Here is a 474,420-nt window from a genome sequence, read left to right as displayed (position 1 = left end):
TCCATGAGCATCTTGCATGACTGTGCACACTTGCGCAGTGCTGGGAGACACTGCCAGAGACAGAGACAGCCTGGGGTGGGAACAGCCCCAGGGAAGGAGCCGGTAGAGCTGTGAGTGCAAACACCTGGGGCTCAGCCCCAAATACTGCTGCCTACCCACAGGGCTTGAATCCCTGCTCAGGCTGGAGAGGTGGGATGTGGAGAGATGTTAACCACCCATGTCCTTCACCTGCATGCACTGGCTCTTCCTCTGCAGGATGCATCAGCTGAAACACAGAGCATCTGTGCCCCTGTAAAGGCATTAAGGGATGCAGATGCCCCACACCCCTCCTTATCGCCTCCAGCCTATTGCACCCAGCGGGGCAGCTGGCTGCAAAGCTCAGTGGCTTCCTCCTGAGAGGGTGAGTGTTTGGAGATTTGAAACAGACTGTTTACCTTTGGCTGTTCCTCTAAAAAATAAAGGAGAGATGCTTATCTTTATGACCTGCTGGGATTTCCCTTGTTGTAGCATGTGCTGGGGGCCTCTGGTCTGCTGTCTCCTCTGTAACCCCTCCTTCTGCTCCAGGATGGAGCAGCTCAGACTCTCCTTCTGTCCCCTGTGCTCTAGCCCCCTGGCCTGCTTGGTGGCCTGGTATCTTTTAAAAGGTGGCTGCTCCTATCCTATTGCCCGGGGGTTGTGCTGGAGACCTCCATGGTGGGGTGCCTGTCTACAGAACTGATGGCTGTCCCCCAATCAAAGAGCACTGCTACTCCTCCTCAGTGGTGCCCCTGAGGAACAGCTGTCTTCCCTGCTTCTCCTCTAGCTCAGCGTTGTCACTGCTGTTTCAGCCATGGCTACACACGGAGCAGGGGAAATAGGCTTGAGGACAGCAAAATGGCTGCATGGTTTACGTTAGCTCTTCATTGTCTGCAGAAGATCCAAGGAGAATGCTTGGCACTGCTCAGAGTGGGCTGGGAAGTCATCCTTGCCAGGAAGGGTAGCTGACTTGTTTTATACTTCTAAGAAAAGGCTGCAGACTGGATCTGGCTCTGGTGTAAACAGAGCTCAGCTGCAAGCCTTGCTGTGTCCTAGGACTGCTCTCAAAGGGCACAGCCATCCCAGAAGCTGTGAGGGCTGCTGAACTGACAAAAATAACGAGCATTAAACAGTGCATGCTGAAAGCACTGGGAGCAGAAACAGTCTGGGCATGGGCTAAGAGGGACCTTGGGGAGTTTACCAGACACATGCAAGCTCCTGGGTAGGGGTGGATCATCCTCCTGGAAAAGCATGGAAAGGGGTCAGGCTGGCTCTGCACTGCACTGTGCTGTGAAGCCAGCCAAGGTATGTTATCTGGAGGGTATCCAATAAGCAAGATAGACCTCTCTGCTTCCTAGGGCTTTGGAGCTTGCTGCCAACACTGAGGGAAAATAAAAGGATGTTTATGGGAGTGGAGGGCACTTGAGAGCAGGCAGAAATGAAATGAAAATTAGGGGTGGTCTTCTGGCTCCGTGGGAGAAGAGATGAGCTGTACTACAGCACCACTGCAGCTTGAAAGACAAGACAAGCTGGTGGAAAACAGGCGAGGGATGAAAGGAGAAGCATGGCACCGTGTGGGCATCAGGGGTTTTGCTGTGTGGCTTCAGGAGAGGACGGGGAGTACTGCCAGCCTCATGCCACCCTTTCCACCCAGGGCTTGCTGGGACCAGTCCTGGGTGCTGTTGTGCACCAACAATCTGCCGAGCATCCGCATGGATGCGGAGAGAAGGGTTTAGAAGTGGTGCTGTAACCCATTGCAGGGGAAAACCAGGTTTTCTACCTGGGTACCTCGTCTCTTTGCAGTTTGGTGATACAGGCTGGCCTGGCTTCTGCAAACCACAGGGCAGGGGAGTCCCGTGCCATCCCCCCATTGAGTGGAAGCCAGCGCTTCCAGTCCCCCCAGCTGGAGCCAGGGCTGTGTCTGGCGGCTGCTTGGCTGTTGCTGGAGCGCCTGGTGCCTCCCTTTCCTAGGAAGATGTGCCCTGCCCAGCCCTGTGAGCACACTCTGCTCCCTGGGAATCACCCAAGCGACACATTTTATTGCTGAGAAATGGAAAGTATTCTCTGCCCAACTGCCGGAGGGGTTAGCGCGTGTTTTTCCACCCAGTTTTCATGTTGTGCTGGCTGGGCGTGCTGATGCGCTGAGGCTGCATGGAAGAGGCGGGTGCTCTGTCCCCTGTCCTGGCAGCGGTGGTCCATGTGGGCTTCCTGGGGCAAGCATGCTTGCCTGCCAAGGGCTCAGCCAGGAGCTAACAAGCAATCATTCTTGGGCATCAACACCTCCCATCATTTCTTCTCTAGCTTTGTCAGAAAACCAGGTTCCCCCCTCTCGGTTTTGTTTTCTCCAAGAACAGCAGAATAGTGCAGGTGTTGCCAATCTTTCTGTTTTGGGCCAGTTTTATCCCCAAACCATGATGCTCCCAACCCTAAAAAGTGTATGCTGTGGGCTGTTTCTATTTTCTGAGTGTAAAGTGTACGTTTTCCCTGGAGAACAGGAAGAAAAGAGCTCTGAAAGTGAGTTTTGTTTTGCTTGCCTTCAAGTCTCCACGGTGGGGCAGGGGAAGACGGTGCGACTCTGTCGCCAGGAGAGTGCAGGGAGGCCCTTCCCAGTATATCCCATATGTGTGACGTCCTGGCATCCCACGGCACCCCTGTGAGGAGAGGATCCCTGCGAGCCTGGGGGAGGGGGGGACGGGGGACAGAAAAAGGAGCCCAAAAGCATTATCTCCTCTCCTCCAGCTCCCACGCCACATCCGCAACCTCCCATCTCGCTCAACCCTCTCATCTTTCCTAAGGAGTCGAGCCAAGCTTTCCCACAGACCCAGACAGCTATTGGAGAAATATTATTACCAGATGGTTTGTTTTTTCCATAGGACCAGAGGCCAGTGTGAGGTAACAAGGAAAATATTAACCCACCCCTCGCCAGCCTGGGGGTGGGTTTGTGGCTTTGCTGGTGGAGCTCTGCCATGTCCTGGCTGTGCTGGCACACAAGGGGTTTGCAGAGTGGAGTGGCAGGGGGGCACTCGCACCCCATGGGCACGGGTGGCTGGAAACTCCACCTTGGACCAGCAGTAGCTCTATGGGGTTGCTTGGGAAGGCTTCGATGGGGAAAGGAAGAGCATGTCCCCAAACGGTGCTGGAAGGGAGGGAAGAGTCCCCCCAGGCCAGCTCAAACTGGTAGGAGCAAAGCCCAGCTGGCAAACGGCATGGCGGGAAAGTTCGCACTAGGTCAGATGAGCCAGCAATTCAAGCAGGGGAGAAGCGCCACATCCTGGTTGTCCTGCCTCTTGCAGGGGAGTGAAGAAAAAAACAAAGAAAAAGTGCCAAGGTGCCACTTTGAGTAGGGATGTCAAGGGATTTGGAAGATGCTGCATGGCATGGGTTGGGTCTTCCCCTGGGTCTTTCTGCAGGTAGGTGAGTGTGAGACCCTCCTGTGGTACTGCTGAGCCTGCTCTATGGCCATGGTAGGATGCTCACAAGGCATCACCTGCCTGTGCTGGGAGAGCAGCTAGCTCTCCCAGCAGCTGTGTGGGGGGAGGTGATGCTTTCCTGCTTGGAGGGGTTTCTCTGCTGCCTCCTCCTGCAGAGATCTGCTGTGGGAAGCTAAATGATCATGTGCAGAAACACCACAAGCCACACTCTTTCCAGCGGGGTTTGTGGTTGGCACAGCGCTTGGCTCGGACCATGGCTGCTCCCATCTGAGCATGGACATGAGGTGGCCAGTGGGGATGTGGCTTAGCCATGGACAAGCTAAGTCGTGCACCTTGGAGGGCTGGGGTCCTACAGCCAGCCTGGGGAGGTGCAGCCCATGGTAACCAGAGCACACAGAAACCTCTCCTAGCAAACACCTTCACCATCCCAAACACTTAGCAAGTCTTGGGCGCTCGCATTCCCAGGAGCGGGGGGAAGGTGACGCAGCCAGCTGGCAGGACGCTGGTGTGCTTCATGTGGTTGCAACCAGGGAAATTTTAGTGCTCATTAGTTGTGACATCTCCTGGGACCGTGTGAGAGGACCAAGTAGCCCCAGCTGCAGAAGATGGAGCTGGAAACCTGGCACTCAGTCCTTCCCTGCTTTCCAAAGCACCCTTTAGTTATGAGTGTGCTGGCAGGTTCAACCCTGACTTTTCCCAGGGGAATTCATTTCAGCTCATTTCTGTATTTCCTATGGAAGGAGCGTTTTCCATTTCTAAGTGGACTTGATTAAAGGGAAGGAAAGTTGCATGAAAGAGTTAATAGCAGAAAAATGGAGCAAACTCATTCTTTTCTCAATCTCTGGGAGGAGAAAAAGCAAAAATTCTGTCCCAAGTGCGCTTTTTTTTTCCTGCACCCCAGTTTGGTCTGGAATTGGACTAAAAGTTTATTGCTTGCTGTGCAATGTAGTGCTGTGGGCTGGGACTTGGGATGGGGAGCACTCATCCCCTGGGACATGCAGACACCATGGAGTGGCTCCCCTTGCCCATCTGCATGGTACTCTGGAGGGATGCTGGCCTCACACAGGTAGATGAAAGGGGTCCCCTGCTCCTGGAGGACCCCATGTGGCAGACCCATAGGGCTCAGCTTCCCTGGCCTCGTCTGAAGTAGGGAAAAGGGGCATCCTTCACAGGCATGTGTCTTTAGATTTTGGGACACGATGGCATGCTGCTAGGCACAATGATTGCAACACCCCTGGGCTCAGCCTGCAAACTGCTGCCCAGCTATCAGCTGGATTTCTGCAGAACTAGTCCACACTTTTCCAAGGAAATGGCTGCTCAATACCCTGAGGACGCTGCTGGCTGCTGGCCCTGCTTTAGCACCGCAGACCTGGAAAAGGCAATGCTTTTGAAGCCAGACATGGACCCAAGCCCATGGTTTGGCTGGACAGCAAAGAGAATGTGCCTGGGACATTGCACCTGATAACAGCCCCTGGGGCTGGCGGCTGGGTGCCGGGCGGCGAGTGGGGTCCCCCACAGGGTGGAGGGAGCCCTGCCTTGCCGGCTCCCCCTGCCAGGGCTCACAGGGTCTGACAGGCTGCAGCTGCACCGTGCCATATACGGTCAGCAGGCGCCTTGCACAAGCCATACCATTATCATTAAGTCTTTGCTGGCGCAGCCAACTGGCCTCCAGCTTGCAAGGCTCTGCGGAGCAGCTGGGCTGTTCCCGAGATGGATGTGCTTTTCCCTTCTTGTAAGGAGGGGGGTGAATTGGGTCTTCTGCTCCTTGGGATAATTCCCTGAGAGAGGAGGGGAGAGAGGAAGACATAAAGCAAAGAGGAAGTGTCTCTGCTGTGCAGATTCACAGGATGCCTCTGCTGAGCTGAGGCATGAAGACAGGTCCCTTCCCAGCACCCCCTTTCCTGGGAGCCTCTGGCTGGTTTTCAAAATCCCAGGTGAGATCCCTCGTGGGAGCCCCAAGGAGGCATGCTGGAGAGTCAAATCAGGTCCTACACCCCATGAACTGTCATGCAGCAGGGTTTGTCCCGGGACACACTTGCTCTCTTGTAGAGCATCTTTAGTAGGTTTGAGATGCCTTGAAAATTTGCCTTTTGGTGTACCCATCTCCTGGTGCCACCAGCACAGCTCTGTAAAGCCCACCCACCTCTATGCCTGGGTGGTTATTTACACCAGACAGGTTTACACTGGTACTAAAGCTTTTTGGCTGGGGGAAAAACACTTTCTTCAGCACAACAAACACCTGGCTTTTTTGTGGCTGCAGTGTCTCTTCCTGCCCCCAACACACACAGAGTTTTGTTTCACGTTTTGGTGTAACCCACTGATGCTGCCCAGCCTCTCTCCAAGGAGGAGGCCTGCTGGTCTGGCTGCCCCTCAGCCAAAGCACACGGCACCCTGAGGCTCTCCAGAGGCCTGGAGGAGCTGCAGGGACAGGGTTCAGGGGTGCCCAGCAGCAGTCCTGCCCCTCCTTGAGAGCACCAGTTTCTCCTCTTTCCTTTGTTTTAACATCAGCTTCTGCAGATGCACCTAAATTTGTGTTGGCGTGAAAAACGCCTGTTGTGCTGTTGGGTTTACGGGGTTTCAGTTCAGTACGGTCTGCATTTCCTTTTCCACCGACTTTGGATGTTGTTTATCCAAAGAGTCATTATTTGATGTATCTGCTGTGATAGTGTGGACAGGCTCTTCCACTGATGTAATTTGTAATCAGTGGTGCTACAGCTTTTTTTTTAGTTGTCTTAACTTCCTACAGCTGAGCCTATGATGTTTTCTCCTGATCATTCGCACAAAGAAGCTGTCAGAGTAGTTGTGCGTGAAAGGCAGGGTGATGGAGGTGGCAGCCAGCCCTGTGTGGTCCCATGAAGCAGTGCGCCAGGCCTCCTGCTGCCTTAGTGCAACCAACTTGTGTGAGAACCCTTTGTACTGGCTGGGTTCGTGCTGTTGACTTTTTGCCCCTTGGAGCCGTCCTGGTCCTATGTGCTTTCACAGGATGCTCTGCTTGGCCCAAAATCAAGCCCCTCTCTGGGTTTAATTTCAATTTTCAAAGGCAAGGTGCCTCCTTGGCCTGAACAACCCATCAATTTTCTATTTAATGACAGCCCCCCTCCTGTACTTGTGGGAGCAGGTTACATCTGTGGCTGTGGCAGGATCAGCCTCCAGGCATTTCACCTCTCTCCCCGATAGCAATTAATACTCCCACTGTGATGAGGGGTTTGGCAGTACCCACTTCTTGGTCTGAGTTCAGCAGCATGGGACTTGTCTCCATGAAGAGCAGATGGTCTATAAGATTTTGGGGGGCCTTGCTGTGGGGGTCCAGCTCCCCACTGCTTCAGGTCCTCAGGCTCTCCTGCCATCCTACAGGATGGGAAGATGATCATCTCCAGGCACCCCTAAGGGCACAGGCTTCTGCTTCTACCTCCTGGGCTTGGCAGCTTTGACCCCATCCCCACTCCCTGCCCTGAGCATGACCTGGGGGAGTCATTCCCAGTCTGTGGGTGTCCCTGTGGGGTTTTTCTCAGCTTGCCACTCAGATTCCTGACTGGGTTGAGTAGAAAGTCAGGGAGGAAGCTTCTTCTCCAAAAATGTGGTGCCTCCATGGTGCCCCCATCCCTGGGTGGCCATGGGACAGCTCCAGCTCTGCCCTGTGGTGGGGACTCCCCTGGTTAGCAGGACAACACAGGCCAGCAGTCATGCAGGTGGGGATGCAATAGGAATGCCTGTCCCCCCACCCCAGTTTTCTTGGCCCAGGAGACAGGAGGGAGCAGTCTGGCAGGTGCCCTGAGACCCCTTGCCCCACAGAGCAGGCTGACCACCAAGTGGGATGCTGATGCTGGGCACTGACAGTGCCAGGGCTCCCTGTGTGAGGCGTGCAGAGATCCCAGGCACTGGTGGCCAGGGTGCCGTTGCAGGTACAGCAACATCCAGTAAAAAGGGTAAGGAGAAATGCCTCATTTGTTTCTGACTCACAGCTGACAGCCCCTGATCCCTCCCTCCGTCCTCAGGCTGGGGAAGTCTCCTCCTCACCCTTACCCTCCTGCCTGCTCTTCCTCCCACGGAAACCAAGAGGAAAGCGGTAAAAAATATCTTCAGCAAGTCCTGCCTCCGGACCGTGGCCTCTCCCGGCCACCGGGTTCTCCTTCCCTGTTTTTATTCTTCGATCCAGCTCGATGGTAATCTGAACCAAGCAAAATGAGGCTGCAAGAGTTTCTATTCACTTTGCTGCTCCCGGCCGGCTTCCTGGGGGGGGGCTCGTGGGCTCAGCGCCCAGAAATCACCACCCAGGTCGCAAGCGCAGAAGGTAAGCCCAGGCTGCTTCCCAGGGTGTTTTTCCTCCCCGAGATCAGCAGAGAAGTCTGGCTGCTGTTTCCCTCCTGGGCAGACGCCTCTGCTGTTGCACACAGCCGCAGCTTTGTCGGGACGTTTGGGGGAAGAGTTGTGTTTGCTGAGGAGAGCGATGCAGGATTAGAGATGATCTGCAAGACATACCCACTTTTAATGCTTTTTTTGTCTCTTTCTCCTTGGCTCTGTCTTGTCAGGTGTTACCAGTAGCACTGGGATGCAGTGGTGGGGGATAACAGCTGATATCAGTTTAGCTTTCTGAAAGATTTTGGTTTTGGCACTGGCTGTTAAGGTGCCTTTGCTCTCCTCTGCAATGATATTTGTGCCAGGGTGTGTCAAAAAAATCATTAATTTTTCATTGGGTTAATTGCTATCAGGTCTTGGTTTTACTTTTTTAAGTGCTTGCTGCAGCTGCTTGTTATTTTATATAATAACTATTATTGGTCTCGCGAAGATAGTCTTTTCATGTAAATGGAAAAAAGTGTATAGGAAGCTATTAAATGCCACAAATTGATGTTTTCTGAATACGTGCTTGATCAGGCTTACTCTTGATGCCAGAACAGAAATGAGCAACCTCACCTGTGTGTGCGTGCTTGCATGTCTCGCGTGGGGTTAGGATGTGAAAGTGGTCCCCTTAGCGCAGATCCTGGGAGCCTGCTAGAGGGGAGCTGGGCTGCAGTCATGCATACTGGAGGCTCAGGGAGCCTGGACTGGGGAGGCGATGCAGCGGGGCTGTCTGCCAACTCCTGCCTCTCCACTTCTTCCCAGACTGCCCCGTGGACCTGTTCTTCGTCCTGGACACCTCAGAGAGTGTTGCCCTGAGAGTGAAGCCTTTTGGGGACCTGGTTGCCCAAGTGAAAGATTTTACCAACCGGTTCATTGATAAGCTGACAAACAGGTACATCTCCCGGGGTTTTGTCCAGGCTGCTTTAGGGATGGGACCTGGTGCCGGGTGGGATGCTGAGACCGCCCTGTGTGCCTGTCTGAGGAAGGAAAGGAAGAAAGCAGAGATGCCGGGGAGGGTGGTGGGAATGCCTCCTCCCTCTCCAGGTCTACAGCTGCTCCGTTTCTGCTCTGTCTGTGCCGAGGGCGGCAGCGTGCCTTTAGCTGGGCTGCCTGCACCCACCCTCGGGAAAGCAAGGGCTTCCTGGAGAGGCAGACGCGGTGCCCCAGCCCCACCACCTCCGGCTGGCCTGGCTGGCCGGGTGGTTATTCTGTAGGGCCAAAGTAATGCTGATCCCCATGCCACCGGCTGCTCAGGCCCAGGACAACCCAAGATGCTGATGTTAAACCCAGCACTCATGGGTACCCCACAGAGCAAACCCTCCCTTGCAACTGGCATCCCCCAGGATACCCTGGAGCATTGAACCCAGTTTTGGGTGCCCCTGTGGAATTCCCTTTATCCACCTCACTGCCCAGCCCTTTATCTGCCTCCTCCTCACCCACCCTTGCTGCCACCAACCCAGGTCTGACCCTGGCTTTCGCAGGGTGAGGGCACTGAGGGACACCAAAGCTCCCAGGTGCCAGAGGGGCATGATGCTGGGAAGAGCTGGAGGCAAAGGCCATGGGTCACCTGCTGGCGGGAGATCCAGGGATGCACAGAAGCACCACGAGTCCTGGAGGCACATGGGTCCTGGTCCTTGGGGCAGTGGGAGATGTGTGCTGGTGCCCAGAGGGGCACTGTGGGGATGTCCCGGTGCCGGATGAGCTGGAGGGGCAAAGTTCCCATCTCAAGACAGATGTGAGGGGATTAGCAGCTCACCTACCCATTGCCCAGGCAGGAGAGCTACTTTACAAGGCATTGAGTGACCAGGAGCCAGACTCTTCTAAGCAAGGTGCTGGGCTTTGTCCAGAGCCCCTGCTGTGTGCAGACAGACAGATGAACCTCCTGAGCCCATCCCAACCACCCCTGTGCCCACCCTGATGCTCTCTACCTGCTCTGGAGACATCTCCCTGCAAGCCACTGCTGTGCACGCCATGCTGCCAGGCACCCACAGCATGTGCAGTGTGGTTGGCATGGATGATAGAATCATAGAATCATTTAGGTTGGAAAAGACCTTTAGGATCATCAAGCCCAACTGTTAACCTAGCACTGCCAAGTCCACCACTAAACCATGTCCCAAAGCACTACATCTACACATCTTGTAAATATCTCCAGGGATGGGGACTCAACCAATTCCCTGGGCAGCCTGTTCCAGTGACTGACTACCCTTTCCGTGAAGAAGTTTTTCCTAACATCCAACCTAAACCTGCCCTGGCACAGGCAGGGCCAGGCATGATGGCGAGGCAGCCAGCAGTGGTGGGGTGGAGGGGAGAGCAGTAGGCAATGCTCAGGTGGCTTTGGGAAAGGTCCTGCTGGGCAGAGAGAAGATGAGTTTGGGGAAGCGACGGAGCTGTGCAACGCCATCCCTTTGGGATTGTCCCCAGCATCCTGGAAAGACCCTTTATGGGGCACCGGCCAAAGCACAGGGGAGTCGTGATGCCTCTGTCCCAGGGAGTCACAGGTGCAAGCTGTGTCAGCACACGGGACGGGGCTTCAACACGCGCTCATCCCTCTCTGAGTCAGAGCATCCTTCAGAGGGAGGCATCCCTCTGATTTTAACACATCCTGCAGTGGAAAACCCACTGCAGTCCTGGGTGGGGTGTTTCAGCAGTTATCTGTCTTGCACACATGCACCTGGCTGTCTGGCTCAGCATCTCCTGCTCAGCTCCAGCCACTGCAGCCTGGTACCTCTTCAGGAAGCCTCTCTGCCAGACTGTCTGACCCCTGTGGACACCCACCAGCTGCACCTCTTTGCCCTTCCACTTGCTGAACAAACCACCCTGCTTCCATGGCTGGGTTTTGCATATGAAGCACATCCCAACCTTGCAGAAGAGCAGGGAGCCCTAGCAAAGCCCTGCAATATTTGGCAGATGATTTGCATTTTGCATGGCGGGCTGGTGCAAGTGAAGTGGAGGTGGTGGCAGGGTGTGGATGAAGGTGCTGAAAGTGTGTGTCCATGCAGGTACTACCGCTGCGACCGCAACCTGGTGTGGAATGCCGGGGCGCTGCACTACAGCGATGAGGTCGTGCTCATCAAGAGCCTCACCTCGATGCCCAGTGGACGGAATGAGCTGAAGAACCGTGTCTCAGCCGTGAACTACATCGGGAAGGGCACCTACACCGACTGTGCCATAAAGCGAGGCATCGAGGAGCTGCTCATCAGGTAAGGCAGTGGGGAGGGTGTGATGCTGCTGGTATGGCCATGGTGGATGGAGATTGGGAGCTTCTGGGTTAGGACGTCTCTGTGCATTGTGCAGAGCTGTCCCCAGGGTGGGCGAGGAGGTCACTTAGGCACGAAATAGGCACGGGGGTGGCAGGTTGCTAGTGTTCTGGCTTTGCTGGGATGAGGCATGCCCTGACCATAGGCTGGGGCACTGCCTGCTGTGCATGTCCAGAGGTGCCTAAGCCACTCCTCTCCAGCTAAAACTGTTGAATCCTTGCAACGTTAAATCCTGTGTTTAAACCTTTGCAGTGGCTCCCATCACAAGGAGAATAAATACCTGATTGTGGTGACTGATGGACACCCCTTGGAAGGTTACAAGGAGCCCTGTGGGGGCCTGGACGATGCTGCCAATGAAGCCAAACATTTGGGGATCAAAGTGTTCTCTGTCGCCATCTCCCCCAACCACCTGGTAGGGACCATGCAGCAGGGATGCTCCCTGCAGGGTCCCACTCGCCAACACGTCAAAGGAGGCTCTAAGTGCCCCTCAGAGCCCTCCCTGGAAGGAGGATGCAGGTCCCCAGGGTGGTCTCTGGGGATGGGTCCTGCACAGGTGCCTGCAAGTCTCACTCTTCCCTCCCCACCCCCCAACCCTAGGACCAGCGGCTCAACATAATTGCCACGGACCATGCCTACCGCCGCAACTTCACTGCCACCAGCCTGAAGCCAACCCGGGAGCTCGATGTGGAGGAAACCATCAACACCATCATCGACATGATTGTGAGCGCTGCCCGCCCCCTCCCCAGCCCGCCCCCTCCCCCAGGCTCACCCGTCCCTCTCAAACACCCTCTCTTTGCTTTCTTGTCTTGCAGAAAGTCAACACAGAGCAATCGGTGAGTGCTCCTGGAGCCCTGCTCCCCCCTGAGCTCCCTGTGCCTGAGCCCATCCCCTGTGGGTCACCCACAGCCAAGCGGGGGCTCAGTGGCACAGCCCTGCCCTGCAGGCAGGCCCTGCCTGACCCCTGCCAGCCTGGGGACCTCCTCTCGAGCAGGGTTCAGCCTGGCCCTGGTGCTGCCTGCTGCCTCTAATGCTGTTTTCTCCTTTTCTTTGGGCAGTGCTGCTCCTTCGAGTGCCAGGTGAGTCAGGCTTTTGAGATCCCCCGTCCCCTTCTTTCGCATCCCCATGGCCCCAGGCTGTGCCTAAGTGGCTGGTCTAATCCATTCCTCTCTTCTGCAGCCTCCCCGAGGGCCCCCCGGACCTCCTGGCGACCCAGGCAATGAGGTAAGGGTGGCCATGCTGCGGGACCGGGGTGGTGGGACGGGCTCACCGGGGAGAGACTGGTGGGTCATGAGTCCTCGGCACCCCACCACTGCCCTATGGAGAGGTGGATGAGGACCCACGCCATGTTCCCATGCGGCCGGCATCTTCTGCTCCCCACATCCATGGAGCATTGCTGCTACCATCCTCGCTGCTCTCCTTTCAACAGATAGTCATTCTATTCCTGGGGATGATGAGCTAACTTTATTTCTGTCCTGTATTGCAGGGAGAAAGAGGCAAGCCAGGTCTTCCCGGTGAGAAAGGAGAGGCTGGAGACCCAGTAAGTAAAGGACTGGTCCTTGTGACTCTGTGCAGGGGCTATTTTTCGGACACTTCTGGCCAGACCTCTCGGGTGCATCCTCACCAGCCCTTGCCCCTGCATCACCCTGTTTCCATGGGGTAGTCAGTGGGGTCATGGCCAGCTGTCCCCCTCCGCAGCCACCCTGCTGAGCAGTGGCTCCTGGTGGGCAGCGGGGTGGCCCCCCTCCTCTGTTGCTACAAGGCTTCCTTGTTCCTCACCCAAAATAGCCATTCCTCCTGGAGGACACATCTCTGACTCATGTATGCCAGCCCAGGGGTGGACTCTGGGCTCCCTCCCGCATCCTCTGACATGACAAGCACAGCAGTGTTACAGGGAAACCTTTGGTAAATAATAAGCTAATAGCATGAGGAAACTATTTCCCTCCTCCTCCCTTTTTTTTTTTTTTTTTTAGTAGGTACACTTATTTTGGGGAGGTGTGTTTCTCCCACACACGTGAGTGTGCAGTTACTCATCTTGTGCATTCCCAATTTGGAAACTCCATGCCATGCATTTTTCCTTCCCAAGGGTTTTCTGCCCTTCCCTTTCATCCCAGATGATGTGTCCCCAAGCACCCAGTTTCCCTCACCCCCAGGAAGGGCTGGAGCTGGTGGAGGTGAAGGCAGGTCCCCTCTGCCTTCCACAATGATCCCACGCTCCCAGACCAGGCAAACGAGGGGCAGAGTTATGGGAGAGCCTCCTGCAGGAGGGTATGGCGGCTGGGGCCTGAGCCCCACATCGAGAGCCTGGGGGAAAACTGCCCCATGGCGATGGTGATGACAGTATCTGCCTCTGTAACACCACGTTTCTGTCCTCTAGGGCAGGCCAGGGGACATGGGACCTGTTGGCTACCAAGGAATGAAGGTACGTGGGGCTGCAGGGTCACAAGCATGGTTCCTAAATGGGCCACAGGCTTTGTGCTGCAAGTGTTTTTATTCTCCCGTTTTCCTCTCTCTTTTCATCTCTAGGGTGACAAAGGAAGTCGAGGAGAAAAGGTGAGGACAGCAAGGATGTTGGGGCAAGATCTCTGTGTTCCCCTGCTTGGTTACTCCAGGCTGCCCCTGCAGCTGCATGATGTTGGGGTCTGGTATGTGCCCGCACATCCATCCCTCCTGCCGGCCCTGCCTGTGCCAGGATCAGGGATCCGATGGGATCAGCCAGTTTGCAGCTGACACAGCCTTGGGCATCAGATAAGCACCATGCAGTGGGCACAGCCAGGCAGAATGGGAGAGACCGGTTATGTGCAGGGGCATGGTGAATGCCTGCACCCTCAGAACGAGCTGGTGTCGGGACCACAGCGCAGTGGGGGGATGGATCTGCTCTGCATGGGGGCCTAACATCTCTCTCCTTCCCTTTGCAGGGCTCGAGAGGAGCCAAAGGAGCCAAGGTCAGCCTCTGCTTTTGCACCATTTATTCTTTCTGGTTGATGCCTGGGGGGAGAAGGGTCTTTGGAAATCACTTCTTCATGGTCCCTATTCTCTGTTGCAGGGTGAGAAGGGCAGGCGTGGAATCGATGGCATCGATGGCATGAAGGTAAATCTCCGCTCCAGGGCACTTTGCTTAGCCTGAGGACCCTGGCTTTTGCCCCTCCAAAACTGTTGTGTGGTCTGGGAACGAAGCCAGTGTCCCACATGGGGCCATGGGCCTCCCTCCCTGCAGGGCCATCCACCTGCCAGCCAGGGAAAGGGCTGAGATGTCCTTGTCAGGGCTCTGGGATGATGGATGGGATCTTCCCATGGGCGCCACTCATGGAGACCCCTTCTTTGTCTGTCTGACAGGGTGAAGCTGGATACCCCGGGTTACCTGGCTGCAAAGGCTCACCCGGATTCGACGTATGTACCCTGTGGGCGCCCCTTGCATGCAAATAAACCTACTGGTCTGCCATGATGGCACGTGGAAACAGGGAGCCCCCCAAGAAGGGGACCTGAAGGAGGGAGTTGCCACGCTTGGAAATATGCCTCTAGACATGCAATGCTTATCCCAGGCATGGCACCTCGGGGGTGTCCCCAGAGCAGTCTGCCTTGTCCTTGCCTGGAAGCTGTCCCCAGTTGCACGGGGCTGCCTGGGAAGCTGCATGCTGGGGGAGCATTTGGCTGGAGGCTGTTGAGCACAGGGAACTCAGCAAAGAAGAGCTCAGTGCCAGACAGGCAAGCCCAGGATTAACCAATTTCAGCCTGCTGTGACCAGCCACCCAGAAAATGTTGGAGATTTTGGAGGGCTCTGGAAAACATTATTCTGACATTGCATTTCTCCAGTTCCCCTGCTTGTTTCCATGCTCCCAGGATGACACATCTCTGGTGACACCAGTATAACTGCAGTCCAGCCACAGCAGCCCAACAACCACCTTTTATGCCATTTTTCTCTGAGCTGCAGAAGCACACTCAGTTTTGCAGTGTTTCAGCAACGTGGCTGCAGCGTTGCTTGCGCAGCTCCATGGTGCAAGAGTACCATGCCACCCCTGTGTCCCTCCTGAGTATATGTCCCTCCTGTCCGTCCCACCGGGGAGCTGAGGGCCAGACTGCCAGGGTGCTTGGTCCATGCCCAGTTTCCCACAGATAGTGGTACTGGCTTAGTTTTCAGTGATGCTGCCTTTATTTTCAACAGGGAGCTCAAGGCCCGCCGGGACCAAAGGGAGATCCTGGTGCTTACGGACCCAAGGGAGGAAAGGTGAGCCACTCTGCCCAGCCCCACACAGAGGAATGGGTGCTGGGACCCCTCTCCTGCAAGAGGGTGAGGTGGCAATTGACCCATCGCTGGCCTCCTTGCACTGCTTGGGGGCAAGCCTATGCTAGAGGATGCTGCCTGTCACCCACAGAAAGATCTGGCCGGTGTGACTCCCAGTGTGCCCAAGGTTAGCAGGTACCCACAAGCCTGGCACGAGCATCCCTGAGATACTGGGGGGCTGCTGTGAAAAGGTGGCTCTCACTGGACAGGTGGAGTTGAGGGGGCTCTGCTGGGGATGGGGAGCTCCCTGGGAAGAGACCACAGCCCAGAAAGGGGCTTGGGGTGCACCAGAGCTCCTGACAGCCTCTGCGCTATGAGAGCTGAAATCCACCACTGGGCACTGGATGCAGTCTTGATGGTGCCTTGTGTCCTTGTGAAGGGGGAGCCTGGGGACGACGGAAAACCTGGCCGACAGGGAATTCCCGGCAGCCCTGGAGAGAAGGTGGGTGAAACACCTGTGCGTAAGCATCCTCTGCCCTCTGCAAGAGGGAGAGGTCACCTGCTCCAGCCTTGGCTTTGAAACAGAGCTTGCCCAAGGCTCTGCAAGTGCACAGGGCTTTGCTCTGAAACCTGCTGACTTGTCTCATTTACACCCCTGTGGCTTGCTCACCCAGGGCGCACCTGGAAACCAGGGTGAGCCTGGACCAGCAGGAGAGACAGGCGATGAGGTGAGTCCTCTGCCTGTGCCCGTGATGCCCCCCGTGCATGCTTCCTGGCCATCCCCACCGCCTGACCACCCCTGTTGTTTCTCCATAGGGTGCTCCAGGTGCAGATGGTCCTCCTGGAGAACGGGTAAGTGAGGGCACGGCTGCTGGGCACCGTGCTGGCAGGGCATGGGCAGGGGCTGGTACTCTGCGGGGGAGGAGGAGGGCTGGGGGTGAGTCTGCTCAGAGGTGGGCAATGAGGGAGGGCTTTGCTCCTGCTGGGAGCAGGTCCTGATTTTGTGTTCCCACCATCTCCTTGCAGGGCAGCAATGGGGAAAGAGGGCCCCCAGGCTCACCGGGCGACCGCGGACCAAGAGGAGAGCCGGTAACTGCGTCCACAGGGTGGCTTTCAGCATCTGTTCACAAATGGGGTCATGCTTGGCAGCCAAGGGCTGTAAATAGGTGACCAGTGGCTAAGTCCACCAGCCTGTGGGCCAGCAGGCAAGCTCAGTGCCTTTGCCTGCCAGTCCAGGGGTGACCTGCTGTTGTCCCCCAGCAATTGCCCCTTTACACTGGCAGCTAATCACCAAACAGTCAAAACCCAGAGGAGAGCATGCCCAGCAAGCCAAGAGCAGACGGAGAGTGGTCAACCCCTGCCTTGTGGCTGCAGAACCAGTTGATGGGGAGCAAAGGGGCAAGGTGTCCTCCTCCGGGTGCTTGGGGGCTGCATGGGGTACCAGTGGCTCTGGAAGGAGGGCACAAGTGTCATTAGCAGCAGGGCAGCATGTGGGTGTGGACAAGAGGGGGAGCACCCTTCCCTCCCCTTTCACGTGGGAGTCACTAGGAAAGTATTTTTCTTGCCTGCCGGGGGTGAGTCACTGAGTGCGAGCATGGGAGGGACAGGCAGGAGCCCTCAGCAGGCCAGGACAAACATGTGGCAAGTGGCAGAGGTGCCACGCACACTGGGGAGGGATGAGGGGTGCTGCTGCACAGGGTGGGGGTGGTGGGAGCCAGGGCGTCCAGCAGCAGCATCCCGGCGGGTGGCCAGCTGTGTGCGGCACTGCTGGGCGGCCACCACCACACCACTCTTCCCCCGTCCCTGCAGGGAGGACAGGCAGTACCCACCACCAGCTCAGAGGGTGGGTCAGAAGTCCACCCTGAGGAGGGGGCAGCTCTGGCAGGGGGCTGCTGGCAGCCTCTCCCTTCCTGTTTACCACTCGGAGCAGCAGCACCACCGCACGTGGTGTGCAGGGCAGATGTGCACAGGAGATGAAGGCACGCCAGTGTCCTGGAGTTAAATTGTTCAGCAGATGATGGGCTGCTTCCTTCCAAGCTTTAGTCCAAGCACGAGGCTGTGTAACCTCGCCAGAAACATCTCCACCAGTGCTCAGAGCCCTTTGGAAGTTGTGTTTTATATTTACTGTTTGGCTTAGGCATCTGGAAGCTTCTAGCTTGCAAACAACAGCTTTAGGTCACCAAGCTTTCAACTGCTTTCCTCAAAGTTTTAAGTCAGGTGTGACTGTCACAGGAAGTTTCTGAACACCTCCCTTCCCCGTGGGCTGGGGGCTGCCTGACCCCATGTCCCAGGGCTGCAGGCAGAGCAGCACCTCATGCAAAGATACTTGTCTTGCAGCACTTGGTGCTGGCTGATCTTGGGGGTGGCTTGGCTGTAAGGTGCCAAAGCTCAGTGCTTAGCTGTCATGCAGCCCTGTAAGGGGTAACGCTCCACTTCGCAGGGGGGAAAGTTTTCTTCTGAATTGCCAGGAACTTGCAGCAAGCCCTTGGGCTGCAGGGATGGGGGGATGTGCCTCCTTGGCTCTCATTTTGCCTCCCTGGCTTGCTCACTCCTGGCCGTGGGTCTAGATGGGGAAGGTGCCCCAGAGCCACCCCAGGTCTGGCAGATATGCTGTCCTGTTGGGATGCAGCTCTGCTGGACTGGTGGAAGGCTGTCCCTTTCCACATTGGTTAAGTGAAAATGCAACTGAGCTGTGTCCAGCCCTTGGGCATTCCCTTCTATTGGAGCTGTTGGGGTGCAAAACCACCCAGACTCAGGTTTTCCAGGCTCTCCTGGGCCATCAGTTCTCTGCAAACAGCCCTAACCTGGCTCAGGGTGCTGAGGGAAAGGAGAGGGGAGAGCATCAGCAGTGAGAGGTGAGGACGTCCCTCCCCATCTGCTGGCTCATTCCCTTGGAAATCCCCTTAGCTCCACAGGGGCAGCAGGATGGAGGAAAAGGGGGCGGAGGAAGGAGGCTGCTATCCTGGAGTCTTTGCCCATGCATGGGGACAGCAGCTTCTCTCCATGCAGACTGCCCAGGGCAGGAGCTGCTCTAGAAAAGCAGCCATGGTTGCAGAGTGTGGCTGGGAAAAGCCACTACATGGTTTTGGGGCCAGGGCCAGGTCTGTGTATCTGCAGAAGCCTTGTGAGATGGATCTCTCCAGGCATTTGCTTTTCTGGCACAAAATGGGCTGAAACATGTCACCAAGAGGCAAGCACTGCCATCCTTCAGAAGGTCTTGTTCTTAGGGCTGTCGTCTTGGCTTCAAGGTGGCCACGCTAGCCTGTTTTTCTCTCCTGAGACCTCTGATAGTTTCCTACGCAACTCCTGAATTTGCCTTGAAAACCTCCCTGTTTGGATGACTGCATTTCTATCCAGCATGTGCTATCAGTACTGCATCCCTGCTCCCCATTGCACGCAGGGCCCTTTGCACCCTGTGCCTGTCCCTCTCTGAGTTTCTCATGCTCTCGGTGTGCATTTTCAGGGAGAGCCTGGACCACCTGGTGACCAAGGGCGGGAAGGACCCCTCGGACCACCTGGCGATCAGGTAAGAGCCTGGATTAACCTTCTGGATCCCAGGTGGAAGTTGTTGGGGCAGCAGGGAGAGTGGGGTAGGGGGCTTAACTGATGCCACAGCATCTTGGGGCAAGATCTCAGCATCTTCCAGACCAGGTAGCAAAACTGGTGAAAAGGGGCAGGGATTTCTAGGAGAACGCAGAATATGAACAGGGCTAAGAAAAATGGAGACTTGGCTGCCGGGCTGGGGACAGAGCAACCTCCACGCCATTGCCCAATCCCATGGAAAGAGATGTCAACACGTCTGATGGATTTGGAAACTAGCAAGTGCAAGCTGCAGCAACGCACAAAATGTTCAGGCCTGGGGCCAGACACTCCTCACCTCGGTCAAGGGAGTCAGTGAGACATCTTGTGTCAGTGAGGATAGCCTGATGGGGCTCCAGCGGTGTCCCTGACACCCTTGGCATCTGCAGAGACAGTCTGTCCCAAAGCCAGCATTCCTCAAGTCTGCTTGCTGCAAGGTGTGGGCCTCCTGCTCTGGGGTCTGCTTGTCCTTGTGTGCCTCAAGGAGCAGATCTCAGACCCCGCAGGCTTTTTGGAAAGCAGAGCTGGCTACCTCCAGCCTGAGGAAGGCTTCTGTCCCCTGCACAATTAAAAGCTCTTTCTTCCCAAAGATGTACCCAGTTGATAACTCTGGGTCTGGAGGTGTTGCGGGGTTAATCCTTCATGGTGACAGCACTGACCAACAGGATCTTTGCATGTGAGCAAGCGTGCTTTGACATAACCCTCGGAGGGGGCTCTGTGAGACAACTCCCCTCCTACCCATACCATCAGAGTTTTGATGGAGCCCAAGATACAGGGAAGTATTGAGATAAACATTCCCACACTGGTGGAGCAGGACTTCCACAAGGGGTGAAGCATGGAGACCAGCACACGGACAAAGATGAGACAGCTTTTGAACTCCTTTATGGTTGACCAAGTATTGAAGAGCCCTGAAGGAGATCTGGAGTGCAGGACAGCCATGAAGGGGCCACTGTTGCATTCACGTTATCCCCAGCATGGGTGACCCCCATGGCAGACATGCACCATGCTGCAGCCTGGGGAGAGGATGTGCTTGTGCCATGGTTGTGCTTGCCTGGAGTCGGGCTTCCCTTGAACCTGTCTAATGCTACTGAAGAGAACTAAGTTCACACAGGAGGATTGTCCAGATCCTACTATCTGTAGCTGAGCTGAGCTCCTGCCGCAACCAAAGAGCATCTGGCAGCATCCAGCTTGTTGGGCACTACTGTGGTGAGAGGTGTCGTTTTGGGAGGTGGCCCTGGTAGGAAGGCAGCTCTTTGGATGTGTGCGTGTAATGGACTGGTGCTGCAGGCTGTCACCAGTGAAGGAGGAAGGACTGAAGCTGCTCTCTGTGTGACAGAGGCTCATTCCAGGTTCAAGGCAGGAGAGGGACTGTGCAGAAGAAGACAGAGTTAAGGTGGAGATTTGATGCAAGCCTGGGAGCCGAAGCTGTGCAAGCATGGTGGGTAGCCATGCTGCCTCCAGCCAGCCTTTGCTGGTGGGGAGGAGGAGAAGGAGAAAGAATGATCTCCCTGCTGCCACTGAGTCTGTGGAACACCAGTTTTCCCTCCCCAGCACTGAACTTGAGTCAAACCCCTGTCAGAGAGGGAAGCATTACAGAGGCAGCTCTGATGCCTCCCCAGAGCAGAGACTGCCCCAGCACCTCCACCACTCCAGGGACATTTCAAAAGCAGTTGCAAAGTGAGGACGTTTTTTCCATAAGCTGAGGAAAAATTCTCTTGCTTGGCCAAATTAAAAATAAATGCGTAATTGGCCTTGGGCAAGAGTAGGACTTTGGCAAACACAAGTGTTTTTCAAGCCGTGTTATCTGCAAGCTCTGGCTCTTGGAGCATATTTCTCTTGGCAAGGGGAAAGGGCTCCCGCTAACCTGTGACTCCCTTTCATCCTTTTTCTATCTGAGAGAAGCTAAAGGTCAGCACACTCTTTCCCTGATCCTCATAGGCAGGTTTGGTGGTCCCTCTCTCTTCCTGGCCACGGTGACCATCCCTCCTGAGGTTCTTGTCACACCCAGAAAGGTAGTGGACAGGGAGCTGCTAAAGATTTCCCAACCCCAAATTCTGCATTGCCATCAACTTCTCCAGGGCTGTGAGGGATTTGTGCTGTGTTACAGTGAGGACATATATGGCCAACGTGAGCCAAGGGTGCTGTGTATCCAGGTCTGGCTGATATGAATGATCATGAGTTCCTGTCTTTCCTTCCCAGCTTTCTCTCTTCTGGGCTTTTGTACAGAAATAAGGTCACATGCCTTTGAGCAGTTTAGTGCTCTGCACTGCACTGTGTGATTTTAAGTCCTCTACACCCACGTGTACACCTTTCCTTGGAAGAAGAGTGTGTGCGGCATGCACGGATGTTTGGCACTAATTTCTCCCAGCCACTGTTGTGCAAAGAGGAGCAGAGACAACAGCTGGAGGGGATTTCAGTTTCCTCAGCTTTCGAGTGGTTAGAAAGCAGCTGCAAAGCTGGGCTAGGCTGAGCCACTGCACCGAGGCAGCTCCCAAAAAGCTCAGAGATGCTGCTGATGCACTGAAAATACGGAGGAAGCTCATGGGCACGCACTGTTGTGATGCTGAAGCCCAGGTACCATTGAGCGAGTGCTGCCTTCTGCCTGCCAGGAGTCTGCAATTGTGTGACTTGTCACAGGAAATATTTCGGAGGTCGGGAGTCTTGAACTGGCATGCCCGCTGCCTGCAGCAGTGATGCTGGAGGGGCTAATTGCCAAGCCATCGCTCTCTCCCACCATGGCTTGCTCTCTGCCGTCCGTCTGCCTACCTCTCATGTCCATCGCCTGGCGGCTGGTTGCACACCCAGCTCCATGTGAGAGGCTGCCTTGCTTGAGCATTTGGACCCATGGGCAAGAGTATCATTACCCAATTGTTACCCACTATCATTTCCAATCTTCTGGCAAGTAAACCCTGCGAAAGGCTGTTGGCACTGAGCAGAAGGTGGAGGGGTGCCCTTGGACTTCTGTTGGAGCTCTCAGAGAAAAAAAAAAAATCTCCTCCCGCCTCCTCTCTTGTCTCTGGCTGTTTCTGGTCAGCCCTGCAGCTGATGGAGCAAGCGGCCGCTGCCCAGGTGGGATGTGGCAGAGTGGCAGCTTTGGACCGTTCCAGCACACGCTGCCAGGGCTCTGTAGCCTCCTGAGGACAGAAACTCCCCAGAGCCACGAAAGGGCCTCTGCCAGCCCAGCTGCGACCCAGACACGTCCGAGCGCCGAGGCATGGGAATGGCCTCTGTAGAGGGAGGTCTGTGTCACCTTCAGGGTGATGTGCTCTACCACGGACTGTTCTCTGCCCTGGGAGCACCTCTGTCACAGCCCGTGAGATGCTACTGTGCAAGCCAGCTGTGCTTTGCTGCTAGAAAGCATCATCCCTGCCTCCCTGGTCCTCATCCCCACAAAGTCCTCTGTTACTAGACTGAGGTGTGGAGGGTAGGGATGGCTTTTAGGGCCTTGGAGTCTCTGCTCGAAGGCTGCTCCCTCCTGCAGCCCAGCTGCCACTGAATGCACGTGGTGTTCAACCCACGCCTGCAGTGTCACACCTTGGCCTAGAAAGCTTCTTGTTTTGGCTAGCACTCAGCAGGGATGTAGCCAAGGCTGCCTCCGGCAGGGCTTTGCAGAGAAAGCAGGGCATAGGGAAGCGTGGGGAGATGCAGCCTGCGCAGGCAGGGGAAGGCAGGGGGATACGGGGGGGAGCCAGGCACAGCTCCTGAAGCATCTCCCCACCTGTATTAACCCCCATCAATAGGTCCTTTCGTGTGAGCCTGGCCAAGGCAGAGGTGACTCACTGATGGGTGCGAGGCACAAGACGGGTGCCCCCACCCACCACATCATGAAATGAAGGGACCAGCCCTTCAGAGCAGGAGTAGCATCAAGGGAAAATCCCTGTTGTGAGAGCTCTCTGTGTTTCCCTAGGGCGAGGCTGGACCCCCAGGACCCAAGGGCTACAGGGGAGATGATGGCCCCCGTGGCAATGAGGTCAGTGCTGCTTCATCACTACATCTTCTGGGGGGAGGGAATGAAGGGAAGACCAGGAGATGCTGCCCGTTAGGGCTGTCCCCAAATCCGTCAAATTTTGGAAACCTGTTGTAGGTAAAAATTCAGGTGCTAGCTTCCTGGCAGACACATTGAGGCATTTTTCATGGGTCCTTGAGGCCATGGCTGCCTTTTTCCCGACCTGCCAGAGGCCATGTCACGGAGAGGGTACAGCCACACCACAAGCCACGTAGCTTGCCATCACAGAAGCCGGGGGAGCTGCTCTCCAAGGACAGCCACCTGAATCTGCCAGTGGATATTATGCCCAGGGCAGGGAGCAAGCTGAATCTCAAGCCCAGCCATGGGCTTTACATTGCTCTTGTATAAGCTAAACACCTCCTGTGATGGGCTCATGATGGTAGCTGGTTGCCTCAGAAGGCATCATCTTCCCAGCTCAGAGGGTGGTGTGCAATACTTGACTGCTTCTTCCAGGGCCCAAAGGGATTTCCTGGAGCACCTGGGCTGCCTGGAGACCCTGGCCTGATGGGAGAAAGGGTGAGTGGTATTTGTTTTGGGGGGATTGCATGCCATGTGGAAAGGATGTACAACAGGCTGTTCCACACAGCATGATCCAACTCAGGGAGAAAAGAAATGACATTCATACACAGCTGAGATGCTGGGAAAATTTGCAAGCAGTCTGCTTTTGAATATGCATCACATCTACAGGCTCAAAAAGCCATGTTTTGGGATGTACTTTCCAGCAACAGAGACCTGATACTTCCCGGTCTGTTTCCAGCCTGTGGCCATATCCCCAGTCTCTGAGAGATACAGTGTCACTTTCCTCTCAGCGGCTGTGCAGGTCGCACACATGGCCTTTTTACCTGCCTGCACCAGTGTCCAACCCACCAGTTGCATATTTTTTGCACAGACATCTTGCTGTGGTGATAAACTGTCCAAGGAGGGCAGGATTCCTGATGCCATGCTATCTAAGGGGTCTGTTTTTCATTATCTCACATGTTTCTCCCTTCCTTTTCAGGGGGAGGATGGCCCTCCTGGGAATGGCACAATTGGATTCACAGGTGCCCCGGTAAGATTTTTGTGCCACTTTGAAACTAAGACCGTTATTTCTGCTTGTTTGACCTAACATGCTTCCTTTCCTTCATCCCCAGGGGCAGCCAGGAGACAGAGGTGACCCTGGCATTAATGTAAGTGTGCTGCTTCCTCAAACACCCAACAGAAATTGCCCTGGCCGGTGGTTTGGCTCCTAGAGCCTCTCCATCAGCTGCATGGAGAAATGGGCTCCCTGAAGCAGCGTGCTCCTCCAAAGCCCTCTTTTCCTTCTGCCTACCTCTCCCTGCAGTGGATGCTTCTGGTGGAATTATCCTGGCTTGGTGCACTGGTAGTAACACCCAAGGGCAGCAGCCTGGGCTGAGTGCTCTCTGATGCAGCCCCTGAGCCAGAGTTTGGGAGTGCCACCCAGGGAAAGCTGGATAGTGCTATAACAATGAAAGCCACCTAAGAAGCTCTCTCCCTCAATAGCGCTCCAGTTTGGTGCTAGGGAGCCTATACGTTGCTCTTCATCCTCCTCCCAGGCGAGCTCTCACAAAGTCACTACATGCCAGCACCAACTTCACCATGCTAACAACAGCTGTCCATGCAGGAGTCTCTTCTCTACTATTTTTCAGGGAACGAAAGGCTATGTTGGTCCTAAAGGTGATGAAGGAGAAGCTGGAGACCCTGGCAATGATGTGAGTAATCCGAATAAAGCTGAATCATCTTTCTCTGTGAACACAGTGCAGGAGCTTTGGGCTGGGTCTCTAACACTGCCTTGCCTGTGGGTCAGAGCCCATCAGACTTTGTAAGTCTGAAAGTGCTCTTTGCCACTGAGCAGTGTCTGATGGCAAGGGGAGCTCTCTCCAGATGTTTATTTTGTGTCCTTCAGCTTATGGCTGGCAAACCTTCAGATCTGCTAGGTTGAGGTGGGTATCATCTCTGCAAGGTTTTGTATGCTTCCAGATAGCACCAATGGTTGCACCTGTGCTGCACCACTGTCCTGTGGAGGGAGATTTTCCCAGTGTCCATCCCAACCCTCCCAAGTCCTAACTCATTTGGTTTGGTTACAGCAATCTCAGATAACATTTTTGTGGTTAAGCAGGGGTCAGCAGACATCTGGAGGGGAATGTGCTGCACCTTGACACACACAGATTTGTGGATTTTGTTTTTGTTTTCATTCCAGAACCCAACCCCTGGCCCCAGAGGCATCAAAGGAGCGAAGGGCCACAGGGGACCTGAAGGCCGTCCGGTAAGTAAGGACCCTGGCAGGGTTTGCACTGATGAGCGCAGTGTGCTGGACTGACGGAGCTCCCAACAGCAAGGCTCACTGCAGGCTTGCTGTGCTTGGCCCTGCTCACAGCAGGAGCAAGGCAGTTTGAAAACACACTGCTGCAGACTGGTATACGGGTCTCTGAAATCATGTCCATCCCAAATCAGGGCAGAAAATACAGGCACTTGTTCTTTTTCATGAGCAAAGCATTCTCATATGATCAGGTTCAGTATGGGCAAGCAGCCTTTTGGAGTGACCATCTTGAACCTGAAAGCGTTTCAGTTTGTCTTGAGTCACCACTTGCTTGCATTGCCTCACGTTGGCCTGGAGGCTACAGGAGAGGCATCTTCCAAGCAAATGGCATCCATCCATCCATCTCCTGGGTGCTGTGGGGGCAATGCCATGTCACACATGGTGCGTGAGCTCGCTGCCTGCAGCAAGAGCTTGCCTTCCCACCTCAGTAGGCATGACACGCATGGAAGAGGGTCTCCTTCCCCTCGTCCCCATGCAGCCCCAGGGCATCGTGCAAGCAAGCAGATATACCTGCTCAAAGCCCATTGCAGGGAAGCCAAGAGACTTTTCCAGACTCTGCATTGCTATAGCAAGGTATCAGCAGAGTATGCTGCAGATGAGACTGGCTGCTCTTGTAACTGTTCTCTCCATGCTTCTGTTCGACAGGGACCACCAGGACCTGTGGGGCCACCAGGACCAGACGTGAGTAGGACAAGATCAGGGTGCTGCTTGCTCTCTTGGTCTGTGCTTCCCCTGCCCCGCATGATGGCTCCTGGGAGGGGGTCACTGCTGGGGGAGCCTCATGCTCCCGGGCTGCCCCCCGTTACTGTCCCCTCACTGGCCAGATTTCCTTCATGTCAGTCCATCACCAGCTAGTCCCCTCTGTAGTGCACCCCACTTGCACCTCACTCATTTCCAGATCAGGACCTGCTTTGAAGGTACAAAGCAGCAGCGGGGGCGGTGGGCAGCACCTGGGAGCCAGGAAGCTGCCTTCACTGTTATTCAAACATTTCTTTACCTCTGTTTTCAGGAATGTGAAATCTTGGACATCATAATGAAGATGTGCTGTGAGTATCTCTGTACCGCTCCTCCTGCCCTGCTTGGCTCCTTGCTGAGCGGGAGGTAGCTGCTTTTTCTCTGGCCCTCAGTGAGCAGGGCCATCCCCAGGCAGCATGCAGAGGGATGCCATGGGCATTGCTCTCGTTCCACAAGTCACAATTAAGTCAACAAACTGGGGGAGGTGGGAGGTCCTCCCTGCAGCTGGGACAGCAACCCAAACGAGGCAAATCTTTTGCATGTTGCTGTCCCTTCTCTTGACCCAGGGACTTTCAGCTCGATCTCTAGAGTAGGCTGTGCAACTGTGTTTCATTTGTGCATGCTGCAAACTGGTTTGCTGTGTCTGTGGCTCCCTACATACACAATTACCCTTTGGGGCAAATACAAGCGAAGCTGTATAAAATCTTTGTGTGGACCATTTTACAATGTTTTTTTCTTAAATAGCAGGGCCTGACTTTCCCCCTTGGGAAAGAGAGGTCTGTTCTGGGGTGTCCTGCCATGGGGAGCAGCAGTACACACATGCTACAAAGGGTTTTTGGCTCATGGCCAGCGATGAAGTGCTGGAAGGATGCAGGGTACTTAGGGAACTGAGTTTGAGCTCCATATGCTGGTGATTTGCTTAATCCCTCCAGGATTAGCTTTTATTTTTATTTAAATAAGAACGCATCAGCGTGTGCAGAAACAGAGCTCTGCGGCGTGCAGTGCTTCAGGTTGGAGCATCACAATCTGAAGTAGAGAGATCTGGATATTTCAAATGGGAGGGAAACCTCCATGAGCTTGAATTGTCCAGACCAGGTGTCTTTGGGTTTGCAGTAACACAAACCTGCAGTCTGCATTAGTGTGCAAAAAACCTGTGTGTCAAGCGTTTTAACATTCTCTTTCCCTTCTCCTCTCCTCTAGCTTGCTGTGGTGAGTATTACTTGGCAAAGTTGCTCTGCAAACATTTGCTAGCCCTTCTCCTTGCTTGCACCCCTCCCTTTCCCTGCGCCTTGCCTTCTGCTATGGAGACGTGGTGAGAGCCCGGGAGGGAGGCCAGAGTGTAAGCAAGGCAGGGGAAGGCAGCAAGCTCTCCACAGAGGCTGCTGTGGCTGGGTCCTACAACTAGAAAACTGTTGTCGAGGTGCCCTGTGCCAGCAAACTGCAGTCGGATTTTCTCCACCCTTTTTGCAGTTGAAAGGGATGTCAGTTCAGAGCACGGTGTGGATCCAGCTCTGTCCTCCTCCTTCCAAATCCTGTGCTGGTCTGCAAAGAAACATGCTGGATTTTTTTCTCTAACGCTGTCCCAATGGGTTGGGTTTGCAGTCTAAAATCTTGAAGGAAGAGCCAAGGGCACATGATGTCTTTCAGCCATGGGAAAGAGGGGAGCAAGCTGAGTCAGCCTTCTCCAGCCCACCAGTGTCACCTCTGTCCTCCTGGGCTGGGTGAATGGAAGAAGTGAGAAGGCTTATGAGGAAACGGGTTTCGGAATAATTACTGGGTGTTTTAAGGGTACTTACAGCTTGGAAATGCTACATATCTTATAAGGGGCGCTGAGCAAAATACAAATGGAAAACTTAGTAAACTGACTCTCAAGTCTCCTATGCAGCTATTTTGCTGCTTTTTTTACATTTACACTGTGCTTTGTGGGTAGATAGGGCACAGGTACCCACCTCATCTGGACTAACAGCAAATATCAGCTGCTTGCTTTTGTATGCCTACCTGCAAAACATGCTGCTGTGAGCAGGCTGCTCAGATAGAAAATGCAAGTCCCTCCGCTCCTGTGCCTTGCTGCAGAGTGCACCTGCGGTCCCGTTGACCTCCTCTTCGTGCTGGACAGCTCAGAGAGCATTGGCCTGCAGAACTTCCAGATTGCCAAGGACTTCATCATCAAAGTCATCGACCGCCTGAGCAAGGATGAGCGTGTGAAGGTGAGATTTCCACTGAGTGCCGGGATACACTTGTGTGCATTCACTTATTGTTCACTGCAAGCAGAAAAACAGGGAGATGCCTCCACTCCAAAGACCCTCCAAAAAGCTTAGCTTCAAGCATGTAACTGGGGTGGGTCTTGATTCCTCCCAGATTCTTAAAGTGATGGAGATGAGACAGCAGTTTGTTTTCCCAAAATATAGACATTTCACTCTTTCTGGGCAAAGGGACTCTGCCTGCTGTAGCTGTCAACTCTTCGTTCACATCCCACAGCAGATGGCTCATAAAGAGTTCACCTGATCAATCAATCTCTCAGTCTCTTCCTTGTCCTGATGAGCATTTCAGGTGGCTGGAGTAGATAACACATGAGATGTGTTGCAGCTTCCCCTAGCTCCCTGATGGCCGGCCCCCAGGGACCCTTGTCTGCCCCCAAGCTTGGGTTCAGGTTACCAGTTAAACATACTACTAAAAAGGACCTTTGCAGCCCAAAATAGCAATATTGTCCCAGTAGCGAGTCTTTCAGTCTGAAGAGGGACACAAATGCTTACTCTCCTAATTCTTCCCTGGTAACCCACTGTGTGTAGGAAATTTCGTTTACCTCTGTGATTTGGAAGGGATGTTTGGGATCCAGTCTTTCCTTAAGCTATAACCAGGCACATCTGTAGCTCACGGGCTGTGAAGTCACTACAACCTGCCATTGGACACTTGTGTGGGCATGCATGGGTCTCTTTGGCTGGCAAAGAGCCAGTAGCAAGCAGAAAGGCTAGAGCTGGGCAGCAAAAACACTGTGTTGGAAGAAAAACAGAAGTTTCGAAAAAAGATTTATTCCTAGCCACCCACCATGGCCAATGGCTTGTGTTGAGACCACTGAGCCAGGAAACCTGGCTTTAGGTCTTGTTTCACGGACTGGCTCACTGAATTGGTCTCCATGTGCATCCACTCCTGTTGGGGCTCCTTCTGCCTGGAATAAGGCATAGGAGAGGTGGCAGAGCCTGCTGTGGAGGCGTTCAGTACAAACCACCAGCAGGATTTCTGAGGTCTCTAGGGCCCCCTGATGTATCTGACTCTAACTGGCTTCTGTTTTTTCCAACAGTTTGAAGCTGGGGAGTCCCGTGTGGGCGTTGTGCAGTACAGCCACGACAACACACAGGAGCTGGTGGCCATGGGGGATGCCAACATAGACAACATCGGGGCACTCAAACAGTGAGTCTGTGGGGTCTCGGCACATCATGCAGAAACCTGACCTAGGGACACCTACTCACCTCCCATCCTCCATCTCCAGGCCAGCAGCTCCTGCAACTGCAAGGATGCTAAATGTTCTTTAGTGGAAAGTAGCAGTTAGTGGTGTTTTAGGTCGTGCTGAGGCCAAGGAGCTTTCCAGTTTTCCAAAGCCCAGTGCAGGGATGTTGCTCTGCCTTGCAAGTATGTCAGAGATACGTGTTCCCAGGGGCTCCTTCAGTATCCATGGGGCAGGGCTTGCAGGCTCACTGGTGTCTGTGCTTGCAGGGCAGTCAAGAACCTGAAATGGATAGCTGGGGGCACCTACACTGGAGAAGCCCTGCAGTTCACCAAGGACAACCTGCTGCGGAGATTCACCTCTGACAAACGTGTTGCCATTGTCATCACAGACGGACGCTCCGACACGCTGAGGGACCCTACCCCGCTGAACTCACTGTGCGATGTCACCCCAGTAAGGGCACAGGGGAAGCACCCTGCCTGCAGGGAACTGCCACACAGCAGCTGTGTATCAGAGTAGTGCAGGCTTTTCTGGGGGTCTCCATGTCTTTGCTACCCAAGGCTAGGGCAGGGGGGACACGTGTCACTAGAAGCACACTCACAAAGCGACAGGTGTTCAAGTTTATGAATGTGTTAGATGATGAATGTATCCAGTGACGGACTCTCACTTCCCTGCAGGTGGTTTCCCTTGGGATAGGCGACATTTTCCGGAAACCTCCAAATCCAGATCACCTGAATGACATTGCTTGTTTAAGCAGACCAACCAGGCCAGGACTGTCCATTCAAAGGGACAACTACGCCGAGCTCCTGGATGACACCTTCTTGCAGAACATCACCTCGTACATCTGCCAAGGTGGGTGAAAGGTTGTGGCTGGAGGCAATAAGGAAGGCAGTGAGGATTGCCTCACCAAAGGGTGAGGAATGTAGGCTTCCCTCCCTTGCCTTACCCCAGTCATGCTCTTATGCAGGCATTGAGGGAAGAGAATGACATTCAAGGTTTAGTTAAATAAGGGACAAGGACATCTCATGTTTCAGAACACTTTGCAGCTGGGTCCAGGTCCTCTCCTGCTGCAGGACATCTCTGTCCACAGCATTTTTCAAGCACGCACCTCTGCACTTTCTGGTGCACATTTATAGCCTTTGCGTAGCACCTTGCACAATGTGGCTGTGACCGAGGTGAGCGTTTGTCCCTTCTGTGGCTCTGTGGGAAGCTATAGGAAAAGTGGTTTTCCTGGGTGACCTGGTGACGTTATTCTTTCTAATTTTCTTAACAGAGAAGAAATGTCCAGACTACACCTGCCCAAGTGAGTATTGACTTCTCATGCCACAAGAAGGGTTTGTGGGTGCTGTGGTGGGGGAAGTGGGAGTTTGTTTTTGTGGGAATGCATATCTTGGACACCTCTCGCAACAGGGAGGCTCCTGGGCTGGAGAAGTGAGAAAGCCTTGTCACACACTCACAGGGTCTCTCACACACATGCCAGCCCAAAGCACCTGGGGGAAAAGCCTAGACAGTTGCTCTTCTGGCACCTTAAACCTAGAGAGAAAGCTCTGCCAGATTTTAGCCCTCTCAGGCTTTAGCTGAGGCAGGTAATGAGATCAATTTCTATGTGGTGGCGGGAGCACAAGGAAAAATCAGCACCATGGCAAGGATATTTGAGAAAGGTGCTTGAAAAGTGAGTACAGGGAGGAATTTAGTGGGGTACACCTCCAAGTCAGAAGCGTATACAATCCTCAGACTCATCACAGAAAGAAGCCAGCCTCAGGAGACGAAATGGTTCCCCAGACATGCAAGGACAGCACTGTATTTAAGCAACAAGAGTCACTAGATTATCTAAGCCAGATAAGTACCTGGGAACACAGTGTCTCATAAACCAAATAAAAGAAGGAACGAAAGGGTAAAAGGACAAGTGAAGGACAGCACTGGGGTAGGGGAAACCAAGCTAGCAAATACCCAGAGAGTGGGGATTTCCCAAGTCTGACAAGGCAGGAAGCCTGCAAGACAGTCAGTGACTTCACCAGCTTTCCATGGAAAAGGCAGGAGGAGAAACGCAGTATAATGAGCTCTGGGCCTTTCCCCTTGCAGTCACCTTCACCACGCTGGCAGACATCACACTGCTGGTGGACAGCTCCACCAGCGTGGGGAGCAAGAACTTTGAGACCACCAAGAAGTTTGTGAAGCGGCTGGCAGAGCGGTTCCTGGAGGCCGGCAAGCCTGCCGACGACTCCGTGCGTGTCTCAGTGGTGCAGTACAGTGGCAGGAACCAGCAGAAAGTGGAAGCCCAGTTCCAGTACAACTACACGGTCATTGCCAAAGCCATTGACAACATGCAGTTCATTAACGATGCCACAGACATCAACGCCGCTCTGCGGTACGTCACAGAGCTGTACCAGCGGTCCTCCCGTGCTGGGGCAAAGAAGAGGGTGCTGGTGTTTTCTGATGGCAACTCTCAAGGGATCACCGCAAGGGCCATTGAGAGGGCTGTGCAGGAAGCTCAGCAGGCTGGAATCGAGATCTATGTGCTGGCAGTGGGCAGCCAAGCCAACGAGCCCAACATCCGTGTCCTGGTCACGGGGAAGAGCGCAGATTACGATGTGGCCTATGGGGAGCGCCACCTCTTCCGTGTGCCTGACTATACCTCTCTGCTGCGTGGCGTCTTCTACCAAACTGTCTCCAGGAAGATAGCTGTTGACTGAGCATCTGGGTGGGTTTCTGCCAAGGCCATGCCTGTTTCTGTCTTGCCTAAAAATGAAAACTAACAAAACGAAAAAAAATTAACAGTATTCTTGACCAACGTGAGGAATTTGTGTCTATGCACATAGCCATAGTGCCAGAGCATGGCTGTGCATAGTCCCCTTCCTTCTCCCCTGCTTTATCATCTGCATCTCTACTCTGTTAGCCTCAAACTTCCCTCCCTGCCCCTGACTGCCTCTCCCTCCCCACAACAGGCAAACACAAGCACACCTAGCAATAAGCCACCAGAACACCAACAGCAACCTCATCCCACTTTTTTTTGCCACGAAAGAATCAGGATGAGAAATTTTGTACCACTAAGGACTAGCCTGGACTCATAAGGCTGATTATGCTCTTTTCAGATACAGGTTTTTTTGTTCATTTGCTTCTTTCTTTCATACATCAGCTGAGCACTTGCCCAGCTCGCAATGGTCCTAACCCAATGCTGTGCTTCAAGTGAAACTTTCAACGCTTCAGCAAGCTTTGAGAGGGGATCGTTGTCATGGCTGGCAGGTTTGGTTCATATGTCCCATGCTTGGTAGGGGAGGGCTGGACTGCATTACCCAAGCCCAGTGGAAGCATCTCTGGCTTCCAGTGCCATGGGATGGGGCACTGACTTCCCAGGGTTGGGGTGGAGATGGGTGGTGCAGCATCCCTCAGCACTGACACTCCCATTCAGGGCAGGGAGGCTGGACACTGACCAAATGAAAGATGGACAGCAGCCATTGGGGAGGGGGGAAAGCCTAGAAGAAGCTACGTAACTGCACTCCTTCAATAACTGATCTCATAGTCCTACAGTGAAACCAGGAACCTCATGAATAACCTGATGACTTGTGTTATGGTCCAAGCTCCATTCTGGAAAATCTCTCTGAGCCCAGTTAGTGGGATTTTTTTTATATTTTTTTTTTTTTTCAAAAGTGCCAAGCTGTCTAATTCCCAGTGAGCTCTTGGGGAGTAGTTTCTATAGGACCATCTAGGAGTTAGGCACCTGGGTCTAAGGGAAACCCACTAACTGTACTATATATTGAATTATGGCCTCATTCACAGCCCAGCAAAGTCAAGGGAAAGGCTGCCATTATCTGCCAGGGTCTTTGACTCACACCCTATGGATATACTGACAAAGGTGCTATCACTACATGGGTGATGCGGGCCCTTGCTGTTTACACAGTTGTTTCCAGGACCACGCTGAAGATGTGGTTTGGCTGGGTGAAATTTTGTTTCAGCGCTTCCATTGGTGCTCTTGCTATGAATTCATGCGCTTCTGAGAAAGCAACAGTGATTGCCAGGTATCGGCATCCCAAACTCTTTACTTTGTATCCAAAAACCCATTGTATGAGTTAGTTTTATTTTATGCCTGTATTTTACTAAAATTGTCCACTTCGGAAATTTATCAAATAAATTGTTTTCCACAATCTCGTTGGAAGTTTGTCTGACTTGAATTTCAAGTGCTCTGAATGTTCAAAAAGTCACTTGGTAAAATAGAGGCTGCTGGAATCTAGGACTCCAGCAGAACTTCTCACATAAAACTGTAAGGGGTAGAAGAAAAAAGATCTACTGCTTTTGCATTGCAAATCTGGCTATTATTGAATGTCATGGATTTGAGAAATACTGTGAATTCTCTTCATCTATTAAATAGTGCATAAAAATTTTATGAGAAGAGCACCGAGCTCTCAAAGGAGGGGAAATGCTTACAGAGCTACCGTTTGCCTTCTAGTTGCAAAAAACACCTACGCAGGTAGGTAGTGTGTTTCCAGAAGACCAGGTGCACAGGGATGGTGATCATCAGGTGAAGAGGTAAGCTGCATTTGCTTTCTGCCTATGTTCAGCATGTCTCCTTAGTACCTCATTTCCCAGGCAAGTGGGGATGTTGCTCTGCAGACAGGGCTGGTGGTGGAGGTATCAAACATCTCATCCAGCTTTGCCGGGCTCAGTGCTCCCCAAACATTTGTTTTACATCCTAAGACAGCTCTAAAAGGTGCCTGTCTCTGGGGAAGCTCCCAGGCCATACCTGTACATCCCAGGGGCTTTTTGCAGCCTTTCACTGTGGGTGCATGCGCAGTCACTTGCTCCCCAGACAGTGGACCACATTCATGTCCTGTTTCTGCAATGGAGAGACACTGCCTTGCTTCCCCCTTGTCTCATGTCCTCCTCTTAGTCATGATCTCTCCTGGCCAAGCATCTCAACTGAGCTGTCCTGCAGCGCTGGGGACACCTCACTCACAGCTGGAAAGTCTGAGGAGGACCTCTGGGGAGGCTCTGTGGATGGCTGCAGTTTGTATCAGATGTCCCACTCTCCTCTCCATGGAAAGTTAGGAAAAAATGCCTTCACGTCTGTCCTAATAAAGGCAGTTATTGTTACAGCTACAGAAATAGTTCTTAATGGTCCGCTGCAGTCCTCGTCATGAATCATCCATAAAGGAAGGGAACATGATACGGACAAGCTCCTGGGTTACACACCTACTGCTAGGGCTGCCTGGCTGGTGGGATGCACCGCTGCCAGCAAGGGAGGGTGGGAAAAGGGGGCTGCCCCCATTGCAAAGCCCCTGCACCCTTGTGGGGGTATGGCCCCCTCACACCCCAGCTGGGCCATGTCAAATGCAGGGATGCAAACGACACCTGGAGAAAACTCTCTCTGACTTTGGGCTGGTTTACAGCTTTTTGCTAAAAAAGCAGGTGGCAGGAGGGATTTTTGCTGCTTCTGTGTGCTTTCTTCCCCCCAACCATGCCCGTGCATTTTTCCCTTTACTGAAAGGGGAAGCAAATCCCAAACTAGCAGAAATTGTTGGTTTCCAAGCCTCAGTCCTGGAGTGTTTGTAAGTTCTACCCATGACAAAAATCTAAATGTTCCCTTTAAATTCCAGTTTGCCCAGAAGAAACACAGTTTTAAACAAAGCCTCGTGAAGAGCTGTCTTCCCCAGAAGACAGGGACCAGCAGGGATTTTTCAGCAGTGCCCAGCGCCTTCTGTTTAGGCGTGTTGCCTTGTCTGTCCCCATGCTTGTGCACTGTCCAGGCAGGATCACAAGAGCCCTTGTTGGGTGTTCAGGCCAAGGTTGGCCCCAATATGCTGGACCCATTTTGTCTTCCATTTCTGGTTATATTTACCTCTCTCTTTTCAGTCTTTATTTTTATGCTTTCATTACAGGGAAGGTCAAAAATGCCTCTGCCCGCAGGCCTGCTTTGTTAAACTTCAGATGTTCTCCAGATGTTCAGTGAGGGGGTTTATGTAACAACGACAGAAATTGGGCCACATTTCTCTGTTTTCCTCTGACTAAATTCTCCTCATTTGAGGCAATGCTGATTCACAGCTCTTCATGGAAAGGTGATGGCTGGGGAAGGAGGGGATCACTGAGGCCATTTTACCAATGTGGTAGGACTCCTAGAACAAGTACCCTACAAGCAATGCAAAAAAACAAAAAGGCAGCAGGCTGGGACAGTACTGTGGGCCTGCAATCCTTAAAGGACTGAGCAAAAAGTGATGTAAGAGAGGTAAACTAGTAAGTGAGAGAGAAATGTCCTGCCCAGTTAGCTCTTGTAAATGAGAACAACTGCTTGCACTTAGGAAGCTCCGAGAGGCTCAGTGACATCTGCCCACAGGCACTGCTCATCTGTCCAGACCTACCCAGCTTTGTGGCTGCAGCTCTGGAGCAGATCTGCAGATTAGTTGATTGCCCTGGTCATTATTTCTCCATGGACATCAAGTATGGCACAAGGGCCCACCTGGCACCATGCAGTGTACCTGTACAGCCTTGATGTCCGAGTCATTTCCCTGCACTGTGGTCAGTGCTTGCTCCCACCACCGATTGATAGGCATAGTAGCACTGTGAGTGCTACCTCCACACCCCTGGGCAGCCCTGTTCCCCAGAGGCACTGCCCTGGACAGCACGGGACTGCTGGAGACCACAGGGCTGTCAGGGCAACTCTTCCCCCAGCTCACAGCCCAGTAGCCCAACAAAATTGCTGTTGACAATGCTAGTGCTAGACCTCAAGCTGTATAACAATAAATAGCTGCTCTAGGATGATTTTGAATTACGTCTTCAAGATTATTTAAGAGCCTTTCCTGTGCCTATGATTTTCCCAAGGAGCAGAGGTCAATTGTCTAGCCTTTCCTAGATGTAATGACGGAATAACTGTATGTTCAAATGCCTCTTGCTGTCCTGGGGTTTGGGGGTTTGTTTTAACTCTATTATTCCCAAACGTGTTTTAGTTTAAGCTTTGCATTATTTTGTCCAATTGCATGGATCTCCCCCTTAAAAGAAATCATATTGTATAAGGAGAAAGAATCATGGTGTACGTAAGCTTGTGGGCAGACAGAAGAGGAAAGACTGTAACCCATTAAGAAATACAGGGTTGACACATAGCAGTAATTCTGAGCAAACTCAAGACCATGGAGGAAGACCCTGCCCCCCAACACACGCTGTCATCATCATCATACTTCTCCAGGTAAAGGATTTGAGAAGCTGATGGCTTCCCATAATGTTGCATAGGACAGGGGAGCATCACCGAAGCATGGTGCAGCTCTGGGAGACATGCATATAACAATTTTAGTTCTTGCTAATTCCTATCAATAATTAAGTCACTTAGATTATACATACCTATATAATTATATAATAATTATTATATAATGATATGTTAATATTAATTATTAATTTAAATAATATATAATAATTAATATTAATATTAGCATAGTAACAATAATATAAAAATTATTATATAATTATATATTAGGAAAGCAAACTTCCAGCTTTTCAAGGAGTTAAAACTCCTTGAAAAGGAGTTTCAGGACCCCCTGGGAAATGGCCCTCAGGGACAAGGGAGCAGAACAGAGCTGACAGGTCTTCAAGGACACTTCCCATAGGGCACAAGAGCTCTCAATCCCCAGGTGCAGGAAATCAGGCAAGAAAGGGAAGAGGCTGGTATGGCTGAGCCATGACCTGTGGGTCAAACTAAAGGGCAAGAAGAGAAACCACAGGCAGTGGAAGAAGGGACTGGTATCTTGGGAAGAGTACAGGGACACTGCCAGGCTGTGTAAGGATGGGATCAGGAAGGCCAAGGCTTGGCTGGAGCTGAACCTGGTGAGGGATGCAAAGAATAATAATAAGAAGGGCTTGTACAGGTGCGTCAACCAGAAAAGGAAGGTTAAAGAACGCGTACCCCCTCTGATGAACAGAAGCAGCAAGCTGGTAACAACAGATGAGGAGAAGGCTGAGGTACTCAACAACTTCTTCGGCTGTCTTCGCTGGAAATGTCTCTCCTCACACCTCCTAAGTCAATGGGCTATTTGACAGGGATCGGGGGGGCAGAGGTCCTCCCACTGTAAGAGAAGATCAGGTTCACGACCACCTGAGGAACCTGAATGTACATAAGTCTTTTGGTCCCGATGACATGCATCCGAGAGTCCTGAGGGAACTGTCTGATGTAGTTGCCAAGCCACTCACTATGATATTTGAAAAGACATGGCAGTCAGGTGAAGTCCCTGGTGACTGGAAAAAAGGAAATATTACACCCATTTTCAAAAAGCGTAAAAAAGAGGACCCTGGGAACTACCGAGCTGTCAGCCTCACCTCTGTGCCTGGGAAGATCATGGAACAGATCCTGCTAGAAGCTATGCTAAGGCATATATAGGACAGGGAGGTGATTCTAGACAGCCAGCACGGCTTCATCAAGGGCAAGTCCTGACTGACCAACCTAATGGCCTTCCATGACGGAGTGACTACATCAGTGGACAATGGAAGAGCCACAGATGTCATCTATCTGGACTTCTGTAAGGCCTTTGACACGGTCCCCCACAATATCCTTCTCTCCAAATTGGAAGGATATGGATTTGATGAGTGGACTGTTCAGTGGATAAGGAATTAGCTGGATGGTCACATCCAGAGGGTAGTGGTCAATGGCTCAATGTGCAGATGGAAAACAGTGACAAGTGGTATCCCTCAGGGGTCTATACTGGGGCCAGTGCTGTTCAATATTTTCATCAATGACATAGCGGGACTGAGTGCACCCTCAGCAAGTTTGCAGATGACACCAAGCTGAGTGGTGCAGCTGACACACCTGAGGGACAGGATGCCATCCAGAGGGACCTGGACAAGCTGGAGAAATGGGCCTGTGTGAACCTCATGAGGTTCCACAAGGACAAGTGCAGGGTCCTGCGCCTGGGTCGGGGCAATCCCCAATATCAGTACAGGCTGGGGGATGAAGGGATTGAGAGCAGCCCTGAGGAGAAGGACTTGGGGGTACTGATAGACAAAAAGCTGGACATGAGCCGGCAACGTGCTATCACAGCCCAGAAGGCCAACCATATCCTGGGCTGCATCAAAAGAAGCATGGCCAACAGGTCGAGGGAGGTGATTCTACCCCTCTACTCTGCTCTGGTGAGACCCCACCTGGAGTACTGTGTTCACCTCTGGGGCCCTCAGCACAAGAAGGACATGGACCTGTTGGAGCAGGTCCAGAGGAGGGCCACAAAAATGATCAGAGGGATGGAACACCTCTCCTGTGAGGAAAGGCTGAAAGAGCTGGGGTTGTTCAGCCTGGAGAAGAGAAGGCTGCAGGGAGATCTTACTGCAGCCTTTCAATACTTAAAGGGGGCATATAGGAAAGATGGAGACAGACTTTTTAGCAGGGCCAATAGAGATAGGACAAGGGGTAATGGTTTTAAACTAAAAGAGGCTAGATTCAGACTAGGTATAAGGAAGAACTTTTTTACAATGAGGGTGGTGAAACACTGGAGCGGGTTGCCCAGAGAGATGGTAGATACCCCATCCTTGGAAACATTAGAGGCCAGGCTGGATGGGGCTCTGAGCAACCCGATCTAGTTGTAGATGTCCCTGCCCATTGCAGGGGGGATGGACTAGATGACCTTTAAAGGTCCCTTCCATTCCAAAGCATTCTATGATTCTGTGATTCTATGATAATAACCAGACTAAATAAGTTGTTGTATTCTGGTTAGGCTAAGACATTAATTAGAAAAACAATGGATTTTTAGATCTACACTTAACAGTGTCTTTAGTTGCCCGTAGCTAAGCCCACATGCAACAAGCATGATCTGCCAGGGTCTTTCCCCTCAAAATTTCTCTTCACCGTCTGTCAGGAGATCGGGCTGGGTCCACAGTGACTGCTTTCCATGCTTTTCTGCAGAAAGTATATGTTGCATCAGCCCAATTCCTGGGTTGCCCCTGGCAGGCTGTGGCAGAGCTCCTGGGACCTGTAGCAGCAGAGGAGCTCTGGAGGATGTATGGCAGGAGGGAAGATGCAGCCAGGTGGCCCGGCAGTTAACTCACCAAGAAGCTGAGAGGACTATTGACATGCTGCTGAACTGAGCAGTCAAAGCTGTTTAATTTCTGTTTTTTTGTTTTTCTTGTTTCATTTAAATAGTTTTTGACACACATGGTCATCTCTGTCGACATGGAAACTACAGAGGTGTTCACAGGAGCACCCTGAGACAATGACACAGCCTTTCCAGTGAGGACTGGGAATGTGTGGAGTGACTTATCCCCATGAAAGATTGCTGCAGCCCTTCCACCTGCCCACTGCCTCAGCATACCAGCACTCCTGGTCCCATCCATTGCTGCAGATACCCGCAGGAAACACTTTTCTGCTTTGTCACCTCTGTGAAAATGTTGGAGTTGAACATCCAAGCTGCTGAACCAAATGAAAACACAGCTGGGGCCATCTATTTTTACAACATCATCTGATTTGACTGCACAAAGTGTACGCTGTAGCAGTCCTGGTGTAGCCACGTGCTTAAGCCTCTGTCTAAAAACTTTTTTTTTTTTTCACAATCTGTTGTCCAAATAAAAGATGCTGCCTCATCAAACTTAAGTTTCTTTAGTCACTGAAGCACTGAGAAATAAGGCATGAAGAGAGAGGTCATTAAGCCCATTTTCTACCTTAAAGGTATGTTTTACGCCACAGGCTGCATATTTGTTCCCCCGTCAGATGGGTGTTTGTCCAGTCTTAAAGAGCTCTGAATACAGAGGTTTTACCATGTCTGGAGACAGTCTGTTTTAGTGCAAATCACTGCTGCTATTTAGAGTGCTGCAAATAATGAAGCTGGTGCTACTTCTGGAGAGCACGTCCTACTGTCCAGCTTAAGTATCTCTTGCTGCCATTAAGCCTGTTACTTTTTGTCGTCTCCACTGTGGACACAGAGATCATGTTCCTCCTTCCCTTACAGAGTCATGTATCAGCTGAGGTCCCTTATTTGTGTTTTCTTTTTTCTCTCATGACCTGAACACACAGTTCTTGTTCATGGTGCCAGAAGCCTGTGGAAGCACTCAAAGGTAGAGCTATGGCAAAAAGGCCAGAGGCCTGTTCCTAGCTATGGTACCTATGGAGAAGGTCCTCATAGCAGACGTTCATGACAGCAGCAATCTAGAAAAACTTCTCCAAACTAGTAAGGGGTCTGATGGCAGTGGGGATCCCCTTACTCCTTGGTCCTGGGTCTGTTTGGGGTTGTTTTCATATGTTATCGAACAGTCTGAATGGCCAACCTTTCTTTTCCTCTTGGCCCACGGGTTAGTTACACAACAATTATTTAATTTTTGAGACCTCTAACTATCACAAAAGTATTGTAGGGACAGGGCAAAGCCTTTCTGAGCCCCCGTGGAGCAGATTAATAACCCAAACTGGACTTCTGGCAAGAGAACCTTGAGACATTTGTTTTGCATAGTTGTCCTAGAGACTAGGAAGGGATTAAGGCACAAATTGCCTGTATACGGGCAGCTTTGAAACAACTTTTCTGGAAGGCAACCTCTGGTTTACGTGTGGATCAGTAGAACATGCTCAGAGTTAGCCATCTTCAGTTACAACTTATGTCAGCCAGCAGCAAATCATTTTTGAAGCTGAAATTTGAAATCTGACCTGTTATTCTAGAAGATATGGGCCTCGGAGAGCTCCCAGTCACAGAGATGAGGCCAGGAGATGATTGACAAAAGGCAATAAATAGCATCCTTCTGCAGAATCAAACTGAGGAGAAGAGACAGCCTACCAGACCTTGCAGTACCCACATCCCTCAGATGTGCACCACGATGTGCAAGCAAGTCTGGCTGCTGCAGCAGCACACAGGGATGGTGGAGCCTAGAAGCAGATGATCAAAAGCCATTGGTGGACTTTGTGCATCCTGAATCACTTTAGTTTCAAAATGGTCAACCTGATGTTTCAGCTTTGCAATGACCCATGTCTCCCAATGCTCCTTCTCCCGCCCATCAAGGGAAGGACCACAGGCTGCTACAGCATGGAGCATCACTTCCAATGGCCCGAAAAGCCTCTGCAAAGAGGACAAACTCTGCGTGAAATGGAACAAAATATACACATCTACAACAGTTTTTACATCAGCATGTGAGAACCCCCAAAGCCTCACAGTAATTTCAGGGGCTTACCAGGACTTGTCCTTCCTAAACAAGCCAGTTTGTACTCTGACCCCTCAGGGACATGTGAAATGAAATACCAAAGCAGACTTAAGTGTTTCATAGATTGGCTGGGATAGGCATTGGCAGCTACCTACCTGGGCCTCATCCAGCATCTCTGGTGTGAGGGTAAAGCCCTCCATCTTACCAAATCTTGTCTTTCAAGCTTCCTCCCTGGAAGAGCCTGTCCTTTCTTGGGATGATCTCAGCATCATCCCTGCTACCGCTTAATTTTTTCCTTTTGCTGAGGATGGTGCCTGTTGGCTGCCAGGCTGAAAATCACTAGAAGTAGGTAGTTTTGTTGTTAATAACTCCTTGCCCTTTGCATGGGTGGGTAATGGCTCTTTGATGTTCTTCCAGCTTTCCAGAAACAAGCTTTTCTTGTGTTAGGACTCACTCCTAATTAACCCCTACTGGCATATGAAATCTCAGATGCTGCTGTAAGCCAGAAAGGGGTTGCTGCAATGTCACAAATGCATCTCTTGCAGTCAGCCTGAACCAAATCAGACATCAGATGCCTAGACCCACATTGCGTGACCTCCTACCACTTTCAAGACATATCCAGCACAGACACTGGCTAGCCCTGGCAGCAGGAGGTCCTTGCCCATGGAGATCAGCCGGCAGTTTCAAGATGTGTCTTGCAACAGACATTGCAGGCAAGCAAGGAGCCTGCAGCTCCCTTTGCCTGTGCTGCTACTGCCCCAGTCCTGGCCTGAGACAGCTGATGGGGAGAGGCAGTGGAAGGACAAACTACAGACAGTGTGGGTCTGGAGCACCCCATTTTGAAAGCAGGCTTTTCTATGTGGCACAAACCTGGTGTAATGTGATCCTAAAGATCCTAAACACTATCCTAAGGTTGCCCCTAAAATTTTTCTCTGTCTTTCTTCTGCCCCAACAACCAAATCCCGTACCCCTCAATTAGCACTTTTCATGGCTTAAGAGAAAGCAAACAGTGCAGGAGTATGCATGCAAGGTCGGCACCTAGATCCCACGGTATTTCACTGCCCTGAAAGCACGGAGAAAAGGTGTATCTGTCAGACCCTGGCTGGTGTTTCTTTCCTGGCTTAGTTCTAGAAAGCAGTTCAAACCTTCATAAACATGGATATTAGCTCAAAGTGCTTGCCTATAGCTTCTGAAATCCTTGCAAATCCCTCTTTTGCCCTAAAAGAATCCAAACCCTCAGGAACTGCAAAGCATTTGCTCCTTCGTCTGAGTCATGTTCATTTCTACATAAATAGGAAATCCAGCCCAGAGTGTTTCTGAGGGCTCTGGATTTCTGATAGTACCTCTGGTGATAAAATTATCCCTGCATATAAAATTATGTCTTGGTTAATGTGAGAGCTAAACACAGTTACATATGGTATTTTCCACAGGACCTGAAGTACTTGAGATTTTTCAAAGGCAGTTTGTAAAACCAGCGTGTTGCTTTTCTAGGGCAACTCTGTCCTGGACAAATCTCGGGACATGAGCAGCAGGCTGCAATTTTTTCTGGCTCCGAGAGCCTAGCGTGGAAGTGCTGGGCACGTACATAACAAGATGCAGCCAAGGGCGGCTGGATGAGTCCCATCTGGAGCTCCACAGGTCCTTTGAAAACTGTGTCAAAAGGGGTCTGGCATGCAGGGGAAATGAGAACATGTGGCAGATTACTGCACTCGAAACCAGCCATCCCAACAGCACCCCGGGATGCGACCCAAATGCCGCCCCCAGGGTGCAGCAGGGTTGGGCTGAAAGTGTCATTTACTACCTTGCAAAGCAAGGCAGGAGCAGACTAACCTTGCATAAAATTCCCTCTGCAACATCCCTGGGTCTCACAGGTCCCACCCCATGGGAAGACCCATGTTGGGTATTGGAAGACCACGTGCTCGCCGTGGTGCAGGAGGAGGGCTGCATGCAAAGATGGTAATATTGCTCTGAGGCCACACATGCTTTGAGCTTGTGCGATCTGGCCAAGGATCTCAGGGTCTCTGCGGTTTCCAGTTTCAGTTGACGTCTCATCATCTAGCCCACAGTGTCCCCTTTGCTATGCAAGCTCTCTGTCTTGCTGGCTCATTTGCAAGCGGGTGAGTGCTGGGAATTCAGTGCTATCAAACCCAAATTGAGTGGCTCCACTCTTCATAGTCACAAGGGGATCTGGGATTTCCTGCAAATTCAGCATCCCTTGGGTTCACATTGTTGTATGTTTTATGCAGGGCCTGGAAAGACCCTCATGCATGTGGCAAGACATGGCCAAGAAATACTCTGCCAGTAGATGCTGCATGACTGAATGGTGAGTCAACCGTGGCGTTCTTTACACAGAACACAGGCATTGCCACATCCCAGGAGCTGTCTCATCCAGTTGACGACAGGCTGTTGTGTGGGCGTTCTGATAGACTCAGTCTGGCTGCTAGACAGGTACCACTCAAGCACCACAGGCAGAAAGCATGCTGTCTGTGAAGCTTTTCTGTATCCTCTTTGGTGTAGGGAATGGAATTCACACGAGAAGGTAACTTGGTGTGAGAAACTATAACACAGCAGTGTCTGGCCTGCATAACAAAGACAGATATGACCATCTCATATCTGTATGGGGTCAGGGAGGCATCGCACAGTACAAACGCTTCTGCTTTGAAATCAGATCAGTTTCTGACCATCTTGTGTCTGATCTACAGGTAATGTCAGAAGATACTTAAAACAAGGTGGTTAATAAAGATGCTTCTAAATATATTTATTAAATATATTAAATATTTAAAGATTAAATCTTAATTATATTAAGATTAGCAAATATTAATTTGTTGCTTGTGATGTCTGGTGAATTATTAGGTAAAGACAAGAGCTAGAAAAATATTTTGGGAGCTATTTTGTTGGTGGGGTGTTGCAAAACAAAGAAACTAAGAGTTTGCCCAAGATCAAAACTGTAGGAGATATGGGAACTGAACCTGTCTCCTTTGGTTTCCGTGTGCAAGACTTTCTGTGAAAACCATCCTGAGTGCACAGGGGACACAAGACAAAGGCAGTGATGTGCAAAAAAGTCAAGCTCCTGTTCAAATACACTTCTTGGCATAATGTTTTCTGCTCTCTTTCCAATGTGCATGGAGCATGGGAGCACCCTACTGAGATGCCTATATTGGCTGAATCCTGTACATCGCTGTCGGGCCAGATGCCTTCTTTTAAAAGCCTTTTGGGGTGCTATTCATTGCTTGAGTTATCTTCAGTGAAGACACTTTCGTCTAAGCTAATCATTTAGGACCTCTTCATAGCAGGGAAAAGAAATACGCATGTCTGGAGTAAAATTAACCTGAACCCTACCAGACAGGTCAGAGGGTGACAAACTGGTCCATACAAGTCCAATTTCTCTCCACCTATAAAGGGGGTCATGGTGGCTGTTTCAGAAGTGCATGGCTACTTATGATCCCAAAAGTAGATACTACCCTTCAGCTCTTGTACAGTGTTACCGTGTATTTTTGCACAATTTTTCATAAGCTCAGATAGTTGAATCAAGCCTGCGACCACTGTGTTTCTAGGTTTTTTACATTCCATTGATTTTGGTAGCCAAAGTAGAAGCATGTGTTCACTGCGCAGTTGCAAAATTGGAACTAAGTACTCAATTGACCCACAAACACTGTTTTCTTATTGCACTTAAATGAGTGATTGCTTGTTAGCCACTGGAAAGGGCATATGTGCTGCATTACTAAAAAATAGATTTATTACTTTGGACATTTTTTCCAGGAAATTTGCATCAAAACAGTCCAAAAAGTCCCTTTCAGTCTATTAAAACATTTGAAATATAGTCTTATATGTAAAAAAAAAAAAAAATCATTCCATGAATAGCAGCCTGATAGTTTCTACTGATTATTTAGGAGAAATTTAGTAAGCAACTGATTTTAATAGGATATTATAAGGAACTCACTGCTGAATCAAAAGTAATTTTTCTGTTTGAATATTTTTGTTCATCTTCTTTCCCAGCCTCGGTGGTTTTTACCAGAATTAGGTCTATGTCGTGAAGTAGATACCAGTTCTGGCTTTAAAGTTGCCTAACATGATGTGATGAGTTCTATAATTGAACATGAGCCAGCAATGCACCATTGCAGCCAAGGAGGCCAACAACATCTTGGGCTGCATTAGAAGGAATGCTGCTGGGCAGGTCAAGGGAGGTTATCCTTCCCCTCTGCTCAGCACTGGAGTGCTGTGACCAGTGTTGGGCTCCCCAAGACGAGAGAGAGATGGACATACTGGAGAAGGTCCAACAAAGGGCCATCAAGATGATGAAGGGATTGGAGCATCTCTCATACAGGGAGAGGCTGTGAGAGCTAGGACTGTTCAGGCTGGAGAAGTCTCAGGAGATCTTATCCATGTGTATAAATACCTGATGGGAAGTAATGAAGAAGTGTCAGTAACAGGACAAGAGGTAACGGGCAAACTGAAACACCTGCAATTCCACCTGCACACAAGGAAACATGTTTTTTACTGTAGAGGGTGGTCAGACACTGGAACCCATTGCCCAGAGATGTTGTGTGGTCCCCATCTGTGGAGATACTCAAAACCCAACTGGACACTGTCCTGGGCAGCCTGCTCTGGCTGACCCTGCTTGAGCCAGGAGGCTGGACTGGATTATCTGCAGAGGTGACTGCCAGCCTCAACCATTCACCCGTGATTCTGCTGGTCCCCATTTCACCAGAGGCAAGAGAAAGTCATCTGCTCTGCCTCCCTGCAGGTTCCTGGGCTGATCAGGGTTTCAGAGGAAAGCATTCTGCAACCTCAAGGCATTACATGAGGCAGAAGAAAATTAAAGAGGGATCTTCTCCCCTCTTTACTGCATCACCTAGGCTCAGAAGGGACTTGGAAAGTGGAGAGTAAGGTTTATAAACTCTGAAATGGTTCCTGAATTCTTATTTCAAGGTAATCCTGCTGGATTTGGGACTACCTCTGCTGCAGAGCACCCAGAGCCAGGCTTACTAGCTCCTGGTGTCTTTGTGTTTCTGGTCACTGCTGGCTACTGCTGTAGCTGGGGACAGTGGAGGAGTGGTGGGAGGAGCTGCATGGTTTTTGTCTGTGTGAAAGAGCAGCAGCTTACAGAAAATACAGTATCTTACACTGATTTTGCTGCCTAGTCATACTGCAGTAACTGTAACTTGGCAGCTGGTCTTACCCCATTCCTTTGCAAATGTTTCCATTTATGGCTGGAATTTTTATTTCCCCTTGCCTCCAATCACCACACAGATGGAAAGTCTCCAAAAGGGGAGGCCATAGGTTTACATCAGAAGAAACCAACTGTGTGTATTCATACCTTGCATTTCAAGTATCTCTTATAGGAGCACACCAACCCAGGATGCTCAAGGGATTCATTAGGGATCATTTTGGCCAGAAGTGGGTGCTGTGCCTGTCTCGTGGCAGGAGCATAGATGTCATTGTGGTTGTCAATATTTTCCTTGCCCAAGGCTCAGATATGCTGTGAAGGAGAAAGTTGCAGTCATTTGACCTGGTTTTCCCTGTTAGCAGCTGGGTGCCATGCCTGGTCCTGCCAGGGGCACCGGAGAAGGGGCAGCCATGTGAGCAGGTGGTGCTGGAGACCCTCGAGGCTATGCCCATGCCACAGGCTGGAAAGCTACGGCTCTGGGAAGAGGAGCCATGGCTCCTGAATGCTCCTTGCTGGCCTCCAGGAAGAGAGGATCCGGTTACAGAATAAAACATGTGGGATCCAGGTTTCCTCCATGCGTTACAGATGTACAGGTTTACAATGCAGTGTGCTCCAGCAAGCCTATGGAAAAAAGCATTGCTGGCTTATAAAGAGCCTTAGGGCAGATAAAAAAGAGTCATGACCCGAGCTGGAAAAGGGATGTGCCTGCTGTGAGCTTATTGCAATGGCTGGGGCTGGATCCTCTGGGGTAACGGCACTAGGATGTGGCATAGACCCTGTCTTGCTCTCGCACCTTGTCTGGCTTGCCGGCTCCCCGTTTCCTGCTCACATGGATAACATGGAGCAGTGGTCTGAGAACAATTGGGAAAAAAGAATTTCCTCACCCAGGGCACTGGATTGGAAAAATAACTGATCTTTCGTTTAAGGCCAGATTTCAGCAAGGCACTGAAAACCCCATGTTATTTGCTCTTACTCCACGTACTTTTGTGGAAATTAAGTGTGCGCCTCAGTGAAACCTGAACTGACCGGCCAGAGGTGGCTGCAGGTGGAGCAGGCCTCCCCTCCTGGCCCCCAGCAAGGCAGAAAGGGTGCAAAGACTGGAGCACTGACCTGGCAGCTGCCTCTTCATTGGGTTACGGATAATGTCTCTGTGTCTGAATTGTTTCTTTCAAATGTTTGGCTCAGTTCTGGGTATTCTGTAGAAACATGTGATTTCTGGAGAAACCTTTTGAAAACAGAGCATCGATTTTTCCAGCCAAAAAATCCTAATCTTTGCCAGAGCTGATTCCTGTACAATCAAAGCATTCAACTCCTATGAACAGGGAGCCACCGTGGGAAGAACAAATGTGTTGTTATTGCCTGGCCCTGCTGATGAAGTCCTGTCTACAGCTCTTGGCTTTTTGGCCTGTGTTATGATAAGGCTTCAAGAAAAGAAGATGGGAACCATTTAAAATCATCACATCATGGCATAGCATCCCTCACCCCATGTCTCAGGACACAGATAGTATGTGCATTATCTCATTCTCAAGAACTCGAGTCCTACCCAGTCCTTTCTTCACCTGGGCAGGGTGAAGAATGGGAGAGAAGTGTGAGGTTAGGGGAGACCCCATAGTGCTTTTCCCAGGTGAGCAGACCTAGAACGGGTCCTGCCCCAGTGGTCTGGAGCTGGGACAATCACCATGTGCAGGATCCAGAGGCACGAGCCCAGGAGCTGCAGCAGGACTGTGCTGAGTGCCAGACCCCAGGAAAACATGTGCACTGTGGGGGTGCCTGGGGCTCACCCCAGCCAGCTGGAGCTGCTTGGCAGGGTTGGAGAGTCCAAGCAATGACCTTAGGGGGTGCAATGAGCTGCTAACAGGGGCACTAGTAGGGGGGTCCTGGTTGGGAGTTAGCACTGAAGCTGCCTCCAGAGCTGCTGCAGGAGCAGGCAGAGAGGAGGGAGTGACCACCCCAGAGGGGAACCCCAACATTTAGGACAAGGAAAGCAGGAGATGCTTCTACAGCGGCTGTGGTGGTGCTGGGACACCAGAGCTGGTGGGATGCAGCTGATGGCTCATGAGACCAGGATGCTGGGGCCCACGGTGTCCTGTGCAGGGGAGAAAGTCTTTGGGAGGGACTAGTGAAGGCATATGAGGAGCAGTGGATCAATCCTCCTGTTCCCACAAAGGGGACCCCTTGGAGGCAGAGCGCATGGGGTCTGCAACAGGTGGATATTCAAGTGGCCATTGTGTTCTGGGATGTCTGTTCTGCACCGGCAAGGGATGGAGGTTATTACAGTGTAAACCTTGTATCCTGCTCCACAGGGGGAAGGGGTGGAGATTGTCACGTATATGTGTTTGAACTTGTAACCTTCTTAATTTTGATGTTTTATAGGGTGAGGGGGCTTGTTTACTGAGTGCACAGACACAGCATTATCACATCCATCCAAACTGTCTGTGAGGAAAGACAGAGTTTGTAGCATGTATATGTTAAGGCTGTGAAGATGTTAAAAGACATGTATGTATATTCAAATGACAGCTCTTGAATATGCGTTCCCCTGAAATGTGGACTTTGGGCTGCATGAAAGCAGCTCCCAGTTCTGGAAACATGTTTTCCCCTGAAAGCAGGACTCTTAAGTCATCATGATGCTATTGAAACTGGGGCTGGTGCTGCTCATTGATATCAGCAGCTCAGAGGTAGCAAACCCAGGCTGTAATCTTTACTGGCATTTCTGGTTCAGGTCCTCTCCGGTGTGCTCCCTAACAGCCAGCACCAGCCCCTGCTCTCACCGCTGGTGAGCAGGGAGCCCACACGGGTTTCTGTGGTGGCTGCAGCATCTCCAACCAAGGCTGCAGAGGGGCAAACGTAGACCTGGCACCTCCCGTGCTCCCCTACCTCTTCCCAAAGGTTTCAAGAGCAAAACCCCAGCCTGGAGGCAAGCTTGGTGTTTGCTCGCATTTGAAACACAACAGAGGCTTTGCCAAAACCAACTGCTGCCTGCTGTCTCTTCTTGCCAGATGTTGCCAGCCCCCAGTCCTGCCCCAAGGAGATGTCTGTTCACCACTGGCCAAGCTGTGGTCTCTCAATGGGATCCATGTGTTCTTGATGAGAGGCCTGGAGAACTTAATTGTCCCTGGTCTGGGGTTTTCTATCAAGCACTCCTACAGCCTTCAATTATCTGGATTCCCCAGAAGGGATGTGGGAGGCTGATTTCCCCGCAGGGTTTCCAGCAGCTCCTGCAAGTCCTTCCTTCCCCATTTCCCTTTTCCAGCACCCAGCACCCTTCACCCTTTCTCACTGTGCTTGTCCTTGTGCCTCCCTGACGGTGGGCTATGCTAGAGCGTATCTTGATCACAGATGCACCTTTTATTTTTTCGTGTCTGACAGAGATGTGCTAAGCAGACAGGGCACCGATTATGCCTTCACGAGGCAGTGAGGTGTGCAAACATGATCTTTTAACGATGCTCACATTTGCCTGCTCTCATACATGGTTCAGCTGTTGAGGTTTGAAGCTTCTCCTGTGAGCAGACTGGTGAGTCTGCCACAGTTGCTACCATGATTTTAGGATAGGCACAAACAATTTACTTTGTGACTTCATGGCAGGGCACATTTTTAATGTGGTTATACTAGTTATGTGTGAAGAGGCACTCGGGTAGGTATTGTCAACCATTTCAGGGCCCTTTAGACTGCCAGAGTGATGCAGGGGAAATCTCAATGTCAAACGAAAAGCTGGTTTCTGTGCCCAAGAAGATAATTATAAAAGAAACAAATAATGCATGATTTCTTGCTCATTTCTGCCTCTCCCTTTATTTTTTTTTTTTTTTTAATGGAGGCTGTCAGAGTCTGGATGGATGAGAGACAGAAGGGAAGGTGAAGAACTGTATGTAAAAGACAGTGAGTGCATGCCTGAACTTTTACCTCCCCACTGTTAATTTTGTTTATCGCACACTGATGCTGGAAAATCTCAAGCCTCTTTGGACTGGAGATAAGCATTCAAGTTCCACTGGCAGTCTTAAAGAAAAGTAATATAAACATAAGATGTTATTTATTGTGTGCACGTGATCAAAATAATTTCATTTTATGTTGGAGGTTGGGGTCACATTAATGCTTAAATGAAGAGCACAGATGTTCAGTTATCCTGGTAAAATGGTATGTCACATCCTTGGCAAAAATATTTTAACTTCCTTGTGACCCTGATCTATTGGGCTGATTTAAGGTGCCATCAAAGAAGAATCCAAGGAAGGACAGAATATTGCTCTCCTTCTGTAACTCTGTATTGCTAACTTGCTCTGCAGACTATTTGCTTGTTTTGTCCCAGAGGAATACAAGTTGATAATGCAGCGTATTTTTTGGTTTTGGGGTGGGGTTTTTTTGGTTTTACTTTGTAGGAGGACCTTTGAAATGAACTCAGATAAGAATCTTTTTCTTAACACTGATTATGCATCTAATTATATTACATTTCTTACATGCATAAAACTCCTGTTCAAATTTTTGTGACACTCGGTGAAATACCATTTTCCATGTCAGTAGTAGCAGGTTTGCCTGACGGTAGAGGGGAATTTTGTTGCAATGTTTTATTTGGCCAGGAGGACACTTCATTACAGAAGTATACATTTCTTGAGCATCAATGTATAGCTACAAATGAAACGAGGGCCTGTAATGTTTTGTATTAGAGCAAAAATTCAAGCCTGTGCATAAGAAAAGGGGAGGTGTTAAGTGTTGTGCCAAAAGCAGACAAGCAATGCTCTGCTGTACGTGACCCAGGGAGCTGGGCCGAAGTGCTGCACAGGGTTCCCTGGATTCACATCAAATACGTGAAAAGCAGCAGCTATCGAGCAGTGGAAAAGCTCTGCAACCCAAGGAACAGCTGCTGGGTGGCTGCCCACCGTGCTCCCTGGGACAGGGATGTCTGGAGAGCAGGGCAGCTCCCTGCAGCCTCTACTCCAGCAGAGGAAAGCAAGTCCTGGGAGAGCTCAGCACATAAAGTCAGTCCAAGGAGGGCTCAAGACATGCTGGGCTTTTGCTTTGTAACTTGGTGGCTGAGGTGGGCACAGATTTCAGAGGTCTCTATCGTTCTGGCTCAGAGGCACATCTATATGCCTGTGGCATACACTGCTAGCAAGACTTGAATTAGCTGCAAAACTTTGTTTTTGCAAGTTATTATGACTGCAAATTTTTGTAAAGCTTTTGCAAATTATTGTTAGTTTAACCTGTAACAAATTTGGCCCCATATTCAAGTTGCAAAAGGGGTCACAATGGAAACCCTTGCTCCAGGACTGCACTCATCTTCCAGAGAGTTTGCGGGCAATGTTGTTAGTGAGTAGCTAGATATAGTTCCTTACCACTGCAGAAACTCCAGAAGATATTACTGTTCAGTCTTACTCATTGTTGTCGTTTACCTGTGCAGTGTCTTTTGCCCGTCAATTCACTGATTCATGCAAGCATCGATCAGATCCTCTTCTAGACCCTTGTTGGGCTCCTTGCTGCCTGCATCCAAAAGGTCCTGTCATTTGGGGAGGGAGGGATTATATTTTCCTTTAACCTCTAAAAGGTAAAAACTAAAAGCTTACTGTGTAGTTGGGGAGAGACTCAAGAGAAGGCTTTTCAGCTGCTTTGTGCTCCTGGAAGGTAAGGCAAGCCTCTTTCAGGCGGTGTTGGAGGTACTGCTGGTGTACCAGCATGGTGCTATGCTGGCAGACCTTACCTGTTGCCTTCAGTATTGACCTGGACTCATATTTGACTGCTGCACTATTGCACCCTGTGCTAAAGCATCCCAAGTGAGGAGAGCCAAGCTCATTTCTCAGAGCCCCCTCACCTCCTGGGAGGCTGTGAGGATCATTTTTTCAAGAAGCTAAACTTAATGCTTTCTCTTGGTGAGCATCTTTAGTTACAAGTTGCAACCTTGAAGTCACAGGTTTTCATTTAGGACCTGAATCACAGGTCCCTAAAGCCAGTAAAAAGCCTCTCATCGGGTTCAAGGCTTTTTTTCATATTTCCTTTATAATTCCTTTTTACTGGTCCTGTGGAAATGGGAATTACACATAATCTGTCCTAAGGATTCAGAATTCAGCTCCATACAAGGGTTGATGTTGGAAACATTTGTTTGAGACCCGAGGGCAGGAGAACAGTGTGGTTACAGAGAGACAAAGCTGGGATTAAAGACAAGATTAACATTTCAAATAAATCAGCTGAATTGCTGAGCCCTAATGTGTCCTTGCCAGGCCACCAGACTCCTGAGGGAAGTCACTTGAACCGGGGCCAGCCACCTCCCAGCCCAGCAGCCCACTCTGCTGTACCCCCATGTTCAGAGGAAAGGCTTTTTTTTCCCTATCTAATCCCTTTCAGCCCCCTCTTTTCCCAGGATAAAGGCACTAATTAATTCCTTTCCTTTCTATTTATACCCATTAGTCATTGCAAAAGTGTCCCCCAGTAGATTTATGGTTCAATATAATGAGTATGTCTTGAGGGAATATTATTCATACAGTTCGCTGAAATCTAACAGAGAAAGTCTATATTTTATTTGTAACCTTAGCCAGAGTAGTCATTTCATGGGGAGGCAGTACCTCCAGGCTCCAGCAGTGAAAAAAGAAAATGTTTAGATAGAAGTTCATCGGCAGAAGAAGGAAACTGAAATCTCTTTCTTAGGTCTGTACATGGCGTTAAGGACCGTGGGTGGGGCGGGATGTGACTAAGTTAAAAAATGTACATTTTTTTGAACCATCACTGGTAAAAGGCTGGGGAGGGGAATGAGGTTTCCTCTATAAACTATGTGGGTTTTTTCTCTTAATTTCATGGAAACTCCACTGCAAGTTTTTCCTTCTCGTTTCTCTGGTGACAAGAAAATAAAACAAATGCAGCTGGGTCATTCTGCTCTCGCTGTATTTCACCACGAAGCCCCAAAGACACAAACTGTGTGTTTAACTCTTTCACTACCCTAGGCTATGAAACTAAAGATCATTTGACATCTCCACAAAGATAGCTCAGGATTATCCAGCACGTACTGTGGACCACGGAGGCGTCAGCCGCCTCTCTGAGGTCCTGCCTTGCCAGGGAGCTGGAATGCAATTGCTTCACTATGCAAAGGCTCTTCCCAATGAGTCAACGAGTTTTGGGACTCAACCATCTTGACCGGCTGCGTGGAAAAAATGTGCTGCAAGACATGAAAGCATCAAAAAGCAAGAATTGTGAAACCGGTAAAAGGGGAAGTATTCTGGGATAAAGGGTTTCAGATCGTCCTTTCCCTACTCTCTCTGCCCTCTGTCCACCTATTTTTTGCTTGCTGGGTTCATATATGATCTTATGTTGCTGCTCCCTGGCACCTCTGGGAGCACCCCGGGCACCCTCACTTCCCCTGGTATTGAAATGCCTGAGCTGGCTCTTCCACCCACTGCATGGTGGCGAGGAGACCCAGAAATGTTCAGCTGGAAGCCCTGGGCTTTCTCCCTGTCAGGAGGGAGCAGCTCCAGAAGTGGTGAACCGTCAGATACTGTAGAAAAGCTGGCTCTAGACACAAAGCCTGGACTGAGCAACTGAAGGTGAAATATTAACAAGTTCATAAGTATGGCCTCAATTTCAAAAGGGCAGACTTCAAAAACCCAAAGAAATTGTGCAGCAAGAGCAGCTTGGCGCAGGAGCCCCAGAGCATCCTTGCCATTCCTTCAAGCCAGCGTACTCAAACTGATTTGGGGAAGGGAGATCTTGAGCAGAGGGGAATAAAATTTGGAGCAAAGGTCTCTGCACTAATGAAATCTAAATGAATGCTTCAGGAGGATTATTAGAAATGGTGGGGAAGCAGGCTCATGGCTGGCTGTGGGAGCAAAGTCTCAGCAAGAAGTAACCTGCCGCTGGGCAGAGAGCCTGGAGCACACCATTCCCTTGGGCGGTCTCTCACGATGAAACCTCTGCTGTGCAGAACAGAACTGAAACCTGCCCCACCAACAAAAGCAAGCTGCATCACGCTAATGCCCCGCTGGTGGCCTTAAGGGTGACTCCTGTAAGCTTCTCTGGAGTCTGTGCAGCATGGGACCAGCCGGAAGATGGGGGACTGCCACCTCCATTTCTGGCTGCTCATTTTCCCACCGCTGTATCTAAACAACATAGAGTCTCTGGGATGTCATCATCCTCTAAGGCTCTTGAGCTCTAGTGAAAAAACACAAGGTCACAGATATGGGCCTGCATCTGGCAAGGCTTCAATAATGCTGTAGGTTGGGAAATCCTTGGGGCTGTTTAAAATAAAATTCTAGAAACTCCGAACAGTAATTCCTTATGTGTTAGCAAACAGCAATTTATAAGCACGCAAATGCTGTATATAAAAGCAGGATGCTAAGTAAATAAGAACTGCAATAGCATAGGGGACTTAACACCAGAATATTAAAAGAGGAAAAAGTACGCAAAGTCTCAGATTGCACTTGTGTGTCCATGGTGACTCTCTAAACATCCTGGAAAAGTTGGCTTTAATGGCATAAATCCCAGGAAATGCTGCTAAAATATGGTATCAAATGAACGTTTGCTTTTTTCTTCAGAAAGATTCCCCTTTGTTTCTCATTTTACCAGAATTCAAGAATTTCAAACACAGTTGGGGCTGTTGCTCACGTATATGACCTGTGTTAATCTAGACAAATAAATGGGTTTTCTTCTTTTGTTTCTTTAATAGATGTCTTTTCCTGGGCGCCAGTGAGGATGAGCAAGACCTGCCAGGGATGCCTCAGAGCCAGCCAAGCCTGTACCCAGTGTCCACACAAAGGGCAGTGAGGATCAGAGGGTGGACCAGCACAGGTGATGTTGTAGGAGGGATCTGCTGCAGACCACCTGATGAAGAAGAGGAGGTGGATGAAGTTTTCCTTAGCCACTTGGAGGAATCCTTACAGTCACAGACCTGGGTACTCATGAGTGTATTTAACCACCTCGCTATCTGCTAGGAGAGCAGTGTGGCTGGGCAAGATCACCACAAGAGGTTTCTGGAATGGTTTGAAGGCAATTTTGTGATGGAGGTGACGAATGAACTGATTAGGGGAGGCGTTCTTTTGGACCTGCTACTCAAGCACAGGGAAGAACTGGTTGAAAATGAGAAGGCTAGAGGCAGCTTTGTCTGCAGGGACTACAAGACTGTGGCATTTAAGGTGCTGAGAGAAGTCAGCAAGGCAAACAGCAGAATTACAACCCTGAACCTCAGAGGAGCAGGGGTTTGCCTGTTGGGGGGAGGAATACAAATGCATTGTATGAATTGAGTTAGGAAGCAAGAATTTCAGAAAATGGCAGCTACAAAAGGGCGTAAAATCCATCCTTCCGTTTGTCGTCAGTGAAAATGCTGAGATTATTAACCGCATACTTACAAATATTTGAAAACCAGCACTCATTGTTTTCACTAAGCACTTAACAATCTTGGCCTCATTTTTGGTTCTCTTCACATGTTTAGAAAACAAGACCCTTGGAGACCACTGTATAATCTCAGAATTGCATGAAGTGTGGATGCAAGTGCAGACAGACACAAAGAAACTACAGTAGCTGTTTTCCAGAGAACCACAGCAGTCCCATAAAGCTGTTTCAGATGTATGTATGTGATTTAAAACTAGAAGATTGCATTTTATTGGGGGCTACAAGTCAGATGTAAAAAAGAAGGAGCAGCTACATGGTTTACAAAGTAACAACTAAACATACCATAAATCACATTTAAGTCTACAAGGGGATGTAAATGAAATAGTAGCCATCCGTGCCTCACTGATTCCCTTACTTCAAACTCTATACAGAGTCATAGAGGAGAGCAGAAAATCAAGCAGTTTTTTCCTTCCTTCTTTCTACTCTTCATCTTCCTCTATTTCTGCTCTATTTTAAATGTAATTGAATGCTAAATATTTGTTCAGTATACAGTGTGTTCTGTGAGCAGCAATAATAGTATGCAGGTCAGATACATAGGGGATGAGTAACTAATCCATGTCTATTCATTCTCTGCAAAAAAACTTTCCATGAGATTTGCAGTTCCACTGAAAGGAGAAAAAAAGAAAGGAAATCGATTTGAGGATTAGGAAAAGGAGCCAAAGAGAGGACAGAGATAGTGAATGAGGCTCCCATGAGTGAAGGAGAGAGATTCCTCACCTGGACAGACCTCCATATATATCTATAGCAAGCACCATGTATAAAAGAGGATTACTGCACACAGAAAGAAATGTCTTTGCCTATCTTAATTCCCCTTACAAAGAAGAAAGAAGATGATAGATAAAATTTTGGTACTGTCTCAAAAAGTTCCTGCCCCATGTCCATTTTCCTCTAGAGCTTCCTACATTCTCATCCCATTCACAAGAACAAAAACTCAATTACAGAGAACTAGCTCAGGCCTTTAATGCTGCCAGTTATAAAAGAAGATTGCAAAAAAGCCCAACAAATCCAGAAAAAAACAGCATCTTGTTTTGAGGTTATTTTGTCCAAATTTCTATGTAAACAGGACATAATACCATTTCAGTGTGTTTATATGTCAGACCACCCCAACATAAGAAATGAACTCATCAGATGTGGCCATCTATGACAGAGGTGTGAAGATAATACTCCTACAAATGTCATTAAAAATGGATGCCTAGGTAGGTGAGAAAGACCAAGTTAGCCTTTTTTATTGAAGGAAAGGATGCAATAGGGGGCTGTTTTGTAAAATATATGAGAATCCTCATGGGGACAAGGCATTATGTCATGTCAAACTGCAGGAAAAGGTTTTGATTTGTCATGAGAAAGTTCAAGAAGCACACAGAAAGTTAAAAGTCGGTAGGTCCTTTGGTCAAGAAACTTCAGACAAAAGACAACGTTCACAAGTCTGTGAGGAGGAAGAGGAAGATATGGAGGTGTGAGCCTGTGCTGTCCTCCTTTCTACGCTTTGAGGACTCACCAACAATGTAGGAGACAGACGTGCTGTCCAGTTGTTTGTGATAAGGCATCTTGCTGGAGAAACAGCTCCTGCAGGGGCAGATTCACCTAGAAATCGACATAGTGAACATGGATTAGAAGCAGTGTTGATGGGTACTCATGGACGCAACAGAGCTTGGACACAGCAGCAAAGCAGGCAAAAGAAATGGCCTGGTATGTGGTGTGCTCACTGGATTACTGGAAGGTGAATGCTTTGCTTAGACATCTCATGTACTGTCTGGTAAATCACTGTCATCAGAAGCTGGACCCCTCCTTTTCACTAAAGATGCTCCAGAGGAAAAGTGACCATCCCATATAGAGCTGCAGGAGTACCCCTGGAAAGGGATGGCCCCACAAAATCCTTCTTTGCTCTTCCAAGGAATTGTTGAAAAATTCCTTGTTTCTCAGGTATGCTTATTATTCAGTGTCCCCTTGCTCCAGAATCAGTCCTGCTTCTGTCAAGGTGCTTTGAGACGAATGGGGAAACAGGGACATAAAATTCTAGCTTATGGCTGTGGTTCCTACAGGTGCTGCTTGAGTATCATAGAATCATAGAATCATTTAGGTTGGAAAAGACCTTTAAGATCATCGAGTCCAACCATAAACCTAACACTGCCAAGTCTACCAGAGTACTCCTGGTGAAGATGCTGACACAGAAGATACTCCAGAAATGTACCCTTTTAATCACAGGCAGCTACACAGAATTGAGTTTTCACCTGGTAGTTCAGATGTTTTTCGCAATCACAAACAGCCTGAGCAACATGTTCCTGTAGATCAGGACTGCTGGGTTAGCAGCTTACTCTGAGATCTCTTGAGACAAATCCTTTGCTTTTGTCACTACTTGGGAGTCAGTAGAGTGAAATGAGAATTAAATTGTGTTTCCCCATTGTGATTACCTCGTCTGGCAGCTGTGGCCTGATTCTGGTCCCTTCACACTGTCCATTTACACAAAAGTTTGGAGACAGAAAGTCATAGCTCAAGGAATAACAGGCCATGTTCCTGAAAGTCATTGCTGCTCTCCATATTTTTCTGGGACATTTGCCCCTATTTTTCATTTAGCAGAGCTAAAAATTGCCTGTGAAATTAAAACAAAAAAAACCAAAAAAACCCCAAAAAACAATCCACAAAAAAACCCAACCCAACAACCACCAAAAAAAACCAATAAAACCCAGAAATGAATCAATAGAAAGAGGTAATACCCAGACTTGGATGACTCTGAGCAAGACTTGGATATTTGCAAAGGCTAAGATGCACGTTGCTCTTTTTTTGAAATGTTCTTGCTTTATTTGTTCCATTCAGCACACGTTACTAGGATGGGAAGAGGAGGAGGACGGGAGGGGATGGAGAGAGGAACACTGTTTGATGGTATAAATATGTGGGGCAGCAATGCCAACCACGAAAAGAGGCCTCTCATAATGGAAAAATGAGACTTCTTCCAGCTTGTTTAAAATAAAAATGTCTTTAGCTCCAAAGATGACAACCTCGCTGCAGCCCAGCATCTGCCCTGGGAGGAGAGCGGGTGGGAGGAGACCGCCCCGAGGTGTCGGTAGACCCACAGTGACTCTCCGTGGATGTCTGGAGCTACTACAAATGAGGCTCTGCCTGATTTTGAAGGAGGAGGAATATAGAGAGCAGTTCCAGTCTGCGAGGGAACAGAGGGACTGGGCTGGAGACGCCTCTGCTGCTCCTGGCCGCTCCTCCCCACGCACCCCCGAGCGCCCAGAGCCTGGGAGCTCACCCTTCCAGCCGGGGATGCAGGAGCCTTCCTGATACGAGCAACTCCACAAAGTCTTTTTCCTCACATTTCGGAGGCTTTTTGGAGGAAATTTTGATGACCTCGTTTTCAGGTAGGCAGAGTTTTCCTCTCCTTGTATAGTGGTCGTGCAGCTATTTACTGACTGTTCTCCAGCTAGGAATAAAAGAGCCAGCCTCTGAAATCCCAGCCTGTGCCCCTGTGGGCTGCACAGCTATTGCCACTGCTCACGGGCTCTCCAGCAAGCTGCTCACTCATTTCAGGCACATCATGTTTAGACAGTACCTGCTATAAGAGAATATATATTTTTCTGTTGCTTTCAGCTTTTGGCTAGTTCGACCCTTTTTCCAAGAGTTTTTTCCGGGTGTGGGTAATCTGAGCCACAGACTCTCATCTGCCAGAGCCAGAGGTCTAGAAACGTCCAGACCTGTTGAACAAAATTCTTCCCTGGGGCAGCTCAGTTGAGTTCACTGGCTACACTGAAGTAGCGGCAGCAGTAGCAGCATGGTACTCCACTGCTGCTGTGCAGCAGAGCAACTGTATATGCTGCACTATTCCTCTTTGATTTTCTGAATTTCAGAAGATATGGATTAGACTAACCTGTGATTCATGTCTCCTAGTTATGCCGAGTTTCATCAGCACAAGCTCCTCTATTTTGGGGGGTCACAGCACGTTCAGAAATGTCTGCGAGCTCATTGTGCTTGCCTCCTCGGGTCAGCTGTTTTTTTGGTGGCAGGGGTCTGCATGAGTGCTGTAAATGGAGGTTTCTGGCTGCCAGAGCCAGGGGGCTGCAGCATCGCCTGGGCGACAGGTGTGGTCCTGCAGCTGGAGCACCTGGCGAGGGCTGCTCCCCCACAGCCTTCCTGCGGCCTGGGCTTTCCCTGGCTGAAGTCCCGGGATAGTTGCAGTAGGAGAGCTGAAGAGCTGGGCTCCCTGCAGCTGTTGGGAAACCTTCCCCCTGGGTGGTGTGCCCAGGGACTCAAGATACAGGGCACATTTGGGTAGTGACTGTGACAAACACTGAAATTCCCTCCGCATGCAATGTGCGAACCGTGAGCATGCAAACGAGGAAGAGGAGGTGCATTTATAAGAGCTGTTGTTCCAAATGGGACACTTTTTTTTTTTTCTGGTTTTATTTAGCAAACATTTGAGTGGAGTAAAATGCTGCCTTGCACAAGTGGGTGGCACCACAGGCACTGCCTGCTCAACATGGCTGCGAAAAAAGTTGGGACTGGGACTATGACAGAGCAGCAGTGCAGTTTCAAACTTTATTCTGCATATGACATAGCTAGCATAATTCTCCTTTCTTGAGAGTAATGCAATTTCTGTGGCCTTAAATAAGGTCCTTGCAGGCAGAGTTAGCTTACAGAGAGAAGCACCTGAATTTTTGTAAATTTGGGAACAATTTGCTCAGCTATAATAGTTGTTGGGGTATTGAAGGAGAAATACACAATGCACCAGGAGCAACTTCAGAAATATCAACGTGTGGGATAAGACAGACTATGGCTCTGCCTGGCCAGGCACATGAGGTGACCTTTCTACTGCATTAAAATCTGATCTATCTGATAATCAGATGTGAGAGTGCAAATAAGCTGACTATAATTTGCACATTTGAAAGAGTCATTGCAAGTCATTTGTTTGCCATAATATTACATTTGGTTCAGTTGCTCAGGGTGGGAAGAGGTACCCACAAGCAGAGAACTCAGGTCCTCCTGCAAGACCACCATTTTTGCGGGGCTCTGTGTAGATAACTGCATATACTTTTGCAATTATGTGGGTAACAGCCAGGTCACCTGAGATCTTAGTACAGGAGCAGCAGAGAAGACCATGCATTTTTCTGCTGACCACCTGAGGCATTAGGTAGGAGCATAGACCCTAATGCAGGGAGGATGGTGCAAAGCAGTGCCCTCAAAATCTGTTCAGGGGACCCAAAACCACTGCTCAAGGTTCCCTGCTGTTTTTTTCTTTGTGTGCATCTCATGGGGAAAGAGATACATCACTCAACAATACAAATACTGAGAGAAGGAAATTTCAAGGGAAATACTTGTAAGGCCTTGCTCCTACAATATCATGGTCCTGCTCTTGCAAAGAGAGAAAGGTCAAGGAAGAACAGGATGGGCAGACACAAGTATTCAAATGTAATGAGTCAGCTCCCAATTTGCTCTTTCCATTAGTTTTCTTTACTGTGTTTAAAAATTGTCTTCAGCTTCCAGAAAATGCATTACTTTGAAATATACCCTTTTGCTGGTGCAATCTGAGATTTCCATTTGAGCGTTTTACAGCAGGAGGTGCAGCTTTAAGGAAAATATCAAATGTTATAAGATTTGTGAGAGAATCACAACAACTGATAGTGCACTGAGGATGACAAAATAGGCACTGTTGCCCACCTCAGCCTTGGAGACTCCTTAGGTGGGGAGAGGGGCCTCCCTGCTATGTGTCCATTCACTGTTAATGACCAGGTGGGATACTATTATAGCAGAAGGCTAACATAGCTTGAGGCACAGAGATCCCCTCTGAGGGAAACAGAGCGCCTGTGAGAGTGAAATATAAGGAGAATGTGTGCAACAGGACTACAAAGAAGTGAAGCATGTCTAGTGTTTTCAGCTGTCACTTTTCTGCCTCGCCTTTCTGCCAGTGTAGAGCCAAAGGCCATGGTGTCTCATTGATCCAGACCAAAGCCCTGAGGTCTCCGGGCAGGGGCAGTCCTGTGCTAGAGCTGACCCTGGTTGCCTGTGCAGTTTAGCTGCTCGCCACGGCTCTGCCTGGAGAGCAGCTCTTCCGCACAGCGCCTTTCCCACCCACGCACACATGGCAGGAGGGAGGTGGTTAAACTCAGGACGCAGTGATCTGTGAGTCAGACACTTGGCCAAAGCCTCCAGTGCTCCCGGCCTCTCCAAAAGCTGATGTCTCCAGCTTCCTCAGCCATCACAAAAGATGGCTCTAAAATGGTGCTGTCTGAAGGCACAAAGCTGTTGTGTCCTACAAGAGATCAGGATGTCCTGCAGCTCTGCTTTGCGGAGGGCAAACAAGACAAGGGAAGCCTGTAATAAGGCTAGAGGGATAAGTCTTGATCTTAACTAAAATACCCCTTTAGCATTAAAGTAAGTATTTTATCCTTACAATAATTCTTCTGTTCTCTGCAGCAAAATTAAAATTGAGCCACACTTACCTATGCAGGGACTTCATGAGGCCTCAGTCAGGTCTCTTTGCAAATAGCTTTGCAGCCTCTCTGAGCTGGAGGGGGGAAAAAAAACCCATGAACTACTTGGCAGGGACATTTGGGTGCTGAGCTGGAGGCATGTGAGAGGCCCTCAGTGTCAGAGGGCTTTGCTGAGTCATATCTGTGAAGCACCTCAAGTTGGTGTTCCCGAAGCTTTCAGATCTCTGTACATCTTGTCCCCTTCCCCCAGGAGATCTCCAAAGAGCATGAGGGTTTCTCCTTCCCCTATCTAAAATCCAGCCTGAGCACTGTCTCTCACAGGCTTGTTAGCATATGCACAAGTCTTAGTAAGGAGGAACGCTGTCACTGTTGTAGGGATATTGGCAGCACTGATAGGAACCAGCCTTTCCAGCATAAACCAGTTTGCAGAACCCTGTGATGCGCTGCAGCTTGCAGTGTAAACTCGAACAGGACGTGTCCCACCAGGGAACAGCTGGTCACCACATGGAGAGAGGTCTCCAGAGAGATGCAGGGGGAGCTGAGCTGTCTGTAGTCCTCAGGTAATGCTGTTTCTCCTGCAACTAAGGCAGCAGCTCAATTGCATTACTAACTTGCCCTCCCCCTGCACTGCCAATGCAACTGAATGCACTGTCAGTGTCTGTTCAAGCCTTGGACTCTTCCAAGAGCTACCCAAAAAAGCCATTTAAAGAAGCTCTCTTTCTGGACTGGACTCAGGCCACCTTTTCCTAACAGAGATCACACATGCCCCTTTTTGATTTGTGTTGTGTTGACCACCAAGCAGAAAAGTGTCTATGCCACTACTTGGTCTGTGTGTCATCAAGGGGCCATGCTGGTTAGTGCGATTGTCCTCTAGACATAAAGGCGAGTATTGCCTCTTCCTCCACATTCTTTGCTGTTGATAAGTGTCGCTTGGGTTTTGTCTGTGAATATCCTTTCAAAGCCTGGCTTCTTCTGAACACTTACATATACATTCCCAAGAACTTTTCAGACTAGATCTCTAACTCTTCTGCTGCTTAGGTTATCATAACCCAGCACAAAGTATACTCCCATGTGCAGCTGGACCTGGGAGACCCAGTGACGGGTTGAATGCTAAAGATGTGCATTTCTTCAAGTGCTTGTTTATTCATCCCTTCACTCCATGGGTTGTATGGGCTACAAAGCAGCGCTGTTAAGCAAGGGATTTTGAACCCTTTCAGTATACGCAGGCATCACCACACCCACATGGTGAGTTGAAGGTGGAAAGGACCTGCTGCACACCTTCACTGGTGGTCTGGCCAAGCAGGCAAAGAAAGGAGCATGGATGTCTACATCTGCATGGATCAGGGGTGATGGAGCCAATGTGGTCACGGAGCGGACAGACACACACCTGGAGAGAAACCATGAAATGAGAAGATCCTGATGGACTGTCAATAGCTCCACCACCTGATCCCTCCCTTCAGACTGACAGAGAAGCTAAAGAACTGTTAAATCATTTGTCAATATGCCAACAAAGGAAATATTTTAATTGCTTAGCTTTCAAGTCAGTATCAAAATCTACATTAGCAGCCCAGTGATGCATCACAGTGATGGAGAGGTCATGCTTTCCACACACAGGGTTTACAAGGAGCATTGGCTGGCCCTGTATCTTCCCAGCAGAGCTAGGAGGTTGTGTATCATGCTTAACATGTAACTTGTGTTTTCCCACAGGCATCTAAATATCCAGAGGAACTGCTGAGATGTTCCGAGAAGCCTTGTTTTCCACTCTTCTTTGTGTGGCTCTAGTTCCTCTCCATGCTCAGTTTGATGGGGATCCTGGAGATGTCAGTCCTACCTCCTGTGCAGGTATTAACCAGATAATTTGGGTGTGTCTCTCCTTTGTAGGCAGCAACTTTACCAAAAGCAATGACCATGCTCAGTTGTAGAGCCTGCTCACAAGGAGCTGACAGTGGCATGTTACACCTCTCCTACATCTTTGCACTCCTGGGCCGTGCCCTAGGGTAGTGATTCGTCTGTAGGGAACACCGTCCTCCACTGAAACTTCCATTTCTGGGTTTTCATTGGAGTGCAGAGGGGTAGAGATTGAAGATCTGGGGTCTGCCAGTGGTGGCTTCTCCCAGCTGATGCAGTAATAAATACCAGGGAGTCTCCAGAGCTCAGCTCTGTATCTGATGTCAGAAAAGGGTCCACTTTGAATTTGACGATTTCAGCACTTTTCAGTTGAAATGCAGAGGAGGTGATTTACGTGTCCAGCCTGACTTTTACAAAAAATGGCAAGATTTTCAAGATTGATTCAATACTGAGCAGATCTTAGGATTTTGAAGTCCTAGGCACTGGAGAGTCATCCGACCCAAACAGAAATGTTACTGCTAGAGCTAAGTGGGACTTGTGCTTTTTCCAGTATCCCAATTGGGTATGATCTTTTTGAAAATGTTTGTAAGTCAGAGAGCAACCAGCAGCCTGGCAGGCAGGGTGTTCATTTAGTGCAGGAGAGCAAAAGTCATACCCTTGCTCTTCTTCATTCAAACTTGGCACTTAGCCCTCAGTTTCCTCATTTCTTCCAACCCAGGTGGAAATAACTCCTCATTAGTAAGAGCTGCAACACCCTCGCAGGAAACTGAGTCTCGAGCCTTGTGCTGTGGTTTGCTCTTTTCACAACTCTATGTGGTGTCCTCTATGTGCTGTCTATATATGCTTCTCGGTCCAGGTTTCTGGGGGACAGTGAAGTGGGTGCAGTGGTGCATGAAGTGCTCTGACATGGTCTGAATAATTGTCTCCATGCAGAAAAGAGGAACTGCCCCATCAATGTGTACTTCATCATTGACACCTCGGAGAGTGTTGCTCTGCAGACTGTGCCTATCCAGAGCCTCGTGGATCAAATAAAGCAGTTCATCCCTATATTCATTGATAAACTGGAGAATGAGCTCTACCAGAACCAAGTCTACATCACTTGGCAGTTTGGTGGACTTCATTACTCTGATGTGGTGGAAATTTACAGCCCTTTAACAAGCAGCAAAGACATATACCTCCCCAGGCTGTCCGCTATTAACTACCTTGGCCGGGGCACCTTCACAGACTGCGCTATCTCCAACATGACAGAGCAGATCCAGACCCAGATGGCCACGGGTGTGAACTTTGCAGTAGTCATCACTGATGGCCATGTCACTGGCAGCCCCTGCGGGGGGATGAAGATGCAGGCTGAGAGGGCACGAGACATGGGGATCAAGCTCTTCGCAGTGGCCCCCAGTGAGAACGTCTATGAGCAGGGACTGCGGGAGATTGCCAATCTGCCGCATGAGCTGTACCGCAACAACTACGCCATCACACAGAAAGACACCCTGGACATTGACGTGAACACCACCGAGAGGATAATCCAAGCTATGGTACAGAGTGTCACCTGAGGTGCAGGGAGTATAACGGGGGGGGGCAAGAGAAGCAGCGCATGGATGGGGGGGATGCTTTCTGAGCGGCCCCATGGTGGGTTTTGGCAGGGCTCTAGAGAGCACCTCTAGGAGGAAAAATCCTCTGGTTTGTTTCTCTTCCTTTTCTATGTCCTTTCAGCACTTATAGGCCAAAAGTCTCAAGCATATTTCTCTGGTTAGGTGCTTAACCAGGACTCCTTGGTTAGTGCCTTTGTGCCCTAGCATGTCTGGGCAAGCTGCCACCCTAGTCCTGGCTCTTGCTCAAGGCCAGACCCATTCTCCAGCCTGCTCCCCATCCAGAGGCACATGGAAGAGTGTGCAGCACCAAGACGTGCTCACCATCAGCATGGTCTTTGAGGCCACACCTGTGAGGCACTGTTAATCAGGGACTCTGCTGAGAATGTCTTTAAAACCTTGGGACCTTTGCCATCTCCTGTCCCTTACCATCACACACACCTCCAAGGGTGCGATGCTGCTTTTCTTTTGGGGCTGACCACCTTAACTGATTCTGTTCATCCTGTTTTCTCCTTTGCAGAAACATGAAGCCTACGGAGAGGTGAGTGAGCAGCATCTTTATGCCATTGCCACACGACACAGGTTTAAGTTGCCTCACTTAGAGAAGACAAGCTCGTTCCCTGGAGTAGCAGGCCAGATTTTGCAGTGAGCTGTGCATGATGGGATTCTGCCCACCTGTGGATCAGTGCAAAGCCTGGGGATCCATCCCCTTACCCAGTGGTTAAAATGACACACTGGACTCTTCACTTTCTGCCTCCCCCTCACCTGCAATGAATTCAGGTCTATTGAAAAGACCCATTTTATCACTTTGGAGGCATGTTTTGTGGGTGCTCTGCAAGTTGAAGCCCCTCCCCTGCTGGTATCACATGGACAGGGTTTGGCATACATAGGGAGGAGTGTGCAGGGCAATGCTCCAAAGGGCAGCCCCTGATGGCCCCAGAAGAGCAAGCCCACACCACCTCACCTGACACTTAGCAGTCCTGTTCTTTCAGTTTTGGCCCAGAGCCAAGCCACAATGAAAGTGCTTGTGGCAACTTTCTTCTTTTAATTTACAGGCAGCATTTTTCTGCATGGTTGTTGCTGCCTCAACTCTGATTCAGCTGGAGCCATAGTAGTTTTTAGCACTGTGGTCAAGGGGCGAGGTGTGTGGAGAGCCATGATGCAGAGCTGAGCTTCAGGTGCACACTGGCTCAGCATGTGAAACACCCGGCACGCTGCAGAGCAGCAGTTACACCTCCTGTTTAATTTGTATTTCAGTGCTACAAGATGAGCTGTCTGGAGATTGCAGGTCCACCTGGTCCCAAGGGATACCGAGGGCAGAAGGTAAGTCGCCCTAACCTGTGGGAAGATAATAATGCCCATGCCTGCCACAGACACTGCAGGATGCCCTAGATCTCACCTCAGCTGCAGCAGCCTTCACAGGCATAGCACCCAGGTGGGAAAAAACTCCCCAGCACCTGTCTTGGCCCTGGGAGACTGCCGTGCTGCAGTGAACGGAGCACACAGCAAGCATCAGTATCTCCTCATGTCTGTGCTGAGGCTGATGCATTGACACCAGTGCAGAGAGTCATCCAAGCATCGGCTGTGCCAGCCACAGCAGGCACCTTCAGCACCTCAGGACAACAGGAGTGAGGCAGCTGTTGTCTCTGATTCTCCCATGCTCAAGAGCAGAGCTCGCACGTGTGCAGGTGTCCCACTCTTCTGCCCCCAGCTCTGAGTGCTCCCGTCCCCATACAGTCTTTCCCCAGCTTCCCCAGACTACAACAGGTCCTGTTCCACCAGCATGCTGCCCCAAGCTCTGTAGGAGCAGCCACAGTGAGCCTGATGCTCCCAGAAATTGCCATTTTCTCATGGTCATCACCAAGCCCTGACTTATGTTGGGTTTTTTCCTTCCTTAGGGTGCCAAGGGGAACATGGGTGAACCAGGCTCCCCTGGGCTGAAGGGACGACAGGTGAGTTGTGGAAAGTCCCACCCCCGCCACCACAGCCAGCAGTGCTGCCTCTGCGTTAGCTGGGGCTGCATCTCTGCTGTGCTCATGCTAACTCTCCATGTCTTCTTCCCTTAAGGGTGACCCAGGTATTGAAGGTCCGATCGGGTACCCTGGTCCCAAGGTAAGAATCCCATAGCCGGTGACTGAGCTCTTTGCATTCATTGATTTTTGGTAAAGGGGAGAGCTGTTTCTCCCTCTCCACCTGCCTGTTTCCCACCCGAGACACCCAGCATGCTGCTGCCTCCACTCCTGCTGATGCTCAGGTGCTAACACAGCATTTTTCTTTTCTTTTTGTCTAGGGTGTCCCAGGGCTGAAAGGAGAGAAGGTGAGAAAGAAGAGACCGAATGTCTGTCTGGGCACTTGGCAGGGGACACACACCTTTCTGTTGCAAAGAGGGAGAGTTTAGCTGTAATGGGGAGAATAACAACCTTATTAATATGTAATTGCAGACATGGGAAGGGATTTCCAGGGGCATCCCAAAGCCTGTCTCCTTCAGTCATTGCTCATGATCTTGTGAAGTGTTGATGTTTTTACTGAGCTAAATGGGTGGGAGGGATGTAAGCAGATTGGCTGACTCCTGTCCTCTTCTTCCCCCAGGGTGAGATCGGATCCGATGGACGGAGGGTAAGAAAGGACATTTTCTAACTTGAATGTTGTTCCAGCTACCAGCCCTTGAGTGTGTGTTAACAGGTCACTGATCCCTCTTCTCCCTTGATCCCAGGGCGCCGCTGGTTTGGCAGGCAGGAACGGCACCGATGGACAGAAGGTAACAGCACTGGACCACCCTGTAATGCTGCTCCTGATGTTTCATTTCTTTACCCTGTCTTGTCCCTACAGGTTGTTTTATTTATCCCATCCCACACACTAGTTTTTTGTTCTGACTGAGGTTTCTATGAGCTTATTTGCACATTATTCTGCATGTCCTGTAGAAATATTTGAGATAGCTGGAGATTAATTAATTCAGGTCACAGAAGTGCTATCCCTTTGTCAACAAGCTCTCTGCAGGAACTAGATGTGTAACACAGCCAGTCCTGCTACAGGAGGTGATATGGCCACATTGTCTGGATGTAGATACCTCATCTTGAGTGTTAGTGACTCCTACAGGACATGTACACAAAAAGCTTTGCAGAAATTTGGTTTTCAAGGCAGTTTGTCACAGAATCTGAAATTTCATCTCTAAGCTACTGTTTTTTCTTAACATTAAAGCCCTAAAGCCAGGTTCAAGTACTTTGTAACAAAGTCCCTGAAATCCTCTCTCCCGTCTATGGTGAGTGTAGAGGGCCATGACCTCCCTTAGAGCTGGATGCCATGCAGACACACTGCAGCGGGATAGCCTAATTTGAGATGATTTCAGCTAGCTTTGTCTGCTGGCCAGCACACATTGGTTTTGCTCTGTACTTTCTCGTATACCCAGCCAAGTACATCTCTGAGATAATACCAGTTCTTCTTCCCACTCCTCAAATGCCTGCTGAAGCTCTAAAACAAAAGTCCTTCAGTCTCCACCACTTTCTAGCCGGGGCAAGCTGTCTAAGCGCTGCCGGCAAAGCCATTTTGGGACGTAGAGCAAGGTGGTCACTGCTCTCACAGCATCCATCAGGCAGTGTGGTTACTGCAGACCTGAGCTGCTTTGACGCGAGATGTACAATACAGGACCAGCGCAACCATGGACGTGAGTGACCACCAAATCCAGCCTCAAGGGAAATGTCCCTCACCCAGGGCACATGTGCAGGATGAGCGTGCTTGAATTCGCACCAACACCCGTGCTACCACTCGGGGCTTTTAGACTACTTCTCCTCCATTTCTCTCTGCACATCACGCTCCTGTTTAAGGAGTACACTTGCTATTTATTCTCTAGCTGACAGGTATGGTCAGCAGATGATATTAAAAATTAGCAACTGTTAACAGGAAAAACCATATTTTCCCTTCAGACACCTAGAGCTTCTCTGTCTTTTTCTTTTGAATGCTATCTCTCCAGGGCAAGCTGGGGAGAATTGGACCACCAGGTTGCAAGGGAGACCGTGGTGACAAGGTAGGAATACTTTACTCTTTCATTCAGCACATCAGTTGTATAGCTGCTGAATGAGCTGTGCATATAGAAAGACGGCCAACGAGAGATTACTGGCCCATTTTCCTACTTATTGCATGAACTGATCCCAGGCGTGGGATCCCTGGAATGGGAGCATAGCCTGATTTTTTTGTACCTCCTTTCCATGGGCAAGTAAGCTGGGATCCCCCAGTGTCCCCCCCTCCACATCGAGAGGAGGAGCTGCTCATTTCATCAACACTAGTAACAAGCAAAAACTATTTTAGTCTCTAGAGCAACTTTCTAAGCCAGTTGATTTATTCTGCAGGAAAAGTGCATATTGTTGCCATTGCAAAATGTGTCGTTCTTTGTCCTTTCCCTCCCTAGGGCCCTGATGGCTACCCAGGAGATGCAGGAGACCAAGGTGAAAGAGGAGATGAAGGCATAAAGGTACAAGTGCTCTGAACAGAGAGCAGAGAGTGTGGGCAGAGGTTATCAGTGGGGACAGCTAAACACCATTGCTTGTATTTACTCTTAAATCCTTCACTACTCATGGAGCCCATAGGCTCTGGGGTCTGGATCCCATCACCAGACACAGGAGCAGAGGGAAGAGTCTTGCTGGCCCTGCTCCTTGGGCTCCTCATGGTGCACACCAGTGGTGCGTAACAGGCTGATGATGATGCAAGCAATGACCATTCATCTCTGGTTGTTTCAGGGAGATCCTGGCCGGCCTGGTCGCAGCGGACCCCTGGGACCTCCAGGAGAAAAAGGAAGCCCGGTAGGCTCATGCAGCGTTCAGCTGTCTGCAGTGTCTTACTAGGATCTGCTCCATGTGGTATGGAGCTGGGCAGTATCAGCTGCTGGTCACAGAGCAGGTCCAGTATAAAAATGACTGCTTGCCAATGCATCCTGATGATTCTGCAAATTAGCCCACCAGCACGGAGACAGCACAAGCCCCTGGGTGCTCGAGTGAGCTCTCCTGCCATGCATGTTCCCACCTGTACAGTGGGAAATATCATGTGGGCAATAGGAGAGAGGACTGTGCAACATCCCTGCAACTGCCCAGAGCAAAATGAGAATGGATCTTGAGCGTTTGTCCAGAGCAGAGAAAAGCAGGCAAAATAGACCTAGGAGGATTTACCTTTCTAGCGGATCTATTGCACTGCATCTTTCCTCCTCTTCCCATCTTCTCCTGGGTAGAAAGGCCCTGTTTGGCCGTGGTTTCCCCTGCCACAGTCTCATGACTTCATGTAAACTTTAACAATTAATTGCTCAGAGATCTAACACAGGCTTTACTCACTGTACTTGACCTTATAGCCAAAGAGGTTGCTATGCTGATGGCCAGTTACTTCAGAGATAGTGGAGAAGGCTGAAATAGCCCTCCAGCTTTAGGCAGGGTTGGACAGATGCTGTAAGGAAGAGCTGACAAGCCTCTGCACTGGTTGATGGAGGAAAGGTGACACAGCATCACACTGCTCCAAGGCTGGAGCCTGTGCACATAGCTTTGACATGTAGGCATGGTGGGTGTATGGAAACATAAGTTGTGTGCTCATACACACATCTGCTCAAGGGTGGACTACTTGACACAGGGCAAGAGGGGGTGTGTGTGTGCACCTTGGCCTCTCTTCTGACAAATTGTATTTCTTTTTCTTCCCCAAGGGACTTCCAGGCAACCCTGGAGCTCAAGGCCCCGCTGGAACTAAGGGAAGAAAAGGTGAAACGGGACCTCCTGGACCCAAAGGAGAGCCTGTGAGTGTCTGAATAGCTCTCTGGACAGTGGGCACACCATGGCAGCCTGATGCAGTTTCATGGATGAGCTCTGAGAAACTGCCCCATTTAGCTTGCCTGCCATGCCTTCTGCATCCCAAAAAAGATGTGCAAATGCTGATCTCCTTGTCTCCCCCATCTTCATAGAGCAGTACTTCCATAATGCTAAGCCTGATGTTAACCATTTCACCTTAGAGAAGCATCCTGTATTCCCACATAACCACAAATGCCTCTGTGGATGCCCAGAGACCCTTTGGCTGTTCTGTAGCAAGTTCCCCAAACCTCTGGCTTCTCACAGGAGCTCAGAGTCAAGATCTGGTGGCTGCCACAGTAGAGCTCTCTGAAAAGGGCAGTGTCACGACATCGATGGTGCCACGCAGATGCAAGCTACCATGGTGGGGCACTGCAAAATTTGGGGTGTGGGCTGGAGGCGTCGTTCCCTGGCAGAATACAGCAACATGGCTCCACCAGCATCAAGAGGCCAGAGCCCAGCCGGCTTGTGTCCTTGTGCAAGATCCAGTGGGGAAAGCAACGTTAGATGAGCTGGAAGTAAAGCAGAGTAAAGCAGTTCAGGGAATGAACCACGAGTGTTTGTTGTCACTGCTGTGCCCACCCTCCTGAAAGAATAGTCTGGCTGTGGCTTCCCAAAAGCCAAAGGCAAGATCCCCCAAGCAATGCCAGCATGAGCATCCCTGCTCCCCTGCTGCCAGGTGCATGCTCGCTAAGTGGGCAAGGAGACATCTCTTGGGCCAGGAGGGAGAAGGCAGGGCAGCCAGGCGTCACTGCTTAGGGAGCATCCATCTTCGCATCCTGTTTATGTGACTTTCTCCATCTGCCAAGGGTCGGCGTGGAGATCCAGGGACGAAAGGCAGCAAAGGCACTCCTGGGACTAAAGGAGAAAGGGTGAGTAAAGCAACTGCCCAGATCATTGCAAATGAGCCTGAGATGCACAGGACTGGTGTGCGTAATGCACTACTGCCCAGCCATGAAGTGTCTATCCCAGTGGGCTCTGCATATGTGCAGTGCTCCCACTGTGTCCACTGCCTGCCCTGGTGGCAGCCTCCTCTTCCAGGGCTTGATCCAGAGAGGGGATGAAGGGCAGCAAAGCTTGAGGCTAAGAAACATGTTCAGAGGGCACACTGCCCTGCCACTGCATTACAAGCCAAGAAACACCAGATTTGAGAATGGCATTGTGCATCCTTGCTCCAAAGAGCACTGCCATGCACACAGACAGCACTGAAGACATCCCTGAAAAGGAATATCTTTACCCTCCTCACAGGGAGATCCTGGTCCAGAGGGTCCTCGTGGCCTGCCTGGTGAGGTTGGAAGCAAAGGAGCAAGGGTAAGCACGAAGCAGGGGTTGGTGACAGCCAGGAGGGAGGGAGAGCACTGCTGCTGTCCGGGGCAGCTCACCCAGCTTTCTGCCTCATGCACACCTGCCTGTACCTGCCTCTGTATGTTCTTGCGTCTTGGTTTGCTTTGCAGGGAGACCAAGGACTGCCAGGACCCCGAGGCCCTCCAGGTGCTGTGGGAGAGCCAGGCAATATCGTAAGTCATCCTGGGGCATCTGTGTGACCCTCTGCAGTGAGAGCTTGCCCTACTGACATAAGCTGGCTGCACTGTCCCTCCTGAGAGGAGCCTGCCTGACCTTTTCTCAAGGAGGCTAAAAACTAGCCCGGAAGCCCCAGCTAGCCCCTGGGGCAAGGAGAAACCTCAAGACTCAGGAGTCTCTGATTGTCAATCACTCCTGGTCCCAAGTGTTCCCATGACAGTATGGAAGGGACTGTCAGAGCAGGTCACAGGGCAAGGGAAGATGGGGCTCCCTGGGCGCCCATTTGTCCTGGGTCTGTGGTTAGCCCAGCACCCCACTGTGGCAGTAGTGCCATGACATCCATGTGGCTCTGCGGGACACAGAAACTCAAGTGCTGAATCAGTCACTATTACAGTAACCTCATCAGGAGGGGACATGGTCCCGCAACACCATCTCAAGAGCTGGTTTCTCCAGCATGGTCCCCTGTGCGGTTGGGGAACTTCAGGGAACATCCTCACCCACTCCCTCTGCTCTCCCCAACACTATCTTGCAGGGATCACGTGGAGACCCTGGTGACTTGGGCCCAAGAGGTGACATCGGACCACCAGGACTGAAGGTAAAGTCCTTGAATGCAAGTCTGCATTTGAAAGGGTATTTTTGTGTGCTTTTTTTTTCCCCCCCAAAAAAAGGCAGTTTCCACTGCAGAAACTTGTGTGCCTTGGAAGCTGAATGGCTCAAGACTGAGCCTCCCTAAGGGGCAGAGATGTAGGCCTTGCTCTGGACAAGACAGCTCTGATTACATCCCTCACCCTGCACAGATTCAGGGGTGTCCCTGGCATGCAACGTCCCCAAGACCCTGTGAAGCCTTGCCCCACACAGCCATTCCCAATGTTTCAGGGCCAGCTGCAGAAGTCATCGCTCCTGGTGGTGTCTCACCCTCAGAGGGGATGAAAACAGCTCTGGCTGTTGCTGGCATCACCAGGTCAGAAAGGCTGGGTTTGGTTTCTGACAGGTCATTTTTTTTCTACCAAAGGGCGACAGAGGCAGACCTGGCTTTAGCTACCCTGGACCCAGAGGACCACAGGTAAGTATGCCTCATCTGGAGCAGACATATGCACCACGAGGAAGCCTGTTTCAGTGGAGCAATGTTGGAGCTGAGCAGCCTGGGAGAAGAGGGAAGGAGGAAGAAAAATTATCAGGGTCACAAAAAAGTGAAGCCCACAAAGGGAGTGAGGGGGTTGAACACCGGGACTGAACCTGGCTGTGGCTCCATCAGCCTCGTGGCAGAGGTGCTGGGGACCCCAGCCTCAACTGCGGTGATGGGGAGGTGGCTGCACCCACCACCCCAACCATCAGCCTGAAGCTACACCTGCTGTTCAGCTTTGTGCCCCTCACTGCAGACTTCGGATATATGTGTGCACAGTGGAGGGCGGGTACTGGTCGGGTGCTGACCTCTCCTTCATCTCCCTTTGCAGGGTGACAAGGGTGAGAAGGGGCAGCCAGGACCCAAGGTGAGTGTGTTTGTCTCTGTCGCCTCTTTTTTGTACTGACTGAAATGCCAAGTAGCTGTCACCTGACCCTCCGGGTGCGTGGCCAAGGATCCTGTCCTGCCAGTAGCTGCCCTGGCTATTCCCTGCAGCTGCAGAGCCTGGGTGTATCTCTCAAGCCCATCTCCTTTTGAAACCATCTGAAATATGCTTTGCAAAACTTCATTATTCTTAGTTAATGCCTATGTAAACACTGTTTATTTGCTCTGCGCTGAGCTGCTGGTTTAGAGGGTGCTCTTCTGGCCCAGGCAGGCATGTGTTTTTGACAGGCTCATAGCAGTAGTGCCTGTGCCTGAGCACATCCAGATGTGCTCCATGACAGATCTGTTTCTCCTTCCTTTGAGCAGGGAGGAAGAGGAGAGCTTGGACCAAAAGGAGTGCAAGGGACCAAAGGAGAGAAGGGGGAACCGGTAAGCAGACTTCCCATATGGCCTGTGGGGTTAACGTCCCCCTCCCACACCTCTGCCAGGTGTGCTGAGGATGGTGCTGCCCACTATCCTGCCTGCCCCGTGTGCCCCCAAGCTCAGCTGCGGCAGGCTGGTGACCACACTTAGCAGGGCTGTGCCTGAAGAGGGGGTCAGGAGGAGCCCCGAACACCAGCAGCTGCATCGCCAGCCTTGCCAGGGAAATATTCAATGCTTCTTTGCTTCTTTCCCAGGGTGATCCTGGCCCAGGAGGTGAGCCCGGACCCCGCGGTCCAACTGGTGAAGCAGGCCCGGAGGTATAGTACCATGCCATTGTGGCTGAGCAGATGCTGCAGCTCCTTCCTCTCCTCCCCACTTCTCCTTGATGCTCTAAAGCTCAGAGGACCCCAGTGGGTCTCCTTGCAGCAAGGCTTGGTGGAGGGGACACCAGCTGTCAGATGTGTCTACTGGCTCCCAGCGAGGCTTTCCTACCCTTCCCATGGCAGACCTCTGCAAAAAGCCACGTTTTTGATGGCTCTGATGTCAGTTCCCAAAAAGGGAACTCATGGGAAAACTGTGCCTGAAGTCCCTGTGCTCTTCTTACAGGGAACCCCGGGCCCACCAGGAGATCCTGGCCTGACTGTAAGTAGCACTGCTCTGCAGCACCCAGTGCTCTTCCTCCTTGGGGCAACCATGGCTTTGCTGTGCACAGCCTGAGAACAAAACAGGACATCAGGTCCTGCTGCTGCCCGGTAGAGGTGGCCTGTCACTTCCCACAGGAGCCAAGGAAAGAGGGGAGGGGGACGGCTGGGTGGCTTCGAGGGGACAGGTGCTGCATAAGCAGGGGGAGGCATTCACCCTGCACCCCTTTGCTGGCAGGACTGCGATGTGATGACCTACGTGCGAGAGACGTGCGGATGCTGTGGTGAGTGGACCATCACCTCTCTCCAGGGCAGGGGAACGACCACTCGAGGGATGGGGAAAGGGGGTCACCAGAGACTGCCTCCTTCTTCAGGAGGCTGAAGCTGCCCTTTGCACTGAGCTGCTGGCACAGTGGGCTCTTTGCTGCTCTGCACAGCGCTGCACCCTGCAGAGGAGACACCATGGGAAGTCCTTCCCTGCCTATCCTGGTCCCAGCCCACCACTGAGTGCGGTGGCACTGCAGGGGCAGCCTGGCTTACCTCCCAAAATTTAGCTCTGCCAGTCGCAGGAGCAGTGAACTCTAATATAGAGTTGAATGGTCCAGATGATAGGATAGAGTGCATTAAACAGCAAAATTAAAAAGGTTTCTTTTGATATACATCGACAGAAAGATGCATGTAAAATCCTTCCTATGCTGCCGGCTGCAGGGAGCACCACAAACCCTGTGGATGTTTGGTGTGATGCTAATTGTCTCTGTCTTCCCATAGATGGTCTCTTCTGCCCTGGTGGCTCTTGTTCCCACCATCATTGACTGTTGTGTTTTCCTCCTTCCGTCCCTCTCCCCAGACTGCGAGAAGCGCTGTGGTGCCCTGGACATCATGTTTGTCATAGACAGCTCGGAGAGTATTGGCTACACCAACTTCACCCTGGAGAAGAACTTTGTTGTCAACGTGGTCAGCAGGCTGGGCTCTATTGCCAAGGACCCTAAGTCACAGACAGGTCTGGACTGTGTGGGGACAGAGTGGGGCACAAGGAAAAGAACAGGCACTTGGCTCCCTCCAGCTTCCATGTTTGTCTGTAGCTGCCCTGGGCTACGAAACATCTGTCCAGCATTTTCACAGCAGTTTCTGCTCTTCCCTCTTCCCTTCCAGCTTTGTGGGCCAATCGCACAGCTCTTTGCTGATATGAAAGTTTGCTGACTTTCTCCACTTTTCACTGAGGATGCAAAGCCAAGTAACATGATGCTTCATTGGCAGGTGCCCGTGTTGGGGTGGTGCAGTACAGTCACGACGGGACCTTCGAAGCCATCAGTCTTGATGATGAGCGCATTGATTCACTGTCAAGCTTCAAGGAAGCAGTGAAGCGCCTGGAATGGATCGCTGGAGGCACCTGGACACCATCTGCCCTTCAGTTTGCCTATAACAAGCTCATCAAGGAAAGCAGGCGAGAGAAAGCCCAAGTGTTTGCTGTGGTGATCACAGATGGGCGCTATGACCCCCGGGATGATGACAAGAACCTAGGGGCTCTTTGCGGTAGAGATGTGGTCGTCAACACTATTGGCATTGGAGACATGTTTGATCAGCCAGAACAGAGCGAGACCCTGGTCTCCATCGCCTGCAATGAACCCCAGCGAGTCCAGAAGATGAGACTCTTCTCAGACCTGGTGGCAGAGGAATTCATTGACAAGATGGAGGACGTACTCTGCCCAGGTCTGTACCTGTCCTTGCACGGTTCTTACTGAAACTGGAGTTTTCACCCCCAGGATTTGGGGTGGGGGGGCATATATGGTGCATTGCAATGATTGCAGAGCCACTGTGTCCCAGCAGGTTGGCCAGCAGCTTATAAGCTGGGTCATTCATGGTGGGGGCTGACCTTTATGTAGCCCTGGATAAACAGTCCTTCCTCAGATACGGGCCAGCCTTTTGGGGCAGTCCTTTGGAGTCCTTTCCCCTTGTAAGAGACCTCACCTTGCCAACCTGTCTGTGCAAGCCATGAAGGGGGATGGCAGCACATCACTCAGTTTTCCTTGTTTCTTTTCCTTCCAGATCCACAGATCATCTGCCCTGAGCTGCCCTGTCAGACAGGTAAACAAAAAAAGTAGCTTCATGCCATCTGCACAAAGTGGTAGGTCTGGGAGAGAGTGCACAAGGCTCAGGAGTGGGAGGGGGGTGTGCAACCCTGTTCATTCCCTTTGGATGGCAGGAGTTCTCAAAATAAGTGTTATTTCACATGAGGAGAGGCTCCAGGTTTTCATCTCCTGCTCTTTTCCTGTCTCTCTGAGTTCTCTGCACAGGTAGGTACGAGTGCACCATGTTAGTGCATCAGCATGGCTCAGCCCTGATATTTCTCCCTGTCCCAATTCTTGGGAGTCACCAGATTTTGACCTCCAAACTCGGCAATTAATTTCTCACTTGTTCCATATCTCTATTATACATCAAATCAAAAGCCCCTTGCTAAACTCTCCCACCCATGTGACATTTGAAATGCAGAGCCCAACCTGCAGCACTGGGCAGGCTGCTCCTTGGGAGTGACAAGGGCAGAGCAGGGCTTAGGGACCATTTGGAAAATGACACCGTAGTGGACCCAAAGCTTTGGCTTCTCTAATGCTGGCTGTATTTAATTAACAATTAACTCAGGGTGTTGGATTAAAGGAAAAAGGCTGTAAGGATCCTCTGGTATAAAGGAGATGGCTGCTGCTCACTGCAGGTAGCTTTACTTGATCACATTTTGCTTGTTAAGGGGCAGATCTGCAACCTGAATTCCTAGAGATCCTGTCTGTCTGGGTCTGTCCCTATTTAAATACAATAGATGTGCTCTTTGCTGATATACACAAAACTTACAGGGGACAAAGTTTTGCCAGTTCTCGCAATTTTTATCTCTACTCTTGCTGTGAATGTTTTTGTGAAAGTCCCCAGCTTCAACTCAGTATTATACAGAATCTCAAATTTCATTTTCAAAGAAGTCCCTTCGTTTCCATACAAAACAAAGGAAAACTGGTCCCAGGATGCTCAGAAATCTGAAGACAGAAATGCTATAATTATTTCTGCCTAAAATCTCTCACTAGCGTTTTGGATATTTGCACCTGGCCATGCAGAGAGCACAATGTTCAACCATGATGCTGAGCTATCCACACAGGCTCCTCTGCAGTGTCCTCTGAGAAGCTTTGTCTTGCGGATCCATGCACAAGGAGGCGACTTCCACATGCCACACTGCTCAGGTGTCTTCAAAGGTTTCAGTCTTTGCAGACTCCCCATTTCTGAGGAACACTGCAGGAGAGAGACTGACCCAAGCAGTGGCGCACTCATGTTCTCCTAGGCTTGGGCCATCAAAGCCCTCCAAAGAAAGGCGAAGTTGGCGGTCCTTTCCCTGTAGTGCACTTGGGTGTTTCTGTTCCTGATGCAAGGTGAGAACAGTTCGCTGGTACCTGACAGTCCTGGGGACCAGAACAGAAATGGCTTGAGGAGGCATCTGAGGGGGTTCCCTCTTGGGCGAATCCCTCAAACCATGTTGTAGGCAGGCCAGGTCAAGTGCAGGTCCTACACCTGCGCCCAGAGGATGTGGGAGATGGAGTGACATGGCTGGGTAGGTGTAGGCCTCCTGTGAAAGAGCCAGTACACCCATCTCAGCATGGGCAAAAGTTGTCCTGGTGTGCAAGGTTCTGTACTAGGCCCGGTAGATCAAGTTTTAAGTGATACCCAGGGATTCAGGGGCCTTTGGGCAAAGCGCCTTCCACCTGCCGCACTGGATGGTCCATGATGCATTGCTGTCATCATTTGGAAGGATTTGCAATGATCACACTTGCCTAGTGGCAAGGGAAGATGTTGGATGGGATGTGACATAAGATGTGACAGAGCCTGGGGCTTCTCTGCTCAGTGCTCAGCTTCTGCTGGTTCTCCAAGAACATCTCAAGAGTTGGTGCCAATTCACATGCAAACCCTTTGGATAGAAACAGTGCCCTTTGCAGGATATGTGAGTGAGCTTCGTGCACATCCAATGTGTGTGTTCAGTTGTAAACAGGCCAGACAGGTTCAGGTCAGGAAAGCAACTACACCCAGCCCTGTTCTTGGCCCTATGGCTGTCAGAGTTGCAGTCCTGGCACTTTAAGGAGCAAATCAATTGCTCATGCCAGATACCCCAGCTACAGCCTGGGTATTGTCAGCAGAGCACAGAGAGGGACAGGTATTACATACACCCCGACTTCCTCCCTGCTGCCTTGCAGAGCCAGGCACCTCACCACTTCGGATTCACATCTGCAGCTGAAGGTGTGCTGCCTCAGTTCTTTGCGTAAGGAAATCCATGTTTTCCTGTTTTCAGGGCAGACCCTTGTCTCCCTGTTACCACCCATTGATTACTGCTTACTGCGGTGCTAACAGGATGCTGGAGTGTTAAATGGGTTAAATGCTGAGCAAATCTGAACTGACCACTTGCTTCAATAGAAACCGCATGACGCTCTGTGATGCTCCTTCTAACCCATGCAAAAGGCTTTGCTTTCAGCTTTGGGATGTTATTCGAATTTAAGTTCAGCACAGCCAGGTGGAGACGGAGGCTGTCAGGGTCCTGACTAGCCTGGACACCACACAGGAGCATTGCACACCACAGAGCAGTGACTCTAGCCAAAGTGCAGTGGGCTGAGTACCAGGCAAGGGGTTCACATAATGCTGTCCCTTAGATGTCTTCTGGCTGTACAGCATCATGTGGACAGTTTGCACGTAGCAAATTCAAAGCTATGTAATGGCTGAATCCTATACGCAGAAAGAAGCTGGACCCTGTGGCCTTCTTCTCACACTGCTCTTTCTCTGTCATGCCTGTGCTGGATGAGTAGGAAAGAACTGGGCAGTTAAGGTTTCATGTCGTTTTCTGAGGTCTCTCGGTGGATGTGTGGTTGATTTTGGTGCAAATCCCACAGTTCCTCAGACATAAAAGTGGCAGAAAGATTTAAAATCTGGCTTTGGTCTTTACTTCTCTGTCCCTCATTAGCTCTGTTCTTCTCTGGTGCAGTGCACGTAGGAAAGCCAGGTAGCATTCAGAGACACAGTCATTGCTAGCAAGCCCTGAAAATATTCTTTTGACGCTCACTTGCAGATGACAGGAACCCTGGGAACGTAAACCCACTTATTTTCCGCCCCATGGAAGAGGGAGTCAACATAGATTTCCCCAGCACCATACATTCGATCGCCCAGTTCCTAAACTCCACGCGGGAAACCCAGGACCCCAGCATGTACACCCAGCTGGTGGCCACTTTGGCCTTTACCGCCGAAAAAGCCAAGTTTGCCACTGGAAATGAGCGGCAAGAGTGGATGGACTTGTTCATTGACACCTTCAAAATGGTGCACAGCGAGATTGTGGGGGACCCAGAAACCGTGCTAGGGCTTTGCTGACATCTCTGTTAGAGGTCACATGAAGCAGGTGGAGGCAGAGGCTGAGTGGAGGTAGTAATTGTCTTTCCTTGAGTGCCTGTTTGGCAGAGGGGACAGGTACATTGGTAGGTGCTTTTAGTTTAGGAGAAACACAGGCATTGAAACAGCTTGGTTGTGCTCAGCTGGGGATGCGACACAAGGGGCAGTCCTCTCCTGCTTGGCTGGCTGAGGAGCATGGCGGCTTTCTCCAGTGATGTCAAGAGGTGCTCTTATTTCACCTATTGCTTTTCTGCAGAGGAGCTGTGTTGCCTCGGTCTCTGAGCCAGCCATGCTGCTCCCCTGCAGCACTCCTGCACTCCCACCCTGCTCTGGCAGGCTAGCGTGTCCTAGCCCTCAGCCATGCGCAAGCACCAGGCTCCACCAAGGAGACTTCTGGCACGCACATGGCTGAGGGCCAGAGCGAGCCCCTCATTTGCAGTGAGCCTAACTGCGGTTTTCCCAGGCCTTCCTACATATGTATTTGCTGACTGCTTCTGAAGCATCTTCTGCATCCTCTTGCTGGGTTACCATGAGGCCTCTCTTCGGGTCCCACAAACCATTTGTGTGGCAAGACTGCCAAAGCAAGGTGCATCTCCTCTCACCACAGTGAGTGTCTCTGTACAATGTATTGAGGAAAGAGCAAACAGTACGGGAGAGGGGACAACCCTGGCTTTTCATTGAGAGCACCAAAATCTGGGGAGTGCTTCTCTCAGAAGCTGTATGAGCACCCTCTGCCTTTTTCTCTGCTTGTACATTTGTGTTTCTTCTGTCTTAATTAGCAACATGTACCTATTCATATCCAAGAAGCAGAGGTTATGTAGGACCAGGCAGTCCAAAGCAAAAATCCATGACTGCACAGTCAAACCTCTGTGATAGGTTTTGTGAGCTATTTAAAAGCAAGTATTTAAACTTGTAGTATAACCCATTCAATCCATACCCAGTGCTAGTTTGGTTCAGAGAGACTACAGAGCCACCAATTGCACTGCAGGTATGTGCATTTAGACGAGGGGTGATATTTCCATGGGCTGCCCTGGTTTTCACAAAAAGTCAGGCAGGTGACTGCCATTCCTGCCTCCAGAATAACTACTGCCCTCTCAAGCTGTAAGAAGAGAAAATGGCATTTCATGTGCAGACAGAAGAGCAGAAGTGTTTACTGCCGGCAAGTGAATTTTGCAGCCTCTCTAACTGACATGGTATTATTGCAATAAAGTATACCGAACAAATGTCACATTTAATGGGCAGAAGGGAGATGTATGGTCTTCAAAAATGCAGTTGGGCTGTAATATTTCCAGGTGTGCAAAGTGGAGCCAGTTGCCAAGCTCAGGCATGGGAATTGGGACGATGAACTTGCCCACTTGGGACTTCTTGCAGTGTTTTCAACATTGGTGGCTTGCCAGGCTAGGCTAGAAACCATATGGTGACAGGCATGCAGAGGAGGTGTTTGTGTCACTCAGCACATGAGCAGGTCAGACGCACTGCACAAAAATAGTCTTTCTCCCAAGGCACTTTTTGCTCCCAGTCTATAGGGACATGGAGCTCAGAGAACTCCGCTGTTGGCATATAATAGACGGAAAATTGTTCAGAGAGCTTTAAATGGTGTGCTCAGAGTTTTAGGTGAAGGCAAAAGGATGAGGATCTGACTGTGTCTGAGTCCATATGCTAGCGTCTGGTCATAATCCACATATTCCAGATAGCCTGTGCAAAGCCAAGCTCCCTACTCTGTTTTGATTTTACTGAAAAAGTAGCATGTGACTTAGCCTGCTGGGATGCAAGTAAGAAGACTGAACTCAGTGTAGTTAAGCTGTTCCAGCCATGATGCTAGATGAAAAGCCCCAAAGAAACACTGATCGGAAGAGAACATCTCAGGGCTGGGACATCTTGCTGAACAAGAGGAGGATTTGGCAAGACTTCAGCAAAGGGGGTTTAGACCTCATCACACAGTGGTTTTTTATTTCATTTCCTTTGGAAATATTTCCTAGCAGAGCAGTGCAACATTGGAAACAAAGTTTTTTACCTCTCAAAAACCTTCAGCTCATTATGGAAACAAAAAAAAAAAAAAAAAGAGAGAAAATGTCTCTTTGCCTGAACAGGATTTGCGTTGGCCCTTATTAGTCAGAGGCAAGTGAGTGTAGTGGTGTTTTGCTAACATAATCCTGGCTAATCCCTCTGATAAAACCAGCTAGATTTCATAACAGCAGCAATTCCTTCAGTGAAGCACTTGGGCAAAGGAAGGACACAGATCAGGGGTTGGGGAAAGGACAGTCCACACCTCCCCAAAGACACAGGAGGGCTTGTAAAAGCAGGAAGCCCCGGAAAGAGCTGGGAGATCAGTCCCCATCTTGCTGTCATTTTCATCTCCACTGTCAACACTGTGAAATAATAGAGGAAATACAAGTTACCTAGGTTTTAGAAGAAGCAGGAACATGATGTGAATGGGTGGGGTTACTCTGCACATGCACATAACTAGATGGGTTGCTAATGGCAGGAAAATCAATGGTATTTCTGCTTTGCGTGCTATCTCTGTTAGATGTCCTCAGCTGTGTCCTAGCACATGGTATGCAGTACGGTGAGCTGCAGGCATTCGTGCCTTGCTGTTAAGCTGCATGAGAAGGACTGGTGCTCCAATTAAAAGCATGATGTGAAGATTTTAGTTGGCCTAATTCATGGCTTATCTCCCAGTTAAGGATGAGAATCTTGTTCCTTGCTGCAGGAAAGGGTGCTTGGGTCCTCAGCCTCCCAGAAACGGGAACAAGCTGCAACTGAAGCGTGACACTGAACAGGACAAACCCAAAGTTTTGCTGCACTGCCTCGCATCTGTTGTGTTCCCATGGGATAACTCATACGTAAAAGCATCTTATCACACAGCTCAAAGGCAGCCTGCTCCAGCTCTGAGGGCTCAGCAGCAAGTGGAGTGTCTCTGTGGAGTGCTCCTGCAGTAGAGGCTGCCTGGAGAGCCAGGCATGTGTTACACTCTCGCTGAAGCTCCATGGAGTGATGCTGCTCTCAGCTGCGGTCTGCTTAACTAGTAGCTCTTAAGGCTTGCTTCGGGTCCTGTGGGAGGTACGTGGATCTTGCTTGGCATCTCAAGAAACACAACTAGGTGTAGACAAGCGTGTGGGCAGACGGACTGGTAACACTTCAACACAATAGGCAGCCCTCACTCCTACCCGCTCGCTTCCACCTGCTTTTGCAGACACCTACATAGATTTCGGACTATGTGGTTGCAAGGGGCATGCATTCCTTCCTTTCCCCCTCCACAACCGCACAGAGCAGGTGAGGACCAGGAGTGCAGGCACTGCCAAGGCAAAGTATCCTTGTGGCAGCAGTGACTGTGTACCAGGAACTGCAGCACCAATGTACCTTTAGACAACATTTCTCAAGGAAGTTTGGGCAGAGGTGAGTACGTACCTTTATTGCTTTAAAGGAGTGGAGTATCGCAGTTGAATTTCAAAATGCGATATTCAAAAAGCTCACGAGGGAAAAGCATCACTTGGAGATTGGTTTCTACTGCAGTCAGAACTGGCATTGCAGAAGCCTGTTGTCTGCAGTAAGACAATGTATGGTAAGCACTATTCAGGGCATGCCATCATTGTAGATATGTTTTACAGTGTGGGATAAGGAGAAATGCCAGCCTGCAAGGTCAGGGAACATGATACAGAAACAACCACAGACTTATGACCAATGAGTCAGGTTAAACCATGAGTACCAGCAGAAGTTTCTGCATCAAGTTTGACTGTTTTATCATGGATGGAAGTGGTGCCAAACAGTCTGTGATCTCAATGATATGCACCATCAGAGCTTCTGCTACACTATCTTGGCTATTGGATTCATGTTGGACAGTGTCTCTGTAGTCTCAAGAGAACATGTATCTATTTTGCTTAAAATATAACTTTGTTGTTTGCCGAATGTTGACTACACACATAGTACTAATGTACTAAACAGTGATCCATTTGTTGCTCAGCTTATACAAGGAATTATGCCGGTTCAGCACCCCACGATGCTGAGTCCAGGTGTAACAGCATTCAGCGCTGAGGAAGCACTTTGTCAAGTTGGATTTGCTCATAGTACGGAAATTCAACCTAATGTGATACTCATATCCCAAATGTTGCTCCTTGTTGCCAGAAATGGATGCTCAAGCTGGGGCTGCTCCAGAATCTCCTGTTCCTTGCCAGTCATGCAACACAACATGACATTGCCTCCAGGACTTCACTCTTCCAAGATTCAGTCTTGGAGCAACAGAATTGCTTGACAGTTATACGACCATTGCCCTGCTTCCAACTCAGGGGGTGGCCAGCTGCAGCGTGTACATCACAAATCAATACTGCTGTTGCAATCATATTCCTGACTAATGCTTTCAGCAGAGAAGGAAACTCAAAAGAAGAACAAGAAGAAAATTCAACAGTGCAGTAATGGCAGTGTTTCTTGGAGAAGCAGTGCACACAGGGGAACACCAAATGCAATACACAAAACTACTGCAAAGGAACAAAATAATGGTCCATAACTAACAACTGTCTCCAAAGATGACTGTTTTCTTCTCCTTTTTTTTCTGAGTTCATTCGCTGTGTATATGCCCACTTTGTGGACAGGTGCTGTTCTGAGTGACTAATGAGCAATGTCCCACTGTTGTTTCACTCAAATATTAGTCTGTTATATATTACAAAAGCCGCTTTACTATGTACAGGTGCATCGACAAGGATAGTCTTGTTTTCCAATCATATGACCCAATCTTTATAAGCTCTTCAGGAATTAGTGATTGCTGATTAAACTAATCTGGGTGAAAGGTATGAAAACAGCTTTCATACTACAAATCTGTGTGTGAAGAGTAACTCTGAAAGTAAACCACTCTCTGGAAGTAACTGAGAGGTTTGCAGACACTGCCTGCCATTGATCTCTGGATATTCCTGTTACAGGTAAGAGCTGGGCACTGCTGTAAGAAGGTGGATGTAATTCTGGGACTGAAATGCACAGACCTGTCTAATCTCATGGATGCTTGTGGAGGTCTGTCATAGGCCTCAGAATTAACATTCATTAAGACCTAGTGCCCAGGAGGTGAGGGAATCAGAAGCAAAGCTCATACATTACCAGCTGCAAAGACAGGCTTTAGCAACAGCGTGGGGCTGGTCCTTCTTTGGACAAACATGCACAGAGGCAACTCTAGCCCAAACTGCCCAAGGCAAGCCCCAACCTTATCCTGTAGGCTTTCTTACGCTCCCAACTCTTGTCTTCTTTCTCCTGCAGAGCTTGCAGTGGCCCAATGCACACAGCGCCCTGTTGACGTCGTCTTCTTGCTCGATGGCTCTGAAAGGATTGGGGAGCAGAATTTCCACAGGGCCCACCACTTTGTGGAGGAGGTGGCCCGACAGCTCACACTGGCCAGGAGCAACAGCGACAACATGAATGCCCGGATTGCACTGCTGCAGTACGGCAGTGAGAGGGACCAGGATGTGGTCTTCCCACTGACCTACAACCTGACAGAAATCTCCAATGCCCTGGCACAGATCAAGTACCTGGACTCATCCTCCAACATTGGGTCAGCCATCATACACGCCATCAACAACATCGTGCTCAGCCCGGGAGATGGGCAGCGACTCGCCCGGCGCAATGCTGAGCTCTCCTTTGTCTTCATTACTGACGGCATCACAGGAAGCAAGAACCTCGAGGAGGCCATCAACTCCATGAAGAAGCAAGATGTCATGCCCACAGTAGTGGCTCTTGGGAGTGACATAGACATGGACGTCCTGCTGAAGCTTGGCCTCGGGGACCGAGCAGCCATCTTCCGGGAGAAGGACTATGACAGCCTCTCCCAGCCCAGCTTCTTCGACAGGTTCATTAGGTGGATATGTTAAATGAAGGGAGTGCACATGTCCTCCTCTCACCTGTATACTCACCCTTGATATTACCTGTTTCATTTTCTTCCCTCTGTATGGTTGCTAGCGACTCTGAGATGGCCCAGAACAGCTGCCCTCTGGGTCCTCCTTTCTAGCCAAAATCCAGAGCTCTTTTTTGATTTTCATGATGAAAAGTCATGTATCTTACATTTATGGTGCTAATTAAAACCAAGATCAAAGCAGGCTACAGAGCCCTACAACATACTTCTGTAAAGCTTTACACACACTAAGCCATGCCTTGCGTACGTACTGTGATCCTAGGAGGGCTTGTCAAAGAAGCAAGAATCCTTTCCAGTGTAGTAGGACAAATGATCATCTCTAGTTTTCAAAAACTCTCAATATCCCTCAGTGTCCTGCAAGGAGCTTTACAATTGTGACATCCCCCATTCTTTAGCAACCCCCTTTTCCAGATTATCTCATCTTTTTTGTTCTCTCAGTACTTCTGCCCTGAGAGAACCAAGTGAGTTTATGACACATCACATGCTGCTTGAAATGGGCAGTAACTTGCTTTCCTTTTGCATGGCCCTTGGTGGCTTGCTCCTCTTTCCCCGTAGCAACGGGGTGGTGAGAGATTTTGCTGCCTTCTACAGCTGTCTGCAGATGCTCCTATTGGGGGTCTATCTAGCCTGAATTTCACAGATGATCTTTAAGATCTTCATTTTCCTGTAGGCCATATCTCCTTTGCTTCCTTCTGCCATTCTGACCTTCATCAGAACATGTTCATTTATTACTGCACCCAAAATCTTGGCTGAGAGGGGCAGCATGCCTCCCAGCATCTCACAAAATACTGGGCAGCCGCTGGAGCTGCCTCCCTGTCATCCCGATGTGCTCAAAGCAACTGTGGTGCCTTCTTCCCACCGGTATCTGCTGAGCAATGCCCAGATTTGAACTTGAATTGTGCTGTCTGCAGAAATAAACAAATAAACTCTTTTCACCATATCCTGAAAAAGCCTCTTTATTCTGTAGTTTGTCTCTTTTTTTTAATTATTTTTAATGAGCAGCTGATTCTCCTGGTGCTAAGCTGAGAAGTCCAGATAAGTTCGTATTCTGCCTCTCCTCACAAATGCAGGGGTCCGTGCAGCGCAGGGGTCCGTGCAGCACAGGGGTCATGGGGCACTGCTGAGGACCTGAAGGACCACAGGATGCTCATGGGGCCTCTCCAGCTTTCCGCAGTCTCCAGCAGTCCCCTTGCAGAGCTGTTCCTCTGCCCCCTGGCCCTGCACCCCCCCACACTGCCCATCAAACTGTGGTCTCTCAGCACAACAAAGACCGTGTCTTCATTCTTCACTTGCTTCATGTTCCTCACCTGTTCATGGGTGAGGAGAGCGGGGGTCTTCAGTTGCCCCTCTTTGAGGGGGACTGTGCCTTTCCCCACCAAGAAGGTGGCATTGCACTTGAGTCAGGCTTTCCCCACTCTTTCTTCAGCCCCTCTTGCATCCAACACTTGGGTGTCTCAAGCCAGGACAGTGGGGCAGGGGAACCCTCCAAGGACAGGGGCATTTCCGTAAGGTCGCATCCATGGTGGTGGATGTGGGATGGGGATGAGAGCCTGGGCAGGGCTTGGGTTGTCTGTAGGGGACCCCAGGCGCAGGGTGCAGAGGAGCCAGCAGTGCAGGTGCAGGGAAGGGCACGGTGGTGTGGAGCTGTGGCCATGCATGCTGCAGTGTCACTGCCATGTTTTCCCTCTTTTGGAAAGGAGACCTATAGGGGAGCTTAGAGGGCCGCAGGACAAAACACAACTGCATCCAGAGAGGAGCCACAGGAGTGAAATCCCACTGCCCCAGCAGTGCAACAAGAATGAACAAGGCTGCACTGGCAGTAAATGTGGGTGAGAGGGGCTGCGCCACCTCTTGGAGATTCCCTCTGCCACAGCGAGCTGCTCGTGTTTGTGCCATGGGGTCCAGCAACCAGTCACATTGGCTAGCAGCAAAGCCTTCTTAACAACAGGGCTGGGAGGGCTCCTCTTGAGCCATGACGATGTGCAAAACAAAGATAAAACAGCAGCAAAAGCAGCCGTGTGTTAAAATTGTTGTGGTGAAAGCACTGCCAGGCTTTTCACCTTTTCTAGTGAGCACGTCGCAGTCCCATGGCCATGGTTCAGGGGCTTCAGAATAAGAGCTTGCTACTTTTTCATATTAATTACTACCCTGGCATGGAGGATGGCAACCCATACAGCTCAGCAAGGAGAAAGTTATGGCATTCCCCGGCCAGCCCCTCTGCTACAGCCAGGAAAGCTACATGCAAAATGTAAGGACTTCTACAGGTGGTGAGATCCACGATAGCAACCAGCATCATTGCACAGGAAAAACCACGCAGACACCAGCAGACTGCAAACCGTCACATGATACTCCCCACGCCACTACCTGAAGCCTCAGGGATGACTTTCAGTGGGCTTTCCCAAAAGACAGAGGACAGAGCTGTTGCCCATCGTCTCACAGTGATTCCAGGTCAAAGAATTTACAAGCTAAAAACAAGAAAACCGCTCAGCAAGCAAAATGTCGCTCTAAGAGAAAGGGGAAAGGAGTGGAGCAACATGCAGGTGGTTGCCATGGGGCATTTGGCTTCACATTTCATTGCTTCACCTCTGTGAGGGTGGGAGGTGTCCTCTTCAGTCAGAGTCAGAACTGCTGCTTGAGCTGCTGGAGTGCTGGAGGAGATAAAACAACTTTAGGGTAGCACAGAAACAACCCTCTTTCACACCATTTCTAATAGGTCTTAGCGATCCTGTGGTGGGTACCCGTTCCCAGTGCCCAGCTGGGTCCTGGTTGAGCCTGCAGCATTGGTGGCTGCAGACCCACCTCTCCCCAGGTGTCTTTGCACACCCGCAAAAGGGGTGCCCTCAGGTTTGTACGCTGGCAGGATTGCAAGCTGGGGGCCATGCAGAGGGTGAGCCTGCATGGGAGTCAGCACAGCACCACAGCCTCAGACAGCAAACCCTGGCCAGAATACCTTGACTTGAAGATAAAATGGCTACTAATAACATCACCATGATGTTTATTGCAATGCTGTTACAAAATACGTTTTAGAGTTTGGAGCTATTATTTTTCTGCTTGGAGACTATAATTACAGGCATATCATGGGAGGGCTGTTTTTTTAATTATTATTATTACAAGGCTGTTCAGGCCAATTAAGCAAACTCCAGAAGGGTCCTGCTCTCTGTCAGTGAGGGCAAACATTAAGGCAGATCACTTTCAGAGCCCTTACGCAGTAAGAGGAGCTGATGGTTTGCTTTGTTTGGGAAATGCTCCTACCTCCAACGGTGGAGCTGGGGTTTTGTTTAGCAGTCCCTCACTCAGACCTAATCTGGATGGTGCCTACCCCTGGAATGGTATTTTCTGCAGCATCTACTCCTGGCACAAAGAATTGCTTTTCTTTTTTTGTTTGGGGTTTTTGTTTTGTTTTCTTTTAAGAGGGAACTGAACTGCTCCTCTGCTGCAGGACACTGAGTGAATGTCCCTTACAGAGGCACAACTCGCTCTCGGGTGAGCAGGACAAAGTCCTGGGATTTAATACGCTGCACAGTGCACCCTGAGCTGTGTCACTGTTTCAAATGGCTTCAAGGAATTTAATGGCTCATGTTTCAAAAGACTCGCTTGAAATGACTCATGCTTGCCTATTTATTAACCAAATGGGAGTCTCCACATCTAAAAAAAAGCCACTGAGGTGTTGGCAGCCCATCCAGCTGCCGCAGGGTGGAAGACAGGAGCCCCAGCTGCCCAGGCTGGATGCTGTGGCATGTGTGAGGGGATCCAAAGGACCACAGCAATGATTTGGAAGGGTCCGCTGCCGCCTCACTCTTACCTTGCCTCCGTGGTGCTTGGAGTGCTTCTTCTTGTGCTTCTTATGGTGCTTGTGATGGCTGTCAGGGGGGCATGGTGGGCATCCCGGCATTCCCGGTGGTCCCGGATAGGGGTGCCCATGGGGATGATGTCCCGGCGGAGGGTACCCATGGGGGTGCTGCCCCGGCGGGTAGGGGCCAGACGGAGGGGGACCACAGGGATAGCCGCCTGGGGGTGCGGGGGGATAGGCTCCAGGGGCGCCGGGCATCACTGGAGGGTAGCCAGGGTAGGGACCTGCTGGAGTGCCGGGACCAGGGTATCCTGGAGGGGCAGGTGGGCAAATTTGCACTTGCGGTGGTGGCACCCCCCCGGGCGCACCTAGAAAGAAGAGGAGGACTGTTAGTGAGCAGAGCCAGGCTCTCCCCAAACAGGCAATGCAGGGAGTTGGTGCACCCATGCACCCAAAGGACCCTCCCAGTCTACCCCTTCTTCACAAATGATGCCCCACTCCCCTTTGGTATGCAGGTAAACCCCCTGGGTGCCCGTGGCGATTGCACTGAGCCCCTCTCCGAGCCCCAATGTCTGTGTAGTACCCAGAGCCTTGCCCAGTCCCGTGGCTGCTCACCTGGGTTGGGATTCCACATCCTCCACAGCCCTTGAGCTGCAAGGGAAGGACAGGCACCGTCAGTGCTCCCTCATGGCACCTCCTGTCACGGGGACATCATCGCCCTGCCAGCAGCCAGGACCCGGCTCCTCTGCCCCACATGTCTGCCCCAGGCAGAGACCACGCTCGCTTCCCAAGGAGTGCCGCCCCTCTGCAGACCCTGACAGCCACCCCCTCCCTTCAAGTGACAACACCGACCCTAAGAGTGGCTGTCCCCACCTCTGTGCACCCCCAAAGCCTGGGCATGTCGTTTCCATTGTTAATGGAAATTATAAACCAGCTCCAGCTGAGCCGGGTGCCCAGCCTACATCCTTGTGGACCACGAGGGGCTGGGAACACCATGTCTCAGTGCAGCGCCAGCCATGGGGTTGGTGCACCCTGGCCGACAGGCACCTGTGCTCCCACTGCCCCCGTGCTCCCCAGCTGCCCTGCGACCCCACCAGGCACTGCTGCCTCGGGGAGCCGCTTTTGCTCACCGAACCTGCAGAAAAGCTCCCAGCAGAGGCAATGCTGGCAGCACCCTCTGAAAGCACCACCGCCAGCAGCACCCCCAATCGCTGTCCTCAGCACGGCTCTCCCGGGGTGGCAAGCACCTGATAAATACCAGGGCCTGGCTCAGGTGAGGAGGGGTGCGGTGGGCAGGGGCGACACTGCTGAGTGGTGGAACCAGCTGCACCGCTCCCTGCACCACAGCCGTCACCATGGGCACATGGGAAATGTCAACACGCCGCTCCCAGCCGGCACAAAGGTCCCACACAGCTGATAAAAACAGGGGACAGAGGGTGGTGGTTTCACCTCCCAGTATCAGGTGATAGGGTGAGTCAGGTGTTCCCACCACGAACCCTGCCTCAGTGCTCCCAGCATGGGCACAGTGTCCGGGGGAAGGGGGCTGGCACACGGGGGTCACCCTCCCGCAGGCACTGCTGTCTCAGGGTCCAGCTAACGACTCCCTGTGACACTGCTCAGGGTGCTGCCATGGTATGAGGGTGGAGGAGGTGATATCTGCCGTTAGACACAGTCTCAGGTCTTCCTCTCAGGGGGTCTGTGAGGAGGGGGTAGAGCTCCTCTCATCCCATCCCCATCACCATGCTAACACCCCCAATGCTGCCCTGCCTTTGGAAGAACTCCCTCCCTGGGCCACTGAGCAATGCAATGGGCTGATCTCGTCATACATCGTCAAAAAGACACCTTGCAGAAAGGGACTGCATCAGGTCTTGCCCCAGCCCTGCAGGCAGGGGGGGTGTCTCAGGGGTGGTTTCTGGGCACAGAAGCACACAGGGTGTGTGGCGTCAGGAGGTGCCCACGCACCGGGATGTCCTCCTGGGCAGCACCACAGGGTCCCTGCCGTCCCCTCGGTTGGCCCCTCCCTGTGGCCCTAGACACTGCCAGCCCAGCCAGCTCCTTCTGCCCCAGGGACAAGGGGTTGGAGACTGGGGTCTGAGCCCCAGACAGCAAAAATTACCCTTGGCCAGGGAAAGGCCAGCAGGGGACATGATGCTGGGATCTGCCTGAGCAGAGCAGCTCTCCTGAGGTGGATCCCAAAGGAGCCCAGGCAGGGACAAGTGTGTTTCCCAGCTGTATTTGCCACCGCAGAGCCCCCAGCCCGTTCCTGAGCCCCTCTCAGGCCGCCCGCTTCTCCAGCAGCGCCAGCACGAACGATGAGCCTTGCTTTGCCTCCTCCAGCAGCCCGGAGACCTTCTGTGACATCTACATGGGGAGGGAGAAGGTGCATCATTTGCCACTTGACAGGACAGAAGAGCCATCCACCATCCACCCCGTGCATCCCACTGGTGGCAAAGGGAGGGAGTGCCTGGGCATGAGGGGTCCCAGGGACTTCATCTCTGTCCAACCTCATGCCCACCACCAGGGCCAGGGCACACACACACAGCCCGTACTTACCGCAAGCTTGAACTTCTCATCCGTTATGTCTTTGAGGTTGATCATGACGTTGAAGTAAGCTCCGAACACAGATGCTTCCAGCATTTTGGCTCCCACCTAGGAAAAGATGCTTGCAAGAAGCTCTCCTGCTGAACCAGAGCACCACCATACAGTTTTGAAGCAGGGCAGACCCTTACGCTGCAGGACTCCCACCCTCCATGACCCGGTGGCACGCAATGCTTTCCAACTCAGTATTTTCAGGATGTGGCTCTGGCAGGGGGAACTGTTCATGGCCTTGCCACACAGGTGGGAAAACTCAGGCAAGGGCTGGTGGAGGTCAGCTCTCCTACAAGGGTTGCAAGCTGCCAGAAAGTTAGCTGGTGGAAGAGACAGTCTTGGTGGAGGTCGCAGAGGGGCTGGAGAGAGTCATCCCAGAGGTCAGGACATGATGGGACACCTTGCAGGGAAAAGCTGTGAGCCCGGCAGCCTCCAAAGCCGCAGTCAGGGCAGCACACGAGCCTGGGGCTGTACCTGGATGTCAGACTTGCAGGCTAGGTTGCAGTGGCGTGCCAACTCCTTCAGAGCAGGCCAGAGCCCGCTCACCTTCTCTGCCAGGGCACAGGGCACCCTCACAGCTGTCTTCAGTCCCTGTTGCATGGCAGCCATGCGTCTGGGAGGGGGGATAGCCCCGGGGTGAGCACTGGGTGGCCATGCTCCCCCAGTCTGCAAGTCCCCACCAGCCCAGCTCACCTCTCCCGCTCTTCAGGGGTGTTTTTTGGCAGCTTCATAGCTTCCTGCAGGCAAAGAAAAGCAGATTTGCTGCCATTTGCTCTGAGACCCCACATGCCTTCCATCAAGGGCCAGGGTAGACCCGATAACTCCCATGCTCTTGCAAACCTCCTTTAGGTGATGATGTCCCCTCCCCGGCCATGGCTTGGACCAAGGTCACAGCCCTGCTCCTAAGGACACCAGGGCACAGCAATGCCAGCCCCCCTCCCAGCTAGAAAGCCCCTCGCTTCCCCATGGGCTGTCTGCCACCAGTGGGACCTCACCATGTAGCTGCTGAAGGCGCGGGAGTCGGCATCCACCATCGCCACCAGCTCGTCCATGGCTTGGTGGAAGGGGGGGATCAGCTTCCTCATGATGGGGTCCAGCTCCTCAAACTGCCGCTTCCCATAGCTCATCAGCCCCACCATGCAGCCCAGCGCCGCTCCCTGCAAGGGCACAGGGGTAAATCCTCCAGCAGGACACAGCACCTGCCGCTACCTCCGTGCTGGCTCCCCTCAGGGTCTCAGCACAACCAGAGGACCCCCCAGGCAGGCAGGGACCCCATCCCGGTGTCAGGCACGTACCAAGGCAGCCGCAGCTGCGGACACGGAGCCTCCTCCCGGTGCTGCCGACCTCCCACCGACTGCTCGCACGAAGGCGCCCAGCGGCTTGGCCACCAGCCCCCTGTCCACCTCTCCTGCCTGCACCAGGTACCTGTGGCATAGCGGCCCCATGGGTGAGAGCCACCTCAGGTGGAGGGACACCCACCACCCAGACCCTTCTCACCTGGCACCACCCTCTCCAACAGGTTTTCATCCACCCCTTGGCTCTGCGGGTGGCTGAGAAGGGGGCTAGCCCAAAAAACCCAGTGGGAGGGTCAGGAAGAGGACAAGGAGCCCCACGGGGACAGACAGACAGCTGGGGAGCACATGTCCTGGTGGTATGGGGCATTGCTCTTCACTAGACAGGGTGGGCTCATGCAAATGGAGTTTGGTGGGACAGAGACATGCCTGCAGCCACGTCCCTGGGCGGGGGTGGAGGGATGACAAGGACTTAAAGTGCATGTCCTGATTTCACCTTGACACAAGTGTATTTCCCTTCCTCTCCCCCCCACAGACATGAGTTTTTCACTGGGAGCTGCAGCATGGCATTTCTCCTTGGAAGGCAGCATGTGAGCCGCAGGCAGTGAAATTTGGGCTGGGGATGGGGTGGAGGGTTTAACATGTACATGTTCAAGTTTGGCCATGGAACCTGCTCCCGCTGCCTGCCTGAGTGACCTGGAGTCCCCCCACCCCACGTTCACAACCATCAGCATTTGGGAGCAGGGACCACCCCACGCCTGCCCAACACCCAGCAGAGATGTCCCCTGGGTGTGAAGAGGAGCTGGGTGCAGGCGCCACTCCCAAAACAAGATGACTGCAAGACGCAGGCAGCGGGATCCCCGCGTCCAGGCAGGGATGGGCACCATGATGAGAAGTATGGGGGTCCCTACTCGATGATGCGTTCCCGGGGGTGAAATGGAGACAGGGAGTCCAGGCCCAGCCGGCTGACCACCTGCAAGGAGCAGCACTGCCATGTCAGCCCCGTCGCAATAAGGCCCGTTGCATCCTCATTCCCTGCTGTTAATTAACCGTGGGTGATCCAGCCCTAGGACAGAGTTGCTCAGGCCACCACCCGGGGAGAGGACAGCTGGCGTCACCAGCCCGTCCCATCCCAGACTTGGGGGCGGCGTGCGGCCTCCTACAAATGACTGGAAACTGCACTGATAAATAATTAGCTTGGTCTTATCTAGCACGTTCCCCATAGGGTAGAAAAGTCCCTCCCTCCTGCAGCTGAAAAGCAGAGCCTGTCTCCTCGTTTCCAGCTTACGCGGTCCTGGGACAGTTTCCCATAATGCCACACACTGTCCTTGAGCTCTGGGGAAGTCTCCTTCCCTCCTGGCCTCCACGCAGGCAAGCTGGGCAGCTGCTGCCCATGCTCTGTCCTCACGGGATGGGCTCTCTGCTCCCTGAGCATCTCAGCATCCTCAGAACAATAAAACAACTTGTCCTACTCGCTGTGCCCTCACAGCTTGCCAGGCACCAGACAAGTGTCACGCTTGGGGGCTGCTGTGGTCCCAAATCCCTGCTCAGTGCACTCTGGGAGACTGGGAGTGGGTGGGTGTGTCTCTCTCATGATCCCACCCTTATGTTAGTACTAGGAGGAGCCACATTACCAGCCTGATCTTCTGTTCCTCCTCCAGGATGAAGAGTTTTTCCTTCTTGATGTAAAACTCGGCTGTGTCCAGCATGGCCTTCTTGGGGACAAGCCCCACCAGCTGAGACCCCACCACGGGGAGGTTCAGTGCCTGCAAAGGACATCAGAAACATGACTGTCCCCAGAGCCATCTGCCCTGCCTCCGCTACCACCCCAGCCTGGTGGTCCTCATCTCTTCCCAGGACCTGGGGAGCTCATGGAAAAGCCTTCAATGGAGGAGCTGGGGGCTAGCAGCATGTTGCTGAGCTTTTGGGGGGTTTTGTGCCATTCAGTGCTCTGGACAGCTTGGCTGAGCTGAGCGTGAGGTAAAGCAGGTCCTGACCTGAGGTTGGGGAGAAAAACTTGGAGGGAGACATCCTCTGCAAAGTCCCCATTGGAACAAGCGTGATGTGCCACCCCACGCCACCCACCTCTGCATCTCGGCAGACCTCCTCGTAGACAGCATGGAGCGGTGTGCTCTCAAAGTCCAGCAGGTTCGTCGAAACCTGGGCTATATTCTCTTCCTCCAAATACCAGCCAATGCCCTGCACCCTCTTCAAGCGCCCAGGCTGCCAAGAACCACAGTCAAGGCATGGCCCAGGAGGCGCGGGGGCAAGCAGGTTTGCTCCCAGCGTGCCACCGGCATGGGGGTACCTGGTCGATGCCACGACCCTGCTCACGGAGGTTGAGGGCGATGCGGTGAGCCAGCTCCTTGGTGCACAGCAGGTTGACATTGTACGCAATAAGGAACGTCCGGGCACCAGTCACTGTAGCCCCCCACCGAGGGACAAAGGTTGGGGGCCCAAAATCTGGAGCCCACTCTGGTTTTGCAAGCTGGGGAGGAGAGTGCGTGGACTAGCGCCACCGAGCAGCACAAACCACCCATCCAGGGACAGAGTCTCCCTTCCCAGCCGGCATCTGCCACAACCACCTCCATGTTCAGCAGCACCCAAAGCATTTCATCAGCTCCTCTTGGTGTGAAGGGACTATGCTAGCCCCTGGCACCCTCCCCAAAGCCAGGGAGGTGCAACACAGCTCTGCCCAGCCTGTGCCGCCCAGCCAAGTGCTGCCAGGCTCACCTTCTCGGGGAGCGCCTCGTACTCCCCGGCACGAATGGTGGGCAGGGCTTTCCTGCTCTCCTTCCGTGCCGCCTCTCCGTACAGGTAAACTGCAAGACAGAACTGGGGATGAGCACCGCTGGGCAGGGGCTGGCGTCACATCATTTGCCCATTTGGGAGCAAACCTTATTTGGTTAAGATTTTGCAAAAGGTGTGCAGTTTCTCCACAGCTGGAAGCATGTGGGGTGGGATGGGATGGGCAGAGGTTCCTGGCCCCCACTCACCAGGCACCCCCAGCTCCGCTGCCAAGCGCTGCCCGAAGACATGGGCACAGGTGACGCACTCCTCCATGCTGATGTTCATCACCGGCACAAAGGGGCAGACATCCAGGGCCCCCATGCGAGGGTGTTCGCCTGGTGACAGGGCAGATAAAAGGATGAGAGCTGGGAAGAGCAAGCAGAAAAGGAGGGAAGACAGCCTTTTCCCAGCCTCTTTTGCAGACTGGGCACTGCTGCCATGAGGAAAGTTGAGTTTGCAGCAGTAATGTCTACTCCAGCCCAGGGACAGGAGGGATTCAGCCTCTCTGGATCAGGAGGATGAGCAAGAGCTTTGCACGGTCCCACCACCATCCACCCCGGCAGCACTGCTTGCTGCAGGTGCAGTAATATACTGTGCTTGGCCACCGGCAGCTGATTTTAGCTCCAGCCATGCAAGGCGCACCCAGAGCTGACCACGCACTGCAGCTGAGGGATGCTCCATGCCAGATCAGCTCCTGCACCGCCCCCAAGCTCACCCGTGTGCTGTCTCATGTCAATGAGCTGTCCAGCCACACGGGCCGCGCTCAGTGCCCCTTCAATGACAGCCTCGGGGGACCCCACGAAGGTGTAGACAGTGCGGTTGGTGGAGGCGCCGGCATCCACGTCCAGCAGCACGCAGCCAGGCGTCTGGGAGATGGCCTGCCCCAGCGCATCGATTACCTGCCGGACAGCAGAGTGGGACAAGGCGGCTGAGCCAGCCAGACCCCCACCACAGCCCCAGCTTCACAAGGTGGGGGATGCCTTTTCTCAGCTCCCCCCCTTCCCACGGGTACTGGGGTTGGGAATGACCCAAGGATGATCAGTGCGGGGATGCAGCCCTGCGCTGCAGAGGACGCAGAATCCAAAGGCATGAGCATTCCACTCCTACCCAGGGGGTTTGGGACACCCCTGACTCCCAGCGAGCCCCAAACCTGCCCGGCGGCTGCTGCACATGGGAGAGCACCATCGCACATTGCTGTTTCTGAGGATACTGTCCCCTGCCAGCTTCAAAACAGATTTGGCTCTGCAAAGCCTGTTCCCTGGGGGAAGCAGTGGTTTTATTGCAATTTTGGGTTTGCTGAACTTCCCTGCCCCAAGCAAGGCTGAAGATCAGCCTAGGGCTGATGCGCAGCACAGACCCCATTAACCTGGATGGCGTGTTTTGGCACAACTGCAAGCGATATTTCTCTGAGGGGGTATGCAAGACCACCTCGAGCTCTGGTGCTACAGCAACCTGCAGGAGGGGGGGGCCTGAGCCCCCACTTCTCACCAAGGTGCCAAAAGGGAGCAGGGACTGCTTTGGGGCATTTTTGGCATTAGCCAGGCAGGGAAAGGTGCACAGCATTTCAAAGGAGGCAGGGCAGAGTCTGGCAGCAGGTGCTGCCTGCACGGCCCCTCTGCTGGGGCAGTCCAGCTGTCTGCACCCAGCATCGCCCAGCCCTCAGCCCTCCACACGCTCTCTCACCTCCTTGTTATTCCCCTCCGAGAAGTTGGGGACACACTCCACCAGCTTGGCCATGGTCCCAGGGGCTGCTTGCACCCCACGGCCTCCAGTTCAGCTCCTCGCACCCAGTGGGTTTGCCTGCCCTTTCCTGTCCCACTGCAGAGCAAAAGCTTCCCAGCACCCAATCCTGTTGCCTCTTCCCTGAGCCAGGGTTTCTCATTAACTGCATCGATCAGCAGCCAGGAGTCAGAAAGGGTCTTGGATAAACAACGGTCATACTGTCCATTCTGCACCCAGAGCAGCTCAGGGCACAAGGGCCCTGACTGCTTGCCAGGGCCAGCCTTCAACACTAATTACCCACCAGCGCCAATTAATTGCTAGGAGAAGCTGATGCTACAGGAAGTAAAGCATCTGCTGCACCCAGCACCATGCTGTGACTACCGAATAGGACAGCCTGCTCCTGCTCAGGGTACAGCATCAGGAGCACCAGGGGGACAGCTACTTCCCAGGCCCCCCACTGTGGGCACGGGGTAAAAGCTGTCGCTGTGAGCAGGATTCGAACCTGCGCAGGGAAACCCTATTGGATTTCGAGTCCAACGCCTTCACCCCTCGGCCATCACAGCCCCGGCCCGGGGCCCCCGGGGGAGACACCTGCCCCCCGCCATGGCCCCCCCCCCGCCATGGCCCCCCCCCGGGCGCCCCGTTGTCCTGGGAAGCGGGGAAGCGTGCGGGGGGCCGGTGCATCCCCGCACAGGCGCTCGGCGCCGCTCTGCTGCCCAGGGCCGGGCGGCGGGGCCCGTCCCCGAAAAGCAGCGGCCGGCGCTGGGGGCGCCGGGGGCAGCGCTGCCCGCCCAGCCGCCCTGGGCCGGGGCAGCTGCGCACCCCGGCTCGTTGGTCTAGGGGTATGATTCTCGCTTAGGGTGCGAGAGGTCCCGGGTTCAACTCCCGGACGAGCCCTCCTTTTGGGCACGCACCGCCCGGCACAGCCCCGGCGGGGACCGGGCGGCGACACCGCTGCCCGGGGCCGCGGGGAACGGCTGCGGCCACGGCCGTGGCACCGCAAACGGGGCTCCCGCAGCAGCTCGCCTGACCGCCCGGCCACAGCTACCGGCGGCCCCTGACCCAGGCTCTGCGTCCACAAAACCGTGGCCCCGCTCTGCCCCACAGCCCCACCACCCTGGCCCGGCCCCGCGGGCAGACCAGGCACCCGAGGGACACCCAGTGCCTGCAAACCGCCGAGCCCCACGGGCAGCAGCGACGGGGGCATGGGGAAGGAAGCAGAGACGGGGAATTGCTGGGAGCGACAAGAAAGCCAGGTCAGAGGGGGACGTCGGCTGTGCGGGATGCCCCAGCGAGGAAGAAGGGCGGGGGGTGATGCTGCAAAGCACGGGCCCTTTCAACCACTGCAAGAGCCAGGGAGATGCTTTGGAGGAGGAAAATCCCCGGCGATGGTGGGAACTGGAGATGCTGGGCACTAACGCCCCACGCTCACCTCAGGATGGGGGCTCCCTGGACCGGCCACAGCAAGAGGGACCTTCCTGCTCCCAGCGCGTGCCAAGGGACACACACAGCCTCGGCTGGCCCCTCAGCACCCAAGCGTGCGCAGGGCGGGGAGGCTGGGGGTGCAAAGGGGTGCAGCACCCCGGCTCGTTGGTCTAGGGGTATGATTCTCGCTTTGGGTGCGAGAGGTCCCGGGTTCAACTCCCGGACGAGCCCTCCTTTTGGGCACCCGCCTTCCCCAGCGGCACGAGGAACCACGGTGTAACCAGGCCGCGGCGAGGGCAGCGGTGCCAGCGCAGTGGGGTCGGTGCCCCACCCTGGCTGGCACGTCCCCGTGAGCAGGCTGGGCCCCCAAGAGCTGGCAGAGAGGCGGGGCAGGGTGGCGGGGCAGGGATGCAGAGGGAGGAATGAGTGGCAAAGGGCAGCTGGAGGCAGGGCTGGGAACCGCAGAGCGGGTGCTGCCGGCGGTGTGTGCCCCCAGGGTCTTTTTCTGGGGGCAGGGCCCTGGGGGCAGAGCAGGGTGAGCTGTGGGCAGTGGGGCAGCGGTGGAGGGTGAAGGGACTTGCCCAGGCCTCCAGGCCTGGCTGTGCAGAGGGGATGTAGCTCAGCGGGAGAGCGCTTGCTTTGCATGTAAGAGGCCCTGGGTTCAACCCCCATCACCTGCAGGTCTTTTTGCCTCTTCAACAAAACAGAGTGCGGCAGTGGGTGCCCAGAAAAAGAGCTCATCCAGGAGTTGAACTTGAGACCTCTTAGCATTCTAAGCAAGACTCATACTGCTAGACCAACAAGCCAAGATGTGCAGCTCAGACCCAGGGCAGATGCTGACCCACAGGACCCTGCCCCAGCCCTGCCTGCGCTGCCAAGCATCAGTGCGATGGAGAGCATAGAGTTCCTGCACCCGGGAGCTACCAGTGCCAGAGGTCCAGTAGAGGGTCCCCTTTGGCAAGTGTCACGGCTGGAGGCTGCTGTGGGGCTGTGTTTCATCCTCCGCGTTTCAGCCTCTCTGCCGGGTGACAATGGCTGAGCAGGGGTTGGTCACCTTCCCCGGTGCCCTTCCCAGTGCCAGGTCAGGCCACGCCGGGAGGAGGTAAATGTAGCCGGGTGAGCACCGGTTTTCACTAGCACTGGCTGCACTGGGGAGCTGCTCCCAGCCACTCTCCCCCTCGGTGTGTCTCATGCACTTCTCAAAAAACTGGAGACTTTAGGGGTGCCTGAGCCCTCAGAGGCTGCACTGAGATTGTTTGGGTCAGCCTTGGGCACTCATGGTGAGCCATGCAGGCAGGTGATGCCCTGGAGACCCCCAGGATGCCGGGGTGAGCAGCCAGAGAGAAAGCTGAGACAGAGGCAGTCACCTCGGCACAGTGCCAAGGCTTGGGGCAGCTGGCAGGGCTCTGCCAGAGAAAGGGAAGGGGAGCAGCAAGTCCCCGCAGGGTCTGGGACCCCAAAACCCAGCTGGTGCTGGTAGAGGAGGTGTTGGGCTCCCTGTGCTAGGGGCCCGGGTCAGCACTGGGGGTGCGGGGGTGCTCCCAGTGGCTGATAGAAAAGGGTTTGGGGGTTGGGGTACTCCAGACCTGGGGCAGCGGGGGGGGGGGGGGGGGTCAGGGGGTCAGGTGTGTTCAGGGGGCACCCCAGAGCTGTGGGGCAGGTGGGCGCCATGGCTCAGTTGGTTAAAGCACCTGTCTAGTAAACAGGAGATCCTGGGTTCGAGTCCCAGTGGTGCCTGGGCCTGGGGGCTGTTTTTCCTCCTTGCCCCAAGCTGGTGGCACTGCTGGGAGTCCCTGCCCTGCCCTGAGCAGTGGAACCCCGTGCCCTTCTGTCCCAGGTGACCCCACCCTGGGGAGAAGGAGTTTCTTTCTGCCCCCCTCTCCCTGGGGAGCTCACAGTGGAGAGATGACCCAAACTAGCTCCAAACCCCAGGGAATTTGGGAAATAAAGAGGCACATCCAATGCTGGCTGGACACTCACCACCTTCCCCATTAATTTTCACAGCTGTTGATGAATCCTGCAGGAAAACCCTCTGGACACAGGTTGTGGGTGGGTGAGTGGTGGTGTGGGGGTGATGGAGACCTGCAACAAGTAACAAAGCCTGGGGCACACAATCTTGTGGCAAAAATAAATGCCACCCTGCCCTTTGCCATCCTCTGAACACAGGGACAGAAGGGAGCATGGAGAGGGAGCAAATGAATTGAAAACACCTGCTTGCTGCCCTGCCCAGCTGCCCTGCCACAGGCAGGTGGGGAGCGGGCTGCCATGGCCAGGCAGACGGGCTGCCAGGGCTCTGCCTGCCCCACCTGGCTCCCCAGAGGACACCCTAAAGAACCAACCACAGGTTCACAGCCTTTGGTCGAAGACGGGAAAAAAATCCTCAAGAAAAGGTTCAGCAGTAGGGACGAGGTGGCCGAGTGGTGAAGGCGATGGACTGCTAATCCATTGTGCTCTGCACGCGTGGGTTCGAATCCCACCCTCGTCGGGCTGCCAGGGACTCCTACCTGTGGAGAGGCTTTTGGTGCAGCTCCTGCCATGGCCGGATTCCTCTTGCTTCTCTCTCTTTTGCTTGTTCATGTTAAATACACGTCTGCCTCTGGATTGTTGCTCCCACTTGCGGAACCTGCTCCCGTTTGCTCAGGCACCTGTGTTGCCCTTCTGTGCAACGTGCCAGGCCCCACGCTCCCATGAAGGAGCAGGGTACTGTCACCCTCTGTTCCCTGAGCCCACCTGCCACCCGCCCTCCTGCCAGCTAGCTACGTCTTCTCCAGGAGGCAAAGCACCAAACCATGGGCAGGGAGGGTCAGCAACAGGCTGGCCAGGCAGCGAAGTGGGCACAGCCTGAGCCTGGGCACTGCTTTTTCCCTTCTGCTCTGTCAGCCAATTATATTCCTTTCTGCATCTCATACACAAGCCCTGAGCATCCCTATGAGCTTGGGAGGCAAAAGAAGACCCTGGACAAAGCTGTGCCTTGCTGAGCCATCGCCGCGTCATAAAGGTGCTTTTTTGAGGATGGCATAGCTGCTGCGTGTTGCCAGCTCCCTCCTGGGTTTGCAGCAGTGCTCACAGTGGGGTTCCTGGGGAGAGAAGAGGGTGAGCTACTGCAAGATGAAGAGGAAAGAGGTAAAAAGACCCCCCTGCTGGGAGGTTTTTAACTGATGAAATCCCAGCGGTCTTGCATAGAGGGAAGCCTTGCATTTCTCAGAGCATGTCTGTGCTTCAGCGCAGCTGGGGAAACATGTTGTGCCAGCCTTGCAGGTGCCTTCCCTGCTCCCACCCCTTCTTTCCATGGATGAGAATGTGGCCAAGCAATGCTGTGGCTTGGAGGCAAGGCTAGGATGCTTCAGCTTAGCTGCCCACGCTGCAGGCCCTGCACTGGCTTTTTGACCTTCCCTGGGGCCATGTTTCCTTCCCATGCCTTGGGGAGATGCCCCTGGGGACCAGCTGGGAGCTGCTTCCCTCTCCCCAGCCAGAAACAGTGATCAGGCTGCAGGGAAACACCAGCACCATCCCATCCTGCTGCCGTGGGATGCTGTGGTGCTTGGCCAGCTCTGCTGCCCTGGGAAAGGGGGATGTCCACACCCGGACATCCAGGCACCCTGCAAGAGGGATGCACGAGATTTCCAGGGGAAAAGGCATGGGGTTTGGTGCACAAGGGTTACAGCCCCAGAGGTACACTAACTTGCAGCTGGAAACAGTGAAATGGGAAGGGCTGCAGGCTCCTCCTCAAGTGGTGGTGCATGGCATGGGGCCTGCTGCGGCAGAACGGGATCTGGGGGATTGCAGGGCAGAGGCAGCCAGGAGAGGAGACAGGCTGACTCCCTTGGGACACCCTTCAACCCTACTGGTCGGTGTAGGGGCACAGCACACCCCTGCCCTGGCGCACAGTGACGACGCCTCCTGGGGGGGATGTGCCAGCCTTGGTGACGCCATGGAGCATCAGCCCACCTGGGGACCCGGCAATTATAGGGGACTGTGGCGGCATGAAACTGGATCATCTGCAGCCCCAGGGCAGCACACGGCAGCTGGAGCCTAGCTCTCCCCAGCGGCATCGGCTGGGCTCCACTCCCCAGGCTGCACACGGTGGCCCTGAAGCACCCCAAGTCTGTCCCAGCAAGGACACAGGCAGCCAAGGACGCTCTGCAGCTGCAGTGGAGGGGCAGCTGCCCTGGTGGGTCTGTCTGCATCAGGATGCTGCCTCCTGGCACCAGGGTGTCCTGCTCGCCCATCAGTCACCTGGGAGCAGTTCCCACATGTTGTGCTGCCCGCAGGTTGGCTGCAGCCCTGGGGCAAGCCCTGGATGAGAGCGTTGGATGCAGGTGTTCCTTGGAGATCAGATGCAGTGGAGCTGTTGCTGCTCCAAAATGTGCCTTTGCCTTTGGCTTTCAGAAGAAAGTTTGGGGCAGGGGCAAGCTTCCACCCTCCAGCTGGTCTGAGGGACATCTAGCCCTTGGGTTTGATGCCCTTACATCAAAATGCAGAGCAGTGAAACTGGAGTTGCAAAGTGCTGCTGGGGCTGGCGATGCAAAGGGAAACACAGCGAGTATTGGTCCAGGGCCATTTTTCTCCTCATGCTCTTATCTGCAGGAAGAACCAGGGCTGAGATGGCCACACATCCTGGATTCAGGATGTACAGAAGTTAAGAAAATGGGTCTGATGTGCTTGGTTTGTTGAAATTTTCTCAGTTTTGTGGTTCCTCCAGAGAAAACCATGTCTTAAGTAGAAAGTGCTCATTCTCTGAAACGAATATGGGTCAGAAAAAACAGTCCTTGTCTTTCTTCCAAATACCTGCATTTCCAGGAAGAGCTCTTTCCCCTATGGTTTTCCTTTGTTTTAATCTCATTCATTACACAAATCTGATTATTTTAACTTCCTGACATGTGCCTTTTGTTTCCCCCGTCCCCTTCTCCAGGCAAAGGACTTGTTTTCGTACACAGATCCACTCACATTCAGCAACATGCACTCTCTAATTGCCCCCGTGCATTTATTTCAAGCATTGCTGCATCTGTGGATATTCTTCTGGGACACGATGGTCCAATACGAGCAGAAACTCAAGTACTTAAGCTGGGTTGCAAAACTGAAACACACAGTGAGTCTGCAAATCAGAAGATCCCAGCCTCTGTCTGGGAGCCTGGAAGGGAGTCCCCCAGGAAAGGCTGTTTTCCGTGGGATCACAGGAGTGCACAGAGGCACAAAAAAAAAAAAGAGATGGAAGATGATTAGTGAAGGGGAAGAAACCATGACTGGCAGAAGAAGAGTTTAATTCTTAGGCTGTGGGTCCAAGGTGCACCTGTGGCATCATTTTGTTATTCAAGAGTGGTGGAAAAAGCAGAAATGTAAAGCTTAAAATAAGCCTCATCTTTTCCTGCTCACCAAATTGCCATTTAGGAGGTTGTGATGACCCCACAGCCTCCTGCCTTACTCCAGCAGGCTGGAAGGTTGCTTCTGGCTGAAGCACATGCCCTCCACTGCACCTTGGAAAAGCTGATTTCCCCTTCCAGGATGATGTTAAAAAGAGCTGGGCTTGACCCCAGCACCTCTGAAAGGCTTTTTTGCCCTGGCAGGCAGGGCAGGAAGGAGTCACTAGGGACAAATCAGTGCTATGAACCATGGCTCTATAAGGCCAAGTCACCCTAGGAACTAAAATGACCCCAAAAACCCTACAAAGCATGTCTTTAACAGTGATGCTGACAACCCCTAGCTCCACACATGCATAGTACATGTGCCCTGGTACTACTATGGTTTATTCTGGGGCAGAAGATGTTTGTGCCTTCATCTGGGCTCTGCTGGCATGAAATGAAAAGCCTTCTTCAAACTTTCCTTGCCCCTAGAGCCTGATGGCTCATTTGCCTGCCCGGGACCACGTCAGCGACTCCCTCTCCCCAATGTGCAGATGATTCACGTTTAAGTGCAGGTCGGGACTTTTGCAACTGCCTGGCTGTTTAGCAGCTAACAGGCTTTCAGCAGAGCAATCTGGTGTCACACTGCAGCCTGTAATTAAAAATGTCTTGACGATGTCACTCCATCACAAGGAAGCATAGCTGTGAACTTCTGGCTCACCGCTGTTAGCACATCCAAAGAGCAGGATGGAAAGGCTCTCGGCCTCGGAAATCAGCTCACGGCGCAAAACCAGTCAGTTTTGGTGTGCGTCACCTTCAGGGGTGGACTCCAGAGCCCGTGATTACTTTGCTTTTAAAATCTGATGTGCCTTCCACGCAGAATTCATACTCCAGGCCTGAGGAATAATAACAAAATAAGGCAAAATCCTCTAAGTGGATCCAGAAGTGTAACAATTTGCTCATGCTGGGCTAGCTCAAGTCCCTGTGTCTGTGTCTGTAGTACCTGGGCAGATGGGGCAGGAGAAATGCCCTCCGGCATTTTTGTCCCAGCTGTGTGTGGTCCCCCAGCACCCTCACCCCTGCAGTCCCCCTGTTTTTCCTGCTGTCGATGAAACTGCTGTCACAGGGTTTACCTACAAATGCATGTTTCTTGTGTTCAGCCTACATCTCTGAGCTCACCTCGGGTGCACTGGGGAGCTGAATTGGTTGTGCTTGGAGGAGGGTGGGGAGTGATGTGCCAGGGATGTGCCTGCCCTAAATTCTGCTGAAACACTCTCCTGCCTGGTGGCATAAGACCTAAAATGTACTTTGGCCTTAGGAAGCAAGGTAATTAATGCCTGTAGCCTGAATCATTTCAATCTTACTCAGTATTAAATGGAAGCAAAACATGACAGATGAAAGAGGGAACTGTTTAATCAGCCAGGGGAGCTTTCCAGGAGAAAACTGCTGGTTGTTGCGGAGTTTCAGGTGGAAGGTATGCACTTGCTCCCCCAGGGGCCAGGGCACCCTATAAAACCCTGCATGGCACTGGTCCCACCACCTGCTCCCAGCTGCCGCTGCTGCCTCTGTCTGGGTAAGTCGAGAGGGGCTCTGTCTCCTCCCCACTGAGCTGTTGCTTTCACCGATGCCTTGTGACCGGTCCTCCGCAAGAGTTCAAGGTTTGTTACTTGCTTCCCTCCTGCCTGCTGAGGATGTCGGGGAAGGGTTTATTTCTGCTCCAAAATGAGGAGTGCAAGGGGTTGCGGGATGCAGGGCTTGCAGGATCCATAACCACATAGCTGGGTGCATACTGTGTGGTTTTCCTTGCTGAAGAAAAAAATAGCACATGGCCAGGTTGCAGGGATTGATGTGTCCCTGTTTATGGAAGGGCATCAGAGGTCCCTTTTATTTTGGGATGGGATAGCTCAGCTCACGTTAAGTCCAGCTTGCTCACATTGTATTGATTTAAGTGGGTTTTGCTACAACTAAATGTGTCTCAGTGAGCATTTTGGTTGCTGAAAGCTTGCTGTCAGCTTGAAGGCAGGCAGTGTGCAGGAGTGGATCTGCTCTCAGTGCTTTCAGTGTCTGGTGCCTCCAGCTTCCCCAGACGTGCAGCTCAAACCAGACTCCTCGCTTTCTCCTGAGCAGGTTACAGGGTGAGGGAAGGGGAAGCGAGCTCCTGCCCATTTGGAAAGCCATCCTTCAGGGTTTATGAACCAACCAAACTCACCCTCTAGCTAGCTCTCCCACACCTCTTATTATGGGAGCCACTGAATGAGGGTTCAGCAGGGATGCACCAGCCTCTGCTTTGCATTTATGCCCTGGCTCTGGCTTTTCAGGTGTACATCCTCGCCGAGCGATGTCCTGCTACGACCTGTGCCTGCCCTCCTCCTGCGGTCCCCGGCCACTGGCCACCAGCTGCAACCAGCCCTGCTTCCGCCGCTGTGGGGACTCCACCACCGTCATCCAACCCCCCACTGTCCTGGTCACCCTGCCCGGGCCCATCCTCAGTTCTTACCCGCAAAACACGACGGTGGGGTCCACGGCATCGGCAGCAGTCGGGAGCTACCTCCGGTGCTGTGGGGTCCCCGTGGCTTCCGGTGGTCCCCGGGGGCTGGGGAAGGCAGGACTGCTGTGCCTAGGCAGCGGGCTGTAGGGGCGTCCCCGGCAGTCACCTTCTCCCGACGATGCCAGCAGAGCAGGCACGTCGGGAAGGACAAATGGAGCACAGGACCAAGACTGAGGAAGAGGACTAAGGAAATGCCTGTGGGTTTCCCAGCTGTGGGGGGCACCCGCAGCCCCCCCAGGAGGAAGGGAGCCATGCGAGCTTGTCACTCAAGACCGTGCCTCTGTATACCTTTCTCTTGCTAAGCCTTACTTTATATTTCCATGTAGGTGTCACACCCTGTGGTGCTACACAGCATTTGGTGCTGGCTGGGCAAAAATGCTTATAGTGGGCTGTAGACGGAAGATGATAGTCATGGGGCAGTGGAGCAGAGGAACACCTTGTAGGGATCGTCTTGTCCTGGAGCGGGGTTTATCCATTTCTTTACTGAGCACTGGAAATGCACTTCTTATACTCTGAACTGGTTTATTCTCCTCCTTCTCATTAAAGTCATGCTACATCATAGCCTGAGTCTTCTGGTGTTCCTTGTGCCTCTGGTCCAGAGGGGTAACCTTCTCTGGAGGCAACTTGTTGCTGGGGGGGAGGTTTCTTTTTTGTCTGAAATGAGAGTTTCTACTGCTCAGCTCTGCACTGGGCTGAAGTAAGTGTGTGGTTTGCTGTGACCAACCTGAAGGCAACTTTCTCAGCCTGGAAACCTCTCCTGCTGCCTCATAGCAAATGCCTGCTTAGAGAGGACTTCCTGCAGGAGTAGACTTGTTACCTGTTCCCTTGAGGAGGTGGGAACACGAGGGTTTGACATTTCAAAATGGCATTTACCCTGTGTTTTGCAGCAATTTTTGGGGGGAGCTAAGGAGGCTGCATGTGGGGTCAGGGAAAAAAGGCAGAAGCGGGCTTCTTGGGAGATGGTCCTTTGGATGGTCATCCTACACCGAACTCAACCAGTGTTTTATGGGTGATGATGAAAAGTAAAAAACTCCCAAGATATACCAGGGCAAAACCAGGCCTCAGTTATTAGGGTCTTTATTCTTACTCTTTACAACAGCATGTGGCAAAAGGGGCCTTATACAAATAAGTGTGTACTGACTCAAATCTAGATAGCCCAGGTGCCAGTGAGGCATGTGATGTGTCTGCATCTGGCTGTATCTCTTAACGAAGCAGCAGAAACATTTTGTTCTGTACTGCTGCATGCACACATAGACATGCATAGGTACAGGTGTGACATTTGCCTTGAGTGAGCCCTATGAATAACGTGAGCTGAATATACCCGTGTCCCTGTGCTAGCCTGGTGTGATGGCTCAGGGAATGGCATCCCACCCTGGATACAGGTGCACCTTCTCCAGCAGCCCATGCCCACTGTAGTATCCCCAGCCCCATCAGAGAAAGAGGGGTGCTTGTGATGTGAAACGTGGTGCAGGATTACCCAGGTTTCCTCTGGACACACAGACATTTGGGAGCCCAAATGTGCTGAGACCTGTGACTGAGCACTGATTGATCAGAGGTGTCATGGGGAGAGGCATCCTAACATTTCTCATAGACACCAAGCGTGATGGACACTCAGACCTGTGGTAATGCCATCAGGAAAGATACATATAATAATAAGGACATGAAGGAAAAATGATAATTTCCCTGTGTGCTCCAGATACAGAGGCAAAAGCAAAAACTGGACCAGCACTCAGCAGGGAGCTTTGCTCTGCTGCTGAGTGGAGACACCTGCAAGTCCCATGCCTTGTGAGCTGGTCAGTTAGAGGACAAAGATAACTCTATCCCTGGCCCCAGCCACAGCACAGTGAGTTCCATACTCAGCTCTTCCCAAAGACTAGGACCCAAGAATTTAGTTGGACATATTAGAGAATTGGACGATAATTGTTTTACAAGGAGAGGATGCAGGTGTCTCTGGAAAAAGATGCCAGGCATTGAGTAAAGCCTCTTTTTAAGATGCCATGTATCATCAAGCAGAACATTTTCAGCTGATGGAAAGAGGAATAAGAGTGCAGCTAAGTCCTCCATGGGTATTGTTTAAATCTTCTTTCATACCTTAAGCATTTTGGTAGTGTGACAATTTGCATAAAGGTTATGAGTGTTTATAATGAGGGATTATGCTGAGCTTGTAAGCATGTTGGTCTTCAAAAGCCTTTGACCAAGCCCAACTGGTTTTATTGCTCAGCAGATCTTCACAGGGGTGCTCCTAATTTGGAGAAAATTTATGTGGCAATTGCTCAGCAGTCAGAGCACCAGGAGAAGAGAGGCTTGGTTTCACATCCCTCTTCTAAGAACTGCTCAGATATTTTTATCCCAGCTCCAGAAATTGTCCACAGAGATGGGATGCAAAATTCTCCTGAACACTGCAATGAGGAAAAGCATTGGATTTCCAGCAAAAGCTTCGTTAGAAAGCTGTAGGCATCTGGGGCTGGTGCAATTGTATTCCACCAGTCTGCTGCATAGGACAGTCCAGGATGGAGCAGGGGGACAGAGTAATGACATTTTAATGTGGCTTTTCACTGAATGACTCCACTGTTGAGGTTATACAGATTTTTCTTCTGAAGAGCCAGTGTCTCAAAGGAGACAAAAATCCACACAGGTCCTTGATTTGACTTGAAAATTGAGATGCCTTAGTGCAGACAGAGTCGGGGAAGTGAGGACCTCAGTGCCCTGCAGGGATCTGCGTCCCAAGGGACCTGGCACCCTGTCTCCCACAGGTGCTGTGACTCGTGGCTGGGAGCCATTCTGTCTTGGCTCCCAGCTCAAAAGACATCTTGAATTCACTCTGCCATGTTTTCCCCCCAGCCAGTGCTTGCCTGGGGCAGGACTCCACAGACCTGCTGATCAGGCCCTAAAATACAGGTTCCTGCAAAGACAGTGCAGCCAAAGGCCCTGGTGAGAAACAGGGAACTACATACCAAGACTGAGATGAAAAATAATGCTTAGCGGGTGGAAGGACGCACATGGAGCAAAACAGCTGGGTCCTGGGGTTTGGTCCCAGCATTGCTTTCAACAGCAGCAGCAGAAGCATTTCTTAGAAAAGCCTGGAGCTTAGCCCAAAAGCAACCCTTTGGCCATGCCTATATCTGTTGAGTTTCATGTCTTCTTCTCACCTTCCATCTTCCCTCCCCTGCTCGTGTCCTTGGAGGAAACCTTCTCCCTGCTGCCACTCAGCATCCTCCTCCCGCAGCAGTCATTGCTTCCTGGAGGTCCTTTTTTCCCTTCATTTTCTTTCTTCTATCCTTTGCTTTGGTGAAGTCAACTGCACCAGCAGAAATCACAGTGCACAAATCATGGTGGGGTACTCCAGCTCAACAGGGCCTGAGAAGGTGATGGTGGTAGCTCCCCACTGCAGGGTCACATCCATGGGGGTGTTGATCTCTTCTTTGGGGTGCGTGTACCATGGGGACACCCCAGCCTACACCACCACATATGGCAAATGGGCTTGCTCGGGTTCTGCATTTACCTGCTTGGAGAAGCCAACAGAAGCAGCCAGTAAACATTTCATACAGTGGTGGGTACTTTGCCTCTCATGGGGATGGAGGAGGAGGGGAGGAGGGATGAAGTCATGGTTTGAGTTGGAACAAGTGGAGACACATAGAGAGTTGTCATGGAAAAGGGAAGACTGGTGTGAGTAGCAAGCAAGTGGGACCATCAGGAGTGGAAGACCCAGGGCGGCATGGGGCTGGTGATAGGGATGGAGGGATTAGGGGTGGCTGGATGATTGCTGGGTCTATGCAATCCCAGCACATCTATCTGTGATTTCTCTGCACATGCAGATGAGAAGACAAAAATCTTGGTGACTCAGAACAGTGGGATAGGATGAAGAGACATATCCACCACCAGCGCCTTTGCTGGGCTGCAAAAAGTATATCCCACCCCAGCACCTGCGTGCCAAGCTGAGGGCAACACCAGGAGTCCTTGCTGGCCTCAACAGGCAGCGTCCCTCATCCTCCTCACTGGGGCAAGGACTCCTGGCCAGAGCCCCTGGGGACTTGCATCCTGGAGCCAGCCAGCTGGAGACAGGGCCCCTGGAGCTGGGAGCCTGCAGGCATGGCAGACTGAAATGGGACTTGTTTGCTAATAGAAATCTTCCTCGCCCACCAAAGCATTGCAACACGATTTCCCATTAGTTGCATGTGGTGGGATAAGAGGGAAGACAGGACACCGCAGAGAGGACATCCCACCCCAGGTGCCCATGGACAGACTGCAGGGCAGGGGCTCACTGTGGTTTCTCTGGGCGTCCTCCCTGCCACAAAAAGGCCCTGTGCCAGCCTGGGGAGCCAGACAGGTGATGGTTCCAGCAAGGGCTCCAGTTCTTCCCAAGGGCTGGAAATCCCATAAAGCAAGAAAATAACAGGCCACCCACGTGTGAGTCACGGGGGAAGAAGCACGCAAATCAAAAGGCACTGGCATCCCGGTCTGGCCCTCCTGGTGCTACCCGTGGGAGCTGGGCTCACAAGGCTTGCACCCCAGTGAGCCTGCAGTCCTGTTGGCTCCGCCAGCACTGTGCCTCACCCTGAGCCCAAATGATCACCAGACACTGCTCCCGGCTGTCCTACACCCCCCCTTCTCCTCTGAGCTTCTCCCCCTGGGGAGAGCAGCCCTTGGGAAGAGACAGGGATGAGTGCAATGAAAGCGGAGCCCAAATCCCAATGGTTTACAAGGTCCTGGGAGTGAAATACTTGTAGATTTGTGTTTCAGACTCAAGAATTGTTCAATTAAATATTCCAAGGCTGTTAATTCACATTTGCTGAGAATTAGGTGTCTGCATGTTTCCCAAAGAGGAGAAGGGTGATCTGGTTATTGCTGTGTAAGGTGGCTGGTGGTAGCACTGGGTGCCTGGGGCTGAAGGAGCCAGGCAGCTGTTGCGGGTTATGTGACCTGGGAATCACTGGGGTGCAGCGCTCCCCCTGCCCACTCCTCCCCACTCCTCTGAGATTTGCAGGGCAGGGGAGAGGAGTGAGACTTGCGTGTGCTGCCTGTGGCCGATCCTTCCTCCCAGTTCCCTCAGGTCAGCTCACAGGATTTGGATGTGCCCTTGCTCTGGCACAGCCTGCAGTGCAATATAATTAGCATTGGAGGCTTGCTGCAGGTGGGCTGTCTGAAAATCAGCTCTTCGTCCTGTTCCCCCTGCAGCTGTCCTGAGTGGAGAGAGGTTCCCACCAGCTGGGGCTCCTGCAGCAGCTCAGCTTCCCACCCCAGCACAGCTACAGGCAGCCCTACCCTCGGGGACTGCATCCAGAAAAAAATCCCCCTGGTCTGCCCCAGAGCTGTCCTCCCAGTCCTAATCCCCACAGCACCCATGGGAAGCCTAGCACCGGCACCCTGCTGACCACCACGGATGGCAGCTCCTGGGGCCTGGGAAAAGGGAATGGCTGGGGGTATTTCCCACTTGCAGCTCCTGTCCCTTGTACCAAAGCCACACCGGCACCTGTGGGGCAGGGGAGAGGGAGATTGTTAGACCTGGAACCATGTGAAATGGGTTTCTGAGGGGCAGTGATGAGGGATGGGGGCACCCAGGAGCCATGACCCTGTGCACATGGCCGGGGTGTATGCAGCACAGGGGTTGAGGGCAGGAGCAGTGGTCTTGCCCCAGCTCGTTGGTCTAGGGGTATGATTCTCGCTTCAGGTGCGACAGGTCCGGGGTTCAACTCCCACACGAGCCCTCCTTTTGGGCACCCGCCTTCCTGGCAGCACATGGGGCTGTGACATAACCAGGGGATGATGAGGGCAATGGTGCCTGGTACAGTGGGGTCAGTGCTGTGGGCATGCCCCCGTGGGCAGGATGGACCTCGAAGAGCCAGGAGCGAGGTGATGCTGGTGCAGAAGAGGTGTAACTCAGCAGGAGAGCGCTTGTTTCGCGTGTAAGTGGCCCTGGGTTCAACCCCAAGAATCTTCAGCTTTTGCCTCTCCAGACCCACCTCCCTGCCAGCTTTGGGGCTGGCAGAGCCCCCCAGGCCCCACAAAAAAGCCCTGGGGCTGCCTGTGGGCATGGCTGGGCTGGGATGCTTCCCAGCACCTGCAGGCTGTGGGTGTGCTGGAGGAAAACCACAGCCTCAGCTCCACCACTAACCTCAAAATGTGGGGGTTATGATGGGGGAGCAAAAGGGATGCAGCACACTGGCTTGTTGGTCTAGGGGTATGATTCTTGCTTAGGGTGCAAGAGGTCCTGGGTTCACCTCCTGGGTAATCCCTCCTTTTCGGACAGCCCCTCCTTTAGGGACTGCATCCCTGCTGCTTTCTGCAGACCTGGTGGAGAAGGATCAGCCCTGCTATCCCCCAGCTGCCTGCAAAGAGAGCCCCATGGTGTGTCCATAGGGTTTCTCTTGCAATCAACACTGGTTTTAGCAAGCTTGGATGGTGCCACCCATGGTGCCTGCCAAGGGAGCTGCCGCTGTGGTGCCAGGGCCAGTGTGCCCTGCCGAAGCACCATCCAGGCACGGGGATGTAGCTCAGCGGGAGAGCGTTTGCTTCGCATGTAAGAGGCCCTGGGTTCAACCCCCAGCATCTCCATGCTTTTCCTCCCTGAAAACGCAGCAGGGCTACGGAGGAGGGAAATGGCTGGTGCTTAGAAGGAAACATCCCCTTTCTTGCTACATGGGACATTCACAAAGCTGATCTCACCCTCGCACTAGGGTTTCTCCTCCTTGCTCCCTGGAACTGCCGGTGGCTGTTTCCTTTCCCAGCTGTTTGCTTCTGCCCCGGGGAGAGCTACCCAGCGGGGACGGGGTGGCAGCAGGGCCCCGCTCTGCCCTCCCCCGCTGCCTCTTCCCCTCCCAGGACGGGACCAGCCCTGGCCACGGACGAGCCGTGTCCCTTTGCCACGGGGCAGCGGGCAGCACCTGGTTCCCGGCAGCGGCGGCACCGTCTCGGCAGCTGCGGCGCGGCCGAGCTGGGGAGGCCGCCCGTCCCCCTGTGCCGGGCAGCGTCGCCCCGTCCGCGCCCCGGCCCGGTCCCCGCCGGGGCTGTGCCGGGCGGTGCGTGCCCAAAAGGAGGGCTCGTCCGGGAGTTGAACCCGGGACCTCTCGCACCCTAAGCGAGAATCATACCCCTAGACCAACGAGCCGGGGTGCGCAGCTGCCCCGGCCCCCCCGCCCTGGGCCGGCCCCCCCCGGCGGCTGGGCGGGCAGCGCTGCCCCCGGCGCCCCCAGCGCCGGCCGCTGCTTTTCGGGGACGGGCCCCGCCGCCCGGCCCTGGGCAGCAGAGCGGCGCCGAGCGCCTGTGCGGGGATGCACCGGCCCCCGCACGCTTCCCCGCTTCCCAGGACAACGCCGGCAGCAAGGAGAGGCGGGGACAGATGTTGAGGGGCCAGGACAGGGGGAGCCAGGGCTGCACAGGGAGCCCCGCAATGCCCCTTCCAGGGGCTGTGATGGCCCTGGGCAGGACGGGCACAGGCCCCCCACAAAGTCTTCTAGGTTTTGCAGCTCCGGGGAGGTGGGAAAGGGGCATTTTCCCAGGATGCTGACTGGGCTGCCCCGCACCTCGCTTTGCCTCGTCCCCGGTGGAGCTGGGGGAGCTGATGGGCGCAGAGCAGAGAGGAGGGAGAGGGCAGCGCCCTGCCTCAGCCACCACCTCCACTGGGCACTGGTTGGCCTGTGTGGTGCCCGGGGCCACGGGGGACAGGGTCTGCGCTGAGTATTTTTCCTGCAGCCTGGCTCGTTGGTCTAGGGGTATGATTCTCCCTTAGGGTGCGAGAGGTCCCGGGTTCAACTCCCGGACGAGCCCCCCTTTTGGGCACGCACAGCCCCGGCGGGGACCGGGCCAGGGCGCGGACGGGGGCGACGCTGCCTGGCACAGGGGGACGGGCGGCCTCCCCAGCTCGGCAGCTCCTGACAACTCCAACATTCAGGCAGAAAAGGGAAAGAACTGCTCACGTTTCTCCACAGGCTGCAGGTGCTGGGAATCAGCTACAGGCCAGCTGTGCCTGCAGGCAGCCTCATGGCTTTTCTGGAGGGGCCTGGGGGGCTCTGCCATTCCAGCAGCTGGCAGGGAGGGGGGTCTGGGGAGGCAAAAGGACCTGGAGATGCTGGGGGTTGAACCCAGGGCCTCTTACATGCAAAGCAAGCGCTCTCCCGCTGAGCTACATCCCCTCTGCACAGCCAGGCCTGGAGGCCTGGGCAAGTCCCTTCACCCTCCACCGCTGCCCCACTGCCCACAGCTCACCCTGCTCTGCCCCCAGGGCCCTGCCCCCAGAAAAAGACCCTGGGGGCACACACCGCCGGCAGCACCCGCTCTGCGGTTCCCAGCCCTGCCTCCAGCTGCCCTTTGCCACTCATTCCTCCCTCTGCATCCCTGCCCCGCCACCCTGCCCCGCCTCTCTGCCAGCTCTTGGGGGCCCAGCCTGCTCACGGGGACGTGCCAGCCAGGGTGGGGCACCGACCCCACTGCGCTGGCACCGCTGCCCTCGCCGCGGCCTGGTTACACCGTGGTTCCTCGTGCCGCTGGGGAAGGCGGGTGCCCAAAAGGAGGGCTCGTCCGGGAGTTGAACCCGGGACCTCTCGCACCCAAAGCGAGAATCATACCCCTAGACCAACGAGCCGGGGTGCTGCACCCCTTTGCACCCCCAGCCTCCCCGCCCTGCGCACGCTTGGGTGCTGGGGGCAGCCGAGGCTGTGTGTGTCCCTTGGCACGCGCTGGGAGCAGGAAGGTCCCTCTTGCTGTGGCCGGTCCAGGGAGCCCCCATCCTGAGGTGAGCGTGGGGCGTTAGTGCCCAGCATCTCCAGTTCCCACCATCGCCGGGGATTTTCCTCCTCCAAAGCATCTCCCTGGCTCTTGCAGTGGTTGAAAGGGCCCGTGCTTTGCAGCATCACCCCCCGCCCTTCTTCCTCGCTGGGGCATCCCGCACAGCCGACGTCCCCCTCTGACCTGGCTTTCTTGTCGCTCCCAGCAATTCCCCGTCTCTGCTTCCTTCCCCATGCCCCCGTCGCTGCTGCCCGTGGGGCTCGGCGGTTTGCAGGCACTGGGTGTCCCTCGGGTGCCTGGTCTGCCCGCGGGGCCGGGCCAGGGTGGTGGGGCTGTGGGGCAGAGCGGGGCCACGGTTTTGTGGACGCAGAGCCTGGGTCAGGGGCCGCCGGTAGCTGTGGCCGGGCGGTCAGGCGAGCTGCTGCGGGAGCCCCGTTTGCGGTGCCACGGCCGTGGCCGCAGCCGTTCCCCGCGGCCCCGGGCAGCGGTGTCGCCGCCCGGTCCCCGCCGGGGCTGTGCCGGGCGGTGCGTGCCCAAAAGGAGGGCTCGTCCGGGAGTTGAACCCGGGACCTCTCGCACCCTAAGCGAGAATCATACCCCTAGACCAACGAGCCGGGGTGCGCAGCTGCCCCGGCCCCCCCGCCCTGGGCCGGCCCCCCCCGGCGGCTGGGCGGGCAGCGCTGCCCCCGGCGCCCCCAGCGCCGGCCGCTGCTTTTCGGGGACGGGCCCCGCCGCCCGGCCCTGGGCAGCAGAGCGGCGCCGAGCGCCTGTGCGGGGATGCACCGGCCCCCCGCACGCTTCCCCGCTTCCCAGGACAACGGGGCGCCCGGGGGGGGGCCATGGCGGGGGGGGGGCCATGGCGGGGGGCAGGTGTCTCCCCCGGGGGCCCCGGGCCGGGGCTGTGATGGCCGAGGGGTGAAGGCGTTGGACTCGAAATCCAATAGGGTTTCCCTGCGCAGGTTCGAATCCTGCTCACAGCGACAGCTTTTATGCACTGCTATGGGAGCCGGCCTGGGGTTGGAGGAGTGGGGACAGGAGGGGCTGGGGTCCACGGCAGTACCTCACCTCCTCACTGGGAAGCACATCCCATACCAGGGAACCTGCTCCCTGGCTGCTCTGGGAGAGTGAGGCAATGTAGGGCAGGGATCCATGGACCACTTGGCCTAGGACCAGCTGAAATCCTCCCCTTTGAGGAGGGACCACCCAGAGAGGCTGGGGATCCACAGCCATAAGGTGTCAGTTGTGGGTTTATCAGGTGCTTTTACCAGTGAGCCATGGGCCAGCTGGGACCCACACCAAGCCCAGGACCGTGGGGCCAAGGGGGACGCCTGGGGAGTCCAATGCAGGCTTAGGATACGGTTCCACTTTCAGCTGTGAGAGGACCTGGGTCCAACTCCCAGAGGAGTCCTCCCTTTGGGCAAAGCCTGCCCTGCTTTTGTCTGGGGAGTACAGAGCTCATTTGGGGTCAGCTGTTGGCTTTCGTCCCCTTGCTCCCCTGACAGTCACTGCAGCTTTGGGCTTACTAGGGTGACTGGGGCAGCTCCCTCTCTCAGGAGTCCTGGCATGGGGTGTGGGCACCCACTGCACACCACTGCTGTCCCCCCAGTCCTGGGCTAGCTGTGCCCGCAGGCAGCCCCAGGGCCTTTCTGTGGGGCCTGAGGGGCTCTGCCAGCCTCACAGCCAGCAGGGAGGGTGGTCTGGGGAGGCAAAAGGGACCTGGAGATGCTGGGGGTTGAACCCAGGGCCTCTTACATGCAAAGCAAGCGCTCTCCCGCTGAGCTACATCCCCTCTGCACAGCCAGGCCTGGAGGCCTGGGCAAGTCCCTGCCGACCCCTGTGGTCCAGCTGTCCCTATGACCACTCGGCCCAGGGCAGTTGTGTGCTGTGGCCACCTCCAAATGCCGGCCGTACATCCTGGGCACAGTAAGATGGACTTCCCTGCTCCAGGCTGTGCCAGGGACAAAAAGCAGCATCAGCCACCCTCACCAACCCCCAAAATTGTGGGGTGCAAATACTGGGGGTGCCATAGGGTGCAGCACCCCGGCTCGTTGGTCTAGGGGTATGATTCTCGCTTCGGGTGCGAGAGGTCCCGGGTTCAACTCCCGGACGAGCCCTCCTTTTGGGCACCCGCCTTCCTTGGCTGGCGTGTGGGACTGTGGCATAACCAGGGCACAATGAGGGCAGCAGTGCCTGGCACAGAGGGGTGGGTGCCATGTTCTGGCATTGGTTGGCCTGTGTGGTGCCTGGGGCCTTGGGGCTGTGAGGAACAGGATCTGGACCGGGTCCCACCTGCGCACCCCGGCTCGTTGGTCTAGGGGTATGATTCTCACTTAGGTTGCGTGAGGTCCTGGGTTCATCTGCCAGACAAGCCCTCCTTTTGGGCACGCACCGCTGGGCACAGCCCCTGCCCAGGCAGAGGAAGGAAAGGGCTTCAAGCATTTCCTCACAGCAGTGGGTGCCAGGAAGCATCCCCAGCCCAGCTGTGCCCGCAGGCAGCCCCAGGGCCTTTCTGTGGGGCCTGAGGGGCTCTGCCAGCCTCACAGCCAGCAGGGAGGGGGGTCTGGGGAGGCAAAAGGACCTGGAGATGCTGGGGGTTGAACCCAGGGCCTCTTACATGCAAAGCAAGCGCTCTCCCGCTGAGCTACATCCCCTCTGCACAGCCAGGCCTAGAGGCCTGGGCAAGTCAATTTGCTGCCCACACTGCTGACAGCTTACCCTGCTCTGCTTCAATGGCCCTGAAACCAGCCCATCTGGGACTGCACTCCACCATCCCCATTGCTGCTTCTACAGGACTCCATCCTGCTTGTGGGGACATGCCCACCCCAAACACTCTGCCCATCCCTGCTGCATCAGGCTCCACTGCCCTCCCACCACCCTGGCCCTGGTCCCATTGCAGGCTGGGGCCACAGATGGCAGCCAAGGAAGGCAAGTGCCCAAAAGGGGGGCTCGTCCGGGAGTTGAACCCGGGACCTCTCGCACCCGAAGTGAGAATCATACCCCTAGACCAACGAGCCAGGGTGCTGCATGGGAGCAGGATCCCCCTGCTTGAGCTCCAGTACTCAGGGAACTGGTTGGGGTGGGATGGGACCTGGGGAAGCTCTTTGTGGCCCCAATGGATGTTCACAGCTGGCAGGTCCCCCTTGCTCTGCCCTGGCTGTGGGGTTGGCTCCTGGACATGGCCATGGGCTATAACTGCCCTGGTTCCAAAAGCCTTGGCGCCAAGAGGACCAGGGTAGGCATCAGGATCCCTGCGTGAAAAAAGCCCTCAGGCAAGGGGATGTAGCTCAGTGGGAGAGCGCTTGCTTCGCATGTAAGAGGCCCTGGGTTCAATCCCCAGCATCTCCAGCCTTTTGCTTCCTTAAGCCCATCTCCTCCACAGGGCAGTGATGATAAACTTCACTTCTATATCTGGACGGCACCCCCAAAGGAAATTCCCTGTGCCCACACCCTGCACCACAGTCCCGAGGCAGAGCTGCCCAGTGGCGATGGGGTGGCAGCAGGGCCCTGTTCTGCCCTCCCCCACTGCCCCCGCAGCCCCTTCCCCTCCCAGGACGGGACCAGCCCTGGCCACGGACGAGCCGTGTCCCTTTGCCACGGGGCAGCGGGCAGCACCTGGCTCCCGGCAACGGTGGCACCGTCCCGGCAGCTGCGGCGCGGCCGAGCTGGGGAGGCCGCCCATCCCCCTGTGCCGGGCAGCGTCGCCCCGTCCGCGTCCCGGTCCCTGCCGGGGCTGTGCCGGGTGGTGCGAGCCCAAAACGAGGACTCATCCAGCGGTTAGAACTCAGGGTCCAACAGGCCCACCAATGCCCAGCACAGGAGAAGCACCGCTCTCTGGAGCGCTGTATCTCTCCCTAACCCCTGCTCTCCAGACACCGGCTCCTGTGAGATGGGGCTGGCCCTAGCCCCCAAACCCATCCAGCCATGGGTAAAAGCTGTCGCTGTGAGCAGGATTCGAACCTGCGCAGGGAAACCCTATTGGATTTCAAGTCCAACGCCTTCACCCCTCGGCCATCACAGCTCCTGGCACTGATGTCTGCCTTCAGGGAGAAAATGCCCCCCAGCCTGGTGTGGGGCCATCTGCACAGCCCCAGTACCCCTTGGCAGCCCCAGTACCCACACATGCTGGGGTTGGGAAAACGGAGCATACGGGGTCTTTACCAATGGAAAAAATCCAGGTGCAGCAGAGAGCCTTGCCGTGGGGCAAGCATCAAAGGGAAGAATCCTCCAGTGACACCCAGGGAGACAACAGGTTTCGGGGGGAAAAGGACCTGGAGATGCTGGGGGTTGAACCCAGGGCCTCTTACATGCAAAGCAAGCGCTCTCCCGCTGAGCTACATCCCCTCTGCACAGCCAGGCCTGGAGGCCTGGGCAAGTCCCTTCACCCCCCACTGCTGCCCCACTGCCCACAGCTCACCCTGCTCTGCCCCCAGGGCCCTGCCCCCAGAAAAAGACCCTGGGGGCACATGCACTGCCAGCTCTCAGGGTCCAGCCTGCCCACAGGGACACACCCAGCCAGAACATGGCACCCACCCCTCTGTGCCAGGCACTGCTGCCCTCATTGTGCCCTGGTTATGCCACAGTCCCACACGCCAGCCAAGGAAGGCGGGTGCCCAAAAGGAGGGCTCGTCCGGGAGTTGAACCCGGGACCTCTCGCACCCGAAGCGAGAATCATACCCCTAGACCAACGAGCCGGGGTGCTGCACCCTATGGCACCCCCAGTATTTGCACCCCACAATTTTGGGGGTTGGTGAGGGTGGCTGATGCTGCTTTTTGTCCCTGGCACAGCCTGGAGCAGGGAAGTCCATCTTACTGTGCCCAGGATGTACGGCCGGCATTTGGAGGTGGCCACAGCACACAACTGCCCTGGGCCGAGTGGTCATAGGGACAGCTGGACCACAGGGGTCGGCAGGGACTTGCCCAGGCCTCCAGGCCTGGCTGTGCAGAGGGGATGTAGCTCAGCGGGAGAGCGCTTGCTTTGCATGTAAGAGGCCCTGGGTTCAACCCCCAGCATCTCCAGGTCCCTTTTGCCTCCCCAGACCACCCTCCCTGCTGGCTGTGAGGCTGGCAGAGCCCCTCAGGCCCCACAGAAAGGCCCTGGGGCTGCCTGCGGGCACAGCTAGCCCAGGACTGGGACAGCAGTGGTGTGCAGTGGGTGCCCACACCCCATGCCAGGACTCCTGAGAGAGGGAGCTGCCCCAGTCACCCTAGTAAGCCCAAAGCTGCAGTGACTGTCAGGGGAGCAAGGGGACGAAAGCCAACAGCTGACCCCAAATGAGCTCTGTACTCCCCAGACAAAAGCAGGGCAGGCTTTGCCCAAAGGGAGGACTCCTCTGGGAGTTGGACCCAGGTCCTCTCACAGCTGAAAGTGGAACCGTATCCTAAGCCTGCATTGGACTCCCCAGGCGTCCCCCTTGGCCCCACGGTCCTGGGCTTGGTGTGGGTCCCAGCTGGCCCATGGCTCACTGGTAAAAGCACCTGATAAACCCACAACTGACACCTTATGGCTGTGGATCCCCAGCCTCTCTGGGTGGTCCCTCCTCAAAGGGGAGGATTTCAGCTGGTCCTAGGCCAAGTGGTCCATGGATCCCTGCCCTACATTGCCTCACTCTCCCAGAGCAGCCAGGGAGCAGGTTCCCTGGTATGGGATGTGCTTCCCAGTGAGGAGGTGAGGTACTGCCGTGGACCCCAGCCCCTCCTGTCCCCACTCCTCCAACCCCAGGCCGGCTCCCATAGCAGTGCATAAAAGCTGTCGCTGTGAGCAGGATTCGAACCTGCGCAGGGAAACCCTATTGGATTTCGAGTCCAACGCCTTCACCCCTCGGCCATCACAGCCCCGGCCCGGGGCCCCCGGGGGAGACACCTGCCCCCCGCCATGGCCCCCCCCCCGCCATGGCCCCCCCCGGGCGCCCCGTTGTCCTGGGAAGCGGGGAAGCGTGCGGGGGGCCGGTGCATCCCCGCACAGGCGCTCGGCGCCGCTCTGCTGCCCAGGGCCGGGCGGCGGGGCCCGTCCCCGAAAAGCAGCGGCCGGCGCTGGGGGCGCCGGGGGCAGCGCTGCCCGCCCAGCCGCCGGGGGGGGCCGGCCCAGGGCGGGGGGGCCGGGGCAGCTGCGCACCCCGGCTCGTTGGTCTAGGGGTATGATTCTCGCTTAGGGTGCGAGAGGTCCCGGGTTCAACTCCCGGACGAGCCCTCCTTTTGGGCACGCACCGCCCGGCACAGCCCCGGCGGGGACCGGGCGGCGACACCGCTGCCCGGGGCCGCGGGGAACGGCTGCGGCCACGGCCGTGGCACCGCAAACGGGGCTCCCGCAGCAGCTCGCCTGACCGCCCGGCCACAGCTACCGGCGGCCCCTGACCCAGGCTCTGCGTCCACAAAACCGTGGCCCCGCTCTGCCCCACAGCCCCACCACCCTGGCCCGGCCCCGCGGGCAGACCAGGCACCCGAGGGACACCCAGTGCCTGCAAACCGCCGAGCCCCACGGGCAGCAGCGACGGGGGCATGGGGAAGGAAGCAGAGACGGGGAATTGCTGGGAGCGACAAGAAAGCCAGGTCAGAGGGGGACGTCGGCTGTGCGGGATGCCCCAGCGAGGAAGAAGGGCGGGGGGTGATGCTGCAAAGCACGGGCCCTTTCAACCACTGCAAGAGCCAGGGAGATGCTTTGGAGGAGGAAAATCCCCGGCGATGGTGGGAACTGGAGATGCTGGGCACTAACGCCCCACGCTCACCTCAGGATGGGGGCTCCCTGGACCGGCCACAGCAAGAGGGACCTTCCTGCTCCCAGCGCGTGCCAAGGGACACACACAGCCTCGGCTGCCCCCCCAGCACCCAAGCGTGCGCAGGGCGGGGAGGCTGGGGGTGCAAAGGGGTGCAGCACCCCGGCTCGTTGGTCTAGGGGTATGATTCTCGCTTTGGGTGCGAGAGGTCCCGGGTTCAACTCCCGGACGAGCCCTCCTTTTGGGCACCCGCCTTCCCCAGCGGCACGAGGAACCACGGTGTAACCAGGCCGCGGCGAGGGCAGCAGTGCCAGCGCAGTGGGGTCGGTGCCCCACCCTGGCTGGCACGTCCCCGTGAGCAGGCTGGGCCCCCAAGAGCTGGCAGAGAGGCGGGGCAGGGTGGCGGGGCAGGGATGCAGAGGGAGGAATGAGTGGCAAAGGGCAGCTGGAGGCAGGGCTGGGAACCGCAGAGCGGGTGCTGCCGGCGGTGTGTGCCCCCAGGGTCTTTTTCTGGGGGCAGGGCCCTGGGGGCAGAGCAGGGTGAGCTGTGGGCAGTGGGGCAGCGGTGGAGGGTGAAGGGACTTGCCCAGGCCTCCAGGCCTGGCTGTGCAGAGGGGATGTAGCTCAGCGGGAGAGCGCTTGCTTTGCATGTAAGAGGCCCTGGGTTCAACCCCCAGCATCTCCAGGTCCTTTTGCCTCCCCAGACCCCCCTCCCTGCCAGCTGCTGGAATGGCAGAGCCCCCCAGGCCCCTCCAGAAAAGCCATGAGGCTGCCTGCAGGCACAGCTGGCCTGTAGCTGATTCCCAGCACCTGCAGCCTGTGGAGAAACGTGAGCAGTTCTTTCCCTTTTCTGCCTGAATGTTGGAGTTGTCAGGAGCTGCCGAGCTGGGGAGGCCGCCCGTCCCCCTGTGCCAGGCAGCGTCGCCCCCGTCCGCGCCCTGGCCCGGTCCCCGCCGGGGCTGTGCGTGCCCAAAAGGGGGGCTCGTCCGGGAGTTGAACCCGGGACCTCTCGCACCCTAAGGGAGAATCATACCCCTAGACCAACGAGCCAGGCTGCAGGAAAAATACTCAGCGCAGACCCTGTCCCCCGTGGCCCCGGGCACCACACAGGCCAACCAGTGCCCAGTGGAGGTGGTGGCTGAGGCAGGGCGCTGCCCTCTCCCTCCTCTCTGCTCTGCGCCCATCAGCTCCCCCAGCTCCACCGGGGACGAGGCAAAGCGAGGTGCGGGGCAGCCCAGTCAGCATCCTGGGAAAATGCCCCTTTCCCACCTCCCCGGAGCTGCAAAACCTAGAAGACTTTGTGGGGGGCCTGTGCCCGTCCTGCCCAGGGCCATCACAGCCCCTGGAAGGGGCATTGCGGGGCTCCCTGTGCAGCCCTGGCTCCCCCTGTCCTGGCCCCTCAACATCTGTCCCCGCCTCTCCTTGCTGCCGGCGTTGTCCTGGGAAGCGGGGAAGCGTGCGGGGGGCCGGTGCATCCCCGCACAGGCGCTCGGCGCCGCTCTGCTGCCCAGGGCCGGGCGGCGGGGCCCGTCCCCGAAAAGCAGCGGCCGGCGCTGGGGGCGCCGGGGGCAGCGCTGCCCGCCCAGCCGCCGGGGGGGGCCGGCCCAGGGCGGGGGGGCCGGGGCAGCTGCGCACCCCGGCTCGTTGGTCTAGGGGTATGATTCTCGCTTAGGGTGCGAGAGGTCCCGGGTTCAACTCCCGGACGAGCCCTCCTTTTGGGCACGCACCGCCCGGCACAGCCCCGGCGGGGACCGGGCCGGGGCGCGGACGGGGCGACGCTGCCCGGCACAGGGGGACGGGCGGCCTCCCCAGCTCGGCCGCGCCGCAGCTGCCGAGACGGTGCCGCCGCTGCCGGGAACCAGGTGCTGCCCGCTGCCCCGTGGCAAAGGGACACGGCTCGTCCGTGGCCAGGGCTGGTCCCGTCCTGGGAGGGGAAGAGGCAGCGGGGGAGGGCAGAGCGGGGCCCTGCTGCCACCCCGTCCCCGCTGGGTAGCTCTCCCCGGGGCAGAAGCAAACAGCTGGGAAAGGAAACAGCCACCGGCAGTTCCAGGGAGCAAGGAGGAGAAACCCTAGTGCGAGGGTGAGATCAGCTTTGTGAATGTCCCATGTAGCAAGAAAGGGGATGTTTCCTTCTAAGCACCAGCCATTTCCCTCCTCCGTAGCCCTGCTGCGTTTTCAGGGAGGAAAAGCATGGAGATGCTGGGGGTTGAACCCAGGGCCTCTTACATGCGAAGCAAACGCTCTCCCGCTGAGCTACATCCCCGTGCCTGGATGGTGCTTCGGCAGGGCACACTGGCCCTGGCACCACAGCGGCAGCTCCCTTGGCAGGCACCATGGGTGGCACCATCCAAGCTTGCTAAAACCAGTGTTGATTGCAAGAGAAACCCTATGGACACACCATGGGGCTCTCTTTGCAGGCAGCTGGGGGATAGCAGGGCTGATCCTTCTCCACCAGGTCTGCAGAAAGCAGCAGGGATGCAGTCCCTAAAGGAGGGGCTGTCCGAAAAGGAGGGATTACCCAGGAGGTGAACCCAGGACCTCTTGCACCCTAAGCAAGAATCATACCCCTAGACCAACAAGCCAGTGTGCTGCATCCCTTTTGCTCCCCCATCATAACCCCCACATTTTGAGGTTAGTGGTGGAGCTGAGGCTGTGGTTTTCCTCCAGCACACCCACAGCCTGCAGGTGCTGGGAAGCATCCCAGCCCAGCCATGCCCACAGGCAGCCCCAGGGCTTTTTTGTGGGGCCTGGGGGGCTCTGCCAGCCCCAAAGCTGGCAGGGAGGTGGGTCTGGAGAGGCAAAAGCTGAAGATTCTTGGGGTTGAACCCAGGGCCACTTACACGCGAAACAAGCGCTCTCCTGCTGAGTTACACCTCTTCTGCACCAGCATCACCTCGCTCCTGGCTCTTCGAGGTCCATCCTGCCCACGGGGGCATGCCCACAGCACTGACCCCACTGTACCAGGCACCATTGCCCTCATCATCCCCTGGTTATGTCACAGCCCCATGTGCTGCCAGGAAGGCGGGTGCCCAAAAGGAGGGCTCGTGTGGGAGTTGAACCCCGGACCTGTCGCACCTGAAGCGAGAATCATACCCCTAGACCAACGAGCTGGGGCAAGACCACTGCTCCTGCCCTCAACCCCTGTGCTGCATACACCCCGGCCATGTGCACAGGGTCATGGCTCCTGGGTGCCCCCATCCCTCATCACTGCCCCTCAGAAACCCATTTCACATGGTTCCAGGTCTAACAATCTCCCTCTCCCCTGCCCCACAGGTGCCGGTGTGGCTTTGGTACAAGGGACAGGAGCTGCAAGTGGGAAATACCCCCAGCCATTCCCTTTTCCCAGGCCCCAGGAGCTGCCATCCGTGGTGGTCAGCAGGGTGCCGGTGCTAGGCTTCCCATGGGTGCTGTGGGGATTAGGACTGGGAGGACAGCTCTGGGGCAGACCAGGGGGATTTTTTTTCTGGATGCAGTCCCCGAGGGTAGGGCTGCCTGTAGCTGTGCTGGGGTGGGAAGCTGAGCTGCTGCAGGAGCCCCAGCTGGTGGGAACCTCTCTCCACTCAGGACAGCTGCAGGGGGAACAGGACGAAGAGCTGATTTTCAGACAGCCCACCTGCAGCAAGCCTCCAATGCTAATTATATTGCACTGCAGGCTGTGCCAGAGCAAGGGCACATCCAAATCCTGTGAGCTGACCTGAGGGAACTGGGAGGAAGGATCGGCCACAGGCAGCACACGCAAGTCTCACTCCTCTCCCCTGCCCTGCAAATCTCAGAGGAGTGGGGAGGAGTGGGCAGGGGGAGCGCTGCACCCCAGTGATTCCCAGGTCACATAACCCGCAACAGCTGCCTGGCTCCTTCAGCCCCAGGCACCCAGTGCTACCACCAGCCACCTTACACAGCAATAACCAGATCACCCTTCTCCTCTTTGGGAAACATGCAGACACCTAATTCTCAGCAAATGTGAATTAACAGCCTTGGAATATTTAATTGAACAATTCTTGAGTCTGAAACACAAATCTACAAGTATTTCACTCCCAGGACCTTGTAAACCATTGGGATTTGGGCTCCGCTTTCATTGCACTCATCCCTGTCTCTTCCCAAGGGCTGCTCTCCCCAGGGGGAGAAGCTCAGAGGAGAAGGGGGGGTGTAGGACAGCCGGGAGCAGTGTCTGGTGATCATTTGGGCTCAGGGTGAGGCACAGTGCTGGCGGAGCCAACAGGACTGCAGGCTCACTGGGGTGCAAGCCTTGTGAGCCCAGCTCCCACGGGTAGCACCAGGAGGGCCAGACCGGGATGCCAGTGCCTTTTGATTTGCGTGCTTCTTCCCCCGTGACTCACACGTGGGTGGCCTGTTATTTTCTTGCTTTATGGGATTTCCAGCCCTTGGGAAGAACTGGAGCCCTTGCTGGAACCATCACCTGTCTGGCTCCCCAGGCTGGCACAGGGCCTTTTTGTGGCAGGGAGGACGCCCAGAGAAACCACAGTGAGCCCCTGCCCTGCAGTCTGTCCATGGGCACCTGGGGTGGGATGTCCTCTCTGCGGTGTCCTGTCTTCCCTCTTATCCCACCACATGCAACTAATGGGAAATCGTGTTGCAATGCTTTGGTGGGCGAGGAAGATTTCTATTAGCAAACAAGTCCCATTTCAGTCTGCCATGCCTGCAGGCTCCCAGCTCCAGGGGCCCTGTCTCCAGCTGGCTGGCTCCAGGATGCAAGTCCCCAGGGGCTCTGGCCAGGAGTCCTTGCCCCAGTGAGGAGGATGAGGGACGCTGCCTGTTGAGGCCAGCAAGGACTCCTGGTGTTGCCCTCAGCTTGGCACGCAGGTGCTGGGGTGGGATATACTTTTTGCAGCCCAGCAAAGGCGCTGGTGGTGGATATGTCTCTTCATCCTATCCCACTGTTCTGAGTCACCAAGATTTTTGTCTTCTCATCTGCATGTGCAGAGAAATCACAGATAGATGTGCTGGGATTGCATAGACCCAGCAATCATCCAGCCACCCCTAATCCCTCCATCCCTATCACCAGCCCCATGCCGCCCTGGGTCTTCCACTCCTGATGGTCCCACTTGCTTGCTACTCACACCAGTCTTCCCTTTTCCATGACAACTCTCTATGCATCCCTGTGTCCTGGCAGGGCTGGCCACAGCTCCCCACTTCTCTGCCCCATTTTGCCCCCTCCCAATGACAAAGTTGCCCTGGCACAGTCTGCGTACATGCTTTTACTGAAAGCTCTTTTCTGGGTAGGACAGGGACAGTCCTGGAGATGCTGGAGAATACCTGGAAGTGTGAGTGGGGGCAGAAAGGACTTGGGAGCATCTCTGGGAAGCGGGGTAGGTGTTGGGGGGCCGGCAGTAGCACTTGTGCAATGATGGAGCCCATGGGAATGAGGGGAAGGTGCTCCCTAAGGGTACCAGGGCTAAGGCATCTCACGGTGGATGTGGGGTCCTGGGAGAGGGGACCCCAGGACCAGGCTCTGCTGTGGAGTTGGGTCATGGGATCAGGTGCCCTGCAGTGGGTTCCCAGCACTCGTTACAGGCAGCAGAAGAGACACAGATCATTCAGGGCCGTGTCATCCCTCTTCAGCCCCCGTGCAGGATCCTGCCGTGTCTGGATGCTGCACACCGCCCTGGGGCACTGGGGGCTCCAGTTGCCCCACTGGCCCCAGGCGGACCCTGGCCCCTCCAGGACATGTCCATCAGAGCAGGCGAGGCGGGCACTGGTGGCAGCCACTTCATCACTCAGGAGCCCGCGCTGGGGTGCCTGGACCCGCAGTGCGAAGCCCACCAGGCGCCCTCGGTGGGGGCACCAGTGGGCCTCCGACCAGCGGCCCCACCTAGACGAGGGAGAGTGAAGATGATCATGCCAAGGCTGGAGGGTGCGGGAGGAGGAGAGAGAGTGCAAGCCCTTCGGAGCTGGGGGCAGCTGCGGAGGAGGCTCTCCAGCCATGGGGCTGGGGGCTCACCTAGGACTTGGCTGTGTAGTCGCCACTGGAATCCCCGCCATGGGAGCAGTGCAGCCGAATTCCGTTGAGCGCCGTGTCATCCTCCATCACCCCCTGGGGCGCCTCTACCTGTAAGGGAGCGGAGGTGGGGAGTTAACTTCCCACAGGAGCAAGGTCCCCAGACCGGCCGTGGGCACCAGCGTGGAGGCTGCACCTTGAAGCTGACGCCGCTGGCGTAGGAGCCCTTGGGGCACGTCTCCGGCCAGGCCCAGTCTCCCCAGGGTCCCCCGTTGGACACAGTGATGACCGAGGCATCCCTCGCACCCAGGTCCCACTCCTGCCCCTGCCCTGCAGTGCCTGCAAGCCCTGCGAGCAGCAGCAGGACCTGTCTCCCCAGCATGGCTGCCCTGCCTGCAGCCAGCTGGCCGGGCTCTTACACCCAGCAGGGCTGGCAGGAGTGACCTGGCAGCATCTCAGTTACCTTCCCAGGGTGCCCGGGCCTGTCAGACGGGCAGGATTAGCTGCAGGAGAGGGCTACTCCTCCTGCCGGGTGGGGTGCAGGGAGCTGATCCTTCAGCTCTTTGTTTGGGTCCCTCTCCAGGCAGCTTGCCCGGAGCCACCAGGCATCCCAGTGCCAACCAGGGCTTGGGGCGGTGTGGGGCTGGGGCACCTTCCTCTCCCGCTCCGGGCTCCCACCATGTGCAAGATGGCATTTCCACTCTGCCTTTTGCTCGCTCTTTCTTTTTTGCAGTTAAAACAAACAGGCACATTAACTGACACCTCTGATGGAAATCCATTCCCATCTCCTCTGCCCTCACTCCCCAAGGTATCCATTTCATCATGGCTTCAGGTTTCATTTGTCCCAGTTTGCTTTCCGGTTGCACCCTCCTCTTTTGGAAGGTTATCTTCTTACTGCTGAACAGCCACTTTCTCCAGTAATAGCTCTTCCAGGGATTTCTGAGTGGGTTTTTATCCATGAGTCGTGGATAAGAGGCTCCCAGCCCCCTCCACGCCAGGACCTGGCTACCCTTTTAGATGCTTCTTCAATCCCTTCTGTCCCGGCTCCTCGGTTTCCTCCTGCTGTCCCCTTTCCAAAGCCAAACGCTACTGCGGGGGGACCGGTGGCCTCCTCCCCTCGGGAGGACGCGGTTGCCGCGCCGGGCCAAGCCCTTGCTACCGGACCCCCCGGGGCCCAGACACGAGCGTGCGCCAGCCCCGGCCGCGGGAGGCGCCAGACCGCCCCCGCCCCCGCGCGGCAGCAAAAGCCCCGACGAGGGTGGGATTCGAACCCACGCGCGCAGAGCACAATGGATTAGCAGTCCATCGCCTTCACCACTCGGCCACCTCGTCCTGCCCCGCACCGCGCCCGGCCCCGCCCCTCGCTGACCGGCGCGGAGCCCCGCCGCCCGCCGATGCCCCGGCGGGGCCCGGCCCGCCCGCACCGCCGCGGGGCTGCCCGCCGCGCCGAGGGCCGGCCCCACCGCCCGCCCGCCGGAGGGCCGGCCCGGGTCCTGCCTGCCGTCGCCCTCTTAGCGCAGCCGGCAGCGCGTCAGTCTCATAATCTGAAGGTCCTGAGTTCGAGCCTCAGAGAGGGCAGCGCTTTTGCCGCCCCGCCTGGCTGGGAGCGGGCGGCGGGCTGCCATTTTGCTGCCCAGCGGGCGCGTAAGGGGCTCTGCAGCGGGCCCAGCCCCGTCCGCCCCCAGGGCCCTCTCCTCCCTACCCCGCGCCCCAGGCTCCGCTCCTCCCCGCGGCGGCGAGGAGGCCCTGCAAAAAGGCCGGACCGGCGCCGCCGCCCTCGCGGTGGCCGGCTCCTCCCGCCGGGCAGGGCGGCAAAAGCGCTGCCCTCTCTGAGGCTCGAACTCAGGACCTTCAGATTATGAGACTGACGCGCTGCCGGCTGCGCTAAGAGGGCGGTGGCAAATCCTTCCCCCCCCGCCCCGGGACGGGCCCTCGGGCGGCGGCCGGCGGCGCGGGCAGTCGGCGGCGCGGAGGGGAGGGGCCGGGCGCGGCGAGGGGCAGGACGAGGTGGCCGAGTGGTGAAGGCGATGGACTGCTAATCCATTGCGCTCTGCGCGCGTGGGTTCGAATCCCACCCTCGTCGCACCTTTTGCTCCCCACCGCGCCGCGGGGCTGGAGCGCAGGGGCCAGGACCGGGGGCAAGGGGAGACAGGGGCTGCCAGGGAGCGATGTACAGGACCCCGGGACTGCCCCCGCGCCGCGGGACGGCAGAGGGGGGTATTTTACACTAGCCCACCCAGGGATTAAAAAAAAGCAGCACACAGTGATAGCACCCTGTACCAGGAGCTTAACGTAGCAATGACGCAACAGCACATTTCACGCCACTAAAAATTTATTAGGTACAAAACACATTTACATCAGATGGTGCAACCACGTCCCAAAACACTTTTGGGTTTTTACAGCTGAATTCCAGGTGAACGGAGAATGCCAGTGGCAGCACGGCGGAGAGCGGCGCACAGGCTCTGCTTCGCACGCAACCAGTCAAAGTTGACACAACTCAGCCCAACAAAAGTAGATGTAGTATGAACAGACTCAAAGCGTAATTTCTTCAGTTTAAACTTCTTATTCAACTTAATATTAACATACTATTGCTATTCTAGGCTTAAGAGGAAATAATACAAATGCTATTTAAAAAAAAACCCAAACAACTATAAAATTACTTTTTTGGAAGGTAGCTGACAGTTTTGGACTACTGAGAATTTCAAATTAAATTAGAAGCAAGTCAGACAACTGGTCTCTGGTAGGCAAGATAATCAGTGTTTACCCCCAAAGCTGCAGTAATTTGTATTTCATCAGGCAAAAGTTTCTGACAGAAAAATCTGCTGATATTGTAATAAAAAAAAAAGTAGTACTGCAGACATTAAATACATCTTCCTACTATTTACTGGGAATGAATATTAAACTAAACCCAAAAGTCTTCAACTTCCAAAGCCACTGCTTTTTAAATACTGGAGAATGCAGGTAATCTGCTCTTCCAAAAAAGGAAAATCATTTCTCCATAGCTGTTTACTGAAGACTGAAGAAAATGTCCTGCTTTCCAGCATGACAATTAATCTGTAGATTAAGCAACTCATCCGGTTTTAATGCCGTAAATATTCAGTACAATAAAACTTGGGCTGAGCAGCACGAAAATCCTTCTGGATTTGCACTGAGCATCATTAAGTACAAAATACGGCCAAGAATTGCACCGACTCGAGAATGACAGCATTGACATTCCTGGGCAGCAAAACAGCAACTTCAAACCACAGCGCTGCTGCAAGGTAGCTTCTGCATGAAGCAAGCAAGCACAGAGCTGGGACAACATCTTGGGGACTATGACTATGGAGAGCAATTGCTCTGATGTTCCTGGGGCTCCTGCTACCTTACAGTTTTCTCCTGATTAAGCTATGTTAACCCACAATGAGAGCTGGTAGAAAGAAAAATTACCAAAGCATCAATTTAAGGCTTTCCAAGAAAAGGATTTGACTTGTCTCCGTGCCTGTGAAGCAGAAAAGGAGGGAGGCCCAGATGAGCCAAAGCGCAGCAGCGAGCTGAAGGGACACAGTGAGCCGCAACACACCTCTCTGTGCAAGGCAGTCATACGAGAAGGGCCCAGGCTCTACATCTGCTCTGTGTTCTTCTCCTGGGAGGACACCTGCTTTTTCTGAAACATGCCCCAGGAGCTTATCTGTTCAATCACCTGGCCCTGGATTTCTTTACCAGGTCTCTTGGTCTGCACATGTAGCTCAGCTCTGCTCAAATATCCACCATGTCCACCAGAGCAGATAGGTGGAGCTCAGAGGCAACTTCACCCTCCTTGTTCGCTCTGAGGAGCTGTTTCAAGTGTTTCAGTCTGTCCGACAGTGTGGGGCTTGGCTCCTCCACCAAACGCTTGCATCCCTCTTGACTCCCAGCCTGGGCAGAAGGAAAAGAGACGAGACTGAGAAAGAAGCATTACCCAGTACCAATAAGGAACCTGCCAGCTCACTGGCTGTTCCCTCACTTTTGAGAACAACCATGGAGATTCAGCAGCCCCCACCCAAGGAGGTAAGGCAAAAATAGCATGTTCTGCTATTTCTGTCCTCAGCCTTTAACTAGGGGAAGCTGACCCACAACACTGATTCCCTAAGTTAAAGTGCAGCACCACAAGAGATACTGTTATGACTGCCAGCAGCAGAAAGCATTAACACCTGTGAAGAACTCTTATTCCAGATCTGCAGAAAGCAATCCCCTCCCTGGAAAGAAGTTATTTCCAAGCTGCAGTTTTTCAATTCTTTATTTCCCAAGTCTATCCAACACTGCATACCAATGTAATTCCCACTAAAGGTTTTGTAACTACAGGAGGTTTGGCACCTGCACTCCTCAGAGCGACAGTTAATTCTCCATACAACCCTTTTTTACCTCTTGAGCAGATGACGCAGGACTCTTCATCAACGGACAGGTGACAGTTGGGGTGGAGACCAGAGACTGGGGAAGGTAGAGAGGAAGACCTACAAAATCACCAAGGGGCTCAGTGTCCTCAGCTAGACATTGGTGCAACTGTTCTTCAAACCTGGACAGAAGGATCAAGAGCACCAGTCACATTTGCAGCCTAGCTTTGTTCTTGTAACCAGTGGGTTAATCAAGAGTTCTGGCTTCAGAAGTGTCTGCAAGAAGGATCTGATGTTCACAGTCATTTCCAACACAGTCTGACATACCCCACTGCTGTAATGAAAATCCATCATAGAAGACTGTGGTACAGAAAGGAGCTACACAGACTGAAGACACCCAACTGATGGGAAAGGCAGCAAAGACAAGAAACCCTTGGGCCAACCTCAAAAGCTTTAGTTCTTCAGCTTTGTGATCTGCATTGCTACAGGCACTAAACTGACATCTCAAAGTGGACTTTATAGACATTTGTGATACTGCAGGACACACAGACTACTGTACACACTGTACTGCTTTCATTTTGGTGGCTTGATTGACCACAGACAGTTTCCAACTGTCCCTCAAAGCTCCAAGTATTTCTACCATCCTGGACTGTTCCTGTGATGCAAGTAGGAGCTAGCAGGGAACTGCACTGCCCTGATGTCCTTGATGAAATTAGATGAAACTGGAGATAGTCTAGGCTGTTTCCTAGCACTGTTGGACTTAAGCTTCCCATTACATACAAGTTAGAAATTGGTTATAACCCTGGGGCAGAGCTGCAAGGAAAGGATGCTGCTCTGGGAACTTACCTCCTGCTTTCTATTTTCTCCAGTTGCAACTGTGCCAACAGACGCTCTGGGAGAAGCTCCTGGGCTGAGGATGTGTTTGTGAATTCATCTGCACTGGGAATGCTCTTTTCTTGACCTGACAGCATGCTCATGCCAGAATCATATTGACCAGGCATCACGGAGACACTATACGTTTTCTTAAAAGAGTTCGGAGATTTTACCCTTGACCTGAGAGGGGAGGAAAACAAAAACAAACAGAAGCACACAAATTGGTATGAGCGTGTTGATTTTTTTTTCCCTACTGGCTTGAAGTTTGGAAATGGCAAGGAGTAAGAATTGATCATTTGGAGACATAATTCCCTTGTACCAGGGTCCAACATAGCACCACTTGTGTGTGGGATTTGAGAGCAACTAACCTGACAGGGGGCTGGGATTCACCCCAAAGAAAGGGATCTACCCAACATCTCCTGCTACATAGCAGAGAAGCAGCTAAGCTTCCAAGAGGGAAGAGAGACTGGCTTCACTCTGAACAAGGCTAGGGAAGTGAGCTAGACTCTTGAGATCTCAAATACTTTAATGCCACACAGCTCTAAGGCACCCTCCCCCCTCAACCTCTAGCATTTTCTCTTAGCAGTGGGACTTTCCGGATGTCTTCCTACAAGTTGGGAACAAAGTCTCCTTTTGAACTCAAAATGCTGCAAAATTAACATGTAGTTACCAAAGAATAAATCTGCAAATCACCTAACATGTAATTCATCTGTGAGGTCCAGGCTGCAACAGAAGGTGAATGTAAGGGAGGGGGCACTATTAAATAAAGGGCACACCCATGATTTATCCCTATGCTCCTCCCCAGTCTCACACTGGTTTTCTTCCATGCTTTGTGTACCTAGAGTACAAGCCTAATTCCAAAGCCTCAGCAGTGTTTTCTTTGGCAGAAGTTAATTTCTCCATTTATAATGCTTTAAGTGCCCCTGAAGCAATCCATTTCTTTGAGAGCTGAGTAACCCTGCAGAAATAAAATCTGCTTACTACCTGGTTGCAGCACAGCCTTGTACATCATTTCAAGGAGAGGTACAGAAGCACGTTCTGGGAGGATGCCATATGCTGGTTTTCAGCATCGTGATGGCACTGTATGTTCATCACAGAGGCCCCAAGCAACCTCCTTAGAGTTCACCGAGCAACTCTGATGGCACAACGGACAGCTGGATGCTACTCCCACAGGCAGCGCCAGCAGCTGCCTCACCTCTCGTGGCCTTGCCGGACCTCCTCCTGCGTGCGCAGTCTAGCTCGTTCCCAGGAAAAAGGGAGAGTGAAGTTCTTTAAATGCTCCTTGAAGAAGTACACACGAATCTGACCATCTTCACTTACTGCTTCTGTGAACAAACCCGAACCCAACGTTTAATATTAGAACAGATTTTCCCCTTCAGAAGAAAAGCTCATATTGAGAAGCCAATTTGAAAAAAAAATTGCGTGTTCACTTTCAAGTAGCTTTAAGTTGTAATCTCCATGTAAAAAGGAGCCTTCTTGAACCAATTTACTGTTCAACAGATACCAGATTACTGGGAAAGACTGTGAAATGCTGCTTTATCTTAATTTTAAAAATTCTAGTGCATCCAAGTCTGGTGTTCAGTGGGTTAAGTAGTCATTTCATTAAAAGAGGCTCCCTACAGTTAAGCCAAACAGGGCACCAAAAAACCCCCACACACTTGAAAGCAAACAGATTCCAAGACAAACTTCATTAATCCATGGAAGTGCACATTAATAGTGGCAGCCTGCCATCTCAGCTGACCTGAGCTTACACGACTTCTGAGGGACCAATTCTTGGCCTTTGGTTGAATGTAAACCCTCTTCTACCAGAAAAGGAGGGCTGAAAGACTTTGACCATATTCCTCCACACAGGGACAAAAAATTTTTATTCATAAGCTCAAGTCAAGTCATAATTAACACTAAATACACACTCCAAAGAGCAGAAAGATGTACAGAAAGCACAGTGTCAATCTACAGGAGCAAGACCATAGCTCCCTCCCTGCTACATATCAGTTGCTGCCACACATAAAGGCACCACTGTCAAGTTATTAACCACAGTTATGCAAGAAGTATCATCCATGTTGTAGAAGGACAGGCAATACCTGGAGCAACAGGCAGTCTGGGTGGCTTCCAGTCTCTCAGTTTATGATCAATGCAGACTGCCAAGATATCATCCCAAGGGATCTCATCAACAGAAGGTCCACCTTCATCAGCGTTCCCAGATGTTTTGTTTTTCCACTTCTGGTAAGTTTTGCTCAGCAGATTCTCCACTTGAGACTGGATCAGTGGTTGAGTATGGGAAGAACTAGCAATCTGAGACACATACTGAAAAATCATGCGGCAAACAGGACGCCAAGGAGCTATGGAAAAAAACAGAGTAAATTGCAAGAATTTGTGACAGAGTCAAACTATCCACCTTACAGGCTGGTAGTTCAACACAGTGCAGGCACATCAGAGAGAATGACGTGCCACTAAGAGGATACCACAGCATGAAGTACATACCACCTAATGGAGGCAGATCTAGGTACGGGATCTGGAAGGACAGCACAGCCTTCTTCAGCCAGGCCAGGTGATCAGGCATGTTCCACTGCAGGTGGGGCAACAGCTTGTTACCCCCAGGCTCTGAAAATTCAGTAACAGGCCAAGACAAGTCACAAAGGTGCTCCGAGGATGCCACATCCGAAAGAAACTGCAGCACGCTGTTGTACAGCTCTATGATGACGCCAGGCTCCTGAGATGGCAGGCCAGCTAGACGTCTCTCCTTCCAGTCATGGTAGAAGCGCTTGCCAAATTCACCATCAATCCCATCCTCAACATACTCCCGAAGGGTCTGACTGCAGAGCTTAAGGGAGTCAGGGCATTGGGAAACCAGCCAGCCCACAGCCGCAGAGATCTATGACACAAAACACGGGTGGTTGGAAACTGCTCTGCAGTGATCAGGATATAAAGGATTCAATCCTGCAACCCTAAGTTTGACATGACAGTATTCAAGATACTATGCAGCAACATACAAACAAAGCACTATTGTCATCCCGGTATTTACAACAGTAATTCACCAACTAGGTGGTCACAAACTAAATTCACATGCAGCAGGCTCAGGAACAGACAGAAAGAGGCTGTTCGCACCAGATGCACTTGTGCTGTGGAATTCCCTACTGCAGGATGCTGGGAGCCAAAGACTTATCTGGGAGAAATTAGACAGATTCACAGAAATTAGCCCAGGGTGACTATATCCAGAGAAGCCATGTCTGATCCTGGCAGTCCCTGAACTGCAGAGAGATGCAAGCTGTGAGGGTTTGTAGGGGAGCATCACTCTGGGCTTGTCTTGTTCTCACCTTCTTTCTTAGGCACCTTCTTCATACACCATGAGAAGGGAAGAACACAGGGCTGGAGTTGCTTTTAATCTGAGACACCTTGTCCATGACCCCCTCCCACCCACCCTGCTATGACTCACACACAAAAAATTATTTTAGACTTATAAGTATCATTTTCCATCATAGGTTTTTGATTAGTCTCCAGGCCATTATTGCCAAGAACACAACAAAGCGAAGGACAAGGGGAGAAGCTGGTGTCTGGAGGCTGTTAGGGAGAGATCTGTACAATCCTTCTTCACATATGTGAGAGGAGAGAAGCATCTTTAAGTCCCATCCATCAAGATGGAATAACACTGGGTGATCTCACAGCAGCCAGAAGAGCTACAAAGGGTCATTTGCATTTTAGGACTGGGAGCTTAAGGGTACAAAGGCTTACCCACCACTAGCACTTGTCTGTTAGGCAGCAACAGTACTTCTGCTAGTCAACGCAGGCAGGACAGACAAGAACGGATTTACATAATCCGCATATTTTGATCTCAGTGCAGTTTTCAGTACTACACAGAAGAAACTATCTTTTATGTAGCAAAAGCCACTGATCTCTAGTCAGTTAAAATAGAACAGTCATGAATAATGGAAAAGTAGCAGAAATATTTCATTTCAGAATAGTTCTGGCTGATGTTGGAATCACTATTAACAAGTGAGTACCCAACTCCAGCAAATTCAGGTGTGTGAAAAAAAATATTAAGAGTGCTTACTGAACAAAAATTATGTTACAGAAACTTCAACAGAAAAAATAGCTCATTATACAAGACTCAGCTGCAATTTAAGCTACTGAGAACATAATAATTCCTTATAAGGCATTAGTAATTGAGAGGTTAATGATAAACCAGTCAAGTATCTCTTCATGTGAGTTGCTGTTCTTACCCTTCTGGTGCCTTGTAAGTCATTGATAGAACCTGGGAGCTCAACAATGGCATAGTCTGAAATAAGCTGGGCTGAAATCAAGTCCTGCAGCATCAAACCTTAAAAATAAGAAAACCCGCCACATACACAGAGAAAGAACAAATGGGTATCTTCTATTCTGACCTAGTCTCACACTCTGCATACATTCACAGCATCACTTCTCTCCTCCACTCTTCCCCGCAGACTCTCAGGATCAAATACTGTGTGCAAAGGAAAACTGGAAGCCAAAAGAAAGTTCATTTCTTTCTATGTTGATCAGTTCTTAAGGCCTCTGGATTTCTAGCAAAGCTTTGAAAAGTACTGTACTTCACAGTGTCTCCTTTTACTAGATGTTGCATTGAGAGATTGCACTAGCCACAACAGTTCTACTTGGGGCAGCCCTAAACATTCACATTGTTTTTTCAAGACACAGAAATAATTATGTACCTTCTTCTACTTCTTTCTCTGTGGCCTCCTCTTCCTGACCAGAAGGAACTAGAACCACCAAGGGAACTATCGGGTGGAAAGGTTTGGCCTGAAGCAACTGTTTCAATTGCAGCAAAGCTGAAAGCCAATAAACATCATCTTCTGCAACATCTTCACTCCTAACTCGAGGGGGCAGGAGAAGAATGAGACCACTGGTTCCAAGCAAGTCTTTTTGCATCTCAGCTGTATCAAGCTCCAAGTCAGACAGCGTGCCATGTGCCACCTATACAAGTTACAAAGATGACAACAGTAATGTAGCTAAAGCTAAATGAAGCTATTTTCATACTGAAATCTGCAGTTTACTATCATCAGCATTCAGCTTTGACATTCGTTACCAGGAGCTCTGGAAATTCTAAGACAGGAGTTATCCTATATCTTATAACAGACAAACATGGATGTGTCCAATGCAAGTGAGCACGAAAGTGCACTTCAGCACCTCATTTGGCATCAGGAATTGAGATGATTGAGGTTCTAACTATTGCACTATATTTAGGCAGGTATTTACTCAGTTGACTGGAAACAAGGACAAAATCCATCTTTATTCAGGCCTTTTCAACACCACCACCCCTTCCAGGATCACCTCCTTCCACCTGACAGGACACTGTGAAAAGCCTCCACACAACATCCACTGGAAAAGAGCACACCCTGCTTTTATGGCCTGTTAAGTATCACGAAATTGTTCTCACCTACCTTTATACACACACTGACTGTAACGCTTCTGCTCCCTTGCATGCCAGGAGAATTAAATAACGTCAGTGTTTGAATTCTACCTTCTGTATGTGAAGCATTTTTCTTCCAGCTTTTGTCTCCCATAAATTTGGCTTTCAACCAATCCACCAGTACCCTAGCAAACAAGAAAGAGTGGGCTTTTGGGGTTTTTGTTTTAAAAAATGGCATTTTTGGGTTTCGGCACCAGTACCTCTAAGACACCACAATCTATCATAACCCCAACCTTCATATTGCTTGGATTTTGCTAAATATCTATTAAATGTCCTGAAATTCTCCACACCGCTACATATCTCAAGGTTTTCTGTTTTCAGTATGAGCAAAAGGAATTCAATGAACAATGTCAGGAGAAGATACAGACCACTGCAATTAATTACAGCTATATTCCTTAGAGTGCTCTGGAGAAAAAAAAAAAAAAAAAAAACAAAAAACTGGAAATTTGACATGGTACAGGAAAAACATACATCAAGGACCATATACTACTACTCCTCTTCTGTTTGACTGCCCTGAGTTAGAACGGGATCCAGCAATCAACTCTTTTACTTACCTGTTGGGATCATCCTCCACATATTCATCATCATTTGGCAAAACCAACAGCACCTTCCAAAAAACCTGTTCTTGTTGAACTGGAATACGCTCAGTGATTAATGACACAAGATCCAGGGGAGTCCAAGCTAAATCACTTAAAGAGAGACAGAAGTTGGTGAAAAGACTCCCTAGTGATCATTCCCACCTGGGGAATGTTTTTCTTGCTTTGAACAAGTTAAAATACTGTAAGTAGCTACTGTCTAGTTCAAACAGTCCAAAATTAGAGCTAATTCTTTAGATCTGTTACCCATCTATTTCATCATACACTAGATGCCTTCAAGAACTGCAGCTGCTAAATCTGTTACCTGAGCCTTACTTTGGGGACTGTGGGACCATATGTGTATTGCTTCACTTCCACACTGCTTCAATACTCTGCTCCAATAAACACACAGGCCAGAGTGCATGACAAGCCACGAGAAGGCAGACCTCCTGCTGCATTTTAAACACCTAGATCAATCCCTTTGTGCCACAAGCGAGGCCGGTAACAGGTCATTTACTCCTCTCCCCCTATACCCTATCCCAGGCCCCATCCCACCCAGGTACAAAAAAACCCCATAACATCCATCAGATCCTTAAAGTTACACACACAGCAAAAGGATCAAATGGCTTAACACTTCCATGAATTTATCTTCCAGTTTCCTGTATCTAAAAAATACTCCCAGGAGCAAGGTTGTAAGTGGACACTGGAGTATGATTTGCCATTCCTTGCTGACATTTTTGAGATCTTTGGCATTTCTGTTACAGGTTGCTTAGAAAGAAAACAAGGATCAAACACCAACATACCTTAACAATTGCTGGTAGAAGTGCTGAACTTTAATTTCATGCGCTGTCTTGTTTCTCAGCCAATTCAATCTGGAAACAAAAGATTCTTCGTTGTAATTTTTGGTATAAAGCAATTCAAGTACTTTAACCAAATTTAAGAAACATTCACTAAGACCTGTGAAGTACTGCAGACCCTTCAGAAAGTTGCCATTAATAGAAGAAGCGTTTCTTTAGGTTTGTAGTCTTTGTCATGGCATTTGTGCAGAAAGGATCTTTCTGAGGGTATTTGAGAACAAACAGTTTTGCAAAACTATTAACATTCACAACGAAGGTTCAAAGAGCGCTACTTTGTAACTTACCTTCCAAAAATCAAACAGATTGCCAACTGCTGTCACTGTAAGTATCCTTACCTTGTGCAAGAGATCCCCAGCTTTCCTCCATTCCCCAGGTTTACAATTCTCTTGCACAAGTTCTCCATGGCTATAGGCCACTCAGCACTAGGGGACAGTGCTTTCAATTTATTTTTTGGATCTGTGCAACAGGGAGCAGCTGGAAATGCCCTCATTTGACGTTTCAACTTTGTTCGAGCTGCCACTGCCTCCCTCCACCTTTGGAAGAGAATAGATGAATAGGTCACATTAATAAACTCTTCTGCAACCCCAACAGGTTTTCTCATCTTTGCTCTTCAAACTGGATTGGGCTCTCAAACACCCCACAAGTCACAGTCTGCCCAGGGTGAGGTGGTGCATGCGGGTGGTGCAGTGGGCTCAAGCTGTATTTCTGCACACAGCTGCAAAGTCAGAGCTCAAACAGAGCATGCACAGGGCGAGACCTGCCAGCTGTACACATGCAGTGTCCAGAAGGGGCAGCCTTGTGCCCCATTCAAAAACCATTGCAGGCAAAAGGGAGCAGCCTTCTGCTTAGCAAGCTGCACTTGCTGTCAGTGGCCAGAGAGGTCACAAGAGGGAAGCAGGATTGCCACTCTTCCATCTCAGCCCTTCCTCTGCTGTCCTAGCTATGCTCCCCAGACAAAAGTTCAAGCACAGTTTTCCCTCCCCATTTTCAGTGTGTTTATTCCTAGCACATAGAGCATTTTACAGTGATCCATTACAAAGCTTCTCCGATATCTCAAGCACTTGCTGACAATACTTTTGCAACATCTACTGCAGTAAGAAAGGTATCTTTTCTTGTTCTGTTTTTAAGGAACATTTAAAAAGGCGAATTCACCAACAAGGAGAGAACATATAATAAAGCCTTTATCATTAGATGCTAGTCTATCTTTCTATGACCAAATGATTCAAAACATGTACCACCCAACAGCTTTATAACACAAAAATTTATTAATCGAAATATTTTATTGTGTTTCCTCAGGTATTTTCAGGGCTTATAAAAAACATTCCTGCATCATCCAGTTTTCTCAGCTGCTGCAGGCACATTTGTTTCTCCTATCTTTAGGCTTCTCTTTAACCTTCCCTATCACACTGAAGGTGATTTACGCACGCCCTGGAGACACACAAACTCAGTTTTAGGACAGAAAGAACTCTGCGAGGGAAGGTGCTCCACAGTAAAGAGACTAGCCTGCTGCTGCTTCTTTAGCAGCGAGAAATGCCACCTGAAATGCACCTCAACCTGACTGCACTGGGGCAGCACAGGGAGAAATGAATCTCTGCCTTGGAGCACCACAACAGCCACTGAACACTTGGTACACATCCAGAAAAACAAGCATCCAACAGAAAGACTACAAAGAGAAATTATTACAAGTTTCTAGATAGAATGAACCTGAAATCTCCTACCAAGCTCACTACCTGACTCTGATGAGGTGTGTTCCCCTCCCCACATACAGCCGAGTAACTTATTAGAGGCTAGTAATAAGGCTTGAAGTCTACTGTTATAGTGGAGGCAAGACGATAGCAAAGACAATGCAACCAGACAGCTGTAGTTCAAACTCTATTAACCACTCCGTGCCAACGCTCCCAAGAAAAGCAGTTGTGTCACAGGGTGGCAACTCACCGTTGCAAGTACTTGCAGAAACACTGGAGCTCCTGAAGGGTTTCCTTAGCAATCTGGAAAATCTCATCCTCCAGAAAGAGGTCCATGATGTGACCACAGACTTCTTCTGAACACCGGGCAATACGGGCTTGCCAGTCTCTTTCTAAGGCACATCTAGTTGAAAACGAAAGAAACCAAGACCTCTAATGAGGTGGAGACTACAGCAAATGCCAATACAATTAGCTGAGGTGCAAACAGGGAAGACCAGCACGTTTAGCAAAAGGGGAGGGATTTTCCACACTCCTACTATATGCCCCTTCTAAATAAGACCTGTAATCAATCAGAAGTCATTCAAGTTTTACATGGATCATGGGCTTCCAAAGAAGGGTCTATAAGAGAGCACACACCTGAGCCCTTAAGGGAATCATAAGAAAAATAAGCACACAGAGCAGCCGTGTCCTAGACAAAGCCTCTATTCCCGCCACCCTAGAGGACTGCTACTGCCTGACACAGTGCAACTGCAAACTGGCAGCACGCTGTACAATCAAGTATACTTACCCTCTCTTTAAATTAGCGGATTGAAGATGAACTCAGAGAAGGCCAAGCAAGAAGCCTACCACTCCCTAACAAGTTCTTACCCTTAGGAAAGCATCCTACAGAAAAGTATAGCATACAGTATGTTGTACGTACTTTAACTCATTGGCTGAAGCTTCTTGAACACTCTCCTTTATTACTTCTTCCATTAACTCCATACCCACCAACTGGCTCAACTGCTTTATTAACTGTTCTTTTTCCTGCTTTTGCCTGGAAGGACAGAGAAAAGATTTACACAAGTGGCAAGACAAGAGTGGCAAGATTTACACAAGTGAAAACACTTACACTGGCAAACCTGCCACTTAATTACACAAGCACTACACGCAGTGTCAGATAGTTAATTTGTCTAAAATTGAGTTCCCACTAGCTGGTTTCTCTCTCTAAACAGCTTTGCATGGAGCCAGGTTTCCCTCAAAAATACAGATAACAATAGGGTTATTTTATTCTTACCCCAGTAAGCTACAGACAAGTAGCTCACTCAGAAGCAGAAGTTCCTGCACACAGCAGGGCCGGGATGCATCTCCCTCTCTGGAAGCTCAGAGTGAATAAAAGTTCACAGAATTCCCACCCACCATTTTCATAGTGGCTCTGTGAGGTCACCAAAATACTAACTAGCACATCACTGGAGAATGCAGAAGGGACAGCCTGTCTGCACAATCCCAGGGCAGTTCAAAGTGAGACAAACTGACTGCTGTCAGCATGGCAGAAAGACACAGGGCCTAAGCGCACACGCAAGCAAGGACTCAGGTTGCCACCAACTGTCATTATGTTGCCTAAGGGTGTATACAGCCCACCCTGCCCCACAGCAAAAGCAGGGACTCACCTCTCTTCCTCCACTCTGCGCCTTTCCTCTTTGACACGCTCCCTTTCCGTGCTAAGTACGCTTCCAGCCACTTGTCTGAGGATCTCGCCCATCACTTCAGTCATGAGTTCCTCCACAGTGGCCTCCGAGGTGCTGTGCAGAAACAGCAATTCTCTTTTCAAAGCCAGAAAGTTTTCATTCAAAGCCCTATGTCGGTGCTTTTCTCAAGCATACCCTTGCTCCGTTGTGGTGGGCTGACTCCAGCCACCAGCCAAGCATGCACACTGCTACTGGCTCCCTCCCCACCTCGCACCGGGACAGGGGAGAAAATAGGAAGAACAAAAGCAAGAAAACTTGTGGAGGGAGATAAAGACACTGTAATAAGTGAAGGGGAAAAAAAACCCACACGCACACTCCCACCAAGCAAAGCAAAGGCAGTTGGCCACCACCTCCCACAGGTAGACCAATGCCCAGACAGTCTGCAATCAATGGCAACCCTGGAAGCCAGGAAACCCCACCTTCTTCTTCCTCTAACCCAGTTTTATTGCTGACCATGACATCACACGTTATGGATTTCGGTTAGTCTGGGTCAGCTGTCCTGGCTGTATCCCCTCCCAGCCTCTGGCACACCCCCAGCTTACTCACAGAACTGGAGAGCAGAAAACAAGGAAGGCCTTGACACTGTGCTGTTCAGCAATAACCAAAGCATTGGTGCATTAACAACACTGTTTTGGTCACAAACATACATCTACAACTCTACCAACTGCCTTGGAGATGAAGTGTTATTTGAAGCAGAGAAGCAGCCAGATCTGGACTTACTCCTCTTGTCCCCCTTCAGGCACCTTCCCTTCCACAACACACGTTTCTTGTGGCAGTGGTGTGAGTGTCATGCAAGGAAAGGTTTACAGAGGTTTGCAGTCAGCCTTCCATTAGGCTACCTGGTGTGTAACAGAGAGGTGGCAGATATCTGAAGAAAGGTCTGCTTTTCCCTCAACTGTATTAGTATTACTATCTCCACTACAGACCTTGCCTTGCTTAGTTTTATGACTTTCACACATGGTGCTGCTACGGCAAATTGCAGCTTTGATGACAGATTCCAAGAGTACCAGCAATAAATGCTCTTTACCAGATGGCAGCAGTCACGTAAGCCACTCCTGCTCTGCCAACTTCTCTGCACTCTCCTTTGAGGACGTCGTGCACAAGCCCGTCCACCACTTCGGCGATGTGCTACAACACAGCAGAGCAAGCAGCTGAATCAAGATGCAGTCCTGCTCAGGACGGCCTGGGTGCACACGTGAATTAGGAGTGAGGCTTTCCAGCCTTGTTTAACTGACTGTAATAGGCATCGTCATCTGTTACTTCTACTTACAAACTAAGCTAACTTAATCAAACACAACAGCCTGGAAATTTTAGACTACCTAAAAGGTTAATAACAGATCAGAAACAAAAGCAGCTTTCTGTATTAAATATAGGCAAGTCAAGTAAGGAAATAATAGCTAAGAAAAGTGAATTTTGAGAGGGATTCTTGTTTTCTTACTTCAGAATTTCTCTCATTCTAGCTGATTTAATTCCAAATGACCAGGTCTAATCTTCACTGAAATGTAGCCACATTTAGGTAGAATATGGCAGCTGTGCTTTACGAAGCAATGAGACACTCCAAGATGGGTTCAGCATTAATACATATCTAAACACGTGTGGGAGGGAGAAAAAGGGGAACAGCACAGATACACAGGGTACACATTCAAGACCCAACATCAGCAGTCATATACCCCCAAGAAGAAACTTCGTCACATCTCATTTGAAATACGTGCCATTACGAAACACCTCAATATTATTCACTAAAGCAAAGTTTACCTATTAAGTCAAAGATAATCACTTTCTACTACCACTTTCTGACTCTCACCTTAGGGGTTTCTCAAATAAATGCTAAACAGAGAGAACTGTCTATCCTATGAAGGAGTCAGAGCAAGCACTGACATTTTAAGCTTGCATTTGAAATCACTCAAGACTTTTTCTTTTCAGAACAGTCCAAGAAAACAACTTCTCCAAGTATCCAATGCACTGAAGCAGGGAGTGTCTCCTTTTGACTCTACATAACACATGCAGATTCTGGAAAGCTAAAACAGCCTAAGAACTCAGTTACCTTTTATTATATTTCACAGATCTTTCCCAAATACTTCATGATGGGTTTAAATTTCCTTACTGTGTCTGTGTAGACAGGCTGAGGCTTTGAAGAGAGAGGCTCAGGTTGTCCAGCAGGTTGGGAGATTGCCTGCACAGGAGGCACCACTGGCACAAGCTGACGAGGCAACAGTGAGGGCAGAAGATGAGCTGGGGGCTGGACTCTTACTGCTGCGGCATCTAAATCCACACCTTTGCTTTCCACTCTTCCTTCTTGGAAGGGGGGAAGAGAAAAATTAAAGTAAACCAGGTCAGTCACAAATAGAAGCAAAACTATTCTTATCTTCAAAAGCTGGCTTGTCTGATAAATTTCATCAGGTCATAAAACAAGTGTATAACAGAAGCTTGCTGCCTTAAAGTTAAAAATATATCATAGAAACTAATTTATATTTATGAATATTTTATAAAAAACCTTCAAAAATTTCATTGCACATTACCTCCAATACCAAGTACAAACCTTTCCAATAAACAACTGTTTTAAGTCAAGTACACCTAGCACCTACACACACCTCTTGAATAAATGCAAAATATCTGTACTTTCAACAAGTACAAAAAAGCATCCTTCAGCTAACTTGAAAAGCAACATTGTTATACACACAGTGGGAACAAACTGTTGCAATACAAAGTCTGCAAACTGAAAAGGGAAGTTGGCTGTCCGAAGCAGCAAAATATCTAGTTATTTCACCTATGTTGGCAAAATTGCACTCATTTGCATTACTGCGTTTCCTGTATTGGGAAATATATTTTATTAATCAGGTTGCTTCTTAGCTTTTAGAGATACATAAGTACATTTAAATCAAAACACGCTTTCATTACATCAAAATTTCCATGCAATTTCAACCCATATGAGCCAAGAACAGTTTCTGCTTTGTAAAATAAAACTACTCACAGAGCTGACCCAGCTATATGTTCATGAGCAGTATCTAAAAAGCATGTTTGCTCTTACCTGTTGCTTCCACACTGGATTTTTGGCCACTACTAGCTTGATCCACAGAAGTGCTTCCACCAGTATACTTGTTCTGTCCGTTGAAGCTGGACGCAGGCACGTGGTGAGGCACCGAGGGCAACGGCCCACCGTTTACAACTTCCCCAACTGAGACAGTTAGCTTCTGGCTGACAAACATTGATTTACGTGGTTTGGGTAATCCGTCTGGCTCCAAGAAAGCTGAGCGATTCAGCTCCACATAAGCACTGGGGAAAAATATAAAACAGGAGTACATCCTCAAAGCTCTAATAACCTATAGGTTTTCAGTTGGACAGCTTAGCGGGGCAAAGCAAGACAGGCACTGGGCACTCAGGATTACTCCCTGTAGTCTGGATACCGATCTTTGGCTGGAACCAGAGCAGGGCAGGCAGAGAGCACTGTCCTCACAGCTATCCTCCCAGGACAGAGTACAAGCTGCACTGTTTCTGGGGACTCTTGTGGACTATTTTTCTCCTTTTAACCCTTATCCACTGTGTATATTATCCATGTACACTTTACTTAGACTACATCCCATGTCACAGGTGCCAGAGCTATCTACAGAAGTAATTTTAAAAGCTGCAATCTTCTTCCAATCTTGGCACCTGTAGTCTGGCTAATTTATTATTTCAAAACAGAACATTAACAGGAAACAGAGCACTAACTGGCATGCTCAAGTTTTTGCCTTCTCCAGTCTCTTGAGATTGCAAGTCTGCATGAGCACACCTTACAACGTACATATTTCCATGGCAGAAGCTCCTATCTGCAAACCGTCGGCCTCCAACATCCTCTAAAAACTGGTTTGCGCTGTTCAGCTTCGTCCCACCCTACATGCATCACCATAATGCCAGTTTCCTGAGAAGCAGAACTGTATCCTCATTTCCTACAGAGCTGCAATTTACTACAATTCAACTGCAAGATAAGAACGTAAACCAGTTTTTTTTTTTCTACTGGGTTATCCACAGTGTCTCTTTCTAGGGAGGAAGTCCCTGGAATCCAATGGAGACCTAGCTCAATACCCAGTCTCTCCTTCAGGGGAAATGTTTCTCTTGTTCTTCACCATGTTCCAGAAGGCTGAAGGAATTTTGTATCCCTGAAATCCCTTGTCACCCTATCAAACCAAGTAAAAAAAAAAAAAAAAAAAAAAAAAAAGTACAAGTGCAAAAAAAAGCTATTGTGGGAAGTCACAGTAGTTACAAGGATACAAACCCCATTTCTTGAGGGAAAGATGCAAAATTGAACACTTTTTCATAATTACAGCAATAAAAATAGCAGATTATTAGAATTTGCACCCATCACTATCCTAGTGCTTTGCTTACAAAGCCCAGCCCTACCCTTTGCCTGTTCTTTTCTTTTTCTGGTTGCAAACGGAGGGGCAGCACATCCACATTAATGCTTTGCCTAACATCAGTCTAATCCCACTAGGCATCTTAAGGCACAGATGCCCTTTTCCTTACACTTACCCATCAGATACGCTCAGGCCATAATAACTTATAAAATCAGTCGCTTCCTCACAATCTTTGAACAGTAGCATGCGGACCAGGTGATCCAAGGGAAACACTGTACATCTTTGGGTGCTCACAGTGTAGGCAATATTGAGAGATTTGAGAGCATCTTTACGAATCTGGGGGAAGACAAAAGAAAAAGCCACATAACTACTAAGTTAAAGACCACAAAATGTACTAGAAAGTGTACTATAAACATGCAAATCACGTTTAAAAGAAATCAGTACTTTGTCATCAAATACCCCCACAAAAAACTATTTGGATTTAACTTTCTTTTTAAATTCTATGCATTTGCTTTCTAGTTTCTGCTCCTCTTTGATGCTGCTCATTTTGAGCACACCCCTTTGCGATTCTTGTGCAGAAGAAAAAGCTTGCAAGGACTTCCAAAAGTACAGGTTGATATTTCCTTTGCCAAAATCTCAGGCCTGCTTCTCTGCTTCCCAATTACTTTCAGGGGAAATAGTATGTATTTGTACACAGTTATGGGAAAAAACCTCCGAGAAGAGCATTTTAGTATTTTCCTTTTATATCACAGCAGAAAACTCTTGATAAATTTTTAAATGCTTCTGAAGAAGCAGGAATAAGATTATTTTTCAGGCTAAATATCTACCAAGTTTTCTGCTAAGAAGATTTCCTCCCAAAAGTCCCAGACTGTTTACTGATTAACACTTTAAAAAATATCCATCTGCCTTTTTCTCACCTGGTTGAAATAACAATGTAGGAGACAGGCATTCAGATAGGAAGCTGCTTGCACCAACTTGAAAAACCTCACAAAGTTGTTGCTGTTTAATGCAGCAAAAGCTTGAACTGCAAATCTAACTTCAGGAGAGTTTCTAACCTCTGGATGGAACTGCTGTACTTCTCTGTGGACACAAAAGACAGAGACAAACCTTTTGCTTCAATATTAACAATCACAATTCAGTAGCAACCTGTAACAAAACGCAAGTAAAATTAGCAGCTTTAAGCAAGACATGCGACTCATGTCCAAAACAAATGGTTCTGAATTAAATTTGCAGAATTATCTACTGATCATTAATCTTCTAATGATGCTTGCATTATCAGCATGTTGTTATCTAGGTACATCACTCCAACGTCTAGGGAGGAAGGCAGTTAAGAGATTGACCAGAAAAGCACAGTACAACTCTGCCCGCAAAATTATTTTTGCTTGGTCCTACTGCAGATAAAGCAGTGAAGATTGGATACCACTCTGAAGCGAAAAAAAGAATTTCGTTGATTGAGAATAGTGAAGATTTAACTTCTTTTTGGTTGGTTGGTTGTTTTTTTCACTACCTGCAGAAGCTCTAATGAGTTATTCAGGGAAATTAAAAAAAAAAGCTTTCTTTTTTTAAAATAACCTATTGAAAAATTCAAATAAAAAAAAAAACATTACTACAGTACACTTTCTTTGGGAAAAAAAAAAATTGCAACTAAGCTCTTCACTTTCATTACAACTTGTCTGGACTTAATCCTAATCTCAATTCTCCCCAGAGGCAAAGAGAGAAAACAAGTGATATCTGTTGTTCTCACCTGAGAATATCACCCTTGTTGAGATTCAGCAAGACATTATAACCTCTGAACTCTGCTTCACTCTTGCAGTAAATCCCCTTGTTAGCCAGGTCCTGATACATCTCCTTCAAGCTCTGAAGGCATTTAGTCATGTTCTCATTGTTGATTTTGGCATCAAAGGAGGACATAGGCTCTTCACACAAGTGGTGAGCACAATGGATGTGAAAGCGAGTGCACTTCTCAATCAGAGACACCATCAGCGGGTTGCAGAGATGTTGCTGGGTTATATCCTAACCAGAACAATAAAGAAAGCATTGCCTGTATTTTTGAACTCCAGTTGAAGAACATAGTCATCCGGCACTACCTTTGGAAAACTCATTTCAACTGTACTTTGAGTCATTTTGCAATTCAAAACGTTTCAATTACTATTGCTTTTTGCTTCACTTTTTACAGCATTATCTGATCTTTTGCTTTCTGTCATCAAACGTCTCCATCTGCCAGTGCTTACCTTTCTTATTCCACGAGTTCTGTTCCAGACAAAGTCATACCATTCTCGGTAGTTTCCTTCTCCTTGATCCATAATGTTTGTGACCAAATAGTCCATGGTCATGCTCAACACCTCAGACGGTCTCAATTCATGGGGCAAAGGTTCCTCCTGATCTGCTGAAGACCTGCTATATTCCTTGATTGCTGCTGCATGATCTACCTGCAAGACATAGAGAAAAGAATCAAAGTCTAAAGATTATGTTCAACTTTTCAGAGTACAGTGGATTTCATACCATCCATGCCTTTTACTTTAGTAAGAAGCAGACTATTACAGGAGTTTCTCTGCTGTTCACACTAACAGCCCACGTCCATTCTGCTACAATAGCAAATATATTTTATTTTCTTTTATGACAGGATCCTAAGTGTTGACTTAGTCTCAAACTCATAACCTTAGAAGACAATGTATATGGCTGCCCTATAGTTTTAGAACTATAGCTCTAAAAGCCTGTCTGTAGCTAAATAAAAGACATGACAGAATGAAAAAGCAATTCTCTAGCCTTCTTGTTTTACAACAGGGAATTGAAAGATATTAATGAAATGGCCTCCAAAATTTTTTCACCAGAATGAACCCTGTAATCAACTAAACAACACTGACAGCTTTATATAAGCAGGAAGCAAACAGATGTTCTGGGAACAACAAACCCCTGCATACAGAGGGCTCATACCTTGTCAGATCCTAGAAGCAATTCAAAGATACTGAGCTGGTTTCTTGTCTCCCTCATGTAGCGCTCCTTTTCAGGACACATGTCTGGGCAAGTGCCAACAACGGTTTTTGCTTTGCCAAGATCAGTCCTTTTTATTCGAGCTAAAAAAATAAATAAAATTGAATAAACACTACGCATCTCATTTTTGTTTTCATGAGAAGCTATTATCGTTATGTGCCAACACAGCCCTAAGCATGCCAGATGCCTCAGTTGGAGGCTGTACGTTGGTCAATGGATGGCTGTCAAGAAGGACATGGCTAGGGCAACAGTTCACAAAAGCAACTGGTGGGAAAAGGTCTCCAGAGATTTCCATCCTACCTCTACTCAGAGGAAGGCTGTACCCACACCTTGGTGTGGTCAGAAATGCACAAGGATGGGGTTCCCCCACTCTGGGGCCTGTCCCAGGGTTGCATCACGCCTTTGAGGAAATTTCTCCTACCATCCCACCTGGATATAGAGAGTTTTCCTGAAAGGACTGAAGCCTTTAAAAGATACCCAATGCTTTGTGTCCTAACTAAGCACCAGCAATTTCACAATTCTACGTCATGTGGACAAGAAATCTGTTTGTCGATATTAAAAATAAGATCTTAAATTAAAAGTAGGGTCAGCTTTGAAATGGCAAGAACAGGATGGAAGGGTGTCCTGGTTTCAGCTGGGATAGAGTTAATTTTCATCTTGGTAGCCAGTATGGGGCTGTGTTTTGGGTTTAGGATGAGAACAATGTCGATGATACACTGATGCTTTGGTTCTTGCTAAGTAGTGCTAAGCTGTTGCTAAATAGGTGCTAAGAGGCGCTCACACTGGTCAAAGACTTTTCAGCTTCCCCTGCTCTGCCGGGTGCACAAGAAGCTGAGAGGGGGCACAGCCGGGGGGGGGGGGGTTTAGGGGGGTGGTGGTGCTGACCCAGACTGGCCAAAGGGCTATTACATACCATATGACGTCATGCTCAGTATATAAGCTGGGGGAAGAAGAAGGAAGGGGGGGACATTGGGTATGATAGCGTTTGTCTTCCCAAGTAACCCTTACGCGTGATGGAGCCCTGCTTTCCTGGGGATGGCTGAACACCTGCCTGCCGATGGGAAGCAGTGAATGAATTCCTTGTTTTGCTTTGTTTGCATGCACGGTTTTTGCTTTGCCTATTTAACTGTTCTAATTTATTTTACTTCAACTATTAAACTGTTCTTATCTCAAGCCACGAGTTTTCTCCCTTTTACCCTTCTGATTCTGTCCCCCATCCCACTGGTGGGGAGTGAGCGAGCGGCTGCGTGGTGCTTAGTTGCTGGCTCAGGTTAAACCACGACAAAGGGTTTACAGCTCAGCACTGTGAAATAAAGGGCCATTTCTTGAAATACTTAGCAGCCGTGTAGTAGTTTGAATTTAGAGAAACACGATTAGGCTTTGGCTAGCTTTCTTCAAAGAGCCTGCAGGGATGAAAATCTCCCTACATGGCCTCCTTCACAGATGAACAGTCTGCTATTCACTTTCCACAAGAAATATGCACGTGCAATACGTAAACCAGATTTTTGCATGTTCTACAAGAAATTAATGTATATATGTCCAATAGTATTTTACAGACTGCTCCATGTTAACCTCTCTCTTTAAAGCCATTTATGTAATATCACAACAGCTTTGCAACAGACACTAATCACTTCTTTCCAGCAGAGAAGCAGATGTTACATTCATTAACTTGCGTAATTACCTTGTCGCATGATTTTGTCCCTTTGGTCCAAAAGACGGTATCTTTCTTCAGATGTCTCGGCTACTAATCCTACCAGACTACCAAGAGATGACAATGAAGCTCCCAAGGCCTCTGAGCTCTGCCCTTCAGAACTAGAATCAAACAGATCTGTTTCAAACTGCAGTGCCTTTCGGAGACCAGGCTTCTTGGCCGGAGAACTAAAAAGAGAACATTTTTTTTTTATCATCAATAATACACTAATGCATGCCCCAGCCTTAATCAGTTCACTGTTCTTTAGGATGTTGACATCTCTGTTTAGAAGAATATTTTGTTCACAAGGCAATGTATCAAATAAACAAAGTATGTATCAACATACCAAGGTTGTTATGAGCTAACACTAGCACTGGGAGTTAATCTGGTTAAATCCTCAGCACTGCCTTGACAACACTGCCAAGCATTCTGGATCATGGTGAAAGCCTCAACCTTTGTACAACAGAAATGGTGTTACTGAGTCTTGGAGCAGACAGAACCAGGTGGGTGTTGCAGCATTTTTGCATCACTACGGCACAGCAGTTTGCATTTTAAGCCAGCAACTAGCCTGCTGTTTGGTGTGAAAAAACGAATGCTTTCTATAGCAACAGAGATTATTAAAAGATTTTACAGGGCTCAGATACAAACACACTTTTTAAATCAAGGAACAATCATTCCTCTACAACATATTACTAATTTTATAATTATATGACTACACATACCAAATGACTTTTGTCAAACTAGACACACCATTAAGGTACCACAGAAAGATGACAACCTTGCCACTTCAGCAACTGCCATGAAACAGGAGGATTCCTGTACAAAGACGATTCACTTGAAGTGAGACAAGACGATGATCCAAACTCACCAGCTACTCTGAAAAGGGGATTCTCATTCCACAGAACTGTAATTGCCTACAAATGAAACTACTCACTTTAGAAGCTCATTTAATCATGACCACAGAACAATGTCATTACTGCTTGGTCCTAGTTTGGCTCTGCACTGTTTCATTCACATTCAATTCCCTTATGCCTCACTATTGCAGGTGTTGTTATTCATGTTGTTATGAACAAAATATTCAAAAGAAATATGCAGACCGAAGCGAAAAATCTTAATAAGCAGTCAGAAGTATCTTTCTGACAGTGTGAGAACTGTGAGCTTGTAATTCAGACAAACCAGAAGAGATGAGGGAAGCACGCTCCCCGATAAGAACATGACTGTTTGGCACACACTGATCATTTTTCCCCATGCACCCTGTTTCCTGCCAGATGGAGTCCCAGAGGAGCAGACGTACCTTTTACCAGGCATGACGCTGCTGGCAGAGGATCTTATTAAAGGTTTTCGAAGAGGAGAATGCTGATAGCTTTGCTCTTCACTGCTTTGCCTTCCTTCATCTTCACCTGCTTTCTTCTCCTTGGATGAAAATTCTCTTTTTGCTGGACCTGAAGGGACATAGAAACATGAAGCCAGGTACTTGCCAAATAGTTTAAACAACAATTCCTTTTTTCCTCATGGGGGTGGTGGCGAGCAGCTTGTTTAGAAAAAAATACTATTAGAAAATAAAACTAAGAGTCACAGTTTTGTACATGTATGCAAAACTTCAAGGACAACTTGCACTAGAAGCTGTATGGAGTAAGCCTACCAATTGCTAGTCAGCTTCACTGTTCTATAAAGAACAAGTATTTTTCAATAAAATATCACTTAGCAATAACTATAATTGGTCAGCAGATTGTCAGTAAATGAACTCTTATCATCACCCAAATTTAACTTCTCTCAGGTCTGGGATATAATCCACAGTCATAACTCTCTACAGGATATGAAATCCATTTCACCTATGTAAACCACAATTCCCTTTGCTCCTGCTGAAGCATCGTAATTATTTATTTCACATACCCAACCTTAGACTGAGGTTGGCATGCCTTCTCAAGAGTTACATCTACACCTTGCAGGAAAGGAGAACTTCTCCCAGGAAGGAATCCAACCAGTTGGATTTCTTAAATTCCCTCAGATTAGTTATTTAGAATACTGCTGTTCACGTTTCTATAGACTTAACACCACAATAAAATGACAAAGGCGAAGAGGCACCCCTACAGCTGCTGCTGCTTCAAGACGTTAATTCACAGGAAGACAACTCTGCAGCTGTTCATTTTCTGCAAGGCAAGTTTGTGGTTGGTCAAAGCTGTGGTGAGCCATTCATTGGCTGACAGCTGAAGTGTATCCCCTGGCTAGGATCTTAGAGGTACACACGCAGCATTCATAAAGCTAAAGAAAGGGAAGCACTTGACAATTCAAGTATTCGCCTAGGGGGTGAACAGCCAACGTTCACATCTCTTGCCCTAATCCCAAGCAGGGTCTGGAATCCAGGTTTCCCATTTCTAAGCTCAATTCTCTGGAGGCCAACCACACACACTGCTCTCTCTTTTTGGTTCAAGCAGTATATAAATGTTGATATGCAGTACAGCAACCTCAGCAACAGTCAGCTCCTCCAGGGTACTCCTTAACTCAGTTCTCAGGACACTTCCCTGAAAGCTGGAAGCCCACACCCCAGCCCATGCTCTGAAGCAGGCAGCGAGGCATTTGAAACTGGGTTTTCTTACACCCCCAAAGAACGTCCTACTTCTAGATAGGCGTACAAAGTTAACATCACCATATTTCTCTTGTGTGGCTGCATGAATGGTTTCTAAATTCTCTTGTAAAACTACACTGTCATTTCAAATGTCTTCAGCTCTTTCATATGGCTGAAACAGCATTTTCGCTTAGATCAAGCAGAATGTTTTAGACAACAGGAATTTAAGAAAGAAACAGTGCAATTTCCAACTGTGATTTGCAGTCACTCACTTAAAACCTCCTCAATACCAGAGGACAGTACTGCAGGATGCTGGAAGTTTACACAGTTTACAAAAGCCACTGGATAACTTCGCAAGAGAAAAATTCTCCAAAGACTAAGACACCTCATCTGGCTCCCAGGGTTCCCGAGCCATAGGCTGTTAAAGGCCGAGAAATTATTCTGGAAGCAATTACATGCTTTATCCTGTTCTTTGTCCCCTCCTCTGCATATTCACTATTAGCCTTTGCCACAGACAGAGCTAGCCGAGACATCACGTAAAATGCAGAACAGCTACTTTTATGCTTCTGTAAAGAATAACCTTCAGTGCTCCCAGAAGCTCTGTGCACCAGCCTGACTAACAAAAGTCAAAGAGAACCATCGTCACTTCTGAAACTGTAGCATTCCTACTGTGGAGATCATCTTCAGACTGATCTCAGCACATCAGGAAGCAAGAACAGAGCAGATGCCACACCATTTATTTATCACCCAGTAATCATATCTGGAAACACAGACTTACTTGTTTTCTTCTTTTGCCAAAAGGTTACTATGTCTTTGTGCAACTCTTTCGCTTTTTTTCTGGCAAGAGCTGCAGAGGCCTGGAAGAAAACAAAAGCAGAGTATGAAAACCTATTAGCATCACAACACCAAAACATGCAGTGCAGTTTTTTGCCAGAGACACATTTACTAATTTCCATTAAATTCTGGTTACTGCACTTTAACCTCTCACTCAAGACCTACACGCAACCAGCAGGACTAGGCAGGTTTCCACAAAAATTGCTGCTTTTCGCTACAGCCAGCTTAGAGCACTTGAGACTGAAGGTGTGTTTTTAAGCACAAAGCAGAAACAGAACACGCAGTCTCTGAACTGGCTCCTCAACACACCTCAGCGGTGACGTAACAGCAGTATTTCCAGCAAGCAGATCACTCTGCAGACATCACACAAGCTCACCTCACCCTTGGTGCTCGCAAGCCTAAGCAAGAACGCAGCAGCGTACGTAATTCAGGCTTGGGCAACAAACAGGGAACATCCGTTTGTGTTTGAGCTGGATGCTAGCAGGACAGTTAAAGCCAGGCAGAGCTCCGGCAGCTACCATGTTTTAGGTGCAGCTCAGTACACTTCTATCCCTGTCTGTAATGCAGTGCTCATGACACAAAGCGTTCCCTCAAGTGAAAAACATACCACGTTACGAAACAGGGGTGCAGTTCTCACCAGAGCTTGACCCATCCCAAGCACTCAGATCTGAGCCTGCTCTCGTGCCGACCGCTTCCAATACTCACATGATCAAAAAAGTGGAGAACGGCCATCTTTTTATTGCGCCTGGTCATGATCCGTCGAACTTTTACGAACTGGCCGAAGTGCTTCTCCAGCACCGTCCTGTCATTGAGGTAATCGGGGACGTTCTTGCACTGGATGGCCGTCAGCTCGCCGGGCGACAGGCCCCCCAGCCCCTCCGTGCCCTCGCTGCCCCGAGCCCGCCGGGCGGGGGTCGTGGGGGCGCCATCTGCGAAGAGAGGGAGGCAGCCACCTCAGAAAGCGGGGTGACGCCCGGCCGGCGGGGCGCCCCGGCTCCCCCCGCCCCAGCCTACCTTCCCGGGGGAGCTCCCGGGCCTCGGCCGGCGGCAGCTCCTCGGCGGGCCCCCGCTCGGTCTCGGCTGCGTCTCCGCGGTCGCGGTGCCCGCGGCCCTGGCTGCGCAGCACCTCCTCCAGCGTGCGGCCGAAGAGCGCGCCGCCGCGGGGGCGGCTCAGCAGCACCGCCCGCTTCTCCGGCGGCGCCGCCACCGCCACCGCCGCCCGCCCGCCCGCCGCCGCCCGCCGCGGCGAGCGCTCCCGCTCCTCCTTCCGCTTCAGGCCCTTGGGCGCCGGCTCCCCCGGCTCCTCGAAGAGCGGCCGCGGGCCCTTCTCCTCCGGGCGGCCCAGGGCGACGGCGGGACGCGAGAAGGAGAAGGGCCCCCCCGCTGCCGCCGCCGCCTCAGGGCCCGCCTCGGGCCCGAAGCCGAAAGGCGGCGAGAAGGTGAAGGCGGCGGGGGCGGCCGGGCCCTTCTCCGCCTCGCCCCCCGACAGCGGCTTGAAAGCGGCGGCGGCGCTCTCGGGCGCCTTGAAGCGGAACTCGGGCGCTGCGAAGGCCCCGCCACCGCCGCCCGGCGCCTCGCCGGGTCCCGGGAAGCTGCCCAGGTTGGTGGGCGGCTTGAAACTGAACCCCGCGTTGCCCGCCGCGGAGCCGCTGCCGGCACTCGCCACCGCGAAGGCCGGCGCCTGGCCTAGCCCGTAGGGCGGCCCGAAGGCGGCGGCGGGCCCAGGGGCGAAGGGGAGGCCGGCGGCGGCGGCACCACCACCCTGCCCGAATACGGCGGCCTGCCCGAAGCGCAGCGGCGGGAAGGCGGGCGGCCCGCGGAAAGGACCGCCAGCGTTCATGGCGGCCGCCGCCACCCGCCGAGAAGAGGCGGCGGCGGGGTCCCGCCGGCGAGGCCGCGCAGGCGCGGGCGGGGCGGGAAAGGGGGGCGGGGTGCCGCCGCCGCCGCCGCCATCATGAGCGTGGCGCTGCGGAACGCCCAGCGGGCCGTGCCGGTGCGCCGTGTCCCGCTCCGCCGCGCTGTGTGCGCCCTGCGAGCCGCCCTGGGCGCCTCCTGCTTCGACGTGGGGCTGGTCTGTGCGGGCAACGGGCTGATGCGGCGTCTCAACGGCGTATACCGGCAACGCCCGGAGCCCACCGACGTCCTCTCCTTCCCTTTCCACCGAGTGGCGGCGGGGGAGCTGCCGCGGCCGCGCTGCCGCGACGAGTATAACTTGGGGGACATCTTCCTGGGGGTGGAGTACATCCACCAGCAGTGCCGCGCCACCGGCGAGGACTTCGACAGCGTCCTGGCGGTGAGCCCCGCCGCGGGCAGCGGCCCCCCGACTCTGCGCTGCAGGGAAGGACAGGCGCGGGGTTGTCCCCCAGCGACAGGGTAGCGGCTGCCGCTTTCCTAGACGGGCCGGGCTAAACAAGGAGGCGATGATCTTGCAGCTTGCCCTAAAAGATTAACTCTGTGTTTTAAAACTTGTGTAACTGGCGAGTTTGGGCACTGCCTGATCTGTGTCACTTCGCATGCAGGGTACCGGCTTGCAAAACGGCGAATGGTCTGGTAGGGGGTTAGCCCCGGTCACTCCTCGTACCCCGGTTCGCGGGGCGGGCTGCATCACTGGCGCCGGGGCTGTCTGCGCAGGCGAGCTGCTGGCGTTGGGCTTAGGTTTGTAACGCAGGTCGTTTGTTCTTGCCTCTTTGCACAGGTGACAGCAGCCCACGGACTGTGCCATTTGCTTGGCTACCAGCACGACACAAAAACCGAGTGGCAACAGGTACGATGATGCCCTGGAGCTGAGCAAGGTCGCGGTGCCCAGCCTGTGCCAGGCCGTACCCGGGTGGAAGGCATCCCCCTGCCTCGCACCCTCGCGGCGGGGAGCCTGCGGCCCGGCCCGCCGGGGGTCGGCCGGCTCTGCGGAGCCCTGGCTCGCATTGATGGCGGCGCCAGCGGCGCTGACCGTGCCTTCTCTGCCGCGCCCTCCTCCCGCAGATGTACCAGAAGGAGATGGAGATCCTGGAGGAGCTGAACCGGCTCACTGGCGCCAGCCTCCGGCCCCTGACCGCGGGCCTCTTCTGAGGGAGCCGCGCCGGGGACCCCGCGGCCTCCGCTTCCCTCCCGCGCACGGAGGGGCCGGGCCGCCGCCGGGGCCGCCCCGGACGTGGCGCGGCGCGGGGATGGCGGCGCAAGGACCCGGCTGCCGCCTCCTGCTGCTGCTGCTGGGCCTGGCCGCGCTCGCCTTCCCGCCGCCTGCCGCCGCCCAGCCGCCGCCCGCCGCCCTCCGCGCCGGCCACGCCGCCTCCTCGCTGCCCGCCGCCGCTGCTGCGCCGCGCACCAGGTGAGGAGCGGCCCCCCCCCCACTGGCAGCGTGGGCCGCGGCAGGGCCGTGCCTGGGCGGCAGCTCCCCGGCCCAGCCCCAGCGCGGGCCCGCTGGCCGCAGGCCAGGCCTGCCTGCCGGGGTCAGCCCCTGCCGCCCCTGGCACCCTCCTCACCGCAGCCTCCTGTGCGGCATCCTTAAGGGGTGCGTCGGGCCCCCCACCGGGTGACGTGCCATGTCTCTGAGCCGTTGGCTGGTGGGCACGTAAAGGTTCTCTTTCACCTGTTGGCGCTGTGTGGGTCTTTTCTGGAGGATGCCGCTGTTGCACCTGTCTGGGGGCTTTGCTGCTCTGAGCACAGCCTGTGGACCCCCGCCTGTCTGCCCTGCCGCAGGTGATGTGCAGCCTTTTCCCCTGTCCCTCCTGAACATATCCTCCTGCCTTCATATTCAGCTCACAGGAATTAGCCCGAGTAATGTGCCAGTTGTTTCATCATTCTCAGCACACACCACATTACCCTCAGGACACGCAAGACATCTGAGGGGTTCGCTCCTTGGCCCCCCGCATCGCACCCCGCCGCAGGAAAGACTCGTGGTGTGTGCCACCTTGATGATTTCCTGTGAGGAAGCCTCTGTGCCCCCCAGCCCCTGCAGCACACACTGTTCGACCTTCCCCTGCTTCATCCCCTTCCATCTTCTGAGTACCGCAAACTCATGAAAAACGAATAGTTTCCATCCCAATAGCGTTGCATCACATGATTGCAGGGTAAAAAAAAAAAACATGTAAAAGGTTTAAACTCCCCAAAGTAACTATATTCCTTTGTTTTCCCCAGATACCTTTTGTATGATGTAAATCCTCCTGAAGGGTTCAACCTTCGCAGAGACGTCTATATTCGCATTGCTTCCCTTCTAAAGACCTTGCTGAAAAGTGAAAACTGGGTGTTAGTTCTGCCTCCCTGGGGACGTCTTTATCACTGGCAGAGCCCCAACATCCTTCAGGTCCGGATCCCTTGGTCTGAGTTCTTCGATCTCCCAAGCCTCAACAGGAACATCCCTGTCATTGAATATGAGCAGTTCCTTGCAGGTGGAGTATGGAATCATACAATCTACAATTGACTAAATATTTGAGGTGGTTTCTTCACAGGCTTATCCTTATATGTGCTTTTATCCTTATATGTGAAATAAGAAAAGTTAAAGGTGGCAAGAGGAGGGATGGGAAGGAATTGCGCTAACAAACCACTAGGATGAAATAACCCGATTATTTGGCAGCTCATTTGATGTAGCACTGTTGGCCCCTCGACTTCCTAGGGACCCCAGAGAAAGACAGTTAATGCCTCTGGTTAAAGTCCAGATACTTCTGCGTAATTTTGGCCATAGTAACAACCCTGTAAGGAGAGAGAGGCAGCCTGCAGCTCTCTGCCGAAATACAGACAAGCCACCTTTTTCTGGAGGTGGTTGGACAGCAAAAGCTGTACAGTGGGTTCTTCGGTGAACTTACTTTTTCATCATTGATGCTGCACATACTCAAAATACTTATCCCCTGCTTTTTGTGTGCAAAATGGTATACAAGAGAAAGACTTTCCCTAAGAATATGGAAAACGTGAAGTTGGTTCCTTGAGGATTTGATGTCATGCTGAGCAAATGCCAAAATCTGCAGCAGTGTCACAGACTTTTTCAGCAAAGGAAAAAAGGTGACCAAATGTCACACCTCTGCAAAGAGCTCTGAAGGGATCAGTCCCCTACCTTTCAGGAAAAAGCATTTAGAAACCCTGAAATTTAGGGGAAGAAGGGCTTGTACTCGACATTTTCTTGGAGGCACTCTTCCCATAGCAGCTACCTACAGCACTGAAAAACCTGTGCTTCACGGTGTGTTTTACCCAGCTTTTAAATTTACATTTCCACGGCGATTCAGTTCTCTTTGGCATATTAAATCCTGCATAGCCGGGTGGGAGTAGCAGGTTGTCACATCCCCTGACCCTTTTAGCTTTTCTGGCTCACACTTTTCCTTTTTTATAGGGAAAACAGGGAAGAGAGAGTAGTGTAATGTTAGCATTTCTAGCAGATTTTTAACTGCAAGTAATGCTAGTTCATACCTTTAGGATGTGGTTTCTCATGCTCACAAATGCTTTGCTTTGTCTTCTGCTCAGAGTCAGGTGGGCCCTTTATTGAACAGATTTATGTCCTACAAGGCTATGCAGAAGGATGGAAAGAAGGAACATGGGAAGAAAAAATAGATGAAAGGCCATGCATTGATCAGCTTATGTACTCCAAAGATAAACATGAGTACTACAGGTAACATCTAGCAGTCCTTTCAGACTTCTTTTTAGTTGTATTCAGTGAGACATTTGCCTACTCTAACAGAACAGACTTGTGTGGTTATTCTAGTGTTTTCTGTGAATCTCTGGATGCTTGGGGTTCACTTTGTTTTTAAAACCCCATCAATAATAAAATGTTACCTTGGTACTAGAAGATCTAATTTTAGAAAGTTGTTGTTTCACACAAAAACAGTATAAAGGAGCTGACTGGCTTACTTACATTATATATCATCTTTCTAGGGTGTACTGTATATTTGTTTCATTATATATGGCATTAATTTAAAATACAAGCCTGTGAACCAATACTTTGTCTTCCCTTTCAGGGGATGGTTCTGGGGTTATGAGGAGACGCGGGGTCTAAACGTCTCTTGTTTGTCTGTCCAAGGATCTGCCTCTATTGTGGCTCCCATCCTTTTGAAGAACACTTCAGCACAGTGAGTTGCCTTGTATTACTATTTATTGTTGTATTGCGTGCCCACAAACCCATTGCCAGGTGGGAAGAGCAGGGGGAACTTACAGATTATGTCCCACTGTTGTGCTACTTCATCACTGAGTTCTTGTAATCCGTTAAAATCATTACAAAAGGAATTTACACTGTAAGAAACACCTAACTAAGTTAGGTTAAATGCTGCAGTGCTAAAACCTATGAGCTCCTTCATATCCTCTCTCAGCTAAATGTGCTTGCCACCCTGTGTTTACCTTTCCTTCCTTTACCCTTCGATGCTGGGTCAAGAGGGAACGAATAGAGTGGAATCAGTGTTTCCCACCCACGCCTCAGATCATGCGGTGCAGTGCCTGGTCTCCTGTGATGGCCATCCTGAACAGCATGAGCTGCATTTAGAGAAAGCAAGCAGCATGTTTTGTCTTTCTGCTCTGCGATGCCACTAGGATGATCAGAGGAAAGGAAAGCTCTTACATGAGAGGTGGAACACGCTTACATTATCCCAGTAGCAAAGTATTTCCAGTCAGCTGTGACCCTGTAACAAGACATCGTAGCAAAGCAAAAGCTACTGGGGTACAGGGGAGAACAGGAAGAGGAAGTAATAACTGTCTATGAATACAGCAGGGGAATAAATCCATAGGAGAAACACACACCATGTAAGATGAAGTGTAGTTTTGCCATGAGAGCAAAAACATCCAAAAATTTGACATCAATATGATTTAATTGGAAATGAGATGAAGATTCCCCTAAGCAGAGCAGTGGGGGTCTGTAATACCTCCTGCTGGGAGCAGAGGAAGCAAAGTCCTGTTTTTTTTAATAGGAATGTTTTTCTATTTGTAGGAGTTATACCATAATCTTTGCCAGTGACAGCAGAAAACTGGATTAAATAAGCCATAGAGGTCTCCATGTTTAGCCATACAGTTAACTCTTTCATGGCAACTGTCGAAGGTCTGGCGATGAGCAAGGTCAAGAGAAAAATTAGGAGTGGTGCCCAAGTATTCCTAACATGCAGACAAGGTGCCTCATCCACAAGATAACATTTCTCAATCAGACACAAGTAGGAAGAGGTACCAACATAAAAGCAATGTAAGGCCAGCTACAGTGGTTCATGTTAAAGTTGGTCTAGTTTAGCTTGTGAAATCCAAGAGTGGCTAAAATTGCATGCCTGGGGAAAAGTATAAGAACTGGGCAAGTGTGTGTAATGCCTCCCCTGAGTCCTGTCACACCCTTCAGATTTGTGGTTGTAGGGATCTTCTGAGCCAAAAGTGATCTTCCTATCTTTTATATCCTTCAGTGAGTCCATGGATCTGTGCAAGCTTCCCTTTGAAGGGAATGCATGCACACTGTTAGCATCCACAGAATCTTGGGACAAGACCTAAATAAATAAAGGTTTTGCACCTTAACTGTGCATCGTATGAAAATCCACCTCCTTTCGTAACTCCTACCTGCAAGTTTCATCTAATGTCCCGTAGTTCACGTAGTGAAAGAGACAGTGAACAAACAGCTCTTCTGTATTCATCTTGATGCCATGCAGGATTTTACATCTCTCTATCATACTCTCCCTCAGTTGTCTCCTCTGCAGTGTGAAGAGGCCTGGCTTCATTAGTTATTCTTCCTGTGAAAGCCATTCCATGCCTTTGGTCATCCTCGCTGCCATTCTCTGAACCTTTACAGTTCAACTGGATCCTGCACACTGAGTGTGGGTAAACCCATTACGTAATGACATGCTCTGTTTAGTGCTCTCTTCTTTTTCTGGTAATTCCTAATACACAAGTTCCCTCTTTTGACCACTGATGAGTGTTGCCTTGACATTTTCATCAAGCTGTCCTCATTCCCGAGCATCAAGCCCTTTAGTTATCAGATGAAGCCAGTATTTTTTTTTACTAGATGCACTCCTACATTACACTTCATCTGCCACTTTATTGGCCAATCATCAAACTTCTCTAATTCTTCACAATTGGCAATTGGCCTTTGTCTTTGCTGCTCGGAGCAATTTAAAATGATCGTCAAGCTGTGTCACCCCAAAGTTCACACCCTTTTCTAGGTTGTTTAGGAATATGGTGAAAAGCAGATCTCTTCCAGTTGTGACCTCCCTCTACAATGTCAACTGAACATTTACCCCTATCTTTAAACTTTTTTTTTTTTTTTTTTTTAAATCCATGCAAGGACTTTCCCTCCTGTGCCATTGCTGTTAAGTTTTCTTTAAAGCCTTTAATGAAGGCTGTCAGGAAATCCTGGTAGGCAATGTCAATGAGATTTCCCTTATCCACATGTGTGCTTATGTCTTCAGACTCCTCTGATTGTTCAGAGTTAAGAGCTCCATATTGATACTTCTCTAATTTATTTTAGGTATCCATTAATTCATCCATTAATTCTGTTTTTTATAATAGTTGCTACTAAGTTGTTCGGTACTGACATCAGGTTTACCACTATATTGCATCCCAGACCTCCCCAAGCGCATTTTTAGAAAATCAATGTCACATTTGCTGTGTTGCAGTTTTAAGCAAGAAGTTGCATACAGGATAAGTGGCACAGCTGCTTCATCCTTGAGTTACTTGACAACCGTTGGGTGAATACTGCCCAGTGTTGGCCACTTGTTGGTTCATTTTGTTTAGCTGTTCTATCGCCGGACACTTCCTATGGACGCTTTGGTTTGAGATGCGTTCTCTGATGAGTTCCCCTGTAAAAAGTAGTTCTGGCACGTGAATCTTCCCAGCTCCTCCACCTAGCGCACAGCTGCAAAAAATTAAATTAGCTGTTTCTGTTGTGACGCGACTCTCAAAGTGCTTGTTAAGCCTTTAATTTCCTTTTTCTTTGTATTGGAGTGAAGATTTGTTATTAGATTGAAGGCCTTTATTTCTTGTTGCTCAAATTCTTTTTTGACCTTCTTTATTGTCTTTTTCTGTTTAACTTCGTGGAGTTTATGAGCCTTTCTGTTTTCTTCACTTGGACACTACTTCTGCATTTTGCATAGTGCCCTTTTTGAAACTGAATGCAACTGCAGTAACTTTCCTTCGGCCATTGTTGATCCAGTAGGATGTTGAAGATGAGTACGTTTATGGCCACTCACAGAGTAGCTCTTCCACTGTGAGATTTTGGTCCGTGTCTTGCTGCTGCTCAAGATGATGTCAGGAGCTACTCCCTGCCCAGGTCTTTGACAGTATCTCAAGCTGCAGTTGCTTAGTCATGTGCTGCTATGACACTTGCCCAGCCTATCTGGGGACAGTTGAAATCTCCGATGGCTATGGTGACTTGTGCACCATAGCCTCTCTGATCTCCCATATTGCCCTTTTGGCCAGACAATCAGTTGTATGGTCCTAGTACTATATTATTACTGTTCAGGTGTGGTCACTTATAGGAATCTTACTGATACATTTAGATTATTAATCTGATTCACCTCCAGGCTTCCTGTTAAATGCAGTGCTGCTTCTCCAACCAGCACAGTCTAGTCTATTTTCCAGGTTATTTGTAGCCTTATGTGCAAGTGTCCAGCCGATTATCAGCAGCGATAATCTAAAGCTGATTGGTTATTTGCTTCCTCTTGTTTTAGTTGAAGAAGGTCCAGATAATGACTTTGACCCCCTTCAGCCAAAGCATTTCTCTGGGTGTTCGCTCATATTCAGTGTGCTCAGAACACAAACTAAGCCTTCATCCCCTATGCTCTTGGATACTCAAAACTCTCAAAATCTCTTCTGCTTCCTAGAACTTGGATAGTGCAGTTATGTTTCCATTACACAATCCTGAACTGTGTGTATTTATGAAAAGCACAGGCTGTTTTCATGTTAGTGAAAAATTTTCATTTTAAAATTTGTGCTTAGTTGCTAACACACATTTTTGTAGTGTCTGTGTGTTCTTTGATCTGTTGTTTTACTGTAGGACTTTTTATGCCACATGTGGAAAACACCTTCTCTGGTTTTGCTTTTGTGAGCATGACTCCTGCTTCCTCCAAGAGGCTCTCATGTGCTCCGAGGCTGAGCATCACCTCAAAGGTTACTTCTTCCCTTTGGGTCACTCTCCCTGTTGGCAATCTTATTTCTCCAGCAGCAACTACTGTGAAGACTACGTGAGGGATTGCTAATGCTTGTTTGTGTTTAACTGTCAGAATTAAGAGTACCATTTATTAAGGAAGAGAGCAGGAACATGCAGTGGCATAGTTCCCTTCTCTCCCCAGCAGGCTATGGGTCACAATTTGCTTTATACAGAACAGATTGGCAGCCCTCATTCCCTGTGCTCCCTTTGCAAACAGATTGTAGTGTGTGCTTTATCCTAGCAACTGTATAAAGAAACATCATAATGTAAATTCTATTCCTAAGGGAACTGCACTCAGTTTTACAATTTTTAATAGGTCAGTGATGTTAGACAGAGCTGAAAACCTTCTTCATGACCACTACGGAGGGAAAGATTATTGGAATGTGAGTATTTTCCAGTTAGCTTCTCTAGACTTTCCACTTGGTTCTGATAAAAATTCAATAACCGATACGTGCTTCAGTTTTGCCTCGGGTTTCTTTTCTTGAAAGTAACTTGTGTCTTATGTTTTAGCAGTGTATGCTAAAGATGGTCTTCAGGCTGCTGTGGATTAATGTAATGCAGGAATTTGTCCTGGTGTCTTGTCCCCAAAGACTCAGTGCTGCAGGGTGTGATGTTTAGAAGGACCTCCCCTGTGCAACACATCTGCAATCAGAAGGAAACTGCCTTTGTGCAGTTTCTTGTCTAGTCAGCCTCAAGATTAGACTTTTCAAAAGAGTTCCTGAAAGTGCTCAGTATTGTCCTAACTGTCTCCCCATTGGCTTTGACGGCAAAATCCCCACGGGTTTCAAGGTAACACTGAGCACTTTGGGAGACCCTACCCAAGGGTCTACGGTAAAATAATTCCTATGGGAAAAGTTTTAAGACAAAGTTAAAGGTTCAGCCACAGGAAAATGGAACACAATATGGAGTGCTTGATATAATTAAAATTTCGAAGAGAAAGTGACTTTCATGATATTATGAAACAAGTTACATAGACCTCAGTTTTGTAAGATATAAACATCTGGCTATTCACTTGGTATATGGCACATTTTTCAGAAATGGACCAAACAGTAGCTTGCTAACTACAAATTTTTCATTGAGGGTGACTTTCCAAATGGAGAAATGCAACCCACTTACTGTTTCTGAGTGTGGCTTGTAGTCCTGTAAAAGCAGACATGAAATCCATATGGATTCATAAGACACATTTCTTAACAGTGGCACTTTAAACATTGCCTCAACAATTTAAACTTGTCTCAAAATTATTTAAAACTTTCTGGAAAATATTCTTTTTTATTTCAATTTTAACTACCCGCATGATTTTTGGTCGTTGTTTTTTTCTTAATAACTCTATCGATAACATCTGCAGTTCTTTATAAATCTTGCTAATAGATGCCCTCTTGTCTCAAGTTTTTAAATTGTAGCAAGCCAGCTTCCCTTTGCAACCAACCTATGTCTTTGGTGTCCAAAAATATTTGAATTTAATATTGAGCCGTATTGCTCTCGTTGCTGTCACCATTTTTGTCTACGCTTCTCTACCACTGCAAACTGAAAGGTATTGTTGTGGGATTCTTAATGGTTGAATGACCACGGAGCAGGAAAGACCTCCCAAAATATTTAGGAGCAACTGTTGAATCCCTTGAGCATCAGTGTAGGATGTAGACCACGTGAGCACTTTACCATCTATATGGAAGCAGAAAGTTCTCTAAGGACAACTCTAGAAAAGCTAGGAGTTTTGCATTTGGTTTCACCATTTTGGGGGGACGATCTCAAAGAATTAGAGGGCCTGTACCATTAATTCAGTTCGCGTACACGAAAGGGAGCATAACCAACACTGATTTTGTTTGTTTGTTTGTTTTCCCAAACTTAGAATCACAGAAAAATTTAGGTGGGGAGGTGTCTCGACAGCCCTGCCTCGAGGTTTGCACTCCAGAACTTGACCTGGTGGTTTGGGGCTGTGTCCAGCTGAAGGTGGAAAGTCTCCACAGAAGGAGATCTGCCACCTCTCTGGGGGCCTGTCCTACGGTTGTGCCACTCTTGTGGGCAAGAGGTTTTGCCTGAAGGCAACAGAAGTTGCCTTGCTGCAGCTTGGGCCCAGAGCCTCTTGCCTTTTTCCATGCACCTCTGAGAAGCATCTCTCCCTTCTCTGTTTCTTTGCAGGCAAAAAGGGAGAAGAAGCAAAACTTGGGAGGTAGTTGGAAAGGGTGACAATATCGCATGTGCAGATTTGAAACATACTTTACATAAGAGGATACCCAGATACAGAGAGCATCCACTTTAGAAAGTATAGCAGTGGAGGTTCACACATTCATCTGTTTTCTCTTTTACGTATGCTGTTGCAAAATAAATGTTCATCCAGAACAGCTGCTGTCAGAGGACTGCTTTGTGCCCAGGAAAAACTTGGCACAGCGTACTGTGTGGGTGCCAAACATGACATGGCAGTTGCGCAGTCCATCAGGATGAAGTTTAGAGGTGTTTGACACAAGTGTAACATTCAAAGATGTTTATTGTCTTCCCCAGTGCACTGCACTGTCATGGGTTGTGTACACGTTTGCTGCCTCTTGAGCATACCATGTTTATCACCTCTTGGGTAAGGTACCCCATGACTTGACTCGAGAGGATCATATTGTGTTGACATATTACAAATAAGGAGGGAAAATGTGTCTCTCTGCTGCAGCGTGAGTGTCCTGCAGTAGACAGTGTGTACATCCTCTCTTAATATAATCATTTTTCTGGAGGATTTGGGATCGGATTAGAAAGCTGGTGCTGATCTCTTTAAAGATGCTAGAAGAGCAGGGTTTGTACTTCCATTAAATACTTAGAGAGGCATGGATCTCCAGGTACCAGCGTGATAGATCTTACAGAAGACTAAATTGTTCTGTGTTGTATTGAATGATATGGAGGTCCAGGAACCAGTTCAACCACAGTGAGTTTGGCATATGGAGAAATAGCTGCTCTGAGAAAAGGTGAAAAAAGGCTGGCAGATTCTAGTTCCTGCCTCTTTGCTAGAGAAAGGCAAAGGCACGATCCGTGTGGCTATGTCTTGGAGTACCAGTAATGCTCTGCCTGGCTTCTCTGCTGTGTAGCAAACTCTGTTCGCTGTGCTGAGAAAAGAGAGGCCATTGGAGATTGAAGACAGGTGTTTTCATTGCACCTTCTTTGGCGCCCATCACATGACAGACTACAGACTTGTATAAAATTAAGAATTAGACCAAATTGCCAAGTGTCCCTTGTAAGTGGTGTAAGTCACATGGGATTTCCTTAGTTCTGTTGTGTGTGGCTGTTCATAAGAAGGGTATGTGTGACTGTGTGCCATGGTAGCTGCATCACAAAATCTTTGAAAGAGGTTCTTATCCACAAGTGAAGGAAATAATTCCTTTTTCATCACTTTTCCACTGAATTTGATAGGAGTGTCAGTGGCTAGGCACATGATGTTTTTAAGCAGATTTTATTCTTACAGGTGTTTTGCTAGCTAAATCTTTTATTTCCAAAGGTGAGGTATATTGCTAGAGTATTTTATTTGTTATACTATGTGTTCTGTTGTGTAAATAACTACAGTTCTACTCCGTATACCTATATATTGCGGGGTCAGGCGAGAATGCTGGTTACAGATATGGTTATGATTAGGATTAAACAGCTAAAGCTCAGATGAAAGGTTAGGAATTGTTGCTTGTATGGGTGTACCAGAAGTAACTGCATCCTGGAAGCTCTGTGTATGTGAAATGACTCCATTTAGTCATTTTTAGCTCTCCCTTTTTCTGACTTGGCATCTGCTTTTATTCCAACAGACACGTCGGAGCATGGTGTTTGCTAAACACCTTCGTGTAGTGGGAGATGAGTTCAGAAACAAATATCTTCAATCCACAGATGAGGCAGACAGGACTCATTACAAGGAGGACTGGACACAGATGACGGTAAAATCATAACAGTCTGTTTCTCGTAACAAATGTAATAATTTTTTTATTTGTGTACTCCTGGCTGTACACTGCAGGAAATATTGGAAGAGACATGTGAATCTAGCTCTCCCTGCTCAGATTGAGGTGGATGTGCATGTTACTACTGTAGCCTCTTCTCCCTGTGTGACATAAGTTAACGGAGCCTGTTGAGATGTGGCTGACTGGTTCTGGGTGACAGATTTCTGTTACCCTCGTTGCACTAAAGGAAATTTGTATTTCTTCTCGTATTCAGCATCATCGGTGGGTGTAAAGTTCAGCTGCAAACTGCCAGTTGTAGATTTGGTCAAGGAGAGCAATTTTTGCTTACAAAGATTTTGTAAGATCAAAACATTGCAGTAAGTGTCCCAAAATACTGCCAATCCATACCTTAAAATTACGTTCTGCAGCTGGAGTAATTCAGTGCCTTATCCAGAGATTATGCATTCAGGCCTTTTCAGTGTGAATGACAGTGGTGCTCTCAAGTTTTAAAGTTTATTGATTTTTCTCTCTTAGGTTAAGACGGGCACAGCTCTAGGTGGTCCATACCTTGGGGTTCATCTCAGAAGGAAAGACTTCATTTGGGGTCACAGAGAAGACGTGCCTTCCCTGAAAGGAGCAGTAAAGAAAATCCGAAGCCTCTTGGAGATGCATAAACTTGAAAAAGTTTTTGTAGCCACCGATGCTGTTGAGGAGGGTAGGCAGATTATAGTCAGTTTAGGATTGATAACTTCTGACAGTAAGTGCAGCAATTACCACTTTGTTTTTATCAATGACTAGAAGTTCATATGCCTCCATCATTGAATGAGGAATTGAACAGGATGGGGCAGCTGTTTTCTTCCAGCTTGAACAGTTTATATCAAACCATTCATTTGGTATTTCCCATAGGAGGTTTGACAGTCTCTACAATTGGAAATTGGGAATTGAATTTGCCTGTTCCTCCTCCTCTTTCTTCCATCCCACCTTTTTTCTTAGCATTTCAGAGACTCTTGGGCATGCTGGTGGGAAGGGTCCTCTGAAGTCTGCCACCCAGCCTTCCCCTTGGCTGCCCCCAGTGCCAGACTGGGGTGGACCTGGCTGTGTGTGGCCAAGGCTTAGAAACCCCCAAGGGTGGGGTTCCCCCCCAGGCCTTATCCCAGGGCTGCACTTCCTTCCCGGTAGTGTCTAGGGATCTGTTTCAATGCATGATGTTAGAATAATATCTAAACTAGATTCGAAGGGGGAAGGGGATAAAACCAGGCTTGCTAGGGAGGAGCCTAGGGGTAGCATGCCTGTGTTGGAGAAGAGATCAGTAGCCTGACCGAAGTGCATTTACACCAATGCACGCAGCATGGGCAATAAACAGGAGGAGCTGGAAGCCATTGCGTGGCAGGAAAACTATGATGTGGTCGCCATCATGGAAACATCACGACTCACACAACTGGAGTGCTGCAGTGGATGGCTACAAGCTCTTTAGAAGGGACAGGCAATGAAGGAGAGGTGGTGGGGTAGCCTTGTACGTTAGAGAGTGTTTTGATTGTCTAGAGCTCAACGAAGGTAACGATACGGTTGAGTGCTTATGGGTAAAGATCAGAGGGAAGGCTAATAAGGCAGGAGGGACCACCCAACCAGGATGAGGAAATGGACGAAGTCTTCTACAAGTGGTTGGCTGAAGCCTCACAATCTCTAGTCCTTGTTCTCGTGGGAGACTTCAACTTACCAGATATCTGCTGGAAATACAACACAGCAGAAAGGAAGCAGTCTCGGAGGTTCCTGGAGTATGTGGAAGAGAACTTCCTGACGCAGCTGGTAAATGAGCCAACCAGGGGAGGTGCCCCACTGGACCTGCTGTTCACGAACAGAGAAGGCCTGGTGGGTGATGTGGTGATCGGAGGCTGTCTTGGGCTCAGTGACCATGAAATGATAGAGTTTTCAGTTCTTGGAGAAGTAAGGAAGGGGGTCAGCAAAACCGCTACCCTGAACTTCAGAAGGGCAGACCCTGGATTGTTCAGGAGTCTGTTTAACAGAGTCCCTTGGGAGGCCGTCCTGAAGGGCAAAGGAGTCCAGGAAGGCTGGATGTTATTCAAGAAGGAAATCTTAAAGGCGCAGGAGCAGGCCGTCCCCATGTGCTGTAAGTTGAGCAGGCAGGGGAGAAGACCAGCCTGGCTGAACAGAGAGCTTTGGCTGGAACTCAGGAAAAAAAGGAGAGCCTACCACCTTTGGAAGAAGGGGCAGGCAACTCAGGAGGACTACAAGGATGTTGTGAGGTTATGCAGGGAGAAGATTAGAAAGGCGAAGGCCCAGTAGAACTTAAACTGGCCACCGGCATTAAAGATAACAAAAAATGTTTTTACAAATCTATCAGTGACAAAAGGAGGGCCAGGGAGAATCTCCATCCTTTGTTGGATGCAGAGGGAAACATTGCCACAAAGGATGAGGAGAAGGCTGAGGTACTTAATGCCTTCTTTGCCTCAGTCTTTCATAGTCAGACTGGTCATCCTTGGGGTTTTCAGGCCCCTGAGCTGGGGGATGGAGATAGGATGCAGAGTGAAGTCCCAGTTGTTGAAGAGGTGGCAGTCACCGACCTGCTCCTCCACCTGGATGCCCACAAGCCCATGGGGCCAGATGGGATCCACCCGAGGATACTGAGGGAGCTGGCAGAGGAGCTTGCCAAGCCACTCTCCATCATTTATCAGCAGTTCTGGTCAACCAGGGAGGTCCCAGATGACTGGAAGGTAGCAAATGGGATGCCCCTCTACAAGAAGGGTCAGAAGGAGGATCCAGGGAACTACAGGCCTGTCAGCCTGACCTTGGTGCTGGGAAAGGTCATGGAGCAGATCATCTTGAGTGCCATTACGCGGCACGTGCGGGACAATCAGGGGATCAGGCCCAGCCAGCATGGGTTTATGAAAGGGAGGTCCTGCTTCACTAACCTGGTCTCCTCCTATGACAAGGTGCCCCGCTTAGTGGATGAGGGGAAGGCTGTGGATGTTGTCTACTTGGCCTTTAGTAAGGCCTTTGACACTGTCTCCCACAGCATTCTCCTGGAGAAGCTGGCTGCTCATGGCTTGGATAAGTGCACTCTGCGCTGGGTTAAAAGCTGGCTGGATGGCCAAGCCCAGAGGGTGGTGGTGAATGGAGTCAAATCCGGTTGGCGGCTGGTCACAAGTGTTGTTCCCCAGGGCTCAGTGTTGGGGCCAGTCCTGTTCAGTATCTTCATTGATGATCTGCATGAGGGGATGGAGTGCACCCTCTGTAAGTTTGCAGATGACACCAAGTTGGGTGGAAGTGTCGATCTGTTGGAGGGTAGGAAGGCCCTACAGAGGGACCTGGACAGGCTGGACCGATGGGCCGGGGCCAACTGTATGAGATTCAACAAGGCTCAGTGCCGGGTCCTGCACTTGGGTCACAACAACCCCACGCAACGCTACAGGCTGGGGGAGGAATGGCTGGAGAGCTGCCTGGCAGAAAAGGACCTGGGTGTGTTGGTTGACAGCCGCCTGAACATGAGCCAGCAGTGTGCTCAGGTGGCCAAGAGGGCCAATGGCATCCTGGCTTGTATCAGGAAGAGTGTGGCCAGCAGGACCAGGGAGGTGATAGCACCCCTGTACTCAGCACTGGTGAGGCCGCACCTCGAGTACTGTGTTCAGTTTTGGGCCCCTCACTACAGGAAGGACATCGAGGTGCTGGAGCGTGTCCAAAGAAGGGCTTAAAGGCTGGTGCAGGGTCTAGAGCACAAGTCTTATGAGGAGCGGCTGAGGGAGCTGGGGTTGTTTAGCTTGGAGAAGAGGAGGCTGAGGGGAGACCTTATTGCTCTCTACAAGTCCCTGAAAGGAGGTTGTAGCGAGGTGGGGGTCGGTCTCTTCTCCCAAGTAACAAGCGATAGGACAAGAGGAAATGGCCTCAAGCTGCGCCAGGGGAGGTTTAGGTTGGATATTAGGAAAAACTTCTTCACTGAAAGGGTAGTCAGGCATTGGAACAGGCTGCCCAGGGAAGTGGTTGAGTCCCCATCCCTGGAGGTATTTAAAAGACGTGTAGACGAGACGTGGTGCTCGAGGACATGGTTTAGTGGTGAACTTGGCAGTGCTAGGTTAATGGTTGGACTCTATGATCTTAAGGGTCTTTTCCAACCTTAACGATTCTATGAATAACCCTGCAGGGCATGGCATCTGCTATAACTAATCTAAGTTTGCTGTCAAGAAAGGCCACTTGGTACACTTACCCTGTAGGATTAGACAGCGAGGCTAGTGGTAGCATCTGTTCTACCTCTTGCAGGCTTCCCCACCCCCTGAGAATCGCCCCCCTCTGCACTGCATCTCTGCCTCACTGGCTCCACTCCTCACCTACAATAGTCTGACATTTGGCAAACGTTTTGTAAAATTTGTGGGTAGATTTTGGTTTTGCTTGCTTTGTAACTGTTCACCCAGGGTTTCCTTAAACACTGCTGTTTTATGACAGCAGTGAGTTGCTCTTTATAAGATAAAAATAAATTTGCATCTTTCCCTTTTTCAGAGATTGAATTGCTCAAGAAACTGCTGCCTGAGATGGTGAAATTTGAACCCTCTTGGGAGGAGCTGGAACTCTACAAAGATGGGGGCTTGGCCGTGATTGACCAGTGGATCTGTGCACATGCAAGGTAGCAAATTTGACTTTTCTTTAAAGAGCCAAATGTTACTGTCACAAAACTGAATATTGTTTTTGACCCAGATATAGTTGTTATCATGTCATGTATGATTTGTAATTATATAATTGGTGTATATATATATATAAAAAATAGATGTTAGATGTATAATAATTATATTGTGTGTATATATAATACATATGATAATTTCATTATCATATAATTTCAATGAACATTAAAGTTCATTGGACTGAAATCAGTAACTTGCATTTTAAAAACTGGCCCCCTTCACAAATCTGTTCTGATTTTTTTCACAGGTATTTTATAGGCACCTCAGTTTCAACATTTTCCTTCCGGATCCATGAGGAAAGGGAGATCTTGGGATTTGATCCAAAAACAACTTACAACCGATTTTGTGGTGAGAAAGAGAAAAACTGTGAGCAGCCAACTCACTGGAAAATTGTATACTAAAATACAGAGAAATCCAAGGACTTCAATACTGGTGAGCTCAAAAGAATAAGGAAAAACTACGGGGAAATACCTCCCTTTGACCAAACTACAACTCGGTCCTCTACCCTCTTCTCGGTGTTTACTTGACATCTGGGTTTTGAAGTACAAGCAATATTCATCTTCTTAGTCAGGCATTGATGGGAGCAAGAAAAATGAAGTCAGCCTGGGATCCAGTTCTCAGCATAGCTAGGATTAGAGGACAATGCCAGACACTGCAATTGAGACTTAAAAGGCAAAACTTGGTTCTGAAAATGAGTAACAAACGAAGTAAGTCGCAGCTTTCTTCAGAGTTCGGAGGAAGACGAGGAATGGTTTTAACTTTTATAAATGTAACGCAGCTGTAGTCTGTACTGCATTTCTGTCTTTAATTTTTCTTCTGTTCGGTGTTTGCCTCTCTGATTGCAAAAAGGATGTCTTGGTTTTGTAACCTGCACTACATGAGCTGCAGATTATGTGTAAACTCTGCTGTTCCTTGGGGAAGTCTTCCCTTTTCAAATAGTGATTTGTGAACATTCAAATTGTCTGATGCAATCAGTGCTCGATAAAAGGAGAGGAGATGGTATTTCTACCTGAACACCAACTGCTTCTAATAGCAGTCTAAGTAGGTGTGTGCTGAGATGGGCATAAAGATGGGGCTTGTAGGGTGGTAAAAGAAAGGTTATGTTTCTTCTTATGTTTTACCTTCACAAAGGAAACTTTTTTCTTCTCCATTGTCCTCCCAAAGGCCTGTTCAGTTGGACTGATGCAAAAGTCAGCACCCTTTTGGGATCACCCAGTCACTCAGTTCAGTGACAGTGATGCTTTGCTAGGGAGCATGCTAAAAGGCCTTTCCAGTTTCCACGTCAGTTAAATGGATCATCCCAGTAATTTAACAAATGAATTTTCTGCATTTCTGCTTTCAGTTTATGCAAGGGAGCAAACTGAGGGCAATCACAGACAGCTACAGCCTCGCGATAACATGTATAAGCCTAGCAGTCGGGAACGTTGCAGGTGAGGTTGTGCTTTGATGGAGATGGCTGGCTGGTGGTACAGGGGAAGAGCCCCGTGCTACACCACCAGCCAGAGGGAAAGCGCAGATCACATTTGAGAAGGGTTTTGTATGAGTATCAATTCTAGCTCTTTAAGTCTCCTCCTTTGTGGAATTAGCTGCTGGTAATTATTCTACTCCATTCTGTGCTTCAGGTGGGCGTTTGCCTTGCAAGTCTACATGGCTCTGTTAAGCAAGAGAAACCTTTTTCAAAAGTGGACTAGGAGACAGATTTCAAAAGGTGAAGCAGACATTTTTCCTTCAAGTCAGTTTTACCAGATTACCTTGCTGTTAGTGGACCCTTCACTTGCTCTTTCCTCTTGGCTTGAGTAGGAGTATATATAATCCTCTGCGCTATGCAGTGGGCATTTCACAGATGCTCCCAGACAATGAGGTGGTTTACTCCTGTGCAACTCCAGTGAAAGCTGTGAAGATTTCTCAGACAGTGATAGCAGCAGCTCTCCTGTTCTTACCAGCTGTTTATTTTATTTCTGTGCAGCAGCTGAGCGTCTCTGGCGACAAAGTGGGGAGCCCAGCATTTCAAAGCAGTGCCTTTTCCCACCAAGTCAAATGATCTCATTTAGCCTGTGCGCCATGTAAAGCGATGGTGGCATTTTACGTGTAGTGTATACCTCATTAAGAAAAATAAAAAGCTTTGTAGCATTTTATGGGACGTGTCCATGCTTCTCAGTTCTTTCTAACCGTGCATTTTGCTGTCTCTGGGCTCCGTAGCACTGGACTCCAGTGTAGGAGAGACTTGGATAAAACCTGCACACCCTGACAAGGTTTTTTTCATCGTCTGTCCCATGAGGTGCTGCATTAGCAAGTGTAGCTGGCATCACCCTTCTTGGCACTGGGAGGCTGCATCTGGTAAATCTCAGTGCCCCCCGCTGCAAGGGGGATGTAGACAAACAGGAGAGAGTCCAGAGGAAGGCTGCTAAAACAATCGGCAGCTGCAGTACGTGGTGCGTGAAGGGAGGAGGAGAGAGCTGGGCTTTTTCAGCCTGGAGAAGGTGAAAGAGGGATCTAACTGTTGTCTTTGAATACCTAAAAGGTGTCACAGGGAAGGCAGAGCTGGGCCTTTCTCAGAGGTGCACAGTGAAAGCAAGGAAGATACAGGCACGACCTGCCACAAGGGAACTTCTGCTTGGGCATAAGGTACAGCCTCCCGCCCCCAGGAGCTGCGCAGCCCTGGGACAGGGGCTGGAGAGGAGTGGTGGGTCTTTCGGCTGTGCTGTTTCACCCTCACTGAAAAGAGTCAAAGGCAGCAGAGGACAAGCTCAGTTGCAAGTAGATTGTAGAGAGATGACATCCACCTTTCTGGCTCAAACAGAAGACAGGGATTAGAGAGTCAACCCCCATCTCGGGCACCTGGTGCTGCCAGGGCAGCAGGACAGAGGTCCCCCAGGGCTGCTGCTCTGTAGCCAAGGCCATGAGGAGGCTGGGCAGGAAGCAGCGGAGCCACCTCCCGCGGGGACACCAGCAGGTCAGAAATCCTCACCTCTGCCACATGCTGGTTCTCATCATGCAAGTGGCAGAGCAGTGGGAGGAGGCTCTGGTGCACACGCGTCTTCAGTGGCTCTTTTCCCGCTTCCTCTACAGACTCCATCACACCTTGGAAGAGGTACATGGAGAGCAGCTGCACATAGTCGACATCCTGGTGGAAAGGAAGAGCAAGACCTCAGCACCGGCTGCTCCAGGCCCACCTGGCCACGGGTCTGAAAATCCACAGGGCACAAAGTTCCCTGGCAGCACCCAGCGCCCGTGGTGAGGGGCACAAAGCCTTACGTTGTCAAAGTGCGGCCGGAGCCTCTCAGCCAGCTGCAGAGCGATGGGGCTGGCAATTGGGATGTCTCCGTCCAGGAGCACCTTGCTGACCACATAGAGGGTCATCTCGACCACCTCCCCGTCCGCATCCTGCAGCAGCTCTATGAGACTTGGCAGCAGGAACTGCATTCTTTTGGCCTGTGTGGAACACAATGCTGTGTTGGGAAGCCATAAAAGGCTTGCACTGCCAAAACAGCTCCGGCAGTTTGACCCCACGCTGCTGCCTCGGGGCCCAGAAGCCAAAGGCCTGCCCCAAAGGACTCGGGCAGGTGAACGGGGAGGCAGGAGAGCTGGGAGCAGCTGCCATAGCTCCCAAAGCCCAGCCAAGTCCAAGCTACTGTGTTACCCAGCACCCCTTACCCAGCCCCAGCTGGCTGCCCCCTTCTCACCATGAAGTGTCTCTTGCAGAGCGCGATGAGGCCTCTGAGCACCAGGCGACGCATCACTCTGCACTCACTCTGCAGGTACCTTGGGACGAGCTTCAGGATGCCGTTAGCCCATCCCCTTATGTCAGGGCAGGCCAGGAGCTGAAACACACAGAGCAGTGACAGGGGTGCCTGGCCGGCAGGACGCTAGCAACCGCGCAGGGCTGGGTCCAGCCAGCAGCACAGGGCGTGGGCACCGTCCCAGGCAGCCGAGTCCAAAGGCAGCAGCGGCTGCAGAGAGCCCCTGGGCTCCCTGCCCCACGCTGCGGGGCACATGGCGCAGGTCGCTCGCCCGCTCCGCAGTGCCTCCCAGCTCTCAGCAGCCTCTGACTCCTCGGCCTTCGAGGAGCCATGATGGAAGAGCGAGAGCTGGCGCTAGGGTGGCACGAAACACAGGTGGGGACAAGCGTCACCCCAGCAGCGAGCGGCCAAGGGCACGCAGCGGAGCCCACCCTCTGCCCCAGCTCCGCCGACTGGGGCTCCCCGCCGCTGCGGCTACCAGAGGGCAGAGTGGTGGGAGGCAGCTCAGCGAGGCAGCGCTCGCCATCACGCTCACCTCGACAAGGAACGCCATGGCCGGGACCTCCCAGCGCGGCTCCTTCCTGCTGAGCAGCTCGACCAGGTAGTGTGCAATCCAGTAACGCAATGTCCTCGAGATGCCGCGTATCTCTCTGGCAGGGGGAAGAAGGCACCATCGACCCTGAGCAAGGCGGGCAAACCTCTCTCGGCACTGGCTCACACAGGCCTTGTCTTTCCCCACCACCCCTCACCAGCAGGCTCCTTTTGGGGAGGAGACTGGAAACACACCCTTCCTGCCCCGAAGCCTTCCCTTTCCTGCCCACAGGGGACTCATGTCCCCCAGGCTCTGTCGCTGGCCCTCAGTGCATCCTGCCCTGCCCCAGCCAGCTGCCCTGGGTGGGGCTGCCTGCAGACAGACGCCCCGCTCTGTGCCGTCAGCCCAGGCCCCACGGGAGGGGCCGCTGGTGCTTTGGGAGGTGGCTGCTCCTGCGCACCCACCTCTCCCAGGCTTTTCCAGTCTGCTGAGCCATCATCCTTCGGTGACAAGTCCCTCTCACCCACGACCCCGTCTGCAGTACAGAAATGGCGGGGGGAGCGGGGAGAAGGGGGCTCTCACCTGGCCAGCAGACCCATTGCGCAGTGGTGGACCTCAGCGTTGAGGAGTGTGTCCCAGCCACGCTTACGTTCGACGTCAAACACCACCTCCTCATACTCAAGACGGCAGAGCAGTGCCTTCACAGTCAGCACTGCAAATCTGTGTGCAGAGCAAAGCCCAGGTCACGCTGGGAGCCCCGGCCCCAGCTCCGGGGCCATGGGACGGATGGGAAGACTGGGATGGAGCACCTGTTGGGGTTGGTGGGAAGGCAGCCTTCCTGCCGGCATCGCCTCCAGAAGGTATCGACCTCCTCTGGCATCTGCTCTGTGCTAGAGAAAATTTGGAAGAGTAGAGCCAGGAAGAGGCGTGGGAAATGCGCCTTCAGCCTCTGTGGGCACCTGGGCGCCCGGAGCATCTCCCACAGCACCCTGGTTGCCTGCAGAAAACAAAACACCCGGAGACAGCACTCAGTGCCGAGATGGCCCCGTGGCAGGGCCTGAGCGTGGGAGGGCGAGGCTCAGGCGCTGCCCTGGGCCACGGGAGATGCAGGGGGAGCACCCGGCCTGGCTGCCCCTGAACCTGCCCCTAAGCGGGGTTTCCAGCCCACTGCGTGAGGCAGGGAGATGCAGTGGCGGGGGAGGATGGAGAGCCGCCCAGAGAGGCGACCCTGGGGATGAGCAAAGGCCTGGTCCAGAAACTCACGGCCAGGGCAAAGACGTCCTTTTTGTCCCCATCGGAGGTGAACGTGCTGTGCAGCGGCCAGTCCCCCAGCACGCAGAGCAGCTCCAGCAGCACCTTCTCTGCAGTCCTGCTCGTGGAGACCATCGCCCTCCACATGGTCGCAGCAGCTCTGCAGGCCCAGAGCTCTGTGTCAGTGGGGGTCTCGGCCACAGTGCTGTGGCCTGGGCAACCCCGGGGGCCCGGGCTGGCCACCGGCCCTGCCTCTGCCCACTGCCCCTCACCGGCAGCACCCAGCAGGCCTGCCCCTGCAGGCAGCAGGCGGCCGAGCATCGGTGCCTTGAGCGGCAGGAAGGGAGCATGGCAGTGGGCTCAGGGACTGACACGCCAGGGCTGGGAAATGGAGGGGCCGGAGGGGCCTGAAAATCTCTGTCTGGCTGGCAGCCCACATGGGACGGGCTCTACAGGCTGGTGGGCTCTACAGGCTGGTGAGCCCTGAGCCCTCAAGGCAGGTGGGCCGCGTACCTGTCGCATGATGGGGCACAGTGCAGGAGGGTCACCACCACATCATGGGGGTGCGTGTGGGTCAGCTCCAGAAGAGTGTTGTCCAGCCTGTGCTTGGCAGACACATCCGCGTTGGACGTGAGCCACTGGTAGATGCACCTCACGATGCTTGGCACCTGGAGGAGACACGGATGAGAGTTGTAGTGCTGCCAGAGCGAGCCATTTCCCCAGCTTCCCCCGAGAAGTGCTTCCCTTCCCACCACACTGTGCTGGCCTAAGAGGCTGTCGGGGGCCCAGCGGACCCGGCTTCAGGGGGCACACGATCCCCAGGGGGGCTCGAGCCCCGGCCACAGGCTACTTACATGCTTCAAATTGGAGGCATCGTTTTCCACCAGCACATCCAGCATGGCAGCACAAGCCTCCGCATCATAGGAGCCAGAGTCTGCCATGCCCTCGACGGCCGCGATGGTGGTGTCTTCACGCACGGCGGGCTTGAGGGATTCCCAAAACACCTGCAGGAGAAGGAAGGGCAGGGAAGAGAGGGATGTCACATCGAGTGCCCCGACGGCAGCGCTTGGCTGAGCAGCGACAGCAGGCCCAGCCCAGGCGGGGATGGCTGCGGGTACCTGTGCAATGCTGTGGAAGAGGGCACGGGAGTCTTTCTGCTCCTGCTCCTCTTCTGGCAGGTCCCAGTCTGGATCGGGCAAAGACCAAGCGCAGGCAGAGCTGAGGGGCTGCGGCAGAGGCTGGAGAACACAGCCGAGCCCCGCGCTCCCCAGACAGGGCCAGCCCCGGGACAGGGGCTGGTGGGGACACTGCCTCCTGTCTCTCTGGCCGCAGGTTGGGGCTGGGGGTGCCCAGTGGATGGAGCATGGCTGGAGCCCGGCCGTGGGGCACAGCCCCAGGGCTCTTAGAGAAGAGCTGTCCTGTGGGCAGGGAGAGGCCAGGAGCCACCCAGCCTTCCCCGCAGGCTCAGGTGGCTCCAGCACACGGAGCTCCCGGGATCAGCTCTGTGCAGAGCTCCAGCAGCACAGCCAGCCATTGCCCCGGAGAGAAGGCCGCCTCCTCCACGCCCTGCGGAGCTGGTCTTGCAGCAGCCTGAATCTGGAGGAAGGCATTCTCTCTGCAGCTCTGAGCAGGAATATGGTTTGAGCTGCCAGGTTTGAGACGGAGAGGCTGATATCATTTGTCATGCCTTGAAGGGCTGGAACAGAGAGGAACAGAGCCAAGGTCAGAACCTGGATCTGCGGGGACCCCAGAAACCCCTCCTGCCAGGACCGCCCCACACAGCTCTTCCCATGGCCAGGAGGGAGCAGGGGCCAACGGGATCAGCTGGAAGGTGCTGGCCACGAATACCCCACGTGCCCCTGAAATCTCTGCTCGGCTCTGCCCACGCTGCCCCTCGTGCGTGCAGGGAGCACAGCCCTCCCCAGCCGGGGCAGGGATTGCAGCTCCCTGCTCAGGGTCTTTCTTCCTCCCCGCCAGTCCCCGCTGACACCCCGCTGCCCTCACTCACCCTTGTAGATGATCTGGAGCTTCTCCTCCCGCTGACCCCTCATGTGCCGCCCAGCGAGCCCTAGGCACACACAGCCCATCACAAATCCTGCTAGCCTCAGCAGCACAGCTTCCCCACATCAGCCCAGCTACACGCTTTCCTCCCCTTGGCAGGGCTCAGGCTGGGGCGTTCCCCGAGCGTGACGCCCAAGGGCAGGGGGTGGGAGAGGGTGGCAGGGAGCCCCGTGGGCGCCCTGGCCCTGCATCGGGCAGTCGGGGCTCCACAGCCACTGGGCCGATTCCTGCTGCCGGTGCCACAGCCGGGGCTGGGGCCAAGCTGCAGTGGGGCAGGGACGGACCGCCGGGGGCTTGTGGCTCACCAATGAACCTGACGGCCGCCTCTCGGATGGACTCCTGTGGGCTGTCCAGGTACAGCAGGCACTGCTGCAGGTACTCGTCTGCTCTGCTGCTGTACTCTGTCAGCTGGAGAGAGCACAAGGGGACGGAGGGAAGGGTTGGTGCAGACTCTTCCCCCTGCACCCAGGACTGGCCTCCCCTGCCAGGACACCCACGACGCCCAGCCAGCAGCCGGCTGGTGCTGGGGTTTGGAGGGAGCAGAGGGCTGGCTGCTCCCCGGGGAGCTGCGGTGCCACCCTGGCGCCAAAGCCCAGCTGGGCTGGGGCTCCGTTGGCACCCCCAGGCTCAGGGAGGGAGAGGAGCCTGGAGAAGAGCCCGTGGGGCCACATGCCCGAGGGAAGGGAGCGTGTGTGGGGTGCAGGCTGGCAGCGATGGGCTGCAGCAGCGGGGAGGGGCACAGCTGCCAGCCCCACACGCTGGGCATTGGGGGCAGGGGGCTTGTCTGGGCTGGGCCTGGTGCTTCGGGGTCGTCCTCACCAGGCACTCGCCAACCGCCCATGTCTGCTCCCTCTCCAGCAGCTGCCTGAGCTTCCTCTTGTTCAGGAACTCGGTAGCTCGAAGCAGGGTTTCCCGAGAGGCCTGCAGAGCAGCAGAGACTGGGGGATGGCACCGCTGCCCAGGGCACGGGACCTACATCCCCTGCACATGGGCAAGGCTCAGGGCCTTTCCTGGCCACTGGTGGGAAGATGCGGCAGCTGGGGACTGCGTCTGTCGGTGGGTTCGGTGCCTGGGCAGAGGAGTGGGTCAACCCCCATCTCGGGCACCTGGTGCTGCCAGGGCAGCAGGACAGAGGTCCCCCAGGGCTGCTGCTCTGTAGCCAAGGCCATGAGGAGGCTGGGCAGGAAGCAGCGGAGCCACCTCCCGCGGGGACACCAGCAGGTCAGAAATCCTCACCTCTGCCACATGCTGGTTCTCATCATGCAAGTGGCAGAGCAGTGGGAGGAGGCTCTGGTGCACACGCGTCTTCAGTGGCTCTTTTCCCGCTTCCTCTACAGACTCCATCACACCTTGGAAGAGGTACATGGAGAGCAGCTGCACATAGTCGACATCCTGGTGGAAAGGAAGAGCAAGACCTCAGCACCGGCTGCTCCAGGCCCACCTGGCCACGGGTCTGAAAATCCACAGGGCACAAAGTTCCCTGGCAGCACCCAGCGCCCGTGGTGAGGGGCACAAAGCCTTACGTTGTCAAAGTGCGGCCGGAGCCTCTCAGCCAGCTGCAGAGCGATGGGGCTGGCAATTGGGATGTCTCCGTCCAGGAGCACCTTGCTGACCACATAGAGGGTCATCTCGACCACCTCCCCGTCCGCATCCTGCAGCAGCTCTATGAGACTTGGCAGCAGGAACTGCATTCTTTTGGCCTGTGTGGAACACAATGCTGTGTTGGGAAGCCATAAAAGGCTTGCACTGCCAAAACAGCTCCGGCAGTTTGACCCCACGCTGCTGCCTCGGGGCCCAGAAGCCAAAGGCCTGCCCCAAAGGACTCGGGCAGGTGAACGGGGAGGCAGGAGAGCTGGGAGCAGCTGCCATAGCTCCCAAAGCCCAGCCAAGTCCAAGCTACTGTGTTACCCAGCACCCCTTACCCAGCCCCAGCTGGCTGCCCCCTTCTCACCATGAAGTGTCTCTTGCAGAGCGCGATGAGGCCTCTGAGCACCAGGCGACGCATCACTCTGCACTCACTCTGCAGGTACCTTGGGACGAGCTTCAGGATGCCGTTAGCCCATCCCCTTATGTCAGGGCAGGCCAGGAGCTGAAACACACAGAGCAGTGACAGGGGTGCCTGGCCGGCAGGACGCTAGCAACCGCGCAGGGCTGGGTCCAGCCAGCAGCACAGGGCGTGGGCACCGTCCCAGGCAGCCGAGTCCAAAGGCAGCAGCGGCTGCAGAGAGCCCCTGGGCTCCCTGCCCCACGCTGCGGGGCACATGGCGCAGGTCGCTCGCCCGCTCCGCAGTGCCTCCCAGCTCTCAGCAGCCTCTGACTCCTCGGCCTTCGAGGAGCCATGATGGAAGAGCGAGAGCTGGCGCTAGGGTGGCACGAAACACAGGTGGGGACAAGCGTCACCCCAGCAGCGAGCGGCCAAGGGCACGCAGCGGAGCCCACCCTCTGCCCCAGCTCCGCCGACTGGGGCTCCCCCCCGCCGCTGCGGCTACCAGAGGGCAGAGTGGTGGGAGGCAGCTCAGCGAGGCAGCGCTCGCCATCACGCTCACCTCGACAAGGAACGCCATGGCCGGGACCTCCCAGCGCGGCTCCTTCCTGCTGAGCAGCTCGACCAGGTAGTGTGCAATCCAGTAACGCAATGTCCTCGAGATGCCGCGTATCTCTCTGGCAGGGGGAAGAAGGCACCATCGACCCTGAGCAAGGCGGGCAAACCTCTCTCGGCACTGGCTCACACAGGCCTTGTCTTTCCCCACCACCCCTCACCAGCAGGCTCCTTTTGGGGAGGAGACTGGAAACACACCCTTCCTGCCCCGAAGCCTTCCCTTTCCTGCCCACAGGGGACTCATGTCCCCCAGGCTCTGTCGCTGGCCCTCAGTGCATCCTGCCCTGCCCCAGCCAGCTGCCCTGGGTGGGGCTGCCTGCAGACAGACGCCCCGCTCTGTGCCGTCAGCCCAGGCCCCACGGGAGGGGCCGCTGGTGCTTTGGGAGGTGGCTGCTCCTGCGCACCCACCTCTCCCAGGCTTTTCCAGTCTGCTGAGCCATCATCCTTCGGTGACAAGTCCCTCTCACCCACGACCCCGTCTGCAGTACAGAAATGGCGGGGGGAGCGGGGAGAAGGGGGCTCTCACCTGGCCAGCAGACCCATTGCGCAGTGGTGGACCTCAGCGTTGAGGAGTGTGTCCCAGCCACGCTTACGTTCGACGTCAAACACCACCTCCTCATACTCAAGACGGCAGAGCAGTGCCTTCACAGTCAGCACTGCAAATCTGTGTGCAGAGCAAAGCCCAGGTCACGCTGGGAGCCCCGGCCCCAGCTCCGGGGCCATGGGACGGATGGGAAGACTGGGATGGAGCACCTGTTGGGGTTGGTGGGAAGGCAGCCTTCCTGCCGGCATCGCCTCCAGAAGGTATCGACCTCCTCTGGCATCTGCTCTGTGCTGGAGAAAACTTGGAAGAGTAGAGCCAGGAAGAGGCGTGGGAAATGCGCCTTCAGCCTCTGTGGGCACCTGGGCGCCCGGAGCATCTCCCACAGCACCCTGGTTGCCTGCAGAAAACAAAACACCCGGAGACAGCACTCAGTGCCGAGATGGCCCCGTGGCAGGGCCTGAGCGTGGGAGGGCGAGGCTCAGGCGCTGCCCTGGGCCACAGGAGATGCAGGGGGAGCACCCGGCCTGGCTGCCCCTGAACCTGCCCCTAAGCGGGGTTTCCAGCCCACTGCGTGAGGCAGGGAGATGCAGTGGCGGGGGAGGATGGAGAGCCGCCCAGAGAGGCGACCCTGGGGATGAGCAAAGGCCTGGTCCAGAAACTCACGGCCAGGGCAAAGACGTCCTTTTTGTCCCCATCGGAGGTGAACGTGCTGTGCAGCGGCCAGTCCCCCAGCACGCAGAGCAGCTCCAGCAGCACCTTCTCTGCAGTCCTGCTCGTGGAGACCATCGCCCTCCACATGGTCGCAGCAGCTCTGCAGGCCCAGAGCTCTGTGTCAGTGGGGGTCTCGGCCACAGTGCTGTGGCCTGGGCAACCCCGGGGGCCCGGGCTGGCCACCGGCCCTGCCTCTGCCCACTGCCCCTCACCGGCAGCACCCAGCAGGCCTGCCCCTGCAGGCAGCAGGCGGCCGAGCATCGGTGCCTTGAGCGGCAGGAAGGGAGCATGGCAGTGGGCTCAGGGACTGACACGCCAGGGCTGGGAAATGGAGGGGCCGGAGGGGCCTGAAAATCTCTGTCTGGCTGGCAGCCCACATGGGACGGGCTCTACAGGCTGGTGGGCTCTACAGGCTGGTGAGCCCTGAGCCCTCAAGGCAGGTGGGCCGCGTACCTGTCGCATGATGGGGCACAGTGCAGGAGGGTCACCACCACATCATGGGGGTGCGTGTGGGTCAGCTCCAGAAGAGTGTTGTCCAGCCTGTGCTTGGCAGACACATCCGCGTTGGACGTGAGCCACTGGTAGATGCACCTCACGATGCTTGGCACCTGGAGGAGACACGGATGAGAGTTGTAGTGCTGCCAGAGCGAGCCATTTCCCCAGCTTCCCCCGAGAAGTGCTTCCCTTCCCACCACACTGTGCTGGCCTAAGAGGCTGTCGGGGGCCCAGCGGACCCGGCTTCAGGGGGCACACGATCCCCAGGGGGCTCGAGCCCCGGCCACAGGCTACTTACATGCTTCAAATTGGAGGCATCGTTTTCCACCAGCACATCCAGCATGGCAGCACAAGCCTCCGCATCATAGGAGCCAGAGTCTGCCATGCCCTCGACGGCCGCGATGGTGGTGTCTTCACGCACGGCGGGCTTGAGGGATTCCCAAAACACCTGCAGGAGAAGGAAGGGCAGGGAAGAGAGGGATGTCACATCGAGTGCCCCGACGGCAGCGCTTGGCTGAGCAGCGACAGCAGGCCCAGCCCAGGCGGGGATGGCTGCGGGTACCTGTGCAATGCTGTGGAAGAGGGCACGGGAGTCTTTCTGCTCCTGCTCCTCTTCTGGCAGGTCCCAGTCTGGATCGGGCAAAGACCAAGCGCAGGCAGAGCTGAGGGGCTGCGGCAGAGGCTGGAGAACACAGCCGAGCCCCGCGCTCCCCAGACAGGGCCAGCCCCGGGACAGGGGCTGGTGGGGACACTGCCTCCTGTCTCTCTGGCCGCAGGTTGGGGCTGGGGGTGCCCAGTGGATGGAGCATGGCTGGAGCCCGGCCGTGGGGCACAGCCCCAGGGCTCTTTCCCTGGGGATGTCCATGGGGGATGGGATGGGGCCAAGCCGGCTGCAGCCACTAGCCCTGTGGCCCAGCTCAGCCACTCACCCGCCTGCAGCGGCTGGATCTCCTCCACCTCATCAGGCTGCCATGTTGGGCCAGCCCCAGTGCCTTTCTCCTTCTCCTCCTCCTCCCCCTCCCCCACCATCCAGGCCAGCCTGGGCACGCTGGGGGTCTCTCCGCCATCCCGCTGAGGCCTGGCCTCGAGGGCTCCTGTCGCAGGGATGGGAGATGCCTCGGAAAAGCGACGCGGACGCGGGTCTGCAGGGAACGACGGGGCTGCGCAGGGGCTCCTCGCAGCCCTTCTCCGTCCCGTCCTGTCCCGTCGCGTCCTCCGCGCACTGTGGGGTGGCCACGTCACCGCCAGCGCTCATGTCACGGCGGGTCGCAAAGGGCCCTGTGACACACTGCCACGTGCCATCCAATTGGCAGTGCCCGTATCACGGTGGGTCACAAAGGGCCCTGTGCCCTGCTGACACATGCCTGTCCCCTGGGCCTCCCGCTGCCCTGTCCCCTCAGTGCGTCCCGCCAGCATGTCCTCAGGGCCTCTCGCCATCTCATCCCCTTGGGGCCTCCCAGCAGCCCAGTTTTCAGGGCCACCCATCGGCAGCGCCTTGTTACAGGGCCACCGAGCCTTGGGCAAGAAGGACCTCCAGGTCTGCCTCGCAGCACAAAAACCCTTTTTGCTCTCACTAAAACAAATTTATTATTATGGCATTAGTAATTTTTCTATACATATTATCAATAATAGTTGTTCAGCGAGAGCAATGCGATTGAAGAGGCTTCATTCGTGTTCATTTTGAACATCTTGGTTTAATGCTCTGTGACACAGCGATGCGCAGGTCCGGTTCTGGGGTCAGTGTATTTGGGTACTTGGTTTAATGGCCGCCGTCACTGGAAAAGAGACCTCCAGCGGACACGAAGCTCCAAATGCGAGAGGGGCATTGTTGGCAGTGCTTGCTGCATCCTGATGGACCCCCTGTGTTTCTCAGTCCCACCTTCTCAATTCTGCAAAGGGTTTTGCTGAAAGGTGGCCAGGAAATTTCCTCCGTCCCGGATGTCGCTCAGTTGTTCTTGCAAAGAAATCAGGAGGTCTTGGTGCCTCTTTCTATTCTTGACAAGTGGCTTCAAAACCCTCTGAAACTCTTTGTCTGGGAGATCGCAAAGCAGGTTAGAAAATTCTGTCTCCAAGTTTTAGCAGCATACAGAGGGAGAGCTTTTACGCATGACATGGCAGCAAAACCATTTGATGGAAATGTTTCCGAAGATCTGCTTTCAAAATGCCCTCTCCCCAGCATGGTTCCCTCCCAAAAGCAGTTATGTTCTCGCTCCTTGGCCACACGTCACCTTCACCTTGAAGGGACAGATTAAGAGCGTTTATTTTTCTGAAAATATCTGTTGGGTAGTGTACTCCTGACAGACCCTTGTGCTCACAGAAGCAGCCAGCAAATCTGGAAGATGTGTCTTTTTGTGCAAGAAAATGCACAACTCACCTTCACGTGCGACAGCTCTTTCAAGTGCTTTGCCATGAGATGACCAGCCAGCAAGCCTCTGCGTGGCACAAAAGATTTTCGCGGTCACCCCCCATCTCATGACCACGTATTGTAAAGACTCCACGGTTTAAAGGTCTTGTTTTTATAAAAACAAAAGTCCCTCTCACCCACGACCCGTCTGCAGGAGCCGGGTGGGGGGCCCCGTCTGCAGTACAGAAATGGCGGGGGGAGCGGGGAGAAGGGGGCTCTCACCTGGCCAGCAGACCCATTGCGCAGTGGTGGACCTCAGCGTTGAGGAGTGTGTCCCAGCCACGCTTACGTTCGACGTCAAACACCACCTCCTCATACTCAAGATGGCAGAGCAGTGCCGTCGCGGTCAGCACTGCAAATCTGTGTGCAGAGCAAAGCCCAGGTCACGCTGGGAGCCCCGGCCCCAGCTCCGGGGCCATGGGACGGATGGGAAGACTGGGATGGAGCACCTGTTGGGGTTGGTGGGAAGGCAGCCTTCCTGCCGGCATCGCCTCCAGAAGGTATCGACCTCCTCTGGCATCTGCTCTGTGCTGGAGAAAATTTGGAAGAGTAGAGCCAGGAAGAGGCGTGGGAAATGCGCCTTCAGCCTCTGTGGGCACCTGGGCGCCCGGAGCATCTCCCACAGCACCCTGGTTGCCTGCAGAAAACAAAACACCCGGAGACAGCACTCAGTGCCGAGATGGCCCCGTGGCAGGGCCTGAGCGTGGGAGGGCGAGGCTCAGGCGCTGCCCTGGGCCACGGGAGATGCAGGGGGAGCACCCGGCCTGGCTGCCCCTGAACCTGCCCCTAAGCGGGGTTTCCAGCCCACTGCGTGAGGCAGGGAGATGCAGTGGCGGGGGAGGATGGAGAGCCGCCCAGAGAGGCGACCCTGGGGATGAGCAAAGGCCTGGTCCAGAAACTCACGGCCAGGGCAAAGACGTCCTTTTTGTCCCCATCGGAGGTGAACGTGCTGTGCAGCGGCCAGTCCCCCAGCACGCAGAGCAGCTCCAGCAGCACCTTCTCTGCAGTCCTGCTCGTGGAGACCATCGCCCTCCACATGGTCGCAGCAGCTCTGCAGGCCCAGAGCTCTGTGTCAGTGGGGGTCTCGGCCACAGTGCTGTGGCCTGGGCAACCCCGGGGGCCCGGGCTGGCCACCGGCCCTGCCTCTGCCCACTGCCCCTCACCGGCAGCACCCAGCAGGCCTGCCCCTGCAGGCAGCAGGCGGCCGAGCATCGGTGCCTTGAGCGGCAGGAAGGGAGCATGGCAGTGGGCTCAGGGACTGACACGCCAGGGCTGGGAAATGGAGGGGCCGGAGGGGCCTGAAAATCTCTGTCTGGCTGGCAGCCCACATGGGACGGGCTCTACAGGCTGGTGGGCTCTACAGGCTGGTGAGCCCTGAGCCCTCAAGGCAGGTGGGCCGCGTACCTGTCGCATGATGGGGCACAGTGCAGGAGGGTCACCACCACATCATGGGGGTGCGTGTGGGTCAGCTCCAGAAGAGTGTTGTCCAGCCTGTGCTTGGCAGACACATCCGCGTTGGACGTGAGCCACTGGTAGATGCACCTCACGATGCTTGGCACCTGGAGGAGACACGGATGAGAGTTGTAGTGCTGCCAGAGCGAGCCATTTCCCCAGCTTCCCCCGAGAAGTGCTTCCCTTCCCACCACACTGTGCTGGCCTAAGAGGCTGTCGGGGGCCCAGCGGACCCGGCTTCAGGGGGCACACGATCCCCAGGGGGCTCGAGCCCCGGCCACAGGCTACTTACATGCTTCAAATTGGAGGCATCGTTTTCCACCAGCACATCCAGCATGGCAGCACAAGCCTCCGCATCATAGGAGCCAGAGTCTGCCATGCCCTCGACGGCCGCGATGGTGGTGTCTTCACGCACGGCGGGCTTGAGGGATTCCCAAAACACCTGCAGGAGAAGGAAGGGCAGGGAAGAGAGGGATGTCACATCGAGTGCCCCGACGGCAGCGCTTGGCTGAGCAGCGACAGCAGGCCCAGCCCAGGCGGGGATGGCTGCGGGTACCTGTGCAATGCTGTGGAAGAGGGCACGGGAGTCTTTCTGCTCCTGCTCCTCTTCTGGCAGGTCCCAGTCTGGATCGGGCAAAGACCAAGCGCAGGCAGAGCTGAGGGGCTGCGGCAGAGGCTGGAGAACACAGCCGAGCCCCGCGCTCCCCAGACAGGGCCAGCCCCGGGACAGGGGCTGGTGGGGACACTGCCTCCTGTCTCTCTGGCCGCAGGTTGGGGCTGGGGGTGCCCAGTGGATGGAGCATGGCTGGAGCCCGGCCGTGGGGCACAGCCCCAGGGCTCTTAGAGAAGAGCTGTCCTGTGGGCAGGGAGAGGCCAGGAGCCACCCAGCCTTCCCCGCAGGCTCAGGTGGCTCCAGCACACGGAGCTCCCGGGATCAGCTCTGTGCAGAGCTCCAGCAGCACAGCCAGCCATTGCCCCGGAGAGAAGGCCGCCTCCTCCACGCCCTGCGGAGCTGGTCTTGCAGCAGCCTGAATCTGGAGGAAGGCATTCTCTCTGCAGCTCTGAGCAGGAATATGGTTTGAGCTGCCAGGTTTGAGACGGAGAGGCTGATATCATTTGTCATGCCTTGAAGGGCTGGAACAGAGAGGAACAGAGCCAAGGTCAGAACCTGGATCTGCGGGGACCCCAGAAACCCCTCCTGCCAGGACCGCCCCACACAGCTCTTCCCATGGCCAGGAGGGAGCAGGGGCCAACGGGATCAGCTGGAAGGTGCTGGCCACGAATACCCCACGTGCCCCTGAAATCTCTGCTCGGCTCTGCCCACGCTGCCCCTCGTGCGTGCAGGGAGCACAGCCCTCCCCAGCCGGGGCAGGGATTGCAGCTCCCTGCTCAGGGTCTTTCTTCCTCCCCGCCAGTCCCTGCTGACACCCCGCTGCCCTCACTCACCCTTGTAGATGATCTGGAGCTTCTCCTCCCGCTGACCCCTCATGTGCCGCCCAGCGAGCCCTAGGCACACACAGCCCATCACAAATCCTGCTAGCCTCAGCAGCACAGCTTCCCCACATCAGCCCAGCTACACGCTTTCCTCCCCTTGGCAGGGCTCAGGCTGGGGCGTTCCCCGAGCGTGACGCCCAAGGGCAGGGGGTGGGAGAGGGTGGCAGGGAGCCCCGTGGGCGCCCTGGCCCTGCATCGGGCAGTCGGGGCTCCACAGCCACTGGGCCGATTCCTGCTGCCGGTGCCACAGCCGGGGCTGGGGCCAAGCTGCAGTGGGGCAGGGACGGACCGCCGGGGGCTTGTGGCTCACCAATGAACCTGACGGCCGCCTCTCGGATGGACTCCTGTGGGCTGTCCAGGTACAGCAGGCACTGCTGCAGGTACTCGTCTGCTCTGCTGCTGTACTCTGTCAGCTGGAGAGAGCACAAGGGGACGGAGGGAAGGGTTGGTGCAGACTCTTCCCCCTGCACCCAGGACTGGCCTCCCCTGCCAGGACACCCACGACGCCCAGCCAGCAGCCGGCTGGTGCTGGGGTTTGGAGGGAGCAGAGGGCTGGCTGCTCCCCGGGGAGCTGCGGTGCCACCCTGGCGCCAAAGCCCAGCTGGGCTGGGGCTCCGTTGGCACCCCCAGGCTCAGGGAGGGAGAGGAGCCTGGAGAAGAGCCCGTGGGGCCACATGCCCGAGGGAAGGGAGCGTGTGTGGGGTGCAGGCTGGCAGCGATGGGCTGCAGCAGCGGGGAGGGGCACAGCTGCCAGCCCCACACGCTGGGCATTGGGGGCAGGGGGCTTGTCTGGGCTGGGCCTGGTGCTTCGGGGTCGTCCTCACCAGGCACTCGCCAACCGCCCATGTCTGCTCCCTCTCCAGCAGCTGCCTGAGCTTCCTCTTGTTCAGGAACTCGGTAGCTCGAAGCAGGGTTTCCCGAGAGGCCTGCAGAGCAGCAGAGACTGGGGGATGGCACCGCTGCCCAGGGCACGGGACCTACATCCCCTGCACATGGGCAAGGCTCAGGGCCTTTCCTGGCCACTGGTGGGAAGATGCGGCAGCTGGGGACTGCGTCTGTCGGTGGGTTCGGTGCCTGGGCAGAGGAGTGGGTCAACCCCCATCTCGGGCACCTGGTGCTGCCAGGGCAGCAGGACAGAGGTCCCCCAGGGCTGCTGCTCTGTAGCCAAGGCCATGAGGAGGCTGGGCAGGAAGCAGCGGAGCCACCTCCCGCGGGGACACCAGCAGGTCAGAAATCCTCACCTCTGCCACATGCTGGTTCTCATCATGCAAGTGGCAGAGCAGTGGGAGGAGGCTCTGGTGCACACGCGTCTTCAGTGGCTCTTTTCCCGCTTCCTCTACAGACTCCATCACACCTTGGAAGAGGTACATGGAGAGCAGCTGCACATAGTCGACATCCTGGTGGAAAGGAAGAGCAAGACCTCAGCACCGGCTGCTCCAGGCCCACCTGGCCACGGGTCTGAAAATCCACAGGGCACAAAGTTCCCTGGCAGCACCCAGCGCCCGTGGTGAGGGGCACAAAGCCTTACGTTGTCAAAGTGCGGCCGGAGCCTCTCAGCCAGCTGCAGAGCGATGGGGCTGGCAATTGGGATGTCTCCGTCCAGGAGCACCTTGCTGACCACATAGAGGGTCATCTCGACCACCTCCCCGTCCGCATCCTGCAGCAGCTCTATGAGACTTGGCAGCAGGAACTGCATTCTTTTGGCCTGTGTGGAACACAATGCTGTGTTGGGAAGCCATAAAAGGCTTGCACTGCCAAAACAGCTCCGGCAGTTTGACCCCACGCTGCTGCCTCGGGGCCCAGAAGCCAAAGGCCTGCCCCAAAGGACTCGGGCAGGTGAACGGGGAGGCAGGAGAGCTGGGAGCAGCTGCCATAGCTCCCAAAGCCCAGCCAAGTCCAAGCTACTGTGTTACCCAGCACCCCTTACCCAGCCCCAGCTGGCTGCCCCCTTCTCACCATGAAGTGTCTCTTGCAGAGCGCGATGAGGCCTCTGAGCACCAGGCGACGCATCACTCTGCACTCACTCTGCAGGTACCTTGGGACGAGCTTCAGGATGCCGTTAGCCCATCCCCTTATGTCAGGGCAGGCCAGGAGCTGAAACACACAGAGCAGTGACAGGGGTGCCTGGCCGGCAGGACGCTAGCAACCGCGCAGGGCTGGGTCCAGCCAGCAGCACAGGGCGTGGGCACCGTCCCAGGCAGCCGAGTCCAAAGGCAGCAGCGGCTGCAGAGAGCCCCTGGGCTCCCTGCCCCACGCTGCGGGGCACATGGCGCAGGTCGCTCGCCCGCTCCGCAGTGCCTCCCAGCTCTCAGCAGCCTCTGACTCCTCGGCCTTCGAGGAGCCATGATGGAAGAGCGAGAGCTGGCGCTAGGGTGGCACGAAACACAGGTGGGGACAAGCGTCACCCCAGCAGCGAGCGGCCAAGGGCACGCAGCGGAGCCCACCCTCTGCCCCAGCTCCGCCGACTGGGGCTCCCCCCCGCCGCTGCGGCTACCAGAGGGCAGAGTGGTGGGAGGCAGCTCAGCGAGGCAGCGCTCGCCATCACGCTCACCTCGACAAGGAACGCCATGGCCGGGACCTCCCAGCGCGGCTCCTTCCTGCTGAGCAGCTCGACCAGGTAGTGTGCAATCCAGTAACGCAATGTCCTCGAGATGCCGCGTATCTCTCTGGCAGGGGGAAGAAGGCACCATCGACCCTGAGCAAGGCGGGCAAACCTCTCTCGGCACTGGCTCACACAGGCCTTGTCTTTCCCCACCACCCCTCACCAGCAGGCTCCTTTTGGGGAGGAGACTGGAAACACACCCTTCCTGCCCCGAAGCCTTCCCTTTCCTGCCCACAGGGGACTCATGTCCCCCAGGCTCTGTCGCTGGCCCTCAGTGCATCCTGCCCTGCCCCAGCCAGCTGCCCTGGGTGGGGCTGCCTGCAGACAGACGCCCCGCTCTGTGCCGTCAGCCCAGGCCCCACGGGAGGGGCCGCTGGTGCTTTGGGAGGTGGCTGCTCCTGCGCACCCACCTCTCCCAGGCTTTTCCAGTCTGCTGAGCCATCATCCTTCGGTGACAAGTCCCTCTCACCCACGACCCCGTCTGCAGTACAGAAATGGCGGGGGGAGCGGGGAGAAGGGGGCTCTCACCTGGCCAGCAGACCCATTGCGCAGTGGTGGACCTCAGCGTTGAGGAGTGTGTCCCAGCCACGCTTACGTTCGACGTCAAACACCACCTCCTCATACTCAAGACGGCAGAGCAGTGCCTTCACAGTCAGCACTGCAAATCTGTGTGCAGAGCAAAGCCCAGGTCACGCTGGGAGCCCCGGCCCCAGCTCCGGGGCCATGGGACGGATGGGAAGACTGGGATGGAGCACCTGTTGGGGTTGGTGGGAAGGCAGCCTTCCTGCCGGCATCGCCTCCAGAAGGTATCGACCTCCTCTGGCATCTGCTCTGTGCTGGAGAAAACTTGGAAGAGTAGAGCCAGGAAGAGGCGTGGGAAATGCGCCTTCAGCCTCTGTGGGCACCTGGGCGCCCGGAGCATCTCCCACAGCACCCTGGTTGCCTGCAGAAAACAAAACACCCGGAGACAGCACTCAGTGCCGAGATGGCCCCGTGGCAGGGCCTGAGCGTGGGAGGGCGAGGCTCAGGCGCTGCCCTGGGCCACAGGAGATGCAGGGGGAGCACCCGGCCTGGCTGCCCCTGAACCTGCCCCTAAGCGGGGTTTCCAGCCCACTGCGTGAGGCAGGGAGATGCAGTGGCGGGGGAGGATGGAGAGCCGCCCAGAGAGGCGACCCTGGGGATGAGCAAAGGCCTGGTCCAGAAACTCACGGCCAGGGCAAAGACGTCCTTTTTGTCCCCATCGGAGGTGAACGTGCTGTGCAGCGGCCAGTCCCCCAGCACGCAGAGCAGCTCCAGCAGCACCTTCTCTGCAGTCCTGCTCGTGGAGACCATCGCCCTCCACATGGTCGCAGCAGCTCTGCAGGCCCAGAGCTCTGTGTCAGTGGGGGTCTCGGCCACAGTGCTGTGGCCTGGGCAACCCCGGGGGCCCGGGCTGGCCACCGGCCCTGCCTCTGCCCACTGCCCCTCACCGGCAGCACCCAGCAGGCCTGCCCCTGCAGGCAGCAGGCGGCCGAGCATCGGTGCCTTGAGCGGCAGGAAGGGAGCATGGCAGTGGGCTCAGGGACTGACACGCCAGGGCTGGGAAATGGAGGGGCCGGAGGGGCCTGAAAATCTCTGTCTGGCTGGCAGCCCACATGGGACGGGCTCTACAGGCTGGTGGGCTCTACAGGCTGGTGAGCCCTGAGCCCTCAAGGCAGGTGGGCCGCGTACCTGTCGCATGATGGGGCACAGTGCAGGAGGGTCACCACCACATCATGGGGGTGCGTGTGGGTCAGCTCCAGAAGAGTGTTGTCCAGCCTGTGCTTGGCAGACACATCCGCGTTGGACGTGAGCCACTGGTAGATGCACCTCACGATGCTTGGCACCTGGAGGAGACACGGATGAGAGTTGTAGTGCTGCCAGAGCGAGCCATTTCCCCAGCTTCCCCCGAGAAGTGCTTCCCTTCCCACCACACTGTGCTGGCCTAAGAGGCTGTCGGGGGCCCAGCGGACCCGGCTTCAGGGGGCACACGATCCCCAGGGGGCTCGAGCCCCGGCCACAGGCTACTTACATGCTTCAAATTGGAGGCATCGTTTTCCACCAGCACATCCAGCATGGCAGCACAAGCCTCCGCATCATAGGAGCCAGAGTCTGCCATGCCCTCGACGGCCGCGATGGTGGTGTCTTCACGCACGGCGGGCTTGAGGGATTCCCAAAACACCTGCAGGAGAAGGAAGGGCAGGGAAGAGAGGGATGTCACATCGAGTGCCCCGACGGCAGCGCTTGGCTGAGCAGCGACAGCAGGCCCAGCCCAGGCGGGGATGGCTGCGGGTACCTGTGCAATGCTGTGGAAGAGGGCACGGGAGTCTTTCTGCTCCTGCTCCTCTTCTGGCAGGTCCCAGTCTGGATCGGGCAAAGACCAAGCGCAGGCAGAGCTGAGGGGCTGCGGCAGAGGCTGGAGAACACAGCCGAGCCCCGCGCTCCCCAGACAGGGCCAGCCCCGGGACAGGGGCTGGTGGGGACACTGCCTCCTGTCTCTCTGGCCGCAGGTTGGGGCTGGGGGTGCCCAGTGGATGGAGCATGGCTGGAGCCCGGCCGTGGGGCACAGCCCCAGGGCTCTTTCCCTGGGGATGTCCATGGGGGATGGGATGGGGCCAAGCCGGCTGCAGCCACTAGCCCTGTGGCCCAGCTCAGCCACTCACCCGCCTGCAGCGGCTGGATCTCCTCCACCTCATCAGGCTGCCATGTTGGGCCAGCCCCAGTGCCTTTCTCCTTCTCCTCCTCCTCCCCCTCCCCCACCATCCAGGCCAGCCTGGGCACGCTGGGGGTCTCTCCGCCATCCCGCTGAGGCCTGGCCTCGAGGGCTCCTGTCGCAGGGATGGGAGATGCCTCGGAAAAGCGACGCGGACGCGGGTCTGCAGGGAACGACGGGGCTGCGCAGGGGCTCCTCGCAGCCCTTCTCCGTCCCGTCCTGTCCCGTCGCGTCCTCCGCGCACTGTGGGGTGGCCACGTCACCGCCAGCGCTCATGTCACGGCGGGTCGCAAAGGGCCCTGTGACACACTGCCACGTGCCATCCAATTGGCAGTGCCCGTATCACGGTGGGTCACAAAGGGCCCTGTGCCCTGCTGACACATGCCTGTCCCCTGGGCCTCCCGCTGCCCTGTCCCCTCAGTGCGTCCCGCCAGCATGTCCTCAGGGCCTCTCGCCATCTCATCCCCTTGGGGCCTCCCAGCAGCCCAGTTTTCAGGGCCACCCATCGGCAGCGCCTTGTTACAGGGCCACCGAGCCTTGGGCAAGAAGGACCTCCAGGTCTGCCTCGCAGCACAAAAACCCTTTTTGCTCTCACTAAAACAAATTTATTATTATGGCATTAGTAATTTTTCTATACATATTATCAATAATAGTTGTTCAGCGAGAGCAATGCGATTGAAGAGGCTTCATTCGTGTTCATTTTGAACATCTTGGTTTAATGCTCTGTGACACAGCGATGCGCAGGTCCGGTTCTGGGGTCAGTGTATTTGGGTACTTGGTTTAATGGCCGCCGTCACTGGAAAAGAGACCTCCAGCGGACACGAAGCTCCAAATGCGAGAGGGGCATTGTTGGCAGTGCTTGCTGCATCCTGATGGACCCCCTGTGTTTCTCAGTCCCACCTTCTCAATTCTGCAAAGGGTTTTGCTGAAAGGTGGCCAGGAAATTTCCTCCGTCCCGGATGTCGCTCAGTTGTTCTTGCAAAGAAATCAGGAGGTCTTGGTGCCTCTTTCTATTCTTGACAAGTGGCTTCAAAACCCTCTGAAACTCTTTGTCTGGGAGATCGCAAAGCAGGTTAGAAAATTCTGTCTCCAAGTTTTAGCAGCATACAGAGGGAGAGCTTTTACGCATGACATGGCAGCAAAACCATTTGATGGAAATGTTTCCGAAGATCTGCTTTCAAAATGCCCTCTCCCCAGCATGGTTCCCTCCCAAAAGCAGTTATGTTCTCGCTCCTTGGCCACACGTCACCTTCACCTTGAAGGGACAGATTAAGAGCGTTTATTTTTCTGAAAATATCTGTTGGGTAGTGTACTCCTGACAGACCCTTGTGCTCACAGAAGCAGCCAGCAAATCTGGAAGATGTGTCTTTTTGTGCAAGAAAATGCACAACTCACCTTCACGTGCGACAGCTCTTTCAAGTGCTTTGCCATGAGATGACCAGCCAGCAAGCCTCTGCGTGGCACAAAAGATTTTCGCGGTCACCCCCCATCTCATGACCACGTATTGTAAAGACTCCACGGTTTAAAGGTCTTGTTTTTATAAAAACAAAAGTCCCTCTCACCCACGACCCGTCTGCAGGAGCCGGGTGGGGGGCCCCGTCTGCAGTACAGAAATGGCGGGGGAGCGGGGAGAAGGGGGCTCTCACCTGGCCAGCAGACCCATTGCGCAGTGGTGGACCTCAGCGTTGAGGAGTGTGTCCCAGCCACGCTTACGTTCGACGTCAAACACCACCTCCTCATACTCAAGATGGCAGAGCAGTGCCGTCGCGGTCAGCACTGCAAATCTGTGTGCAGAGCAAAGCCCAGGTCACGCTGGGAGCCCCGGCCCCAGCTCCGGGGCCATGGGACGGATGGGAAGACTGGGATGGAGCACCTGTTGGGGTTGGTGGGAAGGCAGCCTTCCTGCCGGCATCGCCTCCAGAAGGTATCGACCTCCTCTGGCATCTGCTCTGTGCTGGAGAAAATTTGGAAGAGTAGAGCCAGGAAGAGGCGTGGGAAATGCGCCTTCAGCCTCTGTGGGCACCTGGGCGCCCGGAGCATCTCCCACAGCACCCTGGTTGCCTGCAGAAAACAAAACACCCGGAGACAGCACTCAGTGCCGAGATGGCCCCGTGGCAGGGCCTGAGCGTGGGAGGGCGAGGCTCAGGCGCTGCCCTGGGCCACGGGAGATGCAGGGGGAGCACCCGGCCTGGCTGCCCCTGAACCTGCCCCTAAGCGGGGTTTCCAGCCCACTGCGTGAGGCAGGGAGATGCAGTGGCGGGGGAGGATGGAGAGCCGCCCAGAGAGGCGACCCTGGGGATGAGCAAAGGCCTGGTCCAGAAACTCACGGCCAGGGCAAAGACGTCCTTTTTGTCCCCATCGGAGGTGAACGTGCTGTGCAGCGGCCAGTCCCCCAGCACGCAGAGCAGCTCCAGCAGCACCTTCTCTGCAGTCCTGCTCGTGGAGACCATCGCCCTCCACATGGTCGCAGCAGCTCTGCAGGCCCAGAGCTCTGTGTCAGTGGGGGTCTCGGCCACAGTGCTGTGGCCTGGGCAACCCCGGGGGCCCGGGCTGGCCACCGGCCCTGCCTCTGCCCACTGCCCCTCACCGGCAGCACCCAGCAGGCCTGCCCCTGCAGGCAGCAGGCGGCCGAGCATCGGTGCCTTGAGCGGCAGGAAGGGAGCATGGCAGTGGGCTCAGGGACTGACACGCCAGGGCTGGGAAATGGAGGGGCCGGAGGGGCCTGAAAATCTCTGTCTGGCTGGCAGCCCACATGGGACGGGCTCTACAGGCTGGTGGGCTCTACAGGCTGGTGAGCCCTGAGCCCTCAAGGCAGGTGGGCCGCGTACCTGTCGCATGATGGGGCACAGTGCAGGAGGGTCACCACCACATCATGGGGGTGCGTGTGGGTCAGCTCCAGAAGAGTGTTGTCCAGCCTGTGCTTGGCAGACACATCCGCGTTGGACGTGAGCCACTGGTAGATGCACCTCACGATGCTTGGCACCTGGAGGAGACACGGATGAGAGTTGTAGTGCTGCCAGAGCGAGCCATTTCCCCAGCTTCCCCCGAGAAGTGCTTCCCTTCCCACCACACTGTGCTGGCCTAAGAGGCTGTCGGGGGCCCAGCGGACCCGGCTTCAGGGGGCACACGATCCCCACGGGGCTCGAGCCCCGGCCACAGGCTACTTACATGCTTCAAATTGGAGGCATCGTTTTCCACCAGCACATCCAGCATGGCAGCACAAGCCTCCGCATCATAGGAGCCAGAGTCTGCCATGCCCTCGACGGCCGCGATGGTGGTGTCTTCACGCACGGCGGGCTTGAGGGATTCCCAAAACACCTGCAGGAGAAGGAAGGGCAGGGAAGAGAGGGATGTCACATCGAGTGCCCCGACGGCAGCGCTTGGCTGAGCAGCGACAGCAGGCCCAGCCCAGGCGGGGATGGCTGCGGGTACCTGTGCAATGCTGTGGAAGAGGGCACGGGAGTCTTTCTGCTCCTGCTCCTCTTCTGGCAGGTCCCAGTCTGGATCGGGCAAAGACCAAGCGCAGGCAGAGCTGAGGGGCTGCGGCAGAGGCTGGAGAACACAGCCGAGCCCCGCGCTCCCCAGACAGGGCCAGCCCCGGGACAGGGGCTGGTGGGGACACTGCCTCCTGTCTCTCTGGCCGCAGGTTGGGGCTGGGGGTGCCCAGTGGATGGAGCATGGCTGGAGCCCGGCCGTGGGGCACAGCCCCAGGGCTCTTAGAGAAGAGCTGTCCTGTGGGCAGGGAGAGGCCAGGAGCCACCCAGCCTTCCCCGCAGGCTCAGGTGGCTCCAGCACACGGAGCTCCCGGGATCAGCTCTGTGCAGAGCTCCAGCAGCACAGCCAGCCATTGCCCCGGAGAGAAGGCCGCCTCCTCCACGCCCTGCGGAGCTGGTCTTGCAGCAGCCTGAATCTGGAGGAAGGCATTCTCTCTGCAGCTCTGAGCAGGAATACGGTTTGAGCTGCCAGGTTTGAGACGGAGAGGCTGATATCATTTGTCATGCCTTGAAGGGCTGGAACAGAGAGGAACAGAGCCAAGGTCAGAACCTGGATCTGCGGGGACCCCAGAAACCCCTCCTGCCAGGACCGCCCCACACAGCTCTTCCCATGGCCAGGAGGGAGCAGGGGCCAACGGGATCAGCTGGAAGGTGCTGGCCACAAATACCCCACGTGCCCCTGAAATCTCTGCTCGGCTCTGCCCACGCTGCCCCTCGTGCGTGCAGGGAGCACAGCCCTCCCCAGCCGGGGCAGGGATTGCAGCTCCCTGCTCAGGGTCTTTCTTCCTCCCCGCCAGTCCCTGCTGACACCCCGCTGCCCTCACTCACCCTTGTAGATGATCTGGAGCTTCTCCTCCCGCTGACCCCTCATGTGCCGCCCAGCGAGCCCTAGGCACACACAGCCCATCACAAATCCTGCTAGCCTCAGCAGCACAGCTTCCCCACATCAGCCCAGCTACACGCTTTCCTCCCCTTGGCAGGGCTCAGGCTGGGGCGTTCCCCGAGCGTGACGCCCAAGGGCAGGGGGTGGGAGAGGGTGGCAGGGAGCCCCGTGGGCGCCCTGGCCCTGCATCGGGCAGTCGGGGCTCCACAGCCACTGGGCCGATTCCTGCTGCCGGTGCCACAGCCGGGGCTGGGGCCAAGCTGCAGTGGGGCAGGGACGGACCGCCGGGGGCTTGTGGCTCACCAATGAACCTGACGGCCGCCTCTCGGATGGACTCCTGTGGGCTGTCCAGGTACAGCAGGCACTGCTGCAGGTACTCGTCTGCTCTGCTGCTGTACTCTGTCAGCTGGAGAGAGCACAAGGGGACGGAGGGAAGGGTTGGTGCAGACTCTTCCCCCTGCACCCAGGACTGGCCTCCCCTGCCAGGACACCCACGACGCCCAGCCAGCAGCCGGCTGGTGCTGGGGTTTGGAGGGAGCAGAGGGCTGGCTGCTCCCCGGGGAGCTGCGGTGCCACCCTGGCGCCAAAGCCCAGCTGGGCTGGGGCTCCGTTGGCACCCCCAGGCTCAGGGAGGGAGAGGAGCCTGGAGAAGAGCCCGTGGGGCCACATGCCCGAGGGAAGGGAGCGTGTGTGGGGTGCAGGCTGGCAGCGATGGGCTGCAGCAGCGGGGAGGGGCACAGCTGCCAGCCCCACACGCTGGGCATTGGGGGCAGGGGGCTTGTCTGGGCTGGGCCTGGTGCTTCGGGGTCGTCCTCACCAGGCACTCGCCAACCGCCCATGTCTGCTCCCTCTCCAGCAGCTGCCTGAGCTTCCTCTTGTTCAGGAACTCGGTAGCTCGAAGCAGGGTTTCCCGAGAGGCCTGCAGAGCAGCAGAGACTGGGGGATGGCACCGCTGCCCAGGGCACGGGACCTACATCCCCTGCACATGGGCAAGGCTCAGGGCCTTTCCTGGCCACTGGTGGGAAGATGCGGCAGCTGGGGACTGCGTCTGTCGGTGGGTTCGGTGCCTGGGCAGAGGAGTGGGTCAACCCCCATCTCGGGCACCTGGTGCTGCCAGGGCAGCAGGACAGAGGTCCCCCAGGGCTGCTGCTCTGTAGCCAAGGCCATGAGGAGGCTGGGCAGGAAGCAGCGGAGCCACCTCCCGCGGGGACACCAGCAGGTCAGAAATCCTCACCTCTGCCACATGCTGGTTCTCATCATGCAAGTGGCAGAGCAGTGGGAGGAGGCTCTGGTGCACACGCGTCTTCAGTGGCTCTTTTCCCGCTTCCTCTACAGACTCCATCACACCTTGGAAGAGGTACATGGAGAGCAGCTGCACATAGTCGACATCCTGGTGGAAAGGAAGAGCAAGACCTCAGCACCGGCTGCTCCAGGCCCACCTGGCCACGGGTCTGAAAATCCACAGGGCACAAAGTTCCCTGGCAGCACCCAGCGCCCGTGGTGAGGGGCACAAAGCCTTACGTTGTCAAAGTGCGGCCGGAGCCTCTCAGCCAGCTGCAGAGCGATGGGGCTGGCAATTGGGATGTCTCCGTCCAGGAGCACCTTGCTGACCACATAGAGGGTCATCTCGACCACCTCCCCGTCCGCATCCTGCAGCAGCTCTATGAGACTTGGCAGCAGGAACTGCATTCTTTTGGCCTGTGTGGAACACAATGCTGTGTTGGGAAGCCATAAAAGGCTTGCACTGCCAAAACAGCTCCGGCAGTTTGACCCCACGCTGCTGCCTCGGGGCCCAGAAGCCAAAGGCCTGCCCCAAAGGACTCGGGCAGGTGAACGGGGAGGCAGGAGAGCTGGGAGCAGCTGCCATAGCTCCCAAAGCCCAGCCAAGTCCAAGCTACTGTGTTACCCAGCACCCCTTACCCAGCCCCAGCTGGCTGCCCCCTTCTCACCATGAAGTGTCTCTTGCAGAGCGCGATGAGGCCTCTGAGCACCAGGCGACGCATCACTCTGCACTCACTCTGCAGGTACCTTGGGACGAGCTTCAGGATGCCGTTAGCCCATCCCCTTATGTCAGGGCAGGCCAGGAGCTGAAACACACAGAGCAGTGACAGGGGTGCCTGGCCGGCAGGACGCTAGCAACCGCGCAGGGCTGGGTCCAGCCAGCAGCACAGGGCGTGGGCACCGTCCCAGGCAGCCGAGTCCAAAGGCAGCAGCGGCTGCAGAGAGCCCCTGGGCTCCCTGCCCCACGCTGCGGGGCACATGGCGCAGGTCGCTCGCCCGCTCCGCAGTGCCTCCCAGCTCTCAGCAGCCTCTGACTCCTCGGCCTTCGAGGAGCCATGATGGAAGAGCGAGAGCTGGCGCTAGGGTGGCACGAAACACAGGTGGGGACAAGCGTCACCCCAGCAGCGAGCGGCCAAGGGCACGCAGCGGAGCCCACCCTCTGCCCCAGCTCCGCCGACTGGGGCTCCCCCCCGCCGCTGCGGCTACCAGAGGGCAGAGTGGTGGGAGGCAGCTCAGCGAGGCAGCGCTCGCCATCACGCTCACCTCGACAAGGAACGCCATGGCCGGGACCTCCCAGCGCGGCTCCTTCCTGCTGAGCAGCTCGACCAGGTAGTGTGCAATCCAGTAACGCAATGTCCTCGAGATGCCGCGTATCTCTCTGGCAGGGGGAAGAAGGCACCATCGACCCTGAGCAAGGCGGGCAAACCTCTCTCGGCACTGGCTCACACAGGCCTTGTCTTTCCCCACCACCCCTCACCAGCAGGCTCCTTTTGGGGAGGAGACTGGAAACACACCCTTCCTGCCCCGAAGCCTTCCCTTTCCTGCCCACAGGGGACTCATGTCCCCCAGGCTCTGTCGCTGGCCCTCAGTGCATCCTGCCCTGCCCCAGCCAGCTGCCCTGGGTGGGGCTGCCTGCAGACAGACGCCCCGCTCTGTGCCGTCAGCCCAGGCCCCACGGGAGGGGCCGCTGGTGCTTTGGGAGGTGGCTGCTCCTGCGCACCCACCTCTCCCAGGCTTTTCCAGTCTGCTGAGCCATCATCCTTCGGTGACAAGTCCCTCTCACCCACGACCCCGTCTGCAGTACAGAAATGGCGGGGGGAACGGGGAGAAGGGGGCTCTCACCTGGCCAGCAGACCCATTGCGCAGTGGTGGACCTCAGCGTTGAGGAGTGTGTCCCAGCCACGCTTACGTTCGACGTCAAACACCACCTCCTCATACTCAAGACGGCAGAGCAGTGCCTTCACAGTCAGCACTGCAAATCTGTGTGCAGAGCAAAGCCCAGGTCACGCTGGGAGCCCCGGCCCCAGCTCCGGGGCCATGGGACGGATGGGAAGACTGGGATGGAGCACCTGTTGGGGTTGGTGGGAAGGCAGCCTTCCTGCCGGCATCGCCTCCAGAAGGTATCGACCTCCTCTGGCATCTGCTCTGTGCTGGAGAAAACTTGGAAGAGTAGAGCCAGGAAGAGGCGTGGGAAATGCGCCTTCAGCCTCTGTGGGCACCTGGGCGCCCGGAGCATCTCCCACAGCACCCTGGTTGCCTGCAGAAAACAAAACACCCGGAGACAGCACTCAGTGCCGAGATGGCCCCGTGGCAGGGCCTGAGCGTGGGAGGGCGAGGCTCAGGCGCTGCCCTGGGCCACGGGAGATGCAGGGGGAGCACCCGGCCTGGCTGCCCCTGAACCTGCCCCTAAGCGGGGTTTCCAGCCCACTGCGTGAGGCAGGGAGATGCAGTGGCGGGGGAGGATGGAGAGCCGCCCAGAGAGGCGACCCTGGGGATGAGCAAAGGCCTGGTCCAGAAACTCACGGCCAGGGCAAAGACGTCCTTTTTGTCCCCATCGGAGGTGAACGTGCTGTGCAGCGGCCAGTCCCCCAGCACGCAGAGCAGCTCCAGCAGCACCTTCTCTGCAGTCCTGCTCGTGGAGACCATCGCCCTCCACATGGTCGCAGCAGCTCTGCAGGCCCAGAGCTCTGTGTCAGTGGGGGTCTCGGCCACAGTGCTGTGGCCTGGGCAACCCCGGGGGCCCGGGCTGGCCACCGGCCCTGCCTCTGCCCACTGCCCCTCACCGGCAGCACCCAGCAGGCCTGCCCCTGCAGGCAGCAGGCGGCCGAGCATCGGTGCCTTGAGCGGCAGGAAGGGAGCATGGCAGTGGGCTCAGGGACTGACACGCCAGGGCTGGGAAATGGAGGGGCCGGAGGGGCCTGAAAATCTCTGTCTGGCTGGCAGCCCACATGGGACGGGCTCTACAGGCTGGTGGGCTCTACAGGCTGGTGAGCCCTGAGCCCTCAAGGCAGGTGGGCCGCGTACCTGTCGCATGATGGGGCACAGTGCAGGAGGGTCACCACCACATCATGGGGGTGCGTGTGGGTCAGCTCCAGAAGAGTGTTGTCCAGCCTGTGCTTGGCAGACACATCCGCGTTGGACGTGAGCCACTGGTAGATGCACCTCACGATGCTTGGCACCTGGAGGAGACACGGATGAGAGTTGTAGTGCTGCCAGAGCGAGCCATTTCCCCAGCTTCCCCCGAGAAGTGCTTCCCTTCCCACCACACTGTGCTGGCCTAAGAGGCTGTCGGGGGCCCAGCGGACCCGGCTTCAGGGGGCACACGATCCCCAGGGGGGCTCGAGCCCCGGCCACAGGCTACTTACATGCTTCAAATTGGAGGCATCGTTTTCCACCAGCACATCCAGCATGGCAGCACAAGCCTCCGCATCATAGGAGCCAGAGTCTGCCATGCCCTCGACGGCCGCGATGGTGGTGTCTTCACGCACGGCGGGCTTGAGGGATTCCCAAAACACCTGCAGGAGAAGGAAGGGCAGGGAAGAGAGGGATGTCACATCGAGTGCCCCGACGGCAGCGCTTGGCTGAGCAGCGACAGCAGGCCCAGCCCAGGCGGGGATGGCTGCGGGTACCTGTGCAATGCTGTGGAAGAGGGCACGGGAGTCTTTCTGCTCCTGCTCCTCTTCTGGCAGGTCCCAGTCTGGATCGGGCAAAGACCAAGCGCAGGCAGAGCTGAGGGGCTGCGGCAGAGGCTGGAGAACACAGCCGAGCCCCGCGCTCCCCAGACAGGGCCAGCCCCGGGACAGGGGCTGGTGGGGACACTGCCTCCTGTCTCTCTGGCCGCAGGTTGGGGCTGGGGGTGCCCAGTGGATGGAGCATGGCTGGAGCCCGGCCGTGGGGCACAGCCCCAGGGCTCTTTCCCTGGGGATGTCCATGGGGGATGGGATGGGGCCAAGCCGGCTGCAGCCACTAGCCCTGTGGCCCAGCTCAGCCACTCACCCGCCTGCAGCGGCTGGATCTCCTCCACCTCATCAGGCTGCCATGTTGGGCCAGCCCCAGTGCCTTTCTCCTTCTCCTCCTCCTCCCCCTCCCCCACCATCCAGGCCAGCCTGGGCACGCTGGGGGGTCTCTCCGCCATCCCGCTGAGGCCTGGCCTCGAGGGCTCCTGTCGCAGGGATGGGAGATGCCTCGGAAAAGCGACGCGGACGCGGGTCTGCAGGGAACGACGGGGCTGCGCAGGGGCTCCTCGCAGCCCTTCTCCGTCCCGTCCTGTCCCGTCGCGTCCTCCGCGCACTGTGGGGTGGCCACGTCACCGCCAGCGCTCATGTCACGGCGGGTCGCAAAGGGCCCTGTGACACACTGCCACGTGCCATCCAATTGGCAGTGCCCGTATCACGGTGGGTCACAAAGGGCCCTGTGCCCTGCTGACACATGCCTGTCCCCTGGGCCTCCCGCTGCCCTGTCCCCTCAGTGCGTCCCGCCAGCATGTCCTCAGGGCCTCTCGCCATCTCATCCCCTTGGGGCCTCCCAGCAGCCCAGTTTTCAGGGCCACCCATCGGCAGCGCCTTGTTACAGGGCCACCGAGCCTTGGGCAAGAAGGACCTCCAGGTCTGCCTCGCAGCACAAAAACCCTTTTTGCTCTCACTAAAACAAATTTATTATTATGGCATTAGTAATTTTTCTATACATATTATCAATAATAGTTGTTCAGCGAGAGCAATGCGATTGAAGAGGCTTCATTCGTGTTCATTTTGAACATCTTGGTTTAATGCTCTGTGACACAGCGATGCGCAGGTCCGGTTCTGGGGTCAGTGTATTTGGGTACTTGGTTTAATGGCCGCCGTCACTGGAAAAGAGACCTCCAGCGGACACGAAGCTCCAAATGCGAGAGGGGCATTGTTGGCAGTGCTTGCTGCATCCTGATGGACCCCCTGTGTTTCTCAGTCCCACCTTCTCAATTCTGCAAAGGGTTTTGCTGAAAGGTGGCCAGGAAATTTCCTCCGTCCCGGATGTCGCTCAGTTGTTCTTGCAAAGAAATCAGGAGGTCTTGGTGCCTCTTTCTATTCTTGACAAGTGGCTTCAAAACCCTCTGAAACTCTTTGTCTGGGAGATCGCAAAGCAGGTTAGAAAATTCTGTCTCCAAGTTTTAGCAGCATACAGAGGGAGAGCTTTTACGCATGACATGGCAGCAAAACCATTTGATGGAAATGTTTCCGAAGATCTGCTTTCAAAATGCCCTCTCCCCAGCATGGTTCCCTCCCAAAAGCAGTTATGTTCTCGCTCCTTGGCCACACGTCACCTTCACCTTGAAGGGACAGATTAAGAGCGTTTATTTTTCTGAAAATATCTGTTGGGTAGTGTACTCCTGACAGACCCTTGTGCTCACAGAAGCAGCCAGCAAATCTGGAAGATGTGTCTTTTTGTGCAAGAAAATGCACAACTCACCTTCACGTGCGACAGCTCTTTCAAGTGCTTTGCCATGAGATGACCAGCCAGCAAGCCTCTGCGTGGCACAAAAGATTTTCGCGGTCACCCCCCATCTCATGACCACGTATTGTAAAGACTCCACGGTTTAAAGGTCTTGTTTTTATAAAAACAAAAGTCCCTCTCACCCACGACCCGTCTGCAGGAGCCGGGTGGGGGGCCCCGTCTGCAGTACAGAAATGGCGGGGGGAGCGGGGAGAAGGGGGCTCTCACCTGGCCAGCAGACCCATTGCGCAGTGGTGGACCTCAGCGTTGAGGAGTGTGTCCCAGCCACGCTTACGTTCGACGTCAAACACCACCTCCTCATACTCAAGATGGCAGAGCAGTGCCGTCGCGGTCAGCACTGCAAATCTGTGTGCAGAGCAAAGCCCAGGTCACGCTGGGAGCCCCGGCCCCAGCTCCGGGGCCATGGGACGGATGGGAAGACTGGGATGGAGCACCTGTTGGGGTTGGTGGGAAGGCAGCCTTCCTGCCGGCATCGCCTCCAGAAGGTATCGACCTCCTCTGGCATCTGCTCTGTGCTGGAGAAAATTTGGAAGAGTAGAGCCAGGAAGAGGCGTGGGAAATGCGCCTTCAGCCTCTGTGGGCACCTGGGCGCCCGGAGCATCTCCCACAGCACCCTGGTTGCCTGCAGAAAACAAAACACCCGGAGACAGCACTCAGTGCCGAGATGGCCCCGTGGCAGGGCCTGAGCGTGGGAGGGCGAGGCTCAGGCGCTGCCCTGGGCCACGGGAGATGCAGGGGGAGCACCCGGCCTGGCTGCCCCTGAACCTGCCCCTAAGCGGGGTTTCCAGCCCACTGCGTGAGGCAGGGAGATGCAGTGGCGGGGGAGGATGGAGAGCCGCCCAGAGAGGCGACCCTGGGGATGAGCAAAGGCCTGGTCCAGAAACTCACGGCCAGGGCAAAGACGTCCTTTTTGTCCCCATCGGAGGTGAACGTGCTGTGCAGCGGCCAGTCCCCCAGCACGCAGAGCAGCTCCAGCAGCACCTTCTCTGCAGTCCTGCTCGTGGAGACCATCGCCCTCCACATGGTCGCAGCAGCTCTGCAGGCCCAGAGCTCTGTGTCAGTGGGGGTCTCGGCCACAGTGCTGTGGCCTGGGCAACCCCGGGGGCCCGGGCTGGCCACCGGCCCTGCCTCTGCCCACTGCCCCTCACCGGCAGCACCCAGCAGGCCTGCCCCTGCAGGCAGCAGGCGGCCGAGCATCGGTGCCTTGAGCGGCAGGAAGGGAGCATGGCAGTGGGCTCAGGGACTGACACGCCAGGGCTGGGAAATGGAGGGGCCGGAGGGGCCTGAAAATCTCTGTCTGGCTGGCAGCCCACATGGGACGGGCTCTACAGGCTGGTGGGCTCTACAGGCTGGTGAGCCCTGAGCCCTCAAGGCAGGTGGGCCGCGTACCTGTCGCATGATGGGGCACAGTGCAGGAGGGTCACCACCACATCATGGGGGTGCGTGTGGGTCAGCTCCAGAAGAGTGTTGTCCAGCCTGTGCTTGGCAGACACATCCGCGTTGGACGTGAGCCACTGGTAGATGCACCTCACGATGCTTGGCACCTGGAGGAGACACGGATGAGAGTTGTAGTGCTGCCAGAGCGAGCCATTTCCCCAGCTTCCCCCGAGAAGTGCTTCCCTTCCCACCACACTGTGCTGGCCTAAGAGGCTGTCGGGGGCCCAGCGGACCCGGCTTCAGGGGGCACACGATCCCCAGGGGGGCTCGAGCCCCGGCCACAGGCTACTTACATGCTTCAAATTGGAGGCATCGTTTTCCACCAGCACATCCAGCATGGCAGCACAAGCCTCCGCATCATAGGAGCCAGAGTCTGCCATGCCCTCGACGGCCGCGATGGTGGTGTCTTCACGCACGGCGGGCTTGAGGGATTCCCAAAACACCTGCAGGAGAAGGAAGGGCAGGGAAGAGAGGGATGTCACATCGAGTGCCCCGACGGCAGCGCTTGGCTGAGCAGCGACAGCAGGCCCAGCCCAGGCGGGGATGGCTGCGGGTACCTGTGCAATGCTGTGGAAGAGGGCACGGGAGTCTTTCTGCTCCTGCTCCTCTTCTGGCAGGTCCCAGTCTGGATCGGGCAAAGACCAAGCGCAGGCAGAGCTGAGGGGCTGCGGCAGAGGCTGGAGAACACAGCCGAGCCCCGCGCTCCCCAGACAGGGCCAGCCCCGGGACAGGGGCTGGTGGGGACACTGCCTCCTGTCTCTCTGGCCGCAGGTTGGGGCTGGGGGTGCCCAGTGGATGGAGCATGGCTGGAGCCCGGCCGTGGGGCACAGCCCCAGGGCTCTTAGAGAAGAGCTGTCCTGTGGGCAGGGAGAGGCCAGGAGCCACCCAGCCTTCCCCGCAGGCTCAGGTGGCTCCAGCACACGGAGCTCCCGGGATCAGCTCTGTGCAGAGCTCCAGCAGCACAGCCAGCCATTGCCCCGGAGAGAAGGCCGCCTCCTCCACGCCCTGCGGAGCTGGTCTTGCAGCAGCCTGAATCTGGAGGAAGGCATTCTCTCTGCAGCTCTGAGCAGGAATACGGTTTGAGCTGCCAGGTTTGAGACGGAGAGGCTGATATCATTTGTCATGCCTTGAAGGGCTGGAACAGAGAGGAACAGAGCCAAGGTCAGAACCTGGATCTGCGGGGACCCCAGAAACCCCTCCTGCCAGGACCGCCCCACACAGCTCTTCCCATGGCCAGGAGGGAGCAGGGGCCAACGGGATCAGCTGGAAGGTGCTGGCCACGAATACCCCACGTGCCCCTGAAATCTCTGCTCGGCTCTGCCCACGCTGCCCCTCGTGCGTGCAGGGAGCACAGCCCTCCCCAGCCGGGGCAGGGATTGCAGCTCCCTGCTCAGGGTCTTTCTTCCTCCCCGCCAGTCCCTGCTGACACCCCGCTGCCCTCACTCACCCTTGTAGATGATCTGGAGCTTCTCCTCCCGCTGACCCCTCATGTGCCGCCCAGCGAGCCCTAGGCACACACAGCCCATCACAAATCCTGCTAGCCTCAGCAGCACAGCTTCCCCACATCAGCCCAGCTACACGCTTTCCTCCCCTTGGCAGGGCTCAGGCTGGGGCGTTCCCCGAGCGTGACGCCCAAGGGCAGGGGGTGGGAGAGGGTGGCAGGGAGCCCCGTGGGCGCCCTGGCCCTGCATCGGGCAGTCGGGGCTCCACAGCCACTGGGCCGATTCCTGCTGCCGGTGCCACAGCCGGGGCTGGGGCCAAGCTGCAGTGGGGCAGGGACGGACCGCCGGGGGCTTGTGGCTCACCAATGAACCTGACGGCCGCCTCTCGGATGGACTCCTGTGGGCTGTCCAGGTACAGCAGGCACTGCTGCAGGTACTCGTCTGCTCTGCTGCTGTACTCTGTCAGCTGGAGAGAGCACAAGGGGACGGAGGGAAGGGTTGGTGCAGACTCTTCCCCCTGCACCCAGGACTGGCCTCCCCTGCCAGGACACCCACGACGCCCAGCCAGCAGCCGGCTGGTGCTGGGGTTTGGAGGGAGCAGAGGGCTGGCTGCTCCCCGGGGAGCTGCGGTGCCACCCTGGCGCCAAAGCCCAGCTGGGCTGGGGCTCCGTTGGCACCCCCAGGCTCAGGGAGGGAGAGGAGCCTGGAGAAGAGCCCGTGGGGCCACATGCCCGAGGGAAGGGAGCGTGTGTGGGGTGCAGGCTGGCAGCGATGGGCTGCAGCAGCGGGGAGGGGCACAGCTGCCAGCCCCACACGCTGGGCATTGGGGGCAGGGGGCTTGTCTGGGCTGGGCCTGGTGCTTCGGGGTCGTCCTCACCAGGCACTCGCCAACCGCCCATGTCTGCTCCCTCTCCAGCAGCTGCCTGAGCTTCCTCTTGTTCAGGAACTCGGTAGCTCGAAGCAGGGTTTCCCGAGAGGCCTGCAGAGCAGCAGAGACTGGGGGATGGCACCGCTGCCCAGGGCACGGGACCTACATCCCCTGCACATGGGCAAGGCTCAGGGCCTTTCCTGGCCACTGGTGGGAAGATGCGGCAGCTGGGGACTGCGTCTGTCGGTGGGTTCGGTGCCTGGGCAGAGGAGTGGGTCAACCCCCATCTCGGGCACCTGGTGCTGCCAGGGCAGCAGGACAGAGGTCCCCCAGGGCTGCTGCTCTGTAGCCAAGGCCATGAGGAGGCTGGGCAGGAAGCAGCGGAGCCACCTCCCGCGGGGACACCAGCAGGTCAGAAATCCTCACCTCTGCCACATGCTGGTTCTCATCATGCAAGTGGCAGAGCAGTGGGAGGAGGCTCTGGTGCACACGCGTCTTCAGTGGCTCTTTTCCCGCTTCCTCTACAGACTCCATCACACCTTGGAAGAGGTACATGGAGAGCAGCTGCACATAGTCGACATCCTGGTGGAAAGGAAGAGCAAGACCTCAGCACCGGCTGCTCCAGGCCCACCTGGCCACGGGTCTGAAAATCCACAGGGCACAAAGTTCCCTGGCAGCACCCAGCGCCCGTGGTGAGGGGCACAAAGCCTTACGTTGTCAAAGTGCGGCCGGAGCCTCTCAGCCAGCTGCAGAGCGATGGGGCTGGCAATTGGGATGTCTCCGTCCAGGAGCACCTTGCTGACCACATAGAGGGTCATCTCGACCACCTCCCCGTCCGCATCCTGCAGCAGCTCTATGAGACTTGGCAGCAGGAACTGCATTCTTTTGGCCTGTGTGGAACACAATGCTGTGTTGGGAAGCCATAAAAGGCTTGCACTGCCAAAACAGCTCCGGCAGTTTGACCCCACGCTGCTGCCTCGGGGCCCAGAAGCCAAAGGCCTGCCCCAAAGGACTCGGGCAGGTGAACGGGGAGGCAGGAGAGCTGGGAGCAGCTGCCATAGCTCCCAAAGCCCAGCCAAGTCCAAGCTACTGTGTTACCCAGCACCCCTTACCCAGCCCCAGCTGGCTGCCCCCTTCTCACCATGAAGTGTCTCTTGCAGAGCGCGATGAGGCCTCTGAGCACCAGGCGACGCATCACTCTGCACTCACTCTGCAGGTACCTTGGGACGAGCTTCAGGATGCCGTTAGCCCATCCCCTTATGTCAGGGCAGGCCAGGAGCTGAAACACACAGAGCAGTGACAGGGGTGCCTGGCCGGCAGGACGCTAGCAACCGCGCAGGGCTGGGTCCAGCCAGCAGCACAGGGCGTGGGCACCGTCCCAGGCAGCCGAGTCCAAAGGCAGCAGCGGCTGCAGAGAGCCCCTGGGCTCCCTGCCCCACGCTGCGGGGCACATGGCGCAGGTCGCTCGCCCGCTCCGCAGTGCCTCCCAGCTCTCAGCAGCCTCTGACTCCTCGGCCTTCGAGGAGCCATGATGGAAGAGCGAGAGCTGGCGCTAGGGTGGCACGAAACACAGGTGGGGACAAGCGTCACCCCAGCAGCGAGCGGCCAAGGGCACGCAGCGGAGCCCACCCTCTGCCCCAGCTCCGCCGACTGGGGCTCCCCCCCGCCGCTGCGGCTACCAGAGGGCAGAGTGGTGGGAGGCAGCTCAGCGAGGCAGCGCTCGCCATCACGCTCACCTCGACAAGGAACGCCATGGCCGGGACCTCCCAGCGCGGCTCCTTCCTGCTGAGCAGCTCGACCAGGTAGTGTGCAATCCAGTAACGCAATGTCCTCGAGATGCCGCGTATCTCTCTGGCAGGGGGAAGAAGGCACCATCGACCCTGAGCAAGGCGGGCAAACCTCTCTCGGCACTGGCTCACACAGGCCTTGTCTTTCCCCACCACCCCTCACCAGCAGGCTCCTTTTGGGGAGGAGACTGGAAACACACCCTTCCTGCCCCGAAGCCTTCCCTTTCCTGCCCACAGGGGACTCATGTCCCCCAGGCTCTGTCGCTGGCCCTCAGTGCATCCTGCCCTGCCCCAGCCAGCTGCCCTGGGTGGGGCTGCCTGCAGACAGACGCCCCGCTCTGTGCCGTCAGCCCAGGCCCCACGGGAGGGGCCGCTGGTGCTTTGGGAGGTGGCTGCTCCTGCGCACCCACCTCTCCCAGGCTTTTCCAGTCTGCTGAGCCATCATCCTTCGGTGACAAGTCCCTCTCACCCACGACCCCGTCTGCAGTACAGAAATGGCGGGGGGAGCGGGGAGAAGGGGGCTCTCACCTGGCCAGCAGACCCATTGCGCAGTGGTGGACCTCAGCGTTGAGGAGTGTGTCCCAGCCACGCTTACGTTCGACGTCAAACACCACCTCCTCATACTCAAGACGGCAGAGCAGTGCCTTCACAGTCAGCACTGCAAATCTGTGTGCAGAGCAAAGCCCAGGTCACGCTGGGAGCCCCGGCCCCAGCTCCGGGGCCATGGGACGGATGGGAAGACTGGGATGGAGCACCTGTTGGGGTTGGTGGGAAGGCAGCCTTCCTGCCGGCATCGCCTCCAGAAGGTATCGACCTCCTCTGGCATCTGCTCTGTGCTGGAGAAAACTTGGAAGAGTAGAGCCAGGAAGAGGCGTGGGAAATGCGCCTTCAGCCTCTGTGGGCACCTGGGCGCCCGGAGCATCTCCCACAGCACCCTGGTTGCCTGCAGAAAACAAAACACCCGGAGACAGCACTCAGTGCCGAGATGGCCCCGTGGCAGGGCCTGAGCGTGGGAGGGCGAGGCTCAGGCGCTGCCCTGGGCCACAGGAGATGCAGGGGGAGCACCCGGCCTGGCTGCCCCTGAACCTGCCCCTAAGCGGGGTTTCCAGCCCACTGCGTGAGGCAGGGAGATGCAGTGGCGGGGGAGGATGGAGAGCCGCCCAGAGAGGCGACCCTGGGGATGAGCAAAGGCCTGGTCCAGAAACTCACGGCCAGGGCAAAGACGTCCTTTTTGTCCCCATCGGAGGTGAACGTGCTGTGCAGCGGCCAGTCCCCCAGCACGCAGAGCAGCTCCAGCAGCACCTTCTCTGCAGTCCTGCTCGTGGAGACCATCGCCCTCCACATGGTCGCAGCAGCTCTGCAGGCCCAGAGCTCTGTGTCAGTGGGGGTCTCGGCCACAGTGCTGTGGCCTGGGCAACCCCGGGGGCCCGGGCTGGCCACCGGCCCTGCCTCTGCCCACTGCCCCTCACCGGCAGCACCCAGCAGGCCTGCCCCTGCAGGCAGCAGGCGGCCGAGCATCGGTGCCTTGAGCGGCAGGAAGGGAGCATGGCAGTGGGCTCAGGGACTGACACGCCAGGGCTGGGAAATGGAGGGGCCGGAGGGGCCTGAAAATCTCTGTCTGGCTGGCAGCCCACATGGGACGGGCTCTACAGGCTGGTGGGCTCTACAGGCTGGTGAGCCCTGAGCCCTCAAGGCAGGTGGGCCGCGTACCTGTCGCATGATGGGGCACAGTGCAGGAGGGTCACCACCACATCATGGGGGTGCGTGTGGGTCAGCTCCAGAAGAGTGTTGTCCAGCCTGTGCTTGGCAGACACATCCGCGTTGGACGTGAGCCACTGGTAGATGCACCTCACGATGCTTGGCACCTGGAGGAGACACGGATGAGAGTTGTAGTGCTGCCAGAGCGAGCCATTTCCCCAGCTTCCCCCGAGAAGTGCTTCCCTTCCCACCACACTGTGCTGGCCTACGAGGCTGTCGGGGGCCCAGCGGACCCGGCTTCAGGGGGCACACGATCCCCAGGGGGGCTCGAGCCCCGGCCACAGGCTACTTACATGCTTCAAATTGGAGGCATCGTTTTCCACCAGCACATCCAGCATGGCAGCACAAGCCTCCGCATCATAGGAGCCAGAGTCTGCCATGCCCTCGACGGCCGCGATGGTGGTGTCTTCACGCACGGCGGGCTTGAGGGATTCCCAAAACACCTGCAGGAGAAGGAAGGGCAGGGAAGAGAGGGATGTCACATCGAGTGCCCCGACGGCAGCGCTTGGCTGAGCAGCGACAGCAGGCCCAGCCCAGGCGGGGATGGCTGCGGGTACCTGTGCAATGCTGTGGAAGAGGGCACGGGAGTCTTTCTGCTCCTGCTCCTCTTCTGGCAGGTCCCAGTCTGGATCGGGCAAAGACCAAGCGCAGGCAGAGCTGAGGGGCTGCGGCAGAGGCTGGAGAACACAGCCGAGCCCCGCGCTCCCCAGACAGGGCCAGCCCCGGGACAGGGGCTGGTGGGGACACTGCCTCCTGTCTCTCTGGCCGCAGGTTGGGGCTGGGGGTGCCCAGTGGATGGAGCATGGCTGGAGCCCGGCCGTGGGGCACAGCCCCAGGGCTCTTAGAGAAGAGCTGTCCTGTGGGCAGGGAGAGGCCAGGAGCCACCCAGCCTTCCCCGCAGGCTCAGGTGGCTCCAGCACACGGAGCTCCCGGGATCAGCTCTGTGCAGAGCTCCAGCAGCACAGCCAGCCATTGCCCCGGAGAGAAGGCCGCCTCCTCCACGCCCTGCGGAGCTGGTCTTGCAGCAGCCTGAATCTGGAGGAAGGCATTCTCTCTGCAGCTCTGAGCAGGAATACGGTTTGAGCTGCCAGGTTTGAGACGGAGAGGCTGATATCATTTGTCATGCCTTGAAGGGCTGGAACAGAGAGGAACAGAGCCAAGGTCAGAACCTGGATCTGCGGGGACCCCAGAAACCCCTCCTGCCAGGACCGCCCCACACAGCTCTTCCCATGGCCAGGAGGGAGCAGGGGCCAACGGGATCAGCTGGAAGGTGCTGGCCACGAATACCCCACGTGCCCCTGAAATCTCTGCTCGGCTCTGCCCACGCTGCCCCTCGTGCGTGCAGGGAGCACAGCCCTCCCCAGCCGGGGCAGGGATTGCAGCTCCCTGCTCAGGGTCTTTCTTCCTCCCCGCCAGTCCCTGCTGACACCCCGCTGCCCTCACTCACCCTTGTAGATGATCTGGAGCTTCTCCTCCCGCTGACCCCTCATGTGCCGCCCAGCGAGCCCTAGGCACACACAGCCCATCACAAATCCTGCTAGCCTCAGCAGCACAGCTTCCCCACATCAGCCCAGCTACACGCTTTCCTCCCCTTGGCAGGGCTCAGGCTGGGGCGTTCCCCGAGCGTGACGCCCAAGGGCAGGGGGTGGGAGAGGGTGGCAGGGAGCCCCGTGGGCGCCCTGGCCCTGCATCGGGCAGTCGGGGCTCCACAGCCACTGGGCCGATTCCTGCTGCCGGTGCCACAGCCGGGGCTGGGGCCAAGCTGCAGTGGGGCAGGGACGGACCGCCGGGGGCTTGTGGCTCACCAATGAACCTGACGGCCGCCTCTCGGATGGACTCCTGTGGGCTGTCCAGGTACAGCAGGCACTGCTGCAGGTACTCGTCTGCTCTGCTGCTGTACTCTGTCAGCTGGAGAGAGCACAAGGGGACGGAGGGAAGGGTTGGTGCAGACTCTTCCCCCTGCACCCAGGACTGGCCTCCCCTGCCAGGACACCCACGACGCCCAGCCAGCAGCCGGCTGGTGCTGGGGTTTGGAGGGAGCAGAGGGCTGGCTGCTCCCCGGGGAGCTGCGGTGCCACCCTGGCGCCAAAGCCCAGCTGGGCTGGGGCTCCGTTGGCACCCCCAGGCTCAGGGAGGGAGAGGAGCCTGGAGAAGAGCCCGTGGGGCCACATGCCCGAGGGAAGGGAGCGTGTGTGGGGTGCAGGCTGGCAGCGATGGGCTGCAGCAGCGGGGAGGGGCACAGCTGCCAGCCCCACACGCTGGGCATTGGGGGCAGGGGGCTTGTCTGGGCTGGGCCTGGTGCTTCGGGGTCGTCCTCACCAGGCACTCGCCAACCGCCCATGTCTGCTCCCTCTCCAGCAGCTGCCTGAGCTTCCTCTTGTTCAGGAACTCGGTAGCTCGAAGCAGGGTTTCCCGAGAGGCCTGCAGAGCAGCAGAGACTGGGGGATGGCACCGCTGCCCAGGGCACGGGACCTACATCCCCTGCACATGGGCAAGGCTCAGGGCCTTTCCTGGCCACTGGTGGGAAGATGCGGCAGCTGGGGACTGCGTCTGTCGGTGGGTTCGGTGCCTGGGCAGAGGAGTGGGTCAACCCCCATCTCGGGCACCTGGTGCTGCCAGGGCAGCAGGACAGAGGTCCCCCAGGGCTGCTGCTCTGTAGCCAAGGCCATGAGGAGGCTGGGCAGGAAGCAGCGGAGCCACCTCCCGCGGGGACACCAGCAGGTCAGAAATCCTCACCTCTGCCACATGCTGGTTCTCATCATGCAAGTGGCAGAGCAGTGGGAGGAGGCTCTGGTGCACACGCGTCTTCAGTGGCTCTTTTCCCGCTTCCTCTACAGACTCCATCACACCTTGGAAGAGGTACATGGAGAGCAGCTGCACATAGTCGACATCCTGGTGGAAAGGAAGAGCAAGACCTCAGCACCGGCTGCTCCAGGCCCACCTGGCCACGGGTCTGAAAATCCACAGGGCACAAAGTTCCCTGGCAGCACCCAGCGCCCGTGGTGAGGGGCACAAAGCCTTACGTTGTCAAAGTGCGGCCGGAGCCTCTCAGCCAGCTGCAGAGCGATGGGGCTGGCAATTGGGATGTCTCCGTCCAGGAGCACCTTGCTGACCACATAGAGGGTCATCTCGACCACCTCCCCGTCCGCATCCTGCAGCAGCTCTATGAGACTTGGCAGCAGGAACTGCATTCTTTTGGCCTGTGTGGAACACAATGCTGTGTTGGGAAGCCATAAAAGGCTTGCACTGCCAAAACAGCTCCGGCAGTTTGACCCCACGCTGCTGCCTCGGGGCCCAGAAGCCAAAGGCCTGCCCCAAAGGACTCGGGCAGGTGAACGGGGAGGCAGGAGAGCTGGGAGCAGCTGCCATAGCTCCCAAAGCCCAGCCAAGTCCAAGCTACTGTGTTACCCAGCACCCCTTACCCAGCCCCAGCTGGCTGCCCCCTTCTCACCATGAAGTGTCTCTTGCAGAGCGCGATGAGGCCTCTGAGCACCAGGCGACGCATCACTCTGCACTCACTCTGCAGGTACCTTGGGACGAGCTTCAGGATGCCGTTAGCCCATCCCCTTATGTCAGGGCAGGCCAGGAGCTGAAACACACAGAGCAGTGACAGGGGTGCCTGGCCGGCAGGACGCTAGCAACCGCGCAGGGCTGGGTCCAGCCAGCAGCACAGGGCGTGGGCACCGTCCCAGGCAGCCGAGTCCAAAGGCAGCAGCGGCTGCAGAGAGCCCCTGGGCTCCCTGCCCCACGCTGCGGGGCACATGGCGCAGGTCGCTCGCCCGCTCCGCAGTGCCTCCCAGCTCTCAGCAGCCTCTGACTCCTCGGCCTTCGAGGAGCCATGATGGAAGAGCGAGAGCTGGCGCTAGGGTGGCACGAAACACAGGTGGGGACAAGCGTCACCCCAGCAGCGAGCGGCCAAGGGCACGCAGCGGAGCCCACCCTCTGCCCCAGCTCCGCCGACTGGGGCTCCCCCCCGCCGCTGCGGCTACCAGAGGGCAGAGTGGTGGGAGGCAGCTCAGCGAGGCAGCGCTCGCCATCACGCTCACCTCGACAAGGAACGCCATGGCCGGGACCTCCCAGCGCGGCTCCTTCCTGCTGAGCAGCTCGACCAGGTAGTGTGCAATCCAGTAACGCAATGTCCTCGAGATGCCGCGTATCTCTCTGGCAGGGGGAAGAAGGCACCATCGACCCTGAGCAAGGCGGGCAAACCTCTCTCGGCACTGGCTCACACAGGCCTTGTCTTTCCCCACCACCCCTCACCAGCAGGCTCCTTTTGGGGAGGAGACTGGAAACACACCCTTCCTGCCCCGAAGCCTTCCCTTTCCTGCCCACAGGGGACTCATGTCCCCCAGGCTCTGTCGCTGGCCCTCAGTGCATCCTGCCCTGCCCCAGCCAGCTGCCCTGGGTGGGGCTGCCTGCAGACAGACGCCCCGCTCTGTGCCGTCAGCCCAGGCCCCACGGGAGGGGCCGCTGGTGCTTTGGGAGGTGGCTGCTCCTGCGCACCCACCTCTCCCAGGCTTTTCCAGTCTGCTGAGCCATCATCCTTCGGTGACAAGTCCCTCTCACCCACGACCCCGTCTGCAGTACAGAAATGGCGGGGGGAGCGGGGAGAAGGGGGCTCTCACCTGGCCAGCAGACCCATTGCGCAGTGGTGGACCTCAGCGTTGAGGAGTGTGTCCCAGCCACGCTTACGTTCGACGTCAAACACCACCTCCTCATACTCAAGACGGCAGAGCAGTGCCTTCACAGTCAGCACTGCAAATCTGTGTGCAGAGCAAAGCCCAGGTCACGCTGGGAGCCCCGGCCCCAGCTCCGGGGCCATGGGACGGATGGGAAGACTGGGATGGAGCACCTGTTGGGGTTGGTGGGAAGGCAGCCTTCCTGCCGGCATCGCCTCCAGAAGGTATCGACCTCCTCTGGCATCTGCTCTGTGCTGGAGAAAACTTGGAAGAGTAGAGCCAGGAAGAGGCGTGGGAAATGCGCCTTCAGCCTCTGTGGGCACCTGGGCGCCCGGAGCATCTCCCACAGCACCCTGGTTGCCTGCAGAAAACAAAACACCCGGAGACAGCACTCAGTGCCGAGATGGCCCCGTGGCAGGGCCTGAGCGTGGGAGGGCGAGGCTCAGGCGCTGCCCTGGGCCACAGGAGATGCAGGGGGAGCACCCGGCCTGGCTGCCCCTGAACCTGCCCCTAAGCGGGGTTTCCAGCCCACTGCGTGAGGCAGGGAGATGCAGTGGCGGGGGAGGATGGAGAGCCGCCCAGAGAGGCGACCCTGGGGATGAGCAAAGGCCTGGTCCAGAAACTCACGGCCAGGGCAAAGACGTCCTTTTTGTCCCCATCGGAGGTGAACGTGCTGTGCAGCGGCCAGTCCCCCAGCACGCAGAGCAGCTCCAGCAGCACCTTCTCTGCAGTCCTGCTCGTGGAGACCATCGCCCTCCACATGGTCGCAGCAGCTCTGCAGGCCCAGAGCTCTGTGTCAGTGGGGGTCTCGGCCACAGTGCTGTGGCCTGGGCAACCCCGGGGGCCCGGGCTGGCCACCGGCCCTGCCTCTGCCCACTGCCCCTCACCGGCAGCACCCAGCAGGCCTGCCCCTGCAGGCAGCAGGCGGCCGAGCATCGGTGCCTTGAGCGGCAGGAAGGGAGCATGGCAGTGGGCTCAGGGACTGACACGCCAGGGCTGGGAAATGGAGGGGCCGGAGGGGCCTGAAAATCTCTGTCTGGCTGGCAGCCCACATGGGACGGGCTCTACAGGCTGGTGGGCTCTACAGGCTGGTGAGCCCTGAGCCCTCAAGGCAGGTGGGCCGCGTACCTGTCGCATGATGGGGCACAGTGCAGGAGGGTCACCACCACATCATGGGGGTGCGTGTGGGTCAGCTCCAGAAGAGTGTTGTCCAGCCTGTGCTTGGCAGACACATCCGCGTTGGACGTGAGCCACTGGTAGATGCACCTCACGATGCTTGGCACCTGGAGGAGACACGGATGAGAGTTGTAGTGCTGCCAGAGCGAGCCATTTCCCCAGCTTCCCCCGAGAAGTGCTTCCCTTCCCACCACACTGTGCTGGCCTACGAGGCTGTCGGGGGCCCAGCGGACCCGGCTTCAGGGGGCACACGATCCCCAGGGGGGCTCGAGCCCCGGCCACAGGCTACTTACATGCTTCAAATTGGAGGCATCGTTTTCCACCAGCACATCCAGCATGGCAGCACAAGCCTCCGCATCATAGGAGCCAGAGTCTGCCATGCCCTCGACGGCCGCGATGGTGGTGTCTTCACGCACGGCGGGCTTGAGGGATTCCCAAAACACCTGCAGGAGAAGGAAGGGCAGGGAAGAGAGGGATGTCACATCGAGTGCCCCGACGGCAGCGCTTGGCTGAGCAGCGACAGCAGGCCCAGCCCAGGCGGGGATGGCTGCGGGTACCTGTGCAATGCTGTGGAAGAGGGCACGGGAGTCTTTCTGCTCCTGCTCCTCTTCTGGCAGGTCCCAGTCTGGATCGGGCAAAGACCAAGCGCAGGCAGAGCTGAGGGGCTGCGGCAGAGGCTGGAGAACACAGCCGAGCCCCGCGCTCCCCAGACAGGGCCAGCCCCGGGACAGGGGCTGGTGGGGACACTGCCTCCTGTCTCTCTGGCCGCAGGTTGGGGCTGGGGGTGCCCAGTGGATGGAGCATGGCTGGAGCCCGGCCGTGGGGCACAGCCCCAGGGCTCTTAGAGAAGAGCTGTCCTGTGGGCAGGGAGAGGCCAGGAGCCACCCAGCCTTCCCCGCAGGCTCAGGTGGCTCCAGCACACGGAGCTCCCGGGATCAGCTCTGTGCAGAGCTCCAGCAGCACAGCCAGCCATTGCCCCGGAGAGAAGGCCGCCTCCTCCACGCCCTGCGGAGCTGGTCTTGCAGCAGCCTGAATCTGGAGGAAGGCATTCTCTCTGCAGCTCTGAGCAGGAATACGGTTTGAGCTGCCAGGTTTGAGACGGAGAGGCTGATATCATTTGTCATGCCTTGAAGGGCTGGAACAGAGAGGAACAGAGCCAAGGTCAGAACCTGGATCTGCGGGGACCCCAGAAACCCCTCCTGCCAGGACCGCCCCACACAGCTCTTCCCATGGCCAGGAGGGAGCAGGGGCCAACGGGATCAGCTGGAAGGTGCTGGCCACGAATACCCCACGTGCCCCTGAAATCTCTGCTCGGCTCTGCCCACGCTGCCCCTCGTGCGTGCAGGGAGCACAGCCCTCCCCAGCCGGGGCAGGGATTGCAGCTCCCTGCTCAGGGTCTTTCTTCCTCCCCGCCAGTCCCTGCTGACACCCCGCTGCCCTCACTCACCCTTGTAGATGATCTGGAGCTTCTCCTCCCGCTGACCCCTCATGTGCCGCCCAGCGAGCCCTAGGCACACACAGCCCATCACAAATCCTGCTAGCCTCAGCAGCACAGCTTCCCCACATCAGCCCAGCTACACGCTTTCCTCCCCTTGGCAGGGCTCAGGCTGGGGCGTTCCCCGAGCGTGACGCCCAAGGGCAGGGGGTGGGAGAGGGTGGCAGGGAGCCCCGTGGGCGCCCTGGCCCTGCATCGGGCAGTCGGGGCTCCACAGCCACTGGGCCGATTCCTGCTGCCGGTGCCACAGCCGGGGCTGGGGCCAAGCTGCAGTGGGGCAGGGACGGACCGCCGGGGGCTTGTGGCTCACCAATGAACCTGACGGCCGCCTCTCGGATGGACTCCTGTGGGCTGTCCAGGTACAGCAGGCACTGCTGCAGGTACTCGTCTGCTCTGCTGCTGTACTCTGTCAGCTGGAGAGAGCACAAGGGGACGGAGGGAAGGGTTGGTGCAGACTCTTCCCCCTGCACCCAGGACTGGCCTCCCCTGCCAGGACACCCACGACGCCCAGCCAGCAGCCGGCTGGTGCTGGGGTTTGGAGGGAGCAGAGGGCTGGCTGCTCCCCGGGGAGCTGCGGTGCCACCCTGGCGCCAAAGCCCAGCTGGGCTGGGGCTCCGTTGGCACCCCCAGGCTCAGGGAGGGAGAGGAGCCTGGAGAAGAGCCCGTGGGGCCACATGCCCGAGGGAAGGGAGCGTGTGTGGGGTGCAGGCTGGCAGCGATGGGCTGCAGCAGCGGGGAGGGGCACAGCTGCCAGCCCCACACGCTGGGCATTGGGGGCAGGGGGCTTGTCTGGGCTGGGCCTGGTGCTTCGGGGTCGTCCTCACCAGGCACTCGCCAACCGCCCATGTCTGCTCCCTCTCCAGCAGCTGCCTGAGCTTCCTCTTGTTCAGGAACTCGGTAGCTCGAAGCAGGGTTTCCCGAGAGGCCTGCAGAGCAGCAGAGACTGGGGGATGGCACCGCTGCCCAGGGCACGGGACCTACATCCCCTGCACATGGGCAAGGCTCAGGGCCTTTCCTGGCCACTGGTGGGAAGATGCGGCAGCTGGGGACTGCGTCTGTCGGTGGGTTCGGTGCCTGGGCAGAGGAGTGGGTCAACCCCCATCTCGGGCACCTGGTGCTGCCAGGGCAGCAGGACAGAGGTCCCCCAGGGCTGCTGCTCTGTAGCCAAGGCCATGAGGAGGCTGGGCAGGAAGCAGCGGAGCCACCTCCCGCGGGGACACCAGCAGGTCAGAAATCCTCACCTCTGCCACATGCTGGTTCTCATCATGCAAGTGGCAGAGCAGTGGGAGGAGGCTCTGGTGCACACGCGTCTTCAGTGGCTCTTTTCCCGCTTCCTCTACAGACTCCATCACACCTTGGAAGAGGTACATGGAGAGCAGCTGCACATAGTCGACATCCTGGTGGAAAGGAAGAGCAAGACCTCAGCACCGGCTGCTCCAGGCCCACCTGGCCACGGGTCTGAAAATCCACAGGGCACAAAGTTCCCTGGCAGCACCCAGCGCCCGTGGTGAGGGGCACAAAGCCTTACGTTGTCAAAGTGCGGCCGGAGCCTCTCAGCCAGCTGCAGAGCGATGGGGCTGGCAATTGGGATGTCTCCGTCCAGGAGCACCTTGCTGACCACATAGAGGGTCATCTCGACCACCTCCCCGTCCGCATCCTGCAGCAGCTCTATGAGACTTGGCAGCAGGAACTGCATTCTTTTGGCCTGTGTGGAACACAATGCTGTGTTGGGAAGCCATAAAAGGCTTGCACTGCCAAAACAGCTCCGGCAGTTTGACCCCACGCTGCTGCCTCGGGGCCCAGAAGCCAAAGGCCTGCCCCAAAGGACTCGGGCAGGTGAACGGGGAGGCAGGAGAGCTGGGAGCAGCTGCCATAGCTCCCAAAGCCCAGCCAAGTCCAAGCTACTGTGTTACCCAGCACCCCTTACCCAGCCCCAGCTGGCTGCCCCCTTCTCACCATGAAGTGTCTCTTGCAGAGCGCGATGAGGCCTCTGAGCACCAGGCGACGCATCACTCTGCACTCACTCTGCAGGTACCTTGGGACGAGCTTCAGGATGCCGTTAGCCCATCCCCTTATGTCAGGGCAGGCCAGGAGCTGAAACACACAGAGCAGTGACAGGGGTGCCTGGCCGGCAGGACGCTAGCAACCGCGCAGGGCTGGGTCCAGCCAGCAGCACAGGGCGTGGGCACCGTCCCAGGCAGCCGAGTCCAAAGGCAGCAGCGGCTGCAGAGAGCCCCTGGGCTCCCTGCCCCACGCTGCGGGGCACATGGCGCAGGTCGCTCGCCCGCTCCGCAGTGCCTCCCAGCTCTCAGCAGCCTCTGACTCCTCGGCCTTCGAGGAGCCATGATGGAAGAGCGAGAGCTGGCGCTAGGGTGGCACGAAACACAGGTGGGGACAAGCGTCACCCCAGCAGCGAGCGGCCAAGGGCACGCAGCGGAGCCCACCCTCTGCCCCAGCTCCGCCGACTGGGGCTCCCCCCCGCCGCTGCGGCTACCAGAGGGCAGAGTGGTGGGAGGCAGCTCAGCGAGGCAGCGCTCGCCATCACGCTCACCTCGACAAGGAACGCCATGGCCGGGACCTCCCAGCGCGGCTCCTTCCTGCTGAGCAGCTCGACCAGGTAGTGTGCAATCCAGTAACGCAATGTCCTCGAGATGCCGCGTATCTCTCTGGCAGGGGGAAGAAGGCACCATCGACCCTGAGCAAGGCGGGCAAACCTCTCTCGGCACTGGCTCACACAGGCCTTGTCTTTCCCCACCACCCCTCACCAGCAGGCTCCTTTTGGGGAGGAGACTGGAAACACACCCTTCCTGCCCCGAAGCCTTCCCTTTCCTGCCCACAGGGGACTCATGTCCCCCAGGCTCTGTCGCTGGCCCTCAGTGCATCCTGCCCTGCCCCAGCCAGCTGCCCTGGGTGGGGCTGCCTGCAGACAGACGCCCCGCTCTGTGCCGTCAGCCCAGGCCCCACGGGAGGGGCCGCTGGTGCTTTGGGAGGTGGCTGCTCCTGCGCACCCACCTCTCCCAGGCTTTTCCAGTCTGCTGAGCCATCATCCTTCGGTGACAAGTCCCTCTCACCCACGACCCCGTCTGCAGTACAGAAATGGTGGGGGGAGCGGGGAGAAGGGGGCTCTCACCTGGCCAGCAGACCCATTGCGCAGTGGTGGACCTCAGCGTTGAGGAGTGTGTCCCAGCCACGCTTACGTTCGACGTCAAACACCACCTCCTCATACTCAAGATGGCAGAGCAGTGCCGTCGCGGTCAGCACTGCAAATCTGTGTGCAGAGCAAAGCCCAGGTCACGCTGGGAGCCCCGGCCCCAGCTCCGGGGCCATGGGACGGATGGGAAGACTGGGATGGAGCACCTGTTGGGGTTGGTGGGAAGGCAGCCTTCCTGCCGGCATCGCCTCCAGAAGGTATCGACCTCCTCTGGCATCTGCTCTGTGCTGGAGAAAACTTGGAAGAGTAGAGCCAGGAAGAGGCGTGGGAAATGCGCCTTCAGCCTCTGTGGGCACCTGGGCGCCCGGAGCATCTCCCACAGCACCCTGGTTGCCTGCAGAAAACAAAACACCCGGAGACAGCACTCAGTGCCGAGATGGCCCCGTGGCAGGGCCTGAGCGTGGGAGGGCGAGGCTCAGGCGCTGCCCTGGGCCACGGGAGATGCAGGGGGAGCACCCGGCCTGGCTGCCCCTGAACCTGCCCCTAAGCGGGGTTTCCAGCCCACTGCGTGAGGCAGGGAGATGCAGTGGCGGGGGAGGATGGAGAGCCGCCCAGAGAGGCGACCCTGGGGATGAGCAAAGGCCTGGTCCAGAAACTCACGGCCAGGGCAAAGACGTCCTTTTTGTCCCCATCGGAGGTGAACGTGCTGTGCAGCGGCCAGTCCCCCAGCACGCAGAGCAGCTCCAGCAGCACCTTCTCTGCAGTCCTGCTCGTGGAGACCATCGCCCTCCACATGGTCGCAGCAGCTCTGCAGGCCCAGAGCTCTGTGTCAGTGGGGGTCTCGGCCACAGTGCTGTGGCCTGGGCAACCCCGGGGGCCCGGGCTGGCCACCGGCCCTGCCTCTGCCCACTGCCCCTCACCGGCAGCACCCAGCAGGCCTGCCCCTGCAGGCAGCAGGCGGCCGAGCATCGGTGCCTTGAGCGGCAGGAAGGGAGCATGGCAGTGGGCTCAGGGACTGACACGCCAGGGCTGGGAAATGGAGGGGCCGGAGGGGCCTGAAAATCTCTGTCTGGCTGGCAGCCCACATGGGACGGGCTCTACAGGCTGGTGGGCTCTACAGGCTGGTGAGCCCTGAGCCCTCAAGGCAGGTGGGCCGCGTACCTGTCGCATGATGGGGCACAGTGCAGGAGGGTCACCACCACATCATGGGGGTGCGTGTGGGTCAGCTCCAGAAGAGTGTTGTCCAGCCTGTGCTTGGCAGACACATCCGCGTTGGACGTGAGCCACTGGTAGATGCACCTCACGATGCTTGGCACCTGGAGGAGACACGGATGAGAGTTGTAGTGCTGCCAGAGCGAGCCATTTCCCCAGCTTCCCCCGAGAAGTGCTTCCCTTCCCACCACACTGTGCTGGCCTACGAGGCTGTCGGGGGCCCAGCGGACCCGGCTTCAGGGGGCACACGATCCCCAGGGGGCTCGAGCCCCGGCCACAGGCTACTTACATGCTTCAAATTGGAGGCATCGTTTTCCACCAGCACATCCAGCATGGCAGCACAAGCCTCCGCATCATAGGAGCCAGAGTCTGCCATGCCCTCGACGGCCGCGATGGTGGTGTCTTCACGCACGGCGGGCTTGAGGGATTCCCAAAACACCTGCAGGAGAAGGAAGGGCAGGGAAGAGAGGGATGTCACATCGAGTGCCCCGACGGCAGCGCTTGGCTGAGCAGCGACAGCAGGCCCAGCCCAGGCGGGGATGGCTGCGGGTACCTGTGCAATGCTGTGGAAGAGGGCACGGGAGTCTTTCTGCTCCTGCTCCTCTTCTGGCAGGTCCCAGTCTGGATCGGGCAAAGACCAAGCGCAGGCAGAGCTGAGGGGCTGCGGCAGAGGCTGGAGAACACAGCCGAGCCCCGCGCTCCCCAGACAGGGCCAGCCCCGGGACAGGGGCTGGTGGGGACACTGCCTCCTGTCTCTCTGGCCGCAGGTTGGGGCTGGGGGTGCCCAGTGGATGGAGCATGGCTGGAGCCCGGCCGTGGGGCACAGCCCCAGGGCTCTTAGAGAAGAGCTGTCCTGTGGGCAGGGAGAGGCCAGGAGCCACCCAGCCTTCCCCGCAGGCTCAGGTGCCTCCAGCACACGGAGCTCCCGGGATCAGCTCTGTGCAGAGCTCCAGCAGCACAGCCAGCCATTGCCCCGGAGAGAAGGCCGCCTCCTCCACGCCCTGCGGAGCTGGTCTTGCAGCAGCCTGAATCTGGAGGAAGGCATTCTCTCTGCAGCTCTGAGCAGGAATACGGTTTGAGCTGCCAGGTTTGAGACGGAGAGGCTGATATCATTTGTCATGCCTTGAAGGGCTGGAACAGAGAGGAACAGAGCCAAGGTCAGAACCTGGATCTGCGGGGACCCCAGAAACCCCTCCTGCCAGGACCGCCCCACACAGCTCTTCCCATGGCCAGGAGGGAGCAGGGGCCAACGGGATCAGCTGGAAGGTGCTGGCCACGAATACCCCACGTGCCCCTGAAATCTCTGCTCGGCTCTGCCCACGCTGCCCCTCGTGCGTGCAGGGAGCACAGCCCTCCCCAGCCGGGGCAGGGATTGCAGCTCCCTGCTCAGGGTCTTTCTTCCTCCCCGCCAGTCCCTGCTGACACCCCGCTGCCCTCACTCACCCTTGTAGATGATCTGGAGCTTCTCCTCCCGCTGACCCCTCATGTGCCGCCCAGCGAGCCCTAGGCACACACAGCCCATCACAAATCCTGCTAGCCTCAGCAGCACAGCTTCCCCACATCAGCCCAGCTACACGCTTTCCTCCCCTTGGCAGGGCTCAGGCTGGGGCGTTCCCCGAGCGTGACGCCCAAGGGCAGGGGGTGGGAGAGGGTGGCAGGGAGCCCCGTGGGCGCCCTGGCCCTGCATCGGGCAGTCGGGGCTCCACAGCCACTGGGCCGATTCCTGCTGCCGGTGCCACAGCCGGGGCTGGGGCCAAGCTGCAGTGGGGCAGGGACGGACCGCCGGGGGCTTGTGGCTCACCAATGAACCTGACGGCCGCCTCTCGGATGGACTCCTGTGGGCTGTCCAGGTACAGCAGGCACTGCTGCAGGTACTCGTCTGCTCTGCTGCTGTACTCTGTCAGCTGGAGAGAGCACAAGGGGACGGAGGGAAGGGTTGGTGCAGACTCTTCCCCCTGCACCCAGGACTGGCCTCCCCTGCCAGGACACCCACGACGCCCAGCCAGCAGCCGGCTGGTGCTGGGGTTTGGAGGGAGCAGAGGGCTGGCTGCTCCCCGGGGAGCTGCGGTGCCACCCTGGCGCCAAAGCCCAGCTGGGCTGGGGCTCCGTTGGCACCCCCAGGCTCAGGGAGGGAGAGGAGCCTGGAGAAGAGCCCGTGGGGCCACATGCCCGAGGGAAGGGAGCGTGTGTGGGGTGCAGGCTGGCAGCGATGGGCTGCAGCAGCGGGGAGGGGCACAGCTGCCAGCCCCACACGCTGGGCATTGGGGGCAGGGGGCTTGTCTGGGCTGGGCCTGGTGCTTCGGGGTCGTCCTCACCAGGCACTCGCCAACCGCCCATGTCTGCTCCCTCTCCAGCAGCTGCCTGAGCTTCCTCTTGTTCAGGAACTCGGTAGCTCGAAGCAGGGTTTCCCGAGAGGCCTGCAGAGCAGCAGAGACTGGGGGATGGCACCGCTGCCCAGGGCACAGGACCTACATCCCCTGCACATGGGCAAGGCTCAGGGCCTTTCCTGGCCACTGGTGGGAAGATGCGGCAGCTGGGGACTGCGTCTGTCGGTGGGTTCGGTGCCTGGGCAGAGGAGTGGGTCAACCCCCATCTCGGGCACCTGGTGCTGCCAGGGCAGCAGGACAGAGGTCCCCCAGGGCTGCTGCTCTGTAGCCAAGGCCATGAGGAGGCTGGGCAGGAAGCAGCGGAGCCACCTCCCGCGGGGACACCAGCAGGTCAGAAATCCTCACCTCTGCCACATGCTGGTTCTCATCATGCAAGTGGCAGAGCAGTGGGAGGAGGCTCTGGTGCACACGCGTCTTCAGTGGCTCTTTTCCCGCTTCCTCTACAGACTCCATCACACCTTGGAAGAGGTACATGGAGAGCAGCTGCACATAGTCGACATCCTGGTGGAAAGGAAGAGCAAGACCTCAGCACCGGCTGCTCCAGGCCCACCTGGCCACGGGTCTGAAAATCCACAGGGCACAAAGTTCCCTGGCAGCACCCAGCGCCCGTGGTGAGGGGCACAAAGCCTTACGTTGTCAAAGTGCGGCCGGAGCCTCTCAGCCAGCTGCAGAGCGATGGGGCTGGCAATTGGGATGTCTCCGTCCAGGAGCACCTTGCTGACCACATAGAGGGTCATCTCGACCACCTCCCCGTCCGCATCCTGCAGCAGCTCTATGAGACTTGGCAGCAGGAACTGCATTCTTTTGGCCTGTGTGGAACACAATGCTGTGTTGGGAAGCCATAAAAGGCTGCACTGCCAAAACAGCTCCGGCAGTTTGACCCCACGCTGCTGCCTCGGGGCCCAGAAGCCAAAGGCCTGCCCCAAAGGACTCGGGCAGGTGAACGGGGAGGCAGGAGAGCTGGGAGCAGCTGCCATAGCTCCCAAAGCCCAGCCAAGTCCAAGCTACTGTGTTACCCAGCACCCCTTACCCAGCCCCAGCTGGCTGCCCCCTTCTCACCATGAAGTGTCTCTTGCAGAGCGCGATGAGGCCTCTGAGCACCAGGCGACGCATCACTCTGCACTCACTCTGCAGGTACCTTGGGACGAGCTTCAGGATGCCGTTAGCCCATCCCCTTATGTCAGGGCAGGCCAGGAGCTGAAACACACAGAGCAGTGACAGGGGTGCCTGGCCGGCAGGACGCTAGCAACCGCGCAGGGCTGGGTCCAGCCAGCAGCACAGGGCGTGGGCACCGTCCCAGGCAGCCGAGTCCAAAGGCAGCAGCGGCTGCAGAGAGCCCCTGGGCTCCCTGCCCCACGCTGCGGGGCACATGGCGCAGGTCGCTCGCCCGCTCCGCAGTGCCTCCCAGCTCTCAGCAGCCTCTGACTCCTCGGCCTTCGAGGAGCCATGATGGAAGAGCGAGAGCTGGCGCTAGGGTGGCACGAAACACAGGTGGGGACAAGCGTCACCCCAGCAGCGAGCGGCCAAGGGCACGCAGCGGAGCCCACCCTCTGCCCCAGCTCCGCCGACTGGGGCTCCCCCCCGCCGCTGCGGCTACCAGAGGGCAGAGTGGTGGGAGGCAGCTCAGCGAGGCAGCGCTCGCCATCACGCTCACCTCGACAAGGAACGCCATGGCCGGGACCTCCCAGCGCGGCTCCTTCCTGCTGAGCAGCTCGACCAGGTAGTGTGCAATCCAGTAACGCAATGTCCTCGAGATGCCGCGTATCTCTCTGGCAGGGGGAAGAAGGCACCATCGACCCTGAGCAAGGCGGGCAAACCTCTCTCGGCACTGGCTCACACAGGCCTTGTCTTTCCCCACCACCCCTCACCAGCAGGCTCCTTTTGGGGAGGAGACTGGAAACACACCCTTCCTGCCCCGAAGCCTTCCCTTTCCTGCCCACAGGGGACTCATGTCCCCCAGGCTCTGTCGCTGGCCCTCAGTGCATCCTGCCCTGCCCCAGCCAGCTGCCCTGGGTGGGGCTGCCTGCAGACAGACGCCCCGCTCTGTGCCGTCAGCCCAGGCCCCACGGGAGGGGCCGCTGGTGCTTTGGGAGGTGGCTGCTCCTGCGCACCCACCTCTCCCAGGCTTTTCCAGTCTGCTGAGCCATCATCCTTCGGTGACAAGTCCCTCTCACCCACGACCCCGTCTGCAGTACAGAAATGGCGGGGGGAGCGGGGAGAAGGGGGCTCTCACCTGGCCAGCAGACCCATTGCGCAGTGGTGGACCTCAGCGTTGAGGAGTGTGTCCCAGCCACGCTTACGTTCGACGTCAAACACCACCTCCTCATACTCAAGACGGCAGAGCAGTGCCTTCACAGTCAGCACTGCAAATCTGTGTGCAGAGCAAAGCCCAGGTCACGCTGGGAGCCCCGGCCCCAGCTCCGGGGCCATGGGACGGATGGGAAGACTGGGATGGAGCACCTGTTGGGGTTGGTGGGAAGGCAGCCTTCCTGCCGGCATCGCCTCCAGAAGGTATCGACCTCCTCTGGCATCTGCTCTGTGCTGGAGAAAACTTGGAAGAGTAGAGCCAGGAAGAGGCGTGGGAAATGCGCCTTCAGCCTCTGTGGGCACCTGGGCGCCCGGAGCATCTCCCACAGCACCCTGGTTGCCTGCAGAAAACAAAACACCCGGAGACAGCACTCAGTGCCGAGATGGCCCCGTGGCAGGGCCTGAGCGTGGGAGGGCGAGGCTCAGGCGCTGCCCTGGGCCACAGGAGATGCAGGGGGAGCACCCGGCCTGGCTGCCCCTGAACCTGCCCCTAAGCGGGGTTTCCAGCCCACTGCGTGAGGCAGGGAGATGCAGTGGCGGGGGAGGATGGAGAGCCGCCCAGAGAGGCGACCCTGGGGATGAGCAAAGGCCTGGTCCAGAAACTCACGGCCAGGGCAAAGACGTCCTTTTTGTCCCCATCGGAGGTGAACGTGCTGTGCAGCGGCCAGTCCCCCAGCACGCAGAGCAGCTCCAGCAGCACCTTCTCTGCAGTCCTGCTCGTGGAGACCATCGCCCTCCACATGGTCGCAGCAGCTCTGCAGGCCCAGAGCTCTGTGTCAGTGGGGGTCTCGGCCACAGTGCTGTGGCCTGGGCAACCCCGGGGGCCCGGGCTGGCCACCGGCCCTGCCTCTGCCCACTGCCCCTCACCGGCAGCACCCAGCAGGCCTGCCCCTGCAGGCAGCAGGCGGCCGAGCATCGGTGCCTTGAGCGGCAGGAAGGGAGCATGGCAGTGGGCTCAGGGACTGACACGCCAGGGCTGGGAAATGGAGGGGCCGGAGGGGCCTGAAAATCTCTGTCTGGCTGGCAGCCCACATGGGACGGGCTCTACAGGCTGGTGGGCTCTACAGGCTGGTGAGCCCTGAGCCCTCAAGGCAGGTGGGCCGCGTACCTGTCGCATGATGGGGCACAGTGCAGGAGGGTCACCACCACATCATGGGGGTGCGTGTGGGTCAGCTCCAGAAGAGTGTTGTCCAGCCTGTGCTTGGCAGACACATCCGCGTTGGACGTGAGCCACTGGTAGATGCACCTCACAATGCTTGGCACCTGGAGGAGACACGGATGAGAGTTGTAGTGCTGCCAGAGCGAGCCATTTCCCCAGCTTCCCCCGAGAAGTGCTTCCCTTCCCACCACACTGTGCTGGCCTAAGAGGCTGTCGGGGGCCCAGCGGACCCGGCTTCAGGGGGCACACGATCCCCAGGGGGCTCGAGCCCCGGCCACAGGCTACTTACATGCTTCAAATTGGAGGCATCGTTTTCCACCAGCACATCCAGCATGGCAGCACAAGCCTCCGCATCATAGGAGCCAGAGTCTGCCATGCCCTCGACGGCCGCGATGGTGGTGTCTTCACGCACGGCGGGCTTGAGGGATTCCCAAAACACCTGCAGGAGAAGGAAGGGCAGGGAAGAGAGGGATGTCACATCGAGTGCCCCGACGGCAGCGCTTGGCTGAGCAGCGACAGCAGGCCCAGCCCAGGCGGGGATGGCTGCGGGTACCTGTGCAATGCTGTGGAAGAGGGCACGGGAGTCTTTCTGCTCCTGCTCCTCTTCTGGCAGGTCCCAGTCTGGATCGGGCAAAGACCAAGCGCAGGCAGAGCTGAGGGGCTGCGGCAGAGGCTGGAGAACACAGCCGAGCCCCGCGCTCCCCAGACAGGGCCAGCCCCGGGACAGGGGCTGGTGGGGACACTGCCTCCTGTCTCTCTGGCCGCAGGTTGGGGCTGGGGGTGCCCAGTGGATGGAGCATGGCTGGAGCCCGGCCGTGGGGCACAGCCCCAGGGCTCTTAGAGAAGAGCTGTCCTGTGGGCAGGGAGAGGCCAGGAGCCACCCAGCCTTCCCCGCAGGCTCAGGTGCCTCCAGCACACGGAGCTCCCGGGATCAGCTCTGTGCAGAGCTCCAGCAGCACAGCCAGCCATTGCCCCGGAGAGAAGGCCGCCTCCTCCACGCCCTGCGGAGCTGGTCTTGCAGCAGCCTGAATCTGGAGGAAGGCATTCTCTCTGCAGCTCTGAGCAGGAATACGGTTTGAGCTGCCAGGTTTGAGACGGAGAGGCTGATATCATTTGTCATGCCTTGAAGGGCTGGAACAGAGAGGAACAGAGCCAAGGTCAGAACCTGGATCTGCGGGGACCCCAGAAACCCCTCCTGCCAGGACCGCCCCACACAGCTCTTCCCATGGCCAGGAGGGAGCAGGGGCCAACGGGATCAGCTGGAAGGTGCTGGCCACAAATACCCCACGTGCCCCTGAAATCTCTGCTCGGCTCTGCCCACGCTGCCCCTCGTGCGTGCAGGGAGCACAGCCCTCCCCAGCCGGGGCAGGGATTGCAGCTCCCTGCTCAGGGTCTTTCTTCCTCCCCGCCAGTCCCTGCTGACACCCCGCTGCCCTCACTCACCCTTGTAGATGATCTGGAGCTTCTCCTCCCGCTGACCCCTCATGTGCCGCCCAGCGAGCCCTAGGCACACACAGCCCATCACAAATCCTGCTAGCCTCAGCAGCACAGCTTCCCCACATCAGCCCAGCTACACGCTTTCCTCCCCTTGGCAGGGCTCAGGCTGGGGCGTTCCCCGAGCGTGACGCCCAAGGGCAGGGGGTGGGAGAGGGTGGCAGGGAGCCCCGTGGGCGCCCTGGCCCTGCATCGGGCAGTCGGGGCTCCACAGCCACTGGGCCGATTCCTGCTGCCGGTGCCACAGCCGGGGCTGGGGCCAAGCTGCAGTGGGGCAGGGACGGACCGCCGGGGGCTTGTGGCTCACCAATGAACCTGACGGCCGCCTCTCGGATGGACTCCTGTGGGCTGTCCAGGTACAGCAGGCACTGCTGCAGGTACTCGTCTGCTCTGCTGCTGTACTCTGTCAGCTGGAGAGAGCACAAGGGGACGGAGGGAAGGGTTGGTGCAGACTCTTCCCCCTGCACCCAGGACTGGCCTCCCCTGCCAGGACACCCACGACGCCCAGCCAGCAGCCGGCTGGTGCTGGGGTTTGGAGGGAGCAGAGGGCTGGCTGCTCCCCGGGGAGCTGCGGTGCCACCCTGGCGCCAAAGCCCAGCTGGGCTGGGGCTCCGTTGGCACCCCCAGGCTCAGGGAGGGAGAGGAGCCTGGAGAAGAGCCCGTGGGGCCACATGCCCGAGGGAAGGGAGCGTGTGTGGGGTGCAGGCTGGCAGCGATGGGCTGCAGCAGCGGGGAGGGGCACAGCTGCCAGCCCCACACGCTGGGCATTGGGGGCAGGGGGCTTGTCTGGGCTGGGCCTGGTGCTTCGGGGTCGTCCTCACCAGGCACTCGCCAACCGCCCATGTCTGCTCCCTCTCCAGCAGCTGCCTGAGCTTCCTCTTGTTCAGGAACTCGGTAGCTCGAAGCAGGGTTTCCCGAGAGGCCTGCAGAGCAGCAGAGACTGGGGGATGGCACCGCTGCCCAGGGCACGGGACCTACATCCCCTGCACATGGGCAAGGCTCAGGGCCTTTCCTGGCCACTGGTGGGAAGATGCGGCAGCTGGGGACTGCGTCTGTCGGTGGGTTCGGTGCCTGGGCAGAGGAGTGGGTCAACCCCCATCTCGGGCACCTGGTGCTGCCAGGGCAGCAGGACAGAGGTCCCCCAGGGCTGCTGCTCTGTAGCCAAGGCCATGAGGAGGCTGGGCAGGAAGCAGCGGAGCCACCTCCCGCGGGGACACCAGCAGGTCAGAAATCCTCACCTCTGCCACATGCTGGTTCTCATCATGCAAGTGGCAGAGCAGTGGGAGGAGGCTCTGGTGCACACGCGTCTTCAGTGGCTCTTTTCCCGCTTCCTCTACAGACTCCATCACACCTTGGAAGAGGTACATGGAGAGCAGCTGCACATAGTCGACATCCTGGTGGAAAGGAAGAGCAAGACCTCAGCACCGGCTGCTCCAGGCCCACCTGGCCACGGGTCTGAAAATCCACAGGGCACAAAGTTCCCTGGCAGCACCCAGCGCCCGTGGTGAGGGGCACAAAGCCTTACGTTGTCAAAGTGCGGCCGGAGCCTCTCAGCCAGCTGCAGAGCGATGGGGCTGGCAATTGGGATGTCTCCGTCCAGGAGCACCTTGCTGACCACATAGAGGGTCATCTCGACCACCTCCCCGTCCGCATCCTGCAGCAGCTCTATGAGACTTGGCAGCAGGAACTGCATTCTTTTGGCCTGTGTGGAACACAATGCTGTGTTGGGAAGCCATAAAAGGCTGCACTGCCAAAACAGCTCCGGCAGTTTGACCCCACGCTGCTGCCTCGGGGCCCAGAAGCCAAAGGCCTGCCCCAAAGGACTCGGGCAGGTGAACGGGGAGGCAGGAGAGCTGGGAGCAGCTGCCATAGCTCCCAAAGCCCAGCCAAGTCCAAGCTACTGTGTTACCCAGCACCCCTTACCCAGCCCCAGCTGGCTGCCCCCTTCTCACCATGAAGTGTCTCTTGCAGAGCGCGATGAGGCCTCTGAGCACCAGGCGACGCATCACTCTGCACTCACTCTGCAGGTACCTTGGGACGAGCTTCAGGATGCCGTTAGCCCATCCCCTTATGTCAGGGCAGGCCAGGAGCTGAAACACACAGAGCAGTGACAGGGGTGCCTGGCCGGCAGGACGCTAGCAACCGCGCAGGGCTGGGTCCAGCCAGCAGCACAGGGCGTGGGCACCGTCCCAGGCAGCCGAGTCCAAAGGCAGCAGCGGCTGCAGAGAGCCCCTGGGCTCCCTGCCCCACGCTGCGGGGCACATGGCGCAGGTCGCTCGCCCGCTCCGCAGTGCCTCCCAGCTCTCAGCAGCCTCTGACTCCTCGGCCTTCGAGGAGCCATGATGGAAGAGCGAGAGCTGGCGCTAGGGTGGCACGAAACACAGGTGGGGACAAGCGTCACCCCAGCAGCGAGCGGCCAAGGGCACGCAGCGGAGCCCACCCTCTGCCCCAGCTCCGCCGACTGGGGCTCCCCCCCGCCGCTGCGGCTACCAGAGGGCAGAGTGGTGGGAGGCAGCTCAGCGAGGCAGCGCTCGCCATCACGCTCACCTCGACAAGGAACGCCATGGCCGGGACCTCCCAGCGCGGCTCCTTCCTGCTGAGCAGCTCGACCAGGTAGTGTGCAATCCAGTAACGCAATGTCCGCGAGATGCCGCGTATCTCTCTGGCAGGGGGAAGAAGGCACCATCGACCCTGAGCAAGGCGGGCAAACCTCTCTCGGCACTGGCTCACACAGGCCTTGTCTTTCCCCACCACCCCTCACCAGCAGGCTCCTTTTGGGGAGGAGACTGGAAACACACCCTTCCTGCCCCGAAGCCTTCCCTTTCCTGCCCACAGGGGACTCATGTCCCCCAGGCTCTGTCGCTGGCCCTCAGTGCATCCTGCCCTGCCCCAGCCAGCTGCCCTGGGTGGGGCTGCCTGCAGACAGACGCCCCGCTCTGTGCCGTCAGCCCAGGCCCCACGGGAGGGGCCGCTGGTGCTTTGGGAGGTGGCTGCTCCTGCGCACCCACCTCTCCCAGGCTTTTCCAGTCTGCTGAGCCATCATCCTTCGGTGACAAGTCCCTCTCACCCACGACCCCGTCTGCAGTACAGAAATGGCGGGGGGAACGGGGAGAAGGGGGCTCTCACCTGGCCAGCAGACCCATTGCGCAGTGGTGGACCTCAGCGTTGAGGAGTGTGTCCCAGCCACGCTTACGTTCGACGTCAAACACCACCTCCTCATACTCAAGACGGCAGAGCAGTGCCGTCGCGGTCAGCACTGCAAATCTGTGTGCAGAGCAAAGCCCAGGTCACGCTGGGAGCCCCGGCCCCAGCTCCGGGGCCATGGGACGGATGGGAAGACTGGGATGGAGCACCTGTTGGGGTTGGTGGGAAGGCAGCCTTCCTGCCGGCATCGCCTCCAGAAGGTATCGACCTCCTCTGGCATCTGCTCTGTGCTGGAGAAAACTTGGAAGAGTAGAGCCAGGAAGAGGCGTGGGAAATGCGCCTTCAGCCTCTGTGGGCACCTGGGCGCCCGGAGCATCTCCCACAGCACCCTGGTTGCCTGCAGAAAACAAAACACCCGGAGACAGCACTCAGTGCCGAGATGGCCCCGTGGCAGGGCCTGAGCGTGGGAGGGCGAGGCTCAGGCGCTGCCCTGGGCCACGGGAGATGCAGGGGGAGCACCCGGCCTGGCTGCCCCTGAACCTGCCCCTAAGCGGGGTTTCCAGCCCACTGCGTGAGGCAGGGAGATGCAGTGGCGGGGGAGGATGGAGAGCCGCCCAGAGAGGCGACCCTGGGGATGAGCAAAGGCCTGGTCCAGAAACTCACGGCCAGGGCAAAGACGTCCTTTTTGTCCCCATCGGAGGTGAACGTGCTGTGCAGCGGCCAGTCCCCCAGCACGCAGAGCAGCTCCAGCAGCACCTTCTCTGCAGTCCTGCTCGTGGAGACCATCGCCCTCCACATGGTCGCAGCAGCTCTGCAGGCCCAGAGCTCTGTGTCAGTGGGGGTCTCGGCCACAGTGCTGTGGCCTGGGCAACCCCGGGGGCCCGGGCTGGCCACCGGCCCTGCCTCTGCCCACTGCCCCTCACCGGCAGCACCCAGCAGGCCTGCCCCTGCAGGCAGCAGGCGGCCGAGCATCGGTGCCTTGAGCGGCAGGAAGGGAGCATGGCAGTGGGCTCAGGGACTGACACGCCAGGGCTGGGAAATGGAGGGGCCGGAGGGGCCTGAAAATCTCTGTCTGGCTGGCAGCCCACATGGGACGGGCTCTACAGGCTGGTGGGCTCTACAGGCTGGTGAGCCCTGAGCCCTCAAGGCAGGTGGGCCGCGTACCTGTCGCATGATGGGGCACAGTGCAGGAGGGTCACCACCACATCATGGGGGTGCGTGTGGGTCAGCTCCAGAAGAGTGTTGTCCAGCCTGTGCTTGGCAGACACATCCGCGTTGGACGTGAGCCACTGGTAGATGCACCTCACGATGCTTGGCACCTGGAGGAGACACGGATGAGAGTTGTAGTGCTGCCAGAGCGAGCCATTTCCCCAGCTTCCCCCGAGAAGTGCTTCCCTTCCCACCACACTGTGCTGGCCTAAGAGGCTGTCGGGGGCCCAGCGGACCCGGCTTCAGGGGGCACACGATCCCCAGGGGGCTCGAGCCCCGGCCACAGGCTACTTACATGCTTCAAATTGGAGGCATCGTTTTCCACCAGCACATCCAGCATGGCAGCACAAGCCTCCGCATCATAGGAGCCAGAGTCTGCCATGCCCTCGACGGCCGCGATGGTGGTGTCTTCACGCACGGCGGGCTTGAGGGATTCCCAAAACACCTGCAGGAGAAGGAAGGGCAGGGAAGAGAGGGATGTCACATCGAGTGCCCCGACGGCAGCGCTTGGCTGAGCAGCGACAGCAGGCCCAGCCCAGGCGGGGATGGCTGCGGGTACCTGTGCAATGCTGTGGAAGAGGGCACGGGAGTCTTTCTGCTCCTGCTCCTCTTCTGGCAGGTCCCAGTCTGGATCGGGCAAAGACCAAGCGCAGGCAGAGCTGAGGGGCTGCGGCAGAGGCTGGAGAACACAGCCGAGCCCCGCGCTCCCCAGACAGGGCCAGCCCCGGGACAGGGGCTGGTGGGGACACTGCCTCCTGTCTCTCTGGCCGCAGGTTGGGGCTGGGGGTGCCCAGTGGATGGAGCATGGCTGGAGCCCGGCCGTGGGGCACAGCCCCAGGGCTCTTAGAGAAGAGCTGTCCTGTGGGCAGGGAGAGGCCAGGAGCCACCCAGCCTTCCCCGCAGGCTCAGGTGGCTCCAGCACACGGAGCTCCCGGGATCAGCTCTGTGCAGAGCTCCAGCAGCACAGCCAGCCATTGCCCCGGAGAGAAGGCCGCCTCCTCCACGCCCTGCGGAGCTGGTCTTGCAGCAGCCTGAATCTGGAGGAAGGCATTCTCTCTGCAGCTCTGAGCAGGAATACGGTTTGAGCTGCCAGGTTTGAGACGGAGAGGCTGATATCATTTGTCATGCCTTGAAGGGCTGGAACAGAGAGGAACAGAGCCAAGGTCAGAACCTGGATCTGCGGGGACCCCAGAAACTCCTCCTGCCAGGACCGCCCCACACAGCTCTTCCCATGGCCAGGAGGGAGCAGGGGCCAACGGGATCAGCTGGAAGGTGCTGGCCACGAATACCCCACGTGCCCCTGAAATCTCTGCTCGGCTCTGCCCACGCTGCCCCTCGTGCGTGCAGGGAGCACAGCCCTCCCCAGCCGGGGCAGGGATTGCAGCTCCCTGCTCAGGGTCTTTCTTCCTCCCCGCCAGTCCCTGCTGACACCCCGCTGCCCTCACTCACCCTTGTAGATGATCTGGAGCTTCTCCTCCCGCTGACCCCTCATGTGCCGCCCAGCGAGCCCTAGGCACACACAGCCCATCACAAATCCTGCTAGCCTCAGCAGCACAGCTTCCCCACATCAGCCCAGCTACACGCTTTCCTCCCCTTGGCAGGGCTCAGGCTGGGGCGTTCCCCGAGCGTGACGCCCAAGGGCAGGGGGTGGGAGAGGGTGGCAGGGAGCCCCGTGGGCGCCCTGGCCCTGCATCGGGCAGTCGGGGCTCCACAGCCACTGGGCCGATTCCTGCTGCCGGTGCCACAGCCGGGGCTGGGGCCAAGCTGCAGTGGGGCAGGGACGGACCGCCGGGGGCTTGTGGCTCACCAATGAACCTGACGGCCGCCTCTCGGATGGACTCCTGTGGGCTGTCCAGGTACAGCAGGCACTGCTGCAGGTACTCGTCTGCTCTGCTGCTGTACTCTGTCAGCTGGAGAGAGCACAAGGGGACGGAGGGAAGGGTTGGTGCAGACTCTTCCCCCTGCACCCAGGACTGGCCTCCCCTGCCAGGACACCCACGACGCCCAGCCAGCAGCCGGCTGGTGCTGGGGTTTGGAGGGAGCAGAGGGCTGGCTGCTCCCCGGGGAGCTGCGGTGCCACCCTGGCGCCAAAGCCCAGCTGGGCTGGGGCTCCGTTGGCACCCCCAGGCTCAGGGAGGGAGAGGAGCCTGGAGAAGAGCCCGTGGGGCCACATGCCCGAGGGAAGGGAGCGTGTGTGGGGTGCAGGCTGGCAGCGATGGGCTGCAGCAGCGGGGAGGGGCACAGCTGCCAGCCCCACACGCTGGGCATTGGGGGCAGGGGGCTTGTCTGGGCTGGGCCTGGTGCTTCGGGGTCGTCCTCACCAGGCACTCGCCAACCGCCCATGTCTGCTCCCTCTCCAGCAGCTGCCTGAGCTTCCTCTTGTTCAGGAACTCGGTAGCTCGAAGCAGGGTTTCCCGAGAGGCCTGCAGAGCAGCAGAGACTGGGGGATGGCACCGCTGCCCAGGGCACGGGACCTACATCCCCTGCACATGGGCAAGGCTCAGGGCCTTTCCTGGCCACTGGTGGGAAGATGCGGCAGCTGGGGACTGCGTCTGTCGGTGGGTTCGGTGCCTGGGCAGAGGAGTGGGTCAACCCCCATCTCGGGCACCTGGTGCTGCCAGGGCAGCAGGACAGAGGTCCCCCAGGGCTGCTGCTCTGTAGCCAAGGCCATGAGGAGGCTGGGCAGGAAGCAGCGGAGCCACCTCCCGCGGGGACACCAGCAGGTCAGAAATCCTCACCTCTGCCACATGCTGGTTCTCATCATGCAAGTGGCAGAGCAGTGGGAGGAGGCTCTGGTGCACACGCGTCTTCAGTGGCTCTTTTCCCGCTTCCTCTACAGACTCCATCACACCTTGGAAGAGGTACATGGAGAGCAGCTGCACATAGTCGACATCCTGGTGGAAAGGAAGAGCAAGACCTCAGCACCGGCTGCTCCAGGCCCACCTGGCCACGGGTCTGAAAATCCACAGGGCACAAAGTTCCCTGGCAGCACCCAGCGCCCGTGGTGAGGGGCACAAAGCCTTACGTTGTCAAAGTGCGGCCGGAGCCTCTCAGCCAGCTGCAGAGCGATGGGGCTGGCAATTGGGATGTCTCCGTCCAGGAGCACCTTGCTGACCACATAGAGGGTCATCTCGACCACCTCCCCGTCCGCATCCTGCAGCAGCTCTATGAGACTTGGCAGCAGGAACTGCATTCTTTTGGCCTGTGTGGAACACAATGCTGTGTTGGGAAGCCATAAAAGGCTTGCACTGCCAAAACAGCTCCGGCAGTTTGACCCCACGCTGCTGCCTCGGGGCCCAGAAGCCAAAGGCCTGCCCCAAAGGACTCGGGCAGGTGAACGGGGAGGCAGGAGAGCTGGGAGCAGCTGCCATAGCTCCCAAAGCCCAGCCAAGTCCAAGCTACTGTGTTACCCAGCACCCCTTACCCAGCCCCAGCTGGCTGCCCCCTTCTCACCATGAAGTGTCTCTTGCAGAGCGCGATGAGGCCTCTGAGCACCAGGCGACGCATCACTCTGCACTCACTCTGCAGGTACCTTGGGACGAGCTTCAGGATGCCGTTAGCCCATCCCCTTATGTCAGGGCAGGCCAGGAGCTGAAACACACAGAGCAGTGACAGGGGTGCCTGGCCGGCAGGACGCTAGCAACCGCGCAGGGCTGGGTCCAGCCAGCAGCACAGGGCGTGGGCACCGTCCCAGGCAGCCGAGTCCAAAGGCAGCAGCGGCTGCAGAGAGCCCCTGGGCTCCCTGCCCCACGCTGCGGGGCACATGGCGCAGGTCGCTCGCCCGCTCCGCAGTGCCTCCCAGCTCTCAGCAGCCTCTGACTCCTCGGCCTTCGAGGAGCCATGATGGAAGAGCGAGAGCTGGCGCTAGGGTGGCACGAAACACAGGTGGGGACAAGCGTCACCCCAGCAGCGAGCGGCCAAGGGCACGCAGCGGAGCCCACCCTCTGCCCCAGCTCCGCCGACTGGGGCTCCCCCCCGCCGCTGCGGCTACCAGAGGGCAGAGTGGTGGGAGGCAGCTCAGCGAGGCAGCGCTCGCCATCACGCTCACCTCGACAAGGAACGCCATGGCCGGGACCTCCCAGCGCGGCTCCTTCCTGCTGAGCAGCTCGACCAGGTAGTGTGCAATCCAGTAACGCAATGTCCGCGAGATGCCGCGTATCTCTCTGGCAGGGGGAAGAAGGCACCATCGACCCTGAGCAAGGCGGGCAAACCTCTCTCGGCACTGGCTCACACAGGCCTTGTCTTTCCCCACCACCCCTCACCAGCAGGCTCCTTTTGGGGAGGAGACTGGAAACACACCCTTCCTGCCCCGAAGCCTTCCCTTTCCTGCCCACAGGGGACTCATGTCCCCCAGGCTCTGTCGCTGGCCCTCAGTGCATCCTGCCCTGCCCCAGCCAGCTGCCCTGGGTGGGGCTGCCTGCAGACAGACGCCCCGCTCTGTGCCGTCAGCCCAGGCCCCACGGGAGGGGCCGCTGGTGCTTTGGGAGGTGGCTGCTCCTGCGCACCCACCTCTCCCAGGCTTTTCCAGTCTGCTGAGCCATCATCCTTCGGTGACAAGTCCCTCTCACCCACGACCCCGTCTGCAGTACAGAAATGGCGGGGGGAACGGGGAGAAGGGGGCTCTCACCTGGCCAGCAGACCCATTGCGCAGTGGTGGACCTCAGCGTTGAGGAGTGTGTCCCAGCCACGCTTACGTTCGACGTCAAACACCACCTCCTCATACTCAAGACGGCAGAGCAGTGCCGTCGCGGTCAGCACTGCAAATCTGTGTGCAGAGCAAAGCCCAGGTCACGCTGGGAGCCCCGGCCCCAGCTCCGGGGCCATGGGACGGATGGGAAGACTGGGATGGAGCACCTGTTGGGGTTGGTGGGAAGGCAGCCTTCCTGCCGGCATCGCCTCCAGAAGGTATCGACCTCCTCTGGCATCTGCTCTGTGCTGGAGAAAACTTGGAAGAGTAGAGCCAGGAAGAGGCGTGGGAAATGCGCCTTCAGCCTCTGTGGGCACCTGGGCGCCCGGAGCATCTCCCACAGCACCCTGGTTGCCTGCAGAAAACAAAACACCCGGAGACAGCACTCAGTGCCGAGATGGCCCCGTGGCAGGGCCTGAGCGTGGGAGGGCGAGGCTCAGGCGCTGCCCTGGGCCACGGGAGATGCAGGGGGAGCACCCGGCCTGGCTGCCCCTGAACCTGCCCCTAAGCGGGGTTTCCAGCCCACTGCGTGAGGCAGGGAGATGCAGTGGCGGGGGAGGATGGAGAGCCGCCCAGAGAGGCGACCCTGGGGATGAGCAAAGGCCTGGTCCAGAAACTCACGGCCAGGGCAAAGACGTCCTTTTTGTCCCCATCGGAGGTGAACGTGCTGTGCAGCGGCCAGTCCCCCAGCACGCAGAGCAGCTCCAGCAGCACCTTCTCTGCAGTCCTGCTCGTGGAGACCATCGCCCTCCACATGGTCGCAGCAGCTCTGCAGGCCCAGAGCTCTGTGTCAGTGGGGGTCTCGGCCACAGTGCTGTGGCCTGGGCAACCCCGGGGGCCCGGGCTGGCCACCGGCCCTGCCTCTGCCCACTGCCCCTCACCGGCAGCACCCAGCAGGCCTGCCCCTGCAGGCAGCAGGCGGCCGAGCATCGGTGCCTTGAGCGGCAGGAAGGGAGCATGGCAGTGGGCTCAGGGACTGACACGCCAGGGCTGGGAAATGGAGGGGCCGGAGGGGCCTGAAAATCTCTGTCTGGCTGGCAGCCCACATGGGACGGGCTCTACAGGCTGGTGGGCTCTACAGGCTGGTGAGCCCTGAGCCCTCAAGGCAGGTGGGCCGCGTACCTGTCGCATGATGGGGCACAGTGCAGGAGGGTCACCACCACATCATGGGGGTGCGTGTGGGTCAGCTCCAGAAGAGTGTTGTCCAGCCTGTGCTTGGCAGACACATCCGCGTTGGACGTGAGCCACTGGTAGATGCACCTCACGATGCTTGGCACCTGGAGGAGACACGGATGAGAGTTGTAGTGCTGCCAGAGCGAGCCATTTCCCCAGCTTCCCCCGAGAAGTGCTTCCCTTCCCACCACACTGTGCTGGCCTAAGAGGCTGTCGGGGGCCCAGCGGACCCGGCTTCAGGGGGCACACGATCCCCAGGGGGGCTCGAGCCCCGGCCACAGGCTACTTACATGCTTCAAATTGGAGGCATCGTTTTCCACCAGCACATCCAGCATGGCAGCACAAGCCTCCGCATCATAGGAGCCAGAGTCTGCCATGCCCTCGACGGCCGCGATGGTGGTGTCTTCACGCACGGCGGGCTTGAGGGATTCCCAAAACACCTGCAGGAGAAGGAAGGGCAGGGAAGAGAGGGATGTCACATCGAGTGCCCCGACGGCAGCGCTTGGCTGAGCAGCGACAGCAGGCCCAGCCCAGGCGGGGATGGCTGCGGGTACCTGTGCAATGCTGTGGAAGAGGGCACGGGAGTCTTTCTGCTCCTGCTCCTCTTCTGGCAGGTCCCAGTCTGGATCGGGCAAAGACCAAGCGCAGGCAGAGCTGAGGGGCTGCGGCAGAGGCTGGAGAACACAGCCGAGCCCCGCGCTCCCCAGACAGGGCCAGCCCCGGGACAGGGGCTGGTGGGGACACTGCCTCCTGTCTCTCTGGCCGCAGGTTGGGGCTGGGGGTGCCCAGTGGATGGAGCATGGCTGGAGCCCGGCCGTGGGGCACAGCCCCAGGGCTCTTAGAGAAGAGCTGTCCTGTGGGCAGGGAGAGGCCAGGAGCCACCCAGCCTTCCCCGCAGGCTCAGGTGGCTCCAGCACACGGAGCTCCCGGGATCAGCTCTGTGCAGAGCTCCAGCAGCACAGCCAGCCATTGCCCCGGAGAGAAGGCCGCCTCCTCCACGCCCTGCGGAGCTGGTCTTGCAGCAGCCTGAATCTGGAGGAAGGCATTCTCTCTGCAGCTCTGAGCAGGAATACGGTTTGAGCTGCCAGGTTTGAGACGGAGAGGCTGATATCATTTGTCATGCCTTGAAGGGCTGGAACAGAGAGGAACAGAGCCAAGGTCAGAACCTGGATCTGCGGGGACCCCAGAAACCCCTCCTGCCAGGACCGCCCCACACAGCTCTTCCCATGGCCAGGAGGGAGCAGGGGCCAACGGGATCAGCTGGAAGGTGCTGGCCACAAATACCCCACGTGCCCCTGAAATCTCTGCTCGGCTCTGCCCACGCTGCCCCTCGTGCGTGCAGGGAGCACAGCCCTCCCCAGCCGGGGCAGGGATTGCAGCTCCCTGCTCAGGGTCTTTCTTCCTCCCCGCCAGTCCCTGCTGACACCCCGCTGCCCTCACTCACCCTTGTAGATGATCTGGAGCTTCTCCTCCCGCTGACCCCTCATGTGCCGCCCAGCGAGCCCTAGGCACACACAGCCCATCACAAATCCTGCTAGCCTCAGCAGCACAGCTTCCCCACATCAGCCCAGCTACACGCTTTCCTCCCCTTGGCAGGGCTCAGGCTGGGGCGTTCCCCGAGCGTGACGCCCAAGGGCAGGGGGTGGGAGAGGGTGGCAGGGAGCCCCGTGGGCGCCCTGGCCCTGCATCGGGCAGTCGGGGCTCCACAGCCACTGGGCCGATTCCTGCTGCCGGTGCCACAGCCGGGGCTGGGGCCAAGCTGCAGTGGGGCAGGGACGGACCGCCGGGGGCTTGTGGCTCACCAATGAACCTGACGGCCGCCTCTCGGATGGACTCCTGTGGGCTGTCCAGGTACAGCAGGCACTGCTGCAGGTACTCGTCTGCTCTGCTGCTGTACTCTGTCAGCTGGAGAGAGCACAAGGGGACGGAGGGAAGGGTTGGTGCAGACTCTTCCCCCTGCACCCAGGACTGGCCTCCCCTGCCAGGACACCCACGACGCCCAGCCAGCAGCCGGCTGGTGCTGGGGTTTGGAGGGAGCAGAGGGCTGGCTGCTCCCCGGGGAGCTGCGGTGCCACCCTGGCGCCAAAGCCCAGCTGGGCTGGGGCTCCGTTGGCACCCCCAGGCTCAGGGAGGGAGAGGAGCCTGGAGAAGAGCCCGTGGGGCCACATGCCCGAGGGAAGGGAGCGTGTGTGGGGTGCAGGCTGGCAGCGATGGGCTGCAGCAGCGGGGAGGGGCACAGCTGCCAGCCCCACACGCTGGGCATTGGGGGCAGGGGGCTTGTCTGGGCTGGGCCTGGTGCTTCGGGGTCGTCCTCACCAGGCACTCGCCAACCGCCCATGTCTGCTCCCTCTCCAGCAGCTGCCTGAGCTTCCTCTTGTTCAGGAACTCGGTAGCTCGAAGCAGGGTTTCCCGAGAGGCCTGCAGAGCAGCAGAGACTGGGGGATGGCACCGCTGCCCAGGGCACGGGACCTACATCCCCTGCACATGGGCAAGGCTCAGGGCCTTTCCTGGCCACTGGTGGGAAGATGCGGCAGCTGGGGACTGCGTCTGTCGGTGGGTTCGGTGCCTGGGCAGAGGAGTGGGTCAACCCCCATCTCGGGCACCTGGTGCTGCCAGGGCAGCAGGACAGAGGTCCCCCAGGGCTGCTGCTCTGTAGCCAAGGCCATGAGGAGGCTGGGCAGGAAGCAGCGGAGCCACCTCCCGCGGGGACACCAGCAGGTCAGAAATCCTCACCTCTGCCACATGCTGGTTCTCATCATGCAAGTGGCAGAGCAGTGGGAGGAGGCTCTGGTGCACACGCGTCTTCAGTGGCTCTTTTCCCGCTTCCTCTACAGACTCCATCACACCTTGGAAGAGGTACATGGAGAGCAGCTGCACATAGTCGACATCCTGGTGGAAAGGAAGAGCAAGACCTCAGCACCGGCTGCTCCAGGCCCACCTGGCCACGGGTCTGAAAATCCACAGGGCACAAAGTTCCCTGGCAGCACCCAGCGCCCGTGGTGAGGGGCACAAAGCCTTACGTTGTCAAAGTGCGGCCGGAGCCTCTCAGCCAGCTGCAGAGCGATGGGGCTGGCAATTGGGATGTCTCCGTCCAGGAGCACCTTGCTGACCACATAGAGGGTCATCTCGACCACCTCCCCGTCCGCATCCTGCAGCAGCTCTATGAGACTTGGCAGCAGGAACTGCATTCTTTTGGCCTGTGTGGAACACAATGCTGTGTTGGGAAGCCATAAAAGGCTGCACTGCCAAAACAGCTCCGGCAGTTTGACCCCACGCTGCTGCCTCGGGGCCCAGAAGCCAAAGGCCTGCCCCAAAGGACTCGGGCAGGTGAACGGGGAGGCAGGAGAGCTGGGAGCAGCTGCCATAGCTCCCAAAGCCCAGCCAAGTCCAAGCTACTGTGTTACCCAGCACCCCTTACCCAGCCCCAGCTGGCTGCCCCCTTCTCACCATGAAGTGTCTCTTGCAGAGCGCGATGAGGCCTCTGAGCACCAGGCGACGCATCACTCTGCACTCACTCTGCAGGTACCTTGGGACGAGCTTCAGGATGCCGTTAGCCCATCCCCTTATGTCAGGGCAGGCCAGGAGCTGAAACACACAGAGCAGTGACAGGGGTGCCTGGCCGGCAGGACGCTAGCAACCGCGCAGGGCTGGGTCCAGCCAGCAGCACAGGGCGTGGGCACCGTCCCAGGCAGCCGAGTCCAAAGGCAGCAGCGGCTGCAGAGAGCCCCTGGGCTCCCTGCCCCACGCTGCGGGGCACATGGCGCAGGTCGCTCGCCCGCTCCGCAGTGCCTCCCAGCTCTCAGCAGCCTCTGACTCCTCGGCCTTCGAGGAGCCATGATGGAAGAGCGAGAGCTGGCGCTAGGGTGGCACGAAACACAGGTGGGGACAAGCGTCACCCCAGCAGCGAGCGGCCAAGGGCACGCAGCGGAGCCCACCCTCTGCCCCAGCTCCGCCGACTGGGGCTCCCCCCCGCCGCTGCGGCTACCAGAGGGCAGAGTGGTGGGAGGCAGCTCAGCGAGGCAGCGCTCGCCATCACGCTCACCTCGACAAGGAACGCCATGGCCGGGACCTCCCAGCGCGGCTCCTTCCTGCTGAGCAGCTCGACCAGGTAGTGTGCAATCCAGTAACGCAATGTCCGCGAGATGCCGCGTATCTCTCTGGCAGGGGGAAGAAGGCACCATCGACCCTGAGCAAGGCGGGCAAACCTCTCTCGGCACTGGCTCACACAGGCCTTGTCTTTCCCCACCACCCCTCACCAGCAGGCTCCTTTTGGGGAGGAGACTGGAAACACACCCTTCCTGCCCCGAAGCCTTCCCTTTCCTGCCCACAGGGGACTCATGTCCCCCAGGCTCTGTCGCTGGCCCTCAGTGCATCCTGCCCTGCCCCAGCCAGCTGCCCTGGGTGGGGCTGCCTGCAGACAGACGCCCCGCTCTGTGCCGTCAGCCCAGGCCCCACGGGAGGGGCCGCTGGTGCTTTGGGAGGTGGCTGCTCCTGCGCACCCACCTCTCCCAGGCTTTTCCAGTCTGCTGAGCCATCATCCTTCGGTGACAAGTCCCTCTCACCCACGACCCCGTCTGCAGTACAGAAATGGCGGGGGGAACGGGGAGAAGGGGGCTCTCACCTGGCCAGCAGACCCATTGCGCAGTGGTGGACCTCAGCGTTGAGGAGTGTGTCCCAGCCACGCTTACGTTCGACGTCAAACACCACCTCCTCATACTCAAGACGGCAGAGCAGTGCCGTCGCGGTCAGCACTGCAAATCTGTGTGCAGAGCAAAGCCCAGGTCACGCTGGGAGCCCCGGCCCCAGCTCCGGGGCCATGGGACGGATGGGAAGACTGGGATGGAGCACCTGTTGGGGTTGGTGGGAAGGCAGCCTTCCTGCCGGCATCGCCTCCAGAAGGTATCGACCTCCTCTGGCATCTGCTCTGTGCTGGAGAAAATTTGGAAGAGTAGAGCCAGGAAGAGGCGTGGGAAATGCGCCTTCAGCCTCTGTGGGCACCTGGGCGCCCGGAGCATCTCCCACAGCACCCTGGTTGCCTGCAGAAAACAAAACACCCGGAGACAGCACTCAGTGCTGAGATGGCCCCGTGGCAGGGCCTGAGCGTGGGAGGGCGAGGCTCAGGCGCTGCCCTGGGCCACGGGAGATGCAGGGGGAGCACCCGGCCTGGCTGCCCCTGAACCTGCCCCTAAGCGGGGTTTCCAGCCCACTGCGTGAGGCAGGGAGATGCAGTGGCGGGGGAGGATGGAGAGCCGCCCAGAGAGGCGACCCTGGGGATGAGCAAAGGCCTGGTCCAGAAACTCACGGCCAGGGCAAAGACGTCCTTTTTGTCCCCATCGGAGGTGAACGTGCTGTGCAGCGGCCAGTCCCCCAGCACGCAGAGCAGCTCCAGCAGCACCTTCTCTGCAGTCCTGCTCGTGGAGACCATCGCCCTCCACATGGTCGCAGCAGCTCTGCAGGCCCAGAGCTCTGTGTCAGTGGGGGTCTCGGCCACAGTGCTGTGGCCTGGGCAACCCCGGGGGCCCGGGCTGGCCACCGGCCCTGCCTCTGCCCACTGCCCCTCACCGGCAGCACCCAGCAGGCCTGCCCCTGCAGGCAGCAGGCGGCCGAGCATCGGTGCCTTGAGCGGCAGGAAGGGAGCATGGCAGTGGGCTCAGGGACTGACACGCCAGGGCTGGGAAATGGAGGGGCCGGAGGGGCCTGAAAATCTCTGTCTGGCTGGCAGCCCACATGGGACGGGCTCTACAGGCTGGTGGGCTCTACAGGCTGGTGAGCCCTGAGCCCTCAAGGCAGGTGGGCCGCGTACCTGTCGCATGATGGGGCACAGTGCAGGAGGGTCACCACCACATCATGGGGGTGCGTGTGGGTCAGCTCCAGAAGAGTGTTGTCCAGCCTGTGCTTGGCAGACACATCCGCGTTGGACGTGAGCCACTGGTAGATGCACCTCACGATGCTTGGCACCTGGAGGAGACACGGATGAGAGTTGTAGTGCTGCCAGAGCGAGCCATTTCCCCAGCTTCCCCCGAGAAGTGCTTCCCTTCCCACCACACTGTGCTGGCCTAAGAGGCTGTCGGGGGCCCAGCGGACCCGGCTTCAGGGGGCACACGATCCCCAGGGGGGCTCGAGCCCCGGCCACAGGCTACTTACATGCTTCAAATTGGAGGCATCGTTTTCCACCAGCACATCCAGCATGGCAGCACAAGCCTCCGCATCATAGGAGCCAGAGTCTGCCATGCCCTCGACGGCCGCGATGGTGGTGTCTTCACGCACGGCGGGCTTGAGGGATTCCCAAAACACCTGCAGGAGAAGGAAGGGCAGGGAAGAGAGGGATGTCACATCGAGTGCCCCGACGGCAGCGCTTGGCTGAGCAGCGACAGCAGGCCCAGCCCAGGCGGGGATGGCTGCGGGTACCTGTGCAATGCTGTGGAAGAGGGCACGGGAGTCTTTCTGCTCCTGCTCCTCTTCTGGCAGGTCCCAGTCTGGATCGGGCAAAGACCAAGCGCAGGCAGAGCTGAGGGGCTGCGGCAGAGGCTGGAGAACACAGCCGAGCCCCGCGCTCCCCAGACAGGGCCAGCCCCGGGACAGGGGCTGGTGGGGACACTGCCTCCTGTCTCTCTGGCCGCAGGTTGGGGCTGGGGGTGCCCAGTGGATGGAGCATGGCTGGAGCCCGGCCGTGGGGCACAGCCCCAGGGCTCTTTCCCTGGGGATGTCCATGGGGGATGGGATGGGGCCAAGCCGGCTGCAGCCACTAGCCCTGTGGCCCAGCTCAGCCACTCACCCGCCTGCAGCGGCTGGATCTCCTCCACCTCATCAGGCTGCCATGTTGGGCCAGCCCCAGTGCCTTTCTCCTTCTCCTCCTCCTCCCCCTCCCCCACCATCCAGGCCAGCCTGGGCACGCTGGGGGGTCTCTCCGCCATCCCGCTGAGGCCTGGCCTCGAGGGCTCCTGTCGCAGGGATGGGAGATGCCTCGGAAAAGCGACGTGGACGCGGGTCTGCAGGGAACGACGGGGCTGCGCAGGGGCTCCTCGCAGCCCTTCTCCGTCCCGTCCTGTCCCGTCGCGTCCTCCGCGCACTGTGGGGATCACTGTTTGACTTGTACGATGCCATAGTCATATGATGCTATTGCTATATGTCAAAAGTACTACAGCAGGAGTCACCTGAGCCAGTGAAGGCTGAACCTCGTAAGGAACCAGGTAAGTGCAGCAGTGATCCAACCTGAGCTGGTTTCAGCACCCAACAGTCCAACACAACACACTGTCCTGAATGACCATCGCAACAGATGAAGCTCAAGTCATGGACTAAATTAACTGAAGAGACATTTGAATGGACATTTCAATGGGCATGGCTCACAGACTAAAGAAACGATACCTGTGTATATGACAAAGGATGAGGAAGCAGGCAGTGGTGGCTGATAAAAATGTATTGAATACTGTAGGACGTGAGCATGATGCAAATAGTATGGAATAAGCGGTGGAGATTGTACTGGGTTTGGCTGGGATGGAGTTAATTTTCTTCACAGCAGCTGGTATGGTGGTGCGTTGTAGATTTGCAACCAGAACAGTGTTGACAACACACCAGTGTTTTAGCTAATGCTGAGCAGCACTTGCACAGTGTCAAGGTCTTCTCTGTTTCTCACTCTGCCCTCCGCAAGTAGGCTGGGAGTGGATGAAAGGCTGGGAGGTAGTGGTGTGGTTTTGTTTAGATGATGAAGGAATAGAGGCTAATAAAATCATGATGATATATCTTTTCATCAGTGGCTGCTTTGTAATACAGTCAAACGACTTTTATCCTGCCACCAACCAGTGGTCCTGGCTGAGCACTCCATCTGGAGCACTCCATCTGGCACTGGCTTGTGCTCCCCATCTCACTGTGCTGCAGCAACCCACTCGTGCTCCCATACAAGTCTGCTGTTGAAATCCGCTCTCTTTAGATGGTTCATCTTTTGTTTTGTTGTGTAATACAAATATTCAACAGTGGCCCCCACCAGAGGGTTCCCATCGTTTCCATAATACCATTTGATACAGACATGGAAAAAGCACCCATTACCTTCAAAAGCTGTCAGCACCCCATCACTGACTGCACAGCCATCCAAGAAGTAACATCCTACTTGGTATTCACCACGTTGTAATGCATAACAGATTTGAATATTTTCAGCCATGTACATAAGAGAGGGGGCCAAGTATCTCTTTTTCCTCCAAAAAAGAAGGGAGGGAGGAGTGCAACTCTGCTAGGTTATAGGAATGTTCACCAGTATGTGGCCATGTGAGTAGAGGCCAGTGCAGTGCACTGAGAGGTGCCTGTACAGCAACAGACCTTCACCTTTTCGCTGCGTTCTGCCTCACAGAAAGTGTGATGGCTCATCACTGTAATCTCATTCCTGTATGCATAGCCTCCCTCAAAGCATTTACCTCTTGTTGGCAAAAATAACCCAGGGGAACAAGTAACTTGCCTGCTGCTCCTGTCGCAGGATGAAGGCTCTTTCCTTCACATCTTCGCCCATATTGCCCACACGATGAATGTGTGACAGGGCTAGCCAGTTCCCCATTATCTGCACCAGGTGGTACCTGGCAGGAGCCCAAAAACACAGCTGCTGCGATGTGGGGGAAGGGGAAGGCAGATACAAGTCCCCCGTGAGCCATGGCATGGGACACAGCAGCTCCTCATGGCAACATGCCAAACCATGCAGGTGGCTAGCAGCAAGCTGCAGAGGCAGACACAGCTTGGCTGGGTGGCAAATGCTGACTCGGCCTTTACAGCACCAGCAAAACCACAGCTGCAAACCGAGCCCTGTCCCTGCATGGGGATAAGCTGGGCATGCTGGCATATGCCAGCCAACAGCAGCCTTGGGGATGGTGCCCCACAGACAAGGGTCGACCAGGGACCCTCTCCCACACCCTGTTGCCGTTCTGGAAATTCAAATGGGTTCTCATCTTGCCATTTTGAGGTTAAAAAAAAATTGCTCTGAAGGCTGTCTGCCACCATGGCAGATGTCCCAGTGGTGTCCATGGCTGTGGCAGTGATGCTGCAAGCTGTCCACTTCAAATGCGGGTACACTACCTAAGCTTGGGGTGATGCTTCTCATGCCTGGGAATATTTTTGCTTGTTTTTAAAAGGCATGCAACCATTCCTGCATAGCATCTAAAGTAGTTGCCACTGTTCACTGTTGCTATGAAGCACTATCTTTGAACAGCTCTAATGTGGGCATTAGCTAGACCATGACATTTAGCAGGTGGATATGTCCCAAACACTTTTGCTGTCCTCATAAATGTTGAATTTTGGCTGACATGCAAATTCATTGGGAAGCCTGAGTGTTAAGTTGGAGACACGGTGACATTCAAACATGAAAAGCTTGACCTTGATGGTCAGTGGCTGCCTCCAAGGGTGGTAAAGAGCAGTTACCAGCTCCCTGGGGCAGCAAGTACAGGCCCTCCAGGACCTGTCCGTCTGGGTCGTCACATAGGTGGCCACCCCCGACCTCTGATCACTGAACCCAGGTGCGTTTGCAAGCATCCTCACAGGCGTGCTCAGGAGAGTGAGTTCCTGCTTACCACTTACCTCGAACTCTGTAAGGGAGCACGTGGTGCTTCCTCACTGCGCCATAGCCAGCACTTCTGTGGGGGACACATCCCCCTGCAGGAGCTGGGGCAGGGGCCAAAGGCTGCCACAGCCCTGGGACTTTTACAGGCCCCACTTCAGTGCAGGCTGTGGGAGGGAGAAAAGTGACATTTTTAGCAGCTAAGGTCACCAGGTCTGGGCTGATCTTGCATCGGGAAGAGCTGGGTCAGCAGCAGCACCAACAAGCCTCACCTCCGTGTTCACATTGTGGCAGGGGGCACGGGTGAGTTGCAGTGATTCTGGCCATTTGCAAAGCCTGGAAATGAAATTCAGAGCCCAGCTTTTTGATGAGGCTGCAATAGAGTTGAGATAGGGAAGAAGACAGAAAAAAAAAAAAATCCATTAAAACATCCTACAATATCTGCAGACTGGTGCTTCCTGTAAGACACACAAAAAAACTGCTGACTCACCTCTCCCATAACCTTCCCATAGCCCTCACCAAGGAATTTGCCACAAAGCACCAATTTTCAAGTCAAGGAAACTGAGTAAACACAGCTTCACCTTCGGGGGAAGAGCTTCTCCACCCGCCCTTCCTGCCCCCAGCCATCACCATCCTGCTTTCATTGCACAAGGAAACACCTCCAGAGGAGATCGCTGCCCTCCCCTAAGTTCCTGCTGCTGAGTCTGGTGCAATAGGTCCCTGAGCCAAGATGGTCTCAGCAGGTGACAACATCACCTGGCTGGACAAAGACCAGTGTCGCCAGGCTGTGGGGAAACATGTCTTAGCCAGGAGATGCTCTTGTGTCTGCTGCCTCTTGAGGTGGTGTCACTGGCTGAGCAGGCAGGGTGGAGGGGACAGAAGCAGATGCTAGGAGGAGGAATTGCTCTCTGCTCAGTGGCCTCATCTGCTGGAGGGATGTGGCCCTGTTGTTACACAGCAGCTCAGATGCCAGATCCAGCCAACTCACGCGTGCTCACAGCAGTGGGCAAAGGTGCTCAAAACTCATGTCCTTCCTCCACAAAGCTATTGCCTTTCTTGGTGAAACAAGCTGTGCCTTGGAGCAAACTGCCCAGAGCGGAGTGAGTGGGTTGTGCCGTGCCTCTGCCAACCCCATTGCTTCCCCCTCCGAGCAGTTCCCACTATCCAGCATCATCCAATTTGTGGTTGTGCTGGGGACCATGGCATGTGGTTGGTGACAATACCCATCAAGCCATCATCTCAGAAACCATTTTTACACTGATGGAGTTTTCTTTTGTATGTGCCTGGTCTTTGCTTTCCCTGTTGTTCATAAAGAAGGTCACGGAGCTTTACAAGGGGTCTTTCCAAAAAGGGTGCATCATCCATGCAGGGATCTCCCATCTTGCTCTTTCTCCCAAACAGGAGTTGAGCTGATAAGCCAGGTGAGAACAAATATCAGCCTGAAGGCCACCATCCACATGAGTCCCACAACAAGCTCGTTGTGGAGCTGAACTGACATTGATCTATCTCCTTTTTAAGATTAATTTCCTCCATGCAGGGTCAGATGAACAGTGCCCAGATGGCAGTCAGCTCTGTCATCAAAACTCATGCGGTTTGTGCATGGAAAGGTGTGCAGGGAGAGCACCACCTCAGTGGCCCATGAGCTCTGCATCTGCTTCTGGAGGCTGGGCTGCATGCAGAGGGGTCAGGGGGTCCCTGCCATGCCCCAGCCATTGCTGCAGCCCCTGATCTGAGAGGACATTTCTGTGGCTGGTCAACTCAACGGACGCCAGGATCTTCCACTCCTCTACTGGGGCACTTTGGGGGGGGAATGTCCCAGGGCTCTGTTGGCGGTTTCTGGATGCTGCCGCAGAGATGTCCCTTGAGCAGGATGCAAGAGCAGCACATTTAGGACCAGCCTCTTTTACTTTGCCAGGACAGGTGCTGACTAAGTGTGAGCACCAGGTGGCTGGGCTTTTGCTGTCCCCAGCACTGGGGAGCTGGGTTCCCACCCCAGGTGGTGGCAGTGCTGGCACCCTACAGGGCTCACTCAGCTCACCTGGCAGCAGGGCTCAAAGCTGCGACCACATGCAGGATCCAAACCCAACAGAGGATGCACGCTTGGATGAAAACCCTGGTGACCACCTATAAGTCCCTAGAAGTTAGGGGGACATCCACTTGGCATTTGAGTAAACAACTGCAAAACAACATTTTCCAAAAGCAGCAGCAGTTGCACAGCCCTCCCCAGCCGCAGACCATGCATCGATGCTGGACCTGCAGACCTGTTGCGTATTTTCTTGCCCTCCCCACTCCTGCGCTCTGGCCAGCAGTGACACCATGCGTCACCCACCGCACTGCACCCAGACAGCAGGTTGGTGTTCCACAGGCAGGGAGGTCAGCTCCCACCTCCAGAGGTTCCCCTTTCCAGCTGCAGGCACCCGCACACCCGGGGTGCTCCTGCTTCCTCTGTGAGGTGGTGCCGTACATTCCCAAGTGTGCAATCCCTGCCTCCCTCCCTCCCTTTCTCTTTGCAAAAGCTGCGATTTCAGAGATTGAGTTGGCAGCTTCAGAAATATACCCTCAGTTTACTTCCTCGCTAGCTCTTCAGGATGTAACCAAAACCACCATTTCAAGGACATGCACATTATTTTGTGACTTTTCACTTATTTTTTTGCTGCCACTAGAAATATCAATATACAAAACCAATGATGAAACTTAGCAATGATATAGCTCTTTATATTTTCAAATCTCTGTACAAACATCAATTAAACAAAGCAAGGTAGTATGCAAAACAGTCATTGCTTAGAATAATTGACCGATGGGTTGTGCTTCAGTGGTGACACCAGGATAGGAACAAGTGTGCTGTAAGGAAAGCGACAAACCAGAGGTAAAATGAGGTCTTGTCTACAAAGTTAGGATTATGAATGGAGAAAATAAGTGTTGAGGACAGTATTTGAGAGTGTTTTTTAATATCCTTACACCAGGTAGGTAAAGCTAATGTATTTGCACTATCACACAGGAAGACTGAGGAAGAAAAACTGCTTAATGCAAATAATATATACCTATATATATATGTATAAATATATATTCACACACACATTTGATCTTAAATTTGTTAAATATGTCTCAGCTGAACTACAACAAAAATGATACTGGTATGATAATGATGAAGATATTAAAAAAGTAAAAAACACTGCAGTGACCTCGACTGGGGATCTTTCCCTCCAAAGAACAGAAATTCTTTAAATAGTTACACCTGATGAGACTGGCTGGCCTCAGTACTGACAGCAAAATTCCTCTTTTCTGGAATGACTGAAGAAAACAAAACATAGCTACCCATAAAACTCATTCCTGCACATGCAAATGCCCTTGGCACAATTAATTGCCCATTTATTAACAGGCAACAGGACAGACCTTTGGCTGTAAAGGCTCTAAAAAACACCATATGTTGACATGATCCAAGGAGAAACTCAGGTCCTATCTGCTCTCCACTGGCTCCGATAGGCTCAGGATTTCAGCCACAGCTCATTTTTTTGCAGCCCCCATAGGTCTGCATTGTTCCTACCACAGCCAGATCAATAGAAACAACGAAAGAAGTTGTTTTATCAGAAGCACCGTAACAGCTTAGGCACGTGATGCTAGTGGATGCACTTAGGGGCCTTAGTTTTATCCACCTGGGTGTGTTTTAGGGACACACACCACCTGCTTAGTGATGAAACACCACGCATTCTGCATCTGTAAATACCCAGCCTGCCTGCCAGAGAGACCCACGCAACATTCGTCCTTGGGGGTCAACCCAAAATTGTTTTAAATAGTCCAGAGCAGTTGTTTCCATAAAGAAATAGCAGCAAGCCCAATGCACCCTAAAAGCCTCAGATTTGCACACAGCTGGGGCCCACCTGTGCTGGGACATCTCTGGGAAAGCTGGTGGCTGGGAAGCGCCTGCTGCCAAGCGGACAATTCATTTGGCCCATGCTGCTCATCTCCTGCAGAGGGCAGGAGGGAGCAGAAATCCCATCCTACGCCATCATTTCTGCTTTAGGAACTAGAGAAAGCAGCAATTTCTCTCTCCTCCTCCTGCTTCAGTCAGATGCTCACTCAGAAACAGCTGTAGCGTATCAGACTGAGCTACCAGCGGTCTCCACTGAGCCACCAGCAGGACAGGGACCTGCCCCTGCACCAGCCCCTTCCTGGCCCTGCGGCACCCAGTCCAGTGTCCCTTCCAAAATCCACTTCATGTCCCTTTCAAACACTGTGCCTCTGTTACCTCGAGGTTAACTCTGGGATAAACGCCAACTCCTCTCCAAACAGGAAGACACTAAGTGAAGATGCAATCTTTTAAACTCAACTGAAAACATTTGGTATTAGGAAAAAAAAAAAAAAAAAAAAAGTAACACACAGCGATTCTGAGACAAGATAATTATATTTTATACATTTTATTTCTGTGGGTTCTTAGGTTTTAAATAACATTAGACATTTTTGTACTGACTGTATACCTGAATTGCAGCTCTTCTTTCTTTTCAGTAAACTTTGGGATAATTTTCACAGTGGACATTTTATGATGATAAAAATGCAAGGAATTCAAAGCGTAGCTTCTCTGCAAGTGTGAGCCTCCCAAGCATTAAAGCCTAATTTAAGGAATGGCAATAATAATCTTCGCTATTTAGAAAACCATAGATATTTTAAAAAATATATTCTCTATTATGTGGTGACCATGACCAAGCAATTCTTAGAATTGATTCTCAATTCCTGGTTGGTTATTTTTTAAAAAGACAGCTTGGTTTCAAAAGGCAGCACTACTCTTCCATGAGACACACACTCTGCTTCATGCTACCAAGCACTCTGAACCAACAGCTTTATTTCATGCACATTTTCACTGAGAGAGCAGGATGAGATTTATTTTTTTCCCTTGGGTCGGCGGCACTCTTAGACATCACAGAACTGGACTGATGAAATGCAACGCCAGCTCCGAGATCCTTAGACTTTCAGCTGCAAGTTATTTTAGATTTAGAGGACATAGAGTAACAGCACACAAAAATCTTCTACTCCTGAGTTTCCTATGTAGTAACCAGTTGTGAAAAGATTTCTCTAAGATGAGAAGAAGACCAAAATCACCAACTGTACAGAAACCCCATTGCTGTACATTCATAAGTATGCAGAGTCATGATTACCATCACTAGCTACATGAGGGAGAGCGGGGGCTGCGAGCATGAGAGCTACGGGGACATCCACGCCGTTGGGGGAGAACGGTTGCTAACAAGCTCCTACACACAACACTCTTCACACACAAGTGGTAAGAAATAATCTATAGTTATTACCAGGTCCTGAGTACAGCCATAACCGATACTCCAAGTGTTAACCTTTAGGCCCAAATTTTCTTAAAATGATCCTGCGGAACATATACATTTCAAACATCTATATTTAAAATTATATATTTTACTAACCTACAAACTTTATTGTAGCTAGACTGTCATCTGAAAAACACCTTAAATTAGATTTCAAGTATTCATCAACATTAAAGTTGTTACTCTTTAAGTCCTTTGAAGATCCTGAGACAAACACTCATATTCAATAAAAAAATAAGAAAAAAAGTAATTAGAAGAACTGAAGCAGCTCCCAGAGCAGCACTGCAAGTCCCTGTGCAGTCCAGCACCCATCCACCCAGCCCAGGCTTTTCAGATAAGACCACTCAGCCTCCCAACCCACGGGAAAGACTGACAGCTCCTAACAGAAAGGTCAGCAACAAAATTCAGCAGCTGCCAGAAGCTGAGTTATCTTTTGCAGCCGCTCAAAATTATATACATCGCTATCCATTCTTGCTCAGTGGTGGTGATTTGCGAGGAATACGGGAGCATCAGCAATCACAACTCTGCCTCCCAACTTCTTTCCATGTTTTTCATTGCACAAAAAGGAACAAGCAAGTGAAGGAAGCCACGCAGTATTTTATTGACTCCCAGAAGACAGACACGGATTGCATACAACCCTGGAAAAGTTTTTAAAATGTCGGAATTATAAACAAGAGAACTCATTCCTCATAAATAACCTGACACCATTCCTTCGTCAAAAGATTTTGGCATGGAACATATTTCCTTTACAGTTTAATTTTAATCATTCATTTGAACAGCTTAAAAAACTATGTCTATAATAATACTTAAATATATTGCTCATATTTGTGACTTCATAAAAAAAATAGTTTGAGCTAATACTTTCCTAGTCATCAAAAAAATCCAGAGAGACACCAACTTTTGAATGAGCACTTCAGAAAGATGGGTAAAAATAATTTGCTGGAAATTATCAACAGACTTCAGTTATCAATAGACTGAGCCCCTTAAAAATGTGCATTTCATCTAATAGCAGTAATGATTTCAATAAAATGCACACAGTGCGACCAGCTTTCCCTCGATCCTGCAGAAATGTATGCACATATCCAACTACAGCCACAACAGATTTCTGCAACATGAACGAGACAATGTTGATCTCAAAGGCAGATGCCCGAGTGCTTGCAAAATCTGACCACATACAATTAAATTCCTTCTAGTTTTAGAATAGGTCAGTCCAAGCCTCAGTTGCATGATGATCACAAAAGCCTTGTTGGGCTGGCAGAGGCCACGGGAGCACTCTTGGTTTTAATGAGAAGCGGACAGGACGGCTTAAGTCGCCAAAGCTGAATTAACACAGCCTGTCTATTGCAGCTTGCAACATTTCTTCCTCTGGTGTCTGGAAAAGGCAGTAACCCGTGGAAGCAACACAGTCTTTTCCAGAGGGATCACTAGGCCACAGAATTGCTCGTCTTCCCACAGCAGTACTCACTATTATCCATAATACTGCCAAAAATGCGTTGTTTGCACCTCAATGCATTACTTCCAAGACACTAACCTCTGGGTTAGTGCCTCCACTCCACTGCCTCCACAGATGCACTGGCACAACTCTAAACTGGATCTCTGACCCAATGTGGGTCTGAAAGTAACACTTGACTTGACTTCAAAGCATGGACCTGCCCGCTGATCTGATGTCCCGTGCAGCACAGGCAAGGGGCGGTGGAGCAGAGGGACAGGAAGCAACAGCTGGAGCGGTGGTGCACCAATTTGATTTTGTCAGGCAAACTCCCATGTCACAAAGCATAACCTTCATCGTTTGCAAAAGGAACATGGAGATGCTCTTCAGAAAGCACAGGTGATACCTGGATGAGCATGAGCCAAGGGATGTGTTTGGATACACGCCATGTGAGCAGAGAAGCGATACCAGACATTGTCTCATTGCTCCTAAACATCATGTACTAAAAAGTGTTTTTAAAAATGCCTAAAAATGTGTATACACCAGTTAATCAAACTGATCTCACAATATTGCCCTTCTATCTTACATTTTTACATAAAGCAGAAGTGTCTACACCTTTAGGAAAAACAGCTTTCTAAGTAATCGTAAAAGCAAACGAAAGCACATTTGAAAGCAACTTACCTAATTAGCTTCATGAAGACCATCACACACGTAAAGCCAAAAGGCAAGGAAATGTCAGAGACACAATAACTTGGGTGAAAGCAGATATAACTCACAGGAAAGAAGTTTTAACAACTTTTTGTCCATACGAGAGCTTTTCATTTCTTCGAGAGGAGACCAATCAATACCCAGCAAGTGACTGTTTTTGGCAATTTAGGCTTAGTGCCCTTAAAATGAGCGATTTTTTTTTTAAGTTGTCATATTACTGTTACAGTTACGATTGTATTCTGATGAGTCCTTGGGATATATAAATCACCTACTTCTTAAACATGTTTCTGCACGTTATAGACTAAACTTCTTAACTTACAAATAATTATTTTGCTGTTTCCAGTCTACAATGGTAAAAAAAATGAAGACTTCACAATGTGTGTAAATGGGAGGTAAATGTATTTTTAAAAACAGAATAAAAAGCTGCATGTTAAAAACTGGATCACAGACTAATAAATACATACATCAAAGACATGAAATTTTCAGCAGCTGGTTTTAAAGAGCAAGGAAGTGGGGAAAAACTAGCTGTCCAGACTCCATTCTGGCTCTGTGGTCTATATGCTAGAAATATCTGCAGTTCAAAACCAAGTGAACAGAGGAGTAGAATCAGCTTTGTCACCTATTCTCTTTTAAAAAAAATTAAGCTACTTCCTAAGAGTGTGGTGTAAAACCTAGAGAAACTTTCATTTCTTCATGCACTTGATGACATTGAATTAAAAAAAGAAATTATTTTAACCCAGAAAAAATGAGTCATTGTATACTGTAAGGACAGCCTTACTGCAAGTTTTCTACAGTAAAAGTATTTCTAGAAATACACCAGAAATTACCTTCCCATAACAAAATATACAATTATGTGTCAGATCATCATTGAGTTTCAATACTCAGGCAAAACAGAAACAGTTACTATGAAGTTTCAAAAAAAAAACAAAGGAAAAAACCCAACTCCAAACAGTAAAAAGATGTTTTGACAGCTGTGGAGATGCCAGAAAGCAATGCTGGACACCAGGAATTTCCAGAACAACCCCCTTTCCAAAGTGATGTGCAGTCTGTGAATTAGACCGTGAGAGAAAACTGATCCTGTTCTATGGGCTTCTCCACCCAGGCTCCAAGTCCTGCCTTCAGGAATGCTTTAAACAAACACTCTTTGGCAGTTTGATACTCGGTGGCCCCTTGCTTGGTTTCGTGGTACAGGTTAGGCTTGAGGATCTTTGAGCGCAAGCTGGAGGAAAGCTGTGTGGATTAAAGACAAGAAAAGAAAACAGACAAGAAACTATTAAGCCAAACAGTTTGAGAGTGACTGAGCTATTAAAACAAAGTAATGAACTACTAAACCAAATGTTCAGGCAAAGGCAGACAAGTACACAGTACTGCTCATTCCAGCCATCACGGCTCTGTACCCAGCTTCACCGCACCCAAATACAATGTTTGCCTCTTGCAAAGCAAGCCCTTCTGCAGTGCCACACCATGGCAGAGGCACTCTTTGGACTAGTCTCACCCCAGCTAGCCCTGCCTTTTGCTTCCTCTGGATTATCAACTGCCTTTGGTGGAAGAAATCTAGACACTGAAAAGCCACTGACAGATACTTTCTTGAAGCTTTTCTTTCTAAGAGATGACTGAGCGAAACCTCAGTATGTTCGATTGCAGTGAAACTGGGATTATCCTTCCAAATAAATTAAATGAGAAGGCAAGCTTAAAGGAGATACCACCCTTTGTTTACTTAGCTATAAACCAAGGATTATTAGATCCTTGCAAGTGTTTTGGACCTTTCATCATCAAATTAAAAAATAAGCTAAACAAACGACTTGTTCTTTTCACTTACTACATGGAGCACTAGCTAACACCAGGCTCAGCTTAAAACAGGCTCAGAAAGTGGCTTCTGAATACAGAAAGCAGCATGCACAGATGTTTCATTAAGAATTAAGATGAAGTGGAAAATCTAGCACTCTGGAAGATATACCTTTGCATGAATACGCATCCAGCGGCTGTAAAAAGCATGCTTACAAAGGCGAGATGCACGACCCATTTCATCTTTGCCGGTTGTAGCATTAATAACTTCAAGACCAGTGTCTCCTACTGTCCAGTTCACGCTGAAGTTTGGTGCTTTCCCTGGTTGACGTGCTTCTGCATTGCTAATACCTGAAAGAAAAGCAATGTTTAATGACAACAGTAAATACTAACTCATGATTTTTGTTTTTACTGAGGAGTAAGTGATACAGCAGAGCTACTGAAATCACATCGCTAAGCAGTTTTACAAGTGGATCTTTTATTCTGAGGAAATTCTCCTGCAGATTTTTCACCAACTCACGGTTGCATGCACAACCATGCACATCTCATTCTCACCCTGGCTAAAGTGCTCTCTCCTTCTGTCCTTCCTAGCAGGGCAAATGTGCATTGCTGGAGCTGTGAGAAAACAGCCTCCTCAGCAGAGGGGACTGCAAAGAGGCCTGTGGCAAGGGTCCATGTGGATGGTAACATGAGCGCCTTGCCACATCCATCTCAGGAGGATCTGGTCTTGCTTACAGGGCAAACAAATGAACTAATTATTAATCCACAAATAACTATGAAGCAGAAAAAAAGTTGCTCTGCTCCTGCACAAGAAACCGCTGCTCTCAGAGCCCACTCAGTAGTGGGACAAGTCGAGTGTAGGAAAGAGCAGATGCTGTGAGGTTTTGACAGTTATAACTCTCCAATCTCCCTTTCACTTTGCTGTTGTAAAAATTTAGGTGCCTGTTGCTTATCTCATTTCAAAATGGGTGTGAAACTATGAACCCTGGTCATGTTTCAACACACAGTTAAAATTCAGCTAACAACTTTGGACTGCAGTCTTATTCAGTGAGGTTGTGCTTATTTAGAAGTGCCTACAATGTGCTTTTTCACTTTCCCTCATAAAAATGGAGAGCAGCGGTATGAGATGGCAGGATGCCTTGCAAACTAAGGCATGAAGGTGCCTACATTTCAGTATCTATCTGTCAAGCATGTTTCATTAAAAGCTACCAATCTATTTCCTCCTTCTTACGGACCACACCGGGGCATGGTGTGACTAGCACAGGCAGCAGCACTGACGTTGTGTGCATCCGAGTTAGACATCCTCAGCATCCTGCACAGAAAGCCAAAACTGGCAGATATTTGAGTCTTTCAGCATGAATCTGGCTATGCTTCAGCTGCCTCCCCACTTTACATGCCCGTCGCTACTTACAGTGCCCAGAAATGGCGAAACACAGGACTCAAGAGAGGACACAGATCATTTTGCTCAGATGTTAAATTGTGTGACACGTCTCAAATACGGCTTCATCTCTACTAATGAAAAAGCAAAGCCACCAGAAGTCTAACCCAAGTGTGAAGCGAGGCTAGCTGCCTGCCCAGGGCAGGATTTATTCCTCCACAGCACCCCAATGCTGCAGAGACGCACTGTATATAATGACTACAGTACTGTGCTTGAAGATCATGGCAGCTGCTGCCATGCGCGTGCAACTCCTCTCCCGGATATGCAGCGGGATGGCGCTCGGTGCTTGCAAGCAGCAGCCAGGGCCACAAGTTTGGGTTGTGTGTGCTATGGAAAAGCTGAGGAGCACATTGCTTTTGATCCTGCAGACATCATAGGGGTGGCAAAACTCTACCTTTAAGATGTCTCAGTTGTCTCACCAGAACAAACGGGATTTTTTTCTTTCTAATAAGTAAAGATCCCATTTTTACTCTAACGCAACTCTCACTGAGAGCCTATTTCAAAACCACTCCGAGGTTATGCTAGGTCCTACACTTTATAAAATCTAGTGAATTTGTATAAATTGAACATAAGTATTGCAGCAGGATGCATTTCTGTCTGATATTTGAAACACAATCTATCTAATAAACAAAGTTAAGCCAACCTCAGGCACCCGAGTGCAGGACTGGCTCACTTGGCCCAGGTCTCACAGCACCTCTGGGCCCAGCGTGGAGAGTGTGTGAGACCTACGAGGTCTGAACAACACAGCAAAATTCAGTTTGCTTACTGTAATCAATTCCTCATTTACTAAATAAACAAACATTCTGAAATACCAATCATACTGAACTGCCTGAAGCTGTTGTATTTTTATGCTTGGTTTATGTCAACCTGGTCACTATGACTGATAACCAGTAATTAAGTGAATAAGTAAATAATAAAAAAAATAACCCTACCGTTCCCCATTTTCTTAAAATATAAGCTGAAAAAGTTGAGAATTGGAACAAAAGTTTCCTGAAGAGCTCTTTTCTGATTTCTTTTAGGAGATGCATCCAGGAGCTGAAATACAGCAGGATGCCATAGATCTAGACCCTGTAAATCTGAGCATCGGTGAGCAGGGATGTGGGATCCACACACTGACCAATCCAGGAGGGCAGACAGCAGTCCCTGCTGAGCAGGTACCATCAAGAATATCACACAAGCAATACTTGAGGAAGACCCAGCAAGAACAGGGCTTTATGACAAGATGAGAATTGAAAAGTCCTCATCACAGCTTCTGTGGTCCTTCTGAGCAGCTGTCAATGAACATGTACATCACACCTCCTGAAAACTGGACCTGATCATGCACAACGCCTGTGCATGTCCTGTGCCATTGAAATCCAAATGCTGCAGAGCAAACACTGCCACTCCATGAGTCACACAACAAGAAGCTTGCACCTAAACACCTAATAAATCATAAATTTTGGGTGCACACAAAACAAATCTGAACTCTTAGTCTCCAAAAGCATATAAATTCAGGCTGCTGTTGTGAAGCTTATGTGAAACAGACCCACGCTGACAAACCTCTTTCTTAATCAAATATTGGTTTTACCAAAACTACTGAGGCAAGAGGGCTAAGAAATTGCCACCACATGACAAGCAGGTCAGTCATCTTTTTTCTTTCATTTAATGATATCTATACTATTACCTTTGCTTTCTTTCCATACACTACTGAACAAGTACAGCAATCAGATATAGTTCATCGAGGAGTACTGCAAAACACCATTTGCTCCTTGAGCCTGCTCCTACTACTCAGACACCTGCACCATTACAAGCACTTGCACAAGCCGGGTGCCTGCTCCTGCCCTATCAGCTACTTCGACACCTGTGACATCGCAAGCACCTGCATAAGCAAATCAAATAAAGATGAGGAAGCTGAACATCCAGTATGCACTACATTTCCATGGCAATCATACAATTGCATTCCTTAGGTTATTTTGATGAATTAAATAAATTAAAGATTCAGAATTTCAAACAGACTTAAATAACAACAGTCTGTTCAGCTGCTTAATTATCTGCATGAACCCTGGAGAGATGGCAAAGGAGTCCCTGAAGGTGGATCACAGGTAGCACGGACAGGGAATAAAGGTCATCTCAAAAGCAAAGCATCTGATAACACTTTAGGTGGATCATATCTTCCCCCTCAAAACTTAGACATGAACATAGCACAATAAGCTGAAACTAGCAATGGGAGAGAAAGCTAGCACAGAAAGTAAAATATTTTATTCTCCTTTGAAAACTGATATAACTAAGCTATTTAGAGAACATCACTCAGAACTTATTTTTGAATATTATTATAATGGGATATAATAAACAAAAGCAAAGGTCACAGCTCTTTGTGCCAGTGCTTATATAAATAATAAAGCTTGACAGTTCTTTGAGGACAGAGCTCAAAAAAGCTTAATTAAAAAGGAGACAGCTGAAAAACACCAATGTGAACAGGAGGATAAGGTACCAAGGAAACAGCCAAAAAAAATCACCAAAAGTTCTGCTGAAGGATTTTTTTTTGTTTTTTAAAAAAAAGGGCAAAGGTAGATAGCAGTCAGAAAAGTGCTGAGGAATAAACATTTATAATAACAGCTCTTGCTGTAGTGGCCAAAGTCTTCTTGTGTACAAAAAATGAATGAATGTTTTGCAAAAAGGGTGGGTAGGTTCCCAGGCCAGAGCCCCTCTTCACAGGCAACGTGCCAGAGGAGCCATCTCAAAATTGAGGTGCCAGTAAAAATAGTTCTAGTACATGTGTATGAAGTAAGCAAACACCGGTTACGGCACCCAGACAATATTCAACCATGTTCAATGAAACTAAAGACAAGGCAGCAGGAACAGCAGTCAATGGTACATAACCTCTCATCACAAACCACACAGGTTCTCCAGGATGAAAGGTGGCCAATGCAACTCCAATTTTTAAGGAGTTTAGAGGTGTGCCAGGGAACTACCAGTCAATAAACATGACATCTGCACCAGGAAGGCTGCAGGAACTACAATACCGCCCTACTGGGCACAGATGTAAATAAAACAATATTGGGAAAGACTCAACAAAAAACTGCCTTAGTAACTGAAGAATGAGGTGGCCAGTGTGATACTAATTCTTAGAGAATCCAGGGACTAGAAGGCCTGTCTGTTCAATGTATACCTTAAAAACAGACTTAATGAACACCTTCTCCTTGGGAAGAGCCAACACAGCTGGAGACCCTCAAGCTCTGTGCAGACCTGGAAAGTGTGTGTGTGGGAAAAAACAAGGTGAATAAGATTGGTGATGATACTACGTTATTTGAGAAGGTAAATAAGAGAAGCAATTGCAAAGAGTAGCAGAAAAAAAGTTCACAACATAGGGTGGCAGGCAATAAAAAGGCAGATGAAATTTCTCACAGATAAATATTAAGTAATATACATGAGGAAAAAAACAAGCAATTTTGCATAAGGAGTGCTGGACTTGGAGCTGGATATTAGCATTCAGGAATAAGATTTTAGTTTCTAATATTTAGTGCTACCAAAAGGTCAGGTCAATGATCAACAGTAATCAAAGGCAGCAAAGTGAATGTTAGGAATTATTACTGAAGGACCACATAACTGAACAGAATATCATGATGCCACCATATAAATCAGTACTGCTGCTTTATCTTGAGTATCAGGTGCTGCTCCAGTCTTACTAGCTCAAAAATGCAATTGTAAAATGGAAGGGATGATCCTTACATGTAAGGGTCTCCATGCAAGGAACAACAAAGCAGACTAAGACTTTTCAGCTTGCAAAAAATAGGACTTATGTAGGAATATGGCAGAGATATAGAAAACTGAATACCATGACAAAAGCGCCATGACAACTGCTTACAGCCTGTATGATACAAAGCACTGAGGAACATCTAATTAAATTAGCAGAAAGGAAATTCCATTGCACAAATCTTTACATGTCCTACAGCCCTCCTTACTAAAGGAGACTGTGGATGGTAAAAAGTTTAAACCAGCTCAAAAAAGAAAACCAGGAGTTCACGAATGAAAGATCCATTAAGGATTTCTAAACACAAAGATTCTCAATACCTGACTCTGGATGTCCCTGATCCACAGATTACTGCTGCGATTCTCAGGAGGTATCTGCAGAGGCTTACTATTTCCTTTTGCTTTTCACTGCCTAACTACCTGTGGAAAAGAGCACTGGGCCGGATGGATCGTACCTTAATATCTTGGTCTTACCTAAGACAGTTCTTATGCTGGTGACAAGACAATCAGCAGATGTGACACTGCTCCAGGATGTTTCAGCCAAGAACTGAAATAGAAAACACCTGTCAGCAGCACCATGAGGAATGGGTCAAAACCGCCAACAACGTAATTTCTGATAATACTCTAGTAAAAGATGGGAAGCTCTAGAGAAACTAAAGCATAAGAAACTATCAACTGACTGGACATCAAAACAGAGATGCCTGTGTTAATATTATAATCACAGCTAAGAAAAAAGGCATTGTCCACAAAAACAAACACTACTGCAGCGTTTGGGCTTCAGTTGAGTAGCCGTTGCAGACAGGAGAGCACGTTGGGGTCCAGCCTGCTGTCTGCTTTGTGGTCATAGCCCCAGCGGATGCCAGTAGCCCAGGTCCTTGGGCATCTGAGGTACACCTACCAGCAACAGGAACCATACGGACAGATGCCTGATGAGATCTGGTTCACATTAGTTGCCTCCAGTAATGAAAAGCTTGCATTCTATATGTAACACCCTACTTCCCCCCCGGGTGAACTCCTTCATGCCCACCTCCCACAATGGCTCCAAAAAGAGTCTGTGCAGATTACCCTGCAGACTGACACTTGTTATTGGCTGATTTATGCAATCATCCCCATTCTATTTGATCGAGAAATTTATCCCTTTTCAGATTATTCTAGAAATTCACAAGATTCAAACCGGTCTTCTCTTCAAACGAGCTGGACAATTCTCAGTGAGAGCTCACGTGCCCTCACTGCTGTGGTGCTAAAGGCATCGCGAAAGGCTGGATCCTGCAACCAAGGCTTCCAAGAGTCAGCACACGGAGGGAGTTTTCTACCAATATATGTGTTTCCCGCATCCCCTAGCTGAACACCAGCTACTCTGATATGCATGTTCACATTTAACTTGCTGGCAAAAGAAGGTATAAGTAGAAAATCTCCAATGAGGAGAGAAAGATGATGAAAAGACAATTTTTAGCAGTAGATAACAATAACTCAGTCTGACTTTGACTTAATGCAATTGTCCCTGCAGTCATAAAACTGGTTTTATGAGAGGGAAAAAAACAGTTTTTACAGTACTTTCTCAGCTAAACAGGTGAGACAGTGGGAAAAGACAGCTATTTCTCTTAGTTCATTCCTCTGGTAGAAATGAGTCACGATCACACAGTTGTGTCTGTGGTACCAGGAGGAACATAGAACTGGGGAGAGGTATTTCTGCGGTGCTTATTCCAGGTAAGAATACACTGTAAAATGTGTGAATCAAAGAGCGGATGGGTAGCTACACAAATGCCCCCGCTGAATCCAACAGCATGGGTCAGAAGACTAGCTTTCAAGACTGAACCAGTAGAAGAAAATCCATCAACACAATTCTCTGCCCAACCTCCCAAAGCAGCTTCCTGTATATTTTTGAGACGTGTATTTTCATGAAAACTCAACAGCTGAGAACATTTCTGAACTCTCTCTACTGCTCAGCAATTCCCAACTGAACTGTTTAAACAGATGGTGCTATTTCATGGCAAATAGATGATAACAATATTTCAGAAAGATGATTTTTAAGAAGACAAGGTACTATTATATGTTCTGAAAAGGATAACAAAAACTCCTCCCACCCCACCCCAAACCTGCTGTCTTGAAGAACTGATAAAAATTCTCCAAAATCAGGCAGGAACAGTCCATACATCAGCTATTACGCCCATACAACAATGTAATATTTGGTACTGTGAGTGTTGTAACTGTTACTTAATTGCTAATATAAGGACAAATACGTTACTTAACATTTTAATATGTCCCAGTCCAGGGAATCCTTATTAATTACCTTTCTTACCTAAAGAAATGCTGGTTGTTCAATATACTCTATTCCCCACTCCCTCCCTAAATCTGTTTTAGAAATTCATGTCAAACTTTAAACATGCTTTAAAATACTGAGCTTTTTTTTCCCTGGAAAATAAACAGACACATGCTAAAAGCCAAGCTCTACAGAACAAAGCAATGCACACAATGAGAGGGAGGATAAGAGATTTCAGTTTTCAAGCTTTCACAGCAGTACTGTAACTAGCAGTTTTAGAATTTAAGACACTTCAGAACTTTCCTTTGAAAGTCACGGCTCCATTAGAAACTACGACCTGTTAATTCAAATACTGCCATTCCTTTTAGCCCCACTAGAGCCTAGGATCAGCGCAAAGCCAAAGAACAGTACTTAAATGTTCAACAGCAGCTGCAAAAGACAACCACTAACTACAATGGCCAGGGCTTACCATATTGCTGTCTGTCAGATATATTTAATACTCTATTAAAAACATTCCCAAAGAATGGGCCACCAGGCTCTGAATGCAGCATTTTTGCCTTAACCTACAAAGTGGAAATTAAAATATTATTGGGTCATGCAAACAAGTTGGGTGCCATGCTAATTAAAGCCAATCCTGCATCCAACAGAGATTGATGACAAAAAGAAAATACAACCAATGGCAGCTGTGATGTTCTCTCCATCCATTTTTAGTTGGTTATTGATCTAGACATTGTGAACCAAATGTGTCTGTCTTGGCATACTGATTAATGACGTGGATGTTCAACAAATATCTGCAATGGCAAGAGAAGTGACAGTGAGAGCTAACACACTATTTCATGGGTGGGAAGAGGTTTCACTAAGCCGGGGCCTTCAACTTGCCTCACATATTGCTAGGGCACGCACCAGACAGCAATTATGCAAAACAGCATCCAAAGTTTCATACCCCAGTTCTTTCCACCTTTTAACTCACAAAGGGTCCTTGCTATGGTATTTCTGACTGAGTATCTATATTAGGTTTAGACCATAACTTCTCTGTTGTAACCAGAAAGCAGTTTACTCACAGTACATAATTTGCAAAGTTTTGAGAACCGCAAAATCACATTGCTACTGGAACAGACTTAGTTACCGGCACGGCCTTCTCCATTAGATACTTGCCACTAAGTAAAGGTCTGTTGAGTGTATAAAGAGGTGGTAGATCTTCTATCTCTGCTATCCTCTGGTATACGGCTCTGGATAGATGATCCCCATGATATAAACTCCCCAAGATGATGCTAGAGAAGTAAATTGGCTCCACAAAGAGGCTAAGTAAGGCTCCTTGAATACCCAATACGTTCCACCTAAGAGGGAGGGAAAAACAAAACAAAAAAACAAAAAAAAACACTTTCTTTTTAATGGAACAATTAACATCTGCCAGACATAATAGCAGTCAATCACAATGGACCAGACTTTCAACCCTTCCTCTTGACCAGCACATGACTATGGTAGCATAGCTGTGACACCTGCCAGAATTTCAGAGATCAGCTTATGGGATGCTCAATGAAATCCTGAGTACATCCTGACCTATAGCAACAGGTCTACTGTCAGCATCCATTTCAGGAGCAGACTCCATAACTTTATTTCCCCACTAACATGTCTGCTGATGCATTTCCAGCACCCTAATGCCAGAGATGGGCAGGATTATTCAATCAGAGAAAGCCAAACTGTGAGATCCTCAGTCAGAAACAGTAGCTGATGCCTCCAAAAGACACCTGGCAGTGGGCAAACCATCCTTCCCAGAACACAAGAAGGATTGTGTCTGCAAGACCTCAGCACCTCATCACCATAAGGGAAAGCTTGTCCTTCACACCCTAGCCAAACTGTCCACATCCTGCTGCCAGAAAGGACATATGCAGTTGCTTGCAATATCCACGAGCGGGGAGAAAACTGAATCTGAAAACTGAAAATATGCAAAGAGTACATATACTCTTTGCTCACTTTAGCTGCTTCATAAACTGCAACCATAAATCCCTACCTGCACCACTGTGACCTACACTGGATCAGGTCTGGTGGCAGGGATATAGCATGCATAGGAGCAAAATACCGACGTTTTTTTGTACCTGTGTTCGTTTGATCACATTTTGGCTCTCAGTTTGCATGTAACAGTCATACAAAGTATTTTTTAAAACCTCGAAGTCTCCTGCAGAGTTTTCTGACTGTCCTTGTCTCTGAGGTATACTTGCAAACACCTTGGCACTATTAAAATAGCATACTTGAGTACAACTGCAACACCCAGACACAAGTAGCAGGAAAGTTTCTTTTCATGCTTGAATAAAACAGATGAGCACAATTGAAGCTCTCGTGCTTATATAGCATTTTAATATGTCCTTATTAAAAGGCCCATCCTAAACCAGGTTGCAAGGTTCCCCTAGGAAAACAGGGAACTCAGATGTTGCTAACAGTGTTTCTTGCAGCTTGTGCTGGGATGGCATGGGTACACATCATCATCATTTCAGGCTAGAAACTATATAGCACAACTGCTTCACTACTGCAAAAACTGAACTACACATATTGGCTACAAGACTTGCAAAATATTTAAAAAAAAAGTAAACCAAAAATTGCAATCCAAGGAAACAATTTCTCTTTACTGAGAATGAAAATGGAGGCAATGTGCATTAGCTTACTCACCTGTCATTAAAAAAGCTGGTCCTAATGAATGAGTAAAAATACTGTGCTAATAAAAAATAAAACATATTTTACATTGAATAAAGGCGTATTTTGAAGAACACTGAAAATGCAATCACCAACCAAACATCAGAGCAAAGATATGAAGTGAACATTATTGCTTCCCAGGGCCTAGATGCCTTTCTAAGGACCTTACCATGACTAGAATTTTGTAAGCAGAGAGGTATTTCAAGTGCCAAATGAATCACAATAGTATTTTCTTGTTATTTGCAGTATTACCTACATCAAGCATAGAGAAGCATATGGACTGCTACAGACACAGATAATATTATGGAAGAAACATCTCAAAAGAATTCAAGCCTGAGCATTGCAAACTGGGGTCTTACAATTGTATCTGAAACTTTCAGGCACACAAACAGAGCTTCCGTCAGTTAGGCACATCACATTTTACTTTTCATGACCAGTACTTGAGTGACAGATGGACATTTTAAAAAAGGCCAAAGCATTCCTCTGGCAAGCCCTAGCTCCCTAAATAAAACCTTTGCCAGACCCTTTTCCTTGCTTCAGTCTTCAGTATTTCCAGAGCTTGTGTTTTGCTGCTTCTTCCCACACTTGCTGACCTTCTCCAGCACAGAAAATGAAAGCTGAAGTTTGTCTTGCTCAACTTCTTTTGATTAAAAGAAGAGGAGGAGTATGGACACCTGAACAAGCTTCTGCAAGGTGGACTGTATGAACTGGTATTACAAGAGCTACTCTGTGGCTGCCCACACGCCTGCTTTTTTGCTGGGGTGTGGTGCATCACGTTTACCACTGCAGTACATGCTCATGAGCACTGGATTCGAAGCAGCTGGCTTGCTGCAGAAACCGTTCATACAACCAAAGCCTCAAGTTCTTAATATTGATTAGGCAGGATTGGATGGTGTTTGAGTTTATAAAACCAGCTTTAAATTTCAATTATTATAATAAAAGAACATATACTTTTCTACTGAAACATATACTTGTATGAGAAACTGCCAGTAATGCAGAGATAAACACGAAACCCAAATGAAGTTCTGCAGATTGTAACAGAGTCAAAAGGAAGGATTGCACAGAGACTTCCTTGTTGTTCCTTTTTTATACTGTACTTCTTTCTGTCAAACAGTAATTTCTCACTTCCATTAGCACGTACACTAAAAACAACCTTTATAGATATAAACTGAGAAGAAGCTACTCCAATACCACGCATCAGTTTTCGAAAGGCCACAGGCATTGCCTCCTGAAATAGTAAAACTGCCTCATCCTTCCCTTTTACAGGCACGAATTGTCAGAATGCATGCCAACAAATACTGTCAATCTAAGTACTAAGTTTACTGAAACCACAACTTCTTTTGAAGTTAATGGGTCAAATTCTGTATTTCACTACAAACCGTGCGTGAGGCGCAGAGCAGAAAGCGCAACATTTATTACAGAAAACAAAGTCAGCGTTGCCTTTCCAGTGAAACAATTAAGCAAAGGATTTTTTCTTCACATTAAAAATAGTATCAGAAAAGGGTTAAGTAACTGAAGCGACTTAAATCTAGGTTACAAACTCAAACCTTCCAAGGCTCAGATGTAGATTATATATAACACAGAAATGAACCTTTCCACACTGCAGTAGAGCAGACATAGACCCTGGCCACAGCACAGTACTCATTTAGGAGCATTTGATGGCTCAAGAAAGTGAAAATGGAAGACAACTCTCCCATCACTAATTCACCAGTCTAAATCTCTCCTACACCGGCCATGGGCAAAAATGCAAAGCTCCCACGTAAAATGACCTGATCTCGGGTCCAGTCTTACTGCGCAGATCACAGAGCAGACCGGACCCATGCAGTACCTTTTTCCACTATTAAAGCAGGAAAATGGCACCATGTTTGCAAGAGAGAAAAGCACTAAAGCACAAGAGTAAGCAGAATACAGGAATGCTGCATCACATCAATGGCGATACTGAAATGCCTAAAGTAAAGCATGTAGACAAGAGATTTGCCAAAGGGGAAGAACACCTCAGCAGGCAGGGAGACACCCTCCAACGTAAAACTCCTCACTGGAAAAATGTGAGATGCTTGTCTCAGCTGAGCATAAAACCAATGCCTCTTATGACAGTATTTTACATATTCTGAGTGTTCTGGTTTTAAGTTACTACGAGAATTTTCTTTCACAACCTTTATAAAACTTCAAAATAAAACTGACATTTAAAATACAAGCTTTTATATTGACACAAAGCACGAGCCACAGGATTTAGGTCCAGACTGCCAGCACTTCCAGGAAGGTGCCTTGATTTGAGCTGGGTGCCTAGATCTCACTACAGTTAATGGTGATTCACTCAGCAGCTGAGTACCACCATAGTTCTTGGGCTGAACAGCTCTCCATCAATGAGTCAGTCATCTAATGCCAGGGAACCTGGGGAACCTGGTGTGGATGAAGAAACCTGTGGCCGAATGCCAGCTGCGTGTTCAGCAGCGTGCAATACTCTTTCATCTTCAACTCTGCAGTTCTGCAAGTGATGCACGGCACAAGGAAAGGCAACCTGATGTGATGCCAGAAAGTTCAAACAATGGCTTATTTACTCATCTTGAACTGGCCTTTCACTGCTGAGCTGCCTTTTGTGAGACAGAAGATCATTCAGTCACCAAGCAATTTGGTTCACTCTCTACCAGGGGCTCACTGAGGTGATGTTTAAGCCCTACCATGTTTCATGTGGCAGCAAAATTTCTAAAGCTCTTCTAGCAATAATTAGAAAAGTACTTAAGCATGAGAAGGGAAACAAGAGCTGCAAATCAAAACCACAGCTCTTCTTTTTCCCTGGACAGGCCAGCCAACACATCACAATGGCCTAACACACTGCAATGGCACCTGGATTAGGAGGTTCAGTGTTCCTATCATTACACGTATGAGCTACTGTTGCTTTTCTGGGACAAGGAAAAAAAGAAATGATAACTTTATCTGACTATCTGGCCACTGAGCAGCTCCAAACAGTTCAAAAACATAAGGAGGACAACAGTCAAAGAATGCTGTAATTTGCTGCTGCTATAAAGTGTGAAGTTGCACCCCATCATTTCCCCCGCATTAAGCCTGACTGAGAAGGACTCTGCCTATCACCACCTTGATCCTCCTCAGCCTACTGATTCTATTGCTCGTATGGCTTTCCATAAAGTCAGATCAGTGACATGATTCAAGTTTTTTAAAAATAAAAACAAACCCTGGCCTTGTATTGTGAAGAGGCAGTTTCTCTAGTCTGGTTTACAGCACAGCTCCACAAACAACTGCGGGACCACCGCTGAGAAGCAGGGAGATGCAGCACACAGGAGGGATGCAGCACCTGGGCACGGGTGCTGGGAGTCTCCTAAAACACATTCTCCATCAGAGAATACACTACCGAAAGCACACTCCCGAACCCATCTGAAAGTTAGCTTGCTTTTAGAAAGGAAAGAGGCACTGGACAAATGATGCTTTTTCCTGCAGATATTCTTATTGATTTTGGAGGAGCCACTCTGCTGAGCAAAATGATGCAAGATGGAGCAAACTGTCTAAGAAGCAACAAATTACATCTGGTCTAACTGACATATAACATGTATCCTTTTAGTAACCTCTTATTATTCCTCTCTAAACTCATTATTATTTCATAAATTCATATATTCACTGTTTGCTATGAGGAAGAAATAATATAAAATTACATACAGTGCTCTCATTTGGTATCAGGTTTGTTATTTTGAGAAACTTCCATCAGTTGCACCAGCAGATCATTTTTTTTTGATGAAGTCTTTTTCTTATATAAAAACTCTCTTTCCACTGAGTATTTTTGTTTAGCATGAAAAATTCAGCCATCTGAAAAATTTCAGGTGTGAATCAAAAACTACTTCAATTCAGAAATGCTACTGAGATGTTTCCCTGGGAGTATAGCTTGGGGTGCCTTGTATCCCCACTTTGCTCTACAGTTCACAGTTCTCCATGCACACTTAGCTACAGTGAAACTAAAAGACCTGATTTTCCCTGTCACCAAGATTTTGCCATGTCCTCTACCTCATCTACGAAGTAATCTTGTGCCTGAGCATCCAGAGAAATGCTCTTTCAAACCACAACATCTCACCACCATTACAGAGCCTCACGGTGGCCTTTGCAGATCTGTGCACATGAATTGTGTTCAACTCCTGACTATTTACACAGAGAATACTCTCTGTGTAGTGTGCTCACCTGAGGTTTTATAGACAAGCACTGCACTGGGGAAATCTGAATTTTACAAATTTATCATACTCACTGGTTTCCTTATTCTGTATTCACCACTATTGGTAACAACCTGGAGCATGGATGCACTTTCTCAACCTTTCTGCTGTTCTCAATCACACTGCATTAAAAAAAGAGGGCAGAGAAACCAGAGACCGACACCAAATCAAGAGGAGTCCTCTCTTCCTTGCTGTGTTGTTACATTTCTGCTTTAGACTACCGTGTGCTCAGAGGCAAGGGTATCTACAGTGGGTTCCTAAAAGGTCTATTGATTTCTTCATGACACACAGCTGATTTCACAACTCTTGATACATGAAAAGGTAAGTAAAATTTAACTCTGCAGGAACACTTTCACAGGGTGTGCTAGTGCACTTCTTGCAAAAAAAAAACAGGTTGAAAACACATGCTTCAGGTAAAAACTCTCCTCTGAACTTTCCAAACCCAAACTGCATAGAAATTCTGTTATTCGCACTATTTTAGAGAAAACATAGAAATGAGGGGAGCCTAACAGCAGTAAGCAATAGAGCTTGACACTAATATCAAATGTCTTAGTATCACTCAATAATTTTTATGCAGACAGTAGTATGGAGGAGGTCAGTCACTATGTGTTGCATTTAAAATGGTGTGCATGTGGAACTGGTGTCAGAATCCATCATAGGAAAATTAATAGTCTCCTTCAACTACCATAATGAGAGTTTACTGTTGAAAAAATGAAGTTATATTTATGATAAGACTGCAAAACCTGACAAGAACATGTTTACGATTCAAAGTGCTGCTCTTATCAATATAATTTATAAACAGCAATGACTATGAATACAGGAAAATTATTTAGTAGGCATTTTGTTTATGTCAATCTTTTACTTGCAACTGATGGCAAGGGAGAGAAGGTGTCAATGTATGAGAAGATGTCAGACTATCCCCAGAAAGCATTTTGCCTCCTCACATGCATCTCCTGCCCTCCTCCATGACAGAGGCACACAGCTCAAATGTCAGCTGTCTCGGGGAGTAATCTCAAAGGGAGGCTTGGCTTACCACGACACCAACAAGGTTTCAAGGTCTTTTGAATTGCAACGTGAACCAAGAGCTCCCCATGACCACTGTGCATCCAAGATGTGGGGCAACTTGCTTCCTACCATGAGGACGCTGGAAGCTGCAGATCCAGGGGCTCCCACTAGCTCTGAACAGAAGGCGCTTGTGTTTGCAGTAGCTGCGCCCGTGGGTTTTCTGGCATATTTCTGGTTTCCAAGACTGCTGTGATCAGCCTGCCAAGTTTGAGCCTGGCAGCATCCCCAAGGATGCTTGCAGAAGAGCCCTGTGGTGGCCTTCACCTCTGTAGCTCAGTGACAAGCACTTGTCTGTCTTTGCAACCACGTTCACTGTGGTTCATCATTCACGTGCAGGGACACTTCTGCTGCTCAACTTCAACTCAGACCCACACTGGGCAGGTCATGATCTGCTTGCTGTGGACACCCATCTAGCTGGGCTTTAATCTCATCACCTGGCAGAACGAATGGGCAGAGCTGACTTCATTCAGCTAACTGCAATCTGGTTTCTTTTCTGATTTTAAATCCATTTTCTCTTTGTTCCCTTAAGAGATTAACTGAATCTCGATGACCAGCCTGTGCCTTTCATGAGCCACAGCATAAACAGGCAGCAACATCTTTACGTGGAGTGGAGTCAGAGCTTCTTTTACATGAAGTGGCGCGGTCAGCAGCCCACACTATCAATCAGTAAGTGGAAGAAGTCCATGGTCTTTGACAGTAGAACTTCTCGCAAACATCTTTTTATTTATCCTGAGGTAAGATTTGCAATTACAGACAAGAGAATCTGTTTTCCCTTGTAGCTGTACCTAGGCTGGCAACCACACAGCTTGTCCCAGGTTTTCTGGTGTTGCCTGGATTTGCTGCATACCAGTGAGCCTGGGTCAAGACTCAGGTCACTGGTTTGAGAGGTTACATCATGCTACATCTGGTTATTTAGATGCTACATCTTGGGTAGTGGTTTCCTACCACTTTTCCCCAGGTTTTTTACCTAGGTGTCACACAACCACCACATATCAAAGTGAATACATTCACATTGGTCACTGTCACCTGGGTTAAGAACTGGTGAGGAGAACTGCTCTTTCTATTGCTGTTCAGAAATCACACGGCTCTGTCATGGAGCTTGCCACTTAGAAATAACTCTCAAACTCATGGATAGGCATGGACATAGCTGCAGAACATGCAGCCTTTAGTGAGCATGCAATAGGATTTTAAGATGTGTTTGTGCAACTTCATCAGTCCCAAAAAACTAGGTGGTAGGGTCAAGAAGACAAAGCCATTGGGGAGATACAGAGAAAGATTGACTTGCAAACTTTCATTCTGATTTCCCACTCTGAATAAGCCAAAATGAGGCTAGTGCATGGGCACGTGATGTTCTTTCACATGAAAGATTATCAGAAATAATATTTTCCCTTCTTTAGAGTAGAAGAGCACCAATCACTTCCCCTTTAACAACTCCACCTAATGTTAAAGCTCTTCTCAGTTCCTACAGCCTTCCTACCAATGAAACAGGGTGCAAAAAAATTATGTTCTTCTCAGCAAGACATTAGCCACAACTGGAATGTTTCATGAGAAGTTAAGTAATTATTTGAAGCCAAAAAACTTAAAATGAATGTGGGTGGAAAAACACATCAAAAGGAGAATGACAAACCCAGACATCATAAAGTACCATGAAACAAGGTTAGGATACATTTAAAACAAATGCATGTATATTAATGTCCCAAAACAGCTACTCTGGTCACAAAAAACACGCTAACAACTGCAGTGCCACCAGGCACTAGCGCACTAGGATATTCCTGTTCTAATGCTTCTGACCCAAATGGGATTACGTTCATGGCCCTTCCATGTTTCTCACAATACTTATTGGATGTTCCTACCAGGCTCAGGAGGGTGCTAGACAGCACACTGCAACAAAGCGCTCAGAGGCTAGAAAGAACAGCTTGGATTATTTATATAATCCACACAGATGAGGCTGTTCACATACAAGGAGTTTTCCTCCTTGTGCAATCTTGCAACCCGAATTTATCCATGTCTTTTCCAGGCTGGGACTGTGAACCTTTGGGAAAGCTCAGTGGAAATTCACAGGGCTCAGGCATACTGGAGGACTGACTGTTGGACACTACAGAGCAATGCATTCTTTCAAATGTAAATGGACTAAACACGGTCATAAGTGTCAGGGAAATGTGAAAAAAAAAAAAAAAGAATATGAAAATTTGGGCCTCCTTACCCGTCATACAGTCTTTGTTCTGGGTCAAGGGGTTCTATTTGCTTTCTTCACTGGCATAAACAAAATTATTCCCATTAGCCCCAAGGAAAGGTGACAGCTAGCTACGCAAGCGAGAGATGGATTCTGTTCTGCATCACACAAAGTCAACAAAACAGTCAAATCTGTTCTAGCTCAACAACTGTCTTCATTTTTTTACTTGCACTAACAGCAATGACGATGTGATAAAAGAAGTCAAATGAATGTGACGCAATTACTGTGTCAGGTGGTTGGGAGAAGTCCCTGGCATAAAGCTAGGGAATTTATTTGGTGAATTTTATTGAAAATATTGTAAAAGAAACCGAAATGTAATCTTTGTAGAATTACCTTTCAACAAGCCACTATTCTAGCTTCTGAAAGGCCCTATCCATTTATGTTAGGGGGATTTAAACTGAAGTAAAATGTCTTCCTTTAGTAGAGATGCTGATTACTTGAGACAAGACTAGATGAACAAAGCGATTACATAACCTTCCTCCTGTATTTTTGATTTGGCATACACAGTTCACAAGAATAGTTCCAACTTAATACACTTAGTAATTTTTAAATCAGGCTAACTGTGACTTGACAAAACAGCAGAGCTATTTAATTAAAAAATAAGTAAAATATCATCAGCTGAAAAACTTGGCATTTCTCATCTATTTTGCAAGAACACAGAGGCTGCAAACACACAGAGTCATTTCAAAAAATTATGTTGCAACTCTCTCATAATTCTGATACTGCTGCTCAATTTTTTTGGGTGGTAATCATTTGTCCATTTATGATTTTAAACAAAAAAATCTTTCAATCTTTGTCAAAAAGGATAACAAAGAAGGAATCGAATAAAATATAAATAAAAGCTAGTATTGGAAACAAAATATTTAATTACAGCAAAAATATTTAAACTAAAATTAAAATAATTTTAAAGTTAAAAATTAAAAGTGCTCATCAATTAAGATTTTTTTTTAACTCAACACATTTTCCCTGTATAAAATAATACAAATGTAAACCTATCGATGGAAAATGTATTTATCTTTGATATCATAGAATCACAGACTGGTTTGGGTTGGAAGGGACCTTTAAAGATCATCTAGTCCAACCCTCCTGCCATGGGCAGGGACACCTGCACTAGATCAGGTTGCTCAAAGTCCCATCCAACCTGACTTTGAACATTTCCAATGATGCGGCAAGGATGTATAACATCAGAGGAAGTTATCCAAATATAACTAATGTAATATATTTATTGCACTGTTTTGCTAATGCTATACTACTTTAGGAAAAAAATAAAAGGCATTCCTCTGCTATTTTCCAGTGATATAAATACAAAACCAAGCTGTCATGACTTAAAGTGGCTGGAATGATAGATATGATTTCACCTTGCTTCTGAAGCCAGCAGAAGATCTGACACCAATTGCAGATGAAGAATCAGAGCTTTATCACTGGAGTTACAGCCACCCCCATGCTACATCTAAGCAATGAAATAAGCCAATCAATAACCTGCACGTTCACTGCAGGTATCATGCAACCCTCCTTTCCTGTTCAGCAATAAAAAGCAATAGCAAGGAAACCCATCATTCCATATCTCACCTTGCTATCTTGTCACTGCACGACATGGTAAGTAGCCTTTCTCCTTGCAATACGCCATCCCATGTCTGGATAGTGGTAGTGGAGCGTACAGGGATGGTCCCTTCCCCAGATTCTATTTTTGTCCGTAGCTGTCCCCTCGCTTTGCGGTTTGGATGCCTGTCCCCTTGATCTAAATGACAAAAATCACTTACAATCAGCTGAGAAACATTCTCAAAGCATTTTACAGATAGCATTAAATAAGAAGAGTCGATTAAAGGTATTTGCCTGCGTAACTGCTGGCTTGCATAACGATTTCTATTGCTCCTTGCAAATTAGCTACAGCATCAGACATATCTCACAAATACTGTCTTCTAAAACACACTTGCAATTAAACCAAGGTTTCCACGAAGGAGCAGTATGCAGCAGGTAGCTCTTCAATTCTGTTCTGCGTGTTACAGCATTAGAATGAAGTTAATGGACAGATCAAGAAAGGGGCAGGCAGACAACCACTGTTAAAAGATGGAAACAGTGAAATGGTTTGGTTAGTTCTGTACAAATACTTGCTGACTCACTGGCTTATCTCGGCTAGCATTCAGCCTCTTCAAGACCACATGGTGGATCAGTCTATACTTAACTTCTACCACACAAGTACAGCTCAGATTTTTTTTGAAGAGATCTTTGTCTAACACACATCTACACTAAAAGGAAAGAAGACACCTACATTTTAACTGTGCCACTTGTACATGCTCAAAGAATACTTTAAACACCCTTGCTTGAGTAGGACTGCTGTCATACCCTCTTGTGCTGCTTCATGTGGTGAGAAAATCCTAGCATCGCCACAAGGAGATGTGCTGATATAGAGATGAAACTGCACGTTCTCCTTCAGCTTAAACCCTCCTCGCTCCGATTTCATAAAAATGGATTTTTGTTGATCTTCTTTATTGCTGAAACATAGAATAAAGCTAGAGTCAAAACTGACATTAACACGTAAATAACCATAAGCTGGGCAGTCTTAATAGGCATTAAAAACAAACACAGGATGTCTGGAAATTTTATAGCCTAAAACTAACAGTTATTATAATCAACAAAATTAAAAGACCATCGAGACAAGAAATAGAGACTCCTTGACATCCCCAGATGTCAAGAGCTTTCAGGCACTTAGCAACAAATGAAAAATCACCACCTTTTAGCCCACTTGAGATTATTTTGATTTATATGTTTACACTTTACAAACTTATTCCCAATTATTTTTTCTGTCCTCTCCTCTCATGATTGACACCTAACTGAATACATGTTTTGTTAAAATCAAACTTTAGGGCAAAGGGCCTGAGCTCTAAATTATACATCCTAATGCAACAGGACAAGTGTTTCACATTGAAATAATTAAGAGAGATGTTTTACACAGACACCTTTTCAGCTCCGTGTGATCAGCTCATCTTCCTTTTCCCTCCAGCTTACCTTAGATAAAGCTCAAGTTGTGTATACAGAAATTTAAGCAGGCACCGGCGAGATATAATTTCTGCATGGCAATCATTTAATGCAAGACCACGATCACTCATGTATTCACCATTGATGCATTTTGTTCCTGTAGAAACACTTATTACCAGGGCATCTTTCACATCTGTACCTGCAAAACAAAATTTCACAAAGAAGATGCAACTAAAATCACAAATAATCTAGCAAATGATCTTCTTGCAGAACCCAAACAAGGCTGCTTTTTTTTTGTTAGATTCTTTAAAAAAAAAAAGGTTTTTCTTCTGATACTTTCTTTAAAGCAAAAGCTTCACTCAGCCATACCCTCCCTGTACCAGTATGATTTATAGTTCTTGTGAGTTCTTCAAGTTGGAGTTCAGACAAGGTAAAAATTGAAAACCTGCAGGGAAAAATTGCTGCTTCAGGAAGAGTTATTAAAGCCGGAGCTCCAAAGATTGTGCTTTTTTCCTGAACGCCAGGCTTCCAGCATGTACCTTCTGGCCACCTATGCAGATATTCACAGCGACTTTAGAAATCTGAAAGGCATTGATTTATTAAAACAGCAACATGTTATGGAAGCATATTAAGCCAACAACAGGAAAGGTAAGACTAGGGAATAAAGAAGTTTAAATGCTTAAACCACTGTAAAGCTTATCAGCAGTATAATGCTTTTAGAAGTGTAGTTCTTGGTATTAAATCATTCCATACAATAGAATTAAAAAAATACTTTGGGTGTTTTCTATATAGAGAACTGTCTTTATCACACACACAGAAAAAAAAAAGGTCAGCTGCATGAAGAATTCAGAAAGACAGGTCAAAATGTTATATCCCTCTAACAAAACACTCAGCAAAAAAAGCCCCAGCAAGCCACAGTAATCCCTCTGAAGCTCTTGAGGTCTCACCAGCAGAGGCAGATAGCAGCCAAGCCCTGCAAATGCCTGCTGCTGTCTTCCTCCCACAGAATAGTTACTGTGGCATGGAAAAGCAGAAAAACCACTTTCAACGCATCCTAAGCACCTAGAGCTGAGGATCCTCCCATAACCACCTGGCTGCACGATGACAGTGCCGATATAAGGGGCACAGCTAGTAATTGGGAACTGGTAACTGAGTAATTAAAAAGGTAATTGAGACATGGACTGTTTGAGCTCTCACTCCTGATGAAATATACAGCCTTAAAAAAAAAGGAACCTGAGCCCAGCTGCCCCCTGCTTCCCACAGAGCTGGAGGAGAAGACCATGGAGGAGAAGCAGGGAGCCACTTCACTCTACAACACAAGGCTGTGCAATGGGGTCATCTAATTCCAGGGGTTCCCCAGACACATGTCCATGCAAAGATGGTTTCTAATTCTGAGACTGGGAGGGGACACAGCTGGCACAGCTGAGCAACAGTGACCAAGGGATATCCCACACCATAAGCGTTGTACTCAGCAATAAGAGCCCAGGGAAAGGAAGAGAGGACGTTTGAGGTTATGGCATTTGTCTACCTACAAGTCTTCTCGCCCTCCTTCCATTTTCTCCCCATTCCCCATGAGAGGGCAGTGATCGAGAGGCTGGGTAGGTGTTTGACTGCTGGCCAGGGTGAGCCCACCACGGATGTCTTGTGACAGCGTTTGGGCCACACTGCCCCCTTGTCACAGTCCCCTCTCCCTAGAGCATGTGGTTAATATCTACCCTAGCCAGCACCCTCAGACCTCTCTGTTGTGTGGAGGAGGCCCCTACAAACATCCCCACAGGAGGAAAGGAGGCATTGCCCAAGTCACCAAGGGAAGGCTGTACGTTTATCACCGATATTCATCTGACTCGTACAACTAATTGGGGACATTTCATGACAGGCCCAAAATCAATGTCCCATCAAGGGTTCAGATGGATTGAAGACCAAGATAAATCCTAGCCCGAGGAAAATTCAGCAGTAGTGTGGTCACAGATTGGCTTAGGGCAGAACTTCACTGTCTTGGGTGACCTGGCAGAGCACGGATCTTGTGCCAGGAATCACAGAGCCACAACATTACTGCAGCTTGCACATGCACACCAGTTTGAGCTACCAAAACATAAGCTGCTTTCTTCAGATATTTTTACTAAAATGACTGAGACACAAAGCACTAAGAATAAAATATAGCAAGATAACGCTAACAAAGTGCAAAACCTTAAAAATTTGGAAAGCAAGTGTAATTTCTCACATAATATGCCAAAACCCAAGAATGCCATCTGTGTGACCGATGCAGTGAAATTTATTTTAGATTTACTTTCAAAAAGTTGCATGATTAATTTTAAAAGGTACATGTATTTTGTAGACCATGAGTTATCTCAGATGTCTCAATCAGGCAGAAGACAGGACCTCTGTGGAAACAGAAGTATTTGCAGGTCTAATTTTCCTGTAATTATCTTTAGCCAAGATTTAATTGCTATATTTAGTGCACCTTGAGGATTAAACAATAAAAATATATTTCAATGCTGGTTGACTAAAAAAAGATTCCTAGAATGCAGGCAGAGCTCTTGTATTTAAGCAGGTAAAATAGTACTTTTTTTTTTCTTTACCTGTTGTCATGACAATTCCAGCAAGGACTTTTCTACGTGCATGTGGAGATGTGAAATTTTCTGTCAAATCACTGAATTTATCTACAACCAAGCGTGCAACAGCATCAGCTAAAACCTGTAGGATCACACAGAATTGCACATTAGAAAATTAAACAAGTAACTTAAAAATTACAGCAGCATTAGGTTATAAAGATTTGCACTTTTAAATGATCTGACACAATAAATTAAATGAATTTTTATTGTTCATTTTAAGAATGGACATTGAGGCATCAAGCAGTATATCAAGGAGGTGGCTAGGTCCAATTTTCAAGCATACTGAGCACTCACAGCTCTTTATAAGTGGAAGCAGAGCTCTGTGTGCTCCACGTCTATTAAAACAGGGTCAAGACAGCCCTAAGCCAAGCATCAAAGTACCTAATGCTCATCATCGTTATGAACATTTGAGGCTTAGGAGAACAACTGGATAGACAGATAAGTCTATACTTTCATGCTCAAACCTCAAAACACATCATTTCAGTATCCTCAACATTGGACCTGACAAGAAGATTGAAGTGCAAAAACCAGGCTCCTCAAACCAACATGTAAACCTTTTATAACAATCAAATTCATTATCTAGCTATTACATAAATAAGAACAAATCTGTTTTCAACACTGGTTAAACACTTTCTATTTCTTATTTTTACAAGACATATACAAATCTGGGAATAGAAAATGTCAATGTATAACCCAAAATAAGCTGTCTCAAAATTAGGAAGGATTTATCTCTTTCACCTTCAGGAAAACTTGAACAATAACAGTCACAGCCTTGTTGTATCTTGCCAGCAGGGTTAGCAAGCAATGTCAGTCAGGCTGCAGGGGGGGCTAACTTCTAATATTAAGGAAAACTTATACCAGTCCTGCTCTTGTTGAACAATGGTTCAGTTCAACACTGCTGCTAATCTCACCTGCTGTTTTTAAGGCAGCTGGAACTGTAACAGCTAGAAGAGATGAGTCAAGATCAAATTCTGGAATTTTCACCTGAAAAGAAACTGAAAACCAGGGAAATCTATGCAACAGCATTGCTAGCACAGCTGGTTGTTCCCAAGGAACCAGCTTAGAAAAGCAAGTTATGTGCTAGACAGTGTGATGAGCGGTCCTCCAGGCTGGCAGGAGAGACAGGGCAGCCCATCCCCACCCATCTTCCACCAGCACCGGGACCGGCAGCCGGAGAGGAGGAGTGGACAGCTGGGGTGGGAGCTCAGGTCCCTATCTCGGAGCGCCATGCGTAAAGAGCTTGATCCGGTTGTCCATGTGTTGGCACCCAGCAGTACTTGAGATGTTCTGGGGTAACCACCTGGCCCACAGGCTGACACACCAGAAGGACGCAGGTCCTGTTTCATACCTGCCAGCACCATGCAGATGTCTTAGATACCCAAGAGCATCCAACGTGGTGCTAAACACACACGTAAGCAACTACATCAAGCCCAAAAGGACGCTTGTGGCTGAGAGTCTTCTGCTTACAAACTGTCTTTGGGCTCTCAGTAATGGAAGATCACCACTCTCAGCCCTCCAAAGGGCCCAAGGCAAATCACCAGGGCTGATGGGCAACAGTATACAGAGCCTGGGGGCACCCACTTGAAACAGTACAAACTCTTGAACATAATCAGTTCTTAAAACAGATTGCCAGGGTCAAAGGAAAAGAAAGACAAGAAAAAGAGGGTTTGAAGACTGCCAGCCTGATTCACCACTGTTTTCTTAACAATGCTTATGAGAACCGACAGCCTAGAAATAATGTGGAGGAGCTCTGAATGTTAACTTCCTTCTGGAAAAGCTTTATCAGCCAAGGAAGCAATAATTACAGCTCATGCATCATGATTTCAGAGCTCAACAGCTTTTTCCAGAATCTGACTGGAGACAGCGACCAGCAGCCAGTGGTGACTGAGGGCACATCTGCACCAAGCATTGGTCAATGTTTCGCAATTGCACAACTTACAGAGCCAGAAGACTCTTGACATTGCAAATACAAGTTTTCTTGATGCATCTGAATGGACTGCAACTCTTATCAACAGATTGCGAAGTTTTTCAGGAATGCAATTTTGCTCAGAGGCTACAAACATGTCTGGTTAGGCACTGATTTTCAAACAAGGTCTTTTTGCTGCTGGACCCAAAATTGTGTTACAATCTGTGCTCTGACAGCACTATAACCACGCAGCACAAAATCTGCATTTAACTGTGCTAGTACTTAGCTAACACAGAAAGCTGAACTTTAAGGTAAATACACAAAAGAAAAATAATGAGCAACAGTTCTATTATCACCCTGGTTTTAGAAACGGAAAACTAATGCACAAAATGCTTACATGATTAACTTCCCTGCATCCATGCGGGCAGATCACTGCAGGGACATGTTTTATCCATGCGTAATTATGGATACTGCTTCCCAGCTGCAAGTTTTATGCTCACTTCTGTAACATATATATTTTTCTGCTCTACCTTATGTCATGACGTGCTGGACAGGAGAACATGGCTGGCAGCTGACAAGCTACCAGGTAATGTAAAATCGTGCTGAATGACATTATGATGGAATATACTAGCGAAACAAACTTTTCAAAATAGGGATGGACCTGATCCACAAAGAGAATACATGCTTCAGAGAAGCTTCAAAGCCTGCTAGAAAGGCTTGCCATCCAGGTAATAGACAATATGGGTAACCCCTTCTCCAAGAACAAGTGAGCATGATGACTAGTAACTGGAAGAGTCTTCTTCGATGCTGAGCTACACAAAAACACAAAGTTCAGTACATACCAGAAATGCTGATTCCGAGATGCTGAACCAAAACAAACCAGTTGCCAAGGATGAACATAGAGGAACGTTTCTTCCAGGATCACCGAACATAGGTAACTCACTACACAGATCCTCAACCTACCCAGCCAAATGGAAGCTGATCTACAGACACATGCGATTGCCCAACCCCTGGGGGAACCAGGGCTGGCTTGAGGAGGTTCTCATCATGAGGTGGGAACTTAAACTGCCAGGCATTTCTGGGAAGAAACCCATGGCCAACTTACCTGCCAATACTGCTGACAAAAAGGCTACTTGAACAGGAACTGGGTAGCATGCTTGCATATAGGGTGGACACATTAGCTTTTTCCAAAAAGATTATTTTTTTCACATAATAAGCAAAGCAGAGGAAACTGTGGTGTCGGTATACAAGTGAGAACATGGTGAGTCCCTCTAGGAAGATGTAAGCTGGCACAGAAAGATGGAATGGGGCTGTATCTCAAACAGCGTGGAACTAAGCTGCTGGCAAGGAAACCTAAAAATGCTTGAATGAACATGAAGCCAGACACTGGGGAGGGCTAATAAGAAGGACTAAGCAGAACTCAAGCAAGACAAAATGACCACTAGAAATGCAAACAATACAGGAAGAACTGTAGGGGAGGGGAGAAAAAATCACTGCCAGAAAACAGGCAGATATATTCAAGAATTTTTTATTCTATTTGATACTCAAGTTGCGTGACAACAGGTGGGTGGTCAGGAATAAACACTATTAAATGTCTACAGGTTTAGTTACTAAGGTTTTGGTCTTTTATAAGAATACTCACACGATAAATTAGAATTATCCTTTTCTCCCAGGTGGTCTATTACATTAACATAGTTAAGAGTCACTAAAAGCATGGAAGCAATGGGAATAAGGCAGGCTATAAACAGACCCCTGCAGCGCCGGGAACAAGACTTACTGGCCTAAAATGATGTCCTTGCTGTCCCCATCTCAAAACCAAGGACTTGAAGCTGTTTCCACATCAAGCCCAGGCCACTGACTGGCCTGGCTAGGGATCCTACACTTCTCATTCTGACTCTACTCCCTTTCATATAAATAAATATTAATTGGAACAGAAATTGAACTCATATCTCACCTTCCCAGTGAGTGCCCTAACATCTGACATGCAGTTTCTCTACCCCCGCTCCTGCATTAAATCATTATTCAAAGTTGGGTAATCCAAAAAAGGAAAGACCTAAAATAGCTGACAGTTTGCTCATTAAGGCATGTGAGCTCAAAGCTATTTTGGGTGTGCTGTTCCTTTCTCTGATGAAGTTACAGTGAATCCACTTCTTTTCTACACATGCAGACTGATTTTGGTTAATATATATCTTGCAGCAATGCTGTAGCAGAAGCCCCCTGACCATCCATGTTTTAAAATATTCTGAAGCTGATAAGTTCAGGTCTGTCTGGATCTGGAAGAAGACCTTGTCAGGCCATAGAGACCTCCCCAGATGAATGCTGGTGAGCACCCGCGTGGTAGAACCAAACGCAGCAGGAGCAGGGGCACTGCATGGGCTGACAGTACCCAGCTCTCACTGGGGACCTGACTCAAGACCTCCCAATCTTTTGTGCTCTCCAGTGATACTTCTCAAGCACAAATGTCCTCCCTCAGCTTTATTTCCTCTTACCTTCACAGTTTAGGGCTTATGTGAACTTTCACAAGCTGATGAGCAGTGGCAGTGCCTGTGGTAGGTAAAATCAAGGTCCATTATCTCTCCTCTGACAGTGGCCAGCATGCACAATTCAGAGAAGGCGCAAACATATCTATGCTAATAAAACAGGGTAACTATTTTCTAGTACTCCAAAGTTTCCTGTATTTATTTAAAGGAACTGCTACCTGGCAGTAGATTCTCTCCTTTCTTATGCAAATGTATCTTTTACATTTCTGCCAATTCCGCAGCAATTACTCCAGCATATTACTCACTAATTCCCATAAACACATTCAGTATTACCTTTTTGCTAAGTTTGAATGTTACATTCTCATTCTCCTGTATACACTAAGCAGTCTATTGCAATAAACTGCCTAGAGCTCTTCAGTACGTCTGCAGAAGCAGCTTTCCAGATCTCCGATCATTTTCATCATTAATTTATATATCTTTCCTATATTTGAATGCTTCTTTTATAGTTCCCCCCTTCCCCAAGTTGAACCAGGATTAACATAGCACTTCAAGTAAAAGTAGCCATTGCAGTACAGGTTCTCACTCCATTCCTTCTGCTTAATGTTTTGTTTCAATGTCTGTCCATAATCATATACAGGATAAAATGAATTTGCAAGACAATTAGGTGAATGATTAAAAGTATTCCCTCTAGTGGATTTTTAAAAATTAATTTCACCTGCAGCTACACTGCTTATTTGTCTAGTGCAAGTTGCTTTCTCTCACAATAGTGCAGCTTTCACTAATCTAAATAAGTCTGTTTTTAAACTCTAATATTTACAGTTCCAATTCTCTAATTTCCACCTCTTTGCATCCTGACTAATCAGCTATCTTTTTAAGTAAACAGTTTGAGGAAATCTGGGAAATATCATAAAGCTTATATGGAGGTTTTCCTATGAGAGGCCATAGTGGCCTAAAGAGCATACCTCCACCAGCAGGTTCCTACCATCTGATGGAAACTGCTTCCATCAGTAATGCCGGCAGCCTGGGCCAGCAGACTTTACTGAAAGTCAGCAAGTGCCTTAGGGCACACCAGGATGCATGCCGCACGTTCAAAACAAACAAGATGAGACTCTTCTTCCCGCAATACACACTTAAACAGCGGAACTTATTGCTACAAGGTGCTGTGGAAGGTAAAAGATTACAGAAGTTCAAGAAAGGTTTGAAATTCATGAGGGAAAACAATAATCCATCAAGGACTCTCAGATGGAAAGACACCATTTCTGGCTGAGAAAATCCTTGAGACACAAACTGCTGAAGGTTAGAAGCGCATGCTGGGGAAGTACTGCTACCAATATGCCCTTTTCTCAGTTTTTTCCAAGGCATTTGGTACTGGCCTGAGTACTTCTTTTAGGGACAGCACCATCCCACCTTTGACAGAGGCGTGAGACCCCTCACGGCCTTCCTTGGGAAGCAGGAAGCGTCTAAGGGAAAAGAAAAAAAGTAGAGAAAACAAGTGGTCTCTGGGAGACTTCTCTCTGGGTGATAAAGACATCAACAAAGAATAGGGAAATCCAATAGAGCATCTGCTGCTCCTGAAATGTGCAAGGATGTCCTTGTTCCATCTCCTGAGATGTCCAAGGTGCTGTTCAGCAACAGGACTGGCTCTGCGGCTGGAGACAGTCTCAGCCGGCACCAGCATCCCCTGCAAACCTCCCGCTTGGCAGTGCTGGGGCTGCTGGCAGGGACATGGCACTGGGGCAGGATGATGTGTGAGAAAGAGCTTTTGCCTTGCCCAGCATCGCTCTTGCTGTGGTCGAGTGCTGAACAATATTCTTTTCCCTAGAAATCAGATTTGGACTTCGCACTACCAGTTTTCAAAAACCTGGTTACATCGACTTCCACACTTCATCCATAAACGCGTGATCCTTTTGTTTTCAGAAGTGATTTTAAAAGACTATTCACATTTTGCGGTCTTCTCCGGTTCTCATCAACTACCAATGCTGCAGACCTATGACAAGCCATGCACTTAAACCTTTTAATGATATTAATCTAAGTATGCTGAAACATGCAGTTTTCTTCCATGGAAAAGAATAAAACTTGAAGCACGCACATTTTAGAGCCCTTGGTATGTCCTGTGGCTTACTGCAGAATACAGGTCACCCCCTTGCACTGAGAGGTGGGAGGTAAAGTGAGGATGGTTATGAATTTACAAAGTGTAGCTAACCATAAAAATATTTCCTTTGTTTTGGAGAGGCAAGTCCCTATAATGCAAGACTGACAACCTCTTCTATTTTAACACACTCGCTGCCAAGGTAATAAATGCACGAGGGCTGATTTTTTCAGCAGGGTGTTTTTACCCACTCTGAGGCGCATGTTGAGTGACTTACTGGCTTTAACTCACTTTCCCAGCAAAGAGATTTTCCTCACCGCAGGCAACATTGCTTCATCCCTCACAAAAGATCAAGCTGTAAGCAAGCAGATAAGCTTGCTTTGCAGAGACTGGTTTTAAATGTATTAAACCACAGGATCAGAACCTCGATAACCCAGCCTACAGACCATAAGATTATATCTACGCCCATTTTATAAGCTGATTTCTGATGTCAGCTGCCCTTCTGTACCATTCGATAGCTTGCACATGCATTTCCGCATTTAATTTCCCCCAGAGCACCTGCAGCTATCAGGAGGTGTGGGATCACAGATGTGCATTTCAGCTGATACTCATGACCACCGCTGGAGCAGGGATCATCTCTTCTCTCAACTATTTCTGCTCTACTGCTTTTTCTCATGAGGCACCACAAATTAACACACCAGCTACAAACAGGTTTTGAACCCGCCAGCCAGGCAGTCCATTCCAATGTCTTCATTGGCACAACCACACTGTACTTTTACTATTTCCACTGAGCATTTGGTATTTGGATTTTTCATCCCCTTGCATTGTTTCTAGCTTCCATTTTTTTTCCAACCCAATCACCATTTTATTTGGTCTATGAGTTATAACAAATCCTATCCTCATTTACATCATTCTTGCACTCTCCAATGTTTGCAACTTCACCCAATTTAGGATTATGTCCCAGTTTAATGTCTTTACATATCCTGAGTAAACACTCTGTAAAAAAATAAAACAACTCACAGAGTTAAAAAAAAAAAAAGATAAATAAAGCAGGACCTGAAAACATCACAAATGCTTAAATCCCTTATTAATCATTAATAGATACCAGACCAAAATCACTAACATGTAGCAGACCATTATATAATTCCAATAAGTTGACAGCTAATTATAATTAAAAGCAGGATAATTCATACAATACAATGAAGTGTAGAAAGGACAACGACGTCCGGATCACAAGCCAATCAAAAGCCTCTGAATAAATAACTGACTTTGAATCTGGTCTAAACGAGACAGTACCAGCAACCTCTCCCTTCCCACCCAGTGTATTCGGCATTACTCCTACAGCCCACCGGGTTCTCCTCCACACCAGAGCAGCCTTTTTCAGTGCACACCTATAAGACAAGTGAAACACAAGCTAGCCCTGGGGCATGCTTTGTTGTACACAATATGGGTATCAAGGTCAGTGTAGGAGCACTGGAAAAAATTAAAAATAGTGCTTGCATGGGTTGCTTCTTTGTTATTTAACACTGTACCCTAGGCTTGAATGCCCTGATCATCCCATAAGCTCTGGGACAGCAACCTAGGACTCAGTCAAAACCTGACAAAGGCAAGGAGCTCAGAAAAACCCAGCACTGCCCAGCGGTCCATCAAAGTCCCTTAAAGAAAAGAGGCTGTGTAAGCTGTTATACGCTGGGCTGATGGGCAGAGAAACAATTTTACCCTCTTAGAATGACACCTCTTTCATGTCTCAGCTTGTGGATCTTTCCCACTTCCCTATTCCAGTTCCAATTTTCACCATTTTACTGATTCAAGAACTAATAACACATAAATTACTGGCAGTGAAACTTTTTGGTGCCTGGGGCCAAATCTACTTTTAAAAGCACAGCAGAAAATGCAGTCTGAAAGTACTGAATCTACTGAAGAAATAATAACTACCTGAAATAGCAGGATCCTAGATTTGAAAATGAAGGAAACATTCATCAATAATGCAATAATTGTGCAACATTAAAAAAGAAAGCATATAGGAATTTCTAAACGATGCATATTGTCCATGCATTTTGAGAAAACAACATACTTAAAATAGTCACAACATCTACTTACACTCTTCAACCCCACATTATCAAACCAGAACAGTATCTTGTAATTTTAATGAAATCTAAAACAATATTTTTGAGATAAAAAAGGGCAAAGCCTTGAAATTCTCATAATAAACAGATAGAAAGTCACAAAAAAGTCACAGGTAAGTATTTGGATTTAGACAGGCATATAATATCATTAAAAAGACCCAAGAGACACAGTAGAAAGAGGGTAGTTGAACAAACATTACTGTAGTTTGACTGGGGAGAAACACAGGCAAGCAAATAAGGGAGAATTTTTCTTCATTAAAAAAATAAAAAATTACTCCATTCTAGCAACTTTAAGCTTCTGATCTATGTCTGGTGTGTTTGATACTTTCCCTAGTTCATTAATTATTTGATTTAAACTACTTCTCATCCAGATTTACTTGCCTAAGTAACTTACATATACTTAATAACTTGATTAGAGCACAATCCTTTAGATGACAGCTATTTAACCACAAGTCTTGGATACAAGCATTGAGATTGTGTCGTTTATTTAGACCCTGGAAATACGTGGGAACTGCATCAGCCTCACTTAATCTGTCCTTGACTTCCATTATTCAGCTCTGTTAATGCCAACAATTTCAGTTTGCAGAAGAGAACGATTTTCTTCTCTGCTAAAAACTGTTGTATCAAATAATAATTTTACTTAAAGCAGTAATTCTGACTTGAATTCCATCTAAGTCTTGTTGCCTAAGACAAGCAAGACGTGATTCAACCTTTCCTCAGCACAAACCATAATCCAAGCTGGCACTGCACTAGGCTTGGTGCTTTCTTACGTGACATGATCAAGGCTGAAAGCATCAGCAACAAAGCCTCCTTTCTGTCCAACAGAATACAAAGAGTTCATGTAATTGTCAGAAGTCATAAGTGGATATAAATCACCTAATACATACATATATATATATATGCACACACACACCTACAGAAGCAGAATAAACAGCAGAAATGCTACTCAAACTGACACAATACGCATGACTTGACTACTCTTGGTCATTGCTCAAGGACATCAACAAAACTCAAAGGGCTTCTCACCTGTGGCAAGTGTAACTGGAGCCCCTCGCTGGGAATTGGCTGTCGAGATGGGGTCTGGTCCAGCTGCATGTTAAACAAGGATGCCAGGGCTGACTGAGCGGCCCGAGCTTTTGCCAGCTTTTTATTCCTTCCTGAGCCTTCAAACGTCTGACCGTCCACCGCCACAGCCATGACAAAGTTTTTGGCATGGCTCTCCCCGCTCTCTGAGAGAAACTCATACTTCAGCCCTGGCCGCAGCTCATTGAGGATCATGACAGGGTTCTTCCCACTGGCGGAGGGGTAGGGTGATGGCGTGGGAAGAGGCGACTGGGAAAGGCTGATGGCTACGGCAGATGACGGCAAACCATAGTCCCCGCTAGAGCTAAAGGACCCGTCCCCATTGGACCCTAGGTAAAAGGAAGCATCAGAAGGGACCGGCGTTTCGAACCCGTTGAAAAGGGTGTCGGGGAAGTCCGCTTGGTCAGAGGTGAAGTCTGTGTTGACTGACAGAGTCCTCCCCATTGCCAGGTGGGCTTCCGAGGCATTTGGAAACTGGACAAAAGACCGTAGAGCCTTCTCGGCAGCGTGAAGCTTGGCTTTCTTTTTTGTCGGGCCAGACCCCTCAAATACCTGCCCGTTGACTTCGACTGCCATCACGAACATGGGGGCATGGACTGGCCCTGTCTGGGAGAGGAGTTTGTACTGTAAACCGGGTTTAATCTCATTAAGTTGCATCAGGGCATTCTTTGGCAGAACAGGGCCAGGCGTTTTCTTCCTCTTCTTCGGGCGAAATTTGGAGTTGCCCTCCTCCAAAGGACGCTTTCTGCTGCTGCTGCCACCGCCATTGGAGAGCTGTGTTCCCTCCCCAGTGCCTTGCCCACCGCCGTCCTTGGGGGGAACGTTGTCCACGTTGCGGTTTTCTTTAACATCGGTGCTGCTCGAACCTGCGGTGCCCAGAAAGAGTAACTTACAATGCCTTCGTTGCAGGATCTTGTAAATGCAAAATTTATAGATTCCTTTATCTCTCTTTGTAACTGGTTAAGTGATGTGTGCTCACAGGTTAAATGTTTTGCAATACAATCAGAGATAATAATGCAATACAACCTCTTGATAATTCAAGAAATAACACACTGAAAAATTATTTTCAAACTACATATTTGATACAATCACATAGCAAAAAAACATTGCAGCTTTTTTTTTTTTTTGCATTTAAATCACACTGGAACAAAACTTTGACTCATAAGTTATGTTTGGCCTGAAAAATGCTTTAAACCAAAAATATAAGTCACAGTAGCACACGCCTATAAAACAAAGAACTACCACTAGTAAAATAAAAGTGGATGCTTAAGACCAATACTAGGAGATGGATATTTAATTCTACTTTATTCTTATTTTAGTCATGTTACAATTTTTTTCTCAGTAATTTTAGTTGCTCATTGAGCAAATTGAGAAATGACATAAACAAAACCTGAGCCATGAAAAATTAGGCAGTTCTTTGGTAGGCACCTTGACTGAAGAGTGTTTGAATGCTTTTGTTTCTTTCTAGCTATTCCATATTCTCCAAATTGAATTCTTTTTTATGCTTTTCCTAGATGTTCATTTCACCTCACCGCAATTTGCTCAGGAACTACAGCTGCCCACTGTGCCAGCATAACCACAAGACTACTTCATATATTTCCACAAAGCCTTCTATTAAGAAACCTTATATTTGTCATTTACAAGCTATTTTGTAATTCCTTGCAAAGAAAACTGCTGTCACAGAGGTACAAACCCAAAAATAATGATAAAGATCCTCTCTTAAGACTATGCAGAATACAAGAAGTGTGACAAAAGCTGCGCAATCACAATGATATTTTAATGGGGAAAAAAAGGCATTGTAATATTAATTTAATGATTTATTTTCTGAAGTAGAAAGTTGGGGTAATGATATGTCAGAGGTATATTTAAAGAATTACATTTGCTATAACTGCAAAGACCTCATTTTTACCCTGATAAAGAAACCAAGGAAATTAATTATTTGTGCTTTATATTGGCATTTGTGAATGAAAAGGCAAATTTAGTAGGTCAAGTATTTCTAACTCATCTGTCCAAAACTTCTATATTACATCTACACTGATACTAGGTGATAAATATCAATTGAAATGAGAGCAAACCAAGGTGGAAGCTCTCTTTCACAGTGACAAATTGCAGCCACACTAAGCCTTCCCTAAGAATCCTCTTAACATGCACACATCACTTCACCCAGGTTACAAAGCTGATGGAATAGTTACTAAATTTTCATTTATAACATCCTCCAGCAAAAGCTCGATAGGTTACTCCTTTCGGTGCTCGAAGAGAAAAAAAGAAAAAAAAAAAAAGATCAAAAGAGAAAGCGAAAGTAGGAACACATTTTGTTAAATCACAGTAGCACAACAAAGAATTGTACAGTACTGAACATCGAATTCCAGTCAGCTAATTCGGTCAGGAATGAAACACTAAATATTCTGAAGCATTTCATTGCTAGAAAGCTGCTAAATTTAATGAAGTATCTCTTGTAATGTTCAGTCACAAATTATATTGCCTGTAGCATGTGTGCTATAGAGCCACAACTGTCAATACACAGTATTCACGCATATCTCTTCTTTTTATATATATATAGATATATATATATATATATATACATACAGTGAAGGAATCTAAGGACAATAGAGTGAATTTTTAAATCTTTAAATCTTCTTACCTGAAGCTGTAATGTCCAAATATTACATCTCATCTAAAACACCATTTTTGGAACATTGCTCTTACTAGCAGCACCAGGAATTTGCTATCAACTGATATGACTTTTAGGCTAAACAGAAATCATTTAGGTAACACTAATTAATGGCCTCTGTTTTTATCTTTCTTTTTATATGAAGTCTGCTACCACTGCCTGTGGAAACCACAGAAGGAAAATACGAGTTGAATAGACTCCAGCTGAACGTAAAAAAAAAGAACTTTTGCATGTAAGTACAGCAGCTGGAGGAACTCCTAATCCATCTCATGACAGAGGTAGGGGAAACAATGCCCTGACAGAGAGGGGGGACTTGTAGGAACCAGGACAGAAACTCGCATGCTTACCTTGTCTCAATAAGAAAGATGGGAAGAAAACTACTCCTTGCCTTAGAGCTACTAGGCTTGTTAGCTTTGGAGAACCTGCAAGGTGGAAGAAACTAGGAGAGAAAGCAAGCAGGGAGCTAGCAGCCTGAGTCAAACCCAGAGACTCCGAAAGTAGGCAAGTTTCTACATCGTGGAGGTGATCCACATCCAAGTCTTGCATGTGATGGAAAGCAAAAGACTTTCCGTGTGAACCAGGACCCGGGTTTGTTTCAACCCACAGAGTCACTGGACTGCAAGAAAGAGCAACTGCTTCTCAGGCTGAGGGTGAAGATGTGCTTTCAGTCCTTTTCTTTAGCCTGTCCTTCCTGGCAGCGGTGAGGTCCTCTAATTATCTTAGGGCTGGAGAAGGTCTGACAGATTAGTCAAAAAGTAAGAAAGATTAGCCTGTTAAGGTCGGAGAAGTCATCTTGTTTAATCTTGTCCATACTCAGACATGGAGTAACTCCTCCAACCCAGCCTCTCCCTGCTGTTCAGAAACAGCGCTCTCTTTTTCCAGGCATCTCATCTTGTTAGAGGAAGTTAAGAACGGCCTTACTAGCTCATCTTCACCTTGCCCAGCTCCCTGCCTGTGACAGGGCCACCAGCAGACCCCAAGAGAGGGTATCAGACCAGACCAAGGACACAGCTGCCCTTCCCCAGGGCAGCCTCTCAGCCTGCAGGGAGCTGCAGCTCTGGGCTGTCCCAGAGAGCATGGCAGGGAGCCACCAATGGGTTTTTTCCACCCAGAAATTTTTCTAATTGCTTTTCAAGACCCCATAAACCCTTGATATCCACAATGTCATTACACATTTCATGAAAACATCTCCCATTGCTTGCTTTGAACCCCCATCTGCTAGTCTTACTTAATGCATCTATTGTTTTTTATTTGCTATTTTTTCAATTTGATGATTCTAATATTAAACATTCTCTGCTATACATAATTTTACAGAGATCTCTAATATTTCAACCTTGTCATCCCTCCTCTACACCACAGGGATCTAACTGTCCCTTGTCCTGAGATCATCCTCTTCTTCTCAGAGCAGCTCCTTATTTCTCCTGCATGCTTTCTGACATGGGAGGAGCAGACCCACAGCTGGATGCACTGTATATTTGCTCTTCTTGCTCTATTCTGCAGTCTTTTTCATTCTGGTAACACTGTTTTAGAGACTGTAAGACTTTGGGGAGTCTCTCACTCATTCAAAAGAGAATGAGGGAGGGCATCTTCACCCTCCGAAAGCTCAGATTCAGGATCCCATCATAGCTCAAGCTGGGAGCATCAGTACTCAAAAGGAGTAAAATTTTATTGCTCTAAAGCAGAGGTCATGGCAGACATGGACCACCACTCCATGCATGTTCTAAAAAACAGTTTAGATAATTTCAAAGTCTATCGGTCTGATTTGGAGACCAGTATTAAGCTTTGTACTGCCAGCATCACAGCTAGAATAAGGCAGGAAAATGAGAACTGTGAATGCTAAAACACTCTTAGAAAGTATAAAGCATAGGAGGGAGTTGGCAGGAGAAAAAAAATTACTATCTATCTGATTTATAAAAAAAATCTCTGCATTCAGTAATGGATAGTCTTCATTATCCTTTTTTTCTTTTTTATTAAACTTTTATTGGGGTTGACAAGTGTCCATATGTTAACATCATACGTCTTGCCTCAGAAAGGTTACACAGTCTTGGTGGATCTCCTAACATACTCAAAAATCAAGAGGTTTAAAAAACAGCCTGATCCCAGATTTTAAATATCCTTTCAAGTCTATGTCTTTTCCAGTCTTTAAATAAGTTTTCAAGAAATGAATGCTTTAGAGAGCTCTTTAAGGTTCATCATGCCTGCTGTGTTTTCAACATTTTAAAGTAGCATTAATACAGACATAAACATTTGATAATGGGATCCTGTTTTCTTAAACATTAATACTACCCATGATTTAAGAATAAGGCTTTTTTTAATAAGACTAGCTTATTTTCTAGTCACTAAAAATAGGTGAGAGCTTTGACTAGATTTGACTGACGTCTGTGGAAGCTGCCTTAGTAAAAATCATGATAACTGACAGTATCATGTGCTTCAGTGGAAGAAAAGTCCTGCCCCTGAAATCTTGTTTGAGAGGTTTACAAACGCAAAGAGCACTTGAAGAAGGAAAGAGGCACAGGAAATTTTCATGCCAATAAAGAAAGAAATCTTCCGTTTGAGTGTGTTCATTTATTTTTGGTTTTATTTCCTGTAATTAAAAAGTGTCTGTAATTAAGATGCTTTATCCATTGAGGAACTTCCATTACCTGCTTGCTGAGAGACAACACTCTCCCTGCTCTATCTGATCTGGAGCACACTTAATTAAATTTAGATGACTCTTAGCTGAACTGAAAGATGTTTCTAGCTACCCCTTATATGCCTGCTCTCATTTACTGGCCTGGCAAAATTCTAAGTAAGTCAGTAATTTTTTCATAAAAAACAGGCAGAAAAAAACATGTGATGTCTTCTGAGCATCTTTTCAGAAAAAGAGGGAAAATGATCAAAGAGAAAGGCTAGGACAGCCACATGCTTAGTGTCCCAAGTGTTCTGCAAAATGCCCCACTTCTCCCTTGCCCATAAGGTAATCGATAAGGATAGGCAACAGGGTGAATTTATACCTAGCAAATTATTTCTTTCTATTGTATCGATGCTTCTGCAGGGTGCTCTGATTTGACGCTCAGATAACATGCAGATGGGCTTCTGGCACAGATTCCTGGGGTGTTCAGAGTGCTGCAGACATACCCTCCATGCAAAGCAACAGAAAATAAAATAAAAACATTCTCAAAAAAATCTTTCCCCAAATCTCTTGTAACATCTTCTCTATCTTCAAGAGAGAAAGGAGGAAGACCTTAAAACCTGAAGTCTGAAACATTGTATGTTATCAGGGATATTAATGTAACCTTATCACTGTCTTAAATTTCAGCTGAACTAATACAATTTTAAATCTGGCTTCTGTAGAGCATTTCTAGTTATGCAACTGCAAGCTACAAATGTTGTATATGCCCACCTTCCTTTCCTGTAAGGCACTTCATAATCTTTAGAGATAGAAAAATACAGAAAGATAATTTTTTTTAAAAAAATCTTTGTATGAATCAAGGTGAAAAACTTAAGAATTTGAACTTTGATTTCTCCCCCCCAAACCCAATGATTTAACATTTCAAATTCATGATGTTTGTGTGGGCATACGGACACAGGAAGGTCTGCTTGCACCTTCTATTAACTGGGCTCATCCAAGTAGACATTGTTATCTGTAGTTTCCTTTCAAAAACATGGTACAGATGACATCTCACAACAAACTTCTGGGAGACAACTGCAGTTATACAAACGCATGCCCCAAACCTATAACAACTCCACAGAGCCAGCCTCCTGACAAGACAAAAAGTTCAGTGAATGGTTTCCCATATTGAAGCACCAACACACAAAAAAAACCTGGAAGCAGACAAAAATTGTGTATTTTGCTTAAGGACACTTACAGAATGCCCCTGTAAAGAGATGGTATTTTCTCCAGCTCAGGAAGGCACCTTTTATTCATGCTCAAATATACTCCTTGAGATAAGGGGATGTTTTATCCAAAAAGTATGTGAATTATCCAATTACAGCTCTTACTTTTTTGAAGTCCTCCTTAGGGAGACCACTTTTAGAAATGGCTAAAGCATCCATCTGAAGTAATTTCTTTTATACCAAGGAAAAGAAAGCATTAGCAAGCTTATTCCAGTTAAGTTCACTCTTTCAGTTGAAGAAAAAAGATGCATTCTAGACCAGATAATATTTTTAGGGTTTTGGCGGGGGTGGTGGTGGTGGTGTGTTTGTGGGTTTTTTTGTTTGTTTGTTTTTAAACACAATGATCTAACTTCTTTATCTCCCAATAAAAATGTTCTGTAACTCCTTCAGACTGAACTACAAGTCTTCTGCTGCAACGCCTCCTGCACTGCTGGGCTTTGTCAGCTTTGCCAGAGATGTGTCGTTTAGCCATCGTCGCTTATGGGAAAAATAAGCACGTTTGTTATTATATCATACACAATTATTTACAGTCAAGCACAGCACATCAGCATAGCAGCAACAGAACATTTCTCTCATTCACAAAAAAAAGATAGTTGAAAGGCCAATAATAGTAAAAATATTTTTATAATATTTTAATGAGAACACTTTTCTCCACGGGTTATCAGATGTTAATTATACCACAGAGTTAGCAATCTTGCAGCACTTTGCCAGTGTATGCATCAAGGTGATCACTATATTTGACTATTTTTGTGCTTAAACACATTTTCATAATTCAGTAGTTCAGGGTTAGAACAATCAGCATCTAATGAGAATAATCAGCCATGCAAGACCTGAGGGGAGCTCTTCTAGCTCCTCTTTTTGCTTTTCCTTCCGCCATTTCTGCTTTTGCTCATTTATTTTATGCACTTCAAATCCATCTCCTTCATCTCACCCCTCCCTTCTGACTGGTCCCTAACCCTTGGCATCAGCATTACTGGTATTCTCCCTCTCTTCTTCATTGCTGGTTCAATACAGGAAAAATATTTTGTTTAATTGGTCAGTTGTTGGAAGAAAAATACAAGACACAAGGTATAACTAGACTAGCATATAACTATGTGTATTTAAAACACTTCTAATGCAAAAGCTCCAATTCACTCTTCTATACTGTATTTTAAAACATACAAAGAAATACTTTTAATTTGTGCTTCCGAAGTTTCTTCACAGTCATCCCTGGGCTCATGAGAAAAAGTCATCTTCAGAAGCAATTATTACTGTGTAAATAAGCACATCTTACTCATGTTTTCTTCATCGTCTACATCCATTGTGAAATATTTTTGCTGGTTTCTTGGCTGGCGGAGACTGCTTCTGTCTGGAAAACAGAGAGTGGGATATTTAAGCTTTAAGGTACCAACATACAGGGTAAAGGATTAAATCTCCTTCAAAAGCAGCGGCCTGTGCACTGGCTTTGCTTTGGGCTGTCCACGGTTTTTGCTCAATTTTCACATAGTATTTCCCGAAAGTGCCTGTTTCTGTAGCTGAGGTGCACTCTGCAGAATTGCAAATTCAACAAGGTTTGCAAGACTTCAGGTTTTTGTATGATGAACTACAATACTTTTCATCTGACAGAGTATGTAAACTACTTTATCTCACTACCATTTTTTTTAAAACTCCAAAAAAATGTCAGATCCACTCTATAGGTTACCACACAGACAATTCAAGCAGTCAAAACACTGAAGATGCAGTTTTTACCCAGCACCAAACTGATGAATGTCTATTTGGTTTGGTTAAATCCTGACCCGAGATCCCTCCTAAAACTGAGATGATCATCTGAGATGATCATCAGTGACTGAAAGATGTAGCCCTGTATCAGGCGAAGGACAGAGTGGGTAATGTAACCCTCTCCCCTACATGTGGATTTTCTTATTAAATGAAACGTTCAGATGATATTACATAGAGGTTATCTGGCTGTGGGGAAATAGACTTTATTAACCACAGGGACTTCCATTTCAAGAGAGACCGAACTAAAGGTGAATATAAGCATCTGACATGCAAAAGACATAGTTTACCTAGCATTTGGTTTGAAAGAAGGCACCACTTTTACCCAAATCAAAAGCACTTATTTAAGGGTGATGGGTTTGTGGTTTGGTTTTGTTTTTTTCATTATGCGAGTTTGGTTTTTTCTGAAAACTAATCAAGTACATTGTAACTGTTGCTTTCTAGGTAATTGCTCCAATCTCATAATGCCACGAGTGCTCCAACAGGGAGCACTGAACCCCAAAACCATGCAGGGACTTATACTTTTAACAAAAGATCCATTATTATAGTGAGGAAAAAGTGGTGGAGCATTAACGGGTTTTGCATTCTTATACTGGAGTGGATCAAACCATGGAAATTTGTCTTGTACTTGCCAATCTGTTGTGCATCTGCCTCTTAGCTTTTCTGAAGCATTAACAACTAAGCATTGCACTTTCCATGTTCTGCATTGCAATTTTTTTTTTTAATATAATGCATTCATTTTCTGCTGATTCTTTATGACAATTAAGTGTTTGGAACGTACCTGAAGAGAGTTAAGTCCAATACAAATGCAAAATCATTCTGTCATAATCTAGTCTTGTGTAACATCTGTAAACTTTGATTCCTTTTGCTGACAATCAGATTCAATTAAGATTGAAGTCCTACTTTTAAGTGCATCTTTGATCCTACTCCGAAACTATTACAAATAGGCCACAGAAATCACAGGGCAAAAGTTCAACCTTCTTTTGTTATTTCCAATAATACAATTATCTCCCAGCAGAGTTTCAGTCTTCTACTTAGCTTACTTTTACCATACACAGTATCAATTCTGATTATCCGTGGACATTTTACTTACACTGTTCATATCTTATAAGTTAACGACTGCATGGATACTTTCGGGTAAGTGTTCAGCGTACTGCAGACTCGGCAGAACAAGCGATACCCGATTCAGCCCGAGGCTGTGGTCACATATGCCAGATCAGATGAGGGAACTGATTCTCACCACCGGTATATCGCTGCTGGTACCAGTAAAAATATCTGGGTGCTGCGGCTGGGAAGAAGAGAGGCACAGTGATGTCTTAAGAGGATACTGCCAGGAATGGTAACACCTTGTGAAACCAAGGGCTGAGGCTGCAGCTGGAAGGGACGGGGAGAACAAGGTGGGAAGCGGAGGATTTTTGCACCTTCAAAAGCATGGGAACACTGGAAGGTAGGTGGCATAAAAGATGACGCTTGGTTTCACGCTTCTGCGTGGGCTGGCACAATTTACAACACCGAAGTATTTGCTCTACTATATTATGTTTTGCCCTTCCCTCAGTGAGTACACACATCTGTGTCTCTCATCCAGCTACCAACATCAAATATTTAGCAACTTCAGTGCTTTGAGACTTCTTTAAGTGTCAGCACTGGTGGAAATCATACAACAGAGTCAAAAGTTATCAAGAAGAGGAACCATATAAACCAACATGGTCACTTGATAAGGTTGACACAATAAAATCAACATGCATTTTAACATAGCCAAATGCCTGCTCTGTAACAATGAATTTGTTCCATCTCTCTTCCCACCTCTTGGGGGAAAATCTAGCTTTAATTCCACTCTACATTAAAACTGTAGTCAGCTTTAGCTAGTAAACAAAAGGCAGAACTCTGCACTGATGTTGTTTTTAATGCACAGTTTGCATACTATAGTAATCCGAGTGCATAGTATGTTATTACCAAGTTTCGCAAAAAGAAACTAGCAATTCCACCTGTTTATTATCTTAGTAGACACTTCATGCAAAAGCATGGTGCAAATCCAGAGTCCAGGTCTAAACTCCAAACATAATGTTCTATTTTGTTCTTTTTTAAGTCAATTTGCTTTTATCTTTACTACCATAAGGAGAAAAAAAATCCCACAAAAACTTCCATCCAAGAATGAAAGATATGTAGGGATACAGAAACAAGTAATACAGCTAATTGCTCAACAGTAGTATAACCCACAGGGATGATGCATGTGCAGTCCTCCTCCAGCACCGCAGCCACAGAAGCAGCACTAATCACCCGTGTAGTCCAAATAGCTGGCTGAACCATTGATCTACTGATCAACACACTCAAACTTCATCGCTGACCTGCCAGGAGATGACTTCAGGACAGGCTAACTGCATGACTTGCCCAGTGAAACTGTCACTTCAAAAAACAGTTTTTTGTAAAACTGCAACCACTGGCACGTAAGTGATTAAAATGTAAATGTTAAAGGTGTATAACAGAAATGTCAAGAAACTTGTATTCCAAAAATAAATACCAGATACTGAGAAATGAAGAATGACATTAAAATATACATATAGATGTGTAAGTTTGCAACTTTAACATCCATGCTAAATATTGTTATTCAGTAATTTAAACCAATGAAATCTGTTTATCCTCAACTAAACAAATCCTCAGCACACTACTGTTTGCAATCTTCACAGCTTACTTTTCACAGCAGGAGTAAGCAGCCCTTACTGAAAATGTAAAATGTGCCTTTAGCAATCTTTACACTAATTAATGCTATGCCTCTAATAGTAGAATGAGAAGGAAATATATCTCTATGTTTGTCACCATTTCACACACAGTTTCAAAAACAAAGTCCACATGCCTGCAGATATCCTGAATTTCCTACCACCACTGCAAAATGTTTATGATCATCCCAGTTTGTGACTTGAACAACTGTCTTTGCTCAGGCAAGACAATTCCTTTTCACTCTCCAGCCCTGTCTGGAGAAGACACTGATGTAAGTAACTAAGAGGATTCTGCACAAACAGGGAGGAGAGGCAGTGACAAAAGATGCAATAACACACTTCTGAGCACAATGAAGCTGTTCAGATTCCCCACTAGCCAGATAGCATAAACTCAAGCAGATCGTAAAAATATGACAAGTAAGACAAGCAGTAAAACTCCCTGCTAATTTTGTCACCAGCAGTGCAGAATTTCAAGGGGCACAGAGCTAAAATACTTGACCCACATGTACTGCTTCTCCTGAAACTTGCGGGAGCACCTAAAACAAATCACAGAATTTCCACAACTTTTTTTTTTTTCTTTTTCATCCAAAGACTATGTACAAAATGACTACGTAAAGTCCATCTTACATGCATCAAAGCTTTGGGTAAACTGTGGGTTTCAGAGCAGCAATCTCTCTTCCGTGCCCCTGTCATCATTCACCTTGTGTACTACAACCTCTCTGCTGGTCTGTAACAAATCCTGTTTTCCAGGTAACGTGCATATTCAAAGAGCTTCTTAGGCCATTGCTTCCAGCCTGGGTACACATACACACACTCATCTTCCACACAGCAGGTTGCTCTCCTTCCTCCATCCCTTTTGCTTTGCAGAAAACTTTTGCGGTTCTTCACACCAGCCCAGCTCCATCACCACTTCCATACGGCTGTGAGACCAACTGGAACTTCATGCCACAAAGACATCAGCTGTGACTGTCATACCAGGCTTTTGTGTGAGCTGTATCACATCAGGAATGAGCTCCCTGTAAATATCCAGAAAGCTATATTATCCTCTCAAATCCTACCCCAAAGCTCTCTCCTGCTGCAATGCCCAAAGGTCCTAGAAACTGCTACCCAGGAGCAGGTCTGTGAGCCCACATCGCATTGCTAACCTTGCAACACCATTTAACATACCATTTACCTTCCCACACCACTAAAACTGATAGGCTTCACCCCTAAGATGCTCATGCCTTGTTTGACACAGCATGGGACAGCTCGAGCCCCAAGGCAAATACCTTTAGCATTGGAGGATCACTGACATACTACTGTAGGTGGGCTATTCCTCATCTGAGCTAAAATACTTATGATGACCTGAGGGGGATGCAGAACTTCCCATCGTGTTTTATCCCAGCTGCAGGCTACAGCAGCCACAATCCTGGCCACTTCAGGCCGGCTAGCAGAGTCCCTGTCTCGTGACAGCATCTGTCCCAGTGCAATAATGGGGAAACAAACAAATCAGTAACTAAAGTTGCCATAAACTGGTGTGTTTTACTAAGCAGAGTAAAACACACAAATCACCTCAATCACTCTTTATTTAGATAGAGTTTAGGAGTTAGAAAAGCCTTTGAAACATACAAGTGGGAGCTGATGAGACTTCCCTTTCTTTCAGACTTCACTAGTGCTTACACTAGTCAAGGACTTTTCAGCTTCCCATGCTCTGCCAGGGGCACAAGAAGTTGGGAGGGGGCACAGCCAGGGGGGCTGACCCAGACCGGCCAAAGGGCTATTCCATACCATATGATGTCATGCTCAGTATATAAACTGGGGGAGTTGGACAGGGGGCAGTGATCGCTGCTTGGGGACAGGCTGGGCATCAGTCGGCAGGTGGTGAGCAATTGCACAGTGTATCACTTGCTCTGTATATTATTATTGTATTATATTATTATTATTACTATTACCACTATTCTATTTTATTTTACTTCAATTATTAAACTGTTCTTATGTCAACCCACGAGTTTTCTTTTTTTCACCCTTCTGATTCTCTCCCCCATTCCACCAGGGGGATGGGGGGGGGGGGGGGGTGGAGAGAGTGAGCGGCTGTGTGGTGGTTAGTTGCTGGCTGGGGTTAAACCATGACACCACATTTGGTGTTTTAAAACATAAAACTGAAGCAAGTGTGAAGACTTAATACACTCACCCTTGAACTGATTAGCAAAGACAACAAAAACAAAGTGATACTTTTTTTTAACTATTAATTGAAACCAAAGCATATTTATTGTTTAAAAAGCATGCACTTCAAATATGTTTGGAAAAAAGGTAAGATGCTTCTAGAAGTACTGTATTCCAAAAGATGTTATGCTTTCCAAGCTTGTGAGTATGAGTTCAGGATAAATTTTCCTTGAAAATAAATTAGTTAATTATTAGAAAAAGGACCCAGAAGGTTGTTGAAAAATTAATTTTCCTTTTGAGTAAAGATTCTTTTCAGAATTATTTATTTCAATGTGTATGAAACAGTAAAATAAAATACTCCCAAGACAATAAAATGCTTTAAAGGCTTTAGGCAGTTGAGGTATTCCTAAAGACCACAGGTAGCTTTACATCAATTTTAAAAAGTCCCCATCACCACCACATACACGTGACTGAATAAAGATTAAAAGCATAAGCAGGTGACTGGGAAATTCTTATCTGTGACCAGAGTCAACTGCAATTATCACTGTGCCAGGCCAGAGAGATTTTGGGAGAGTGAGAGCTGATGCAAGTATCAGGTCTGAGCTTGAATTAGAAGAAAAATAGGAAGAAGTTAGCTCTCCTTTTGATTTATTGCTCTCAGAAGCATGATGCCCAGCAATGTTCAACCCTCAGAACCCAGACAGAGCATCACCACTGTCGTAACAAATCCAGTTTTCAAAACTCACGTTTGCTGCTCTGTGAACTCGGAGGGAGGGTAGGAAAACAAGTCTGCAGCACAAGCCAGGCAGCTGGCACAGCAACTGCCTTGGTCTGTGCTGTTACTCAGATGTTGCTTAAAGCTTAAGTATTTATTAAGATAAGCTTTTTTATCGCTGTTGACACTAAACACAAATCTTGGTGCTTTGCTAGGTAGGCTCAGACCTGGCTTAATTTTTCCATTAGTTTTAGCCTTGATGACTATTTTTGAAGCACAGTATAGAGACTTTTTTCCCCTCCCGGGGGCGGGGGAGGGGACGACCAAAAACCAAAACCGAACAACAACCAATGTTCTTACTGAAGTACTAGAGCTGCTAAGGAAACATTTTACTGTACTGCCATATTTGCATTACATAGCATCAGCACAGAATCATAGAATCGTTAAGGTTGGAAAAGACCTTTAAGACTATCAAGTCCAACCGTTAACTTGGCTAAACAACCCCAGCTCCCTCAGCCGCTCCTCATAAGACTTGTGCTCTAGACCCTGCACCAGCCTTTAAGCCCTTCTTTGGACACGCTCCAGCATCTCAATGTCCTTCTTGTAGTCAGGGGCCCAAAACTGAACACAGTACTCGAGGTGCGGCCTCACCAGTGCTGAGTACAGGGGTGCTATCACCTCCCTGGTCCTGCTGGCCACACTCTTCCTGATACAAGCCAGGATGCCATTGGCCCTCTTGGCCACCTGAGCACACTGCTGGCTCATGTTCAGGCGGCTGTCAACCAACACACCCAGGTCCTTTTCTGCCAGGCAGCTCTCCAGCCACTCCTCCCCCAGCCTGTAGCGTTGCGTGGGGTTGTTGTGACCCAAGTGCAGGACCCGGCACTGAGCCTTGTTGAATCTCATACAGTTGGCCCCGGCCCATCGGTCCAGCCTGTCCAGGTCCCTCTGTAGGGCCTTCCTACCCTCCAGCAGATCGACACTTCCACCCAACTTGGTGTCATCTGCAAACTTACTGAGGGTGCACTCGATCCCCTCATGCAGATCATCACTGAAGATATTGAACAGGACTGGCCCCAACACTGAGCCCTGGGGAACACCACTCGTGACCGGCCACCAACTGGATTGGACTCCATTCACCACCACTCTCTGGGCTTGGCCGTCCAGCCAGTTTTTAACCCAGAGCAGAGTGCACTTATCCAAGCCGTGAGCAGCCAGCTTCTCCAGGAGAATGCTGTGGGAGACAATGTCAAAGGCCTTACTAAAGGCCAGGTAGACCACATCCACAGCCTTCCCCTCATCCACTAAGCGGGGCACCTTGTCATAGAAGGAGACCAGGTTAGTGAAGCAGGATCTCCCTTTCATAAACCCATGCTGGCTGAGCCTGATCCCCCAGTTGTCCTGCACGTGCTGCGTAATGGCACTCAAGATGATCTGCTCCATGGCCTTCCCCGGCACCGAGGTCAGGCTGACAGGCCTGTAGTTCCCTGGATCCTCCTTCCGACCCTTCTTGTAGAGGGGCATCACATTTGCTAACTTCCAGTCATCTGGGACCTCCCCAGTTGACCAGGACTGCTGATAAATAATGGAGAGTGGCTTGGCCAGCTCCTCTGCCAGCTCCCTCAGTATCCTCGGGTGGATCCCATCTGGCCCCATGGACTTGTGGGCATCCAGGTGGAAGAGCAGGTTGGTGACTGCCACCTCTTCAACAACTGGGACTTCACTGCATCCTATTTCCATCTCCCAGCTCATGGGCCTGAAAACCCCAAGGATGACCAGTCTGACTATGAAAGACTGAGGCAAAGAAGGCATTAAGTACCTCAGCTTTCTCCTCATCCTTCGTGGCAATGTTTCCCTCTGCATCCAACAAAGGATGGAGATTCTCCCTGGCCCTCCTTTTGTTGCTGATATATTTGTAAAAACATTTTTTGTTATCTTTAATGCCGGTGGCCAGTTTAAGTTCTACTGGGCCTTCGCCTTTCTAATCTTCTCCCTGCATAACCTCACAACATCCTTGTAGTCCTCCTGAGTTGCCTGCCCCTTCTTCCAAAGGTGGTAGGCTCTCCTTTTTTTCCTGAGTTCCAGCCAAGGATCTCTGTTCAGCCAGGCCAGTCTTCTCCCCTGCCTGTTTGTCTTATGGCACATGCGGAAGGCCTGCTCCTGCGCCTTTAAGATTTCCTTCTTGAATAATATCCAGCCTTCCTGGACTCCTTTGCCCTTCAGGACGGCCTCCCAAGGGACTCTGTTAAACAGACTCCTGAACAATCCAGGGTCTGCCCTTCTGAAGTTCAGGGTAGCGGTTTTGCTGACCCCCTTCCTTACTTCTCCAAGAACTGAAAACTCTATCATTTCATGGTCACTGAGCCCAAGACAGCCTCCGATCACCACATCACCCACCAGGCCTTCTCTGTTCGTGAACAGCAGGTCCAGCGGGGCACCTCCCCTGGTTGGCTCATTTACCAGCTGCGTCAGGAAGTTCTCTTCCACATACTCCAGGAACCTCCGAGACCGCTTCCTCTCTGCTGTGTTGTATTTCCAGCAGATATCTGGTAAGTTGAAGTCTCCCACGAGAACAAGGACTAGAGATTGTGAGGCTTCAGCCAACCACTTGTAGAAGACTTCGTCCATTTCCTCATCCTGGTTGGGTGGTCCCTCCTGCCTTATTAGCCTTCCCTCTGATCTTTACCCATAAGCACTCAACCGTATCATTACCTTCGTTGAGCTCTAGACAATCAAAACACTCTCTAACGTACAAGGCTACCCCACCACCTCTCCTTCCTTGCCTGTCCCTTCTAAAGAGCTTGTAGCCATCCATTGCAGCACTCCAGTTATGAGTCATCCCACCATGTTTCTGTGATGGCGACCACATCATAGTTTTCCTGCCACGCAATGGCTTCCAGCTCCTCCTGTTTATTGCCCATGCTGCGTGCATTGGTGTAAATGCACTTCAGTTGGGCTATAGATCTCTTCTCCAACACAGGCATGCTACCCCTAGGCTCCTCCCTAGCAAGCCTGATTTTATCCCCTTCCCCCTTCGAATCTAGTTTAAAGCTCTCAATGAGGCCTGCTAGCTCCTGAGCCAGAATCCTTTTCCCTCTTTGCGACAGGTGAACCCCATCTGTCTCCAGCAGGCCTGGTGCCATGTAAACTGCCCCATGATTGAAAAACCCAAAATTCCACTGCTGGCACCAGCCTCTGAGCCACGTGTTAATGAGGTGGGTCTTCCTGTTTCTTTCCATATGCCTCCCGGCTACTGACAGGATGGAGGAAAACACTACCTGCATAACTCCAGTGTAACAAGAGGAAATTAGTTGACTGTAATAGGACTTGTAAATAATTGTCACCTTATTTAGCATATCAGACTGGCTCCAGTTACTCCTGCAGCACCACGGCTTGCTCAAGGACAAAAGACTTGGACAATTCCTGTTTGAATTACTACAGAGGTGATCAGCAAGCTTCCCGAACCGAGCCAGAAGTGAGAAATGCTGTACAGCTGCCTCATGCTGCTGTACCAGGGATAAACCCTCCTGAGGAGCTGGGTTATCCATCTGTGTTCAGCACCACATCCACACAGCTGAACATCCTGTTCCTCCAGCCTGAAGTAGAGGAAAAGCAAGCTCTTATCTGCTAAAAGCATAGGTAAACAGGAACTCCAGTTGTATAAATATTTGTATAAATTAATGTCAACTGTTGGTGGCATTACTGAAGTTTATAAGAGACAAAATTTGCACAGATTTTTTTTTTTTTTAATTAAATAAGTGTGGTAAACAGATTTTGGAAGCATCAATTAAGATGAACAGCCAGGAAGAAGGATGATTAATAGAAGAGCTTTAAGGCACGTAAGAGATGCAATGCTAAAGCAATAAATGATTCAACCAAATGACACTAAGCTGTCTGTCCACATTTTCTAATGAAGCGGTTGCATCCTTTTAAGGTTTAACCATATGTGCTTAAGAGTTAGGCTAAATATATTCTTGGCGTACAATGAATGACCACATTTTTTCTCAATCCTTTCCTTATAAAAAAATACACTTGAGAAAAATGAGCAGTGGTCAGCACTTCCCTCTAGCACCCAGGACTGCAACAGCAGATTACTCCTGTGTTGCTCTGCTTGCTGACCTGCTCTTTTGCAGAAGTCACCTAGCACAGACCCCAGGCTAGTAAGCCCAGCCGAGCTTGGCTGAACGCCTACCAACCCTGCGTCTCCACCCTGTACCTTCCCATGCTTTGGTTCCCTAGACATCATGCTGCAGGCATCAAAACTCACCCTACATGGAGTGGAAAGGGTTCAGGAGAGTGTATTGGGTTGGAATGTGCCACCTACGTGATCCCATCACTACGTGTCAACTCAACAATGCACATTCCTACTGTGTACAAAGCCGTGCGCACACCATCTTCCCAGGCAGGGAAGAGCTAGAAAAAGAACTACAACATATATATAATATTTTAGTATACTAACAGATACAGATTCTTGGTTCACAAACTCCACAAGCATCCATAGACTCCTCCCTTCCCTTGGCAAACAACTGCTCAACTGATCTAGACTGACCCTACTTGACCCTACTCTCAAACTCTCCTACCAAGGCTATGATTTGATTTTGACACCTAAAGCAAGGATTAAAGTACACCTGAAGTCTCTTTTAGAGCACCACAGGTGGGAAGCTATGCTGAAAAGCTGTGTATTTTTCTTTACAACTCCCCTATCTGAAGCACATCACTACAGCAAGAAGACTGTGTGCATCTTATAGAAGTAACACATTTTTTTTCCATTACAACTAACTTCTAACAACCACCCTCTTAAAGTCAAAAATACTTTGAAGAGAATGAATTATATGTACTTATTAATGAAGTCCAAATAACATCTACTTTTCCTAGCAAATAACATTCAAACAGTACGTACAACATGTAGGAAACAGTATTTAGCTGGGGCAGAGAGAATGAATTTGTCAGCACTTTTTGTACACATATTAATTTGGAGACTAATCCTCCAAACTTGTTCCCACTGTAGTCCATGGATTATTTTTATTTTTTAATTTCTCACCTGGCTTCCAGAAGTAGAGGATTAGGTAATAAAAAAAAGATTTTTAAAAGCCCTTCCATATAAAATAGGCCCACATATGCTTTCAGAAATTGGGAGTAGATTTTTTGGAAAAAAGGACTCTGAACCCAGGCTGCTCACTACAGAAAAGAGCTTCCTCTCTTGCCATGGCATGCTTGATTACTTCTGAAATCATTAATAATTCAGTTATCATTTCACTTTAAAGAAGGAACAGCTTTTTTGACCTTCCAAACTTTTATTCGAGTAGCTTTCATAATGCAGCAAAACTGCAATAATAACTCATTCACTGCCTGTAAATAATCCATTTAGCAACAGACGTCCAGAAAACTCTGAGGTCCTACAGGCACAGAGTCTCTGCACTGCTTCAGCATCGAGGTTTGGTAATCATCGGTGGCATCTGAACAAGGACAGCTTCCAAAAGGGATCCACTGAAGCCGTGCATTCACCTCCGACACCAGGTGTGAGTAAACTCTAAAATTTTATTCCTAAAAACCTGCTCTGGGATAAGCGACACAACTAGAGTAACACTCTCTGAGAGCACTGGAAAAACTTTTATTTTGGAAAAAAAATGTAAGAATAAAGGAAAAAGATTAATTGCTGCTCAGAGATTTACAGAGCTGTCAAAAATAACAATGAAGAATAATTGACATAAATATTAGTTAACTGATTCAGGTCAGTGCATATACAGCATTTCGTACAGAGAACAGGACTGTGGAGAAAGCCTGCTCCTTGGCTGCATGAACTGTTTTCTCTCAGGTATACTGCTAAACTAAATTCAGGTTTCAACTGTACTATACTGGTGTAGTAGAGGGGATTTTTGCTTTTAACATGGAGCGACAAACCAAAATCCAGCTGTTAGCTAAATACACTCACTGAAGCCAAGTGATTCTGCATAGCAGGACACCCTGCAATATTTAGATCACAAGCAGTACTGCAAAAAGCTTTCCTTTTCTAAATGCATTACATGCCAGCCATGTGAAACAGAAAAATGACATCTAAACGTATGCTAATTTAAGTGGAGTAATGGAAAAAGTACAGTATATTTACACTTTTAACTCTCTCCTGGTTTTGAAGTCTCTATTTCCCATAGAGTATTTCCAAAGATAGGAAGAACACCAGAAGTACTTCAAAATATACTAGCCAACACAACAGTATTTGCTTTTATTTCCCCAAGAGACTACTTGAAAGATTTTTAACTAAATGTTGGCTATAGCAAGTACACACTACATGAGTACAAAGAGAGACATAACTTTCATTTCTTTTGTTTGAATATTCTGTGTATTCACTGCACAAAAAAGAAGTTGTGAAGGGCTTAACAGCTATCTTGGTTTATCCTCATCATTGAGGAAAAGCTAGATAAACCTTGAAAGGAAAATATAGCAGCTACCCAATGTTTTATGTTAAAAGAGAATGGCATATACGCAAAAAAAACCTGACAGATGAAACAAAACTATTATTAGAAGAGAGTAGAAGTCAGAAAGCTGCAGCTTTAGAGAAGTTTCATATTTGTTACAAAGTACTCTCCTTCCAAACTTTGAAAGATAGATGAAATAAAATGTTGGGAGATGTTGAAGGATTCTGTCCAAAATATTTCTTTTACTCTATAAATCCAAACAGAAAACACAGAAGTTGCACTTAGCAACGAAGGTTCAAACCTCACCTGAAAACTACTACATTTACGAACACTCCCCCCCCCCCCCCGCCCCCCCACTTTTTTTTTTTGACTGTACAGGAATTAAAACACTACCTTTTCGCTCCGATCGTTTCTTCCTCCTCCGTTTACAGCGCCGCCGGACGGCGCTGAAGAGGGTCCCCATGCAGAGAGCCGCGGCTACAAGAGATGCCATGCACACACCTACAGTCCACCACTGCCAGCCCGGCTCGCCAGCCTGCTGCACCCCCTTGCTGCCTCCTAATGAGGCAGTGATGTATTCCCAAAAGGAGGGTTACCCCTGCACTGCCTTGCACTCTTCACCTAGCCAAGGCCCGTTCCTCGAACCACAGGGTGTGCTGCACAGTTCGATGAACAAAGATGAACAAACACACACTGCAGCTCATCCCTACCCGCCGCAAGAGGCACATGTGACAATTAACCCTTCGGTAAGTGAAAGGGGCAAGGAAGGACAGTTTTTTTAAAAGGACAATATCGAAGACATCCTCACTACTAGCTGTGGAAAGGCAAATTTATTTTTATTTTGTTATTAAAAAAGGATGGCAACGCTTCGGTGTGGCTTCAGCCTTATACATATCTCAGAAACAAGGAGAGACATAAGCAAGGAAACGTTTATACATCCTAGTGCATGAAATCAAGATACCTTCAGCATCCTTTATAATTGCTTCTCATGTTCTTAGTTATATATTTCATACATTGCCTAGAAACATGCAAAATATATTTGTGAATAGCAGGAACGCACAAACATGCAAAACTCCAAGAGCAATGTTTTAGTTGCACGTTTTCCATACAAGGGTTTGTGTGCTGGGACTTACCAAGAGACTTCCCAATGTCAACATTAACTGTAGCTTTTTCCAGCCTTTTAATGAACAAAAAAGCAACGTGACATTATGGGATATTGTGATATTATCCTGTTTCCCCGATTTGAGCAACCAACTGAACACATGTTCATCCTGTGGATCAGCAGCACAGACTGGAGGTTGCAGCTATCCTTTAATCCTGCCTGCAGGTTAAACATTGCAGAACAAAAAACATCTTCCAGCAGGGGATGTTTGCAGGTGCAAGCTCCACAGGTTTCTTCAGTGTGTTACTAGAGTGACAAGACTTCTCTGACAAGTCACCTCTACCTGCTCTCAGACCTTCATTTCTAAGTATACCAGGCCTTGGCTCTTTGGAAGACAGCACATGATCAAATCTAGATAAACCTCTGGTAGATAACTCACATGGACCATCATATTTTGACAACTAGACAGGATAGCATTTTTGGAAAAACACTGCCACTTAAATTAGCAGTACTTCACTGACCAAAACCAACACACTCAAGCTCACCACTGGGATTGGGCTGACCTGCTAACAAGGAGCCCTACCTCTCCACCTCCTGCTCCCTCTGCTGGCACTTGTTCTCCAGATCCCAGGTACCAGCTTTTTCATCTCCAGTCTGTGATGGAAAGCTTCTGAGATTGAGTTAACTTGTTGACTGAAATTATTTCTGCAAGAAGCCTAAGTGCTAAGGGCTGCAAACTTCCCCGCGTACTTCAGAGGAGCTGAAGGTCTACTTCAGCATCTATGTTAATGGATACTACTTCACTGAGGATGAAGAAATATCAACAGGACCATTCGTGTGCAGTCTACACAATTTAAAAAGAAGAACTTGCCATGGTGGAACAAGCCACCAATGCCACAGTCATGCTACCACGTGTTCACCACCATCAAGAAGCCCAGGAGGAAATGAGTCCCATCATCATCCAAGACCAACTCCCCAGACAAGTCTTCCCAGGGGACATAAGGTCTGATCTTCCTTTGCAGCAGAGAAGGTTGGGTGTTTTATGCTTCCAGCATTTCTCCTTTCTTAACTAAATACTGCGCGCTTGGGCTCACAGACCAGAGGCACGCTCTGGATTAACATAGCAACATTTCTCCCTTCATGGAAATGAGAAATAGCCTCATTTAAAAGTGACGATAGTCTGACATCAGGCCCTGCAACGCTACATCCCCAATGGGTCTACACAGTCACGGCAAGATTAAGGCCAACATCAAGGAAATCCCAGTGAAGCCCACAGCTCCAGTGTCAGCACGGGCACTAGCTGTACACGGGCAGAGCGCTTTCCCATCTGACCAGACCTAAGTTAAGACTGAAGTTAGCAGTTCTGTGCCTCACTAGTTAACAGTTTCAGGCCAAATTTGACATTTAAATCCACATTAATCTGTGCATGACAGGGAAAGGACAAGAAAGGTGAGGTATCTACATCTACACAGCCTTGAAGGAAAAAGCACCACTGATACACAGAGAGAAAAAGGGAATGCTCCTTAGGTGAATGGGAATTGATTTTGTTCCTTTGAGCAAACAGCATACTTGGTAAAGAGCTCAGTCGTTTCACAGGCTGCTTTTTTGCTTTTTACAATAATTATTCCAGCTGTTGAAACTTTCACCACCTTGTTCTCACCACAGGTGAGAAAGATGTGCATAACTGTGTATTTCTCCTTCCCTTTCATGGAAGAGTGGCTGCATTAGGTACTGAAAGTTCAAAAGCAATTTTGCTTTCAGCAATGAATTTATCTGCCCTAACCTGCCAGAGATTTGTTTCACAGGACTGGGTGTAGACTAAAAAGAAGACTCCGGCTCACCTCTGTAGCCCTCCTCTCTAAAGCAGCTCCTACTCTACTGACCAGTGCTCCCCAAAGCAAAGTGCCTCTGGGGTATGAGAATCAGGAAAAAGATCTGAGAATTTTAGCTTGAAGAATGACAGCTTTCAATAGAGAAATAAAGTCTTTAAAATCTGACTACTAAGGAACATACACAATGCACTTGGGAGAGAAATGACCTGCTGCATTCATTTGCCGTTGGCACATCAATAGTTTTATAAAAAATATGCAATCTGTAATATGCAGAAGATTCAATATTCAATATCCAAAAATATATTGCAAAGTCTGCATGATTAGAACAAAGCAGGTTAAAAGCTGAATGCAAGGAGGCAAATGTGACATACCAGAACAAAAACGCAGCATTCAGTTTTAATATGTACCTTGGAAGCAGTAAATCCCATAACATCTTGTATTTCACAGATTCAATGCCCACAGAGGCATCAAGGAGAAACTGGACTGCCTTCTTTCCAAAGAAAAAGCAATTCCCAGGGGGAACTCGGTTACATACCTACACATCTCAAATACTTCCATCTCACCTGCATCACTGAATTAGGAATGCACAGACACTAAACAACTAAGATGTCCTCCATCAAAAACCCAGAGGTAAACTAACCCAAGTGAGACCAGAGGCTACACTGCAAGACTGATGGAAAAGTTCAGTAGCTTCTCATGAACAAAGCCAGCCTATGCTTCTGTGGATTTATGGCTTGTGATAGACAGGGTTTTGTGACTAAGTATTTGTGAGTTCCACCTGGAGACCCTGTAGCTGTGGCACCTACAGTCCTTTCCCATCTGGGTTCCGTAGCACCAGGAGACTCGAGGCCATGCTGCAGCCCTTCTGCCAGACACAGCACTTAGCAAGTGTCTCCTTCACCCAGCACTCTTCACAAAACTCATAGGAATAATCTATCATATCTTTAGGTACCCACCAGACTCACTTCAAATCAGATAAGCTGGAAAGCTGCTGGGGAAAGGAGAAAGAAGGCAAAAAGAGTTTGGTCACAGAACACAAAAGAAACTCATTACTACTTTTTTCTTCTTTTTTTAAATATCTTGCATGAAAATCTCTGCACCAAAAACATCCTTGCAAACCTCATTTAGTTACAGATTTGGCCACTATTATCAGCTTACTTTATACGCACATTGAAGAAATAGTCACACACTGTACTTCATAAGCACTCAGTAATTTTTTTCTCCACATGCAATTAATGTACTTTTCAAGCACGAGGATGGCATTACAGGCCAACAGCAAGTTTTCCTTCAAGTTTTGTGTACTGCAGCAAGAATGACTATAAATCAGCAGCAACTGCTAGAATTTGTATAGGCTAATTACAGCCTGAACATTTGCTCAGCACAGCAAATCTCAAAACACAAAGCTGCTGGCTGCACACCAGGAACCCCAAGAGCTCCGGTACCATACGCCTCAGCTTGCAGTTCAACTCCTCAGGTGATTAAATCTGCTCCAACAGCACCATCTACTGTTACACTACATAAATAATTGATTTTACATCTATTGCCCCCTTGACCAAGGAAGTCTAGAGCCCAGCTCCAAATCAGAAATAACTTACAATGTTTGCAGATTTATTCTACAGTAAACTATTTTGGAACATATATTTATTATGAAGTTTTGTATCCTTTGTATCCTTCTTACTGGCTTACTCTGAGGACTGAACATCTAATTTTTAATGTACATTATTTCTGGAGGACTCTTCAAATACCCATGACTGTCAGAAATGTATTTAAGATGTGCTTCCAAGGAAAAAGTGGTAACCATTCAGAGAAGAAAAAACTGAGCAGCCTAGATCTCCCAATAAGTAACACCAGTATTTTCATCATCATTTAAATGATAATAGATGCAGTTACCCAGTGCTGCTACGGAAAATAACAGCTAATTGAAAGAAAAATCTAAAATCGTTTTAAAGGAGGTTAAAAAAGACTCAAAGATCTTGAAGTTATTTTATTAAAAAAAAAAAAAGTCATGCAGGTAGGGTGATGTTTCGCATTAAGAGACAGACTTATAAATTGGACATATTTCCTCCTTTCCCACCACTATCAGTTATCAAGCTCAGCTCAAACACTCAAACTCTCAAGTCCTACATGCCAGCTTTGCCTATTTATTTTATTAATATGGATTGGATACAAATTTGCAGTCAGAAGGGTATTTTTTTTTTTGTAACATATACATCGACTTGATACAGTTTGATATTTCTTAACAATATTTTCTCTCTTTTCAAACTGTACTGATCCAATATCTTTTAAGGGGTTTAGTGTACAAACATAAATAAAAGTTATATATAAAATAATAAATGAAGTTTTAAATACCTCTTTAAATACATTGGGATGAATTCTCTCCTCCAAGTTATGATCTGAATGCATCAATCAGAAAACAAAGAATTTTGCTAGATATTTGCAAACATGGTCTGCTTACCTTTTTAACTATTAGAGACACATGCTGATTCTGCAACCTGCAAAAGAGGAAACAGAGTATTTTTTTCTTTTACAAATTTAAGTGCATTACAAATGGCAACTCCTGACCTTAAAAGGGACAGATTTCTGATTCTGTAAGAATAGTCCATACTGCATATACACACAGAGCCAACTCCCTTGTAACCTCAGCAAAGGGAGGGGAAGAAACAATTCTGCACGTTCCTGGGTCGGCAGAGGGGGTGGGGTGGGGAAGGACTGAAGCTGCTTAGTACTTGGGGCCAGGAGAAACATCCCAGAGGCACAAGCAGCTACTTAGCAGAACCCAATCTGCAATCTCTGCACCTTCTAGCAGAAAGGGTCAGCAAAAAATTTGGCCAATAATGGCTTAAAACTAAAATCAACTTCTTTGTTATCACAGCCAACTTACCTTGCAAGCAAATCCAAAGTTGTTCACCCTGTTAGAATTTTTTAAATTTTGACCTTAAATTTTATTTTTAGTGGTTGATTTTTATCCATATAAACAACACCTCACACTACAACCCCCTTTTCAAACACCAGTTTCTTAATACTACTGGAATCAGCTTGCATTATCCTGAAGTCCCTTCAAAACTGGAAAAATCCCTCAACTACCAGCAGTGGGGCAGGAAGAAATGGCAGATGTAGGGTAAGAAGGGTACAGAATAATGGGAAGGACTGATGCTACAAGAAATTTTCTTTTATTTCCATAAATGCATACAAACTGCATGGCTGTTCAATCAGGAACAGATGGTTTTATTTTTACAGATAGCCTCCTAGTTATAAGAAAATATTTATATGACTTTATCAATATGAAGATACACTATTCTAAAATGATTGAGCAGATCACAGAAGCTATTTCCAAAGCAACAGAGTATTTCAGTCAAATGGCTACGTTCTGCGAAAACCACATGCAGTCCAGCAGTTTATCAGAGAGGGGACACCACCTGTACCGTAAAGGATTTTGATGTTTGCACCTTGAAAAGACAAAAATTCTCTGCTGTTACACTGCTCACAAGAGGGTGCTGGCACCCTACAAAAACTTTCACTAAATTTAAGTTATACAGCATGCACAGCACAGCTATGGACAATACAAACTGATGGATGCATATATCTTAAATTGTTTTGGTCGAGTTAGACAAGAAGGGATCTGACACAATATTTAGTCCATATACTAGAAGATCACATTAATTCAATCTTGGGTTTTTTTTCAAAATTATTTCAATTTCCCAACACTTCATGGTGGCATTTTCCAATAATCCAGAAAAATATGCCAATAATATATTGGCCTTAGTATGAAGTAGGAAAAATGCCTAGAAACCTCAACGCAGTGTCAACTGAAGTCAGCTTCCCATGCTGCAATGGACTATACTCAAGCCCACCAAATGGGGATACAGTATTTACAGCATGATGATTTATCATTTCCTTTCATATTTTCCCAACCTAGTAGCCTCATAGCCACAACAAAAACCTTTTCAAACCCTTGGAAATATGAGCTGTCAACTATGTATGATGTGAAATGCCAGTATTTGTGGCAATATCCACCAAAAAAACAAAATATTTTTTTACAATGAGTTTTTGATAATTCTCATTCTACATGAGCATTGCTTTATTTAAAGTTATATTAATCCTGAGACAACACAGTGCTAGCAGTTTTTAATTAAGTTTTTACATTAGTATAACCTTGAGTTGTTTTAGAAATTGTATTCCTTATACGCCATATTACCCCAGTTGGTAATTCCCCGAGTTTCAAACAAATTAAAGAAACACAATTCATGAGGCTTGGGACTTAAAATAAGTTTACCACTAAGTGCAAAAAATCCTTGTGTATTGACAGCTGCAGACAGTTTTACAGGGTAAGAACCAGCCCACAGGCACAGCGCATAAGGAACAGTTTTACAGTACTACTTAAAAAAAAAAAAAAAAAATCTATCTACTGTGAAAATCCAAACGTTTATTTTCTAACTCTTAGTTTTCTAGCTGGCAAACTGCAGCAATCCAAGTCCGCACTGAAGGAGGTGAGTGGCAGCTGGCAGGGTGGGCACGCACAGATGGGGCTGGGTGCTGCTTCTGCAGGGCACAACCACACTGGCACCACAGCGCCTTTGCCCACCCCCAAGACACTACATTCATCTGCTCACCACCAGGAAAAAACACTTACTTACTTTAATTTTTTTGTTTAAAAAAAGCACTTATCTTTTAATCTCATTCAAACTGGGCACGCCATGCCATTTGCACTGGGTTTTTGCTGGGGGCAGAGCCACGTGTGCAGACACCTGCGTGGGGACCTGAGGGCGTTCGCTTAGCAGAGGATCGCTCTGCCCTGAGGTTTTGTGGCTCCCACACCAACATCAGCAGAGAAAAGGCCCCTGCAAGGCAGCCTCCAGCCTAGAGCCCTTGGTCCGGCACTAACCCCCTCGGCCGGCAAGCATGGGCTGACAAAGCCAGCTTTGCTGCTGAAAGACTGTGAGCAGTAAAGAGGGGCGGAGGAAAAAGTGAGACTTGTAAGACCTTAAACCAGTAAAGACACTAAATAGAAAAGAAAGGGAAATACCACTATGTTATAAAAACCAGGAACAAACCTCTCATCTTCTACACATCTGAGCTGGCTCTGCCTGGTGGCAGATAGATACCTCAGGGCTTGCTCAAGTCATAACATACTTCCCCACCACCTTTTCCAGGGAGACCGGTGTTTGCCTGCCAGAAGGGGCTCCTCTAGGAGCTCAGCACCTCCCGGCAGCATCTCCACATTGTTATTTCCCCCCCCCAAAAAAAAATCAGTAAACCAATTCTTACTCCCTTACAAATGTCAGGAAACAGGCCCCGAAGACAAATGTGCACATCACCTCATTAGCATTTGCTTCCCTCATGAAACTACAATTGTCATTTTAATACAGGTTTATCCTCCTGCCACAGATAGGAGTAAAATAAAGAGTTCAAAAGCAAGCCTGAGAAGAGTTCTACTTTCTGATCACATTGCTGGAATAACAACTATAAAGCAAAACAAATGGAAATCAAGCGACTTCCAAACAGCTGCATTTCTAAAAATGACTAGTGAGTTTATTCACCCAAAAAAGTTCGGAAACACACCCAACATGATTTATCCGAGGGCAGCAAAGGATACTTGAAACCCATTTCATGAGATGGAGATAGGACGCAGAGTGAAGTCCCAGTTGTCGAAGAGGTGGCAGTCACCAACCTGCTCTTCCACCTGGATGCCCACAAGTCCATGGGGCCAGATGGGATCCACCCGAGGATACTGAGGGAGCTGGCAGAGGAGCTGGCCAAGCCACTCTCCATTATTTATCAGCAGTCCTGGTCAACTGGGGAGGTCCCAGATGACTGGAAGTTAGCAAATGTGATGCCCCTCTACAAGAAGGGTCGGAAGGAGGATCCAGGGAACTACAGGCCTGTCAGCCTGACCTCGGTGCCGGGGAAGGCCATGGAGCAGATCATCTTGAGTGCCATTACGCAGCACGTGCAGGACAACTGGGGGATCAGGCTCAGCCAGCATGGGTTTATGAAAGGGAGATCCTGCTTCACTAACCTGGTCTCCTTCTATGACAAGGTGCCCCGCTTAGTGGATGAGGGGAAGGCTGTGGATGTGGTCTACCTGGCCTTTAGTAAGGCCTTTGACATTGTCTCCCACAGCATTCTCCTGGAGAAGCTGGCTGCTCACGGCTTGGATAAGTGCACTCTGCTCTGGGTTAAAAACTGGCTGGACGGCCAAGCCCAGAGAGTGGTGGTGAATGGAGTCCAATCCAGTTGGTGGCCGGTCACGAGTGGTGTTCCCCAGGGCTCAGTGTTGGGGCCAGTCCTGTTCAATATCTTCAGTGATGATCTGCATGAGGGGATCGAGTGCACCCTCAGTAAGTTTGCAGATGACACCAAGTTGGGTGGAAGTGTCGATCTGTTGGAGGGTAGGAAGGCCCTACAGAGGGACCTGGACAGGCTGGACCGATGGGCCGGGGCCAACTGTATGAGATTCAACAAGGCTCAGTGCCGGGTCCTGCACTTGGGTCACAACAACCCCACGCAACGCTACAGGCTGGGGGAGGAATGGCTGGAGAGCTGCCTGGCAGAAAAGGACCTGGGTGTGTTGGTTGACAGCCGCCTGAACATGAGCCAGCAGTGTGCTCAGGTGGCCAAGAGGGCCAATGGCATCCTGGCTTGTATCAGGAAGAGTGTGGCCAGCAGGACCAGGGAGGTGATAGCACCCCTGTATTTGGCACTGGTGAGGCCGCACCTCGAGTACTGTGTTCAGTTTTGGGCCCCTCACTACAGGAAGGACATCGAGGTGCTGGAGCGTGTCCAAAGAAGGGCTTAAAGGCTGGTGCAGGGTCTAGAGCACAAGTCTTATGAGGAGCGGCTGAGGGAGCTGGGGTTGTTTAGCTTGGAGAAGAGGAGGCTGAGGGGAGACCTTATTGCTCTCTACAAGTCCCTGAAAGGAGGTTGTAGCGAGGTGGGGGTCGGTCTCTTCTCCCAAGTAATGAGTGATAGAACGAGAGGAAAAGGCCTCAAGCTGAGCCAGGGGAGGTTTTGGTTGGATATTAGGAAAAACTTCTTCACTGAAAGGGTGGTCAAGCGTTGGAACAGGCTGCCCAGGGAAGTGGTTGAGTCTCCATCCCTGGAGGTATTTAAAGAATGGATAGATACGGTGCTTGAAGACATGGTATAGATGGACTTGGCAGTGATAGGTTGACGGTTGGACTCGATGATCTTAAGGGTCTTTTCCAACCTTGACGATTCTATGATTCTATGAAGAACACATCATGTTGGACATTTAGGACTTTCTGAAAATACTAACTTTTTAAAGTTCAACTGAAAACGTTTCAAGGCAATGAGAATCGAAGCAGGGAGCTGATAACCAACTTCGTTACACAGACTGCATCTCACATGTATAAAACAGTATCTCTGGTTTCTCAGAGGTAATCTGTTGGTCCTTTGAAAACTTAAGGCACTGAGAAGTGCATCCAGCTAAAATTTTGAGGTCTTCATTGGTCAACGAAGAGTCCTAAAGTCTTTGAGAAAGGAGGAAGATTTAAGCAACGAAGATCTCCTTCCTTGAAGGCAATGAAGGCCGCCTTGGCTGAGAAGGTGGTGGGGGTCCTGTGACTCCAGCTCCACAGCTATCACTGCCACCTTGCCTGAACAACACCCTGCCCCATCCCGGAAGCCATCAGCCCATCCATCTTCTCCAGCCCAGAGGAGCAGAGGCACACCGCCAGGCAGGGACCCACATTATGAGGTCAGGATGGTGGAAAAAAATATGGCTAATCACAAAGACCTCCAAAACACCCACCCACAAGGGACAGGAGGTCCCACCTCAAGACACAAACCTGCAAGAACCACCCAAACACAAGGTAACTGTCTGGAGGCACTCACCACCAGCCATGTGGACAGGACAAAAAACACTAATTCCAATCTTTACATATTTAATTTCCTATTTATTTTACTTTTCTGGTGTTGAAAAACACAGGTAAGCTGCCGAGGCATCTCAACTGCACGCATTCACATGAAAAAAAAGCACAGGTATGTTAAATCCAGCATCATCTGCCTTTCTAACTTCAGCCCTGTCTCAGGAAATAGCACTGCTTAGAGGTGGAAAGCCAAGTGGATTGCTCAGCTCATTCTTGCTCAGTTTACATCCTGACACAGACTGCGTCAAGACACTTCACAGAGAGGTGAAACAAGAAACTCTAAAGATGGTGGTTTTTTCCTGCAGACACAGCCATGGTTTTTGCCAACTGATGTGCACCCTCCCCAGGCACCAGAGGAGCTAGGTTTTTTACTAATTAAAATAGACTTGCCTCAGCCTCTCAACCCCAGATTAAGGAAAGCAGCTAGAAGAAACCTTTGCTCCACCCATTCCTCTGCTGGGACACAGTCGAGTGCCAATGCACGCCAGCTGCAAAACAAATGCAGGTGATTACGATTTTTTGGTTGGTTGTATTTAATTTCTAGAATTTGTGCCTCCAGGTATTTTTCTATACCATCTTCTCCTTCAACTAGGAGTCCTTCCCACTTCAAACTGCCACCATCAGTTTCCAATGGGAAGGGTGCCTCCAGTTTGAGACCAGCTGTGAACAGCTACCAGGGCTTTGTTCCCACTCTTCCTCTTCTCCCATTCTCCTACGGAACAAGGGGAATAGATGCCTTCATGGCAGATTTTGCCCCTGACCCCAAAAAACTATAGCATTAGCCTGCAACAGAAGACATGACACATCTTTTCATACACAAAGGGGATGATTCTCCACCATAAACTATAAACTCAGTTCAACAGCACAACTAAAGGGTTTTCCTTTGGAAATAGTTTTTCCACCTAAATATGAAGAAACAATTTGACATCTATGATGGTACCTACCTTAATTTATCAGACTGAATTAATGAAATAATAGCCAAAATCCAAACCGTGATCCCTATATCCCTTTTGAATTGCTCATTTAAAATTCTAAAATAAATTAGGAAATACTAGCAACCAATCATCATAATGAAAAAAATAGCTTAGGAAAAAAGGACATAGATGCTGCAATTGGAAAAAGCACTAAGTGCAGTTTATACACAATACAAAGCTGTCAAATGTGTCTCCTTCCCTTGGCATAAAATAAACTCTTTTTTTGAACTTACGTATAGAAAGTATCTGTTTGTAAGACACTGCAAGCAACTAAGTTCACTGACACTTCAAAAGCTATGAAAATTCAGCAGCTATTAAGCAACAGGAATCAGGTTAGTATCCACAGGAAAAAAAAGTATGCTACTCCAAAGTAGTAATATCCAAGCTACTACTGCTTTTGCTGCTGGTATCAAATAAGATTACATTTATCATTTATTCTGGAACACTCAGATTCAAACCTGTTCAGGAAAAATTATTTTTTCAAACATGCTCTCACCAAAAATGGTTTCATATATCCACATAATACCAGCAAGGAACTTTTCATTTCTGATTTTTAATTTCGTGATCCCCTACATTTGAAAAATTATAGTAACAATGCATTGATGTAGTAGTTATTTATGACAGCCTAAAGCCTCAATATAAAGTTTAAATACTGAAACAACATTATTTCAAAATCAAAGATTTTAATGCCACTCCTCCCTTCTACAGGATCACAACATCCCACACATAAGAGCAGTTACCTTAGAAGAGAATGCAACTGAAGCCAAAGGAATTATTCACATGATCAAAATTACCATAAATGTCTTCAGGGGAATCTAGGCTTTAATCTTGTTTATCGTGATTTCAGTAAAGCTAATGTTTAAACATTTGCGTTACTCATTTAGCTGTTTTAAACATTAGTCAAATTGAAATAGTACAATAGTGCAATCTTGAGACTAAGCAGCAACTTTTGAAAGACAAAGGAATTTAAGAAATCAATTTAAAGTAATTTCTCTGTTCCGTATCAGTACTTTTTAGATAACAGCTACAAGAAAAAGATTAGTCTGGACTACAGACAGACTGTGGATGAGAATTTAGGCTAGAGGACCGGTGGGGACAGGACAACCCACCTGTCCGAGCTGTACCGACCCATTCTGGCTCTGGAAGATGCTCCACTAAGACACAGACGTTCCTGCACCAACCAAGAAAGCTGCTAAAAGCCGTTGTCTCTGCTACAGTGAGCAATCAGGGGTTTCTGCTTAACACGTTCTGAAAAAAATACCTGTAAAATGTCCTGCATGCTTGTTCTATATATGTTCAGCATATACTAGAGGACTGCAAATCTTTCCTCATTTGAACAACAGCGATATTTTTAAGACTTCAGATCAAGGCAGGCTGATTATTTTCGTTCCTACTTCCTCCCTAAGGCAAAGAGAAGATGCACGTGAGCTACATGGACATTTTGTACCTTAACATGAGACTTCAGAAAAATACCTCAATGTTCAGTAAAAAAATGCAAAATACTTATCACTCAGTTTAACAGTGTTCAAAACCATGAGACTATATCCTGCATTAAGGACATATGAGTATCTTCTCTAGCCTTTACTGTGGGTAGTCACTCCCCACAGCCCTTAAATATTAAGTTTACTGTTTCAGGACCTCCAAAACAACACACCTTATTCATAGACTTCTACTTTTAAATGTAGGACAGGATGACCGAGCTGCTGCCAGGCAGAAAAGCAAATTGCTGCTGTCAGCTGCTTCCAGCCACCCGCTGTAACGAGTGGCTGCTGACAAAGCTGGGACACAGACCAGCGATTTGCAAGGTGGGGTGAAGTATGGCCACACCAAGCAGCACCTGGTAACGAGACACACCTCATTAGGAGCTCCCAGACCACTTCTGCAGCCTGAAGAACCAATGCAATTTATTGCTGGATTTAAAAAAAGAGCATTGAGTGAGACTAGGGTTACCTATCTACACCTGACAGAGGAGAAGTGATATGAAGAAGATTAAAAACACCTCCTCTCAACAAGTTCCAAGGGGCACAGGTGCACCCACACACAGAAATGGCTGCAGGAAAAAACATCGCATGCAGCCCAGCAACAGAATTTCATTTTTAGCAGCAAGAAGATTAGAAGGCAACTTGATCATAGTTTATAACACCTATATGAAGATAAAACAGCAGAAGAGGGTGCTACAACTTCAGTAAAAACAGTACACCAAGATAAAATATACAGGCTGGAAACAGGGCTTAACACAGATATTGTTTGTGCGCATTTCGGGCTTAGCCTTTGATATGAATCACGACGCTAACCATTCTCCATCAGCCTGCAGCTCGCCAACAGCTTCCTCCACCAGGGGAAACAGCATGCAACTGCATCCGCTGTGCGCAAAAAGCCAGGAAGCACAAACTAAACCAGGCAAACAAAAATCGTGGATTGCGTGCGTGTACCAAAAGCCAGGGCACCCAACAGCAGCAGCGAGTACTCTGCTGTCTCAGCAATCATCCTACTCAAGCAGACAGGTTGTGGTCACTGCTAGTCCATGCTTTATTATTATTATTTTTTAAATAAATGTTGTGCACTTAACGTGGGAGGATTTCAGAGCTCTTTAATCCTCTGGCTTTAACTTCCACATTACAGGAACTGCATGCACAGGAAAATGAAAAGAATGCAGAAGAAACCTGAATCATGCTGTTTTCCCGAACAAAGGACCAGGGCGTGATTAGCTGGAAATCACGTTTCCAGGTCAGTTGTTTTCTCGCTGCTTCCCTATTTATGCGTATACACCCATTCTGTGCTCTGGGCAGAGCTGAGGACTGTCGGAGAGCAATGCAGGGACAGGAGAGTGGCTAAGCTCTAAGGGAGCTGGGAAGGGGATGAGTTGCCAAAGCTAGTTGCCAGAGGCTGCACAAAACCATAACTTTTGCCCTTCTCTTGCACAGGGGATTGCTTACATACCAGCACACACAGCTCTCCCCCACAATCCCAGTGCAGCTACAGCTGTTTTCACAGCCCAACCTTGGGGCTGGACCATGAGCAAGGACTCTGACCTACCTGCAGGCACCTGGTGGCCCTTGCCCTGCCGCACAAGACGAGGAAAGGGGGATCACGCAAACTTCCTCAATGCAGCAGGGAGCCAAAAAAACAGCGCCTGCATCTAAAACTGGGTTTTCTTCCTCGCAGCAGCCTGCTCTCAGGCTGTTGCAGCATGCACAGAGAGCGCATGGCAGCAGCCTTGGCAAGCCGAACTCAAAGCACCCCGTGTTTATAACTCAAGTCTCGCCAACAGTCTGCATTTCCATGGTGGCGGCTTCCAGGATTTTTGCATGTGTGTGATCACTGCAATGTTCCTGGAAAAAACAGCTGCTGGACTTCTAAGAATATGAAAGTGTTCCCTTTCATTCCTAAAAATCACATTTTTGCTTTTCCCCCATTACAAATATGAGCAGATTTGAAGACCTTCAAGCTAACTTTTGAGAGGGCTTGACGCCCAGTCAGTCTTCTGAGTTCCTGGAAGCCTTCCTCAGGACCTGGCAGTTGCAGCTGGCTATTGGCGATCTCACTAACACAAGACTGTCTCAAACTGTCCCTTCCAGAGTAGTTCCTTGTGTTATTCAATATTAAATATCTGTATGTTAAAAAAAAAAAAAAAACAAACCCACACTTACGGTGTAAAATCTGACTTCCATCACCACTCTGGTGTGTGGGCAGAGTGTTTGCCATCACAGAACATTAGACATTTTACAGCCACGTTGTGCAGAAACAGTACTTACCACCTTCTTACTCAAGAAATTGTAATACATCCCCGAGTTTGATAAGACCAGCAAGGGAAACGCTGGGTAGAGTTTGGACAGGACAGGAGGAGAGCGAGAGAGAGGGAGGATGGTATGACCAGAACAGACCCTTGGCTTGCATTACTTGCATAAAGAAAAAGGTTTGAGAAGCCTTGTATGTTGTGATTCTCAACCACAACTGAGGGCAAATGGACCAAAACTTGAGAGTGTACCAAGACAGAGACTCAAGACTAGAGAAGACAATTTTGATGCATTATCCCCATAGGCTGAGTTGTCAGTAGGTAACTTGTATGCTCATTTGCATTAGTCTTTTTGAGTTCAGATAAAGTTTGATAAATACATTTTCAGATGATATAACAACTCCAAAGGAAATGAGGCTAACTAGAGCAGAAATACTTATATATCTACTTTTTGGGGGGGGGATGGTTTCTCCACCCTTTGTGCACTTACAAGTACTTTCCAAATTCATTGGTTTTCCTTGAAAGCAGGGGTTAGAGTTACTTAAATGGCGGTTGCTCACAAAACTATACTACAGTAATAACAGCTGCTAGTAGTCATGTTAGAAAAGAGGGGTGAAGAAATTTCAGTCTTAAAAAAAGGGACAAAAATATAAGTCACATGGGTTTTTACCCCCATGAGTTAATTAAATCTAAGTCTTAATAATGGGTGAGAGAAATGGTATTTCGGTTATACATATTGAGCTTCAGATATTATTTTTAATACAATTCAGAGTAATTACAACATCTTGATGGGGTTTTTTTGTTGTTCCCACATCAGTTCCTCAACTTCAGTACTTGCATGTTTACTTTCATCTGTGCTGCTGTCAGTATCTGCATTCCCTAGGCTGTGTAAAATCTATACTGCTGCTACTGCTGTTTGCTGGGATGGGACTTCATTTTGAATCCACGAAAACATCTTCCTGATTCATAAGCAATGCAGCCTTATAACTGTGATAACTGGGAAAGCTGGACAAATATTTATGGTGGAAGATGCAAAAATTATTTTTAGAAGAAAAAAACCACTTTGAATGGGAATGAATTCCTCTATATATTAGTTGAGCCACTGTTCAGTAAGACTGGCCAAAAAGAAAGCCTTGCTGACCAAGAGCAGGAGAAGCTTCAGAGAGGACCAAATACCCCATGGGACCCCAGCAGTCAAGCTATGCATCATCATTTACTAGGCATCTTAAGTGCATCAGTGAAGCACTGTTTAGAAGCAGGCATACTGACCTTGCCTAGATTTTCAAATGGCTTTTGCCAGCGTTCCCCTCTCAAGAAACTGCACATCTTTCATAACAGTCACCATCATCAGTCAGATGGGGAAGAGACAGAGTTGGAGTTAATACCATTCATATCAATAAAAATAAATCAATATGGTATTTGATAGAACACCATAATAATTAACTAGTTCTGCAGAGATGATGGTGACTTCCAGAATGAGAGGGGTTAAAAAGAGAGAGGACAGAGTTCTGCCAGAGGGGACATTTTGTTGGGGAAAATTTACCAATACAAGAGAATTATTTATATCAGGAATTTATCATTGCACGAGGCATGGCAAAATTGCATACAGGACCCTACCCGTCTTTGCCATCTCTTGCAAATTGATATTTCAAAGCAGAAAGCAAATAGGGGAGGACTACAGGGTGATACATGGCACAGGGAGTTTGAGGGAAGTCTCCCAAGAGCTGCTCAATCTAATAGAACAAATCAGAGTATGACTGTGCCAAATACAGCAGGGAGAGGAAAAACAAGAAGCAATTATCTGTCCTGGAAGGGAGCACTGTACAGAACCAAACGAGGCTTTTTGTATGAAGGCAAGAAATAATCGATGCTTTTCAGTCAGAATTGATACATGCTGCAGATGACGTCAGAGCAAGGTCTACACCTGATTAGCCAGGAGTGCCTTCATTTTTCTACAGCCTTTCAGAAAACATTTCCAGGTGGCCCCAGGAGGAGGAGGAGAGCTGCCAGCATCCCACGCATGCCACGGGAGGGCAGCAGCTGAGCGGCACCCAGCTGCCGGGCAGCCCTGAGCCGCCACGGAAGGAAGGAGGGAAAAGCTGAGGGAAGCCAGCCTTCACCTGGGGCACAAGGGACACCTCCCCATGATTTGGCTGGAAACCAGAGCACGTGTCTCTCTTTTCTCCTGCTTGGTTGCATTTCCACTCTCGCCAAAACCACAGCACTGCGGTGCCATCCAAGCTGCCTGCTGTGGTACGGGATGCTACTGCCATTCTTCCCACCTCACGGGGCATGTACATACCTGTACCGCCACCACATCCCTCCTCCATCTCTGCGACTTCCCACACATACACCAACGCACATATAAGGTCTAAAGGTCACCTCATCACAGGTCCCCAAGAATTTAGAAACAGCAAGAGATTAACAGAGGGACGAGCACTGCTTCTGTACAGACTATGCTGCATCTGCTCCTGGAACAGGGTGGAAATTACCCATTCCCCTGGCACACCAGCACAAGGGAGCAAATAACTCAAGATGTAAAATTTGCTTCAGGTTCAGATTTAGATTATGCTACTTTAGTGCCCTTCTACTGTATCTAAATTATTTTTAGACTGAAATTTTTATTCTGGACCAAGTACTGATCATAAAAAAAAAAATATATACATATGCATGTATTTCATATATATGCATATACTGCACACATTTTCTGTGAAGTAAAGAGGAAGCTATTTTCAGAAATATAGGGAGTTAGCTGTTCTCTAAACAATGCACTAAACCAGAAACCAGGACTTTAGCTCTGTGAGGTAAAAACCTCCAATAAGAACACCAGCAGCCTCCTAACACAAATCCAGAAGTCATTTATTCAAAACTATCCTACCACACATACATTAAAGTATTATTCACTACTAATGCTGCCAGAACGATGTACACCTGAAGTCCAGCAAACTGTTGGAGCAAGAGGAGTTTGCATACATTTTAAATACCAGTGGATGCAAAAATACACATTTATACTCACTTTCACAGACTTCTGCACAACTAGGGGTTCCTGCTGTTTCCATGTTTCACAGGACAATTCCCATACCTCCATATCAGAGGGACCTATACAAGTCTCAGAACCATCATCATCAACCTGCCCCAATGCTCTGCAGGCAAAGAGCTCGTTATGGGTATAGTTAAGACTTACACAAGATGATGGTTATGGCTCAACAGGAAGAGCAGCAAATACTTTACAGTGGCAGTGCAGTATTCCATAATTCACTCACGTTTTGTCAGGACAGTCCACTGTCTAGCTGTTGTTCTTCTGGGTCTCCTAATCAGAGCAAGCCTGCAGATAAATGGATAGCGTTAGTGCTTCCTACCTCTTCCCAGGCAAAGGGACTATCCTGTCCTGATTAATACGCTTGTTTTACAAGTTATGTCACATTTGGACTATAGCAATGTACCAAACCTAGGCAAGAAACCACCAGAACAAAGCAAGGAAGGTATGCAAGCCAGGGAGCAGCACAAATACCAAAGCCAAAACATTAGCTAATGCTGAGGAGCTATGTTGCAATGAAAGCTACCAGGAGAACAATTCCTTTCCCTACTTTCTACCACTGCACGATAAAAGCTATGAACTTCAAAATATTGGCTTTTTTTTTCTTTAGGATTCAAAGCAGCCTGTTTCATCCAAGCAGTCCTATAGATCAGGTGATACTCTGGCAAAAGAATAACCATCAATATCCATATTCCTCAATGGAGCTTTTATTGCAAGAATCAAATGTTGTATTTGTAGTCTCTTCCACATTCACTTAAAGCAATCAAGAGCATCTATTTAGAAAATGTTCGCACAGCTATCAGGGAAACTTGCTTAAGACTGGAAAGACAACTTTCTTTTAAAGTAAACCCCTTGTACAAGTTACTGAGGAAACAACAGATCGAAAGCAGAACAAAGGACAGCACTGGTGCTGAGAGAAGCAGCATATCTTCATAACAGGGGTGGCAAAACCAGCCTCGGAAGTATCATGGTTCACCTTTGACTGAGATCTCACCTGCTGACTGTTAAACCAGGCTGGACCCTACATGAAAAGCAGGCAGTTTTGCCTAAGAAAAAATGCACGAGGAGGCCAAAGGAAATGGAAAATGAACAGTGGAGTTGGGAATACTGTCTAATAGTACTGAGTATTACCTGGGCTACAAAAAAAGCCTGAATTGCCATGACCTGAAATGCAATGATGGGAGAAGGGGGGGGGCTGAGAAAAATGTATAGAGTTATAGGAACACTAGCTATATTTATTTAAGCTATATTTATTCGGTCTCCAGGAAAAGCGATCATGGCCTAACGTTCAAAGTTTATATTTCTAGTGTGCTGAAGCTCTCAGCAGAGCAAGGAGCAGATCCACTGAATACAGTGACCACACAAACTTGCTGCCTTTGGCAAACTGGGGTGAGCAGCCTACGCCCAAAGCAAGACACCTCCCGCTCCGCTCCCACGCGACAGATTCAACACCGGAACATGCCGAAAACAGCAAGGCGGACTGAAGCCTCTCTGCAGGCGACACAACTCCTCACCGGCCGCTTCCGCGGGGCCGCCCGCGGTTCGGCGGAGGGACGGGGCGGCCCCCGGCCGAGCTCCCCCGCTCGGCCCCGCTCGGCCCCGCTCGGCCCCGCTCGGCCCCGCTCGGCCCCGCTCGGCCCCGCTCGGCCCCGCTCGGCCCCGCTCGGCCCCGCTCGGCCCCGCTCGGCCCCGCTCGGCCCCGCTCGGCCCCGCTCGGCACCACGGAGAGCTCCCTTCCTCTCTCCGGCCCGGCAGGCGGGGGCACCCAAAGCCGCCCACGCCCGCCCCCGCAGCCGCAGCGCCGGTGGAGCCGCGGGACAACGCTCCCGCCACGCTCCCTGACGCCCTCACTGCTCCGCGAGGCTGCAGCCCTGAGGGGAGGCGTGCGAAGCTCCTGCACGAGGAGACTGGCAGATGTCAATCACCACCTTGGTCTTTTCAAGTCAGTCAAACCTCCTAGAAGGGAAAGCGGAAAGTTTGCCACGAGACAGTCATTTTACTTTCAAAGCAGGAAAGAAACGTTTCACAGACCGTATCTACAGAATTTGTACACAGAAAAATTACTCTCGACAGCACCAAAGAAAACAAATGGGGACAGCACAGTACAAGAAGTTATATGCATGAAGAACGATGCTATGTCCCAAAACCATAAATAAATTATCATCTTGGCAATAAAAACAAGTCAAAGCCCAGAAGAACTATTTTACTTCTGCGCAAGTTCATTCATAGATCTTATTAATAGTGAACCTGGTTCCTTTATGAGCTCAGGAGCAGCAGGAGGAAAAGCATATAAGAAGATTACGTTAATACTATATTTAAGCATATGTAAGGACAGTGAATGAAATACTGATTATTCACTCACTTAATTCAAAAAAAAACACAACCACTTACTAAGAATAGCTTTCAGGGGATAAGAGAAGAAAAACTAGGTTGCACCAGAGAAAAAAAACAGACACATCTACAGTAGTACTCGCTGTCCCTCATTATCTGCACTCATCAGGGCTGAGGTCTATGGAAATCAACTTTGATACAAAAGCATCAACAGGGATAAACCACCCAAAGGCTTTCAGACTAATGCACCATTTGCACAGACAGAAGTATTTCCAGCTCTTTATCATCATCACGGAAAACAGCAGAGCTGGGTTTAACGTAACTTCCCAAATTTTTGCCAAGAGGTTCCAAGACATGGGGGGGATGGGGATGGGGGGGGGGGCGCGGGGAATCAGACTTTGCAGATTTTACTATGATGGAAGGACCTCACAGTCCTCATGAAATAGAGGGGAGGCTACCAGGCTCAAGGTCCCACTGGTCCAAGCATGTAAGCTAGGCTACAGAGTTGAGAGGATTTTCTGCACTTTCTTGAAAGCTCTTTAGTCTGGGAGACTTTGTCCCTTCACCTGTGCTTTGTCAAAAGCACAGGCACACACGCTCCCAACCAAACCTCCGTGCTTTCACTCGAGTCAGCTGTACTTTTCTGTTGCATGTTCTTAAGAGCCACTAACTCAGCAAAGGGTCCCAATTTAGCTTCTGATTAATCAAAGGCTGAATGCTTATTAGCGATTGAGGCACAATCCAATCACAAACTTACAGGCAGCAGACGTGCCCCTATAACTCATCTCTGCCATCCTCCGAAGGGAGCCTGGGCACACACTCCCACCTCGCTCCTCCATGCGAGCTGAAGCAGAGGTGGAGACAAGCAGGAGACTGTCAAAAGCACGTTCCCAATGCAAATTAAAATGCTAGCATACACACCCAACACACAACTGCCAGGATCACTGGTTCGAGTTAAGCATTAATTTCCAGCTCCACTTTGTTATCAAAACACAGTATCACACGACATCAAACTGTATAATACTGCTTGGCGCTGGTAAGCGGCAGGAGATAAAAAGCATCTGTAAAAATACAAGTAGAAGAATGTCTGTATAATACACATTAAATCCCAGGAAAGCACATCTGCTCTCAGCGCTTGAATGACGACTTCGCTGGCTGTAAGAGTGCTTCTAACCAAGAGAGGGGCTGCAGCTCCAGAGAAGACATCAAAGCCAACACTGCTGAGAAAATAGAAGTGTAGTGCCACACGGCTGCTCTGAAAAGCTTAAGGAGAAAAAAATGGGAACATGTTTTAGCCGAGCTGGAAAAGATGACTCCAGATTAATGTGGAATATGACTGTAATTCACAGTTGCCTGTGGCTCCACACCTCTGAAAGGGCACCCAGACTTTGTGCAGACTCCACAGGCAACAGGTCCAAGGGGCTGCAAACCTACAGATGAAGTCAGTGTCCAAAAGGGGACGTTCAACGAGATTAAAAGTTTCAGCTATCAAAACTACCAAAATTGAAGTGAGGAAACAATGCTATTTCTCATACAGATTAAGAAGCTATCATGAAGGAGATCTCTCCCTACATAAAACCCCTTGCTAATTTCCATAGTGTGGAAAACACAGAAAACACCCGTGCTACAAAGTTCTTTCCAGGGTGGAAACTTGACCAAAGGTTATCAGGATTTAAAAAAAGTGGGTAAGCACCTGACAAAAGAGAAGTTATCTCCTCTTCCTTTGGTCTCCCAATTGAGCTACATGTGTGTGTAAAGAGTGAGCTTTAAAACTTGGGCAGCAGAGGAGGGGTATAAACCCAGTTCCCCCACAGAGCTAACTTTATTACAAGTTTCTCACAAACGAAGCACAGTTCAGCCATTGGCTTATGTTCATTCTTCTCGTTTTTCAGAGACTTAAATATACCAGTACTGATCCTCTATCTTTAGATGTGAAAAGCATGGCAAGTCTCAGGACAAAAGCGGTGTTGAAATGTGTTATCTTAGTCTGGTTTTGATCAGTATATATTTTTTTCTTTACTATCCTCCTAATAGCATCCAGGGTGGACCACACCAAGGCTCCATAGTCTTGAGGGCTATACTCTTCCCTCAGCAGCTGCTGCAAGAACAGGGCACGCCTGTAGAGATATTTTTCTTCAATACTCTCCCAAGTCTCCGGTAATTTCTGCTGCACAAATTTCCCAATTTAAAGTCCATACCTTGGTGCTTATATTATCCCTAGCTGGAGTCTTCTGCTAGGGCTGTCCACATTTATTTTCCCGCTAATCTGCATGCATGTGTAAACTTTATTAATGAAAACATAAGGCTGATCATGCTTTTGAATTAAAGATCCTACTACGCTCTTACTGGGCGAGTCATATAAAGTCTTTAAGTACTCAGTACCTGTGCTCAATATTTGAGGTGAAAAATAAAAACTCATTTTGATTCAGAATGGGCTTTGTAAACAGTTTTATAAAAATCTGCAATTGAAGTAAGAAGTCAAAGATATTTTTGCCCTCTAATAGTTTCCCAGCACACTGTGCCCAAATATTAGAGTATAATTAAGCAAGCAAAAAGGCAGTGAAAGTTTAAACTTAAAGATTCATTTGCTAATAAAGATGAGGAGCTGAGTAAATCAACCTAAACAAAAATCAACCTCATTTTAGCTGCACTGAATGCTTTCAGCAGAAGCCCTTCAGAATGGAAGAGGCAGGTACTAATTATCTCTGCAAATCTCAAAACTTAAACAGATTAAACAGGAAGAAAATACTTCTAGTTGAGGCTGCCTCACAATCCCTATGTAAAAACTTCATTTTCACATGCTACATCTGACAAATGAAAGAAGAAAAAAAGAAAAACAAATGTTTTCCATACTTGCTTGTTCTCTTTTTGATCAAATTTTAAACAGCTCATCTCTGTTGATATGACAAAATTAATAGCAGAAAGGAGGAGGGAGAGCCATTGGGAAATTAACTCTGCACACGCAGAGTTTGGAACAATGATAAATTGGCATCGGTATAGTCCTCAAGCCTAATATTACCAAAGGCCCATCACTAAATTGTTTATGTGACTTAAAGTATTATAGCAACAAAAGCAACAAACAGCAAGGCAATCAGAGAGAGTTCACCCTAACATGCAGCACCAAACTCATCACCAAATGAGGAAGATTTCTACTTTCCTTTAAATTCAAAATATGGTATATTCCTCCCACCTTTTCTCTGAACGAGAATACTCAGGATACTCAGCATCTTACCCGCAAGACATCGGTCCAAGAGCTCCATTCTGCTAGAATCTCTTTAAACTAAAAAATAAATTTTAAAAAAAATATTTTCCTGTTTCAGTATGCCTCACAAAGGAAAAACCTCAGAAACCAAAATGGAAAAGAACATTGGTATAAGTATCTTAAACTCATACTGGTGCAAACAGGAAAAAGGCGATACTCTTCAATCCCCTGAGCAGACCCTCCTTTTGCATCTCTGCCAAAAGCACTCTACACAGAAAAACCCTGACCTGAGTGGTTTACGTAGCACCCATAAAAGGACATTTTCCCGGACAACTACAAAAGCCTTTACAGTGAAATTTAAAATCTTCACTCATCTCCCTCCCCCTTCAGCCCCAAGGGGCAGGGTGAAAGACAGTACCCAAAACCTTTTGTTTTCTTCTATCACATATGACAATGCAAGATTGCTCGTCAGATCACTCCTCACCACTTTCACAAAGGAAAATAAGGATACTCAGCTTCTACTGGAACTACTTATGAAACTCAGTTTCCTGTTTGTCTCCCTACCACGAAGATCCTCTGATGTCTAATAATATCTTTGCACTCAGCCAACAGCTTTTCTTCCAGCAGAGCACTAATCTGAGAATTTCCTCCATACAGATTCTTGTCCTCGCACAGCTTCTCAGCACTTACCTTTGGCATCTCTACCCTCTTGTCAAATTTGATGGACTTTTCAATGTGTTGACCAATTTCATTCAGGGGCACTGACAGTGTGATGCTTATGCAATGGGAAATCGAGCTCAGAAACATACGGGGGTGGCAGAAGTTCCTGATAAAAACATTTGTTCATGAGGCAATCCCGATTTAAAACCGTGGACATCATCCTCACTTTAAGACACAGAAACGCAAAGAGACCTAGCCCTACAGCATCAGGGAAGAAATTTCTCCCCAAGGAAAACAAAGCACCATTCCTCTTCAAGCACATAAATAAAAAAAAAATAATTAAATGTAATAAAATAAAATTTAAAAAGCAACACAACCCACAAAGATATAAAACCATAACACTGTGCTATCAAGTACAAAGGAAGGAAGCTTCTGGCCTCTGAGCTCCCTGGCACTTCCACAGATGCTCAGTATGGCACATAAAAGCTCAGTAACGACCACCTTCCACCAACACACACATAATTACTGAAAGCAGACCGATATTCCCAGATACCTCTAACCAGCAGATACTCACAGAGAACACTTCTGTGATCAGGTTATTCCCTGGCTCTGTTGGCAGCAGGCTGGACGTGCATCCAAGGGGACAGCACTGAGTCACAGCCCTCAGCAGCCAGCACTGACTCAGCCTTGTGCTCCCCGCCGGCAAAAGGAGGCTCAAGCTAACCCGCATAGCTTTTGTGGAGGCGACGAATTCCCTTTGCATGGGGACGGACAAACGCCATGGCTGACCCGGAGGCAGAGAACATAAAAATGATCCCAATTCCCTTCGCAACCAGATATCCTTGAGAGGACGGCTGTTCGGGGCATCACTCCGAGACAAGCTCGGCTCCCAGAGCAGTATCAGTTACATGAGTTTCTTCTTTTTTTTTTTTTTTTTATTTTTTTAAATGCACAGATGTGCTGCTGCCTTGGTCAGCTACAGACCCTGATACTCACAGCTGGCTCGTGCCAGCTCCCAGAGCCTGCTGATGGCCTCTTCAAGGATTCAAATTGGGAAAACAAATATTTCTCATACCTACCATACAAAAGACATTCAAATCTAAAAGGACTGAAAAAATGCACTCTGCTGTTAAATGGTAGGAAAGAGCAAAAACCAGACACATTGTATGCAAAGAGGAAAGAAACTTGCTTTAAAATGTCATTTCATTTCTTTACATAATCAATTTGCTAAGCTTTTTTCTTTTTGTTTTGGTCATGCAACATTTATACTATAAAGGTATTTCCTTCAAAACCAAGGTACATAAATAACAGCTTCTACTGATAAATACAGTCCAAAACCACAGTTTTAATCTTTGGTACTTAAACTTAAACTGAAATCCATAGTACGGCAGCTGGATGGCCTGAGTTTCAAAGGTGCCAAGCACTTACTGGTTTCAGAAGTTGCAGAAACAGCAAATGCTATGCATCTCTCTTCATCAGACCACGTCCTTAGACATTCAAAGAAAGATCCTCACCTAACGTGTCAGGGTCTTGTGCCCACTGAACTGACTTCAAATGCAAGAGGCGGCGACCTGACAAGCCACGCTCACTGCCAGCACCTGGAGACAGCTTATTTCAGCCTTCCCTAAAATCGTCCTAGCACAGAGAGGCACTAATGTACTCATTCAGCCCCTGCAGCCAGTGAAAAGTTCCTCACTAGGGGCACACCCACCACTGCCATCCCCAAAACTTCCTCAAGTCACAGATGACATCCCAAAAACATCAATGCCAAGCTCCTTAGAGGGCATGTTGTACTTCTGGTCTGTCCCACAGCTCTCCAACACGAGTGCTTACCATCACCCTGTTTAACAGGAACCCTTTGCTCTCACGCAGGATCTCTGACCAGGTCACTGCAAACAACCAAAGGCACCGGTGCAGGATACACCGAGCACAGAGATGAGTTTGCTGGAGAGCAGCAGAGCCTGACCTGGTTGCAGTCCCAAACTGTGACAATGCCCTGTCTGAGCTAATAAGCCCAGCCATTTAGAAGGCTTTGCTCATTTAAGTCAAAACACAGTTGGCTTTTAAAAGAGAAAAAAGTCCCATTTGCTTATAATACACAAGGTAAATGTACTCTAGAAGACTTAGGTGCTCATAGCAAGCAAGAGGCCTGCCAGTGAAGGCCTATGACATCGCATTTCCATTCCCGAACCACATACAGCCCATGAAAGGGCACTAAACTTTCATCAGAGCAGATAAATCTAAATGAGCTGGGGGGGGGCAAATATAAAAATGGCCTGAGGTCTGTGAGCACAGTATGAGCAAAGCTATGAGAGACCTCCTGCTTCAAGCACTAAGCACAATGTCCTCTACGGTACCTTCTCAGAAAACAAGTCTTCATAAAGCAAATTCCCCTCCTGCTGAAAAAGCTGGGCTGCTCTCTCTCGAGCTAAGGAGCTGGTGCTTTCGCACATGAGCCACATTGGAGGAGCCTTGACCAGCACATTGGCTGCTGAAAAGAAACTTTAAAAAGCACAGGGATTAGGGCCACAGCTCATCTGTTACGCCCCGATAAATGGTACAGCAAAACACGACAAAATTCCTCACACAATCCTTTTTCTTAATTACTGAAAGCAAGAATTGCACGTTCATGCAGCCGTGCCTCGGCAAACTTGGGGAAGGCATCCCGGGAGGCCAGCCTCGTGAAGCTGAGCACTGTGATAAAGAGCCCGGTGCGGGACAAGCACACCGGTGCAAGCAGCGCAACCACGATCACGCCTGAGCTGCTCTCTCCGCACAAAAACCGTGGGCTTACCAGCACAGACAGAGCTGTGCACTTAATTAACTGAGGACAGTGCCTCAAAGAAAAAGTGTGCACAGTCACCTGTCAAAGCTAACTCCTGGCCACATTTCTGCGAACGTGGCAGCATACAGAGCAGGAATTTTGTGGAAAAGACAGGACTGTTCAACTTTGGGCTGCCAAAGGAGTGGTAGGAAGCTTTCTGTCCTGCTGTGCCAGCCCCGAATGGCGAGGGTTACTGAGCTTTTCCTCTGGTTATCGCATGACTACACACCATAAGGGCCAAGAACCACATTATTCGCTGCAGAAAAAAAAGTCAAACAGAGGGTTTGGCAAAACCCCCAAAAGCATCTATCTTGGACATCCTAGAAGTAACAACAGTCATTCAAGACATGACTGTTTATACTATGAGACTCATTACACAGGAGGCCTGCCTATTTTTAGAGGTAGATATCACTACAATTGAGTGCTAGATAAACCCAAACAATTATTTTTAAAGGGTATTCCATCACTAATTATTCTAAACATATTCTGTGCTCTGTGGGTTGGCCTGCTGCCACTCTAAAGCATAACAGCTCAGAGAACGATACTACAACTTCACTCGCGCGACACTCAAACGGCGGTGACAGATAAGTCACAGAGTAAGCGGCATGTCCATACGAATCCAACAGCTGGGGTGAGCTCATCATCACTTCTGCATGCCGAAAAAAAGAAAATGAGACCACAATCTTGTTTATGCTACAAAAACCAGGAAGTTTTAATTTATCACCAAAAAAGATTCCCCGAGGAATAAACACACTACAAACAGTGGCAAAAGCCCTGGAGCAGCAGCACCACATTCAGAGCCCCAGGACTCATATCCGATACGGTGCCACGTAGAAACATCAACTGCGGTTTGCTGCTGCTTGAAAGAACCTACTGGAGATAAAAAAAAAAAAAAAAAAAAAAAAGAGAGATTAGGCTCCTGCATGCAGACTTATTTGCCCAAAGAACTAAGTAAAAACCCAGGCCAAGCATGTTTCTAAGGACCAGCCTGGCTGCTGTTGGCTATGTTGCTCATCGATCTGTTTTGTGGTTTCACCAGACTGAGCCCAGAGTTCTGACTGCTTCGCAGCCTCCTCTCCAGCCAAGCGCTACCAGCGCTCCCTCACTCTGAATTTTGAGAGATACAAGGTGAAGACACAGGCAGAAAGCAGGGCTGGACCAGGCCAGCAGCCGCCCCTCGGCCACAGGCCAGCCAGGCACCCTTCGGGGCAACCGAACGCGCCTCAATTTCTAAAAACGCGCATGAACATTTTTTAAGCAAACCATTATTTTTGCAAAATAACAGATACTGCAACCACAGTTTTGTTCCAGCACAGCCTAAATCCAACCAAATACAGGAGGAACCACGAAACCCAAACCCACCGGGGGCCAAAGCAACAGAGAGCACACTAAAAAAAGGGCTTCCAAGGTATTTTAACCAGCCAGGAAAGAGAGGCGCTGCGAGGTGAACCCGCATTTCACGCCCGAGCTCCTCTCGCAAGGACGTGCCCGCCTTCCCCGCTGCAGAGGGCGGGCAGCGGGTGCCGGGAGGCGGAGGCCAGCCCCGGCTCCCCCGCAGGGCGCACGGCGGCCCCGGGTGGCCGGACGGCAGCCGGGGGAAGAGCAGGGGAGGGCGGCCAGGCCACCGCGACCGCCGCGCTCACCTTCCCCGCCAGCAGCGGGCTCCCGGGCGGCAGAGCACCGGGCGCCGGAGAGCAGGTACCCCGGTCCCCGCGGCTGCCGCGTCCCCGGGAGGCAGGAGAAGATGCCGGGCTCGGCGGCCGGCCCCGCCGGGTGGCTCCCCCGGGGCGGGCGACCAGGGCCAAACTTCCCGCCGCGCCGCCACCCCCTCAAAATGGCTTCGCCGTCGCGGCCCCTGGCCGGGTAAGGCCGCCCGGGAGCCCGCCCCCGCCCCGCCGCCGGGCACGGCCGTGCCCCGCGCCGCACTGCGCCCCGCCACGCCGGCGGCCGGCACCCCCGCCCCGCCCCGCCGCGCTCAACAGGTGCGGGGCGGCCGGGCCCGCCGCCGCCGGCACCTGCCGCCGCGTCAGGACCTGGACAGGTCCCGCGGGGCGCTCCCGCCGCCGCGCCCGAGCCTCACCTCCCCCGGCGCCGCGCCGCTGCCCGGGCCCCGCCAGCGCCACCGCTCCGCCATCCGCGGCCCCGGCCGAGCCGAGCGGCGGCCCCCGCTGCGCCGCCGCCGCCGACACCGGCTTCGTGCGCGCCTGCGCGCGACCGGGGCTACCGACCGCGCGCGCCCCCGCCGACGTGCAGGCCGCGCCTGGCCCGCCAGCGGCGCGAGCGGCGCGAGCGCCGCTCGCGGGGCGGGACCGGGGCAGCGCCGTCATTCCCATTGGCGGGCCCCAGGCGGGGCGGAGCGGGGGCGCGAGCAAGGAGCCGACCGGCGCCCACGCCCGCGCGCGCGCGCACCGGGGACGGCAACGGGAGCGAGGCGGGGCCGGCTGCTCGGGGAGGCGGCGCTGATTGGGCGAGCGCGGCGGGGCGGGGAAGGGGGCGGGGCGGGGGGCGCTGCGGCGCAGAGCGGGCAGGGGCGGGGCGGGAGTGAGGGGCGGGGCCGGCGCCGGGCTGGGGGCGGGGCCTGGGGCAGGGGCAGGAGGTGAGCCCGGGCCCGAGCCAGAGCCGAGGCCTGGGCGCGGCCTTAGGCCTGGGGCGGGGCAGGGCACGCTTTAGGCCAGTGTGGCTCTGCCTGTTCCCCAGCACACAGCTGCCTTCACCGGCGCTGCCCACGCCACATGCCCCACCGGTCCCCAGCCAGCGGGTGGCCGTGGGCCAGGCCTGCAGGGCTAAGGCAGGCCCGTTGCTCTCCGGTCAAGGCTTGTGCCAGGCCTCAGCAGGCAGGTGGCAGCGGGCTGGCCTGGCCGGCTCTGCGGGGTGTGCTGGGCTGGTGCCTGCATCGACCTGTGCAGCGTGATGGGTGCCGGGACCGGCCTCCACAGGGGTCAGTGCTGGGGACCACTCCAGGGCCACCCAGCGCTCCCCACGTGGCCTGGGCAGCCTACAGAGATAAAGCAGACTTTCACCAAGTGCACGAGGACAGCTGCAAGTGAGATTCCTACAACAAATACTTTTAGGAAAGCAGAAAACAAAATATGGTTTAAGTCATTCAGCTGCCTTTAGCAAGTGGAAAAGGACTTCATGGTGTTAAAACAGTCCTACAGGGACTACAGGGAGATGCCGCTCACAGACCCGCCAAGATGCTCATCATCGCCAGGAGCATGTAAGCCGCTGATGAGCTCCTCTCCCTTTGACTTTGTTTGCCTTTTAGACCCACACATCTTCATTTTATTTTTCAACAAAGTCACTTTGCATCAAGAGGCTCAGAAATGCCAATGTTGGTTCAAAAGAGGAAAAAAAAAAAACAAGTCGCCATGTCCTCCATGCTTAACCCCGGGGACTTGCAATTGGCCTCAGAGTCAGCAAGGCCCAAGGACTGAGCCTCTGCATTTTCAAAATCATCTCAGATGCAATGTCCGTGTCTGAGTGCATCCCACCACGCCGAGACGAAAAGGCCAGAGAGTGTTTTCCAGCAAACAGTGAGTGATCTCCACTCAAACACCAGCAGCAAAGTGCATCTGTGCTTCTACTGTGTGTATCTCATGGCTTGTTATGTAAATTATGGCTTCAACCTCTTGCAGAACAGCGAATCCGAAAAGGTTTAAATAATTGCTTTAAAACCTGGCTCTCACACGGTCTGCCTGCGACAGCAGGCTTAGAGCAAAAGCACACGGTCACTTTGAGGAGCAGGTTTCTGAGCGATGACTTGCATTTTGCTCTTGACATCTGTGGTCTCAAAAGAAGCTCAGCCGGTGGGATGCAGTGGGACACAGCACGACACAGTGCTGGCCTCGCTCTTCCCGGCTTTGGTGGCTTTTCAGGCTTGCGGCCTGTTATCACTCCTCTCCCCTGTCCTTCAGAGCACTTCATCATGTCCCAAAATCTCATTCCTGGCCACAGCTGACCACAGACATCAACTGATCGAGCAGAAATCTTTCCCAGCTTTCTCTCCCTTTGAGGTTACCGAATGAACACAAAAAGTTATTAAATAAGCCATCAGCTTATTTAGTTTGCCCTCAGGTAATATTTTTCTGTCTAAGAAGCCACATTAAACATTATATACTGCAGCCTTTTTGCCTGGAGTGTGGTTTCCAGAGCCAAGTGATGGGGCAATCATCCATCACACGTAGAGGTGGAACAGTGGACACCCCCAGTCCCAGCTGCACATGATGGGAGATCTCAGGGCAGAGGTGTTTCTGGTGAGAAGAGCAAGATGTTAAGCGTAAAGTCAGTGAAATGCAGAACAGATGCTGGAAACATCATCAGAAGACGCTTCCTCCAGGGAACCAATAGGACACATGGCCATGGGGTGCACCATCCCCAGGAGTCTCTGCAGTGGGTCAAAGAAGAGCAAAGATACAGAAAGTACCAGAGGTACCGAGGGGAGCTGGAGTGCTTCCCCCAGCCCGCCTTCCCACCAAAGCAGAGCTGGGTTTCCCCACCCAACACAAAGTCTGGCCATGGATGGAGCTCCAAGCCCCCAGTTGCTGTTAACACCAAGACACAAGCAGAACCCAGGAACCACCGACCTTTGCATGGAGGAGAGGAACATCCAGAACTGCAACAGCCAATGCTGAAACCAAGGTGCCATGAAGCGAGGTGGGACCTTGCCTACAGGGTCCCTCCTGGAAGACCACTCCTGACATCTATCCATCCTGCAGCTGCCCACAGACCCACAGGTGGCATCCAGCTTGCTGGCCACCAGAAAAAGAAACTGTTCATTAAAGTAATCAGGATCCAAAAGGAGGGGACATTTAAATATAAGATATTTAAAGGGAATATTTAAAGAAAAACACATGATTTTCTAAGGCTTTGACCCACGGACATGCAAGTAGGAAGAACGTCCAGTGGGAAGAGCCTCTGGCATCTCCCATCTGGCTTCCCCTGGGGGAAGCCAGTGCTGGCTGAAGGTGAGATGTGCCCAGCCATCGCAGGAGCCTCATGTAGAAATCAATCAGACAAAAATGATACGTGTTGCTGCATCAACCACCTTGGTATTATTCAAACTTCATGCTAAGAGCTTGGCATGCTTTCTCACCCATTTCTCTAGAGCACTTGGGTGGTGGCACCTGCATTACCACATTACCACATTACCACATTGCATTGTGCTCCCTTCAGTGCCCAATGTGGGCTCCAGGTGCAGCACCGAGTGGCTGCTCCGCTCGCATGTGGCCTCTTCCCTCTCCCCATTTGTTCCTGGCGGGATAAGGATCTGTACACACGCTCACGGGGAGCATGAAGAGGACCAGCACAAAAACCCATGCTGGAAACAACAATCTATTTTTATACTTCCTCCGCCTCTGCCCTGCTTGGGAGTGGCGGCACCCGTGGGCAGGCAGCTCTTGGCCAGTGAAGCCTTTGCCTCCGGGAATGCCTGTTCGTGTTTCCTTATTGTATTTTATTTTCAGCTCAAGGAATTTAACACTAGCTACTATTTTTTCCCCCTGTAGGATCAGCAGCGAAGCCAGCAAGAACGAAACCGTGTTCCTCAGTTCCACCTCTGTGTCATGGGCCAAAGCGGTTGTGTCCCACCAGGCTGTTGGGGGAAACTGCTACAAGGGCAGGAGCAGGAGGACAAGGCTGAGAATTAATTACCTTGACCGGTACCACTGACCATGATGAAGATCACAGCACTTGTCAGAGCAAGCACTCCCGCCACTGGACTGGAAGAGACTGGGGAGGTGCTGGCCCCTGGGACAGCTGTCTCCCCCAAGGACATCTGGATGTCCCCCCCAGGACAGCCAGAAGTGCACCTGGGGATGTCCCTTTTGGCCCCTCTGGAGTCCAAGGGACAAGGAGGGGGTCTCTGCCAGCTCCAGCCCTGCACTAGAGAGAGCAAAATCACTGCCAGGGCCCGCACAAGGGCTCACATTGGGCAGACGGCGCAGGTGTGAGGGTGGGGTGGGAGGCATGGCGTCCCCCCAGTCTCTTCACTCCACTGCAGATCAACTTGGTTCCCTACCACTGTGACGACGAAAAGGGCTCCCTCCCTGAAAAGCGCTGGCCTTGCCCAGCTGCACCAGTGTTGCTGATGCTTACGAAACATCACATTTTTCCAAATCATTTGCGCTTTGTCTTCCTGATTTTCATTCAAATATTTTTTTTTTTTTGCTTGGTTTGTTTTCTGTAAACTTACTTTAATAAATGAATGGCTTTTTAACAATAGCTTTTTCATCTAAGTCCTGGGAAATCGGAAATACTAGGTTGTTGCTTGTAAAACCAAGCACAGCACGTTTCAAATGCCACAAGCCAAAAGCAGCTTTACATTTTCCATGCTCTGAAATGGTTTTCTGCCGTGGGGCTGCTTGATTTGCAAGCTGGCCTCACTCCTTAGGGATGCCACACCCAAGGACATGTCTCGGGGCTCAATTAGCACTGGTGGAAGCAGGGCTGTGCCCGGCACAAGGCTTCTACGTGGGCTGATGCTCCCTCAGCATTCCCCAGCCACGGCCAATTTGCCAGCCAGTGTCACTGGCGAGGCTTGTGCAGTGTTGGAGGTCATAGAATCATAGAATCATTTAGGTTGGAAAAGACCCTTAAGACCATCAAGTCCAACCGTTAGCTTAGCACTGCTGAGTCCACCACTAAACCATGTCCCTAAGCACTGCATCTACCCATCTTTTAAATACCTCCAGGGATGGAGACTCAACCACTTCCCTGGGCAGCCTGTTCCGGTGCCTGACCACCCTTTCGGTGAAGAAGTTTTCCCTAATATCCAACCTAAACCTCCCCTGGTGGAACTTGAGGCCGTTTCCTCTCATCTTATCGCTTGTTACTTGGGAGAAGAGACCGACCCCCACCTCGCTACAACCTCCTTTCAGGGAGTTGTAGAGAGCAATAAGGTCTCCCCTCAGCCTCCTCTTCTCCAAGCTAAACAACCCCAGCTCCCTCAGCTGCTCCTCATAAGACTTGTGCTCCAGACCCTTCACCAACTTTGTTGCCCTTCTCTGGACACGCTCCAGCACCTCAATGTCCTTCTTGTAGTGAGGGGCCCAAAACTGAACACAGTACTCGAGGTGCAGCAGTGCCAAGTACAGGGGGACGATCCCTTCCCTGATCCTGTTGGCCACACTATTCCTGATACAAGCCAGGACGCCATTGGCCTTCTTGGCCACCTGAGCACACTGCTGGCTCATGTTCAGGCGGCTGTCAACCAACACCCCCAGGTCCTTTTCTGCCAGGCAGCTCTCCAGCCACTCCTCCCCCAGCCTGTAGCATTGCATGGGCTTGTTGTGACCCAAGTGCAGGACCCGGCACTTAGCCTTGTTGAATCTCATACAGTTGGCCCTGGCCCAACGATCCAGCCTGTCCAGGTCCCTCTGTAGAGCCCTCCTACCCTCCAACAGATCAACACTCCCGCCCAACTTGGTGTTGCCTGCAAACTTACTGAGGGTGCACTCGATTCCCTCATCCAGGTCATTGATAAAGATATTAACCAGAAATGGCCCCAACACTGAGCCCTGGGGAACACCACTTGTGACCAGCTGCCAACTGGATTTAATTCCATTCACCACAACTCTTTGGGCCCAGCCATCCAGGTCTCTGCAGGACATGGGGTTTCAAGAGCTGAGATGACTGTGGGCTTGCCAGAGCCACAGATTTCAGAAATGACCAAGTCTTCCCAGAAGTGTCACCTGTGATTTCAGGGAATTTTGTCTTGAAATCTTGCCTCACTGCCATGTCTGACCACCAGCTGAAACCTCCTGCTGCTTTTTAATGGCTCTGTCTGCATGTGCCCTCTGCATTACGCATCTTCTTCAGGCAACCTGCCTGCAAGCTCTGACCTAGAGAACGGAGTTCAAGCTGAACTACCCATGTTTTGGCATCCCAGTGGCCTTCGGGGAAGGCACTGAACACAGCCCTGCATGCTGGTCTTGCCATCCTGGCACATAGCTCTTGCAATGCAGTTTCCATCCCACACCCACTGTGCTGGAGCGACACCTTGCACCCGGTGTGCCGGTTCATCCAGATGTGCTTTTAGAGTCCTTGCCCTCACCTGAGGGACATGCTGGATGCAGTGTTGGACCCATCGCCTCTTCCATCCCATGCCACCAACCCAACAGAAACTGCATTCCTGGAAAGCCCTAGCAGCAGATCCAAGCTTGGTAGTTTCCCCCTGCTGTTGCCATATGATCCTCAATGGAGCAGCAGCCAAGCCTGGGGAACATGCTTCCAAAGCGATGATGCAAAAAGAAGGAGGAGGGATGTTTAACCCAGACCTTGCAGAAGGTGGCAAGTTGGCTGTCCTATGGAAGGACAACAGCATCCTCACTGGGGCGGTGGCTGCCTGCTGCAGGACACCTGGGAAGCACAGATGCCTCCTCCAAGATTTAACAGCTTGCAAACAGCAATCCTTCTTAGAAAGGAGACGTCTGGGGGAAATGCTGTGGTCTGCAGCTCCCCACCAGAGCGCCCTGGGCACATCGCCCAGCTCCCTGCACCCCCACCATGTCCCACCCCTCCTGCCCAGGGCCTCGGGCACCCTGCAAACAAAGCGCCCACCTATTTGCCTGTCCATTTGCCCGTGTGGAGCCTGCCACGCTCCCAGATCCTTCCCCACTGTGGTGCTGACCCTTGCCCCATGCCAGATGAGCTCACAGGCATTAATTAGCCATATATTTCTGAGCCGAGAGCACTACAGAGCATGTAATTTAATTCTTATAAAAATCATCACTGCCTCAATTATTCAGCATGCTTGCCCTGCTGCCCAAGCTCACTTGCTGATGTTTCCATGCTGTTGAGATATCAAATTGTTTGTTGTATAATTGGTGTTGGTTGCCAAGACCCAGCTCCTACTTCATAACATGTGTATGCCTGTATTCCTACCGCCTTGTTTATACATGATGGATTTTATGCATGTGCAGATGCCAGTACATGATACAGCTGCTTTGTAGACAGTCTGTAACATGAATTTCTGAGGCCAGCACATGATTCAATGCAGTTTGGCAGCTCCATTTGCAGTAACCTGCTTGTGCAGACCCTTGAATGATGCCAAGACACATACCTGTGCTTACACGATGGCCTGCACTGGGTCTGCAGGCAGGATGGTGATGCCAGACCGGCACATGCCTGCAAACACCCAAATTGGGTGCTGGCTGCCAGCTCAAGCAGGGTGCTCTGCCTGCTGTCATCCAAGGGAAGAAGGCAGAAGAACGGCCCCAAGACTGAGGGGCTCCCACACCAGGTTGGAGACAGGTCCCAGAGATGGGGATCTCCATCCTTGGGGGTTGGAGGAAGGGTGACGTCAGGCCAATGCAACTTCACGCCAGCAGCAATGTTCCCGTCTCCTCGCCCACTGGCAGGGACCCATCCTGGGGCCAGAGCAGAGGAAGGGCTGGCTCCAGTTCCCCCTTGCCCTCTGCCCGAGCTCACACCCCAAGGCTGAGTGGTTGCGGGCATGCGGCTGTGTGGTGCGACTCACGGCAAAGTGTCCCCCATGGGTCACGGTGGGCAGGCATGACCAGAAGCCAAAGTGTAGGACTGCCTTGGGGGCAGTCTCAGCAGTGTCCAACTGCAAAGCAGGTTGTGGACCAGCCTGCTCAGTGACCAACGCAAGGCCTATTTTTAAATTATGAGGATCTAGGGAAGTCCTGGTCCAAGCCCAATGCCTGCACCAGGCAGATCTGCACAAACTGCCCTAAAGAGCAGAAACAGCAGATGCATAGAATAACATGACCCACGGAAAGCCAGGGGACACAGCTACTGGAAGTCTGTACACATAGCAAGGGAGATCAACTAACGGTGGCTGCTTGGACGTCTACAGGCATTCAACAGGGTTACCCACCAGTAGGTCTAAGGATGCCAAGGTGCAGTGAGATAAAGGGGAAGGTCTTTGCAGGGGTAAATCTCTGGTTACAAAGATAGGGAATGGAGGGTAAGAGCAACAGGCAGTTTTCATTGGGGAGCCCCACAGGGATCTGTGATGGCAACTGTTCTTCAACACAGTCATAAACAATCATCTGGAGAAGGAGAGTGCAGCGAAGTGGCACAGTTTGTTGCTGATACATCAAGGAAGCAAAGACAAGGCTGACCGCAAAGAACTGCAGAAAGATTTTCCAAGGCTGACTGAGGGGCCTGAAAAAAAGAGGCAGATGAAATGTAGTGTAGGCAATTGCAGAGTGATGCACTGGGAGAACGCAGTCCTGCAGCCCTGAGCTGGTTGTTACAGCTCAGCTGCAAGGCCTTGGCACTGTGACAGACTGAGCTGACCTTTTGCGGAGCTGTGCCAAGGAGAGGTCAAAAAAATAAAAAAAGCAAAGTTAACCTTGGGAATTAGGAGGAGGAAAAATTGGAAGCAAGATCCAGGAAAGGTTATTAGGTACAAGAACAACATCTCTGGCTCAAAAATCCCAAGACACAGACTGTGGGAGATTGGAAAAATGTGTGAAAAAGCATTGCTTGAACTGGTTTGCCACTTCTGTTAGGCTGGTAACCATCAGCAACAGCGTCCAGGGCTCGCCTCAGGTCCCTGTGGCATCCCCCGCTTGGCTGAAGCAGGCTACATTGCACACTAAGCAATGCAGAGCATCCTGAGTGTTCACTTGGGGCCCACCACCAATGTCAGGCATTGTGGGCAGTGGACCCCCTAAAGCAGCATGAGCCCTGCCTTTACACAGAAGACCAAAAGGCAGGTGGAGGAACATCAACAGCTTTGTAAGAGTTAAGTGCTCTTCCCATAGTAATACCTCCCTGTTCCCAAATCACCGGCAAATGGGTTCATGAGACAGGCAGCAGTTGTTTTACTGAGTGAAGTGGAAGGTGTTTAGATTAACCTTCACATTGGTGAGCAGTGATTAAACGTATCCAGGACAACTGTAAACGCACTCAGATTAAACGTATCCAAAATAGCTGTAAACACAGTCAAGTTGCCTTGGCCTGGTGCACCAACACCGCTTCCAGCGAGGAGCCATGTCTCCAGTGGCCGTGGTGCCGCTGATGCACTCATAAACCCATCAAACAGTGGCTGGGCTTGCAGCCCTCTCAAGCTGTGGGAGGCATCGATTCCCTCCATGACCCCGTCCTGGGGAGGGGGTCTGAGCAGCCCCCTCCTGTCTGCCGAGCCGGCAGAGCCTGCAGACAGCAGAGGGCTGGGAGCAGCAACATCCCCCAAGGAAGCAGCTTTCCTTCTTGCCTCACCCCGCACACATGTTGATCTCTATCCCGCAATACCTCAAACAGTGCCTGGTAGAGCCAGACAAACTACACATTTAAATACAGATCAAGTTTTCAGCCATGAGAACAGTCCTCGTGGCTGCTTCTGCCGGCTGTCTGTCCATCCTCCCAGGCTGGCTGAGCGTGGGACAAAGGGCTGTGTACGCCGGGGCGGTTCCATCTGCCTCCATCTCCTTCCCCTGGGAGGATATCCTGGCATCATCTGCCTTCACCTACGCGTGCCCTGACATTTGTTCCCTTCCCAGCAGCTTCCTGTTTGGGATACTCCTTTGTCTCGGCTTCCTCTCCTACTTGTTCCACTGAAACCAAGGCGACTGTCCCAGGAGCATCAAGCAACCGAGGTGTCACACGCCACGCTTTGTGCTGTCAACATCCTCCATGGCAAACTGCATCCCACACACTCATCTAGCATACCTACTGGCTCACCATGCTGGGCAGCAAACCCACTATAGCAGCCTCAATGCCACCGGAGACCCCATCAACATGGCTGTGGTTTCCACCAGCCACACTGATGTCTTGCTCCCTGTCTCCTGAGCCACGGCTCACTCAGTTGCAAAGAGAACCTGCTCTAGATTAAACCACAGAAATCCTCACTTTATGAACACTGAGCAGGAGGTCTAGATCCCACTGCCACTGCCACCCACGCTCATCGCCCCGGGGCAGCACAGGTACCCTTTGGTACCATCGGGGACAACCACAGCTCCCCGCATGGGCAGGGATGATGAGCCACACCGAGCAGATACAGGGGGACCTGTATGGTAATGGAAGCAGTTCATGTACAAATCACAGCAAGTTCAAACAGGGTCACCAACACACTCCATCTGGCACGAAACACCAATTGTTAGAGCAGAGAGAAACCCTGAGATTATATTTTTATGCATCTTACTTGAAACTAAGTGATCTGGAAAATCCCAGAGCATTCAGATGCAAAGGTCTAAATCTTAATGCTTCTGGCAAGGCTCTGTGTTTTGTTTGCACTATTTAACAGCTTCTTCATAAGGAAACAATTGACTTGATAAAGGAAAAAAGCCACCACAAACATCCTCACTCCGCTGTTCAGCCGACAGAGCTCCATCAGCGACGTTGCTCTTGACGCCGGTCCCAGTTTGGGTTTGCTGGAGCTCCCACACCCAGCAAGGCATCTGGACTGGGCAGAAACCACAGAGCCACATGCTGCAACTCTGTCTGCTCGGGTGCCAGGAAGGGACAGACCTCAGGGAACTGAAGGCAACCATTTATTCTTGCATGTTTTTGGAAACACTTCCTTTAGCATATAATGCATTTTTCTCCCATCCATAGATCTTATCGCCCTCAAATATTTAGGTTTTTTTACCACAAGTCTAACTTTGTTACATAAATTTGTGCTTAGGAACTGTAACCTATTTCAACACTTTTTTTTCCTTTTTTTTTCATGGATGGAGGCAATCCTTTTTCACACACTGTGAGTGAGAAGCCCAGCCCTGACAACCGATACGTGTCAGAACTGGTAGTGTGCCCAGCACTGTTCACATGCCCTCCCTTTGCCACTGTGTGTGAGGCACGGGAGACATCCCAGCAGCCTCAAGAAACTGGAGGAGTTGGGATTTGCATGTCAGGCATTCACCTCTGCCCTATGGCCGAGCTGGTGGTGTGCCAGGCCAGGTCCCCAGGTGCCACCCCACATCAGTGCTACTTCCACCCTGGACTGCAGCTCTGCAGCTCCCAGGGGCCAATGCCGCCTTTCACAGAGAAAATGGCTGAACAGGATAAAATTGCTCATCAAAATGAAAACACAAAGACAGGTTTAATACCTCACAATGAAGCAAGCAATGGTTCAGAGCAGAATCAGCAGACGCCGAGATAGTTAGCATTGCAGGGCATGATTTTACCTTGCAAGGAAACAGTAAGTATGGCGATAAGGGTGATCCAATTAACCAGGCTTTATGTGGATTTTCAAATGGCATGTGGCAATGCTCTTAAGTGCTTAAAAAATGCCCAAAAGCTCTTAAAGAAACTGAGATGCCATGGGATAAGAGGTAGAGACCTCCTGGGATTAGTAACTGGTGAAAGGTCAGGAAGTGAAGAGCAGGACTGCATCTCTCAAGGGAGGGCACTGGTGGAGCCCCTGAGGGTCTGACCCATCCTGCACTTCCCTGAGCACTCTGGAAAAGGCCAGGACACAGCGAGGTGACGCCAGCTTGTCCTGGTGGGACAGCCACCAAGGGCAGTGAAAGCAACAAAGGCTGCCAACAAAGCCTGTTTACAGGCTGTGATGAAATCCATGCTTCAGGGCAGGGACACGTGGCTTTGTGCTCAGTGGCAAAGGCTTGATCAGGCGATTCACCTCACCCCTCTCTTGTGCAACATATGGGTGAAAGGAGGAGTTGCTGATGCCAATCTCATCTGCTTCCAAAACCATCAAGTGGCTCAAATTCGCATGCAGTTGTATTTCCTCAGGTTCCCTCCAGCTGCTCCTGCTACATCTGCAGGAACCCATCTTGGGTTGGTTTCAGATGTACCTGTGCTGTAGATAAAGGGCAAAAGAAACAGGTATGAGTGTGCAAGCGGCTTCATAAAGTGTGTGAAATGCAAGGATCAGCCAGGGAAGAGGGCATCTGGGGGAAGAAATAACCACACGCAGGGAAAGGGCTTGCTGCACTTGCTGGAACATGCAAGAGGGAGGAGGGGCAGGTCACAAGCACTTGGTCTCTGCTCTGCCAGCCACGTTTGGTTCTGTTGCTGTCCCTTCTGGGCTGGAAGGAGCAGGAGTCACTGTAGCTTGAACCCTTTGGACCTCCCTGAGCACTGGGCCAGCGATGCTCCCTGCAGCAGGACTGTTGTGGACCATCTTCATGGCTGGAGGGAACCTGTTGCCTGGACTGGTCCCCACCTTGAGCACCGCAGCCACCTCCCTGACAAGCTGCCCTGGGCAGAGCATGCAGGGACAGGGATGAAGAAAGAGAGTTCAGCGCTACTTGCTTCTCAAAGGAAAAATCCGGCTTCCTCGTTCCCCCAGATCTCCATTTCCACAAGTCACCATGCTCCCCGAAAGCTCACCCGTACATGGTGGAGCTGGCCAGGCACTCCAGATCACAGGGAGGCAACCAGGACCTGGGCTGCAGCAAGGATAGCCATGGCCAGGCTGAGTCACAGCCAGACGGGTCCCAGACAGCCACTCCTGTGGGGTGGGTGTGTGCTCATGGAGCAGCTGCCCCTGCTCACAGCCCATCCTGGTAACGCGCAAGGTTAGGAAAGGTGAGGAGTTCACGTCTTTTTTGTGAGCTGGGAGACACCTCCTCATCCTCAGACAGCAAACCTACAGACGCACCCCCAAATAACTCTGCAGAGGTTCAAGGCTTGATGTGTTCCTGGGGACAGACTGACCAGAGGCTGTGGTGAAGACACACATGGGAAGGGAGCCAGCCCTGGGCACGCCCTGGCCAGGAAGCAAAGACAAGCAACCATCCTGCAGCAGAGACCCAATGCTCCTGACATTCCCACTGCTCCTCACCAGCTGCCACTGACAAACCAAGTACTGGGTGAGGAGCATAGCTGAGTGCTGGAGTTGCACCAGACCAGGGCATGACCAAGGTACTGCTGCCAGCTGGTGGGGAGGTGAACCTGGGAATCATCTCAAGGAGCCCATGGCAGCCCCTCAGCCCCACTGCTCCCAGCCAGCAGTTGGCACAACCTGTCTTAAGAGCCTCCAGCAGACCACATGAAGTAAGGATGGTCAGGCTCACTCACAGATGGCTGAGCCAGCAGGTGCTTCCCATGATGCAGACCAAGGTCTTGCTGCACATTGGAGGCCGCTCCTGGGTCTGGCACAGCTGCGACGTGTCAGAACTTGGGATCAAGCTCAGGAACCCACAGGATGAAGGTAGCTCTGCATGGCTGGAAAACAGCATCCCTGTTAGACATCCAGCTGTTTCTCCTCAGCCACACCAAGAGAGGGCTTCACTCCCATGACAGGTGACTACACTGCATGGATGAAAGGCAGGGTGACGGTCAGTTTTAGGGATCCAAGTGCAAACTACTCACACAGCTAGAGTCCCTCTGCCAGAGTCCTGCGATCTCTTCACTGGCTCAGCAAGACTCAGGAGAAAGCAAATTAATCTGTCATGCTCCCATTCCTCTCCTCCGCAAACTGGTGTTGGTATGAAGGAGGCACCAACGGCAACCCTCCTGTCATCCAAGAAAAAGTACTACCAGTACCTACAAATGCTGTTCTACCTATACCCTGCAACGACAATACTGCCCGATTTCTCTACGCCAGCCCAACACTCCATCCCAGAGCATTTACTGACAAAGCCAGTCCAACTAAAGCAGTGTGGATTAAATTGTTTTTGCAGTCCATTACAGATTGTATTTACCAGGAAGGTCTGAGTCCACCTGGGAGACAGGAGGGGATGCACTTCCAGGGCTGGGTTCCCAGTCATGGGCCACTAGACAACACACTGGTATGGCAAGTGGCTGCCAGTTGGGTGCCAGTTTGGCACCCAGTCTGGTGCAAAACCTGGGAGCAAAACTCCCTGGGTGCAAAACTCCTGCAAACCTGAGAGCTCCGCTGGGCTCACTGCCTGCCCCCGACTGCCACAAGCTTTCCCTGGCAGCCTCAAAGGCAGCCAGCTCCACCCTGCTGGTACCTGCAGCACAGGCATGTGCTTCAGTGCCGAAGCTGGCAGGGGTATGCTGGCAAAAGCCATCACACATGCGTAGGTCTAGGAAAAAAAGAAAGCCATGGGGCCAATGCAGCTCACAGCTTCAACCAGAGAGTAAGCAAAAGTACTCTCTACCTGGCATAAGTCCTATTTTCCTCGCTTGCACAAGGTCTGTAAGGAAAACTTTCCAGGGCAGACAACCCAGAAAGAGGAAGGAAGGAGGAAGGAGTCTACGTACTTGCACTAGGGACTTCCTTGGGTTAGACGAAGGGTCGGGGCCAGGTCCATGTGCCTCACCACGCTTTTCTGAGACATGCCGCTGGACTGATGTAACCCCTGCTCCAGCAGAAACAAAGCACGATGGGCCATTGCCGGTACCAGGGAGAGACATGGGAGTTGCAAGAACTGCTATAAAAAAATATCCCTTTGCAACCTGCCAACAAAAGACACTACCCATGAGCTGCTGGTAAAGGAGAATCCCCTTCCACCCACTGCTTTGGGTGCTTTGAGTGCAGCAGAAAATATCTGCTCGTACCACCAGATGGACAGGATACCCAAGCTCCTGCTTTCAGACACAGTTCTGTGAACAGGCTTCAAGAGCAAAATCACCAACGAGAAAGAAAACAGCTGTGAAAAGTAGCCCCAAATTTTTCCAGCCCTGAGTTTGCAGTGCATTGCTGCTTACTCACTTCTTGCTAAGTCTAGAGCTGCTGGGTCAGGCCCCCGCCCTCCCCTCCAGCACAACTACTCCTTCCAGCTTGGAAGCTATTTTTTTCCCACCCTGCTATCTAAAAAAAAGAATTGGCATGAAAGCTTTTATCATCTTGAAAACATGCCAAATGCGAAGGCGACTCTGTGTCTCAGACGCCTGTTTCCTGGCAGATTTTAAGTCCTTTGCTCAACTGCTAGGATGGCGGGGGCAGGAGATGCCTGCAGCAGCAGGCTGTGAACTGTAGTTTCAAACAGTCACATGTTTAACTGCTGCTAAATACCCAAGAGACCAACATTCTCAAACAGCAGGCTAAGAGCTAGACACACAGCCAAGTGATGGCGTCCGAGGTAAAGAAAAGGTGTGAATGTGCTGCATGACGATGCTGTGCATGGAGGTGAAGGGCCACCAGCGTGGCTACAGCTACCAGGCAGTACTCAGTGGGGTCACCCAGCTCAACACCTCTGCCTGGTCAGTCACCCCTTCGCTTTCCAGGTAATGAAGCTTCAGCTCTATTGGCTCCCAGTGGTTTGAAGGGAAAGGATGGGACCCAGCAACTAGGCTGAGCACGGGAGAAGTGCTGGATGACTGTGCTGGTGGTGTTCAAACTTCCAGTGACCAGCTCTGGCCATAACCACCACAGCTGGCAACCTAAAGGCGCTGGGAAGTCCACATGCAGGCTGAGACATGGGACAGCCCCTGTCTTGATGCCACCCTGGAAGAGCTACACAAACCACAGAGCCCTTTGCCCTGGTGATGCTTTTTGGGGCTCTAAAGTGCTCAGAGCTGGTTTTACACACAGAAATGGCTTTTCCACTCCAGCCCCAAACTGCAGGGCCTCTTAGAAAAAACTGCACAGGATGAGAAAAAGACACAGTCCTGTCAGGCTTTACTCTTTTAGAGATAAAAGGCAGCAATCTCTTGGCACATGACCACCAGCAACATCTACCCTAGTACCTATAACTAGCCCTTCTGCCAGCTGAGGATTTTCCCTAACATTGCAATTCAGGCCATCCAAGCATTGATTCAACTCGAAGTTACTTGGAACCGCCTGTGAAAGAAAACTAAGTAGTCTGGGAAGACAGGAATTGATAGCCTTTCAGATTTGTTTTCATCCTAGGGAGAAATTACTAAGAAGAAACTGGTCTGGAACAGAGGTGCATGGGACAATCCAACTAACTCTCCAGAGGCTTTAAAGGATGGTCTTGCTCTGTGCAGAATAGATGGTGCCCAGGAAAGTGGTGCTTGTCAAATGAAATCACCACTCCCGCTGGATTTATGCAAAGCAGTCATGATGCACTGCATGCATCTTCAAGGGGAGGGATATGATCCCACCCTAGGTGCACAACACAGGATGGCATTTTACCAACTTGGCTGTGGCTGCTCTCCAGCTACCGCACCAATTTGTGATGGTGCAGAGCAACGCATCATCGCTGCTGCGAAGGGAAGCATGAGGGCACAGCTTGGCTACTGGATGACCCAGCCATACAAGGAGGCCAGGACTCTCCTCATGTGTCATGTATTATCTAAAAACCACAAGACAAAAAGAAAGCTGCAAAGCTCTTGCAAAGTACTAAAGACAAGCAACAGAAGTCCTACAACATGCCATGCAAGCTGCTTTCTGACCCTCCTGCCCTCAAGATACACTTCTCCATCCCCGAGTGCCCTGTTCACTAACAAGATAATCAGCCTTCATCCTTCTTCGTACTTGGATGTCTTCACCTTCTTCATCTCTCACCTTCCCTCCGTTTAAGCACAAGGATGGCGCCTTTCTCAGGAGGCAGCTAGCTATGAGATGGAGTAAAGGGGTAAACAGTAGGCTTACAGAGAAAACCACCCCAAAAACCTTAGCCTGGTCCAAGTCTTAGTCATTAGTGCACAGCCCTATCCAAGGCCCAGCTCTCCAATGTAGTGCCCAGACTGCATAACATAAGCAGGCGAAACATGGCTGTAGCTGGGGCTGGCGTTCAGAGCTCAAAATCCAACATGCCCTAAAAGAAACACAGACACCAGTAAGAGAGCAAGCAGGAACCAACCAGGAGGTGGGGAGATATTTTGAGTTGTCTGACCCCACCACAGCCCTCTGCTTTCCAGAGCCTGTGTCCCACAGGGCATTACAGCACGCCGACAAACAGCACAGCAGCATTCACCTGCCAGCACCGACGCAGGAGCTGTCAGGGCAGAGGAGAGCCCTGCCAGCCCTCTGCCAGCCCGAGAGCAACAGGGTGGAGGATGGGACATAGCCAGCATTTCTCTGTGGCCTCTGCCAGCAGGACTGTCCTGCCAGGCCTTGGGGGAGGAGGGGTGGTATCGTGACATTCCTCTAACAACAAGCAGCATCAGCAACAGCATCTGCACTGCCAGGGCTAAGAGGCAGGCATTAGAAAAACTGCCTTTGTTCAACAGTGCCAGCCTAGAAGGAGGAAAAAAAAAGCAGCATTACTACTGATGCAAGAGACAGGTATGATCAAGGTGTCTGCCACTCCCATCACAGCTGGTTTTAGGCACTAACTTGGGTAAGAGTCAGCTGCAGCTTCCATGCTCTGTCTGGGCATCAGAGTGAATTTCATCCTTAAAGGTTTCAGATTCTCCTCACCGTTGACCCAAAATAGGCAGGCTGCTTTTCCAAGGTTAAAAAGCATCAGAAAACTTTTTTTTGTGGTTCAAAAGACAGCACTGACATTTTGGGGTGTCAAATCGGGATCATCTCAAAGAGGGAACAGCCCTGCCTTCAGTTGTCCCCAAGAACATTCACTGGAGTTCTGTGAAAATTGGTATTTGGTGGAAGGAAAGGCCTCCCACCACTGCAGCGGTTCCCAAACCCAAACACGTAAATGACCAGCTGAAGTTAACAGCCTGCAGCCAGGGATGCTTCCTATAGGGCAGGCCAAGCACGGAACACAACATAGGCCAAAAGGGATCAGCATCACCCATGGAAAGCATGCATTTCCAGGGTAGGAGGAAGGCAAGTCTACGAGTGAGATGTGATCTGCAATGATTTCACGTGGCTTCTGTTGCATGCTGCAGCATCAGTCTAGTCGTTCACTGTATGCACTGGAAAAAACCATTCTTTTAAGTAATTTTTTCAGTGGTGGGAATAAGGCCATATTTCAATTAGTATTTACCAAAACAAGAGCCAGACAAACTCAGTATTGTGTGAAAGTGTGTTTATTCCAAAGCTAAATTTCTCACATAAAACAGTGTCTCTGAACAGCAGCATCGGTCCTTACACAGATCTACAACAGCCTTCTGGGCTCCAGGGCTTGGGGTCTCGAACCATCTCAACAGAGCAATAGGGAATCTCTTTTCAGAGTTGTCAGAAAGGGGAGGGAAACGACAGAAAACAGATACATTGCCACTGGCACAATTTAAGAAATTGTGCCTGCTCACAAGAAGAGAAAAGATGTCAAGACGCTTCGCAGGGAGCGTAATGTCTGCACAAAGATCTCACAGAACACCCTGCTCTCTGCAGGCTGCTTGCCAGGGAGCAGCTGCCACTGTCAGGAGAGAACTGCATTATTCTTGCAGACAGAACACAGGACTGTTGGATTTAATAATCTGCTGAACTGCTTCCAAGGACTGAAGTGGCTAAGAGGTCATGTTAGTGACGTGCTCCTTTGCAGCCTGGAGCCCTTGCACCAGCTCCAGTGTGCACGTTTGGTCCCAGCTGACACCCTAGAGGGGTTTACCTTCTTCCTCCTGCCTCAGCCTCTTGGAGAGATGCTCACTGATGGCCATGAGGGGGTTGGCTCTGTAACTGGGATTGGTGATGACCGCGTGAAACCGAGCCACTTCCTCCTCTCTGAGGAAAGAAAAATAACACACAAATGTAAGTGCCTCATGCAAAAGGAACTGAGCAGATAAGAACAGAACTCATAAAGCCGTGGGTTTCTGTACAGACAGAATGATCCTGGGTGTAAACCTCAGAAACAGTGCAAGAAATAAACCTCATTTACCCAAGGGCAAAGCTCAAATTGCTGCCAGCTTCATGAGAGCCAGAGACTTGATCTCATGCCACAGAGACAGAAACAATCATGTTAGTGTCCAGCATCACTCGGAAGTGTTTTTTTTAGAGCTCTTCCCTAGTAAATCAGGAACAAGAGACTGTGGGTATCTGGTAAATCACTAAGAATGAAAACCACTTCAGAGTGTGCTAGCACAAAAGCAGATTCTGCTTTTGAGAGCTCATCTACTGACACTCTTTATTGCTCAACGTAGAGGCTTGGTAATCCTATGTGCAACACTAGTTAAACACCATGGGAGGAGCATGACAGAATTACCTTTGCATGCTTGGTCACAGCTGGTTACTGTGGAAATGGTCTTGTCTTAAAAAGCAAGCAGGCAGGGAAGAAGAAGAACAGAACAGGAGGAGTGTAAAAAAAAAAAGTGAGTTTTCACATAAGTCACATCCATTGCAACCTCCCCATCTCCCTCAGACAGACTGCCAGGCTCTTCACAGTCCAGCCAGACACACATCTCCACGTTCTCAGTAGTTGCTGTGGATCAGCAGAGTGCTCTTCAGCTTGCAGCATGCAGCTAGTTCCCTCCCTAGTAGGGCCCTTCCGTTCAACGGCAGCCTTGCCCCTGCCAGGGGAACAGAGAGAGAAGCCAAACCTGAAGCTTGGGTTGTGGCAGTTGGGGCAATATGGGGTGAGGCTTAGGGAACCTCCAGTACTAACTAACGTCCTGGAAAATAGACCTCAAAGACCTTCCTCCCAGGTTTTTCCCTTCCAAGAAGCACAGACTTCCCAGACCACTATGGTAGGATACATGCCACTACTCAGTGCATCTGTCCAGTTTTGTGCAGAGGAGAAGAGAGGGGCACACAGGGGATCATCAGCTTGCTGATTCAGAAGATTGTGATGGCGTTGCCTATTTGGCTTTAAATCTGTATACAGGTCCCTCCTCAAGCAATGTTCTTCACCCATGAGTTCCAACACAATGAGACACTTGTTGGTGGCACTCGAGGCCATGAGCCTTGGGCTTCTGCAATGAGCCAAGGAGGGACTCATCCAGAAAGGCAGAACTGAGCAAGAAAGGCATCTCAGCACTGACACTGGCCACTTTCAGACAGAGAAGGGTATTCACAGAGTGTGCTGGAGAGCAGTGCTGGGATCTGTAGATTGACTATTCTCCTTAGCCTCACTTTGAAGTTGAATCGCTCAGAGCTGACAGAAATCCTGGAAACGGGGATCACACAAAGCAAACACTGCCAGATCACAGTGCCAAGTGCCAGGAGAGCTGTGCTGAGGGGAAATTAAGTTCTTGATGCCTGGTAGCAGTATAAAATATCCAACAGATTATACAGAGGAATAAGGAGTTGCCAGACCCTTAACCAAGTCCAGGAATTATTCAAAAGCATTTAGTGCTTCATTTTACAAGAAAAGGTTTGGCAGATGCCAATGGACAGCTGTCCTCGTAAGGGACGTATGGCATGTAACTTAGCATCCCAGAGGTGTTCCAAAAGAGCAGCTGCAGCTCCTGATGCTATGCAGAGTCCCAGGAGCAACTCATCTAAAAACTGCAGGAGGCTCTCCTGAAGGGTATCAGCTAGAGCTAGTGGGCCTGTGTCCTGGTTTCAGCTGGGATAGAGTAAATTTTCTTCTTAGTAGCTGGTATAGTGCTGTGTTTTGGATTTAGGATGAGTATAATGTTGATAACACACTGATGTTTTGGTTCTTGCTGAGTAGAGTTTACACTAGTCAAGGACTTTTCAGCTTCTCATGCTCTGCCAGGTGCATAAGAAGCTGGGAGGGGGCACAGCCAGGACAGCTGACCCAGACTGGCTAAAGGGCTATTCCATACCATATGACATCATGCTCAGTATATAAGCTGGGGGAAAAAGAAGGAAGGGGAGGACATTCGGTGTGATGGTGTTTGTCTTCCCAAGTAACCGTTACGCGTGATTGAGCCTTGCTTTCCTGGGGATGGCTGAACACCTGCCTGCCAATGGGAAGGAGTGAATTAATTCCTTGCTCTGCTTTGCTTGTGTGCGTGGCTTTTGCTTTACCTATTGAACTGCCTTTATCTCAACCCGTGAGTTTTCTCACTTTTACTCTTCCGATTCTCTCCCCCATCCCATTGTGGGGGAGTGAGTGAGCGGCTGTGTGGTGCTTAGTTGCTGGCTGGGGTTAAACCACAACAGCCTGGTGTCATAAGAGACTAAGCCACAGCTAGATGTTGCAGCTCCAAATCAGCAAGCCAAGACAAGGGACGCACCACCTGGTTGATAACTATATCATCCATGCTGCACAGGGTACAGACATACTCACTTGGTACAGCCATAAATGACAACTGTGGCCAGGAGGAACAAGATGACAGTTGGTGTGGGTTTGTCCTGAAACCCCGCAGACCATACAAAGGAGGCCCAAGTCATCACTTTCTTTTCAATGAGACAGGGTAAGTGAACTCTTAAAGGAGCAAGCGCAGTTTCCTGTGCTCTCTTCACTTTGATGTTATACAAGACAGAAGCAGAAGCAGACTGAATTAATTTAGAATTGACTGGGTCTGGTACGGACTAAGACAGAAGGACACCCACAAACATCCTACACTATGTAAAGGGGAAAATAAAACCTGCCACCTCTTCTAGGGCCTTCAGGTGTGCAAGACTGAAACACTGGAACTGGTTGCCTAGAGAGGCTGCGTGATCTCCATCCTTGGAGATAATCAAAAGCTGTGTGGACATGGTCCTGGGCAACCAGCTCTAGGTGACTCTGCTTGAGCAGGGGGGTTGGACCAGCTGACCTCCAGAGGTCCTTTCCAGTCTCAACCATTCTATAATGCTCAGCGGGGACTGGACACTGATAACTGGGTACTTACAAAAGCCGGCGTTTTTGAGCTTGTTTCATCAGACAGAAGTCTGCTGGTTCTGCCTTTGCTTTTACATGGCTGTGGAGAGAAGAAACAAAAGAAGTGATTGAGTGTTACAGAGAAGCGGTAATTTAGCAATTGCTGTGGAGATGGAAAGAGTCCAGGGATTCTGTATCTGCCTTCCCAGAAAATATAGGTAATTGTCCTGTATGGAAATTGTCCTGAAAGGCAATTATTTCCATAGCCAGACAGTAATGGAGATGCAAACTCCTTTCGCCACACACTGACAACAGGTCAGGAGTCAGGACTGAATAGGCAGAAGGTAAACGCACTGAAGAAAAATTGGATCACTTAATTCTAGAACTCGTCATGAGCTGTCCATGCCCAGATCACTTTCTGCTTATCCCTAACCTCCAGGTCAAACTGATACTGTTGCTTAGAGAAAAGATCCCATCGAACTTCCCATCACCACCAGGCACACATTGCCTCTGCACATCTCATGTTCCTTGATAACAGCTGCTGAGCTCCAGCATCAGCAGACATCAGTTATAGACAGTGCCACGGTTACTCAGCAAGAAGAGGAAACTGCCAGCCCTGCTTTGAATCCTGCAGTGGGACCACTGGGATATAAGGTGTCATTTATATTTTAAGATAAAGAATGGCAATAATCCTTTCTCCCTGTGAATGCATATCCTTGCCACAGGCTTGCCAGTTTAAGTCAGCTGCAAACAGATTAGCTAAAGAGAAAGCACAACAACAGAGATTCAGCTTTTGCCTCCAAATATAGGTTTTGAGAACCCATGAAGCTGCAAGAAGACAGACCTACGGGAACGCAGCATGGTGCACTATGTGCAGCTGAGGCACAGCGGCAAGCATAGATCTGCACTCTCTGCACCCACTTCTTATTCCTGGGCAAAGTCCAAGGAGACCAGAGGTGTAATCCCATCCTGCACAGGATGCTGGAAGCACGTGGTGCCCAATGCCAAGCAGCGGCAGAGATTTACCACAAAGCCAAGCACTGAGCCCAAGCAAGGGACATGCAGGAAGGGCAGCGACTGCTTTTGGGACTTGAAGTGCACAAGGGGAGTTGCTGGTAGAACTGGACATTAAGGAAGGGAGAAGAAACTTCCATTCTTCAAGATTACACAGATTACAATCTTCCCTTACTGGTCGGTGCTGGGGGCCAGGGCCTCCCCCACCTGATTTGCCCCAGAGCCCTTCAGCTTTCTCAAGGTTAGGAAACATGACTGTTCCTCACGTTCTCTTCAAGATAGCAGGATCTGGTCTTTTGTTGGCAGTGTTACAGCGACCTGCTCTTCCTATTTCCCTCTCTGACCTGCTACCCTCCATCCTTTTTTTCTGCATTTTTTTCCCCATTCCTCCTTTCCCCCTCCTCCCTTGCCCCATGTTCCTTCACCCCACTCACTTTCATCATCCCTTTCTACTCAATCAGCTCCTGCTCCTTTTCCTCATCTCTCCCTCTCTCCATCCTGGCCCATTTTAGTCTTCCTTAAGGGGGATCTTGGTGAACCCAAGCTGCTCTCACCACTGTCCCAATCCCAATACACCCTCAGCCCAGCACAGTGCGCCCCAGCATCAAAGCTCCCTGCCAACCCAGACAAACCCAAACAACGTGGATGTATGTCAGCCAGCCTTCACAGCACAGAGCGTGTGCAGGAAAGGGCAGCCAGGCAGATCAATGCCTGTGCACTGCTCCTGTACCCTTCAGTCCCTCTCGAGGTCACCCCGGCACTGCCAGCGTAACACAAAAGGCCTGAGAGCTCATGAGGAACGGCAATCAGCAAGAGCAGAAAAACAGCTACAGGGGCTCAAGCAGCTCCAGTCACACTGCTGCATCCACTGGTACTGCAAGACACAGAAAGAGCAGGAAGCATCTCTGCTCTCTTTATGTCCATTAACTGCTTGGCACAGGAACAATTTCTTGTCCCAGTTTGCCTGGATCACTCACAGAAGCACAGAGAAACTCCTTCTCAAGTTGGATGGCAACCCACAGTCACCAGAGCAGGGACTTGCCAAGTGTGCCACCAAGTCGCCATGGCAGTCCCTTCAAAGATGAGTAGCTCTGCAGAGGGTGACAATACTTAAAGGAAAGCCTTTCTAGAGTACATCCCGGACCATATGAGACCATGTGCCCCAGAGGCTGTGCCTGAAGGGCTGTGCCTGAAGGGCTTGGTGCTTCTGAAGGCTTTTCTGTTCCACTCAACAGCTCTGCCCCACTGGTCTGGCAGGTTTGAAAGGCTGCTGCCTGAATTTCCTCCACCAGTACTCTGCCTGCTCACTTGGACTGTGTTAGGAGCCTGTTTCATTACACTTCATTGCCTTCATTCATTATAAAACAGAATAAAAACCTCACTGTAATGCTCTCTTACCCAGCAGGAGATCAAATTCCTGGAGAATCTAATCTTTTATTAATAATCCTGACAAATCACCAGAGTATTACCCTTCATTTATGTAATGATTCAAATCCTATAAAAGCCTCCTCTGATTATTTCAAACACTTATGCACACACATCCTCATGCAGTCCAGGAAGCCACAAGCCAGCAAGGGGAAGAAGAGCACTGTAGCTCCTCCATGCCAGTACCAAGGAGGACTGCTTTTTGGTTGGCACGTCACAGGCAATCTGGGTGACATCAGTCAATGCCAAGCTCCCACCTCTGCTGTGCCGACTGCAGATGGTGCTGGCCAATCCTGAAATTCTCATCCAGGGCTGGGCTTCTCTATCCTGCTGTACCACAGGCCCACTGGGCTTTCTAGACACCAGAGCCTTGCAGCTGAAGTGAAAACAGAGCCAGAGGATGAGCTCAGGCTTCCAAAAGGAGAGAAGGGCTGCCACACTCCTACAGGACGTCTGGGTTTGGAGAAAGGGAGCTGACAGTGCTTCTCTGAGGATGTCAGGCTGGAGATACATGCAAGACCACCAAACACTTCCACATGTGCTACACATCCTCTGCCATGAAGTGTACTACAGAAGAGAAGAGCGATTGCAGTATCTGGAAGGACCATTTTGGCCAGTGTTCTGCCTTGAAGCAGCCTGCAGCAGATGGCCAGGGAGGGATAAGTCTAAGGCAAGCATATAGCCACATCCCCTCCAGTATTTGCAGCTCAGAAACCTTGTGCCAACTGCAGCTTATATACATGCAGTAACCCTCCATGGAGCTCTCCTCATTGCATTTGTCAGGTCTCACCTGAACCCAGAGGCTTCCCTCAGCCACGACGTCCTGGAGCAAGGAACTGTGCAGAGCAGTGAGCCTCCTGCTTGCACCGAACCAGCTACTTGCTAGCTATGTTTGATGTCTTTTATTTCTCATACTGGAAAAGAAGATGAACTACTTCCTAACCACATCACACTTGATTTTATAGACTATTACATTCCCAAGACTCTTTGCCTCTATATCCTGTACAGGCTGAGGACTCCCCAGCTCACTTAGTCACCCCTTGTGCAGAAGCTGTGCCAGATCTCCTCCACTGTCATCCTTGTCAGTTGTCTCTGAGCCTTTTCCAGTTCTTCTCTATCTTTTGAGCTGGTCCAGAATTGCAGGCTGCAGCAACACCGTGCATTTGTACTAGATTATGCAGCCACCTGGGAAAGCAATCCCCAAAGGAAGCACCCTATCTGTCCTCCCTCCCCTGTATGTAATTTCTGCAAGCCACTCTCCTGGATAGCAGGGGCTCAGCCACTGAGGGGGCTGGGGGAAAATGATGAGGGGGAATGACTCCTGAACACAATCTGGAGCCAGATGCCACGTGTGGTCGTGGCACATCATCACAGAAATAGGGCAAAGCCACCTATTCAGGCTCAGGCTAAGCCCTGGCCCAGAACTCCATCCAACCAACCCTCAGTGCTCTGCAAGACTTGAAACTCTGTATGTACTTTTGCTGTTCATTCCCACTGAAAGAGAGGGTACACTGACTGAACGGCTGCACGAAGGAAAAAAAACGCTATTCAAAGAATTAGAAGCCAAGTTAAGGAAGGAAATATTTTTCCATGCTTAGGTGGAAGGTTCATAGCTGCTGTTTGTCTGAGGAGTGGCTTTCCAGAAGCACAGGGAGCTGCCAACTCAGCTCTGTAGGTGGGTGTCCCACCTGGGTCAGAGTTTATTTCTGGGGCATCCAGCAAGTAACAAGAGGGTTCATGGTATCTCCAATCTTGATCTGCAACCAAAGAAGAGGGTGCTTTGCCAGACAGCCGCCTTCTTGGCTGTTCTCTAATGCAAATGCTTTCTTATTGTGGTCAAAACAAGTTTCTAGTTCCAACCCCTACTGAGCAACTGGAGAGGAGGGACAAGTGTTTGTGCAGTACGCTGAGCACTTTTATTCTGCACTAGGGGATGCAAAAGCAGCTGCAACATTGACCGGATGGTCAGGCAGAGCACTACATTAAAAAAGAGAAAACATAAGGGCAACCAGAACCCACCCTATGGCTGGCTTGGACAGTTGACATGTGGGTGTCAGAGGATCAGAAATAGCCCTTCTCTTTCAGTACAATGAAGGGAATGGAAACACCATCTTTCTGTTCTTGTCCAAAGTCACAGTGAAAGCCAATGGGGTGAACAAAGAGTCTGGCCAGAGCGTCAAGCTCTGCTCAAAGGGCTTGAACTGCCTCAGGAGAAAGCCTGGAAGCCTGGAAGGACAGAACAGCAGGCTGCAACATTTCAAGTTCAGATTCTCAGGTGAGTTCAGCAGCATTACACTCTGGAGTGTGTCACTCCTGCAGCTGCCAGGACATCTGGTTGCTCCCAGCCTGTCTCATTCCAAGCCTCATCTGAGCAATACAGTTCCCCTCTCAGCTGTGGATTCAGAAGATACATTTAAGCTTTTTTCTTGTGGCAAGTGAAGCATGGAAAGGGGCAAAATGGAATTGAGAATGAGGCCCTGTTCTCTTGACCATTGGCACCAAGCCTGCATTGCCTATAGGTACAAGCTGAGCTGAAGGGCACTTCATCCTGCACAAAGAAGGGAAATACACAGCCCATCCCTAAATGGCACATACCTCTTGGGTGGCTTCCTGTCCCTGCAACTTGTGGTCAGGTCGGACAGCTCAGGTAGGGCTTCCATCAACGGCTGCATGTCTCCCACCACAGGTGTTGCTTTCCGCTTTGCTTCGGCATTTTGCTTCTGCTTGGCTAGCTTCACACTTTCTATTTCTGAATCAGAAACAAGACATTACTGGAGGAAGGGGAAGCGTTTGCAAGAGAAAACCCTTGAGCTAAGAAGTTCATAGGCTGCTTCACCGTCTACAGGAACAACAGGCCAGAAGTGATTTAAACCAGGAAAAGACTGAAAATAATGCAGCTGGGTAGTTCCCTCCCTTGCAGTGTTTGCTTATAACTATATACATCTCTACTGACATTGCAATGGGAAGTGAAATCCACAGACTGATTTTGGCTGAACTGTTTCCATCCCTTGCGCTGTTCATTGCTCACAGCAACACGGCACAGGAGTCCTGGGGTGGAAAAAAACATGCTGACCTTGCATGGAATTAGGAGAGAAAAACAAGAGGGGAAGGGACAAACCAAATACAGTCAGCTCCACATGTGGTGTTAAACACTGACAGCCCCATCTCTGCTTTGCTGTTGGGACAAAACAATGGTCTCCTAGCACAGGCAGAAAAGATGGACTTAATTTCAGTTGTTTACTTAGTCTGGAGCAAGTCAAGGTCTCACCTTCATGACTCATGGTGGAGCTCAAGCAGTCTGATGCTGGATAAACTGGGCCCTTAGAAAAGCACTGCACCAAGTGGCAGACACAGAGGCAGCTGGCTTTTCCTTGAGACCATGTTTACCCGTTTCCCTGCAGCAGCTCTGAGCAAGGCTGTGGGCACAAAAGGCTCTACAAATGTTACAGCAGTCTCCCTTCTCGGCCATGGGAGGTGAGCATTGAAAGCCGCAGTCTTCTGCCTCAGTCCTCAAGGCTCCCTGGTGTAGAAATAGGTCCCACAGCTGCCCAAGCCTTACAGAGCCAGCAGCCTCAAGGGCGAGACCCAGCAGAACATGTTCTCCAGGACAGCCCGCAAAAGCCCAGCACTGCTACAAGCCTCCAGCTGAGCTCCGAGATGCCCCAACCTGTCCCAGAAGTCCCTTGACAATGCCACCAGAAACAGCTAGAGCTCAGCAGGATCCAGGAGCTCCTCTTCCTTCTGCCAGGTGATCACTGGGCCTGGAAACTTGCTGCATTGCCTTGACACCTGCAAGGGGCACCAGTTCTGCGGGGTACATGATGGAGGACTCCACCTCCTCCATGTGCACCCAGTGGAGGCCACAGTGGAAGAGCAGGCTTCTGCTTATTGCCTTGGACAATAAGCATATTGCAAGGACGAGCCTCAGCGCTGAGCTAGAAACTCCTTGTTTGGACACGACGGAGCACAGTACCAGCAGCGATGGTGCCAAGCTGGTGACACAGGGATGCGAACAGCTTCCAACGCAGCATGGCTATAGAAGCAGAACTAAATTGCACAAGTATTTTTGGTGGGAACATGAAAGGAGCCAGTCCCATTCTACAGACCGCATGCAAGATGCCACCTGCAATTCTGGGTCTAATGCTGCTGCCCACATTCAAGAAAGCAGAACTCAAATTCACTGGCTAGCTGCTGGCTCCTTTAATATCTTAATGTCTTGTTTGCTCCCCCACTCAGCTGAGTCAAAGAGCAACAGTTTTTCATGAACTGCAATTTTGCTGTACATGGATGTTTGTGACAACTCTGGATTGTAAACGCTTCTCCTCACAACAATCCCTGCCAAGAACACAGCTTTCTGTTCTGCATCACTTCTTTTTTTGGTCTGGCTTTATGAAGCTGACTAGTTCAGTGCTTTCATAAACAGTATGTGCTCAAAATTTTCAGACACCTGATTCTGCGCAAACATCCCAAATTCTTTTCCTATGAAGTCTTGTTCGTCTGAGGAGCCATGCGATATATGTATTTTTAAATGTGCATACTTCTAATGTCTGAAGCATTACATAACTTTTTTCCCTCTCTAGTCTCTCCTGAGATGATTTACTGGAATGGAAGAAATCTCCAAGTTTTCAATTTGCAGTACTGGGCTGAACTTTAGTTCCCAGGGTCTTGGCATCCAGTGTCACAAAAGCAGCCCTAGGACAAGAAGAAACAACCAACTCTTGGGAAGATTTAGGAAAACAGAGATGTAATGGTAACAACTTCAGCAGTCCAAGCTGGGTTCTCTTTTGGGGGGCACAGACTGCAAAACCCACAAAGAATTGGCAGAGTTATCTGCATCAGATAAAAATCAATGCATTTCAGTTGACTGCAGCTCTTTAAGGTCACAACATTAGAATGCCAACTTTCATTTAAAAATCTCCATCTCTGGAAATACCAGTTCATTTTGCTCCATCAGCTAATAATAATAATATCAGTTTCTTTATTGATGGTTATATAGGCTCTTTCCAGCTATTCCATTTTTCTCAATAACAAGCTGTACACCTGGTACTAACAGTTGCTGACTTTTCTTACAGAAATCCCCAGGTACTTGCTACCCTTAGCAAAGCATTTGCTAGTGAATGCTGGTATTTGCCAACTGGCCACAAGTTTAGTAGGGGAGTCAAGAGAGCCAGCAATTTAGGTACTTCTGTATCTATAAAGCACTTCTAATACCTAGTATCTTCTAAGACAGAGATAATTTGGCCTGAAGTTTTCTATCTTGGTGTTCTCCTCAAAGCAAAGCCTCTGCATTTCATTTGTATTCCCTCAGCTTAGTAATTTCAGAGCCAAGAGAGGAGGAAAGAGGCCACGGCAGGGCCAAAATAACATACGTGATCTCGAGAAAGTCTGATGCTACAAAGGCATATATGCAGGAGGGTAGGATTAAAAGAGCATAGGGATGCTGCTCTTGGGTTTTTCCAAAGTGGCTGACTTTGACTATGGGAGGAGTGCTGTCACCTAACTGCAGGAGCATGCCCTCTGTTTCTTGCAGAAGACACGAGTCCCATGTGCCCCTTTTACTGTGGATTCTGTCATAAAATGCTTCTGAGGACATTCCTTCCTCCACAGCACCTGGTACCAGTCCTGATACCAGGGGAGGGAAAGCTCAGCTGTGCTCCAGCAGTCCCCTCCTCTGTTCCCACAATAGTAGCAGACAAGAAGAGACCTTTAGGAGCACCGAAATTGCAGCTGGCAGGCCAGACATTAGGACTAGCACAGCTGTCTATGCTTTGTGCCCAACAGGGACACCGACGGTTGCAGATGTCAAAGGCATTTGGAAGTTGTTGGTTGGTGACAGGGAGGAGGTTTCCTTCACACTCATGGTGTTCAATTATCAGGTTTTTATGTAAGAGGAGGCAGACACCTTCACTGCGACTGGTGAAATCACAGGTTGACGGACTTGAGCTCATGAGCAGAGAGCATATGGTGTGGCAGAAAGCCACATCCCTCAGCCCCAAACACAGTCTGTCAGCAACTCTCTTGGGCAGGAAGGTGCTAAGGGAAAAGCCTGTCCCAAGAACAGCTGCAGGTGGCAAGAGGAATCCCTCTGCTACACTGGGTAGCACAGCATCATCTCTTACTGTGCCAAGATACTTGAAGCAAAAATACAGACACTCCCCACAGGAAACAGAAGCATTTCTGACATGGGCTGGTTTTGTTTGGCTTGTATTTCACAGCCTCAAGAAAGGCCAGACTGATAAGTGGGTTCACTGACCTGTGACACCTGGGAAAGAGCAGTAACACAACCAGCAGTGTCCAGAGACCTCCCTTACCGAAGGCCAGGAGAGCCCACTGCAGGCTTTCACCACAGAGCCTTGGGATTAGCTGGTGGCTGCATGGGGCTCAGCTCCAGGCTGTCCTACCGTCCCCACAGCTCCTCAGGGAGGAAGAGTTCCACTGTACAGCTAGTCGTATCTGCACCAGAGCTTTAGAAGATAGAGAAACATGCTAAACCTACATGGGCAGTGTCCTATCTGGATAAATAAAGGTTTTATGTAGTCACTTATATTACACGTGGAGGAAGATCAAAAGTAGGTTTGGGCAACGACTCAAATCTCGGTGCTAAACATGGAGAAACAATACCTGGGACTTTTACCCTGTGGGCTGGGGAGCAGATGTGAAGGTTTCTGAGAAGCATTCAGCCTCCCCTGGCACTGCCCAACATGGCCACCCACACCCCATGTACAGAGAGATCCAACAGAGCCATGCTCTGTGATGCCCAGGGTACCACTGTGTTTCAGAGAAGTACTTACTCTGTAGCCATCGTTCTTTCCTCAGCTTCATTTTTTCTTTTTTGGAAAGAACTGTTTTTCCTTCTAGACCTAGAGGAAAAGAGAGACATTGAGATGGAGCCTGGCTCCTGCACACAGATTCAGTGGTAGACACCTCCCAAAGATAGCAGAGTCAACCTTTGTTCAACCTTTGATGATTTTGAACTTGCTGGCAGGTTGGGCAGGCTGCAGGCAGACTGGGGGCTACACCACACTTTTAGCTGAACAAATCAAACTCGGTTCGCTGCTGGTTAAGAAATAAGAAACGGGCAAGTAGACCAGATCATCAGCACCATAGGCCCTGTTTTCTCAGGCCAGGTAGCTCTTTGAGAAAAGCTTTTGGAGAGACCCTTGCCCTGAGTCCTGCACTCCTGCATGAACCTGGCTTGGGAGCTGGCATTTTCTTCTGAAGACTAGCTGCAAGTGATGGGAGGACCTACAGGTTCCAGAACTGAGAGCAAAAAGCAAGTTTTAATCTGAAAATATGCAGGCTGATAAAGCTAAGAAGAAGGAGAACACGGGCTGCAGACAGGTGTGAGAGTAGGAGGGTGAATGGCAACCCGACATGGCTATCGGCATCTGCCAGCCCAAGCAACGCCCTCAATGCCTGCCCAGACAGCACGTGGCAGGCAGGGGTCTGGAGAGGGTCTGAAATACCCAGATCCGTGGCAGCCCTAAGGAGCAGCCAATTACTAACAGCTTGTAAAAAAGGCTAGTACCTACTATATACCAAATTCAGTATTTGGAAACCAGCTGTTGATCACTGATATCCAATACTAAGTAAAATAACATCACAAATATTTTTACTGCAGATCCGTTGCAGATGCTATAAAATTTTATCTTATCTTTGGTGTTTAAAACAAAATTGACTTCAGTCAACTTTTCTCCTGAAATGTGCTGGGAATCCTGCTACAGGAATGCCAATGCAGGAACAGCTCCCCAAAGACCACACCTCTCACCTTAGGTTATTCTTAAGCCTAGAAAAGAAAAAATACCCTTTTTCTCCCCAAAAGAAACAGAAGAAGGGAATTCAATGCAACTCTAAAAACAACTCACTGAGGACAACTTCTCTGAAGCTGCGAATCTTTCAGGATGATTTAAACAAAAGCAGGATCATAATTTAGTAATTTCAATGTCTTAAAATGAGAACAAGCCTGCTGGGGCTGGGGGGACTTTTCCATAAAGTCAACAACCACCCCCATGTTTTAAGTTTCTAGAGGACACAGAGAACAAAGCTGTAGCTTTCACTGCCTCATGTCCCAGAAAAATATGTTACTGCAGTCAATGCACCCAAGAAGCGAGAAACAAAACCACGCCTAGAAGCTATCACTTATTTACAAAGCTCAGGGATGTCTTGAAGGGTTTGTATGTGACTGATGCTGCTATCCATTTTTCTGTCTCCTGCATAAAGCACCAATGCACAGGCACCCTGCTAGGCCCAGGCCAGCAGGATAGCCCCGCCAGGACATGGGGCCAAGCAGTAATAGAGACAAACATTTAATCATGTTAAGGGCAAATTTTCTCAATCCGTTTGCTGTGGTATCAAAGCAGATGCTAAAACAACTAATTGCATGTTCCAATAACCAGCTCCCAGCCACCCCCACCCCTGATCACCCCATGTTTCTGCAGTTTCAGGGAAAAAAATGATGAATCATGAGAGGCCAAAACGCAAATCCGGCCCAGATGATCTCTGAAGGGCTGCCTGCACAAGACACCTCCGCCCTGCCTTTCTGGCTGCCCAAGCCTGCCCAGATTTCAGCAGTGGCGGTGCTGGGGAGATTTGCCCCCTCGTCTGAAAACACACTCATTACTTCATTGGGAAAACAGCACCAGGCGGGATTTGTTAATGAAAATAAAAAAAAAAATCAGCCAGCTGGCCAATTCTAGTAATAACATCAATTCAAATTTTTTAATCTTTTTTTCCCAAACGGCAGTGGAATATTTAAGGAAACACAAAAGCTGTTTTCTTGGCAGGAGCCCAGCCTCGCTGCAGGCCAGGGATGGCGGCCAGCACCCGGGTCGGCAGCTGCAGATCACCAGAGGCGTGCAGGGAGGGGAGCTGGATCCCCCCTCTGCCCATCATAAGCAGCCCATGAAGCGGACGGTTTCTGCCTTTTTCACTGCCTGCTCCTCAGACATCTCCACTTTATGTATCCCTCCCCGCCCCTCAGGAGATTGTTTTGCTGCTGGAAGGTGCCAAGTTGTGTTAGCCAATGTCCAGTCGCAATGCCAAGTGCCAAAGCTGCTGGAAACCCACTGGAGAACAGTGGAGACAGAATTTAGCTAGTTAATTAATGGCACAGACTATCCCCAAGGTAGTCTTTTATTTTTATTTAGCTTGCAAGCACCTCTGAGATCAAAGCCAGACTGCGGCTCCAGTTTAATTATTTTTCTGTGAAATCAGAAGGGTTTGCGTCCCCCTCACCAGCCCATTCCACATATAATTTAACAACACTTGCCTTTGAAACCTTGTGCATGGAAGAAAGGTGAGCAAAACCCACTTACATTAGCTGAGGGTAATTTACATACTGTAAACTTGACAATTATTCTTTTTATCAAGGATGTATTTTTTCTTCCCTCTGATCCATGCAGTACAAAACATCTCAAATATAAACAGATTAAAAAAAAACCCAAACAATAGTGCTTTCCCTCCTACATCAAGTGTTTGACAGTACTCCTGGCAATTCTCAGGCTCCTACTTTCATAGCAGACAAGCAGATTTTTTTTCAGTATGGCTTCCTTCATTTCAAAACAGTTGAGGTTTTTTGGTAAAGGACTCCTTAGACTTAAAAAAAAAAAAAAAAAAAATATATATATATATATATGATTGCTTTTCATAAAGGACTCCGTAGATTAAAAAAATACATATATCCTACCTTAAAAGTCCCCATTTTATCCTTTCTAGGCATTCAGAAAGAAGCTGGACTGGGTTAAAGCCATAACACTACAGGCTTCCCTGAGCCCCAAGATCCCACTATTTGACTCCATAATCAAGAGGGTGAAGACAGAGGCTTCACAGTTTGAGGAAACCACATTAATTTGAGGACTTGGCCATGAGCAGAAATATGAAATATGAGCAGAAATACCAAATAAACCTGTGCCTGTGCAATGCCACACAAACAGAGGAGGGTCCTTCAGCACCAGGCATCTGCTCCCCCCTTGTGCAAAGCTGCAGTGAAGCACCAAGTCACCCTTTTGGTACGAGATATTAAGAAACAGCACATGGTATTAAGTATTATTCCCAGAACTCTGATGATACATAACAGTAAAGCTGTTGCTGCTCAAAACTTAATATTTTGGCAAAACAGGGTACCATATAAATTGAAGTTAAACAACAACAGATGTGTTAATTTTAGTTGTATAACAGCAGCAAAAATGAGCATATGCCTATAGCTGTGGGATGAGTTCACTAAAGAAATTCAGAGAGTCCATCCAAAAGCAGAAGATTGGGTGTGTTTTGGTTTTTTGTTTTTGTTTGTTTTGTTTTTTTTTTTTTTAAATTGCATCATGTCACTCGTAAATCGTCTGATACCCTTTTACACTGAAAGGGCCTGGGAAACGGTAAACCACAGTCTCCAGAGGCAAATGCAACAGTGGTGTGACCTGACAGATGCCAGTGCAGAACTACTGAAGGTATTCGTTATCCTCTAGGAAGAAAGTTGAGGGACAACATGGGCCAGGCAGAAAGTCAGCCAAGATGTCCTCCAGCAGAGATGGTGCTCCACAGGAGTCACCCCGGAGGCTCCCTGCCCTCACCCCACCCAACAACTCAGCTCCCAACCAGGTGACCTCCAGTTCCACTTCTCCTCCAGAAAGCACTGACGCAGAAGTGTCCAGGGAGCCTGGGTTACTAGTGGGACCGAGGCTTAGAGGTGGCAAGGACAGAAGCAGGGGGTTGATATCCAGGCTCTTTGCCCCCTTGCTCTTAAAGGAGCCCCTGGAGACAGCTTGGTAGTCTGTACATAGTGCACAGAGACCGTGGTGGGGGAGTGTTTCAGGTTTTACCCAGTCCAAGCCCTGCTACCCTGAGCAGGCAGGGTGCAGTTGGAAGAGAAGATGACAGCCCCTGCTGGGACAGGGCAGGTTTCACCATGGATACAGCATTTGCTTTTTATGTTCCAAAACAAGCTACATTATTTTTGTTCACGCTTAATGTTACACCAGCACACCAGCTTTCCTCCTGCCCCCGATGAGGAAAGCATCCTATTTAAATCGGGATCTGCATTCTCAACCTTTCCAGATCCCCTGGTTATTTGAAACAGAGCCTACTTCCAAGCCCAGCTTCTCATCCGAGACCCGGAGGAGCTGTGTGACTCGCATCCTCATGCCAAGGTCATGCCTCTGTCAGGCCTGGTAAACATCCCCGGGCTCTGACCAGCTACAGCAAGGGCACAAACCTCCCTGTGCAGAAGAGCCGAGACTCATCTCTAGTTAGCCACATAAGCGCACAAGTGACATACCATCTGAAGCAGGAGCAGCTCCCCTCAGGAGGTGACCGAGAAGTCACAGTCTGCACAGTAGTCTGCGAAAGGCACCCCTGGAGACAAAGTCTGTCCTCCCAAGCGATGTCTTAAGTGCTGCAGGCACACTCAGCCCCTGCCACAAGGTAAAAGTACCTCCTCCTCCTCCGCTCAAGGCCTTTTTCACTCTTCAGAAGTCCTCGGTCTTCCCACCTGCACCCTCTCAGCAGCCCTCCCCAACACAGAGGATGACATTTCAGGGGTCAGTCTCAGATAGGCACACAGAGGATGCTCAAGGTGGCCCAGTGTGTCACTGTCCTTAAAGCCAGTTTTGAAGCTGGAAGGTTATTGTCATAGACAAGGCAGAAAGAGGTAACATGTCTCAGGGAACCTAGATTTCTGAACCAAGAGTGCCATGCCATCTGCAAAATGCCTTGTCTGAGCCAGGCGCTTGGCACTGCCAGTTCAGGGCACAGAGAGATCCCAGAAACTACCATGAGCCTCCCGATGGAGAAGCTATGGCTGCCACAAGGAGCTCATCTCATCTGCCAGGTCGCAGGCTCCTCCCTGGGAAAAATTATCTTTTGCTCTTAGAAAAAGGTCAGCTTATTTCAGGAGTTATCCTCCTCGTAAAACATGTACAGGGTACAAACATGGTGGGGTCAGAGGAAGAAACACCCCACCACGATTTCCATAGCATGCAGCCTTCTTAGGGGAGAAACATCCACAGAAGTAGCACTGGGGGACAGCAGGACAACCATGTGGCCCCTGCTTTATTTTGTTCAGGAATTTCCATTAGCGCCTTTCCTGTATTACCTCAATCCTGCTGTGAACACCCTGGAGGGCAGCAAATTAGGTCAGACCCATCACTAGTCCAGGGCACTTGAAATGCTTTTTTTCACATACATTTTGCTGGTTTTGGAAAGTTTCTCATAAAAAATTGAAAGAAACCGTGTATTTACTATCAGCATGTCCCACTGAGTCACTGGGTAGGCAGTGACACTGAGGAAGGAGAATGAAACACAACACACTGTGATATCAGACAGGCCATGCTGCTTCTCCCCTTCCTGACCAGGAAAGCATTATGAGATGCAGCCAGGACCCACAGGAGACATAGCAGCTGTAGAATTGTTTGCGGGCAGCTACAGGAAGAGGAGGACTTGCCTACAGCAGGCAAAGTGAACCAAGTATTGAACTCATCTTTCAGAAAGTGTGGCTGTAAGCAAACCCAAGGGGATGAACGGTAACCATTTGACATCTACTAGAGCTCTTGAAATTCTGCATGTGAAGTGTGTCCTTTTTTGTAGTTTTTTCTTTAAACTAATTTGTCCTTATCACATTGCAGATGCACAGTTTTGCCTGAGTAATGTAGGTGCTACCACTCACCATCCTTTTTTCCTGCTGCTTGCACGTTTGACTGTCCTTTCTTTGGGAGTCTTGGATGACTACAGTGAACAACAGCCAAACCAAGCTCTGTGCTCAACAGACTTGGAGTACCCTCTTGCTGTTCTTCCACTAAACACGAAAGCAGTGAATGAGACAGCTCCTCACCTCTTTCTCAAATGCTTCCGTTGTCAAAGAAAAAATACTATTTGGCAAAAGGTGCAACTGCTGAGAATGTTATTGCACCACTCCAGGAGCTCCCTATAATTTCCTAGAAAAAGCGTCCCCACTTGTGTGTGCTCACCACCCAGACAGATCAGCTTGCTGCCTGAATTCAACACGTCTTTGTGAGAAAAGATGCTGGATTACTTTTTACTTATTTCCCTTCATGTTTCTCCTGCGCCCAGAAAAAAAACAGTTCTCAGTACTCCCTGAGCTGTATACTTCAAAAACCACCAAAAAAAAAAAAATGCAGAAAGGCTCACCCACAGACAGGTCCCCTGGGAAATACATGCCATGTCAGGGACTTTGCAAGACCAGGTGTGATTTCATTCAAGAAACAGGGTATTCCAGCTTTGGGAGAATTAGTTTGCTTTCAAGAAAAAACATTTCAACCCCCCTCTGCCCTTTTTCACACCCACAGCAAAAAAAAAGGGTGATGTACATGCAACAAGTGTGTGTACATTTCTTCCAACAAAAAAGCAGAGTCCTCCGAAAGTATCCTGAAGTTCCACAGTGCAAATAAGATATTCTTATTTGTCAAGGAATGGTATGTCTGAAAAAGTTGACTTTTTCTTTGCTTTCTCTGGCAGGTATTTGCTTTCTGTGCAGCCCCATAAACAGTTTAAATACCTGTTACCACAGTGAATTTTATGCTCAGCAGCTCTCAGCAAGTGCTGCTGCAGCTTCTAGCCTTACAAAAGTTCACCCCCTCCGAAGAGAAGCAAGGGGCTAGGCCATCAGTGCACGTTTGAGACACTCCCAACAGCTCAGTTCATAAGATTTCTTTCAGGTTTCATGACAAGCCATCTTCTCCTTCCTACACAGCCTTCTCTGATCACATCAAATTACATATGGAACAGCCATGGAAGATGAGAATTTGCCATGTCTGTATGCGAGGCAGAATGAATGGCAAAGCCTTCTTGCAATCAAGCTGATCCAAGGAGTTGTAGGTCTGCAGCAGAGCCTTGATTTTTCCACACTCAGCCAAGAAACCTGACCATCTCCAACCTCCTGCCTTGCTTCTGCTAGCAGAGAAACCCCACCAACCGGCTTCTGAGGGCAACTTCATGGCCCCAGCCACCTCAGAGGAGAGAACCAACCAGGCTTTCATTGCTTTCATCGTCCATGTAGAGTTCTAAGAGTCAAGTCTCCAAGAAGTGCAAGATGGTGAGGCTGAGGCCAAATGCTGCTTTAGGCAGCACCAGAGGAGCCTGGACCTGCAATGCCACCACCATGCATTTCCCTCCCTCACCTAAGGGAAACAAGTCTGATCTGCTCAAGATATTCCTTAAGGAACATGAACAATCTCTGCCAGCTCTCAGGTTAGAAAGCTGGTGAGCTTGTACACTGGCATTAAGCATTATCATACAGGTAAAGCAGCTTCCTCTGTTGTAATTCAGATATAAGGGACAATGGTGCTATGTGAAGCCCTCAAGACCTGACTCTCCAGGGGAAGGCTCCCCTGGGAGCACAGGCAGCCCTTGCTTCCCAAAGGCATCAGCCTTCCCAAAGTTGCAGCTCCCAGCCCTGGCAAAAGTTTTGCAAATAAGCAGCACGTAACCCCCCTTGGGAGTACACCCGCTATACCTGCTTCCCTGCTTCTGCTGCGAACGAGACCTGGTCCAACAGGATTTGCAGTATCTCTGTTCCACTGCCAATTCCTTCCCCTGTCCGTGGAAGCCTAGCAAGCTGCTCTTCCTCTTCCTCCTTTCATCCAGCACTCTCACTATTTCTGGGAAGTAGCACATAAGCTTGGGATATGAAGCACTCCACAGTAGCCCATGCATTTGCAGCCCGGGTCAGCCATGGTGTAAGCTAGGACTGAACGCAGCCTCATTACTATCCTCTTCTCATCTCTGCCACAGACACTTCTGACCTATTTCTTTCTCAAGTTTTTAACAATTTGACATTTCTTCCAATGCAACAGAAAAATAAAATTCTGCTCCCTTCAGCAAGAAGGCTCGCACTTGCTCTCTGTAGAGATGGTTTCCAAAAAAGTCCCTAGAGATCTGAGAGTTCAGGCCCTCAGCTCTCACTAGCATGCAGTCTCAAATGCCATGCTTAAAGACAAAGAAACCCAAAATTAAATAGCCACATCACTTTCCAGATGGTGTGTTGGGGACACTTTTTTTGTGCAAGCATGACTGACACATGTAATCATACATTCGAAATGAAAAGACTACAGAGACAAGGAGGTCAGCCATAGGATCAAGCAGTGAAGAACACCCTGAGCATTATATCACATGTAAAAAGGCTATGGAAAAGATAAGAGAGGCTGTGTTCCCTTTATAAGCACTGACCTTTGGGAAAGGCTTCTGTACAGCAAGGGCAGACCACACACTGCTGCAAGGTACTTGGAATCTCTCCATTGAGCTGGATGTGGAATTATAACACTGTTAGTTAAAAGATTCCTGTGCAATTAGTGAGAAAGGTCAAAATGAAATCAAATGGGTTAGAGCCGACCACCCCCTGAACACGGCTATGAAGGGTGTGCACACCCACAGATGCTGTCACAGCCTTCCACCAATGGAACTTTCCACTGGCTCAGTGCTGCAGCTCCCCTCCATCACTGTCTTTCTCTTCTCCACCCGCCTCCTCTCCTCCATATCATATGCTTCCAGATAAGCAACAAAGAGCAGCTGACCAGCTGGAGAGCATCTTTCCAGAAAAGACCCTGGGGATCCTGGTGGCCACCAAGTTGAACGAAACGTGCCCTTACAGCAAAAGCAGCTGTAAAGGACCGATAGAAAAATGTGGGTTTTGTCTCGACATTGCCGCTGTAGCGCCATCCAGCGTCGCGCTTCGTAAAGACCACCTTCGCCACAGCTTTAAGAAAAACAACCTCGTACGCCTGCGCACAGACTAAAGGCGCGAAAAGAGCCGAGGCGGGGACAGCACACCCGTGGCGAGCCGCACGTACGCATTTGTGATCCGCGCATGCGTGAGCCCCTATATAAGGAGCACACGTGCGCCTCGGGCGGGGCGGCAGCGCGTGAGAGACCAGTCCTTCTGTTCCTGCACCCTCAACCCTCCTCCCCCCCCCCCCCCCCCCCTCGGTCCCCGACGACGCCCGAGGCCACCGGAGACCCAGCAGAAGATCGTCAGGACTCGAGGTGGTGGCGATAAACTCCTCCTTTTCTTTCTTTCTCTTCCTCTTTCTCTCTCCCCTATTCTTTTCCCCTCCTCCCTCCGTTCTCTTCTCCCCTCAAATAAAAGTAAAAGGTTGTATGACATCTGACCGATTCCAGCGTCTTAATCTCGTCCTTGGGATCGTATCAAAACCTCCCCCGACATTGGATCGGGACAGCAGCCAACAGTGTCTTGGGATGCTTTAGGAGGATCGTTGCCAGCAGGTCAAGGGAGGTGCTCCTCAGCACTGGGGAGGCCACACCTGGAGTGATGGGCCCACTTCTGGGCTCCCCAGTACAAGAAAGACATGAACTTACTGGAGTGAATCCAGCTAAGGGCCACTAAGATGACTAAGGGACTGAGGCATCTTTCACTTGAGAAGAGGCTGAGAGATCTGGAAAAGAGGTGGCTCAGGGGAAGACTTACCAATGTGCATAAATACCTGATGGGAAGGAAGGAGAAGAGGGAGCCAGACTATTCCCAATGGTGCCCAGTGACAGGACAAGAGGCAATGGGCACACATTGAAACACTTGGTTTTAGGATAATTTTTATGTTTTTTTAACTGTGAGGGTAGTCAAACACTGGAACAGGTTGCCCAAAGAGGTTATGGAGTCTCTAGGTCTCCACCCATGAAGATATTCAAAACCTGACTAGACACAGTCCTGGATAACCTGCTGTATCTGACCCTGCTTGAGCAGGGGCTGAAATAGATCACCTTGAGAGGTTCCTTCCAACTTTAACAATTTTGTCATTATGTGCAACATCCAAAACATAAAATTCAGACAGTTTTCATAGGTGTATCTACTTTCAATGCCCCTATAGGGGGGCTATCCTTTGGGAAAGATACTTGCTGTAAAACCAAAACACTTGCCTGGCATTGCATGGGAAAGCACTGCAGAACCGTTTTCATCCCTACCCTTGCGTGCTGCTGATTCCAAAAAAGATCAGTGCCACCAGCAGAGCACACAAGCTTAGCGCAGATCAGCCCTTGACTCCAGCCTCAACACATGCTGATCACGCAGGGTAGCAGGGTTTTGCTTTGCAGTTTGTTTTCCATAAGACAAGAGCACTAGAAGTACAGAGCTGGAGCTTCCCAGCTGCCCTGACAGGACACAACCCACCTTCCTAGCATGATGTGGGCAGACCCATTCCCTTTTGAGCCCATCCTCAGTTTACATGCAGCAAGGAAAGCACACAGATCTGTGGCTCCCTTCTCAGAAAAGGCCTGCCTTTGCAAAAACAGGATTTGAAAAGTCACCTTGGCAACAGAGTTCCTTCGAGCAGGCATCAGTAAGGTAATGACTCATAGGTTTACCATTGCAACCTGAAAACAAGATACTGGGGCACAGGGGGTGTAGTTCTGAGCTGTCTTTACCTCCTGCAGCAAGTATTTTTAAGGTTCGTAGGAAACCATGGACACCACCAAGGTGGACCAGCAAAGTAGACTCCAGAGAGCCCACAGCATGGCACAATCTGGACAGTCAGCAAGTCTCCCTCCACAGAGAATAAAAATTTATATTTTACCAACAAAGAAAGATACATGCACGAGAGAGATTTGTGTGGATGTTGCAGTTTTGATAGGGAGCAGTGGGAAGAATAGAATACAATTTCTTTAAAAGCTTAAGCAGCAACAAATATCTGGAATGAGATTTATTCTGAGACCAAAAGTAATTCATGTTTACCAATGGGTAAGTTCTCTCCTTAGGGCTTACTAAGGGAGACAGAATACTGAAACATTCCTAGGCTTTTTGACAATGCCTTGCAGGCTTGTATATTAAAGAGATTTTCCCCAAAATATCCTTTCCATTCCTGCTAATAAGATAACCTTTGACTATGTTGTCCTTAGAAAAGTTTGAAAAATCAGTAGTTCAATACCTTCTGCAGTATTACCTATTGAAAGATCTAGATCTGAAAGTGTTACACTATTTGATTTTACCTGGTGCTTGTAATTTATGCAAAATAAACATTAATTTACCTTAATTTTCCTGTCTTTTAACTGTATATTAGCTAGTAGACAATTAAGTGGGCATCCTCTCGGGAAGTTTTCCATTTCCAGCCACTGGTTCCTATAATGCAGGTGCATTTGTTTTGGCACCTGGCATTTCTTTTACAAGTGTATTCTTACCTATCACTTCATATATGCGCTTTCAGCTCCACAGAGCTTTCAGCTCTGCTCAGTTGTACTTGTTCTTACATTCTCAATGCATCAATTTAGTGGTGACCCTGCAAACCAGTCTTCAATCCCCTTCCCTAGGTTTGACAACAAGCAGATTTCTTCCCATCTGAATTTCTCCACTTCAGTCCTTAGTTTCTGAAGAGCTCCTTCAATAGGACTGCAGAAAAAAAGACTTCAGTTTTATCTGAAGTACTGACTTTACTGTTTAGCAGTTTTATATAGTTGAAGCCACCCTACACCTCAGACAAATTTTGTAGCTCCTGCAAGTTGTGCACAAGAGAGATTTAGACATAACCAATGTTTATTCGTATTTTTGAACACACTCATATGTTCACCATAGCTGTGTTTTAACCACAGGTATTTTTCCTCAAAATACACAGCAGAGAACCTAATTTTATGCTGCATTTCCCTCAAGGCCAAAGCAGTGGCCTGAGAGGGTACCGGGGGAAGGAGAGAGGGCAGACAACAACAGGGAAAAGGGAGAAAAAAAAAATAAGTATTCAAAGATGCTCAGAGGAACTGCAAAAGCACAGAGGGCAAGACTTCCAAGGCAGACAGGCAAATATGTCACTGTCAGGTGCCACTGCAGCACTGGCAGCAGACCAGCCACACGCAGCAGGATGTGCGAGACGATACCTAGAACACATTGTGGAGTTGTTTGCTGTTCCTCAGGGATTAGAGCAGACACTACAACGCGTTATGTGCAGAGTCCCACCTTCCCCATCGCCTCTCCAGATAATACATTTCATGGATTCGTAGGTTTGTTTAGAAGCACTGAGTCTTCTTCATTCCCTTGATCCAGGTTTAGCATCTAAAGCCCTTTTCCCTCCTTCCATGGGGAAAAAAAAGGACACAGGAGAGATGCAGACAGACAGTATCATCTGAAATTATTTCGTTCAACTGAAATGGGGAAGAACGGGCAACCGGACTGCATTCAGCGTGTGACTCGGTGAAACAAGCGCTTGCAGGAACCTCTGCCTTAACCAACTGACAAGGCAGGGATGGAGCCAGCAGGAAGAGCCAGCATTTCCTCAGATGGAGATGGAGGAAAACAGGCAGGAGGAATCCCAGGGTCAGGCCTTCTGGTACTGCTGAGCGAAGGCAGTGTACGCTTTACGTGACAGTAAGAGGTGGGGAAAAAAGAGACAGTAGTAGTATTTAGCTGTGCAAATGTTTTATCTAAAACTCAAGACAAGGCTGCACCTTCAACCATCCCTTTGCATTTATTTCGATGCAAATACACATGAAGGTGCAAAAAGAGATGTTTCTCCAGTAACATGCAGCTTAAGATCCTCATGCAGGCCAAAAGCGCAGCTCTGTCCCTTCTCCACTGTCCCTTCTCCTTCCTGGAGAAATGCACAGTAAACCCAGGCTGTCAGAACAAGCTTTGCACAGAAATGCGGCACAAAGTCACAGCAACAGTGCTGGCATCCCTGGGCCACGTCAATCTGCAGCTAGTCTGTAGAGTTTTCCATAAAGCATACTGCCCTTTGGCTGGCCTCAGAGTGCCATCCTCTCACTGTGCAGAAGCACATTACACCTCACTGTGATTTTTTCCTAAAACACTAATGATTGGTGGCAAATGCTTCCTCTGTCCCGGGAAAGCCTGTGGATTCCAAATTCGAACTACTTCAGAATTTAAGGATAGGTTAACAGAGATTACAAAACTATCTCCATCAAAATCCTTTTGTTTAAGTGCTTTTTACTTTGTTGCAAAATGAAATTATTTCAAAGTTTTTTCTCAATTTTCTTTGGCTCTTTTCACAAACAATTCAGGGATACAAATGGATTTTTAGGCAGTTTTTCATTAGAAAATGGAAATTAGGAGGTTTATGGTTGGACTCGATGATCTTAAAGGTCTTTTCCAATCTAAATGATTCTTCTATTCTTGTTCTTCTATAAAGAACAAACAGCCCTAAGACTGTCCCACAGTAACCAGACATGCTGCAGAACCACTCCATCAGATGTCTTAAAACATGGAGAGAAGTTGTTACATCTACACTACTAGGGTAAAAAAATTTTTACAGAGTTGTGCGCTTACAAAGAGTGCAGGATGTAACTGGAAAATGTGTACAAAACCAGAGACAGCATTACGCAGGTAAACCTCACTCTGACATTGCCTGAGTTAGCAACAGCATTTCTCCAAAAAGGGAAAATTACACAGCAAACCATTTTATAAATGATATTTCTAATGACAGACTCTCTCACCGTTCTCCAAGAAGCATACAAGTTTGGTTTTCATTTATGGCTATTTCCAAGCTTTGAATCTAAGTGTCCTCCCTACATTCATGTCCCACAAGTCAAGTCACAGCTCCAGCCACTCCATACAGAGCGGTATGTACCACAAGTACCATGGTCTTCAACTCTACAGTCCATTCACTCTATTTTAGGGCAATTGGACTTCAGTATTTGAAAATACTTCTGGCAGGTTTGTTCAGACTCTCTAGTTTGGCTGAGACTGCATACTTGGTGTCCAAATCAAGATCAGTAACAACTGGCATGCCTCAGGGATCCCTATTGGGACCGGTACTGTTCAATATCTTTACTAATGACATAGACAGTGGGATTGAGTGCACCCTCAGCAAATTTGTGGATGACACCAAGCTGAGTGGTGCAGTTGATTCACTCGAGGGAAGGGATGCCATCCAGAGGGACCTGGACAGGCTGGAGGAGTGGGCCCATGTGAACCTCCTGAAGTTCAATAAGACCAAGCGCAAGGTCCTGCTACACCGCAACTGTGCTAATTTGAACAGCCACGTATTTGGCTAGCCCAGTATTTAAATCCCCAAACATCTTAAAACCTTCATAATAAAATGAGGTTTAGCTCATCACAGACACTGCAGGAGTTAAGCAGGAGGGACACAATGGAGAAAGCTCTGTATCTCCCACCACATGCATTGAGGTCAGGCTATGTGATATCTTTATGCTAATTGTAGCACTGGGGAAGCCAGCAAGGAGACAGTTTCAGGTTAAGCACGCAGCTCATATTAAAGGCCACCTCTGACCAGAGGTTTTCAAAGATTTTTGATGGACAGAAGCCAATGTGAACTGGTAGCAAGACTTCACAGCAGAGAAACTTTTTTTTGCATCTGTGCTTCTTAAGCCATGTATCCACAATGGCTCTCTGTAGGTCTAAGGGAGCCGCAGGAGTCAGAGCAACGGAGACCATCAGGGAGCAAAGAGGACAAGTTGCATTTACTTGCACCCTCTTTGGTGTGGAGACCTGGCAGAGGAAGGCATCTTCCAACAAGCAGCTATTCAGATCCTGAATCAGGTCAACCACTTACAGATACGCCGTCTGAGTAAGAGAGATGCCGGCATTTTCCAGGAAGCCTCCAGAAGGCAGGATGTTAAGTGGAAGTACTCCAGACTGACTTCCAATAGACGAGAGGATTTAGCAGTAACCACTGAGGTAGTGTAGCGCTTCTCCTGGAAATTTATGACCAGCAGAGAATAATAAGCAGGAACAGGAAAGAAGCAACAGTACCAGCAAAACAGCAATGCCCAGACCAACACTGGCCAAGGGACTCGCAACTATTAAAAGGCAAAAATGAAAGCAAACACAGCATGCCACTCCAAGGTCTCTCTACACCCTTCCTCTCAACACACACACACACACAATGCTACTTAAGCTGGTAGGTAACAAACATTACTGGAATGACATACTGTTACACATGATTAATATATTAACTAATTCGACTGCTGAGTGCACTGTGATCAATACTTAATTATATTTCAAGGCAATACAACAATGTCAGCCAGAAATTGAATTGAGTAGACAATGCAGATACATAACTTCAGGGTATAAACAAAATCATCACAAGAACAGCAATAAGTGGGACTCGCACAGGAGTTTCAGCAGCGCGCACAGAGAACACAGATCACATCACAGATGTCTTCACAGTGAAGGAGGAAGAACTGAGCCACAAAGGTCAACAGAAGAATGTCAAAACTGGTTGAAATGGTAGGTTCAAATGACAGGAAGATAAGAATGCAGTTCTTGCACAGAGAGAAAGTGGGGGGGAAAGCAGGAACAGCTAGGGAAGGGCAGAAACATGGGCATTAAGGGAAGCTGGACATCCACAAGACACCATTAAGTGAGGTTTGTCTTCCAACAGACAGGTGCAGGGTGGCCAGGCAATTGATACCATGGCAAACCTGAAGCACACAGAAAGCCCACCTGGGCAGTCAAGAGAGAAGAGATGCTTTTAGGAAGGCAGGAGGACCATTTCTGTTCCCAGCCTGGTGACCTGAACAGGCTACCCACTCAGCTTTCTCTTCTCCACGGGGCACATGAAGCACAGATCGGGCAAGTTTTATCTTCTCCTTCCATCAGTGGAGAAGGAATAAGCATTCAGAGGCACAGCAGAAGGCAGAGAAAAGCTGGGACAGGAGAGGCTTCCCCCCTGCATTACTTCCTCAGTCTCTAGTTTGCTAGAGGGGCATCAAGTACTTCACCCTAGCATCTTCCCTTTCAGAAATAACTGTGCTCATGCCAATCAGTGCTTTGCAGAAAAATCTAAACCTATTACTTTTTAAACAGGACAGCTGACCCAAAACTAACATTCAAGCCTGACCTCTGCATCCCACCATTCCCCATGACAGCCACTATTCCAATGGTAACAAGGACTTGAACTTGCCCGAACTAGGAGAAGACTGCCTAAAATTTACTCCTGAAGCCCTCCCTGCTTCACAAGTGTCCTTGTATTCAAGGACACAAAGGAAGCACATGTGTGAAACTGGGAGAAATTTGACAAAAACTCTTGAAGATCCACACAAGTATTCTTCCCAGCTAACAGTTGCCCCGCCTCTCCTTGGGAGATTTTCTAAATTAGCATCTGAAGTGTGCATTGTCTTCCAGTTGTGCAGAACCCTCAGCCCATGAGCTAATTTAGCCCCGAAGAAAAGGATTTGCTGGATGGTCCTGACTGAATGCATTCCTTGAACACTGTCATGGCAAGTAGCTATCTCAGGACACCTTTTCTGCAAGGCAGCATGCTCAGAAAGCAGAGGGGATGCTCGATCAGTAGGAAGGACCATCTTACCACCATGGTCCAGGGAACTGTATAGGCTCAGTCTGCCTTTAAGTTCAGAGCACAGCAGCAGAGGTGCTGAAATGGAAGCACTCTTCCAAAAAGGAAGCTGAAATGTCACTCCTCTGCTTTCCCACCCCAGAAGACCTTCCATTAAGCGGAAATAGTGCTTCAGCATCTATGATCAAGCTGGGATTCCACCAAAATACATATTCCAGAAAAACATGTCAGGCAACAGACAAAAAGCCTGAAGTGTAGCCAGCCACACCTAAGGTATGCAGTCCTCAGCCTCTGCTAGACTATGCATCAGAGAAGGAGCCTTGACTTAATTTAATAAACTCTCCATTCAGTAAACCTGCTTTCTTGGCACACTAGCAGCCTCTTCCACTACATGCCTGTACAGGCAATGTTTCCAGCACGCCACTCCAAGGTCTCGACGTGCCAACACCCTGCCTGCTGTTAAAGGGATTGCTCCCATCAATCAGTAAATATCCATCAGCACATTGAGAAGAGTTGCTTCTGCACAAGGGCCTCACATTCACGTTAAAAATCAGAATAACTTCTTTTTAATACAAATAGAAGAAAGCTAATTTAAGTCTCCAGCGTGGCTTTCTGCCTATGTCCAAGTCTATGATGAAGAGAGGACTGCCTGTGCAGATGCACTCCTCAAACTCTTCTGTGATGGTGGCAGGATGCTCAGGGGTGCTTTGGGGAGCAGGGAAGAGATCTGGAAGGTGTTGACCTGCTCCAGGGAATACTGAATACAATATTGGATTGCTCATCTCTAATGGACCTAGAGAAAAAAAAGATCAATTGTAATCGACTTCTCTGTTAATGACACAGAGACAGGGCTGTTTCCTCTGGAAAGATCGACATGCAGTGTGGAGCAGTATCGATACCAGCGGCATCATCAACACATGACATTTGGAAACTTGGCACAGAGACAACAGCAGGCAGACTCCAGCGGAGAGCAGCTCAGGGTGCAGGCAAACAAGAGCTTAGCTTAAGCTTAGCTTACTCAAGAGCTTGTTACTACAACTGCAGCAGCCTTCTGCCATGCCTCCCCCACACCCTCCTACCCAGCTCTGGTGTGCATCCCCAGCAGAAAAACCTAACTCACTTCCACCCCATTAGTTTTCTGCTAGTTTAGAGAGCTGAACCAAATCAAGTCAGCATCAGGCTAGGAAGACACATGGTCAGGAACAGGGGGAGGAGGAAACAGGCCTCCTCATCTTCAGCAGCAGTAAGTTGTTTGAGACAGCTGGACTTTCAGACTTAAGCCTCAAGGTCTAAAGCACCCATAATCTATTTTAGACAGAAGTTATCAACACATCTCTAGGCCAGCTGTTGTCTTTACTCCAGCCTGACATGAATAAGCACATAAGCACTCCAAGTCCCCTGGACAGGCCCACAAGCAAGGGCAGAGGGAATGTCTGCAGAACCTCTCGGGGCTGGAAGAACAAGGGGGCTCAAAGGATTTGGCACTGGAGGTATCTACAGCCTTCTACTTCTTCAGCTCACTACTTTGTTTTTCATAATAGTTATTAGACACTGGAAGTTTTAAGTGCCCAGCCAAGCATTTTGAGAAAAGTACTGCTATATTCCTCAGCTTCTCCCTGCTGGTTGCTGCCAAAAGATTGAGACTGCCCAACTTGGCTACCCTTTTGTTCTGACCCGGTACACAAACTCATATGCCAAACTACATGGGAAGGTGGGGAAGATCTTGTCACAGGTAAGAGGTTCAGCAGTGACAGCACTGACCAAGCCCTTAGAAACAAGAGAAACCTGAAAATCATTGCTTCATGCCTCTGGCCTAAAGATCTAACTTGATAAATCCAGCAGTGGGCAGGATGCTGGAAATTAAGTACAATTTCAGAGTTTGATTAGTGGAGATTTTTTTTTTTTGTTTTAAAGTTTCCTTCACAGACCCCAGACCAGAAAACCCTCAGTGATCTACCAAACTCACACTAAAAAAAAATAACAAAGGGATGAAGGACCACAATGTGGGAATACTACTGCCTGGTGCCTAAATTATTCTAAGTAGATTAGCTCAACTGCTGTGGCATAAGATAAATCTGTTGTAAGGCGGAGCGCAGTCCTCTCCTCTGCCCTCTGCATGCTGCCAGGAGCCCAGATGTGAAAGTCCTATTGATAGTTTGGGACAGAAGAAGCAGTGAGGCCGAGCTGGATCCTGAAATACATCCTGATTTCAAGGATCTTCCAGATTTCTTCAAATCAAGCAATAAAAACGCATAATGGTGCTGCTTCATAGGGCCAAGAGCCCTGTGTCTAGCCTCCGTATCACCGAGGACTGGTGACCCAGCTCACTGTCCAGAGGTTGGGCTGAACCATCCCAGCCCTCACCTTGCAGGTACAGCTCCCCCACCCACAGGAACCACAGAAACACAGACTTCTCACAATCAGACAAGGAGGGGAAGAAACAAATCTCCTGATCAAACATCCCAGCACCAATTCCCACCCTGATAGCAGCCTAGAACTACAAAACAGAAGCAGCTTCAGAAACAGCTCACAGGTCAACATCAAACCAGCAGTTTTTGACCTGCTTTAACACCAGCTCATCAGCAGCCTGAAAAATCTTCCTTCCTCCCCAATTTCACCTTCTCCTTTAATGTTTCTCAGCTGGGTTCTGCCTCTTCCCAAGGACCTAATTAGAAGAACAAACAGCCAAAAGGCAGCTGCCACAGCTCCACTGGGAAATAAGGCAACACATGGCATGGGAGAAGGAAGGCGATCAGAGGCAGGACCTAGCATGACACCACAGATACATTTCCCAGCCAGACGCAGACACTACCTCAGGTTTGACTCCAGAAGAGCCATGTTGTTAGACAGGAGGTAAGGGGGGCAGGGAGCAGCTGGCAGAGGACTCCTAACAGGGAAACCTGAATGCATGCTCTGAATAAAGAGCTTTTGGGGTGAACCCTGACCACATCTCCCACATCTGTCTGTTGAACAGTTATGGTGAACACTGCTACAGGATCTCCTCCCTCTCTTCTTCCCCACTGATTACTTGAGTAACAGCTGAATAGTTTGGTCTCTCATGGCACAAGTGCCGTGCCTCTCCTCTCCTCCTACAGTCCCGTAACTGTCCCATGACTGAGCTTTCCACCATCTCCAGAATACTCTCTTGCTTTCCTACTCACTCTGTAGGGGTACTGGGATGTCAACACCTCTGTCTCAATACCCTGAAGGGAGATCTTGGTAAAAGATCAGGCCACCAAGACTACAAAACGCAAGACTATCACCTCTAGGCTGTGCCAGGAAGCTGGCGGTAAGAGGCTGTGCAAGCATACCAAGGATGCAGTAGCTTTCAGATACAGATGACAAGGAAGAAAGTGCCTGCACTGGCTCTTGGAGAGCAGCTGACATGAAGAAAGCAGGCAGCCAGAGAGATGCCCTCCTGTGCAAGCCAAGGCACACTCAATGCAGCCCTGCTGCATGCTAGCTGAGCATCTTGTGTGCAAAGGTTTCAAAGTTACACGGGACCCAGCATCAGCTGCTATAGTGACAGGCTTCTTCCTTCTGGTGTGTCAACATCTCGTCACTCTAACAGGAGGTCCAACCTCCTTGTCTCTTGCTGACCTTCTCTGGACCCTAAACTTTCCCCCACAAGGGCCTCAGGAAAGAGAAAAGTGCAAAACAAAATGTCGATGATTTTGCCCCTGTACTCTGCTCTGGTGAGACCCCACCTGGAGCACTGCGTCCAGCTCTGGGGTCCTCAGCACAGGAAAGACATGGACCTGTTGGAGTGGGTCCAGAGGAGGGCCACAAAAATGATCAGAGGGATGGAACACCTCTCCTGTGAGGAAAGGCTGAAAGAGGTTGTTCAGCCTGGAGAAGAGAAGGGTCCAGGGAGACCTTGTTGTGGCCTTTCTGTACTTAAAGGGGGCTTATAAGAAAGATGGGGACAGACTTTTTAGCAAGACCTGTTGTGATGTAACAAGGTGTAATGGTTTTAAACTAAAAGAAGAAAGATTTAGACTAGATATAAGGAAGAAATTTTTTTTACGATGAGGGTGGTGAAACACTGGAACAGGTTGCCCAGAGAGGCGGTAGATGCCCCATCCTTGGAAACATTCAAGAACAGGCTGGATGGGGCTCTGAGCAACCTGATCTAGTTGAAGATGTCCCTGCCCATTGCAGGGGGGTTGGACTAAATAACCTTTAAAGGTCCCTTCCAACCCAAAGCATTCTATGATTCTAAGAAGGAAAATACAGCAGATATGCGTAACATTTGGAGACACACACAGGCCTACCTCTGTGGCCTGACTGATGTGGTCTTACAAGTGATATGTTGTGTGTTTGCAAATAGCAAATTCATAACGGGTCCCAGGCACATACAGAATGTAGGATACGCATAAAATCAGTGGTACTCCATCAGCCACCCCACTGCCCAGTTTGGCCCAGAGCACATACCCAGGGAGGAGTATGTGGCTACTAAATTAAAGATGCAAGCATGACAGAAACTTCCCTTCGGATGTGGGAATTTTACAAGGAATATACAGACACAGCTTGAATTTTGGAATAAACTAATGAACAGAAGAAAACAGAATGGGAAGAGAAACACAGGAGAGGACTAAAAGTTCTAGTCTGCTTTAAGAACGGGTGTCAGGTGAGAAGGAGGGTTCAGGCAGAAGACCACACAATCCAAGACTTTGCAGTGTGCAGAGACTGAGCATCAGAGGTGCATTTAATGGATTCACCACAGGGACTGCCACTCTGTTAGCTAGCTTGGGCGGCCTCCTACTCCTTCCAGCCCTCTGTGGGATGGGCTGAAATCCAGTCCTATGTAACCCCACATAACACTGGGAGTTTGTGATTAATTAAGCTAGCCGCAAGCAGGAGCACAGACACAGTGAAACTGAAGGGCATTCCCTGCCTCCAGCTTGGTGGTGGAGAGACTGAGCAAGACAGTGTGTTACATACCATCATCCCAACAAACCGGCCATAGCATTTAACCAGACCTGAACTGCTGCAAAAGTCCGGCCACATACTGTAGGGTGGAAATCTACCATCACAGCAGCTTACATGACTGGTATGGCACACCATGGCAGGGCAGGGGAAGAAGGGGGGACACAGCAGGAGGCTTCTCTTCCCTAGGTCAAGGCCTGCTATGGGACGACCCACCTCTCTAAGCTCGGCTCTCCCTGAAGCACTGAACGCACTGCTCTGGCTTCCCATGATCACATGCCCAAGCCCAGGAGAGCAAAGCTCCAGGCTCCAGGAAGGGCCACGCTGGGACATTAACCAGACACATCCTTTGCTGGGATAAAGGGGCAGGAAGAAGTTGCAAGCCTCTAAGAAACCCCCAGTGCCTGATCCTGGGTAAGATTAAACAATGAAGAGGAAGAAAAAAAGGCTTGCCCCACCTTATTTTCCTTCAGGTAGTGCATGAATAACTGATGATGAGTTTTGCTTTTCAATGCCACCCTAGTTAATCCAATCAGTCCCTGCCCTTTCCAGCTAATCGCTGCCTCTGCTTTCTACCCAGCCTCCAAACAGTTGCTTCCCAGCCACTTGGGCTCAGGTTACCCTTTTTCCAGGCCAGCAGAGTCAGCATTTCTATTGTCTACTATATTCTTGCCCTGTTTTCTTGTTTAACCATAATCTCTCCTCCCTAGTACTACAGTAGCCGACATTTCCAGTCTTGGCCATAACCCTTATTTTCCAGACAAAACTTGCACACCCTATCTTGAAGTAAAAACATGGAGAAGATGCCTCATATCTTACAGAAAAGCTATGTGTTACACTTCTGTACTTTACCTGAGACAGCACTGCCAGCAAACTCCTGCCACATGCAGTGGACAAATTTCTTTCCCTCTTCTTTTTTCCTCACCAATTAATTCCAATCTGAAGGCCAGTGGGAAGCGCAGGAGAGAAGAAAGTAAGTACAGACTCATGACTGCAAAACAGACTGGGAAGATGTAGCAGTTTTCAGCTGGTTACGAGAATGCTACAGACAGAAGGGAAGAAAAAGCCCGAAGCCTAACTTGTACCCCTAAAATCAGCTCCTCTCAATTTCAGCAGGTCTACCATAGAATTGTATTAAAGGCAACCATGCAAGCTCAGATTCTTAACACTTTCATTTCAATTTTTAAATTGCACTAGAAATACAGTGACAACTTTATGCTAATATAGCCAAACAGCAGAATTATTGCATGAATGTATTTGGGACTGGGATCAGGACAGAAACAAAAAAATTCCACTTTGGTGCTACTTAGCTGTGCCCCTGGCATCCCCTCGGCCCCATCCCCACAATTAGGTGTCTGTAGCTTCAGGAGACAAAGAAGAGTCACTGGAACCATGGGTTGGAGGGAACATCCAGCATCCTCGCAGGCTCCTCACAGCACACAGACGGTGACAAGAGCATCGCTGCTGTGCAGCACGTGGCTACGCACCTCTTACTGCTTCAAGGACAAACATTACTGCCATGGGCAAAGCCTAACTAGTAGAACAGATGAATACAGGAAACCTCCAACATCACTCCTGCACATTTCCAGGAAGCCTGCTGCCTCTATCCCTTTGCTGGTTTTCATTTGAATACCTCCTCTTTGCAAGGCTCCCCAGTGATTAACGTACCACAGGCACTACTGATTGGCATTCGAATAATTTGAGATTAGCAGCCCATGTGTTTCAATAAAAATAGTCCCTGCCATTGTATTACAAATCCAGCTGCTCAGTTATGCAGTAGATGTGATTAAAGCATCTGCACAAATTAGGAGACACAAGATCACCTGCAATTGCAAGCCAGGGTGGCAAACGTAACAGAAACCCCAAGACGTGACACGCACAAGAGATGCGGCCAGCCTAACATAATGCATACTGGGAACAGCCATGGTCAGCCCCACCTTGCCTTTTGCTCTGTCCAATGAGCTAGCACTGCTCCTGCCAGCATCAGCAGAAGCTACACACAAAAAACTCATAGAGCTTTAACAGAAAGCACTTTGAGGACTTGAGTTTGAGCCTTGGTGTCCAACTTTACCACTAGTAAATAGTACCATTGGGCTAAGAACATACCAGGCCTGACCAAAGCTTCATGCAAGCCAATACCACATGTCCAACAGGGCCAGTGATGAATGCCCAAGTATAGGGTGGGTGCATTTAGTACCCCCAATATATTTTTATTTTGGGAGATCTGACCAGTTGCTTTAAAGCCCATGCGGGTACCAGAAATTCAGAATACCTATGTGCAAGGAGTTCTACAACTTCACTGCTCTTTTCCTAAAGGATCTTTGCCCATCCTGAACCCAGAATCTTCTAGTTTAATTTGATTTCTTCCATTTATCTCACTGGAAGAGACTGGGAACAAGTCTAATCTCTATTCACCTTTATGGCAATCATATTTTACTAAACTTCATCAGCTCCTCTTTTCTCAAACAGTCATCTTTTCCAGGCAAAAGAGCTCTGATCCATTTAATCACTGCTCATATTCCACGCCTTTAGCATCAATGCTGAAAAACTGATCTACAGATAAACATGAATGCTCTGAAAGGACTGCATTTGACTGCAGACAGTTACGAGCTTATATATCCAGGTTGGCTAATGGCTTTCTGCTTTGAGGTGAGGCATGTGTTTTTTCTGCCCCTGTCCTAAAGAAGCTCAGTGAACCCTGGCATCACCTTCTACACATTCACAACCACGAGTAGTCAGGCAATGCCTACCTACCAGCATAAAGAAAAGCAGGAGCAGAGTTTCTAGAGAAGCTTCCTTACTGCTCCAATCAGAGTTTTCAAGAAGTAATTACTCTGAACCTTATTCAGAGCTCATTAGGACCACAGCAAAATTTCCACTAGGTTATTTTAACCGCTGATTAATTCTCCTTTCCTGGCAGATTTCCTTGGATTCTTTAACATGTCTGGCCTCAGGCTCCCTGTGGCGCGGGTTCATTTCCCCACTCCCAACACTCCATGCATTGACAGGGAAATTAAAAAAGTAATCACATGTCAGAGCTTGCCCTTGATTTTTAAGTCTTTGTGGCAGATTAGTGTAGCACGCTCACCCTCCCCATGCTGTCCTATCTACTGCACAACCGTACGTCTAGGAGTTAATCCCACCATCTGCAGCTGTCAGAGCTTCTGCACACCAGGAAACCCAAACACCTAATAGTTTGGGAGCACCAAGGGAACAGAAAGTCCAACTGTATCTTGTATGACTGAACAGCCATATATTAAATGTAATCCTATTAATTTCTTTTACCCGATAGTCTGCTCAGTCAACATATACAAGATAATTTTAGATTTAGACAGGGAAAAGAGCTCAACAACTCAGCCTGTATAATGCCAGCAGACTTTCATTATTTACATAAACTAAGAATTATTAGCTCGATCCCAGTCACATTTTGATCGGTCAGTTCCAACACCACTTGCATTTTAAGTGGTTTTATAAACTCCTGCACCCATAGACGACTGCAACACTAACATAAATACAAAGTAGGAAGGAAGGTGAGAATACCCAGGAAAGCTTCCCAAATTGTTTGTGACAGGCATGTATTTGACCTCCAGCCCCCAACTCACCATTCAGTTTTGCTTACATGCAGTTGGGCAACAATCAATATGCAGGATCGGCGATGTGTAGCATTGCTGGAGCCTCATTGCCCATTCTTCCCCCCTCTTTTTTTTGGAGCATGTATAGCAGATTTCAAAACTGGAAAGCATTTGAAGAATGAAGCTAGACAAATAATTGCCTGGAGAAGTACAAAGCATGAAATCCATGCTACTCTCATCTGTGATGGGGTGGAGAGATAACTCGATCCCAATCTCAAGCACCTATTGCATGTTAGAACCTCCTGCACCCAGGTACCCACTCCTGCCTGACGTAAGCATACAGCCCTCCCAGCTCAAAGGGCTGTCAAGTTGTGTCCAGACCAGAAACAAGCTGACTTTTTTCTTTGCAGCACTATAAAACTGACTACCATTGATTAAGTAAACGCTTCACCACAAGGTCAAGACTGGAGATTCCAAGCAGAAGCCCCTAAAGCACAGACAGAGGGGATCCAGTGTCTGCATGAAGACTGTATGATCACAATGGCCCTGTAACCTTGAAAAGGTCTTAACTAATTCTAGCATTCAAATGTGACACAGTGATCTACCTTTTTTTTTTTGTGGTGATGGTGTTGATTACACAGTCCAACGAGCCTAATGCATGAAAACACTCACTCCAGCAGGTGCCCAAGCACCTCAAGTCTCCTTCCCTCCTCATGGGTGCACAGACTGCCCCATAAGTGGAACTGGTCCAAACACTGCTTCATTGCCTCTTCGAGCCTCCGACATTTCTGGTGGCTGCTGCTTTTCCTGCTGTCTCAACTGCTCTTCTGCTTCAGTGAACAATTTAGAGCTCTGAAAAGCCTTGAGGCACTAATACGATCACTGGCTCTGCCATCTTATGCAACACACGACACTCCCACAGCATCTTCCCCCCTGGGCAGCCCTACATCCTCCTCCCTGCTCCTCTTCTGCCTGGCTCCAGGTGACACACAGGCACCGTCCCACAGCTTTACCAAGCCCCTTGACAGACCACAGTGATCATTACCTCACTACAGACCTCCTATGGTATTCTTCACCTCCTGCCAAAGCTTGGCTTGACCACTCTGCCAGAGACCCTTTGTCTTTCCCACAATGATTCTCACACAAGACAATTTCCTTTTTTCAAACAAGTCTTAAATTAGAGCAAGCCACTCTACTCCAATATGCCCATTTGGCTCACTTAAAGATGAAATCTTCAAAAAAGAAAAATCAAGATCTTGGCCCCTCTAGGAGAGGCAGAAGTTATTTTTTTCTCCATCCCATCACCTCTTCCCCTTTTCTTTATTTGAAACTTGCACAACAGGATCAGTCACCCATCCTGGAACAATGTTCTTCTAGTAGAATCTATTTTAAAGCAAGCAAAACTAAAAAAAAAAAAAGACAGGGCTCCACCACGTTGTACTTCAATCTCTCTACACCCCTGCCAGCAGCATACGCAGACAATAACAAGCCTCGGCAAACGGCATGCACTGCTGCACAGCATGTATAATGTGCCTGCATTAGCACAAATGGGTGCTCTCACCACAGCCCCATCTACCCCGTGCAGCGATGAGATCAGCAGCTGCCAGAAGAGAGCTGTTGCAAGAACAACCATGTCATTAATAGAAATAACAGGGGGTGGGGAAGGACCAAACCATAGTAGGTGCTTCTCTGCCTGCTGTCAGTTTTCAGAGCTGCCAGACATTTGGCATTGCCTTGATCTTCTCAGGTCTCGGACTAGAGCACCAAATCAGAGAGTGCCGAGAATTACCTGTCCCCTCATGTCTCTGCGCTTCAGTATCCCCACGCTCACAGGGGAATGCCGTCTGGCATCATTCCTGTAAAGAAAGTGTTCCTCAAACAAAAAAACTACACACCCTGTCCCAAGCGGTAGTCTTGCAATACTCAGGCTCACCATGCCCAAAATACACTTACTGAGAACACCAGCATCCCCAAAGAAATATTGTATCAGTTCTCAGAAGAGAGAAATTTTACTTGTAAAAGAAGGCCCAGCAGAAGATCTTTCCATATTGCACGGAAGATGCTGGCAGGAAGAACATTTCTCTGCAGTGAGGAGGACTGCTGGCATGAGCACTGTGTCTGCTAATTTCCTAATATGGACCAAACAGTCAAACGGGTTTAGATCCATGTGTCATGCGCCTACAGACTCATCACTGCTCTCTCACCTGATGTAAGACTGAGTTTAGTCTTTTTACCCTATTGACAGGATATTAATTTTTACCTAATGGACCAAGAGCTGCCAAGCGCTATGAGACATTTTTCAAATTTTTCTGGCTTTGTTAAGCTTTCCTTTCCTGATGAGGACCTTCCCATTAGTCCTGCCTTCGCTGAGGTGTCGCAATAAAGACATGAAGAAATGCCAGCTTCCCAGCAGATCCCAAACTGAGAGTGCAAAGCACAACCTGGACTTCTCCAGGATGTGGGACTGATCCAAGCCGCTGCACCAGGAACAACGTTTGCCAGTATCAAGAAGGCTGTTCCACTTCAGAGGTTTGTGGGCTTGGATATTGCCACCCCAAAAAATAATGTAGGACAGAAAGCAGCAGCCAAGTACACCCTGCTGTGCTAGAGCTCCCACCCATGTGAGAAACACACAGCACCCACCAAGTCCTGAGGAACCTGGAGCTATGCGTCCCTTTGGGTGGACATGTGCCCCTTCAGGTAGGGGAGAGGGAGATATGGAAATCTGCAGGATGTAATGTGACAACACCCAACACATTCTGGAAAAGAGAGAAAGGTTTCATGTCTCCCCCCACCAATACTCACACATGCTCCACGACCCTAGGCCAAGATGCTTCAGAACGAGGAAGATTCAGCAAAAGTTCTCAAGACACAAAACCTATTTGCACATCTCTTGAAATATTAATTTTCTTCTAGTTAATGAAGTTTTGCTTCCATTGAGGACCTTGGAAAATCATAGCCATCTCTTGGAAACCAATGGCTGATGCTGCTAAAACTGAAAAATCAATTTTTCCTGCTATTCCAGCTGCCGTGAACCAGCTCACACACCCCAGAGAGGTCAACAGCATGCAAAATATTGCTAATAAGATGTGCACTGGAGACATTCGCTCCTAGGCAGGATTTCTACACAGATCTTTCTGAAGCCAGAAATACACTAGCTGCAAAGTCAAACAGTGCTGCAGCCTTCTTCTATGAATGTTACATAATAAATAATGCATTTAAGTATTGTGATGTCGGGCCCCAAATCCCAGCCTCACTCAGCCTTTAAAGACTGTGCCATAATTATTTATAGTATTTATATTCCAGAGGATGGGGGGGTGTACTATCAGATCTCACTTAAAGATTACTTTCAGATGAAGCAAGTCTGGTTCTTTAACATTTTCTTCAAGCAGAAGAAGGTGGCACAGCACCTGGGGTACAACAAAGAAATCAATAGATGCAATGGACATATAGGTCAAATAAGAATTAGTCTGAGCAAAAAACAAGTTAGCTGGGAAACATTTCTTTGGCTGCTTTTCCACATATGGTGCTAGCTGTTTGTAGTTTAGAGGGGCTCCATCTCATTTGAGTCTGCAACACTTACAAGCCTCCAGGCAGCAAGTTTTTACTCTAATTGTGCTATGTTTCTTTATACTGGGTAATGTTTTCATACAAGCATTGCTGTTTTATACATTTACTTATTGCACTACGAAAAACTGAAGTTGGAACTGGAAAATTTTGTTCTGTGTCCTGCAGAGCAGAAAAACATCATTCAAAAACATAAAACTGACCTAGAAAAAGGAAGAGTTATTCTGCTGCCCTCTAATGAGCTCATCTAGCATCTGAAAAAGAGCACTCTCAAAGAGAGATGTTCATTTCGGCCACAGGCACGTCCTCTCCTGCTACAGAGCTGTCAGCAATGCAGTCACAGCTGAAGCAAGGCAGCATCCCCTACACAGCAAAGACATGCAGAAGAACCATCTGGATGGACCCGAGACCTATTCTGTACTTTCCTGAGCTTAGACTAGAGCATATGGCTGTGTCCTGTTGTGTTCCCATTCCTTCCCCAAATAGAGGGAGGAGGGGAGAGGTTCCTAATTCTGACCTTTAGGACACAAGCAACTGTATCTATCAGTTCACCTCTGCAGTTTCCACAAGGACGACCGTCCCCCTAAAGTTACCTCCAAAGTACATTTGCTGCATTCGCCTTCTGTGTCCCTTCCTTGGGTCCATCTAGATGCTATTCATATGTTAGATCTCTTCATTCAACCTAGCAAAGAAAATACTCATGGTATGAAGTTAGACTACATGCTTCACTGCCACAGAGGGCCACGATGTTGTTACAGGTATACAGGTACAACAGAAACATGGAGCAATGACTTGCTTAAACATCTGTGAGTGTTAATGAAAAGCAAAGGAATACGGTTCTCATGCAAAGGTGTCTCTGGATCTGCACAATGCTCAGAAGACATTCAGTTGAAAAAGGCAGTAAGGAAGGCAGAGGAACAGCCACGGAGCAACAGTTCTACATGGTACTGAATTTAATCTCAGCTTTTACCGAGCTACAGTGATGTGGTGGGTTGACCTTGGCCAGCTGCCAGACACCCACCCAGCTGCTCACTCACTCCCCCTCCTCAACAGGACAGGGGGAGAAAATAAGATGGAAAGTTTGTGGGCCGAAGTAAATGACAGGGAGATCACTCACCAACTACCATCATGGGCAAAACAGACTCAACCTCGGGAATCTTAATTTAATGTATTGCCAATTAAAATAGAATCGGGTGGTGAGAAACAAAGACACTAAAACACCTTCCCCACTGCCCTTCTCCCCAGGCCCAGCTTCACTCCTTCATTCCCGACTCCTCTACCTCCTCCCCTGAGCAGTGCAGGAGGATGGGGAATGGGGTTACAGTCAGTCCATCACAGCTCCTGTCTGCCACTCCTTCCTCCTCACACTTATCCACCGTGGTTGTCTCCACGGGCTGCTCTGGTGACTGGAGCACCTCCTCTCCTCCTTTTCTGACCCTGGTGTTCACAGGGATGTTTCTCACTTTTGTTCCCTACTCCTCCACCTGCCCTGCATTTTTACCCCTTCTTAATTACATGTTTTTTCAGAGGCACCACCATCATGGTCAACGGGCTCAGCTGTGGCTGCAGCAGGTGCATTGGAGCTGTTTGGACCCGGCTGTGTCCAGCACAGGGCAGCCCTGGCCTCTCCCCCTGCTACCAAAAGCCTGCCACCTACAGCCAATACAGGTAAACAGGCCAACATCCTCTATTTTGAAGGAAGAAAAGACATGAAGAAGTTGTAATAATCCCATATAAACAGTATCTACACATTTGTATGCTATTTCCATAAATAAAAACTGCTCAGGTACAGGCACTAAAGCAACAACTGCACCTGCAGAGGAGTACATGTAAGCCCAGCCCTGGGATCACAATCGCTGGCACGAATCAAAAGCAATAGCCAGAAGCTTCACAGAGAAAAAGATGAAAATGCCACTGAAGGAAGCAACTTAAACTCAAAATCATGATTTCTGTCAGCAGAATTCCCGCAGTCTGGAACAGCCTTCCCCTACCTCCCTGTCAAGAGGCACACCAGGTTATTTCAACTCAAAGTGCGTTGCAAAGTAACTACTGCATGGATAGTCACAGCCTGTACCCGTCACAGCTGGGAATGTCCTACTCATGCTAAAGCAGCCCACTCCCAGTTACATAAGAACACTCAGTGACCTCAATTTACAAATAATCTTTATTTTGAAAGGAAGGAGAGGAAAATAGACATAAGTAAAAACAAATGTAAAAAGCCATGTAGCTAGGAAATGCAACAGAAGCAAATCAGCCCAGAGTGTGCACATGCAGAGCCACATTAGGCATGAATGTCCACAATATCCACAGAAGCCAAAATTCTTTAAGCAGATCTGTTAATTTTCTGCGTGTCCTCCACACACAGTCAAGCACACATCATCAGTGGGCCAGGAAACAAGTTTGTGTCCCCCATTTTCCCTTGGACATCCTGCCAGGGACCCTCTGAAACACTATGTTTCATTGCAGTTCATTAACAGTATCACTAAATACAATGCTCTCAAGAGTATCTTCCATCTGACAGTCACTCCTTGCTTGAACATCTGCTTGATAGCCTATTTTTCTGCAGGATCCACTTTCTGTGGTTAGCTTCACAGCATATTTGTAGCACTGCTAGTTCAATCTAAACCTGTCCAAATTACCATTTCAAACAACCCAGAATATTTCAGTACCCACTGCATTTAATCCTTCCATAGTCTTGTTTCCTACATTTAGCTTAGACAATGTCCATTGAGCTTTAGTGTTAAAAACTGCATAAAGAAAAAAAAAAAACACCAAAAGAACAAAAAAAACTTACTTCCTTTCTATAAGCCTCTTGACTAAAAAGCTAAACCCAAATTATGTGCCGTTACCAGTTATGCCATGTATGAGCATCAATAATACCACTTTTGAAGCACTGAAGTGGGCAAACAGACATTCCACTGGTGCACACATTTTTACCCAAGCGTAAAGAAAACCTTTGTCCATAAATTGCTCACAAAGACTCTTTGAATACCCCTGTATCCCAAAGATCCCCTGAGCAGAACGGCTCTCAGCACAGGAGCCAGCACTATATACTGTTTCTTAAGTGTGCATTGCAATCAGTGCTGGTCTGAGAGAAGGAGACGGCTCCGGGAGAGTATCATATTTTCCCATAATTATAACATATGGGCCATTAGTACTGTAACTGAAGGATTACAGATTATCTGGCAGTGAATGCCCCTATTAAGAGACTGTATAATTTAAAAAACAAAAACAAAACCCAAAACCTCAGGCAAGCTAGGCCTGCTACTATTCCAATAAAGGATAACTTACATAGAATACTACTATACATCCCATTTAGTCTGAATTATAGACATCAGCTCTTGAGAGATCTACCATTAAATACACAGCCTGTAATTCAAATAAGACGCACGTTAGCAGGGCAGAGATTTATCTCTCAGTAAATCAGAAATCTGATATATGTAGATGACAATCCTAGTGTAGAAGCCCTTGGAAAGAATACCCAAGCAAAATAATCTTCCTCACATGGGCATTTCCCAGGGGTATTAACAGAGGAAAGAGGAGGCTGACTTCTTCCTGCACCCCAAAAGCATGTAAGGCAAGTCAAAAGGGGCAACCCAGAAGAAGGAGACCTCTCATCTCATCCACCTTTTACCAGCCTCTACCAATTTTCTAAATAGAGCATCTATTAAATATTAAACTCCCAGGACACGTATTTCAGAAATATGTTTGACAGCTTGACACAACTCCATACCGATGCTGGAGACAAGGGAAGGGCTCTGACTTCCAGGGCTGTCAATCTGCCCTTTCCACAAGCGCTTCTTCATCCCTCTTGGGATTCAGTTTCTCAATTCACGCAGTGTTCAACTGTTCCTCTCGTGCCCCATGAGAGGGTTTCATTACTGGGACTTGTGCTGTGTGGCATCTTTGCCACCACTGCAGAACCATGCCTCCTCTCTCTTTGTAGCATTTATAATTTTGTAACTTGATTATGCCAAAGCTGTAACATTAGAACAGCAAAGGCATGGATTTCAGTTCATAACCCTCTTTTGTAACACTCCAGCTTCAGTACTCTCCTAAGCAGGGCTGATCTATTTTTGTGTAAGTAAGGATGTCTGACCATTTTAAACTGATTTAGCAGGAGAATACCAGGCTAGATTAGTATCCTTTTAAAGCTTTGGGAATGGTAATCACATGGAGCAAGACATGGCATGACATGCAAGCTGCCATGCCCCATCACGCCTGACCAGGAAGGCAACAAGGGACTGACACATTTGACCTAAAAAGCACGTGCTTCAGCACACAGCTTTTACAAAGGCTGGAGGAAAGCTTCGCAAAAGCACAGAGCAGCACCCCAGAAGCCTCACCAAATGAGTCCCCAGTCCCTCACTGCACCCTACCTCCTCTTCAGCCACCCAGCTTCAATGCAGCCCACAAAGCAGCACATAAAGCCTGCTCCAGGGCAGGCATGCACCTTCCACCATCACTAGTAGTAAAGGTTACGCAGCAGGCACAGCCACAGGAACAACCATAATAAGAAATTACATGGATCTGACACATTGTTCAAATTCCTAAGACCCATTTCAGGCTCTTCCCGCTACCAACAGCCTCCTCTCCCTGGAGCAGACTGCAAACATCTTGGCAGCTTTGGGCAATCTGGAAAATGTTACCATGTTTGTATCCAGTATCTATGACCACTAGCTAATTGGAGGATTATTTTTTTTTTAAAAACCTTAATTTTAAGAACAAGGACATAGCCACAGCTAGAGGGAGGGGAAGAAAAAAAAAAAAAGTTAATTACTTCCATAAATATTAACACGACTGATTCCCATGATCTGGCAGAAGGCACTTACAACATGGAAATGGTCTACCTCCAGAAGGGAAGTCAAAGCACTTGAAGCAGTGCAAGTTTCAGACACTCATTTAGCTCTTTTCATTTAATTGCACTGACTCTAATTAAAGTGGAGTTTCATACAGCTATTCTCACAGCTGGTACCACACTGCACAGACAATAAATTGTTAAACTAATTTTAAGCAGTGTGGATTTTTTACTTTTTAAAAATTATTATTATATTTATTTAAGATACCAGTGTCTTTAGCTTTCAGTAAGATTCCCACTCCAAATTATCCCAGAAGCTACCCACAGCAGGTCACTGTCCTCCATTTCAAGCAGTTCCCACAGCTCTTCACCTCTGCTGGAGAACTTGGTCAACTTGACTCTTGAAGCAAGGTCCCACCAATTTTCATCCTTTGGACTGAAGCAACAGAAGAGCGCTGTGGCTTTGAGGTGAGTCGTTGCAACCTACAATCATATGTTTGAGACATCATGTAGACTGAGGTCATCTAACTTCACTGGAGAGGCCTCCCATACCACAAACCGCTATCAGAGCTCCTCTCAAACACCATGCAGATTTATAATGGCCTGTTATAAAGCAGTCAAACACCAAAACTGCCTTTACAAGGTGACCTGGCGTTGTCAAGGTAAGAGCGGCTCCTAATGATGCAGTCAAAAGACCAAATAAATTTCAGCCAAAAAGCAAGGAAGAAGGAATAGATGGTAAATTGCTACCTACAGCAATTTACCCAGGTATGGTAAACTGCCACCTGTCACCTTATCAAACTAGCAGGGTGGCTATCCTGGATGCAGCCTCACTCTGCCAGGCAGGCCAGCATGTACCATTCCAAGCTCTTCACCTGCTCTCTCCTTTCTACTTCAAATCAAGGCACAGACTCCTTAGGGGAACTCCCGTCCACAGTCAAAAGCAGCCTGCCAGTAGCCCTAAGCCTGAAATAAAAGTATTTTCAGCTACTGTCAAGTCCAGAAACCTATTAGTAAGTGGCATACCAGGTTATCAAAAGTTAACAGCATTCCTACTCCAGGAGGTTCAAGTTTTCTGCTTGCTGCTATGCAAGAAAGGAACTGGGCTCCCCCCTGCCCCATGCCAGTCGGTGCTCAGCTGGGACTGATGGCCTCCTGGCAGGGTCAGAGTCTCCTTCTGCTCAGTGGCACTAGTTCAGGCTCTCACTGTGGTGCATCACACTAGTCAGGGTGCAGTGACGGACAGGGTTAGTTACAGCTTAGCTCAAGGCATGGAAGCGAGCAATGCTTTTTGGACAGCGCTTCTGTAAGCAGGCAGAGGAACCGCTCCTCCAGTCAACGTAAAAAGGACACATATAGTGTCCTTCACTGCCATTTCTGGATGCCAAGTCATTATCTTGGGGCTGGGGAGAGAGGTCAAGAGTGTCACTTTGCCTGTTTAATCCCTGCCCAGCATTTCCCCTTTCCTGGGAATTTCTCCTTTCTTGCAAATTCTTTTATTGGAGGTTTCAAGCACTTTCATACACAATGTCAGAGAAAACACCAGCTTATGGAAGGAAGTTTGCAGTTTGACCTGAGACCTGCAGGTTCCAGTCCTGGGACACACCCTTGACCTGTGCAGGTTACACGAAGGACAACGGGCACCTTGCAGAAGGTATGTGGGTGGGGAGGAGAGAAGCACGGAAAGGAGAGGTGTGCAGTCCACGTCTGCCCTGGGACAGAGTGCTCACGAGCTGAAGCTGGCTGCACTTTTTGACTATTTCATGTCTACTGGGTGGCTGAAGATAGAGTAGAGATAAGAATATGAAAGAGAAACAAGGAACTGCCAAAATGGTTGCTGGTTTTCCTGAGCCTCTCTCCCCACGTCCCTCAAGCCTGAGCAGGGAAGGGGAGCTGGTCACTAGCCAAGGCTGGATGCCTGCTGGTATGTGTCATTCTCAGTCTGTTGGGACAGGCAAGGGATACTGCAGAGCTACTCTCTCTGCCCCAAGACCACAAAAAGCAGCTGCCACTGCCACCCCCATCAGGGGCAGTAGAGGAGTGGGACAGGCTGGAAGCACAGCTTCAGGTGATCAAGGCTGAGCTTTATCCAAGCTGCAATAGCTGAAGGCTCTTTTAATGGAGCTTGGGTGCCCTGTTTTAAAGCCATGTTGATATCCAGTCCCCACCCATGAAAGCGAGAAATCCCAGCTCAAATGCCACTCAAATAGCTGCTCCTCCTAGGGCAGTGTCCACATGCCAAGTAGAGATTTTCAAAGATGTTAAAATCATTTCAGTGCAACACCACGAAGGGCTTCGCCAATAGGCTACCTCTGACACCAGCTTTAAGTGAGACCATTTCAACGCTCCCAAGATTCATACAGACCAAAGCCTGGGCAGCTAATAACAAAGACAGATGGAGCAGGAACATCTTGTCATTTTGGAATAACACAGCATGTCGCATTTTACACACACATTGGAGATGCTACAGCCGCTCCTCACAGGCTGCTCACTGTCATCCTTGGTTTCTGGAGCAAACCGTTTTCACCCCTTTCCATCTGAAGAGTGTTACAGTGGGGAACAGCTTGAGAAAGGCACTCTGCACAAAACAAACATCAAGACGGTGTGACAGCTGCCAGCACAGAATTAAACACTGAAGAAAAGTGACAGCAGCAGAATCGTGAAGATCCATCACCTTTCCACACCAGGGACGTGGCAAATGACCAACACAAGCAGAAGATTTAAAAATACCCCAAACTCACATTAAGAAAAAGCAGCAAAGGCTTAAAATTGATATTCAGAAAGGATGTATTCATTAAAACAAGCAGGATTACATTTTTTTTTAATCCTTCAACTGCTAAACACTCCAACATGGCAGAAAAGAAAAATAAACAAAAAACCAAAACAAACAGGAAACCTCCAGCTTCATGAGGCCAGGCAATGCACAATACCCAGGAAGGCACAGCTGAAGGGGACTATGTGACATAGCAGGCAGCATGCTGTACAGGAGGTGAAGGAAAAGCCCAAAATATATGCAGTGGGAAGGCTGCCGATGTCTCTGGCCTGTTCTTACTGATTCACATCACCAAAAATCTGCTTAAAGAAGGTGCACAGCACTAGGAATAGACACAGCAGGAGGGCAGACTCACACCATGCTCTGCAGAGTAACACAGCAAACATCTTCCCAGCAGAAGCAACCTGCTCCTGTCAACAGCACAACTCTAGGATTTGCACAGAAGCATTTCACAGAGAAATGTGATCAGTGGTAAGAACAGAAGAAGAAGAACCATAATATTTAAAGGCCACAAACAAGCAGGAATCCAACGAACAGATACGAATAAATTATGGGACACACAGATTTGCATCCTGCCAGAGCTCCTGAAGGGTAACAGGGGACGGGCCACAGCTGCAATTCTGCAAGTACAACAGTGGATCCACTGCAGTGGTAACCATGAGTCCAGACACTGCAGGAGCTGCAATGCTGGAACAGGAGAGGTCTTACATGGATTCTGGCACATCACCCATAAAAAAAAAAACAAAACAAAACAAAACAAAAAAAACCCAGGAAAGAAAATTATGCCACATGAAGTTAGTGCACGGTCCCACAGCAGGACCATGATGCCAACCAACCACAGCTTTTCTTCTTCTCATTTGAGGCTACAAAAGGAGAACAAAATTGGACAAGTGGCTGCAAAGCCCAAGAAGAAGGAAGCAGATATGCAACAGACACAGCAAATCTGGAACACCAGAGCAGAAACCGAGGTGCAAACCAGAAGGGCATAGTCAGTGACTCTGCAGCGGGAAGCTTGGTAACAAAAGGAACTCACAGAGTATCTAAGAAAGCGGAAAAGCAAGGCTGTACGCAGCCTGCAGACTCCAACAATTCCAAGCTGTCAGGTTCCTGCTTGGCCTGATTTTATTCTCTCCTGTCTCCACATTTCTGCAGGAGGAAAAACAAATTCCTTCTCTGTCAGATGCTCAGTAATTTCATTCCTCTGCTCCCTTCTGTGCCACTGACAGAGGAACCCGTGCTGCGAGACAGTCCTGGTCGTCAGAGGATGAAAGCTCTCAAGATACAAAGGAAAAGTCAGAGATTTTACAGCACGCATGCCTGAAACTCCCCTATAGCTTTGCATCACATTGTGCAGATCCAGGCTTCAGCAACAGCAAGGCCCAGCACAACCTCTCTTCAGGCTAATGTCCTATGTCACCCTGTGCCCCCCACCTTGGTATAGAATCATAGACTCACAGAGTGGTTTGGGTTGGAAGAGACCTTCAGAGATCATCTAGTCCAACCCTCCTTTCATCTTTCACTAGATCAGGTTGCTCAAAGCCCTGTCCAACCTGACCTTGAACACTTCCAATAATGGGGCATCCACAGCTTCTCTAGGCAACCTGTTCCATTGTCTCACGACTCTCATCATAAAAAAATGTCTTCTTTATGTCCAATCTAAACCTACCCTCTGGTAGACCTTATGGTCTCCTTAAGGACCCTTAACTGGTCCAGGACCAGAGGCAGCAAATGGTTTTAATCCATTTCACATTTTCCTGGCTCACCAGTGGCACAAAGAGGAGCTACTCTTGCCACAACCTCAGAAATCAAGGTGACAAGCTAAGGTTTTGCAAGCCATTCTGAAGTGGTAGCATTTGTGCCGTTGCACTTTTGCTTTCTCAACAACACATCTTGTCACAGTTCCCTTCTGGAGAAGCTGAAAATAAAGCAGGAAGCTGCCAGTCCAGTTGTTCATATCATTCCACAACTGGTTCATCATCCACTCCGAAAAAAGAGACATTCCCAGGCAACTGTTTTGCCTGGGCCATGCCTGAACAGGCCCTTGCTTCAAGGAGCAAGCACTGAGGAAGGAAAGCTGGGGGGGGGGGACGGGGGGGGACCACCACCCCCCCCCCAATACGACAGGCAATTATTTCTGACTTAGTTGGAAACATTTAATTCCCACGCTACAAAGGCTTACACAGATGAGATTTATTCACGCACACTAGTAACAGAGGTCCTTGCATGGATTAGATTATGGCAAAGCATTTGATTTACATTACGTCAGTGGCTAAGTAAACTACACTGATAGGAAGCAATCATTCAGCAAGCAAGCAACTTATGGACTTAACTCCAGTCTTCACAGTGATGTTGCTGGCTTTTGTTACGTACGAGCATGTGGAAATCACCTAGAATCTGATGTTAAGATGAGCTAATGATTAAAGACAAGAAGCAGAGCAGGAGAAAGTAGTTGCAGCACGTCTGCTTCACAGTATGACATGGCTCAGAGCTCCCCGTATTAAAATACCATTTTAGACCACTCATTGGCTTTCTAGTGTCACACATGCAAGACTTGCCTAAAATTAATTCCATTTTCGTAACATTTTTTATCACAGTTCCACCCTTTCCTTCTCACGCCACAAGAATTACTGATGCCAGAAGACACCTCACTGATACCTCGCACCGATCACAACAAGCACACTGTATCAGCCTTGTATCTAAGGGAAGCAATGAGACCATTACCATGAAAGTAGCAGATACTTTGACAGGGCACTCTGCCTCCACCAGATGCACCAGAAATCCTCAGAAATCTGTGGAAATTCTCAGAAAAACAGGGCCTTCAGTTGGCAAGAACCAACACCACCAGTTTATCCTCCCAAAACAAGGGGCCTCTTCCCATCTCCTTTCAGCCCCAGCACACACCTGCACGGGCACACACAACCACTTGGGTTAACCGAGATGCTAACCCTGCTATAGATGCCGAGCTTTCTGACTTGCATATCATGCTCTTCCCTGTTGCCTCAGAATAACCGCAGCCAAAAGAGTAGCAAAAGCTGGTCACTTAACAAATTGAGGAAAATTACGGGGAAAAAAAAAGCAGAGAGAGAGGTCTCCTCTCTCATTGGTGGCTACAGGCAATAGTCCCCAAGCCCCAGCACAACAGTGGCTTGGTTTCCTACAGGATGACATCCATCTGGCTCCAGCACATCAAAGCAGGTCTTCCAGATGAAGCTTTTCATCACATGGCAGTAACCATGCTCTGCTGTTGTTTAGTTAGCCCCCAGCACATCACACAGCCCCACGGCTGTGGTCTCAGCCCTCTTCTTGCCCCAGCTGTCCCACACTGCCCTGTGGCAGCCTGTGCCCCCTCCCTGCACATTCCAGTGGCCTGAGCCACCACACAGCCCCCCAGCTGCCTCTCTGCACTGCACACAGGGACCCTGTTGGATTTAGGACCACCACCTGGGGCTGGAGATGCCTGTCTCCAGTCCTGCTGCAACACTACAAGCCATTTCCAGGCCTCAATATCCCTCCCTTTTTCCACCTAAGACCCAGCAAGAGCAGAACCACCACACTCCACCTGCACATCCAGGTGGACTAGACGAGTCCTTGCATTAAGAAACCCTGACAGCTCCCTCCATCAATCTGTGCAGCCCCTTTCTGAACCCACAGAAGCATCCAGCACTCACATCACACACGAACACAGAGCCCAGAGCTGAATTCGCCATGTGAGACACAAAATGTCTTGTTTGCGTGCATGTCTACCATCTGCTATTGCCATTGCTTCTTCCAGGTTTGTAGTGGAAGAAACAGCAGACAGCCACACCCACCCTCCCTCACCATGCAGTTTCCATCACACCCTGTCTTGCTGCCTTCCCCCAGCTGAAGAGCCTGGGGCTTTTCCTTTAGGAAAAGCTAAACAGGCATCCCAGGCCTCTGAGCAGCCTTGCTGCCCTTCTCTGAACCTTTGCTGGTCTGCTACATATTTTTTGAGACAAGAGGACCAGGGCCACACAGAGCATCAAATTGCTGTATGTACCATGGACTTATTTATGGACCATAACAACACTCTCCAGGTCATTCTCTTTTCCTCCTACTTTCCAACAGCCAATTTGCTTTTTTTGACCACTGTTGAGCTCTAAGCTGACATCTTCTAAAATCTAACTCAATTCCAAGCTCTTCCTCAGACTAGATTTTAATTGGAAGAGACCAGACCTGTAGAATGATGCACAGTGTAAAAATTCAGTACACGAGGGATATTTTTCATTTGCCACTATCAGCTGATTTTACAGGTACTCCAAATAATTCAGTGAATTCAAAATGTCACCTCTTTGCCTCCTGTCCAAGCTGCCCTGACTGTCTTTGTCAGAGCCCCATAGTTCAGGCAGCCTTTCCCCCCCACTGCACCCACAACCCACACTTATACATCTCCCTACGCTCCCATCCTTCTGCAGGCTGCTTTGAATGAAGACAAGGCAACTTGAAACCTGCCTTAGGAAGATGGGGAGAAGGCAGTCATCCTCTTTGACAACAAAGCTGAACACAAACCCTGAGAAAAACATCTGTCCAGGCCAAGCTAGGAGAGATGATGCTTGCTACAGATGTTAGTCCCAACCACTAACAGCATCTGAGGCTTTCAAAGAAGCACTTGTCCTTCCCTGCAGCTTGCTTCTTCAGCTCTCCATCACCTCCCAAATCTAAGGCATTCAAAAGACTTGGGATATGGCAGGGCACAGTCAGCTTATGGCAGATGCAGGAACATAACACATCTCCTGCTGCTGGGCTAACAGTCCTCATTTACCTCTCTCAACTCCTGGTGTTAGAATAAAAAGCTGATAGGAACCAAGAGTCACCTCATCTTCTCCAGAGAAAATGAAGCAGAATATTTTTTCATGAGCACAGATACCTTCACAGCTGGACAAAAGGCAAAGAACTTCTACAAAAGCTGCCCTGAGGGCCCAGGCCACATGAGAGGAAGGAACCACACAGGCATGGCAAATAGGCAGAGGATGGACAGAAAAAGTGAGGAGTCAGAAAGTACATCCTAGGCATAGAAGGCAGAGAGGGAAGCCAAGGAAGTAGCCAGTCAAAGATGCACCATCATAGTCATCTACTCATCCCAGTTAGAGAAGGACAAAGAGACAAGACAGAGAGGAAAGGGAGCTCCACAATCCTTCAAGTCTTCCAGGCAGCCCCACAGGAGCAGGCCTGGCTGGCTCTTCCCCCTACACCACCACCTCAAACTGGTCCACGAGCAACTGCTCTCCCTGCACCATGCTCTGAGGACACCAGGCTTTCCAGGTGTCTTCTGCTGATCCAGCCAGCCACTACCCTCTCTGAAATAGTGAGGTGGTGTGCTGACAGGCGGAGCTGCAAGACAATGTCACCACCTCTTCTTCCTTACTTTTCCAGCAACAAGCAATCTCTCAACCCCACACATCCTTCTGGGCCAGCTCCACATCTCACAGCTTCAGAATTAGCAGAGAGCACTCCAGCTCACATAGCTTTGGTGCTTGGGCTCTGTCAAGACAGAAGTTCAAGCACAAAAAGTTCAAGCACAAAGCCAAAATGTGAAAGCCCAAGTGGAGAAAGGAACAGAGGCAGAACAGTAGTAGTAGGAAGGTCAAAAGTTTTACCCGGAAACATCTTATGCAGATACCTTTGACCAAGCTGCAATGCCATGGAAGTACAGCCATGGAGAGAGACACTGGCTTTCTGGGAATTACACCTCCAAAAGCAGAGGGATGCAGGGTCTAAGGAAGAGAGATAACAGAGCCAAAACCCGTAGCTGCCAGCTGAGCTTGGTAACCCAGCAGAGGGTTTTCTGCCAGGTCCAAGGCCTGTAATGGCTCCCTTGTTTCACTCATGCCCTGCAGGCTCATTTTAAGCCCACACTGAAGTCTTCCTGGCTGTCCCTAAGATATCTTGGCACAAGGCCAGGTCGTAACACAAGACACAGAGATAGCAGCAATCTTAGATAATGTGAGGCATGTGCGCACACACACACAGGGAGGACAAACAGTTTTCTCAACTGCCACATAGCATCCTTGAAAGAAAAAAATCTTCTTCAGCTATGAAAAGCACAGGAGATAGAGAGAGTAAGCCTACCTGCAGTCTGCTAACTTGACCTTCTCAGGGCATGAAAAGCAAGTGGGAGAGAAATACTTTTTTGTCTTGCTATTAAATCTTCAAATAACAATGTGTAGGAGAATCCTACCTTCCTGCCCTGTGCGCCGAGCTAAAGGGGGATGGGAGGAAGGGGGAGAAGGGTTGGAGTCAAGTTGAATTTCCTGCTGAACAGGCTCTCAGCTGACCAGCGATCCCAGGAGACAAAGCCCGTCTGCCTAGAATTTCTTTTCTAACTCCAGGGTGTCTGCCATTGTATGCATAGCCTAGTTACAGTTCACTGAATTAGCACAAAAAAAGGACTTGATTTCCATAATGAAAAAGCCTCCACATGGCTCCAGAGTGATACAAGAAGAAAGAGCACAGCAGCTTGGGAAGATTTAAAAAAAAAAAAAAAAAATCGAATCACTTTTTGCCTCGTTGAATTGCAGTTTTGAGCCCCCAAATGAACAGCTATTTTTAGCTGATCATCTGGAAAGTGCAAGGGAGCGCTAAGCACTGGGCTCAGCATCACTGTCTGCGGGAAGCCAGCACGCAGCCTCAAGAGAGGGTTAAACATAGTCAGGCACTGCACATCTGCATCATCAGCATTGCACAGGGACCAGCAGCACAGGTCTATTTATAAACCAGACATGTAGAGCTGTAGCCTGCAATGAAAGGCTAGCATTGCAGGATGTCAGTCTTCAACAACATGATGTCTAATTTAATTAGAGAGATGGCTATGTTCACATGCACACACATATGCACACATCTCCTTTTCCCAAGAGAGTTATGAACAACAAGCTCAGTGGTTTGAAAACAATACATTTCACAAAGGTTTCTGTGCAGAGGGCAAGTATCTCCAGCAAATCTGTCCTCACACAACCTTCCCATTCCCTCACTCTGTGACCAAATGTGACCAATGGGCTATGGCTGCTACAGCTCACTACTGCTTGGGTAATCACCAGCCCGTGGGTGGTTACTGGGTTTGTTTGTAGCCCTGGGCATGAAAACAAAGTCACTGTAGCAGTATTAATCTGCATGGAGAGAAGAAATTAATTGAGTTTGCAAACAAGGTATTTGGGAGTCACGCACCTTCTGCACCAGGACAGATTGCTGTGCCATCAGTTTCCATTTAGAAAGGTGAAACCTGGTTTCACATACAAAGCTCTGCCTGCCACTAAGCAGCTAGAGGGAGCATTTCCTTGTTGTGGGACTAGAAAACAAAAGCCTCTGTCATCTTCTCCCTGATCCCACTCTCACTCACAGTACTCCCTGGTGAGCTGGACTCTCTTGCCCAGGAGTCCTTGAGCGAGGGACCTAGCAACAGCAAAGGACAGGAGGAGAGAACTGGCTGCAATCAGGCTGCCATGGATAAAGCACTGTTGACACACAACAAGCAACTAGCTGACAAAATATTAGGGTACAAATGGCAGCTGCTGGTGAGGCAAAAGCAGCTGCAGAGGAAGCCTGGAGACGAGGTCATAGCCTGGGCTCTGCTGTCACCTCAGCCCCTGGGGCTGCATGAGGACATCCCACACACATGAGGACATCCCACAGGTGGGGACTCCAGCTGCACAGCACAGCCCGGCAGCCATCAGGTAGCCTGAAGCTGGTTCCCCACATAGGGAGCACTAAGCACATACGTGCCTTTCTGCCTCTTCCAACCCCAAACAGAAACCACTTTTAAAAGCACCTGCAAGGAACACGGGCAGCTATGTTTGGGTTCAATTCGCCTAGGCTTGTTCTGACAGCCACTGCAAATACAGTCCCCAGTGCCTATGCTCACAACCTAATGTGGCACTCGTTCAAAAAACAACAACAAACCTGTTCTGGAGGAAATGATGCTTCTGGAGTCCAAGTCAAGCTTCTTTACTAGAGTATCAGGGTCAATCTTCAGCCCGGAAAAGACACCAGAAGATGAGAAGTCCCAGTCCTTATCCAAAAGAAACATTAAGCAGGAGTCAGTACAAACACCACTAGGCAACATTCATTTAAAAAAAAAAAAAAAAAAAAAAAAGAAATCAAATCCAGCACCATCCAGACAGGAGCAGGGTACACACTCCCGTGGTAGCATGCAGGTGCCTCTCCTGAGCAGGCGGGGTAGGTAAGTCACCCCACCAGCCTGTTGCCCCCAGGCTCTTCCACCCAGAAGGAAGTTTCATAAAGTCATGTTTTGGACTGTTCTATTCCTAACAGATTTCTACCTGAACTCAGCCTCCTCACTCAAGCAAATTCAGGTTCAAAAACAGCTCCTAGGAGAACTGTGAACAGCATCCTTAGGAAAAGCCAGATTTATTACAGGTATGTAAGTATGTAACAATACAGATAAGCAACAAATGAGCAGATTAGGGGCCTAATCCTAAACTGACGGACATTAAGCGGATTCAGTGACTACTAGCAACTTACCAAATCTTCAGCATCTAGTTCCTTTAAGCGTGCAATACCTCCCTAAGTCCTAAGCTTTGCAGTAGCTTCTCTGGTTGGCTTAGAAGAATTTATTTTAGCCAGCAGTATCTCCCAGCACCGACACATAACTTTATAGTGGTATAAAACCAGCTGTATATGGCACAGCCTACTCCTCCCTCCTCACAAGGAAACCTGTAGGTGCATAAAAACCGTTTACTGCTGTTCTGTCTTTGCTGCAAGGGGGCTGGGGGAGGCACCCAGCTTTAACCTCAACTGCGTACTAATAACACAGCTGGTGAGACCAGACATGGTCTAAATCTCCTAAATGATTGTGTGTAAACTGACAGGTCATCTCCACCTACCCTAACCTGAAATCGAAGAGATCCACTGCAAAACAAGCCAGGGAGCCTCTTACCTATCTACTCCCAACACTTGCTGGTAATAATCCCCACTACCGCATCCAAGTTGGCCCACCAAGACGTAGCACAGGCACCTGCTCCCCCAGCAGCAGGAGCAGTGCTGGCATGTGTCTGTCACCACCACCTCCCTAAGCAGGCTCTCCTCTCTGCATGCTAAAGGCCTGGGGAGGCTACAGTGGCTGCCATAGCGTAGTTGCCATAGCTATGGGGGCTACCATAGCTGCCACTACGTGGCAGTTCCATCATCGCGGCGGATGGTGCGGAGCGGCAATAGCCACCACCGGAGCAGCACGCTGGGACTCCCACGGTGCACAGGCAAGACCTTGCGCTGGAGCCCTGAAGCTCCAGGCTCCCTTGCTTCGCCTCCCCGCCTGCTCGGACGAGCTGTGCCCTCGCTGGCACACTCCCGCTGGTGATAAGCAGCCCAGCAAAGAGCGCCACGGCAGCGCCGAGGCCGAGGAACAGCAGCAGGGGCATAACGCGACTTTCCTCAGTGGGAAGAGACCGGCCTTCAGGAAACAGCTTCACTCAATCTCCTGCCCCTCTGAGATCCTGTCAGCTACCACCAGTGCTTCCCCATGTCCGAGGGGTGTCCTTAGACACCCTGCGAAGCCACGCCTGCCGGTGCGGTGACATCCCGCGAGGGTCCTGCGCCCGTGACGGCCAACGCGTGGAACTCCACGGCGTCCCATGCGCTCGAGAGACCGGGCCGGGCTGGGACCGCGCAGGGATCGGGTGCCGGCCCGGCCCGACCCGCGCCGCTTGGCGGCGCAGGCGGGGGATCACCGCCTCAGCCACCCCCGAGTCGCCGTCACCGGCCGCTGCCGGGCCGGCCTCTGGCGAGCCGCCACCGCCCCGTCCCGTGACCGCCACCGCCCGCGCGCGGGAGGCGGGGCCCCGCCGCACGCCACGCCGCGCCGCGCCGCGCCCCGCCCGCCCCTGCTACCTTGCCGGCCGCCGCGCTCCAGCCGCCCGCGCTGAGGCCCAGGCCGAGCTCGAGGAGCGGCGGCGGATCTCGAGTTGGCCAGGGCCGGGGAGCGGCGCGGTGGAGCCGCGGGCGCTTGGCCTTTCCCACCATGGCGGGCGGCGGGGCGGGGCGGAAGGGGGCGGGCCGGCCTGTCGGGTTCCGGGGCGGGTGCGGCAGCGGAGAGCGCCGGCCCCGGCGGCGTTGGGGGCCCCGGGGAGCTCCGCGCGACGGAGAGAAGCGCCTCCGCGGCTGTTAACTCTGAAGCGTAATGGTGGCGCCTTAAACACTAGCGTTCTGCTTTGATGGGCAGCCGGGGGGGTTAATCGCCTTAAGGCTGTCAGTGGGGCAGGCGGCCTGCCGAAGATGGCTCCTGGAAACAGCCGGAGGGCGTTCATTCAGTGTGCTTGGAGACTGCGACACAGTTAAAGTCTGGTGTAAGCCCCTGGAAGAGGTGAGGCCTCTCTGTAGCACCAGCGACAGACCAGGATGGCATGGTAGGACAGAAAGCTGAACTCTGAAACTCCCTGCCAGAAATTGTTTCTATAGTTAAAACAGCAGAAAATACCTGACAAGCCCTCGTGGAGCCCAAGCACGTGTTTGACTCTGCGGTCACAGATCTAGGTGGAGACCACTGCCAAAACAGCCTCAACCCTAGCTGCACCTTTCCATGCATGCAAGGGGGTGAAATGCAAAGCTGCTTCTCCCCCTCAGGTGAATAAAAAGCCTCATCCTTGGGAACCACAGTGGTTTTGCTCTTAAAAAGCCCCAATGGGTTCTCCGTGGTTAATGTGTCTTCGTTTTCCAGCTGGCCTTTCTTTGCCATCCCTGTCCCCCTCCGAGCTGTGTTTCCCAGGGCCTGACGTTGGGGAGCAGCCCCAGGGACCTGTGTCCTCACCCTTACTTTGGGCCTACACTGGGTAGCATTTTTCCACTGCTCTTTCAAAGCTTCAAAAATTAAAACGAGACCAATACAAAAAATACAATGATGAACATCGTGTTCACTGGTAACAGGTTTCTTAAAGCAAGGTAAACTTCTTGCCACGTACTTCTCCATGCCAGCTGAAGTTCCTTTTTCCTTTTCCCCAGGTCCCTTGTTCAGCCCTGGCTTGCAGACAGGTGAGCAAGTCTGGGGGAGCCAAGCTGCTCCTAGCAGGAAGGCCAGCATCAATGAGTCCATCTCCTGGGCAGCAGCCACTCCCATGCGGCCAAAGGGTTGATGAATATGGATCGGTGTGGCCAGCGCGAGAGTGCAAGGCAAGCTGTGCCACACAAGTGCACGGCTGGTGACCCTCCTTGTGAGTACCAAGGATGTGGGGAAATGTGGGGAGAGGTCCCTGGGAAGGTGATGCTGCTTGGAAAGTTGCCACATCCAGTTCAGGCACCTACTGACAACCAAGCGTACCCCTATACAAATCCTAGAACGTTGAAAATGAAACATATCTCTGAGGATGGAGATCCCACAGCCTTCCTGAATCCCTGCTTCCGTTGTACCGCTCGTTCAGCTGGAGTATGGCAGTGGCTGGGACACACCAAGGAAGATTTAATGTTCGTCAGGGAGAGAAAATAACACTGGGAAAACTTCCATTACCCTGCTGTAGGCTGGGTGAACATCATTTAGGAGCAAAACACCAAAATTACATCTCTGATCACCAAAATCAACAACTCTGGGGGCAACCACTCCAAGAGTGCCCAGCTGGATGCACAGCTGGATGCCCTGTTCCCCACCCCTGTTGCTCAAGAGCATCCTGCAAAAACCACAACGGTCCCACAGCCAGTGGTGGGGGGAAACACAAACCACTCTAGTAAAAATAAAATTAAAAATGGGACCTAATAAAAATAAAGATGAGTAAAAGAAAATAGAAAAAGGAATGTTGTAACAGCTTAAAATGCTTACAGTGGGGTTGGGGAGCATGCGCACTACAACTAAGCACGTACATGTCTCCAAAGGATGCCCACCCCTTCATCTGCAGCAGGTTTAAACAGCAGCAAGGATAAATAAAATGTAGAAACAAAAGACATCCTTTAAAAAATGGAATTTGTTCCCAAACTGGGAAGTATCAAAGATTAAAACCTCAAGCAGGTGAAACCCACACCAAAGGAGCATGGGTTTGCCAGCTGCGGGGGGGTAGCAAGCAGGAGAGGTTGGACACCAGCATCCTAATGCTGCCTGCTCCAGCTCTGGCTTGCTTCTGCTTGGACATCTTGTCCTATATGTGGTTGTGAAAGCACGGACACAGTGTAAGAGTAACTACTCATTGGCTAATACATGTAGTAAATAGCCAGGACTAACGAGCTACCAGGCTAAGCACTGATATGCTGGAGGCAGGGGTGGGGGAACGTGTTAAGGGTCCCCTGGGAACTGTTAGGGACTGTGCTTTGCTGTGGATGTCCGCTCAAGGCCAAGGTTGCAAGAGAGCATAAGGAACAGCTCGGGAGGAGCTGGGAATATGCCAATGTGCTTCAGCTGTGGGCTACAAGGACCCATGGTAGACCCGCTCTGCTCCCATTGCTCCAACTCAGGAGGCTCCCAGCTCTCCCACCCCCTTCTCTCGACTTTCTGTCAGTGGGAGCAGAGTGGTTTGACAAACCCAATGAAATAATTGAAGAGAAAAGAGCAGCCCAATAAGGGCCTTATGCAATACAAAAGGAAAAATTACAACAGCTCATCTCACTCGAGCGCACTTCCTTCCCCCAGATCTGCAACCAGCAACGCTGGCAGGAAGCCCCAACAGCTTTCCCAGCTTCATCTGCCCTGGCCCACCCGCTCCAGGGCTGGGGGCTGCTCTGCAGCAATCCAGCTGCAGCCACCCAGGCTTTCCAAGTAAGCTGGGGTGGGCACCCCAGCTCCCAGCAAGCTCGTCTTCAGGCTCCGTCCTCACCATATCCCACACAGCCAGGCGATAGCTGCTCCGATGCTCCCATCTGGCTGCAAAAATTGCTATGATGCTCTCTAGCTACACCCAGCAGCTGGCTGAAACCAGCCCAGAGCTCTGTTGTCTTCTTTAATAAAAACGCTAACCCATGGAGCAGTCATCAGGGCTTAGAAATTTGCTGCTGGCACTGCAATTCTCTTTGCTTGCTGCAAAAATAAACCCAGCTCCATAACTGTAAGACAGCAGCAGGTGAACTGCATCAGTATCTTATAATGCATTGTGGTCACTCAACATTAGCTTGCTGGAAGGGGAACCTACAAAGCAATTAACAAAAGCTTCACATTAATTATCTTTATAAAAAAATCTACAATCCTGTACATTTTCTGAACGACTTGTTTTTTTTTTTTTTTTTTTTTTTTTTTAAACTTTAGTGCCCTGAAGAGGTTAAGAGATAGTTGCCAGGAGCCAGTTCCTCTCTGCTCAGGGAAATACTGTTGCGGGTGCATTGGGAGGAGTTATTGCAGCCTGCACAACAGAGCTTGAAGGCTGCTTAAAAAAAAAAACCACAGCCCTGAGCTGTGCCACAGCGAGAACGGCACTGGCATCCTCTGCCAAGCAAGGAGGTGTTGCTACACCAGCAGCCAGCCCTGACACAAAAATTTCAGAGCCCAACCCAGACTCTGAGGAGAGTCAGCTCCTCATCTTCTCTGCACCTAGGGGCTACTGATAGCTCCCAAAGTAACCAGTTTCCCCCACTACCAGCTTTATTTGTCTGCTGGGGGAATGGGCTGGCCTCCGGTGGTTCTGTGAAAGGTTAATAGTGGGGCAAAAAGGGCAGGTTTTAGGTAGGATCCCTTTCCCAGGTGCAGTGGGAGGGCTGTAGACCCCTTAGTGTAGCCCAGGGAGGAGATCAGCTCCAGCCTCGCAGGGCAGGATGCTTTGGCAGGGCTTTGGCCAGCACGAGGGGGCTGGTTGAGTTTTGAAGGGGGAACACGCCCTCCCACAGCCACTGCTCTGACTTCCTCCTTTCTGCCCCAGCCGACTGTAAGAAATAGAAAGGAAGGATTGGGGTGCGTCGCAAAGCTCCCAATGCCCGGCTGCTTTTCCCAGCCAAATTTGAGAAGTTGAGACCATCCTCATCCCAGCACAAGCACAGGACAGAGGAGAGGGCTTGATGCGAGGTGAGTACAGCATCTCCATTTTCTTTGCTTCTGTTCCTCCTTTCTTGGGGGGGGTGCCGGGCGACAAGGTGGTTTCATAGCTCTGGTGTTTCCAGTGAATTTGTTTTATAATTCCTGATCTAACCTCCTGCCGCTCAAGTCCTTAAATGGGCTTCAGGGAGCTCAGTGCGGTGTCTCTCCTGTGTGCGGCATTGCACGGCAGTCAGTCTAGACAGCCTTTGCAAAGGCAGCTTGCCTGGTCTGTAATGTTTTTGCTTTTGGAGGTAGGAGTAAGCCTGGAACTGCAGGTGGTTATTGTGGGGAGGGTGTCAGACCCCACATAACCCCTTCCTCACTGCCTCACGGGCCTGGAAAGCAGAGCAGAGAGGGTGCAATGTGCTCCCCCTGCACCCTCACACATGGCGCTGGGGAGAGTGGCGGTGGCTGCGTGCCCAGCCAGCAGCATCGGGCAAGCACCAGGGCTGGGGGCTGTGCCAGCTCCCCTCTCAGGACAACCCCTCTTCCTCGTGGGATCCTGTACAAACACCCACCACCAGCTGAAGGATGTGGTGGGGAAGAGGGGAAGAGCAGAAGAGGGAACCGGCACAGCAGCATGGCACATGGGAAGCAGGGATGGCTGCCGGGGGGGCTCGGTGCAGTGCCACCGCCAGCACACTGGCACAGGGACCTTCCTGGAGGTCCCTGCACCCCTGTGGGCCTAGGAGAAGAGGTGGGAGAGGGGGGTGAGACCCTCACTCCTCTTCCATCTCTCTGTGTGCTGTACACATCAAATACTCTGCTGACGATCATTGAAAACGCCTGGCCGCGACAGGGAAGACAACAGAGGTTGCGGGCAAGCTAACTCCAGGGAGAGCAGACCCTTCTCAAAATCTTCATGACTCTCGGATGCAGACAAAATGCAGGGCACACCCCAGGTGTCAGGGAAAGCAGTCTGGCATCTGTTTTCAATGCTTTCTCCAACACCGCAGCCTCAGCTCCCAGCCTCCCAGGCAGGTGAAAAGCAAACATCTGAACACTCATAAAGGCGTCGCACCCTGCAGCCGGCAAGAATGCTGGTACGCAGCTTCTGCGAGGTGTGGGAAGGCTTTAAATGGTGTGTTTTGCTGTCACATCCTGCTTAACACGGTGGTTTTGCACTTCTTCTGTCCTCATCCTGGTGCTGTTTCAATTGCAAGCGATCTCAGCATGCTGGAGAGCATGGTGCAGGGTGATTTATTTTCTCAGAGAAAGACATATTCAGCTCACCACAGGGCTGGTGGCAATAGGGGAACCCTCTTTTGCTCCCACAAAGCACGAGCTCTGCCAGCTCCAGGGGACAGACTGTGCCCTCGGGCAGGTCCCTGGGTCCCTGCTCAGCCCTGGGACTCTGTCCTGCATCTTTGCAAACCCAGCAGCTGTCCCAGCGTCCCTGCTGGGATCGGCCAAGGGGTGATGCCCACTGCAGATCAAGCACAAGAAATGGCTTCTCTGCTCTTAAAAATCCCAGACTACCCAGGGCATGACAGCCAGTGGGGCAGCCCCTTCCCATCCAGGCAGGGCTCTGACCCAGGGAGACCCAACAGCACAAGTCTCCAGCCTCCCAGGGCAGGGCGAGGGTCCCAAGGGCACCCAGGGACCTTGGCACTCAGAGCCAAGGGACAGCACGGGCCAGGCACTTGGTGCACATGGGAGAGTGCTCATCCCACACACCCATCCCCTGCAGGGACTGGAGGTGCTGGAAAGAAATACATATAAAATGTATACATGTTTCCTGTAATAGGACATAGGAATATACATATGCTTTTTGTAGATATAGATGTATAAAAATACTTTTATATATTTTTATTTATATTTTATGTCTGTCATTTTTATATATATAAATATATATAAAAATATGTATACACACACACTGAGTGTGATACTCTGCACAGAGGGCGTCTTAGCCAGTGGGCAGCCCTGCACATGGCCATCTGCCTTGATGGGAAATATCCACGTCACACAACCAAGTGATGGAGGAAATGGCCACAAACCAAGTAACATCCACTTTCCCATCCTTGCTGTACCCTGCTCCACTTGTTTACCACCCATACATGGGGTCTGGGGCCACCCAGAGTTGTGAGGGAAAGGAGCAGCGCTGATGGGTGCAATACACAGCACCAAGTGATGCTTGGGAGCTGGAGGAAGCGCTCAGGGGCACCAAGGCACAAGCACTGACACTAGTGGCACCTCACCATTGCAGGCAGATGGTACAAACACCCCAGGAGTCCTCCTGGGATACTGGACATGAGAGGGCATCCTGCCATTTTGCAAGAAAACAGATGTTTAGCAAAGCACTAAAGGGGAGTTGCGGCTAACAGACTGCAAGACCTGTCTCTGCTGTTGAACGCTCCTCTTATTTATAGCAACGAGACCGCCACTAGCATCAACACTTCCCCTTCAGCCCTATTTATAAATCCCAACTCCTCCATGCTGCACAGCAGCCTGCTCCATCCCACCGACCCCCCGCCGGCATACCCAGCACCCTGAGAGGCTGGTCTGCCCCAGCTCTGCTCCCTGCCTGCACGCAGTACAGCCCTTTCCTCGTGCATCTTCCCCAAGGCTGCCTTCACATTTTCTGGCTCGCAGATGCTTCAGGACCATCTTGCCCTGCCTGAGCCATGCCAGGTATATAACATACAGCAAGCAAGAGATGCTCCATAGATGGAATACCCTGGTGGCTTCTGCAAAGGGCTCCTGGAGAAGCAGAGCTCTGGTCTCAAGCTGCCCGAGGCATGTGGCGAGAAGATCAGAGCTCAGCGCCAAGGAGTACCCTGGTCCTGGGGTGCAGCCTTCTCCCCCTGATGCCACCATACAGCCCTGGCCAGGGAGCAGAGCCTGGTGGGAACGCACCCTGCCCCTAGCCAGGGCACTTGGTCTTGGCACCCCAGTCCCCACCCTGGGATGAATGCGGTTGTAAAGCTCTGCAGTTCTCCTCCTTCACACCAGGGCAGGAGGATGCACTGTGTGCATTTCTCTGCTTGCCTTAACTTATGAAAAAGGAAAAAAACCCAACATTCTAAGCAGAGCACACCCAGGAGAAGAGCACCCAGGACTGGTGGTGGCAATGCAAGTTTGGGACTGAGTCAAAGGGATCACCAAGGGTGTTGGAGAAAATGCTGCTGAGGCCCATGTCTGGGCCCTGCCAATGCAGACAGTCAGACCGAAAACCTGCTTTCCCCTCCCCTGAACACTGTAAGGAGACAGACAAAAGCAGAAGCCCCATTTGTTCACTGAAAGTCACTCTACGTCATGCACACACTCATCCACCCACATTCAGTGAATAATTTCCTTCCATAGCAGAAGAAAAGAAGTGGCAACCTTTCTTCTGCTGCTCTGCCCTCGTATCAGGGTGTGCTTATACTCTTGCAACAGGGGAAAAAAAACAACTTTGGGGATTAGAAAGGCATCCAAATCCAGCCCATAAAATGAACCCTACATTACAAAACTCAATAGAGCCAGAGCTGGGTGTGTGTTGACGTTTCCACTTTATTTCTGGGGTTTGGGAGCTTTTTTTTAATCCAGTTTTAATTGCAAACTTCCTCTATTTTATGAGATGAGCCTGTAAGGAGGAACCTTTAACCTCCAGCAAGGATAACGAGCTTGCAGAACCTCGGTCCACACCATCCGCTGCCCCACGCCCTCGCAGGGCAGCAGGAATTAAACACTTGGAAACATTGGGCAGCTGGGATGGCAGGAGCTCATAGAGCCTTTGGGTTTGGTCCCCACAGCCTGTGTGGGAAGTTGTAGCATGTAGAAGAGCTGGAACCTAATTAGGCACATTTGGGGTGTTGATCAGCTGAGTGCTACAGGAAACGAGGGTGGGAGCAGCTGTCTTCCCTCCTGCCAGCAGTGGCAGCTCATGCTGGGCAAGAGCCTGTTTCTCTGACCCCATTTTTTGGGGGGGTTGCAGAAATATGAGCTCCCATTGTTTTCAGCATCCCCAGGACACCACTAATTAACTAGACACGTGCGGAAAAGCAGATGCAAGCAGCGATCAATAACAAGTGAAGAGCATGAATACAGATAAGAGTACAGCAAATGTGGTCATGAAGGAGCCAGCAGTGCCTTGGAGTGTGATGTTTCTCTTGGAGGACCTCTCAGGTTGCGCTGGCACAGGTCACCGGGTGCATCCCAGGCACAGAGCACCACAGCCCAAATGAGTGATCAAAGTCATTTCCCAGCAAAGTGCACCCAGAAGGGTCCTCCAACAGGGATCTGGTGTCCACCCCGCCTTGTTAAGAGCTTTTAAGACCTTTTTCTTCTTTTATACTTTAAGAGTTTTTACCTGTTGTCTGCAAGCTCAAACAGTGCTGGCAGAATCTGGAGGTGACAAAAATGTGTTGGGCCGGCTAAGCACGGCAAGTGCAGATCATGCAGTCTGGGACGTTGCACCTGTGATGACAAACAATGCCCTTAAAACCTCAACAAGTTGGACTGTGGTGGTGAAGAGGGACTTGTAGAAGATCTTTTTGTGAAGAAAGGCTCTGTCCACCCACCACAGGATAGTCTTGGGCCAGACATGTCAGAGCAAGCTCCGAGGCCACATCACCATGAGGGTTTGACAGAGTGACCACAGAGGCGCCTCTTGTTCCCTGTGCAGCCGTGCAGTAGCAAGGCTGCTGGAGCTCTGCTGGGGAGGCTGGCTCCTGGGCAGCGTGGGGTTCCCAAGGCTGCAAACCTTCACATCCAGATGACCCCTGCCATAAGCAATGGTGGCAACCAGCCATAGCGGTCCTGCGGCATCTCCGTGTCCATACTACAGCTGGGCAACAAACCTCACTGTGCAAATGTCACTGAAATGACACCCATCAACCTACCTAGACCTTCTTTCTGCCCTCAGGAGGAAAGCAGACCTTTCAAGGCTGACCAGTGTCATCCCTTGCTTGTCTGGTATCTTACAGAGGCTGACGAGATAAGAAAGGACATCCTGACATCTCAGACGGGGATCTGAGCAGCCTTACGTACTAACGTGGCCTCAGTTCCTTTTGAAGGTTTCCCTTGTTTTCTTGTTTCCATTTGACTCTGAGCTGTCAATTTGGCAGGTTCACAGGAAGGGGTGATGGCACTTTGTGCCAAGTTGCAGGGGCCAGGGAGTGGTTGTTTTCTTGCTCAGGGCAGCATCAGAGCTATTTCAAAACCAATGACCTGTTTTTCTGATGCTGTGTCTAATATTGCTAAAAAGGGCAATGTTTGTTGTTCCTTCATGCTTTCTTATTCCTTTTTCCTCTTTTAACAAATTCCTCTTTTCTCACTTCCCCGTGTGCGTCCATGTTGCAAGGCCATGACTCTGTTGGGTTTTGCTCCAGGGCCATGCTGGAGGAAAGGCATTATGAGAAATGACGTTGTTAATGAACAAGATCTCATTGACACCACAGGAAGAACACTGAAAAATCACTCCCTAAGAGCAATTTAGCCAACTTTATGGATGGAATAAACTTCTGGGATCAGGAGATGTGCTTTGGGGCAAGAAGTGAGTAGTGTGAGTAGCTAGAAGAAGCACTGTGAGAACGTGCTTGTGAAGAACAGTGTCTCTATCATGCTCTGAAATGCTGGTGTAACTGAGGATAGCAAGTGCTTGTGGGGTTTGGATGATGAGCTGGGAGTCCTTGCCTGCACACCAGTAAGAAATGTGCAGCCACCTTCCCCGCCCCAGGGTCAGAGCCCCCACCCATGGCATCACGTCCTGGCCCCTCTCCCTGTGCAGGTCTGACTCCAACACCCCGTCTTGCTTCCTTGCCCTGCACATTGTGCAAGAGCCAGCCTGATGGTTGCCACACTGGCAGGCTGGACCTCACCATGCAGTGTGAGCCAGCCTCTCTGCTTCCCTCAGAGATGAGACTGCAGCTCTCCTAGGATGTTGGTCACCCATGCCGTGATGTTGGAAACCCTTGCTTGTTGGAAACCCTCAGCAGGAAAACTTATATTAATTCACTACATTAAATAGTTCATTTCCTTGATGAATCAGTTAAAGGTAAAGCAAGTAGTAATAGACTTCTTTCCCCACGTATCTAGCACACCTTGCTAGTTAATTAATAGAAATGGTCCTTTTGTTAATTTTGATTCCAATTTCCATACAAATACAGGTCAACACAGAAGCTGAAAAAACTCACATCTAGTTAAAACTAAATGCAATGCTTGAGATTTTCCAATGTTACATAGATATAATCATATAGGTTGAAGAGTCTGGATAAACACTACACCAAGCTTTGCAGCAGTTCAGCTGCTCTGCTGACTTCCACATTTAGTCCAAAAGCTATGTATATTGGAAATCAACTTATTTTTGTAAAAGCACGCCAGCACCCATCCTGAGTCAGCCCACACACCCATGGTGGCTGCCCTGGTCCTGACTGCCCGACTCCTGGGGCTGCAGCAGGGTCACGCAGTGGGATGGCTGCAGGAAGGGCACCCTGGGGCCACCATCCTCTGCAGTCACTTTCTATAGGGTTTGAGTGTTCCCTTCCCTGCAAATGCCATGCACCAGGCAGTCACAGGGATGCTTTTTGTCTTGCAGAAAATGTCATGTGACTGCTGCCTCCGTCTGCTGGTGGTGACCTGGGTGGTGCTGCTGGTGATGACAGGTGAGCCCAACCTGCCCTTCCTCACTGCCTTCCCCCCAGCACCTTATGTGGGCAGTGAAATAGGGGGGGGACCCAAATGCTGCCCAACAGCAGCAGGAACAACCTCTCACACCATTGAGAGGTGTGCAAGGGCCAGATCCTGCATTTCCCAGGAACTGGAATTAACTCAAGCCAGCCCAGCTGAGGGACAGCGAGGCAAGTGAGGGCCCTGCCAGGAGCCCCAGTGTGGGTTTTGTAGGCAGGGCGGGCTCAGGACAGCATGGGTGCCTGGTGCTGGGTGTCAGAGCACCCCATGGCTGCCGCCGCTGCAGACTGGCCTCCCCCGAGTCCCCCCCGCACCAACTCTGTCTTCTCTCTATTTCAGCCTTTGCCATGGAGTGCCCCAAGATCAAGGTGGGGACATGCAAGGACTGCATCCAGTCTGGTCCTGGCTGTGCCTGGTGCAAGAAGCCGGTAGGTCCATGTAGCCTGTCGTGCTGTCAGTCCCCAGCGGTCAGCTGACAGGCAGCGGGATGGTCACCCTCCCTGCCCAGCTCTGCCTGTGGTGGAGGGGGGAGACTGCATCATGGGAGTGTTTCATGTCCTACATGGTGGATGAGGCCAGGAGGGATCTGACAGACAGGACCCTTCAACCTTCCTTTCTCCATCAATACCCTGGAGACCTGATTTGGGAGCTGGATCATCTTGTAACAAGCCCGTTCACCTCCTGCTCCTCTAATTTTTTCCTGCTGATGTTGCAACACACAGAGTTTCACCAAAGCCGGCGAGCCAGACTCCATCCGCTGTGACACCATTGAGCAGCTGCAGCAGAGGGGATGTCCGCAGAATGAGATTGAGTTTCCAGTCAACGACATTACAAAGACACAGGACAGTCCCTTAAGCAACGACATACAGCTGACTCCCCAGGAGGTGCACCTGAAACTGAGGATAGGTATGGTCTACCTGGTGTTTCCAACACCCTTCCGCTCACCCCCAGCCTCAGCCGAGATGTGGCAGCACATTGCAGCCTGCATTTCCTCCCCTTTTCTTCCAAAAGAGAGGAGGATCCCAGTGGGGGGTGGGCGATGGGGCAAGATGTGAGCCACAGCACCGCAGCTGATCCCGGCATCCCCCTCCCATAGGCCAGCCTGCTGTATTTGAGGTGAAGTTTCGCCGTGCCATGGGGTACCCCATTGATCTCTACTACCTCATGGACCTCTCCTACTCCATGCTGGATGACCTGGAGAAGGTGAAGAAGCTGGGAGGGGAGCTGCTCAGGGCGCTGGAGAGCACCACCCCTTCTCGCCGCATAGGTGAGCCTGTCTGCAGCACAGGACCCGGGCACATCTGTTTGTCTGCTGCTGGGAAGAGCTGCGGGGCTGGAGCAGGATGCAGGCAGCAGGCAGCGTAACCCGTCCTCTGCCAGGCTCGAGTGTGCCGGGGCAAGGGACATGAACACGTACACGGGGGCCAGCAGATTGTCCACACCCTGTGCCACAGGGACACCTGCCGGTCCCTGCCTGCTCTGGCCCCTGACGCTGTGGTCCTGGATGCCCTAGGGTTTGGCTCCTTTGTGGACAAGACGGTGCTGCCCTTTGTGAACACTCACCCCGAGAAGCTGCAGAACCCCTGCCCCAACAAGGACAAGCAATGCCAGCCTCCCTTCGCCTTCAAGCACATCCTCTCACTGACGGACAACGCCAAGAAGTTTGAGAGCGAAGTGGGGAAGCAGTTTATCTCGGGGAACCTGGATGCTCCAGAGGGGGGGCTGGATGCCATGATGCAGGCAGCGGTGTGTGGGGTGAGTCCTCGTGTCTGCTCTGCTGCTGCGGTGCTCACGCACCGTCCCTCAGGAGGTGGCTCTGCCCCTCTTTAGGTGGGCTCTGGAAGACCATCATGTATAAGTCCTGATTTGGCAGTGGGGCAGGTTACTCTGGGGGGGTACAAGAGAGCATCTTAGGCCAGCCTCCTGACCCTGATCTTCTGTAACCCACTTCCTCTGTGCCCCCTGCCCCACACTGCGGCCAACATGAGACTAGCCATGCTTTGGCAAGGGCCATACCATGCCTGTTGGCACTGTCCTCCCAGCCCCGCTCAGGGACAGGTCTCTGTGCCACTTGCAGGACTTGATCGGTTGGCGCAATGTGACCCGCTTGCTGGTGTATGCTACCGATGATGGCTTCCACTTCGCTGGCGATGGCAAGCTTGGGGCCATCCTGACCCCCAACGACGGCCAGTGCCACTTGGAGGACAACATGTACAAGAAGAGCAATGAGTTTGTAAGTACCTGGGGGCTGCTCAGCGGCTCTGCACCCTCAGCCTTGCTCCCCCAGGCAGAAAAAATATGTCACATAACAAGCCTGTTGCTGAGACCACAAGGTCACCATAATCACCATAATTTGGGCCGTGAAACCCAAACTGTTCACCCTTCTGCTGATGGAGGAGATCATGCTGAGAGTGGCATCCCTCTCCCCACCTAGGACTACCCGTCTGTTGGCCAGCTGGTCCAGAAACTTGCTGAAAACAACATTCAGCCTATTTTTGCTGTCACCAGTAAGATGGTGGATGTTTACAAGGTAAGGAGACTTCAGATGCTCCAGGTGCCTCCTGTCCCTCCCCAGGAGGACAAACAGCTATGCGTGTCCTCCTGCTGCTGCCCCCTGCTCCGCCGCCGTCACATGGGGGCATCGCTCACCTCTTTGTTTTCCATTGGCAGAAACTCAGTGAGATGATCCCAAAGTCTGCAGTGGGAGAGCTGAATGAGGACTCCAGCAACATCATTGAACTCATCCAGGTGGCCTACAACGTAAGTGCTGGAGGAGGCTGTTTTGCCTGTCTCGCAGGGCTCGGAGCAGGGCAAGGTTCTCATCGTGTGTCCTCACCATCAGAGAACAGTTGGGACCAGGGCTTTGAGGACAGGACATGCTGAGACCCTCTCCCCACAGCAAGCAAGAGATTCCCACCTCTCCAGTGCTATCACCTGCCTTTCCAGAACCACTCCAGGCAGCTGAGACCCCAGCCTGGGGTGCTCCCTGCCCCTATCCCCTGGGCTGGGGGGAAGCCCCAGACTCCCTTGCATTGATCTCCTCTTGGACTGATGGCACTTTCTCCAATATTCCCCACAGAACCTCTCCTCGCGGATCATCCTGGACCACTCCACCCTGCCGGATGTCCTGGATGTCAAATATGACTCCATGTGCAGTGAGAACAAGGTTGTCTTGGATGAAGCGAGAGGGCAGTGCGACAATGTCAAGATCAATGATGAGGTACGTTCCCCCGTACCAGGAACACCCTGCAGCTCACAAGGTCCCTGATGCCCATCCTCTTTAACAGCAGGAACCTAGCCTGTTGTTCAGGCTTTCTGTTTACATGAATTTAATGCCAAGAGTGTCCAAAATGCTGCATGATGGGGGAGTCTTCCATTGCGCTGGATGTGCATGTGCTCAGCCTGGGGCTGATACTGCCCTCCGATTGCTGAAGCTACCTGATGGCCTCTGGCCCTTCCCTTTCTCACTCTGCACTTTATAGGTCATCTTCAGAGTGAAGGTCACGGCCAAGGAGTGCATCAAAAGCCAGTCCTTCACCATCCGGCCACTGGGCTTCACAGACACCCTCACTGTCCACCTGGACAGCAATTGCAACTGCAACTGCAACGAGCAGCCTGACCCAGCTGCCTGCAGTGGGAAAGGCAGCATTGTTTGTGGGATCTGCAGGTACGTGCTGTCCCCCCCCAAACACTATTTCAAATGCTGCCAGAGCTAGGGAGCTGCTGGGAGAGGGCCGTTGGGCCAAGCCGAGGTCAGCTGCGTGGTGCACTCGGTTCCTCCAAGCACCTCCACGCCTGGAAAATGTAGGGCCAGGTGAGGGCTCAGCAGAGGGGTGTACATGTGGCAATCAGTCATGGCCTGGCTCTGCACCTTTGCACCAATTTTCTTCTTCAGAGAGATGGTTTACATTCATGGAGGCAGGGGACACAATGAGCTCTCCCTTCTGTTGGTGGGGTCTGCTGCTTTCGTAAGGGCATCCACCCACCTGTCTATCTAACTATCCACCCATCCATCCAACTATCCAACCATCCAACCATCCACCAACCCACCCATTGAGCAGGCACAGATTTCTGTAGAAATCTCTCAAAATCCCACTTTGGGACTGTAGTTCACGCAGATGTTTGAGTGCAATTATCACTTCATGGCCCCTTGGTGACAGGGAGAGGAAAAGACTGGGTTTCCTCAGGAAACACTCAGATCTCCTTGGCAAGGGTTTGGAAATTATAAATAGAACAATAATTTCCAGGCAACTGTTTGGTGTTGTAAATATGAACAGTGGGGAGAGCAGCATTTCTGAGGTTTCCTCCGGATCAGCTGCCCTGCTCCAGCACAGAGTTAGCACCAACAAGCCGTGGTTGGGTTTCGGTGAGGCTGTCCCAGATTTGCTCCACTGTGGCTGAGGTCTGGGCCCCACACATGCCCCACAGCATTTCTTGTGGCTGCTGACCCAGGCTTGCTCCTCTCTTTTGATGGCAGCTGCAATTCGGGCTACACGGGGAAGAACTGCGAGTGTGACACCAAAGGCAAGACCAGCAAGGAGCTAGAGGGCAGCTGCCGGAAGGACAACAGCTCGGTCATCTGCTCGGGGCTGGGGGACTGTGTGTGCGGGCAGTGCATCTGCCACACCAGCGACGTGCCTGAAAAGCAGATCTACGGCACCTTCTGCGAGTGTGACAACATGAACTGCGAGTTTCACAACGGCTCCCTCTGCGGTGGCAAAGGTGATGCATCTGCGTGATGGGTTCTCCACTGGGGCACTGTTTAGAAAGATTAAATCCCCAGGGAGATGCTGCCTTTCCCTGCCAAATCCCAGGTGGGTGGGTTTGGGAGTCTTGGGTCCCACTGCACCAGCCTGCAGGACCTCCTCAACCATCCCATGGAGGTTGGCATGGAGAGCGCAGGGTGGGTGATGCTCTCCAAGCATGGGCGGAGGGAGGGCGATCTGGCTTTTTGTAGGATCCTGGTCTGAAAGGTCTTCCGCTGCAGACCGTGGGAAATGCGACTGCGGGGAGTGCAAGTGCACGCCTGAGTACCAGGGCAGCGCCTGCCAGTGCAAGAAGTCAACGGATGGCTGCTTGAACATCCGTGGCAACGAGTGCAGCCACCGCGGGACCTGCCACTGCAACCGCTGCCAGTGCTGGGGGGGATACCAGCCCCCCTTCTGCCAGGAGTGCCCCGGCTGCCCCTCACCCTGTGGCAGATATGTGTAAGTGACACGTGTGGACATGGCATGGGGGGTGGCGGGGATGCCCCCACCTGCCGGGCAGGCACAGGCAAGCCCTGCCTGTGCTTGGGCAGAGTCCAGCCACAGTCAAAGCCAGGTGAGAGAGCCTCTGCCCCTGCAGAGGTGAGCTGTGGCCGCCTGTTTTGCAGCTCCTGCGTGGAGTGCAAGGCCTTCCTGAGTGGCCCCTTTGCAAAGAACTGCTCCGAGGCCTGCCCCAACATCCAGTTGGACACGAAGTTGACAGGGGTGAGCAGGCAGTGCAGGGAGAAGGACTCCCACAACTGCTGGATCTCCTTCCGCATGCTCCAGGAGGATGGCAAGGAGATATACACTGTCAGTGTCGATCCTAAAAAAGGTACGCTAGCCCTGCTCTTCCTGTCCCTCTGCAGGCCAGCTGCCAGCTCTGCCATGGTGGCCTTGCCAGGGGCTGCAGCCGGACTCTGTCTGTCTGCCCCGCAGAGTGCCCAGAGCCTCCCAACATCGCGCTGATTGTGGGAGGCACCATCGCCGGCGTGGCCCTCATTGGCCTGGTGCTCCTGCTGATCTGGCGGCTCTTGACAGAGCTGTTTGACCGCCGGGAATACCGCCGGTTCGAGAAGGAGAAGTCCAAGGCCAAGTGGAATGATGTAAGATGGTGGTGGGGTGTGCTGGGACATTCATGTACACGCATGTACATCCAGGGGACACCTGGAGGGAACATTGTCTCCAGAGGCAGGCCTGGCAGACCTGAACCCTCCCCACTGGCTGGTTTCGCAGACTGGCTGGATTTTGCAAGGGGCTAAAGCAGCCTGTGGGCTTTTCTGCCAACGACATTGGGAGGGGTGGAGTGGGTAACACTGCTGAAAATCCAATACAGCACAACAACACGGGCCTCTCACCTCTCTCCCTCCAGGCTGATAACCCCCTCTTCAAGAGTGCCACCACCACGGTTGTGAACCCCAGGTTTAATGGGCAATGAAGCAGAGCAATGCCCGGCAGTGCTAGGACCCACCATTAAATAAGGAAACGGCAAGCTAAGGAAATCTCAGGCTCCCACCTCCTCTTATTTACCCTGTTGGTTTGTTCCCTTCTTCCAAGAGGCCACCAGCACGTCAGGCACTGGCTGAGGGGCTGCACCATGCCTGTCTCCTGGTGCAGCGCTCGACAGTTGGGTTAGTGGAGCTGGGAGAAGGGAACAGCTGCAGATTTGCCGTGGATGGGACTGCAAAGCAGGTCTCACCAGTGGGCACATGCAACGGCTCCCATACTGGTTACTGACTGTCTCAGCTCTTGATGCTAGTTTTGCCTTATGGCAGGAGCTTCGGACACCAAGCCCCAAAACCAGCTGAGTGCACAGAGTACTTCCAGCTTTGATTTGGAGCTGGGATTTCAAAACTTCCATTTCTCTTCTGCTCTAGCAGGATCTATTCCCAGGCTGCTCCATGCTTTCCCCCTGCTGCACTGGTCTCCACCATTATGTTTCTAAACGACTAGTTTCTAAAGCACTCACTGCTGAGCTGTTTGTGGAGGGTTGCAGTGAGGTGATGGGCCCTAAGGGCTGGTGAGCACCTGTACCCAGAGATGAAGAGCAGCTGGGGAACATGCACTGAATCTTTTTTCCAAATCATCAGCTGCTCCCTGGTGTTGCTCCCCTCCAGACCTACCTTGGGCATGGTTCTACTTGGCCTCCTGCAAGCTTGGCTAACCTCCACCAGGCCTTGAGCCCTCTGCATGACAAGGAGGCAAAGAAGCAACTGTTTGAACTATGAAACATCGGCACCAAGCACATGAAACATTGCCTGCAGCTCAGATCTTGGCCACAGCTTCTTCCACCATCCCCATGGCTCTTTTCCCTGCTCTGTGAGCGCATCAGATATGCGGAGGGCCATGTATGCAAAAGACCTGGCAGTACGCAGAGCATCTCCAGCTCAGCACTTTTCCAAACCATGCACAGAAGCTAATTGCTCTTACGTTGTGGGGTCATTCCTGTGAAATAGCGGTACAATTCCATATTTGCTTTAAGTTTGGGAAAAATTTGCATATAGCTGTATTATGTCACATCTTCATTTGCTCTTTGAAGAGGTTTAACGTTAATAAAAATTAATAAATCAAGTAAATACATCTGTCCTGCTAAGAATCAGGTGCAAGGGCAGCAGCTGAAGCGTTCATCAGAGAAACTACAGCAAAATCCTGTCATCGTTGACAGCATCTCCCATAGATACAGTGCCTGGGAAAGATGCTGGCCAGAGAAACAAACTGTCTTCTACACTAATTTGCCATCTACGTCCTGAAAGGTGCTCCCCGCAAGCCAAAAATGACTCACTAAATGATGCAAACCAGTTCTTGTCCCTGCCAATCTACTGGCAGCTATATGTAAGCGACCTTAAACAAGAGTGGCTGTACCACATCAGATCAGGGGTTAATTTGTGCCATTTTGCTGTTATTCAACAGTGTCTGTGAGGGTCTAGGGCAAGGTAAGAAGAAGGAAAGTGTGTCTAATACTTTCCCCAGTACGCTCCCAGCCTGCAGCTATTTTTGGCACCAGAACTCCCAACGCAGTGTAGGTCCTGTGCACCCCGCACCTGGCTGCACAAAGACACCAGAGGCACCCGTTAGGGCTCTGGGCCTTGGATGCAATGCCCATTGCCAGGGACCCATGCAGAGGCTGTTGTTACTTAGAATCATCATAGAATCGTTAAGGTTGGAAAAGACCCTTAAGATCATCGAGTCCAACCGTTAACCTATCACTGCCAAGTCCACCACTAAACTATGTCATCAAGCACCACGTCTACACATCTTTTAAATACCTCCAGGGATGGAGACTCAACCACTTCCCTCGGCAGCCTGTTCCAATGCCTGACTACCCTTTCAGTGAAGAAGTTTTTCCTAACATCCAACCTAAACTTCCCCTGGCACAGCTTGAGGCCGTTTCCTCTCGTCCTATCGCTTGTTACTTGGGAGAAGATACCAACCCCCACCTCGCTACAACCTCCTTTCAGGTAGTTCTAGAGAGCAATAAGGTCTCCCCTCAGCCTCCTTTTCTCCAGCTCCCTCAGCTGCTCCTCATAAGACGTGCTCTAGACCCTTCACCAGCTTTGTTGCCCTTCTCTGGACACGCTCCAGCACCTCGATGTCCTTCTTGTAGTAAGGGGCCCAAAACTGAACACAGTACTTGAGGTGCGGCCTCACCAGTGCCAAATACAGGGGTGCTATCACCTCCCTGGTCCTGCTGGCCACACTCTTCCTGATACAAGCCAGGATGCCATTGGCCCTCTTGGCCACCTGGGCACACTGCTGGCTCATGTTCAGGCGACTGTCAACCAACACACCCAGGTCCTTTTCTGCCAGGCAGCTCTCCAGCCACTCCTCCCCCAGCCTGTAGCGTTGCATGGGGTTGTTGTGACCCAAGTGCAGGACCCGGCACTTAGCCTTGTTGAATCTCATGCAGTTGGCCCCGGCCCAATGATCCAGCCTGTCCAGGTCCCTCTGTAGGGCCTTTTTAGCCTCCAGCAGATCAACACTTCCACCCAACTTGGTGTCATCTGCAAACTTACTGAGGGTGCACTCGATCCCCTCATCCAGATCATCATTGAAGATATTGAACAGGACTGGCCCCAACACTGAGCCCTGGGGAACACCACTCGTGACCGGCCACCAACTGGATTGGACTCCATTCACCACCACTCTCTGGGCTTGGCTGTCCAGCCAGTTTTTAACCCAGAGCAGAGTGCACTTATCCAAGCCGTGAGCAGCCAGCTTCTCCAGGAGAATGCTGTGGGAGACAGTGTCAAAGGCCTTACCAAAGTCCAGGTAGACAACATCCACAGCCTTCCCCTCATCCACTAAGCGGGGCACCTTGTCATAGGAGGAGACCAGGTTAGTGAAGCAGGACCTCCCTTTCATAAACCCATGCTCGCTGGGCCTGATCCCCCAGTTGTCCTGCACGTGCTGCGTAATGGCACTCAAGATGATCTGCTCCATGGCCTTCCCCGGCACCGAGGTCAGGCTGACAGGCCTGTAGTTCCCCGGATCCTCCTTCTGACCCTTCTTGTAGAGGGGCGTCCCATTTGCTACCTTCCAGTCATCTGGGACCTCCCTGGTTGACCAGAACTGCTGATAAATGATGGAGAGTGGCTTGGCAAGCTCCTCTGCCAGCTCCCTCAGTATCCTCGGGTGGATCCCATCTGGCCCCATGGGCTTGTGGGCATCCAGGTGGAGGAGCAGGTCGGTGACTGCCACCTCTTCAACAACTGGGACTTCATTCTGCATCCTATCTCCATCCCCCAGCTCAGGGGCCTGAAAACCCCAAGGATGACCAGTCTGACTATGAAAGACTGAGGCAAAGAAGGCATTAAGTACCTCAGCCTTCTCCTCATCCTTTGTGGCAATGTTTCCCTCTGCATCCAACAAAGGATGAAGATTCTCCCTGGCCCTCCTTTTGTTGCTGATATATTTGTAAAAAAATTTTTTATCATCTTTAATGCTGGTGGCCAGTTTAAGTTCTACTGGGCCTTCGCCTTTCTAATCTTCTCCCTGCATAACCTCACAACATCCTTGTAGTCCTCCTGAGTTGCCTGCCCCTTCTTCCAAAGGTGGTAGGCTCTCCTTTTTTTCCTGAGTTCCAGCCAAAGCTCTCTGTTCAGCCAGGCCGGTCTTCTTCCCCGCCTGTTCGTCTTACGGCACATGGGGACGGCCTGCTCCTGTGCCTTTAAGATTTCCTTCTTGAATAACATCCAGCCTTCCTGGACTCCTTTGCCCTTCAGGACGGCCTCCCAAGGGACTTTGCTGACCAGACTCCTGAAGGGCAAAGTCTGCCCTTCTAAAGTTCAGTGTAGCGGTTTGAATACTTGAACATGAAGAGACTCTGTCCCCTGTCAGCCACTGCAGGTCTTACTGCTGGTGTAGTGTGTACAGTGCAAGTACAACCACATACATGCTTCAGAGAACAATTAGAGAAAATCGATGAGGGATCCAGACTTTTTCAGAAAGACATATGATCAGTAATTGCATTTGACAGAAGTATATGCTAGACTATGTGCAAAAGCCCAGAGGGAAAACAGTGAGCTAGGAGGGTCCTTCACGCCCTTGGTCTTGCTTTAGCCCAAAGGCTTGGTGGTCCCTCTGTGGAGACCTCCTTGCAAAAAGTCAGAAGTATTTCTCAGCCAGGTGTCGAACAGCTCTTTCTCCAGATTTCAAGCACTGCCCCAGAACATCCTTTCTTAAAGTTGTTTAATTTCCACCAGGAATAAATTAACAGTATTTTCTTTGATTTAGGGTGGGGAGGGAGCTGGCTGGTTTTCAAGTCAAGGTATTGATTTGATTTTCGTAAAAGCAGAAGTCAGCAGTACAGGCTGGGACACCTTGACGGGTTCAAGTGGCTGTCCTGCTGGCTGGGAGGACGCATGGTCCCCCCATTACTGCACACAAAACCTGCACCCAGCCCATGACACAATGCATCATTCAAGACAAGGCTGCTGAGATGAGGCAGAGATATGTCGGAGCCCCTGCAGGGCTCTTCTCATCCGGGGAGAGGGACCACCACCACTGCTGGGAGGGCAGGAGGCAGAGGGGTTGCAGGAGCTGCCAGGCCACATCCCAAGAGAAACAACATCAACCAGCAGAGCCAACAGCCCATGCCTTCACTTTTATTACAACCAGGAGCTCCCCGTACATTTAAGCTACTTGTGTGCCAAAGGGAAAATTTTCAATATTCTTGAGATAATGGGACCAGCCCCACAAGTTTACCATGAAGAAGTCTGAGTCCCGTGCCAGCCGCTTTATGAGCAGGTAAGTGCCACACAGTGCTGCTGCCCCCATGACAAAGAGCCCTCCATTAATTATCTGCAAGTGTCAAAGAGAAACCCTGGCGTCATCAGAGGTTTGCTCCGACCCTGCAGCACCAAGTGAAGTCTTCACACCTGTACCCACCTGGCAATATCCCACCACCAAAGCTCCCCCCCTGCAGCTGAGCAGTGCTGGCATGCAGGATGCTCACAAGGCTCATGGCACGGGGCACCACCACTGACCAACCTTTTTCTGCCATTTCCAGCGCTGAAGTGCCTCATGGTAGCGAATTCTGGTGAAGGTCACCTGGGAGGGTTGCAGAAGCACATCACCACCTCAAAGCCGGCCAGGAGGCTTGTGGCAGCTCAGGCAGTGGGGACCGAGGTGCTGGCCTTACCATGGTGTACAGCGGGACAATGGTGGAAGGCATGAGGGTGTGGAGTAAGTTGTCTACATGCTTCCGGAAAATGAACCACGTTGAATTCACGTGCTCACGCATCTGCAACAGAGCAACCATCACACTTTCGTGGGGCATCTTGGCAGAGTCCCCTGAGTTTTGCTAGCTGTCCCGCTGCCTGGCCTGGGGGTCACCGCAGGGAGCAGAGCCTCCCCAGCCCCAGTGGCATTCCCAAGGAGCTCTTAGACTCAAGTCCGGTGGGGTGAGAGCCTGACCAGAGTCTTGCCAGAGCCCCTGCCTGCTGTGTGCACGGTCCATAGGACCACAAGTCTGTGTGCAGCTCACCTACCTCTACGTAGTTGTACATGGCTAAATCTGAGATCGCGTGGTCATCTGGCACCCTCAGCCTGGAGAACTCAGGGAGGCAGGCACCTGGGAGAAGAAAGTGGCAGCTCATGGGCAGCTCCCCAGCAAGGTATCCAGCTGGCTTCAGCTGTAGAGAGATCCTCTGCTCTTGCTCCTCCCTGGCCAGCTCACTCACCAAGGTCATTGTGGAACTGGTCCATTAATTCATCAAAGACCAGACAATCCTCAAAGCCCTGGGAGGACAATTAGAGCGTAAATAGGCAGAAGGAACCATGCATTCACAAGAAGTGCCCTCACAGATGCTTAGCTAGTGTAGCTGTTTGCACGCTCAGCGTCCCACTGACCACAGCTTCAAAGCAGGAGTCTTAATCCAGGCCACTCTGCCAGGGGTCTTGCAGAGAAATCCAGTGGGTTGCCTTTCCCAGCAGCCTGGGGCTGCCCTGCAGGACCCCCCTCCCACAGAGTCCTCTGCCCCATGGGAAGGCGGCACCACCACCCAGTCCCCTTTTCCCCGGAGGACAGCTGGGTCCTAGTGAGCAACCAAGTGCTTGAGGGGAGTTCAACACCTGCCAATGCAGAGGACATCAGACCGTGGGACAGGCCAGCCCATGAACTCTATGGAGCTACACTCTGAAACCAGGCATTTCTGGGTGAAACAAGTGGGGACCTGACTGACACAGCCCAGGGCCAGCCATGAACTTACCGCATTCATGCCCTGTCCGTAGAAGGGCACAACAGCATGCGCAGCATCTCCCATCAGCATGCACCGGGAAGCAAGGTGGTAGGAGGAGCACTTCACAGATATCATGGCCTGGGCTGGCAGCAAAAAGTAATCGTGCTTCAGCTCTCGCCTTCAGGCAAAACAACAGATACTTCACTTGTGGGACCACAAGAGACAAGAAGAGCAAGTCATGCCACATTCAAGCTCAAGAAGCCAGGGCCACAGGCACTGTCACTGTTGGGATGTAAAACCCAAGCCTATTCACTAGGATATTTGTGCTGGGGAAAATGTGGAAGCCAGAAAACCTATTTCATTAACTTTCCCTATGGACCAAATATTTTGCCTGCAGGTTTTAAGCTCTGCACACAACTTGACCATGAGTAAGAGTGTCATCAACATCTCAGTCCTCTTACTGGGAGCAGTGATGGATGGCAGTCACTATAGGAAGGATATACCAGAGGACATCTGAGTTTCTAAATTTACATGAAGTCCTGTGATACAGTCTCCTTAAGAGGAAAGGAAACTGCCTAACACAGCTGAGACCCTTTGTATCAGCCAAAAAAAGCCCATGCTAGATAACTATGTTGCAAAGCGGAAGCATTAATAGCATGGGCTGGAGCTCCCACCAGCTGGGGAGCTTCCCTCTTTGAAGGAAAATGAGGACACACTGAGCAGAGCCACGGCCACCAGGACATGTGCTGGAAAGGCTGGTCCCTGTCCCCACTGTCACGAGGGCCCAGAGGAGGAACAGGATGCTCCGGCTCTGTGCTGCTGCCCTTATTCCATTTACCCAGCAGCAAGAGGGTCCCTACTGCCTGAGGAGCAGCATGCCGTTGGGAACTGCCTGCTCTTGTGTCTCACAGCCCTGATATTTGTTTTAACCATACAATCAATAAGTGCCAGACTTTGTTTAGTCAGCACAGTGGTTTGTGTTCTTTTTGCCAAGCCCAGGCTTTCTCAGTCTGGTAGCTAAAATAAAAATTTGCGCAAATCAGCTACCTGAACAGCGGGACTACCTTCACGCTGCTGGTTTCAGTGTGCAACCCTTACCTTTGCTCTAGCGGAGTCACTTTGCTCACCCACCTCTAAAGTCAAAAACCCAGAGATTATGAACAGCTAATCCATCCCTTGAGTTCAAAACCTTTAAGAGCAATACGAACGCAGTGGGAGGTCGTCTGCTCCTTGGTCCCACAGTGGCAGGGCCTGGGCTGTGCCTCCAAGGGACAGAGCAGTGCTTCAGTGCAACTCCGTCAGAAACTGCTGTGGGATGGGGCTGCATCTTGCTGCTGAGACTGCTATTCCAGTGCGGACACAATGCGGACCTCAGTCTGTTCACTCCCCCTCCTTCAGACGTACAGGCCGTGGGGATCCACCCCAACAGTGTTTGCAACCCCTTGGCCTGCCAGCTTCAGCAGAGTCTCTGTCACCAGGACCCCGAGGCTGGGTGGGGATGCATCCCCTGGCTTCACGGCACTGCGTTGATGAGCAAGAAGGGGAGATGGGAACACTTACTCTCCGATGAGTGGGATGGCGTCTGGGAAGTGGGTCTGGAAAAAACCCAGCACTTGCTCGCCTGTTGTGAGCTTCTCAAATTCCTCAAAGGCCATGAAGAGCGTGCAGGTGAAGGACTTGTCCTGCCAGCCAGGGAGGAAGGTCAGAAAGAATCCCGGAGGCCACAGAGAGCACCTGGCACCTGGAGCAGCAGCTCTGTGCCCAGCTTGTCACCTAGCAATCGCAGCGACCCACCTGCACAGTGGGGACAAGCACCCAGCCACCCAGCTTCCCATGGTATGCTTGCACATGTTGGGGGCAGGCAGATATGGGCAGTGTGTGATCTGCCAGCATGGGCCTGGCATGCTACCCTGGTAATCCCGTATCTGGTTTATAACATCCAGCTGCAGAGAGCTGTTTTTTGGGGGGCTCAGGTGGGCTTGGATGTGTGGGCAGAGAGAAGCTGCACAGGTACCTGCCCAGTGCTGTGAGGCAGGGCCGGCTCTGGGGGTCCTGCCCTGCACCCCCCACAGGCTGTGGGATGCTTGGCACAGGCTGGGGGTCCCTCCTGGCACCTTGTCAGCCCACCCAGCCCCTGTCACATGCCTGCCACCCCAGTCAGTTCATCCCCACAAGCTCCACCCCGTGCCCCAAGGGAGCGTGGCTGTGGGTTATCACCATATTGGGCAGTGCAATCATCATGAAGGTGTTTCTTGGCCAGATATGGAGGTAGTTTGGTTCCATGGCAAACTGAAAGAGAAGGAAGATCGCCTTGTGCCACTGACCTGCCCTGCTCAGCTTCCCCAGCGCAGCCTCTGGTTCCCCTGCACACCAGCACACCAGTTCCCATCCTTTGTACCATGAGAAGACACAATGACCAGAGCTCCTTTCTGGTACTTGATGCTTCAGGGAGATACAGAGCAAGGGCAAGAGGAAAGGGTAGGAAAGATGGGCAAAAATCTGCTGGTTTGCAATCACTAATGTCCTCACAGACATGTTCCTGTATCTCCAGGACCTCTCAGAGCTAAAGTTAACCCTACCATTCTGGGGCAGGCTCTCTAGGATTTTTGCAGCCAGGTACCAAGACATTGGCCCCATCACTGGAAGAGGAAGAGATGCCTGCCTTCTCCTAGGAAAGTTTTAGTCCCTTGGCTGAGCCCCAAGCGAGAAATTAGTTTCTCTAGAGCTGCTGTAGCAGAGCCACCATGAGAGGGGAGCAGGGTATCCCATCTGCAAAGGTGGTAGCAGCCCCCAGGACAGGCACACTTACATCTCCATCCTTGGGAGGGATAGTCAGCTCCATATAGCCGTGAGGAATGTATTCATGACTGTAGTTAAAGCGTGTTTGCCTCATGAACTGCTTTCTGACTGTTGAGAAGGCTCCATCACATCCTACGATGAGATCATAGGTGACTTCCAATGGCCGCTGGTCAGATCTGAAAGCAAGAGAGTCCTTTGGATCAGTCCTGCCATAACTCCAGGCCAGCTCAACACCACTGGGCACAGTAGATCTGCCTTTTGCAAAATGCCAGGGTCACCTCCAGCATTATTAATCTTCTAGGGTGAGGGAAGACTGGCTTTCACTGACTGGGAAGCTCAGCATTAGGATAAATAATTATCCTGTAGGTTATCAAAAGCGTAACTGCAGGATCTACCCCCAAGAATGCAACAGGCACTGTTGGGATAATGCTGGTATTTTGTATCCCCATGTGGACGGGGGGGCATGACCAGAACTTAACACAACTATGAAACAAGGTTGTTAGCTGCCCTCCCTGACGAGCAATCTGTTCCTGCAAACCAGCGCTATGGAGACTGGCATGTTTATTCCCTGCACAGGTCAGCAAGCGTGTGCCTAGCCTACTGCCAGGCTGCTGCGGGGTTAGGAAGTTGCTTAAATTTTTTTCAGCCTCCCCATGAACCCTGGTATGATGTCTCTCCTTTTCAAGGCTGACATTGAGTTTTGCCTGCTCAGTAATAACACACTGGTTTCAAACTGAGATTGCTCAATTGTTTGAGGTTTAATGAATGATTAAGCAGAAACTAACTGAACACAGCACTTGATCCCAGGTTTGTGCAGGGATTACCGTTTTATAGTTAACTTCCCCAGCTCTGCGTTGCACGCCAGGAGCTTGTGTCCAAAGTATAGTTTAGTGTTGGAGTACTTCTCAGCGGCTGTGAAAGGAAGAGACAACTAAATGTAGAGGCTTGTACCGTGACCCCAAAAATATTCCCAAGGGATCACTACATTATAGGGACTTTTGCCATTACAGCAAATGAGATTGCTGTGTTGAGTGACGGCCGGTGGGCAGGGCATACTAGGACTACATATGGTCAACACTGGTGAAAACTATTTAAAAAGTGCAAGGAATCCTGCAAAGATTTCTTTCTTCCCTGCAATGACGAGTCATTGACCTGCTTCCACTATCACTACAATGTATTTCAGTATGGGATGCGGTGCCTGTAGTCAATGGGAAATTTGGGGAAATTTGGCCTGGCCTGATTACACACTTTGCCACAGTGCTCCAATCTCTATTTGTCTCTGTACAATCAGGGGTTGTGAAAAATGCCACAAACTGTGGCAAGGCTGAGGAGGTATCTCCTGCTTTGACTGGTGAAGTTCTGGAAGCAGACTCTGGTGCCAGGTGCCAGGGAGCTGAGGCAGCTCCCACTTGAGGATGAGGGAGGGAGAGCTGCTTCTCAGGGATTTCTGCACACGCAGAAAGGCCTTGGGCAGACATGTTTGATTATCCTTTTGTGTCAGACAAGCAGAAGGGAAACAGCACAGATTTTCTTCTTAAGAACACAGCTAGTTCACATTTGCACTTTCTGAGAGCCAGGTTATGTAGAACTCACAGGCAAAGAGAGCCTGGGGCCCAAAGTTTCCTGTTCGTGGGGCAAACCCTAAATCCTCGGTGAACAGGGTGTAAAAGTGCTCGCAAACAGACCTGGCAACCTACCTGTTAGCAGCTCTCTGTTTAAGTTTGCTCTGTCCACAGAGAGAATGTACTGCAAGACAAACAAACACAGGGTTCAGGAGGCATTGCTGAAGGATGTTCTGCATGGACAGATGAGAAACATCACCCTCTCCAAACAGCTCCGCCCAACCCAGGGGAGTCACGCAACCCCCTTCCCACTCACAGCATCCTTTCTAAGAGCGTGAGCCCCAGGCTGTCCATCACACAGAGCTACAAATGCCATCAAAGACCCCTTGTGCTCTGCAAAGCATCTCTGAGTGGCAGCACGAGACCAGTACCTGGTTCTTCTTCCCATAGGGGATAGAGTACTTCTTCCCTGAAGGCGTATGTATCCTCCTTGCCCACATGGGAATGCTTTTGGACACAATCTGAAACGGAAGGGAACACAACCCAGCCTTCTGGCCAAAACTGAGTTGCCAAGGGGCAGGGCACAAGCTACCAAGTGCCATCCCCCGTGTGCACTCCACTCCAGGCAGAATGGGATGCTTTCTGCTCATATGTTTTCATGTGGCTATCCAAGTTGCCGGGGAAAATTTTACAGGGCTGTCAACGCCAAGTCACTACACTTTATTGAGATTACTTGCAAGCTCATTCTCATAAAAATCAACAGAAAATTAGTTTTGGATAGAAGGGACATGAAAAGCCCAGGGCGCTGGACAAGGGCAGGGGTTGACAGCCAAATTACATCCTGGTGCTGGGATACAAGCTGTTGAAGCCTCACTCCTTCTCTGCAGGGAGCCAGGGGCCAGGAGATCCCACCACTGCCAACAGCTGGATGTTAACCAGTAGCAAGCAACCTGCAGAGGAGTGCTGGGCTCTGAGCCAAGCATGCGGTGCAGAAGTTGGTGTTCACGGATTTAAGGGGTCAGCCCAAAGCCCAAGGTTTTTTGGGAAAATAATACAGATCTGGGCATGTCAGTGGAGAAACCAGCTCCCTTTATCGCATCCTGCTGGTCCTCCAGCTCCTTTGGGAGTCCTTCTACTCCTGCCCCATTTGTCCTCACCCTCAAGGAAGGAGAAGAGCATGGGGGAGAGGTAAACACTGGAAGGTGTTGTGTGAGAGTTGGTATCCTGGGGAAGCACCCTCTGCCACAAGCAGAGCCCAGCTGCCTGGGCTTGGGTGCTGCCCCCAGGCTGGGGGATATCCCCATTGGCAACTATGCCGTGAAGCAGTGGAGAGCCAGGCTACACGCATGCAATGGGAGAGGTCTATCTCCACCCTCACAAAGGCAGAGCTACCACTGCAGTGGCCCCTGCATGCTTAGGGAGCAGAAGAGAGCCCATCCATCACCAGCTGAAGTCAACAGCGTTTTAACCACAGAAACCCCACCACTGATAGAAGCTGCCAGGCTACCTGCTCTTCCATCCCCACGGCTCGGAGGGCTTGGCGTCCTCTGTGGGACAGGGCCAAGTTAATGCTTCTGCCACGGGCAAAGCTGGCCACACGAATATCTGCGCAGAAAGAGCAGTTCGTTATGGAGATGCCGATACCACAGCCAGGTGCGGGTGGCATCTCCTGAAATCCCTGCAGTGACAGCAGGCAGGGCAGTGGGGAGTCCCTGTCTCCCTGCTCTGTGTGCAGAGAGGGCAGGTATCAGAGGGCACATTCAGCTATTGGGGAAGGCAGCTGAGCAGCTTCAAGGGCTGCTTCCTCCATGCTTCCTCTAGCCTGGAATAAGCAGTTGCAGCCAAGTGCTGCAAAGAGAACACTGGATCTGACAGCTCCCCACAGTGCCAGAGGGCACGTTACCACTAAGAGCTGTTTCCCCTCTACCTGAAAGAGATGAGTGATGCACGCCTGGCAGCTTCTGCTGAGACCCACACACTGACGCTTTTCGGGACACTGGCAAGTCACCTTCTCCATCACTGTTCAGATGGAAATGTCTCAGTGCTGGCCTGTTCCTCCTCCAAATGGCCTCACTCAGGCTTCCTGGGTTGCCTGGCCAGCGCATGTGGCAGAGCCTCATCCCAATAGCTTTCAGGGTTGCATCTCAGCACAAGAAATGGGCCAAAAACTGAGTCCATCTGACTCAGAAGACAGGTAAGAGCAACCAGAGGCTTTTTGAACCTGTGAAACTTCTGGCATATACGATAACCAGCAAAGAGTTTAACAGTTAAACAACAGAGAAAAGCAAGCCATTTGCTCTTGCTCTGAGCCTGCAGCCTGCTAGCATTACTTGCATCTGGCTGCTGTGACCCCCCGTTTCTGTGGTGGGGACCCAGAGCTGTGCACAGGACTCGGGACAAGCGTATCTGGGAGCCATGCAGCAAAACCGCCAGTCCCAAGGTTTGCCTGAGCAGGAAGAGTTATCACAGAGACCATGTCACACGAGGCATCTCCTTCCCTTCACTGCATGTTTGAGTTGAGTTTCACCTTCTATGGTGTCCTTCTCACCTGCTGCTTGGCTTGCCATCTCTGCCCAGGTTTTATTTGTCTGTCAGCTGATAGACACTAAAGGCAAACGATTTCTCTCCCTTTCAGCCAGCACCCAGGCTCTGAATCATCATTTCTCTCTTGTGGTGCCCTGCAGAGCTGCAGGCTTCCTGAAAGCACTCCATCTCTCCTTCTCCCCCTCTCACCACCAGCCTTCCTCACCACTGATGGCAGTGGTTACCAGTCAAGTAATGTTTTTAACCCTAACAGAGATGCTGCAGCATTAACAACAGCCGTTGCTTCCAAACTTCTGACCCAGCTTGCTTCAACAGCCCTGTGCTATAATTCTTCATACAGAGAGCAATTTTCAAAGGTGAGGATTTGAATCAATATTTAAGCCAAGAACAGAAAAAAAGGGCATCATTTTAGTAGCTGAAAGGTGGGTTCCCTCCACCCAAGACAACATATTTCAAATAAATGCTCCCCACCACCACAGGAGCTAAAGGGAAGAGTGAAAAGTGTATCCCCAAAGTGCCACACTAAGATTTCATTTCCATCCTGCAGTTTCAGCGAGCTCACACAGTTCCTCTTTTGCTTCTTCAAGAACTGTTATCAGTAAAGGGACAGAAGCATTAATAAAGCAGTAATGATCAGGCTGAACTTACCTTCTCTGGCTTCATAAACATCAACATGGAAACCTCGTCTAGCAAAGAAACAGGCATTTAATGCACCCACCTACAAGAGAAGGATCAGGAATGGTGGATGAAGTGTTTAGTAGCTATATCACAGATCACTATTCAGGTGCATCAAGGGAAAGCAGAGGTCAGGGGATGCAGCTCAGCATATACAGTAAGACCCTTTGATCAAGAACCTTAGAGGACTTCTTCCTGGAGAGAAGTCCTCTGGCACCCATGATGTGCCTGCAGAGCCTCCAAGACAAAAGTCATCCACCAAAACTCATAAAGTCATACCAAGTTCAGGGCTTGTTTACATGCAGTGATTAATTGCAGCAGGGCTAACCCCTTCAGCCAGACACAACAAGCGAGCTCCCTGCTCCTCTCTGGACTATATTTATCTTCCTCAACAGAATTCAGGGTGCTGCAGCATTCCCTTGGGAACACAGCTCGGAAAGCTAGACCTGTGCAAAAGCAAGATGTTACCTTAAAAAGGACAGCACACATACGTCCTGCTTGTTATTTAAATGGATGCCAGTCTTTATCTTGTTTAACTTCCATCATGAATTGCTCAGTAGTAGTAGTCAATCTGCAGTCAGAACTACAGACTGATGTCATAACGTTTTTCCAGCAGCATGGGGACCAAGAAGCTAACGGCCAAAAAGTCAAAAGAGAGATTTAGGTGCTGCAATGCTCCGTCCTGTCCTTTTGAGTCAGACCACTCTGCAAGTAGCAATGGAGGAAAAACATTCCTAAAGAAAAGTGGACAGAGGAAGGCCTTTCCTCTTAGCCTAGTGTTTACCAAGTTTCAGTCCTCACAAAGCATTTCATGTTAGTGACTTGGTTAAAGCCAGAAACAGCCAAGGGGTAGGAGGATCTGGCAGCCCAAACGAGGACTGTTATTTAGTGTACCTAGGCACCATTGCTCCACCTCCCAAACCCCTTCTTCTGAGAAAAGGACTCTTGGCAGCAGGATTTATTTGCACACACCATTCAAGGCAAGTGCCCACCACAGACACACGTTGCATCTCTGGGATAACTCAGCAGCAAAGCTTTTCCTCAAGGGAAAGAGCTGTCCTCCTCCTACAAAGCCCTAACTGCTAATGAGCCTCACTGCCTCCCACAGTAGGAGCTCAACCAATGCCTCTATAACACCCCATCACCTGAAAGAGGAATGATTTTAAGAAAAACATTCACCCCACATCCACGCAATGCTTTCACAGCCCCGGCTCCCTGGCAAATGCAATCACACAGCAGCCAAATTGCATTTCCTACCAGACCACCGCCGACAATGGCAACTCTTTTCCCCTGCGGGTCACTGGGCTCCATCGCTGGGGCAGCCCCCGGGTTTCAGGTTCTTACTGCTGCGTCCCTGCTCCCTGTCCTGCTGTGCTGCCCTCACCAGCAGGGAGGGGAAGGGGAAGGACGTGGGCGGCTGAGTCACACCTGGGTTCTTCTTCCCTGGTTCATATTAAAGTTTAACTCCAAGCCCAGAAATTGCCAGCAAATCAGCCTGGCTGTATGGCCAGCCACACTGAGCCTCAGGTGAAGGGGCGTGAATGTGGCGTTATTCAGTCGGGCCTTATTAAAAGGCCTCTTTTGAAAATCATAAAACAATTCTGCAGCCTTCAAGGACCTCCTAATGAAACATGCACAGAACAGGAGGAGAACTTGCATTTGCTGGGCTTTTGCTGGTGCTTCACTGGGCTGCAATTGCAGAGGCACCGGTGGGACAATGCAGAGTAACTCCTGGAGCACTCTCCTAAGGGTGGGATGTGAACCACACTGCTTGCCTAGGGGCCTGATCCCTTCTGTGAGGACACCTTTTGCCCAAGGAAGCTCTGTGTGGCTTAAGTGTTTTGGGGTGTGATGCTGAGCAGAGGGTCCATGCCTAATCTACAGAAGCTTTCCAGGACTTGGATGAGGCTATGGGGAGACATCTCTGTGTACACCATTTCACATGCTTGTCCTTGGGAGGAAGTGCTCTGCTGTGCCAATGCTGTGCACAGTAAGCTTTTAAAAGGGAGGAGCCAATTACAGCCTACACACAATAATTAAACAGCAGACAGTGAAAACACATACATTAACATACACTAACTACCATTTATTGCTAAACCTGCAATGCATAGCCCAAAACAGCAGCTTTGTCTCAAAGGAGCAAGACCAAATCCCCACACAAGCACAGCACCGTTCTCCATTGCATGTCCTGGTTCCCAGTGCAGCAAAGGCCATATTATTTATTTTCATATTATGAAAATAAATTATTCATTAATTATTTTCAGACCACAGAGAGCGCACCATTAGTTTCCAGCAGTCACAGTTATTACTTGGAAATATATCACTCACAGCACCCTTTGCATAGTTGTCTAGTAGCCTTTACAGATAACTCCACCACCCTGGTTTACCAATTTGATAGCATCACTTTAAGGTACACCAATTACTTCATGGACTCCTGAATTACACATACAATTGTGTAACTAAAGCTAGTCTCATAATACTGCTTTCTGCAGCCTTGGCCACGATCTGTGTACCTGCTCTGGAGGCAGGAGGCATGGACACACAGGGAAGCACCCGACCCATCAGTGAGCAGTACTATATGGTACAGTAAACAGGCCACAGTTTGAAAGTTTTTTCTTCCAAGATGATACACATCAGCTTCTCGCTGCCAAATGTATCTATCTCCTTAGCTACTGACAATAGTTCTTGGCAGACCAGATTAAGCTTTGCCTATCAGGGACTATCTATGCCCAGTGCCATATCTTTTCTTCTGGGTAACCATTCCAAACAAAATTTAGGTCCCTGGGTTATCTTCATCAGATTCACTCACAAACTACACCAGGCAAAAACAATGTAAAGATGTTCTTCGCTTTAAGAACAGGAGAAGGTGGGAAGACATTGAGAAAATGCTATGAATTCATTGTTTATCATTCTGTATTAAACACAACCAGCCTGCTGAGAGCATGAAAAAGTATTGCTTTATTAAAACACTGAGTGAGCCTTCCGAGGAGTCCTAAAAGAAAATAAAAAGCTCAGGATAGCATGGGCTCAGATTAAAGTCTGCCTTCTGAAAATTAGTGGGAAAAGTAAAGAGGGGAAAAGTGTTTGATTTATGTTGCCGAAGAAAAAGACCTACTAATATCCAAGGAAGAACCTCAGGATTGTATTATTTTTTTGAAAATCAAGTCTAAACCCTGATTATATGAGGGAGAGCTTGAGAAATAATGAAACAAATATGCACAGTTCCAGGCTGCTTAAATTGCCCTCCAATAGCTCTTGAGAAGAAAACCATGGGTAGCTTTGTAAATGTGAGATTTGGGAGAGACTGAGAGTCAGAGCCCTCCTGGGGCAGAAAACGTGGACTGTGGTTAGCTGGGGGTAGGCATTGCACTTCAATGTTCAAACCCAATGACTGCAGGAGCAGATTTCTTTCTGTTCTTCTCCACTGAGAATTATTTATCCAAATAGTGTCTAAAGCCAACCCACACAGGTAGGGCAGAGTGCTGGTCTTCAGGAAAATCCAATGCTAGGATTTTTCTCTGCTATGCAGGTAACTTGTGTTTGGATCGTTCCTGCTCATCTTTAGTTTGCCGGATAGGTAATTACTGTAGGACAAGTATATCTGTGAGGGAGTAAAAGAAAAAACGCTGAGGGAGGAACACTTCAGGCTGATGAGGTTTGGCGACTAAACCCTCATTCAGGCACCCTGGGTTAGTTTGCGTTATCCTCCCCAGGAGGGCAGCAGCCCCCTTTGCAAGGGGCATTTCATCAAGTTGCACATGAAGGGGACTCTCAGCCCTGGAGCTGGGTCATACTCATTTGCAAGGGCTCGGATAACACTAGTGTTAAGATTATTTCATGCCCAGGGGCTGCTGCGGGCTGCCAAGCCTATAAGATGCTTTGGGATGGGTTTTCTTGGTTCTGTGAAGAGACAGCAAAAAAAGTGGTGATTGCTTGTGGCTGGCCTGGGCTTGGAAGATGAGAGGAAACAACTGAACTAGCAGAAACGGGTGAGCAGACCACAGGTGCATGGTACGTTTGTTCTGAACATCTGCAGTCTTTCTTCCGCTCACTTCTTGCACAAACAATGTGCAGTCATACAGACATTAGGCTGTCAATCAGACAATTAGGAGCTGTTCAAATACAGGTTGACCCCAGCAATCCTATGGTCCACTTGCAGAGGAACACCTACTGTCAGTATGTGGGCCACCTGCAACAAGAAAAATGGCTTTATTATGTTTGGTAATAGCCAACAGTGCATGCTTGCTGCAAAAGGACAGCATAGATGTGTCAGATCTCATAAGCCATGGTGGAAGGTAGCTGAAGAAGAGGAAGAAGACATCTTAAAAGCCATGACAAGATCTTCCTTTGATGATTTCTGCAAACAGCTAATTGCACTGATTCTGGAAGGAGCCAAGAGATCTTTACTGGTACTGATTACAAACCTATGTAAAAGCGAAAGGGGTAGAAATGTTTATCCCTTATAATCCCATTAGGTAAATAATCTGTTCAGGAATTCAAATCCCATGCTAAAGAGGGCCATACAGATATCCTCACCAGCAGGTTGCCCATGCCTGAGGATCCAGCTGCCTCCATCCTGTCCTTCTGGTCATTAAAGCTTTGGAAGAGCCATAGCACAGAAATAAAAGCTATGTTCCAACCAATGCAACAGTGAGTCCCCATCCCAAAGTCCCCAGCCACCCCACCACACCCTAGCAATGTGCATTTCTTTACCAGCCTCAGCATGTAAGAACATTCTAGCACCACTGCTTCCACACCTGCTTTCTTGCTCTCCCCTCCTGACATACTCGGCAAGACTTGCTCTTGGCTCAGATCCTTGCTCAAGGGCCCTCCTGCCACTGGCATTTGCATGAGCAGACTAGTTTGAACACTAGTCCTGGGTGAGATCTGCTCACACCTAGAAAGCTGACCAGGACAAGCTCAGAGATAGCAGGGAAGGCACAAGCAAGTGAGCCCCTAGAGGAGCTGGCTGCTGACCTCTGCTAAGGGTTCGAGGGCTCTACAGACCTGGGGGCAGCCTGGGGAGAAGCCCATCCATTTCTGCACTTTAAAAAACACACCAGCTGCAAGCACAGGTTTATCAAAAGGCTTAGCTTTATTTCTGAGTACTCCTCTCCCTTTGTACCATTTTTCTTAGCAAGTGGTGGTAGGTTTTTTTTCCAGGAATTGCTGATTAGCAAATGTCTCAGCAGTGTTTTAAGAATATAAATCCTACTGGGAACCTTAGCCTGAATGTAAAACACATGCAGCCCTTATTTAGCAGCTGTCTGCTGCGTTCACAGGGAGATCCAAAGCCCAGGGTAACAACTACTGCAGAGCGGAGCCATGCAGCATTGCTGGGTGGTGGCTCTGTGTGGCAGGGACACAGCTTGGTATCATCTGCGGACCTTGTCTGATCCTCATGTTTATTCCATAGTAAACAACAGTTAATTACTCAAGTTACAAGACTGAGTGTATCAAATCATCACTTAAACTGCCTCAATCCCATTGTTGTGTTAAAGACAATATTCAGGACTGGCCTTAGTGAAGAATCATAAAGGCATAGGATTGCCTTGTCTGCCTTGCTACCCCACCTGTGCAGGAAGGAAGGGCTAAAAGTTTACATCGTGGCTGCCTGTTTACTTACGTAGGCAGGGCAGGGAGTGTGCTGCCAGTCCAGTGGTGTGCCATGGATGTGGACGGGAAGCCCCCATGGGGCACTGGGAGCACCCCTGTGGGAGGGTAGTGGTGGTGGTGATGCACCGCAGATGGCCTGGGCCTGTCTGCTTTCACAGCCAGGGGAGCAGCAAACTGCAGGTCCTTGTTGGAGAGAGACAAATGGCAATTTGTGAAATCTGTGCCCCCACAGGAAGGGTCCCTGGCTGAGGGGCTGGGTTCCCACTCAGCCACACCTTGATAACGGAAGTCCTTCAGCATGTGTCTGGAGACAGGTTTTGCAGGCTCCAACAAACACTTGGTGATTTCAGATTTCACCTGATATTCAGAGGCACTCAGACCCCACTCAGACCCCAGTTTATCCCACCAGTCTACGTCAGGGAAACATACAGTGACAGGATGGCCTGGGGAGGAAGGTGGGGACCGGGGGAATGCACAGTCTTCCTCTGCCATCTTCCTTTAGACGTGGGGTCATCCACAGAAAGCTGCAGATGACTCCGCTGGCTCTCCCAGAACCACCGTCTGCCCCAGACATCTCCCTCACGGCAAGGGGGAAAGAGTATTTGAAACCAGAAACCACAAAGTTTAAGGAAAATAGAAAAGGACTTCCGCCCAAGGCAACGTTTGGCACAGCTCTGATATGAGGAAGAGCCGCCACTGCCTACCATTTCCACAGCAAATCCACCCTGGGACCATGGCTGACGCAAGCAATGGGCCCCTCTGCACTGCGGGTGGCCTTCTGGGACATCAATGCCCCAAAACATAAGAGCTAGCAGCTGCTGTCAGAGGCTTTCTGTCTGGGGCAGACATTTGGTCCCAACAGGTGCAAAAACTCATCAGCTCCCTCCAGGCCAATAGGAGGGGCTATGGAGGAGGATTAAATTTCCTACCCCTCCATTAAACCCAGGGTTCAGGGGCTTTTAAGCCATTTGTTGCTTTTGCAAATAGCACATAGGAAAGGTGCAAGTGAGCTGGGCAAGGAGTAACAATGTGGGAGTAACAATCTCAGGACCTGACAACCTTAACATCCGAGAAAAAGAAAACAAATCTTTCTTACAGCACAGGGGAAAGACATAGTTAGTCTGAAAATGGAGGGTTAGGAAAAGTACAGGGGAAGTTTTTGCAACACTGGGACATCCCCTCCTCCCCAAAGATCAACTGTCCTTGCTTCTTAGGTAATAAATGACTGCTACAGAGTGGAGACTAGAAATACATTTTTCCAAAGCACTTAAGGATGCTAAGGAGCTATATCACCATGTTAAAAATAGCTTAGGAATTGGGCATCTAAGGATATGTTCAAAACTACCTATCTCTTATCAGGCACTGGACATGTTTTGGAAAAATCCCTATAGGGATCTACACACCAAAATATCTTTAAGTCCTTTCAGAGCTCAGTAGCCATTGATTTTCAGTAAGACAGGAACTAGAGCAGCGAGGCTCCAAGTATCCCAAATCCCAAACCCAAAACCCAAAAGCGTGCTTCAGCTCTAGCCCATTTCAAACTGCCAGGACAAATTTTACCAGTTACAGGAATTGTAACACAAATATTGCCCCACTGTTTGCAGCAAGCGGACCTGCAGCAGCAGATGCCCAGTGTAGATGTCTTCCATGCATAGTCTGCTAGTGGTTCAACTGTACAGGCCAAATAATTTTCAGAGCTGGACTGAATCCAGTTTGCACGTGTGGAGGAGACATTCTTCCATTGGGTCGTGTCACATTGCTCATCATGGTAAAGAGGCAGGCTGTGCTCTGCTTAGTATTACTGAGCCAGTCTTCTGGTGCAGTGGGTTTGAAGATGTGCACAGCTATTAAATGTCCCAGACTTTCTGCATGTTTTGTCCAGGCCCTGCACCCTGCCAGGGAGATCAACCATTGCCTCGTGTGAGCAAGGATGCCCTTCAGACTCCAGTGTCATTACCTGCTGTGCATGCTGAAGCAGGGGAGAGCTGGCTCCAGCAGACTGTGCAAACGCCATTGGTGGCAGAGCCTTCAGCATCATGTTCTGCATGATGATCTGGTGCATCTGAGCGTTCTGCATCAGCATCATCTCTACCATATCTGGGAAGAGGTCACCCCAAGGAAGAAAGTAAGAGCTTTATCAGCAACTGACAAGCAGCAGAGGCATCTCGGTAAGAAGTGCCCTCCAGCATACGGACTGGTCACTGCAACCAAGACAAAGTAGCTGAAAGGGACATGTGAAGAATATCAGCATTATTTGTCCAGGCAGTGCAAAATTAATGTATATGAATAAAACTGTTCAGATCAGCCCTCCTGTTTCTCCTCCCTTGTACAAGAAAGCTGCTCTTGAGCATCTTCTGTCTGTTAATTTCCCTATAAGCCCACCCCTCTGGCTATGCTGACTGGAAGGCTGGAGAAGCGCTGAGTGCTAGAGCTCTTTCGCTTACTCCAGCATGGACCAGCTCCTTACAACACTCTCCATTGCTTCAGCTGAAGACCATTGCTTTCCATGTGAGAGGTTTCCTCAACTTTACGTGATATTGCAGTGCCACCTTGAGAGTCCACTGCATGCATATCAAATCTACTTACCGTGATCTCTGGGTCAGAATCACAAAGGACCTGTCCAGTGGAACTAATTTGCTTGGGAGCAGAAGGAAGGAGGGAGAGGGGAAGAAAAAAAAAAAAAACAAGGCAAGTCTCCTTTTGTTTTAACTGGTCATACCAAAAGTAGTTTACATTTATCAGCTTCAGAAAAGTCATGCATGAATTGGGACTATTTTGTTTATGAAAATAAACTCTGATTCAAAAATCCAGACACTTAGATGAAGAAAAAGCTGAGAAATATTGCAATTTCATGACTGGGGATTTCTCTGTATGATGGAGAAACCTTTGGCTGAAAGTTGAGCCAGGGAAGTCATCCCAGGTTTTTGCTCATGTATTATTTCACAGTAGCATCCACCTATGTTTAGAAACAAACTCTTTTTATTGGCATTGCACTATATTTGGAACAGCACTTTCAGCTGTTCTGTCTTGTTTCTAAACACAGGGCATAATAAAACCCTCTATTGTTCTGAGGAGATTGAACAGCAGGTTAAGAGGAAACAAAAGAATAAAAACATATTTTAGAAGCCTGTTTGTTAATTTTGGAATCATCCATGAGTATGAGTTTGACCTTGTTAATATAACTCAGTGCCTTGGATTGTGCTGTTTTGCTTTCCCAAGCTTCCCCAGCAGCTTAACCTGGCTTTGCAGAGTTTGTAGTCCCTTTTTTTTAGTTTTAGCAACAGGAGTTTTTCTGAAAGCCTCTCAGAAATGGTATCTAGTCAGTTTATGGAGTGTAATTCCCACAGGTCCAGCAGCATCCTCGTCATGAAACAGCACGTCATTAACTAGCTTGGATGCCATCCTGTGCCCCCTGCCACTTGATGTAGCACTTTGCCTGCCCTCTCTGAGCTGGCTGCTAGATGGAGGGTATGTTACCTTCTTTAATGCTTCCAGAGCAGGGGGCTGCAAAAGGCTGGGCAGGGGGGATCTGCGTGATCAGGGGGGGAAGCTGAGGTAACTGCTGGATGATGGTGGCAGGCTGAGGTGGCATCTGAAAAAGAAAGGAAAAAGGAGAAGTCGGGGTTGGTTTTGGGCAGCTCTCTCACCTTTGGGAGGGGACAGCAGTGGGTACCATCTGCCTGGACTTCAGTAAGACTTTGGACATTGTCTCCCATGAGATCCTCATGGAGAAGCTGTTGAGGTTGTGGGCTGTATGAGCAGACAGTGATGTGCATTGGAAATCGGCTGAACGACCAGGCCAGAGCATGGGCAATCCTCCCACTCCTCTTGCTACCTTGTTCCTATGGTAAACCATTCACACTGTTAATTGTAACAGCCTTAGTTGTAAGATGATTTCCCTTAGATTTTGCCTAGGGCAGTAAGGGTCCCATACAATAGCAAGAGGTGTATCTTCCCTTTTGGTGGGACGAGCATTTCCATACAGCCTCCAAGTCCCTCCACCTGCGGTTGTTGTCTCAGACAGGCACAGTGCTAGCGGTGATTCCTAGGAGAGAGGATCCTTACTGTCTGCTGGATAATCCTTGGTGGCTCCACTTGGGGAGCTGGAAAAGGTATCTGGTAGACATGTGGGGGGGCAGTTCTGTGGTTATGATGGTGTTCTCCAGCTGGTGCAGGTGGCTGTGAAAGCTCTTCCAGAAGGTGCTGCTCCTGCAAAATCAAGTATCTTCTTAAAGAAAACCTGGTCACAGAAAGACAGACAGTATTGTTGCAGTCTCTGGACTAAATGGGATTAGCCCTTGGGAGCCTGCAGCAGTGTGCAGCCTTGCTCACCAAAACACTGCTGCAGAAACTTCCAGCACTGCTGCATCTGACCGGCAGACCACAAGTGACCACTGCATGAAGGGAAGCACTCAACCAGTGCTCACACAAGTATAAAGAAAGTTTTTCTTCCCACATATCTCTAAGCCATACAGTTTTCAGCACAAACAAAAAGGAATGGGAAAAAAGTGAAGAACAAACTGCTGAAAGTCTGGTAAAATGCTTCATTAATAGTTGGTACCCTCCACAAACTAGGAATAAGTAACAGTTACTACTGTCCCTATTTTGGCAGCATTAAAAATCCCCTATTGCATTTAGTGCATTTTGGCACTACCCCAGAGAGCTTATGATACAGCAGTTCAGAACAAACAGAATCAACCCACCAGCTAACTGAAGTGGGTGCAAGCTTTGTCAGCTGTAGTGAGGGAAGACATACTGCTCTCCGGCCCCTCTCCCTGATTAGCTGGCCCAGCCTCTATACTCCGAACCAGCAGAGGGCTGAATACTGCCCAGCAGAAGAACTAAAGAACAGGAAAGAACTGAATCCACATCGGCAGTGGATGTGCAGATAACCTGGCCCTTTCTGTTGTTTCTGTCCACAGAGAGGGCTCTTACCCTAAGCTCCTGCAGGAGATCTTTCCTTCGCCTTAGAGCACTTTGGAGCATATCCTCACATCTGTTCCCTGAAGGAGGAAAAGTCCATTATCTTCTCAAAGGATCACAAAGACAGAGCTATTATAGCACCTTCATTATGAGATTAATTCTGGAAAACCTGTTGTAAGATAGCTTGACTTCTTCCACAAAAAGCTTTAGGCTAGTTTTCTTGTCAAATCCATGAACGGATAATGACTTTATGCCACATGCAGACACAGCTGTTCAGCAGCTCTACAAGGGCAATGCACCTTCTCTGAAAATAAACTTTTAAGATTGCTCTTTAAAGCCCCATTTTAGCCTCCTGGCTTAGAAACTCGTTTCAGCACGACATTTTCTAAATATACTCTGTACATGCAGAGGATGATCATGCAAAGTGTAAAAAAAGTTTGTTGTGACATATCAAAACAAACTCAGTTTTGAATGTCAACTTTTCTGTTTCCTTTTTGTTCTGAATTAACTTCCTTTTCAGTTCTTCCCACATACAGCTGATTTTGAACTCACTTGAAATGAAAATAAGAAAGAGCATTTTCAGATACATTGGAGGCATGCCTGGCATCTGCTCTGAAAAGCATCACCTTGTATTTTGAAACTGTAAGTTGTTAAAGGGATTTTTAATTTTTGGCCACAGCATTGAAACTTTCCAACTCTTTGTGTATCAGCTCAATGAGTATAAGCCCAGAGTACAATCTAGAAATATCACTGATCTTCTACTGGTGGCTTTTAATCCACAGATAATACAAACACTGGATGTGTCGTGCAAAGAAATGAATGCACTGCACATAGCATGCGTAGCTTCCATGGGAGTATTGTTGAAGGGAACACACTACTTACATGTGAAACATCATAGTATGTGAAACGTCTTTGAAAGGGCTTGATAAAGACACAAGTTATTTTAAACTCCCTTATTTATCAACTTTTTGCTGGTTTGCTGGCTTTTATAGAGAATTATCTAAACTTTGGAAATTTCATAAGCATGCTGGGATTCCTGACCTCTCTGCTCAAACCACAGTCAGGATGTAATTGCACATGCATGGTTTCTTGGTAAAATGGTTTCCCAGCGCTTATCAATGCAGTCCTCAAGACCAGCTCTTTCAGTATAATGATTTGTTTCATAAGCTGAGTCACATTTTTTTACACTGGAAACCATGTTCTTGTCTGCACAAGGCTGCATTTGTCAGCTTCAAAGGTGCAAAGCAGTATTAGTAGCGGAGTGTTCCTCCTGCCTGGATCCCTCAGAGATGCACAGCCATCCTAACGACTCCTTTTCAGGATCACCAAAGCCAAGCATACAGCTGGACTGCAACAAGGGCTCACTCCTAGGTATAGGAGCTAGGACAAATAGGATCACCAGTAGTTTGCTCCAGCTGAACCAGCATCCACAGCATCAGCCTCAGGCTGCAGAAGACACCTGGGCAGGAGGTCATTCTTATGTCAGTGCTCAGCTGGTTGACCATTTCCCTTTGTCAAAAAAAAAAAAAAGTTGAAGAAATTCAAAAGGTGAAATGTAGACAGCTACACAGTATAGCAAGCTGGTTCTCCTTGCATCAAGGCCTCTAAGATTCACTGGCTTGGTTAGGACTGAGACTAGTATACAGACTGATATTACTGCACAAGCTTCACTGGAACTTGCATTTTTGCTACTTCCAATCCCCAGGGCTGCATACAGATTTAGATATACAGGCTGAGCTGCAGCAGCACTGACTCAAGTTCAGAGTCTCCCTCCTGTCCTCCAGACAATGTCCCTGTCACAGAAGCCAAGACAGAGCAAGTTCTGACTACCCAAATGCACAACCATTAGCACGCAGCTTTTCTGGAGGAGATGTGATCATCTGGTGTGACCTACTGAGGAACTCATGCCTGAGAACATCACTAGGCCCTTTCCGTATTATTAATTAGAACAAATGCTTCTCTTTTACTTGCAGCTGGGGGAGGTGACTCCATCTTCTCTAGGTTCTCCTGTTCATTTTCTAGTCTCTGTTGGTAGAACCACAACAAGAACTGGTTATGAGTCAGGTAGCAAAGCTCACAACAATTTCCAACCCTACCTTACAGGCATAGGTTTGGGATGGAGGAAATAAAGCAGAAGTGGAAACCAGCAGTGCTTCTTAACTGCTACATCACAGCTAGCGAGGGCTACAAGAAGTATTCATAGAAATATGAAACGTCTCACTACAAATCTAGTTACAGGAAAAGAATAGTCATGCTTCCAACAAGCCAGGCTATCCCAAACCTGGCAATTGATAGCATGATGAATCAGGAGACTTATACATCATTTATTTTGTAGAGCAGAGAGCTGGATTATATGAAGAACTTGATGCCGGACAGTTTTGGGTATTTGGAGCACTAATAGGCCTAAATGGCCCTGACCAGCCTCACCTGGGGCTTCCATCCACACCCACCGCTCACGTACCCAGGAACCCCTTTAATCTCAGCTCTAGGTCTTCAGTTCCTACCTGAGCTATACTGGATTGGTCTGCAGTTCAACCACAGCCATGCCTGTGACTGGCTGTGGATCCTGTTAACACTGATCCCAGTCTGCAGACACTTCCCAGGTTGGCCTTGGACCTGCTTCATCACCATGAGCTTGCCTGATAGTTCTGGACTTTTCGTTGAACCTGACCACCATCTCTGGTTCTGCCCTGCTTGCCTCACTTGGGGGCTGGCTCACCAGGCCCCTGCTCTGCTGGCTGTGTTATTGTGCTCAACTCCTTGCCCCTTAGGGAGCAGCTGGCCCTTGCTGCTCCCTGATGCTCAGAAATTAAAGACCTTTTGCTCAGGCACAGGCTCTTTGCTTGGTTCTGTATGGCTCCACACTTGTGAAAGCTTTGTTCTCAAATGGCTGTTGCATCTAAGACAAAAGACTCCACCGTGGAGTCAGGTTAGATGCCACTTCCAGCATTCACATCTCTAGGCAAATTGTTTTTCCTTCCAGAAAACTCTTTAAGTGGCTTCTAGAGGACAGAAGATTCACACTAGTGGATGTCAGATGTGCTGAGGCTGAGTGGAAAATCCTGGGTGTCTGGAGTCACAACAAAGAGCTACTGGGATTCTCTGCAGCATGTCATGTGCTTCCACTGAAGGCCTGCCCATGTTTCACCAGGCAACATAACTTACGTAAAAGTAGACAAAAAAAGAAGACATGAAATTGCCTTAAAACAATCCAAGATCCTCTTTACCCAAAATTTACTCCTAAACTTTGCCTGTCACAACTCAAACTTGTTTTGAGCTAATTGGTGACATCTCCCATAAGATCAAAGTCACTTTAACTCTATTTTTAATTTACTGTAGGTCCATGTAAACCTGTACAATGTTAAGAAAGTGACAGTGGCTGTAACACCACTGCACATTTGTCTGCCTCTGCTTGCACGAAGAAAGACTTTCTTAATTGGCTGCAGATCCTCTTTGTATCTCAATGGAAATATAATAATTTAAAATACAATGTTAATACTTAAACTTGCAAGAGAAAAAAGCAGAGCAAAGGTGACCACTGCAGAATTATTCCCTTACCTTTTCTAGGAGTTTGAGTTTCAGTCGTGTTAGGTGATCCAACATTGAAGGATCTGTCATTGTAGCAGTCTCCTGGAAGAGCAGGCAGGCAAAAACAGGTTAAAAAGCTAAGCAAAGGCAGATAGGTATTCAGTAGTCATTTTTTGCCATCCACGATCTTCAAAGAATAATTAGAAAAATAAAAATTCCATTAGAAAAAAAAACAAAACACATGATTGTGAGCAATTAAGGGATGAAGATAAAAGCTTCAGTTTCACTCCAAGATAAAAATGAGTTCACATGTTCCCCACAATGTCACAGACACAGCTTTTTCTGCCTTTTATCTCAACACATTTTTGTGCTGCAGGTTGCGATGATCGCAGAAGAGTAACTCAGAGTGAATATTTGTCTGTCCTTAATGGTTGCTAGCCTTTCCCTGGCAGTGGCACTATGCCTGGCCCTCTGTGTTGTTAGTGTCTTCTAAGTAGCTCAGAGTTTTGTGCCTGTAACCTGGTTGCTAAGTTTGTAGTGTCAATCCTCAATATAAACAATTTAATCTCCAGGTGTAGAAGCTTATGTACCTTTCATAACGCAAATGCCCAGCACATTAGTGGACAAGAAAAAAAGAAATAAAAGCCAATGGTTCTTTAACACAAGCACAATGTTAGGGGTCAGATTATGATCTTGCTGGTTGATACCTGATAGCAATGTTTATCCTACTGTAAGGGGCCTGTATACTTTTGATGTAGCACTTCATATGAGTTTTCATCATCAAATAGTAAGTAAAAACTCAAAAAATTAAGAAGCATAGCTGGAACTCATCCCCAGATGACTAAAAGAGTAAAGAGGCTATGGTATAATATCCTTTTGCTTACCATCTCCCAAGGACCCTGTAGGGTGTCTCCCTCTCCTAGCAAAGCCCTACCAGCATAAAAAACAGGGCAACATTTATCAGTGACATCCATAAAATCAGCACTATGGATGAGAAAGAAGCCAGGTAGTAGATTCTCATTCTCAGTATCATATTTTAAGCCCAGTTCTGCTCCTAGGAGAGCAAAGTTACAATCCCTTCCTTGCTTGAAGGCCATAGCAAGACACAGCTGAGCTGCTACTGACAGCTGGAGCAGCTGATAGATGCTTGTAGGGAGCTGTGTGGGTCACAGCTGGAAGAGGTTATCCATGCTGCTCTGACACAGCATGTGTGTGCAATCTGTCCTTAAAAATACACAGGCTGATAGTCACTGGAGAGGTGATAGAAACTGAGACATGGGGATCCCAAAAATAGCTGTGCCGTGTCAGAGCTGGGGCTCAGCTTTCTTTGCCAGGGCTCATTTGTGAATGCTATGAGTGACATGGCAGAACAGAAAACCCTCTCACCAGCAGTTTTCCTGAGAAACAGCTCTGTATACATTTTTGTACTGTAAAACTCCAATAGATGTTTCTCCTCTTATCTCTAACATCTTTGATCCCTTCATCTTTTGGGCAGCTGCAACAACCTTTGACAAGCAGTTTCCTAGTTATTTTAAACTTAAGCATAAGCCTAGTTATGCAAGTAAATGGCATGAGTATAGTTTACTTAAGCGTCAGGCAAAAAAAGGGTTACATTTAGACTGTTTTAAATCTAGATTCCTGAAAAGTTTATTGGAAATCTTCTCATTTGTTGTGCAAAATATATACGGCTGTTCTCCATGCACTTTTTCCGTACCATTTGCAACTTACATTCCTGTAGCATATCCCCATTCAGGTGTCTCTTTTCTAAGCAAGATGATCTATTTAATTAATCCTCAAATAGCAGATTTTCCTTACTCATAACTTGGCTGGGAAGATATAATGCAAAAGCCCACACGGACTGCTCTCATCCTCAACTCTTGGCCTCCGCTATTGCCACTCTCAGAAGGTGCTGCATCAGCTGCACCTTTGATCACACCATCGCTCTATGTCTGTTTGTCCAGTCTCATGTTTATCCTAGTTGCTTCTCTCTGTACCTTTCTAGTTCATAAACCCTTTTGTGATGGGGTGACCAAGGCTGTGGGCAGCATTTGGGCAGTGACATAGCAAAGCAAGCTGTGTTGGCATCTCCAGACAACCACAATAGCAACAAGCCTACTATTAGTCATTGCTGATGCTGTAGTACCCTTTTTGACTGCTGATTAATACTGAGCTGATGTTTTACCATCAACTGGTTTAATGAAGTGTCCCCTAGAAGTTAAATTTCTAGAGCCTTCATTGCAATAGGAATAGGGGGTTACAAGAAAGGTTGACAAAAAGAACAAAGTATAAGCATTCCATCAAAAATACAGTGCCATTGTTAAGCAACTGAGTTGACTATAGAGGAAGAGAGAGAAACTTCTGCTTGATGTGACAGGTATCCCAGAAAAAATCCAATACTAGGTAAAAAATGCTTTCCAGTAAATCTGCTAAGGGACCTTTCTTTTCCCACACTTATGAACCCCCTGGTCACAGTGGGATCCCTACTCTAGGGACATCTTACAACCTGCTAATTAATGATTTGCCAGAAATGTGCCAGCCAGCCACAAGAGGATCTTGCTGAAAGGGATCTATAGTTACACTGAATCACAAACTAGGGATCACATATGAACATGGTGATGCAAAAGGGCAAAACCAGACAAATTTAATTCTGCAAAGGATTAACAGGAGTGTTAAGTGCACCTCACAGGAGATAATTATTCTGCTCTGTTTAGCAGCACTGAAGTCAGAGTTTGAATACTGTGCCTAATTTTAGACATGATGGTTTAAGATGGAAAAAAAGTCCAGAAAAAAAAAAGATAAAAAATGGTACATTTACAAAATGTAAGTTCTGCGGAAGACTTGAAAGAACTGGTTTTCTTTAGTTAGTAAGTAGATGGTGAGGAGAGGACAAGCTAGCAATTTTTAAATAAAATAATCATATTCTATACTTATGATTATTGTCTTCTACGACAACGGCAAACCACTAATCTCTGCAAACACTGCTCATTTATTTGAAGATATGTTGCAGCAGCACCCAGAGTTCTCAGTAAGGTTTCGTTACTAGCCTGATCTTAGTGTAACATTATCAGTGCTACCGCTAATTTAGTTGAGGTATAAATGACCTCTATTGCTTTTATGGCTATGTCAAGTAGGATTGGCCCCAGCAGAAACAGAGGTGGTGGCCCCGCCACCCTGCCTGATTGGCTTCAGCTCCCCCACTGCAAAGCTGCACTAACAGTGCAGAATCAGAGTCGAGCTGCTGGCAGGGCAATTTGGGTAGTACCCAAATGGTGTTGCTGGCTGATTGCCAGCTAGCTGACATGCCCCCAGAGACAGGTCCCTTTCAAATATTTCCACTTGAGTCAATTTAATTAGATTAGCACTAGAAATCCTGATATTTTAACAAACAGACAGGGATATAAGAAAATATAATACATGAGTATGTTACTTTAAAAAAAAAAACCAATAAACCAAAATCCATTAAACCCAAACAAACCTGACTTGCTTGTTTTACATTTTTAGCTGGAGCAAGAAGTCAAGCAGTAATTTATTTTAAACCAAATTTTTTTAAAAGTGACATATCTGATTTAACAAAATTGGCATTATAAATGCCATGATATATTACCTTTTTTAAGAAACTTTTTTGTTCTGAGCTTACCAGTTTCCTTTTGCTTCTCAGATTATACAAGCTTTTGCATTAAGAAATTTCATAATTCAGAGTTTATTTCTTAGCATTGACTGGGGACAAACTCAAAGTCCTGGCTACGCTGTCAGAGGACATGGCAGTACTACCAGGAAAAACAAATACAAAAACCCTCAAAACAGCCAAGGGCTGACAAAGCACGTGACCAGAATTAGCTTCAGGAGTCTATCCTCGCTGTCAGATTTAGCATCCCTGCATGGTTTGCTCACTTAAACTTCCACTCTTCCTTAGAAGAGCCAAACTGGTCATTAAGAAAAGGAAAGCCAGCACATACTGTCCCCTGGCAACATCTGCAGTAGTTTAAAACTCAACCACTACCTTGGCTCTGGACACAAGCAGGCTTTCTGATGTGTAGAAAAAGCCTTGCCAACCCTGCCTCATTCAGCGTCCTCAGCTTTCTCTTCAGAGCATTGAGCATGCGCTACTCATCTTTTTGTTGCCTATGCTGAAATATTTACGTAGAGATAACGTGGGAGACCAGGAAATTGGTACAAAATGGTTTATTCTGAGAACACAAACACGGATGGTGGTTGACATAGGCATGGGAAAACCAGACAGCATAGATGCAGCCCACAGGAATAGCTAGCTCCAGCTCACAACCTGAATGATGCAATGTCCAAATTTGGGGCGAAAGCCCATACAAAGAAGAGCCCTACTTAAGGACCAAATGCATGAAAAGGCCCAGGGATAGAAAAGGGGTTGTTAGATGGTGAAAATGCTTGCATTTCCATGTTTCTTAGAAAGAAAAAGCCAGTGTATTGCAAGAAGTTACCTCCAAACTGAGCCAAGTAACAAATGTGATTAAAGCAAATTCAATTAATGTGTTTTCCAGTATGATTTAATGGCTTCAAGAAATAAAGAAGCCACCAGTTTTGTAGATGACACTAAGGTTAATTATTCTCAATATTAAGAAAACAGCACCTTATTTCTCCCTTGTTATCTGACAATTATTTCCAGACATTAGTTCTCACTGCACCTGTACTTCCTGGATGAAGGGATTCTGCAGGGGAACTCCTCACAGCTCACTTGCTGCAACAGAAAAAAAGCAGCGAGACGCTGTAAAACTGAGACACAAAATATACACAAACGGTGCACTGTAAAGAGCAATATTTCTACACAGAAGTTTGTAATCAAGCTG

At 51.1% G+C, this 474,420-nt stretch overlaps 27 protein-coding genes, 2 long non-coding RNA genes and 32 other non-coding genes across 85 annotated transcripts; 23 read left to right on the top strand and 38 right to left on the bottom strand.

Moving 5' to 3' along the window:
* The first annotated feature begins 7,451 nt into the window (after nt 1-7,451).
* Nucleotides 7,452-33,481, top strand: COL6A1 (collagen type VI alpha 1 chain). Its single transcript, XM_087733677.1, has 35 exons — nt 7,452-7,737; nt 8,547-8,676; nt 10,784-10,984; nt 11,294-11,453; nt 11,639-11,761; nt 11,854-11,874; nt 12,097-12,117; nt 12,218-12,262; nt 12,525-12,578; nt 13,416-13,460; nt 13,565-13,591; nt 13,957-13,983; nt 14,085-14,129; nt 14,375-14,428; nt 15,201-15,263; nt 15,700-15,762; nt 15,935-15,988; nt 16,077-16,112; nt 16,287-16,349; nt 18,724-18,786; nt 22,747-22,809; nt 23,299-23,361; nt 23,843-23,893; nt 23,976-24,011; nt 24,492-24,554; nt 25,043-25,108; nt 25,808-25,843; nt 26,172-26,208; nt 27,098-27,106; nt 27,971-28,104; nt 29,196-29,305; nt 29,609-29,792; nt 30,017-30,191; nt 30,613-30,642; nt 31,422-33,481. The coding sequence occupies exons 1-35, from the start codon at nt 7,629-7,631 to the stop codon at nt 32,030-32,032; spliced, it is 3,072 nt and encodes a 1,023-aa protein (XP_087589803.1). The 5' UTR covers nt 7,452-7,628; the 3' UTR covers nt 32,033-33,481.
* A 25,590-nt stretch (nt 33,482-59,071) lies between these two features.
* Nucleotides 59,072-87,926, top strand: COL6A2 (collagen type VI alpha 2 chain). 2 transcript variants are annotated; one of them, XM_087732215.1, is made up of 28 exons: nt 59,072-59,297; nt 64,071-64,205; nt 65,145-65,743; nt 66,318-66,338; nt 67,055-67,120; nt 67,696-67,749; nt 67,865-67,909; nt 68,088-68,114; nt 68,387-68,413; nt 68,511-68,555; nt 69,765-69,818; nt 70,200-70,262; nt 70,528-70,590; nt 71,472-71,561; nt 72,420-72,482; nt 72,859-72,921; nt 73,065-73,127; nt 73,664-73,726; nt 74,144-74,194; nt 74,586-74,621; nt 75,005-75,067; nt 75,316-75,378; nt 75,668-75,703; nt 75,941-75,986; nt 76,550-76,702; nt 76,960-77,412; nt 77,749-77,787; nt 80,786-82,334. In XM_087732215.1, exons 2-28 carry the CDS (start codon nt 64,100-64,102, stop codon nt 81,079-81,081), a joined length of 2,748 nt encoding a protein of 915 aa, XP_087588341.1. In that variant the 5' UTR covers nt 59,072-59,297; nt 64,071-64,099; the 3' UTR covers nt 81,082-82,334. The 2 variants fall into 2 exon arrangements, with proteins under 2 accessions (XP_087588341.1, XP_087588340.1); XM_087732214.1 differs by lacking the exon at nt 80,786-82,334 and adding an exon at nt 86,338-87,926 and having other exon boundaries at nt 59,079-59,297.
* On the bottom strand, nt 87,927-92,034 carry LOC148052271 (uncharacterized). 2 transcript variants are annotated; one of them, XR_015698833.1, is made up of 4 exons: nt 91,912-92,034; nt 91,392-91,427; nt 90,789-91,144; nt 87,927-89,634 (listed from the first exon to the last, which is right to left on the bottom strand). It is a non-coding gene; the product is annotated as an uncharacterized LOC148052271 (long non-coding RNA). The 2 variants fall into 2 exon arrangements; XR_015698834.1 differs by having other exon boundaries at nt 91,907-92,028.
* A 959-nt stretch (nt 92,035-92,993) lies between these two features.
* On the bottom strand, nt 92,994-99,257 carry FTCD (formimidoyltransferase cyclodeaminase). 2 transcript variants are annotated; one of them, XM_009461082.2, is made up of 14 exons: nt 99,131-99,257; nt 98,163-98,346; nt 97,654-97,782; nt 97,391-97,479; nt 96,966-97,145; nt 96,743-96,880; nt 96,292-96,423; nt 95,569-95,630; nt 94,661-94,790; nt 94,361-94,522; nt 94,059-94,102; nt 93,840-93,978; nt 93,330-93,425; nt 92,994-93,137 (listed from the first exon to the last, which is right to left on the bottom strand). In XM_009461082.2, the coding sequence occupies exons 1-14, from the start codon at nt 99,182-99,184 to the stop codon at nt 93,051-93,053; spliced, it is 1,626 nt and encodes a 541-aa protein (XP_009459357.1). In that variant the 5' UTR covers nt 99,185-99,257; the 3' UTR covers nt 92,994-93,050. The 2 variants fall into 2 exon arrangements, with proteins under 2 accessions (XP_009459357.1, XP_087589130.1); XM_087733004.1 differs by lacking the exon at nt 98,163-98,346 and having other exon boundaries at nt 99,131-99,232.
* A 393-nt stretch (nt 99,258-99,650) lies between these two features.
* TRNAS-CGA (transfer RNA serine (anticodon CGA)) lies at nt 99,651-99,732 on the bottom strand. Its single transcript has one exon. It is a non-coding gene; the product is annotated as a tRNA-Ser (tRNA).
* Nucleotides 99,733-99,994: 262 nt separating this feature from the next.
* TRNAP-AGG (transfer RNA proline (anticodon AGG)) lies at nt 99,995-100,066 on the top strand. The gene has a single exon. It is a non-coding gene; the product is annotated as a tRNA-Pro (tRNA).
* Nucleotides 100,067-100,753: 687 nt separating this feature from the next.
* On the top strand, nt 100,754-100,825 carry TRNAP-UGG (transfer RNA proline (anticodon UGG)). The gene has a single exon. It is a non-coding gene; the product is annotated as a tRNA-Pro (tRNA).
* A 1,432-nt stretch (nt 100,826-102,257) lies between these two features.
* On the top strand, nt 102,258-102,331 carry TRNAT-AGU (transfer RNA threonine (anticodon AGU)). Its single transcript has one exon. It is a non-coding gene; the product is annotated as a tRNA-Thr (tRNA).
* Nucleotides 102,332-102,997: 666 nt separating this feature from the next.
* On the top strand, nt 102,998-103,079 carry TRNAS-GCU (transfer RNA serine (anticodon GCU)). Its single transcript has one exon. It is a non-coding gene; the product is annotated as a tRNA-Ser (tRNA).
* A 5,192-nt stretch (nt 103,080-108,271) lies between these two features.
* Nucleotides 108,272-108,568, top strand: LOC148052265 (feather beta keratin-like). Its single transcript, XM_087730507.1, has one exon. The coding sequence runs from the start codon at nt 108,272-108,274 to the stop codon at nt 108,566-108,568; it is 297 nt and encodes a 98-aa protein (XP_087586633.1).
* A 6,393-nt stretch (nt 108,569-114,961) lies between these two features.
* TRNAA-CGC (transfer RNA alanine (anticodon CGC)) lies at nt 114,962-115,033 on the top strand. The gene has a single exon. It is a non-coding gene; the product is annotated as a tRNA-Ala (tRNA).
* Nucleotides 115,034-115,514: 481 nt separating this feature from the next.
* On the bottom strand, nt 115,515-115,586 carry TRNAP-AGG (transfer RNA proline (anticodon AGG)). Its single transcript has one exon. It is a non-coding gene; the product is annotated as a tRNA-Pro (tRNA).
* A 587-nt stretch (nt 115,587-116,173) lies between these two features.
* Nucleotides 116,174-116,245, top strand: TRNAP-AGG (transfer RNA proline (anticodon AGG)). The gene has a single exon. It is a non-coding gene; the product is annotated as a tRNA-Pro (tRNA).
* A 293-nt stretch (nt 116,246-116,538) lies between these two features.
* Nucleotides 116,539-116,610, bottom strand: TRNAA-UGC (transfer RNA alanine (anticodon UGC)). The gene has a single exon. It is a non-coding gene; the product is annotated as a tRNA-Ala (tRNA).
* A 377-nt stretch (nt 116,611-116,987) lies between these two features.
* On the bottom strand, nt 116,988-117,059 carry TRNAP-UGG (transfer RNA proline (anticodon UGG)). The gene has a single exon. It is a non-coding gene; the product is annotated as a tRNA-Pro (tRNA).
* Nucleotides 117,060-117,744: 685 nt separating this feature from the next.
* Nucleotides 117,745-117,816, bottom strand: TRNAP-AGG (transfer RNA proline (anticodon AGG)). Its single transcript has one exon. It is a non-coding gene; the product is annotated as a tRNA-Pro (tRNA).
* A 284-nt stretch (nt 117,817-118,100) lies between these two features.
* TRNAS-CGA (transfer RNA serine (anticodon CGA)) lies at nt 118,101-118,182 on the top strand. The gene has a single exon. It is a non-coding gene; the product is annotated as a tRNA-Ser (tRNA).
* A 737-nt stretch (nt 118,183-118,919) lies between these two features.
* Nucleotides 118,920-118,991, bottom strand: TRNAA-UGC (transfer RNA alanine (anticodon UGC)). Its single transcript has one exon. It is a non-coding gene; the product is annotated as a tRNA-Ala (tRNA).
* A 253-nt stretch (nt 118,992-119,244) lies between these two features.
* TRNAP-CGG (transfer RNA proline (anticodon CGG)) lies at nt 119,245-119,316 on the top strand. Its single transcript has one exon. It is a non-coding gene; the product is annotated as a tRNA-Pro (tRNA).
* A 465-nt stretch (nt 119,317-119,781) lies between these two features.
* TRNAA-UGC (transfer RNA alanine (anticodon UGC)) lies at nt 119,782-119,853 on the bottom strand. Its single transcript has one exon. It is a non-coding gene; the product is annotated as a tRNA-Ala (tRNA).
* Nucleotides 119,854-120,144: 291 nt separating this feature from the next.
* TRNAP-CGG (transfer RNA proline (anticodon CGG)) lies at nt 120,145-120,216 on the bottom strand. The gene has a single exon. It is a non-coding gene; the product is annotated as a tRNA-Pro (tRNA).
* A 259-nt stretch (nt 120,217-120,475) lies between these two features.
* TRNAA-CGC (transfer RNA alanine (anticodon CGC)) lies at nt 120,476-120,547 on the top strand. Its single transcript has one exon. It is a non-coding gene; the product is annotated as a tRNA-Ala (tRNA).
* Nucleotides 120,548-121,138: 591 nt separating this feature from the next.
* TRNAS-UGA (transfer RNA serine (anticodon UGA)) lies at nt 121,139-121,220 on the bottom strand. The gene has a single exon. It is a non-coding gene; the product is annotated as a tRNA-Ser (tRNA).
* A 251-nt stretch (nt 121,221-121,471) lies between these two features.
* TRNAA-UGC (transfer RNA alanine (anticodon UGC)) lies at nt 121,472-121,543 on the bottom strand. The gene has a single exon. It is a non-coding gene; the product is annotated as a tRNA-Ala (tRNA).
* Nucleotides 121,544-121,821: 278 nt separating this feature from the next.
* Nucleotides 121,822-121,893, bottom strand: TRNAP-CGG (transfer RNA proline (anticodon CGG)). Its single transcript has one exon. It is a non-coding gene; the product is annotated as a tRNA-Pro (tRNA).
* Nucleotides 121,894-122,146: 253 nt separating this feature from the next.
* TRNAA-UGC (transfer RNA alanine (anticodon UGC)) lies at nt 122,147-122,218 on the top strand. The gene has a single exon. It is a non-coding gene; the product is annotated as a tRNA-Ala (tRNA).
* Nucleotides 122,219-122,952: 734 nt separating this feature from the next.
* On the bottom strand, nt 122,953-123,034 carry TRNAS-CGA (transfer RNA serine (anticodon CGA)). The gene has a single exon. It is a non-coding gene; the product is annotated as a tRNA-Ser (tRNA).
* Nucleotides 123,035-123,317: 283 nt separating this feature from the next.
* TRNAP-AGG (transfer RNA proline (anticodon AGG)) lies at nt 123,318-123,389 on the top strand. Its single transcript has one exon. It is a non-coding gene; the product is annotated as a tRNA-Pro (tRNA).
* Nucleotides 123,390-124,076: 687 nt separating this feature from the next.
* TRNAP-UGG (transfer RNA proline (anticodon UGG)) lies at nt 124,077-124,148 on the top strand. The gene has a single exon. It is a non-coding gene; the product is annotated as a tRNA-Pro (tRNA).
* Nucleotides 124,149-124,525: 377 nt separating this feature from the next.
* On the top strand, nt 124,526-124,597 carry TRNAA-UGC (transfer RNA alanine (anticodon UGC)). The gene has a single exon. It is a non-coding gene; the product is annotated as a tRNA-Ala (tRNA).
* Nucleotides 124,598-124,890: 293 nt separating this feature from the next.
* Nucleotides 124,891-124,962, bottom strand: TRNAP-AGG (transfer RNA proline (anticodon AGG)). The gene has a single exon. It is a non-coding gene; the product is annotated as a tRNA-Pro (tRNA).
* A 588-nt stretch (nt 124,963-125,550) lies between these two features.
* Nucleotides 125,551-125,622, top strand: TRNAP-AGG (transfer RNA proline (anticodon AGG)). The gene has a single exon. It is a non-coding gene; the product is annotated as a tRNA-Pro (tRNA).
* Nucleotides 125,623-126,103: 481 nt separating this feature from the next.
* TRNAA-CGC (transfer RNA alanine (anticodon CGC)) lies at nt 126,104-126,175 on the bottom strand. The gene has a single exon. It is a non-coding gene; the product is annotated as a tRNA-Ala (tRNA).
* Nucleotides 126,176-127,970: 1,795 nt separating this feature from the next.
* Nucleotides 127,971-130,645, bottom strand: LOC104009130 (vitelline membrane outer layer protein 1 homolog). The gene is made up of 3 exons (XM_087733260.1): nt 130,065-130,645; nt 129,874-129,979; nt 127,971-129,752 (listed from the first exon to the last, which is right to left on the bottom strand). The coding sequence occupies exons 1-3, from the start codon at nt 130,248-130,250 to the stop codon at nt 129,439-129,441; spliced, it is 606 nt and encodes a 201-aa protein (XP_087589386.1). The 5' UTR covers nt 130,251-130,645; the 3' UTR covers nt 127,971-129,438.
* Nucleotides 130,646-131,118: 473 nt separating this feature from the next.
* On the bottom strand, nt 131,119-131,200 carry TRNAS-GCU (transfer RNA serine (anticodon GCU)). The gene has a single exon. It is a non-coding gene; the product is annotated as a tRNA-Ser (tRNA).
* A 173-nt stretch (nt 131,201-131,373) lies between these two features.
* Nucleotides 131,374-131,446, top strand: TRNAM-CAU (transfer RNA methionine (anticodon CAU)). Its single transcript has one exon. It is a non-coding gene; the product is annotated as a tRNA-Met (tRNA).
* Nucleotides 131,447-131,689: 243 nt separating this feature from the next.
* Nucleotides 131,690-131,762, bottom strand: TRNAM-CAU (transfer RNA methionine (anticodon CAU)). Its single transcript has one exon. It is a non-coding gene; the product is annotated as a tRNA-Met (tRNA).
* Nucleotides 131,763-131,869: 107 nt separating this feature from the next.
* Nucleotides 131,870-131,951, top strand: TRNAS-GCU (transfer RNA serine (anticodon GCU)). Its single transcript has one exon. It is a non-coding gene; the product is annotated as a tRNA-Ser (tRNA).
* Nucleotides 131,952-132,188: 237 nt separating this feature from the next.
* On the bottom strand, nt 132,189-159,730 carry MCM3AP (minichromosome maintenance complex component 3 associated protein). Its single transcript, XM_087731057.1, has 28 exons — nt 158,798-159,730; nt 158,489-158,712; nt 157,728-157,806; nt 155,678-155,825; nt 154,375-154,571; nt 152,637-152,776; nt 151,934-152,131; nt 151,447-151,715; nt 150,620-150,782; nt 149,878-150,038; nt 148,400-148,644; nt 147,476-147,666; nt 146,399-146,499; nt 145,294-145,425; nt 144,567-144,680; nt 143,898-144,050; nt 142,298-142,495; nt 141,909-141,977; nt 141,085-141,219; nt 140,502-140,655; nt 139,773-140,034; nt 139,308-139,405; nt 137,572-137,962; nt 137,172-137,429; nt 136,286-136,415; nt 135,064-135,270; nt 134,249-134,399; nt 132,189-133,762 (listed from the first exon to the last, which is right to left on the bottom strand). The coding sequence occupies exons 1-28, from the start codon at nt 159,621-159,623 to the stop codon at nt 133,604-133,606; spliced, it is 5,553 nt and encodes a 1,850-aa protein (XP_087587183.1). The 5' UTR covers nt 159,624-159,730; the 3' UTR covers nt 132,189-133,603.
* A 7-nt stretch (nt 159,731-159,737) lies between these two features.
* On the top strand, nt 159,738-160,892 carry YBEY (ybeY metalloendoribonuclease). The gene is made up of 3 exons (XM_009461079.2): nt 159,738-160,076; nt 160,479-160,547; nt 160,763-160,892. Exons 1-3 carry the CDS (start codon nt 159,738-159,740, stop codon nt 160,847-160,849), a joined length of 495 nt encoding a protein of 164 aa, XP_009459354.2. The 3' UTR covers nt 160,850-160,892.
* Nucleotides 160,893-160,947: 55 nt separating this feature from the next.
* On the top strand, nt 160,948-179,656 carry POFUT2 (protein O-fucosyltransferase 2). 4 transcript variants are annotated; one of them, XM_087731080.1, is made up of 10 exons: nt 160,948-161,108; nt 161,918-162,168; nt 163,232-163,376; nt 163,723-163,833; nt 168,187-168,253; nt 171,635-171,760; nt 172,295-172,517; nt 176,270-176,393; nt 176,696-176,880; nt 179,518-179,656. In XM_087731080.1, the coding sequence occupies exons 1-9, from the start codon at nt 160,948-160,950 to the stop codon at nt 176,847-176,849; spliced, it is 1,362 nt and encodes a 453-aa protein (XP_087587206.1). In that variant the 3' UTR covers nt 176,850-176,880; nt 179,518-179,656. The 4 variants fall into 4 exon arrangements, with proteins under 4 accessions (XP_087587206.1, XP_087587207.1, XP_087587208.1 ...); XM_087731081.1 differs by lacking the exon at nt 179,518-179,656 and adding an exon at nt 178,415-178,583; XM_087731082.1 differs by lacking the exon at nt 179,518-179,656 and having other exon boundaries at nt 172,295-172,475; nt 176,696-178,583.
* LOC148052237 (maestro heat-like repeat-containing protein family member 7) lies at nt 178,942-183,219 on the bottom strand. Its single transcript, XM_087731483.1, has 11 exons — nt 183,090-183,219; nt 182,826-182,975; nt 182,485-182,639; nt 181,984-182,131; nt 181,530-181,717; nt 181,303-181,440; nt 180,724-180,838; nt 180,132-180,269; nt 179,704-179,880; nt 179,417-179,572; nt 178,942-178,962 (listed from the first exon to the last, which is right to left on the bottom strand). Exons 2-11 carry the CDS (start codon nt 182,910-182,912, stop codon nt 178,942-178,944), a joined length of 1,323 nt encoding a protein of 440 aa, XP_087587609.1. The 5' UTR covers nt 182,913-182,975; nt 183,090-183,219.
* Nucleotides 183,220-183,337: 118 nt separating this feature from the next.
* On the bottom strand, nt 183,338-189,370 carry LOC148052236 (maestro heat-like repeat-containing protein family member 7). Of its 4 annotated transcripts, XM_087731065.1 has the most exons (14): nt 188,944-189,370; nt 188,680-188,829; nt 188,340-188,494; nt 187,839-187,986; nt 187,385-187,572; nt 187,158-187,295; nt 186,579-186,693; nt 185,984-186,121; nt 185,556-185,732; nt 185,269-185,424; nt 184,852-184,953; nt 184,338-184,440; nt 183,980-184,039; nt 183,338-183,667 (listed from the first exon to the last, which is right to left on the bottom strand). In XM_087731065.1, exons 1-14 carry the CDS (start codon nt 189,244-189,246, stop codon nt 183,468-183,470), a joined length of 2,133 nt encoding a protein of 710 aa, XP_087587191.1. In that variant the 5' UTR covers nt 189,247-189,370; the 3' UTR covers nt 183,338-183,467. The 4 variants fall into 4 exon arrangements, with proteins under 4 accessions (XP_087587191.1, XP_087587189.1, XP_087587190.1 ...); XM_087731063.1 differs by having other exon boundaries at nt 188,680-189,370; XM_087731064.1 differs by lacking the exon at nt 184,852-184,953 and having other exon boundaries at nt 188,680-189,370.
* Nucleotides 189,371-189,553: 183 nt separating this feature from the next.
* On the bottom strand, nt 189,554-192,923 carry LOC148052235 (maestro heat-like repeat-containing protein family member 6). The gene is made up of 8 exons (XM_087731083.1): nt 192,794-192,923; nt 192,530-192,679; nt 192,190-192,344; nt 191,689-191,836; nt 191,235-191,422; nt 191,008-191,145; nt 190,756-190,813; nt 189,554-190,413 (listed from the first exon to the last, which is right to left on the bottom strand). Exons 2-8 carry the CDS (start codon nt 192,614-192,616, stop codon nt 190,390-190,392), a joined length of 798 nt encoding a protein of 265 aa, XP_087587209.1. The 5' UTR covers nt 192,617-192,679; nt 192,794-192,923; the 3' UTR covers nt 189,554-190,389.
* Nucleotides 192,924-193,041: 118 nt separating this feature from the next.
* LOC148052234 (maestro heat-like repeat-containing protein family member 7) lies at nt 193,042-199,074 on the bottom strand. Of its 4 annotated transcripts, XM_087731061.1 has the most exons (14): nt 198,648-199,074; nt 198,384-198,533; nt 198,044-198,198; nt 197,543-197,690; nt 197,089-197,276; nt 196,862-196,999; nt 196,283-196,397; nt 195,688-195,825; nt 195,260-195,436; nt 194,973-195,128; nt 194,556-194,657; nt 194,042-194,144; nt 193,684-193,743; nt 193,042-193,371 (listed from the first exon to the last, which is right to left on the bottom strand). In XM_087731061.1, the coding sequence occupies exons 1-14, from the start codon at nt 198,948-198,950 to the stop codon at nt 193,172-193,174; spliced, it is 2,133 nt and encodes a 710-aa protein (XP_087587187.1). In that variant the 5' UTR covers nt 198,951-199,074; the 3' UTR covers nt 193,042-193,171. The 4 variants fall into 4 exon arrangements, with proteins under 4 accessions (XP_087587187.1, XP_087587184.1, XP_087587186.1 ...); XM_087731058.1 differs by having other exon boundaries at nt 198,384-199,074; XM_087731060.1 differs by lacking the exon at nt 194,556-194,657 and having other exon boundaries at nt 198,384-199,074.
* Nucleotides 199,075-199,257: 183 nt separating this feature from the next.
* LOC148052233 (maestro heat-like repeat-containing protein family member 6) lies at nt 199,258-202,626 on the bottom strand. The gene is made up of 8 exons (XM_087731084.1): nt 202,497-202,626; nt 202,233-202,382; nt 201,893-202,047; nt 201,392-201,539; nt 200,938-201,125; nt 200,711-200,848; nt 200,460-200,517; nt 199,258-200,117 (listed from the first exon to the last, which is right to left on the bottom strand). Exons 2-8 carry the CDS (start codon nt 202,317-202,319, stop codon nt 200,094-200,096), a joined length of 798 nt encoding a protein of 265 aa, XP_087587210.1. The 5' UTR covers nt 202,320-202,382; nt 202,497-202,626; the 3' UTR covers nt 199,258-200,093.
* A 118-nt stretch (nt 202,627-202,744) lies between these two features.
* LOC148052232 (maestro heat-like repeat-containing protein family member 7) lies at nt 202,745-208,797 on the bottom strand. Of its 5 annotated transcripts, XM_087731067.1 has the most exons (14): nt 208,352-208,797; nt 208,088-208,237; nt 207,747-207,901; nt 207,246-207,393; nt 206,792-206,979; nt 206,565-206,702; nt 205,986-206,100; nt 205,391-205,528; nt 204,963-205,139; nt 204,676-204,831; nt 204,259-204,360; nt 203,745-203,847; nt 203,387-203,446; nt 202,745-203,074 (listed from the first exon to the last, which is right to left on the bottom strand). In XM_087731067.1, the coding sequence occupies exons 1-14, from the start codon at nt 208,652-208,654 to the stop codon at nt 202,875-202,877; spliced, it is 2,133 nt and encodes a 710-aa protein (XP_087587193.1). In that variant the 5' UTR covers nt 208,655-208,797; the 3' UTR covers nt 202,745-202,874. The 5 variants fall into 5 exon arrangements, with proteins under 5 accessions (XP_087587193.1, XP_087587194.1, XP_087587195.1 ...); XM_087731068.1 differs by lacking the exon at nt 203,387-203,446; XM_087731069.1 differs by lacking the exon at nt 204,259-204,360.
* An 86-nt stretch (nt 208,798-208,883) lies between these two features.
* On the bottom strand, nt 208,884-212,333 carry LOC148052231 (maestro heat-like repeat-containing protein family member 6). Its single transcript, XM_087731085.1, has 8 exons — nt 212,204-212,333; nt 211,940-212,089; nt 211,599-211,753; nt 211,098-211,245; nt 210,644-210,831; nt 210,417-210,554; nt 210,165-210,222; nt 208,884-209,822 (listed from the first exon to the last, which is right to left on the bottom strand). Exons 2-8 carry the CDS (start codon nt 212,024-212,026, stop codon nt 209,799-209,801), a joined length of 798 nt encoding a protein of 265 aa, XP_087587211.1. The 5' UTR covers nt 212,027-212,089; nt 212,204-212,333; the 3' UTR covers nt 208,884-209,798.
* Nucleotides 212,334-212,451: 118 nt separating this feature from the next.
* Nucleotides 212,452-218,188, bottom strand: LOC148052230 (maestro heat-like repeat-containing protein family member 7). The gene is made up of 14 exons (XM_087731072.1): nt 218,059-218,188; nt 217,795-217,944; nt 217,454-217,608; nt 216,953-217,100; nt 216,499-216,686; nt 216,272-216,409; nt 215,693-215,807; nt 215,098-215,235; nt 214,670-214,846; nt 214,383-214,538; nt 213,966-214,067; nt 213,452-213,554; nt 213,094-213,153; nt 212,452-212,781 (listed from the first exon to the last, which is right to left on the bottom strand). Exons 2-14 carry the CDS (start codon nt 217,879-217,881, stop codon nt 212,582-212,584), a joined length of 1,767 nt encoding a protein of 588 aa, XP_087587198.1. The 5' UTR covers nt 217,882-217,944; nt 218,059-218,188; the 3' UTR covers nt 212,452-212,581.
* Nucleotides 218,189-218,306: 118 nt separating this feature from the next.
* On the bottom strand, nt 218,307-224,043 carry LOC148052229 (maestro heat-like repeat-containing protein family member 7). The gene is made up of 14 exons (XM_087731074.1): nt 223,914-224,043; nt 223,650-223,799; nt 223,309-223,463; nt 222,808-222,955; nt 222,354-222,541; nt 222,127-222,264; nt 221,548-221,662; nt 220,953-221,090; nt 220,525-220,701; nt 220,238-220,393; nt 219,821-219,922; nt 219,307-219,409; nt 218,949-219,008; nt 218,307-218,636 (listed from the first exon to the last, which is right to left on the bottom strand). Exons 2-14 carry the CDS (start codon nt 223,734-223,736, stop codon nt 218,437-218,439), a joined length of 1,767 nt encoding a protein of 588 aa, XP_087587200.1. The 5' UTR covers nt 223,737-223,799; nt 223,914-224,043; the 3' UTR covers nt 218,307-218,436.
* Nucleotides 224,044-224,161: 118 nt separating this feature from the next.
* Nucleotides 224,162-229,897, bottom strand: LOC148052228 (maestro heat-like repeat-containing protein family member 7). Its single transcript, XM_087731075.1, has 14 exons — nt 229,768-229,897; nt 229,504-229,653; nt 229,164-229,318; nt 228,663-228,810; nt 228,209-228,396; nt 227,982-228,119; nt 227,403-227,517; nt 226,808-226,945; nt 226,380-226,556; nt 226,093-226,248; nt 225,676-225,777; nt 225,162-225,264; nt 224,804-224,863; nt 224,162-224,491 (listed from the first exon to the last, which is right to left on the bottom strand). The coding sequence occupies exons 2-14, from the start codon at nt 229,588-229,590 to the stop codon at nt 224,292-224,294; spliced, it is 1,767 nt and encodes a 588-aa protein (XP_087587201.1). The 5' UTR covers nt 229,591-229,653; nt 229,768-229,897; the 3' UTR covers nt 224,162-224,291.
* A 96-nt stretch (nt 229,898-229,993) lies between these two features.
* Nucleotides 229,994-235,443, bottom strand: LOC148052227 (maestro heat-like repeat-containing protein family member 7). The gene is made up of 13 exons (XM_087731482.1): nt 235,357-235,443; nt 235,017-235,171; nt 234,516-234,663; nt 234,062-234,249; nt 233,835-233,972; nt 233,256-233,370; nt 232,661-232,798; nt 232,234-232,410; nt 231,947-232,102; nt 231,530-231,631; nt 231,016-231,118; nt 230,658-230,717; nt 229,994-230,345 (listed from the first exon to the last, which is right to left on the bottom strand). Exons 1-13 carry the CDS (start codon nt 235,441-235,443, stop codon nt 230,146-230,148), a joined length of 1,767 nt encoding a protein of 588 aa, XP_087587608.1. The 3' UTR covers nt 229,994-230,145.
* LOC148052226 (maestro heat-like repeat-containing protein family member 7) lies at nt 235,332-241,603 on the bottom strand. The gene is made up of 14 exons (XM_087731076.1): nt 241,474-241,603; nt 241,210-241,359; nt 240,870-241,024; nt 240,369-240,516; nt 239,915-240,102; nt 239,688-239,825; nt 239,109-239,223; nt 238,514-238,651; nt 238,087-238,263; nt 237,800-237,955; nt 237,383-237,484; nt 236,869-236,971; nt 236,511-236,570; nt 235,332-236,198 (listed from the first exon to the last, which is right to left on the bottom strand). The coding sequence occupies exons 2-14, from the start codon at nt 241,294-241,296 to the stop codon at nt 235,999-236,001; spliced, it is 1,767 nt and encodes a 588-aa protein (XP_087587202.1). The 5' UTR covers nt 241,297-241,359; nt 241,474-241,603; the 3' UTR covers nt 235,332-235,998.
* Nucleotides 241,604-241,721: 118 nt separating this feature from the next.
* Nucleotides 241,722-247,458, bottom strand: LOC148052225 (maestro heat-like repeat-containing protein family member 7). The gene is made up of 14 exons (XM_087731077.1): nt 247,329-247,458; nt 247,065-247,214; nt 246,724-246,878; nt 246,223-246,370; nt 245,769-245,956; nt 245,542-245,679; nt 244,963-245,077; nt 244,368-244,505; nt 243,940-244,116; nt 243,653-243,808; nt 243,236-243,337; nt 242,722-242,824; nt 242,364-242,423; nt 241,722-242,051 (listed from the first exon to the last, which is right to left on the bottom strand). Exons 2-14 carry the CDS (start codon nt 247,149-247,151, stop codon nt 241,852-241,854), a joined length of 1,767 nt encoding a protein of 588 aa, XP_087587203.1. The 5' UTR covers nt 247,152-247,214; nt 247,329-247,458; the 3' UTR covers nt 241,722-241,851.
* Nucleotides 247,459-247,576: 118 nt separating this feature from the next.
* LOC148052224 (maestro heat-like repeat-containing protein family member 7) lies at nt 247,577-253,617 on the bottom strand. Its single transcript, XM_087731481.1, has 15 exons — nt 253,183-253,617; nt 252,919-253,068; nt 252,578-252,732; nt 252,077-252,224; nt 251,623-251,810; nt 251,396-251,533; nt 250,671-250,931; nt 250,515-250,596; nt 250,222-250,404; nt 249,795-249,971; nt 249,508-249,663; nt 249,091-249,192; nt 248,577-248,679; nt 248,219-248,278; nt 247,577-247,906 (listed from the first exon to the last, which is right to left on the bottom strand). Exons 1-15 carry the CDS (start codon nt 253,483-253,485, stop codon nt 247,707-247,709), a joined length of 2,406 nt encoding a protein of 801 aa, XP_087587607.1. The 5' UTR covers nt 253,486-253,617; the 3' UTR covers nt 247,577-247,706.
* An 8,590-nt stretch (nt 253,618-262,207) lies between these two features.
* Nucleotides 262,208-348,536, bottom strand: ADARB1 (adenosine deaminase RNA specific B1). 6 transcript variants are annotated; one of them, XM_087732562.1, is made up of 13 exons: nt 348,402-348,477; nt 337,531-337,592; nt 324,124-324,160; nt 307,844-308,038; nt 306,269-306,343; nt 298,392-299,314; nt 288,732-288,846; nt 286,183-286,351; nt 285,520-285,668; nt 284,746-284,914; nt 274,135-274,316; nt 265,725-265,903; nt 262,208-264,997 (listed from the first exon to the last, which is right to left on the bottom strand). In XM_087732562.1, exons 5-13 carry the CDS (start codon nt 306,294-306,296, stop codon nt 264,821-264,823), a joined length of 2,091 nt encoding a protein of 696 aa, XP_087588688.1. In that variant the 5' UTR covers nt 306,297-306,343; nt 307,844-308,038; nt 324,124-324,160; nt 337,531-337,592; nt 348,402-348,477; the 3' UTR covers nt 262,208-264,820. The 6 variants fall into 6 exon arrangements, 5 of the variants coding, with proteins under 5 accessions (XP_087588688.1, XP_087588687.1, XP_087588689.1 ...); XM_087732561.1 differs by lacking the exon at nt 307,844-308,038 and adding an exon at nt 304,113-304,237; XM_087732563.1 differs by lacking the exon at nt 307,844-308,038.
* On the top strand, nt 347,294-352,000 carry LOC148052223 (uncharacterized). The gene is made up of 2 exons (XR_015698883.1): nt 347,294-348,019; nt 351,826-352,000. It is a non-coding gene; the product is annotated as an uncharacterized LOC148052223 (long non-coding RNA).
* Nucleotides 352,001-366,046: 14,046 nt separating this feature from the next.
* On the bottom strand, nt 366,047-425,000 carry SLX9 (SLX9 ribosome biogenesis factor). Of its 3 annotated transcripts, XM_087731368.1 has the most exons (7): nt 424,834-424,999; nt 422,887-422,995; nt 378,915-378,983; nt 374,719-374,872; nt 369,716-369,784; nt 367,177-367,221; nt 366,564-366,698 (listed from the first exon to the last, which is right to left on the bottom strand). In XM_087731368.1, exons 1-6 carry the CDS (start codon nt 424,963-424,965, stop codon nt 367,191-367,193), a joined length of 564 nt encoding a protein of 187 aa, XP_087587494.1. In that variant the 5' UTR covers nt 424,966-424,999; the 3' UTR covers nt 366,564-366,698; nt 367,177-367,190. The 3 variants fall into 3 exon arrangements, with proteins under 3 accessions (XP_087587493.1, XP_087587494.1, XP_087587492.1); XM_087731367.1 differs by lacking the exon at nt 367,177-367,221 and having other exon boundaries at nt 366,047-366,698; XM_087731366.1 differs by lacking the exons at nt 366,564-366,698; nt 367,177-367,221 and adding an exon at nt 367,240-367,480 and having other exon boundaries at nt 424,834-425,000.
* A 34-nt stretch (nt 425,001-425,034) lies between these two features.
* On the top strand, nt 425,035-442,850 carry ITGB2 (integrin subunit beta 2). Of its 2 annotated transcripts, none has more exons than XM_009466171.2 (18): nt 425,035-425,305; nt 425,941-426,149; nt 428,766-428,908; nt 435,438-435,504; nt 435,869-435,957; nt 436,252-436,435; nt 436,626-436,796; nt 437,043-437,284; nt 437,607-437,762; nt 437,964-438,059; nt 438,200-438,289; nt 438,609-438,749; nt 439,012-439,196; nt 440,007-440,251; nt 440,517-440,736; nt 440,904-441,109; nt 441,214-441,380; nt 441,647-442,850. In XM_009466171.2, exons 4-18 carry the CDS (start codon nt 435,441-435,443, stop codon nt 441,710-441,712), a joined length of 2,322 nt encoding a protein of 773 aa, XP_009464446.1. In that variant the 5' UTR covers nt 425,035-425,305; nt 425,941-426,149; nt 428,766-428,908; nt 435,438-435,440; the 3' UTR covers nt 441,713-442,850. The 2 variants fall into 2 exon arrangements, with proteins under 2 accessions (XP_009464446.1, XP_087587491.1); XM_087731365.1 differs by lacking the exon at nt 425,035-425,305 and adding an exon at nt 434,233-434,396 and having other exon boundaries at nt 425,942-426,149.
* A 3,514-nt stretch (nt 442,851-446,364) lies between these two features.
* On the bottom strand, nt 446,365-456,927 carry KMO (kynurenine 3-monooxygenase). The gene is made up of 15 exons (XM_009466170.2): nt 456,791-456,927; nt 455,507-455,576; nt 453,822-453,919; nt 452,746-452,835; nt 452,450-452,498; nt 451,577-451,664; nt 450,763-450,928; nt 450,171-450,242; nt 449,514-449,635; nt 447,984-448,131; nt 447,456-447,513; nt 447,264-447,346; nt 446,915-447,016; nt 446,764-446,823; nt 446,365-446,574 (listed from the first exon to the last, which is right to left on the bottom strand). Exons 1-15 carry the CDS (start codon nt 456,842-456,844, stop codon nt 446,407-446,409), a joined length of 1,428 nt encoding a protein of 475 aa, XP_009464445.1. The 5' UTR covers nt 456,845-456,927; the 3' UTR covers nt 446,365-446,406.
* Nucleotides 456,928-458,868: 1,941 nt separating this feature from the next.
* CUNH21orf58 (chromosome unknown C21orf58 homolog) lies at nt 458,869-469,805 on the bottom strand. The gene is made up of 8 exons (XM_087733753.1): nt 469,631-469,805; nt 468,040-468,097; nt 466,085-466,152; nt 465,215-465,358; nt 464,627-464,741; nt 463,107-463,246; nt 461,160-461,332; nt 458,869-459,722 (listed from the first exon to the last, which is right to left on the bottom strand). The coding sequence occupies exons 1-8, from the start codon at nt 469,688-469,690 to the stop codon at nt 459,707-459,709; spliced, it is 774 nt and encodes a 257-aa protein (XP_087589879.1). The 5' UTR covers nt 469,691-469,805; the 3' UTR covers nt 458,869-459,706.
* Nucleotides 469,806-474,420: the final 4,615 nt, after the last annotated feature.

This window comes from Nipponia nippon, unplaced genomic scaffold, assembly GCF_047370975.1.
Source record: "Nipponia nippon isolate SJK-2023a ecotype South Korea unplaced genomic scaffold, ASM4737097v1 scaffold_5, whole genome shotgun sequence".
NCBI lineage: Eukaryota > Metazoa > Chordata > Aves > Pelecaniformes > Threskiornithidae > Nipponia > Nipponia nippon.
Note: the sequence above shows the minus strand (reverse complement) of the source record. Positions and strands in the feature narration are given on the sequence as shown.

What these genes read in the sequence shown, in the direction of transcription:
- LOC148052235 (XM_087731083.1), bottom strand. Translation starts at nt 192,616, where the DNA reads ATGGCAGACTCTGGCTCCTATGATGCGGAGGCTTGTGCTGCCATGCTG. An exon ending in TGTGCCCCATCATGCGACAG is followed by an intron (nt 191,837 to 192,189) that starts GTACGCGGCCCA and finishes CTGGGCCTGCAG; the next exon opens with AGCTGCTGCGACCATGTGGA. An exon ending in GCAATGGGTCTGCTGGCCAG is followed by an intron (nt 190,814 to 191,007) that starts GTGAGAGCCCCC and finishes TGTGCCACGCAG; the next exon opens with AGGCTTGCTGGCTGGTCATC.
- ADARB1 (XM_087732561.1), bottom strand. Translation starts at nt 304,182, where the DNA reads ATGTTATCTGAGCGTCAAATCAGAGCACCCTGCAGAAGCATCGATACA. An exon ending in CAACAGACCTTTACTTAGTG is followed by an intron (nt 265,904 to 274,134) that starts GCAAGTATCTAA and finishes CTTTTCTTTCAG; the next exon opens with GTATTAGCAATGCAGAAGCA. An exon ending in GGATGCGTATTCATGCAAAG is followed by an intron (nt 264,998 to 265,724) that starts GTATATCTTCCA and finishes TAATCCACACAG; the next exon opens with CTTTCCTCCAGCTTGCGCTC.
- LOC148052232 (XM_087731067.1), bottom strand. Translation starts at nt 208,654, where the DNA reads ATGGACATCCCCAGGGAAAGAGCCCTGGGGCTGTGCCCCACGGCCGGG. An exon ending in TCTGCAAGAGACACTTCATG is followed by an intron (nt 205,140 to 205,390) that starts GTGAGAAGGGGG and finishes TGTTCCACACAG; the next exon opens with GCCAAAAGAATGCAGTTCCT. An exon ending in AGAACCAGCATGTGGCAGAG is followed by an intron (nt 204,361 to 204,675) that starts GTGAGGATTTCT and finishes GCTGCTCTGCAG; the next exon opens with GCCTCTCGGGAAACCCTGCT.
- FTCD (XM_009461082.2), bottom strand. Translation starts at nt 99,184, where the DNA reads ATGGCCAAGCTGGTGGAGTGTGTCCCCAACTTCTCGGAGGGGAATAAC. An exon ending in AGCGGAGCTGGGGGTGCCTG is followed by an intron (nt 97,480 to 97,653) that starts GTGAGTGGGGGC and finishes TCTGTCTTGCAG; the next exon opens with TTTACCTGTACGGAGAGGCG. An exon ending in ACGAGGCGCTCCCCGAGAAG is followed by an intron (nt 97,146 to 97,390) that starts GTGAGCCTGGCA and finishes TCTCCTCCCCAG; the next exon opens with CTTGCAAAACCAGAGTGGGC.
- SLX9 (XM_087731366.1), bottom strand. Translation starts at nt 424,965, where the DNA reads ATGGTGGGAAAGGCCAAGCGCCCGCGGCTCCACCGCGCCGCTCCCCGG. An exon ending in CATCATTTCCTCCAGAACAG is followed by an intron (nt 378,984 to 422,886) that starts GTTTGTTGTTGT and finishes CTTTTCCTCTAG; the next exon opens with GTCTAGAAGGAAAAACAGTT. An exon ending in GAAAGAACGATGGCTACAGA is followed by an intron (nt 374,873 to 378,914) that starts GTAAGTACTTCT and finishes TTTCTGATTCAG; the next exon opens with AAATAGAAAGTGTGAAGCTA.
- LOC148052227 (XM_087731482.1), bottom strand. Translation starts at nt 235,443, where the DNA reads ATGGCAGACTCTGGCTCCTATGATGCGGAGGCTTGTGCTGCCATGCTG. An exon ending in TCTGCAAGAGACACTTCATG is followed by an intron (nt 232,411 to 232,660) that starts GTGAGAAGGGGG and finishes TGTTCCACACAG; the next exon opens with GCCAAAAGAATGCAGTTCCT. An exon ending in GCTCCAGATCATCTACAAGG is followed by an intron (nt 230,346 to 230,657) that starts GTGAGTGAGGGC and finishes TCTCTGTTCCAG; the next exon opens with CCCTTCAAGGCATGACAAAT.
- LOC148052231 (XM_087731085.1), bottom strand. Translation starts at nt 212,026, where the DNA reads ATGGCAGACTCTGGCTCCTATGATGCGGAGGCTTGTGCTGCCATGCTG. An exon ending in CTTCCCACCAACCCCAACAG is followed by an intron (nt 210,555 to 210,643) that starts GTGCTCCATCCC and finishes CTCTGCACACAG; the next exon opens with ATTTGCAGTGCTGACCGCGA. An exon ending in GCAATGGGTCTGCTGGCCAG is followed by an intron (nt 210,223 to 210,416) that starts GTGAGAGCCCCC and finishes TGTGCCACGCAG; the next exon opens with AGGCTTGCTGGCTGGTCATC.
- COL6A1 (XM_087733677.1), top strand. Translation starts at nt 7,629, where the DNA reads ATGAGGCTGCAAGAGTTTCTATTCACTTTGCTGCTCCCGGCCGGCTTC. An exon ending in AAGGAGAGGCTGGAGACCCA is followed by an intron (nt 12,579 to 13,415) that starts GTAAGTAAAGGA and finishes TCTGTCCTCTAG; the next exon opens with GGCAGGCCAGGGGACATGGG. An exon ending in GAGGTGACCCTGGCATTAAT is followed by an intron (nt 24,012 to 24,491) that starts GTAAGTGTGCTG and finishes ACTATTTTTCAG; the next exon opens with GGAACGAAAGGCTATGTTGG.
- MCM3AP (XM_087731057.1), bottom strand. Translation starts at nt 159,623, where the DNA reads ATGAACGCTGGCGGTCCTTTCCGCGGGCCGCCCGCCTTCCCGCCGCTG. An exon ending in CCGGGAGCTCCCCCGGGAAG is followed by an intron (nt 158,713 to 158,797) that starts GTAGGCTGGGGC and finishes CTCTCTTCGCAG; the next exon opens with ATGGCGCCCCCACGACCCCC. An exon ending in AGATCTGCCTCCATTAGGTG is followed by an intron (nt 137,430 to 137,571) that starts GTATGTACTTCA and finishes TTTTTTCCATAG; the next exon opens with CTCCTTGGCGTCCTGTTTGC.
- LOC148052233 (XM_087731084.1), bottom strand. Translation starts at nt 202,319, where the DNA reads ATGGCAGACTCTGGCTCCTATGATGCGGAGGCTTGTGCTGCCATGCTG. An exon ending in TGTGCCCCATCATGCGACAG is followed by an intron (nt 201,540 to 201,892) that starts GTACGCGGCCCA and finishes CTGGGCCTGCAG; the next exon opens with AGCTGCTGCGACCATGTGGA. An exon ending in AGGACGTCTTTGCCCTGGCC is followed by an intron (nt 201,126 to 201,391) that starts GTGAGTTTCTGG and finishes TGTTTTCTGCAG; the next exon opens with GCAACCAGGGTGCTGTGGGA.
- LOC148052224 (XM_087731481.1), bottom strand. Translation starts at nt 253,485, where the DNA reads ATGGACATCCCCAGGGAAAGAGCCCTGGGGCTGTGCCCCACGGCCGGG. An exon ending in ATGCCTCCAATTTGAAGCAT is followed by an intron (nt 252,733 to 252,918) that starts GTAAGTAGCCTG and finishes TGTCTCCTCCAG; the next exon opens with GTGCCAAGCATCGTGAGGTG. An exon ending in CTTGGCCGCTCGCTGCTGGG is followed by an intron (nt 250,597 to 250,670) that starts GTGACGCTTGTC and finishes GGCTCCTCGAAG; the next exon opens with GCCGAGGAGTCAGAGGCTGC.
- LOC148052236 (XM_087731063.1), bottom strand. Translation starts at nt 189,246, where the DNA reads ATGGACATCCCCAGGGAAAGAGCCCTGGGGCTGTGCCCCACGGCCGGG. An exon ending in GGCGGCCGTCAGGTTCATTG is followed by an intron (nt 184,040 to 184,337) that starts GTGAGCCACAAG and finishes GTGTGTGCCTAG; the next exon opens with GGCTCGCTGGGCGGCACATG. An exon ending in GCTCCAGATCATCTACAAGG is followed by an intron (nt 183,668 to 183,979) that starts GTGAGTGAGGGC and finishes TCTCTGTTCCAG; the next exon opens with CCCTTCAAGGCATGACAAAT.
- LOC148052230 (XM_087731072.1), bottom strand. Translation starts at nt 217,881, where the DNA reads ATGGCAGACTCTGGCTCCTATGATGCGGAGGCTTGTGCTGCCATGCTG. An exon ending in CTTCCCACCAACCCCAACAG is followed by an intron (nt 216,410 to 216,498) that starts GTGCTCCATCCC and finishes CTCTGCACACAG; the next exon opens with ATTTGCAGTGCTGACTGTGA. An exon ending in GGCGGCCGTCAGGTTCATTG is followed by an intron (nt 213,154 to 213,451) that starts GTGAGCCACAAG and finishes GTGTGTGCCTAG; the next exon opens with GGCTCGCTGGGCGGCACATG.
- COL6A2 (XM_087732214.1), top strand. Translation starts at nt 64,100, where the DNA reads ATGTTCCGAGAAGCCTTGTTTTCCACTCTTCTTTGTGTGGCTCTAGTT. An exon ending in AGGGATACCGAGGGCAGAAG is followed by an intron (nt 67,121 to 67,695) that starts GTAAGTCGCCCT and finishes TTCCTTCCTTAG; the next exon opens with GGTGCCAAGGGGAACATGGG. An exon ending in GGAGGACGTACTCTGCCCAG is followed by an intron (nt 77,413 to 77,748) that starts GTCTGTACCTGT and finishes TTTTCCTTCCAG; the next exon opens with ATCCACAGATCATCTGCCCT.
- LOC148052226 (XM_087731076.1), bottom strand. Translation starts at nt 241,296, where the DNA reads ATGGCAGACTCTGGCTCCTATGATGCGGAGGCTTGTGCTGCCATGCTG. An exon ending in AGAACCAGCATGTGGCAGAG is followed by an intron (nt 237,485 to 237,799) that starts GTGAGGATTTCT and finishes GCTGCTCTGCAG; the next exon opens with GCCTCTCGGGAAACCCTGCT. An exon ending in GCTCCAGATCATCTACAAGG is followed by an intron (nt 236,199 to 236,510) that starts GTGAGTGAGGGC and finishes TCTCTGTTCCAG; the next exon opens with CCCTTCAAGGCATGACAAAT.
- LOC148052237 (XM_087731483.1), bottom strand. Translation starts at nt 182,912, where the DNA reads ATGGCAGACTCTGGCTCCTATGATGCGGAGGCTTGTGCTGCCATGCTG. An exon ending in ATGCCTCCAATTTGAAGCAT is followed by an intron (nt 182,640 to 182,825) that starts GTAAGTAGCCTG and finishes TGTCTCCTCCAG; the next exon opens with GTGCCAAGCATCGTGAGGTG. An exon ending in TCCGGCCGCACTTTGACAAC is followed by an intron (nt 179,573 to 179,703) that starts GTAAGGCTTTGT and finishes CCTTTCCACCAG; the next exon opens with GATGTCGACTATGTGCAGCT.
- LOC148052265 (XM_087730507.1), top strand. Translation starts at nt 108,272, where the DNA reads ATGTCCTGCTACGACCTGTGCCTGCCCTCCTCCTGCGGTCCCCGGCCA.
- LOC148052228 (XM_087731075.1), bottom strand. Translation starts at nt 229,590, where the DNA reads ATGGCAGACTCTGGCTCCTATGATGCGGAGGCTTGTGCTGCCATGCTG. An exon ending in CCATGGCGTTCCTTGTCGAG is followed by an intron (nt 226,946 to 227,402) that starts GTGAGCGTGATG and finishes TGTGTGTTTCAG; the next exon opens with CTCCTGGCCTGCCCTGACAT. An exon ending in GGGCGGTTGGCGAGTGCCTG is followed by an intron (nt 225,265 to 225,675) that starts GTGAGGACGACC and finishes TGCTCTCTCCAG; the next exon opens with CTGACAGAGTACAGCAGCAG.
- LOC148052229 (XM_087731074.1), bottom strand. Translation starts at nt 223,736, where the DNA reads ATGGCAGACTCTGGCTCCTATGATGCGGAGGCTTGTGCTGCCATGCTG. An exon ending in TGTGCCCCATCATGCGACAG is followed by an intron (nt 222,956 to 223,308) that starts GTACGCGGCCCA and finishes CTGGGCCTGCAG; the next exon opens with AGCTGCTGCGACCATGTGGA. An exon ending in GGCGGCCGTCAGGTTCATTG is followed by an intron (nt 219,009 to 219,306) that starts GTGAGCCACAAG and finishes GTGTGTGCCTAG; the next exon opens with GGCTCGCTGGGCGGCACATG.
- LOC104009130 (XM_087733260.1), bottom strand. Translation starts at nt 130,250, where the DNA reads ATGCTGGGGAGACAGGTCCTGCTGCTGCTCGCAGGGCTTGCAGGCACT. An exon ending in CCAGCGGCGTCAGCTTCAAG is followed by an intron (nt 129,980 to 130,064) that starts GTGCAGCCTCCA and finishes GCTCCCTTACAG; the next exon opens with GTAGAGGCGCCCCAGGGGGT. An exon ending in CGACTACACAGCCAAGTCCT is followed by an intron (nt 129,753 to 129,873) that starts AGGTGAGCCCCC and finishes ATCTTCACTCTC; the next exon opens with CCTCGTCTAGGTGGGGCCGC.
- POFUT2 (XM_087731080.1), top strand. Translation starts at nt 160,948, where the DNA reads ATGGCGGCGCAAGGACCCGGCTGCCGCCTCCTGCTGCTGCTGCTGGGC. An exon ending in AGGATTGATAACTTCTGACA is followed by an intron (nt 172,518 to 176,269) that starts GTAAGTGCAGCA and finishes TCCCTTTTTCAG; the next exon opens with AGATTGAATTGCTCAAGAAA. An exon ending in TGGATCTGTGCACATGCAAG is followed by an intron (nt 176,394 to 176,695) that starts GTAGCAAATTTG and finishes TTTTTTTCACAG; the next exon opens with GTATTTTATAGGCACCTCAG.
- LOC148052225 (XM_087731077.1), bottom strand. Translation starts at nt 247,151, where the DNA reads ATGGCAGACTCTGGCTCCTATGATGCGGAGGCTTGTGCTGCCATGCTG. An exon ending in GCAATGGGTCTGCTGGCCAG is followed by an intron (nt 245,078 to 245,541) that starts GTGAGAGCCCCC and finishes TCCCCCTGCCAG; the next exon opens with AGAGATACGCGGCATCTCGC. An exon ending in GGGCGGTTGGCGAGTGCCTG is followed by an intron (nt 242,825 to 243,235) that starts GTGAGGACGACC and finishes TGCTCTCTCCAG; the next exon opens with CTGACAGAGTACAGCAGCAG.
- ITGB2 (XM_009466171.2), top strand. Translation starts at nt 435,441, where the DNA reads ATGTCATGTGACTGCTGCCTCCGTCTGCTGGTGGTGACCTGGGTGGTG. An exon ending in TCACCCTGTGGCAGATATGT is followed by an intron (nt 440,737 to 440,903) that starts GTAAGTGACACG and finishes CCTGTTTTGCAG; the next exon opens with CTCCTGCGTGGAGTGCAAGG. An exon ending in CAGTGTCGATCCTAAAAAAG is followed by an intron (nt 441,110 to 441,213) that starts GTACGCTAGCCC and finishes TCTGCCCCGCAG; the next exon opens with AGTGCCCAGAGCCTCCCAAC.
- YBEY (XM_009461079.2), top strand. Translation starts at nt 159,738, where the DNA reads ATGAGCGTGGCGCTGCGGAACGCCCAGCGGGCCGTGCCGGTGCGCCGT. An exon ending in ACTTCGACAGCGTCCTGGCG is followed by an intron (nt 160,077 to 160,478) that starts GTGAGCCCCGCC and finishes CTCTTTGCACAG; the next exon opens with GTGACAGCAGCCCACGGACT. An exon ending in CAAAAACCGAGTGGCAACAG is followed by an intron (nt 160,548 to 160,762) that starts GTACGATGATGC and finishes CTCCTCCCGCAG; the next exon opens with ATGTACCAGAAGGAGATGGA.
- KMO (XM_009466170.2), bottom strand. Translation starts at nt 456,844, where the DNA reads ATGGAGCCCAGTGACCCGCAGGGGAAAAGAGTTGCCATTGTCGGCGGT. An exon ending in TCCCTCCCAAGGATGGAGAT is followed by an intron (nt 450,243 to 450,762) that starts GTAAGTGTGCCT and finishes CTTCTCTTTCAG; the next exon opens with TTTGCCATGGAACCAAACTA. An exon ending in GCCATCCCACTCATCGGAGA is followed by an intron (nt 448,132 to 449,513) that starts GTAAGTGTTCCC and finishes TTTTGCCTGAAG; the next exon opens with GCGAGAGCTGAAGCACGATT.
- LOC148052234 (XM_087731058.1), bottom strand. Translation starts at nt 198,950, where the DNA reads ATGGACATCCCCAGGGAAAGAGCCCTGGGGCTGTGCCCCACGGCCGGG. An exon ending in CCATGGCGTTCCTTGTCGAG is followed by an intron (nt 195,826 to 196,282) that starts GTGAGCGTGATG and finishes TGTGTGTTTCAG; the next exon opens with CTCCTGGCCTGCCCTGACAT. An exon ending in GGCGGCCGTCAGGTTCATTG is followed by an intron (nt 193,744 to 194,041) that starts GTGAGCCACAAG and finishes GTGTGTGCCTAG; the next exon opens with GGCTCGCTGGGCGGCACATG.
- CUNH21orf58 (XM_087733753.1), bottom strand. Translation starts at nt 469,690, where the DNA reads ATGACAGATCCTTCAATGTTGGATCACCTAACACGACTGAAACTCAAA. An exon ending in CAAGGATTATCCAGCAGACA is followed by an intron (nt 464,742 to 465,214) that starts GTAAGGATCCTC and finishes TTTCTTTTTCAG; the next exon opens with ATGCCACCTCAGCCTGCCAC. An exon ending in TGCTTCAGCATGCACAGCAG is followed by an intron (nt 461,333 to 463,106) that starts GTAATGACACTG and finishes CTCTCCAACAAG; the next exon opens with GACCTGCAGTTTGCTGCTCC.